This window comes from Staurois parvus, unplaced genomic scaffold (assembly GCF_062004578.1).
Source record: "Staurois parvus isolate SC_StPar_1 unplaced genomic scaffold, SC_StPar_1.0 ptg000737l, whole genome shotgun sequence".
Taxonomy (NCBI): Eukaryota; Metazoa; Chordata; class Amphibia; order Anura; family Ranidae; genus Staurois; species Staurois parvus.
The window spans coordinates 1-495,000 of NW_028318533.1; the positions used below are offsets into that span (position 1 = coordinate 1).

A 495,000-nucleotide genomic window follows, 5' to 3' on the forward strand; every position below is an offset into this window, starting at 1 on the left:
CTCTCCCTCCCTCTTTCTCTCTCCCTTTCTCTCTTTCTCACCCTTTCTCCCTCCCTCTCTCACCCTCCCTCTCTTTCTCTCTCACACCCTCTCTCTCCCCTCTCCCTCCCTCACCCTCTTTCTCACCCTCCCCTCCTATCTCTCACCCCCCCTCTTTCTCTCACCATCCCTCTCTTTTACCCTCTCGATTTCACCCTCCCTCTCACCCTCTCTCTTCCCCCCCCCCTCTCTCTCACCCTCCCTCTCTCCCTTCTTCTCTCCCCCTCTCTCCCCCCCCTCTCCCCCTCTCTCACCCTCTTTCTCACCCTCTCCCCCCTGCCCCTCTCTCTCCCTTTCTCTCTCTCACACACTCACCCTCTCTCTCTTTCTCCCCCTCTCCCCGTCTCACCATGTCTTTCTCACCCCTCTCTCTCTCTCACCCTCTCTCACGCACCCTCTCTCTGCCCCCTCTCTGTCACCCCCCCTCTCTCCTTCTCTCTCTCTCTCTCTCTCAACATCTCTCTCACCCTCTCTCACTCACCCCCTCTACCCGCTCTCTCGCCCCCACCCCCTCTCTCTCCCCCTCTCTCCCCCCTCTCCCTCTCATCCTCTCTCTCCCCCTTTCTCTCTCCAACCCTCTCTTTTTCTCCCTCTCTGTTTCCCTCTCTCTCTTATCCTCTCTCTTTCACCTGCTCTCTCACCCTCTCTCCCACCCTCTCTCTCCCTCTCACCCACCCTCTCTTTTCTCTCAACCACTCTCTTTCTCTCTCTCACCCAGCCTTTCTCTCTCTTACCCTCTCTCAATTTATCTCTCGGTCATCGGTCATCTTTACTGTTCAACATTGCTTGCAGGGGTAGCCTACTGTCCCCCCGAAAACCACATCCATTTTTGTGCATGCAGCACTTCTTTCTGTGCTATCAGGGCCCAAATTATGTTCTTGCACATAGGCCCACTGCTTTCATAAATTGCCCCTGGTTGCGTCATAAAGATGACTGCCATGAAACAGCCATCTTTAAAACTGGAAGTGCCCAGCAGCTTCTACAGAAAGAAGCCGGGAACTTTCTTGCAAGCTATGCTGGGGTAGATATTTAAATACCCCCTGCAATATGTAGGTGGGGCATTGTGAGGGTGTGGCTTAAGTATGGGCGGGGACACAGGGGGCGCCATGAGTTGTCAGACCTCCCTTGGTTGCAAGGTATATGGAAACTGACTTTCAGGTGTCTCTCAGATACATCTTTCTGCTTCCAACTCTCCCTGTTCGCTCTGTTACAGATGCCTTACTGACTAATAGGTCAAAATGTAGCAGTGATGGCCCTAAGCTTGACCTGTAGGAGGGCTATTTATATATACACTATTTGGCAAAGTCTATGTTACATGACTCTCGTAATATGACATTTTTGGATGTACTATTTCAAACCATGGTCATTAATATGGAGCCACCATCACGCTTTGTGGCAATTGGCTCTGGCAGGAATTCCACAAATCTGAGTATCTGTGGTAATTACAGGATTGGCTTTCCACAAGATGGTGTCTGTGGAAACGTGTGCCATTTGTGAAGTTGGGTACTGAGGCTGGATGAGAAGACTTGTCACCTGGCTTGCAATTAATGTTACAATTCATCCCAAAGGTGTTCAGCAGGATAGGGCTCTGGATGGGCCACTCGATTCACAATATTAAACTGGTCAAACTCTGTCAACAGAACTTGCTTGTGAGGCATTTATCACATAGGACACAGGGGCATAATCATGCTCGCAAAAATAGCCAATTCTCTCAACTGTTGCTACAGGCTAGAAATGCACAATTGCCTAAATTGTTTCTGCTGTCAACTGACCAAAATTGGGCAGGACCACCATAGGGGGGGTGGCAGCCCCTATACATGTAGGTGGCCCGGGCGTTCTGAAGGGCCCAGCAGGGACTGACTGGGCAAGTCACTACAGACATGCTGAAAGCAGGGTCGGCGCCAGCATACTAGGGGGTGCAGACAGAAAGCGTGAGAGACAGTTCCAGTGACACAGAGGAAGTGCTGCTTGCAGGGGGCACACACCTCTCTGCTGGAGACAGAGCTGTACTTAAAGGATAACAGCAAGCTCTCTCCTTCATAACACCGGCTGGCACACCGTAACAGCTGCACAGGGGTAGAGGGAGCCGTCACCCACTGGGAGGAAGGTGAACACACTGAACCCTACACTGATCCAGTGTCACAGCCAAACAGTGCGACTTTGTACCGGTGGTGCACGGTGAGGGTGAAGGGGTGCACATTATGCAGCAGATCAGAGGAGCAGGTCTGTTTAGCCGTGCAGTAGGAGGTGGCCTGGGATGACCTGTTGCTCTCTTTCAGAGAGTATCTAAACCGCTGGCAACAAAAGTGAGTACACCCCTAAGTGAAAATGTCCAAATTGGGCCCAATTAGCCAAAATCCCTCCCCGGTGTCATGTGACTCATTAGTATTACAAGGTGTCAGGTGTGAATGGGGAGCAGGTGTGTTAAATTTGGTGTTATTGCTCTCACGCGCTCATACTGGTCACTGGAAGTTTAACATGGCACCTCATGGCAAATAACTCTCTGAGGATCTGAAAAAAGAATTGTTGCTCTACATGAAGATGGCCTAGGCTATAGGAAGATTGCCAAAACTGAAACTGAGCTGCAGCACAGTGGCCAAGACCATACAGTGGTTTAACAGGATAGGTTCCACTCAGAACAGGCCTCGCCATTGGGCAATCAAAGAAATTGAGTGCACATGCTCAGCGTCCTATCCAGAGGTTGTCTTTTGGAAATAGACGCATGAGTGCTGCCAACATTGCTACAGGGATTGAAGGGGTGTGGGGTCAGCCTGTCAGTGCTCAGACCATACACCGCACACCGCACACTGCATCAAATTGGTCTGCATTGCTGTCATCCCAGAAGGAAGCCTCTTCTAAAGATGATGCTCAAGAAAGACCGCAAAAAGTTTGCTGAAGACAAGCAGACTAAGGACATGGATTACTGGAACCATGTCCTGTGGTCTGATGACACCAAGATAAACTGATTTGGTTCAGATGGTGACAAGCGTGTGTGGCAGCAACCAGGTGAGGAGTACAAAGGCAAGTGTGTGTTGCCTACAGTAAAGCATGGTGGTGGGAGTGTCATGGTCTGGGGCTGCATGAGTGCTGCCGGCACTGGGGAGCTACAGTTCATTGAGGGAACCATGAATGCCAACATGTACTGTGACATACTGAAGCAGAGCATGATCCCCTCCCTTTGGAGCCTCAGGGCAGTATTCCAACATGATAACGACCCCAAACACACCTCCAAGATGACCACTACCTTGCTAAAGAAGCTGACGGTAAAGGTGATGGACTGGCCAAGCATGTCTCCAGACCTAAACCCTATTGAGCATCTGTGGGACATCCTCAAATGGAAGGTGGAGAAGCGCAAGGTTTCTAACATCCACAGCTCCGTGATGTCGTCATTGAGTGGAAGAGGACTCCAGTGGCAACCTTTGAAGCTCTGGTGAACTCCATGCCCAAGAGGGTTAAGGCAGTGCTGGAAAATAATGGTGGCCACACAAAACATTGACACTTTGGGCCCAATTTAGACATTTTCACTTAAGGGTGGACTCACTTTTGTTGCCAGTGGTTTAGACATTAATGGCTGTGTGTTGAGTTATTTTGAGGGGACAGCAAATTTGCACTGTTATACAAGCTGTACACTCACTACGTAACATTGTAGCAAAGTGTCATTTCTTCAGTGTTGTTACATGAAAAGATATAATCAAATATTTACAAAAATATCAGTAGAGGGGTGTGCTCACTTCTGTGAGATACTGTAGATGAAGGGAATCCCTGGGAATCCAATTTTATGAACAGAATTAAGAAGAAATGGGAGGCGTTGCTTAACGGCAATTTAACTGCTTTTGCTCTTTGAATACTGTATGTAGTATGTCCAAAGAGTGAAGGGTCAATCACAAGCTGATGGCTGTAAAGAGAAAGAAATGTAGAAGCTGTAGCCGCCCAATCACTTTCACAGTGCAGGCAGTGTGGTCAAGCCACCCCCCTGGAGCGAGTGTGGTTCCTAGGCTCTCCTGATCTTACTGTGAGCCTAGGACCACATCATATGGCTTCACTAAATTAAACTGAAGAGACTGAACCATCTGCCGGTCTAGTTGGGGGTACTGCCATTGCTCACATGGTAAAGTGGTCCACCACAACAACATGATGGTATCTCTCTTCTAACTTACTGAGTGTAAAAAATAAATTAATTATGGTCAGTACTTCCAAGGGGCGGACACATGCCAAATCCCAAGGAGAAGCCAACAGATCTATATAGTGTTGAAAGATTTGTTTTTAACCAGCTGGAACAGATCCACATATACGGCTTGAACCTGGTGAACAATTTGTGGATATCATAGTGTCTCACTTCCATGTGGATTTTCTCTTCCACAGAGAGAACCCATGTCTTTGGCAGTATGACCTGCCAGGTCACTGTAGAGTCAACCCACATGGAAAAAAAAATATTTGAAATATATTATAAAAATATTCTTCCCAAATATATTGCCATATATTTGAAATGCTACCATTTTGGCCATATTCGTGACTAGAGATGAGCGAAGAAATGAAAAATTCGATTCGGCTGATTCGGCGAATTCCAGTGTGAAATTCTATTCGATGCGAATTTCTCCGCTACGAAGATGACTTATTTAAAGGGTTTCTAGGCTTCAGAGAGCCTTTAAATTAGTGCAGAACACTGTACCTTTAATTTAAATGCCCTTGGAGATGAGGAAGGAGAAGGAGAAGGATGAGAAGAAGGAGAAGGATGAGAAGAAGGAGAAGGATGAGAAGAAGGAGAAGGAGAAGGATGAGAAGAAGGAGAAGGATGAGAAGAAGGAGAAGGAGAAGGATGAGAAGAAGGAGAAGGATGAGAAGAAGGAGAAGGATGAGAAGAAGGAGAAGGAGAAGGATGAGAAGAAGGAGAAGGATGAGAAGAAGAAGGATGAGAAGAAGGAGAAGGATGAGAAGAAGGAGAAGGATGAGAAGAAGGAGAAGGAGAAGGATGAGAAGAAGGAGAAGGATGAGAAGAAGGAGAAGGATGAGAAGAAGGAGAAGGATGAGAAGAAGGAGAAGGAGAAGGAGAAGGATGAGAAGAAGGAGAAGGATGAGAAGAAGGAGAAGGATAAGAAGAAGGAGAAGGAGAAGGATGAGAAGAAGGAGAAGGATGAGAAGAAGGAGAAGGATGAGAAGAAGGAGAAGGATGAGAAGAAGGAGAAGGATGAGAAGAAGGAGAAGGATGAGAAGATGGAGAAGGAGAAGGATGAGAAGAAGGAGAAGGAGAAGGAAGAGAAGAAGGAGAAGGATGAGAAGAAGGAGAAGGATGAGAAGAAGGAGAAGGATGAGAAGAAGGAGAAGGAGAAGGATGAGAAGAAGGAGAAGGATGAGAAGAAGAAGGATGAGAAGAAGGAGAAGGAGAAGGATGAGAAGAAGAAGGATGAGAAGAAGGAGAAGGAGAAGGATGAGAAGAAGGAGAAGGATGAGAAGAAGGAGAAGGAGAAGGATGAGAAGAAGGAGAAGGAGAAGGATGAGAAGAAGGAGAAGGATGAGAAGAAGGAGAAGGATGAGGAGAAGGATGAGAAGAAGGAGAAGGATGAGAAGAAGGAGAAGGAGAAGGATGAGAAGAAGGAGAAGGATGAGAAGAAGGAGAAGGAGAAGGATGAGAAGAAGGAGAAGGATGAGAAGAAGGAGAAGGATGAGAAGAAGGAGAAGGAGAAGGATGAGAAGAAGGAGAAGGAGAAGGATGAGAAGAAGGAGAAGGATGAGAAGAAGGAGAAGGATGAGAAGAAGGAGAAGGAGAAGGATGAGAAGAAGGAGAAGGAGAAGGATGAGAAGAAGGAGAAGGAGAAGGATGAGAAGAAGGAGAAGGATGAGAAGAAGGAGAAGGAGAAGGATGAGAAGAAGAAGGATGAGAAGAAAGAGAAGGAGAAGGATGAGAAGAAGAAGGATGAGAAGAAGGAGAAGGAGAAGGATGAGAAGAAGGAGAAGGATGAGAAGAAGGAGAAGGATGAGAAGAAGGAGAAGGAGAAGGATGAGAAGAAGGAGAAGGATGAGAAGAAGGAGAAGGAGAAGCAGAAGAAGAAGGATGAGAAGAAGGAGAAGGAGAAGGATGAGAAGAAGGAGAAGGAGAAGGATGAGAAGAAGGAGAAGGATGAGAAGAAGGAGAAGGATGAGAAGAAGGATGAGAAGAAGGAGAAGGATGAGAAGAAGGAGAAGGATGAGAAGAAGGAGAAGGATGAGAAGAAGGATGAGAAGAAGGATGAGAAGAAGGAGAAGGATGAGAAGAAGGACAGTTCTGTGACAGTTTCTGTCTATTTCTGACAGTTCTGGGACATTCACTCCATACAGCGGTTTCAACCGCTGTATGGAGGGAATGTCATAGAACTGTCAGAAATAGACTATTTCTGACAGTTCTGGGACTGTCCTTCCATACAGCGGTTGAAACATTGTATGTATTTGTTTCCATAAATGGATCCATTTATGGAAACAAATACATACAATGTTTCAACCGCTGCATGGAAGGACAGTCCCAGAACTGTCATTAATAGTCTATTTCTGACAGTTCCATGACATTCCCTCCATACAGCGGTTAAAACAGCTGTATGGAGTGAATGTCCCAGATCTGTCATAAATAGTCTATTTCTGACAGATCTGGGACATTCACTCCATACAGCTGTTTTAACCGCTGTATGGAGGGAATGTCATGGAACTGTCAGAAATAGACTATTAATGACAGTTCTGGGACATTCACTCCATACAGCTGTTTTAACCGCTGTATGGAGGGAATGTCATGGAACTGTCAGAAATAGACTATTAATGACAGTTCTGGGACTGTCCTTCCATGCAGCGGTTGAAACATTGTATGTATTTGTTTCCATAAATGGATCCATTTATGGAAACAAATACATACAATGTTTCAACCGCTGTATGGAAGGACAGTCCCAGAACTGTCATTAATAGTCTATTTCTGACAGTTCCATGACATTCCCTCCATACAGCGGTTAAAACAGCTGTATGGAGTGAATGTCCCAGAACTGTCATTAATAGTCTATTTCTGACAGTTCCATGACATTCCCTCCATACAGCGGTTGAAACACCTGTATGGAGTGAATGTCCCAGAACTGTCAGAAATAGTCTACAGTTGCAAGAAAAAGTATGTGAACCCCTTGGGATTACGTGGAGTTTTGCATGAATTGGGCATAAAATGTGCTCTGAACGTCATCTAAGTCACAACAATAGAAGAACACAGTCTGCTGAACATAATACTACACAAACATTAGATGTTCCCATGGTTTAATTGCACATAACATGTAAACATTCACAGTGCAGGGAGGAAAAAGTATGTGAGTCCCTAGCTTAATGACTTCTCCCAGAGCTAATTGGAGCCAGGAGTGAGCCAACCTTGACTCCAATCAGTGTGATGATATTGGATGTGTTGCTGACAGCTGTCCTGCCCTTAAAAAACACACACCTGTTTTGGGTTTACTGGTTTCAAGAAGCACTCTCTGATGTGAACCATGCCTCGCAGAAAAGAGCTCTCAGAAGACCTATGATCAAGAATTGTTGACTTGCATGAAGCTGGAAAGGGTTACAAAAGTATCTCCAAAAGCCTTGATGTTCATGTGTCCACGGTAAGACAGACTGTCTACAAATGGAGAAAGTTTAGCACTGTTGCTACTCTCCCTAGGCATGGTCGTCCTGTAAAAATGACTGCAAGAGCACAGCGCAGAATGCTGCATGAGGTAAAGAAGAATACCAGAGTGTCAGCTAAAGACCTATAGAAATCTCTGGCACATGCTAACATTTTTGTTGACACATCTACAATAAGGAAAACATTAAACAAGAATGGAGTACATGGGAGGACACCACGGAGGAAGCCATTGCTGTCCAAAAAGAATATTGTAGCACGTTTGAAGTTTGCAAAAGAGCACCTGGATGTTCCACAGCACTACTGGCAAAATATACTGTGGACAGATGAAACCAAGATTGAGTTGTTTGGGAAGAACACACAACACTATGTGAGGAGAAAAAAAGGCACAGCACACCAACATCAAAACCTCATCCCCACTGTAAAACATGGCGGAGGGAGCATCATGGTTTGGGGCTGCTTTGCTGCCTCAGGGCCTGGACGGATTGTTGTCATTGATGGGAAAATGAATTCCAGAGTTTATCAAGACATTTTGCAGGAAAACGTACGACCATCTGTCCGCCAACTGAAGCTCCGCAGAGGATGGGTGATGCAACAGGACAATGACCCAAAGCATACAAGTAATTCTTCAAAACAATGGCTGCCACAGCACAGAATACGCCTTCTGGAGTGGCCCAGTCAGAGTCCTGACCTCAACCCGATTGAAATGCTGTGGCATGACCTTAAGAGAGCGATTCACACCAGACATCCCAGGAATATTTCTACACTGAAACAATTTTGTGCAGAGGAGTGGTCCAAAATTACTCCAGATCGTTGTGCAGGTCTGATCTGCAACTACAGGAAACGTTTGGTTGAGGTTATTCCTGCCAAAGGAGGGTCAATCAGTTATTAAATCAAAGGTTCACATACTTTTTCCTCCCTGCACTGTGAATGTTTACATGTTATGTGCAATTAAACCATGGCAACATCTAATGTTTGTGTAGTATTATGTTCAGCAGACTGTGTTCTTCTATTGTTGTGACTTAGATGACGTTCAGAGCACATTTTATGCCCAATTCATGCAAAACTCCACGTAATCCCAAGGGGTTCACATACTTTTTCTTGCAACTGTATTTTTGACAGTTCTGGGACATTCCCTCCATACAGCGGTTTCCGGCAAAAAGTGTATGTGCAGAGTTCCTCTATTCTGCAGATACACTTAGAGGAGCTCTGCAGATACACTTAGAGGAGCTCTGCACATACACTTTTTTCCGGCTTGGAATTATTCTTATTTTCATCCTACTTCTTCTTCTTCTTCATCCTCATCCTCTTCTTCTTCTGAGGATGAGGATGAGGATGAAGAAGAAGAAGAAGAAGAAGTAGGATGAAAATAAGATTAATTCCAAGCCGGCAAAAAGTGTATGTGCAGAGCTCCTCTAAGTGTATCTGCAGAGCTCCTCTAAGTGTATCTGCAGAATAGAGGAACTCTGCACATACACTTTTTGCCGGCTTGCAATTATTCTTATTTTCATCCTACTTCTTCTTCTTCATCCTCTTCTTCTTCTTCTGAGGATGAGGATAAAGAAGAAGAAGAAGAAGAAGTAGGATGAAAATAAGATTAATTCCAAACAGGCAAAAAGTGTATGTGCAGAGCTCCTCTAAGTGTATCTGCAGAGCTCCTCTAAGTGTATCTGCAGAATAGAGGAACTCTGCACATGCACTTTTTGCCGGCTTGGAATTATTCTTATTTTCATCCTACTTCTTCTTCTTCTTCTTCATCCTCATCCTCATCCTCAGAAGAAGAGGATGAGGATGAAGAAGAAGAAGAAGTAGGATGAAAAGAAGAATAATTCCATGCCGGCAAAAAGTGTATGTGCAGAGTTCCTCTATTTCTGACAGTTCTCTCACAGCTTCTTCACATGTACAGCGGTTGAAACATCTGTATCCTAAATGGAAACTAATAGATACAAATTGTATCTATTAGTTTCCATTTAGGATACAGATGTTTCAACCGCTGTACATGTGAAGAAGCTGTGAGAGAACTGTCAGAAATAGAGGAACTCTGCACATACACTTTTTGCCGGCTTGGAATTATTCTTCTTTTCATCCTACTTCTTCTTCTTCTTCTTCTTCTTCTTCTTCATCCTCATCCTCATCCTCTTCTTCTGAGGATGAGGATGAAGAAGAAGAAGAAGTAGGATGAAAAGAAGAATAATTCCAAGCCGGCAAAAAGTGTATGTGCAGAGTTCCTCTATTTCTGACAGTTCTCTCACAGCTTCTTCACATGTACAGTGGTTGAAACATCTGTATCCTAAATGTAAACTAATAGATACAATGTTTCAACCGCTAAACATGTGTTCCTTCTGTCAGAGAACTGTCAGAAATAGCGGAGCTCACTGCAGGGACACTTTTGCCGGCTGATCGGGAAATGTTCGATTCGCGCACCCGAAGTAGGCAAAATTTCGGTTTCGACGCGAATCGAATATTTCCTGAAATTCGACTCGAATTCCGGTTCGCCTAGTTCGATTCGCTCATCTCTATTCGTGACTTTAGACTTTAGTCATGTTTGTTGGGGTTTCTATTCCTATATGCCTTTTACTTTGTTGCCTGGAACTGACATGACCCAGAAACTCAATCTCACGCTTAATAATATGGCACTTGTGGTTTGATTGCTAGTCCACACTGCTACCGTTGGGCCAACACAACATTTAAGTGTGAAAGATGGTCCTTAAAATGATACTAAACACACACTGTTTAACCACTTCCCCCCCTACCACTTGCCCTCTAGAGGATTTACCCCCCTTAATGACCAGGCCTCTTTTTGCTACTCAGCACTGCCCTAATTCAACTGATAATTGCGCGGTCATGCAATGCTGTACTCAAATGAAATGTACGTCCTTTTTTTCACACAAATAGAGCTTTCTTACGGTGGTAATTGATCACCTGTGCACTTTTTATTTTTTGCGCTATAAACAAAAAAAGACCGAAAATTTTGAAGAAAAATTATATTTTTGACTTCCGGCTTGATAAAGCGCATGCGCGCAAAACATGTTGTCCCGGCAACCGGCCTCCTCCTTCTAAAGCTGCGGCTCCAGAGAGAGTTCCCCCCCTCCGTCTCTCCACATCGTGCTGATGTCACCCAGGACGCTGGGACGTCGGATACACGTCGTCCCTGCACTGACAGGCATTCTACCCTCCACTGCTTCCCTCTAAGTGGACGGGCCGTCCATCTTGGAACCTGGCTTCTTAAAGCCACAGGCTGGTTATCTTTAATTTTACCATATGAATTATTAAAGGCACATATGTTTTTGTTTTTTTTCTTCATTTTCAAAAACTTGTGGCAACAAACGAGATCTGCAAAATACTCACCATGCTTCTTATCAAATTCCTTGGGGTGTCTACTTTCCAAAAAGTGGTCATTTGGGGGGGGGGGGGGGTTGGTGCTATCCTGGCATTTCAGGGCCTCTGAAAATGTGATAGGTAGTCAGGAAGTGTAATGAGGAAATAAAGCCCTTTAAAAGCCTGAAGGTGCTTAATGGATTTTGGGGACCTGTACTTGGCTAGACTGCCAAAATGTCTCTCACATGTGGTACCCTCATATTCAGGAGAATTAGCAGAATATATTTTGGGGAGTAATTCCACATATACCCATGGCATGTGTGAGCAGTAAATCATTTAAATGACAATTTTGTGTAAAAAAAAAAACGAAAAAACTTTTTGTTGTCATTTTCCAAAAACTTGTGGTAAAAAAATAAATTCTTCAATTGATTCAACATGCCTCTCAGCAAATAGTTTGGGGTGTCTACTTTCCAAAAAGGGGTCATGTTGGGGGGGGTGGGGGCATTTTATGCCCAGCATTAGAAGTTTATGCCACTTTTTGGTCACATGAAAAAATCTGTATTTTTTGCTAGGAAATTAATTTAAACCCCAAACATTATATATATTTTTTTAAAGCAGACACCCTAGTTAATAAAGTGGTGGGTGCTACAATTTTTTATGTCACATAATACTTGAGCAGCGATTTTTCAAAGCAAATAAAAAAAAATACACTTTTTTTACTTTTAATTCACAAAAACACAATATATTGGCCAATTATTTGGTACAATATAAAAGGTGATGCTATGCTGAGTAAATAGATACCAAGCATGACATGATTAAAAACTGCGCATGCCCCGTGCAATGGCGACAACCTGCATACGTCTTGAATATCCATAGGCAACATTTTAAAAGCCTTTACAAGCTACCATTTTAAAGGTCTAGTGTTAGAATTACCGCCCTTGACCTGACGTTCACGGTGATACCTCACATGCATGGTGCAACCGCTGTTTACATACCGGCACAGGGTCCACACTCGCGCACACAGATGTGCGCGTGTGTGTGTGGGGGGTGAGGTTCTTTTTTTATTTTTATTTTTTAAATTATTTTTATACTGTCCCTTTCATTTTTTTTATCACTTTTAATGCTATCACAGGGAATGCAAATATCCCCTATAACTTCAATGGACATTGTCATATGTTCTTTTTTGAGAAATCTGGGGTCTATCAGACTCTAGATATCTCCTCTGCCCTTATATTATCTAATCTCACCAAGATCGGTGTGATCAGATGCTTTCCCAATATACAAATGGCGCTGTTTATACGGAAGTATGGTTTCTATGGTCAGCTGGCAGAAACACCGGCTGCATTCTCAGGTTCCCCCGATGGCACGGGACTGCCCGAGAAGGCCCGTGGAAGGCAGCAGGGGAGGGGGCCATCATCTACTGCTGCTTCTAAAAGCAATCCTGCAGCTAATTAGACACTAGGATTGCTTTTACATGAAAGCCGATCGCTGGCTGAAATAAATGATACCAGTATGATGCCTGCAGCTGTAGGCATCATTCTGGTATAACCATTCGAAGTCCAGGGATGTACCAATACATCACTGATCCTTGTTGGGTATATATGCTTCTTTTTTTTTGTATGCAGCCTGTGTACTGAATAAAAAAAAAGAGAAGAAAGCTCTGCCAGAAAAAGTGTGTGGTATGCCCACCATTAGAATATACCGCCCTGCATTCACCCACTTCTAATGGTGGGCACAAATTAGGTCACATGGTGCCACATGCGCCAGTTCCAAGATTGTACAATTGTCTAAATAGTGGCACGCTTGAATAAAAATTGTCCACGTATAAGTGGTACCCCATATGGAAAAAGGATGACACCAAGTCCCAAACTATCTTTCCACTACCCCCCATGTAGTCTGGGCATCCGGGGGGCTCCACATGACTATCTTTTCCCTTGTAAATCCGAAACCTATAAGTATAGCCTGTTGCCCTCTCACAGGTCTTCTACATCTTGATTCAATATCTGGCTCGTTTGCAGGGGAAAAATTTTTGAATGCAAGGCGGCCAGAAAAATCATTAAGGGACTCATCAACGCAGATTTTTTGCTGGGGAGTATAGACATCTGCAAATTTTTGGTTAAGGTAATTTTCAAGGGGCTAAATTTTGTGGAGGCGGTCAAATTCAGGGTCACCCCGAGGATGACAGAGTGTATTGTCGTTGAAATGCATAAAACACATTATACTCTCATATCTATGCCTGGCCATGGCAGCAGAGAACACGGGCATTTGATGAATCGAGTCTGTGGACCAATACAACCACTCGCCACATCACCAAGTCATACTGCAGTGCTGGTATTATTATTATTGTACAGGATTTATATAGCGTCAACAGTTTGCTCATCGTTTTACAATAAAACGGTAGACAATACAGCAACAATACAGTTCAATACCAGAGGGTTAGGAGGGCCTGATACTGGGAGCTTACAATCTAAGAGGTATGTGAAAGACCAGGATGTACTAGGCCACTAGTGCTCGCCAGTTCACCAAAAGGTAGCTCGGCACTAGTACTGGCGCACTGCTGCATATGAGAGTCATCAAAATTTACCTGCTAGTGCTAACAGAGATCAGTTCTGATTCTGCGAACTTTGTGGTTTTGTGTGCAATGTATCAAGTGACAGTGATCTCCTGACACTGCAATTGCTGGGGGAGAAGGGGAGGGGGGGTAAGTGTAGGGGCTAAATGCAGGTGCCAGGGCTGATCCAACTCACGCTGCGTTTTTGGGGACGCTATACTAATGTGAATGCTGGTATAGTGCTGATCTGATCAAAGATATTGATCCGTTCTGACACTGTACTAGCAATGGAGGTTTATTGTGTATGAGCGTCTTCCTGGTAATCAAGAGGTTAAATGTGATTACTGGTGTACTGATGGGTAATCTGACGCCATCTGGGAGGGGCATGAAAACCACGGGAGCATGAATCACGTATATATATATGTGATTTTGCGCACATGTGCCGCCCTGTAGCATCATTTCTGCTATAGGGCGGTCAGGAAGAGGCTACAGAAGCGGTTTGTGTTACGGCACTGCGTTACTTTAACTGACACCAAAATTAAATTTACGTTATTTTTTTCCCCACGACTAGAGCTTTCTTTCGGTGGTATTTGATCACCTGCGCGGTTTTTATTTTTTGCGCTATAAAAAAAAAAGACTGACAATTTTGAGCTAAAAAACAATATTTTGGACTTTTTGTTATAAAACATGTCAAGCAAAAAAATTTAAAAATCAAATTTCATCATAAATTTCGGCCAAAATTTACACCTCCTTCATATGACCCAATGGGCCAATGCGCCTTTTGGATCCCACTTGGATCCTACACGGTTAAGACCTCCTTGCTAGCCGACGTCCAAACAGGTTCCACAAACAGCATAAGGATGTCCCCTTTCCCTGGATAGGTAGGTAGGTGACCTTACATCCGCCAACTTACTCACATGCAGTCATATGTAGCTCATGAAAGAAGAAGAGAAATCCTCCATAGTGCAACAATGCTTTATTCTAGTATGAAAAAAGGCAAAAATGCCAACTTTTCACTCACATTTCAGTTGTTTCATTTAAGCATTCACACCACATGTTCTGGGTGTATTAACATGAAGCAGGGTGTATCAAGATGGCTGCTGCCGTAATGACGTCACCGTGTATCGACCCGTTGCATCACGTCACAGGCTATCCCCCAACAGTCGATCCTGAATACGGCAGCCAGACTCATCCACCTTACCAACCGCTCCGTTTCTGCCACCACCCTCTGCCAATCCCTCCACTGGCTTCTGATTGCGCAACGGATCAAATTCAAAATCCTAACGCTGACGTACAAAGCTGTCCACCATACTGCCCCAAACTACATCACCGACCTAATATCCAAATACCACCCAACACGCACTCTCCGCTCCTCACAAGACCTCCTTCTCTCTAGTTCCCTGGTCTCCTCCTCCCATGCCCGCCTCCAGGTCTTCTCCAGGGCGTCACCCATCCTCTGGAACTCCCTACCCCAATCCATCAGACTATCACCTACTCTCCTCTCCTTTAGGCGCACCCTGAAATCCCACCTCTTCAGGGAAGCCTACTCTACCCCCTGCTAACTGCCGATCACTCTTCCTACCACTCCCCCACAGCCATTTCCTCCTGTACCACTATCCCCTCCCTCCTAGATTGTAAGCTCCAAGGAGCAGGGCCCTCGAACCCCTTGTGTATCGCATTGTATTGTACTGTCTCATGTATTGTCTCCCATTATAATGTACATCGCTGAGCGAACTATTGGCGCTTTATAAATACTGTATAATAATAATCACGTATCCCATGTGACTTCTTCAGGAATCCTGTTGTTCAGTTTATAAACCAATAGGTGAAGGATTTAGGTGCTAGCAGCTTCTATATTGTTTACAGGTCCATAGATCAAGCACAGGAGGAACATTGATTTATTTTATAACTTAAGGCCGTTTGTCTATGCAGAATGCACTTGACAAAGGGGGTGGAGCTCTTGAAACACATATCGGCCCCTGCCCGTCCCCCACATCACAGGTTGGAGTTGCCAGCTGCGCACTTTCTCTCATTGTGGCTGGAAGCCTCGTGGCTTGCCCGTCAATCCCTGGCTGTGCTAGATGATCACACTGTTCACACTGCAGGTCCTGCTCAGCTGAAGTTAGTATATAAAGAACAGATAGAGTAATGAAGGACAAAGCCCCTGTACACGGGGACCGCAGAACAAAGGTGAAAATGCAGGAAAGTCACACCCAATCCAGGACTGTTGGGAGGTAGGAACATGGGTGTAACATGTTACGAAAGGTGAACTTATCGTTTATGTATTAACGCATTGCATGGAGAGTGAAGGAAACCTAAGTCTGGAAGATCCAAAACCAGCATTCATATAATCTGTATATTCATTCTTACTCACTGACTCAAAATTATTGAGGCCAGAAAATGCCATAGCAGCCAGAAAAGTAGCATTTTCACAAGAAGGTCAACAATGGTGACCCTATGTTTCCACCGTGACAGGTACACTTTAGGCAGACCTTTTTTCCAGGGTTCAGTGATGGAGAGTGGAATGCCCTCTGCTTGCAGCCATGGGTGTTTCGTTAAGATTTGATTTTTAGCCGAAAATTCTATATTTGGAGATTCGGATGTAATATGAATCTCCGAATGGACATAGTAACGAATGTCAATGAATTGAAAAAAGCTATCATGAAATTTACTAATGCATTTGTTTCAATCAGATGACATCACATGATGCAACAGTAGTTCGAGCCCATGGGGAAATTAATTAAAATTTCAAATTTGTTTGATAATTCGGAGAACAAATGGATCCGAATTTCATTCCATTCGTTAATTCGGATGCACATGACGCCAGTTGATATTGTCCAATCAGCTCATGCCATTTCTCTTGGTGGGTTAGATTAGTGTCCGAAAATATCGAATCCTTCCTATTTGATAATATATCGAATACATAGCAATTTCAGGAACAACTGCAAAATTTCTCAAATCTACCCAGACCAACAAATATATGAAACAAATTCCAAAAATGAATCAATTCAACATTATGAATACGACAATATGAAATTCTTCATAGAAAGAATGCATCAAAAATGAAACAAAAATTTCTAGCGTGAACATGTCTGTTTGGTGCTTTTGGAGGATCTGCACTAGGGCAGGAAATGAATCAAAATCTCAGTGGGGACACAGACAGTGACAGAAACATATAGCTGTCTATAAATTTTAGATCTAACTTCCTCTCCTGGTGACCACAATTTACCCCAAAAAAAAAAAAAAACTATACGCTATAAAGACAGTTTTGGCTGAAGTCCCACTTTAAAGTGAGCAAAATGGTTAATGATGAAACATCAACACTGGATGAAGATTATCTCAGCTGGTCACCATTATCCTACCAGGGCTAATCAGGCCCAGCTCCACCCACTGTAGGTGCTTTAAATACAAACCCCCCCAGGTTGTGTAATGGTCTTCATGTGCACCTTGGAGAAGGTGTAAGGTGAGTGATCTTTTGCTGGTAACTGAAAGTGTAACTAATGGCTGTACTTTTTTTTTTTCTTTGCCCAAATTTTGGATAGTGTAAAGGAGGGTTTTAGCCTAAACCCACCCCCTATATTATTTATTTTTTAATCTATCTTCCATAGGGAGGCTATCCCTTCATTTCCTATCCCATAACTGGGACATCCCTCCAAAGTGGGGGGCCCTGGGATGTCAGTGGGGTCACAGAGCTAATGTACCCATTGGAGGATTTCTCTTCTTTTCACGTTCTGGAGATAACCCACAAATGGGGACAAAGAAAAAAAAAAAAAACTTGACCGCTTTTATAATCCTTCCACTCTAGCTAAAAAAGCCTTTAGTTACAATTTTTTTTAAATGGATTTTTTTTTTTTTTTTTTTTTTTCTGTTTCTACTTGCAAAACCTTGCCCTGCATGGAGTGTGGCTTTGTAGGAATCCCAGGTTAATGGGAGTTGCTGTGTTGGATATGAGCATACCTGGGTCAAGTTGATGGGTCTTTAAGCAATCTTATCTGAATCTGTGATCCCTCAGAATATATGGGCTCCTCACTAACACCCTGGTCATGCTGGGTGTGACTTGGCATGTGATTTGTGAATCGTATGCCAGGTGGCACCCTAGTTGTCTGCAGTTAGTGGTCAGATCAGTGTGGTTCTGCCTTGGTAGGAGCTGCACCAATTTCTAAAGTAGTGCATGCACTACTTGCCATGTGATTTGCAAAGACATCTGTCAGATGTCTTGCAAATCTTACCTGAAATTGGCATGTCCCCTGACTTTGAATTTGTGTGACTTCAATGTAAGTTGCATGGTTTCAAAGTCTGGGCTTGATTTGACCGGAGTGTTAATGAGCTGTGTAAATGTTGTATTGTACTGAATTCTTCAAACTATGACTCTTGGTTTCTAGGACAGATCTAAACCTGAGGAATGTTCTGTTTGGGTTAGGAGTCCCTTAAGATTCTGATATGTCATTCTTGTTGTGGTTGACCATGAATATGTAAATGGCTGATACTCATAGCCGTAAGCCTCTTTCCCTAAGACCAAGTTCTTATGGAATCTTGATAGGACACATGTCGTTATCTTGTCTAGTAGAAAAATGTGCCTATCTCCAAGGCTGTTCTGGGTTCTAGTATAGAACATCTATTGGTGGTAAATGGTATACCTGGGGATGTTGACACAATCCTCCTTGGGGTGAGGTGTGTGGTGTGGTTTTTTTTTTTTTTTTTTTTTTTTTTTTATTAAAATGTTAGAAGCTGGTTGGCTACCATGCAGAGCTGCACCAAATATTGCACTTTCCAGTCTTAGTAAATCAATCCCATTGCCAATGAAAGATGCAAGATGGTTTACATATACAGATATGGGGCTCCTGTAAAACTGGGCCTGCTCTCTGCGGGTGTTTGTTCCCCCTTCGATTTAAAGATGTAACTTCTGGAAGGTCTGGATAGTCAATTCTTCAGGAGAATAAGGTCTCACTTGTAAATGGATGAAGATTAAAAAAAAGCTGCCTGGCAGGATCTGCTGCCCTGCATCAGTGGGGACCTACCAGCACTGATGTATATTTTGGTGAACAAAAACTGAACTCTGATGAAAGATGTAGGCTATTATTGCTGACCTCTTGCCTGAAATGCTAACTGCTTGGCTGACATGCTATTCCAATTTACTTATATTTTTGCTCCTCCACATGTATGCAGGTGAGTTACTAGCTGGTGTTTCAGGTCAGAAACTGGATGACATTGGCGTAACAGCATGGAAACCAGGGAACTAGCTTCTTCAGGCCATTTATATTAGCCTTTGTTATTAGCACAGATCACTTTTAATTTGAGTAACTGTATGACTGTCATCTCTAACTTTCAGATGATTTTCAAATTGGTCCTGGTGTTGTCCATAGCACTTGCTATTAGAGGTATGTGGTTTTCCTGAGATTCGTCTTTCCTTTTTAAAGGGGCTATGGTCTGACTTAAGGCACATGTTGCAAATTGTATACCTAGAACTGTCTTAAAGCTCAACTCCAGCCATTCAATTTTTTTACTTTCTTGCAACAGTACATTTATTTGTCTTCCTGTCCTGGTGACAACCACTTCCTCTTCCCATATGGGTTTCACAAAAACAAGGAGGGACATCTTCTCAATGGGAGTCACAGGAAAATGGATTTTTTTTTCTCTCCACACTACAGTAGTAAATGACCTGATTTTATTTGGGTATGGATATAATGACCCTCTTTGATATCTACAAATCACATTTCAATGTGTATGTGAGATGTCTGTAACAAGTATTTAGTGTTACATTTATTAGGCACGCCAGCTTGCACTGCATAGTTAACATGCTCAAAGGACCACAACCAACATCCACCAGGTATTGGATTGTTTTGGCCATGTAAACTCCATCTGTGAAGATGCACTCAAGTCAGCGGTGGCGGCTCCCGTTCTACAAGTTCCCTTAAATTACAAGCTGGCTCTGGGGGCCATCACCCTGTTAAGTCCTATTAGAGCAGTGGGGCCAAAGCCCTACTCCTATATCACAGGAGTGCAGTTTGTTCTGCACTCCTGTGACCGGTTTTCAGCTTATAGCTGGCTAATGTCCACTGACATCACTCAGCCGGTTCAGGTACTGGGCTAATCCTGACTTCTCAGTTGGGATCCAATGAGAAGCCTGGACAGGCAGCTGGCTTAGCCTATCAGCAATCTGTTGGGAGATTGTAAAGCCCCCCCATTTTCATCTGGTGATCCAGACAGTCTGGTTTTTCAACAGAGCAATCTCTTAAGCAGAATATCAGTTATGAAACCATTTTAAAAAAGATCATTGTAAGCACCCTGTTAATGTAAGACTTTTATGCCAAAATGATAAAACAAATGCATTATAACGTGAGCTGGAGTTTCAATTTGTTAGTGCATTTAAATCTGCTAGCTCATCCAACACGTCCATTCCCCCCCCCCCCCCCCCCCCCCCCAGACTGAATGCTGCTGTCCATAGGTGCCCATTCTCTGAATGCTGTTACTGGTCAGATCACCAGCTGAAAAATGGGTAGAAAACTAAAGCTGTCACCATATCTAATGATTGGTAAGCTGCAATATTAACAATTTTGGTTTTGAGTTTAAACACCCTGGTTACATTGGGTGCAATTTGCATATCATGCAACCTGCAAATCGTATGCCAAGTCTCACCCTATTGTCTGCTATTAGAGCGGTCACATTGGTGCGGTTCCGACTTGGTCGGAGCCGCACCAATTTCTAAAGTAGTGCATGCAGGTCTGACTGAAGTAGTAAAAGGCAATTAAATTTGCTGACTGGATCTGCAGTGGCAGTTATTCTCCCTCTGGACAGGCACTGTAGGTATGCAGAACAGGCAGTAAGAGTTGGACTTTACTAGTTGTGTGCATTCTGGGAATGCAATTGGCATTTGTCAATATTGGGATGAAGAAGAGAACTTGATGCTACCTTGGCATGTCATATTGCTCAACCATATTTTGTGTGGGTTCAGTTCAAGTTTTTCTATTTAAAAAAAAATGCTTATGATGGCACAATGACAATGACAATCTATAACCCCTCCCTCTTGGTTTGTCCAGCTGACGAGGTATGCTACAACAGGCTGGGATGTTTCTCAAGCTTCCCACCCTATTCTGGCACACTGGCCAGACCGGTCAGTCGCTTACCATGGGCACCAGCGGTGATTGATACTCGATTCCTGCTTTTCACTAAAGAGAATCCACAACAATTCCAAGTAAGTATTTTCCCCTCTTGTGTACAGCCAACTTTCCAAAGAATGTTCTATTATGTAGAATACTTGAAACCTCTCAGGTCTTTGCTTTTGTATGTCTCCATTGGGTAGGTTAGCCCTAACTGGGTCAAAATACAAAATGGTAGTTGTGGGGGGGGGGGTGCAAAAGCATTACAATTCAGTTGGCACCCTTGCTGAACAGCTGGCTTTTTGAAAGCTGGCTGCTGTTGGCTGGAATGTATTACAATGTGTATGGTGGGGGGGGGGGGGGGGGGGGGGGGTGTACCAGTCAATGTCATGACAGCACATGAATTGACTTGCTGCATCTGGTGTCTTCCAGTTTGCACGAACAAGGAGAGATTTTGGGAGGGTAAGCAAACATGTGGACATAATCTTGTGTGTATGTAGATGTATGTCTTGGGGAAATGGCAGTCCATCAAAGTCAGATGAACTGACATTTTATGAAACTGTTTCTACCAATAACTTGCTCTCTAGCTGTCATGATCCCTTTTTTATCAGTGACCTGACCTGTTCCTGTATTCTGCAAATAAAGTAAACTTACACTTGCCTGTCTGGCAGGTCCAGTTAACTTGTCTGCAACTACATGTCTCTCCTAATTATAGCATGATGACAGTTGTAATTAAGTGGTTCCCATTTTGGAAGCTTTTTTGTGATGCTATGCTGTAGTTGGTGACAACATGAATGCCAATGTGGGTCAACCAGGCAGAAGGGGCATGGGAGCTGTTTACGATTTGGTCTCCTGCTTCTGGATGGCCATGAGGGTGATGTAGAAAATCTACAGGCAGAATTAGTCTCTTAATCACCTGGAAGAGGCTGAGAATGGAGCTCAGCATAGCAATCGTATCAGGGCCCTGCCTGAGGCTATTACAGATCTCCATGGCTCTGTGTTATTGCAAGAACTAATCCCTTATGTTCTGGTTGATAGTTTGGAGATGGATAGGATACATAGGGCTTTAAGCTGCAGACCACCTGAAGGCCCACCTTGGGACATCTTGAAATTTTCATTAAACTAAGGAACAGGTGATGCAAATGGCTAGAGAAATGAAGGCTCTTTCGTTTCAGTCACCCCTATCGGATTTACTCTGATCTCTCCCAAACTACCATCTTTAAGAGATCTATCAAGCCATATCTCCAGATCCTTCAGGACAATCCTTTCTAATCACCAGGAGTTCCCTTTCAGACTGTCCTTGTGTATAAGGGATCTCAATATGCCTTTTAATCCACTTTATCTTAAATGCAGTCTGTCAGAGCTTAATCTCCTAGATTCCAACTCTACATCACAGACCTCAACTAATTCATCAGCGCAACTACCTAGATTACCTCATAGCCTGAGAGTCTTCCAGTCGAGAAGCTGACAGAAAATCCCAAGCAATGGCCTGGCATCATTCTCAGAATTTCCAATTGGCTGACCTGCATGACCTATTTGTTTTCTTTTTGCCTTCTCAGTGGCCTTTTTTGAAGTTTAGCAGCTGGGTGGGCCTTCCCCTCTGATTTTGTGCAGGTGCTAGGAGAGTGACGGAGGGAGTTATTTGTTGGTCGTTTTGCTTTTTTTTTTTTTTTTTTTTTTTTTGAGTTTGGGCAAGGACACGGGGGCCCCATGAGTTGTCAGTCCACCCCTGGTCTGACCATGATCCTATTATCGCATAGTGTTCAGTTCCCTCTGTCCACAAGCTCCCTCCTGGTATCTTAATGATTTCCTTTTTCCTCTGTAGTTGATGTTAGGATCCATTCCTTGGATTATTTTTGTAATAATTTGGGTATGGTCTCCATCTGTTACTCTTTGGTAAGTGTAAAAAAACAATTAGAGGCCATATCATACAATTTGCTTCCAGACAGCATAAGGAACAGGACAATCGACAGGCTTTGGAACATGAGCTTGAAAGGGCTACAGTGCTGTTTAAGTCGTCTCAATGGCTGAGCTCCAACAGAAGGGGATCGTCTTCTTACAGATCTCAATCTGTCTGAGGCTGAGCATCATTTGATCTCATCAGAAGTTTTATGGGAATGCCAACAAAATGGGGACCATGTTGGCTAATTTATGATAGTTTGGCCCTCAAATGCAATTCTACTTAAATTAGGGAATGTCATCTGAGAACCTCTAATCCCAGGCATATAGTGGATGAGTTCTCATCTTTCAAAACATTATGCTTGCTTGGGGGGGGGGGGGGGGGGGGGATACATTCCTCCAGAGACTCCTTTACCTCATATAACAGACAATCAAAGGGACATGTTGGGTGCTGATATTACACAGGACAAGCTTCAGCAGACTTCAATCTTTGAAGGTGCATAAGTGTGCTGGCCCAGATGGTTTTACAGCTTTTATAAATTCAGCAATGTTGCAATTCCCTTTTTTTTTTTTTTTTTTTTTTTTTTTTTTGCCCAGGTATTCAATCTGTTTAAGCAGGATGGTCAGCTGACTTCAGAAGTGCCGAATGCTCAGATTGCTGATCTTTTCCCAGTTTAGGAATCCTCACAATTGTGGTCAAATGACTACCCTATTTCTCAAATGTGGACATGAGAATTCTGACAAACTCTGGCCAATTGACTGTTAATCCCTACCTTTATTGATAAGGATCAAGTGGGTTTTGTGCCTCGGCACCAAGCAGCCAATATTCAATCTATTTTTAATTAGTAATTTTTGCTCACATGTAGTCCTGTGATCTTATGTTCCTGTCTTTGTAAATAAGCCAGGAAAGCACATCAAAGGCTTTAGTCATATCCAAAGGGCCTTGCAGAGGTGGGGTGTGGGAGATGATTTTCTTTAGTGGATTCATAGACTTTATAGTAGTCCCATTATCACGGGGTTGAATCCTGTCTCCAATTAAGGGTGGTATGTGTCAGGGTGGTCTCTGGGTCTCATTTTCCTCATGGCCCTAGAATCCCTTACTGTTCGCATTTGACTTCATCTGGACATTTCGAGTCTTGAGTTGGCAGGATTGCATCAAGATTGCCTTTTTTGCAGACTATATTCTGATGTTTCTCTCCCCAATCTTGTCACTTCTGACTGATTTCACTCATCTCTCAGGATTGCATGTACATCCTACTAAATCAGTAGCTATGAACATTTCCCTTCCCCCAACTGCTTGTGACACCTTCAATCCCAATTTCCATTTCAATGGACTTCTCCCTTATTTGGGAGTTACTTGCACCTTATTTGTATGAGGATATTTCTCCTCTGCTTTCCCAGCTAACCAGTCAATTGTACTGTATCTTTTATGGACTTTTTTATCATGATTGCCACCACTTCAAAGGAACCCTTGCATTTGTGAATGTACCAGGCATTTACCAAATGCCAGGGATGTGGTACACAACTTTCAGGGAAAGGAAAGTCTCTGGTGTGGCTGAAATACAGTGCTTGTACACAGCTCAGGCTACTACAGTATTCCAGCCAGTCTGTTCTGGTCAAAATTTGTTTAGACCATGCTGGCCCAAATTGGTGTCAAAACCTTGAATCTCTAAAGGCTAGTTTCAGATAGCTGCAACTCTCATACCAAATTTGTGTGGTCATGGCAGCCTGTTTGAAGGGGCTGCTGTGCCTGTTTACTGAAGGCTTTTGCGCTACAACTTTTGTGTAGGAAACCACACTGCATTTTTCAGTGCATGGGTGTTTTGTTCATCTCACCCCTGTTTTCTGTGCAGCTGTGGGAATGCATGAGTCACATGAAGGTACTGAAGCGTCGAAGATTGACTTCACCTATCTTTACAAATAAACATTTTAAAGCCCCTTTAAATGCCTCAAAGAATAAATACATTTGACTGCATTAAAGCTGATAAGCATATTTCTTCCAGGTGATCAGCGCTCTCAATGTCTCCTCAGTCTCTCACACCAACTTTAAACCCAGCCAGAAATCCATATTCATCATCCATGGCTTTGTGGAGATGGGAGACAAGCTGTGGCTGGTAGAGATGTGCAAGGTCAGTGTCTACAGGAAAGGTCCTGGTCAACTGTTCTATGAAGTGTTGTGTGCTTTTTTTTTTTTTTTTTTTTTTTACCTGTTTGTTCATTCTTCTAGGCTCTCCTAGAATTGTCAGATGTGAACTGTTTCTGTGTAGACTGGAAAGGAGGATCATTTGCTCTCTACACACAAGCATCCAACAATGTCCGTGTAGTTGGGGCAGAAATTGCCTATTTCTTGAACACTTTGCAGGTAGGTACCATGCTGGGAAATCAAACTTGGGCTGAAGCTTGTGACTTCATTCTGGGTATCTTAAGCTCTTGACACTTGATATCTATATCTGTCATATTGCTGCATTATAAGAACCTGGTTGCATTATTTTCAAATGTTAAAGCTTGGAAAAGTTTTCTCTCTCAGACAGCATACAACTATGACTTGAATGATGTGCACCTGATCGGGCACAGTCTGGGGGCACACGTTGCTGGCGAAGCTGGAAAGAGGCAGAGGGGAATCGGAAGAATTTCTGGTAGGTGTGGTGGTCCTGGTGCTTTGTTCAGTTGACGCTAGCATTAAACCTAGAGGACCAGCAGGTGTACACTTGGGTCAGCCATTCTATTGAAGGAAGCTCAGTTTGAGGTGATGGATGTGTTGCCCTGAACCACTTTCAGGGCCCCATATTGGGTACATAAATGTTGCCTAGTAGAACCACCAAGCCTAAAAGTGTAGGGCGAAGCCAAGCAATGGCCAACATCAACAAAATCCATAAATGGAGGAATGACAATATCTACTCTCCCATCTAGTCATAAGATTTACATGGCTCTTCCACACGGGACACCCATCTCGGGGCACCTTTGCAGCAGTTAACAATGCAGATCTTCTACCATGCCCAGCATGTCAGACAATTTAAATGGGGAAGTGGCAGACCAATGAGCCAGCTTGCTACTATCGGCATGTTTCTTGTTGGCACATGGCAATTGCAACTGGCTTATATGCTTTCTATATTAGCTCTGCTGTACAGGAACCAAGACTTCAGGCATTTGCACTGCTTAGTCATTTTGTGTGAGGTTTTTATGAATTGTGGACAGAGCTGCATCTCTCAAATCTATCTGCTGCTACAAGTAGCCATAGATTTCATTTATACAGCTGTGGGCAGGACCACTCACCATGCTTGTGGGGGTACCTTCCCTGCATGTGAGGGTACCTTCCCTGCATGCATGAGCTTACAGTACTTGGGATCAGGGGCAGGCTGCATTCAGGTGGAATCTACCTTAAGGCAACTCTGACTTGGAGACTGTAGTACTTAAATCTACAAAGTTCCTCTGACACACTTGGTCAAATTTTACTACAGTTTGTCTGATTTGTAGCAGAGTTTTCAGGGACACCACTGAGCCCATGTCCCTCAACCTGTCAGCATACTTCTGCCACCTTACTTCCAGTGATAGACTGAGCTAACATTGAGCACTAGCACACAGACCTCATGCTTTCCTCTTCAACTTGCCAATTTGACACTTTAATAGTAGCCTTGCTTCATACCAAATGTGATCTTACAGGCCCAAGTTCTTTCATATGCCAGAAACCTGCAAGTACTCCCTAAGTAACTTCAGACTGGGTTTTATGGAAAGCAGTTCAATTAACTTTTTAGGAAGTTCCAAACAGTACAAGCCTAGGTTCAGTGCATGCATTCATCACGAACTATTGTGGCTGCCTGCCCAGGTGTTTTTTTTTTTTTTTTTTTTTTTTTTTTTGCTCCTGGGAAGGTAGGGTCCGACAGCCGGGGGGGGGGGGGGCACAAACTGGTTAATCCCTTCCCTTGTCTGGGCCAGCTACTCAATAATTAGTGTAGGAAACCTGCCTACAAACTGCATAAAATGTAGTATTTGTCATTCTGTCCTTGCATGAAGGAAGACTGGTTATTTTTTTTAAATGGTACAATGCAGCATACCAAACATCTACACTTGTGGTGTGCTGTTGACAATCTATAATCAGCAATAACCAAATATGCTCATTCAAAGGAGTTTACATACCAGTGTCCCTTTTTAATCTTTTTTAACACAAACTTGTTCTCACAGGACTGGATCCAGCCGGTCCCTACTTTGAATACACCCCACCCTTGGTAAGACTGGACCCTACAGATGCTGTGTTTGTTGATGCCATTCACACAGATGGGTCACTCACTATGAATAAACTTGGTAGGTATGGCTTCTACAGTGTTCTTAAACCATTGATTCCAGAGTCTGCTTTTAGCAGCTAAGAGGAAAGGATGATCTGAGGACTCTATGCTTTAGTACGGACTGTCCTGTAAACACAAGCAAAGTTTTAGTTTACATGAATAGAACTCAACTGGCTTGGCATGGATTGCTAGAATTGACACCAACCTGAAAAAGTTCTTACTTCAAAGTTTGACATGATCCTCATGCTGCTAGAATTCCTTTCAATAAGCCAAGGGTTGAGTGGATCACTTGTGCTTTTTACAACTCTAGTGCAATGCTATAATTGGGCAACTGGCTATGGATCATGATCCCTTGTTTTTACCTTTTTTAGACAGCTGCTCCTTATACTAACTGGCAGGAGTTGCCAAAATACCCTTTGACTCTGCACAATGCTCAGGATTAAATGTAGAATGAAGCTAATAAACAGGACTATGAAAATTAAAAATGGTGAATCTGTTTTGTGTGGTACATTATCCCTCATCCATGGCTTATCAACAGTATGATCTAGTTGCTGAGTGACAGCTCTTGTAAAATTTAATAGATCTCTCCCAGGGAAGAATGCTAGTCACTGGCTTACCTTGGCATGCATTTGCTATAGTCTTTTGGCAAAATTGGATGTTAAAACTGGCCCATCATTAATTGGGAAGATATTGAATACTGTAACTCCTTTTCTGTCAAGATGCCAATTTGTTGCCTGTGTACTACAAAGTTTGGGTTTTGGAAGATTGTGATTATAACTTGCACACTTCACCACCACTGTCCCAACAAGGTGTTGGGATGTCACAGGACTTGAATAACATTAAAACCTTTTTTATAGGTAGGCTTTTCCCACTAAATTTTACAAATCTGTTAAGGGCTTGTTTATACACTAAATGCAGTCTTATCTGTAGTGCAAACCCATATGCAAGAAAATAACTTTTTAATGAAACTAGTTTTTATGCCTCTACAACTTCACGTTTACACATAAATGCATGCAGGACTATACACTGAATGCAGAATTGTGCTGCAAGGAGCTTTTACTTGTGCAACTGCATTGGGTGTTTGGTCTTCTCTGATTTTGGTATCTTTTTTTTCAGGTTTTGGTGGATATGGCATGATGCACACACTTGGTAATGTTGACTTTTACCCTAATGGTGGTGAAGTGATGCCTGGCTGTGATAAAATCTCTCTTGGAATTGGAGATATTGATGAGCTTATTGAAGGTAACATGGATTCTATATTACTCTGCTTTGCTCTAGTAGTTAAGTGATTATAATGGCATAACTTGCTTTTCAGGAATGATTGAGCATGTCCCCTGTAACCACCAAATGAGTGTTAAGTTCTATACAGAGAGCATTCTGAGGCCTGGTGGTTTCGTTGGTTACCCTGCTTCATCATATAAAGATTTTCAAAAGGTAGGTCTTGATGCAGGTTCTTCACTGTGGGAAAATTAGTGTTGGGCAGCTAGACAGACCATAGCGTGTTCATGTTACTATAACCAGTCTAGGAACACTAGACACAACATGAAGATGAACTTGTTCATTCCCTTTTTTTTATTCCACCTTTTGTAGGAATATCTAAATTAAAGTCTCAACTCTAGGAATTACAAAATCTTACCTTGTGTTCTGGAGGTAATGTAAGGGGATTCTTTAGTGGATTGAACACCTCCTGTCCAAGTATTTATTTCCACTTCTGCAGACAAATTGGGACAACCCTTGTTAATACGGCAGATTACTTTCTTCTGGAAACCCAACTCTATAATGCCACTTGTTTGAAGGGGCTAAGGAGTTGGGGTTTGCCATATTACCATGCCTGTACTGTGCTGGCATCTAATCAAATGTAAACTCTTGTCAAATGCTATGTGCCCCTACAAAAACTTCATTATGTAGAAGTTGGACTTGCTTATATCTTAATGGCAGAACTTGGTCAGTTCTTAGGCTTACAGTTTCAGTAAGTTTGTTCCAATAAGGTCAAGACTGAAATCCTAAGACCTTTTTAAAATGTATATTAAACTCTTGTATGCTGTATTATGGGAACACTGAACTAGGGTGGGGGTTTTGACTACAAAAATAGATACTTTTAAAGTTCTGCTTGGTTTTTGTTCTCTATGAACAGGCATTTGTGGGGGAAATTTCCATCAATCTTGATTCAGAAGGCATGCAAGTAGGGCAGTAGTGGGAACTTTCCAAATCTGACATGTTGGTGTCTTCACGCAATATAAATTAGAGTTCCATAATTCATTTTTTTTGTTCCCCCTCCTAGGGATCTGGGTTTCCATGCAGCAATGTGAGTTGTGCTTTCATGGGGTACAAGGCAGAGGAATATGTGTTTGGTCATGATCAAGACTCTACAGACAACCAGAAGTTTTTCCTGAACACTGGAGGCCCATCAAACTTGCTGCGTATGTTCTATCTAAAACTGGCTGTCTCAGCACTACCACTAAAATCTCAACCACCTGGGATCACATGCATGTGTCTTAGTTTACATGGTTAACCTTAATGGTGTGACTGTGGGTCCTTGTATAGGGATTATTGCAGGAATTTAAGGCCTATGGGTGCTGCTGTTGTACAGACCACCTGCTTTTGGATACTGTATTCTGGGTCAGTAATTCAAATACAATGAAACCAGAAATGGGCAAGAAACATGCAATAGAATCCCTGTTCATGCCTTGTACTGGAATGAATAAGGGTATAGTATTGTCTGGGGAAGTTCTAGGCAGGTGCAAAGATGCTGTAAGAATGCTTTCAAAAAATTTGTTTGCAGACTGAGCAAATACTATATATTTGGCATGGCTACCCTTTTGGCTTCAAACGAGCATAAATTCTTACACCTGCCTCTCATCCTACAAAATCCCTGACTTTGCAAGTGTGAGCAACAAATCATACCAGCAGGTGCTCAACTGTGGGTTGAAATGGGTTAACAGCTGTGTAGGAGGCTTAAAACTGGGTGAAACAGTCACTCTGTTAACACAAGGAGACTATTTCATATTACAGGTCATACATATGGCAAGACTGAGCGCGCGCACACACAAAATGCAAGGTAATTATACTGAATCAGCAAGGTCTCCAAGCAAAGATTACAAAGCAGACTGGGTTTTCAAGATGTGTTCAAGCTCTTTAAGTGCAAAGAAACAAGCAACCTTAAGTATTGTAGATGCAGTGGTCAGCCACAACTTGCTTCAGCAGATGCCAAAATCAGGATTACATTTTACTTCCCTTTTGACATCGCAAGCTGTTTAGCGCCATAAGCACAGAACTGGCAGAAACCAGTGAGACCAAAGTACATCCAACTGTCCTGAGAAGTCTAGCCAGTAGTGGTCTTCATGGAAGCACTGCAGCCAAAAAGCCATACCACTGAATTGAAAACAAGGCCAAGCAACTCAACTATGCAAGAAAACCTAGAACTGGGGTGCAGAAAAATAAAAGCAGGTGTTCTGGTCTGAGTCAAAACTTTAAATGTTTGGCTGTAGCAGGAGGCAGTTCAAAGGATTGGAAAGCAGTACAATTGTTTGCATGCAGCAGTGAAACATGGTGGAGGTTCCTTGCAAGATTAGGGCTGTGTTCTGCAAATGGAGTTTGAGATTTGGTCAGGATAGTGACCTCAATGCTGATAAATACAGGCAGAAATGTATGCATCAGGCCATTACCATCAAGGAGGCCCCAACTTCTGCAGCAGAACAACCCCAAACAAATGTACATATTCACCAGCACACCACAGATCTCAATATGGTCCATAAAAGATCACCTCAAAAGTGCAACATTTCAGAGCTGCATGTGATCGCATTGCACTTTTCTCTGATCTTTTTGAATACAGTTTTGGACCATAGAGATCAGCGGTGTGCTAGCAAATATGTACATGAGGTTTCCAGTCCCAGCTGGTCACTACAGCACCTGCTGTTGAGCCATATTTCCAGGAATGTGTGCAAAGAATATAGTTGGTCAACCCCAAACACATGGCCAGTGTCATTATGAATTACCTTCAGCATAAAGAACACGTTCTGGAAGTGACTTGGTCCCCACAGGGCACTGATATCAACATTGCACCTGGGATTGCATAAGACAGGATGAGGCAGTCTACATCCTGAAGATCTGTGGTTCTCAAATATCTGAAACTACCTACCTGCTGAGTTTGATGCATATACAGGTGCATCTCAATAAATGGGAATATCAATTTTTTTTTTTTTTAATTTCAGTGTGAAACTTGTGTATATTCATTAGTTATGTATCTCAAACAATTTTTTATATTTGATTATGGCTTACAGCTAGTGAATAAACCCAACATTCAGTATCTCAGAAAATTAGAATATTGTGGCTTCATGTCACTGTAATCAGCTAACTCCAACACTTGTAATGGTTTCCTGAGCCTTTAAATGGTCTCAGCCAGGTTCAGTGGATTACACAATCATGGGGAAGACTGACTTGAGTTGTCCAGATGTGTCATTGACACCCTCCACAAGGAGGGTAAGTTGCTAAAGAAGCTGGCTGTTCAGAGTGCTGTATCCAGGAATGTTAATGAGAAACTGAGTGGAAGGAGGAAGGAAAGTGGTAGAGAAAAGGTGTCCAACAGGGATATGCACAGGATTGTGAGGCAAAGGCCATTCAAGAATTTGGGGGAGATCCACAAGAAGTGGATTACAGTTGGTGCCAGTGCTTTAAGAGCCACAACAGATCTAAGCAAGGCATGGGCTACAACTGTTGTGTTCCTTGTCTCTCCTGGGATAAGAGAGGATTGGATTGTTGCTCAGAGGTCCAGTTCTTCCAGATGAAAGTAAATTTTGCATTTTCATTTGGAAATTGAGGTCCCAGTCTAGAGGAAGAATGGGGAGGCACAGAATTGAGTTGCATGAGGTGCAGTTTCCAGTCAGTGGTGGTTTGTTGAGCTGTCATCTGCTGGTGTTGGTCCAGCAAATACCAGACCCAACAGTGCAGATGAGCTGAAGGCTGCCATCAAAGCAACCTGGGCTTCCATAACATCAGCAGCACCACAGGCTGATAGTTCATGTAAAAGGAGCTCTGACCTGATTGTATACATACTGTACTTGGACTTTTCAGTAAGCCAACATTTCTGTATGAACCCTTTTTATGGGTCTTATGTAAGCTAATTTTTGGAGATACTGAAGTTTTTGGGTTGTCACTGGCTGTAAAGCCTCAAAATTTAAAGATGCTTAATCGCTAATCTGTAAAACTTCACTTTTTTTGTAATTTACTGAAATGTTACTTTGATTTTCTAATTTCTAGATGCACCTGTACCTAGAATAGTTTGAAGGCAAAGGGTGGTCACATTTTTTTTTTTTTTAAATTTCTCCTAGTTTGTGTTAAACTTACAATTCACTCAAGCTTTCTTTACAGCATTTTTTCACTGTCCTAGAACTTTTGTTTTCTCAAACTTCAGCAGGAGGTCTGGACTAGCTAGCACAAACTGGCTGAGGACCTGTTTACAAGGCAGGCAAACCATTTTAAAAAATGTAGCTATGCCTAGCTTTCCTGCCCATGGCAACTCCTTTAAAATGAACCATAAAGGCACTTTATTTATAGGCCACCTGTAGCATCCCTTCCCTGACCCACCCCTGAATGTTGAAGCTGACCATTTTAAACTTGGTTTAGAACTAGAACAATCAGCATAGGGAAAATAGCAGCAACCCTAGTTAAGTTAAACTATAGACTTTCTTTAGGCAGCTACCTGGACAAATGGTCAGTTCAGACTTGGGTTAAGGGCACATCAGTCTGGGGCTAGTGGAAGTAAATGTCCTGGGAGTAAAAAATGGATCTAGTGTCTGGTCAGTAGGGGAAATGCTTTTGATTTGTTCTATTACAGGCTGGAGATACCATGTGAAAGTCACTGTAGCTATGCAGGCAGTAGCTATAAGTGGAACACTTGGCGTATCACTCTGTGGGAAGAAGGAATGTACTCACCCTTTTACAATATACAGGTAAATGTTGTTCTATTCTTTTGGTCACCTAATGTTTACAGATTGTATTCAAGTGTGGCATTTTTTTTTTTCCATCCTGCAGTGGCTTAATCTTCATCCTGTCTTCAAAGACATACGCAGCTTTTGTTGATGCTGAAGTGGATATCCTCCCTGTGCAGAGCGTGATCTTCACATGGACAAAAATATTCCCTCCTTTGATAGAACAATTACTGGGTGCTTCATCTGTGACTGTGCAATATGGACATGGAAAAATGTATGTAGGCATTCACTGCATGTCTGACTATTGTAGATTAATGAGGATTACCTGTGCCAGTGTGACCTCCATGTTGGACAGAAAGTGACCTCTTGCAACTCAATGAGGGAGCTGCAGAGTGGTATAGTCCATATGAGTGCAACACAACTCAGATCTACTTGTAAAACACAAACATGCACAAAATATAAAGCCTCCAATGAACTTCAAGTGATTAAACACAAAGATGGCAAATGGTCACTTGATCAGACAAGTCTATGAGTAAGTCCCTGATCACATGACAAGACATGTCAGAGGCAGGGCCATGCATCATGCCTGTAAGTGAGTTTGGCCAACTTAGACATGTATTCATCAAAGGGGCAATATGACTAAAGGGTGGGTTTTCAAAATTATCTTTCTGGTGCACTTGATGTTACAAGTGCACTGGTGCGTGGGGTTTTTACCATTGATTTGGCTAGTTATTACAAGCTGGTTGGAGTATTGCCACATTCTGTACCCAGTCTTGCAAACGCATGTTTGACCTTGCATGGTGTGTGGTTTTTTTTTTTTTTTTTTTTGTGGGTCAATTCCTGGGCAAAGCAGCAACATTGAGGCAGAGCACATCTGCAAGTGTTTATGGAGCATGCATGTTAAAAAGCACTTTTTGAAAGGAATCTTGCACAAATTTCAGGACTTTGAATTTGCTACAAATTATCTGTGCATTTAAATGTATATAAAGTTCACATTGGAGGCTTTATAGGAGTATGTGGGGGTTTTGTCCACCCCAAGGGGCCTAGTGTAGAATTTCCACCAGAACTCCATTTTACAACTAGGCCTATTAAAAAAAAAAAAAAAAAAAAAAAAACTAAGCTGTCTCAAATGCCAGACATTCAGGTTTTTGGACAGACTTGTTGTTCCTTAATGCCCTATGCATAGGAAAAGGAAACCTCTTAAAACTGAAGGTTTGTTCTGTATTGTAAATAACCCACTACAGCTGAGAACCTAACTGGCCAGCTTTTGTGTATTAAATATGGGGGCATGTTTCTTATTGAAGACAAGTGAACATGGTGGTTATGGGGGGGGGGGGGGATACAAAATGCTAAAGTTGCCCTTTTAACCCTTAATTTTTCCTATTAACATATCCCACAGGGGCAGCTATGCTTCCTGCAGACCTTAGAGTGCAGTAAATGGGTGCTTGATCCATATTGCCATGAACACTATCTATGGAAGGATGGCAGAGCACAATCTTGTAGCTGGAAACACAATGGTGACTTGTAATAGTCAGACTTCTATGCTTGAATAGATTTCAACAAGTTACCAAGTATGCCTTAAACTGTTCAATGCATTTTTTTTTACACTTTTTTTTTTTTTTTTAATCAAAAGGCTGCTCTTGCTGGAACTGTTTAAAATGTTAGTTGTCTAGCTGCAAAGCTTCATTGCATGACATATAGATCTGAAGGTCAGACTTCTGCTGTGACTTGCAGGAAGTTTCAAGGTCAATGGAGCATTTCATGAGTTTTTGGAAACTAGCTTCTAGACATTGGTCTGTATGATCTACTTCTATCAAGGACATGTGGTATTGAAGAGCTGCAGCTCAGAACGGAATTATGAGACTTTAGGCTTAGTGTTACTAAACCCTGAACCCTGCATTTACGATCTGGTCTCCCACAGTACACACAATTATGGTATAAACTGCTAATTTTTCTCTGCAGTTAGAGCAGTCTTGTGACTTCAGCAAAGCACATGTTAAAGCTTGTAGGACACCGATAGGAGTTATCTGCTCTAGGAAGATGCAGAATCCCTGACCTGTCTGGACAGTGCTGATTTGGCCCTGTGATCACATGCACTCTTGCAAACTGCTCATGTTTAGAGTGACTCTACATGTCTTATCAGTAGAAGACTGACCTTAAGAAGGGAAGGATCAGAAGACAGGATCAAACAGCCTTTTTACACAATGCATAGTAACACCTTTGGTTCCAGTGAGTATAACTAGCATGATTTACTGCATATACAGACTAATTTTACTGTTGTGGGTTTACTAAAACTTTAAAGCAGTAACCTGTTTTCTTGGATTTGGCTATGGTCTTATTTCTCAACACTGAAATGTGACAAATCTGTGCACTGACTTTTAATTTTTCCTTCCAGATTCCACTTCTGTGGACATGGTGCAGTAAAGCAAGGAACCAATCAAACACTGGAACTCTGCCCTACACCTGCCTCTATGTACCTGCTATGAGCCTAATAAAGCTGATAAACCGCTTTCTTGTCCAGCCTGTGTTCTGTAAATGGTGGGTTCACAGAAATAATGCCTTGAGTAAAACCTGCTCTTGTATTGATGGGAATAGAGGGTCAGGCCCTTGTGAGTCTGCACATAGCTGGCTCCCTGTAATGCATTTGGCTGAAGCCTAGAGCGCAATGGTATTGCATATGCAGCAAAATTCTCCAAACAAGTCTGATTTTTAACAGGGCCCCACTATAAGGCCACTCCATTGGAAGGGCAGGCTTTTCTCCATTTGTGTGTGGTGTGGGTTTTTTTTTTTCTCTGCAGGCAGCCTGTAGTGGGAGAAGCTGATGCATGTGCACAATGCACCTGTAACATGTGGAAGAGTGGTGCTGCTCTTCTATATAGGTGTGCAAAGGCATTGATGCATTTATGGCTATTGACCCCTCAGTCCTTTTGGTTTAACTCCTATAGCAGGTGAATACATCTTGTCTGCTCTTGTAAAATCTTTTAAACATGCTCTTACACTAGAAAAATGCTATACTTGCTACAAAAACATCTTAAAGCCTATGCTCTGTTTGGGTTTTTGTGAATAACATACAATTAGGACAGCCTTGCATTTTGCTTTCCACATCTAAAGCGCTGAAAGTGGGATCTCTAACTAGTCCAGTAAATGAGATGTCTTACTCACAACCTCAGGAGGATTAGCAGACACTGACCTGATCTAAATGACAGACTGTAGAAAGTATCTGTCACAAAGGGAAGGACTACATAAAACATGCCCTAGCTACAGAGATGGAAACAAAATTATTTAAAGACAAACCATGCATGTGTAGCATGATCTAAAGACAAAGTCCAAAAATTTATGACTGTTCTGGGAACACAACAGGGAAAATAATAAATGAAATGCCAATGTGAGTCACTACTCATGACTGTAAGGCTTCATGCACACTACACATTTTAATAATGCTGGTAGCATTGGCTGTGAAGTCACACTTTTAAATGCAAGTTTAGTGCTTGGCTTTTTTTTTTTTTTTTTTTTTTCTCTCCACACTGTTTTTGTTGGCTTTTTTTTTTTTTTACAATTTGGTTTTTTTGCAAAACACTGGTTTGCCATTGTTAGAGGTGGTGTGAGGTTTTTTACACTAAACTGCTAGAAATCCACTAGTTCTAGGTTTTTCAAGCCAAAAAAATTAGCCTATGGTCACTTAGGATAACATGCTGCAGTTGACTGGCTGTCATCCAGTGTGCATGAGAACTAAGACAGTTTGGGGGTCATTTACTTGTTATACCTAGCAAACACCTGGTGTGTATTCACTGAAATCCATTTCTAGGTTCAATTCAATGTTAATTGAACATGTATTAATAGAGACCCATAGTAGGGTCCCCCACTGAGATTTATTGGTGCCACTGAAAAATACATGGCACTAAAGGCACCATACCACAAATTAAAGACTCAAAATTGAACACTTTTTTTTAATTCAAACCATGGTTGGGTTAATGAGAACAGAGTAATCAAATGCTCATCTTAAAGCATGATGCTTGTAACAATTACCATGTGAAATTACAAAATCTGGGCTTAAACGGCATACAAATTATGACGGACATTTTAGTTCCAAGCTGATACTTTTGCTTGTTGCTCCAACACGTTTCACAGGACACAGCCTGCTTCAGGGAGACAAGGTATATAATTCTAAAAATTGTACAAAAATAGGCCATAAAGATAAGCATAACATATTGAAAAAATTGCAAACATAACAAATTCTATTACCCATTAATGGTATCAGTGAATTTGTGGGAGGCTAGTGGGGAAACATGAGCATTGGATCCAAAGAGGAGGGGAAAGAAGGTCCCTCAATCAGAAATGTGGATGTACACCAATTGGACAGTGACATATATCCAGTTTGTATGCTCTGGGACATTTTTAAACAGATGCTTTTTCAGCTTCAAACTACACTGCTACTCACAAATAGTTATATATCAAAGCCCTAACTTCAGGACAACATAGGGTGGAATAACTAAATTCTCAATTTAGTTGTTCCAAAGCACTGTGAATTTAGTGCCACCTTTCCCCCCCCAAGGGAAAGGGGATGCACTATATCTAGACCTCAATTCACTCCATACTTCATCCAAAGGGTATTATACAGTATCTATATAGCCCCAACAGTTTGCTCAGTGCTGTACATTACAATGGGAGACAATACATGAGACAGTACAATGCAATACACAAGGGGTTCAAGGGCCCTGCTCCTTGGAGCTTACAACCTACGAGGGAGGATATAGTAGTATGGGAGGAAATGGCTGTGGGGGATGGAGTGGTAGGAAGAGTGGAAGAGGTTGGTAATTGGCAGAGGGTGGGGTAGGCTTCCCTGAAGAGGTGGGTTTTCAGGGTGCACCAAGAGGAGAGTAGGTGATAGTCTGATGGATTGGGGTAAGGAGTTCCAGAGCATGGGTGACGTCCTGGAGGCAGGCATGGGATGAGACCAGGGACCTAGAGAGGTCTTGTGAGAAGTGGAGTGTTTTGGGTGGTATTTGGATATTAGGTCGGTGATGTAGTTTGGGGCCGAGTTATGGACAGCTTTGTACATCACTGTTAGCATTTTGAATTTGATCCGTTGGGCAATCAGAAGCCAGTGGAGGGATTGGCAGTGGGGGTGGCAGAAAATGAGCAGTTGGTAAGGTGGATGAGTCTGGCCACCATATTCAGGATCGACTGTAGCAGGGATAGTCTGAGGCAGACCAGTGAGGAGGGAGTTGCAGTAATCGAGTTGTGATATGAGGGACTGGATGAGCTGCTTAGTGGTTTCTGGGGTTAGGAACGGGCATATTTTGGAGATGAGGTGGTCTGCGTGAGTTTAGCAATTGAACTTGGGGCTGCAAGGATAGATTGGAGTCTAGAATGACACTAAGGGGTTTATTTACTAAAGCTGGAGAGTCTAAAATCAGACTCCCTTCTGCATAGAAACCAATCGGCTTCTAACCTCAGCTTGTTCAATGAAGCTTTGGCAATAAAACCTGGAAGCTGATTGGTTTCTATGCAGAAGGGAGTCTGATTTTGGACTCTCCAGCTTTAGTAAATAAACCCCTAAGTACTCTGGCTTGTGGGGTGGGCCTGATGGCATTGTTGGATGTGATGGGTACTTGTACCATCAAAGATTTAACTAGGTCAGGAAGGACAGGTCCATGTCACTATAAGGGAACATTTGTGGTGGTTGTGCATATTGTCAATTTCCCAAGGCAGAAAAGCTATCCTGCCAAATGGGGAGCTGCATGACACTATGCTCACAAATGGCAGGTGTTGCAGACATCATGTGTAGCTGTGCCAGTTTTTATATTTGTAAAATCAAACACATTTTTGAAAATTTTATGTTTCAGCCATTCAAATGAGACCTATCCCCTATAGGCAGGCATGGTACTTGGTATTCCAAAAATCTACAATGTCAGGTTTTGTTGAGTTTTAGACCTTAGTCTACACTGGCATGTGCAAGAATACCTTTCTTTGCTTCCTCTAAAATGTTAAAAGCCAGTTCTTCCTGCAAAGTGGACAGGATCCCATATGCTTGAATCAGACCCTATAAATCTCTTGTCATGATCTGGCCCTGTACTTGGATAACCGAGGGAGGAATCCTGCCCAGGAATAAGGGTCTTTACTGAAGTAGTAAGTTGTTGGCTTCTCCCTGTACTAGTTCTCCTTCCATCAACTCTTTCTGACCTGGCTGTTTCTGATATAAAGTGTAACAAGATGGGGTGATTGTGGCTGAAAGATCAGAGTGTAACTAGAACAACCAGTTTAATAAGAAGGCGAAAAGTAAAATTGATAATGCAAAACCACATTTAGAATGGCAGAGTATTCATACACTGTATATTCAATACTCAGTTTGTAGGCAGGTTGCCTACAGTATGTCAGGTAGTGACTGATGTAAGCTGGCAAAGGAGTTGATGTTCATTTCTGTTGACTAGCTTTTTAGACCCAGCCTACCCACTGTGATAGAAATAAGGAGGGAAGGCTGGGTTTCAGAGAGAAAGCTGTGCCTTGCACCAGGCGCATGAGATCTGCCAATTCTTGGAGAGTGTCTAACATAGGACTGCTACCTTGTTGAGGTATGCCTGGGCAGCCTAATAGAGATGCAGTGCCTTGAAAGTATTCATACCCCTTGAAATTTTCCACATTTTGTCATGTTGCAACTAAAAATGTAAAAAAATTTTATTGGGATTTTATGTGATAGACCAACACTTCGTGGCACATTTGTGAAGTGGAAGGAAAATGATAAATGGCATTCAAAATATTTTACAAATATCTGAAAAGTGTGGTGGTGATTTGTATTCAGCCCCTCTGGAGTCAATACTTTGTAGATCCATCTTTTGCTGCCAATACAGCTGCAAGTGTTTTTGAGGATGTTTCTACTAGCTTTGAATATCTAGAGTTACATTTTTGCCCATTCTCCTTTATGAAATGGCTCAAGCTCCATCAGACTGGATGGAGAGCGTCCATGAACAGCGATCTTTCTAGCCACAGATTCTCAGTTGGATTTAGTCAGGAGTTTGACAGGGCCTTTATAACACATGAATTTGATTTGATCTAAACCATTCCATTGTAGCTCTGGCTGTATGTTTACGGTCGTTTGCCTGGAAGATGAACCACCACCCCAGTCTAAAGTCTTTTGCAGACTCTAACAGGTTTTCTTCTAAGATTGCCCTGTATTTGACTCCATCCATCTTCCCATCATCTCTCACCAGCTTCTCTGTCCCTGCTGAAGAAAAGCATCCCCACAACATGCCACCACCATGTTTCACAGTGGGGATGGTATGTTCGGGGTGATTGTGCAGTGTTTAGTTTTCTTCCACACACAGTATTTTGCTTTTAGGCCAAAAAGTTAAGTTTTGGTCTCATCTGACCAGAGCACCTTCTACATTTTTGCTGTGTTCCCCACATGGCTTCTCGCAAACTACAAATGGGAGGTCATATGGCTTTCTTTCAACAATGGCTTTCTTCTTGCCACTCTTGCATAAAGGCCAGATTTGTGGAGTGCACAACTTATAGTTGTCCTGTGGACAGATTCTCCTTCCTAAGCTGTGGATCTCTGCAGCTCCTCCAGAGTTACCATGGGCCTCTTGGCTGCTTCTCTGATTAATGCTCTCCTTGCCCGGCCTGTCCAATTAGGTGAAAGGTCATATCTTGAAAAGCATATTGGCACAAATGCAAACCTACCATTTTTGGATGATGGATTGAACAGTGCTCCATGAGATGTTCAAAGTTTGGGATTTTTTTTATTTTTATTTATTTATAACTTATCCCTGCTTTAAACGTCTCCACAACTTTGTCCCTGACCTGTCTGGTGTGTTCCTTGGCCTTCATGATGCTGTTTGTTCACTAATGTTCTCTAACAGAACAGCTTTATACTGAGATTAAATTATACACTGGTGGATTCTATTTACTAATTAGGTGACTTCTGAAGGCAATTGGTTCCACTAGATTTTAGTTAGGGGTATCGGAGTAAAGGGGGGTGAATACAAATATATTCCACCGTTTTCAGATATTGATTTGTAAAAATTGTTAAACCATTTATCATTTTCCTTCCACAATTATGTGCCACTTTGTGTTGGTCCATCACATAAAATCCCAATAAAATACATTTACGTTTTTGGTTGTAACATGACAAAATGTGGAAAATTTCTAGGGGTATGAATACTTTTTCAAGGCACTGTAGTAAGGGGATACTCCATTGTATTGGTTCACCTTAGCCTGTATTGCTAAAGCAGTTAAGTAAAAGGTGCATTACCATCCTAAGCCCCATCTGAAGATATTTAAAGGAGCGCATGATGGTTCCTGGCGTATCTAAGAACATGGGTGAGTAAAGCATAGATTGAGTATACAGCAAAGCCACTACTACAAAGGTTTACTTGGCAAGACTAGGTGGAGGAATGCAGTTGCCTTGGGTAACCAAAAACTAGTGTAAGGTACATTGTAGCCTGTCAAAAGCGCAGTACGTGGTGTAGGTGACGGGTTCCCCAGTAGCGAGAGGGTCTGTGATCTGTCTCCCTCCACAGAGATTGGTTTCCCAAAGCAACTAGGACCAAATCTGAGTTAGAGACCCATATCCTGGTCACATGGTATGATAATTAAGTTAACAAGTGCATACATTAGGTCTGTGTTAGGTGCACGCTGGGACCCCATTCTGTCACTGGGAGTGAGAGAGCATGGGCACACTGGTGTCCCTCCTAAATACATCAGGCAACAGTCTGTAGTGACTACACTTTTCAGAAGAACTGTTCTTTTATTACTACATACAGTAACACGACTCATCTCTAAGTCGAAGAACCGCTTTAATGTTTAAATTCCATGTTTGCTGTCCCTGCTTGGTGCTGGGCATTGATGAGAGTGCATACTACGAAAGGTACCATATGCAGGGCAAGTGGCCCCACCCACCACTTCATAAAATATAGTGGTGTAGTGCTGATAAGTAAATGTGCAAACTCCACAATAGTAAGATAAAAACATAAATCACATAAATGAATGAATATAAATATGTAAGTGATAGATCTTTCAAGATCTAAAAAAAACAGTGTCTCAAACTGTGATATTATCAGTACACAAAGTGCATATGATGAAGCTGGTCCTAAGCCCGGACCCTCATACAGTAACAATACCCAGTCCCACTTGGGACCAAACCCCAAAAGACTAGGTGCTATATACAGTGGATCCCAAAATAAGGGATATGATCACATGTGATTTTCTGATTAACAATTTGTGTTACCAAGCAATTGAATTGAATAGGTGTACCTAATAAAGTGGCCGGTGAGTGTATCTTCCTCTTCCTACACACTTAATTCATGGCATCTCAAGATTCCACGATCCTCTTGGATTCTCAGTTGATTCACAATGAGGTCTTAAAGGCTTAAAACCTCCTCCTAGCAAATGTCTTCATTCAGCAACAGCTAATACAATATCTTTCTGAGTGTCACGTACCTGGTTGGGGAGCCTGATGTGGAGAGAGGGCGTCCTCTTACAACCCCCGCTCGGAGCCCCTGGAAGTGGGAACAGGGGCGCAGAGCCAGGAGCGCCGTGTAGATCTTGAAGCTGTCGGCAGGTAGCTGGGGACCCAGGAGATCCAGACAGTGGAATCCTCCAGCCTTCGCATGTTGAGGGCATGTTGCCAGGTATGGTTCAGGGAGGGGCGTTCACTCGCCCCCCTCTTATTTGACCTCCAGGCTGCATGCTTGTATGAGGGTCTAGTTTGGATTTGGGGGGGGGGGGCCATGCCATTTTTTTTTAATTTTGACATGAGATCCCCTTTAAAATCCATACCAGACTCCAAGGGCCTGGTAATGATTGGGAGGTGGATCCTGTGTTGCTTTTAAGAAAAAATCTGCTGCCGGCTGGAAAGGACTCATCAGCTGCCGATGCCTTAACAGCCAGGTATTCACTGGTTGGTAAGGACGCTGGCAGCTTCTTAACAACCAGCGATTGGTTGTTATGGACACCGCCAGGTGACGGCTCCTTGACAACCAGCTGAAATTAAATACATTCTTTAACTATCGCATGTCTGGACCACTACTTATTTGAATGCATGTATTTGTTTATTTCCTTTAATGAATTGACTTACTGTTTTATGCAGTATTTACGGAGCGTTTTTGCTATTTGAAGAATATACTACATAAAGGGATAGTGAAGTGACATTTTCAGTATCGCATGTAATATTTGGGAACAATGGTTGGTTGGTCTATTGGTATCCATTGTACTTGTGTATTGGGGTGCCATTCCAAATGAATAAATAATGAATAATTAATTCTAAATAAAAGATCCAACAACACCAAGTGCTGTGGTATAATGCACAAAAATGCACATTTTTGCACATACTGTAGATTTGAAGGGGCCTGAAATGATAAACAAAATTAAGGTACAGCAAAATAATGTATCACCCTTGGTTTCTTTGGTACACTACCCACAGCTACTGTGGGTGAATGAATGAAAGTGAACAAGTCTGGGCATGGGTAGGAAAGGTGAATTGGTAGGTGTATTGAAGCCTGGCAATGGAATAGTTAGTAATCTAGTATTTAGGCTGTATGGATGCAAACCTTCACAGCTGTAGCCAATTCTAGTTCTCATTGCGTTCCACCCAATGGAGAGCATATACAGCTGTTTGGAGGGTGAGGTAGTAATTCTTAGGTTTGAGAGTCACCAAGGTGAGGGTTGCGCTGTTGGCTCTGATTGGTGATTTTGAGGTGTATAGCAGCCCAGTTTGGTGATGTCTATGCGGTTGTACATGGTGGTCCTTGGCTTGTGTGTGGGGGTCCAACATTCAATGTAAAGCTACATGTAATGGACATGATGCAGATCCAACAACACCAAGTGCTGTGGTATAATGCACAAAAATGCACATAGATTTGAAGGGGCCTGAAATGATAAACAAAATTAAGGTACAGCAAAATAATGTATTACTTTTGGTTTCTTTGGTACACTACCCACACCTGCTGTGGGTGAATGAAAGTGAACAAGTCTGGGCATAGGCAGGAAAGGTGAATTGTATTGAAGCCTGGCAATAAAATGGTTAATAATCTGGTATTTGGGGTAGTAATTCTTAGGTTTGAGAGTCATCAAGGTGAAGGTTGCACTGTTGGGTCTAATTGGTGATTTTGAGGCTTCTAGCAGCCCAGTTTGGTGATGTCTATGTGGTTGTACATGGTGGTCCTTGGCGTGTGTGTGTGTGTGGTCTAACATACAATGTAAAGCTACATGTAATGGACATGATGCAGATCTATGATGTGCAATGCCAAACTCCATTTGGCACAGTCCTCCTTTTGGGTAATTAATAACTCATGCTGCTTACATTTTCTTGTCCTAAAAACCTTTACCTGTATAGCTGGAATTGTATTGCTGCAGATGGCAAATTGTGTTCTTCCTATGGGAATACGGGTTGCCCTGACCAACAGGCAGCATCATTTATTGCAACAAAATAGTGCATTACTGTATAGGGGAAAAGCTACATGTGTACTTTTCGGCCTGTTCAAAGTGAAAGGGCTGCTTTAACAGCATGCATTTAATGCAACGCACAGGAATGGGGAAGTATGTAGGTGCCCTCAGACATTGTGTAAGATATTAGAGCGGCATTACCTTAATGTGTTGGGGTGCCTATCAAAATGAATGGTTCCACAATACATGAAGGCATGTCACAAGTGCATTTCCCCAAAATGCACTGCAGAGCGCAAAGTGCGTTTCAGGTCTTAGTGGTTAGCCTTCTCACCATGGTCCAGCGGTATATGTGGGGTACTTTGTTTACTACCCAATGACTGGATTTCATAAGTAAACACTGCTGCTCTTGTGAAAGGAGCCTTCGTGAAAGCTCCTCTAATACAGACACATGTGACTGGTTCAGTGTTCTCTGTACAGCCCTATGGAAAATGTTGGTGCTATATTCTAATAAAGATAATGTTTGAATGGGGGGGGGGGGGGATTTGGGTGTAAGCTCCTCCTGGTGCAGAGACTGATGCAAGTGGCTCAGAAACCTCTATAAAGCACTGCAGCATATATGAGCGCTATATAAATGTATAGTGTGATTGTGGTGGGGACACTAGAGTGTAAGCTCCTCTGGTGCAGAGACTGATGTGAATGGCTCGGCGTTCTATATAAAGCACTGCAGTATATATTTGAGCTATATAACCATCTTGACTTCAACTTTGTTAACATATCCAGTTCATTTTAGTGCCAAAAAATTTATTAATTATACCTTTTTATTACTGATTTTCAAGGACCTTACAGTACGTGTTAATTTGCAGTCTTAATAAACAATGTTTTCCTATATTTTGCAGATGATTAACAAGCTATTACTGGTGCTCTCCATTGCAGCCACTGCAAGAGGTATGTTACTGATGAAAATTACTTTACAGTAGCTTGCAGGGTCGGGACAAGGTTGGGCAGGAGGGGCGGCATGGTTTATTGCAGGGATGGGGGCACCCTAAGTTCCCTTTGTTATAAAGCTGACCGGAGTAGTGACAGAGGTATCACTACTCCTGTCAGCCCAGCACTGGGAGTAGCAAGGACAGAGCCAGGAGGAGGTGTGGGTTGTGCATCATGACCGGAGGGAGCACAGTTTGGTGTCTTTGGCCTGGGCACTGGATGACCTTGTCCCGGCACTGCTAGTTTGCCTTTGCCCCTCCACAATGCTGACATTTTCTTGCAGTAGTTTGTCTCTGCCCCTCCCACAATGGGGAGATTTCTTGCAGTAGTTTGTCTCTGCCCCTCCCACAATGGGGATATTTTCCTGCAGTAGTTTGTGTCTCTGCCTCTCCCACAATGGGGAGATTTTCCTGCAGTAGTGTCTGTGCCCCTCCCACAATGGGGAATTAGCTGCATTAGTATGTGTCTGCTTTGTTGTACAGGACATGGAATCTGTGCCATCAGAATCTTAGGCTGACATTTCTAATGGTCCATTCAGACAGGTTGTCACATCCAGCAATTTCCAGCTGCAAGAATCTTGATTCCTACATCTGGAATAATAGAAGTACGTGACTAGCTGCGGCTGATCAGCTCATCCAATGCAATGGCAGGCTGAGAGCAGCCATAGCTATTCATGCTTGCACAGCCAGTCATTGCCTGTGGTGATTGCAGTTGGATGCAGCTATTCATGTACACCCTTCGGTCCAAATGCAGGAATTCGCAGACTGTCTCAATGGCAGGGATTCCCTCCATCAATGCTGTCTGTGTTGATGTGGGAATGGAGCAAACTTTCCTGAAACCCATGGTTGCAGGAAAGAAATGTTGCTCCATCTATGACCTGCCTTATTGTAGTAGGTTGTACACACTGCACAGATTGGTCACTTCACAGGACCTCCATGTTTGACATTTGTCTTGTAGCCTAGAAATGGCCAGAACCTTTTAGCATTCATCTCCTGTTGATTCCAGTAGGGTTTAGTTTTGGAACCTTAACTTAAAACAGTTCCACTCAAAAGGGCAATTCCATGTTAATGCTTTGTCCCCCGCTCCCCATTAAGGATTTGCACTTTTGGGGAGTGGGGGGGCTTCCGCTGCGATTGCCTAGGTGATTGGAAGTGGAAGTTGTCCTCCCTCTCTAGAGTCTTCTGGGACACGTGACAGGTCCCAGAAGACTACGGGGCCATTCACAAAGCCAGCACTACTCCGGGTGCCCACACTAAAGATGCCAGCACCAAGGAGAGAAGACAACAGGTGAAACCAGCAATGGTGAGAACACAGCTGGACCGAGGGACAGGTAAGTCAGCAGCTACAGCTTTTGTAGCTGCTGACTTTTTTTTTTTTTTTTTCCCCAGCTGGAACTCCGCTTTAAGCATGTTTGCTGAACCCTGCTCGACACTAACCCATGTGATTTTGGCTGAGTACTACTTCATCAGCACCACCCCCATACCCCACTGCTCTACTGTACAGATGATTGTAATAGGCGGATATAAACTCAGATACAGTACTTGTGTTGAATGAAAGAGTAAGGAATGGTGTTGTGCTGTCCTACTAATGGTTAGCCGACAGATGACTGACAAAAGCAACATTTACACTCTAAAACTGAATTTACTTCTGTGAATAGTTCTGTAAAAATGCAATCGCATTAACTGAGGTTACAATATGCTTTTACTTATCTTCCAAATTAATACAATGAACACATTTCTTTTGCATACAGCTAACCTACAAATCCACATATACATAAAATTGCAGTCGAGATAAATTATAACTTTGACAAACCATGAATAGACTTACAAGCATATGTGTATCAAAGGGAAAGAGGAGCCCTTCAGTGGTGGTCTTCAGGAAGCTGAAATGGCATTGCAGTGATTTCTGAGTATTCTGTATTAACAAAATAAAAGGCACTTCATGTTAGGAATAATAAAGGTGCAATTGTAGTGAACACCCAAGAGATGGCTCCAACGTCTCTCAATCATCTGATACAGTACAGGCATTGATGTCTTTTCTATCTGCCAGATTTTTGACCAGGGTTTAAAGGTCAGTATGGAACTTTTCTGTAATGAAATAAGCTTGCAAAACTTTTGTTCCTTTTTTAACCTCTTGCTAACTGTGAAACTCATACAGTATGTGGAAGCAGGAATAGCGGGCTTTAATGTTCATCCACCACACGTGTCCATGCCAGCCTGAGGTTGTATTTGCTGAGAATGCACACTGACCGAGCGGTCGGACAGCTCTAGGTCACAGCTTCTGAGTGGGGCTTGGAGCGTTGGGCTCCCTATCATGTGACTGCTGTGGAAGGCTATCACAGTGGTCCAATGATAGAATACTGCATCCACTTGAAGGGCCCCTGAGAAATGGTGGTAGAGAGTTAAAAATATTTACATCATTCTAGACAAGAACAAACCTTTTTGTGTTATTCCTCCAAAAACAGCTCTTAAAGCATGTTTAAAAGAGAAGGCTGGAAACCTTCCTGTAGATGAGACTGATGGTTCTCAGTGGATTTCTCAATACAAGTTGTGTTCAGATACCATGTATGGTGGCATGGACTGTGCAAACACTTCATTTGTATATGTTGTTCCCAGCGAAGGAGATCTGCTATGGGAAGTTGGGATGTTTCACAGATGGCCCCCCATACTCTGGCACATTGGAAAGGCCTTTTAGTTGCTTGCCGTGGCCCCCAGAGGTGATTGGTACTCAGTTTCTGCTCTTCTCTAGAGTTCAAGATTGGTTTGAGGTACGTTTGCCCCTACTTTGTTTCTACAGCTTACTGTCTTAAGTTTAACCTGCCTTTCCTTGTCCAGTCTACCCTCAACAGTCTAATTACATTTTAAATTGACTGGGTCTCTGCTTCTCTAGGCAATGCAGGCAGATCATGGTTGGTGGGAGGGGCTGGCGAAGTACTGTAAAAGGCTTCCTGAAAACATCACATTGCCCTGCCATCTAACGCAAACAGTGGGCTGGCTTATATGTCGAGTTATGTGATTATCAAAATGTCTTTATTAGTGGATGCCGTTCTGTAGGAGAGGCCTTAACGTGGTTGTAAACCTTCACATATACCCAGTGAGGTGACTGGCCTCAGAGATTAAACAAATCCTCCTACGTAAGTTGTATCTGTCTATAGCCATCTTTCCCCTACATTCATTCAAGTGCAGAATTTGCACAAGATCTCTGCTTTGAAAAGCAGAAGGTGGGGCAGAGAGCTGAAGTTGAGTTCAGTGAGGAAAGCTCTGAGAGTTGATTGGAGGGAATAGACACCCCCTCCACAAAGCAATTCATGCTGATGGCAGAACAATGAAGCAGCCGACAGAAATTACTTAATGCTCTCAATTGAGACAAGTACACACTATAGAGGAATAGACTTTGCTTATATTTCATGTCTGAGGTTTACAACCACTTTAAGAAAGGGGTGCCTTCCATAGTAGTAAGGTCTAGGACCTCGCGCCAAGCTAAGATCTGAGAGAAACTTTGATGGACATGGCCCATTTTTATCTGGTCATGCAGTGTTGATGTATGTGACTGTATCCATGAGTTTAAGTAATAGACTACTTCTCATTCAGGTTGTGAGTCTCAGGAATCTGTCATCTTCAACCTTCAGTCCCAGTAAGAAGTCTTGCTTTATCATGCATGGATATTTAGATAATGGCTATGAGCCCTGGATTGTGAACATGTGTAAGGTAGGTCTCAGAAATTGTCCCAGTATTTCGGGTCCCTCGAGATATGGCACAGTTGGAATAATGTTGATATCTTAGTCATTGCTCCAGGTGTCAGACGTGAATTGTTTCAGCGTGGACTGGAGTTATGGCGCTCATGCTCTGTATTCCCAGGCTGCCAATAATGTCCGTGTGGTGGGGGCTGAACTGGCTCTCTTCATCGACTCTCTTTTGGTGGGTACTTAACCAAGTGTTTGTTTTTTGTTTTGTTTTTTTGTCAATCCTCCCTGAAATTTCATCTAGTATTGTAACATGATGGGTTGACCCTCAAACATCAAACACATATTTCAAGGGAAACTAATCTCAGGGTAATGTGTAGGACTAAAGGGAAGCTATCCAGTTAGAAATGAAGTGGGGCATACAGTGCTTGTTTCTTTCAATGGTGCATGAACCTGGTCTGTCTTGTGATGCCGATGTCACTATTTGGCCAGTCAGTTGACATGGAATAAGCAGTAGCTCAAGACCTGACTGCTGTATATAGATCACGACTGACTATACTACTCGTACAAGTAAGGAAGTAAAACATAATTCATATGTTCTGCATGGTCATCCTCATTTCACTGTTAACTCATTGGAACATGTACGCAGTTACAAGAGTTGATAGTCATGCATGACTTTTGATTTAGTGAACTTTGGCCCTCAAGGATCTTGTGGGTTTTAAAGCGAAATTGGCAATTGTGACTTATTTGCCATGACAATTTCCTTTTAAAACCTCTTAAACACTCATTTAGCAGTGTAGAAGATTTGAGTCTGAGAAGCCAGAGTGATGGTCAATGTCTTTGCCTTTCAGGATGCAGACTACTCCCTTTCTAACATTTACCTCATTGGTCACAGTCTGGGGGCCCAGGTTGCTGGGGAAGCTGGAAAAAGGCGGCCTGGAATAGAGAGAATATCTGGTAAGTTTTACCGAGGTCTGGTCAGAAAATGCCACAATCACACTGCAGTGTCTGAAAATGTGTGCAGAACAGTGGTTCTGACCGTATATAGCTTCTTTGCACTAAAGGCCAACTTAACTGTTGAAGTTCAGGGGGGTGGCGTTGCAAATCTGATGCTTGTAAAGCAAACCTTTTATATGGTATCTTCCCATCACAGCACTTGTATTTTGGATGGAGATGAAAAATAAGCACCATTTCAGTCGCGTTTCTATTGCTTGTTGAAGTGATTTCCTATCAACAAGCCTTAAATACAAAGTTTGAGGGTCAGGGCTTGCATCAATGCTACTGCAAGCTAAAGATGACTGATAGAATACAGTCTGGTGTGAAAACACATCATCATTTTTTGACTACCCACTTGGGGAAATTATTTTACAGATAAAACAGAGGGCACAATCTAAGTGCAGCATGCAAACACAGAATCAGACAAGTGGCAACTCACAAGGAATCGAGCAGAAGCACACTTGGAATAGACAGCAGTGCCAGCTTGGAGATCTTTCATTACATGTGCTTCTGCCTGTTTCCTTGTGAGATGTAATTTCTTTGATTTTATTGTGTTTATGCTGCACTTAGATTGTGCCCTCTGGTGTCTGTTACTAGGTGGAGATATCCCACGATCTGAGCGGAGTTGCAGCAGAATTAACTCTTGATGATTTATGAACTTTGAAACCTTTTATTCTATCATAGGCCTGGTCTAACTTTATATCAAATCTATTGCACACATAGGGTCATTTTTATGCCTCTCTTGTATTAAAGCAAATTTATTATCCCCCAAACATATGGCCAAAAAATACAAAGATATTTTAGAGAATTGTGCACTTGCAACCCTGTAGTAACCGTTTGGGGAGGCCCCATTTTGTTTCAGCATGACTGTGCCACGTGCACAAAGCCAGTTTAATAAGTTTGGTGTGGACGATCTAGTGTGGCCTGCACAGAGCCCTAACTTCAACTCCCACAAGCACCTTTTTGAGATGAATTGAAATGCCAGTTTTGAGTAGGTCTTCACATCGAACATCAGAACCTGATCTCATAAATTCCCACATACTCCAAAATGTTGTAGAAAGTGTTTCTTGATGGATGAAGGCTGTTAGCTGCAAAGTGATGAAACCACAAATTGGTGCTTGGTTTTTAAAATGGGATGTCCACTTAGCTGTGATGGTCATATAATTTCCACGAGCATTTGTTCATATAGAGCACGGGGTCTCCAAAATTTCTAAACCAGGGGCCAAATTACTGTCCTTCAGACTTTAGGGGGCCTGCCCTGGGCAAATCAGAAGAGAAAATGTATTAACTTCAAAGGGCCAGTTAAAGGCAAGCAAAGGGCTGCTTTCATCCCCTGGGCCATAGTTAGGGGACCACTGATATAGAGTGTAATTTAGGGGTCATGTGTTGTGTAAACTGTCTAGATACATGCAGAAGGTTAGCAATGGAATTGAGGACTGCTGTTGATCAACTGGTAGCTATAGATATTACGAAAACAAATCCTTCAGTTTTAATCCTGTGTCCTTATTACTGAAAGTGTGCGAGATGAGGTGGAGACTGGAAGACCATTGGGGTCCATTCACAATAACAAAATATTAATAGTGCCGCGCTCCTATTGCTATTTATTGTGATATATATACAATCTACTCTCTTCCAATACTTATATATATTGAAACCTCATCAGAAATCACTATGCTTAGTGGGTAAAAAATTATATGATCACTGTGACAGGTGAATCAAAAAATGGTTATATAAAAACCTAAATAAATTAAGCTGATATCAATCAAATAAATTAACATTAAAAAGTGCCACTCATCAATCAATATTTGTGCAAAAACATATATACTAATATTAATGTGCAAGTGCAGACTTAATAATACATGAATAAATAAAATGAAAAGTCTTTTAAAGTAAGTGCAATGTGCAGGTGAATCCTTATTCCCTTTTTCCTCAGGTGCCTTGTGATCTCCCTATGCGCTCACCTTAATATTTGCCCAAATAAATTCAGGCAAATAGGCTTTAAATCCTTCCAGGATTGATGGAATAATACTGCTGTATAGGATGTTTCCATGGGGTAAGTGTAGATATATTATGGATACTCCTGTACTCTCCTCTCTCTCCTTAGGCTGCTGTTCTTAGGTGAGTATTTAAACCAGCTCTATAGGGATCTCCTTGTTCCCCTCCTGGGGTCACCTCCTTCTCATATCCTCCTTTCTCCAGTGTGGGGAATATAAGTCAAAGAAAAAAGACCATGGTGCCTTATCCTTTTTTGTAGCAGAATTTTATTGCTACTGATAGTGTTATTTCACAGCATTATAAGGTTCCCTGGTGATCCAGGACAGCGTACACAAATGCAGTTAGCAGTGAGTGAGCAAACCTCTTCCTCTGTGTCTCTCTCTCTCTGCCTGCCTCCGTCCGTACTGAAATCTCCAAGCCTCTCCGATGCAACGTCGTGACATCAGAGCCCCTCCCCTACGCGTTGCGTCACAGGGTCACGTGACTTCATCAGGGGGAAATGATTGGAAATGATAGCAGTTGTATATTTTGTACCATCCCTTTATGTGATCAGCAAAGCATCCTTGGACTTGTAGTTCACCCCACTAGATGGGGCTGTAATTTGCACTAGTGTTTGTCATGGATTGCACCAAGTCTGCGCTTATATATTGTAGGTCTGGATCCAGCTGGACCATATTTCCAAAATACACCACCTGAAGTCCGACTCAACCCCACAGATGCTGTCTTCGTCGATGCTATCCACACTAATGGCTGGTCTTTGCTGCATTTTGGTACTGTAAATTGCTGTTCATAATCTCCCATCACCTGTCTAGGTCTTCCCTCCAAATTGATACAAAGAATACAACCTTTGTCCTGCTTTTATAACCTGGACAGATTTCTGTTTTATAGTACTAAGAGCTGTTTCAATCATTCAATCTATTTGGGCAATGTGCACATTCTGTCTTGTTCTATGCCTTTTACATGCTCTAGAAAGTTACAACTTGGAGATTCTTCAGTTTTGCAGGATTGAGGCATTGGCTTAGATCTCCTGGGTCTAGTGGTGAGACTTCAGCTCTATTCAACTACTGTAGCTTTTAAAAATCCAAAGGGTGTTTCTGCTCCTCCCACAATTTAGATTTCTAAATGTAGCTAGTCTGTCCATGCAAGTAGGTCCTGATGGAAGATGTCATTCCTAGCTAAACATTTTGTGCAAATACTGAAATATTCACTTCAAGTTCTACACTAAAATATTTAAACTTTTCAGGGTTTGGCATGAGTGAGTCTGTTGGTCATCTGGACTTTTACCCCAACGGAGGGCAGCACATGCCAGGCTGTGATGAACTTCCTTTCTCATTCGGCGACATTGATTATATGTTTGATGGTAATTCAGAACAAATTTGGCTGTACTTCAACAGATTGCTAGCATTCTGATTGCTAGATTTGTTTTGTTACCAGAAGTGGATGACAAGGTTACTTGTAACAATCGGAGAAGCCACCAGTTCTTTCAGGAAAGCATTCTGCGACCTTATGGCTTCATCGGCTACCCAGCACCATCATACAGTGCCTTCCAACAGGTAAGAGCACAGCTATAAACACATTCATTGACTCCTAGATTGATGGACATGAGCAATCTGCTGCCAGTCATAATGTTCTAAAAGTTGAACCATCTGATGTAATACAATGTGGCATCTTTAATGTCTAGAGGCCAACTGCATGGAGCCTTCTGTGTTTAAATGCTACACCACTTAAGCGTGTGCTGTTTTAATATCTACATAACAGAAGCTGGTCTGAAATGGTATGCTAAGATTCTTGTAACGTATAGAGATTACCTGGAGGACTATTTAGACTTTGGTTCTAGTCTCCAAGGTTGAACTCCAAGCAAGGCAAAGCTTTGTCCAATGCTAAGGCAAACTTCAATGCTACTTGCATAGCCCCTCAAGTCTGAAGGAATTGAGTCTTCCTCGCTTCATCAAACTGTACTTGAGTATTTTACTATGTAGACGTGTGATTCATTTTGTCACAAATTGAAATATGGCTGAAGTTTTCATTATTCAGAGATTCAGATGTATCAATTTTCAAATCACAATAGTAATGAATTTTAATTAATCTGAAATTATAACTATAACTAAATGAATTTTGAAATGGAAATGCATTGCAAATACAGTAGGTATAAAAGTGAGAGATTTCCTACTTGGGTTGCTTCATAGAACATAAAGTAGAACTGAATAAAACTGAAAAGGAATAGAACAAAGGAATCAAATAGAAAAGAATAAAACAGAATGGGAATGGAGAAGAAAAGGGAATGACTATAACAATCTTCTGAAATTCAAATTTTGAATCCATTTGAAGAAAACTAATATCCGAAATGAATCGGAATATGTGAAACCATTTCCGAAAACAATTAATTCGAACAACCAATCTGTTGAAAGAAACCAAACCAATTCATCATGCGCATCTTGCTATGCTTGGTTTTGGTTCCTCAGTGTCAGATGGTCAAACGCTAAATCAAGGTCATAACTGAGTGTTGGGCTTTACAGCAACACTCAAGGGGCTCCTAGTCTATTTTTGATTTCTACTTTTTTTTTTTTTTTAAGGCAATTCCTCAAGTAATGCAAATACTGCTTTTATAGTAATTGTCTAGACGTGTCCAGGTTCTACTGTATATGAACTTCATCCGTATGTATCTGCTTTGGGCCCCTTATCAGTTCATGGTCTGCTACAGTTACACCCTTGCTTTCAATATTATCACAATTGACTGTTTGTCCTTGTTTTAGAAATTCATGAGTAATGTTTTAATAGTCAGCGGCAAGGACTTGATGTGCTGTTACTTGGAAGAAATTTAACCAGACCAGTGTCTCTAATTAGTTGCTTATTGTGTAAAGTACAATTTATTTGAATATTTATAGATGTCAAAATGAAGCACTTGGTTGTAAGATGGATGTTTAAGGGCTTGAGATGCTATTCTTCTGTTTGCTTTTCATGTTTATGGAAACTGACAATGTACAACATTCATAGTGTTTATTTTAACCCCTTCCTTATGACCCTTTAAGACATGATGATTAATATTACAGGTACTTGTAAAGTGCTGCATAAATTGACAGTGCTATACATGTATACATTGTACATTCACATCAGTCCCTAACCCTCAAGGGACATACAATCTCTAAGGTCCCTAACTCACATTTATATATACATACTCTATACTAGGACCAATTTTAATAGGAACCAATGAACCTACAGCATTACTCTGGAGTACCTGGAGGAAGTCCATGTAGGCACAGGAAGAACATACAAACTCCAGGCAGGTAGTGCTGTGGTTGGGATTTGAACAAACGACCCTAGTACTGCCAGGCGGAAGTGCTAACCATTTAGCCACTATGCTGCCCACCAACGCCATTAAACAGGCTTCCTAATCATTGGCTGGCTGTGGTCACGTGATCAAGACCACATCCTACCGACTCTCAAACCTCACACTGACCAGGAGCGGTCAGTGATGGCATGGCCAAGGGGGTGCGCTCATTTCCAGCATGAAACGGCAATGCATATGTGACACCATAGAATAAAGCCCACCTCTGTGCTGCCACAAATGTGTACAACTGGTGGTAAGGGGTTAAAGCATATCTAAACCAAAAGCCAAATGTAATATTGCAGCTTAACAGTCCTTGGATGTGTTGATTAATATTACTTTTTTCACCTAGTGATTCTACCAGTAATTTACTTTTTCTAGGGTAACCATGCTCACACGCTATACTCAGGAAATCCGTAACAGGACCACAGAACCCCTTATGAAATGGGGGGGGGGGTGGCTTGTAGCTCAAAGATAGATGGGAAGATATGTAATAAGAGTGCAGTACAGGCATGAGCACGGGAAGTTATCAGCTGACAAGATTTCTGGCAGGATCAACGTGTGGGGTTTTTTTTTTTTTTGCACTTAGATGACAATGCTTTCAACAGTATATTGAAAAGACCTACAGGGACTGAATCAGAAGGTCGAAGTTCACCATTTTAGTTTAGCATCCACTTTATTGATAACCTAGTCTTGCAGGCAAAGCTCTACTCCACAATTCCACACTGCTATAGCCTGATCAGAAACCACTGTAAGGCAGGCCATACATTATAAAATTCTTCCTTTTCGATTTACCAAAGCCATATGAGGTTAAACCTAAACACTTTCAATTTGTATGCAATCAGGCAGGCCCTTGCTCTACATAAATGAAGGTAACTCTAAAGTAAATTGTATAATGTATGACCAGCTTAGGTGGTACAATATTTCAGATACTTTGTCATGTAATCATGAATGCCCAGTAGCTGGCTTCCAAGTTGTAGTATAACCGGATCTATGCAGGATTAACAATTGCATTTATAAGGTGTTCAACTGTGAGAGGATGAACACTACCATGTGTAGTATCACAATTGTGTGTCTTGGACAATCTATCACTTGACTGAATGAAAATGGCTTGTTTTTTGTCTGGAAGATGGGTGCATAATAAACTTATCATATTTGTAACATCTTCCCCTTTACAGGGCTCTGGATTCCCCTGCAGTAATATAAGTTGTGCCATCATGGGTTATTATGCTGATGGTTATACCAGAGATCCAACTACCAGCCGGACCTTCTACCTTGACACTGGAGATGGTAATAACTTTCTAAGTATGCAATTCCTTGACTGGTTTGACCCAAGTCTCCCATCACCAATGAGTGTGCTATTTATGTGGTGCAAATCTGGACATGAATTGTTTTCTTTTTTGCCAAAACTAGTGATGGTGCTTGGTTTCTTTCTTGTCCTCCCACCTTTAAGACTAATCTGAAGTAATTATATTTTTTTTCCAAGTGCTTGGCCATCAACTCAGGCTTCCCAGAAGCGCATTATTCCAGGGTGCCCTGGTTTAAGCTGACAATCTCTGGTAATCAAGGTCCATATCTGTCTAATCCAGCAGCTTGTAAATACTGTGTGGGGTTTTTTTTATTTATTTTTTTTAATGGGGGGGGGGGGTTAAGATGCAGGATAATGTGTCCAACCCAACTGTAAACATAGTGGTCTTGCATGATTCTCCTCCTTTCTGCTAGATGCTCAGCTAGCCATTGGTTTATTTACTAAAGCTGGTTCACTCAATCTCCATCTGTGTATGGTAGCCAATCGGCTTCTAACTTCAGCTTGTTCAATTAAGCTTTAGCAATAAAACCTGGAAGCTGATTGGTTTCTATGCAGAAGTGCACAAGATTCTGAGTGAACCAGCTTTAGTAAGTAAACCCCACTGTCTTTCAAGAAGTAAGGCCTTCAGGGAAGGGTAATAAGGTGTTGCTTTGCATATCTGAGTATCAAGAATGCCATTTCACTAACTGGAGAATTTCTTATTTCTAGGCTGGAGGTACCTCATATCGATCACTATCGCTGGGTCAGACCTTGTTTTGGGGTCGCTTTCAGTGTCTCTCTGTGGAAAGGATGTATGTTCCAATCGGTATGAAATTTATAGGTAGGGACGTGTCCTGTTCATGTATCTATTGCTGGTGTGAGTCATATTAAAGGTAATTTGTCAGAATCCTTGGCCTGGCCTGGCTTAAAGCAAAGATCTCCAAACTGTCTAAGTTAAGGGCAACTTTACTGTCCTTCAGACTTTAGGAGGCTGGGATTTCGGCCAGAGAAGGGAGAATATATCTTAAGTGGAAACAAACCATGCCACAGGCTTTGTGGTCAGTGGGAGTATAGAAATTAAATGGCACCTTTTTGGTCAGTAGAAGGAATAGTGCCCCATCATTGGTGTTGGAGGAATAGTGCCCCGTCAGTGGCAGAAATTGTGTACCAGTCTTGGTATCAGTGGGGAATAATAGAGCCCCAAGGTCTGGATAAAGGCAAGCAAAAGGCCACATTTATCCTATGGGTTGCAGTTTTGAGACCGGTATGGGTAACTCCATGATTATGCAATTTTAGGTCACTTTTTATTTGTACTTCAAATAAAAATAAATTCTTGTCATGCGATCATGGGAGTTCTTGTTTAAACCATTCCTGTTATAGGGTGACCCTGTCTCCAAATGGTGGTTTCACACAGGCTTCTGATGGAGACAAGTGGCCTTTTCAACATGCATTACACAGCTATGGTCGCCTGTTGTCACCATCAGGTAACTTCCCTGAAAAATTCCATGTAGCCATCAGGAAGGGACTGTAAAGAAGCTGCAGGAAATCGGTGGGTCTGGGGTGTAGGAGGGTAATAAGTGGTGGTGTACCCAGGGGTGGACTGACAACTCATGGGGCCCCTGGGCAATAGGGGATCATGGGGCTCCTGTGTCCTCGCCCACACTCAAGCCACACCCAAAAAAACCTATGAAAGGTACCACGGGCATCTCATGGGGGGCCCCCTACGGACCCTGAGCCCTTGGGCAGTGCCCAAATGGTCAATCCGTCCCTGGTTGTACCTATACAGCATATGCCAATGATCTACTCTGCTTACTAAGCATCGCCACTTCTGGGGTTTGAGCAATGGCCCTTCCAGTGCTGCAAGAAGAGTCTGTGTAATGGAGTGATTTAACTCCTAGCTTTGTAAAAAGGGAAGATAATGCAATATTTGTAGCTGCCAATATTTGTAGCTGCCAAGCTGCGTGTCTCTCTCGCTTGAATTGATGACACAATGCAGCAGCACAATGGCTGTGCAGTACTACAAAGTAGGAAGCCAGTCCTGTCTTTTGTAATAGTCAAATCTGACAGGCTCCAAGTAAATGGATTAATCCTGTAAATGTCACAAAGGATTTTCAAATTTGAACACAATAAAGTTATTCATATTGGATGTGTTCTCAAGAAATGCATTGCAAAAACTTCAAATTGACTGACTAGTTTTCCTTCACAGGATTGGCAATTAACGCTTTGCTTTATTTGTAGTGGACTCCTTCGTTCTGGTTTGACCTACTCGTCTTTCATTGATGTGGGGTTAGACGTCAACCCCGTCCAGAAGGTGGAATTCATTTGGCATAAAGCTGCACTCTACTTGCATCCCAAACTAGGTGCCACGGCTGTCATTGTGCAATATGGACCCAGTGGGGAGATGTATGTATCCCATATAGACTGTCTGCTACATCTCTTAAACTGAAGTCAACTTGAAACCTTGGGTACAATCTGTTGAGATGCATTGTGAGACTTGGCACAAGTGATATCTAAAAGAAATTTGCATGTAGTCAACTGCTTACCCCTCGCCTTTTAGAAGTACTGCTGTAGGGCTGCACAAAGTCACGTGTGTGTGTGTGTGTGTGTGTGTGTGTGTGTGTGTGTGTGTGTGTGTGTGTGTGTGTGTGTGTGTGTGTTGTATAAGCATTCTGTAAGTAAGTTGAATGCTGATGGGTCTATAAAGAAGCTGAAAGCTAATGGGATCTATAAATAAAAAAATATATTTTTTTTCTTTTTTATAGATATAGAATTATATATGATTTCCGGTTACAAGGTGTGCCTGCCACCCTACATGTGCTCCCATTAATGGCTAGAGATGTTTAATCACCAGGTCCCGGATGGCGATTTTCCTGCCAGCACTCAGTGATCATCAGGGAAAGCCGATAGGGGAGAGACTTGTGTGCACAGCAGAGAAATACAAAGCAGCATGTCTCCATTGTAAAACCCACGGTTTACCCTATGATCACCCCAGATGTTAACCCCTTCCTGCCCAGTATCATTAGTACAATGCTGGTGCTATCTTATCAGAACTGATCATTGTCTTAATGTCACTGTGGCAGTTAGTCAGTTCCCACCCAGTGTCAGAATGCCCACCACAGTCCTCGCTGATCGCTGACATTACTAGTATTAAAAAGTGTCCATTATGTAGACACGAAAACGTTCATGTTAACCAATGAATTTACATGTATGGGGCATTTTTTTTTTTTTTTTTTTTTTTTTTTTTTGTTATTGGATGTTCTATAGCAAAATAGATATTATTTTTCAAAGTTCGTGGGGTTTTTTTTCATAGCGCAAAAAAGCAGAGGTGATCAAATGCCACCGAAAGAAAGCTCTATTTGTGTGGGGGGGGAAATGACGTAATTTAATTCATGTACAGCGTTGCATGACCACACAATTGTCAGTTAAAGTAAAGCAGTGATGTATAGGAAAAGATGGCCTGGTCAGGAAGGGGGTAAATCCTCTGGAGGGCAAGTGGTTAAAGTGACATGTTGGGTATCTATTTGCTGGGCCTGTCATCTTTTTATAGAACCCATTGTAATGTACAGCGCTGAGCGATCTGTTGGCGCTATATAAATATTGTATAATAAGAGTACCAAAAATCTATATTATATATAGATTTATTTTTTTGCAGTAAGACTCAATGTATATAAGTACCAACAGCATTCTGTAAGTAAGCTGAATGCTGATGGGTCTATAACGAAGCTGAAAGCTAATGGGATCTGTGGAAAAAAAAAATCAGCAGAGGCTCAATCTGAACACCTAATTGTTTACTTTAAGCTTGACTAACTAGAATCTTTTGGCTTTCTTTTGTGGCATTCTTCATTTTTACCTTTTTTTTAACCAGAGGGTTTGCAGGACATTTTTTTTTCTTTTGCCTGCTTATGATCAGTATCATTTTGACTTTGATGCTGATTTGTCATGTGCAAAAAAGGACAATTCAATTTTGGGGTTCACTGCTATCTTTCAAATGCTAAAGTATCAGGTGCATTTTCTATACAAAACTAAAAGTGCATGTGCATATATATCACAATCCTAAAGTGACAACTGCATATGTAACCACAATTGACAAAATACCGTGTGTTTGTTTATTTTTATATATCTATATATCTCCATCAAGTTGTGACAAACTTAATGTGCAAAGTCCAAGATCTTATAAGTCTTATTAAATATTCCACCCCCATTTATATTTGATTTGTTCCACAGAGATTAAATGTCAGGCTTGTGAATTTCCTTCCTCTGGGACAAGATCTAATCAGAAGCACCTTAAACCTACAAACCCTTGAGGATGTCGATTGACAAAATGCGTAAGTTGCAGGGTCTGGACGTAACATCACCACTCACATTGTATTTGCGCTCACGGTTTGGTGTGACAGCCGTAGCGAGCACATACATGTCTAAGCCGTTCATACCAGTGTCTGTGGCAACGCTGTGAAATGTGTTAATGTTTTTAAAAATAGTGTTGTCGCTGATATGAACAGCTTAGACATGAATCATGTGCTCGCTACGGCTGTCATGCCAAACCGTGAGCACAAACCCAATGTGCGTGGTGATGTTGCGCCGAGACCCTGCCCTACACACTTTGTCAATTGACATCCTCAAGGGTCTGTCAGTTTAAGGTGCTTCAGATTGGATCTTGTCCCAGAGGAAGGAGGTTCACAGCCTGACATTTAATCTCTGTGGAACAAATCCAATAAATATGGGGGTGGAATATTAGGAGTAGATTTATAAGATCTTGGACTTTGCACATTTATTTTGTCACAACTTAATGGTTGTATACAATTGAAATGTAGAACATGCACACCTGGTATTTTTTGGTCATATAATTTGTTACATTATGCAATTGTCCCTTTGATTGTGCTTTACATATGCACATGCACCTTCATTTACGTTGTACATGCAATTGTCACTTTGTGTTTTTATATATGCGCATGCACTTAGTTTTTGTACTTCTTCATGCACTTTAGCATTTAATAGATGGTGAGGAACACCAAATTGTGCTGTTCGTTCTTTGCACATACTTATTATCAGTTGGATAGCTGCTGCATCTTTAGTTATAGGTTTTTCATATTTTTCTTTTTTTTCCATGGCACAGTTCCATACAGAGTTTTTTAATGCTGATCTGGCCTGCAAAAACCATTTAGAAAAAGGGGTGAAGTGACAAAATGTGCTGAAGCAGAGAAGCTTCTCCACTTTATTACATAGGACCTAAGTGCCACTGATGTTGGCCTAGATTCTGGAATCCTTCTGCAGGACCTGGCCCTCACTCCTGAGCTTGGATTTTGGAATGTGCTGTAAGGACTCCTTTCTGATTAGAAAACACAAATATATCTTGTATTGCCTATTGTATGTATTTTCTCAAACTACATTGCTGGTTCATTTTTTTTTTTTTTTTTTTTTTTTTTTTTTTTTTTCCTCCCCCAGGTACAAGTTTTGTGGAGTTGACCTGATTCCAGATGAAAACCAGAATCTGGAAGAATGTTCCTCATCCCATGCTCTGTGACTTATAGATAGCTAATAAATGGAGGAAGGAAAAACAATGATTGTAAAGTCTTGTATCAAAGCTTTCTACACTTTCCTCTTCTATAGTTACTGCCCATGACACAACTATATAACAGAATGACCACAATGTACCTGGGGCAAGGTATATACACCTTGACTCGCCAGGGTTTGCATGGATCCATCCCTTCTGCCTTTTCAATACTTTGTTGTATTCAGTAAAAGATGCCTCATTATCCAATAGGAGGCCCACAATGTGGGAGTGATGGGGCCAAACGTGACTTGCAGGACCTCAATTTTGTATCTACGTTCTATGGCCAAATGTCTGTGGCACCTAACTCACACCTCAGTTTGTTGGACATCCCATTCCAACCCGTGGTTAATATGAAGTTGCCCCTTCTCTTTTGTGACCATAATAGCCTCCACTCTTCTGGGAAGGCTATAGTCCAAACTTTTGAGGATGTCTGTGGAAACTAGTGCCAAATTGAGAGGTCAGGTACTAGTGTTTGGAATGGGGATTGAGCAACAGGTAGTCTTGGCCAATTCATCCCAACAGTAGTGTGGAGGAACCTACATGGTTCTCTACTGAACAAACTGCTCAAACCATAGCTTTATGGAGCTGGTCTTGTGCTGCAACAAAAACCACCTTCCCCAAGCTGTTACTATAAGGTTGTAAGTGTACAATTGTCTAAAATCTTTTTTTTTTTATGCGGTCAGCTGACCATTATTATGCACAACAGTGAGGTTAACGCCCCTGTGTTAGAGCAATGTTCCAAAGAAAACAGGGAGGGAGCCAAAAAATTTAGTTAAAATTAGTGAAAGGTTAGAAACTCTGTTTAGGTTTTAAATGTCTGTCACCCAGTGGGAGCTAATGTTAAAGAAGGAAATGAGTGAAAATCTCAAAGTGAGGGAATTGCTAGTTATCAGAACTAGTGTCCCCCATTGAAAGATTTACCATCTAGTGACAAACCAAAATTTTGGGAGTTTTTCACTTTCAATAACCATAAACAGGACAAATAGAGTAAATCTCCCTAATGAGGACAGATGGTAATAAAAACCTGACGGGTGTTCTAAACCCTCAACACTCTATCCAAAACTGGAAGAAAACTTTAGAACTGCTTGGGACTACCATAGATCTATACCCAAAATTTAAGAGCAAATCGATCCCTTACCACAAGGCAGACTCTATGCGCTACTTGATCTTTTCCTGCCGTCAGGTTTCTAGACCGCAGTGTTGGGTAAACATGCATGGGTTTGAATAGTGGGCAACTGGTGCATGTTAGTGCGAACCAAATTTGAAATCCATACAAACAACTGAGCCCCACTCAAAGTTTGCAGGCTGCCATTGTCTTAGCAGCCAATGATGCATCCCAACCCTATTAAGCTGCTGCATGTTGTAGCAACCAATGAGCCATGCGGTGGAACTTGTCACATTTAGAGATCTTTCAGACATGGCTCATTGTAATGTTTACTGCACTCTGAAAAGCAAGCCACCATGAATCACTTTTCAGAGGGTGATGTAGTAACGGCTGGCAGGCGAGCAAGAGGTGCTACTGACGTGGTGTGTGGTTTTTGGGGTTTTGCTGCAATTTTAAAGTGTGGGACTACATTGTAACTGCAAGATAAGTGCTATGGTTGCAGTGTGGCCTTATTGATCTAAATAGACGAGATTGGCAAGTGGTGCCACCTGTCAAATTTTTGCAGCTGGATTTAAAATTGCTGCAGCAAGTGTACAGGCTTCTCGGGCTGTAATGTTAGAATTATGGTGGGTGACTAGCAGGTGCTAAAACACTGGCTCAGCTGCCTAGTTTTTATTGCATCCACACACACCAATTCATAGCTGCCAGTGTGCAAGAGCCTGTAGTGGTGGTAATAATACAGCAACTAAATGACACACATTTTTTGAATAAAGAAACAACCAGAGCCTGCCAAGAACCCATACCCTATCAGACACTAATCCTGAAAGACTGTTCTTTACTATGGCCGTGACATTTTTCCTACTAAGTGCCTCAAACCTGTTTGGACTGGCAATTCAGTAGAAATACACTGCTGCCAAATTAAACTAACATTTGTACAAACGTATATTTACATTGGCAGAGATAAAGGAAATCCGCTTCCAGTGAGCTGTGGAAAATGGATTTAAAGATGTAGCTCATTCTGCTTAATTAGTAAACTGGACAGACTGACAAATATCTGTCACTGGGTAGAATTAAAATTCTTTCAGCGAATGGTAAACCATTTCTAGAAATGGCTCCTAGAAGAGTTATAGAATGAATCCTGGACTGGGCTATTAGGGGTTCAGGTTGGGTCAGCCACTTGCTGATTAAAGGGGGTGTGAGGTAGTTCACCATCTAAAACCTGGTGTATGAAGCAGTCTGTAGTGCTTATTTCCCCCCCCCCCCCCCCCCCAAGGAGCTGCTGGATGGATTTGGTCCCCCTGTTCCTGTGTCCATGACTCTGCAAATGGCACCAAACCCTCAAGGTTCCTAAACACCATAAATAGCCAGGTAGTTGGTTAAGTACTAGCAAGAAGTATATTACAAAAGAAGAAATATACTGGAATGAATGCACTGTAGGAGAGCGGTACTGCAATGGTTACATAGTACTATGCTGCAGAAATAATTGGCATAAAGCACAATCCCTCCTGAATATTATAGTGGGTGACCCTACCTAGAGGGAAGTGTGTGTAATATATAAATATATCAACACATGAACAGTTCAACAGTCAGAAAATACTATTTCCTCTGCTGGCCAGATCATTGGGGCCAACTGTTACAGTAGAGCACTCAGGGTAGTGTTCCTCTAAATAATGATGCAGGCACTGCCACTGTTTCTTGCAGACAACTCTGTTCCTCATTTATCAAGTTTTAATGCAAGGTTGGCCAGTGGCTTCTCACTAACTCAGTGTCAGCAAGGGATCTCCTGCTTACTGGGCAAAGTACCCCCTGGTCAGGGACCTCCACATTTTGGCGCTCTAATTTAAAGAGCAGGCTCAACCAGCATACAGGACATCCTGGGATGTTCTGGAATGGCTTCCACAGTGTCTGTCTCCCAGGTGCAGGGGTCCACTTGCATCTTCAGTTCCTCTGCAAGTCCATTCCCTCTTCCTCTCCTCAAACTGGAAAGCTACAACTCTTTGTATTGCCACTGTGTTCTGTGTGCTTCCAGTCTTGTGCACCCTTTCCTATGTCCCTTCCCATATTTCCTACGTTAGTAATTCCATGCATTCCTGCCAGTGTCTTATCTCTCTTCCCCCTCTGTACTTCAGTTAGGCCTCATACACATGTAATGCCCTCCCGGTTAGTTACTGGTTTTTTTTTTTCTTTAAGAGTCTGAGTCTGCCTGTGCGAGAGGCAGGAGTTCACCTCAGGACAGGCTGGGAGAGTCTTAGTCTAAATGGTCAGGAGCCTTCCCACCCTTCCAGAAAGTTAGATAACTTTCTGGAGGAGGGGAAAAGGTCTGAGGGACCTAGGCTTATCTCCTGGCAAGAAGCTGGGCATGGTGACCAAACCAACGCTTAAAAGTGGCAGAGCCTGTGCAGTAAGTGAGAGTTGGGTGGAAAATTGACTGAGAGCAGGCTGGTGTATGGAGCCTTGGCAGGGGCTTAACTACAGGCAGGTTGCTGGAAAAGAGTATCTCTATTGCCTCAAAGTCTCTCAGGGAGGAAAGCCTGTCTAACAGGGAAGGAGCCAGCCCAAGGTAAGGCCTGAAGGCAGCCACCAGCCCACAAAGCTAACAGGAGAGGACAGTGGGAGTACTTACACACCCTGGGCTGGATAAAGGGAGATGGCATTTAGGTATAAGACCCAACTAGCTTCCCCTCTGGGACTCTTTCTTAACAGTTCTTGGGCCTCCTTGCCCAGGAAATACCCTCCATGCAGCTGGCTAAAGAGGAGTAATCATCTGGGGTCTGAGGTGGTACCCTAGGAAGAGTCTTTGGAGCTCTACAAGGAGAGAGAATTATGCTACCCACATTTTTGCATAGTTGCAAAACAGTTTGTCCTCAAGTTCTGAAGATCTTTGGGCATCCTATACAGTGTACCACTAGACCCCATCTAAGTTCTTAACCCCTTAATAAAATCACAAAAACAAGATCAAGGACTGGTTTTTGAGTCCAGTGTGGAAAATTAGTGTTCCCTGGTTGTGCATAGTATAGGGGGACCCAAATCAAATCCAGTGGCCCTTATGAGATTAGTGCTACACACTTATGCACTCTGAGTACGCACTTATAAACAATAGGAAAATATACAAAACATGTTTGGTGTGTTCACAGTTTCATTAAAGTGTTACTAAACCCCAGACCCTGCATTCACTATGCCTGGTCTCCCACTGTACCCAGAACATGCAAATGCAATTATTTCAGTAAATATAAACTGCTAAATACCTTTTCTCATCAGCAGTTAGAGCAGTCTTGTGACTTCTATCAGAGTCTGACAGAGCAGTGGTTAAAGCTTGTACGAGGAGTTTTCATTCTCTCACTGTCCTATGAGACTGAAGGACCCATTACACTCTGTTTTGATTGGTTCTGTGCTGATCACATGTACATAAAGGGATGGATGAACAAAAACACAAATACTTTGGTGGGAGGGGCCAGCAGGGTGCTGTACATATTTTCCTGAAAATATTCCAGCACCCTGCCTCACTACTCCATTCAAGAGCCCTCAGCCCTGATGCAATCAGTGGACTGGCTCTTGGCTGGCGTTGTAGAAACATAAAAATGCTTTGATGTCAGTTTGGAGGAGTGGGAGTTCCTAGGCAGGCTGTATTTACATTCAGACCACAGGTGATACCAACATGTAATAATGAGCTTCCATGTTTGAAATCTGTATTTAGAGTTGTATGTCCCTATACATATACAGTATTTGTTTACACAGGTACTTGCTTACACACAGGTATAGCCGCTGACTTCTAAAGGCAGCTGAACCCAACACTGTAAGCAATTACCCTCGCCAATAGAGAATATGTCAATATATATTATTACACGCGATTAATATAATCTGTGCAGATAATCATAACTAGTCAAAAGTGTATGTATGCAACTCAAGGTGATACAAGCTGTTTGTTTACAAGACTATCTCCTGTCTTTGGCTGTTGTGGCGTCATTAGTAAGCCAAATGTTAAGGGTGGAGGGGGCATGGTTGGGATGAGAGCAGGACTGGATGCGTGGCACTGGAGCTCCTATCCTGTATTGTCTCCTACATCTTCCATCGATCTCGAATTCCTCTTCTTTTGGATCAGGAACCCACTTGCAATACATGGACACCCATCGAGTACCGTATAAGGTTCTTCAATGTTATCCCGCAAGATCTCATTTGCTCACTCCCTGCCCTTCTTCTTCTGCGGCCATCTTGACCACCGGTCAGTCACAGCAGTCACGTCTGTGGGCACACAGACCTTCCCGGATGCCAGTGCTGAGGGGACCCCATCCACCGCAGACCACCTAGTGACAATCATGTCCTGTAGACACTCTAACAGCCAAGATAGATTTCCTGGCAAAAGACATCAGTCTGCTTCGGCATGACCTGGACAAATTCTGCTCCAGGGTCTCAGAGGTGGAAGGCGCATCTCTGAGGTGGAAGACACGGCCCAGGCGGACTCCAGAGACCTCCGGGTCATCCAGCTGCAAGTCAAAGCTCTATAAGAGAAGGTGGTTGACACTAAAAACTGACTGCGGAGAAGCAACATCCACATCCTTGGCCTTCCTGAATGGGCCTAGGGAAGCAAGATGGCAGAGTTTGCTGAACAACTGCTAACTTCCCTCTTTGACCTTGCTAATATTCCAGCCACGTTTGTGGTGGAACGGGCTCACAGGGTTCCTCCTACACCTCCCTGCTCCGGAGGCTCCTCCGAGGCTCTTCCTTCTTCATCTGCTAAACTACAGGGACCGGGACCAGATCCTAGTGCCAGCCCGCGCTAAGCAGTCCATCGCCTATGAGAACACCAAGCTCCTACTGTTCCCTGACTACTCGCCGGAGATCCTTCATTGAGACCCGCAAATGCCTCCAGGAAAAAGGCATCAAATTCAGCAGGTTGCAGGACCGGGTCCGATTCTTCGACACTCCAGAGGCTGCCTCTGACTGGCTGAACACTCGCTAATGGCCACCTGGTCCCTTGGCCTCTGCTCTCGTTTGCCTCATGCTTCCCACAAGTATACCAGCACAATGCTTTTTTTCCCCCTTCTTGAACTGCCTTTTTTCTTACAACCTCCTCCTCTCTGATGGCCGAGCTCATGGACGTCTTCTGTTCATGCCTTCAGTCTTCTGAGCTCCACCACAGGGGATCCAGCCTGTCTTCCCCTACCTTTGCCCAGTGGATTATATTGCTAGTATTTCAACATCGTGCTGTATTGTTTCCATCATAGCAATCGTGTTACACTGCTCCCAGATCCCTTGGTGCCCCCCCCCTTCTCCCGTGAGATCTCCTGACCTCCAAACCCTACCCACGTTACTGATCTTGGCTCCTGCACTTCCTCAGGAACTACCAATGGACATAGTACTTTAGCTATTGCCAGTTCTTGTTTTTTTTTTTTTTTTGTTCTTGGGTATAGGCCAGGGGTGGACTGACAACTCATGGGGCCCCCGGGCAATAGGGGATCATGGGGCCCCTGTGTCCTTGCCCAAACTCAAAAAAGCCTATGAAAAAGGTACCAGGGACATCTCATGGGGCCCCCTACTGACCCTGGGCCCTCGAGCAGTGCCCGAGTTTACAAATGGTCAGTCCGCCCCTGGTATAGGCCCTTCCCCGTCTCTCTTCTTAGTTTTGTTGAAGATGAGGCTTGGACTGGTCAGAGAATGCACTCTGTTGTTGTATGTTCTGTTTTTGGTGTTGGCCTAGCTCAGTTTTGCTGCTCCTTGGACATCCATACCACCTACGGGCAATGCTCCTGCTTAAGTCATATCTACTTTCTCCTCATGGCTTCACAGACTTGTGACTTATTTACAGTCATATCCTGGAATGTCCGTGGCCTCAAATCCAAATTCAAAAGGGCTCTTCCAGTATATTAAATCATATACTCTCCACATACTTTTACTCCAAGAAACGCATCTCATGGGCAGTAAAATTCTAGCCTTGAAAAAACCTTGGGTCCAAAAGACCTTCCATGCCACATATTCTACATTTGCTAAAGGGGTCTTTTTTTTGATAAACAAATCTTTTCCATGTGTGGTTGAGGCCATCCATACGGACTCTCCGTGTAAATATGTCCTAGTGGTTATCACTTTGTAAGGCACTCGATGTGTTGTTGCATCTACATATGTTCCCCCCCCCCCCCCATTTTCACCTGCAATTTTGTATGCTGTGCTAGAGAGGATTACCCTTTACTGCCCCTCCAAGTTGTTATTAATGGAAGACTTTAACCACTTCCCTACAGGGCACTTCTACCCCCTTCCTGCCCAGGCCAATTTTCAGCTTTCAGCGCTGTAGCACTTTGAATGACAATTGTGCGGTCATGCAACACTGTACCCATATGAAATTTATATAATTTTTTTTCACACAAATAGAGATTTCTTTTGGTAATATTTAATCGCCTCTGAGGGTTTTATTTTTTGCACTATAAATGAAAAAAAGAGAAAAAATTAAAAAAAAAATTAATTTTTTTCTGTTTCTATTATAAAAGTTTGCAAACAGGTAATTTTTCTCCTTCACTGATGTGCATTGATGTGCATTGATGTGGCCGCACTGATAAGCAGCATGGATGGGCACTGATGAGGCGGCGCTGATAGGTATCACTGATGAGGCAGTGCTGATGAGGCAGCACTGGTGGGCATTGATGAGGAGGCACTAATGATGCACTGATATGCAGCACTGATATGCAGCAATGATGGGCGGCACTGACTGATAGCACCGACTAGAGGCACTGACAGATGGCACTGACCAGCAGCACTGCTGGGCACTGACGAGCAGCACTGATGGGGGGGCACTGCTGGGCAACACTGATGGGCGACACTGGTGGGCACCGATGGGCGACACTCCTGGGCACTGATGGGTGGCACTACTGGGTGACACTGTTGTGAACTGATGAGCGGCATTGCTGGACACTGCTGGGCGGCACTGATAATCAGGGCACTGATAATCAATGCCATGATTATCAGTGCAGATCTCCCCTATCACATCTGGTGTTATCGGCAGTACTTTCTTCACGCTTTCTTCACTGCTGGGCACTGACGGGCAGCACTGATGGGGGGCACTGCTGAGCAGCACTGATGGGCGACACTCCTGGGCACTGATGGGCGACACTCCTGGGCACTGATGGGCAACACTCCTGGGCACTGATGTGTGGCACTACTGGGTGACACTGTTGTGAACTGATGAGCGGCATTGCTGGGCACTGCTGGGTGGCACTGATAATCAGGGCACTGATATTCAATGCCATGATTATCAGTGCAGATCTCCCCTGTCACATCTGCCGGTTATCGACAGTACTTTCTTCGCGCTGTGACAGCGTGAAGAAAGTGCAGCCGATAACCGGCAGATGTATTTACATTGTGATCTGCTGTGTCATTGGACACAGCTGATGACATGGTAAAAGGCCGCTGTGATTGATATTTTACTTTATCATGTGATCAGCTGTGATCACTGACGGTGCTGGGTGCGCGCTGCTGTGTCCGCCCAGGAGCCGGGTTCTGGGAGGACGTCCATGGACACCCTCCCAGAACTAGACAACCAAGCTTCAACCGTCTTTCAGCTATAATGCGGTTGGGAAGCGGTTAATGCCATTCTTTCACCGAAATTAGACAGGCCGATCCCGCCTAAAGACATCTCTAGTGACCCCTCCACCAGGACATGTACCTGTTTCTCTTCTTCATATAAGACATCCTCTCGTATTGATTTGTTATTTGCAAATCCCGCCCTCCTAACTGATGTTATAGGCGCCAAATATTTGCCCAGTGGCCTCTCTCTTACCATTCTCCTTTAGTACTAAGTCTCCTTGCTTACACCAATCGGAATGCTGTTCCTGATCTTGTGTTGCAGAGGCAGGAGTGACAAGAATGCTACCTGCACCTCCAGTATATTGAAGACTACCCATTTGGCTGGGAATCTGCACTTGCCTTGGACTGACAGACCCTTGAAGTGCACCCCCCCAGCCTGTCTTGCTGGCATCTGTCATAACATTGGTCCAGTCTAAGGGTCCTGAGAGGCTTAACTTTCGCAGAGACTTCTTCAATCATCACTCCAGACTGCTCCTCATACTGAGTGACACTACTATCATTTTGAGCTAGACTCTGTTTCTTCCATTGCCTTAGGAATCCCAGCTGGAACTGGCACAGGTGCCAATGCTTCAAGGGACCATCGGTACCCATGATGACATAATGCCCAACACACTGAGGCACTAAGAAGCCATCAAGTGGAGAGAAGTTGCTGCCTTCAGAACTCTTTTCCTGACTATTACTGCCTTCTCTAGTGGAAGTGAAACACAGGCATTGGTGGAGTCATAGAGCACCCCCAGTTTCACTAGCTGTTGCGCTGGCCTGAGATGGCTCTTTTTGAAATTGATAATCCATCTGTATCTTTGCAGAGTGAGAATAAGGATTTCTCAGTGCTCTAACAGTTGATTTTGATCCTTGGCCAGCAGAAGAATATCTGTGGTGAATTTGGAGGCCCTACAGTCTGAGCGGGGCTAATACGGCAATTAGGACTTTTGTCAGCGTCCTTGGAGAAGAGCATAGGCCAAAAGGAAGGCTGCTGAACTGTAAATGCATGTGTCTGACCACAAACCTCAGGTATTTTTGGAAGGCAGGGAGGATTGGGATATGAAGGTAAGCATCCTGGAGATCCAATTAAAACATCCAGTCTCCTGGCTGTACTGTTTGAATGACCATGTGCACGGACTCCATCTTGAACTTCTCCAAGAGGATAACGCAGTTCAGCCTTTTTAGGTCTATAACCAGATGCCAACCCTTGTCCTTCCTGCGGACGATAAACAGGGTAGCATAGAAACATGAAATTTCTAAAAGTGACCATTAGAGATGGTTGCCTTCAGCCAAGAGTCTACACAATTTGCTGTCCAGTCATCCGAGCAGTGGGCCAACCTGGCACCCACCACGAAGGTCTGGGCATGTGCACTGTCAAAAAGACTCACTGGGTTTCTGAGGCACACTCAAGGCTTTCTGCTTGTGGGCGTTGAGAAAGATAGCCTGTGTTCCCTTCCATCCCCCACCTGAGCCCCTGGTCTGACAGCTGGATATAGGCTCCCTGAAGCTGGAGGAGTGAAATGTGACCAGACTTGCCTCCTGTAACAATTTCACTGTCTCCAATTTACCAAACAAGGACTTTCCATCAAAAGGTATCTTGCACCAATTTTGCTTCAAAGAATCATTTGCTGCTGAGGGTTTTAACCAAAGAGCTCTCTTAGCCGTGACCGAGTCCAGTTGTTTGAGTCTATTGCCACCTTTCCAATAAAGACACTTTCAATTCTTCTAGAGCCTGAATAATGTCAGCCCTAGGGACCCCTTCCTTAAACGATGTCTCGATATTCTGGGTCTATACCTTCAGAGCACTAGTCACCAGTTGCCTGATATGCTCTTTTAAGATCACGGTCTATCTTCCTGTCCATCACATCTTTAAATGAAGCCGAGTCTTCCATGGGTACAGTAACATTTTTTGCTAGATGGACTACCGCCACATCTACTGTCAGATGCTACATCTGCTTCCTGCTTCCTATCTTTTGTAGACGGTTGAAGAAGAACCTTTTCTCCATCTGCTGCCATTCCTGTTTTATGACATCTCTAATGTCCTTCATGAATGGAAAAAAGATTGCTGTTTCTGAAGAAAGAGAGGAAATATGATTTTTCTTTTTTTGGTGGTTCCTGCTCCTCCCATGCAATGGCTTGTTTGAGCGCCTGGATATATGGTTCCACCAAGGAAAAGCTGAACCCGAGCTTCTCTGGATCTGCTTCTGATGAGGAAGAGCTGCTGTCCTCTGCTGCCTGCCCACTTGCCAAGGAAGTACTTAGTGGTTGAGCATGCGCATGATGTCACTGGCTCCACCGATGTGCACTGACTTGAAGTGTACATTTATCATGAGTGGTTTTCTTCTTGTTTTAAATGGGAAAAAAAAAAGATATGTGCACAATGATGGCTTTTTTTTTTAATGAGACACACATTATATACAGTGCATTCATAAAATATTCAGACAACCTTCACTTTTTTCAATTTTGTTATGTTGCAGCCTGATTCTACAGTTGTTCAAATACATTTTTTCTCATTAATATTTACTCAGTACCCCATAATAACAAAGGGAAAACAGAATTTTGGAATTTTTTTCAAATGTACAAAAAAGGAAAAAGTGATATTACATTGGCATAAGTATTTAGACTCTTTGCAACACTTGAAATTTAGCTCAGGTGCCTCCAATTTTTCTTGATTGTTGCTGAGATGTTTATACACCTTGATTGGCGTCCACCTGTGGTAAATTAAATTGATTGGACATGATCTGGAAAGGTATAAAAAACCTCTATAAAAGGCCTCACAGCTGACAATACACACTGTATCAGAACAAAAGCCATGAGGTCAAAGGAACTGTTTGCAGAGCTCAGAGACAGGTATATTGGAAGACACAGATCTGGGGAAGACTATCAAAAAAATTCTGCTGCACTGAAGGTTATCAAGAGCACAAAGGACTCCATAATTCTAAAATGGAAGAAGTTTGGCACAACCTCTTCCAAGAGCTGGTTACCTGGCCAAACTGAGCAATTGTGGAAGAAGGGCTTTAGTAAGAGAGGTGACCAAGAACTCGATGTTCATTCTGACTGAGCTCTAGAGATCCTATGTGGAGTATGGACAAAGTTCCAGAAGGACAATCATCACTGCAGCCTTCCACCAATCTGGGCTTTATGGCTGAGTGGCTAGACGGAAGCCTCTCCTCAGTGCAAAACACATAAAAGCTAGCTTTGAGTTTGCAAAAAAAGCAGCTGAAGGACTCTCAGACTGTGAGGAACAAGATTCTCTGGTCTGATGAAACCAAGATTGAACTGTTTGGCCTCAATTCTAAATGTCATGTCTGAAGGAAACCAGGCACCGCTCATCAAATACCATCCCCACAGTGAAGCATGGTGGTGGCAGGAGACTGGTCTGGATGGAAAGAAAGTTCAATGAAGAAAAGTACAGAGATATCCTCAATATTCCACAGCACTCAGACTGGGCCGAAGATTCACCTTCCAACATAACAACGATCCTAAGCACAGAGCCAACTCAGGACTGGCTTGGGGACAACTCTGTGAATGCCCTAGAGTGCTCCACGCAGAGGCATAACTTGAACTCTATTGAACATCTCAGGAGAGACCTGAAAATGGTTGTCCACTAACTATCCCCATCCAACCTGACTGACTGAGCTTGAGAGGATTTGCAAAGAATGGCAGAAAATCCACCAATCCAGGTATGCAAGGCTTGTCATGTCATACCCAAAAAGGCTGTAATTGTTGACAAAGTTGCTTAAGCAAAGTACTGAGTGAAGGGTCTGAATACTTATATGTGATATTTCTTTTAAAAAAAATTCACAGACATTTCTAAAATTCTGTTTTCACTTTATCATTATAGGGTACTGATTGTAGAATGAGAACGAAAAAAATGTAATCAAGTGTATTATCAGGTTGCAACATAACAAAATAGAAAAAAGTGAAGGGGGTCTGAATACTTTATGTATGCACTGTATGCAACGCATCATTTTTTTCCCGGAGCCCAGTATCCCCCAATAGAGGGAAGATGGCCTGTTAATGAATTTGAAGAGATTTGTGACAACGGTTAGATATAGGGGAAAGCGCAAAGTGATCCATTTTTATTATAGATCTATTATCAAGGTGAGCATATGTTGTGACAGGTGGTGGAGCAAAATGTGACGATCATAAGAAAAAGAATAAAAACTTGTAGCATGGAGCACAGATAAATTGTAATTCTGGACCTTATTTAAAGGAAAATTTATATGGGCACATTTTATGCATAATGCTGACATAATGTTTTGGTATTTGCGGTAATTACAATAATTAACAGAATTAGAAGTTATTTCATTATTATATTTTGATGTGCACTTGACGAGGAAAGTTGTGCACATCAAATCTATTATATTGTGCATGTATCGTGTGGGTATGCTGCACTTTTGTTACAATTTTATGGTAATGTGATGTGGGAATACATCGTTTCCTTTGGTGTATCTGAAGTTTGGGTAATGCAGAGGATTTTTTTAAACTAATGTCATGCCTCTATCAAAATGACAACCTCCACACAGAGACACAGTGCAAAAAAGACATGGTAAGTCAGTACTACGGAAATATCAGTTGCAGGAAGGCCACTGGCAATACCGGTGACTTGATAAATTGGTAAACGAGCGCTAGAGATGGCAGCTGGCATAAAAGGTCAAACCTCCGACCCTCTAAAATTAAATTTTAAAAAATGCAGCGCACAAATGAATAAAATTCTAATACATCAAACATATATAAATAAATATAAAACAGATAATGTGGCATTTATAAAAGCATGTGTGTTGAGCTGATGCTCAGTCCAGTATGAAAATAAATGAAACTAATTAAAATATTAAGAAGTGTCACATAAGGGTGCAAAGTTGCGCTGGAAGGGGCAACACAGTGTATCAGTGACAGTATAAAACTCCAAAAAGGTGCAGATCTGTGCGTCAGGTGCATGTGGAAAAAAGGGGGGTAAGTTGCACTAACCAGCTAGCGTAAATTATAGCGCCTTTGAGTAATCAAGACCACTCCTGGTCATCATCCTTCTGGGGTCAAACGGGGTACATCTGGTAAAAGCGTCCAAAAGAGAATAGAAGACAACAAATATATAATAGAAAATAAAAAATGGGCTCCCTCATGCGTGTCACCCCTCTATTGAAATCTTTATTGCAAATCCTACGGAATTGTAGGAACTGTCCCACAGGAATTCCTCTGTGTGTTTGGGATGTCCTGAGTCAGCTCTTAGAATGCTATTGCCTGATAAGGGTTTCCTATATAAACTTGTGACAACTGCACCCTCACAATCCCCCAGTGTGACATCCAAGAAATTAATGCTGTGATCGCTCATCTGCCCAGTGAAGCTGAGGTTAAGTTCATTGTTATTGAGATATGACAAAAAACCTTCCAAATCCCCAAAACTCACTTCTACAAATTAAGATCAAATCATCTATGTAGCACCTGGGAAATTGGATGTAGGGACGGAACGGGTTGTCAGGTCCAAATATCTTCACCCTCTCCCACCAACCCATGTAGCCATCAGAAGAACCATCTTAAAGTAGTTATAAAAGCTCAAGGTTTTTTACCATCAAGCATTCTATGCATGAAGGTAAAAAACTTCTCTGTGCAGCATCCCCCTCAGCCCCCTCTAATACTCACTTAAGCCGCCTCTCAATCCAGCGATGTGCAATGGAGTCTGTTATCCCAGGACTCACTCTCCTCATTGGCTGAGAAAGCAGCGGGAGCCAATGGCAATCACAGCCAGTGAGCCAATGAGAAGAGAGAGGGGACGAGTCTGAGCTGCGGCTCTGTGTGTGAATGAACACACAGAGCAGCATCTGGAGAGTGTTCATTCTCGGGTGACCCCGTAGCAAGCTGCTTGCTGTGGGGGCCCCCGACAGGAGGGAGGGGCCAGAAGCATCAACGAAGGGACCTGAGCAGAGGAGGATCCAGGCTGCTCTGGGCAAAACCACTGCACAGAGCAGGTAAGTATAGACATATTTGTTATTTCTTTTTTAATATAAAGTGGAGCTCCACCCAAAAGGAGAAGTTCCACTTTAAAAACTGGTCCCCCGCTCCCTATTAGGATTGGCACCCTTGGGGAGTGGGGGGGCAGGTACCTGAAATTGACAGGTACCCCCGTTCCCACTTCCTCTGCATTTGCCTAGATGATCAGAAGCGGAAGTTGTCCTCCCCCCTCCCTCCCCATAGTCTTCTGGGATATGTGACAGATCCCAGAAGACTACTAGACCATTCAGAAAGTGCAGCACTACTCTCACATGTGCAGTGGGCACCCGGATGTGAAGCCACATGCTGTCATAGCCGGGTGTCTACTCTGAAGATGCCGGCACCGGGAAGTCCGGACGCACAGTGAAACGGGCTACGGGGAGGACACCGTGGGATCGAATGACAGGTGAGTGGCTGTATTTTAAAGTTCAGCAGCTACAGTTTTTGTAGCTGCTGAATTTAATTTTTTTTTCAATGTAACTGGAACTCTGCTTTAAGAATTGCCCCTCTTGTTAACCATCTTGCATCTCCCATTCATTCCTTTTTTTTTATATTATTTACTTACAGTGCCCATCCAGTCAGTTTAGGCCTTCCATAGCAACCATCAGTGCACGTTAGCAGTATAGCTCTATCAGGTCGTAGATCTGATCTCTTTACTGCTCACTGTTGCACTCTGGGTGGTGTTTTTACTGTTTGTGATGATCTGGGGGCTAAATCCCAAACTTTGCCCCATATTTTGCCATTAATAATCTTGCATACCAGTTAATGTGAATATTATGTTCAAACCTTTTTATGCTTTCCTTATTACCATCCAAATTGAGCTATAATATATTGAGTTACTTTATCTGGTTTGGTGCTTGTTTTCTCTGATATAGCACTATTACTAGGTACTAAGTATTGTTCAGTGGGGTTTGTGTGGCATTGTGTGTATATACAGTCAACCAGGTATGTCAGAAGGGTTGAGATTCTTGAGAAGGTTGAGGCAAAGAACAAAAGGACCTGTCTTATCCAGCGGCTCTTAAAGGAGTAGTGCTAGAGTTGTTAGGGGTGTGGATCTCTGTTGTTCTAGCTTTGGAATGCATAAATACTGGAGATTGTCAGTTGGGGGGGGGGATGTTGGGCTGTGTATGAGCAGAGAACAAGTTGTCCTGAGATGTCAGAGCTGTGAACATTATCAAGTAACCTCTAGCAGGAACCCAGTCCGAGGGTAAACTTGCTATGGACTTGTTACTAATGTGGGATCTGGCGCACCAGGGGGTAGCATTAATATTTATGTAATGCAGTACTATGAGGTGATACAGTGAGAAACAGAAGTATTTGAACACCCTGCGATTTTGCAAGTTCTCCCACTTAGAAATCATGGAGGGGTCTGAAATTCACATTGCAGGTGCATTCCCACTCTGAGAGACAGAATTTAAGAAAAAATTCAGGAAATCACATTGTATGATTTTTAAACAATTTATTTGTCTTGCACTGCTGAACATAAGTATTTGAACACCTAAGAAACAGCAAGAATTCTGGCTCTCAAAGACCTGTTACTGTGCCTTTAAAAATTCCACCTCTACTCCACTCATTACTCTAACTTAGTAGCACCTGTCTGAGCTCTTTAAAGACACGTCACCCCACAGTCAGTCAGACGCCAACTACTACCATGGGCAAGACCAAAGAGCTGTCAAAAGACCCCAGAGACAAAATTGTGGACCTCCACAAGGCTGGAAAGGGCTATGGGGCAATTGCCAAGCAGCTTGGTGAAAATAGATCAACTGTTGGAGCAATTGTTAGAAAAATGGAAGAGGCTAAAGACGACTGTCAGTCTCCCTCGGACTGGGGCTTCATGCAAGATCTCACCTCGTGGGGTATCAATGATAAGAAAGGTGATGAATCAGCCCAGAACTACAAGGGAGGAGCTGGTCAATGACATGAAGAGAGCTGGGACCACAGTTTCAAAGGTCACTGTAGGTAGAACACTACGCCGTCATGGTTTCAAATCATGCATTGCACGGAAGGTTCCCCTGCTCAAGTCATCACATGTCCAGGCCCGTCTGAAGTTTGCCAATGACCATCTGGATGATCCAGAGGAGGCATGGGAGAAAGTCATGTGGTCAGATGAGACCAAAGTAGACCTTTTTGGTCTAAACTTCACTCGTCATGTTTGGAGGAAAAAGAAGGATGAGTTTCATCCCAAGAACACCATCCCTACTGTGAAGCATGTGGGTGGTAACATCATGCTTCGGGGGTGCTTTTCTGAGAAGGGGACAGGACGACTGCACTGTATTAAGGAGAGGATGAATGGGGCCATTTATTGTGAGATTTTGAGCAACAACCTCCTTCCCTCAGTCAGAGCATTGAAGATGGGTCGTGGCTGGTTCTTCCAACATGACAACGACCCGAAGCACACAGCCAGGATAACCAAGGAGTGGCTCCGTAAGAAGCATATCAAGGTTCTGGAGTGGCCTAGCCAGTCTCCAGACCTAAATCAAATAGAACATCTTTGGAGGGAACTGAAACTCCGTGTTGCTCAGCGACAGCCCCGAAACCTGACAGATCTAAAGGAGATCTGTGTGGAGGAGTGGGCCAAAATGCCTGTTGCAGTGTGTGCAAACCTGGTCAAGAACTACAGGAAATGTTTGACCTCTGTAATTGCAAACAAAGGGTTCTGTACCAAATATTAACACTGATTTTCTCAGGTGTTCAAATACTTATGTTCAGCAGTGCAAGTCAAATACATTCTTTACAAATCCTACAATGTGATTTCCTGAATTTTTTTTTAATTCTGTCTCTCAGAGTGGGAATGCACCTACAATGTGAATTTCAGACCCCTCCATGATTTCTAAGTGGGAGAACTTGCAAAATCGCAGGGTGTTCAAATACTTCTGTTCCTCACTGTATATTGTATTGGAGAGACTGTATTTTATTGTAATGGATGTAAAGAAAATTTCTGAATTAAACTGGCCATTCACTGGAGAATTATTGCCTGGTCTCATGACAGGTAGTAGGTAATGGCTGGTGGAGTCTGGTGCAAGCCATGTGACACCAGCTTAAATATGCTGCAGAGTGTGAAATGGGTAGAATTAAGAAAATACTATTAAAGTGCAAAACAGGTTGAGCCCAAAGAAAGTGTTAAACCAAAATGTCTGAACAGAAGGAAGTGTCATCTCTTAAGGAAGAGTTCCACCTTAATGCCACTCAATGTGTTTAGGCATATACTGTACCTCTGTCAGCCGCTAGGGCATATTTCTCCTTATTCCTACTTGAACCTTCTTACACACTGATGACGTTAAACCATTTAGTTGAATTAGAACTTGCCAAACTCTAACTAAAAGTACTGATCAACATATTTATTGTTCCGCAAATTTCATTGCATGTCATCAAGGTATATGAAGAATTCCATTAAATCCCTAGCCTCAGCCTGCAGGAACTCAGCCAACTATTTAATTAAACATAGTGACAAAACAAGGAACTTGGCCAATTATTTAAGCAACTAAAAGAGGACATATCAATGTTAGCACAAAAATGACACTTGACAAACCATAAAACACAAATCAGGAACAAGAAAAGCACAGAGAAGCTTCTGGACGACACAGGAGAAGGTGAGGAAAGTACTCTTGTGTCATTGTGATGGGTCATTACATGATAATCTAGAGTTAGGCATTAAGAGGCCTTTTTATGAAAAGTTGTGAGCCACATTTCATTTGAGGAAATATTATTTTTTTACAGTTTTACCTATTTATACAAACTGTCTGAGCAACTCACCCAAACATTTTAGCCAGAATAAGATATTTTGAGTACCCCCTCTACAAGTTTACATCAGATTTTGCCAAAAATAAGTGAAGACAAATCAGTCATGTGCATATATTAATAGATTACACAAAATTTTATGTCCATATTTTACTAAAATATTGTCGAAACAATTTACATTGCTCAAAAACAAAACAAAAGTGTTTTTTTCTATTTAGGGATAATACAGAATAGACTTTTCCTCAGAGTATTACTCTTTTTTTTTACCCATTTTGGGGAAAAAATTTTTGCCTATTTTTACCATTTTAAAACAATGGAACAATAAATTATTCAGAACAATTAGGCAAAAAAAAATCAGGAAAAACTTAGCAGCATAATAGAAAAAAAAGATATTGTTGAGAAGGGTTAGAACCAGTCAGCTTTTAAATGCTATTTGGGGCTCCATTGTAGACAGCTACAACCAACTGTTATTCTCAATACATTGAGAATTTGTTCTTCTCCTCACTTCCAAAGTCCAACCACCATCCATTCAACATTCCAAGCCCTGGCTACACATATGGAATTTATTGTACTGTTTTATTGGAATAAATATTGGATTGTTACCTTTGAAAGTAGTGCCTATTCTTGTCTATAATTAGATGAGGCAACAGTCTAGGTCTCTATGCTGTTCCTGACTCCAACCAATGTCCACCAGCCAAGAAGGTTTGGTGGATTAAGCCATTGTCTGGTTTGAATTTTTGCAGCTAAATGCTTCTATTTTCCACACCAAGATTGGACGAAACACAAATGCTCTCCACTTCAGATATGAAGTGCATATTTGTAAAATGATTTTGTGTGTAGATGCCATCTGAAATGTGTCAGATGGCATGAGTCAAATGTAATGAAAGCTATTGCTCCATCCATCGAAAAAAACTAGCTGTTATGCTGAGCTTCTGAGCCACTGACCCAGATCATGTATAGAGAAAATCTTTTTTCATTCTTGTTCTGGACCTGTGTCCCCATAATTACTTGAGGTCCACTTCTTTGCAATTTTTAATTAACATATAGTTTATTTTAGCAGTTTTCTTGTTTATCTTTTTTTATAATATACATAGTTGCAGCATTGATTTGCAGTTGTTTAAGAGTAATCATGTACCTATGACACCCAATAATCTGATTCAGTTACACAAATATCCCTGTTATTAATCCTGTAAGCTTTTTAGGGGATTTATTTTAAATTTTAAAATAGAAAACAGTAGAACACATATTGATCTTTGAAGGAGGAACCACAAGAACAGACGGGGGCCCCCCTCTACAGAGAAACTATCTGCTACCTGACCGAGGCCACAGATCGGGTGAGAGAGTTCCATTCTCAATCCATTTAAGTTGCAAATTACATTTTTAAGTTCAGCTACTTTTTACTCAGTTTGGCTGACACTGTTTCTCAAGTTACATGTGTTAAGGCCCAGTTCATCCAGTCTACTAGTTATTACACTTTCAGAGCCTACGGCAGGTCAAGCTGTATTATTGCTTCCATCACAGTCAGCCGAATTCACCAAGGAGTTCCTTCATTTCCACAGTTTGCCACTGTGGTCCAAAGAGGAACTAATCCCTACAAAAGCATGTCTTGCCTATTCTTTAATCTCTGCCTAATTCTACATCCCTCCTTGTGGGTGTTAAAGGGGTACCGTCCAAATCAAATACCACTTGGAGGGCAGCTTTTCTTTGTGTTCACCCCCTATTAAGGAACTTCTACTTTTGCCTCAAGGAAGATTTGAATCCTTATGTGCACAAACTAGGGCCCTATCGAGCACGCAGAAGATCAGATACTGCTGTTTAAAGGGACATTGACCTATTTCATTGAAGAGCTCTTCTTTCCTCAGAATTAAACCCAATCATCAGCCCCTAAGAGCCCAGAGTGAGTTAGCTTCTCTGCTTTGTAGGGTTTTTTTTTGGCTCACTGGGTCAGGAACATTTCAGGACTGGGGTTACCATTTAAATTCTGAATTGCAGGAATCTAAAACTGATTGAGATTGTGCTGTGTTATGACCCTTACCTGAAGTTGTTAAGAGTGATAGCTGTTATTTCATGCACATGTTTCTTTGTTGCTCCACTGTGCTTACATTTGAACTTAATACAGCCAAAATATCAGTTCACTTTAAACTGTGTGTGAGTCTATTGTCTGAGGTTTTGTTTAACATTTTAAAATAGAAAACAGTAGAACAAATACCAACTGTTCATTTCCATTCATAACATACCCAGGATACAGCATAGTTATACATCATATTGGGAGAAAAGGTACATCTATACATATCAGATATCATCCAATGTTTTGTTCTGAGAGGCGGGCTCATGTACTATAACTAAAATAATACAATTATTGTAAACTAAATACATTCCCAACTGCCTCGTCTTGTTTTTCCTTGCATATAGTAGTATAAACAGTACATATCATAGAAGACCTTCTACACCATGGTGATACAGTATTTTGTATTCCCAACCATGAAGAACTTAGTTTACCAAATGTTTCCAGGCAGCCACTGGACTTATAAGTCAATTTATATAGAAGCAAGCTTTTTTTGGAGAGCCTCTGTTAGTAAAAAAAATTAATTAGGTAAGTAGAATTGGTTTGTAGAATCAGGTGATTAACACAAACAAGCTAGAAGGCAAAGTACAGAAGGTGAAGAGAAAGTTTAGTACAATTAGACATATCAGAGTCATCTAGATAGCCTAGTAGACATCTAGCTGGCTTGCAGATGTTAGGTATGGTCAGAGGTTTAGCAGAAAAGGCTGTTATTTCAGACCAAAAGGCCCTTAATTTGGGACATTCCCAGACCATATGGAAATAGGTTCCCACATAAAACATCTGTAACAGTTGGAGGTAGGTAGCGTGTCTATTTTAAATAGTTTATATGGTGTATGGATATAGTGCAAGTATTTTAATAAAATGTATCAATCCCTGGAAGATATGACTATTTGCTTGCCATTGACTTTTAGTCCTAGACTGTATAGGGGCTGAGTAATAGGTGGAGATTAGTTTATGGTACCCTGGTGAAATAAACTATTGTTCCAGTTAAGAAAGGGACACACTGGCCAATCCCAGGTGTGCTACCATATAATTTCTACTCAAATAGCTGAAATATGAGAGATTAGGTACTTTTATACTTACTCTGAAAGCTTGCAAAGATCACAAGGTGCTATTATAGAATACGTAACACCATACTGTGTCCTCAAAGGCACATTGTGGGATTTGAAAAAAAAAGAAACTCCTTCAGCAATGGATTGTACTACTGAAGGGCATTGGGCGAGTACACAGCTTCTTCCTCAAACAGAGCCATCCTAGCCAAAAAAGAACTTTGAGTGTCCTGGATAATTTCTGTGTATAAAGTTATGTAATGGTTAAAAGAGATTAGGAACAGCTGCTTTCACTGCTGTAGCAGCATTATTAGCGTTAAGGAAGAAGCACCAGTGTTGATGGACAAGCTGGGTAGATATGCAGTACACCTGGAGGCATGGGGGTCCATACCCCTTCCAACAACTGAATCTGCAGGGTAGCCCTACACAGAATGGCATTAATCTAAATAAACAAAAACCAAGGTAGAAAAATCATCTTAAAAAATAATTATATGTCCAAAAGGTTTAAAAGCAAGGTTTGCAGTCAGGTCTTGAGTCTAAGTATGAGGAGATCAAGAATGTTAACAGTATATTTTTATACTTGGATATCTAAACTTGTCTACAACCTTCAATGGACAAGAGCCGAGAATGTAAAGATTTGCATTCTGGTCTAACAGAAAAATAGCTAATTTTTCACAGTTCACACAAAAGCTGGAAAAGAGGCCAAAATCACTTATCAAGCTCAGCAATTTGTCCAAGGATGTCTGGAGATCTGAAAGATAATTAGCATGTCATCAGCATTATGTAAGACTTTCTCCTCTAGATCATTAACAGTGAGGCCTTTTACCATGGCATCAAGGTGGTTCAACTGCCCACCCAAACAGAAGGAACGATAATGGACATTCCTTCCTTGTGCACCTAAATACATAGAAAGAGTCCATGTTGTTAATATGAATACAAGCCTTGGGTGTATGATACGACACTTTGACCCATCTTAAAAGAGAGTCACCAGAACCAGATTTGGCTGAGACCTCTAGCATATAAGGGTTTGCAATGACATTGAAGGTCTTTGTTAGGGATCCGGGTATGACCATAAATGTGTGGACTGACACAGGGAAACACAGGCTCCAGGTATAGTATAAACAATACAATTTATTAAAGACTAAACAATACATAAACACAGTGCAAGACTAAACATAAACACAGTGCAACCAAACCTCCAACAGATAACAATAAGAACAATACTAAACGTAGTCGGGCAGGCCGGGTCGGTAGCAAACGGGCAGGCAAGGTACAAAGAGCAGGCGGAAGCGTAGTCAGGAATAGCCGAGGTCAGGACAGGCAGAGTTCATGCACAGTCAGGATTAAAGCAGAATCAGGATCAGGCAGGAAGCAGACAGGATGCAGGTACAGGGGCTCATGGGAAACATACACCAAGGCCCTGATCACAGGCCTGGCCATTCCTTAAATACACCTGCTGTAATCAGCCTCAGGTGATGGCTCATTGCAGGAGTGAGCCTCTGGTTGCTGAGAGCACTCGCTGGCCAGCCCTGGTACTGCACGGTAATTACAGGGATGGAACAGCCATTAATAAAACCAGTTTGCTTTGATGTAACAATTGAAGGGACTACCATATTCAGCCTATGGGTTTCAACTTTGGCTAAAATGTTTTAATCCAAATTAATTCACCAAACAAGCAGGAATTATTATTATTAATATTATTATACAGTATATAGCGCTAAAAGGTTTGCTCAGCGCTGTACATTATAGTGGGGGACAGAACATGAGACAATACAGTAACAAAACAAAACATGAAGGGGTCAAGGGCCCTGCTCTTTCGAGCTTACAATCTAGGAATGATACTCAACGTAATTGCTCTTTATAGGTTTTATGAATAGGAATTATTAAAGCCTCTGTCAGTGACAGAGGTAGACTGCACATCTTAAAATCATCCATAAACATGGTATTTATATGGGGAAAAAGCATTTCCTTATAGCGAGCACTTTACTAATTAGGAAATCTGTTAAACCCTGGGGTTTTATTGTGATATCACTTCAGTCTCATCAATGGTAATAATAACCACTGACAACTGGTACTGACAACGCCCTCTGTTTGTTTGGCAATTTGTCCTGACACATTTGTAATTACAGGTAATTTAACGTATTTCTTTATTATAGGTATTTGACGATTTATAGGTATTGGTAATTATAGGTATATAATCATATCGGGTCTGGAGACATAGTCCAGAACTTTGCTGTTTTTGTCCACAAACTCAAAAAGCCTCTAGCTTTGGTATAACAATGTCTTCTGGGTATGTTCAAACAGCAACAATTCAAAATCTCTTGATCTACCCTCTACTATTCTGTAGTGTTAGTTATGTTCCATTTCAATACTGTCTATTATTTTATTAATTAGCAGACCATAGAGTTTAGTGCAGTGTGGTATTGTTTAGTTGACAATTAGGCTCCAATGGTTGTACTGTGTAATTCAAATAGTGATTCATTTTGTGGTGTCCTTTTATTTGCAATTGATTTTTTATTAATTCGCAGTGCATTTTGTCATTGATGTTATGATTATTTCGATTTATTTTTTGATTTTCATTGTTTTGAAAAATCTCTAATAATATCAGTTACAACCAGGGCTTTTTTCAGCAGGAATGTGGGGGAATGTAGTTCCGGCACCTCCAGCACTTAATGTATGTAATGGCAAGGGGGGCTGGGGTGTGCTGGAGAGTCTATTGATGCTGGCTGCCGGAGGATCTATTGTTGCAGGGAGGGATATACGGTTGAGGAAGGGGTCTGTTATTGCTGGCTGCTGTAAGAACTATTGTTACTGGTGGGGGTCCTTGTGGCTGGAGTGAGCCTAATGTTGTCAGGAGTTCTTTTGTTGCTGGCAGTGAGGGGATCTTTTTTTTACTGCTTTTTATGTTTTCTTTAGTACATTCTATACAAGTTACTTAATAACACAAATTGATATTTGATATATTCGCTAAAAGGGGTGGTACTGGTAGGTGGGTAGGCAATAGAACCAAAGAATGGTGCTCATAGGTAGGGGGCAGAGACAAGAGGTAACTCGAAAATGGGGAGTTCCTGCACCTATTCTCTGAGAAAAAAAGCCCTGGTTACAACCAATACTACTATTATTATTATCATTTGAATGGTTTCTTCTGTTGTAAGCAATTTGTTTCACAATTTTCATATTTATAAATGAGTTGATAAACCCTAATATGAACTGAACCAATATAGGATTTCATATGTGTGCAGCCAGTGTATATCTATTTAGTATCCCAGAAGAAAGAAGAGATCTTTTAGGCCCCAAAATATGTTGGTTGTTCTTGTCTTGTTATGAACTAACATTATTATTAAAGGTTTTTGACTCTCAGACTTTCTGCTTGGCACTCTTATTAGGCTTTGTAAATGTCAATCTTCAAATCTGGGCACTAATTTACTAGCACCCTGTTTTTGTTTAGATCAGCCTTACCTTAGCCACTGTGCCGTACTGCAATCTAATTGATCTACCGATGGTCTGAATCCAGCATCTTGTTTCAACTCTTTTAGGGTTATTTTCATTATTATGTAACACCCTGCTGTAATACTGGTTGCAGGGTGTTAAATGGACACAAGATGGCAGTGTCCTGCAGCATAGCTACACAGACTCTGTTGAAAAACTATATGGGATTCATAGGCTGATTGCAGGACTTCACTGTAGCAAACTACACATCCCAGAAAAGCTAACTAATGGGCAAAGGCAGATAAATACAGAAGCCCAGGAACATGAGGACAGGAAGTGAACGGAGGAGAGCTGGAGAGCAGGTGTGAGGAAGCTGTGTGGTATGCCAGACATCCAGGCTGGGCTACGCTGGAGAGAGAGTGGAAGAGAAAGGAGTAATTGCTGACTGCTGACACCGCTGATGAGTCAAGCAGAACAGAGTGCTATTGTCCGGGTGATCTCTGAAGGAGGAACCACAAGAAGAGACGGGGCCCCTGTCTACAGAGAGACTATCCGCTACCTGACCGAGGCCACAGATCATGTGATAGAGTTCCATTCTCAATCCATTTAAGTTGCAAATGACATTATTAAATTCAGCTACTTTCTACTCTGTTTGACTGACACTGTTTCTCAAGTTACATGTGTTAAGGCCCAGTTTGTCCAGCCTACTAGTTATTACACTTCAGAGCCTACGGCAGTGTCTATCCTCCGCATGTCAAGCTGTTTATTGCTTCCATCATAATCAGCCCCATTTGCCAAGGAGTTCTTTCATTGCCACAGTTTGCCACTGTGGTCCACAGAGGAACTAATCCCTACAAAAGCGTGTCTTGCCTATTCTTTAATCTCTGACTAATTTTACATCCCTCCTTGCGTGTGTTAAAGGGGTCCAAATCAAATACCACTTAAAGGGGCAGTTCCTTTTCTTTGTGTTCACCCCTTATTAAGGAACTTCTACCTTTGCCTCAAGGAAGATTTGAATCCTTATGTGCACAAACTAGGGCCCTATCGAGCACGCAGAAGATCAGATACTGCTGTTTAAAGGGACCTTGACCTATTTAATTGAAGAACCCTTTTTTTTCTCAGAATTAAACCCAGTCATCAGCCAGTGAGAGTCTCTCTGCTTTGTAGTTATTTTGGCTCACTGGGGAAGGAACATCTCAGAACTGGGGCTATTGTTTAAATTCTGAATTGCAGGACATCTAAAACTGATTGAGATTGTGCTGTGTTATGACCCTTACCTGAAGTTACTAAGAGTGATAGCTGTTATTTCATGCACATGTTTCTCTGTTGCTTCACTGTGCTTACATTTGACCTTAATACAACCAAAATATCAGTTCACTCTAAACTGTGTGTGAGTCTATTTTATGGTTGCAGCCAAAGGTTTCTTCTGGCCAGAGATTTAGGGTGGTGACAGTAGGAGTTGGGCTTTCAGAGTGGGGTCAAGAAAGACAAGGAACCTGAAAATTACTCCGCTTCCCCTAAGGGGGTAGCAATACATGTGGGGGCTTATCCTGAGATATCCCTGTTCAGAGAGTCTCTGAACCCCAAGAAGGGAGTATACACCTGACTGACAGTGATGGCACAGCTGTTGCGACCTGGCTTCTCTGGTGCCAGCATGGAGAGTCCAAAAAAGGAACACCTGAACTTGAGCCCTCTACCTCGGCTGATGTCGTTGGGGGCATGCTGAAAAACTCTATTCTATCACCAGTCATAACTATCGGAAGCTGAGGTTTATCAGGCGCTCCAGGCCAAATAAGAGTGGGAAGTAGCAGATGCCATGAAGAGAAAGAGAATAGTGGAAACCTTACGTACTCCTGCCTCCGACATTGTGCGGAACCTAAAACTAGATAAGCCAGGTTGTGAGTATCTTGAGGCCCTATGAGAAGCATTAGGGTGAGTTGAGAACTGTACTAAACTGACATACTTGTTTAAACACACGCATCAGCAAGATAGGGAAAAGCTCTCTAACTGTGCAAAGGCTGAACAAGATCTTGCACAAGGTGGTTGTCCAGGAAGAAGTGAAAACAGAAAGTTCCAGCAAGGCGCTCTGGGCCTAAGTGCAGAAGGGGGCTCAACCTTTAGACCCAATTTTACAGAAGCTTAGGTTCAGTTACCCTTATGGCTCAGTGACGTACTCAAAACTGTTAAAAGACTATATAAGAAGAAGGGGCCTTAATGGCAGACAAAGCCAGGAAGGCAGAAGCCCAGAGTGGAAACAGGGCCAAGGGCCTCCTCCTGTGTCACTCAAGTTATCCCGGCCATGGAAGGAGTGCCTGATACACAGACCATAGCTCCAATTGTCAGTATAGTACAGACCCTGTCACAGCTAGCTCAAGCCCAAGCCATGATCCAACAGTCCTTTTGTGAGGTTCAGAAGACATTAGGACAAATCATGGAGGCCCATGTTGCTATGCAGAAGGCCATGTTGAAAATGTGACAGACTGTGACAGCAATAGCTGCAGATAAGGGAAACTATGGCACCGGGTCTATATGGCTCTGCTAACAGTGTAGAGAACTGGGACACTTTCAGATGCAATATCCACAAAATGAGTCAACTGCATATCTCACAGCTGAAGTAGTTCAAGTCTTGAAGAAGTTGTTCTTCCCAAATGCAGGTGCAGAACTTCAGGGGGCCCCAGTGAAGGGCCCTAAGGAAACCTGAGAGACTAAAACTGCTCAAGCACCTACTGTTCATTGTCTCTTAGAACCAGTTTAGATCCCAACTCTGTTGAATCAGTCTCGGATGCAGGGAATCAATACACACCACCCCAGGAACCCGGGAAAGAAACCTTCCAAGAAACAAGCAACTGAACCTGTAAAAGCCCAGATCAGAAGTGCAAAGCTTCAGCCAGGAAGATTTGCTTGGTTTTTTTGCCTTCCCCTGGATCAACTTTGGGTATAGGATTATAACTTTTTTTTTTTTAATGGTTGAACTGGATGGACTTTTGTCTTTTTTCAGCCAGACTAACTATGTAACTATTAGGCCCATCACCTGTGGTTTCCATTCAAGTGGAGGTAGTCTACACCGAGGTTTTTCTGGACACTGGAGCCCAGGTGACCCTACTATATAAGGATTTTTATGACAAACACTTGAAACATATACCTTTACGAAAGCTGAAAGAGCTTGAGATTTGAGGGATCAGGATCCAGAAGTTTCCATATGACGGCTATATACCCGTTTACCTGTTTTTCAGCTAAACTCTGACAGGAGGAACCAAAACTTTCAACACTTTGGCAGTATTTTGTCCTAGGCCATCAGGGAGAAAACAGTGCTCCCTGCTAATCAGGACCAACACCAACCTGGTTCACAGGCTCCTCACTCCGCTGGCCGAGAAGAATATGGTACCCATTGAGAGTATCCACCCACAGCTACGTCAAGTCATTCAAAGGGTTGTTCAAGAGCTGTGGGCCCCAGAAGAGAAAGTGGGAAAGGTTTGGAAGAATGAACCTGAAGAGAAAGTACTCCAGCCAGGGGCGGTTACTTTTCTGAGAGCCCGAGTCAAATTAACCTGGGATCAACCACCACTCTTTGTGGTTCTGGAAACGGATGGTACAAGAGGGACAGATGGAGTGGAAATAATTCAAGAGGTGATCACCACAAAGGCTCTGTAGCGCAACGGGGTAATGTCCTTGTCAGAGTCTGCAACAACACTGCAGACACCATCACCCTCAAGCCCACTGCCCTGCTGGGGAAAATGAATGTAGCCACACCAGTCAGTATGTCTGAGTCACCTGACTACCCAACCAGGGTAGGATTTGGGCCTTCAGGATGCTCCTCTGTCAGATGAGTGGAAAAGAAGGGCAAAAGATAGACTGACAAGTTGGCAAAAGGTATTCTCTAGAAATGATTATTATGTTGGGTGCGCCAAAAGTTACCAGCAACGAATTCGACTTATTGAAGACAAACCATTCCAGGAACGAGCAAGACGGGTCCCTCTGGGTGACCTGGAAGACCTTAGAGAGCAGTTGGCAGAGTTGAAAAGGGCTGTTATTCAGGAATCCAGAAGTCCCTATTATTCCTCTATTGTAGTAGTGCGCAAGAAGAATTACACCCTGCAAATGTGTATTGATTGCAGAACTCTAAACAAATGGACCATCCCAGATCAGTACACCACCCCTCGGATTGAGGATGCACTGCAGTGCCTGTCAGGAGCCAAATGGTTTAGTGTTTTGGATTTAAAGAGTGGATATTACTAAATCCTTATGCACCCTGAAGACAGAGAGAAATTTGCTTTCATCAGCCCACCGAATTTGACCACATGCCTCAGGGCCTGTCTGGGGCGTCCGGCACTTTCCAGAGGTTGATGGAATGCATGGTGGGGGATATGAATCTAACTGAAGTTCTGGTCTACCTAGATGACATAATTGTGTTTGGAAGAAATTTGGAAGAGAATGAAAAGCGGCTGGAGAAAGTGTTCCAACTGCTTCATGAGGAAGGAATGAAACTGTCCCTAGAGAAGTGCCAATTCAGCTGGAATTCCATCACCTGTCTGGGGCATGTAGTCTCAGTGGAGGGGGTAGCTAGTAACCCCAGCAAAATCAAGGTTGCGACTACTTGGCCCTGACCTAACAATGTCACTGAACTGAGATCATTCCTGGGATTCTGTTCATATTACTGCCGATTTGTTAAGGAGTTTGCCCAAACTGCTGCGCTTCTCACAGACCTTCTGAAGAATATGGAAGGAGAGATCAGTGTAAGGCCCCTCCACCAAAAGGGGCATGGAGGCCTCATGAACCCATCAGTGGCCAGTGGACTCATCAGTGTGAGCAGGTGTTCATCAAGCTAACGCAATGCTTGACGTAGGCTCCAGTGCTAGCTTACGCAGATCCTTCCAAGCCCTAATAATTCCATGTGGATGCATACATTTACTTCCAGGGTTTCTATTTTTTGTATGAAACAAGTGGAAAAAAATTGAGAATGTAAACTTATTTTTTTTAATATACAGTAGTGTATTTTAATTGTCATAAATGTCATATAGTCATATAAAATGGCCAAAAACATAGGGGAAAGAAAGGAAATTAGTAGTAATACTATGAATTCATTCAATGTAGACATTTGGTCCTCCACAGCTTTAGGCTTATGTTGTAATATTTTTTCCTATGACCTTCAAATACTATTGTATTTTCATGTTAACCAGTGGACTCAAATTATGATATCATCATTACAATTGAATAGACAAACATACTAAGATAAAATAAAAAGAAACAGCAGTGAGCGCTAATCCTGAAAGCGGCTAGGCACTCTAAGCAACCAATACACTTAAAAGCAATAACATAAAAATAGTGCAGCGCTGAAAATAATGACAAAATGACAAAAAGGTAGTCCACTAAAAGTCTATGACATATAAACGTATCCAGTGTCTGATGTGGATTCAGAATAGGTAATCCGTGTGGAAATGGCTGGAAAACGCACTCACCAGAAGTAAGACACATAAACGCAGTGTGTATATAAGACTCAAGGATCTTCAATCCAGAGGGAAGTAAAGCTGATCCGGTTACAGGAATGGTGAATCCCTCCTCCGCAGATGCAGCAACCGATCTTCCTTAACACGATTAGATGTAGAATTCCAAGACCAAGGTTCTGCAAGCAAAAGCTCCTCCCATAGTGAAGTAGGTAATAAAAGGCAGCTTTATTCACAATAATGATATCCAATTCAAAGCAGGCAGGTATCATACAGATGTGTCAGCACAACAACTAACCCCTAATGGTTCCATACCTCTGAAGATGTGCGTGCGCACGTAACGCGTAAGGAGGAGCCTGGACGTCGAGACGCTACGCCGCCGGTGCCACGTGGAGGCCCGGCGGCCACTATTCAAAGTATCAGGGTTAGTTGTTGTGCTGACACATCTGTATGATACCTGCCTGCTTTGAATTGGATATCATTATTGTGAATAAAGCTGCCTTTTATTACCTACTTCACTATGGGTGTCCTTCCCTAAAACTCCCTTGAGGAGCTTTTGCTTGCAGAACCTTGGTCTTGGAATTCTACATCTAATCGTGTTAAGGAAGATCGGTTGCTGCATCTGCGGAGGAGGGATTCACCATTCCTGTAACCGGATCAGCTTTACTTCCCTCTGGATTGAAGATCCTTGAGTCTTATATACACACTGCGTTTATGTGTCTTACTTCTGGTGAGTGCGTTTTCCAGCCATTTCCACACGGATTACCTATTCTGAATCCACATCAGACACTGGATACGTTTATATGTCATAGACTTTTAGTGGACTACCTTTTTGTCATTTTGTCATTATTTTCAGCGCTGCACTATTTTTATACTAAGATAAAAGCTCTTCCAGTGTATTGAAATTTGGTATGAGTTTTTATAGACAGTAAATTAATTCTTGGTTACATAACTATGCCAGAGTGTTAGGTGTAACCCTGGACTTTGAACTTAACTTTCACCCTTACATCCAATCACTGTCCAAGTCATGCTGCCTCAACCCCTGTAACACCTCCAAAATATGCCCCTTCTTAACGTCAGCACAACGCTTCTAATTCACTCCCTATTCATCTCTTGCCTTGACTACTGCAGGCCCCCCCCCCCTTTATAAGCTTACGGTTACATAGGCTATCCTCCCTTCAGTCCATCACTAATCTAGTCAAAAAAATACTAACCATACCATTATCTTCAGTCCTCACAACACCTCCTGCCTTCTGGTCCAATTTTCGCCTTCGGGACTTCTTCAGAGCCTTTGGCGCCTCCTACTCTGTCCACCTTTAGGCGATCCCTGAGAACCCATCTCTTTATTGAAGCCTATTTTGCTTCTAACTATTAAACTGTCTTTTTACTTTGTCCATCAGCTCATCCTTCACAGATATTACCTTTAATACAACTTGATCCTTTCTCTTAGATTGTAAGCTCTAACAAGCAGGGCCCTCAGATTCCCATTGTATTGTAACTGTACTGTCTGTTTTCATTTTGTAAAGTGTTGCGCAAACTGTTGGTGCAATATAAGTCTTCTATATTAACAATAATACAAGGGAGCCTGGCAGGACATACACAGTAGATGACAACAGAAGGAAAGTCAATAAAGCTTTGGGTTGAGGTTCCATCACAATTTGTACACATTGCAGCTTGGCATCCTGTACCAACTCTTCTTGAAATACCTGTTAACTTAGCTACACACCTCCAAAAAAACAACTCACATAATTATTATAAAATGATGGTTAGCTAGAAAATGGCTGCATTTCAGCAAAGGTCATTTCACTTTCACTTTTAAATATTTGTTTTTTTTATTTTTTTTAATATGCTCTTCTAAACTATACATTATCACTTCACTTTTACCTAGATGAAGATATTTTGTGCTGCCACGCAGCTTTACTGTTTAGCTGTTGTTATTTACATGTTATGTTATAATGTTATTTGGTATCATCCACACACCCCTGCTGTTTCTGACTAGTTGGTTGCTTCCACCTTCATTTCCTGGTGTAACTCCATTTTAGTTCTTGGCTACAGACACTAAATTACAAGATACCAAGGCAAGTAATCTTGATCAACAGTGTCCCATTCATAATGCACCACATTCTCTCTCCAAATGTCGTGCATTTAAGGACAAGCCTATTGAAGAACGCAAGATATTTCTCAAAGAACATAATATCTGTTTCAAGTGTTGTGCATCTTCTGATCATTTCGCTAGAGACTGTAAGATCGCCATCAGATGTTCCCTGTGCAACAGTGCGAGGCATGTGGACGCTCTTCATTCAGACCTGTTCAAAGGGAAACCTACACCCGGCAGCAATCCCAAGACCACCTCAGATGATGGCGGGGAGAGAACCGAGCAACATGCCAACCCCGTAACCACAAGATGTACAGAGGTGTGTGGAGAAGGGCTTCATAGCAAGTCTTGCAGCAAGATATGTCTTGTAAGGGTTTTTCCTGAAGGATGTCCACAAAATGCTATAAAAATGTATGCCATACTCGACGATCAGAGCAATCGTTCGTTGGCAAGTACAGAATTCTTTGACTTCTTCAACATTCATGGAGAGGCCTGGTCCTATACCTTGCAGACATGCGCAGGAAGAGTCAATACTTCTGGAAGAAGAGCCCATGGCTTCATAGTGGCATCAGAATATGAGAACATAGAGTTTCCTCTTCCTACTCTAATCGAATGTGATCAACTACCGAACAACAGAGAAGAGATCCCCACACCTGAGGTTGCACGTCATCAACCTCATTTGAGCCACATTGCTAAATGCATTCCTACACTTAAAAAGGATGCGAAGATCTTGATTCTTCTAGGGACAGACATTCCTAGAGTTCATAAAATAAGAGAGTTATGTAACGGTCCGGATGATGCTCCTTATGCCCAGAAACTTGATCTTGGATGGGTGATAGTAGGAGAAGTTTGTTTAGATCAATGTCACAAGCTCTCGGATGTAGCTTCCTACAAAACTAATGTGGAGGGATCATACACCTATCGATCGATGAAATGTCCATTGCACTATTACGTGAAGGAAAGACTTGATTTCAATCCTGAAGTTCCATATCAAGCTCTCCAAGGCATTACTTGCAAGCTCACTTCTCACAAGGATCTTGGTGATGCAGTGTACCAGACTACTTGTGATGACAACAAGATTGCTCCTTCGGTCGAAGACAAGGAGTTCATCAAGATTATGAATGAAGAGTTCTTCAAGGACAACTCCAACAGTTGGGTAGCCCCATTACCCTTTCGTGTACCAAGGCTTACTCTCCCTAACAATCGAGAACAAGCTTTAGTCAGATTTGCTGCACTTAAGAGAGACTCCTTAAAAGTACTGGAAGAACTTAATATCCCACGCTGCTATTCACCTACTTCAACTTCAAGAAGTCAGAGGAAAGAGATTCATATCTTTTGTGATGCGTCCACCGAGGCTATAGCGGCCGTGGCTTATCTCAAGATCATAGATTCCTCCGGGAGATCCCATGTCGGGTTTCTTCTAGGAAGAGCCAAGTTAGCTCCAAAACCGGCTCACACTATTCCAAGATTAGAATTGTGTGGAGCAACCCTAGCTGTTGAAGTTGCAGAATTCCTGCAAAATGAAATGGACACTGAAATTGATCAGGTTAAGAACTACACTGACAGCAAGGTCGTACTTGGCTACATATGCAAGTACGTAAGAAAGTTCTATGTGTACGTGGCTAACAGGGTAGAACGAATAAGAAAAATCAGTAGACCTGAACAATGGAACTATGTCCCGACTGGTTTGAATCCCGCGGACATTGCCACGAGGTCAGTGCCAGCAGTTGTCCTCACGCAAACCATTTGGTTTACAGGACCCAAGTTTTTAACAGATCAGTCTTCTACAAACTCAGAAGAAGATATCGATTTCTACCTGGTGGATCCAGACACTGATCAAGAAATCCGCCCTGAAGTTATAACATTGAGTTCTAACATCTGCTCAAGAAGAAACTTGGAAGTAAGACGTTTTGAACGTTTCTCTTCTTGGAAAAGATTGGTGAAGACTATAGCAAGATTGAGTCATATTGCACAGATTTTCCACAAGTCCAACCAGACATCGTCTTGTCATGGATGGCACACTTGCAAGGAGTCACCCAATGCGTTAGAGTATGAGAAGGCAGAGTTATTTATCATACGTCGTGTGCAAGAAGAAGTCTTTGCAGAAGAGATTAAGTGTTTGAGAGGCAATAGACCAGTCTCAAAGGGTAGTCCACTATTCAAACTGAACCCAATAATTGACAATGAAGACATGCTTAGAGTTGGGGGACGACTGAATAAGTCAAACCTGCTAAGAAGGGAACAGAACCCTTTGATAGTACCAAGAAACCACCATTTGGCAACCTTGATTATCCGGCATTACCATGAGAGAGTCAGACATCAAGGAAGACACTATACTGAAGGTACCATCAGAGTTGCAGGGTTCTGGATAATTGGAGTGAAAAGACAAATAGCCACGATTATTCATAACTGTGTCAAATGTCAGAAGTTGAGAGGTAGACAGCAGTATCAACAGATGGCTGACCTACCCGCAGACAGACTGAGTGAAGATGCACCCTTTACATATGTTGGAATCGATGTGTTTGGACCATGGATAGTAATGGCCATAAGAACTCGTGGTGGTGAAGTCAACAGCAAAAGATGGGCTGTAATGTTCACTTGTTTAAGTGTAAGAGCTGTACATATCGAAGTGATTGAGTCAATGGACACTTCAAGTTTTATCAACGCTCTAAGGAGATTTCTTGTTCTAAGAGGTCCTGTGAAGTTGTTGAGATCAGATTGTGGAATTTATTTCATTGGTGCTTGCAGAGAGTTACAGATAGACCAACAACAAGTTGGAAATTATTTGAGTGATCAAGGCTGCGTATGGAAATTCAACCCACCACACTCTTCGCACATGGGCGGAGCATGGGAACGCATGATTGGGATGGCAAGGCGCATACTGGACTCAATGTTGCTTGACGTGAGTTCTTCACGCCTTACCCATGAGGTGCTCACCACATTCCTTGCTGAGGTCGCAGCAATAATCAACTCTAGACCATTGACTGCCGTATCTACAGACCCAGAATTTCTGACTATCTTAACTCCAGCTACATTATTGAGCAGGAAGATTGGACAGATTCAAGTGCCAAAAGGTATTTTCGATGAAAAGGACGTATATAAACGTCAGTGGAGATACGCTCAATACCTTGCAGATCGTTTCTGGGACAGATGGAGGAAGGAATACCTCACACTTCTTCAAGGACGTAAAAAGTGGCAAACCCAGAAGCCCAATTTAAAGGAAGGGGACCTAGTCCTGCTAAAAGACCAGCAAACTCACCGGATCCAGTGGCCAGTTGGACTTATTACAAAAGCCATTGCCAGTGATGATGGAAGAGTCCGAAGTGTGGAAGTCAGGATCGTTAAGGACGGAGACTCAAAAACCTTTCTCAGACCAGTCACTGAGATTGTCCTAATTATGCCTGCTTCTAGTAATTCTGATTCAGTGTTATGTGAGGGAGTCACTTAAGACCTCTAATATAGCTAACTTGCAGAATTGAGAAGGTTAGATAGTATTTTACTGTATGCAATGTTCATAGTATTTTAAAAGGAAGAAAATAATTGTGTAGTGGTATCTCTCGATACCAGACGGGGAGTGTGCTGCCACGCAGCTTTACTGTTTAGCTGTTGTTATTTACATGTTATGTTATAATTAGAGATGAGCGAAGTATTCAAAAATTCGATTCGACTGATTCGGCGAATTCGTGGAAAAATTTCGATTCGAGTCGAATATATTCGCTGTGAATTTAACTTAAAAAAGGGTGTTTCTAGGCTTCAGAGAGACTTAATATTAGTGCTGAACACTGTACCTTTAATTTAAATGCCCTTGGAGTCTGCTGGGGAAGAGAAATAATACTGTCAGGCAGTATGACATGCAGATGAGTGCCGTCGATCTTAGAATCACCGCACACTTCACTCATTTGGGCAGTCACGGGGCCAAAACCAGAGTGTGGAGCCACAGTGTGGCGGTGGAGGCAGCAGCAATGGGAGGCCATACAGCACCCTATGACAAAAATGGAAACCACCAGCAGTGTGAGGAGACCTGAAAGTGGCACATGGCAGAGTGTGGCGATAGAGACAGCAGCAATGGGAGGCCGTACAGGGACCCATGACACACTCTGGACCTGGCAGCAGCATGAGGAGGCGGTACAGGGGCCCATGGCAGATTACGGGCCTGGCAGCAGCATGAGGAGTCGGTACGGGGGCCCATGGCAGATTACGGGCCTGGCAGCAGCAATGGGAGGCCGTACAGGGACCCATGACACAATCTGGACCTGGCAGCAGCATGGGGAGGCGGTACAGGGGCCCATGACAGATTACGGGCCTGGCAGCAGCATTTGGAGTCGGTACGGGGGCCCATGACACACTCTGGACCTGGCAGCAGCATGAGGAGGCGGTACAGGGGCGCATGACAGATTACGAGCCTGGCAGCAGCAACTTGGACAGGAGGACGTTCAGTTTCTGCACCGTCTGGTGCGTGCTCGCAAACTGTTGTCTCTTGGAAACGGATTCAAAGAAAGACTGCTGACGGAATCCGTGAAGAGGAGTAGCAGGAGAAGGAGCATCTGAACGAGCGGAATATGCCAACAAGCGACAACAGGGGCCCATGACAGATTACGGGCCTGGCAGCAGCATGAGGAGTCGGTACGGGGGCCCATGGCAGATTAAGGGCCTGGCAGCAGCTATGGGAGGCCCGTAATCTGCCAGCACCCTATGACAAAAAATGGAACCCACCAGCAGTGTGAGGAGACCTGAAAGTGGCACATGGCAGAGTGTGGCGATGGAGACAGCAGCAATGGGAGGCCGTACAGGGACCCATGAGAGACTCTGGACCTGGCAGCAGCATGAGGAGGCGGTATAGGGGCACATGGCAGATTAGGGGCCTGGCAGCAGCTATGGGAGGCCCGTAATCTGCCAGCACCCTATGTCAAAAAATTGAACACACCAGCAGTGTGAGGAGACCTGAAAGTGGCACATGGCAGAGTGTGGCGATGGAGACAGCAGCAATGGGAGGCCGTACAGGGACCCATGAGAGACTCTGGACCTGGCAGCAGCATGAGGAGGCGGTATAGGGGCCCATGGCAGATTAGGGGCCTGGCAGCAGCTATGGGAGGCCCGTAATCTGCCAGCACCCTATGTCAAAAAATTGAACACACCAGCAGTGTGAGGAGACCTGAAAGTGGCACATGGCAGAGTGTGGCGATGGAGACAGCAGCAATGGGAGGCCGTACAGGGACCCATGAGAGACTCTGGACCTGGCAGCAGCATGAGGAGGCGGTATATAGGGGCCTATGGCAGATTAGGGGCCTGGCAGCAGCTATGGGAGGCCCGTAATCTGCCAGCACCCTATGTCAAAAAATTCAACACACCAGCAGTGTGTGAGGAGACCTGAAAGTGGCACATGGCAGAGTGTGGCGATGGAGACAGCAGCAATGGGAGGCCGTACAGGGACCCATGAGAGACTCTGGACCTGGCAGCAGCATGAGGAGGCGGTATATAGGGGCCTATGGCAGATTAGGGGCCTGGCAGCAGCTATGGGAGGCCCGTAATCTGCCAACACCCTATGTCAAAAAATTCTACACACCAGCAGTGTGAGGAGACCTGAAAGTGGCACATGGCAGAGTGTGGCGATGGAGACAGCAGCAATGGGAGGCCGCACAGGGACCCATGAGAGACTCTGGACCTGGCAGCAGCATGAGGAGGCGGTATATAGGGGCCTATGGCAGATTAGGGGCCTGGCAGCAGCTATGGGAGGCCCGTAATCTGCCAACACCCTATGTCAAAAAATTCTACACACCAGCAGTGTGAGGAGACCTGAAAGTGGCACATGGCAGAGTGTGGCGATGGAGACAGCAGCAATGGGAGGCCGTACAGGGACCCATGACAGACTCTGGACCTGGCAGCAGCATGAGGAGGCGGTATATAGGGGCCTATGGCAGATTAGGGGCCTGGCAGCAGCAATGGGAGGCCCGTAATCTGCCAGCACCCTATGTCAAAAAATTCAACACACCAGCAGTGTGAGGAGACCTGAAAGTGGCACATGGCATGAGAGACTGTGGACCTGGCAGCAGCATGAAGAGGCGGTATAGGGGCCCATGGCAGATTAGTGGCCTGGCAGCAGCTATGGGAGGCCCGTAATCTGCCAGCACCCTATGTCAAAAAATTGAACACACCAGCAGTGTGAGGAGACCTGAAAGTGGCACATGGCAGAGTGTGGCGATGGAGACAGCAGCAATGGGAGGCCGTACAGGGACCCATGAGAGACTCTGGACCTGGCAGCAGCATGAGGAGGCGGTATATAGGGGCCTATGGCAGATTAGGGGCCTGGCAGCAGCTATAGGAGGCCCGTAATCTGCCAGCACCCTATGTCAAAAAATTCTACACACCAGCAGTGTGAGGAGACCTGAAAGTGGCACATGGCAGAGTGTGGCGATGGAGACAGCAGCAATGGGAGGCCGTACAGGGACCCATGAGAGACTCTGGACCTGGCAGCAGCATGAGGAGGCGGTATATAGGGGCCTATGGCAGATTAGGGGCCTGGCAGCAGCTATGGGAGGCCCGTAATCTGCCAGTACCCTATGTCAAAAAATTCAACACACCAGCAGTGTGTGAGGAGACCTGAAAGTGGCACATGGCAGAGTGTGGCAATGGAGACAGCAGCAATGGGAGGCCGTACAGGGACCCATGAGAGACTCTGGACCTGGCAGCAGCATGAGGAGGCGGTATATAGGGGCCTATGGCAGATTAGGGGCCTGGCAGCAGCTATGGGAGGCCCGTAATCTGCCAGCACCCTATGTCAAAAAATTCTACACACCAGCAGTGTGAGGAGACCTGAAAGTGGCACATGGCAGAGTGTGGCGATGGAGACAGCAGCAATGGGAGGCCGTACAGGGACCCATGACAGACTCTGGACCTGGCAGCAGCATGAGGAGGCGGTATATAGGGGCCTATGGCAGATTAGGGGCCTGGCAGCAGCAATGGGAGGCCCGTAATCTGCCAGCACCCTATGTCAAAAAATTCAACACACCAGCAGTGTGAGGAGACCTGAAAGTGGCACATGACATGAGAGACTGTGGACCTGGCAGCAGCATGAAGAGGCGGTATAGGGGCCCATGGCAGATTAGGGGCCTGGCAGCAGCTATGGGAGGCCCGTAATCTGCCAGCACCCTATGTCAAAAAATTGAACACACCAGCAGTGTGAGGAGACCTGAAAGTGGCACATGGCAGAGTGTGGCGATGGAGACAGCAGCAATGGGAGGCCGTACAGGGACCCATGAGAGACTCTGGACCTGGCAGCAGCATGAGGAGGCAGTATATAGGGGCCTATGGCAGATTAGGGGCCTGGCAGCAGCTATAGGAGGCCCGTAATCTGCCAGCACCCTATGTCAAAAAATTCTACACACCAGCAGTGTGAGGAGACCTGAAAGTGGCACATGGCAGAGTGTGGCGATGGAGACAGCAGCAATGGGAGGCCGTACAGGGACCCATGAGAGACTCTGGACCTGGCAGCAGCATGAGGAGGCGGTATATAGGGGCCTATGGCAGATTAGGGGCCTGGCAGCAGCTATAGGAGGCCCGTAATCTGCCAGCACCCTATGTCAAAAAATTCTACACACCAGCAGTGTGAGGAGACCTGAAAGTGGCACATGGCAGAGTGTGGCGATGGAGACAGCAGCAATGGGAGGCCGTACAGGGACCCATGAGAGACTCTGGACCTGGCAGCAGCATGAGGAGGCGGTATATAGGGGCCTATGGCAGATTAGGGGCCTGGCAGCAGCTATGGGAGGCCCGTAATCTGCCAGCACCCTATGTCAAAAAATTCAACACACCAGCAGTGTGTGAGGAGACCTGAAAGTGGCACATGGCAGAGTGTGGCGATGGAGACATCAACAATGGGAGGCCGTACAGGGACCCATGAGAGACTCTGGACCTGGCAGCAGCATGAGGAGGCGGTATATAGGGGCCTATGGCAGATTAGGGGCCTGGCAGCAGCTATGGGAGGCCCGTAATCTGCCAGCACCCTATGTCAAAAAATTCTACACACCAGCAGTGTGAGGAGACCTGAAAGTGGCACATGGCAGAGTGTGGCGATGGAGACAGCAGCAATGGGAGGCCGTACAGGGACCCATGAGAGACTCTGGACCTGGCAGCAGCATGAGGAGGCGGTATATAGGGGCCTATGGCAGATTAGGGGCCTGGCAGCAGCTATGGGAGGCCCGTAATCTGCCAGCACCCTATGTCAAAAAAATCTACACACCAGCAGTGTGAGGAGACCTGAAAGTGGCACATGGCAGAGTGTGGCGATGGAGACAGCAGCAATGGGAGGCCGTACAGGGACCCATGACAGACTCTGGACCTGGCAGCAGCATGAGGAGGCGGTATATAGGGGCCTATGGCAGATTAGGGGCCTGGCAGCAGCAATGGGAGGCCCGTAATCTGCCAGCACCCTATGTCAAAAAATTCAACACACCAGCAGTGTGAGGAGACCTGAAAGTGGCACATGGCATGAGAGACTGTGGACCTGGCAGCAGCATGAAGAGGCGGTATAGGGGCCCATGGCAGATTAGGGGCCTGGCAGCAGCTATGGGAGGCCCGTAATCTGCCAGCACACTATGTCAAAAAATTGAACACACCAGCAGTGTGAGGAGACCTGAAAGTGGCACATGGCAGAGTGTGGCGATGGAGACAGCAGCAATGGGAGGCCGTACAGGGACCCATGAGAGACTCTGGACCTGGCAGCAGCATGAGGAGGCGGTATATAGGGGCCTATGGCAGATTAGGGGCCTGGCAGCAGCTATGGGAGGCCCGTAATCTGCCAGCACCCTATGTCAAAAAATTCTACACACCAGCAGTGTGAGGAGACCTGAAAGTGGCACATGGCAGAGTGTGGCGATGGAGACAGCAGCAATGGGAGGCCGTACAGGGACCCATGACAGACTCTGGACCTGGCAGCAGCATGAGGAGGTGGTATATAGGGGCCTATGGCAGATTAGGGGCCTGGCAGCAGCAATGGGAGGCCCGTAATCTGCCAGCACCCTTTGTCAAAAAATTCAACACACCAGCAGTGTGAGGAGACCTGAAAGTGGCACATGGCATGAGAGACTGTGGACCTGGCAGCAGCATGAAGAGGCGGTATAGGGGCCCATGGCAGATTAGGGGCCTGGCAGCAGCTATGGGAGGCCCGTAATCTGCCAGCACCCTATGTCAAAAAATTCAACACACCAGCAGTGTGAGGAGACCTGAAAGTGGCACATGGCAGAGTGTGGCGATGGAGACAGCAGCAATGGGAGGCCGTACAGGGACCCATGAGAGACTCTGGACCTGGCAGCAGCATGAGGAGGCGGTATATAGGGGCCTATGGCAGATTAGGGGCCTGGCAGCAGCTATAGGAGGCCCGTAATCTGCCAGCACCCTATGTCAAAAAATTCTACACACCAGCAGTGTGAGGAGACCTGAAAGTGGCACATGGCAGAGTGTGGCGATGGAGACAGCAGCAATGGGAGGCCGTACAGGGACCCATGAGAGACTCTGGACCTGGCAGCAGCATGAGGAGGCGGTATATAGGGGCCTATGGCAGATTAGGGGCCTGGCAGCAGCTATAGGAGGCCCGTAATCTGCCAGCACCCTATGTCAAAAAATTCTACACACCAGCAGTGTGAGGAGACCTGAAAGTGGCACATGGCATGAGACACTGTGGACCTGGCAGCAGCATGAGGAGGCGGTATATAGGGGCCCATGGCAGATTAGGGGCCTGGCAGCAGCTATGGGAGGCCCGTAATCTGCCAGCACCCTATGTCAAAAAATTCAACACACCAGCAGTGTGTGAGGAGACCTGAAAGTGGCACATGGCAGAGTGTGGCGATGGAGACAGCAGCAATGGGAGACCGTACAGGGACCCATGAGAGACTCTGGACCTGGCAGCAGCATGAGGAGGCGGTATATAGGGGCCTATGGCAGATTAGGGGCCTGGCAGCAGCTATGGGAGGCCCGTAATCTGCCAGCACTCTATGTCAAAAAATTCTACACACCAGCAGTGTGTGAGGAGACCTGAAAGTGGCACATGGCAGAGTGTGGCGATGGAGACAGCAGCAATGGGAGGCCGTACAGGGACCCATGAGAGACTCTGGACTTGGCAGCAGCATGAGGAGGCGGTATAGGGGCCCATGGCAGATTAGGGGCCTGGCAGCAGCTATAGGAGGCCCATAATCTGCCAGCACCCTATGTCAAAAAATTCTACACACCAGCAGTGTGTGAGGAGACCTGAAAGTGGCACATGGCAGAGTGTGGCGATGGAGACAGCAGCAATGGGAGGCCGTACAGGGACCCATGAGAGACTCTGGACTTGGCAGCAGCATGAGGAGGCGGTATAGGGGCCCATGGCAGATTAGGGGCCTGGCAGCAGCTATAGGAGGCCCATAATCTGCCAGCACCCTATGTCTAAAAATTCTACACACCAGCAGTGTGTGAGGAGACCTGAAAGTGGCACATGGCAGAGTGTGGCGATGGAGACAGCAGCAATGGGAGGCCGTACAGGGACCCATGAGAGACTCTGGACCTGGCAGCAGCATGAGGAGGCGGTATATAGGGGCCTATGGCAGATTAGGGGCCTGGCAGCAGCTATGGGAGGCCCGTAATCTGCCAGCACCCTATGTCAAAAAATTCTACACACCAGCAGTGTGTGAGGAGACCTGAAAGTGGCACATGGCAGAGTGTGGCGATGGAGACAGCAGCAATGGGAGGCCGTACAGGGACCCATGAGAGACTCTGGACTTGGCAGCAGCATGAGGAGGCGGTATAGGGGCCCATGGCAGATTAGGGGCCTGGCAGCAGCTATAGGAGGCCCATAATCTGCCAGCACCCTATGTCAAAAAATTCTACACACCAGCAGTGTGTGAGGAGACCTGAAAGTGGCACATGGCAGAGTGTGGCGATGGAGACAGCAGCAATGGGAGGCCGTACAGGGACCCATGAGAGACTCTGGACTTGGCAGCAGCATGAGGAGGCGGTATAGGGGCCCATGGCAGATTAGGGGCCTGGCAGCAGCTATAGGAGGCCCATAATCTGCCAGCACCCTATGTCTAAAAATTCTACACACCAGCAGTGTGTGAGGAGACCTGAAAGTGGCACATGGCAGAGTGTGGCGATGGAGACAGCAGCAAGGGGAGGCCGTACAGGGACCCATGAGAGACTCTGGACCTGGCAGCAGCATGAGGAGGCGGTATATAGGGGCCTATGGCAGATTAGGGTCCTGGCAGCAGCTATGGGAGGCCCGTAATCTGCCAGCACCCTATGTCAAAAAATTCTACACACCAGCAGTGTGTGAGGAGACCTGAAAGTGGCACATGTTTGAGGCATGATTCATGGCGGATTTAGTCAGTTGTGTCAGGAACTGGTGGTTTGAAATCCAGACTAATCCACGCCTGATTCATTTTCACAAACGTGAGTCTCTCCACACTTTGGGTGGACAGTCGTGTCCTCCGCGGAGTTACAATACCTCCTGCCGCACTAAACACGCGCTCCGATGCCACGCTACTGGCCGGGCATGACAGCCTTTCAAGGGCAAATTCAGCTAGTTGGGGCCAAAGGTCAAGTTTCGTTGACCAGTAGTCAAGGGGATTGTCTACCTCGGTTGGCAGGGTGCTGTCCAAGTAGGCCCAAGCCTGTTGTTTGAGCTCCTGCTCCAGGTCCACCTGATGCTGCTGCTGCTGCGGCTGGTTAGTAGTTTCCTCACTGCGCTGGTGAAGAAAGCTACTCATCATCGACTGCAGACTGAGGCAGCCGCTGCTGGTGGAGCTGCCACTGCTCCTACCACCCCACCCCTCCCCTGCTGCCATGGCAGCGGAACGCGAGCGCACAGGGCCCACAGTGTCTGAGGATGGACGTTGGCGCACAAAGGCAGAGACCAACTGACTACATAGGTGGTTTTTATAGTACGTTATTTTGGCCTCCCTCTCAGCAGGTGTGAAAAAGGCCACCATTTTGGAACGGTAGCGAGGGTCCAACAAGGTGGACAGCCAAAAGTCATCCCTCTGTCTGATGGTTATTATTCGGCTGTCGCTACGCAAGCAACCGAGCATGCTATGGGCCATTTGTGCCAAGGAATGCGAGGGACTCCCTGCCTCCATCTCCACAGCATACTGCCACGGTGCGTCTGGGTCCTCTGTCTCCTCCTCCTCCTCCTCTACCAGATGCTCCTGCTCCTCCACTCCTGTCCGCTGAGTGGAAAAACCACCCATTTCACTCAATAATTCCTGAGCACAAATGTCCTCCTCTACCTCCTCCTCTTCTTCCTGTCCTGCCCCCACAGGGGTCATGTGGCGTTGAGATCTGTGCGCCACGTCTACCGCACCCTGACCAGCCATTGTTAACAGCATTTGTTCAAGGACGTGCAACAGAGGAATGACGTCGTTCATCCCATAGTCCTGCCGACTCACGAATAGCGTGGCCTCCTCAAAGGGCCTGAGCAAGCGGCAGGTGTCACGCATGAGCTGCCAATGGCTGACATCTAAGTTACACAGGGGAGTACCTTTATCCGCTTGTAACATCAGGAAATCGGTGATGGCCTTTCGCTGCTCGTAAAGGCGGTCTAACATGTGTAGGGTTGAATTCCACCTTGTTGCAACGTCGCAGATCAGGCGATGATGTGGAATTCCGTTCTGCCGCTGCAGCTCAAGGAGGGTGTGCTTTGCGGTGTAGGAATGGCTGAAATGCATGCAAAGTTTACGTGACATTTTAAGGATGTCTTGCAGTGGGATGGTGAATTTTAGGAACCGCTTGACAACCAGATTGAACACGTGAGCCATGCATGGCGCATGGCACAACCTTCCTTGACGCAGAGCAGACACCATGTTCTTTCCGTTGTCGGTCAACATGGTTCCGATTTTCAGTTTGCGCGGAGACAGCCATCTGTCGATTTCTCTGTTCATTACACTCAGAAGTTCCTCCCCTGTGTGACTACGTTCCCCAAGGCATACCAGGTGCAGAACAGCGTGACACCGTTGCGCCCTGCACATGTGATATGCCGGTCGGGTAATGGGACTTGGCACGGGGGTGGCGGCTGAGGACACGGCGGAAGAAGAGGTGGTAGAGGCGGACATCTTTGCCGGACCAAGGACGTGCAAACGTGGAGGCAAAAGCGGCGTGACCTGTCCAAGTTGCTGGTGCGGCTGTGACGGCACCACGTTCACCCAGTGGGCCGTAAATGACATGTACTGTCCCTGACCGTAGTTACAGCTCCACACGTCGGCGCTGCCGTGCACTTTGGCAGAGACCGACATGCTCAAAGACTGGCCCACCATGTCTTCTACATGTGAATGCAGGGCTGGCACTGCCTTTTTGGCGAAGAAATGACGGCTTGGCACTCTCCACCGCGGCGCGGCACAAGCCATCATTTCTCGGAAAGGTGCTGAGTCCACCACTTGGAAAGGGAGGGACTGCAGCACCAGCAACTTGGACAGGAGGACGTTCAGCTTTTGCACCGTCGGGTGCGTGCTCGCAAACTGTTGTCTCTTGGAAACGGATTCCAAGAAAGACTGCTGACGGAATCCGTGAAGAGGAGTAGCAGGAGAAGGAGCATCTGAACGAGCGGAAGATGCCAACGAGTGACAACTCCCCTCAGCAGAGGTGTTGGAGCCTTGACTGGCTGATGGAGGGCGATTGACGTCGGGTGACGGAGCAAGTAACAGAGCGGGTGATGGAGCGGGGGCTGGGGCGGGCAGAACCGCCGTATCTTTATCACGGTTTTCCCAGGCCACCAAATGGCGACGCTGCATATGCTGCCGCAACGCTGTAGTCCCAACATGGGCCCCCTGGCCACGCTTGACTTTCTGGCCACATAGTCGACATACGGCTACGTTTACTTCCTCGGGCGGCTTGACGAAAAATTGCCACACCGCCGAGTAGGAAACTTTGCCCCCGATACTCCTCACTGGCTGACTGCTGCTTCCTCCGTGCACACCGGCACCACTACTGGCCGTGGTGGTAGGCTGCAGTGGAGCTGGTGCTCTACTCCGTGGCCGTTTGGCTCCACTGACACTGCTTCCACTGACACTGCTGCGACCCTGCTGCTGTCTCCTGGGCAACCCACCGACTGTTTCGCTCACTGCCAAGCTGCCACCCTCTTCTCCTGATGATGCGGAAGAAATTGCCTGATGACGACGAGGCTGCCAAGTGCGATCAACCTCCTCATCATCAAGTAGGGTCTCCGCCTCACTACTAGCCCCCTCGGCTGCGTCTGGGTCAGGAGACAGACCTGTCTCTAGACCGGCTACCGGGCCACTCTCCTCGCCACTACTTCTTCGCCTAGCTGCTGAAAAGGCGGATGTCTCCCCCCGTTCCTGACCGCCCTCTGTTAGCTCTTCCTCACTGTACAGTGGGGCTGAGCCCACAGCATGCGATACTTCGCTTGGTGAGGGAACACCAAAGGACAGGGGCAGGTAGAGGACACGTGATTTCAGTGGGCTTGGTCCCGGGCCATGCCAACTAACGGTTGTGTCTGACGTACCCACCGACCGTTGGCTGTAGGTGTCAGAGGTGACCTGGAAAGAGGAAGACGACCGAGCCAACCAATCGATGACGGCAGGGTTGTCGGTGGAGACACGACCGCTGGATGACACCGGGAGCACTGGCCTCTGGCTGCGAATAGTGCTGCCTCGACCCCTTCCTCTGCTGCCACGTCTGCTCGCTCCTAAAACATTGCCTCCTCTGCCACTCCTCTGCATGTTGTCTGACATACTCTTTAATTAAACGATTATGTGTCCCTGAGTAACAATTCTGTGTCCCTGAGTAACAATTCTGTGTCTGTGCGAGTAACAATTCTGTGGCCCTAAGTAACAGTTCTGTGGCCCTCAGTAACAGTTCAGTGTCCCTGAGTAACAATTCTGTGTCTGTGCGAGTAAGAATTCTGTGTCTGTGCGAGTAACAATTCTGTGGCCCTAAGTAACAGTTCTGTGGCCCTCAGTAACAGTTCTGTGTCCCTGAGTAACAATTCTGTGTCTGTGCGAGTAACAATTCTGTGTCTGTGCGAGTAACAATTCTGTGGCCCTAAGTAACGGTTCTGTGGCCCTCAGTAACAGTTCTGTGTCCCTGTGTAACAATTCTGTGTCTGTGCGAGTAACAATTCTGTGGCCCTAAGTAACAGTTCTGTGGCCCTCAGTAACAATTCTGTGTCCCTGATTAACGTTTCTGTGGCCCCAAGTAACAGTTCTGTGGCCCTCAGTAACAATTCTGTGTCTGTGCGAGTAACAATTCTGTGTCTGTGCGAGTAACAATTCTGTGGCCCTAAGTAACAGTTCTGTGGCCCTCAGTAACAATTCTGTGTCCCTGATTAACGTTTCTGTGGCCCCAAGTAACAGTTCTGTGGCCCTCAGTAACAATTCTGTGTCTGTGCGAGTAACAATTCTGTGTCTGTGCGAGTAACAATTCTGTGGCCCTAAGTAACAGTTCTGTGGCCCTCAGTAACAATTCTGTGTCCCTGATTAACGTTTCTGTGGCCCCAAGTAACAGTTCTGTGGCCCTCAGTAACAATTCTGTGTCTGTGCGAGTAACAATTCTGTGTCTGTGCGAGTAACAATTCTGTGGCCCTAAGTAACAGTTCTGTGGCCCTCAGTAACAATTCTGTGTCCCTGATTAACGTTTCTGTGGCCCCAAGTAACAGTTCTGTGGCCCTCAGTAACAATTCTGTGTCTGTGCGAGTAACAATTCTGTGTCTGTGCGAGAAACAATTCTGTGGCCCTAAGTAACAGTTCTGTGGCCCTCAGTAACAGTTCTGTTTCCCTGAGTAACAATTCTGTGTCTGTGCGAGTAAGAATTCTGTGTCTGTGCGAGTAACAATTCTGTGGCCCTAAGTAACAGTTCTGTGGCCCTCAGTAACAGTTCTGTGTCCCTGAGTAACAATTCTGTGTCTGTGCGAGTAACAATTCTGTGTCTGTGCGAGTAACAATTCTGTGTCTGTGCGAGTAACAATTCTGTGGCCCTAAGTAACGGTTCTGTGGCCCTCAGTAACAGTTCTGTGTCCCTGTGTAACAATTCTGTGTCTGTGCGAGTAACAATTCTGTGGCCCTAAGTAACAGTTCTGTGGCCCTCAGTAACAATTCTGTGTCCCTGATTAACGTTTCTGTGGCCCCAAGTAACAGTTCTGTGGCCCTCAGTAACAATTCTGTGTCTGTGCGAGTAACAATTCTGTGTCTGTGCGAGTAACAATTCTGTGGCCCTAAGTAACGGTTCTGTGGCCCTCAGTAACAGTTCTGTGTCCCTGTGTAACAATTCTGTGTCTGTGCGAGTAACAATTCTGTGGCCCTAAGTAACAGTTCTGTGGTCCTCAGTAACAATTCTGTGTCTGTGCGAGTAACAATTCTGTGTCTGTGCGAGTAACAATTCTGTGGCCCTAAGTAACAGTTCTGTGGCCCTCAGTAACAATTCTGTGTCTGTCCCTGAGTAACAATTCTGTGGCCCTAACTAAAGTTTCTGTGGCCCTAAGTAACAATTCTCTGGCACTCAGTAACAATTCTGTCTGTCCCTGAGTAACAATTCTGTGGCCCTAATAACGTTTCTGTGGCCCTAAGTAACAATTATCTGGCACTCAGTAACAATTCTGTCTGTCCCTGAGTAACAATTCTCTGGCACTCAGTAACAATTCTGTCTGTCCCTGAGTAAAAATTCTGTGGCCCTAAGTAAAGTTTCTGTGGCCGTGAGTAACAATTCTCTGGCACTCCGTAACAATTCTGTCTGTCCCTGAGTAACAATTCTCTGGCACTCAGTAACAATTCTGTCTGTCCCTGAGTAAAAATTCTGTGGCCCTAAGTAAAGTTTCTGTGGCCCTGAGTAACAATTCTCTGGCACTCCGTAACAATTCTGTCTGTCCCTGAGTATGAATTCTGTGGCCCTAACTAGCGTTTCTTTGTCCCTAAGTAACAGTTCTGTGGCCCTGAGTAACAATTCTGTGTCTGTGCGAGTAACAATTCTGTGGCCCTAAGTAACAGTTCTGTGGCCCTCAGTAACAGTTCTGTGTCTGTGCGAGTAACAATTCTGTGTCTGTGCGAGTAACAATTCTGTGGCCCTAAGTAAAGTTTCTGTGGCCCTAAGTAACAATTCTCTGGCACTCAGTAACAATTCTGTCTGTCCCTGAGTAACAATTCTCTGGCACTCAGTAACAATTCTGTCTGTCCCTGAGTAAAAATTCTGTGGCCCTAAGTAAAGTTTCTGTGGCCCTGAGTAACAATTCTCTGGCACTCCGTAACAATTCTGTCTGTCCCTGAGTAACAATTCTCTGGCACTCCGTAACAATTCTGTCTGTCCCTGAGTAAAAATTCTGTGGCCCTAACTAGCGTTTCTTTGTCCCTAAGTAACAGTTCTGTGGCCCTGAGTAACAATTCTGTGTCTGTGCGAGTAACAATTCTGTGGCCCTAAGTAACAGTTCTGTGGCCCTCAGTAACAGTTCTGTGTTTGTGCGAGTAACAATTCTGTGGCCCTAAGTAACAGTTCTGTGGCCTTCAGTAACAATTCTGTGTCTGTGCGAGTAACAATTCTGTGTCTGTGCGAGCAACAATTCTGTGGCCCTAAGTAAAGTTTCTGTGGCCCTAAGTAACAATTCTCTGGCACTCAGTAACAATTCTGTCTGTCCCTGAGTAACAATTCTCTGGCACTCAGTAACAATTCTGTCTGTCCCTGAGTAAAAATTCTGTGGCCCTAATTAAAGTTTCTGTGGCCCTAAGTAACAATTCTCTGGCACTCAGTAACAATTCTGTCTGTCCCTGAGTAACAATTCTCTGGCACTCAGTAACAATTCTGTCTGTCCCTGAGTAAAAATTCTGTGGCCCTAATAACGTTTCTGTGGCCCTAAGTAACAATTCTCTGGCACTGAGTAACAATTCTGTCTGTCCCTGAGTATGAATTCTGTGGCCCTAACTAGCGTTTCTTTGTCCCTAAATAACGATTCTGTGGCCCTCATTAACAAGTCTGTGTCCCTGAGTAATGGTTCTCTGTCCCTAAGTAACTTTTCTCTGTCCCCAATTATCGTTTCTGTGGCCCTAACTCTGTCCCTGTCCCTAGTACAGAGCGGTCTGCCTCTGTTCAATAACTGCAGGCAAATGAAGAATTCCAAAATGGCCGCTATTTATAGCTCGACCATTACACAGTGCTGGCTGGCTGGCTGCTGATTGGCTGATGCGATCACATGTAGTTGAGGAATGCATTATGGGTCAGCGCGCCTTGTCTGCGCGCCTTCCCAGACATCCCCGCTCCGTCGCCGCACATGTCAGCCGCCATTTTCTGAAAAATTTCGATTCGCGCTTCCGAATTAGGCTATTTTTCGGATTCGGCACGAATCGAAATTTTTCCGATATTCGACTCGAATTCCACTTCGGATACTTCGATTCGCTCATCTCTAGTTATAATGTTATTTGGTATCATCCACACACCCCTGCGGTTTCTGACTAGTTGGTTGCTTCCACCTTCATTTCCTGGTGTAACACCATTTTAGTTTAGTGGTTATCAAGATGCTGTAGAGTGAGCAGGCTATGTACATCACTGGAAATTTACCTATGAAAACACCTTTATGTTCACACCTTTGTTACCTTGAAGCATAAAGAAGCATTGGAAAATACCTCTGAAGTTGTTATTCATTGAGTAAACTATCTGTTAAGGCGATCATTCAACTTGCTGCACACACATTCTGACAGACCGGGTCTAAACGAATCTTGCCACAAGTACAACCGATGCCAAGACAGAACATATTTAGTTGGTTTAAAAAAAAGTTATACTTTTGCAACTTTCCTTTATAGTGTAGCATATGCATTTTTTATAACTACAGTATATATTGCAAATATTTTTATGAAATTGTCACATTTTCAGTCTGATTTAGTTTTGCAAATGCCACCCGCACCCTTTTTGAATAGGTGATAAAAGTTTGAAAATTGCTGCATTTCAGATATAAATATAAAAACCTGACACACCTAGTATTTGATGGAAACTATTTTCAAAAATAACTTTTTTTTGCCAAGTTTTTAACTGCTTCCATTGCGGACTGAGATTTAGGCTATTATAAGATTGATATCTGTTTGCAAGTACTATATCGATCTGTCATGCTATGTGAAGATTAGCATTTGCCTGAGGAATTGTTTTGACATTTTTTATGTCAAATATATTGAAGTAGAACTATAGGCAAACGTTTTTTTCTTTTTTGGATAGAGTACGGGGGGTTATAACCCCTGTCAGTTTTTGTTTTTCGCCATCTGTGTCCCATTACAGGGATTTATGTGAAGGTTAGCATCTACCTGATGAATTTTTTATGTCAAATATATAAAAGTAGAACTATAGGCAACTTTTTTTTTTCATTTTGGATAGAGTAAGGGAGGGTTATAACCCCTGTCCAATTTTTTTTTCGCCATCTGTGTCCCATTACAGAGATTTCCCCTCACTATCAGATAGCCAAACAGGAGGTGAGAGGAAATTACTGAAAATTAAGGGATTTCCTTGAGGACTTTAGGTCACCAGAATTAGTGTCCTCATTGGAAGATTTATCCTGTATTACTTTTCTGGGGACAACTCAAAATTTGGGATTTTCTTTTACTTTCACTTTCAATGATAACAGTAAACAGGAAAAACAAAGAAGGTGAATATCCCTAATAGGGGTACAAACCGCTATAAAACCTTATAGGTGTTCTAATCTCTCTCCACTCTATCCAAAACGAAAAAAAGGAACTACAGAATACTGGGGTGCCGTGACGAGGCTCTGTAGCTTATTCATGTATTTGCAAATGAGTGCTAACTAAACCCTTGTTTTTAATGAATACTGTTACACAGGTTTATTCAGTTTGTTTGCAGACTGGCTGGCAAGTTAGAGCTCGGAATTTTTCTGTTTTGTTGTTTGAAAACCCTCCCAGAGCCAGTGAGCTTGTTGAATAATTATGTTTTATCTGTTTTATTGAGCAAATCCTTTTAAATTCCAGATTCCTCTTGGATATGTCTTTTTGGGGGGGGTTTATTGCTGTCTGTGTCCCCACTGGGTAGATTCACTTTCTCAATATGTCCTGGTTACCATGGTCAACAGAACAGAAAATGACAACGAATATTATAGTATAGGTTAACAAAAAAATTCACCTAGGTTGATGCAGCATTGTTGCATCTGTTCCCCACCAGAGTACTGAGAGATCAAGACTGAGTACTGAGTGATCAAACACTGCTGATTGCTCAGTTCTCCCCTCCACTCTGAGCAGAGAATGGTGAATGTCAGTCTCCAGCTCTCTGTTCTGCCTCTCCAGCACTTACTGGAGCGCTGGGCTGAAGAGGGGATGGGAGTGGCTGGCTTAGGCCCTGGTTGAGTTAGCTGTCTATCCGGGCATCTGGGTGGATCCTGACTTTAAAGTCGGTATCAGGGGCGGACTGACAACTCATGGGGCCCCCGGGCAATAGGGGATCATGGGGCCCCTGTGTCCTTGCCCAAACTCAAAAATGCCTATGAAAAAGGTACCAGGGGCATCTCATGGGGCCCCCTACCAACCCTGGGCCCTCGGGCAGTGCCCGAGTTTCCAAATGGTCAGTCCGCCCCTGGTCGGTATCTATCCAGAGCCTGGATTGGCTCAGTCAGGTTACTGCTTTGCTCTCATGCACATCGCTGGATTGAGATCGGACTCGGGTAAGTATTGGATGTGGAGGGGGGGCTGAGGGGGTTGCTGCACACTGAAAGTTTTTTGCCTTCATGCATAGAATGTATGAAGATATAAATAACCGTCAGCATTTAGTACCAATTTAAAACGTGTGTACCCGGAAGATTCACCTGCAGTCTATGTTTGTTAAATTTTAGATTTGCTTCTATATTTAAATATTTTATAACTGTCTACTGTAAGTTAATTTTGAAAATTTATATTAATTCTTCCCCATATCTTTCTGTATTTCTATCAGGACTGGGCACAATGATTTGGGCACTGTACCTTCTTCTCTCCCTGAAGGGGACACTGGCTCAGAGTGACAAGAAGCCGTGAGTATTTGTAAACCAATTCCAATAAATTAGAGTGTATCTTAAGCTTAAAATGTTTTTTTTTTCTTTTTTTTTTGTTTTAATTTAGATAGCAAAGGGATTGGTGAGAACCCCCACCAGTTTTTGTCCCATTTGGGAGACTTACCTTCACATCCTGACATGGAGACACAATAAGAAGTGACACAATCTCTCCTAAGTAAGGAGTGATCCCCTCTTAGTAGTCATTAGAACAGATGTTCCCATTAGAAAGATCCCCTTCACTTCCAGTGACAACTGTGAATGTTTAGATTTTTCATCACTTTGTCAGGGTGACAATGGCCACTAAAAGAAACAGGGTGGATCTTCCTGGGGGATGAGCAGCGGTAAAAATGTATGTGACAAGGATTTGTTAATAAACAAACCATGTGCTCATCGTATCAGTGATCACATGGCTTTATTTTATTTAAAAAAGGTTATTGTTAGCATTAGGGCTCATGTACACGGGACGTTTGGAAAACACTTCTTAACTATGGAAACTGACTGCTGGATAACATCTGTTTAGCCACGTTTATGCACGTTTGCATTTAGGACCGTTTTTTTTAAAGATAACCTCAGGAGACCCTCCCAAATGCCCAGAATGCACTGAAAAACAGTAAAAAATTTACTATTTCAGACATTTTGAGAGAAATAGAGAGAGCAGAAGCAGAGTGAGCAGTATGTGTTGAGATTACCTGTCTTTTCTGGTTGTATTCACTATGGACCCCATCGTGAGCATAATGCGGCACGTTCTACCATTTTTTCCTTCACACAAAACCTGGAACTGACTGCGCTGGTGTACCGGGTCCATTTGAATACATGGAAAACGCTTTGCATGCATTTCTGATGATGAAAAAAGGCTCTGGACAGCATTTGCATATGGAACAGTTAAAAAACGCTTCTAAACGCAAACGTTTGGTGTTTGAAACGCTGATAAAATCTACTCCTGAATGCAGGTTTGGTGCGTTCAAAAAAACGACTGTAAACTCAACTGCCTGTAAACGACTGTAAAAGACATAGTGTACATGGACACATAGGAAAACATTAGGGAGAGTTCAGGGGCTGCTGAAAAAAAAAACGCAGAAAAGCTCCTGAACGTGAGTTTATCAGCTGCAGTGTACATGACTAGTGCACCAGAGATCGGTTCATCCAGATCCTTACCTATAACTCTTACTTAAAAACATGACACCGATTTGGAGTAAATGGCCAACATGGCCTTTTATTAACCACACGATTTAAACACCAAACCATTCCTTATAACAGAAAACATACCAATTTGTTGTTGGTCTTCGAAGGCCCCATCCACCAATCATCTGAAATGCACCTGCGGACCCCATATACCACCAGGCCTCCAGCCGCAACCACCCAGCTCGAAGACAACCTTACCGTCCGCAGTGCAGCACCACCACATTCCAGTTAAACCTTGGTTAACTGGAATGTTCCCCGGGCACACCATACCACCGATGGGTCCCACACCATTCTCTGTACCTTCAAGATAATACCCGCCTCCAAAGACCAACAAACCGCCACAACACGCTGGGTAAGCCCTTACCCATGCGTGCCCCACCACAAACGGACTGCTCTCTGCACACCATCCTGTAAACCCAGAGACCACAAATCCGTCCCTACTGCATTAAGATGTACCCCATCATTCCGCAGATACCGCCAGGTATCTACCTCCAACTCCAAATGCCGGACCACCAACCCTCCATTCCGAATGAAAAAGCGCCCCACCTCCTTGTTGACCTTTATCCGCGCTTTATTGAGCCGCTCCACCGACCGCGCCAAACGCCAAGAGGCTCGGACTACCATATCTGACCATACCAACACCATGTCCGGATAATCCCTCCGCAATAGCAGAAAGTCCATCTTTACGTCCCTCACCAACTCCCGCATGGACCGAACTCCCAAATCATTACCCCCCGCATGCAATACCAGAACATCCGGTGGCCTATCCAGACTGGCAAAACGCCGAACTTCAGGCACCACACAACCCCACAACATCCCCGGCACACCTATCCAGCGCACGCAAGCCTCCTGTCTAGACAATCCCAACTGCCGCCCATTAGGCCTCACATCCGCCCGCCTGGCCCCCCAAAAAACGTAGGAGTGCCCCAGGATCCACACCAGGCGCACCGCTCCATCTGAAATAAAAGAACAAGAACTACCACCAGAACAAAAAAACGGCACAGAGACAGGACAAACTCCCCCCCAACCCAGGGACCACAACCCGGGATCCAACCTTAATCAACCAAACAGATGCGGACGAATGTACAAGCGAAACCTCTGGGAATCCCATCTACCAATCCGTTTTACCGCCGCATCCGACAGACCCCACCGGGCGGCCTCAGTAGCCGCCCCAATCTGAAACGAGTGAGAAGCATACAAAGATGCATCCAAACCCACAACCTTCAAACAGCGTCGAAAAACCAACACAAATTGAAAACGAGTTAACGGGGACCCATCTTCATGCATCAAAAAAGAGCCACGCCCCACCGGACGACGGGACAAAAAGTCACAAACCGCCCGCACCGGGCACACCAATGATGTTGGAAGGGCAAAAAACCGCACCCGCGCACCACGACCCAATTGGTCCGTCTTGGACCGACGGACGAACACCTCCACCCAGTCACTGGAGACCCTGACATCATCCCCCAATAATCCCCCAAGAACGGATTTGGATGGACTGACGAGCTCCCCAATACGCAATGCCCCAAAGAAAGCCACCGCAAAGGCCGCCCGAAATAAGCACACCTCAAAGTCTGAAAAGCAAACAAAGTGCAGATGCTCAAACAACGATCCTAACAATTCAAAGGACACCGGACGACGAGAATCCTTACTGCGACAAGCCCTACAGTAACCTCGAAGAGCCTGTCGTACCCAAAATTCTTTTGTGAAGTCCCGACACCCTTGAAGCTTAAAGAGGAAGGCCAAGCCAGCCAACCACCGATCCACTGCAGCAGCCGACACCCCCCGTTCCAAGTTCCTTGCCAAATAATACAAAACAGCCACCCCTACCTCCGGCCCCCACGGATCTATCTCGACCTGATGTAACAAGGCCAGCCACTCCCGCCAGACCTTCGAGTATGCAGACCATGTCGCCTCACTCACCGACCTCCGGATCCAACCTGCAACGACCCCAAGGCAATCTCCCACAGCCAGTCGGGACAGGGAACCCCGTGTCGCTCCGCCGCCGGCGCCAACTCTCGGAATTTGTCCCACTGAAAACGAGACAAAGCGTCAGCCAAGATATTATCAACCCCAGGGAGATGCACAGCATAGAGAAAAACGTTCAGCTGCAGGCAACGCAACACTAAATGGCGAAGCAAGCCAACCACAGGTTGCGAGGAAGCCGAGACCCGGTTGATGACCTGAACCACCCCCAAGTTGTCGCAATGAAAACGAACCTTCTGATTCCGAAAATATTCACCCCAAACCTCAACCGCCAATACCACCGGAAAAAGTTCCAACAGCACCAGGTTACTAAGGAAACCTGCCGCAGCCCAAGAAGAAGGCCAAGGAGCCGCACTCCACCGCCCCCTAAAAAAGGCCCCATATCCCCCGGAAGCCGCCGCATCCGTGAACAATTCTAAGTCAAAATTACTGACTGGTCCAGACATCCACAGCGCCCGTCCATTAAAGTCATCCAAAAAGGTATGCCAAATCCGCAAGTCTTCCGATGTTCCCTAGTTAAACGAATAAAATGCAAAGGGGAAGTAATTCCCGCCGTCGCCGCCGCCAGCCGGCGGCAAAATACTCGCCCCATCGGCAGGATGCGACAAGCGAAGTTCAACTTACCCAGCAACGACTGCAAGGCCCGTAGCTGAATTTTCCGCTTGCCCAGCACCCCACGAATTTCCCCTTGTAGGGCCAACAATTTGTCCCCTGGCAGCCGGCACTCCATGGCATCCGAGTCCAAAACGATGCCCAGAAAAGTCATCACCGAAGCCGGGCCCTCAGTCTTGTCCAAAGCCAATGCAATCCCGAAACGTTCAGCAACGTGTTGCAACGTAGCCAACAAAACCGCGCATACCCTGGAAGCGGGCGGACCCACGCAAAGAAAATCATCCAAATAATGGATGACCGAATTTATCCCGGAGACATCCCGCACCACCCACTCCAAGAACGAACTGAACCGCTCAAACAATGCGCAAGAAATCGAACACCCCATTGGAAGGCACTTATCAACGTAAAACGAGCCCTGCCAATGGCATCCCAGAAAACGAAAACTATCCGGATGTACCGGCAACAAGCGAAATGCGGACTCAATATCCGATTTTGCCATAAGCGAACCGCGCCCATAACGACGAACCCAGAAAACTGCCGCATCAAACGATGTGTAAGACACCGAACAGGACTGCGGATCGATGGCGTCATTAACCGACCCCCCTTTGGGGAAAGACAGGTGGTGAATCAACCTGAACAAATTCGGCTCCTTCTTGGGCACCACCCCCAAGGGGGAAACCACCAGATCTGCAAACGGAGCGCAAGAAAACGGCCCGCCCATACGTCCCAACCCCACTTCCTTACTCAACTTCGCCGAAACCACCTCAGCATGCTGCACCGCCGACCGTAAGTTACGAGCTAAAGGGGGGATCGAAGTCAAACTACACGGAATACGAAAACCCTCCGAAAAACCGGCCAACAGCAGCCCGGCGGCTGCTCGATCCGGATATCTATTTAGGAAAGGCCGCATCCTTTCCACTTTCACCGGAGTTGTCCCTCTTACTCGCAAGCTCTCCGGGCAGGCCTCTGCCCCGCTTGAAACAGCGCGACAAAGGATGGGATCCGCCGCAACCGGAACACTCATGTTTAAAACAGCAGGACCCCCCGAAACGACACGCGCCCTCTTGGAACTGCCAACATACACCCCTACGCTTTGAGGCCGATTGTCCTGGGGAGAATGAACCACCGACCCCACCCTGAAAAAACGGACCGGGAGCCCGCACGGGAGTCATGAGGCGCATCCAAAGGCCAATGTCCTTATGGTCCCAACGCAACAAAGGGCGAACAGCCCGCCTCTGCCGAAACTGCTCGTCGTATCAAAGCCATGCGGTCCCACCGTAAACCCTGTGAGCCTCGCTAATGGCATCCAGATAACAAAAGAGAGCTGAGCAATGCTCAGGAGTCTTCTCCCCAATGACACTGGCCATGATCGCAAATGCCTGCATCCAATTCGCAAATGTCCGCGGGATAAAACGAAAACGCCGCTTCTCAGCGTCCTCTCGCCTACCCTCGTCAACCCGCGACCCATCTAACGGAAAACGCTCCAAAGGCAAGAGCGTGAAAATGTCCACATACTCCCCTCTCCAAATCCGCTCTCGAACCTCCGACGGTAAGTGCGCACCCAAAGGACCCTCAAAACATACGTATACCTCGCCCTTGGCCGAGTCCGCTACGCCTACCGACCCGGAGACCCCAGCACCCCCATCTACAACCCCGGAAACCAGAGCACCTGTTTCCGCTGTAACCAACCCTGGCGCAGAACCAGAAACCCCCGAGCTCCTCCCCCCCCCCCCCTGCTCTAGGACCCCGAACCCTTCCCCACCTGGCGGCGGAAGCCACGCCAAAGCAGGCCAAGGGGCCCTACCCTCACCCTGCTCAAAGCGCCGCAACAAATCCCTCAGGCCGGACATCAAATCGCCGAGACCCCCCCTTAAACCTGACGCGGGAACGCCTACATCCCTCACCGCCGAGGCCGCGCCCCCGCCACCCCCCAACAGGTCCCGAAGTGCAGAAGAGAATAAAACAGGGAACTCACCAGGCTGCCCAGGAGATGTCCCATCAGCCGCGCGTCCCGACTCCATTGACGCAGAGCAGCCAGCTGTCACCCCCGCATCGGGTTCAGACAGCTCGCCCTCCGATCTTTCGACCTCTTCCTGACGGCTGCATGGCCTCCCCGTCCCAGGAGCCACGGGTCCCTCCGGGCCATGCCGCAGTTGACTCCGCCTCCTGGCACCAGCCACGCCCCTCGACGTCCCTGGTCTCCGTCTTGTCACACTCTCTTCAGCACTCTGCCCAGAGCTGCCCTTCTGCTTGCTCCTCTTCAGAGCCGCCGCTCCATGCTGTACAGGTGGCCCACCGACTCCTGCAGGGGACAGCCCGGCAGCCGCAGCGCTCCGTCTCCCACGTTGGGCTCCCTCCCTGACATGCACTTTGCCAGTGGAGGAGCCGTTACCGTCCCGTCTCCGTTGCCGTGCGGGCGGGGGGGAGGGGCTTCCTCCGTGCGAAACCCCGCCCACCGAGCTCCGCCGAAGCTGAGGATTCCTCCCGGCTCCCCCGCAAACAGAGGCCAGAGAGTGCCTTGCCTGCGGGGCCGGAGGGTCCCGTGCGGGGCTCCTGATGCGGCGCTGAGCTCTGGGGGATGGGGAGTCCGGGCTGAAGCGCACCGGAGGCCGAGACCTCCGAGCACGTGGGCGCTCCCGCCCCTCTTCCTCTGGTGATAAGCCCGGGCCCTGTGATAAGCCCGGGTCAAGTGACAAGCACGGGTCCTGCAGAAAGGCAGAGACCCGGCTCTGCAGCCAGTCTATTCCTCGTGAGGCTGCCGCCTCACGCAGCTGGGCCACCAGACCATCCATGACAGCCCCACCGTCTCTCAGGGAAAAAGGCCCTAATACTGCTGGCGTAGTTAGGGTGGGAGGGAAGCTCAGAGAAGCTCACTCACCAACGTCCAGCTCCGACTGACCGCCCCCCACCCAGGACACCCCACCCAAAGGTGCCAAGGAGACCACCCACGTTCTCCCTCTACCACCCAGCTCCCACCTATACATTTTTCAAACCCCTGCACTGACTTAACCCTTTCTAGCCTTCCTTACCCACTCTAGGCCTAGTCATGCCTGCCCTGCGCTACTTCTTTCCTGTCATTTACGCTACGGGCATTACTTGAACCCTTAGGGTTGAGACTAGGATTATGGATAAAACTAGGTTGAGCTTTTTGGGTACCAGGATAAATAAAAGAAGATTTTGCAACCTTTAGAATCCATTTACATTTCAGGGTAATCCTAATGATCACCAAACTATCACATTCCCCACTGAGTACAATAAATTTCACCAAATGGTGAAATTTCACCAAAATGTCCCAATTTCTGCTGAGATTGAAATAAAGCCAAAACTACCAGTTCTGCTTATTCTTACCTGTAAAGTCAATCAAAGGAATTCATAGTGTTCATTGGAACTTGCCATGATGGGGACTATGTATTACTTATATGTTATTGGAAGCAAGCTGGCAGAAGCTTGGAGTCATGCTTCAGGGCCCTGCAGTTTGTCTGATTGGGATATAGGGATTGAGCACTTCTCTTAGATTTTCCATGCTTTAGAATGCCGACATACCTCCACAAGACAAATGTTGGTTTTGGCAACAAATTCATTTACCTGTTGTAGATGTGGAGGGGCAGTGAGGTCGGAGTGTCCATGCACTTTCTCCCTGCCACTGCGCTGACTGTGTGTTTTGGATCTGAGCGATGGTGTGTGATAGGGATTCACATACACTAGTTCCCCATCAGGTCCACTCCCTTTGTGATTGACAGCAGGCAGTGGGTGGATCTTTACCCATTTGATAGCCTGCTATTGGCTATAAAATCCACCTGCTGTCAATTACAAGGGGAGAGCTGACCTCACAAGGGGAGTGGACCTGATTGCAAACTAGTGTCTCTGGTTTCCCATCAGGCTCCAGGCATCACTGGCTGCTAGAAGGCTGTTGGCTGTGAAACCGACAGTGTCCTTAACAACCAGTGACGCTTTGATGGGTGGCACCTGAAAGGGAAGATGAGACCCTAGTTTCCTATCAGGTCCTTAATAACCAGTGATAGGGAGGGGGTTGCAGAAGCAAATATGCCACTCTGCTACACTGTGTACAGGGGCAGGCACTCTGCCTGTCTCTGTACACCAATTTAGAGTAGGTCTTAATTACCTCCAGCTACATTATCTACAAACTTTATTTTTTAATTTGGTACATTAATAGCACCACATTGTAGATGTTATGCTATCCAGAAGTACCTTAATCTGCTACATATATCGGTGAAGCTACTGGCAGGGATTTTTTAATCTGGCACAGGCCAGTTAAGGGGCCATAGCACCAGAAAAGTGTCAGTAGGGATTTATGAAATCCCCCCAAATGTGCAGAAACCGGGCCTGCATATGTAATGAGCAAATATATCGCTGTCCCCATATGGATGAGAAGAATATCAACATTTTACTGGTCACAATCACATCTGTGTCTTACAATAAAGGCAATCATTTGTTCTCAATCGCTTACTTAGAAAATATGGCATACGGAAAAAACAGGTGATTTTAGTGCTTTTTTTTTTTTTCTTTCTTTCCTATAAAAGTCAGGTATGTATATGTTCAAGTGTTTACTATTGTTCTGTCAAGCCTTCTATCCCCGATCCCCCTCTTCTGGGGTCCCCTTCCGGTGCTTCATGCTCCTCTACTTCTGTGAGTGCACCCATAGGACGCAGCTTGCTCTAGGGGCACTCATGGGGGTTCAACCCTAGCCTGGATGCCTGCATCTATAGACACAGACATCAGGACTCAGCCAAGCCACCCCTTCCCCCCCCCTGCTCCCTCTTCAACGGCTTTGATTTACAGCAGCAGGAGTCAATGGCTCCTACTGGCTGAGCAAAGCCTGTGAGACCAGGAAGTGAGGGAAGGGAGAAGCTGCAGATGGACACAGCGCTGGATTGAATGAGGGCTCAGGTAAATAAAAAGGGGGGGGGGGTACTACTACTTAAACATTATTTACCTCAATACAAATAATGCATTAACCCCTCGACACCGACGTCACACAAATATACGGCCTCACGGAACTGGGCTTTTTTCCAAGGCGCCGCATATTTGTGTACCTGTCTTTGTGCTGGGAACGCGCCGTAGTGCGCGCACCCAGCACAAACACCGCAGTGTCACTGAGAGCCCCAGGTCCCGTTCTAACGATTGGGACTTGGGACTCCCGATTTCGGGTCACATGATCGCTGTGATAGCTTCTGATTGGCTATCACAGTGATCAGTCACTGTGCAGCCCGGCCCCCTTGTTTTTTTTCTCTCTCTATGAATGGAGAAGAGAGATAAATTGTGTCTCTCTAACTCCTGGCATAGAGAGAAAAAAAATGTTTGTGAAAAAAAAAAGATAAATAAAAAAATAAATATTAATAAATCAAAGAAAAAATAAAGAAAAAATACCTAGATCAAGGTTTGATCTAGTTCAGTGCCAGGGTTAGTGTTTGGGTCAAGGTCAGGGTCAAAGGTCAAGGTCAAAAGGTCAGGATTTAAAAAAAATTGGTATCAGTGTCAGTTAGTGTCAATGTCAGTGTGTTTTAGGTAAAAAAAAAAAAAAGACAAAAACAAAATGCGCACTATTGTTTCTGGGCTGTACTACGGGTACAAACAACAAATAACATACACATAGATGGTATCGCTGGGATCGCCAAGAGCTGGAGAATTTATTTTGGATTGTTTGTTGGAGGTAAGTTATAGTAGTAACAAGAAACACACAGCTAAATAAAAAAAATGATTTATTTTTTACTATTTTGGGCCAGTTTTCCTTTGATAGTAAAAAAAAAAATCAGGAGAAATCCATTACCATTTACCACCAAATGAAAGCCCAATTTGTCCTGAAAAAAACGAGGTATAATTCACCTGGATGTACAAAGTAGTTGTGGTGATATGTACGGTTTTACTAACACATGTCAAAGTTGCAAAATTGTGCTTAGGCATTTAGATTTGTTTTACCCTTAGGCGTGAAGGGGTTAAGATAAACAATGTTTAGGCTTTATAATCACTTTAAAAAACTGCAATGTAATAATAGAAACTGGGTGCGTTTTGTGGTTCTAGATGTTTCTTTTCTTTTTTCCGCTTTTAGAATCTTTGGCGTTTTTGTTTCACCTGACCTCTACTATCCATCCGAGGAGAAGTTTTGTATCCACACTTCTGGTGACCTCAGAGGCTACTCCCGCCTGTCAGTGAATCTAGAAACCTCGGCTGGAACCAAAACTCTGCACACAGTGCAGCCAAACATGCAGGCCTGGCACTGCCAGTCCTTCCAGGTATGAGTCAGTGGTGCTCCAAATGAGTAGAGATGAGAAGAAATGAGAGATAGTAAAGCTATGAGAGAGATCCTCTTAGTACGGTACTGTTCAATATTATGCAGTGGCATCCCGAGGCAGGTGTGGGGGGTGCAGCCCGCACCAGGTGACACCGACTGCACGGGGTGACACCGGACCCGCTCCACGAAAAGGTACGTTGTAAAGCAAGCCGACGATCCCCGCATTATGGATCCGATCGTCGGCTTTCTTTACAACTTACCTTTTCTTGGAGCGGGTCTGGTGCAGGGGCGGACTGACCATTTGGAAACTCGGGCACTGCCCCATGAGATGCCCCTGGTACCTTTTTCATAGGCTTTTTTGAGTTTGGGCAAGGACACAGGGGCCCCATGATCCCCTATTGCCCGGGGGCCCCATGAGTTGTCAGTCTGCCCCTGGTCTGGTGTCACCCCGTATAGGTTGCATGCCAACGATCCATGTGGATTGAGCATAATGGATCAGAGTCCAATCCATTATGCTCCCCAATCCGCAGATCCGATCCATCCTGCGGGGATCTTCGGCATGCAACCTATACGGGGTGACACCGGACCCGCTCCAACAAAAGGTAAGTTGTAAAGAAAGCCGACGATCCACGCAGAATGGATCGGATCTGCGGATTGAGCATAATGAATCAGAGTCCAATCCATTATGTTCAATCCGCAGATCCGATCCATTCTGCGTGGATCGTCAGAGGGGGTGTCACCAAGTGTTACCGCACCGGGTGACACCAACCCTAGGGATGCCTCTGATATTACGTATGTGGAAAGCACAGCAAAAGGTGTAGTGAGCGTATACTACACATTCACAAGGTTGCTGGATACCCGTTATAGGGACAAGCAACTCATTTTAGCACATGTGGGGAAGAGGACTGTCCCCACGCAGAATGTGGGTGGTCGCACTCGATGCAGCCAGCACATTTATGGCTCGGTAAGCTGCATGACATTACATTTTTGTCTTTTTGTTTATTAGTGCTTTGGTCTGTTCACACCTTTGCGTGTTGCGCGGACTGCGTTTCATTTGAATAGGCTGCTGTGCCTCGCAAAACGCAGGGAAAAGGTCCCTTCACCTTTCAAGAAAGGGAAGGTGCGGTTCCCAGTGCTGGCCTGATTTCCAGTACAGGCGCCGTGGCATTAGGATTAATGGCACCCGCCCGCTAGTCCCGCGTTTTGTGTGCGGGTGTTTACAGCCACGGGATGAAGTGTGAGTCCCACAGCGGCTTCCACCCCCACAGGTGTGAACCAAGCCTGAAAATTTCACTAGTGGTTAATAAAGGGCTAAAATGATGTTAAAAAAACAAACTTTTGTTGCCTATATTTTTAAATACACTTAACAGCAATAAATATAATAAATAGTCTAAAAATAATAAATAATATTTCTGTCATTTTCCAGGTTCCTGAGCCCTCTAAGGACACGGAGAAGGTTCATATTGAGGTCCAGGGAATGGAGGCTGGAGGGGACAAGGTTCAGTTTGTCAGCAAACCTCTGACTTTGCGCATGAAAAACGTTAAAACGTTCATCCAAACAGATAAAACTATCTATAAACCGGGACAGACAAGTGAGTTTTAACAACACAGAGAAAGCTTGCCTGGTCCACACCTACTTATGCTTTGAGGAATATAAATGTAACTACTTGATGGGTATGTCTCTGGACTACTGGGATGATGGCCACAGCTGCAGGCATCACCCTGGCATAATTTTTTCAGTCGATAGTGCTGTTTTTTGTAAAAGCAATCCTAGCCACTAAATAGCTGCTGGATTGCTTTGACAAGTGGCTGGAGGACCCCCCCCCCCCAGCAGCCTTCCTCCACCTTCCCGGGCTCTCCTGTCTCACTGGGGAGCCTGGGACTGCAGTTGACGGCTCCGCCAGCTTACCATACAGATGATCGAGGACTGGAACATTTCCAATCATCTCTATGGTCTAAGAAAGCAGAAACAATGATTATTTAGTCACTTCCGGTTTTGTTGGTTGTAAACAAACTAGTGGTGCACTGAAATGAAAATTCTGGACAGAAACTGAAAATTCAGGAAGCACTTGGTCGAAAACCCAAACCTAAATGGACAGTTTTTAAAAAGTATATTTTTTTTTACATATAATTGCATTGTATTTGACTTTTTATTTAATATCATGAATTTAAATAAATGTGAATTAAAAAATTACAATCCAGTAACGTAAAATAACTTTTGTTGAAAGTAACACATAAAAATTGGACAGGAAATAAAATTAAATCTATATAAAATTAAAAAGAACTTAAATAGAGGCGTTTTTGCATTGAAGTCAATGGGATGCGATTTTGCATTGAAGTAAATGGGACTCGATTTTGCCTTGAAGTCAATAGGGGTCATTTTTGCATTGACGTCAGTGGGACACAATTTTCCAATGGAGTCAATGGAATGCGATTTTGCATTGAAGTCAAACATCACCTTTTTTTATCAGCAAAACTGATCATTTTCAGAGGTAATATATCAGTGCATCACTAAAACAAACCATTACTAGTTTGGGAAAAACATTGGATCAAACCGTTCTTGGTATGATCCAATGCGTTTGGGAAAAACATTGGATCAAACTGTTCTTGGTATGATCCAATGCTTTTAAGGACAGAGTTGAGATCTAAGGTCTAATAGATCCAAGATCTCTCAGTAAAGAGCACCTGTCACTGCCCATACTATCACAAGGAATGTATCTCATCCCATGTGATAGCAATAAAGTTGATAAAAAAAAAAGCTACAGTGCAAAAATAAAAAATAAATAACAAAATAGAATTTTTTTTTAAAGCACCCCTGTTCCCCGTGCTCGCACAAAAAGGAGAACGCATGTGTCGGTACTGCACGCATATGTAAACAGCGATCACACAACACATGTGAGGTATCACCATGAACTTCAGATCAAGAGCAATCATTCTAGCACCAGACCTCCTGTCTAAATCTGAAGTGGCAACCTGTAAAAGCTTTTCAAGTGTTGCCTGTGGATAATATAATGTACGTAGTTTGTTGCTGTTCCATAGGCATGCGTAATTTTAGAGCCTGACATGTTTGGTATCAATTTACTCTGTGTAACATCATCTTTTATATTTTACTAAACAATTGGGTATTATATTGTGTTTTTGTGCATTAAAATTCATTAAAGTGTATTTTTTGCCATAAAAGAGTTTGAAAAACTGCTGTGCAAATACCGTGTGACAAAAAAAAAATACTGCCTCTGCTTTAACAAAAAATATATATAATGTTTGGGGTTCTAAGTAATTTTCTAGCAAAAAATAACGGTCTTTGCATGTAAACAAAAATTGTAAGGAAAGGCCTTGTCTTCAAGTGGTTAAACGTTTTTAGCTTGACGCATACAGTAGTTTAAAGGATAAGTTCACCTTTCAGCAAAAAAATAATAAATGCACATTTTTTTGCAGGTAAAAAAATGTGCATTGATTAGTTTTTGTTTTGGGAGCCAGTGATCAGCAAATCGTTGATGCCATGCAGGTCTCCTGCGGACCTGTCAATGTGTCTGCTTCTTCGTACGGGGAAACCGATACTTACTGACAGGAAGACTCAATGAACTACTACGGCGCTCACAACGCAAATACCATTAGAACTACAAGCCGACAGCCGCAAAGTCTGCTGGGGTTTGTAGTTTTCTCATGACTAGTGCACCCGAGATAGTTTCATCCAGACCCCACTACACCACCATTACCCTTCCATACCAATCCCCTTTACTTACTATACTTACAGAAAACACAACACCAATTTTGGAGTAAAATGACCAACACGGCCTTTTATTAACCAATCAAGTTTAAACACATCAACCATTCCTTATAACAGAAAACATAAAGAGTTGTTGTTGGTCTTTGAAGGCACCCCCAAAACGATCCGAAATGCACCTGCGGACAACCATATTCCACTAGGCCTCCAGCCGCAACCAACCAGCTCGGAGACAACCATACCGTCCGCAGTGCAGCACCACCACCTTCCAGTTAAACCTCGGTTAACTGGAATGTTCCCGGGCACACCATACCAACGATGGGTCCCAAACCATTTTGTACCTCCAAGATAAGAACCGCCTCCAAAGACCAACCACGCCACAGCACGCTGGGTGAGCCCTTACCCATGCGTGCCACACCACAAACAAACCCCTCCGAACTCCGTCCTGTAGACCCAGAGACCATAAATCCGATCCAACCGCCTCCAGATGTACCCCAGCACTCCATACCTCCAACTATCCACCTCCAGCTCCAAATGCCAAACCACCAGCCCCCCATTACGGATAAAGAAGCGCCCCACCTCCTTGTCGACCTTCAGATCGTTGCCACCCGCAGGAAGCATTAGGACATCCAGTGGGCCATCCCATCGAGTCAAACGCTGCCCCTCATGCAGCACACGACCCCACAACATAACCGGCACACCCATCCAGCTGACAGAAGCTTCCTGCCTAGCCAACCCCAGCTGCCTACCAGTAGGCCGAACATCATCCCACCGGGCCCCCCAAGAACACATAGGAGTGACCCAGGATCCCCACCAGGCCACACCGCTCCTCTGAAAGAAAAGGACAAGCAATACCCCCAGGACAATAAATCACCCAGACAGGACAGACACTCCCCCCAGGCCAGGACAACAGAACACGAGACCCCATTAGTCCCCCAACAGATGCAGACGAACGCACAGTCGAAATCTCCGTGAATCCCACCTACCAATAGTGTGACCCATATCCAACAAACCCCACCCAGCAGCTTCTGTAGCAGCCCCCATCCAAAGCGAATGCGAAGCACACAAGGACGCATCCAACCAGCCGCCTTTAAACACCGTCAGAAAACTGACACAAAGTGAAAGTAAAATGAGAGGACCCCTCAGCGCGCTGGAAAAAAAGGACCCCTGCCCCACCGGACGATGGGATAGAAAATCTGGCACCGCACCCACCGGGCACACATGAGATGCTGGAAGAGCAAAGAACCGCACCCATGCACCACGCCCCAATTGGTCCGTCCTAGACCGATGGATGAGCACCTCCACCCCAGTAAACCCGGCACACGACCTCATCCCCCAATAACCCCCCAATAACTGATTTAGACGGACTACCAATCTCACCAAAACGCAATGCCCCAAAAAGACCACCGCAAAGGCCGCCCAAAACAAACACCTCGAAGCCGAAAGACACACAGACTGCAGGTGCACAAACCAAGACCCTAACAACTCAACGGACACCGGACGCCGTGAATCCCTTCAGCGATGAGCCCTACGGGAACCCCGAAGGGCCTGTCGAACCCAAAAAGGCTTTTGTGAAAACCCCGACACCCCCGCAACTTAAGAAGGCCAAACCAGCCAACCGGCAATCCAACGCAGCAGCCGACACCCCCCGCTCTAATTTCCGTGCCAAAATTACAACACCGCGAAACCCACCTCAGGCCCCCACGGAACAATATTGACCCGCTGCAGCAGGTCCACCACTCCCGCCAGTTAAAATGCACCTGCGGACAACCATATTCCACTAGGCCTCCAGCCGCAACCAACCAGCTCGGAGACAACCATACCATCCGCAGTGCAGCACCACCACCTTCCAGTTAAACCTTGGTTAACTGGAATGTTTCCGGGCGCACCATACCAATGATGGGTCCCACACCATTTAAGTCGAGTATGCAGACCATGTCGCCTCACTCACCGACTACCGGATGCCTGCAACGACCCCAAGGCAAAATCCCACAGCCAGTCGGGACAAGGAACCCCGTGGCGCTCCTCCCCCAGCGCCAACCCTCGGAATGTGTCCCACTGAAATGAGACAAAGCAACAGCCAGAATGTGCTCAACCCCAGGGAGACGCACAGCATGAAGAAAAATGGTCAGCTGCAGGCAACGCCACACGAAATGGCAAAGCAGGCCAACCACCGGAAGCTGAGACCACCCCCAAAATGTTACACCGAAAATGAACCCTTACTTCCGAAAATGCTCCCCCCACACTGCAACCGCCAGCACCACCGGAAAGAATACCAACAGCACCAAGATACGAAGAAAAACCCCCCCGCCTCCCACCAGGAAGCAGGCCACGGAGCCGCACTCCACCGACCCCGGCAAAGGCCCCATATCCCACAGAAGCCGCCGCATCTGGGAACAAATCCAGGTGAAAATGGCTCCCAGGGCCAGACATCCACAGAGCTCGCCTGTTGAAGGAATCCAAAAAGGTGAGCCAAATCTGCAAGTCCGCCCGCTGCTCCCAAGTCAAGCGAATAAAATGTAAAAGGGGAGGTACCCCCGCCGTCGCCAATCGGCGGCAGAACACCCAACCCATCGGCAGTATACGGTAAGCGAAGGTAAGCTTTGCCCAACAACGACTGCCAGGCCCGCAGCTGAAACTTACGCTTGCCCAGCACCCCACGAATCTCAACTTGTAAGGCCAACAGCTTGTGTTCAGGCAGCCGGCACTCCACAGCTCCCGAATCCAAACAATGCCCAGGAAAGTAATCACCGAAGCCGGGCCCTCCGTCTTGTCCAACGCTAGCGGAATAACGAAACGTTGTGCAATGCGTTGCAAAGTGGCCAGCAAAAACTGCACATACCCCGGAAGCTGGCGGACCCACACAAAGAAAATCATCTAAATAACGGATGACCGCATTCACCCCCGAGACATCCCGCACCACCCTCTCCATGCACGAACTGAACTTCTCGAACAAAGCGCAGGATATAAAACACCCCATGGGAAGGCACTTCACAACGGAAAACGAGCCCTCCCAACGACAACCCAAGACACGAAGACCGTCCGGATGTACCCACAACAGCCGAAACGCTGACTCAATATCCCATTACGCCAGGAGCGCACCGCGCCCATACCGACGAACCCAGAAAACTGAGGAATTAACTGAAACGCATGAGGCTCCTTTTTGGGCACAACCCCCCAAGGGAGAAAAAGAAAACGGGCCGCCCATGCGGTCTAACCCCACTTCCTTACGCAACTTAGCCGAAACCACCTCTGCATACTGCAAGGCCGAACGTGAGTTCCGCGCTAAGGGAGGAATCGAAGTCAAAGTACACAGGATGCGGAAACCCTCCGAACAAACCTTGCCGCCAGCAGCACGGCGGGTGCCTGATCAGGGTATCTATTTAGGAAAGGTCGCATCCTTTTCACCTTCCCTGGCGTCGTCCCTTATACCCGCACGCTCCCCGGAAAGGCCTCTACCCCGCTTGAAACAGCGCAACAAAGAATGGGTGCCACCGCACCCGGAACATTCATGCTTAAAACGGCCGGACCCTCCGAAACGACAAGCACCCCAATGGAACCGCCAGCAGAACCCTTACGCTTTGAGGCCGATTGTCCCGGGGAGAACAAACCACCGGCCCACCCCAAAAACAGACCAGAGGGCCTCGCCGGAGTCATAAGCCGCATCCAAAGGCCACGGACCTTGCGGTCCCAGCGCCACGACGGGTGAACCGCCCTACGCTGCCGAAACTGTGCATCGCACCGTAGCCCTGCGATCCCCCCTTAAACCCAGTGAGCCTTGCTAATAGCGTCAAGGGAACAGAAAAGCGCCGAGCAATACTCAGGGGCCATTTCCCCAATGACACTGGCCACAATCGCGAAAGCCTGCAACCAATTAACAAAAGCACGCGGGATAAACCGAAAAAGAACGCCGCTTCTCCGCGTCCTCCCGCCTGCCCTCGTCAACCCTCGACCCATCGACAGGCTGCCGCTCCAAGATCAAGAGCGTGAAGATCTCGACAAACGCACCTCACCCAATCTACTCTCGTACATCCGAATGTCAATGCGCACCAACGGGCCCTCGAACCACACGCACACTGCGAAGCCGCCCGGCCCTGGCACCCACTGCACCCTCACCCAAAACCGTGGATGGGGCCGCCTAGCCCAGAGCACCGGACACCGCCATAACCACCCCTGACCCTAAACCGGAGAAGAAGAAAACACCAGGCCCTGTGCGTCCCCATTATCCTGCCCTAGGCCCCCGCAAACATCCCCACCTGCAGGCGGGAATCACACAGAAGCAGGCCCAGCGCCCCCACTACCGCCCAGTGCAAAGCGCCGCAACAAGTCCCCAGCCGCACTGCAAATCGCAGACCCCCGCACCAATACCCAACAAGATGACACCGCCCTCCGACACCGCAGAAGCCCGCCCCCCAACAGGTCCCGGAGAGCAGCTAAAAAGAAGAGAGCAGACCCAAAAAAAAACGGTAACTCACCAGGCTGCCCAGGAGACGTCCCAGCAGCCGCGCGTCCAAAATCCACCGGCGCCGAGCAGCCAGCTGTCGCCCCCGGATCGGGTTCCGACAGCTCGCCCTCCGATCGGTCCTCCTCCGCTCGATGACTGGATGGCCTCCCAGTCCCAGGAGCCACGGCCGCCCAGCACCAGCCACGCTCCATGACGACCCTGGGCACTTGCCAGCCCTCCGCCTAGCGCTGCACCTGAGAAAATTTTTTTTTTTTTTTGTTAATGGAGCCGCTGCTCCATGCTGCCAGGGGGCCGGCCGGCCGCAGCACCAGACAGCCCGGCAGCTGCAGCAGGACATCTCCCCCCGCCGGGCACCCTCCCTGACAGGTGCCTTGTCAGCGGAGGAGCCGCTGTCATCCCGTCCTCACTGCCGTACGGGCGGGGGGCGGGGCTTCGTCCATGAGTGACCCCCCCCCCCCCGAACTCCGCCGAAGACAAGGATTCCTCCCGGCCTCCCTGGGAGCAGAGGCAGGAGAGCGCCCTGCCAGCGGGGGCCGGAGGGTCCCGAGTGGGGCTCCCATTGTGGAGCCGAGCCCTGGGGCTGGTGGGGAGACCGGGGGAAAGCTCTCCGGAGGCGCAGACCTCCCAGCACATGGGCGCTCCCGCCCAACTAACTCTGATGAGCCCGGGTCCTGCAGAAAAGCAGAGACCTGGCTCTGCAGCCAGGCCCTCCCCCTGGAGGCAGCAGACCCACCCAGCTGGGCCCACCTGTCCCTCGCATGGCCCTGCCATGCATAGCAGGAGGCAGGGGCGCATCGACAACCCATGGGGCCCCCGGGCAATAAGGGATCATGGGTCCCCTGTGTCCCTGCCCAAAATCAAAAAGCCTACAAAAAAGGGTACCCGGGGGATCTCATGGGGCCCCCTACTGACCTCGGGCAGTGCCTGACTCTCCTAAGCTCTCTCTCCCACGTCTAGCTCCCAACTGATGCCCCTCCCCAGAACACCCCACCCTAAAGTGCAGGAGACCCCACCTACACTCTCCTCTACCAACCAGATCCCCCCAGCTAACTCTAATACAATCATTAACCCTTACACGTCTTCCTTCCCACTCTGGGCCTAGTCATGCCTGCCCTGCGCTAATTCTTTTCTTCTTTTATCACTGCGGGCATTTCTTTCACAGAACAATGTGAAAGAGTGACGCAGCCGGGCAGTCGGAGCCCCGCACAGCCATGTTATTTTTAAATTGGTACAGCTAGCGGAGGAGAAGATCCCCTACTATCTGTCACAATGGGGAATAATGGGGGGACAGTCCGTTCGTAACATATTACACCCTGAATATGAATGTAACATGTTACGAAAAGGTGAACCTATCCTTTAACCACTTCCCGTCCGGCCCATGTACATAAGTGGCCAGAAGGGAGCAGTGCCGGAGCAGGTGGCTGTTTATAAATGGCCCTCGTATTCACTTCCTGTGCGCACTCCCTGGAAGCGCACGGCACTGCACTCCGGTGTCCGCTGTGTCCTCACCAAGGTATGGTGAAACAAGCTCCCCCTGCTGGTGAGAGGATTACTTTCCCCTGGTACCTGGAGACCCTGAGGGTGTGATACTTGCTTAGCTGACGCAGGCCACACGATCCTCGCTGTGATCCAGTTCCCATAGGCGGATGACCAGGAGTTGGTTAACACTCAAACGCGCATTACTATTGCGCTTTCTGGTTAGTGCAATCTACATTCTACACATCTGGTTAGTGCAATCTACACATGTGGGATGAACATGGTCACAGAAGTCACTGATTTTCTCACCATCCTGTTTTGAGAGTTTGTACTGTGCACTGCAGAACACTTGTGTTGGATATACTCATTCATCAATATAGAGCAAATCTATGGACGCTAATCATATTTCATTATCCTTCTTTAATTATAATCAAGCAGTGATTGATTATTGCATTGTATGATCGCTTGTTTCAATTTTAGAATTTTATTAGCGCTGCATGTTCTATCTATACATACCCTATATGAATGTGATTGACCTTCTTCAAACATAATTCATTGATGGGTCAAAGCCAGCACCTCAGTCACACACATACAAATCTAACAGGATTTTTAGCCTTCCCCTAATCTACTATTATTTTTCATTTCTGTGTTGCTGGAGAATTTCCTCCACTTCCTGTCTGCTGAAACTGTTGTCACCAGAACAGGAAGTGAGGGGAAATCTCTCCAGTAGAGCCCAGGATAGCAATAAAACCTGAATAATACCTTTGGTAGGCAACTGAAGTGGTTAGCACAGAATGCTTTTAAGGTTCCCTCTCTTCAAACAAAAGCAAAAAGTGTGTTTTTTTTTTTTATTCTAGCAGCTTTAGTGCAATTCTCTGACCTTACAATATGGGGTACTAGGACTTCAGCTGAAAAACCAAGAATGTGACTGTAATGAGTTGTTATTGTAAAACTCAGAGATGAAAAGGAGTTTTCAGAGATGCACAAAGAAGGTGGCAGGGAGCTGCAGTTACAAAATGTACAAGAGCTCTGAGAGCTGATTGGAGGGAAGGGACACACCCCCCTGCACACAGGAACAGAGCTGAGGCTGTCAATTTGCTGGAGGTCCCTCCCCTGTCACCTTTTTATTTCTTGGTGTCAGGAAAACCTGTCAGAAGTCACTCATGCTGATAGCAGAGGAACGAAGCAGCAGACAGCAATTGCGCTTAGTGCTCTGCATTGAGACAAGTGCACACTATAGAGGGAAATGCTTTGTTCATGTTTCATGTCTGAGGTTTACAACCACTTTAATGATCGATTTCTGTCGAATAGGATTGTTTGAACCAAGGGACTGGGGCTGGAACCAAGGGACGGTGCTCAGAGGTGGGTAGAGGGTAGAACCAAGGGACGGTGCTCAGAGGTGGGTAGGGGGTAGAACCAAGGGACGGTGCTCAGAGGTGGGTAGAGGGTGGAACCAAGGGTTGGTACTGGGAGGTGGGTAGGGGGTGGAACCAAGGAAAAGTGCTCAGAGGTGGGTAGGGGGCAGAGACAAAGAGTGACTTAGAACGGGGGGGGGGGGGGTTTCTGCTCCTATTCTCTGAGGAAAAAAGCCCAGGGGAAATCCATTGTTTTTTCAATCAGCCTGCTGGCATCTAGTGGAGATTATGGTGGCACAAAACCTACACTAGATATCAGTATACTAATGGATAATATTAACCTGATGTAACACAATCTATTCATTCTTCATCCCATGTTTAGTCCTCTTTTCATCCACTTTTACTAGCAGATCTCACTGGTCACTCCAAATAAAAAACAAACTAAAAACAATGCAAAAACATAACAGCAGAATAAAATAGACTTCTCTGTCTGCTTCCCTCTGACTGTGAATCAAGTAGCTAAAAAATGCAACTCGTCTACCAGTTTTTGATAGGTACAAGAAAACAAATTAAATATCTGTATTGTGCATCAGAATTCTATCTGTATTTTATAGGAAATAACAATTAAAAGGATTTTAGACGAAAGGTAAAGACACCTATGGGCTCACACTGTCGGATTCAGGAACACTGTGTATGTGAATGTGACATGACTTTTTCTTCTCTTCTTGCAGTAAAGGCCAGACTCGTATCAATAAATCAGGACATGGAAGTTCAGGATAAAACTGTAAGTATATATGATATTTCAAAATGCTATACATGTTTACAGTCACGGAGCACGTTATTAGGACTACTTCTAAACCTACCTATTGTATTTATTTAATCAGCCAATAGGCAGGTGCTGGTTGTGCAACTACTGCAAAACTGAAAAGCAGAGCTGCTACACTGTCAGGTTCCCAACATAGAGGAGAAGTTAACAAAGCAGTCAGGTCATAAAACAGAGTGCAGCGCTAAAACAAAAATAAACCTTTGACATAAATATGTGTGACTAATATAAGTCCACTAGTATCCTCAACGGGAATTATATAGTCCACCATATAGTATCAACCGCTGTGAATATGATCCAATCTTCAATTGTAGAGGTGCTGACAGATTGCCTACTCACCGGAAGCACAATATAATTGCGCATATCTGGATCATATACATCCTGGGGTCCTGGGAGAAGACAACCTGGTGCCAAGTTCCTCTGGTAATCCCTCAGTGATACATGGGAAGGTTACAGGTCTGATCATAGATGTTCAATCCCCGGATTTACCGCAGTGCCTGAAATACTGGTGCTGAGATGTAAGGCTCAGTGCCAGATATAAGGAATAAAGGTGCTCATAGTGTGATATTGTAGATAATGAGTTTATTATATGAGTTAAAACCAATAACGTACATATATACCGGAGAAGTTACAGCAGACTGCTGAGGGCAGTCATAAAAAGCACAAGCACTGACCAGTATGAATCATGTGTAGGCCGCCGGACCTCCTGATCCGGCGGCGTGACGTCAAGGCGTGCGAAGGCTCCTCCTAGACGCGTTTCGTGTAAACACACGTCTGCAGTAGGGGTGATGGCATCACATGATTCATACTGGTCAGTGCTTGTGCTTTTGGGTGGACCAAAGGTTGACTGTGGGTGGGAATAACTATGTCCCAGGCACCAAGTCTGAAATGTTGGTGAATGTTTATTCCTTGATATAAATTGTACATACTGGGGGAAGGGGGATCTGAGAGGTAGTGAGCACCCCATTCAGGTAAACTCTAGATGTAAGCTCTAATATTTTGTTTGCTCTCTGCATTGTGCATCATAAGTAATGCCCGTAGCGTAAATGACAGGTCAGTGCAGGGGGTTTGAAAATGTATAGGTGGGAGCTGGTTGGTAGAGGGAGAACGTGGGTGGTCTCCTTGGCACCTTTGGGTGGGGTGGCCTGGGTGGGGGGGCAGTCATTCGGAGCTGGACGTTGGTGAGTGAGCTTCAGTGAGCTTCCCTCCCACCCTACCCACGCCAGCATTATTAGGGCCTTTTCCCTGAGAGACAGTGGGGCTGTCATGGATGGTCTGGTGGCCCAGCTGCGTGAGGCGGCAGCCTCACGCGGAATAGACTGGCTGCAGAGCCGGGTCTCTGCCTTTTTGCAGGACCCGGGCTTGTCACTTGACCCAGGCTTATCACAGGGCCCGGGCTTATCACCGGAGGAAGAGGGGCGGGAGCGCCCACGTGCTCGGAGGTCTCGGCCTCCGGAGCGCTTCAGCCCGGACTCCCCATCCCCCAGAGCTCAGCGCCGCATCAGGAGCCCCGTACGGGACCCTCCGGCACCGCAGGCAAGGCACTCTCTGGCCTCTGCTCGCGGGGGAGCCGGGAGGAATCCTCAGCTTCGGCGGAGCTCGGTGGGCGGGGTCTTGCACGGAGGAAGCCCCTCCCCCCCGCCCGCACGGCAACAGAGACGGGAAGGTAACGGCTCCTCCACTGGCAAAGTGCATGTCAGGGAGGGAGCCCAACGTGGGAGAAGGAGCGCTGCATTGCTCAGCTGTCCCCTGCTGCAGTCGGCGGGCCACCTGTACAGCATGGAGTGGCGGCTCTGAAGAGGATCAAGCAGAAGGGCAGCTCTGGGCAGAGTGCTGAGGAGAGTGTGACGGGACAGAGACCAGGGACGTCGAGGGGCGTGGCTAGTGCCAGGAGGCGGAGTCAACTGCGGCACGGCCCGGAGGGACCCGTGGCTCCTGGGTCGGGGAGGCCATGCAACCGTCAAGAAGAGGTCGACAGATCGGAGGGCGAGCTGTCTGAACCCGATGCGGGGGTGACAGCTGGCCGCTCTGCGGCGATGGAGTCGGGATGCGCGGCTGATGGGACATCTCCTGGGCAGCCTGGTGAGTTCCCTATTTTATTCTCTTCTGCGCTTCGGGACCTGTTCGGGGGAGGCGGGGGCGCGGCCTCGGCGGAGAGGGATGTGGGCGTTTCCGCGTCAGGTTTAGGGGGGGGTCTCGGCGATTTGATGTCCGGCCTGAGAGATTTGTTGCGGCGTTTTGAGCAGGGTGAGGGTAGGGCCCCTGGGCCTGCTTCGGCGTGGCTTCCGCCACCGGGTGTTGGGGTCCTAGAGCAGGAGGGAGGGGACGGGCGGAGCTCGGGGGTTTCTCCCCCTCCTGGTTCTGCGCCAGGGGTGGTTACAGCGGAAACAGGTGCTCTGGTTTCCGGGGTTGTAGATGGGGGTGCTGGGGTCTCCGGGACGGTAGGCGTGGCGGACTCGGCCAAGGGTGAGGTATACGTATGTTTTGAGGGCCCTTTGGGTGCGCACTTACCGTCGGAGGTTCGAGAGCGGATTTGGAGAGGGGAGTATGTGGACATTTTCACTCTCTTGCCTCTGGAGCGTTTTCCGTTAGATGGGTCGCGGGTTGACGAGGGTAGGCGAGAGGACGCTGAGAAGCGGCGTTTTCGTTTTATCCCGCGGACCTTTGCGAATTGGATGCAGGCATTTGCGATCATGGCCAGTGTCATTGGGGAGAAGACTCCTGAGCATTGCTCAGCTCTCTTTTGTTATCTGGATGCCATTAGCGAGGCTAACAGGGTTTACGGTGGGACCGCATGGCTTCGATACGACGAGCAGTTTCGGCAGAGGCGGGCTGTTCGCCCTTCATTGCGTTGGGACCATAAGGACATTGGCCTTTGGATGCGCCTCATGACTCCCGTGCGGGCTCCCGGTCCGTTTTTTCAGGGTGGGGTCGGTGGTTCATTCTCTCCAGGACAATCGGCCTCAAAGCGTAGGGGTGTATGTTGGCAGTTCCAAGAGGGCGCGTGTCGTTTCGGGGGGTCCTGTCGTTTTAAACATGAGTGTTCAGGTTGCGGCGGATCCCATCCTTTGTCGCGCTGTTTCAAGCGGGGTAGAGGCCTGCCCGGAGAGCATGCGAGCAAGAGGAACAACTCCGGTGAAAGTAGAAAGGATGAGGCCTTTCCTAAATAGATATCCGGATCGAGCAGCCACCGGGCTGCTGTTGGCTGGTTTTTCGGAGGGTTTTTCGTATTCCGTGTAGTTTGACTTCGATCCCCCCTTTAGCTCGTAACTTACGGTCGGCGGTGCAGCATGCTGAGGTGGTTTCGGCGAAGTTGAGTAAGGAAGTGGGGTTGGGACGTATGGGCGGGCCGTTTTCTTGCGCTCCGTTTGCAGATCTGGTGGTTTCACCCTTGGGGGTGGTGCCCAAGAAGGAGCTGAATTCGTTCAGGTTGATTCACCACCTGTCTTTCCCCAAAGGGGGGTCGGTTAATGACGCCATCGATCCGCAGTCCTGTTCGGTGTCTTACACATCGTTTGATGCGGCAGTTTTCTGGGTTCGTCGTTATGGGCGCGGTTCACTTATGGCGAAGTCAGATATTGAGTCCGCATTTTCGCTTGTTGCCGGTACATCCGGATAGTTTTCGTTTTCTGGGGTGCCATTGGCAGGGCTCGTTTTACGTTGATAAGTGCCTTCCCATGGGGTGTTCGATTTCTTGCGCATTGTTTGAGCGGTTCAGTTCGTTCTTGGAGTGGGTGGTGCGGGATGTCTCCGGGATAAATTCGGTCATCCATTATTTGGATGATTTTCTTTGCGTGGGTCCGCCCGCTTCCAGGGTTTGCGCGGTTTTGTTGGCTACGTTGCAACACGTTGCTGACCGTTTCGGGATTCCATTGGCTTTGGATGCCATGGAGTGCCGGCTGCCAGGGGACAAATTGTTGGCCCTACAAGGGGAAATTCGTGGGGTGCTGGGCAAGCGGAAAATTCAGCTACGGGCCTTGCAGTCGTTGCTGGGTAAGCTGAACTTCGCTTGTCGTATCCTGCCGATGGGGCGAGTTTTTTGCCGACGGCTGGCGGCGGCGACGGCGGGAATTACTTGCCCTTTGCATTTTATTCGTTTAACTAGGGAACATCGGGAGGACTTGCGGATTTGGCATACCTTTTTGGATGACTTTAATGGATGGGCGCTGTGGATGTCGGGACCAGTCAGTAATTTTGACTTAGAATTGTTCACGGATGCGGCGGCTTCCGGGGGATATGGGGCCTTTTTTAGGGGGCGGTGGAGTGCGGCTCCGTGGCCTTCTTCTTGGGCTGCGGCGGGTTTCCTTAGTAACCTGGTGCTGTTGGAACTTTTTCCGGTGGTATTGGCGGTTGAGGTTTGGGGTGAAAATTTTAGGAAACAGAAGGTTCGTTTTCATTGCGACAACTTGGGGGTTGTTCAGGTCATCAACCGGGTCTCGGCTTCCTCGCAACAAGTGGTTGGCTTGCTTCGCCATTTAGTGTTGCGTTGCTTGCAGCTGAACGTTTTTCTCCATGCTGTGCATCTCCCTGGGGTTGATAATATCTTGGCTGACGCTTTGTCTCGTTTTCAGTGGGACAAATTCCGAGAGTTGGCGCCGGCGGCAGAGCAACACGGGGTTCCTTGTCCCGACTGGCTGTGGGAGATTGCCTTGGGGTCGTTGCAGGTTGGATCCGGAGGTCGGTGAGTGAGGTGACATGGTCGGCATACTCGAAGGTCTGGCGAGAGTGGCGGGATTTGTTACAACAGGTCGAGATAGATCCGTGGGGCCCGGAGGTAGGGGTGGCTGTTTTGTATTATTTGGCAAGGAACTTGGAACGGGGGGTGTCGGCTGCTGCGGTGGATAGGCGGTTGGCTGGCTTGGCCTTCCTCTTTAAGCTTCAAGGGTGTCGGGACTTCACGAAAGAATTTTGGGTACGACAGGCTCTTCGAGGTTACCGTAGGGCTTGTCGCAGTAAGGATTCTCGTCGTCCGGTGTCCTTCGAGTTGTTAGGATCATTGTTTGAGCATCTGCGCTGTGTTTGCTTTTCAGAGTTTGAGGTGTGCTTATTTCGGGCGGCCTTTGCGGTGGCTTTCTTTGGGGCATTGCGTATTGGGGAGCTTGTCAGTCCATCCAAATCCGTTCTTGGGGCGTTGTTCGGGGATGATGTCAGGGTCTCTAGTGATTGGGTGGAGGTGTTCGTCCGTCGGTCCAAGACAGACCAATTGGGTCGTGGTGCGCGGGTGAGGTTTTTTGCCCTTCCTACATCATTAGTGTGCCTGGTGCGGGCGGTTCGTGACTTTTTGTCCCGTCGTCCGGTGGGGAGTGGCTCTTTTTTCATGCATGAGGATGGGTCCCCGTTAACTCGTTTTCAATTTGTGTCGGTTTTTCGACGCTGTTTGAAGGTTGTGGGTTTGGATGCATCTTTGTATGCTTCTCACTCGTTTCGGATTGGGGCGGCTACTGAGGCCGCCCGGTGGGGTTTGTCAGATGCGGCGGTGAAACGTATTGGTAGATGGGATTCCCAGAGGTTTCGCTTGTACATTCGTCCGCATCTGTTGGGTTGATTAAGGTTGGATCCCGGGTTGTTGTCCCTGGGTTGGGTGGAGTTTGTCCTGTCTCTGTGCCGTTTTTTGTTCTGGTGGTAGTTCTTGCTCTTTTATTTCAGATGGAGCGGTGCGCCTGGTGTGGATCCTGGGGCACTCCTACGTTTTTTGGGGGGCCAGGCGGGTGGATGTGAGGCCTAATGGGCGACAGTTGGGATTGACTAGACAGGAGGCTTGCGTGCGATGGATAGGTGTGCCGGGGATGTTGTGGGGTCGTGTGGTGCCTGAAGTTCGGCGTTTTGCTAGTCTGGATAGGCCACCGGATGTTCTGTTATTGCATGCGGGGGGTAATGATCTGGGAGTTCGGTCCATGCGGGAGTTAGTGAGGGACGTAAAGATGGATTTTCTGCTATTGCGGAGGGATTATCCGGACATGGTGTTGGTATGGTCGGATATGGTAGCCCGCGCCTCTTGGCGTTTGGCGCGGTCGGTGGAGCGGCTCAATAAAGCGCGGATAAAGGTCAACAAGGAGGTGGGGCGCTTTTTTATTCGGAATGGGGGGTTGGTGGTCCGGCATTTGGAGTTGGAGGTGGATACCTGGCGGTATCTGCGGAATGATGGGGTACATCTTAACGCAGTTGGGACGGATTTGTGGTCTCTGGGTTTACAGGATGGTGTGCAGAGAGCAGTCCGTTTGTGGTGGGGCACGCATGGGTAAGGGCTTACCCAGCGTGTTGTGGCGGTTTGTTGGTCTTTGGAGGCGGGTATTATCTTGAAGGTACAGAGAATGGTGTGGGACCCATCGGTGGTATGGTGTGCCCGGGGAACATTCCAGTTAACCAAGGTTTAACTGGAATGTGGTGGTGCTGCACTGCGGACGGTAAGGTTGTCTCCGAGCTGGGTGGTTGCGGCTGGAGGCCTGGTGGTATATGGGGTTCGCAGGTGCATTTCAGATAATTTCTGGATGGGGCCTTCGAAGACCAACAACAAATTGGTATGTTTTCTGTATAAGGAATTGGTTTGGTGTTTAAAATTGTGTGGTTAATAATAAAAGGCCACGTTGGCCATTTACTCCAAATCGGTGTCATGTTTTTATTTAAGTAAGAGTTATAGGTAAGGGGATCTGGATGAACCAATCTCTGGTGCACTAGTCAAGCAATTGTAATTATTTTATAAAATCCTGTTTTGATCTCAGGTGCTGCTGATCTCCTGCAGCACCTTCCTTCCTACATGGACTGCAGTGTGGGCTCCATGGCATGTCTAAGGGCGGGTTTCCTGATGGTGACAACAGTGGAGCATGCCTGTGCAATGTTAGTTGACAAGACCATTTTTAGTCTCCATCAGAAGCCCATGTGTGACAAGCTGGCAACACAGGATCACAAATGGGAGAGAGAGACAGAGCGTTGTCACCCTATAACAGGAAGTGCCTGAACAAGGACCTTCATAGCAGGATTACCAAGGATTATTTTAATAAGATTTGCAGATGTTAAAAAATGTTTAAATTACTTTTGGAATGACATTAACATGTTAAAAATTATATAAGATTTTGACGATTGGATTTCCGTCTACTTTAAGTCATAAAAGCTTGAAAGGTTACAGGGAGTGTTCTCTGTCAGTGAAGCGAGCTGTGCGTTCGATAATTGTATTTGCATATTTCAGCACGGATTGATATAAATATTTGACATGAAATTTATGTAATTCCTCCATACACATAAAATAAGACAGGTCAGTGAATGAACCTTCATTCTGCAAATTCCTGGGTATGTTATAATCCTTCTGTACATAGAAAGACTGACAATGTCCTATCATTATTAATAACACCATACAGAATAAGGACAGATACCGAGAATTACACCCGGCATACGGGACAGGTGAAGTGGGACTGTGCAGAGTCCATACATACAGAATAAGGGCAGATACCGAGAATTACACCCGGCATACGGGACAGGTGAAGTGGGACTGTGCAGAGTCCATACATACAGAATAAGGGCAGATACCGAGAATTACACCCAGCATACAGGACAGGAGAAGGGGGACTGTGCAGAGTCCATACATACAGAATGACAGATACCGAGAATTACACCCGGCATACAGGACAGGAGGAGAAGTGGGACTGTGAAGAGTCCATACACACAGAATAAGGACAGATACAGAGAATTACACCCGGCATACAGGACAGGAGAAGTGGGACTGTACAGAATCCATACATACAGAATAAGGACAGATACCGAGAATTACACCTGACATACAGGACAGGAGAAGTGGGACTGTGCAGAGTCCATACATACAGAATAAAGACAGATACCGAGAATTACACCCGGCATACAGGACAGGTGAAGTGGGACTGTGCAGAGTCCATACATACAGAATAAGGACAGATACCGAGAATTACACCCGGCATCCAGGACAGGAGAAGTGGGACTGTGCAGAGTCCATACATACAGAATAAGGACAGATACTGAGAATTACACCCTGCACACAAACTAAAAACTGATATAACTTCTGTTATCATTTCAATAAGATGTTAACATATCAAAACACTGCTACTTACTGCCTTTTTTTTCTTTTTTGTATACTTATGCAGGCCATAGATGGGGTTGAAATCTGGCAATTTTTTGGCCGATATTAAAATTGTCAGATATCCGTGCCGTGTATGGGTCATTTTGTCATCCATTTTTCGTGTTTTTTGCTCGTTTGGATTATTGGTGTGAAAACATGGCCCCCTGAAGAAGCCAGTCTTTAGCCCATACTCTGCTCTTCCTTGGTTTCTTACATTTTTTTTCCTCGTCAAATGATAAAAGGCCAAGCATTACAATGGCCAGTTTTTGTCTTTGTTTTCGGGGAAGTGGCATTTTCAACAAAGAAAACATAGAAAAAGCGAAAATTCGTACGAATGACACGTTGCTAAAGTCTACTTCCATCAGGTAACGTAGAGAGGGAGGGCCGCGAAGGTCACAAACTTACGTCATTTCCAGTTTGAGGTTACGATTTTCAAGACTTTATCCACCGATTTTTGTAATAATTGGTGGTCATGTTGGCTTTCTTTATCGGACGAAAAATCGGGAGAATTTAAAACACATCTATGGCCTGCATTACTTTGCTACTTACTGCCTGTCCAGAGCAGGGAAACTTCCAACAGCTAAATACCCATTTTATAAGGGGAAATCATTCTGTATCAGTGCAAAATATTTTGTAAATTGATCACTGTGATGAGAAGAACCCCGTCAGATAAAGTAATACATGTGTGCAAAATATTTCTTGCTGCTAAATGTACTAACACTGAAAAGTGTAAGGCCTCTTGTAAAAGAACCTACTGTGGCAGGCGCAGCACCCTTTGGTGCCTTGTGCGCTGTGGCATTAGAAAAATTATGCAATTGCTGTTTCTTTGTTTAATTAGACTGACTTTACTCTGTAATTCCTCCAATGCCGCTCTATGGATGCAGTAGGTTTAAAGAGCACACCGAATACTTTAGTTAACTTCTTTAATAACTTCAATCTTCTTCATATAACTGCTTACAATGGCTTGTTTCATTTATCATACAGTAGCTTATTTCTTTATATTACAGTGGTTTGATTTGATAGCTTGATAAATTTGTTAGATTCAGTAAATTCGATTTGCTATATTCGATTCGATAAGTTCGTTATATTCGTTCGGTGGAACTACAAGTAAAACACACACAACAGTTTCAACACACAGATTCACCTGCACTGCCAAACAATAGAGGAACACACAAGTGCATTAAATACCTATTTGGCCTGCTCTGCCTCCATAAAGCTCTTCTGATTGGAACTGTCTGTTTCCTCTTCTGTCTGGTGAGCATGTCTCTCTAGAAAATCCTAGCAGGGAGTTTTACACAGGCATAGATGTGAAACTGGCTGGGATTGGTTAAGGCTCTGTACAGTATGAGGCTGTCTGTGATTGGCTCATCTTTAACTAACTCTTAAAGGCATATTTTCCTTTTCTGCTTCTGCTAACACAATGAATATATAAATGTCATATAACAAAGACATAAATTACAGCAATGATTTTGCTTTTGGCTTTAACATATGCACATATATACTGTACTGAGGTTATTGGCAGATTTGGTATACACATATATGTGAACCATATTAACAACCTAGGACTGGTCTTAGCTGGCCAGCTACACTCCCACCAAAATTACCTATAATTCTATGTTCTCAGTAATAGGATTCAAACATGAATTCGAGGAATTTTCCATCAGTTTCTCAACTCTCAAGTGTCTTTGTTACTCTCAAGCAGAACAACTAACTTTTGTATTGGACGTTCCAACTTGAGTGGAGTTGTGAGACGTTTTCCCTTTTTGTCGAGTTTTGAGTCTCCCATTTGTAAGAAAACTCTTCTTACTAGTCCTTCTTCATCCTTTCGAGCTTCTAGGACTTTGGCCAATTTCCATTGACTTCTTGGCAAGTCGTCTTCCTTTCACTATCCAGTAACCACCTTCTCTCAAACAGCTTTGAGTAAAGCTTCTTCCTTGATGCAAGGATTTGTTGTGGTAGTGATTGATAATCAATCTTGTGAAGGTAGAATTTTTGGGTAGAATTGCTGGATGCTTAACTCTGTTAGGTAGCGATGCATTTTCCAGCCTCCCTCCCACTTTCAGTATACCATCCTGCAGAATAAGATTAAGCTTGTACAATGGGTGGTTGTTTGGAAGTCTCTTAGGTTCTTGACTAAGTCTCTTCAATTCTTCACTGTAGAATCTTTGATGAATGAGTCTTATAACCGTTTCTTCAGCTTTCACTCTTTCCTCTACATTCAACGATTCTTTCTTTCTGATTCCTTTTGCTAAGCGTTTAATTCGAGCTACAATGTTTATGACTGTATTCCACTTTGAACATCTGGCTAGTCGTTCAAGTATGTCATCTTGACACTTGGCAGCAGTGCTCAATGTTTGAACTACCTTTACTTCTGGATCACCCATAGACAGTTCTGTATAACCTTCACTGGGTATGATTTCCTTTTCCCAAAGGAACTCTGGACCGGTGAACCAGTTTGAATTCTTCAATTCTGTTACATTTAGGCCTCTTGAAGCATGATCTGCCGGGTTTTGCTTCGTGTCAACATAGTGCCAATGTTCTGGATTCGTTGTTTTCTGAATTTTTTTAACTCTGTTAGCGACAAAAGTGTGGAATCTTCGAGCTTCATTGTTTATGTAACCTAGGACAACTTGTGAGTCTGTCCAAAAATTCTCTTCATCTATTTTCAATTCCAATTCTTCTCTCAGAAACTGACTTACTGAGGCTGAAACAACGGCTGCCGTTAGTTCGAGTCTTGGTATTGTCTGAATATTGTTGGGTGCGACTCTGGCCTTTCCCATAACTAGGGCACAGTGTATCTTTTCTTCTCCTATTACTCTGATGTAGGAGCACTGACCATAACCATGACTACTGGCATCTGAAAAGTGATGAAGTTCTATTTTCTTGTACTTTCCAAAATCAGGAGGTACAAAACATCTGGGTATTCGAATTTCTTTCAAATTTTGCAAGTCTCTTATCCAACTCTCCCACCTTGGCCTCAAGCCTGCAGGTATGGGTTCGTCCCATCCCAACTTCTGTCTGCATAATTCTTGCAGTATTTCTTTTGCTCTGAGGATTACTGGTGATAGGAATCCCAACGGATCATATATTGAGGCTACTGTGGAAAGAATGGTACGTCTAGTTGGAACTTTCTCTTCCATGGATATTTCAAAGAAAAAATTGTCGTTTTCTACATTCCATCCCAATCCGAGTACATTCTGAACTGGAAGAGGATCATAGTTAAGATCCACATTCTTTATTGTTGATGCACGTTCGGAGTCACTGATGGATTCTAGTACCTCTCTGTCGTTTGAGATGAATTTGTGAAGACGCAGGTTTGCCTTTGCGCATAACTCTTAACTCTGTCTCACCAACTGAATTGCCGATTCTGAGGATTCTAGGCTTATAAGACCATCATCTACATAAAAGTTTTTCTTCAAAAAATTTGCTGCTGATGGACAATCCTTTTCATTCTGATTGGCCAGATACTTCATACCATAATTAGCACAACCTGGGGATGATGCTGCTCCAAACAAGTGTACTTTCATCCTGTATTCTGCTGGCTCTGTATCTGTATCTCCTTCTTCCCACCATAGGAACCTCAGGAAGTCTCTATCTTCTTCCTTCACATGAAATTGGTGGAACATCTTTTCAATGTCGCACATGACTGCTATGGGATACTTTCTGAATCTACAGAGTACTCCAGGTACAGTGTTTGTAAGATCTGGTCCCTTTAGTAGATGATTGTTCAATGCAACATCATTGTACCTTGCTGAGCAATCAAAAACTACTCTGATCTTATCTGGTTTCTTTGGGTGATAGACACCTTGATGTGGGATGTACCACACTTCTCCATTTTTAGGCTGACCATCAACTTTCTCTGCATGCCCTTCTTTGAGGATTTCTTTCATGAAATTCAAATAATCGTCTTTGAGTTTGGGATCTCTTCCCATCCTTTTCTTTAAGCTTTTCAATCTTGCCAGGGCAAGATCTCTGTTATTTGGCAGATGAGGTCGTTCTCTAAAAGGTAGGGGCATTTCAAGATAACCTTGTTGATTTTGCTGAATATTATCTTCTAGAACTTGTACAAACTTTATGTCCTCTTGGGAGACACTCTTTTCATTACAACTTACGTCTGCAAAGTTGGATTCTAGAATTTTGAGTACTTTCGCTGGACTTACAGTTGGTAACTCTTGGACAGATATTCTATGACACAATCCTGTCACCTGTCCTGAATCTGCAATCTGTCGTTTTTCTCCAACAACACCCCATCCTAGATCAGTTTGGACTGCATAGGGTTCACCCTTTCCTCCTGCGATTATCTTTCGTGGCACCAACGCCTCGGGACAGTCATAGCCTATCAACAGTCCAACACCAAATTCCTTCAGCGGGGACATTTCATGAGATATGACAGATAGGTGTTCCCATTTGTTGGCTGTTTCACAGGTAGGTATGCGATCTCGATCCAGAGGTATGTCGTCTTTTGTATAAGCTGGAGGTAGATCTAATATGCAGTTTGAGTGGAGTCCTCTAACTCTCAGTCCTTTGACTCTTTGACTGTTCACCAATGTGTCTCTTCCTGTCATTGTGGTGAGTTTGAGTTTCACTGGTTCTGTGGCCACTTGTAATTTCTTGCAGATTTCTTGATCAATGAAGGTGACGTTACTCTGGGCATCCAGTAGCGCATAGGCGTATACCTTCTTGTTCTTCCTTTTAGGATTTGAAATACACACTGGTACAACCATTGACGTGCCATTGATTTCTCTTTCTCTCACTCTGCAAGAGAATACTGTTGCTTTATTTTCTTCCTCAGTGTCCTTAGGCATTAAGGATTTCTCTTTCTTTGGACGTTCTTCATGTAGTGGTGTAGGATGACGTCCTTTACAAACACTGCAAGTGGCCTTTTTCTTGCATTCTTTAGTAATATGGCCTTTTCTTAAACATCCAAAACACAGCTGATTATCAAACACAAACTACTTCTTTTCGTCTGGAGACCTTTCCTTCAATCTTTGGCACTTATGTATGGAGTGATTCTCTTCACAGAACATACACTTGAAGGTAGTCTGAAGACTTGTCAGTTCTGACTCTTTACTGATCCCAGTAATGACGTTGAACTTGCTCTCATGGGCATCTGGACCTTTAGTAGCTGTGTTGGTTGCAAAGCTAGTTGCTCTTGAGCATCTTATCTCTCTTGTAGGCCTTTCTTCTAAGGGTTTTAAGACATAAGATGCTGTTACTGGATTACACGCTATTCGTGCTTCCTTATTGAAAAATTCAGAGAACTCTTTGAAACTTGGGAAGTTTTTGCCGTGATCTAACTGTTCAGTCACATAGCGATTCCATCCAGAAGCCACTTGTTCTGGTATCTTGGCTAGCATCCTGTGGTTTTCTAGATAGTCGTTCAATACTTCTAGTCCTTGAACATGTGGGATAGCATTGCTGCATGCTTGCAGGAAGTCGCCATACTCTTGGAGCTTGAAGTGTTCTTTAGGACCTATTTTAGGCCAGTTTATCAACTTCTCTCTGAAAGCTCTTTGTACTAAGAAGGGATGACCATATCTTGCATTTAATTTTTCCCAAGCTTGCTTGTAGGCTTCTTCATCTTTCCTATAGAAGTTACCTTCAAGAACCTTTTTTGCTTCTCCGCCAGTATACCGCTGGAGGTAGAATAACTTGTCCACTGGACGGGAGCAATTATGTTCAATGATCATTTCAAAACTTGCCTTCCATTCTATAAACTTCAGTACGTCTCCGGAGAATATAGTAGGTTCCGGAACAGGAAGTCTAGTGGGAAAGCCTCTCTGAGGTTTCGCCAGGTCAACAGTTGCAACATTCTCGTGACCACTGCCATGACATATGGGAGTTGAATTATCTGCTTCTTTTTTTCCACTTTGTTCTGAATCAGGTGAGTCTCTCTTCTTTCCTCTCTGAGCAGGGATGAAAGGACTATGACTTATTTCTTCACTACATGCTGGAGATTTCCTTCCATTTTCCTGGGCGTAAGGAAGATCGTAGCAGTCAGCTTCTCCACTTAGTACTGATTTGGATCTATGACTACCCTGATTTGTATCCTCTTCGTGCACTCTGAGTCTGGCTTCTATAATCTTAACTTCCTTCTGCCTTTCCAGACTTTCCATTTCATGGCGCTGAGCTTCCAGTTCGGCTTCTATTTTATGGCTCTGAGCTTCCAGTTCGGCTTCCATTTTATGGCGCTGAGCTTCCAGTTCGGCTTCCATTTTAGGGCTCTGAGCTTCCATTTCGGCTTCCATTTTATGGCGCTGAGCCTCTATTTCGGCTATCTGTAGACGCTGAGCCTCAATGGCAGATTCCATCTCAACTTCTGCTCTTTTGGCAGCGAGTTGTTCAGCTAATTCCTTTCTTTTGGCTGATGTACTTGAGGACTCTGTTATGTGGCTGGCACTCCTGCTAGTGATGGAAGTCATACTTGAGATTGTGGTTCCTCCTAAGGACCTAGCATAGTCTTTCATGAAGAGCTCATTCATTCCCTTTCGGGCCTTGACTTCATCATAATTTGCTGCAGATGATAGTTCTCTCATAAGCTTCACTAAATCCCTAGTGACTGCGGTACATGTATCCATGTTTCTTACAATATCCTGGGAGGGTGTCAAGGACGACCGCAAGTTGACATATGCTGTCATAAGCTCTGACTCAGAATCTTCTACCGTCTCTATTATTTCACTCAAATTCTCCTTTATGCTTTCTTGTTTTAGCTTTCTGCGAATGTCTTTGATGTATGCTTTCCACCTCTCATATATTCGGACAAACTTTTTTCCTTTCAGTGCTGCCTCTTGCTCCAAATTTTCTAGCACCTTTTGGGTCGGTTTTCTGTCCCGTGATGAACGTCTTAGTTCACCTGTTTCAGCTATATTTGTTTGGGGTGAGACTACCGTTACATTGCACCTTTCAGATTCAGACAGGTTCTCTTGCTCTTCACCTTCTACCATATCTATCATTGCATCTGCTAACAGTGGGGTGGCAATGCTAGGCTCAGCCATTTCTGAATGCTATAACAATTAATATGAATAATAAGGACCTGTCACTTTAAATGCAATACTAACAAATGCAAGAATAAATGACTTTCACTTTACATGTAATAGCACCAAAACACAGGCAATAAATGACTTTCACTTTAAATACTTCAGAATCATATACTATAAATGTCTCTCTTTTATTAAAAGTCTGTATTCTCTTGAGCACAAAAATGTCTCTTGCAGAAACCTATGTGCATAAGTGAGTAATAAAGGAAAGCTCTGACCTTAATTGAAGAGCAGGATACCGTGATCTGAAAGTTGCAGAAACAAATGTCAGTCTTAAAGGAGACTTTTCTTTTCTTGATGCGGTGACTTGTGATGCTCTTCGGTGACTTTGCAATGCTCTGCGGTGACTTGCAATGCTCTGCGGTGACTATACGATGCTCTGCGGTGACTTGCGATGCTCTGCGTGAACTCTCTGGATACAACACGTGGTCTCTTGATGGATAGCGGTGCGGGCACTCTAGCTCTGGACTCTGGCCCTCCCCCCATGCATCTCTTTCTTTCTCTAGGGGTGCAGGAGGTTTGGCGCTCTTTCTCTGACTGTCTTGCTTTTGCCGTTATGCCACTTTAAGAGTCGGTTGCAGTCTGACTAATGCGCACGTGCTATGGCCTGTACTGTTCCGCTGAGGTGTCTCCGCGTGGCGGTATATGATGGCGCTCTGTTTCTCTAGTGTACTCTTTACTGTGCAAGTTGAGGAGCGCTGTTGCTTGACCTCTGAGGGTAATAGTTCCACTGTGGCAGGCGCAGCACCCTTTGGTGCCTTGTGCGCTGTGGCATTAGAAAAATTATGCAATTGCTGTTTCTTTGTTTAATTAGACTGACTTTACTCTGTCTTTCCTCTAATGCCGCTCTATGGATGCAGTAGGTTTAAAGAGCACACCGAATACTTTAGTTAACTTCTTTAATAACTTCAATCTTCTTCATATAACTGCTTACAATGGCTTGTTTCATTTATCATACAGTAGCTTATTTCTTTATATTACAGTGGTTTGATTTGATAGCTTGATAAATTTGTTAGATTCAGTAAATTCGATTTGCTATATTCGATTCGATAAGTTCGTTATATTCGTTCGGTGGAACTACAAGTAAAACACACACAACAGTTTCAACACACAGATCCACCTGCACTGCCAAACAATAGAGGAACACACAAGTGCATTAAATACCTATTTGGCCTGCTCTGCCTCCATAAAGCTCTTCTGATTGGAACTGTCTGTTTCCTCTTCTGTCTGGTGAGCATGTATCTCTAGAAAATCCTAGCAGGGAGTTTTACACAGGCATAGATGTGAAACTGACTGGGATTGGTTAAGGCTCTGTACAGTATGAGGCTGTCTGTGATTGGCTCATCTTTAACTAACTCTTAAAGGCATATTTTCCTTTTCTGCTTCTGCTAACACAATGAATATATAAATGTCATATAACAATCAAAGACATAAATTACAGCAATGATTTTGCTTTTGGCTTTAACATATGCACATATATACTGTACTGAGGTTATTGGCAGATTTGGTATACACATATATGTGAACCATATTAACAACCTAGGACTGGTCTTAGCTGGCCAGCTACACCTACCCCAGACTGCACTTGGGTATTTCCGTTAGACTACCGCTTACCCATCCGAACACCAACCACAGACACCACAGCTGACCATACAAGACTAGACGACACCAGTCTTGAAGTAAACCAGAAGGTAGACTAGTTTATTTGAACAAGATATATACACTCAAGGGGCAGTCCCCCCTCCCTGCATAATGACACAGGGCAGGGCAATCTACATTTAGTAACAAGAGACACACAGGTATTCAAACTTCACACCAGCAGACAGTCCCATCAGGAGGGAGGGCTACTGGAGACACCCCCCCTTACTAAGCTAATACATATAAACACATGCTTCCAAGCAAGACAAACAATAGAACAATGGGTTGTAGCCACACAACACCAAACAATCCACAACCCCCCACCTATCTCCTAGACATGTCTACACAATATTAGAACAGATCACCCTGTACCCCTAACAGGCACAGGGTGACTTACACATAATAGGGATATGGGGAGCTGAGACAGGGGTCTCCCCACCTCCCCAAAGTGAGCTGTGTTCCATGAGCCCCCACCCAAAGTGACTCCTGTCCCACCTCTTGCATTCTGCTGTCTACAAATGCACTGCATACAGGCATTTTTTTCTGATGTAAATGCAGATCATTGTTTTCAATATGCCTTGTGGGGTCTCGCTTCCAGTGGTAGAGCTTTTCCTTTCAAAAGCACACAGCAACTCGCTTCTTTTTAAGGGCCTTTTTGCCCAATTTTATTTAAAGAACATCCCGTAACATAAAGCTTCCCACGCAGGGGTATCCACCATCAAGCAAAAACAACAAAGATTCAGCCTCCTGGCTTGTACTCAGTTTGCTGTCTGTCTTCTGCAGACTCTTCCCAAATTATGGCTCTCGCACACAGCTAGTCTGGCTTCCACCTCTCCTTGGTGAAGCCCACCTGACTCCAAGGCAGAGACCTCCTGTCTGCCAGGCTGGAGCCCTCCTGACTCCTGTCTGCCGGGGTGGAGCCCAGAACCCTGGTTCTGACCCGTGAAGAGAGCCATGCACACCTGAGCAATCAGTTCCTGGCCATTCCCAAAACCTGGTCGCAGAATTGGAGATTTCAACCCTCCCAAATGGCTTTGAAATCTCCAGGCTCCAGGACCCAAAATGGACCTTACAAACAAATGAGGAAAGTGAAAAGCCACTTTCCTCTGTATCAAACACTTACCCTGGAGCCCCTCAACCTGCTTTGTTGAGAATCCTGGGTGACAGATCGCCACACTGTCACAGCCTATACACACAGGCATGTAAACAGGTGCTCAGTATTTTTATGTGCATATATGAGTATATGGGTACAGGTATAGGGGTACAGGGCGATCTGTATGCGCATACACCACGCTGCTTTAAATAAAAAATTGCGAGGATATTATTTTACGCTTGTATACGCACAAGTGCTATACAGCCCATCTTACTTTTTGTTTCTGCCAGGAATACCTGGTGTTCATACATCAGTACAGTGTGCAAGTACTCCTAAAGCCAGAGGTAAAAAAAACAGCAAATAGAGAAATACATAAATACATACATGAATAATAAAATTATATTCTCCTTGCAGAGACCTCATCACTCCTCCGAACCTCTTGTAATTACAAAAATGTATCTATGGTGACTGTAACAATCTCTAACATGTTTCCTTTTCTTTTTTCCTCCCTCTGGCAGTATCCACTCATTGAGCTCCAGGTAGGTGGATTTATATCTTATGTTTGTTGTCACTGGCAGGATGTCGTCCTTCAGGCCCCGTTCGCATCTGGCGATTTGGGAGCACAAGCGGAATTGCCATGATTCTGCCCATGATTCCAAATAGCACTGCAATCATGGCAAAACATGACATGCGTATTTGTGTGCATTCACTTTTAATAGCACCTCAAATGTGGTGCAGAATTGCCACGATTTATCACGCCACAATTGAGGCAAACCACATCACAAGAAGCTTGTCGCCCAAAAAAAACTCCTGCTCCTTTTTGGCCAATAAGCTTTGCGTTTGTGATAAGATTCTGTTGCCTGACAATCACGTCAAAACTGCAGTGTTTTGAGGTGCCGATAGAAATAAATGGCACACAAATAGTGCCAGAACATGATCATCCAGCACCCAGGGCAAAGATGCCAGAATGTCCCACATGGAAGAAAAATATATTTGAAATATATTCTTCCCAAATATATTGACATACATTTGAAATACTACAATTTTGTCAGCATTATTTATTTATTTTAGGTACTTATATAGTGCTGTCAATTTACGCAGCACTTTACATATATATATTGTACATTCACATTAGTCCCTAACCCTCAAGGAGCATACAATTTAAGGTCCCTAACTTATATTCATACATATTAGGGCCAATTTAGACAGGATCCAATTAACCTACTAGCATGTCTTTGGAGTGTGGGAGGAAACCGGAGAACCCCCACGCAAGCACAGGGAGAACATGCAAACTCCATGCAGGAGGCGCCATGGTCGGGAACTGAACCCATGACCCATTTACTGCAAGGCAGACTTGCTAACCACTAAGCCATTGTGCATTCAATATATTTCAATATACATACATACATACATACATACATACATACATACATACATACATACATATATATATATTGCATGTTGAAATGTGTTTTTTATATATTAAAAAAAATCTGAAGAATATATTTAAAAAAATAATTTTAACATATATTTTTACATATATTTGTAAATCCATTCCAAAAATGTAGATTAAATGTATTTTTTAAAGACGTACAGTATATTTGAAAATGTATTTTTAAAAATATTTTTCATATATTGTGTAATAAAAATGCATTTACAGTGTGTGTGTATATATATATACCGTATTTTCTGGGGTATAAGGCGATTGGGTGTATAAGACGACCCCCTAATTTTCCAGTTAAAACATAGGTTTTGGGCTATACTCGCCGTATAAGACTACCCCCCCCCCCTTCCAAGGCAACACCATTTAAAAACATCAGATTTTTTTAATTGAAATGGTTATGACTTACCGGTACTTAAAATCCTTCAAAATCCTCATGTTCATCCTCTGACATCATAAGTTCATGAATGACATCTTGTGATACATTTGTAAGACAGTCATCATATGGATCAAATTCCAAATCAGATGGTTACCGCTGGATGTGCGGTAATAAGAGCAGGGCCCTTGAACCCCTCGTGTTTTGTTTTTTTACTGTATTGTCTCATGTACTGTCCCCCCAGTATAATGTACAGCGCTGAGCAAACCTTTTAGTGGTATATAAATACTGTATAATAATAATACGGCAGCTTCGGCTACATACAGTATACAGTGTATATATACAGCCCACTGGATGTGCAGTAATGTACATACAGTATACCGCGCTGAGCCAAGCTGGCTCAAAACAAATGTCCCTATGAGAGATTAATCTGTCAGCCCGCTGGATGTGCGGTATATACAGTATACTGAGCCAAGCGGTTTCAAAACGTACCGGTACGTCCCTACTGTAATCAGCCTGCTGGATGTGTGTATGTACGGTAGCTGAGGCTACATACAGTATACGCTGGGCCAATCAGGCAAGCGATGTATTCTACTAATGAATACAAAGCCCGCTCGGATTGGCTGAGGTTGTGACATCATCAGCCCACCTCTCTGACTCAGCCAATCCAAGCAGGCTTTGTATTTATTAGTAGAATACATCACTCATCGTGATTGGCCCAATGTATACTGTATGTAGCCGCAGCTACCGTACATACACACATCCAGCAGGCTGATTACAGTAGGGACGTACCGGTACGTTTTGAAACCGCTTGGCTCAGCGCAGTATACTGTATATACGTCACATCCAGCGGGCTGACAGATTCATCTGTCATAGGAACATTTGTTTTGAGCCAGCTTGGCTCAGCACGGTATACTGTATGTACAGTCTTACCACACATCCAGCCAGCCTGACCCAAACAAACTCAAGGTTCACATTGTATACCCCGCGTATAAGACGACCCCCATCACTCCTCCCAAAAGTTTTTTTATGAATGGAGGATGGCCACCTCCATTTTGCACAGGGAAAGCTAAAGAGGTAGAGCCCTGGTAGGATATATCTACACATTTGTGTTTTTGATTTTAGAACTATGTTTTTTTTTTTCTAATAAAATAGATATGCAGATTTGTTAAAGTAAATTCTGTAACATGTATACAATGAATGTACGAGAGGAGTTCAAGTCATACGGGGACTTTTCATTTTACAGATATAAAAAGGGACGCTAGCGTGGCAGTACTACACACAAGAGGCATCCCTAGGGTTGGTGTCACCCTGTGCGGTAACACTTTGTGACACCCCCTCCGACGATCCCCACAGAATGGATTGGATCTGCGGATTGAGCATAGTGGATCAGACTCCGATCCATTATGCTCAATCTGCAGATCCGATCCATCCTGCGGGGACCGTCGGCTTTCTTTACAACTTACCTTTTCTTGGAGTGGGTCCGGTGTCACCCTGTATAGGTTGCATGCAACGATCCCCGCAGGATCGTCGGTATGCAACCTATACGGGGTGACACCGGACCCGCTCCAAGAAAAGGTAAGTTGTAAAAAAAGCCAATGATCCCTGCAGGATGGATTGGATCCATCCTACAGGGATCATCGGCTTGCTTTGCAACTTACCTTTTTGTGGAGCAGGTCTGGTGTCACCCCGTGTGGTCGGTGTCACCCGGTGCGGAGTGCACCCCCCGCACCTGCCTCGGGACACCACTGCTACACACAATAGTAAGAGGAGAGTCCTATTACTGATAGGCGGCGCACATGTCGTGGGCCAGTCCAGAGACTGTTAACCAAGATGGCAGACAACAGTGTTAGTGGGTGCATAGAATAGCATGTGGTGATGAAGTTTCTTGTGAATGAAGGCATAAAACCCACGAATATCTACAGAAGACTTCAAGCACAGTACGGTGATGTGACGCTCAGCCGCAGTAAGACATTTGCATGGTGTAAACGGTTCAAAGATGGCCGTACATCCATCAGTGATGATCCCGGCTATGCTGGTTCCCAGCCCACAGGTACATGGAACACCTGATCCTGGATAATCGACACAAAACCTGTCATGAAACTGCAGAAGAGACTTCAGATTTCTGTGGGAATGGTGGACACAATCATTCATGAATGTTTGCATCTTTGAAACATCAGCGCATGCTGGGTACCAAGGCAGCTTTCCACTTTTGACCGGCACAGAAAAGATGAAGTCTGGACTTGAGTTGAAGTAGCATTTTGAAAGGGAAAGCCAGGATTTTCTGGATCGCATTTTCTGGATTACATGTACCAAAACCTGGGCACAATATTCACTCCGGAATCAAAATGACCATCAAAGCTGTGGAAGCATGCGGACTCACCACCAGCAAAAAATGTGTGAATGATTGTATCTGCAAGTAAAGTGATAGCAAGTGTTTTCTGGGACAAACCTGGAGTTGTGGATCATGTGGATTTTCTACGAAGTGACGCAAACGGTCTTGAGATGGTTCAGGCATACTGACAAATCTTTCTATACTGAAGCTTTCCAGTTAAAGATGGGATAAGTGTATAAATGTAGCAGGGGAGTATGTTGAAAAATAAATGCAGTTTCCACTGCTCAAAATTTGTTCTTTTAGTATATAAACCTAAAAGCCCCAGTTTGACTTGAACGCCCCTTTTATATACTTTATTTTAGTTTATATAACCAGGTTCCTCATAGAAAGACTGTTGACTATAAGATTTATTTCATCTCTGTATAGGATCCACAGGGGACCCGTGTCGGCCAATGGAAAAACGTTTCTTCTAAGAACGGTATAGCAGAGATGTCCTTCCAGTTGGCTGAGGAACCCAGTATGGGAAAATACAAACTAAAGGCTGATGATGTTACAAGGGAGCTTGACGTGGCAGAATATGGTAAGAGGCAGAGACTTTATGCTGATATTTACCTAAGGGTGAGATGCTGAAGAGCAGTGGATTCCAAATTGTGGCCTGTGGGAGGGTTTTTAGCCCTTGGGGCACTATTACTCCCACTAATACGAGGCAATATTCCTCTCACTAACACCAACAATGAGACACCATTCCTTTTGCTAACAAGAAAAATTGGTTATTATTCCTCTCACCAAAATCAATGGTGAGGCATCATTGCTCCCGCTGTTACTAACAATGGGGCAGCATTACTTGCACAGATAACAACAATATTGCACTATTCCTCCCAATAATACTAACAATGGGGCACCATTCCTCCCTCTGATACCAACAATGGGGCACTGTCAGGATCCGGGTGTTCTGCGGCATCGCGTCGGGCGGCGCATGCGCAGAACACCCACTCTCTCTACCCGGCGGGCAGTAGGACCTGGCCGCGCATGGCAGCGGCGGGGTTCACGCATGCGCACTCGGGATCACGGACGCGCGCCTGGCACCAATGACAGCGGGAGGCGGGCTATTTAAACGCAGGAACAGGTATGTTAGTTGCCGTTTGGTCGTTTATCCTGTGTCCTGTATCCTGTTCCTGTGTTGCTGTATACTCCGTTGCCGACCTCTGCTTGTTCCTGATCCTGCTCTCTCCTGTTTGACCCCTGGCTTGCCTGACTACTCTTCTGTCTGATCCCTGGTACTGTATTTGCCCGCATCCTGCTGAACCTGGCTTGTGACCTGACCATTCTTAGCTCGCTCCTCTGTACCTCGCTGCCCGCATAATACCGACCGGCCTGTCTGACCACGCATACCGTATCCATCCATCCATCCATCCATCCATCCGGTTTGGGTCAGACCTGTGTATCTGTCTGCCTCTTCCAAATAGATTCCGTTCCTGCACTCCCCTGTCAGTATTCTCTACCACCGCAGGACGCACTCGGGGGTCGCGACCTGGTTTCAGTCTGCACCAAGTCCATCCCCACCATCAGGGGCCCTGGTGAATAGCAGGCTGGGACTTAGACCCCGCGCCCTGGGAGCGTCCGTGCGGTGGGCTGCTAGAGACTCTGCCAGGCGGCTTAACAGGCACCATTCCTCCCACTGATACCAACAATGGAGCACCATTACTCTTGCTGATACTAACAATGGGGCACCATTCCTCCTACTGATACCCACAATGGGGCACCATTCTGCACCACTCATACAAACAAGGGGGCACCATTACTCCCACTGATATTAACACTGGGGCACCAATATTCCCACTGATACCAAGAACGGGGCACCATTACTCCTACTGATATCAACAATGTGGCACCATTCCTCCCACTGACACTAACAGTGGAGCACCATTCCTGCCACAGATAATAACAACAGGGCACCAATCCTCCCACTGATACTAACAATGGAACACCGTTATTCCCACTGATACCAACATTGGGGCACCATTCTTCCCACTGATAATAACATTGGGGCACCATTATTCCCACTGATACCAACAATGGGGCACCATTCCTACCACTGATACCAACAATGGGGCACCAGTCCTCCCACTGACAATGCCAATAGAGCACCATTATTCCCACTGATACCAACAATGTGGCACCATTACTACCACTGATACTAATAATGGGGCTCCATTCCTCCCACTGATAATAACAATGTGGCACCATTACTACCACTGATACTAATAAAGGGGCTCCATTCCTCCCACTGATAATAACAATGTGGTACCATTACTCCCACTGATACTAAAAATGGAGCACCATTCCTCCCAATGATAATAACAATGGGGAGCCATTACTCTGACTGATACTAACAATGGAGCACCATTCATCCCACTGATACTAACAATGGGGCATCATGCCTCCAATTGATACTAATAATGGAGCATCTTATCATACTGATACCAACAATATGGCACCATTACTCCCACTGATACCAACAATGGGACACCATTACTCCCACTGATACCAACAATGGGGCACCATTACTCCCACAGATACCAACAATGGACCACCATACCTCCCTCTAATACTAACAATGGGGCACCATTACCCCCACTGATACTAATGATGGGGCACAATTCCTCCCACTGATACCAACAACAGGGCATCAATACTTGCACTAATACCAACAATGAAGCACCATTCCTCCCACTGATACTAACAATGGAGCACCATTCCTCCCACTGATACTAATGATGGGGCACAATTCCTCCCACTGATACTAAAAATGGGGTACCAGTTCTTCCACTGATAATAACAATGGGGATCCATTACGCTGACTGATACTAATAATGGAGCACCATCCCTTCCACTGATATTAACAATGGGGCATCAAGCTTCCAATTGATACTGATATTTATTTATTTCAGGTACTTGTATAGCACTGTCAATTTAGGCAGCGCTTTACACATATATTGAACATTCACATCAATCCCTAACCCTCAAGGGGCGTACAATCTAAGGTCCCTAACTCACATTCATACATACACATTAGGGACAATTTAGACAGGATCCAATTAACCTACCAGCATGTCTTTGGAGTGTAGGAGGAAACCAGAGTACCCGGAGGAAACCCACGCAAGCACAGGGAGAACATGCAAACTCCATGCAGGAGGTGCCATGGTTGGGAATTGAACCTATGACTCATTTACTGCAAGGCAGATGTGCTAACCACTAAGCCACTGTGCCGCCCCAATAATAATGGGGTGCCATTCCTCACAGTGATATGAAAAATGGGGTACCATACCTCCCACTGACAATAACAATGGGGCACCATTTTTCCCACTGATACCAACAATGGGGCACCATTACTCTCAGTGATACTAGCAATGAGGCACCATTCCTCCCACTGATACCAACAATGGTGCACCATTCCTCCCACTGAAACTAACAATGGGACATCATGTCTCCAATTGATACTAATAATGGGGCACCATTCCTCCCACTGACACTAACAATGTGGTACCATTACTCCCACTGATACTAACAATGGGGCATCATGCCTCCAATTGATACTAATAATGAGGCATCTTATCACACTGATACTAACAATGTGGCACCAATCCTCCTACTGATACTAACAATGGAATACCATTACTCCTACTGATACCAACAATGGAGCACTATTACTCCCACTGATACCAACAATGAAGCACCATACCTCCCACTAATACTAACAATGGGGCACCATTACTCCCTCTGATACTAACATTGGGGCACCATTATACCCAGTGATACCAAAAACTTGGCACCATTCCTCCCACTGATAATAACAATGTAATACCATTACTCCTACTGATACTAAGAATGGAGCACCATTCCTCCCACTGATAATAACAATGGGGAACCATTACTCTGACTGATGCTAACAATGGAGCACCTACTGATAATAACAATGGGGCATCATTCTTACCTTCCAATTGATACTAATAATGAGGCACCATTCCTCCCACTGATACTAATATTGGGGCACCATTCCTTCCACTGATAATAACAATGGGGCATCATGCTTCCCTTCCAATTGATACCAATAATGGGGCACCATTCCTCCCACTGATACTAATATTGGTGCACCATTCCTCCCACTGATACTAATATTGGTGCACCATTCCTCCCACTGATACTAATATTGGTGCACCATTCCTCCCACTGATACTAATATTGGTGCACCATTACTCCCACTGATACTAATAATAGGGCACCATTACTCCCACTGATATCAACACTGTGACACCATTACTCCCAACTAATACTAACAATGGTACACTCCACAGATACCAACAAAAGGGCACTTTTCCTCCCACTAAAACCAATGATGGGTCACTATTCCTCATTCTACTTACCATAGGCATTATGTAATTTGACCACCAACCCTGAGGCACTGTTTACTCCCACTGACACTGGGGCACTTTCTTCTCCCACTGGCTACAGTTCACCCCCCAAGGTTTGATACTCGGCTCTTTCTACTCCCACTGGCTACTGTCCGTCCCATCCCCTTCCTATTCTAGACCTAATGGCACACAAGGGCGATTTAGGCCTAAAAGTATAAGTCAATTTTTTCCTTTTTTTTTACATTTTGGATAGAGTGTGCAGTGGTTAAAACCACTGTCAGTTTTATTTGTTTTGATTTTTTTTATCAACAAAAAACAAATCTTATTAGACTATTTTCTCTCCATGTCATTTGTTTTTTGGAAAATATCATGTTATTAGATGGAGATGAGGATCATATGAAAATAAATACTTTTTTACTATGGTCGTTCTGCACCATTTAGTGGACATAATGTGGTATTTTTATGATTTACTCTATTTTGTATGAATGAAAGATATTCAATCTGCAGAGAAAAAAACCCCAAAACATTCATTTTGCCCTAATTAGCACAGGCCATGGAGTTTCTCAGGATTAGTTTTTTAATAATCTATACCTTGACAAACTCACCAGACTCATGCTCTGTCTGGCCAGGATTTGGGAAGGTGAGATCCCATGGTGTTAACCACTTCCCGTCCGGCCCATGTATATAAAGTGCAGTGCAGGAGTGGGTTGCCATTCATGAACTGCGCCTGCTATTTTAGCCCATGTGCGCTCCCTGGGAGTGTGCAGCACCGCGATTCGGTGCTCGCTGTGTCCGGTGGATACAGCGGAACAATAATCGCTGTACGGGACCTCTGTGTGAGGTCCCAATCATGAGATCACTGATGAATAGTAGTAAGCAAGATGTCACTTCTGACATCATTGCTTACTACTAGTGAAATCTGTGAATAATCACAGTGGTCACATGGTACAAGGCTATTCACAACAGCTTTGTATCATGTGACAAGCTGTGACCAATCACAGCTCTCACAGTATTTCTCAATGGCTGCAAGAATGCAGCCAGAGAGAAAGAGAAACGATTGCTTTTACAGCAATCCCCCCACCTATGGTGACACTTTTTAGTGCTAGGGTGACTGTATGTTAAAAAAAAAAATAATAATATTAAAGAAATAAAATAAAAATGTAAATATCATTTTTGAAAAATTATAATTTTTGGTTATAAACTAATTTGGGTTATTTTTTTTTTACTAAAAGATAACTGAATACATTTTGGCCAAGATTTATGAAGAAAGATTATTTATTTGCAAAATTTTATAAGAAAAACACTTTTGTTCAAAATTTTTGGACTTTTTCATTTATATAGCAAAAAAAAATCCCAGTGGTGAATAAATACCACCAAAATAAAGTTTTATCTGTCTCAAAAAATGCTAAAAAATTCATACGGGTACAGTGTTGCATGACCGCGCAATTGTCAATTAAAGTGTGATAGCGCTGAAAGCTGAAAATTGGCCTGGACAGGAAGGGGGTAAAAGTGTCCGGACTTGAAGTGGTTAAGCACCCCCATGGGATTGGTGACCCAGAGGTGGTCCTATCATCACAGCAGGTTTGGGACCCCACTGAGAGAACAGGCTGTAGGTCACAACACCACTTTTTTTTAGCACCTCACCTCATGGGCTAGGCCACAGGGTATGGATCCTTTTGGTCTACCCTGAAGTCTAGGGGGAGGATGTGTGGCCCTTAGGATCCATCCGACCCTGCCTTGGGTATCTCTCTTCAGGTGAACCCCTAACCTAGTACTCGGTGGTTGGCTTTGGCTGATCAAGAGAAGTTGAGTCTGCCAGGTCTTTTGGCTAGGTGGACCAGAATACATTGCCCCTGTCAGGAAAAAAAAAATATGTTGTAACTTACCAGTTCTTAAATGTGGTAGCAACATTCATTTTCTTTTTTCAGGTTAAGAACATTTTCAGCAAGTACCTGTTGATCCTGCCAGATTTGCATTGTCATTAGAGATGAGCGAATCGAAGTAGGCGAAGTGGAATTCGTTTCGAATATTAGGAAAATTTTTCCTAAAATGGCGGCGACATGTGCGGCGATGGAGCGGGGATGTCTGGAAAGGCGCGCAGAGAAGGCGCGCTGACCCATAATGCATTCATTCATGACATGTGATCGCATTAGCCAATCAGCAGCCAGCCAGCCAGCACAGTGTAATGGTCGAGCTATAAACAGCGGCCATTTTAGAATTCTCCATTTGCCTCCAGTCATTCAACAGAGGCAGACCTGGCTGTATGCAGGGAGAGAGTTAGGGACAGAGAAACGTTAGTTAGGGACAAAGAAACGTTAGTTAGGGCCACAGAATCGTTACTTAGGGCCACAGAATCGTTACTTAGGGCCACAGAAACGTTACTTAGGGACACAGAATTGTTACTCAGGGACAGACAGAATTGTTACTGAGGGATACAGAATTGTTACTGAGGGCCACAGAAACGTTACTTAGGGCCACAGAAACGTTACTTAGGGCCACAGAATTGTTACTTAGGGACAGACACAGAATTGTTACTGAGGGACACAGATTTGTTACTGAGGGCCACAGAATCGTTACTTAGGGCCACAGAATTGTTACTTAGGGACAGACACAGAATTGTTACTGAGGGACACAGATTTGTTACTGAGGGCCAAAGAATCGTTACTTAGGGCCACAGAAACGTTACTTAGGGCCACAGAATTGTTACTTAGGGACAGGCACAGAATTGTTAGTGAGGGACACAGAATTGTTACTGAGGGCCACAGAAACGTTACTGAGGGCCACAGAAACGTTACTGAGGGCCACAGAAACGTTACTGAGGGCCACAGAAACGTTACTTAGGGCCACAGAAACGTTACTTAGGGCCACAGAATTGTTACTTAGGGACAGACACAGAATTGTTATTGAGGGACACAGAATTGTTACTAAGGGCCACAGAATCGTTACTTAGGGCCACAGAATCGTTACTTAGGGCCACAGAAACGTTACTTAGGGACACAGAATTGTTACTCAGGGACAGACAGAATTGTTACTGAGGGATACAGAATTGTTACTGAGGGCCACAGAATCGTTACTTAGGGCCACAGAAACGTTACTTAGGGACACAGAATTGTTACTTAGGGACAGACACAGAATTGTTATTGAGGGACACAGAATTGTTACTGAGGGCCACAGAACCGTTACTTAGGGCCACAGAATCGTTACTTAGGGCCACAGAATCGTTACTTAGGGCCACAGAAACGTTACTTAGGGCCACAGAATTGTTACTCAGGGACAGACAGAATTGTTACTGAGGGATACAGAATCGTTACTGAGGGCCACAGAATCGTTACTTAGGGCCACAGAAACGTTACTTAGGGCCACAGAATTGTTACTTAGGGACAGACAGAATTGTTACTGAGGGACACAGATTTGTTACTGAGGGCCACAGAATCGTTACTTAGGGCCACAGAATTGTTACTTAGGGACAGACACAGAATTGTTACTGAGGGACACAGATTTGTTACTGAGGGCCACAGAATCGTTACTTAGGGCCACAGAATTGTTACTTAAGAACAGACACAGAATTGTTATTGAGGGACACAGAATCGTTACTGAGGGCCACAGAATCGTTACTTAGGGCCACAGAAACGTTACTTAGGGCCACAGAATTGTTACTTAGGGACAGACACAGAATTGTTATTGAGGGACACAGAATTGTTACTGAGGGCCACAGAACCGTTACTTAGGGCCACAGAAACGTTACTTAGGGCCACAGAAACGTTACTTAGGGCCACAGAATTGTTACTGAGGGACACAGATTTGTTACTGAGGGCCACAGAATCGTTACTTAGGGCCACAGAATTGTTACTTAGGGACAGACACAGAATTGTTACTGAGGGACACAGATTTGTTACTGAGGGCCACAGAAACGTTACTTAGGTCCACAGAAACGTTACTTAGGGCCACAGAATCGTTACTTAGGGACAGACACAGAATTGTTATTGAGGGACACAGAATCGTTACTGATGGCCACAGAATCGTTACTTAGGGCCACAGAAACGTTACTTAGGGCCACAGAATTGTTACTTAGGGACAGACACAGAATTGTTATTGAGGGACACAGAATTGTTACTGAGGGCCACAGAAACGTTACTTAGGGCCACAGAAACGTTACTTAGGGCCACAGAAACGTTACTTAGGGCCACAGAATTGTTACTGAGGGACACAGATTTGTTACTGAGGGCCACAGAATCGTTACTTAGGGCCACAGAATTGTTACTTAGGGACAGACACAGAATTGTTACTGAGGGACACAGATTTGTTACTGAGGGCCACAGAAACGTTACTTAGGGCCACAGAATCGTTACTTAGGGCCACAGAAACGTTACTTAGGGCCACAGAAACGTTACTTAGGGCCACAGAAACGTTACTTAGGGCCACAGAAACTTTACTTAGGGCCACAGAATTGTTAGTTAGGGACAGACACAGAATTGTTATTTAGGGACACAGAATTGTTACTCAGGGACAGACACAGAATTGTTACTGAGGGATACAGAATTGTTACTGAGGGCCACAGAAACGTTACTTAGGGCCACAGAAACGTTACTTAGGGCCACAGAAACGTTACTTAGGGCCACAGAATTGTTAGTTAGTGACAGACACAGAATTGTTACTGAGGGACACAGAATTGTTACTGAGGGCCACAGAACCGTTACTTAGGGCCACAGAAACGTTACTTAGGGACACAGAATTGTTACTCAGGGACAGACACAGAATTGTTACTGAGGGACACAGAATTGTTACTGAGGGCCACAGAACTGTTACTGAGGGCCACAGAAACTTTACTTAGGGCCACAGAAACTTTACTTAGGGCCACAGAAACGTTACTTAGGGACACAGAAACGTTACTTAGGGACACAGAATTGTTACTCAGGGACACACACAGAATTGTTACTGAGGGACACAGATTTGATACTGAGGGCCACAGAACCGTTACTTAGGGCCACAGAAACGTTACTTAGGGCCACAGAATTGTTACTCAGGGACAGACACAGAATTGTTACTCAGGGACACAGAATTGTTACTGAGGGACACAGAATTGTTACTGAGGGACACAGAATTGTTACTGAGGGACACAGAATTGTTACTCAGGGACAGACACAGAATTGTTACTCAGGGACAGACACAGAATTGTTACTCAGGGACAGACACAGAATTGTTACTGAGGGACACAGAATTGTTACTGAGGGACACAGAATTGTTACTGAGGGACACAGATTTGTTACTGAGGGACACAGAACCGTTACTTAGGGCCACAGAACCGTTACTTAGGGCCACAGAACCGTTACTTAGGGCCACAGAACCGTTACTTAGGGCCACAGAAACGTTACTTAGGGACACAGAATTGTTACTGAGGGACACAGAATTGTTACTCAGGGACACAGAATTGTTACTCAGGGACACAGAATTGTTACTGAGGGACACAGAATTGTTACTCAGGGACAGACACAGAATTGTTACTCAGGGACAGACACAGAATTGTTACTGAGGGACACAGAATTGTTACTGAGGGACACAGAATTGTTACTGAGGGACACAGAATTGTTACTGAGGGACACAGATTTGTTACTTAGGGCCACAGAACCGTTACTTAGGGCCACAGAACCGTTACTTAGGGCCACAGAAACGTTACTTAGGGCCACAGAAACGTTACTCAGGGACACAGAATTGTTACTGAGGGACACAGAATTGTTACTGAGGGACACAGAATTGTTACTCAGGGACACAGAATTGTTACTGAGGGACACAGAATTGTTACTCAGGGACACAGAATTGTTACTGAGGGACACAGAATTGTTACTGAGGGACACAGAATTGTTACTGAGGGACACAGATTTGTTACTGAGGGACACAGAACCGTTACTTAGGGCCACAGAACCGTTACTTAGGGCCACAGAACCGTTACTTAGGGCCACAGAAACGTTACTTAGGGACACAGAATTGTTACTGAGGGACACAGAATTGTTACTCAGGGACACAGAATTGTTACTGAGGGACACAGAATTGTTACTCAGGGACAGACACAGAATTGTTACTCAGGGACAGACACAGAATTGTTACTGAGGGACACAGAATTGTTACTGAGGGACACAGAATTGTTACTGAGGGACACAGAATTGTTACTGAGGGACACATAATTGTTACTGAGGGACACAGAATTGTTACTGAGGGACACAGAATTGTTACTCAGGGACACAGAATTGTTACTCAGGGACAGACACAGAATTGTTACTCAGGGACAGACACAGAATTGTTACTCAGGGACAGACACAGAATTGTTACTGAGGGACACAGAATTGTTACTGAGGGACACAGAATTGTTACTCAGGGACACAGAATTGTTACTCAGGGACAGACACAGAATTGTTACTCAGGGACAGACACAGAATTGCTACTCAGGGACAGACACAGAATTGTTACTGAGGGACACAGAATTGTTACTGAGGGACACAGAATTGTTACTGAGGGACACAGAATTGTTACTGAGGGACACAGATTTGTTACTGAGGGACACAGATTTGTTACTGAGGGCCACAGAAACGTTACTTAGGGCCACAGAAACGTTACTTAGGGCCACAGAAACGTTACTGAGGGACACAGAATTGTTACTGAGGGACACAGAATTGTTACTGAGGGACACAGAATTGTTACTCAGGGACAGACACAGAATTGTTACTGAGGGACACAGAATTGTTACTGAGGGCCACAGAACTGTTACTTAGGGCCACAGAAACGTTACTCAGGGACACAGAATTGTTACTCAGGGACACGGAATCGTTTAATTAAAGAGTATGTCAGACAACATGCAGAGGAGTGGCAGAGGAGGCAATGTTTTAGGAGCGAGCAGACGTGGCAGCAGAGGAAGGGGTCGAGGCAGCACTATTCGCAGCCAGAGGCCAGTGCTCCCGGTGTCATCCAGCGGTCGTGTCTCCACCGACAACCCTGCCGTCATTGATTGGTTGGCTCGGTCGTCTTCCTCTTCCCAGGTCACCTCTGACACCTACAGCCAACGGTCGGTGGATACGTCAGACACAACCGTTAGTTGGCATGGCCCGGGACCAAGCCCACTGAAATCACGTGTCCTCTACCTGCCCCTGTCCTTTGGTGTTCCCTCACCAAGCGAAGTATCGCATGCTGTGGGCTCAGCCCCACTGTACAGTGAGGAAGAGCAAACAGAGGGCGGTCAGGAACGGGGGGAGACATCCGCCTCTTCAGCAGCCAGGCGAAGAAGTAGTGGCGAGGAGAGTGGCTCGGTAGCCGGTCTAGAGACAGGTCTGTCTCCTGACCCACACGCAGCCGAGGGGGCTAGTAGTGAGGCGGAGACCCTAATTGATGATGATGAGGCTGATCGCACTTGGCAGCCTCGTCGTCATCAGGCTATTGCTTCCGCATCATCAGGAGAAGAGGGTGGCAGCTTGGCAGCGAGCAAAACAGTCGGTGGGTTGCCCAGGAGGCAGCAGGGTCGCAGCAGTGTCAGTGGAGGCAAACGGCCACGGAGTACAGCACCAGCTCCACTGCAGCCTACCACCACGGCCAGTAGTGGTGCCGGTGTGCACGGAGGAAGCAGCAGTCAGCCAGTGAGGAGTATCAGGGGCAAAGTTTCCTACTCGGCGGTGTGGCAATTTTTTGTCAAGCCGCCCGAGGAAGTAAACGTAGCCGTATGTCGACTATGTGGCCAGAAAGTCAAGCGTGGCCAGGGGGCCCATGTTGGGACTACAGCGCTGCGGCAGCATATGCAGCGTCGCCATTTGGTGGCCTGGGAAAACCGTGATAAAGATACGGCGGTTCTGCCCGCCCCAGCCCCCGCTCCATCACCCGCTCCGTTACTTGCTCCGTCACCCGACGTCAATCGCCCTCTATCAGCCAGTCAAGGCTCCAACACCTCTGCTGAGGGGAGTTGTCGCTCGTTGCCATCTTCCGCTCGTTCAGATGCTCCTTCTCCTGCTACTCCTGTTCACGGATTCCGTCAGCAGTCTTTCTTGGAATCCGTTTCCAAGAGACAACAGTTTGCGAGCACGCACCCGACGGTGGAAAAGCTGAACGTCCTCCTGTCCAAGTTGCTGGTGCTGCAGTCCCTCCCTTTCCAAGTGGTGGACTCAGCACCTTTCCGAGAAATGATGGCTTGTGCCGCGCCGTGGTGGAGAGTGCCAAGCCGTCATTTCTTCGCCAAAAAGGCAGTGCCAGCCCTGCATTCACATGTAGAAGAGATGGTGGGCCAGTCTTTAAGCATGTCGGTCTCTGCCAAAGTGCACGGCAGCGCCGACGTGTGGAGCTGTAACTACGGTCAGGGACAGTACATGTCATTTACGGCCCACTGGGTGAACGTGGTGCCGTCACAGCCGCACCAGCAACTTGGACAGGTCACGCCGCTTTTGCCTCCACGTTTGCACGTCCTTGGTCCACAAAACATGTCCGCCTCTACCACCTCTTCTTCCTTCATGTCCTCAGCCGCCACCCCCGTGCCAAGTCCCATTACCCGACCGGCATATCACATGTGCAGGGCGCAACGGTGTCACGCTGTGCTGCACCTGGTATGCCTTGGCGAACGTAGTCACACAGGGGAGGAACTTCTGAGTGTAATGAACAGAGAAATCGACAGATGGCTGTCTCCGCGCAAACTGAAAATCGGAACCATTTTGACCGACAACGGAAAGAACATGGTGTCTGCTCTGCGTCAAGGAAGGTTGTGCCATGCGCCATGCATGGCTCACGTGTTCAATCTGGTTGTCAAGCGGTTCCTAAAATCCACCATCCCACTGCAAGACATCCTTAAAATGTCACGTAAACTTTGCATGCATTTCAGCCATTCCTACACCGCAAAGCACACCCTCCTTGAGCTGCAGCGGCAGAACGGAATTCCACAGCATCGCCTGATCTGCGACGTTGCAACAAGGTGGAATTCAACCCTACACATGTTAGACCGCCTTTACGAACAGCGAAAGGCCATCACCGATTTCCTGATGTTACAAGCGGATAAAGGTACTCCCCTGTGTAACTTCGATGTCAGCCATTGGCAGCTCATGCGTGACACCTGCCGCTTGCTCAGGCCCTTTGAGGAGGCCACGCTATTCGTGAGTCGGCAGGACTATGGGATGAACGACGTCATTCCTCTGTTGCATGTCCTGGAACAAATGCTGTTAACAATGGCTGGTCAGGGTGCGGTAGACGTGGCGCACAGATCTCAACGCCACATGACCCCTGTGGGGGCAGGACAGGAAGAAGAGGAGGAGGTAGAGGAGGACATTTGTGCTCAGGAATTATTGAGTGAAATGGGTGGTTTTTCCACTCAGCGGACAGGAGTGGAGGAGCAGGAGCATGTGGTAGAGGAGGAGGAGGAGACAGAGGACCCAGACGCACCGTGGCAGTATGCTGTGGAGATGGAGGCAGGGAGTCCCTCGCATTCCTTGGCACAAATGGCCCATAGCATGCTCGGTTGCTTGCGTAGCGACAGCCGAATAATAACCATCAGACAGAGGGATGACTTTTGGCTGTCCACCTTGTTGGACCCTCGCTACCGTTCAAAAATGGTGGCCTTTTTCACACCTGCTGAGAGGGAGGCCAAAATAACGTACTATAAAAACCACCTATGTAGTCAGTTGGTCTCTGCCTTTGTGCGCCAACGTCCATCCTCAGACACTGTGGGCCCTGTGCGCTCGCGTTCCGCTGCCATGGCAGCAGGGGAGGGGTGGGGTGGTAGGAGCAGTGGTAGCTCCACCAGCAGCGGCTGCCTCAGTCTGCAGTCGATGATGAGTAGCTTTCTTCACCAGCGCAGTGAGGAAACTACTAACCAGCCGCAGCAGCAGCAGCAGCATCAGGTGGACCTGGAGCAGGACCTCAAACAACAGGCTTGGGCCTACTTGGACAGCACCCTGCCAACCGAGGTAGACAATCCCCTTGACTACTGGGCAACGAAACTTGACCTTTGGCCCCAACTAGCTGAATTTTCCCTTGAAAGGCTGTCATGCCCGGCCAGTAGCGTGGCATCGGAGCGCGTGTTTAGTGCGGCAGGAGGTATTGTAACTCCGCGGAGGACACGACTGTCCACCCAAAGTGTGGAGAGACTCACGTTTGTGAAAATGAATCAGGCGTGGATTAGTCTGGATTTCAAACCACCAGTTCCTGACACAACTGACTAAATCCGCCATGAATCATGCCCCTGCCATGTGCCACTTTCAGGTCTACTCACACTGCTGGTGTGTTCCATTTTTTGTCATAGGGTGCTGGCAGATTACGGGCCTCCCATAGCTGCTGCCAGGCCCCTAATCTGCCATGGGCCCCTATACCGCCTCCTCATGCTGTTGCCAAGTCCAGAGTCTCTAATGGGTCCCTGTACGGCCTCCCATTGCTGCTGTCTCCATCGCCACACTCTGCCATGTGCCACTTTCAGGTCTCCTCACACTATGGTGTGTTCAATTTTTTGACATAGGGTGCTGGCAGATTACGGGCCTCCCATAGCAGCTGCCAGGCCCCTAATCTGCCATGGGCCCCTGTACCGCCTCCTCATGCTGCTGCCAGGTCCAGAGTCTCTCATGGGTCCCTGTACGGCCTCCCATTGCTGCTGTCTCCATCACCACACTGTGCCATGTGCCACTTTCAGGTCTCCTCACACTATGGTGTGTTCAATTTTTTGACATAGGGTGCTGGCAGATTACGGGCCTCCCATAGCTGCTGCCAGGCCCCTAATCTGCCATGGGCCCCTGTACCGCCTCCTCATGCTGCTGCCAGGTCCAGAGTCTGTCATGGGTCCCTGTACGGCCTCCCATTGCTGCTGTCTCCATCGCCACACTGTGCCATGTGCCACTTTCAGGTCTCCTCACACTATGGTGTGTTCAATTTTTTGACATAGGGTGCTGGCAGATTACGGGCCTCCCATAGCTGCTGCCAGGCCCCTAATCTGCCATGGGCCCCTGTACCGCCTCCTCATGCTGCTGCCAGGTCCAGAGTCTCTCATGGGTCCCTGTACGGCCTCCCATTGCTGCTGTCTCCATCACCACACTCTGCCATGTGCCACTTTCAGGTCTCCTCACACACTGCTGGTGTGTTCAATTTTTTGACATAGGGCGCTGGCAGATTACGGGCCTCCCATAGCTGCTGCCAGGCCCCTAATCTGCCATGGGCCCCTATACCGCCTCCTCATGCTGCTGCCAGGTCCAGAGTCTGTCATGGGTCCCTGTACGGCCTCTCATTGCTGCTGTCTCCATCGCCACACTGTGCCATGTGCCACTTTCAGGTCTCCTCACACTATGGTGTGTTCAATTTTTTGACATAGGGTGCTGGCAGATTACGGGCCTCCCATAGCTGCTGCCAGGCCCCTAATCTGCCATGGGCCCCTGTACCGCCTCCTCATGCTGCTGCCAGGTCCAGAGTCTCTCATGGGTCCCTGTACGGCCTCCCATTGCTGCTGTCTCCATCGCCACACTCTGCCATGTGCCACTTTCAGGTCTCCTCACACACTGCTGGTGTATTCAATTTTTTGACATAGGGTGCTGGCAGATTACGGGCCTCCCATAGCTGCTGCCAGGCCCCTAATCTGCCATGGGCCCCTATACCGCCTCCTCATGCTGCTGCCAAGTCCAGAGTCTGTCATGGGTCCCTGTACAGCCTCCCATTGCTGCTGTCTCCATCGCCACACTCTGCCATGTGCCACTTTCAGGTCTCCTCACACTGCTGGTGTGTTCAATTTTTTGACATAGGGTGCTGGCAGATTACGGGCCTCCCATAGCTGCTGCCAGGCCCCTAATCTGCCATGGGCCCCTATACCGCCTCCTCATGCTGCTGCCAAGTCCAGAGTCTGTCATGGGTCCCTGTACGGCCTCCCATTGCTGCTGTCTCCATCGCCACACTCTGCCATGTGCCACTTTCAGGTCTCCTCACACTGCTGGTGTGTTGAATTTTTTGACATTGGGTGCTGGCAGATTACGGGCCTCCCATAGCTGCTGCCAGGCCCCTAATCTGCCATGGGCCCCTGTACCGCCTCCTCATGCTGCTGCCAGGTCCACAGTGTCTCATGCCATGTGCCACTTTCAGGTCTCCTCACACTGCTGGTGTGTTCAATTTTTTGACATAGGGTGCTGGCAGATTACGGGCCTCCTATAGCTGCTGCCAGGCCCCTAATCTGCCATGGGCCCCTATACCGCCTCCTCATGCTGCTGCCAGGTCCAGAGTCTCTCATGGGTCCCTGTACGGCCTCCCATTGCTGCTGTCTCCATCGCCACACTCTGCCATGTGCCACTTTCAGGTCTCCTCACACACTGCTGGTGTGTTGAATTTTTTGACATAGGGTGCTGGCAGATTACGGGCCTCCCATTGCTGCTGCCAGGCCCGTAATCTGCCATGGGCCCCCGTACCGACTCCTCATGCTGTGACGTTGCAACAAGGTGGAATTCAACCCTACATATGTTAGACCGCCTTTACGAACAGCAAAAGGCCATCACAGATTTCCTGATGTTAAAAGCGGATAAAGGTACTCCCCTGTGTAACTTAGATGTCAGCCATTGGCAGCTCATGCGTGACACCTGCGCTTGCTCAGGCCCTTTGAGGAGGCCACGCTATTCGTGAGTTGGCAGGACTATGGGATGAACGACGTCATTCCTCTGTTGCACGTCCTGGAACAAATGCTGTTAACAATGGCTGGTCAGGGTGCGGTAGACGTGGCGCACAGATCTCAACGCCACATGACCCCTGTGGGGGCAGGACAGGAAGAAGAGGAGGAGGTAGAGGAGGACATTGGTGCTCAGGAATTATTGAGTGAAATGGGTGGTTTTTCCACTCAGCGGACAGGAGTGGAGGAGCAGGAGCATCTGGTAGAGGAGGAGGAAGAGGAGACAGAGGACCCAGATGCACCGTGGCAGTATGCTGTGGAGATGGAGGCAGGGAGTCCCTCGCATTCCTTGGCAAAAATGGCCCATAGCATGCTCGCTTGCTTGCGTACCGACAGCTGAATAATAACCATCAGACAGAGGGATGACTTTTGGCTGTCCACCTTGTTGGACCCTCGCTACCGTTCAAAAATGGTGGCCTTTTTCACACCTGCTGAGAGGGAGGCCAAAATAACGTACTATAAAAACCACCTATGTAGTCAGCTGGTCTCTGCCTGTCTGCGCCAACGTCCATCCTCAGACACTGTGGGCCCTGTGCGCTCGCGTTCCACTGCCATGGCAGCAGGGGAGGGGTGGGGTGGTAGGAGCAGTGGCAGCTCCACCAGCAGCAGCTGCCTCAGTCTGCAGTCGATGATGAGTAGCTTTCTTCACCAGCGCAGTGAGGAAACTACTAACCAGCCGCAGCAGCAGCAGCATCAGGTGGACCTGGAGCAGGACCTCAAACAGGCTTAGGCCTACTTGGACAGCACCCTGCCAACCGAGGTAGACAATCCCCTTGACTACTGGGCAACGAAACTTGACCTTTGGCCCCAACTAGCTGAATTTGCCCTTGAAGGGCTGTCATGCCCGGCCAGTAGCGTGGCATCGGAGCGCGTGTTTAGTGCGGCAGGAGGTACTGCAACTCCGCGGAGGACACGACTGTCCACCCAAAGTGTGGAGAGACTCATGTTTGTGAAAATGAATCAGGCGTGGATTAGTCTGGATTTCAAACCACCAGTTCCTGACACAACTGACTAAATCCGCCATGAATCATGCCCCAAACATGTGCCACTTTCAGGTCTCCTCACACTGCTGGTGTGTTCCATTTTTTGTCATAGGGTGCTGGCAGATTACGGGCCTCCCATAGCTGCTGCCAGGCCCCTAATCTGCCATGGGCCCCTATACCGCCTCCTCATGCTGCTGCCAGGTCCAGAGTCTCTCATGGGTCCCTGTACGGCCTCCCATTGCTGCTGTCTCCATCGCCACACTCTGCCATGTGCCACTTTCAGGTCTCCTCACACTGCTGGTGGGTTCCATTTTTTGTCATAGGGTGCTGGCAGATTACGGGCCTCCCATAGCTGCTGCCAGGCCCCTAATCTGCCATGGGCCCCCGTACCGACTCCTCATGCTGCTGCCAGGCCCGTAATCTGTCATGGGCCCCTGTTGTCGCTTGTTGGCATATTCCGCTCGTTCAGATGCTCCTTCTCCTGCTACTCCTCTTCACGGATTCCGTCAGCAGTCTTTCTTGGAATCCGTTTCCAAGAGACAACAGTTTGCGAGCACGCACCCGACGGTGCAGAAGCTGAACGTCCTCCTGTCCAAGTTGCTGCTGCCAGGCTCGTAATCTGTCATGCGCCCCTGTACCGCCTCCTCATGCTGCTGCCAGGTCCAGAGTGTGTCATGGGTCCCTGTACGGCCTCCCATTGCTGCTGCCAGGCCCGTAATCTGCCATGGTCCCCCGTACCAACTCCTCATGCTGCTGCCAGGCCCGTAATCTGTCATGGGCCCCTGTACCGCCTCCTCATGCTTCTGCCAGGTCCAGAGTGTGTCATGGGTCCCTGTACGGCCTCCCATTGCTGCTGTCTCCATCGCCACACTCTGCCATGTGCCACTTTCAGGTCTCCTCACACTGCTGGTGGTTTCCATTTTTGTCATAGGGTGCTGTATGGCCTCCCATTGCTGCTGCCTCCACCGCCACACTGTGGCTCCACACTCTGGTTTTGGCCCCGTGACTGCCCAAATGAGTGAAGTGTGTGGTGATTCTAAGATCGACGGCACTCATCTGCATGTCATACTGACTGTCAGTATTATTTCTCTTCCCCAGCAGACTCCAAGGGCATTTAATTTAAAGGTACAGTGTTCTGCACTAATATAAAGTCTCTCTGAAGCCTAGAAACACCCTTTTATAAGTTAAATTCGCAGCGAATATATTCGACTCGAATCGAAATTTTTCCACGAATTCGCCGAATCAGTCGAATCGAATTTTTGAATACTTCGCTCATCTCTAATTGTCATTGTCACTTGAGCTTAGCAAATCTTTCTTTTTGTGTAAACCACTATTCTTATCAGCCCTAATGTAATAGAAATGAACAAAAGCAGACATGTTTTAACGTGATATTAACAAACATAAAATAAGTTTTCCCAAGTTTGACTACAAACGTGGATGTACATTTTAAGCTGGTGCCATGACTGCTGCTCTAGTTTTCCTCTTTCAGGGTTGCCTCTTTCTCCTGCCGCATCCTATGAAGCCACACTTGCATGCAGGGACTAGAGCTGTGTCTCTTTACACTATGTGTATCAATAGAAACATACAGCCCTGTAACCTAGGAATGCAAGGGGCTTCCCAGCTCCTCTTTTCTTCCCTCCCCCTTCTCCATGCTAACAGACTGGCTTGAGGCTGCACTGTCTACTGTTAAATCTTTCCTGTGAAGACTGGAAGTTCAGGGCAGCAGCACTAAGAGAGCAGAACCCAGCAGCATTGGAAATTGTAAACTTGGGTAAGAACCTTAACCACTTGCCGACCAGCCATTGTAAAAAAAATGGGGACAGGGCGGCACCGCTGCGCAAAATCACGTTTTAAAACGTCATTTTGAACAACAGGTAGGGGGTGCGCGCGAGGCGTGCAACCACCCTACCTGTGCCGCCAATCGCGGCTGCGGATGTCAATCACTGGGTCCTGGCCGGTCATTACCCGCCCAGTGATTGCTGGCAAACAGTGACACGGAGCACAGCTGCATTGGTTTCATGGGGTTTTCATGAGCTGTAAGCCATAATCATCACAATTATGACAAATCACGGCTTGAACTATCTTGCTTTGCATGTAATGAGTCTATCTCGTATATTAGTTTCACCTTTTAAGTTGCATTACTGAAATAAATGAACTTTTGCACCATATTCTAATTTTTCGAGTTTCACCTGTATTTCCATGTGGGCCCTGGGATCTATACCTCTATAATAGGGGGATCAAGTGAAATCCCTTAGAGTGGATTCTTGATGACATCAACATTCATCTACAGCAGGGGTCTCCAAACTTTCTAAACAAAGGGCCAGTATACTGTCCTTCAAACTTTAGGAGGGCCAGACTGTGGCCAGCTGGAGTATAAAAGTTCTTGGTGTCAGTAGGGGGTAAACAGTGTGCCCCATGTTGGTGTCAGTGAGAGGAATAATGCCCCATTGTTGGTGTCAGTGGGAGGAATAGTGTCCCATTGTTGGTGTCAGTGGGAATAGTGCCCCATCGTTGGTGTCAGTGGGAGGAATAGTGCCCCATCCGTGGTGTCAGTGGGAGGAATAGTGCCCCATCGTTGGTGTCAGTGGGAGGAATAGTGTCCCATTGTTGGTGTCAGTGGGAAAAATAGTGCCCCATGTTGGTGTCAGTGAGAGGAATAATGCCCCATTGTTGGTGTCAGTGGGAGGAATAGTGTCCCATCATTGGTGTCAGTGGGAGGAATAGTGCCCCATCATTGGTGTCAGTGGGAGGAATAGTGTCCCATTGTTGGTGTCAGTGGGAAAAATAGTGCCCCATTGTTGGTTTCAGTGGGAGGAGTAGTGCCTCATCGTTGGTGTCAGTGGGAGGAAAAGTGCCCCATCATTGGTGTCAATGGGAGGAATAGTGCCCCATCGTTGGTATCAGTGGGAGGAATAGTGCCCCACTGTTGGTGTCAGTGGAAGGAATAGTGCCCCCATTGTTGGTGTCAGTGGAAGAAATAGTGCCCCCATCGTTGGTGTCAGTGGAAGAAATAGTGCCCCCATCGTTGGTGTCAGTGGAAGAAATAGTGCCCCCATCGTTGGTGTCAGTGGAAGGAATAGTTCCCCATTGTTGGTGTCAGTGGAAGGGATAGTGCCCCATTGTGGGTGTCAGTGGAAGGAATAGTGCCCCAACCTTTTTTGTCAGTGGAAGAAATAGTGCCCCCATCTTTGGTGTCAGTGGAAGGAATAGTTCCCCATTGTTGGTGTCAGTGGACCAAATAGTGCCCCATCATTGGTGTCAGTGGAAGGAATAGTGCCCAATCGTTGGTGTCAGTGGAAGGAATTCTGCCCGATTGTAGGTGTAAGGCGCAGGAACTGTGCTCCACTGTTACTGACAGTGGGGGGAATAATGGTCCAAGGGCCAGATAAAAGCAAGCAAAGGGCTGCATCTTGCTGCCGGGCTGTGGTTTGGAGACCTCTTATCTATAGCCTCCCCCAGCCTTCTCTCAGTGTTACATGCTTGTTCTGCTCTCTTTAGACATAAAACCCTGCCAGAGGCTCTACAACCTCCTTACTCTTCAAAGAAAAAAAGAGAAAAATGTGATTCCCGTCTGTGTCTTCTGTAGGGGGGGGGGGGTTATCCACATTTCCTGATATCTGTCAAATAGACAGAAAGTGGGAGCATTTCCCTCATTTCCCCTACATCTTGTCTTACATCTGTCTGACCGACATTTGATAGACAGTAAATGAGGAGAATGGATAGCAGTTAAATGCTGAGGTTCAAATCTTTCTCCACTTTATTTAAATTATAAAAACTGGCAATAAAGATTTGGCTGGAGTAGGGTGCCCACAATGTTCTTCTAATTATAGATGGTCAAATTCTGACTTGTTAAACTTTCACTTTCTCCTCAGTGCTTCCGAAGTTTGAGGTTGAGATCGATGCACCAAAGGCCATTTCAGTCCTGGATAAAAGGATCTCCTTCGATTTATTTGGGCGGTGAGTGACCTCGCACTCTCCCATTCCTCCCTTCTCTCTCTCCCGTCCCTCCCCTCTCTCTCCCGTCCCTCCCCTCTCTCTCCCATTCCTACCTTCTCTCTCTCCCGTCCCTCCCCTCTCTCTCCCGTCCCTCCCCTCTCTCTCCCATTCCTCCCTTCTCTCTCTCCCGTCCCTCCCCTCTCTCTCCCGTCCCTCCCCTCTCTCTCCCATTCCTCCCTTCTCTCTCTCCCGTCCCTCCCCTCTTTCTCCCGTCCCTCCCCTCTCTCTCCCATTCCTCCCTTCTCTCTCTCCCGTCCCTCCCCTCTCTCTCCCATTCCTCCCTTCTCTCTCTCCCGTCCCTCCCCTCTCTCTTCCGTCCCTCCCCTCTCTCTCCCGTCCCTCCCCTCTCTCTCCCATTCCTCCCTTCTCTCTCTCCCGTCCCTCCCCTCTCTCTCCCATCCCTCCCCTCTCTCTCCCGTCCCTCCCCTCTCTCTTCCGTCCCTTCCTTCTCTCTTCCGTCCCTCCCCTCTCTCTTCCATCCCTCCCCTCTCTCTCCCGTCCCTCCCCTCTCTCTTCCGTACCTCCCCTCTCTCTCCCGTCCCTCCCTTCTCTCTTCCGTCCCTTCCCTCTCTCTCCCGTCCCTCCCCTCTCTCTCCCGTCCCTCCCCTCTCTCTTCCGTCCCTCCCCTCTCTCTCCCGTCCCTCCCCTCTCTCTTCCGTGCCTTCCCTCTCTCTCCCGTCCCTCCCCTCTCTCTCCTGTCCCTTCCCCTCTCTCTTCTGTCCCTTCCCCTCTCTCTTCTGTCCCTTCCCCTCTCTCTTCTGTCCCTTCCCCTCTCTCTTCTGTCCCTTCCCTCTCTCTTCCGTCCCTTCCCTCTCTCTCCCGTCCCTCCCCTCTCTCTTCCGTCCCTTCCCTCTCTCTCCCGTCCCTCCCCTCTCTCTTCCGTCCCTTCCCTCTCTCTTCCGTCCCTTCCCTCTCTCTTCCGTCCCTTCCCTCTCTCTTCCGTCCCTTCCCTCTCTCTTCCGTCCCTTCCCTCTCTCTCCCGTCCCTTCCCTCTCTCCCGTCCCTCCCCTCTCTCTCCCGTCCCTCCCCTCTCTCTCCCGTCCCTCCCCTCTCTCTTCCGTCCCTTCCCTCTCTCTTCCGTCCCTCCCCTCTCTCTTCCGTCCCTCCCCTCTCTCTTCCGTCCCTCCCCTCTCTCTCCCGTCCCTCCCCTCTCCCTGCCATCCCTCCCCTTTCTCTCTCTTTCCTCTCTCTCTCTCTCTCTCTCTCTCTCTTTCCCTTTCCTCCCTTTCTCCCTCCTCTCCCTCTCCCTCCCTCCCTTTATCCCCCTCCCCCATCCCTTTCTCCCCCTCCCCCCTCTCTTTCTCCCCCTCCCCCCTCTCTCCCTTTCCCTCCTTCTATCACTCTCTCACTCCCTCCTTCACTTTTTATTTCTGTCCCTCCCTCTTCTCTCTCTCCCTCTCCCCCCCTCCCTATCTTTCTCTCTCTACCCCCCCCAACCCACTCTTTCTCCCCCCTCCCAACCCTCTCTTTATCCCCCCTCCCCACACCTCTCCCTGTCCATCTCCCCCTTCCCGCCATCCCTCTCTCTCCCCAGTTTCTCTCCCCCTCCCGACTAACCCCATATTGTTTTGGAGAAGAAAAAGTTATTTGTTGCGAAATTCAGTTATTTTCTGTTAATATAAATCTACATTGTGTGCACCAAATGATTTTACAAAACCCAAATATTACCTTGTAAAAGTTGCAGAACTTGCAGTGAAGTACTGCTGGGCTGTACAAAGCCTGTGCAGAGAAAAGAGCTGTGGGAGGGGCCCAGCGGGCTCCACCCACAACAGGCTACCTGAACAAAACTACAGGAGGGGGCGGAGACAGGACTAATCACCCTGCACAAGGAGAGAAGGCAGCAGTTCCCAGTCTTTATTACTGGAAGCACCTACAGATACTGTAGATACAGTTTCAGACTGGATTACTGAACAGATCTGGAAGAAATACACAAAGCATGTCGAGATTCAAGGAAGAACACAATATTTGCTTATCCCAGAGTTCAGCTTTAAATATATTAAATTATGTCTCATCAGATAATCTGGTTTTTGCAGTATACAACACTGCTATTTACTTAAAGTCATTCTATATACATAAGTGTTTATAATATCTAGGTAAAATCCAAAACACTTTCTCTAACAAGGTATTCATGAACTGAAACACATCTGGCACTGCCAACATTCCAATTATTCAAATGTCAAGTATTGCACAAGGTGAAGGCTGACCCACATATTACTCCAGAAGCAGTGGAGAATTGGAAAGCAACACTGAGCCTTCAATTCTTTTTCCATTTCCCAAATGAGTGTAATAGTGAACAAAGTATACTTTATTCTCAAACCAAATTTGAAAACATTTGGGACCTTTGACTGCAATATAATAATACTGACATCAACTTTAATAGAATTGCCTATCAATAATCTATTACAAGTTTAAAACCTAAACACACAGCAAATGATCCTTTTACTTTACCCCTCCATAGCGCTACTCCCTAAGGAGCCGCTGGAATTTGGATCCCCATTTGCCCACACAGCCAGGCAACATCCATTTTTCGAGCTTGCATTCTCAGTCATTAACCAGTCCTTGGGCTTGTTTTTGCTTTTTATTGAGGGAATATAAACTTGGATGGGGATAAGGGGTTTTGGGATGCCCAAATTGAGTTCAGCAGTGACGAGGACAACTTCTCTATGTACAATTTGCAGCAAGGTGAATCCTAGACTGCGCTCCCTCCGGAATAATGTCAATCCTTAATGGATGGTAGCGACTATCCTTTCTGATTTTAGGAGCTCTATGTCCCCTTAGTAGGAATATCAAAGACCCAACTGCATGCAGGAGCTCTTTGTCCCCTTAGTAGGAATTTCAAAGACCCAACTGTATGCAGGAGCTCTATGTCACCTTAGTAGGAATATCAAAGACCCAACTGCATGCAGGAGCTCTATGTCCCCTTAGTAGAAATAGCAAAGTCCCAACTTATGCAGGAGCTCTATGTCACCTTAGTAGAAATAGCAAAGTCCCAACTTATGCAGGAGCTCTATGTCACCTTAGTAGAAATAGCAAAGTCCCAACTTATGCAGGAGCTCTATGTCACCTTAGTAGGAATATCAAAGACCCAACTGTATGCAGGAACTCTATGTCACCTTAGTAGAAATAGCAAAATCTCAACTGTATACAGGAGCTCTATGTCACCTTAGTAGAAATAGCAAAGTCCCAACTGTATGCAGGAGCTCTATGTCCCCTTCATAGGAAATAGTAAAGTCCCAGATATAGGCAGGAGTTCTATGCCCCCTTTGTAGGAAATTGCAAAGTCCAAACTGTATGCAGGAGCTCTATGTCCCCTTCATAGTAAATAGCAAAGTCCCAACTGTATGCAGGAGCTCTATGTCCCTTTCGTAGTAAATAGCAAAGTCCCAATTGTATGCAGGAGCTCTATGTTCCCTTCGTACGAAATGCCCGCACACCTGGCTTCTATGAGTGTATCCCAGAGAAAGGGAGGGGTTAAGGTAAGTTCTGCCACTGTCCCTTTTTTTTATGGACTAGCTAAATATTGCATCCGGCTGTCTTCTACCTTTGTTTGGCTCGGGGGGTGATAAGTAGAGGTACTCACACTGTCCCTTGAAATCCTGCTTCTCAGTAAAGATTGCTGCTCAGTTCTCTTGCTTTACAGGTCCTCCCTTGCAATACAGGGTGCCTCCTGGATGAGATTGAAGGGTGGTGAAGATCCCTCTGGTCAAACTACTCTTTTCCTTCCTTCCACAGCTTCTGCCTGGAGGCAGAGCCCCCAGCTCTGGGCCCCCCCTCCCAGGCTTCACGATCCATGACTCAGTACTCCACACTCCAACCAGCAACAACTAACTGGCTAGGCTCTTTAATATTTATAGGCACACCTTACCCCCTGCCAGGCCTCCTGCCTGGGGATTGGTCAAACTCAGGGGCGGACTGACCATTTAGGCACTCGGGCACTTCCCGAGGGCCCGGGGTCAATAGGGGGCCCCATGAGATGCCCCTGGTACCTTTCATAGGCTTTTTTGGGTGTGGTTTGGGTGTGGGCAAGGACACAGGGGCCCCATGATTTCCTATTGCCCCGTGGCCCCATGAGTTGTCAGTCCACCCCTGGTCAAACTCACATAAATATTCAGATCCCTGCCTCTGTACCCCCACCCACTAGGTTCTAGAAGTTTCAGGAAACTTCCAGAACCAGGGAAGAGTGACAGAGACCTGACCTGCAAAGCCATTCTGCCTAACCTGAGCAGCCTTGCTCACTTTAGCTACGTGTGAGCCAAACTAAATTTACCCAACTTCTGTATGTACACTAGAGGGTGAAATGCATGCTCTTTTATTTCCTCCTTACAGTTGTGATGGAAAAAAATTATGTAAATGCTAAAATAACTCAAAATATGTGTCAGACAAGAATACACTTTTCATTTCCTTAAAAGAGAAGAATGGAAAAAACTATACATTGGGCTAATGCTGCAACCACCTAGGTAAGTATGATTTTTTTTAAGGATGAAAACTGAGCAATCACCACCACTGTGAGCAGAGAGTCTCGACTGTCAGTCACTGCTGTCTGTTCTGCCCCCCGCGCTCACTGGATCGCTGGGCTGTGGAGGGGGCATAAGCACCTGGCTTAGGCTCTCAGCAGATCGCTAAGAGTCTGAGCCAGATGCTGATCCGGGCTGTTGGGTGGATCCCGACTTTCCTCAGCCAGAACCGGCTGAGTGACATTAGCTTCAGCACACTGCCAACTGAAAACAGGTCACAGGAGTGCAGAACGAACTACACTCCTGTGATCCACAGGAGAAGTACAGCCCAAAGAGCTCTGGCTGTACTTCCTCTTTTAAGGAAATGATAGTAAACAATATCCTTCTCCAAAAAATAATCCACATCCACTATTTAATAACCTTGTAAGTTATTTTTTATGCAATTGCTTCTTACTGTGTTTTTCTGCCCCCCTGTAATATCCTCTGTGAGCTCAATAGCCTCTCCTTTTCTCTCTCACTTCCGTATGTTTGGAGTGAGCACTGCACGTTAGTTGTTGTCTAGTATGTCACTTTATGCACACTACACATCCTATTGTTCAGGGTTCTCCAAACTGTGGCCCGAGGGCCAGATGCAGCTATTTGCTTGGCTTTATCCGACCCTTAGGGGCACTACTCCTCCAAATGACACCAGTGATGGGGCATTGACTTCTTCCACTGATGCCAAGTCATTTTCTGCTCCCACTGGCTACACCCTGGTGCCCCTAAAGCCTGAAAGACCGTAAACTTGTCTTTGCTCTAAAAGTTTAGAGACCCTACATAGTTCATAGTCCATCTCAGGACTGAGCAATACTGTAGAGAGTGGCAACATTCCTACATACAGTGGGACCATAGAGAATGAACATAGCCACACTCTAGCGCAGGGGTCTGCAACCTTTAAGACATAAAGAGCCACTTGGACCCGTTTCCGAGAGGGAAAAAAAGACTGGGAGCTGCAAAACCATTGCAACATTTAAAACAAATCCGACACTGCATATATTGCAAAAAGCACTCTGGTCATGAAGGGGGTTTAAGGGCCCAGTAAGCAAAGGGTTAATCAGGGCCACAGTGTATCGTCATACTCACAATCAAGTGGTGGGCAACCTTTTTTTTCAACTGAGCCAAATCTCGCCAAAACCACGATTGAAATTTATTTTGAGAGCCACATTTTTAAAACTGAAAATACATCCCCCATATAGTAATTCATCCCCCATATAGTAATTCATCCCCCATAGTAATTCATCCCCCATAGTAATTCATCCCCCATATAGTAATTCATCCCCTATAGTAATTAATCCCCCATATAGTAATTAATCCCCCATATAGTAATTCATCCCCCATAGTAATTCATCCCCCATAGTAATTCATCCCCCATATAGTAATTCATCCCCCCTATAGTAATTCATCCCCCCTATAGTAATTCATCCCCCGTATTAAGTCCCCAAGTCCCCCCCTGTGTCAATTCACTTACCTTTGCTCCGCGCGTTCCTCTCGCCGTGTTCCCGCGCCGTTCCGGTGTAGCATGAAAATCTGTCTCCTATGAGGATCTGTCCCCCTCGACGTATCTGCGCATGTGCCAGTTTCAGGCATTAGCAGCCGATCGGCGATCTCCGGCACATGCGCAGATACGTCAAGGGGGACAGATCCTCATAGGAGACAGAATTTCATGCTACACCGGTCTTCAGGGCGGACTGTGAGAGGAGCCTAGCGGGAGCCTAGCTCCGCGGGCCGGATTAAAAGGTCCGCCGGGCCGTAGTTTGCCCATTGCTGCCCTATTGCCTGTCACCTGGTGGGCAGTGTGCTCCGAAGCCGCAGCCAAGGTGAAAAAGAGCCGCGGGTTGCCGACACCCGCTCTAGCGGATCACAGCAGCTATAGATGGAGTTTGGAGATTTGGAGGAGGTTGAGAACAATAGTACTGACTTTTTTTAAACTAACAATAAATACTTGAGTAGAAAATAATTTAAACCGGGGTTTAGTGTCGTCACTGTGAGTTGTCTAATGGTCACTACATTAGACAACTTTTTAAAAGCGGTTTTCTTTTATGTGCATGGGTTATGATTGTATAGTTGCATATCACCCACAACAGTGGACGCTAGTGTGTTGTCCCATACCCTGCCACCCACCAGTCAGCCATTGAAAGTGCAACAGAAATTTCTCAAAACCAAGCTGGCCAATGGAAGTCAGAAAGGCTGAGCAGTTTAAGAATATCTTGCCAATCCTTCAACAGGAGGAGACCCTTGGAGATAAAAAAATAATAAATAAAAAAACATGGTAACATCAAGTACCTCCGAAGGAAATATATTGCAATTATAGTATACTAGTATTGATTTTATCTTGGTCAGAAATGACAATTAATATTCTGTCCACTAAATTGGACATCATGCATTGTTGGTTTTATTTCAGCTACAATTTTTATTGAAAATAATATAACTACAGTAAATTTTTTGGCTGCACAATCCATTCATTTATACAATTAAAAATTAATTTGCGGTTTTTGTAACAAAAACATCAATTCATGCAAACGAAGGTTGCCAACCTCCAGCAACATTTTTTACTGACAAAACAGTAAGAAATTTACTGACGGAGCACATTTTTCCTGGAAAATGACATTAAAAACTAGGCAATCAATGACATTATAAAAGACAATCAATATTTAAACATTATAAACACAATATGGAAGCACTGACTATACCCAAGTAATTTGACTGGTTTACACTTACAAAAGTCAACATAGCATGACAAATGATCAACTTCTGATATTTACAGACGGTTGTGAAAAACACAGATTTTTTACAAACTGTGTTAAATTTATTGGCAACCCTGGTGCAGATACAGTAAGTTCCATTATGTGAGTAAAAGATAATGTCTTTATATTTTGTAGAGAAAGGCTTATAGCATAGTGGAGCAACTACTATCTGAGTCAAGTCTTTAGTTAAAAACTTAAATGCATGCAGTCCACTCAAGTGGACGTGTGAAGAACTTGGAAAATGAATATTGAAAATGATTGTGGCCCTAATACTTCATGCATGAAAGGCTTAAAAAGGTCTTCAGTCGGTATGCATAAGATGAAGACAAACGAAAAACAAAACGGTGCTGGGAGAGGACCACACATGATGAGTCTTGATAGGTTAGTGACAAATGACGGATACAGCGGGAGAAGTACAAATACAAATGGGGGAATAGGCGTACAATAGTAATGAGTTCAAAATGGGGTGGCGATGAAGCGATGAATGGAGAAGGGGAAATCCATAGTCCAAGGGTCCTAGGTGGCGGGTGGATGGTGAAGGCAGCTCCCCATAGAACGAAGCAGAACTCTGTAGAAGACAAATCGGTCACAAGGGGGCACCAATCTCGGTATATAGGGTTAAAGATTTATTGGTAACAAGAGGTTAAAAACTACTCACAAACGTAAGAAGTATAATAGCATGGTAAAAGAATGCCTTTGGTAAGCCCTCAGTTTGCCAGTGATGTGAAGATGGATCCTGGTCATGCAGGATGAGCAGAGATGCAGCCGTCAGTATTCAGCAATGCAGAGAGTTTTTGAAAATGGCGCCAAAACCAATGGCAGGGCAGGAACAGGGTCAGGTGACGCGTTTCAAAGCACTTGCTCCTTCTTCAGATCTTCTTACGTTTGTGAGTAGTTTTTAACCTCTTGTTACCAATAAATCTTTAACCCTCTACACTGAGATTGATGCCCTTTGTGTCTGATAAGAAAGCAGCTACAAATACCTCAACCGGGACAGGTCCTCGACTCTTCAGGTCCCAGGAGCTAGCATGTTTACTGTGGGAAGCCAGCTGTGATTCCTTGCAGCTTCACAGCCAGCTTCCCAATGTGCATTCTCAAAGCGAACTGTGCTTTGTGAATGGTCTTGCAGCGTCCTGGGACATTTGCCATTTCCCAAGAGGTTGCAGGCAGGGAAAGAGGGAGGAGGAAAATGTCCAGTGGAATCGCTAAGAAGTGGGGAGCAGGTATTTGCTTCGGTGAACCCGTGAATCGATCCAGTGGTTGCACTGGCTGGTCATAGAGATTAGAGGGAACTGAGGAAAGATGGCCTCAGGTAATCTCTGTGTTCTAGGAGGACCAGACCAACATCATGATGTCACTACTGGGTCCGGCTGAATGTAAACAAGGCCATTTTTTTTTTTTTTTTTTTAGGAAAGCATCAGATGAATATTGTGTAATGTTAGCTGTGCAATGTTGTGTAATGTTGGGGGCAGAGATTGCGGCCATACCTAATGCGTAGCAGTATGCTTTCATTCGTTGTTAGGATTTTAAGGCCTGAAAAAACTTGAAAAAGCCGCTCAGAGAAATTCCTCTATGGCGAGCGGCAAGCGGCTGCAAGCGGTGAGCACAGATGAAGCATGGAGCGACTGCACCTGCGCTCCAAGCCTCATTGTGAAGCCGAGTTCCAGTTTACAACTTCAGGTTTCCGGCTTCTTCGGCACCGTCACCGAGGGGACAGGTGCCGGAGAGGTCCGTTCTCTTCCGCTGAGAGGAGACACCCTCTCCACTGCTGCGGGGGACTCGGGGGGGACAGTAAGTACTGTATACAACATGTCTTATCACTATAATGGAGTACAGGGGAGGGGGGATATACATTACTGTATACATGTCATATCACTATAATGGAGTACAGGGGAGGGGGGATATACATTACTGTATACATGTCATATCACTATAATGGAGTACAGGGGAGGGGGGATATACATTACTGTATACATGTAATATCACTATAATGGAGTACAGGGGAGCTGGGATATACATTACTGTATACACGTCATATCAGTATAATGGAGTACAGGGGAGGGGGGATATACATTACTGTATACATGTTATATCCGTATAATGGAGTACAGGGGAGCTGGGATATACATTACTGTATACATGTCATATCACTATAATGGAGTACAGGGGAGGGGGGATATACATTACTGTATACATGTTATATCACTATAATGGAGTACAGGGGAGGGGGGATATACATTACTGTATACATGTTATATCCGTATAATGGAGTACAGGGGAGCTGGGATATACATTACTGTATACATGTCATATAACTATAATGGAGTACAGGGGAGGGGGGATATACATTACTGTATACACATCATATCACTATAATAGAGTACAGGGGAGGGGGATATACATTGCTGTATACATGTCATATCACTATAATGGAGTACAGGGGAGATGGGATATACATTACTGTATACATGTCATATCACTATAATGGAGTACAGGGGAGCTGGGATATACATTATTGTATACATGTCATATCACTATAATGGAGTACAGCGGAGGGGGGATATACATTACTGTATACACGTCATATCACTATAATGGAGTACAGGGGAGGGGGGATATACATTACTGTATACATGTCATATCACTATAATGGAGTACAGGGGAGGGGGGATATACATTACTGTGTACAGTTTTATATTTTGGATATAATAGCTGTGCCAGCTAATTCAGGAGTCAGCCATGTAATGGATAGGAGTCAGGAGAGGAGATTTCCAATTGGGGCATTGTCCTTTCATTAGTGCCCTATTGGCACTCGGTCCGCAAGAAATTGATCTAGAAACTTCGAAACGCATTGGTATTCCCATTCCATTTAAGCAAGCTACAATAAGAACTCAAATCTGTGGAAATGTAAAATGTTTTTTGGGAATACCACTCAGCTTATGTATAGACAATTCATTGTTTGTGAGATTGTGAGACTTGATGGATGACTACATACACCAATTTTAAATCATGCAAAAACGTTTTAGATTATCTATTTATTAAAGATGAAAATAAATTTTAGCTTCGGATCAATGTTTTTTTTATCTTATGCTTTTCATTTTACATTGTGTCGTAAAGACCCCAGATCTCTCCGTGAAAAGAATCTGTCATCATTTATTTGGTGTCGCAAGGGATCTTTACATTTAATGCGATAGCAATAAAAATGATTACAAAAATTAAATAGACAATGTAAAAATAAAAAAAGGCATAAAATAAATAGTTTAAAAAAAAATTCTTTAAAATGCAGTGGCGAATGCATACGTAATTCTCACCCACATATGTTAACACACCACTTGTGTGAGGTAGCGCTGCAAATGTTATAGCAAGAGCTCTAAACTGGTAACCTGTAAAGGTTTTTAAAGCGTCACCTATGGAGCTTTTTAAGTGCCATAGTTTGGCACCATTCCATGAGCGTGTGCAATTTTAAAGCATGACATGTTATGTATCAATTTACTCAGTATAGCATCACCTTTCAAAGTTTACAAAAAAACTGGGTTATATATTATAGTTTTTTTTGAATTAATGAAAGTGTACTTTTTCCCAAAAAATTGGGTTTGAAAAACCTCTGCACAAATACCGTGTGACATAAAAATGTCAGTGATCGCCATTTTATACTCTAGGGTCTCTGTTAACTAGTTGCCGACCGCAGATAGCCGAATGACGGCTGCACTGCGGCCGGCCAATTCTGGGCGGACGTCATATGACGTCCTCCCAGAACGCGCTCTCCTGCGCGCCCCAGGGGGCGCGCACCCGGCGATCTCCGTGATCGCTGTGTCCTACGGACACAGCTGATCACGTGATGTGGTAAAAGGCCAATCACAGCGGCCTTTTACCACGTGATCAGCGGAGTCCAATGACACGCTGATCACAGGGAAATGCAAGTGCCGGTTCTCGGCTGCACTTTCCTCACTCTGTCAGATCGTGAGGAAAGTACTGCCGAGAACCGGCAGTTGTCAGAGCGAGGATCGGCACCGATCATCAGGGCACTGATGATCAGTGCCCAGCAGTGCCACCCACAAGTTCCGCCCACCTGTGCCCAGCAGTGCGCCCACTAGCTCCGCCCACCTGTGCCCAGCAGTGCACCCACCTGTGCCACTCTGCAGTGTCACACACCTGTGCCCAGAAGTGCCACCTACCTGTGCCCAGCCACCTCTGCCCACCAGTGCCACCCACCTGTGCCCACCCACCAGTGCTGCCCACCAGTGCCACCCACCAGTGCAGCCCAGCAGTGCTGCCAGTCAGTGCCACCAGTCAGTGCCCAGCGGTTGTGCCAGTCAGTGCCGCCAGTCAGTGCCCAGCAGTGATGCCAGTCAGTGCCGTCTATCAGTACCCATCATCAGTGTCACCTATCAGTGCTGCATATTAGTGCCGCCTATCCGTGACACCTCATTAGTGCTGCCTATCAGTGCCGCCTATCCGTGCCACCTCATTAGTACTGCCTATCAGTGCCCTTTAGTCCTGCCTATCAGTGCCCATCAGTGCCACCTATCAGTGCCCATCAGTGCTGCCTCATCAACGCACATCAGTGAAGGAGAAAAATTACCTGTTTGAAAAATTTTATAATAGAAACAAAGAAACTTTTTTTTTTTTTTTTCAAATTTTTTGCACTTTTTTTATTTATAGCGCAAAAAGTAAAGTGCCCAGTGGCGATTAAATACCACCAAAAGAAAGCTCTATTTGTGAGAAAAAAATGATCAAAATTTCATATGGGTACAATGTTGCATGACCGCGCAATTGTCAATCAAAGTGCGGCAGCGCTGAAAGCTGAAAATTGGCCTGGTAAATAAGGGGATATAAGTGCCTGGTAGGCAAGTGGTTAAACAAATATATATAATGGTTGGGGGTTCTAAGTAATTTTCTAGCAAAAAAATACTGAATTTTTTCTTGTAAACAAAAAGTGCTAGAAAATGCTTGGTCTTTAACTGCCTCCCGCCCGTCATTACCTTATATGGCGGGTGGGAAGCGGTTAAGGCCCAAGCATTTTCTGGCACTTTTTGTTTACAAGAAAGAATTCTGTATTTTTTTGCTAGAAAAGCAAGGTGGTTCTCTCGTCCCACTCTAATTGCGCGTGCGCGGCTCTGGGAGCACGCAGCCTGGCGATCAGTGGTGCGCTGCGTCCCTCAGACACAACGAATCACTGATCAATGGAAAGAGCCGAAGATGTCGGCTCAGTCATGTGATCAGCTGTGTCCAATCACAGCTGATCGCATGTAAATAGGGAAATGCTGGTGATCGGCATTTCTCTCCTCACGAGCTGTCACGTTGACAGCTCGTGAGGAGAGGAGAGCCGGTAATCAGCATTCCTCAGAGGGGACATGTACACTGATCATTCATTTCTATGAATGAATGCAATTTTTCAATAACATAATCTGCCCACCTCTACAACAATCAGAAGAAGCCTTTTATGCATTCAAGTAAAAACAAAATCATTGCACATGCATATGTCTTCCTATCTCTCCTGCCTTTGCAAAGGGAACCAGTTGGATGGCAGTAAAAACACTCAGCAGAGCCATGCATTTTTTTCTGCAGCATTTCCATTGAAGTCTATAGAACCAAAAACACAACTTTTTGCATTAAAAAAAGACCCTGACCCTTTCCAAAAAATGCCCCCAGTTAAAACGTGGAGATGTGAACGTGTCCCATAGGAAATCATGGTAAATGGATTGTACTGCATTTATGCAAAACGCTGCGGAAAACTCTTAGGTGTGAACCTGGGGTAAAGTGAGTGAGCAGCTACAGTATCCTCAAGGGAGAATGTCACCAGCACACTGAGGATCACCAATATGGGTCCAAAAGTTTTAATGAACGATCACATAGTTACAGCAAGGCATCGTTTCGGAGTCTCGCAGGTCCCCTTCATCAGGAATGTGGCAAAAAGCCTACAGTATCACTCCTCCAGGGCTTCCAGGAATCTGTGGGCTGCCGGAACGTTAATCCTAGTATTGGCAAATGCGGCGCTGGCTGCTTTCTCCTGCACACCAAAAAGAAATATAGATAGCACAGCAAAGTGATATCAGAGAGAGGTGAAAGGGTTAAAGTACTTGCCAAAGTCCTGGGTTAGCAGATCCAAGTTTCAGAGCAGAAGGTGTTTTGATCTTCCTAGGTTACGATGGTCAATGTGAGAATTCTTCAACAACCACTCTTAGGCCTGACAGCCTGTTTTGTAGTCCCCAGCAGGGGGTGGCTGTGCAGTCAAGGACCAATCTCCGCTTAGGGCTTGGAGATATGGGTGGATGCCTCAACTAGAGCAAAAATCTCCCATAACTCATATTTTGGCCTATAACTTTCCATCTGCACCAGTGACATCCCACCCGCGGGTAGATTATTATGCAGACAAGTCTGAGGATTGATTAGATATGAATTATGAAAGTGTACACTGAACGGTTCGCAAGATCTATTTTTCTGCTTTCCTGTGTGTCCGAGACAGGGCGAGTGACCCATCAAACTGTTCGCCTGCTCATCATCCATCTGACAATATGTCCGGTTTTTATGTAAGTCTCTCATATTCCAAGATATGAGACATAGGGGAAACATGGAATTTGAGACGTGTTCTGTCGATTCTGTCACCTATGCTGAGTAGGTTTTATTAGGTTGGAATATCTCTCAACTCCTGAGAAAGCTTGCCTTATCTTATACGAGGTGTGATATGGTACAGCTCGCCCAGACAGCTAGGCACCTAGCTCAGAGATGTTTTATGGCTCTGGGGTTCCCTGCTGCCTTGGCCTGCCAGTGACCCACAAACAGCACACACACACACTGGCCAAATGTCTCCTCTCAGAGAGGGAGGGGGAGGAAGTGAGGGGAGAAAAATGGATACTCTTAACAAAATGGCGGACTGTGTCAGTCTCTGTTGCGCACGTTTGCAACACCGCTGGGTAGTGAGCTGGTTGGCATACAGGGAAAGAAGAATGCAGACAGATTCTCTGTCGCTGAGGCTCGAAGGAATGTGATATGTATAGACTGCCCCACTTGTTCTTCCACCCCCTCCCTCTGGGCAGCAGTGAAAAGACAATCAGAGGGCAGGGAAGTCAGAGCCAATGAAAACATCAGAGAAGGAGACGTGTGCAGCAGATCATAGGAAATGTAATCCTAAAGGGGCACTGTATAATTGAAGTGAATGACTGAAAAAATTACAGGAATCAAAATCCCTGCACACAGAGAAGGAGAGACTGGGAAGTTTTTTTGCTGAGAGGAAGCTGAGCTGCACAGACAAGTGGTCTTATTTAAGTTTTGCTATGTGTCCACAAGCGCCTGAGGACTGAGCTGCAGAGAGATCACTTACTGTGCCTTGGGACCAGAGCTGAGAGACCTGCTGCTGTGAGTGAGTACACCAGAGCTGCTGAGATTGGTGAGCCTTGAAAGGATACAAACAGAGGAGACTGAGACTTCTGGGACCTGACTTCAGAGGACTGCAGACTACTAAGTAATCTGGACCGGATGCCTGTGTACCAGGAGGGGTGAGCTGAACATCTATGCTTATCTCAACACTAATACTGTTAATGCAGGAGAGACCTACCCTTATTTAGCAGCCCACTATCCACCTGGTGCTCACTTTTAAAGGGACAGCTACATGTGCACCACCCACAGCAGGGCCCCAACATAAGCCAGCTAATGCAGACAATTAGGCGGCAGGTACTGTCAAACACCTTACCCTACTCCAGGAATGCATACACCCAGCTGCTATGAGGGCTGTATGCATAGTGTGCACACAAGGACTATTATTTTTCAGATTTAGTTCATGCTGTTTCTTAAACTCTAGTTGCACTAGTTATAGTTTAATTCATCATTGCTACAGTTAAATTGATTGCCAGTTTATGGGTCAGTGATATCTTTAAATCTGTTTATATGCCTGTTTAATGATTTGTGCATTGTTTAGCTGCATTTCTACAATCCGTTTATATAATATACCACCAGTTGCTAGGCCTAAGTTCTGTGCATTACTATAGAGCGGTAGCTTAATAATGTTAAATCACATAGGTGTAAATAGCCTATAACCTGAAACCAGATATGTCAGTGGAGACCAAACAAGTTTAAGAGTTGTGGCAGAACAGAGAGCCCATCACCAGTGGCTCCTGCAGGGGTAAGTGCTATACATTCCCCGCCCCCTGTGCCTCATCAGGTGTAGTCTCCCCCAGACCTGAAGAAGGCACAAACAAGACAACTTATATTCCCTGGACATGTTCAGGAGCCCAGGGACTTGTGGGAACCTAAGGGATTGTAGAAAAAGAAGTTAAAGGAGCCTGCATCTGCATCTGAGCATGGTAAGAAAAAATTTACCAGGCTGATTGTGCTGAAGTCAATCAACAGATTGATTCAGTTTAACCAGCCTGCTCATAGATGGATCAAAATTCAAACAGTTCAGCAGGAACTAGATGCATTTCAATCATCTATGGCTAAGATTAGAAGCGCCCTCTTCCTTTTATCTTTCATTCTTGTTGCCTATATAATTCAAGAGAGGCTCTTGAGACCCTGATGTGAAGAGGAGGGGGGACCCTGATGTAAAGGTGGGACTCTGGAGACCTGATGTAAGGGAAACTCTGAAGACTATCCTTTAAGGGAGTGATTCTAGGCACCTTGATTTAGGAGGGGTGGGGGCTCTGGGGACCCTAATGTAAGAGGGTGACTCTGAGGACACTGACATAGTGGGGCGACTCTGGGGACCCTATTGTATGGTGAGTGGTTTTGGGGACCCTGATGTAAGGCTGAGGAACCCCTGGGACCCTGATGTAAGGAGGGGACACTAAGGACCCTGATGTTGGGGCGGTGACTCTGGGAACCTTGATGTTAGAACCCTGATGCAAGGTGAAGCACGCTGAGCAGGAATAGTTCAATAGACTAAGAGCAATGCACCGTGGGAACTGTAGTCCTGAGGACAGATTCTACTGTTAGTTTTGGAGCATGTGAACTGTAATTTACAGAGGGAGATTGTCAAGAAAAGGAGACAGAGCTGCATTCTCCCAGACTGTACAGGACACAGCTTCATCTTGCTGTGAGAGAGAGACCAGGGATTGCACATCACTGTCCTGTTTGCACCATCACTGCTACATATCACATACCTCCCAACCATTCCGGACCCTGTAGGAATTTCAAGCAAGTCCCAGAGTCCTGCATGTCTTGGCTATATCTTTGAGCCCAATGCCATAACAATTTCTTCCACTTGGCTCCACTAACTTAATTTGCAGGGACCCGGAACTGAGAAATACCAGCTGGGGGAATCACTACATCTCCAACCAGCAGGAGATGCAGGGGATGTGCAGGGCCATGACAAGGGGGGTGGGTACCCTGCAAGTGCCATATATCCTACTGAGTGTCCTGGGTTTGGGCTGCCTTACGTCTCCTGCCAAATTTTAATAAATAATCCAAGGTTCCTGTGACTCGCCAACATTGGCCAGTATGACCCACAGCCTTGTGGATAGTACACACACAAAACGGTCCCGCCCTGTAGGAACAGTGAGCAAAGAGGGTAAAAGAGGTAAGGAGAGGAGGTGTGGTGGAGAGGTTAGCTGAGAGGAAGAGTTGGGGTGCAGACTTTTGAAGAAAGGAGAGCTGGGATGTACAGGCTAGCAGGGGGCCAGCAAGATGTAAAGGCAAGCAGATGGAGGTGCAAAGGTAAGCAGAGAGGACATTTGGAGTACAGAGGTGAGTAGGGGGGCTTAGGGAACAGAGGTTAGCAGAAGGTAGGTTGTGGTGCATAGGTTAGCAGGGGGATGGGAATGGAAGTGAAGCTATGAGCAGAAAGGGGGGTTGGGATGCAACTTCTCCCCCAGAAGTCCTCACCATCAAAGGGAGTACAGGGAGGAGGGCAGTGTATACAGAGAGGAGGTACTGTGTACCGGGAGTAGTTTAAAAATAAATTGGGAGCAGTTATTTGACCACACCAAATATTTCACGATTTAACCACACCCAGTTTTGCTTCATGCACGCCAAAGTTTGCCATCTCCCTAACATGCATCTCATTCTCAAGTCCAAAAGTTGGATGGTATGATATCGGCTGCCAGAGCAGGATCAAGGATACTGAGTTTGGCGGTGCTGACAGCCAAAGTCACCAGGGAGCAGAGCAAAGAGTGGACTGGTTGCTGTGTGTGATCAGATGGTGAGCTGTAATATCGATGGGACTGGTGAGCTGCTGCTGTTTGTATTTACTATCTGCTGCTAGAGAGACTGCACCCTTTAGGAACTGACCCTACAGCGATCTAGTAGCCTTATTGCTGCCTGCAGGCATGACTGGGATTATATTCATGTGCACCAATGGTACCACTGGGCCCCAATGCTAGCTGCCTGAAGAACTAGGACTAAAGACTGTCCCTTTACAGCTGCTACACAGAAACCTTCACCTATTGGTTATGCTAATAGGTACTTCTCAGGGGACATTGCACCATATCTTAGCCATTCTCCTAGAGCGCACTCTAGACTAGTTATAGTATTAATATTCACTTTGCAGTTAGTACTTATATGCACTATTTATTGCAGACTTTGCTGATTCATGAGTTAATCTCATTCTAGTGGTACACAACTCTATTCAAATTTACCTTGGCATAATGATTATACTGTCTAGCAGACTGTGTCTGAACCTACCTTCTGGGTGTTCATTTATGCTCATACCATCATTTATTCTAACTTGTACCAATACATTGAGTTCATGTACCACTAAACAGTCTTGTGTATATTTCCTAGTGTTAACTCACAGCCAAGTTAAAGTTATCTATACTCATGTTCTTATAAGTGCTTGCAATAACATTCATTAAACCAGGTATGTTAGAGGGGCTGAGGTCAACTTGACTTGGAGTCAAGGTGCAGAACAGAGACCACAAATTACAAAGCAGCTCTCATGGGGCTAGTGCTACACGTACTTCCTGCTGCCTTCCTTACTTATGTCTTTGAGGTCTGTGATGCTTACTGCAAATTAAACTCTGTAGTCATGACCGAAAGTCAACGCATAGCTAAGAAAACCCCATAAAGGGGTTCCTTGTGAATATCACCTGGCTGTTCCACTCTTGCCCATTTTGCCCTGGCAGATCCCACATCACCTGCTCTAGCAAGGTACCAGCCTCGTACTTTGGTGATTCCTGATCTAACTTGCAGGTCCTACCTCTCTCAACATTATTCAATGTGTCAATTTTCCACATTTGAGTAAACTATGTCCGCCCCCCAGACTGGTTATCACTGACGAACGCTTCCTAATGTAAGCCCAACAATGTTTGCATATTAAACGTGTATCCTATGTTTTTCTGCTTTATGTAATTGATTGTGTGTATATTTGCGTTTTTGTATTTTATATTTAGTAGTACTGCGTCTCTTTACGTAGAAGTCACAGTCCTGAAGATGCCACATGCACAGGCAAAATGTGTTGACCGTTTGTTACTGTAGAGTTATACTCTTTTAGAAAGATAAGTTGTCTACTAGGTCATATGTACCACATAAGATGTAAAGAGTTATGTTAGGCACTATTCCCCCCTTTTGGTTAGGGGTTTCTGTATTTCTTATTTTATCTTGTTTGTGTTATTTTAATGTTTAATAAAATTGTTGTTTTAACATGATAGTTTGGTCTCTCACTGTGCCTACAAATTTGCCAGTTTGGCTGTACAATTCTTGCCAGGCATTTTTTTCTATGTTATTCAACATGGGTTCTGCTTTGCTGATCCAGATCTCAGGTCCAACTTGTTCTGTGGTGTTTTGTCCTACCGAAAGCCGACTGTCAGCCAATGTTTTACAGATACTCCTTCTGCCTTTCTTTGGCTATCCCATAAAATGAAGCTGGGAGGTCCACATCAGCATAATCAAAACCTTGACAATTGTGGGCTCCCTAAAGCTGATCTTTCTCATTGCTGACTTACCTTGTTTTGCACCATGTCTCTGTGTTGAGGTGGCCATCTTGGTAGAAGCAGGGCTTTGCTTCCTCATGTCAGAACTTCTAGCATGGAGAACAATGGATAGCACAGTAGAGACATAACCAAATCTCACTCCAAGAACCAGCAGTGCCTTAGATGGCCTCACAAAGCAGATATACAGCAATGAAGCTGTAGAACAGGAGTGCCAAGGCACTTCAAAGGCCCTGGTGGTTTTCATTTTCAGGAGAAACTTTAAGCATAAGCTACATCTTTCACTGCTTAGGCACAATTAACATTTCTAAATATTCCCTATAATTTATCAAATCTTCACTTTTTGAAATAATTTCCACTTTAAACATGTTGAGTCCCATGTCTACAAGGCCTAAGAGTAATGAAGGGGGTTATCAACTATGCCATGTGATACAACAAGGTTTTCTAATTTTGGGCTAAAATGTCCCTGTCTTGTCTTTACAGGTACACTTATGGAAAGAAGGTCCCAGGGACTGCAACTATCAAAGTCTGCCAGAAGAAACAACCACGATACTGGAGGTGGTGGGGGCCCATGGAAGAGGAGGAAACAGAAACAAAAGATTTGTGCCATAATGAGACAGCCACGGTGAGGAATAGGACTAAGGAGTGACAAGAACAGATATTTTATCTAGCTTGGTAGTGCCATAAAATCTGCTTAGAATTATAAAACTGTCTGACTAGTCTTAGTCCATAGGGTTCAATATTGAGTTGGCCCTCCCTTCACTGGAACTAAGGGGCCAAGCCCAACCTCTGAAAAACAACCCCACACCATAAACCCCCCTCCACCAAACTTTACACTTGGCACAATGCAGTCAGGCAAGTGCCATTCTCCTGGCAACCACCAAACCCAGACAAGTCCATTGGATTGCCAGACAGAGAAGCATGATTCCTCACTCCAGAGAGTCCAGTGGCGACGTGCTTTACACCACTGCATTCAACATTTTGTATTGCACTTGGTGACATAAGGCTTGGATGCAGCTGCTCGGCCATGAAAAACCATTCCATGAAGCTCTCTACGCACTGTTGTTGTGATAATCTGAAGGCCGCACAAAGTTTGAAGGTCTTTAGCTGTTGACTCTGCAGACAGTTGGTGAGTTCTGCGCACTGTGTGCTTCAGCATGCACTGACCCCGCTCTGTCATTTTATGTGGCCTAGCACTTGATGGCTGAGTTGCTGCTGTTCCCCGTTGCTTCCATTTTGTTATAATCCCACTAACAGATGACTGTGGAATATTTAGTAGCCAGGAAATGTCACGGATGGACTTATTGCACAGGTGGCAACTTAACATGGTACCTCGCTTGGAGTCACTGAGCTCCTGAGAGCGACCCATTCTTTCACAAATGTTTGTAGAAGCAGTCTGCATGCCTAGGTGCTTGATTTTATACACCTGTGGCCATGGAGATGATTGGAACACCTGAATCCAATGATTTGGAGGGGTGTCCTAATACATTTGGCAATATAGTGTGTGTGTGTGTATGTGTATGTATGTGTGTGTATATATATATATATATATATATATATATATATTTTACACACACACTGTACAGTTTATTTATTTTTATTTACTTTACCTCTGTCTTCCTCATCACTGGATGTGACATCCCCGTTCTTCTCGGAAGACTCAAGGAATGCAGAGCAGATGAACTCTCATGAGAAGACACTCAAGTCCACTGCAATAGCATCTTATTGTGAGATTTCGGCTGCTCTGTATTCTCCAGAATCTAGTGGGCAGGGGTGTGACATCATTCCTGCCCAGGCGCCATGGGCGGAAGGCAGTGGGACAGTGGTGAGTTAAGTATAAACTGTAGCAAAACACACATCCTCCACATCATCTGCAGTGAAGGCAGAAATACAGCAGGATTGGTACTGTCTAGAACCCTTAAAATATGCAATGGACAGAAGCAATAATATTAATGGATTTTCTCAGTACCCCAGAAGGACAACACTAAAACTTATTTTTAGTTACAAAATATCAAAAATTCATTACATCAAACTTTAAAAAGTAGTATTTAAGACACATATATATTAAAAATAAGACATGAATCAATATACAAAGCTCAACATAAGCCACTGCATAGCTCCCAATGACATGTGTTACATTATAGTAAGAAGGCCTTCTTTCACTAGATGTAGGGAAACATGATTGGCCAGCCCTCAATATGTTTTGCGGCTGTAACCTCTTCTTCAGGGTTAGGAGCTTTTTAGACCTCAAAACTGAGCAGAACATTGTACAATGTAAATACATGAATCATTATACAGTATATACAAGTATAAAATTGTGGTAAATATAATCTCAAGAATGGCCTGTAGAGGCCTACCAGGGTCTGGAAAGCAGCCACCAAACTAGGGGGCACAATCAGAGAGAACACATTCTCCACTGGGGCAGATGTTGGAGCCAATAGATACCAGAGGGCACTTTGGAGATCATGCAATAGCTGAGTATGGCACTGATCAATAAAAAGAAAAGTATGAAAAGAGGTTTCTTAGGAATTTTGCACCCTCTAGTGTGCTACTAGAATAGTGTATGGTATTGTAGGTAAAATCATTGTGTTTGAGTCTTTGATAGAGGTTGGGTTATTGCAAGTCAGCTGGATGACTCAACAGGTTGTGGCTCTATCACCTCCTCCTGACTGTGGAGGATCATAGAACCTTCCAAAAGTCGGTAAGCAGGAAGGAGTGGAGATCTGATCTGCACCTTCATGGGAGTTTGGCTAATCCCAGGTTTTGAGGCCCTGGTAGAATGGTGGACTGGTCCATAAATATGGGAGAGTCAGGCTGACAGGGGAATCGGGTGGAAGATGGAGGGCTGAGGAGACTGTCGGTGCCTGGGAGGGGTCCTCTATGTCTAGGGGGGCCGGCCTCCAGGCTGGGCTCGGTCTGGCTCGGGAAGATATGTTCAGCAGTGAGGTGTGAATGGGATCAAGACCTGGAGCAGCAGGGAGCAAAGAGGACAGTGTGAGAACAGCAGCCCCCTCTGGGATCTACAAGGGGAAAGACTGCCACACTTAGCATGTTTTCTAAGGACAGTGCTGAGCTCAGTCCTTTATCCTTGTCCCGGGAGATCTTCCAAGAAGCCAAGAGAGCTGGTAATGTTTGCAGGCTGTGGAGCTGGAAGCAGCTCTACAGGGGGCGAGAGGACATCTTTGCATGTAGCTACAAGAAGTAAAGCAGATTTTTGAGGGGCTGCTAGTTCCTCTCCTATAAAGGGGAGCTGCTGCTGATCCACAATGACTGACGGCTTTCAGGAAAAGAACAGTCCAGGATCTACGCTTGTACATAGGATGGAAGTGTCCCCTTCCATTGATTCAAGCCAAATTGGGTATACCATAATCCTTATTTCCCTATCCAAGTTGATTTCCCCTAATAAAACAACAAAACCAATCCCATGGACTGGTCATTGTCTTTGGATGCAAGTCTGTGTGAGAAATAAATGTTGCCTGGCTGTGCGGAAAGAGGCTTATGGATACCCACTACCCAGCGGTCCTCATGAGGGTAGCGCTACAAGAATATGTTAAGTGTTTTAATGTAGAGCACTCTGACCAAAGAAGAGGTACCTCCCCTGAACATATATAAAGTTGTGATTCCCAACACTTTAGGTAGAGATGATCATCTCATAAGACCAACCAGATAAAGTAGTATTTATCAACATGGCAACGAGCCTCAAAATGATAGTAGGCAGACGGGAATCTATTATCCTGCCCTGGTATAGTCTGAGAAGCAATGAAACAGGCTACACAATAGTGTTGTCAAAACTAAATTAAATATAGGAGCCATTCCTCAACAATGGGGTGGATGCTACAAAAGTGCATACACAAAGTGCAAAAACCTTTCCATGCTTTAAAGCAACTGCTAGTTGGAAGTGAATATTTTTGCTCAATGAACATGGATTTTCCTCTGACCAAGTTTTGTCTCACTTTCTATGAGGCAGACAGAGGACCTGGTAAACCTGCTCCATAACTTCAATAACCTGAGCTTCTTCCTCTTCTTCACAGACTGACCAGACTGGAAAAATGCAAACTTTACTAGATCTGGGGAAGTTCAACATGCAGAGTACAGACTACAAAAGAGAACTGTTAATAGAAATCATTGTGAAGGAAGAGGGGACAGGTGAGTCGTATCAGAATAGAGGTGCTGTTAGCAACAATATTGGAGAAGTAGAAGCACTCAAAGACATTATGTATAACTGTTATATAAAGAGAATTCTTAATTTCTACCGGTATTCTACTAAATTAGAAACTTGCCAAAACCCCTTTGCAATGTATGGTTGGCAAATGATGCTGTTAGGAACTAGAACAATAACTATATCCCAGGAATCTATTTTGTATTTACTTCTGCAGCACTGAAATTGATCATCCTGAGATGTTCTACAGTTATAAAAGTTGCTTTCAATCAGCAATAGTGATTTAATGCTGGTGTGTGAAGGAGAACAGTAAGTCAACAGTAAAGCCATACTGTTGTTCTCGAGCTGTGCATCCATAAATATGTAGGAAAGATATGAACACTGGGAGAGATTGTTGGTTATGTGTTAGAGAAGACACTGGTAGTGATGAGGCAGAACACTGTTTTATTTGTGTGGCTTAAGTTGCAAACATACAAAGCACATTTCAGCAGACATCTTGCTTCATGAAGAGAGGAAGAGAAAAGAATAGGAAGAGAGAGAACCAACAAATTTTACACATATGCACAACTAGTAACCTTAGTGTACAGTGCCATCTACTGGTCAAGTGATATAACACACAATACTATATAGTACATGCTGTTGTATCTCCAACAGAGATTACAGCGTGTGAAGGTGTATTGACCACAAAGACACTTGGGGTACTGTGCAAGAATGATATATGCTAACATGGAACAATAGCGACAAACAAAATGCAAAATAACTATTTACAATTTTAGCCACCTCAGTTTTTATTTAAAGAAATAATTGCTCTAATGTAGCTGGATATTTGGTTGACAGTAAAGCAATGGAGCAAGGATTAGCAGAGTAATTTGGAAAAAATTGATTTTGCAGTGAAATTACTGTTGTTGTCTTGGCAAAACTTTCTAACCCTAAAGCCCCGTATACACTGGAGAATATCGGATGAATGATCATCCATTTCTTTTTTGCATGCTAGTCGCATATCGAAAGTGAAGAGGTTACTAAAGTTACAAAAATTCTTGTACGACAGAATAAAAATCTGGAAGCGATGTAATGTATTTGTATTGTATGTTCGGATGAAAACTGTACTGGTTAAACGAAAACTGTACGATCTGGTATCACACGACAAACATGTTCGTGCTTGTCCCTTCAAGTAATTTCAGATGATTGCTGTACTAACATTCAGATTATTGTACGATCGCTTTGAAAGTGTCATTTTTCGTGCGATTTTCTGATCATGTGTACGGGGTTTAAACCAACTTTCAGCCCCAGTCTAAGCCTAATCTATCTAACCCTATAAGGAAGAGATTGCTATACTTTCCTATTCTAAAGCCACTCCGGTCTGGTCCCAGGTCTGGTCCCAGGCTGAGCTATCAGTGTCAGTTTCTGTGCAGAGCCGAGGCAGCTGACAATGGATGCCTCTTAGTAACTCTATGGGTGATGTCATCTCCTAAACATTTCCCAGCCGTTGTCGGCTTTCTCACTCTACACAGCAGAGGTCTACTGGGGAATAGGAAAGTAAAGCAATCTTTTCTTAACAGGGTTGGATAGATTAGGGTTAGAATGGGGCCGGGAGTAGGTTTAGCATTAGAACTATTGTGACCTTTTTGTGCTGTGGCATGGCAATCATTTATTGATAAGGGTTAGGGCTGGCATTAGAGTTAGCTTCAGGGTCAGAGAAAGCATTACTATTAGGGTCAAAGATAGGTTTAGTGCTAGGGTTACCTCAGAGGCCAGAGTTAGGGTTAACATTAGGGTTATTATGAGGGTTAGTGCTAGCAGCAGAGTTAGGAGAGTTTAAATCAGAGTTAGGATTAGAGGTAGGATTAGTGTTTTGGGTCAGAGTTTGCATTGGTGTTATGGATAGATTTTGAGTTACCCTTAGGGAAGGATAAGGATTAGTGTTACGACTAAGGTCCATCTTTGTTCCTAAATGTTCTTAAATGATGTGAACATCATTGCCCCAAACTCTTGTTAGAGACTCCATCAGCCTTGATCACATGACCCCATCAGCTGGGAGAACCTGGTCAGAAGTAAAGTTTAATCTTACAGTATATTTATTCTTTTGTATAGTTATATTTAAAGTTTGAAATGGTTTAACCCACCAGTATTTGCAAAAAAAAAATTAAAATATCTCATTTGGAATGACTTTCCACATCATTCGATGAGTAGTACAGCAGAGGAAAGGGCAAGTCCCCATGTAAAGCATAAACTCTTTAGTAGAACAAATGACAGAAGCAATCCTCATTGCAATGAATTCCAAAAACTCAACATTTCAGTTCAGTAAAATAAAAATAAAATCTCTTTGCTGTGATATTTTCTTACCATTTGATCTTTCTCGGCTTACTGAAGGAGTGAAAATTGGTGCATCAAAAAGTGTCAAGCTCGAGTCCCAGCTCACCAAATTGTCATTCAAGGACACAAAGTCGTATTTCCAACCAGGAATACCATACAGAGGAAAGGTGAGTGGAAAGAAAAACAGAAACTCTGCAGTAGTTAGGTGTTTTGAGGGAGTTTTATAGTAGGTGTTGGAAAAACTAGTAGAAGATCAGTCAGCTGATTCGGTCATTGTCTCATGTTGTACTGGTCTGTGGAAGAGATGTGGCAGCTGAATTTTTGGGCAAAACGTATAGCTCAACATGTCAGCCTGTATACAGTACTTGTTATTATTATGTTGACTTGCTGCCCCCAATAGTTGTTTGTCTAATGTCCCTATCACAGTCATAATCACAGTCATACACGGGTGTTTTCACATTACAGCCTTTTTGTTTGGAAAGTACCCAATGAAGAGCTGGTACCACACAATTCACAAAAGTCTTCCTTTTATATAAAATTATATTTGCATTTATGCATGTTATTGTAAAACTTTACAAAGGTAAAACTGCTCAGAGTATTAGTATTCCACTAATTATTGTCAAGGAAATTGGGAGAAGGAGGTATACGTAGAGCCCATAACATTTTAAAGTATATATGAATCCTCCCCTTGTAAAATAACCCATTCATTTTAAAATAGAAATAAAAAGTGAAACATTTGTGTATACATATAAAAAAGGGGGAAAAGGGTGCTTATTTTTTTTTTTTATAAGTGATCACATACCCTCTGTTCTCAGCTGTATAAGGAGCTTTGAGAGCTGGGGTAGGAAAAACAGCATCACACTGGTCTTCCCACTGAATGACCCTGGGAGGGGGGAAGCATATTATTATTATTATTATTATTATTATTATTATACAGTATTTATAAAGCGCCAATGGTTCGCTCAGCGCTGTACATTACAAAGGGGGACAGAACATGTGACAGAACAATACCAATACAATACAAAACATGAGGGGATCGAGGGCCCTGCTCTTTCGAGCTTACAATCTAGGAGGGAATATCAGGACAAGTCTGATTCTTCATTGGAAGAGTGCAGGCTGAGTTCTCAGCACAGCTAGAAAACTGGCCATGCTGTGCTCCCATGCCTAGTGTGGGGCCCATGAATAGGAAAGGCACTCTATAGGCAAGTGCACTCCATGCAGATTAACTGGGGATATAACCCAGGCCAACATTGGGAGGTAAGAGTGCTATACACATTATGGGTTTTAGCTGATGCCTATCAAAATGATTCAGGCAGAAAAAAACAAGAGGTGGAAAAGTGGAAGGAATGTATAAAAGTTTTTTTTTTATAAAAAATATAAATTGCAGTTTTTTTTTCCTTCTTAGATGTGTATTTAGTGGACATGACTGGTTTTGTTAGTTATTTTTAAACCATTTCAGCACTTTTTGCTTGCTTTTTGCATTCATAAAATAGGAGTAAATTCCCCTCTTGGGAATACCATTCACCATCATTCAATTATCAAAACGTCTGCACTACCTATACTATTTATATATGCACATTTAGACATAACTTCATCTTTTTGACTATGTTTCATATTTGTCTTGTAGCCCTGATGGAGATAGGGTGGCATTGCCCCATAAAAATGCATTGGTGTTTCTATATCACCTTTTTTTTTTTTTTTTACCAACAATTAAAATTATCTTGGACTTGTTCATCCAACTTTGGTCTGGTACTCCTTTCTGTATTTCTATGATTTAGGACAGAAAGCTAATTTATTTTTATCTAAAAATCACTATAATATTCTTTCATATTTTCTGTGTAATATAGGTGTCATTGACGTCCTTTGATGGCCAACTCCTTGGCTCGCAGAAAGTTCACATCACAGCTAGGAGTAATGGAAAAGAGCATAAAGAGACCTTTGTCACGGACCCCAATGGAGAAGTTACATTCGAACTGCTTACAGAAAAATGGGGCAACAACTCAGTGACACTAGATGTGAGTAAGAAAAAGAAACTGTTTTAGTTTTATTTTTAGAAAAAGGTTTTTAATATTGTTATCTATTTTATAAGCATTTATTATTTTTTACGCTTTAATTTAACTTTAGTGCTCTCTCAAGATGGCTAATGAGCACCCTGTGTGACAGCATGGGGAGGTGACAGGTTCTCTTTATTAAGACACCAGGGGTCTCTCAGACCCTCAATGTCTTCCTTGCCCTCCACTGCAGCTAATCAAGCACATATCATGCTTGATTAGCTGCTTCCCTGGCTACAGTAGCTGAGGAATGAAAGCTCTGAAACTTGAAGAGGCAAAATCATTGTCACTTACAGCATTACTACTCACATCACAGGGGCAATCAGGAACCGGATGTTCCTCAATCTCCTTCTGTTAAATGGATGGGGCATTTTCAGTGGTTAGGGCTCCCCTGAACGGATGAGCCCAAGACCCACGGAAGGTGGCAGGCGGTGGTAGCCGTTAATAAACATCCAATAGTCGCTGCAGCTGCAAATATAAAAACAATGGAATTCAATCGCAGAATGTTTCAGCATCATTAGATTATTATACAATATATTTATTCTCTGGTTGGAGACAAGTGGTTATATTCTCATTTAGTGATGGGCTTCATGTTCAGGTCAAACTTAAGTTCGACTCCAACATTGGCTGTTCTTGTGTTTGCCGAACACACGAACAGTAAGGGCGTTCCCACAATGCACCAGGCCAATCACAGCACAATGCACTGTGAGAGCCACGATTGGCCAACGTCACAGTGACTTCAGCTTTGTTAGTGTGTTGCTAGAGTTTAGTGGAGTTAGTGGTGTGTTAGGAGTGAAGTATAGTGTAGTGAAGAGCAGTGTAGTGGTGTCAGTGAAGTGTCAGGGTGTTTTACAGCATCTCTGCATCACCACTGTTCCCATTTTTTTTCCTTTGCTAACTTTTTTTTTTATATATATTTTTTTTTGTTTTTGCAGCATCAGGTTCTGTTGCTGCATTATTAGTGTCCGCCCTTCTGCGTTGAAGACATTCTTCTTTCTGTGTCAGCAGTGGTTTCCTTTTTTTTTTTGCTTTCTTAATTTAAAAAAAAAAAATTTAATGTATTTATTTTTGCTGCAGCAGTAAACATATTTAGGGAATAATTGCTGTTCCTCCTTCTGCGTTGCAGGTGGTCCTCCTTCTGCATCAGCAGTCATACCCTTTTTCTTTTTTTGTCTTATTGATTTTTTTTTTCCAGCAACAGAAAAATACATTTCTCTGTAATTGCTGTTCCTCCTGAGTCGCAGGTGTTCTTCCTTCTGCGCCATCTGTGGTTTTATTTTTTTGGCTTTCTTCATTTTTTTACATTTATTTTATTTACATTTTTTTTTGCAGCAGTAAAAAATAATCTCCATAATTGCTGTATCCCCTATTTTCTTTATTAAAAAAAACATTAATAAAACGGTTTATAGTAGACCAAGCACAAACATATTGCACTCAAGCACCAAATTCTCAAAAGAAAACCGAAAAGTCTGTTGCCATTTCCGGCGGTCATACATGGCCAGTTCGTGTGGCTGACATTCAACAGGAATTCAACCTGCCCACCGACCGCCTCATTTGTGACATGCCCACCAGGTGGAACTCAACATTGGCGATGCTGCAGCAGCTGCACGCGCAGCAGAGGGCCATCAATGAGTACTTGTGTGAATATGGCACAAGGACAAGATCAGGGCAGCTTGGCTTCTTTTCGCCACACCAGTGGCTGCTGATAAAGGATGCATTCACTTTCCTGCCACCATTTGAGGAGGCCATAAGGATGGTGAGCCGTAACAATGTATGCACCAGTGACACTATCCCTTTAGTCTTCCAGCTGGAGCACACGCTGTGTGGAGTCATGGACAGGGCACTTGAGGCAGAACAGGACTTCCCTTCCTCTCAATGGTCCCTTTATGCAGATACCATTCCTGTAGGGCCACAGAACACATGAGGAGGAGGAAGAGGAGCAGGAGGATTGCTGCAGCATGGAAGTAGAGGATAAAATACAGCAGTCTTCAATGGATGGTTTTTAGTCCCCAGAAACCCAGCCAGGAGTAGTTTGTGGCTGGGAGGAGGTAGTTCCTGACAGTGTCATCCTTAGTGACCCAGATGACTCGGAATATCATGCCTCCTCAAGCTTATGCTGCATGGGCTCCCTGATTCTGCAAAGCCTGCAAAAGGACCCGAGAATTTGTGGTGTCAAGGAAAGGAATCATTACTGGTTGGCAACCCTTCTTGATTCACGTTAATGCCTTGAAGAAAAATTTATGTAACACCTTTCCAGACAGTGGGAGGTTACCATTACCTGGACAACATGTTTCTAAGGCTTTGTTCAGTCAAAGGAAGAGCGGTGGAGAAGGCAGCCGGCTGACCAATGCCATTAATTAATCCTTTAGTTCTCACTGCCCAAGGCTGTCAGGTTTAAGCACCCATCAGCAGTGTCTGCATCATATGGTGCAGGATTATCTAGGGGCAAGAGCAGACTCGGAGACGTTTCCATCTGAATATCCAGTGGGTTACTGTCTCAATATGCAACCGAGCTAATGAACTGTCCTGCATCGCAGCTTGCTTTCTGAACGAGCATTCAGTGCTACTGGAGGATTTGTGAGAGATAAAAGCATGTGTTTGTCAACAGACTCCATTGACCGGCTTATATTTATCACAGTGAATCAGTCCAGGATCAGCAGCAGCTATCAAGCCCCCGATGCTGATGTAATTGATTACATTTGTTAGGGTCTGGGATCCCTTGAAGACTGCCTAGGCTGCTTATCCTATTCCTGATTATGCTAGCTTCCAACAATGTTTTTGGTTTAGGGCACCACCATCACCCAAGGCCCAATTGTTCTGCACCTGTTTTGACAGGTGCATCTAATTTAAATTTTTTTACAATTTTTTTTTTCTAATTTTTAACAATTTTTACCAGCAGGGCCCATTCCTGCACTCACCAAGAGTAACTGAGGGGTTACAGTGTTCAGGCCCTACTAAACGTTTTTAGTTTTTAGAGCAGGGTCTAATCCTGCACTTGTCAAGAATAACCCTGAAGGGTTATGGTGTGAAGGTACCACCCACCAAACACCCCACAATGCACTGCGTTCTAACAGTGCACAGTCCCCACCCCACACTGTATAAGGCTGCATACACTGCAGCCTTATGCAGTGTGTTGCTGGACACTGCTGAACACAGAGGGGAGAATACTCCCCCCCCCCCCCCCCCAAAAAAAAGTAATAATAATAATTAGAAATATATAAAAATAAAACAAAAAAGACATAAAAAAAGAAAATCCATACCCAGGTCCTTTAGGTTAGGAGGACCCCACAGACAAAAGTGCGTGGGGTTCCCCTTGAAAACCATACCAGGCCCTTTAGGCCTGGTAGCACTTTTAAGGGGAATCCCACCTCCCCAAATGGGAAGGGGTGCATGGGGTTCCCCCTAAAAGCCATACCACACACGTAAAAAATGTTTTACTGTGGGGTCCTTTGAACCTCTCTCATGGTTTACATTGAATATCATGTAAATATTGCTTCTGTAATGTTTTCCCCCATCTGTGATATAAATCCATGGAATACATTCTCCATATCTGTCTACAGTGATGACTCCACCCATCCTAATACCGATTTTTGTCCTTTGCGATGTGATTCCAGGCAACTACTGATCAAACAAACGAGCCCTATTCAAGGGGCAAAGTGTCCATCACCTATGGCCAGGCCAGCCTCTATCTGAAGGACATCCATGTGGAGACCAAGAGCTACCTGTATATACGGCCAGTAAGAAGTTCGGCACCATGTCACCAGAATGTGCCTGTCACGGTCGACTATTCTCTGGCAGAGGAGGAGGACAATGGCTGTTTTGAACTTTTATATCTTGTAAGTAAGACTTTTCTTTGGGTTTTCGAGTGTATAGATACACATCTAAAAAGGTGATTAGATTTGAGTAAGACGTTGTGGATATACAGTTAGTGGGGTATAATTCCAACACTCATGTGAAGTACAAAAGTCACTTGAGGACTGAAACATCTTCAGCCCCAAACAAATCCAGATGAATTTTAATAAATACTGCCAGAAGTTATATAAATTGTAGAAAATTCCAAGCTGTCTTTGCCTAGAAGGATTTGACAGTTCAAGCCTCTTTAATGATCAAGATCAATACATCGACATTACAGTGACAGTAGATTTTGCAGAATGCCTTGTAACGAGAGCATAGCTGTGTGTACATGGGTCTACAATGGACACACAGCTGGCAGGAGAACATACAGTATGTGACAAGTTATAAACCTTGTAGACCTTGCTGCTCCAGCACTTATTTCAACACTACTATCCACCTGAAGGCCATATACATTGCCTTTCTTAGATTTAAGGTTAAAGAAGACCTGTTTAGACCTGGTCTGTAGAGTTAACCCTCCTGTCAGGCTCCGCCCAACGGGATCTCTAGTGGTCCACGGCACGGGGTTTCCCAGGACGCGGAGTCTAAGTCCCAGTCTGCCTTTTCACCAGGGCCCCTGATGGTGGGGATGGACTTGGTGCAAGACTGAAACCAGGTCGCGTTCCTGGGCACCCCCGGCGGTGGCAGAGGGGTCCTGCTGAGGGTATGTGCCCGGGTTGAGTCTGCTGTGAAGGGGATGACAGATCCCGATCCGAGCGGGATGGATGGGATGACAGATCCCGATCCGAGCGGGATGGATGGGATGACAGATCCCGATCCAAGCGGGATGGATGGGCGACTGTCAGGGATAAGCGAGGTCAGACTAGCCGGGTCGGTATCGTGCGGGCAGCGTGGTACAGGGGGAGTAAGCGGAGAATGGTCGGGGTCACAAGCCAGGTTCAGCAGGTAGCGGGCAGCGTGGTACCGAGGGTCAGGCAGAAGGATGGTCAGGAACGAGCCGGGGTCAGAGCAGGAGAGGGTCAGCGTAATCAGAACAGGCAGAGTTTGGCAACAAGGAAACGTACTTACAGGACAGGAACAAGACCTTGCGGCAACTTGGATATGCACAGGGCCGTTTAAATAGGGCGCCCTGTTCTTCCATTGGTGTGGCCGCGATCGCCAAGGACCCAGCGCTCTGCGCATGCGCGCACCGCCGCGAGCCCGGAATCCCTGACACCTCCTATGTTGGGCCATCTGTTTGTTGAAAGAATGTTTTATCTCTACAATGCATAGAGCTTTGTATTTCTTACTACACTGCAATTCATATACAAAGTTGTTTTGCTTGTGTTTAGGTGTTAGCTCTTCTGAATGTACAAGCTTTGTGCCATTGTTTGCTAGGCTTGAGTCTGTGTGGCCATGGTAGTCAACTCTGACAAGGAGTTCAATATTGGAGTACAGAGTTAGCCAAATCTACAGAAGAAGAAAAAAACTTAGGGTACTCATTTCAGCAATGCAAAAATGATAAAAACAGAGTGGCTAAGCAACAGGGGAGAATATTGTATGGGGCATCATAAATGGATCACCAGCAGGAGGAGGGAAGTTAAATCTTTACTTAGGCTTTATTTAAATTAAGGTTTCCAGTCTGAAGACCTCAATTCCAAAAAGATATTCATGTGATAGAACCAAAAATGGAGAAAGGTCTGAGGGATAAAACATATCAGAAAAGACTGATGGGGTAAAGGAGGACATAGAAATGCAGGGTCTTTGCCCCAAAATCCTCCAATTGGGTAAACTTACTGGAGTCTGCTTAGACACCAGGTGGGAACAGGGGACAGCCAGTCAGACCCACTACAGGCAAATATAGTGAAAATCATCCAAAACTTTTAATTCGTGTTTTAGCATCAGAGAAGGATTCTGTTGATAAAATAGAAGAGATGGAGGTTGGATGGCAGTCTGGTGTACCCAAATGTCCATAAAGCCATTTCAATAGGGGCATGTAACACTGCTAGAAGAGGGAATTTGTGCTGCCTGATATAGTAATGTGTGCTACTACTGTCCCTCAGAATTTTATTGTCTAAACATTGTTTTTTGAGATCCATGGTCTCGATGAGCCCCAAATATATTTAAACATTTTTTTTTTAACAGCATGTAGTTTATATCAAGAAACAATGACCAGCAAGACTCTAAAATAATAGGAGGAGTTTGGGTAAAAAGGTTGTCTTGATTACATTCATTCCGCCAATCTTCGATATATTCATAAGTTGTCATTTCTGTAGAAGAGAGTCTGGTTTCTTGAAAATGGCAGGTTAGTTGGCCATGTAAGATGTACTCTCAAGTAGAGTGGTTTCAAGTCCCGAATAAAGGTAAAGTTGAATTGGGAGAGGATCTGTGTTTATTGGGGCATGGAAATATTGAGTGTTTGAGATTTTGTTTCATTGATGTGTAGTGCTTAAAACTGGGTAAAATTTTGAAGTGAGGAGAAAAAGCAGTGACTAGAAGCGTAAAAGTGTGAGATGACAATAGAACCAAAAGTACAGTATACAGTATCACTGGCATTAATTTGTGATTAATATTTTAATGGCCTTAGCATCTGTCTAGGCTAAGGGTTCCAAAGCAAAGATAAAGAAGACTGGAAGATACGGGGTGGCCTAGTCTTGCAGCTCTCAGCATAGGAAATCTCTGATACTCAAACCCCAAACTAGCCAAAGGGAAATTATATAATGCCCAAATAAAGTGGAAAGAAGGATCTTTGAGGAGCCAGTCTTGTGGTAAAAAGTAAAGCCAGCCATAGATGGATCGAATCTCAGGTGGTTCAGCAGGGACCGGCTGAGATTTGGTCCATCTATGGGCAGGCTGGTTGTAATGAAGTTGATCCATCGATCAATATCAGTAGAACTAACCTAACAGATTTTTTTGCAGGTGATTACTGATGGTGCTTATAGCCACTAGAAGTGATCATAGCTCCATAGGAAGCATTCTCCCATCAACACTGACTGTTGATGGGGCATTTGAGCATGGTCGAAGGAAAGCAACTCATATCATATCATCTATGGCCTGCTTTAGACAAGGATATGGTGTCTAAAGCTTTTTGGCATCAAGAGATAAGAACATAGGTAAAAGAGATTGTTAGTTGGCTATTGTAGATTATTGGGTAATTCTACAGATATTCTCTCTAATTGTCTTCACAGAACAAAGCCAGTCTGATATTGATCTAAAATGGCCTAAGCTACTATGCTTTCTTGTTGTTAAAGTCTTAGGATTTTAAGGTCATTGTTGAAAAGTGTCATATGTCTATAGTTGGCCCAGTTTTGGAGATCTCTGTCCAGTTTAATGATCATTATGAAGTAGACTTTCAACTTGTCTAGGTCAAAGAAGTTATCATTTTATATTAGGTTACCAAGGTGGGGGTGGCAATTTAGGAACATTTTTTGTAATAGAGAACAGAATAACCATTTGGGCCTGTTTGTATTGTTTTTAAATTTCTGTATAGCAATGTGGACTTCAAGGGTAGTGACATCCCAGTCTAAAATGTCTAAGCAAGTGGTGTTGGGGGGGACTTCTTCAGGTATTTAGACCAATGAAGACCTCAGCTTCCATCAGCAAGCTCTCTTCCATCCATCTCCTCCTCCACCAGATAGATGTATGTTTATAAGGTGTGCAGTGATGCTAGACAAGGGGAGGCGAGATGCTGTTTGAGCTAAAAATCTTTGAAAAAACGCTTGAAAAAATGCTCAAAAATGCTAATTTCTCGATTTTCAATTGCTTTCTTTTGAAGTCTATGAGGACAAAACCCCTCAATTCTGCCTGAAAAGTAGCTCATGTACTTTTTTGGGCGACAGGCATTTTTCTACAGTAGACAAAACGTTCAAATGTGAACAGGGGCTATAAAAAAATAGAATTTTCCTTGTTGAGCATTTCTGAGCTTCGAGTTTCAAGCTACAAAACACTCAAGTGTGAACGGAGCCTTAGACGAATGAGGTCTGAATTCCTCCAAAACTTTTATCAGGTTTTTAGTTAAAATATTGTATTTATTTTTAAAAATGGTAGTTTTTTGTGTGGGATCTATAAAGCACAATTTATTAGCCAAGGATGCATCTACTTTAGTTTGAAATCTAGTTGAGGATTGCTTTGACAGGTATTGTGGAGGATGACTTAAATGATTAAGAAGCTGAAATATGTTGTAGCAGAGGGTCCCAGAGGGAACCTGGGAAAGTCCTGTTTTGGGTTTATAGATCACCCACGTTCCTCTCCTATACATTTAGGGATTTCTGATCTATGGTCCAGTGCAGGGTTTACTCCTCTCTCCACTGGCAATTTCAATGCACCTGGAACCTCTCTGGAAAAAAAAATAACACAAGTCCATTTAGTTCAGCCATTGAATATGATAACTATACATCTAGTCTCAGACAAAAAGGTTAACTGAAATGTGACAGTCTGCCAATTGTGTTTTTCTGAATTAGCAGATTTTTTTTGTTTTCTTTTACAAGATATCAAAACTGACAGCTGGAGAACGTCTGTGTTTTGTGTATTTTTAATGGGATCTCCCAATCCTTCCCTTTCCAGTTAGCAATGCACTGAGCACTCACTATTCAGACTTTGTGGTAGACTATGTTCAGATACAGACTTCTCTCTTCTCTATTTCAGGTTACATTGGAGGGTAAAATAGTACAACAAGGCCAGAAGAAAGTTGAAAGGACAAAGGGTGATCGTAAGTTCCCTTTACTGGACCCAGAATTTTTTAACATGTTTTCATTTTTTTTTTATATACTCACAACCCTTTCTGTTCTCCCATTGTGCAGCTCGCTCTGGCTCAGTGGAATTCTCCCTTCCCATCCGAGACATATCTTCATCTGGAAAAATACTGGTTTTCATGGTTTCTGACTCTGGCACAGTTGCTGCTGACACTACAACCGCCCAAGTGACGCCATGTCTGAAACATGCTGTGAGTGTACCCCAAACTAGTTTTGATCTTAGTCTACCATTTAAGCATACTATGCCACAGGTCCCTTTGAAGAAACCCTCCTTCACCTGCTGATATTTTTGTCACATTCCCCCTCTGCTCCCCTGGTCAGTCAGAGTCCTCAGTAAATAACTGGGGCTTCCCGGTATGAAGGAGAAGGTGACCCCTTGCTAGGATACAGTGCTTAGCCATGATTGAAAGCAATAGACACTACAGTATCTAAATATATATACAACATTCCCGATGCCTCTGGAATCCAGAGAAGATGTATATTTCATCTATGCTTTGGGTGTCATGAAGAAGTGACAGTTTCCTTTCTTTCATAGCAAGACCTTGGGACTTTTTTCTCCAGATAATTCATATTGTCCTATTAAGTCATGTGAAGTGTCACTTACCTGAGAGTAGCAGAACCGATGAGAGGGTTCTCCCTTACACCTCCTGTCCAGTTTGTCATGGCAGAAAGCATACCTTTGTCAAACAAGACCTATTCAAGTGAATAGCACTGCTCTTCAAGTGCCCTGCAACCTTGTGCAAATGCAGTTAATACAGGCAGTAAGGGGGCAATATGCCACCTCACTACTTGTCTAATGCTCTCTGAAGAGTGATCCAAATGCTGACTGCTCTTAAGACAGCAAAGCATAAGTCAACGAGTCCTTAATTTTTAAAAACATGTTCTACAATTTATTTGATAATTTTTAATTTTATTTTTTTTTACATCTAAAGAGACCCCTGACGTCCCACATTTGAGATAGAGAAAGGGACTGAGGACATACAGTAGGTTCCTTCGTTTCTTTCTCTACAGCTTCAGCTGCAAAGATGAATGGATAGGAAGTGTTCTGCGGCTTCCTGCTCATTCACAAACTGAAGCATAGTAAACAAGGTTTACTTTGCTTCGGTGATGAATGGACACAGAGGTATTGGTACGGATTTCTCACTGTGTTCATTCAGGAAAGGAATGCACAAAAAATAGGACATATTTACTACCCACCTCCCACTCACCATCCTGAAATGGCCCCCCTGTGTGCCCTCAGCAGCTGCCGGGGGGGGGGTCACAAGAATCACTAGGCAGTACATCTGACCTTCTTGCTCAGCAGGTGCCCAAGCCCATCTTTTGAAATAAATTATGCCCAAGTCCAATACAGGAGGGTTGGCTGTACTTCCTTATCAGAAGCCCTGGGTTAAACAGGACATAAATTGGCATGGACACCAGTAATAAGCCTTGGCCAGCAGAATAACTGGATCTTGTAATGAAGCAGAAGCTGTGGCAAAGGGACTTATGCTGGATGTCATCACAGGGCTTGCAAAAGCAGAAGGCAGGAATGTGCCAGACCGCGGTCAGTATCACATGGACAAAAGATGAGCCGAAGGGATTAGCAAAGTGCAGAGTTAAGAAGCAAGCTGGAGGTCAGGTACCAAGAGGGATCACGATCAGGTGTAGTCAGAAGGCAAAACCAGGTAAAAGCACAGAAACAAGCAGGAACTAGTCATGGGTCACAGGATCTGATGACCTCTCAGCAAAGTTCTTGAGTCGTGCAGTGCTTTGTATAGGTCACTAGGTGCCAAGATCAAGTCAAAAGTGCATGGTAGTGTAGATGCAAACATAAACCTAATTCTGTGCTCAGTTCTGTGGACCGTTCTTTAGCTATGCGCAGTTATTTGAGCACGGGTTTTCCTGACATGAAGTGTGAATTTTAAGGTTGGCTTTAATCCCTATGTTTTCAGAGGTGATAATTGCTATGTTACACCTCTCACTGCATTTTGTGTTTCAGGTCAGCTTGAAGTTCTCTGAGACGAATGTGTTACCCAAATCAAATCTTAACATGCAACTCCAAGCCAAAGGTGGCTCTACTTGTGCTCTGCGAGCTGTTGACAAGAGTGTGGTCCTGATGAAACCAGAGGATGAGCTCACTGAGAGCAAGGTACCCCAAGTCATGTTCTAAAGTTAGATCAGATTGAGGAGTTCATCAAGCTGGTCACCTCTAGGGAAACTTAACACATAGCTGAGCACACATAAAGGAACTGCATTACTGGAAAAAAGTAAAGCACATCCTCATCTTGATTACTCAACCCCGCTGTGCTATATAGCTGCATAATGTAAGGAAAAGGGTTACAACACTTTTCACAGGCTTCAGATCTCCCCACTTTCTGTCTTGGTGACACACAAGGTTTCCGTTTGGCCAGGAACTAAAGGGCAATTTTACATCAAGGACACAAACAGCAAATCCATGAACTTGGTACCTACTATCCCATATCTTCCTTTCTTACAGTTTCAGAATCTTGTCACTCCCAAGCGCACTTACATACGGTCAGACTCATTGGATTACAAATTGTGTAACAAACCGCAGCCTCGGGAAGATAATGCGGGAGAAGAGTTTGATAATTACGATTATCCCTGGTGGTGGAATTCTTACCCTGAGAAGAAGAAGGACATTCAGAACATCATTCAGGTGAATAAAGACATTGTTTAAGGTCTTTGGTTCTAGTTCTATGGTGAAGCCACATTCATCATCAACGAATTTACTAAGTCAGCCATGAAGATTAGTCTTGTTGTGACAAGCATATTCACTCACCAGAAGATTGAAAATTGAAAAAAAAGAGAAAATAGTCTGTCTTATTTCTTTGTTTTGACTGGTGTTGTCCTTAATCCCTCCAGGATATAGGACTCTATCTGTTGAGTACCTGGAAGGTTGTCGCTCCAGTCACCTGCAAAACACAACGTAAGTGATGCTGATTCTGACTCCATAATTGGCCTCTACATTCAGGTTAGTGTGTCTTAGTTAAGCGGCTGCTGTTGTCTTTTGCCATGTTTGGTACACATCTCAGATGCTTCAGATGCTTCAGATGCTTCAGGTGAGTCTGGTATTTTATTTGCTGCCAAGTCTATAAGATGAATTGGGTAACATCCAGGTAGGTGACTTGACCCCATATCTATTTTTTAATGTATGTTATGTAACAGCAGATTTGTACTTAATTTTATAGATACACTTCAATATGACATGAACAAATGTATGCAATGGAGGATGTTGTACTTATTTCAAGTGGACATAGCTGGATGAAATTTAGTTTGCTCTATGTACTGTGTATCATGAACCATTGTCATGCTTTTTTCTTCCTTAAAATGCTGTATTTTTTAGTTTAATGAAAGGTGCAAATATGAAGATAATTTTCTGCAATTACATTAACAGAATACAGCTGAACTCCAGGCAGTTTACATATATTCCTCAATAGTCACAAAATATATAAATTATCTTTTATGCACCAAATGTCTTTGCAAAGCCTGTTAAAACCTTTAAAATTAGGGGTGACGTCATCAATATGCTATTCATACATTGTGCAGAGAGCAGAGCTGTAGGAGGGACCTATCAGGCTACACCCACTACAGGCTGCCTGTAGAAAACTACAAGAGGGGGCGGAGACAAGACCATTTACCCAGCACATGGAGAGAGGGCAGCAGTGACCCGTCTTTATAAAGCTTTATGTACACTGGCAGCTTCTAAACTCACGTTTTGTCGTTTTTTTTTTGCCAAAGCTTCTAAACTCAACTCCATAAAATCCTATATGTCCATGTACACATGAACCTTGTCAAATAAAATATTGCGCTCTGTATACCAATTTTTTCCACACTCTACTTGTCAATACATATGCACTATGAAGTCACATATACGTATAAAAAGCGATCAGATCAGTAAAAGAGAAAATAAAAAGTGACATATACTCCATTACAAAAACACAATAATCCCGTGTGAATATAGGCTCCTCAGCCAATAATGGAGCCGTGTTCCAATACTGTAAATATAATATTGATGTCGTGAATTCTATTTTGGAGAATATTCACCAATGTTTGCACCACCACCTAGTGAATGAATGGAGGCTTACCAGAAGCCGAGACCCCTTAAATATAGGGGGGTCTCAACCAGCACTGCAACACAGGGTATCATCCGATTCTCCATGCCATGCCCAAATGAGGACTCTCCCAAGCTTCATAAACCAAAGTGTGAACTCCAATACGATGCCAAATAGTATCATGAAAGAAAAAAACATGCCTCTCATAGTTCAATAAGTTTGACAATCCTTTATTTGCGCAAATAAAAATCCTGCTTGCAAGCTGTAGGGAACTGAAAAGCATTAAAAAAAATGTTTTTCCCAAGCTTCATAAAGCAAAGTGTGAACTCCAATATGATGCCAAATAGTATCATGAAAGGAAAAAACATGACACTCATAGTGCAATAAGTTTGACAATCCTTTATTTCCGCAAATAAAAATCCTACTTACAAGCTGTAGGGAACTGAAAAGCATAACAAAAAAAATTCTTCGAAGATGGCCGACGTCAGAGAGAGGCTCCGCCCGACGCGCTTAATCATCAAAAGACTTCTTCCAAGGGCTCCTAAACTCACGTTTTGTCTGGGTTTTTTTTGCCAAAGCTCCTAGTGTACATTTAGCCTTAAAGAAAAAGTCTCACACTGGATTAATGCACAGATCTGGAAGAAGCATACAAAGATTAACTGTAAAAATAATCATATATGTTGCGCTCTATAATATAATTCTAAATTCCTAAACCTTATCACCATGTATTATTCAACATGTGAAATACAAAATTAATTCAAACACAATAAATAAAACGTGCTGAAAAAGTGCTTCAAACAGTGCAGAGCTGTGTGACAGTGCATATCAAAACATAATAGTCCACTCTGTGCTTTCAATATTAGCAATATGCAACTGTGCCGTGATCCACTCTCTGTGTCAAATAATGGGTGTCCGCTCACCTCCTGTGTTAGCCAAACTATTAGTATGGCTAATAACGCTTTTTGTCCTTATAGGACTAGGTGGTATTTTCCATAAAGAACAGATATAATCCTCCTGTAGATGGATGTATTGTGGTGCCAGCTTCCTCCCAATAGGGATCTCCCTCTCTCCTCTCCAAAACCACTCTGCCTTAATGGGTGGATAGGGGAACAGATATCCCTCTTACTGTGCGGATTTAGTAGCTGACTCCACCTCTCGGTATAATGCCGTATCATGCAAGAGAAAACAATAATAGTGCCTTATCCTTTATAAACAATGTATCTTTATTTTATACAATGCGCACTCACATGTAACAATCCATAAAATAGCAGTGTGTGATACCAGGTCCACTGTCTATACTCGCCGTATCTCGTAATGGCGTCGTGACGTCAGCCCCTCCCCTGCGCATTACGCCACAGGGTCATGTGGCTTCCTCAGGGGGAATCCCTGCGCAGGGCATGTGCAGTTTTAAAGCATATCATGTTTGGTATCTATTTACTCGGCATATCATCATCTTTTATAGCTTACCAAATAATTGGCCAATATATTGTGTTTTTGTGCATTAAAAGTAAAAAAAGTGTATTTTTTTTTTAAAATTGCATTTGAAAAGTCGCTGCGTGAGTACTATGTGCCATAAAAAATTGTAGTACCCACCATTTTATTCAGTAGGGTGTCTGCTTTAAAAAAATATATAATGTTTAGGGTTTAAATTAATATCCTAGCAAAAAATACTGATTTTTTTCATGTGAACAAATTGCATGACCGCGCAATTGTCCGATAAACTAGTGCAGCGCTGTATAGCAAAAAAATGGCGGAAATTGCACTATGTCTACCATAGTTTGTAGACGCTATAACTTTCACACAAAGCAATCAATATATACTTATAGCGGGACTGCGGCGGGCATTCTGACACGGGGGGGGGGGAAACTGACTTGGTGTCACTGACATCCCCAGTGACACCAATACAGTGATCAGTGTTAATTTATTTTTTAAGGTACTTATATAGCACCATAAATTTACGCAGTGCTTTGCATACATTGTACATTCACATCAGTCCCTAACCCTCAAGGGGTGTACAATCTAAGGTCCCTCACTTACATTCTTATATACACATACTAGGGACAACTTAGACAGGAGCCAATTAACCTTCCAGTATGTCTTTGGAGTGTGGGAAGAAAGCCAACGATCCCCGCAGGATGGATCCGATCTATCCTGCAGGGATCGTTGGCTTTCTTTACAACTTACATTTTCGTAGAGCAGGTGTGGTGTCACCCCTTATAGGTTGCATGCCGACGATCCCCGCAGGATGGATCTGATCTGCGGATTGGGAAGCATAATGGATCGGAGTCCGATCCATTATGCTCAATCCACAGATCCGATCCATTCTGTGGGGATCGTCGGAGGGGGTGTCACCAAGTGTTATCACACCGGGTGACACCAACCCTAGGACTGCCCCTGGGCATACACTACTAGAAAGTCATTTGAGAATGTATGTATAAGAGTGTTTGTTAGATTTTCCAATCATTCGTGCGGTCAAAATCAGCATACGTTTTTTAAACGCAGGGATAAGAAAATTAACATAAATGGGATTAAGTTTTTCCTGAATGAACAAATTTCTAACACTGAATGTAGTTTTAATTCGGGAAAGTCCATTCAATCCAATTAAAAGCATTTTAAATTTTAAAGTAATTTCACCGACATTGAATGTTCTTATGAATTTTTGTACAGATGTTTGTAAATCTACTAGTGTTTGGTCAATTTAACAAGCACAGATTGGCTGATTTAGTAATTGCATGAAAATTCACTTTAATTCTCTCATCGCGTTCACTTTGAATACTCAGTCATATGTAGATGAAATAAGTAAACAGGAAGTTGCTTTTCACATAATTGGATAGTAAAAGTGAATATGCACATAATCTGTTGTGTGAAGATTGTAAATTAACGTACTAAACCGAGATCAATATGTGTGTCTTATTCATATAGGATATATATATATATATATACATACACACACTGCTCAAAAAAAGGAACACTTTTTAATCAGAGTATAGCATCAAGTCAGTGAAACTCCTGGGATATTGATCTGGTCAGTTAAATAGCAGAGGGGGTTGCTAATCAGTTTCAGCACAGTCTCAAGAGCATGAAGGAGATTCCAGGAGACAGGCAGTTCCTCTAGGAGAGCTGGATAGGGCCGTAGAAGGTCCTAAACCCATCAGCAGGACTGGTATCTGCTCCTTTGTGTAAAGAGAAACAGGTTGAGCACTGCCAGAGCCCTACAAAATGACCTCCAGCAGGCCACTGCTGTGAATGTCTCTGACCAAACAATCAGAAACAGACCTCTACAGGCTAGGCAATGGCACCCTGACTGCCAATAGATATCGGAATGAAATCCTTGGACCCATTGTCAGACCCTACGCTGGTGCAGTGGGTCCTGGGTTTCTCCTGGTACACGATAATGCCCGGCCTCATGGAGCAATGGTCAAAAATGTCAGACTGATAGGTAGTAACACAAAACACATACAACATACAATATAATTCCTGCTGAAGGGAGTAATTCCAATTTCTGAGGCCAAGGGATTATTTCTCATTGACACACCACACCATGACATCTATTGTTCTTTTTGTTTAATAAAAACACAAAAATTGTCCTTTTCAGTAATTTATTAAAGTATATGAGATTTATATTTTTTGTATTTTTACTTACTCATACTTTTTGAATGAAGAACTATTTTTTTTAAATAGTCAATAATGTCCATAGGGTATACCCATTTTTTTCACATGATTCTACATCAGTGGCTGTAAGGAAAAGGTCAAGCTCCATAAAATATGTTGGTGTCTAACGAGGAAGAGTCTGCTGTTGGGGGATTTTTATGGACTGTCATGGAGGACATGCCTATTTACTAGCGACCTCTGAGGAAACTTAGGATTCTATGGAACATTGATTGAAAAAAGCTGCTCTACACAAAATAATTCAAGTGGATATGAAAACAATTCTAACCGATTTGATAATACTTCTAATGTTAAAATCCATATTCCACAATCCATATATGTTTTTGATGGTATATTTCAGCAAAATGTTCACAGTGCCTTTGTTGATCACTACTCACGCCATCATAGCACAGCTCACACTTTTTTGTAAAGTACTATTTTAGTCTTTTCTAATCTCTTCTATCCTTTTCTATTATTTTATATTCTATTCTAATGTATTCTGTTCATTTTCAAATTCATTCTATTAAAAATTAGAATTTTAGAAGGCAGCTATATTCTTTCTTTTTTATTCTATTCTATTGTTTTTCTAAACTATCCTATTCTATTATTTGATTCTCTATTCTATTCCTTTATTTTCTGTTCTATTTTGCTCTGTTTTACTCTATTATTTTCTATTCTATTGTTTGATTTTCTTTTCTAATCTTTTCTATTCTAATTGTTTCTGTTATTTTCTGTTCTATTATTTGATTTTCTATTCTAATTGATTTTATTATTTTCTATTCCTTTACTTTCTATTCTATTTTGTTCTGTTTTACTTTATTATTTTCTACTGAATTCTGTTCTATTCTTTTATTTTCTATTCTGCTCTTTTTTTCCTCTATTCTTTTTGATTCTTTTATTTAAATTTCTATTCTTTTCTATTTCTTTATTTTCTGTTCTATTTCATTCTATTCTTTTTTTCTTGGTTGTCGAATTCGAATTGGTTTTTCGAATTTGTTTTGTTTCGCTTTTTCAGATTTGTTTACCGGTAAATACATTACTATTGTAATTCGGATTCGGGATGAAACGAACTGCAATTTGTCTAATCAACACCACTTTCACTAATCTGTAAACAAAAATCAAGTTTTTCTTATTTCTTTGCACATAATTGGGTATTTAATGGCAGGATGTATTTTCTTTTTGTTTTACCTCATTCACTAAGAGAAATGGTTATTCATTATGCAAAATGAAAATCCTTTAGTAAATCAGGGTCATTTTATTTATTAAAGAATTAAAGTTCTGTTTGTAAGGGAAATATCAATTCATGAGAAACAGAAGCCATTAAGGAAATATTATTCATTGCATGCAGAAAATTCAAAATTCCACATCAGTAAGGTATGTATATTTTTGAGTTTTTATAAGATAAAATGACAAATGTATATGCAATGTGGGCCATGTTTATAAATTGAAGCAAAAAGGAATACAGTCCTATAAAGACTATAATTTCTTTAATTGTCAAATTATATTCAAACATCACATCATTTTTTTTTTTTCCTGCTTAATAATTTGCTGTAGTAAATCATAGTCACATCTTTACACAACTTCTACTATCAACGAAATAAAACCTCATCTTTTGGTAATATGGGAGATATATTCTGTTGATGTACATTTTATATACCATGAATACAGTAACTGAGGTGACAATATGGATGTATAATGTTTTCATAATATGAATGTAGTAGTATGTTTGTTTAGCAGAAAGACCGCCAATGATGAGAAGAGGAGGTAGACCCTTAGCCAAACCAGCTGGAAAATCAGGTGTTTTACTATGTATATCACAACTGCACATATATATCCTTCTCAATCTACATTCTATATACTGACTGCACCGATATATCCTCCTCCTCCGCACTCTACATTCTATATACTGACTGTACTGATATATCCTCCTCCTCCGCACTCTACATTCTATATACTGACTGTATTGATATATTGTCCTCCTCCTCCGCACTCTTCATTCTATATACTGACTGCACTGATATATCCTCCTCCACACTCTATATTATATATACTGACTGTACTGATATATCCTCCTCCTCCTCCGCATTCTACATTCTATATACTGACTGTACTGATATATCCTCCTCCTCCTCCGCACTCTTCATTCTATATACTGACTGCACTGATATATCCTCCTCCTCCTCCACACTCTATATTATATATACTGACTGTACTGATATATCCTCCTCCACACTCTACATTCTATATACTGACTGTACTGATATATCCTCCTCCTCCGCAATCTACATTTTATATACTGACTGTACTGATATATCCTCCTCCTCCACACTCTACATTCTATATACTGACTGTACTGATATATCCTCCTCCTCCTCCGCACTCTACATTTTATATACTGACTGTACTGATATATCCTCCTATTCCTCCGCACTCTACATTCTATATACTGACTGTACTGATTATCCTCCTCCGCTCTCTACATTCTATATACTGACTGTACTGATATATCCTCCTCCGCACTCTACATTCTATATACTGACTGTACTGATATATCCTCCTCCTCCTCCATACTCTACATTCTATATACTGACTGTACTGATATCTCCTCCTCCTTCTCCGCACTCTACATTCTATATACTGACTGTACTGATATATCCTCCTCCTCCACACTCTACATTCTATATACTGACTGTACTGATATATCCTCCTCCTTCTCCGCACTCTACATTCTATATACTGACTGTACTGATATATCCTCCTCCTCCACACTCTACATTCTATATACTGACTGTACTGATATATCCTCCTCCTCCTCTGCACTCTACATTCTATATACTGACTGTACCGATATATCCTCCTCCTCCTCCGCACTCTAAATTCTATATACTGACTGTACTGATATATCCTCCTCCTCCTCCACACTGTACATTCTATATACTGCCTGTACTGATATATCCTCCTCCTCCTCCGCACTCTGCATTCTATATACTGACTGTACTGATATATCCTCCTCCTCCGCACTCTACATTCTATATACTGACTGTACTGATATATCCTCCTCCTCCTCCGCACTCTACATTCTATATACTGACTGTACTGATATATCCTCCTCCTCCTCCACACTCTACATTCTATATACTGACTGTACTGATATATCCTCCTCCTCCTCCTCCACACTCTACATTCTATATACTGACTGTACTGATATATCCTCCTCCTCCGCACTCTACATTCTATATACTGACTGTACTGATATATCCTCCTCCTCCACACTCTACATTCTATATACTGACTGTACCGATATATCCTCCTCCTCCTCCGCACTCTACATTCTATATACTGACTGTACTGATATATCCTCCTCCTCCTCCTCCTCCGCACTCTAAATTCTATATACTGGCTGTACTAATATATCCTCCTCCTTCGCACTCTAAATTCTATATACTGACTGTACTGATATATCCTCCTCTACACTCTACGTTGTATATACTGACTGTACTAATATATCCTCCTCTACACTCTACATACTGACTGTACTGATATATCCTTTTCTACACTCTACATTCTATATACTGACTGTACTGATATATCCTTCTCCTCCTCCGCACTCTACATTCTATATGCTGACTGTACTGATATCTCCTCCTCCTCCACACTCTACATTCTATATACTGACTGCACTGATATATCGTCTTCCTCCTCCGCACTCTACATTCTGGCCCTACCCAAACAGTATATTGTGCTAAAGAAGTGAACCAGAACCTTTGATAAGTGGAAGATTGGGTTTGATAATAAAATATGGAACTTAATCAGTATTCTAAACAAAGTAATTGGGAGCAGAAGAACTACTGCAGTAAGTGTTATGTAAGAAAATATTAATATTAGTACCTACATCCAATATTTTCAACCAAGGCCCTTATAGGATTCCTGATGAAACTGTGCACATATACCCAGGTATATAAAGTGATTAATAGAAATACCTCCACATGAATGTTGCAGAAAAGTTCAGTTGCCCTTGAGGATGATATAGCATCTGTTTTTGTGACAGAGACCTGAACACAGGATCTAAGGGCAATTGGAGAGCCTCCAACTGTTGTCTAACCAGCCTGAAACAGAGCTTCTCACTGGCAGAGACTGTGTTGCGGCACTGAAACTCAGAGTCCGCCTATCTACTCTGTGGTTTAGTCCCTCCCTAATAGTTTTTAACCTGACAAGCAGCCAGACCTCTAAACTAATGATCCTGATGTGGCCACCGGAGGTCTAACCTGGCTGTAGCCTAGGCTGGTTATTGAGTCCTAAGCTAAAACTAGCTGTAAAATCCCAGACCAGAAGGGACAGTGTTAACTAAAATAGCAGAAGATGCATATAAACTATATTGCAATAAACACATCGAACAGCACAGACCTAGCTTTCTGGCACTGTGCATGTGAAATAAAAACAAGGACAGGGCAGAGAAACTCTGTCCATCACAAGGATTTAGATATACACTCAGCAGCTACAGCTAAAGTTAAATCATATGAATACTTGCATAATAGTCACTTCTGGTTGGGGTTTAGTAGAATGGACAGGAAATGTGGCTGAGACCTTCTCTCTCCCTCTCTCCACTTCCTCCTTCCAGGGTTTCAAAGCGAACATCCCAGGGACAGGAAGTACATACATAATATATTTAAAGGCAGCAGATCCCACAATTCTATACTGACCAAACAGATCTAGCCCCTTCACTCTACAATATAAACTGTACTGATATATCCGCCTCAGCACTCTACAACCTATATACTAATTGTACAGATAAGCCCTCATCTTCTGCACTCTATACATTCTGTAGGCTGACTTTGCTGCTTTTTTTACATACTCCTTGCAGAATTAGTAAAATGTTTATGCTGTACCAATGCCACAAAACAGTCAATTTACAATACCCTAAAACAGAGAAACCTCAGAACTTCTAGAAAAATCAACCATATTTGCCATTTTTGCAGAGAAGTCAACAAGGCCATTGAAGAGAAGCACAACATCTCTCCATAATGCAGGTTGATCTCTGCTGTTTTGGGGGTGTATGAGCTAGAGGGGCACAGAGAATTTATCAAAACTGGTGTCAAGACGATTGCACTTGGACTTATCCATCATGACAATGATACTAAACATAAGACCATGTTGACCCTTCAGTGTCTGCAGCATAAAAAAATGAAGGATCTGGAGTGGCAATCCCAATCTCCTTTCCACAACGCCATGAAGCCATTTTGGGGAGATTTCAAACATGCAGTTCATGCTACATAACCAAAGAATTTATAGGAGATAGAAGCTATGTGCCAAGAAAATTGGGCAGGCGTCAAGTCAAATATGAATTCTGCATCCTATTAGAGTTTGCATGATGAGAATGTAAGGCCATCTTTCTAACAGTTAAAGTGTTACTAAACCCAGGACCCTGCATTCACTCTGTCTGATCTTCCACAGTACACGGAACATGGAAATGCAATTATTTTAGTAAATATAAACTCCTAAATACCTTTTCTCATCAACAGTATATAGCAGTCTTGTGGCTTCTATAAGTGCCCGGCCGAGCACTGGTCAACGCTTGTTGGAGGAGTTTTCTTTCAGCTCTAGAAGGGCGCAGAGCCCCTGACCTCTGTCTGGACAGTACTGATTAGTCCTGTGCTGATCACATGCACTCTCTCAAGAAAAACAAAACCTCTCTAGCAATACACACCAAACTGAGCATGTGCAGAGTGACTCCACACGCTATGTCTTATCAGGACATAAGAGGGGGTCACTGGAAGAAGGGGAGGATCAGAGAAGTCATGATCACACAGCATTTTTACACATTGCAAAGGATTAACCCCTTAGGTACCACAGTGAGTATAACAAGCATGCTTTACTGCATACAGTATACAGACTGATTTTAATGTTGTGGGTTTGGTAACATTTTAAAGTTGAACCAGAAATGGATTTTTCATCCCAGTAATAATCCCACAAACAGTAGCAAATTCAGAATAGAGTGTCTCAAATAGAAGAAATTGGGGCTTATGGACTTGTCTAGTCAAAGCGCTTATTTGAATCCCATTGAAAAGTTGTGGTGGATTTTGAAATGAGCAGTTCATACTAGGAGACCCAGAGACATTTTGTATGGAGCAGTGGTCAAAAATTATACACTTCCAATGTCAGACTAGTGGAGATTAACACAAAACACCTTCAAGATATAAATTCTGCTAAAGGGAGCAATTCCAACTTCTGAAGCCAAGGATGTATTTATTATTGCCACCCTACACCATGACATCTATTGACATTTTTGTTTCATTGAGTCATGAAAAGGCAATTTTTGGGGGTTTTTATTCAAGTGGGCAACACAGTGGCTAAATGGTTAGCACTTCCATCTGGCAGTACTCGGGTCATTGGTTCAAATCCCAACCACCACACCACCTGCCTGGAGTTTGCATGTTCTCCCTGTGCCTGCGTGGGTTTCCTCTGGGTACTCCTGTTTCCTCCTACACTCCAAAAGACATGCTGGTAGGTTAATTGGCTCCTGTCTAAATTGGCCCTAGTATGTGTATGTATGAATGTGAGTTAGGGACTTTAGATTGTACGCCCCTTGAGGTTTGTACAGAGACACAGTACAGGAGATGACCAGAGACTGCGGACACAGTACAGGAGATGACCAGAGACTGCAGACACAGTACAGGAGATGACCAGAGACTGCAGACACAGTACAGGAGATGACCAGAGACTGCGGACACAGTACAGGAGACCTGACCTGTCATGTGTCCCAGAAGACACCGGATCATTCACAAAGCGCAGCACATGCGCAGTGGGCACCCGGCTGTCACAGAAGCCAGCGTGGGAAGACTGTGCAGCGCTGGAGCGAGGAACAGGTAAGGCCCTGCAGGAGAGAACAGCTGAGCGGCCGGCCCGGTATTCTGACATGGCAGAAATACCGGACCGGCCGCTTTATATTCGCTCCATAAGACGCACTGACATTTTCCCCCCTTTTTTGGGGGAAAAAAAGTGCGTCTTATGGAGCGAAAAATACGGTATATCATATTTATCCTTAAGCACATTTTGAATGAAGATCTAATGTTTGCCTGTTCAAATATAATGAAAAAGTCAGTAATTTCCACGGAGTGTACTTTTTTTTAGATGACTGTACATCAGTGGATATAAAGAAAAGGACAAGCTCCTTGCAATGTGTTGGCATCTAATGTGGAAGACTCTAGTATTGGGTTTTTTTGTAGACTGTCGTGGAGGACAGTGACTATTTATGCAGATTGAAACAACAGATGCTGGCAGTTATAGTCCTACATTTGGATCAGAGTAACAAAGACTTTATGAAGTCTTAATATTAGGAGAGAGCAGGGTGGATTTGATTTAAATCAAACTGATTTAAATCACGATTTAAATCACAATTTAAATCACTAGTCAGTAAGGCTTGATTTAAATCCTAGTTTTCTACATAAAGACTAATTCTTGCTGGTATAACTTTAATATGAAGTAGATGAAGATTTTTAGAATAACAACTTTTCATATTAGTTTTTTTATCCCCAGTTTAATAGGTTAATCATTCATATTTGGGCAACTTTTCTGTTGTACTTAGGAAGGAGAAAAATAATCATTACCTTAATAATAACAATTTAAATAGATTTATTCATCTGAAACAATAACATTCCAGCATATGTGATTTGCGTAAACAAACATCGATGTTTGTTAACTAATTTGGCTAAACAAAATATATATATTTTAGGAAACTTAGACTGTCAGCCCCTCCTCCTCACACTTAGTTTCACTTTCTTCTTGTACAGATCTATTCCACTCCAAACAATCAGAAAAATATTGTTTCTATTCTATTCACTGAACTTCTTGAAACTTAGCACTGAAGGGGCTGATTCTGTATTCATAGGTTTGTAGAAGTTAGGATGAAGGTCTTTTTCTTAACTCTGTTCATGTTATAACATTTTTGCTGTGAAGAAGAGGCATGTGATCTCCGCTGAGTCAAATTCAGTTTTGAGAACTGCAAAGTAAACCAATCATCTGTGATAATATCTTGTAGGCAGAGAAACTGCCCAATAATCTTACAAAAACCTCTGGAAGAGCATGACATTGTGAATGGATTCATGGAATTTATTTACCAAAAAAATTAAACATATACAGCCTTATTCTACATAATTAAAAAACTAATCTTTATTTCATGATGGATTAACCTTTGGGTGGTAATATATTTTCCTCAAAAAACATTTTATTAAAAAAAATCCGATTTAAATAAAAAAAAAATTGATTTTTTTGATTTTTTTTAAAGAAATCATTGATTTTTATCCACCCTGGGAGAGAGTGATTGTATACTTGTGTGGGTTGTTTTCACTTCATTATAAAATAAAAAATAAAACATTATTAATGATCCCTATACCAACCCTTTTAACATGGAGGAACCCTTGAAGTATTATGGTGGGTTCAGGGAACCCCTGGTAATAGCTCTATTTCTACAGCCCAAAGTACATTAGTGTGAAGGCCACTTGGAAGTATGCTTCTTACATTTGTGGTCAGTTGGAAGAATTCTACCATACAGATAACTAAAAAGATTAATGGTGTTACTGGTTACTCAGCTGAGAGAGAGAAGTTGATAATTGCTCAAGGAACCCCTCGCAACCTTTAGAGGAACCCTAGAGGTCTATGGAAAGAAAAAGCTGCTCTACACTCTGCCATTGTGTTCTGTGTTTTGTCTTGTAGTAATAATTCCCTTATCATGGCAATGAGATGTAGAGGGATAATCGTTTGAATTGCAAAAGTGGCCAGACAGAATTAAATCCTTTGGCAGATTGGACAAGTCACATATCTGTAATTCAAATGTGTATTTAGCTGTCTGGCTCGAGTTTAGATTTCAATAGAAATGACCCATTAAATGGAATCAAGACATTGTGGCTGATTTACTAAAGAAGTAGAGCATTTTAACTTTCAAAGTGAGTTTTCACTTTGTAAAGTGAGGTAAAACTGAGTGAAAATTAATTTTGCAATGAATATCCAATACAAGGACAAAAAAAGTATTGTTAGTTCTGCATAATATGATTGAAATCAGCACCACCTTCACTAATGTGCAAAGAAAAATCTATTTTGTTTTAAATTACCTTGCAAAGTGAAAATCCCTTAGTAAATCAGGGTCAGTTGATTTACTAAAGAATTACAGCATGTGGAATATCAATTCATGAGAAACAAAAGTCATCAAAAGAAATATAATCATTGCAGGCTGACAATTCATAATTCCACAGCAATCAGGTATGTAGAGTATATTTTTTAGGTTTTTTTATACGTTAAAATGACAAATGAAAATATAATATTTGCTGTTTTTTATCAATTGAAGCAAAAAGGATTACAGTTCTAGACTGGAACAGTTCTGTTAAATTATAATCAAACCTCAAATCATTTTTTTATTTCTACCTTATAATTTGCTTTAGTAAATCACAGCGACACCTTTACACAACTTGTAGCTTCAAAGAAAGAAAAACTCATCTTTTGGTAATATGGGAGATATACAGTATTCTGTTGAGGTATTCAAGATATAGAAAATGTTTATTGAGGAAATACAATAATTGAGGCTACAGTTTGAAGATTTGGGTGTACAATGTTTTCATATTATGAATGTACTGGCGTCTTTGTTCAGCAGGAAGGCGGCCAATGATGTCAAAGCAAGCTGCTAGAAAAGATGCTCGACCAGTTGCAAAATCAGGTGTCTTACAGTGTATATCACAATTGTACATATATATCCTTCACACTCTACATTCTATATACTGACTGTACTGATATATCCTCCTCCTCCTCCGCACTCTACATTCTATATACTGACTGTACTGATATATCCTCCTCCTCCTCCACACTCTACATTCTATATACTGACTGTACTGATATATCCTCCTCCTCCGCACTCTACATTCTATATACTGACTGTACTGATATATCCTCCTCCTCCTCCGCACTCTACATTCTATATACTGACTGTACTGATATATCCTCCTCCGCACTCTACATTCTATATACTGACTGTACTGATATATCCTCCTCCTCCTCCACACTCTACATTCTATATACTGACTGTACTGATATATCCTCCTCCACACTCTACCTTCTATATACTGACTGCACTAATATATCCTCCTCCGCACTCTACATGCTATATACTGACTGTACTGATATATCCTTCTCCTCCGCACTCTACATTCTATATACTGACTGTACTGATATATCCTCCTCCTCCGCACTCTACATTCTATATACTGACTGTACTGATATATCCTCCTCCTCCGCACTCTACATTCTATATACTGACTGTACTGATATATCCTGCTCCGCATTCTACATTCTATATACTGACTGTACTAATATATCCTCCTCCTCCTCCGCACTCTACATTCTATATACTGACTGTACTGATATATCCTCCTCCGCACTCTACATTCTATATACTGACTGTACTGATATATCCTCCTCCTCCTCCACACTCTACATTCTATATACTGACTGTACTGATATATCCTCCTCCTCCTCCACACTCTACATTCTATATACTGACTGTACTGATATATCCTCCTCCTCCTCCGCACTCTACATTCTATATACTGACTGTACTGATATATCATCCTCCTCCTCCTCCGCATTCTACATTCTATATACTGACTGTACTGATATATCCTCTTCCTCCGCACTCTACATTCTATATACTGACTGTACTGATATATCCTCCTCCTCCTCAGCACTCTACATTCTATATACTGACTGTACTGATATATCCTCCTCCTCCTCAGCACTCTACATTCTATATACTGACTGTACTGATATATCCCCCTCCTCCTCCGCACTCTACATTCTATATACTGACTGTACTGATATATCCCCCTCCTCCTCCGCACTCTACATTCTATATACTGACTGTATTGATATCTCCTCCTCATCCACATTCTACATTCTATATACTGACTGTACTGATGTATCCTCCTCCGCATTCTACATTCTATATACTGACAGTACTGATATATCCTCCTCCTCCTCCTCCGCACTCTACATTCTATATACTGACTGTACTGATATATCCTCCTCCTCCTCCTCCGCACTCTACATTCTATATACTGACTGAACTGGTATATCCTCCTCCTCCTCCACACTCTACATTCTATATACTGACTGTACTGATATATCCTCCTCCTCCTCCACACTCTACATTCTATATACTGACTGTACTGATATATCCTCCTCCGCACTCTACATTCTATATACTGACTGTACTGATATATCCTCCTCCTCCTCCGCACTCTACATTCTATATACTGACTGTACTGATATATCCTCCTCCTCCGCACTCTACATTCTATATACTGACTGTACTGATATATCCTCCTCCTCCGCACTCTACATTCTATATACTGACTGTACTGATATATCCTCCTCCACACTCTACATTCTATATACTGACTGTACTGATATATCCTCCTCCGCACTCTACATTCTATATACTGACTGTACTGATATATCCTCCTCCTCCTCCGCACTCTACATTCTATATACTGACTGTACTGATATATCCTCCTCCTCCTCCGCACTCTACATTCTATATACTGACTGTACTGATATATCCTCCTCCTCCTCCGCACTCTACATTCTATATACTGACTGTACTGATATATCCTCCTCCTCCTCCGCACTCTACATTCTATATACTGACTGTACTGATATATCCTCCTCCTCCTCCGCACTCTACATTCTATATACTGACTGTACTGATATATCCTCCTCCTCCTCCGCACTCTACATTCTATATACTGACTGTACTGATATATCCTCCTCCTCCTCCGCACTCTACATTCTATATACTGACTGTACTGATATATCCTCCTCCTCCTCCGCACTCTACATTCTATATACTGACTGTACTGATATATCCTCCTCCTCCTCTGCACTCTACATTCTATATACTGACTGTACTGATATCTTCTCCTCCTCCTCCGCACTCTACATTCTATATACTGACTGTACTGATATATCCCCCTCCTCCTCCGCACTCTACATTCTATATACTGACTGTACTGATATATCCTCCTCCTCCGCACTCTACATTCTATATACTAACTGTACTGATATATCCTCCTTCTCCTCCACACTCTACATTCTATATAATGAATGTACTGATATATCTTCAACCTCCAAAGCTGCTTTGTTAAAAATATAGACCCCCATAACTCTGATACATCTGTCTATGGCTTCGGACCTTCATAGCAAGCAGACTCATCCACACAACTAAAGTGCAGCATTTTTAAGTTTGCATAAACCATGTAAAAAGCACACACATGCAGATTAAAAAAAAAAATAATACAATCTTAGATTTTTTAAAGGGTAAATATATTCATTTATAAAATCAGATACATTTTCAATCAATGATATATAAATCAGAGAAGGTAATGGAGGAATTGAAAATGATTAATTTATCATCAGAGGAGCTTAGATATGATCAAATGAGCTTGTTCAAAAGGGATTGCATTTTTATTGACCTACCCAAAAGAGTAATTGCTTTAAAGCAGTAAAAGATGTCCAATTATTTGCCTGCAAATTTGTTGTTGAGCTGATGAATGTGGAGAACTTTCTTTTTGCTCAGAATACCCAATCACATGCAAGGAAAATTTAAAAAAAACAGCATTTTTGCTTGCACGTGATTGGATGATGGAAATGAGCAGAGATGCACCTCATTTCTAAGCTCTGGGAGGAATTCCAATGCAAAGCTAAACTTCCTTTGCAAAGTGAACAGTCTGTTTACCTTTAGTAAATCAACCCCATTACATTAAATGTACTCTCATATGTGAGGGATACTAACCATTCGCTAACATTTCAGTGCCTCCATCTGCAGACTGTCTACACTGTTTGGCATTCTCAATTGGCAATCATCTGTATCCACCTATATACACATGGGTTGATTTACTAAAGGCAGATTATTATTAAGGATTTATATAGTGCCAACACTTTGCTCAGCGCTTACAATATAAAGGGAGACAATACAGCAACAAGGGCCCTGCTGCTTGGAGCTTACAATCTAAGAGGGGGGGGGGCTAGTGGTACAAAAGGTAATAAACTGTGGGGGATGAACTGATGGGAGAAATAGAAGATTTGGTTATTAGTTGAAGGCAGGATAGGCTTCCCTGAAGAGATAGGTTTTCAGAGATCGTCTAAAAGTGGGCAGAGTAGGCGATAATCGGATAGATTGGGGTAGAGAGTTCCAGAGGATGGGGGAGGCTCTGGAGAAGTCCTGGAGTCAAGCATGGGAGGAGGAAACAAGGGAGCTAGAGAGCAGGAGGTCATGCGAGGAGTGGAGAGTACGGTTTGGGTGATATTTGGAGACAAGATTGGTGATTTAATTTGGGGCAGAGTTATAAATGGCTTTATATGTTATTGTTAATGTTTTGAATTTTATCCATTGGGCAATGGGAAGCCAGTGGAGGGATTGGCAGAGAGGGGTGACAGACATGGAATTGTTAGTAAGGTGGATGAGTCTGGCAGCAGCACTCATGATAGACTGAAGAGGGGATAGCCTGTTCACTTTGCAAGGGAATTTTCCTTTTGCTTTTTGAATGAGATGAAGCTCTACTGACTGCCATCATCCAATCATGTGAAAAAAAATATCTTTTTCTCCATTTTCTTTGTTCATGATCGTGTATTCTTTGAAAAATTAATTTTCTCCACATTCACTAAGCTAAGAAAAAAATTCCCCTTCAAGGTGAAAATTCCCATTGCAAGGTGAACACTTTAGTTGCCTTTAGTAAGTCTACCCCATAGTATGCAAGCCTGGATTGGCTACAGAACTCTGTAAAGTTTAGGAGACTTGGCCATCTGTATCACATTTTTCGGTTCATCCTTCTGCAGACTAGAGATGTGCACAATGGAAAAATTTGTGTTGCTTTAAGTTAATAATTTCTTTCCATCATATTTGTTTTCTTAGAATGATTTGTTTTCAGAATTCATTTCATATATTCCAAATTAATTTTGTATTCGATTTGTTTCGTATATTCGCTGTGTCGTGTTTTAATGTGTTAATTAGTGATTTTGGAAGATTACTTATAGACTCTGTTTGGATTGGATAGAGGGGTGGATCTGTCAGAATCTCTGAATCATAACATAACAAATTGAACAAAATTAATTTCAGATACATTCATTGTTATAATTCGGAGATTCTGTTGGGGTCACCTCTATCCGACCCAAATTAAGAATCATCATTTTATTTGACTTTTTTACCTTTCTGTATTTGCTGCAGTATGTTTCCATTTTAAATATAATGAATTTTTATTTTTTAAATGGATTTGAATCAATTCGTCTTTCGTTATGACTGCGTTTTTCAGATACTACAAACAATAACATAAGGTCTGAATGAAACGGATGAATACAAATAAATTTTGCTGTTTCATTATAATTTATTTCAGATTTGTTGAAATTCGTTACTATTGTGCTTCGGAGATTCGAATACATGCAAATCTCTGAAGAACAATAACTTTGTCCAAATTTTGATTAGTAAACAAACAAATCGCACATATTTATTGCAGACTGATCGCATGGTTGAAGGAATCACTTGCATACAAATTTTGTGTATTAATGTTGCACATACTCTCTATGTGAAGTGTATACAGTACAATGGACATCTTTTTGTATATGAATGGTACATTAACAGTTTGTGGAAATTCGAAGAGTTTTTCTATTTAAGATTGGATTATACATTTTCTCTTTGGTGGATGACTAAGATTATTTCATTGCTATACCATATATTCTATCTTTTTTTTGCTCATGTTTATAGGAGTTGTGCAACTGTAAAATATCTTGCGATATGTAGGTGTTACTTATCATATTGATATGATCTTTTTTTGTGATTTCTGAAGATTTGCATTTATGGTGCATGATTTTGCAATGTTAAATGATTTTAAGATTGATTTTTTGGGATTGAATAATAATTTTCTTTACAAACTGAATGGCAGTCACATAAGGAGGGTGAAACATTTTCCATTTTTGTTTTAACTTCTTATACAGTGTGAAATTTTACATTCTGCCCATAAAACAAAAACGTGAATATACTGTACACTGTGCACTATATTGATAACTATATTTTGACTATTTTGAGTATTTATATATACATTCTTTAAATATCATAAATGTATTGACTTCTTTTCCCGGCAGGTATATTGCCAATGGCAAAGTCAGCTCACCTTTTAGGATCGGTTGTTAGTTCAGTTGTTGGAGCACCTGGAGCCCCCCAAGCACCAGGTGTCATACCTTTTATTTTATATATATATATATATATATATATATATATATATATTTTTTTTTTTTTTTTAATATTTATATACTTCCATATCCTCTGCACTCTACATTCTGTATACTAACTTTAACAACATATCCTCCTTCTCCATACTCTGCATTCTATATTTTCTTTGTATATATTCTTTTTTTATACATTCTTTGTTTACTTGTTTCTAAGACAGATTTTCTTCTCAACTTTAACATACACATTTTTTTAAAATTTTTTCAATATAAACATTTTCATTTGTCAAACATCACTCATTTGTTTTTATTTTTATTTTTTTGAGTTGCTTTTTACCAGAGAATAGAGTTTTGTCCAGTGGCAAGCTGACCGTGCTGGCTTCATTCTCATACCAAATAATATAGGTACAAAATTATTTTGTGAACAATTACTAAGGAATATTTTTGCATGTACAAGTAATGCAGGGCTAGGCAGGGGGTTGCCAGCTGGACTTACCATGGGCACAGCGTCCTATAATTCTGATTAGAAGTTCAGGGATTCCAACTGACCATGCTAGATCTGCATCCATGCTTAGGGTGATCAAGAAGACAAGGGGCCTGGCAGGAGTATAGATGTGATTCTACCTCCATCTCTGGGTATTTCTGTGTGCAATCAGGTGAAGGAGACTCTGGGATTTTACTGACTATCTTTTGGTCCATAATTGCATAAAAACTGCTGCTGTTTGCATATCTGAACCTGCAAAAATAGGTAGCACAATTGAAACTACTTATGAAAAATAACAGATCTTCTGGTAGAAATAGCAGTTAATAAAACTAAGTTACAGGGGGCACTAAGAGAAAAAATAATGGCTGGGTTAATACTGGTGATAAACTACAGCATGTTTTTTCTCTTTGCCCTTGGTTAATGCTTTGAATGCTTCAGGATCTGCATTGTGGGAGATCTGTCTAAAAAAAAAAAAAAAAGACAATTTCTAGGATGCATCTCCTACATTCAGCTTGCTAGAATAGAGGAACTGCATGCTAAAAGATTTGTACTGTTACTCACATGGGTTCAGTGCCCCTTCATGGCCAGAGGCTAGATTACTTCACCAGGCCCCACATACAGAAGGATATTGTCCTTTCACCTGCCAGTGACACCTGTCCTGGTTACCGACTGAAGAGTGCTGAGACTCTACACCAGCTCTTCTTACACAATACACTTGAACCCAAAGGCAAAGAGGGGAACAACCACACTTACTTTCCGAAGCCCTGCACACCATGGATCCAGGCCCAGTCCCTAGGAGGATTCTATTCTGCTGTGGACCCCAAGATAGGGACCCAACCACTTGACCGGGTGCACCAAGTGCTAGGCCACCCTACCTATTGAACCTCCATCAACAACCAGCACTGTTCCCTCTTCCAAACTGGCTGCTCCTCCTTCTTATTACTTCTCACCAGGGGCGGACTGACAACTCTTGGGGCCCCCAGGCAATAGGGGATCATGAGGCCCCTGTGTCCTTGCCCAAACTCAAAAAAGCCTATGAAAAAGGTACCAGGGGCATCTCATGGGGACCCCTACTGACCCCGGGCCCTCGGGCAGTGCCCGTGTTTCCAAATGGTCAGTCCGCCCCTGCTTCTCACTTCATAATCCAAAGGATTACCTTATAATTGTTGTGACAGTGTGGCGACCTGTCACAGTGTAGAAGGGATATTTCACCCGGGATTCTCAAAAAAGCAGGTTGAGTGGCTCCAGGGTACTTGTTTAATACAGAGGAAACTGGCTTTTCACTTTCCTCATTTGTTTGTAAAGTCCATTTGGGACCTGGAGCCTGGAGATTTCAAAGTGATTTGGGAGAGATGAAATCTCCAATCCTCAGACCAGGTTTTGGGAAAGGCCAGGAGACTGATTAGTCAGGTGTGTGTGGCCTTCTTCTAGAGTCAGGACCAAGGTTCTGGGCTCCCCCCTCCCACAAGTGTGCATGGTGGCACAGAGAAGCCTGACAGAGCAGACAGGGCCCAATCCTGTGGGCTGGAGAAGCAGGAGTGCTGGGAAAGGGTGCTAACCCAGGTGCAGTGTGTTGCACGTGAATGGTCAAGAGGACCGAGGCATGAAGTCTGAGCAGCGGTGCTTCTAAAGAGAGCCAGGAGGCTGAATCTATGTTTTTGTTTGCATTGATGGTGGATACCCCTGCGTGGGAAACCTGTATTATATCGAAATTTCTTTTAAATAAAATTGGACAAAAACGGCCTTTAAAAAGAAGGAAGTGAGTGGCTGTGTGCTTCAAAAGCTCTACCCATGGTGCTAGTTCCCACATTGTATACTTCGTTCCCCAGTTAACCAATACATTGTAGAAGCACACTTTCTGTTCTCTTCATCCCATAAATCAGACTTAACATGGTCACTTAACCAGATCTGTCTTTACTGAGTTGTTCTCACAGCTTTCAGCCTTTGTGGTACAATTTCCAGGCAAACATGGAATTTACAATTTTCCTTTTCTTAAGTGCTGTGCTTAGGTGTTGCTCAGACCTTACATTGTACTTTCTCCCAATAAATGGCTCATAAAGTTCAGTGCATAGTCCCCATATCAGGGTCTCATTGAGGGGGCAACCCCGCTCCTCAAGCAATGAATGCATCTTGTTGCATGTATGGCCTCACTCACAACTTCCCATAGAGAAAATTGCCATGAGGTCTCACCTCATCCTGTATATATCTCTTCAAAAGAGAAGTGAGACATGCAGGGGAAAGGCACACCACAGCATACCATTAACCTTGAATTACCAAACATTCACTTTTTGGGCACACAATACAAAGTACTTTTAGGCACCTGCATACAAGCTGCTCTTCTGCTAATGCTATTACTTGAAATGACCAGCTGTCAAAATGACAGCCGGGAACTGATACTATAACCTAACACCGAGTTTCATTTCCCTTTAAAGTTTTTTTAAGCCAAGCTGGCCCAAACAAACTCTTCCCATTACTAATACATGGCTGCTATCAGAGCTGTATACGCTGTATGTAGTAATAGCCCCATATAGTATACAGCGCTGTGTTCTGGCAGTGGTACGGGAACTTCCTATCCCCTTCTCATTAGAAAATGAAGTCGGGCTGCTCCGTGGCCTACCTCGCAAACCCCTCTCATTGGTCAATTTCTTTTTTTTATGGCTACTAAGCAGACTATTGCCGGTTCTTGGAAATCCCCTACTCTACAATTTGAGGAGGTCAGGTCCAGAATCCAAGGTTTCTTTACTAACAAAATATTGACGGCGGTGTTGGTGGATAAACATAAGTTTATCTCTGTTTGACAACTGTGGGTGGATTATCATCCGGTTTCTCATTTTACCATGAAACTCACTAACCTATGATGTGTTGGGTTTTGCCTCTCCATTCCCCTCATCTGGGGATCATGTCTCTCGGCTCTCCCCCCCCAGGTGAACTCTTTTTCTTTGCTGGCCTATCTCTTTCTTCTCTCCTCTTTTTCTTCCTTTTGCTTTTCTGTTATCTATGGATTGGGGGGGGGGGTCTGGGTTTTTTTTTCTCTCGACCTCTTGGCCCTCTCTGGATCTGCTTGATCCCTTTTTCTTCTTTCTCTCTTCTTTCATATGGTTTGTTTATATTAGACCAATTGTCTACCATTTGTTATTGTCATCTAACAAGTCTATGATTCTCAGGGACAATATTGCCTCTTGAGGGTTTGGCTCTCCTTGTGGTTTTTTTGTTTTTGCTGTTTTCTTGCATGTGTCCTTTATATTTTTGAATGTGGTTGTGGACCTCATGGCCCTCTGCCTTACACAGTGTTATCTGGACCCCAATGTGGGTCTTTGTTAGGAATGGACTTGCCAGTGGTGGTGGGACTCACCTGCCTTGTGGGCTGCAGTACCAGGGCTGGCCAACGGGTGCTCTCAGCAACCAGAGGCTCACTCCTGCAATGAGCCATCACCTGGGGCTGATTGCAGCAGGTGTATTTAAGGAATGGCCAGGCCTGTGATCAGGGCCTTGGTGTAATGTTTCCCATGAGCCCCTGTACCTGCATCCTGTCTGCTTCCTGCTTGATTCCTGATTCTGCTTGATCCTGACTCTGAGTGAACTCCACCTGTCCTGACCTCGGCTATTCCTGACCACTCTTCCGCTTTCTCCTGGTACCCTGTTTGCCTGTTTGCTACCGACCCGGCCTGCCCGACTACGTTGATTTGTATATATGGTTATCTGTTGGAGTTTGGGTTGTTTGCACTGTGTTATGTTTACCTTGCACTGCGTTTGTGTTGTTTAGTCTTAATAAATTGTCTTATTTACACTACACCTGAAGCCTGCGTTTCCCTGTGTCAGTCCACACATTTCTGGTCATACCCGGATCCCTAACAGTCTTATATGTGTATTTTTGTATTTGTTGTATGATGTATCTCTATCTTCTATTGTTTGTTGTCGCCTTGTATCATACGATTTGTTATGGTCTGTATGTTTTCATTAACATGCTTAATAAAATCTTTGGTAAAAAAAATTAAGCCGGCTGAACACTGCTTAGCGATTTACAGGAAGCTTTGTATTTGATGAATGAATACAAGGCTTCCTCTGATTGGCTGAGGTGGAAAAGCAGGCAGATGACATCACAATCTCCACCTCAACCAATCAGAGGAACCCTTGTATTCATTCATCAAATACAAAGCTTTCCGTGATTGGCTGCCAATTTGATTTTGCTCTGGGAGTGGGGTGGGAAGTCTCTGTACCACTGCTGGTATACAGCGCTGTATACATATGTAGATGTTGCTGCATACAGTTTATACAGTGCTCCCAGCAGGCACATTCTAGAGGTTGCTGAAGTCAGATCATTTAGACCAGCTTAGCCCAAAATATATATTTACAACGAAAAGAAGCCTGGAGTATTCTTTAAAATATATATCACTACTTGCTGTCGAACTGCAGTCACTCCTTTGTAAAATGACACTTGCAGATAATGTACTTTTACAATGAATCTACTAGTTTCACTTATAACTAGGCCTTTGATCTGCATATGACATCAATTAAAAAAAAAACTACAAGCATAACAAAAATAACTAAATAAATAATAATAAAAAAATATATATATATATTTCTTTTTTTTGTTTTTTTTTTGTCATGCTTGTAGTTTTTTATATATATGTAATCCAGTGTAATCCCTTTTAACCCATAGCTCTAATAAGCACTAATAAACTTTTTCTTTTTAATTTTTTTTGTTCCACTAAAATTTTATTTCCATTTATATGTAATTTTTTGCAAATGCGTAAAATTTAACAAGAAAGTTTTTTTTTTTCACTTGCAAATAATTTTGCCGTACTTTGTGTCAATTACAGTGTTTAAGTGTCATTTTAAAGTAATTTTAAATGCTTATTTTTTATTTTTTTAAATAACAAACATGTTATACTTACCTGCTCTGTGCAGTGGTTTTGCACAGAGCAGCCGCATTCCTCCTCTTCTCAGGTCTTCTGGCTCCTCCCTCCTGCTGAGTGGCCCCAGAGCAAGCTGCTTGCTCTGGGGGCACTTGTAAATGCTCGCTCCAGAGCTGACTTTATTTTTTTTTTCTTTATCACTATTAAATTAAAATGATTAACACAAGTAAAAGAAAAAAACTACCTGCTGTTGTGAGCATATTTTCTGCTTTTATCTCTATGTGCTATTTTGCAGTTTGCCACAAACAGTAGACTATGGGGTTGATTTATTAAAGGCAAATAGACTGTGCACATTGAAAAATGCAGTTGGTCCAGAGCTTAGTAAATGAGCAAAAATTCTGCTGGCTTCCATCATCCAATCATGTGCAAGTAAAAATGCTGTTTTTTTTATTTCTTTCGACGTGATTGGGCATTCTTTGCAAAGTGAAACCTTACCTAATTGACTAAGCTTTGGAGCAACTGCACTTGCAAAGTGCAACTGTACCTAGCAAAGTGCATAGTCTATTTGTGTTTAGTAATTCAACCCCTATGTCTGATCATTATTTGTATGTTTAGAGTATGGGTTACTACTTCACCTATTAGATTGTGGAATGACAGTATAGTGCTTATGATCAGTTATATACTTCCTACATTGGTGTATGTGGATCTATGCTTCTTTGTAAATATAATACTCACATTTGCGAATATAATTTTAGTAAGTTGACTCATTCTTATTATCGTTATGCTGACATTTGGGATAGTTGTTCTGCACCAATTTCATGTGACTTTTATGTCCTGTATTGAACTACAGGGTTATTATTGTTTTGTAGTATGCTGACATCTAGTGGGGCACTACAATTTGTTTACTGTGTGATTTTGGTATCTTCCTCTGTCTTCCCCTCCTGTTTACCGCTAGTTTGTTTAGTTTTAGCTCAATCCTCGTCACTTCTTCCATGTTCACTAAGTCAGTGTTGGTGATTCACAGAGACAGGATAGTCTTTGTCTTCTTACACTTCAAAAGAGTAGAAGAGTGGAAATATACCCTATTTTTTGCAATTAGCTGAAGTAAAACCGTGTTAGCTTCAACCTCTGTGTCTTATTGAAGCATTAAGCTGCATGTGGATGCTGCCAAGTCAGCAGATGGCCATACTGTCTGCATAGACTGAGTCTACCCATATGGAAGAAAAATATATTTGAAATATAATTTAAAATTATTCTTCCCAAATATATTGTCATATATTTGAAATGCTACAATTTTGGCCATATTCAATGTATTTCAGAATATACTTCAATAAATATATATATATATAAAATGCGTTTTTATTACAAAATAAATGAAAAATATTTTTAAAAATATATTTCAAATATACTGTATGTCTTTAAAAATACAAATCTACATTTTTGGAATGCATTTACAAATATATGTAAAACTAGATGTTAAAATGACTTTTTAATATGTTAAAAAAAATCTGAAGAATATATTTTAAAAATATATATTTTTAAAAATATATATATATTAAATATATTCTGCAGATTCTTAAAATATATTTCAAATATATGTTTCTTCCATGTGGGTAAGGAGGTATGTCAATCCATAAAGAGGCATTTGATATAGAACAGTAGTGTTGTTTGTTTGGTGTTTCAAGCAACCATTAGGTTTTTTTTCATAAGTTCAATTCTTCACTTTCCCTTTATGTGGGAAGGGGAGTGCACTATATATATATATATATATATATATATATATATATATATATATATTCCTAAATACAGGTTTTCAATACAGAGAATTATAAATTTCACACCCATGAGACCTATAAATTGTGGTGGAATTTCATACAAAATGTTCTTCAAAATACTGCCAGCTTTTGGCTGCTGTATGAACCATGTAATGAGTAGAGCAACTAAGGGAGCAATGAGAATAAAGATAGAATATCAGTTTGAGGAAATATTGCCAAAGTAGAACTAAAGGAAAAACCTTTTTCATTTTGGATAGAAGAGACGGGATTATAACCCCTGCCAGTTTTTTCTTTTCATCTGTGTACCATTGGGGAGATATCCCTTCATGTCCTGTCAAATAGCCAAACCTGGAAGTGAGCGTAAATCCTACAAAAGTGATGGAATCCCTTTTTGTCAGCAGGTTTACCAGAACAAATACTCCATTTGGAAGATTTTCACTGTATAGCTGTTCTGATTAAATGGCAGTCAAATATCACCTTCTGATTTGAACAGATTTGATAATATGATATTTTAAAATCGCAAAGAGAACTTTGCATTACTCATGGTCTTCGAAATGAAACAATATTTTTCATACAATAAGGAAATTTAAATTCTGCATGTAAAACACAGCGTGCATATAATGTACACCATGCCGGTGCTATATAGATACGTAGATTCTATTTTGAGTGTTTAAAATACTGTATATTATTTAAAGATTATGAATTTATTGGCTTCTTTCCCCGGCAGGTATGGAGTCACTGAAGATGGGAGAGTCATTTCAACTTTTAAGTGCACCTGTGAGACCTGGAGCAGCAGGTGTCATACCTTATATCACAACCACACTAATATACACTATATTGCCAAAAGTATTGGGCCAGCCCTCCAAATCATTGGATTCAGGTGTTCCAATCACCTCCATGGACACAGGTGTATACAATCAAGCACCTAGGCATGCAGACTGCTTCTACAAACATTTGTGAAAGAATGGGTCGCTCTCAGGAGCTCAGTGACTCCAAGCGTGGTCCCGTGATAGGTTGTCACCTGTGCAATATGTCCATCCGTGACATTTCCTTACTACTAAATATTCCACGGTAAACTGTTAGTGGCTTTATAACAAAGTGGAAGCAACTGGGAAGAACAGCAACTCAGCCATGAAGTAGTAGGCCACGTAAAATAACAGAGCGGGGTCAGCGCATGCTGAAGTGCACAGTGTGCAGAAGTCACCAAATGTCTGCAGAGTCAATAGCTAAAGACCTCCAAACTTGGCGTGGCCTTCAGATTAGCACAACAGTGAATAGAGAGCTTCATGGAATGGGTTTCCATGGCCGAGCAGCTGCATCCAAGCCTTACATCACCAAGTGCAATGGAAAGCGTCGAATGCAGTGGTGTAAAGCATGCCGCCACTGGACTCTAGAGCAGTGGAGACATGTTCTCTGGAGTGATGAATTACGCTTCTCTGTCTGGCAATCTGATGGACGTGTCTAGGTTTGGTGGTTGCCAGGAGAACAGTACTTGCCTGACTGCATTGTACCAAATGTAAAGTTTGGTGGAGAGGGGATTATGGTGTGGGGTTGTTTTTCAGGGGTTGGGCTTGGCCCCTTAGTTCCGGTGAAGAGAACTCTTAAGGCGTCAGCATACCAAGACATTTTGGACAATTTTATGCTCCCAACTTTGTGGGAACAGTTTGGGGATGGCCCCTTCCTGCTCCAACATGACTGCACACCAGTGCACAAAGCAAGGTCCATAAAGACATTGATGAGCGAGTTTGGGATGGAGGAACCTGACTGGACTGTACAAAGTCCTGACCTCAACCTGCTAGAACACCTTGAGGATGAATTAGAATGGAGACTGCCAGCCAGGCCTTCTCGTCTGACATCAGTGCCTGACCTCACAAATGCTCTTCGGAAGAATGGTCAAACCTTCCCATAGACACCCTCCTAAACCTTGTGGACGGCCTTCCCAGAAGAGTTGAAGCTGTTATAACTGCAAAGGGCGGGGCCAACTCAATACTGACCCCTACGGACTAAGACTGGGATGCCATTAAAGTTCATGTGCGTTTAAAGGCAGGCATCTTAATACTTTTGGCAATATAGTGTATGTGTAATATATATATATTTGAATATCCCATCCTTATTTTATAATTTCATATACTTACAGTACCGATATGTTCGCCTCTACACTCTACATTCTATATACTGACTGTACTGATATATCCTCCTCCTCTACACTCTACATTCTATATACTGACTGTACTGATATATCCTCCTCCTCCTCCGCACTCTACATTCTATATACTGACTGTACTGATATATCCTCCTCCTCCTCCGCACTCTACATTCTATATACTGACTGTACTGATATATCCTCCTCCTCCTCCGCACTCCACATTCTATATACTGACTGTACTGATATATCCTCCTCCTCCTCCGCACTCTACATTCTATATACTGACTGTACTGATATATCCTCCTCCGCACTCTACATTCTATATACTGACTGTACTGATATATCCTCCTCCTCCGCACTCTACATTCTATATACTGACTGTACCGATATATCCTCCTCCTCCTCCACACTCTACATTCTATATATTGACTGTACTGATATATCCTCCTCCGCACTCTACATTCTATATACTGACTGTACTGATATATCCTCCTCCTCTACACTCTACATTCTATATACTGACTGTACTGATATATCCTCCTCCTCCTCCGCACTCTACATTCTATATACTGACTGTACTGATATCTCCTCCTCCGCACTCTACATTCTATATACTGACTGTACCGATATATCCTCCTCCTCCTCCGCACTCTACATTCTATATACTGACTGTACAGATATATCCTCCTCCTCTGCACTCTACATTCTATATACTGACTGTACAGATATATCTTCCTCCTCCTCCGCACTCTACATTCTATATACTGACTGTACTGATATATCTTCCTCCTCCTCCGCACTCTACATTCTATATACTGACTGTACTGATATATCCTCCTCCTCCTCCACACTCTACATTCTATATACTGACTGTACTGATATATCCTCCTCCGCACTCTACATTTTATATACTGACTGTACTGATATATCCTCCTCCTCCTTCGCACTCTACATTCTATATACTGACTGTACTGATATATCCTCCTCCTCCACCACACTCTACATTCTGTATACTGACTGTACTGATATATCATCCTCCGCACTCTACATTCTATATACTGACTGTACCTATAACTATATATATCCTTCTTCTGCTATGCTCACTACTTTATATATATCGACTGTACTGATCTATATACTCCCTTTCCCCGGCACTCTACGTTATTACATACATGTGTTGCACCCCAGGCAGGAGCGTAGTGGCAGCATCATCAGGGTAAACAGTGCACCCATGTCATATGACCCACACACATGAGCATAGTCAGGAGCGGACTGACAACTCATGGGGCCCCCGGGCAATGGGGGATCATGAGGCCCCTGTGTCCTTGCCCAAACTCAAAAAAGCCTATGAAAAAGGAACCAGGGGCATCTCATGGGGCCCCCTACTGACCCCAGGCCCTCAGGCAGTGCCAAAGTTTCCAAATGGTCAGTCCGCCCCTGAGCATAGTATATCCATACAGGCCCATCTGTGGGTATGGTACACCAAAAACAGTATGGGGGAGATTTACTAAAGCATGAGTAATTTGGTGCTGCTGTGCATGATGGCCAATCAGCTTTTAACTTCAACATGTATGGTGCATTCTGTCACTGCTAACACAACAGTTTTTCTTTTTTTTCCCATAATAAAGAGGCTCATGGTGGAATGTAGAAATTGCTCTGGTCCAGAAGGTTAATATAGATACAAAATCTGAAGTGGTTATTGGAGTTTTTTCCATCACCCCCCTTTTTTTTGTTTGTTTGTTTGTTTTTGTTTTTTTTTTCCTAATGAGGCTAAGGCTGTAGGAGATCTGAACCCTATTAGAAAACTTCTACTCTGTGATAGAATACTTTAGGAAGTAGGTTCATGACCACAGACCCTCATTATACTGAGCATCTGTCAATACCTTCGGATCTCCAAAGCAAGAAGCCTGTAAAGCAACCAGTTACTGAAAATCCCAAAGCCTTTGCCTCTTAAAGTAACTAAAGTATTTTTAAGTTTTCAGATTCTATGAAAATCGCTGCGTAATAGATCATTAGAAATAAATGTTCAAAAAAAGTTTTTGAAGTTGTAGTAGCTTTTTACCTGTGGAACTGTAGGTGTGTGTTACTGTACTCCATACCTCTATACATTGGTTTATCTGCTGCTGTTCTGATGTTTTCTGTGTGTGTGTGTTTATGTGTGTCAATATATTTATATTGAATTTAGGCAAAAAACTAATATAATAAATTTCTAAAAGTATAAAGAAATCCAGTAATATTATGATTAAATTGAAATTAAATATCACACAATCCCATTTAAAATTGATTTGATAAAAAAAAAAAAGATGAAATTTTGCACTTTGCCACAAACTGTAAACTATAGACCTGAACCTGTATTCTAAGAGTATGGATAGTAAGCAACGTGCTCATGCGCTATTGGATATGTGATTGCTACAAAATAAGTGAATGCTCAAATAAACCTATTGCTGCTGTCCTCTACTTGTGTAACATTATCTCAATGAAATAATATAGAAAACAATAAGACCGTGCATAATTAAAAACAAAACTTATACATATCTACAATAACAGCCAGTCCCAAATAAGTAGACCCAGTGCTGGTACTCAATATATAATCTTCAAAAAAGTGTTCCACTGTGCTTGACAAAAGTGCCCCACATGGACGGACACTCACCACTATTCAATGACCATCTATTTCTAGAATGGTCATTCGAGCTTTCCAAGGGTAAATCCCAAAATTTCCAGTGGTCTCTGATATATGAGCCTATACTCATATCCCAAGATGATCCATGAGGCTCAACAAAGTAGTTGCCAAAAGGTTGGTGGTCTCCAGACCCCCGCAGGTGCAAGGAATTACGGTAGATAAATATATATCACCATGTAAAGAAAAAATAGAGAAGAAAGGTACATCCCCTGGTGCAAACCTGTATGGTATATTTCTTGGGGGTAAAATCAAAACACACTCACAAGCATCTGGTGTATTCAGCTTTGTTACTCAAAGATGGAGTACACTGCACTGGATGCTCACCATGGGGCAGATGTGACGTCAGCGGACGTTGCGTCATCAAACCTTGACGCGTTTTGATACAAGATCGTCATCAGGAAGTGCAAAATCTGCCATTTTGGTAAAGGCATTTATACCCTTCAGCCAAATAACTAATTAAATACACCTATCCGCAACATCGCTGCATACATTTGGTGTTACAAATTATGGGCCATAAACTAATCCCTGATACTATTACTTGGTTGTACTTATTTGAAAATTACATATTAAATGAACCTTACAATTTCAAGAGCGATCCCCTTAAAGAGGACACATCTCAATGGCAACTTAATCAGGTTCACAAACTTAGCTTCATATAAACATATAAATATATAACACATGTAAATGTTAGCCCTACCCACTAGCTTTAAAAAATAAAAAAGAGACATAAAAAGAAATAACTACCATTTAAGATATATCTTTTTTTTTTCTTTTTATGTCTCTTTTTATGCCTTTTTTATTTTTTAAAGCTAAAGGGTAGGGCTAGCATTTATATGTGTTTATTGATTTTACCCCCAATAACTATACAATACAGGTTTACACTATGGGATGTCTCTTTCTTTTAATTATGCGTGGTCTTATTGTTTTCTGAATTCTAAGAGTATGGGTTGTTACTTTACCTATAAGGCTGTATTCACATCTGAGTGTTGTGTTTTTGAGCATTTTCTAAGGCGTTTTGTCACACTTTTGTATGCACATTTTTAACAGCAATTAGAGAAAAATATCATATGTTTGTTACTAGGTTTTTCACCGTTTTTAGCTTTTGCATCCACTTTTATTCAATTTTGTATTATTATTATTAATAATTTATTTGTTGTTGTCATTGTTGTTATGGTGAGAGTTTAAAGTTAAGGTTAGGTGGTAGGGTTAGGATTAGGGGTTGGGGTTAGAATTAGGGTTAGGTGTTAGGATTAGGATTGTTGGTTAAGTTTAGGGTTAGGTGTTGAGGTAAGGGTTTGGGAAGGGGTTAATATTTTATTTGTCCTCTTCTTATTTATTTATTGTTAATTAATTTATTTTTGTTAGGGTTATGTTGGTAATTAATTAATTTATTATTATTGTTGTTTTATTTATTTTTTGTTAGTGTTAGGGTGTTAATGTATTTATTATTAGTAGTAGTAGTAGTATTAATTAATTTATTTTATTTTTTTAGGGTTGGGGGTTAAGGTTAGGAGTTAATTATTGTATATTATTACATATTATTTATTTTCTATATTTTGTTATTTAATGATTATTTTTACTTATTTGTGTATTTATTTTATTGTACATTTATTTAATTTTTTTTTTTTTTCATTTGAGCAGAAAAACGCTCAAAAACACTTGTTTCCATTCATTCGAGCGACAAAAAAGCTCCAGGACTTTTTTGAGCTTTAGGCATTTGGCTTCAGCCAACTACAAATGGAGATGTGAACAATCGCCAGTGAGAAAAAATGTGTTTTTTCTACTCAAGCTCTTTGGAGCTTTGAGCAACAAATAGCTCAGGTGTGAATGGGGCCTTAGTGTGAGATCTGCAGTATAGTGCTTATGGTCAGTTATATTCTTGTATTGGTTTTTATGGATGTATGCTATTTTGTAAGTGAAATTTAATCATTTGCAAACGTGTGTTGACTTATTGCGGTTATGCTGATATTTTGGATATTGCTGTTCAAAGTTTCCAGCATAGACCAGCTTTTTAAAAAAGTTTTTTTTAAGTTTAGTTCCTCTATTTTTGTATGCAGTGCTGTGAAAAAGTTTTTGCCAGCTTCCTGATTTTTTTTTTGCATATTTGTTTTTGCATATTTGTGATCTGTGGTTCAGCTCATCAAACAAATTTATATAGTAAAAGAGGTGCAGGCACCTTAAAACAAAAACAAAGCTGCTGCGCTCAAAAGGTAACCAATAGCACCCTAAAACATAGATAATAAACAAAGTGCAGCGCTAGAATGAATACAATGTCCAAATGACTCTGCATGTAAAATCACTGAAACCAAAGGATAAAAATTCAATTGAAAGTCAAAAATGGTAAAATCAAAAAAAGTTCCAATATGAACAATATATAAAGTGACTCTCGTGCTTAATGACTCTGGATCCGGTATCAGTGCAGTAGTGGTAAAGGTAATGCGCACTCACCGGACGCGCATAGTTATTGCGCCTTATATTAAAATCCAGATGTCATCAAACAGGTATTGGGTTGATGGACTTCCCTCTCAAAGATGGTGGGTCCTCAGAATAGATGTTATGGGGTTGGTGAAGATGGTCCTCGTCCTTTAAAGCTCCTTTGTATTCAAACAGAAGTAACTCTCTGGATATGCAGATTAACCCTCAGGGTCTGGCAATCCATCCTAGATTAGTGGGTCTGTTGATCAAAGAGCTCCCCCAGGGGGTAAGGACAAGGAAACTCCCATAGTGTAGTAATTAAGACAACTTTATTGTGATGCATCAATAGGTAAAAACAGACAGGACTAACCATCTGGTATTAAAGATGGCTGCCGGAGCTGCACGTTGGTCCGGCGGCGTGACGTCACAGCGTGATGTGGCTCCTCCTAATAAATTTTTATAATACACAAGATAACCCGAGCAAATACAAAATGCGATTTTTAAATGATGATTTCATTTATTAAGGGAAAAAATTTGTCCTGGCCTTTTTAAAAAAGTAAATGAACTGTGATGAAGCACATTTTTTGGAAAGCTGGGTTAAAGTGGTAGTAAAGTCTGTTTTTGTACATACAAGTAAGCCTATAATAAGGCTTACTTATAGTAAATGGAAATATCTCCTAAACATGCACCGTTTAGGAGATATTTACCTGTGTAGAGCTCCTGCGCATGCTCTGAAGGAAAAGAATGCCCATTCCTTCAGAGCTGTGTGGGTGTATGTGCAGAAGTGACATCCTCATGACTCAGCCATTCTAGCCGCTCGTGCCCATGAACCCAGAAGAAGGACCGAGTGAAGATGGAAACCCTACCAGCAGTGACAGCGCACTGCTAGAGGGCTTCATTTTAAGGTAGGTTTCACATAATGTGCTAGAATGATTTATTTATTATATATATATATATATATATATATATATTGTACATTCACATCAGTCCCTAACCCTCAAGGGGCGAAAAATCTAAGCGTTCTAACTTACATTCACACATACACATACTAGGGCCAATTTTGACAGGATCCAATTAATCTACCAGCATGTCTTTGGAGTGTGGGAGGAAACTGGAGTACCCAGAGGAAACCCACACAGGCAAAGGAAAAACATGCAAACAAAGGTGGTGTCGTGGGATTCGAACCAATGACCCTGGTACTGCCAGGCAGAAGTGCTAACCATTTAGCCACTGTGCTGCTCATATTTTCTTGTCTTGCCGGGGAAAACCTTTTTTTTTTACTAGAGTTTTTTTTTACTGCTTTAAATGTCACTTGTCACACCCAGGCCTAATTACTGCCAGATCTGCTGAATCAAGAAATCACTTAACTAGAAGCTGTTTGACAAAGTGAAGCACACTAAAAGATCTCAAAAAGTAATGAGAAACAAAGTCATTGACTTTTATCAGTCTGGATAGGGTTACAAGGCCATTTCCAAGGGTTTGGGACTCCAGAGAACCATTGTGGGAGCCATTATCCATCAATGGAGAAAACTTGGAACAGTAGTGAGCCTTCCCAGGAGCAGCCAGCCTACCAAAACTACTACAAGAGCACAACGATGACTTTTTTAGGAGGCCATAAAAGAACCCAGAACAACATCTAAAGAAATGCTGGCCTTACTTGCCTCACTTAAGGTCAGTGTTCCTGATTGAACAGTAAGAAAGAAACCAAAATTAACACAAAGCTTCATCTCACATTTGTCATAAAACATCTTGATTATCCCTAAGACTTTTAGGCAAATATTCTCTGGACTGATTAGGCAATAGTTGAACATTCTGGAAGGTGTGCGTCCCGTTATATCTGGTGTAAAACTAGCAAAGCATTCCATAAAAAGAACATCACACCAACAGTCAAATGTGGTGGTAGTGTGATGGTCTGGGGTTGCTTTGCAGCTTCAGGACCTGGACCACTTGCCATAAATTATGGAATCATGAATTCTGCGCTCTACCAGCAAATCCTAAAAGAGAATGTCAGGCCGCCAGTTCATGGCTTCAAGCTCAAGCGTATTTAGGTTATTCAGCAGAACAATGACCCAAACACACCAGCAAATCCACCTCTGAATGACTCAAAAAAACAAAATTAAGGTTTTGGAGTGGCCTAGTAAACGTCAGGGCTTAAATTCGATTGAGATGGTGTGGCATGATCTTAAACAGGCTGTTTATGCTCGAAAACCATCCAATGTGGCTGAATTAAAACAATTCTGCAAAGAGTGGGCCAGAATTCTTCCACAGCGATGTGAAAGACTCATTGCTAGCTATCGCAAACGCTTGATTGCAGTTGTTGCCACCAAAGGTCACACAACCAGTTATTAGGTTTAGGGGGCAATTACATTTTCACAAAGAGCAAGGCAGGATTGGACAGCTTTGTCCCTTAATAAATGAAATCAGCATTTAAAAGCTGCATTTTGTATTTACTTGGGTTATCTTTGTGTAATATAATTTTTTTTGGATGAACTGAATCATCTAAATGATTGTGACAAATATGCAAAAGAATAAAAAATCAGGAAAGGGGGCAAATATTTTTTCACAGCACTTTACGTGAAAGGGTGTGCAAATATATCTGTAAATAGAGGTTTTCAATACAAGGAATTACAGAAAGATCTTTACATTATTCACGGTAATTAAAATAAACTAGAATTTTGCATACAGTGTGAACATTTTAATTCTGCATATAAAGCACAAAGTGCGTATGGCGTATGCTGCGCTGGGCATTATATTGATAAATGTATAATTTGACAATTTTCAGTATGTGTTTATATTATTTAAATATTATGAATTTATTGACTTTTTTTCCTGGCAGGAGCTATGCTAAAGAATTTTGCAGCTGTCCCTGGTGAACCAATGGGGTTCCTTGCAGCAGCAGGTGTCATGCCTTATATCACAACTACACTGTCTTCTGCATTCTACATTTTATATACTGTCTGTACCCCTAAATCCTCATCTATATTCTGACTGTACTGATATATCCTCCCTCCTCCTCCGCACTCTACATTCTACAGGTGAAACATGAAAAATTAGAATATCGTGCAAAAGTTAATTTGTTTCAGTAATGCAACTTAAAAGGTGACACTAATATATGAGATAGACTCATTACATGCAAAGCAAGATAGTTCAAGCCGTGATTTGTTATAATTGAGATGATTATGGTTTACAGCTCATAAAAACCCCAAATCCACAATCTCAGAAAATGATAATATTGTGAAAAGGTGCAATATTCTCGGCTCAAAGTGTCCCACTCTAATCAGCTAATTAAGCCATAACACCTGCAAAGGGTTCCTGAGCCTTTAAATGGTCTCTCAGTCTGGTTCAGTAGGAATCACAATCATGGGAAAAACTGCTGACCTGACAGTTGTGCAGAAAACCGTCATTGACACCCTCCATAAGGAGGGAAAGCCTCAAAAGGTAATTGCAAAAGAAGTTGGATGTTCACAAAGTGCTGTATCAAAGCACATTAATAGAAAGTTATGTGGAAGGGAAAAGTGTGGAAGAAAAAGGTGCACAAGCAGCAGGGATGACCGCAGCCTGGAGAGGATTGTCAGGAAAAGGCCATTCAAAAGTGCTGGGGTCTTTCACAAGGAGTGGACTGAGGCTGGAGTCAGTGCATCAAGAGCCACCACACACAGATGGATCCTGGACATGGGCTTCAAATGTTGTATTCCTTTTGTCTAGCCGCTCCTGAACAACAAACAACATCAGAAGCGTGTTACCTGGGCTAAAGAAAAACAGATCTGGTCTGTTGCTCAGTGGTCCAAAGTCCTCTTTTCTGATGAGAGCACCTTTTGAATCTCATTTGGAAACCAAGGACCCAGAGTATGGAGGAAGAATGGAGAGGCACACACTGCAAGATGCTTGAAGTCCAGTGTGAAGTTTCCACAGTCTGTGTTGATTTGGGGAGCCATGTCATCTGCTGGTGTTGGTCCACTGTGTTTCATTAAGTCCAGGGTCAACGCAGCCGTCTACCAGGAGATTTTGGAGCACTTCATGCTTCCTTCCGCAGACTAGCTTTATGGGGATGCTGACTTCATTTTCTAGCAGGACTTGGCACCGCCCACACTGCCAAAAGCACCAAAACCTGGTTCAATGACCGTGGGATTACTGTGCTTGATTGGCCAGCAAACTCGCCTGACCTGAACCCCATAGAGAATCTATGGGGCATTGCCAAGAGAAAGATGAGAGACATGAGACCGAACAATGCAGAAGAGCTGAAGGCCCCTATTGAAGCATTCTGGTCTTCCATAACACCTCAGCAGTGCCACAGACTGATAGCTTCCAAGCCACGCCGCATTGAGGCAGTAATTGCTGCAAAAGAGGCCCAAACCAAGTATTGAGTACATATGCATGCTTATACTTTTCAGAGGTCCGATATTGTTCTATATACAATCCCCATTTTATTGATTGCATGTAATATTCTAATTTTCTGAGATTGTGGATTTGGGGTTTTCATGAGCTGTAAGCCATAATCATCACAATTATGACAAATCACGGCTTGAACTATCTTGCTTTGCATGTAATGAGTCTATCTCATATATTAGTTTCACCTTTTAAGTTGCATTACTGAAATAAATTAACTTTTGCACGATATTCTAATTTTTTCGAGTTTCACCTGTATATACTGACTGTACTGATATATCCTCCTCCTCCACCTCACTCTACATTCTATATACTGACTATACTGATATATCCTCCTCCTCCTCCTCCTCCGCGCTCTACATTCTATATACTGACTGTACTGATATATCCTCCTCCTCCTCCACACTCTACATTCTATATACTGACTGTACTGATATATCCTCCTCCTCCACACTCTACATTCTATATACTGACTGTACTGATATATCCTCCTCCTCCACACTCTACATTCTATATACTGACTGTACTGATATATCCTCCTCCTCCACACTCTACATTCTATATACTGACTGTACTGATATATCCTCCTCCTCCACACTCTACATTCTATATACTGACTGTACTGATATATCCTCCTCCTCCACCTCACTCTACATTCTATATACTGACTATACTGATATATCCTCCTCCTCCTCCTCCGCGCTCTACATTCTATATACTGACTGTACTGATATATCCTCCTCCTCCTCCACACTCTACATTCTATATACTGACTGTACTGATATATCCTCCTCCTCCTCCGCGCTCTACATTCTATATACTGACTGTACTGATATATCCTCCTCCTCCTCCACACTCTACATTCTATATACTGACTGTACTGATATATCCTCCTCCTCCGCACTCTACATTCTATATACTGACTGTACTGATATATCCTCCTCCTCCTCCGCACTCTACATTCTATATACTGACTGTACTGATATATCCTCCTCCTCCTCCGCACTCTACATTCTATATACTGACTGTACTGATATATCCTCCTCCTCCGCACTCTACATTCTATATACTGACTGTACTGATATATCCTCCTCCTCCTCTGCACTCTACATTCTATATACTGACTGTACTGATATATCCTCCTCCTCCTCCACACTCTACATTCTATATACTGACTGTACTGATATCTCCTCCTCCTCCTCCGCACTCTACATTCTATATACTGACTATACTGATATATCCTCCTCCTCCACACTCTACATTCTATATACTGACTGTACTGATATATCCTCCTCCGCACTCTACATTCTATATACTGACTGTACTGATATATCCTCCTCCTCCGCACTCTACATTCTATATACTGACTGTACTGATATTTCCCCCTCCTCCTCCGCACTCTACATTCTATATACTGACTGTACTGATATATCCTCCTCCTCCTCCACACTCTACATTCTATATACTGACTGTACTGATATATCCTCCTCCTCCTCCACACTCTACATTCTATATACTGACTGTACTGATATTTCCCCCTCCTCCTCCGCACTCTACATTCTATATACTGACTGTACTGATATTTCCCCCTCCTCCTCCACACTCTACATTCTATATACTGACTGTACTGATATATCCTCCTCCACACTCTACATTCTATATACTGACTGTACTGATATATCCTCCTCCTCCTCCACACTCTACATTCTATATACCAACTGCAAAAACTGAAATACCATATTACTAAAAGGGTAAAACACTCCAGTAATGTTCTGATTAAATTGCAGTCAACTATCACATTCTCATTTAAAGTAATTTGATAAAATGGTGTTTTTAAACCCATAAAGAATTTTGCATTACTCACAGGATGATATTTTGTTATTTTGTCATGGCTTGCTGTATCCCTAGTGACATTTTTTTCCATTTAAAACAAGATAAAATACTGAACAAGAAAAACAAATGAAGGGTAACATATTTATTCATTCATTTGCAAATAATCTCACCATAGCACCATAGCCAGCAACATAATTGCAGTGCGGTAATACATGGGACAAGTAGCAGAATATCATTTGTACTTTGTGCCTGCAGTAGAATCTCTACCACTGGAGAAATGTATTCTATTTTTTTTGCCTTTAGATACATGGAAAAGGAAATAGTGCTGGGAAGGTAATACAACTAAAGAAAAGTATTATTGATTGTCCCCCCAAAACACAATACATGTATCACTTTGGTATCATAGGGAATGGCGCAGCTTTTGGAAAATCAATAGTCCTCTATCAAAATTGTGAAATCTGCTCTACTGCATAGGGGAAAACAATGGCAGGCACATAAAGGGTTGATAATATCCCTTTATAAGATACATTGCAGTTACACTGCTACATTAGGTACATTAGATGATTTCAGACCGCGAGAATAATTATACTATGCAAGTCATAGATTGTACAATTATCTTTCCCTCCACGGCAGATGGAAGGAAAGAAAATTGCTCAATTTCCCCATCAACACAGTCAGTGTTGATGAGGGTATCCCATCCACAGAGGTATTGTGTTCTGCCTCCGGGGAGCCTTCCCTACCGGCAGAACACAATGATTACTGCTAGCAGCTATAGTCGCTGGCAGTGATGGAAAGCAAAAAAATCCGACAGGCTGGTTGTACTGAAGTCAATCAATGGACTTGTACAGAACCCTGATGGCGTGATGATATGCGTGGGGAGGAGCCAGGTGGCATCAGAGCCGGAATACCAGAAGTGCGGTGGGACGCTGTGTGGTTGCAAGTAGGAGGTTTGGATTCTTACCATGCGCAATACTTCTAATGCTATGTGAGTGTAATTTTAATAAACAGAATTAGTGGTTTTTAAAAATTCTACACTATGTTGGCTTTATGTGGCTGTGACTTTGATCTACAGAGCTAAGACAGTGCTTCAGTGGAGGGATTAAGGATACCGATATCCCGTAAAAGTGGTTGACACAAGAGGACGACCAGGGGAAAGGGAAATGCGCAGTGTGATCTATTATTCTTTATAGGTCAATATATGAAGGTGAGGTTCCATTTTGTGAGGGTCCACATTTCTTTAAGATTTACCGCACCAAGATTGTGGGCTCACTTACCTCCCATTAATACTACTGGAGTGGAAAAGAATCTATGGAACTTAATATAGACAATACTGGTCACCGTGAAATATAAATTCAAATACACCCCAATGTCCAACTATGAGTCCCCCCCAAACAAATTATTTTTTCCTTCAAAATTTCTCCATACACCCTGATGGTGTCTTCTTTTGAGAATGGAGAAATTTTGAAGGAAAAAATAATTTTTTGGGGGGGGAACTCATAGTTGGACATTGGGGTATATTTGAATTTATATTTCATGGTGACCGGTATTGTCTATATTAATATCTGAAACTTCCGGGGTGGAAGTGTTGCTGTAGTGCTCCAGGGGTTATTGTAGTATTTGAATTTCACTTGAGGAGGGTGTGGTTTTGTTATACACAGTCTATGGAACTGTTTGTTTTGCACTTTTCAGAGACTATACACTTCTATATGTTGATTGATTTATGATTTACTGGCAACATTTTATTTGTTATACTATAGATATTAGTGTTGATAAAGTAAAGATTCAATAATTGAGTAACGCAACACTTGATACATTTTTTGTACAGCCAGCCTGCCCATAGATGGATCGATTTTTGGCTGGTCCCTGCTGAACCGGACAAGATTTGATTCATCTATGGCTGTTCTTAAGGGAGATTTTTTCTCTACACCAATTGTTCTCTATTGTATCTGTGAGTCTGGAATGTATTGGAAACTGGCCACTCTGTTATAGGCTAGATGCTAGCAATGTCCCTCATAAAAGTGAACAAATGTAAATGGCATTTTACCTTCCAAGTAACCAGTCCGATGAATCAGACAATTATTGAGATTCTCTATGCCATTATGCCTCTCTGTGCAACTAAAATAATGTTTCAATTGCACACAGCACCTCTTTGCTCTACTATAGTTATGCATTTATGAAAATAAAACTGGTTTTCATACCTGTTGATAAGAAAAGTGGCAACCTCTGCTCATGATGTAGGTTTTAAAAATGTAATTGGAAGAGAAGAATTACAAAGTATAAGTAAAGATTAGAAAGTAGAGAAATGGCATCAGTTTCCAAGGATCTGATCTCTTGAGCAAAACCAGAAGCAAGTGGATGGTTTCTATGTTGGACCATAACAAATATAGACATTTTACATAATAAATAAGAATTTACAAGCCATGAGCATAGCTATAGGGGTTGCAGGGCCACCACAATGGTGACCCCAGCTATGTTTCAGGGGACCCATGCGGCTCCCTGTCTCACCTGGACAGGAAATGTGGTAGGGGGCAGCATTTACTATAACCGATCAGCTGTATTTTCCTGCAGCAGTTGAAAGCCCCTTCTCCTCTTCCCCCTCACACCGGCATTCAGCTGATGCAGGAAAATACAGCTGATTGGGTCTAGAAAATGCTGCCCCTGCCATCCCTCCTGTTCCTGTTACTCTTGCTGCCTGGACCCCCCACCCAGCCCCGTGAGCTCCACTGGTCACGTCCTCCCCTCCTGCTAACCTATTCTCCAGCCTGCTGCTGCGGGGGATGCTTCAGGAATGAACACAGTGAAATGATCACTCACTGTGTTCATTCATAACTGTATTTAATATGCTTTAGTTTGTGAATGAATAGAAAGACGCTCAGTATAGAGCACGTCTCATTTATTCACTGTCCAGTGCAGCTGATGCTGCAGATAAAGGGACTAATAAATCTCCTTCCTCAGTCCCCTTCTCTGTCTCAAAAGTGAGACATTAGGGGTCTGTTTAGGCCCCTGGGTTTTCACTAAAGCCCCCCAACGAGGCTCCTAAAACTGGTAGACTTTGAGTCAAACTTTCAGCTTTTTCCTATTTTTTTTTTATATCTCTTACAGAATAAAAACAGTGGTCCATTCAATGGAACATAATCATTTACAAATGTTAAGCATAGCTTTCAAATATACCGAAACTCGCAGTCATATAACATGGTTGAGATGATCAGGTTTCCCCCAATCCCTTCCCACTCTCTTGGTTCGAGGTAGGGCGGATTTGGGATAAGGGGCACCTCCCATCCAATTTTACATCATTCTGCAAATTTATGTACAAAAACTGATATTTGGGATTATGATTAAAAATGGTAATCTGCCTAATATATGCAAACAATAAATGTGCTGTACGCTGTGCAGATGTTATAGTGACTATAATATAAAAACTAGGAGTATTTGAATGTGAACTACGTTCATATCATATATTTATAATTTTTGTTTGGCAGATATGTTCATGGGGACTTTACCAACATTTCCAACCTTTGCAACAACAACCTCTGCTACACAAATGCCAATATCTGCATTGTCAGGTGTCTAATAACTTATATCACTATTGCTCTCTGCTTTTCTATACACTGATGTATCTTCCTCCTTCCCCACATTTACATTTTATATACTGATTGTACCAATGCATCCTCCTCTTCCTCTTTTGCTTTCTACTTTTCATTCATTGATTGTACTGATACAGTCATGGCCAAAAGACCTTGGCACCCCTGCATTTCTGTCAGATAATGCACCACTTCGCTCATAATATTGTTGTAATTACAACTGTTTCAGCATTCTCATGTTTATTTCTTTTGTTTGTATTGGTATGACACAAAAAAGTGCAGAAACAAAAAGCCTAATGTGACACATTCCATACAAAACCCCAAAAATGGACTGGACAAAATTATTGGCATCCTCAATTTAATATTTGGCAGCACACCCCTTGGAAAAATTAACTGAAATCAATGGCTTCTTGTAGCCATCAGTGAGTTTCTTACACCTCTCCTCTCTACTGGAATTTTGGACCACTCTTCTTTCACCAACTGCTCCAGGCCTCTCCAGGCCTCTTTTCCCAACTGCTGTTCTGAGATCTCTCCACAGGAGCTCTATGGGATTGAGATCTGGACTCATTGCTGGGCAGTTCAGTCCTCTCCAGCGCTTTGTCTGAGACCATTTCTGGGTGCTTTTTGACACGTGCTTTGGGTCATTGTCCTGCTGTAAGACCATTTGGCGGAGACCCAACTTTGTGACACTGGGACCTACATTGCACCCCAGAATTCTTTGGTAGTCTTCAGATTTCAAGAAATCCAGTGCCTGAAGCAGCAAAGAAACCCCAAAACATCAGTGAACCTCCACCATGTTTGACTGTAGGGACTGTATTCTTGTCTTTAAATGCTTCATTGCTTTTTCTGAAAACAGTAGAATGATGGGCTTTACCAAAAAGCTGTCATTTTGTTTCACCTGTTTCGTCTGCATCCAGGGAGATTAGCTACAGTGCCATGAGCTGTAAACTGCTTGACAAATGTTGCGCACAGTGGACACAGGAACATTAGGATCTGTTAATTGATACAGGTGAGTAAATTACAAATTACAGGAGCATCATAAACATGGAATGCAATTATTTCTTACAATTTTGAGAAGGTGCCAGTAATTTTGCCCAGTTCATTTTGGGGGTTTTTTTGCGTGGAATGTGTCAGATTTGGCTTTTTGTTTCTCTACTTTTTGTGCCATACCGATACAAACAAAAGAAATAAACATGAGAATGCTTAAACCTTTGTAATTGCAATTTTATGGGCGAAGTGGTGAGTTATCTGACAGAAATGAAGGGGTTCCATTATTTTTGGCCACGGCTGTATATCCTCCTCCCCCTCCACACTCTACTTTCTATATTTACTGATTGTACTGATACTCTTCCTTTTTGCTTCTTCCCCGTCTTTCTTTTTTCTTCCCCGCTGCACTCTACAGTACATTCTATATAATGACTATACTCCTATATCCTTCTCCTCAACACTCTACATTGCAGGCCCCAATGCAACAGTTGGAAGCCACAGTAGGATACCTGCACTCAAAGTGGTTGCAAACCTCTGACATGAAATGCGAACAAAGCATATCCCTCTATAGTGTGTACTTGTTTCATTCCAATGTACTAAGTGTCATTTCTCTCTGCTGACTCATTCCTCTGCTATCTGCTTGAGTCAATTCTGGCAAGTTTTCCTGACACCAAGAGAAAAATGGTGATGGGGAGGGCACAGCTTGTGATTGAAAGCCTCAGCTCTGTTCCTGTGTGCTGTTTAAAGAGGGTGTGTCCTTATCCTCCAATCGACTCTCAGAGCTTTCCTCATTGAGTGTAACTTCAGCTCTCCGGTTTATTTTACTAAAAGGCAAATACTGTAGACTGTTCACTTAGGAAAAGGGAATTTTCATTTTGCAAGAACATTTTCCCTTCGTTTAGTGAATGAGGTGAAGCTCTGCTGATTTCCATCATCCAAGCATTTGCATGCTAACATACGGTTTTTTTTTAATTGGGGTATTCTCTGCAAAGTGATTTTTTTGCCACATTCATTAACATTTTCCCATACAGCCCATGCACATAAACAGCCGGACAGGAGCAGCACCAATGCAGGTGGATGTTTGTAAATGTCCTCCCACTTCCGCCTCCTGTGCACGCTCCCTGGGAGTGCGCAGCGGTGCGATCTGTGCCCGATGTGTCCACAAGACAAAGAGAACACAGATCGGTGTACCGGGCTGCTGTGGGCGGCCCCAGTACTATATGATCATTGATTGGCCAATAAACGATCAAATGCACAGTACTAAAGAGGATGTCATCATTCCTGGCATCATTGTTTACTGAAGTGAACTCAGTGATCGATCACAGAGATCACAGCAGCCTTGTACCATGTGATAAGCAGTGACCAATCACAAGAATGCAACCAGAGAGAGTTGCATTCTTGTGATTAGTAGTACAAGTAGTACAGTGTCACTATGGTGACGCTGTACTACTAGGGTAAATGGTATGTAAAAAAATGAAAATAAAATAAAAAATGTGGAAAAAAGTAAAAAAAGTTTTTACAAAAATTATATGTCTTTCTATATACTGATTTGGAGTATTTATTACTAAAAATAGTAGCAGAATAGAAGAATGAAGAAAGATTATTTATCTGCAAAATTTTATAAGAAAAACTTGCTTTTTTTTCAAAATTTTCATTTATATAGAAAAAATTAAAAACCCTGTGGTGATCAAATACCACCAAAAGAAAGTTCTATCTGTCTCAAAAAAATGATAAACATTTCATTTTGGTACAGTGCTGCATGCTTGAGTAGTTGGCATTCAAAGTGTGAGAGCTCTGAAAACTGAAAATTGGCCTGGACTGGAAAGGAGCAAAAGTGTCCGAACTTGAAGTGGTTAAGCTAAAAAAAAATTCTCTTTCTACTTAAAAATTCATTTTGCAAAGTAAGCATGCTCTACTCCTTGAATCAATCTTGAAGTCTCAAAAGCCATTAGATTGATAGCACAGTCAATCAACTAGCTCTTAAAGCAATGGTAGCCTCCATGTTTCTGTTAGCGCAGATTTCCTTTGAGAACTTTCCAAACCAAAATGGCAGCATACACCTAAATATTTATGGAAACATCATTGACTCATATTCACTAAATCTGCTGATTGTAAAGATTTAATACTCAGGCGGGAGTAGCATATTTGGACTTCTATAGCCAAATTCCCAGAGGGCACATTGTTACCATTACATCTTATTTAGATGATATTTTCTTGTGTTGTTTTATTGTCTTGCTAAAATGGTATATCTCTACACATGCCTCTTTTATCTCTATCTCCGATATTTAGGTTGCAGCCTATTGGATACTTTTCCCTAAAATTTAGAACTACAAGTTTTACTGCTGACAGGGTGTCAATTTATAATTATCTCTCTCTGCTGACCTAGAGCCCTCTAAATTTTGATACAGGTCCTTGTGGATCCCACATTCTATGCATTAAGGTAGAGAAGAATTACAAACTTGATTCCTAAATGAAGTAACACTAAATTACTGGTTAACTTTTTTTTTTAATTTTTACTTCAGGTTTCAACAAATTAAACCTCATGTTTTAGTCATTCTATGGAAAATGTTATTTTAAACTATTTTCTTTGGAATCATGCTCGTAAACGGTGCAAACTCTTTTTGCTGCTATATGTGCAAGCCATCAGAGTAAGGCAATGCGCCTTTTTTTAGGACATAAAAAATATTTTTTGTTTTGCAAGATGTTATCTATACCCCTTCCAGATATTTTAGAAATGTCTGGAAGGGGTATTAGGTGAAGTAGGATTCAAAGGTCCATTGAGGGAGCAACAGCCATGAAGCCAACAGCTCCTCATCTTCTCCAAAACCTTCAAGCTCTCATGAATCACTGAGCAGAGCCTGACCTCCTAATGGAATCCACTCCGTTCCACCACCCATTACCCTTGGTTGGTTTGTCCATGTGCTAGAGCTCCCACAACCACTTATTCCACTACTGGAAATGAACTTTTTGAAATCATGCAGGACGTTCTCTAAGCCTGAACCATCACAGTTCACCTAATACTGTACATTACTGGATATTACTATAAAGACAACTGAAGGTCACCATCGCAAAGCCTGAGACTTCTTCATTAGCAGTAGTTTTTTAAACTTTCTCTTACATCTTATCATTATATAACCTCAGACCAACCATTCATCTTGGGTGACTTAGTATGGTTATTAAAAGGACAGGCAGACCTTGCTTCTCCTATGTTAAGAGAGATGAAAAGTGAGACCACTTTTATAAAGAAAAATATATAAGCACTTTATTTAATCAATTAAATACATAAATTTAGGTAGTCAAAGAGATACAAAAAGCATACGTATCTGACAAATTAGCAAGAATATTGGCCAAAAGTTATATATTTTTTCTGAAATTTCCTTTGACATGCTAGTTATTTACTCTGCCAGTTATGGAAATTCTAAGGTGTGTTTGTACAGACTTTGGAGAGGATGATTGTTGTTGTGTTAAATTGTTTCATTGTGATACTTACTTAAAGAGTTCAGACTTGGATAATTTCATTTTTTCAGGGTCCTAGTTTCAATATTATATCTGTTCATCAGGGATGTATTTACCACAAGGCATTTGCCTAGGGCGTCATTTTTCAGGGGGGCAGCACTGACCCCCGGATGAAGGGGCATAAGAAGGGATACATGTGGCATGGAAACCAGGTGGGATCCTAGAGAGGCTGCGGGCTGCTTGACGATGTATGTAGAGCCCAACTCTCATTACTGGGGATGTCTGGAGCTGTGAAGGTCTCTCTCTATCTGATGGGGGGGATGATATTGGAAGGCTTTCTCGGGTGGGGGGGGCAGGGGTGTTGTCAGGGGGGTGTTATTGGTTGGTTTCAGGCTCTCTCTGGAGGGGAAGGGGCGTCCAATTTCTGTGTTGCCTAGGGCAGCACAAACCTTAAATACACCACTGCTGTTCATATCTGCCCAACCTTTCCCAGATGAAGTTTGTAGAGATATTCAATAATAGTGGGAGTTGAGAGGTTACAACCAGACCAGGTCTTCCTGCACTGGGCCAAATTGTATCTTAAAATGGTGCTAGTCTCCTACATCTGGGATATTTGGTTGACTATGATAAGCCATCCAGGAATGGTTGGAGAGAAGAAGACTTCCAATGTCACATAATGCATTTTTTTGCTGCAGTGAATAAGTGTATGTGGAAGAATTCTTGCAATAACTCATTTGGTCAGGAGTGGAACGTGGCATCCTGGGATCTATATCTTTATTTTGTTCCTTTAGTCTGTATAATGATGGATAGCCCCTGGCAGACACATGGGGGTTTATTTACTAAAGCTGGAGAGTCCAAAATCAGACTCCCTTCTGCATAGAAACCAATCAGCTTCTAACCTCAGCTTGTTCAATGAAGCTTTGGCAATGAAACCTGGAAGCTGATTGGTTTCTATGCAGAAGGGAGTCTGATTTTGGACTCTCCAGCTTTAGTAAATAAACCCTATAGTCTATTATACTATATGGTCATTGGACCTATTGGCCAGCCTAGCCAACCGTGTGCCACTTCCAACATGGTTTCTGTACAGTTAGTGATGCCATCTTTTTTGTCATTATAGTGGAAATATAGTGGCACAGTCCCAAAACCTTGACATAGGACAGATTAGCTCTGGGTCTTACAGCATGCAGACCACATGTTTAAGGTTGAAAAACTGTAAACCTGCCTGCCAGATGACATCATATCCCCTCCCTGAATTTTATAGAGGAAGATTTGCTATACTTTATTTCTTGTCATACATTTGGTGGAAGAATACTAACATTTTTCCATTCACTTTAATAGTCTACATTCTTGAATTCAGTACATGGGCTTTCACATTTATATTGATCATATTTAATCTATTCAAATCAGTTCCTGTCTATGAAAAAAGCTCAGCATTGGATATCCCTAGTGTGGTCATATACACATACAGGCAATTTCTTGGGATGCTTTTTACCCTGAATGTTTTGATTTATGGGAGGAAATTGGAGCACCAATAGCCAAACAAAGGTGTAGAGTATGGAATATTATGTCACATAAAACTACAAATTGGAGACAATAAACAGATGAAAAGTTTACGTTTTAAGGTAATTTTTTGTGACTTTAAGGCTACGTTCACACTAGCCTTGTTAGCAAGCGGTAGACAGGCGTTTGCGAAGCATTTTTACCATTTTCCAAACGCCTGGGATTTCTGCACATTGCAGCACATGGTACTGTTGAAACGGGAGCGTTAGCGTTGCGGCAAAATGGACGCCTCTGGTCAAGTCAGGAGGAGTTGAAGCCTCCTATTAAAGTCTATGGTGCCGCTCCAGCATTTGCGGTGCGGTTGCGACGTGGCTGCGGGGCGTTTGCAGAGTGTTAACACCATTCAAACTTCATTATAGGCGTTTGTGGGGCATTTTTAACGCTTGGCAAATGCCTAGCAACCTCCGCTAAACCACGCATGCGGCGTTTGCGGAGCGTTAAAAACGCTTGTCAAACACTATAGGGGAGTTTGGCAAGAGTTGGAAAAATAGTCAAGTGTGAACGAGCCCTAATAGTCTTTATGATATCTGAGTTTTTTCCCCCTGGTGTTAAGGGTGTTCCCACTTTAATTTTGTTGGTGTATTTATGTTGTTATTTAAGTTTTTTTAGACAATATGAAAAAGTAAAAATGGAAACATTTAGCAAATAGCTAAAGAAAGTACACACTATTTGTATTTTTTTCTTATTTTTTGTGTATTTGATTTAACATTGGATTTGATTTAGCATACAAAAAGGAAAAAAAATAGTGATTTTTAAATGACTATTTTTGCGCTATATTTTCTGGTCTCTAAAAAACATACAGGAAAGAGGAAATTTACTTTGAAAAGATAAGAAAAGATCAATTATTTTTCTTAACTATTTATGTTTATGTCATTATATTTTTTATTCACATCATGTGTAATTATGAATCAGGCATGATGACTTAATAATAAAAAATATTATTAAATAACCAAAATAATAAAACAAAAAAAATTCTAGCTCTTTTCCCTTGTATTTATTACACTTATTTTTTTAGTATATTTTGTTATTTGACCATTTTTAAAATAGCAATGTGAGAAATTTGAAACACTGGGTACATGCTTGTGTTTACTGTCTTTTTTTAATTTGTCAAGTTTTTCTGTCAGTTATTGTTAACACACATACGCCAGTTATGGTCATCGCATCCTGCTTTATACTCATAGCTTTAAAACATTAACATTTTAGCTAATTAGAGGTTAATTTTGGTTAATTTACATTTTGCAACAAAATAAAGTTTACCGTAATTTTGAAGATCATCCCTACATATTGATAATACTCCAATCCACAATCCACCCTTCCTCATTACCCACAGAGCCTGACTGAGTGATAGCAATGGCAATTATAATATTGTTGTAGACATAGCAAAGATCTATCCTTCAGTTACGTAGATTGTGCCTTAAATATGCCAATAGCCTACAGTGATGAATCTAAAAAATGCTTATTTGTTTCCACCAAAATGGCATAAGTGTTTCCTAGTTAAGGTTGTATAAAATAATGGTGATGGATTTTGGGTGTGTGGCTCCATAAAAGCAGAGTACAACACAGAAATCCAGCCTTGGTGAGAGCGTAGGTCAGGGATGTCAAACTGGTGGCCCACTAACTGTTGCAATACTACAAGTCCCATCGTGCCTCTACCTTTGGGAGTCATGCTTGTAACTGTCAATCCTGCAATGCCTCATGGGACTTGTAGTTTGGCAAGAGCTGGAGGACCACCAGCTTGACACCCATGGCGTAGGTTGTAAAAGAAGTAGTAGGAATGTAACATCACTTTCAAGAAAGCAACGACAAACTGTTATACTTTCTTCTGTTTTTGAGCTACATTTCATTAGAAGAACATGGCCTTGCACATTCTTGTGCATGTGATAGAATAAATGTTTGAGGTGCAACTAAAGAATCTTAGAAAATGAACCAAATGTCAAACACAAGGTTAAGTCAAAACCTTGTCAAAAACAAAAATCAGATAACTAAACATAAATATTACAGCCCACACTTGTGCTCAATTTTTCTTCTCTTACTTTGGTCTTAAAATCAAATTTACATGTAGAGCAAACTAAAAGTAGCAAATAAAAATATTGTATCGACTTGAAAATGAATACGTGTAGTGAATATATTTCAGAACTCTCATGCACACTTTCATGTCAATGTACATTTATCAGAATTTTGGTTTGGCAGGTATAATGCCAATGGGAATGGGTAGACCAATGATGGATATGCTGGTGATGGATTCCCCTGTGCCAAAGATGGCAGGTATATAAAAAGTGATATTCCAAAAACTGTATAAATCAATACATCCCCTTTCACCTCTCTATCATTCTGTATAGGGTCTGAACTGATATACTTCTCTTTGCATTCTGCATTCTTTAATAATGCTGACTGTACCGATATATCCTCCTCTTTTTTCACACTCTATGTTATACATACTGACTGTACCAATATATCCTTCTCTGTACTCTACATTCTATATACTGACTGTACTGATATATCCTCCTCCTCCTCCACACTCTACATTCTATATACTGACTATACTGATATATCCTCCTCCTCCCCACTCTACATTCTATATACTGACTGTACTGATATATCCTCCTCCTCCGCACTCTACATTCTATATACTGACTGTACTGATATATCCTCCTCCTCCTCCACACTCTACATTCTATATACTGACTGTACTGATATATCCTCCTCCTCCTCCACACTCTACATTCTATATACTGACTGTACTGATATATCCTCCTCCACACTCTACATTCTATATACTGACTGTACTGATATATCCTCCTCCTCCTCCGCACTCTACATTCTATATACTGACTGTACTGATATCTCCTCCTCCGCACTCTACATTCTATATACTGACTGTACTGATATATCCTCCTCCACACTCTACATTCTATATACTGACTGTACTGATATATCCTCCTCCTCCTCCGCACTCTACATTCTATATACTGACTGTACTGATATATCCTCCTCCTCCTCCACACTCTACATTCTATATACTGACTGTACTGATATATCCTCCTCCTCCTCCACACTCTACATTCTATATACTGACTGTACAGATATATCCTCCTCCTCCTCCGCACTCTACATTCTATATACTGACTGTACTGATATATCCTCCTCCTCCTCCACACTCTACATTCTATATACTGACTGTACTGATATATCCTCCTCCTCCTCCGCACTCTACATTCTATATACTGACTGTACTGATATATCCTCCTCCTCCTCCGCACTCTACATTCTATATACTGACTGTACTGATATATCCTTCTCCTCCTCCGCACTCTACATTCTATATACTGACTGTACAGATATATCCTCCTCCTCCTCCGCACTCTACATTCTATATACTGACTGTACTGATATATCCTTCTCCTCCTCCGCACTCTACATTCTATATACTGACTGTACTGATATATCCTCCTCCTCCTCCGCACTCTACATTCTATATACTGACTGTACTGATATATCCTCCTCCTCCTCCACACTCTACATTCTATATACTGACTGTACAGATATATCCTCCTCCACACTCTACATTCTATATACTGACTGTACTGATATATCCTCCTCCTCCTCCACACTCTACATTCTATATACTGACTGTACTGATATATCCTCCTCCTCCTCCACACTCTACATTCTATATACTGACTGTACTGATATATCCTCTTTGTCCGCACTCTATATTGACTGTACTGATATATCCTTCTCCTTTTTTCTATACTCTACATTCTATATACTGATTGTACTGGTATATTGTCCTCGTTCCCCTTTGCACTATACATTCTCTATACTAACAGTGCTCTCTACATTCTATAATATTATTTATTATTATACAGGATTTATATAGCGCCAACAGTTTGCTCAGCTCTTTACAATATAACAGGAGACAATACAGCAACAATACAGTTCAATACAAGAGGGATATGAGGGCCCTGCTCCTTGGAGCTTACAATCTAGGAGGGAGGGGCTAGTGGTACAAAAGATAGTAACTGTGGGGGATGGACTGGTAGGAAGAGTAGAAGATTCCATTATTAGCTGAGGGCAGGATAGGCTTCCCTGCAGATATAGGTTTTCAGCGATCGCCTAAAGGTGAGCAGAGTAGGTGATAGTCTGATAAATTGAGGTAGAGAGTTCCAGAGGATGGGGGAAGCTCTGGAGAAGACTTGGAGACGAGCATGGGAGGAGGAGACAAGGGAGCTAGAGAGCAGGAGGTCGTGCGAGGAGTGGAGAGTACGGTTTGAGTGAAATTTGGAGACAAGATTGGTGATGTAATTTGGGGCATAGTTATGCTGTAATCGCTTTATATGTTATTGTTAATGTTTTAAATTTTATTTGTTGGGCAATGGGAAGCCAGTGAAGGGATTGGCAGAGAGGGGTGGCAGATACGGAACGGTTAGTAAGGTGGATGAGTCTGGCAGCAGCATTCATGATAGACTCAAGTCTAGTCATCTCTTAGACACCAGCAGAAAGTTATCATTTCTTTCACAGTCCCTGTAGACTGACCTCCACTGCTTTTTTAATGGACATCCTTTCTCTTGATTGGGGAAAGATTTCATTTGGTCATAGAACATGATTACTGTTGCTATCTGACATTTTTTGCTGGCTGATAGTTAAAAATAGTGGGACATTTGAGTGGAGAGTGAAAAAGTTTTACTTTTGACTGCTGGTGATTGCAGTTGTTTTATTTTCTTCTTTGAGTCTTGCTAAAAGCTTTTATTTTTTTTAATCACTTTTTCTGTCACTTTTTAAATAACATTTTTTTTCTTCCTTTCCTTGTCTTCCTGAAGTCTGCTAATTAAGGGGAGGGGTTCATTGGTCACAGGTCCTATATAACTTGCTGTAGAGCTCACTCTGAACTTGCTCATTTTTGAGTTTGCCTGTATTTTGCTAGCTGGACCTTTGACAAAGTGGACATTTCATAAGTGGAGTTAAAAAACCTGAGTGGAAAACAAGAGATTATAAGAGGAGTCTACTAACCTGTAAGTGAAAACTGATATTTACTTATCGAGTTTATATAGCGCCAAAGGGTTTGCTAAGCGCTGTACAATAGAGGGGTGGACAATGCATGAAACAGTACAGTAACATCAAACAGCACACAAGGGGTAAGAGGGCCCTACTCTTTCGAGCTTACAATCTAGGAGGGAGGGGGTAGAGGTACAGGAGGAAATGGCTGTGGGGGATGGAGTGGTAGGAGGAGGGAAGGGCAGCGGCTGTTAGGTGAGGGTGGGGTAGGCTTCCCTGAAGAGGTGGGTTTTCAGGGAGCGCCTGAAGGTGAGGAGGGAAGGTGACAGTCTGATGGATTGGGGTAGTGAGTTTCAGAGGATGGGGGAGGACCTAGAGAAGTCTTGCAGTCGTGCGTGGGAGGAGGAGACCAGGGAGCAGGATAGAAGGAGGTCCTTCCTATTAATATTGTAGGTCCTTCCTATTAATATTGTAACTTGGATATGAGTGCTAGCAGGGTAGAAGGTTTTCTGCAGTATACAGTGTGCCGCATGTATGCAGCAATGGAGCAACAGCTCCAGGATAGATACCGCTGTGACAGATGTGAGTGGGTTGCCCTTCTGGAAACTTGCATTAGAGATCTGGAGGGGCAAGTTGCAACACTGGGCAGAACCGACAACCTTGAAAGGGGTCTTCAGCTCTCTTATCAGGTAGCTAATGGGATTGATGTGTAGTGCGGAGCGGCTAATCAGGATTATCAGGAAGGAAGATGGGTTACTGCAACGAGAGGGAGTGGTAGGGGGCTCACAGAAAGGGAAGGCTGGCCCTGGGTTTGTGCACCCAAACAGATTTGCCAAGTTGGGTTAAGATGTGGGGGTGGCAAGCTCAGGGGTGGCATCCCTGGATGTCATTGCTATCCCTAACAGCCGGGAGGGCAGACCATCTGGGAGGGATGGTGAGGGTAGTGCAGGAAGGCCTAAACAGCTGGTGATAGTAGGGGATTCTATAATCAGTCGGATTAATAGAATAATTTGTCACCAGGATTGCCTCAACCAAATGGTTTGCTGTCTCCCTAGTGCCAGGGTTCAGCATGCGGTGGACCGGGTTGATAAATTACTGGGAGGGGCTGGGCATGACCGAGCTGTCTTGGTCCATGTTGAAACCAATGACAGAATACATGGAAGGTGGTGGCTCCTTAAGATTAAATTTAAAGAACTAGGCTGCAAGTTGAAGGGAAGGACCTCCAAGGTGATATTCTCTGAAATATTACCTGTGCCATGCGCAATTCAGGAAAGACAGGGGTAGATCACAGAACTCAATTCATGGCTGAAGACTTGGTGTAAGAGGGAAGGATTTGGGTTTCTAGAGCACCGGGCTGACTTTTCATTGGGGTGCAACCTATATGCTAGAGATGGTTTGCACCTAAATGGAAGGGGGTCTGCTGTGCTGGGGGAGAGGTTTATGAGAAGGCTGGAGGAGTATTTAAACTCGGATTAAGGACGGAGGGAGAATTAGATTATAACGGGGTAGACAGATCAGACAGAGGTCAGTACTTATTGGTGGGTGGAATGGGGAAATACATGGGGAGGGCTATGGCAGATGATAAGAAGGTTCCCATGTTACAAACAACCAGTGGAATTGGTACCATTTGTATGAAAAAAAAAAAATATGCAAAGTACATGTGCAAAAGGTGTCAATGAATTACAGTGTTTGCTCACCAATGCCAGAAGTCTGCAAAGCAAAATAGGTGAGTTGGAAGCTTTGGTGCATGAAGAGAACTATGATTTAATTGGTATTGCTGAATCTTGACCTCATTTTTCACATGACTGGGCCATTAATACTCCTGGCTATTTTCTCTTTCGGAGAGACAGGGTAAATAGGAAAGGTGCTGGTGTCTATCTCTATGTGAGAAGTGATCTCAGAGCAAATGTGAAAGAGGACCTACTGTAGTTGATTGAGAGTGTGATGAGGCTGAAGCATTATGACTGGAACTGCACATGGGGGTGCATACTACAAAGGTAATCATTGGAGTTTGTTATAGGCCTCCCAGTGTTAATGAGGAGGTGGAGACTCGCCTCCTTGCACAGATCGAAAGGGCTGCAAGGGCTGAGACAGTGATAAAAATGGGGGATTTTAACTACCTGGAAATTGACTGGAATAATGGTACTGCAGGAACAGTTAAAGGGCAAAAATGTTTAAACCTGCTACAGGACAATTTTAAGGTAAAGTTCATAGAGGTCCCAACTATGAATGATGCTCTGCTGGACCTGGTAATCTCAAACCAAGCAGAGCTTATTACGAATGTCCATATAAAAGAACATCTGTGTAGCAGTGACCATAACATGATTTCATGTATTGTTAGCTGTAAACAGCGAGCACATATGGGAAAAATAAAACCGCTCAATTTTAAGAAAGTTAAATTTCCAAGGCTGAGACCTGTTCTCCAAGACTTAGACTGGGAAGGAATATTGGCATCAATGAACACAACTCAGAAAAGGGAATTCTTCAAAGACTGTATGTGAACACACTGCAAAATATATTCCCATGGGCAACAAGTTTAAAAGGGTAAAAAGCAAACCTATGTGGCTTACGGACAAAGTTAAAAAAGCTATAGATAAGAAAAGAGCTTTTATTAATATAAAAATGAAGGAATGCTATCCTCATTTAAACATTACAAATAATGTAACAGAATGTGCAAAAAGGAAATAAAGCCCGCAGACATTGAAAATGAGCGACAGATGGCAAAATATTGCAGGACAAACCCCCCCAAAAATTCTTCAAATATATTAATAGTAAAACGGTTCGGTCCGAGCATGTAGGCCCTTTACAAAATAATCTAGACTGGGTGACTGGAGACAAAGAGAAGGCAAATTTATTAAATACCTTCTTCAGCTCTGTGTATACAGAGGAGCATAGGGGAGCTCTTGTCCATAAGGGGCATGGTATTGACACAGCTCCAGATGATCCACATTGGCTCAAAATTGATATGATCCAAAAATATTTAGACAGAATAAAGGTGAATAAAGCACCTGGACCGGATGGCATACATCCACGGGTCCTTAAAAAATTGAGCTCTGTCATTTCAAAGCCATTGTTTAGGGATTCTTTAATGACTAGCATAGTACCACTGGATTGGCGTAAGGCCAATGTGGTGCCAATATTTAAAAAGGTGTCAAAATCTTTACCAAGTAATTATAGACCTGTTCGTTTAACTTCTATAGTTGGAAAGATACTGGAGAGTTTAATAAAAGACCACATAGCTGAGTTCTTGCTGGAAAAAATATTTTAAGCAACAGACAGCATGGATTCATGAAAGACAGAAGTTGTCAAACAAATCTGATTTCTTTTTATGAGGAGGTGAGCAAAACCTTGGACAGAGGGGTGGCAGTGGACGTGGTATACTTGGACAGAGGGGTGGCAGTGGACGTGGTATACTTGGACAGAGGGGTGGCAGTGGACGTGGTATACTTGGACAGAGGGGTGGCGGTGAACGTGGTATACTTGGACAGAGGGGTGGCGGTGGACATGGTATACTTGGACAGAGGGGTGGCAGTGGACGTGGTATACTTGGACAGAGGGGTGGCAGTGGACGTGTTATACTTGGACAGAGGGGTGGCAGTGGACGTGGTATACTTGGACAGAGGGGTGGCAGTGGACGTGGTATACTTGGACAGAGGGGTGGCGGTGAACGTGGTATACTTGGACAGAGGGGTGGCGGTGGACGTGGTATACTTGGATTTTGAAAAAGCATTTGACAGTTCCCCACACATGACTAAGGTAAAGTCTAGACTTGGAAAAATCTGTAAGTAAATGGATAGAAAAGTGGCTAAAAGATCGTATTCAGAGAGTAGTGGCTAATGATTCATACTCTGAATGGTCTGGGGTGTCAGTGGTGTACCCCAGGGTTCAGTGTTGGGATCCTTACATTTTAATATATTTATAAACAATATAGGTTATGGGATTAAAAATACCTTTTAAGTCTTTGCAGATGACACCAAGCTGTGCAGTGGAATAACGTCCTCACAGGATGTCTTCAATTTACAAGCCGACTTCAATGTAATGTTTAATTGGGCAACTATGTGGCAAATGAGGTTTAATGTTGATAAATGTAAGGTTCTGCACTTGGGGGGCTAAGAATATGCATGCATCACACATACTAGGGGGGTACAACTGGGGGAATCAATGGTGGAGAAGGATCTGGGGTTTCTGGTAGATCACAAGCTTAATAATGGCATGCAATGCCAAGCAAAATCCTCTCTTGTATTAAAAGAGGTAAAGACTCCAGAGAGAAAGATATAATTTCCCCCGGTACAAATCATTAGTAACACCTCATCTGGAATATGCAGTTCAGTTTTGGGCATCAATTCACAAAAAGAATGTTGGGGAACTGGAGAAAGTACAGAGAAGGGCAACCAAACTGATAAGAGGCATGGAGGAGCTCAGCTATGAGGCAAGATTAGAGGAACTGAATTTATTCTCTCTTGAGAAGAGGAGATTAAGGGGGGATATGATCTCCATGTATAATACATAAAGGGGGATATGATCTCCATGTATAAATACATCAGTGGTTCATATAGTGAACTCGGTGTAGAGCTATTCACCCTGAGGTCATCACAGAGGACAAGGGGGCACTCTTTATGTCTGGAGGAAAAGAAATTTAATCTCCAAGCAAGGAAAGGTTTCTTCACAGTGAGAGCTGTGAGAATGTGGAATAGACTCCCTCAAGTGTTGGTTCTGGCCAGCTCAGTGAATTGCTTTAAAAAAGTCTTGGATTCTTTCCTAGATACACAGAATATAACTGGATACTAACATTTGTATGTAAAGTTGATCCAGGGAATATCCGATTGCCTCTCGGGGGATCAGGAAGGATTTTTTTCCCTGCAGGAGCAAATTGGATCATGCTTTGATGGGGTTTTTTTGCCTTCCTCTGGATCAACTGTGGGTATAAGTTTATAATTTTTTTTTTTTTTTAACAGTTGAACTGGATGGACTTTTGTCTTTTTTCAGCCAGAATAAATATGTTTTGTAACTATATACTATAGTGGGAGTCTGGCTACCAAAATTATCTAAGCACCCCTTACATACATGTGGCCCCCACTATAGGTTACAAAGAACTGAAAAAAGGGCAAAATGTCAACAGTTCTCAAATAATATCCACATAAGATTATATGATCTTTATTGAATACCAATTTGGTAATCTCCTCCTTCTAAATGTTGATCAATTAAGTTGGTTATTAAGATTAAAAAACTTTGGAGTGTATGGGACCTTCATGGCTGTGATATGAAGTGCACAAAATGCCAATTCATTAACACTTATAGTATCAGGTCTTTTGCGGAATGGGGAGAAAAGGGTATATGGGACTGGTATGTCAAGAGGCCCTCCCTTTTCTTCCAGATATTTACAGACTCTATAAGGATGAACAGGGTTAAAGTAGGTCTGATAACACTGTCCCTTATCGAGGTCATGTTATTGCCACTTATCCAAGTATCTTCCTCATATCCAATGGAATTACAGTATATGTGGGTTGGTCCTGGGATAACTCTTTTAGATGAAAAATCCATTCACCCCATAGAGATTTCCTTCCATTTCCTTTTGTGTCTCCAGGAGAGGATGTGAAAGGAAATTTCATAAGCAAAAAACAGGTAGCAAAAAATTACCTAATGGTGGTTTTGACCCTTCCTTACTCTATCCAAAACCAAAAACTCCAAGCTTACATTATAACGTCAGCTAACAATAAAATGAATTTCCCATAAAATGTATGCTATATGCCAATGTTAGGGTCACTAGTAGTGTTGTGCTAAAATGTAATGCTAACAAACAATGCACTGATCCATGAAAAATGTCTGCAACAATGCAACTGATCCAGCAGATTTTGCCTAAAGAATTCCACCCAGTACAAATTTCATGACTGCAGATGGAGTGGTGTAGGTTTAGTTACCTTGCTGGATTTTTACTTCTGTTCAGGACCCAAGTGGTGACATCTACTTCTACCCCTGTAATATGTGTTACAGCTGATTGCTGTAACCAGATTATACAGTACATTACTCATATATTTAAGTTTCTTTGGCAGGCAAAGGAAAGATCCCCCCACCAGGAACCTGGGTGGTGGAGAAAACCAAGCATTGGTAGTGGGTGAAACCAATCCTGTACCACTCTACCCAAAACTGAGAACCCTAGGCACGCTTGCTTTTTAACTATGACCAAACAAATACTACTAGATAAAGTGTTTCACTAAAGTTATTGGATAGGTGACACTGTTGCTTTTTCATTTGGCAATATTTTTAAAATTTTTGACCAGTTGCAGGGGATGGAATGTTGCTTTGTTGCCTATTAAAGGCTGATCCGATTTTGCCTTAACATTATTTTAAATCTGTAACCCTGAAATGGGGTTCAGGGAGAGGATTAGGACATTGCTACAGGATCCTGGGGCACCACGTGGCTTCCTAATGGAGACAGAGGCTGATCAGGCCACACTGTAGCAAGTTGCAGAGATGAAAAAGGCAGAATGTGGTCTTCGGCAAGGTAGCAGCTTTGACCTAGGCACTAAGCATAGGGCAATGTTGTACAGATAGGATGAACATGAATAGAGGAGAGATCTCAGCGCACTAATAGCTAATGTCCAGTGTTATATGTCCATAAGTCCCAATAAAGTCTATGGCTAGTAACCGATTCAGATGGCAGCCATCCCAGAGTAAGCCAACTCTGTATGCAAAATGAGAAAGAAAAAGAGAGGCGCCCTCTGAGTGCAGTATGCAGGAAATATTTAATGAACCACAATCATAAAACTCACAATGTGAAGATATATAAAAAGCCCATCAGTAAAATCATTTTGTGACCTGCAGGGGTCCAGCCCGTAGGGTGCTGGCCGCTTTAGATGGTGAAAGGGTCCCAGGCTGCTGGAGATGGTAGAGGATACCATGGTCACGTAGTGAATGGTGACAGGGTCCCGGGCTGCTGGGGGTGATAGAGAATCCCAGGTTCCATCATCCGACGGAACCAGAGGTGCCTGTGACCAGTGTGAACCACAAGATGGGCGGATGTGATGTCACATAGAAAGAGATGCGGTGAACTGGAGGGAGGATACAAGGCTACGAGCTGACTGCTCCTTCTACTGGCCTGGGAATGTAGTACCTGACAGATTCTATTTATAGGCCTGAAGGCATCTGGGGGACTACAGAGCCAAGCGGACCAAGTGTTTAACAAAAAGAGTAAATAAATAAAAAATATATAAAAGGATAAAAGCACCTATATGTTTGCACAAATATATCAACAATCAAATGAATAAGAAAAGAAGAATCACAGTGAATAAAGGAAAAAAAAAAGGGGGGGGGGAGGGAAAGAAAGTTCTAGAGAACTACAAAGCCCAATAGACCATGTATGGACAATAAAATTGGTGTAAATTAATATAAAGGATGGGAAACGTATGTATACATAATATCATCAGATGAAAAAATGGGGGGAGGGGGAGGGAAGGGGAGGAAGAAGGGGTATTTTGGAGAGAAAAAAATAGTAATAATTATATAGACTAAAAAACTTTGGGTATGTGTAGGGCTTCCAGAATGTAGAGGGATATGGAAACAAGTACACAATTATAATAAAGTATGGATCCCTATCTCTTCATTAAGGCCCCCTGGGGTGAGGGTACCCAATGTGTAAATCCAAAAGGTCTCATGCCGGCATAAGCGTTTAAAATGTTCTGACATAGGGATTAAAATGATCCAAACTGATAGGGCTTCAGTGGATCCCTGATGTACCTCGAGAAAATGTCTGGGAATGTTGTGTTGGTCATTACCATTCTCTATGAGGCGCCTGTGTTCACCAATTTGTTTTCTAAGGGTTCTAGTGGTTCTACCTACATAGAATTGGCCAGAGGGGCACGTGAGGCAGTATACTATGTAGTCAGATGAGCAGTTATGACATTCTTTAATAGTGTATGTTTTACCCTTGACTGCAAAGTCTTTTAACCCATGTGGGACAAAGAAGCACATGAGGCACAGTTTTTTCGTGCACCTATACATACCTTTAAGACTAAGAAATGTGGTAAGCGGACCTGAAGTGGTTTGTTGAGTTTACTTGGGGCGATTTGGCTCTTGATGCTGCGAGGCGTCCGATAAGAGTTTGGGGTACAGAGTGAGTGAAGTTTTTAGGAACGGTCCTCAAGCAGGTTAGACCAACGTTGCTTAGAAACTCTTTCCATGTGATATAGACATGGAATATACTTTCCTGTATTAATCAAAGCCCCTCATCTGCATTTTCGATAATTGCATGGCTCCTTCAGAAACCTACTGCCTATAAAACTACAAACAGGTGCTCAGCATTGACCAATTGTGCAATTCCTCTGGTTTACTATTAGAGAATGAAGGATATAGCTGGGGCCCCTGGACATCCACCAGGACCTACACTGCTGCCTAAGTTGCTTGTGGATATTCCAACTCTGACTAGAAGGTATATGGACATTATGTGAAGAAACAAAAACAACTGACAAAGAGAGATGCAAGCTTTTAGTTTGCATACAACCTTCATCTCTGTACTTTACTGATAGTGACAACAAAGATGAGGACCATTTAACAAACATAGTTATCAGTAAAGAAAAAAAATCATGATCCAGAATTATTTTAATTGTCCTCAGGGGATATTATACCTTTCTAATTTTCAGTTAAAATTTCCAGTCCCCATATAAATCTCTATGAATATGTGGCTTTCTTGTAGGTTACATAGAATATTTCGACAGCATTGAGCCTGAATATATGCTAGATGATTACATGACACTTGAAAGTGGTGAGTATTTAATTTCCTTTGAAATTAGCTCCATGTGATGTGAATTGGCTCGATAGACAGGACTGATAATCTATACATAATTTTTTCAGCAAATTTTGATTTTCTTGATTTTTGCTACAATTTACAATTTATTTTCTTCCCTCTGCCGAGTATATTTTTCCCTACAGAGTATTCTGACCTCTGAATAAACACTGTTCATACCCAACATAAGTACAATAAAATACTTTGTAGTTAGTTATCACATTTCCCAAATACTTTGTTCCTGCTGGAAAACAAATTTTGTATCACATAAAAACAGCTTATTTTCATATAAAGCTTCATTATAAATTGCTACAGTAAAAGATGTGCAAAACATAAAAAAATAAACGTCATGTGGCTGAACCTGTAAATTTTCCCCATTTTTATAAATATGAAAACATTTTTTAACAAGCTCTACATTCTATATATTAAAAAACACAAATATATCCTTCACCACACAAATTTTATATATTGACTGTACAGACATATCCTTCTTCTCCTCCACACTCTACATTCTATATACTGACTGTACTGATATATCCTCCTCCTCCTCCGCACTCTACATTTTATATACTGACTGTACTGATATATCCTCCTCCTCCTCCGCACTCTGCATTCTATATACTGACTGTACTGATATATCCTCCTCCTCCTCCGCACTCTACATTCTATATACTGACTGTACTGATATATCCTCCTCCACACTCTACATTCTATATACTGACTGTACTGATATATCCTCCTCCGCACTCTACATTCTATATACTGACTGTACTGATATATCCTCCTCCTCCTCCTCCACACTCTACATTCTATATACTGACTGTACTGATATATCCTCCTCCTCCTCCGCACTCTACATTCTATATACTGACTGTACTGATATATCCTCCTCCTCCTCCGCACTCTACATTCTATATACTGACTGTATTGATATATCCTCCTCCTCCTCCGCACTCTACATTCTATATACTGACTGTACTGATATCTCCTCCTCCTCCTCCGCACTCTACATTCTATATACTGACTGTACTGATATCTCCTCCTCCTCCTCCTCCTCCTCCGCACTCTACATTCTATATACTGACTGTACTGATATCTCCTCCTCCGCACTCTACATTCTATATACTGACTGTACTGATATCTCCTCCTCCTCCTCCTCCTCTGCACTCTACATTCTATATACTGACTGTATTGATATATCCTCCTCCGCACTCTACATTCTATATACTGACTGTACTGATATATCCTCCTCCTCCACACTCAACATTCTATATACTGACTGTACTGATATATCCTCCTCCTCCTCCACACTCTACATTCTATATACTGACTGTACTGATATATCCTCCTCCTCCTCCACACTCTACATTCTATATACTGACTATACTGATATATCCTCCTCCTCCTCCGCACTCTACATTCTATACATTTCCTGTAACTGTTTATCCCATCCTGTCCATTCTGAATCCTTTTTTCATTCACACTATCCTTTACATTATGTAGCTGTAAGCTGTGATCTCACTTTTTTCCTCTATATTTATACCAGCACCTGGTGTCATGAACATTGTTAACTATGATGCCCCAGAAGAAAGCTTTGAGAACGAGATGGATTCAGCTGACAAGCCTCGGACTTTCTTTCCTGAAACCTGGATTTGGGAGATTCAGCTAATTCCGTGAGCACCTCTTCTATTAATTTTACATGGATTACAGTGTGTGTTGCCTGCGGTTTTCATTCTCATAGCTCTGATTTTATATTGAGCTAAACATTCTATGAGTAATATAATGTTGGTGTAGGGCAATTAACATGGTGGTAAAAGTCCCATCTGAGGAGTTCTCTCAGTTCTTGCCCTCATCTCCACCATCTTAATAGTAAATTGAACAGAATACTGAGATATAAATCCTTCATACATTTGGGGTATTTAATAAAGAACTACACACAGTTTTCTGGTGCTATGATCCCTTGCGACAGTTTCAACAATCCCTTCCACCTGTTTTGATAACTTTACCAACACGTGTGGCAGATTCCAGTAGTACTTAACCACTTAAGGACCGCCCACAGTACATTTTCTGCTGCAAGGTGGCCCCTGTGCGCAGGATCATGTATATGTACGTGATTTGCGCTCCCGCGGGGGGGGGCGCACACCCCCAGCTGACCCACGTGTACCGTGATTTGATCCCCGAGGGATCAATCATCTGATTTACAGCCAGTGATATCTGGCTCAAGTTGGATGATCGATCCCTGTCTTATCCTGTCATGTGTAGACAGTTACACAGGTACAGCAAGTATGAAATCTTCTCTCTCTGGGCACATTCCATCCTAGAGAGAGAGAAGAATCATCACAAAAGTGAGTAAAAGCACTACACTTACACAGTTAGAACACTCTAGGACACATTTAACCCCTTGATTGCCCCCCTCAGTTAACCGCATCACTGCCCTGTCACCAGTGTCATTAGTACAGTGTACAGATTGTTTGCTGATCACTGTATTAGTGTTGCCGGCGACTTCAGATAGCTCCCCTCAGAGATAGCGTCCAATTGCCCGTCAGTACACCAGTAATCACATTTACCCTTTGATTTCCAGAAACATGTTCACATATGCAATAAAATTCCATTGATAGTATAGTGTCTAAACTGATCAATATCTTTGATCAGATCAGCACTATACCAGCGTTCACATTAGTATATTGTCCCCAAAAATGCAGCGTTAGCGGGATCAGCCCCGGCACCTGCTAGCATCTGCGTTTAACCCATACGCTTACGCCCCCATTCTCCCCCAGCAAGTGCAGTGTTAGTAGGTCACTGTCACTTGATACATTGCAAACAAAACTGCAGCGTTCGCAGAATCAGACCTGATCTCTGTTAGCACTTGCCGGTAAATTTTATGTAGCGGTTCAAGCAGTCCCTGACAGCCAGGTGCTCTTTTTTTTTTTTTTTTTTTTTTTAATTTTTATTTGATGATTGTACAAAATAAGGAAATCATCAATTATATAAATATTTCATACATATTCCAATAAACCCATATTTTCCCCCTATCGCTCCCCCCCCTATTCCCCCCGTCCACATCCTTCCCCCCATTCTAGTTTTCCTGTCATACCTATATCTCTGTACTAATTTTATTTTTATCATAGATTTACCATAATAATTATTTTCAAATTTCTAAACTTACCCCTTTACTGTTGTCAATTCTATATATATTTCCGTGGTTTTAAATTTAATCCAACTATTCCATATTTTTCCAAAATTTTTGATTTTATCCTCTTCCAAATTATATAATTCCTCCATTCTAAAGATGTCCTCCACTCTTTCTATCCAATCTCCAATTTTTGGTGCTTCGGTCTCCTGCCAATACTTAGGAATTAAACCCTTTGCCACACTTAATATATGATACAATACTTTCTTTTTATGTAATTCCAATGAGGGTTCAAAATAATAAAATAAACACTTCCATGGGTCTCTCTGCAAGGTTATCTCGCATATTTCCTGGGTCAGTTGGATTATTTCCTTCCAATAGTTCTGTATTTTTGGGCAACTCCACCATATATGTGCCATTGTACCTCCTTCTCCACATCCTCTCCAACACAATGGGGATATTTCTACTTGCTGCTTATGGCTACCCTTGGTGTTATATACCATCTAGCCATACATTTATAGTTCATTTATACTGTATGCATGTTTATCGCCTTATCAGTCAATTTGAAAACCATATTCCTTTGCTGTTGATTAATTTCTACTCCCAGTTCCCTTTCCCACTTCCCCATATACCCAGAGGGTTCACCTCCTTCCATGTCCATGAGGATCTTATATAGTTTTGATGTAACATGTTTTGGGATCTTGTCGCCATTTAATAATTTTTCAAATGGGTACATTTCTTCCAATGTCCTGAGCGGTTGTCGGTGGCTCACTACAAAATGGTTTAGCTGGTAATACCTCCAGTTGTCCAACATGCCAAATAAATCTTTATTCTTTTTTAAATCTTGAAACGCGTGCAATTTCCTATCTTTTATAATGTCTTTCAAACGTGAATTCTTATCCTTTATCCAGCTCCCACTAATATTATCCTTCCCTGGGGGGAAAAACTCCATTCCCACTAGTGGAATCTTCAGTGAATCACAGTTAGAGAAGAGTATATGGATCCCGCACAGGTTTCACACATTTGATGTAGATATTAGCTCACTGACGAAGATAGTTTTGGGCACGTGGGATAGAATACACAGTCAAAAAAAATGGGAATTTAATTTAAGCCAGGTGCTCTTTTTCCCGTGAGTCGCACTAGCTACCTATAAATTTAGTGGCCAAAATGTCCAACAAAAGGTACTCTGGCCTACGAATGCAAACTAGTAGACAGCAGCGGCACCCTGACATGTAGCTCGGACGATGGAGAAGAGGTCCCTGCTAAGATCAGGCATACCCGACCCCATTCCCAGGTTGCCGAGATGTTACAAACGCATGATGACGCTCGTATGCAGCAGAGTGTCAGTACTAGTGCCACTCTATCCTTTGGTGAACTGGTGAGCACCAACGGCCTAGTATATCCTGGTCTTTTTTATAGCAGCACTGCAGTATCACTTGGTGACGTGGCGAGTCCCATAAGTGCAGTACAAGCTGGTGCGGTGGCGAGCACAAGTAGTGTCCTGCAGCCACCAAGAATTCGCACACAGGCCCGTAGAGCCCCTGGTATCCTTCCAGATGTGCTTGCAAATCCCGATTGGCAGCCCACAAATTCTGCAGCACCCATACTTCCTTTATTCACTGCCCAACGCGGAATTCAGGTGGAAACAGCAAATTTAAATACTCCTTTTGATTTTTTTGGAGCTGTTTTTCATGGAAGATCTGTAAGCATTGTTTGTGGACCAAAGCAATTTATATGCACAACAGTTTATCGCCACCAACCCAGATTCAAACCTTGCCAGACCATTCACATGGAGACACATTACGGTTTCCGAATTTAAAGTTTTTTTTGGGCCTAATCCTCAACATGGGCATTACTAAAAAAAAGTCAATTGCAGTTGTATTGGTCCACAAACTCAATTCATCATATGCCCTCTGCTGTCATGGCCAGGCATAGATATGAGTGTATAATGCGTTTTATGCATTTCAACGACAACACACACTCTGTCATCCTTGGGGTGACCCTAAATTTGACCGGCTCCAGAAAATTCGGCCCCTCGTAAATCACCTTAACCAAAAACTTACAGATGTCTATACTCCCCAGCAAAACATCTGCGTTGATGAGTCCCTCTTTAGTTTTTCTGGCCGCCTTGCATTCAAACAATTTATCCCCGGCGTGTGTGCCAGATATGGGGTCAAGATGTAGAAGACCTGTGAGAAGGAAACAGGCTTTACATATAAGTTTCGGATTTAGGAGGGAAAAGATAGTCAAAGGGAGCTCCCCAGATGCCAAGACTACATGGGGAGCAGTGGCAAGATAGTTTGGGACTTGGTGTCATCCTTTTTCAACATGGGGTACCATTTATAGGTGGACAAATTTTATTCAAGCGTGCCACTATATAAACATTTGTACAATCTTGGACATTTGCACAATTGGACCTATTCGCCGGGGCTTCCCCCAATGGCTTGTAAATACCCATCTTAAAAAGGGGGAAAAAGCCTGCTTGAGAAATGAGGAATTGCGAGCAGTGAAGTGGAAGGACAATGGGATGTTTTCGTCCTGTCTTCCATTCACGACCATCCAAATTACTACGGCAGCTGGTGTTGTTGAGAAGCCCCTCCATGTCCACGATTATAACCTTAACATGGGAGGGGTGGACTTCCAAGGACCAGATGATGAAGCCATACTTAGTTTCCCAAAAAGCCAGATGCTGGTACAAAAACGTGTCTGTTTATTTATTTCAATTTGCTCTATATAATGTTTTTGTGCTTTACAAAGCAACTGGATGAAGTGGATCCTTCCTAAAATTTCAGGAAGAGATCATCACGGCCCTTTTGTATCCAGAAGGTGCTATGCCCCAAACCCCCAATGCAGATTCAGTTAGCCGGCTGCATGAGAGGCATTTTCCCAAAGTCATTCCTGGTAACCCAACCCAAAAGGCACCCCAAAAAAGATGTCACGTCTGTAGCAGACATGGAATTAGGCATGACACCCGCTTTTTTTGTTCCTCCTGTCCTGACCAACCTGGCCTCTGTGTCAAGGACTGCTTCCATCGCTACCACACACTAGTGAAGTATTAGTATAGGGTACAGCATGGCACAGTTCAGGGCACATTTACACAGGGTCTCGAAAAACGTTAGGTAGTCAGAAAACTGGCTATTGCATTTACAGAGCCCCTACAATCTGTTTTAAAAAGTTAAAGTTTAAAAAAAAAGTAAAAAACAAATAAAATAAAAAGTACAAATCCCCCCAAAAAATTTAAAAATGTAAAAACCAAAAATAGTTATAGTTTTTGTTGTTGTTGTTGTTACTGTTCTGCTGTTACACTTTTACTGTTTTATTGTTACTGTTTTATTGTTAACCATTGTTGTTTTCTTTGCAGGAATGCTTTCAGCTGCAGCACCGACCTGTTTATTCTGACAGCAACAGGGTCTTGCTCTCAGAATATACATAAGTAGGTGCGTGCAGTACTGTTGGATGAGATTTTTCATCCGCAGTTAAAAAAAAGAGCATATATGCCAAAGCATGGGGGCTGGGATGACCAGTGGGTGTATGGCCCTATGCTTTGGCATATGTATTTTATAATATTTTTTGACACATTTCATGTGTGCACACCATTAGAAGTGAGTGGATGCAGGAAAGCATATTCTAATGGTGGGCATACCACACACTTTTTATGGCAGAGATTTCTTCCCTTTTTTTCATTCAGCCCACAGGCTGCAAAAAAAAAAAAGAACATAGCATATACACCCAACAAGGACCAGTGACGTACTGGTACATCACTGAGTGGTTATACCAGGATGATGCCTACAACTGCAGGAATCATCCTGGTATAGTTTTTTTCAGGCGGCGATAGGCTTACATGTAAAAGAAATCCTAGTGGCTAATTAGCTGGGGGATTTCTTTTACAAGCATCAGGAGAAGATGCCCCCCTTCCCCGCTGCCTTCCACAGCCTTTTCAGCAGTCTCGTGCCATAGGGGGAGCCTGAGAATGCAGCCGGTGTTTCTGCCAGCTGACCATAGAGTTGGTTGGAGACTGGAATGGTGCCAATCATCTCCATGGTCTAAGAAATCGGGAGCTACAAGCATTTCATCACTTCAGTGTCGCAGGATATAAACAGCACCATTTGTAAATTGGGAAAGCATCTGATCACACCGATCATGGTGAGATTAGATAATGTAAGGGCAGAGTAGATTAAAGGGAGAGTCTTATAGACCCCAGATGATGTAAGGGAGAGTCTGATAGACCCCAGATTTCTCAAAACAGAATATGGCAATGCAAATATTAGCTATAACAAAATTATAGGGATTATTTGCATTCCCTGTTATAGCATTAATAGTGATAAAAAAAAATGAAAGGGACAGTGTAAAAATAATTTAAAAAATCAAAATAACTTAAAAGAAAAAAGTACCCTCGCCCCCCCACGCGTGAGAGAGCGTTGATCCCGTGCCAGTATATAAACAGCGGTTGCACCATGCATGTGTGGTATCACCACAAACATCAGATCAAGGGAAGTAATTCTAGCACTAGACCTCCTCTGTAAATCTAATATGGTAGCATGTAAAGGCTTTTAAAGCGTTGCCTACGGATATTAAAAATGTATGCAGTTTGTCGCCATTGCACGGGGCATGTGCAGTTTTAAAGCATGTCACGTTTGGTATCTATTTACTCAGCATAGCACCATATTTTATAAGTTACTAAATAATTGACCAATATATTGTGCATTAAAATGTTAAAAAGTGAATTTTTTTCAAAAACTTTGCGTTTGAAAAATCACTGTGTGAGTATTATGTGGCATAAAATATTGCAGCACGCACCATTTTATTCACTAGGTGTTTGTTTTAAAAAATATACAATGTTTGGGGTTTCAAAGTAATTTCCTAGCGAAAATACAGATTTTTTTCATGTGAACAAAAAGTGTCAAAAAAGGCTTGGTCTTCAGGTGGTTAGAAGAGTGAGTGATGTGTGGCATAAACTTCTAATGCTGGGCATAAAATGCCCCCACCCCCCAAAATTACCCCTTTTTGGAAAGTAGACACCCCAAACTATTTGCTGGGGGCATGCTGAGTCAATAGAAGAAGTTTTTGGAAAATGGCAAAAAAAAATACATTTTTCTTGCACAAAATCGTAACTTACATAATTTATTGCTCACAAATGCCATGGGAGTATGTGGAATTACTCCCCAAAATACATTCTACATTCTGTTACTTCTCCCGAGTATGGGGATACCACATGTGAGAGACATTTTGGCAGTCTAACCAAGTACAGGACCCCAAAATCCATTAAGCACCTTCAGGCTTTTAAATAGCTGTAATACAAATGCTGGGTGCAATAACTAAAAGCACACACACGCAATCAACTTGTAGTCATGCAGGTACCTTTTTAATCAGCATTTGAACCATTACATATTCTACGCATGTGAAAGACCATCTACCAAATGAACACCTTCCCTGGCACATCATAGCATTCACCCGGCACTCCAAGAAATAACAGAATCCAACTGCAACATTCTTGCACTGTCAAAACCTCCACTTTTATTATCACACGACACACAGGAGGATATATCTTATAGTCATTACAATCTGCATAATAACACACACCAATAATAATGTGAGCATTACAGCATGAAATAGACACATCATTTGACAGCGTCACAGCATAGAATTAATACATTACCAAAGCTATGTTAGAAGCTGGAAGGAACAAATCCCATCGGAACCATACTACCCAGGGGGTCATGGGAAAGCCGTGTGACCAATCGATGAGCCCATATCGCCTTGGCAAAAATCCCAGTGTCCCCTCACGCATGGAATGGCTTCCATGAATTGATCTCGCTTGGACCTCCGGCTTTTAAACCAATTTTCTGGAAGCTGTCCAATAGTGGGCGGGCACCACACCCACCATAGGAGGAGCTAGCAGAAGGGTTCCATGAGGATAACAGAATCACGTTCAACCACCATATATGTTATCTGAAAAGTCACACTTTTGTTTCTTATCTACCCTAAGCTTCTACTCATCTACCCCAAACCTAAAGATTTCTAACGTTTCAAACAGGTAGACATCTTTTGTGTGAACGGAAGGTGCAGCGCTTAAAATGTCACAAATAATGTATATAGCATAAATATATGATCAAAATATGATAAAGTGCTTCAGAAAATGTATATAAACGTGACTTGATATATACAATTATCACGCAAAACACATATATAAGTGCATATAAAGTGCCAAAAAAATGACCATATAATCCACATATGTAAATATCATTAGTGTCACTTTAATGTGACCGACCAAGTGATAAGTGAGAAATAGTCCACAATATCCCAGTCAGTTAGGTGACTGGAAAATCAGCAGTATATTCTGAGAGTGATAGTATCCAAAATTGATAAAAGATTGCGCACTCACCGAATGCACAATCAGTACGCGCATGTAAGAGATACCCCTCTTAAGGTTAGCTCAGGAACTCACTCCAGGATAGGGTCAGGTTTTCTGTTGTCCTCTGCCTGCTCAGCTATGGCTCTGGTCTCCTGGTGTGTGGCTCTGCTGAACTGAGTTCCTTGGTGATGTTTGACATTGAGTTCTTGCTGAGACTGTGATCCATGGTTGAGTCTGAGCACCATTTCAGAGTTCTCAGCTATATGGTGCGTATTCACGAAGGCTTAGTTCATTGTTGGAATTGTGATAACTTGTAATAGTAGCCAAGTAAAATCCATCTTCTATTGCTTTGAGTATGCAAATCTGCTGCAAGCTGATACCCAACTGGATTTCATTACCGTGTCAAAGTTATGGATTCCCCATCTTATGGGTAATGGCGTGAAAAAAGTTTCTCTTGCTTTTTACCATCCTCACCCCTACTGGTCTACTGGTTGAGCAATGAAGAAGCATCTGTGCACTTGGGGGGGATTTTGTCTGCACTCTCCACTCCCCAAGGTTTGCACAGTCCATTTCTGGTTGTCTGGTTGTTTGGCAGCTTCTAGCACATGTACAGCACCCAGACAGATCTCTTTCTCAAACTCCTACTCACCACCTAAGACATCTTTACACAGTTTTTTATCTTCTAATCAGGGGCGGACTGACCATTCGAGCACTCGGCACTGCCCGAGGGCCTAGGGTCAGTAGGGGGCCACATGAGATGCCCCTGGTACCTTTCATTGGCTTTTTCATAGGCTTTTTTGGGTGTGGGTGAGGACACAGGGGCCCCATGATCCCTTATTGCCCAGGGACTTCATGAGTTGTCAGTCCGCCCCTGCTTCTAATGTGACATACTAGATGTCAGAAACACTTTCAATTTCCATAAACAAGTTTTTCTCTTGCTCTCAGCAGAATATCTTATGACTGTTCCTTTGGCCTAGAGAAATGACACATCAGTCACCTCTCGTGACCCTGGTATTTGGGCAACAATGCTATATTGTAAAAATTACACAAGAAACAAAGGGTCCAAGGCCAACACATTTCATAGTCATTACAAGGGCTTTATTTCCTCATTACACTTCCTGACTACCTTTCACAGTTTCGGAGGCCCTGAAATGCCAGGATACCACCAAACTCCCCAAAAGACCCATTTTGGAAAGTAGACACCCCAAGGAATTTGATAAGAATCATGGTGAGTATTTCTCAGATTTCGTTTGTTGCCACAAGTTTTTGGAAAATGAAGAAAGTAAACAAAAACATATTTTTTCTTTTCTTTTTTTCATATTTTAAAACCTTGTGAGAAAAGGTCTGCAAAATACTCACCATGCCTCTTTTTAAATTCCTTGGGGTGTCTACTTTCCAAAAAGGGGTCATTTGCAGGGGTTTGGTGCTATCCTGGCATTTTCGGGCCTCCGAAACTGTGATAGGTAGTGAGGAAGTGAAATGAGGAAGTTATGCACCTTCAGGCTTTCAAAGTGGTCATCGGATTTCAGGCTCCTGTATGTTGCTAAGCTCCCAAAAAGTCTCACACATGCGGTATCCCCATACTCGGTAGAAGTAGAAGAATGTATTATGGGGTGTAATTCCACATATACCCATGGCTTGTGTGAGCAGTATATAATTTAAGTGACAACTTTGTGTAAAAAAAAAAAAAAAAAAGAAAAAGCTTTTGTAATTTTCCAAAAACGAAATCTTTCATGGACTCAGTATGCCTCTCAGCAGATAGTTTAGGGTGTCTACTTTATGAAAAGGGGCCATTTGGGGGTGTTTGTAGTGTCATGGTATTTTAGCACCTAAAGAAATGTGGTGGGCAGTCAGAAAGTAAAAGCTGTGTAAATTCCATTATCTATACCATAGTTTGTAGACCCTATACCGGGTGTCGGCAACCCGCGGCTCCAGAGCCGCATGCGGCTCTTTTTCATCTTTGCTGCGGCTCCGGAGCACACTGCCCACCAGGTGACAGGCAATAGGGTTTCAGTGGTCGGCAAGCCGCGGATCGCAAGCCACATGCGGCTCTTCTGTGTGCCGGGCGCCCGCTCCCCTCCCTCCTCTCGGGCGGCCGCCTCAAAAGTCAGGACTCTTTTAATCCGGCCCGCAGAGCGTGGAACATTGGCTGTCAGGATGTAGGCGGGGCAGCCAGGATGTAGGCGGGGCAGCGTGACGAACTCCTCTCCTCTCACAGTCCGCCCTGAAGACCGGAACACAGTGCGGGAACACAGCGAGAGGAACGCGCGGAGCAAAGGTAAGTGAATTGAGACAATATGGGGAATGAATTACTATAGGGGGGATGAATTACTATATGGGGAATGAATTACTATAGTGGGGATGAATTACTATATGGGGGATGAATTACTATAGGGGGGATGAATTACTATATGGGGGATGAATTACTATGGGGGATGAATTACTATGGGGGATGAATTACTATGGGGGATGAATTACTATATGGGGGATGAATTACTATATGGGGGATGAATTACTATATGGGGGATGAATTACTATATGGGGGATGAATTACTATATGGGGGATGTATTACTATATGGGGGATGAATTACTATATGGGGGATGAATTACTATATGGGGGATGAATTACTATATGGGGGATGAATTACTATGGGGGATGAATTACTATATGGGGGATGAATTACTATATGGGAGATGAATTACTATAGGGGGGATGAATTACTATAGGGGGGATGAATTACTATATGGGGGATGAATTACTATATGGGGGATGAATTACTATATGGGGGATGAATTACTATGTGGGGGATGAATTACTATGGGGGATGAATTACTATATGGGGGATGAATTACTATGGGGGATGAATTACTATGGGGGATGAATTACTATATGGGGGATGAATTACTATATGGGGGATGAATTACTATGGGGGATGAATTACTATATGGGGGATGAAGCTAACTGCACGATCCTGTATATAGCATTAAGGTAAGAAACAATATATGCAGTGTCGGATTTGTTTTAAATGTTGCAATGGTTTTGCGGCTCCCAGTCTTTTTTTTCCCTTCGGAAACGGGTCCAAGTGGCTCTTTATGTCTTAAAAGTTGCAGACCCCTGCCCTATACCTTTCACACAAACTAATCAATATAATTGTTTTTTTTTACAGAGATGAGAAAATATCTTTTTTTTTTTTTTCAATTTTCGGGCTTTTTTGTTTATAGTGCGAAAAATAAAAAGCGCACAGGTGATCAAATACCACCGAAAGAAAGCTCTATTTGTGTGAAAAAATAGGATGTAAATTTCGTTTGGGTACAGCATTGCATGACCACACAATTACCAGTTGAAATGTGCAGTGCCGAGTAGCAAAAAAAGGCCTGGTCATTAAGGAGAGTAAATCCTCAGGAGGGCAAGTGGTCACTAATTTAACCACTTTGTGAAAAATAAAGCACCAAATTAAGAAATAATTACCTCCTGTTCACAGATAATGAAACTGTAGGCAATTAAGATCTACTCTAACTTGTACAGAGACAGGTAGAGTGCCTGTCCCTGTCCGCAGTGGAGCAGAGCGGCATATTTGAAGCCACTACCCTCTGTCATTGGTTGTGAAGAATACTGTCAGCTTCTCAGCTGTCAACCTCCTAGCAACCAGTGATGCTGCAGTGGTCAGAGCCTGATAGGGAAACTGAGACATTAGATCCCCATTAGGTCTGCTCTTGCCTTGTAATTGTAATTGACAGCAGAGTTGGTGGTTTCTAGAACCCATAGCAAGCAAGGGCAGTCGGGAGTAAACGGACAACTGGTCTGTTTACATCCAACTGCCCATAGAGCAGAGCGGGTTGTAATTGTGTCTGTTATATATAAGCTGAGCAGACACGGATCTGTCATCCACCTGCTTCACTCAGTGGGGGGATCAATGGGCAGATCCCTCACTGAGCAAGCGGATTCCGCCCTGTGTGAAAAGAGCTAATTATTCAGATCTGCAGGTGCTGTACATGTAAAGCAAGGCTCACCTTCCATGGATACCTAGAATGTGACTTAAATCATAAAACCACAACAGGAGCACCTTCCCTAATAGTAAAATAGCAAAAAGTTGCTTTAATGATTCATCATATGATTGCATAAAACACCAACATGTTTTGGGGGCTCAAAACACTGCCCCTTCATCAGAACTTAGAAGCATTATCAAGGCTAAAAATGTAAGTAAGCTCTAACAAATCTCTTTTGGATCTCATTTTCTTACTTGTGGAGTATCAGTTAAAATGTGTGAACCAAACATTGGTAAAGGCAGAACTGAATTTAGGGCCACACTGGTAAAATCTAAAAGATGAGGTTGTGCTGAGTGAATGGATGCCCAATATTTCAAGCTTTAAAATTGAATGCACCCGCAAAGTGATGACTAACTTTGATACCCTATATTTTCCATAGGCAATGGTTTAGAAGCCCCTATAGGTCATCACTTCCTCGATCTCAATCTTTCTAAAACTGAGTTTGTAATATTTTCTCCTCCCCGATTCCTGCCCCCCCCCATGACCTTAACATTGAGATCAATAGCACTATTATTGGTCCCTCCACACAGGCTAGGGTGCTAGGTTTAGTTCTAGACTTTGACCTCTCCTTCGGGCCCCACATCCAATCACTAGCTAAATCTTGCTGCCTCAGCCCCCTTAACATTTCCAGAATTTGCCCCATCTTAACTCATAACACCACAAAACAATTTATTCACTCCCTGGTTATCTCCCGCCTTGACTACTGAAACTCACTTCCTACTGAACTACCTTTACACAGACTATCAACCCTTCAGTCTATCATGAATGTTGCTGCTAGACCTTCAATTAAAAATGCTGACCACAATGTACAAAGCCTTCCACAACATTGCCCCAGCTACATCACCAACCTGTCATGTACCTGATGGGAGACTGAAATGACGAGGTCGGCCTCACTTGTGTCACTAGCCCTGACCCCACTGGAGTTGGAACAGAGGGAGTCTAGGACCAGGGGGACAAGAGTGCCAGTAGTTGTTGTTTGCAGCTCTTGCAGATGATGACCCTGGAAAACTGATGATTTTCTGATTCAGGCACAGTAGTAACAAGCAGAGCAGGTCTTGTAGATTGCCAGGCGTGCACCAGAGCAAGGCAAGTAGTGAGGGTAAGAGACAGGAGCAGTGTCATAGGAATAGCCAGGGTCATCAACAGTCAGGCAGCGTGGTACAGAGTCAGAAGGAAAGCCAAAGTCAGGAGCCAGTATCAATCAGGAGAGCAATCAGAGTCAGGTGAGGAACAAGCCGGGTCAGCAACAAAGGAATCACACAGGAACAAGCAGGACACAGGGGAGCTGAAAACCAGTCAGCATCTAACATGGGCAGAGACACTCTTTAAATAGGCCGTCTGGCACCAATCTTCGCCGTGCGTGTGCGCGATCGCGCATTTCTGCACGCATGCGCACAACCGCCGACTCTTCTCCAGGAGTTCCTATGCGCATGTACATTTCTAATCATGATTCGTCTTGCCGGAAATCCCTTACACAACCTCATCTGCAGATATTGCCTAAATTGTCTTCTTCTCTCCTGTTAAGACATCTTTCTCTCTAGCTGCCTTGTTACCTCCTCCCAAGCTCACCTCCAGGACTTCTCTGAAACCTCTCCCATCCTCTCTTCTCTGAAACAACTCCCCTCCCCAGAATGTCTGATTAGCTCCTACTCTGTCCACCTTTATGCAATCCTTGAAAACTTATTTACTCAGGGAAGCCTATTCCACCTCCAACTAAAAATCTGTACTTTACTGTAGTCACCTCCATCAGATCATCTCCTGCAGCTATTAGCTTTTGTACCACCTCCCCTTTCCTTTAGATTGTAAGCTCCATGAACAGGACCCTCCTATTCCTTCTATGTTTAACTCTATTGTAATTGTACTGTATATTGTAAAACGCTACACAAACTGTTGGTGCTAAATACTGTATTATAATAACAATAATTAGAGTTACATTGGTCTTAGAAATATTGCTCCCACTCCGAAGTGCTTGCTAATATGTAACACAAGGAGCACAAGCAACATTTTTGTATGTAGGTGCCCCTGATGGGTGTGTTTACATTCCTGTGTGCGTGTACATAAGGGTGGAAAAGCCTCAGATTTTTTTTTTTTTTGGGGGGGGGGGGGCTTAGTGCTTGGGTGTAACTGTGCCCTTGTAGCAATGAAGTTCTGTTTCTAGTTAATGTCATATTTACTTTGTAGGTATTTCCATGTTTTATGTGTTTCTATGTGCTACGATTTCTACCCAATAACCAACCTTTAATCTGCTGTATTACATTGGCTTTGGCCAATTAGGTAAGGAATGATGGGACTGCTCTGTACATGGTATGCTAGCATTATGAAAACATGGAATATAAATTAGAAGTTGCCGGGATGGCGAATGTGACTATTAAAGGACCCTGTCCACGTACGATCGGCAGAATAACTCTGATTCTCTGGATGTTGCGAAATAAAAGAGGGTTTCATATTTATTGTATTTTGTAGTTCTTCTGGTTCCTCTGAAATTCCACTCACCGTACCGGACACCATCACTGAGTGGAGCGCCCAGATGTTCTGTGTCGGGGCTGGTGGTTTGGGTCTGTCTCCCGCAGTCCCTGTCGCTGTCTTCCAACCATTCTTTATTGACGTAGAGATGCCCTACTCTGTAATGCGGGGTGAGAGTTTGCAGCTCAAGGCTTCGGTGTTCAACTACATGAGCCAGGAAATGATGGTAAATTGGCATTCTAGATTTCAGAAAAAACTGTGCAATGTTTACCTGATTAATTGTCTTTTTGTTTATTTATTCATCATTTGGCAGGAAAAAAAATGCTCCATAACCTGCCTAGTCTTTAGGAGGAGGTAAAGCTCAGTTCCAGTTCATGCATCACATCACACAAAAGGCAGTTAAGTGGTCATGAAACATTTGACGTATAATAAAACGAGACTCTAGTCACACCGCTAAATCCATAGTTGAAATGCATTTATAGGGACTATCCATCTGGTCCTGAGATTTACACAGCTCTGACATTTGGCATGGCAGGGGCCAGTACCATTTATGGGTCTTGTCTCTCCCTGGGGAGTCTGTGACTGCACATTGAGATGACAAGCAGAAGACTGACAAGCTCATTTCTTTGTAACGTTGCTCTCTCTCCTCCAAACAGCATGTCCCTTGTTAGCACATGAGCACAACAGACTAGCTCTGAGTGCTGCTTTTCCCTGTTCCAGTCGGAGCTCTACTGTACAAGGACTGCAATAGAGCTGATGCCAAGTCAAATTCAGGGTCTTATAAAGTACTTTTTATTTTTCAAACAACACATATAATGCACTGATTTTTAATGAACATACAGAATACCTGCATAGATTGATGCGTATTTTACCTGCCTGTCATACAACTTAACCCCTTGCCTACCGGGCACTTTCACCCCCTTCCTGCCCAGACCAATTTCCAGCTTTCAGCGTTATAGCACTTTGAAAGACAATTGCGCGGTCATGCAACACTTTACCCAAAAGAAAATGTTTATAATTTTTTTAGACAGATGGAGCTTTCTTTTGGTGGTATTTGATCACCACTGGGGTTTTTTTTTTTTGCTAAACAAATGAAAAAAGGTGAAAAAGTTTAAAGAAAAAAAAGGTTTTTCTTAGTTTCTGTCATAACATTTTGCATTTTTTCTTCTTCACTGATGGGCACTGATAGGCTAGACTGATGAGCACTGATAGACTGCACTGATGAGGCAGCACTGATGGGCACTGATGTGGTGGCAGCGATGGGCACAAATGAGGCGGCATTGATGAGGCTGCACTGATATGCAGCACTGATATGGGGCACTGATATGGGGCACTGATGGACACTGATAGGTGGCACTGAGGAAGAGGCACCGACAGGCATCACTGATGGGCACTGAAAGACAGCACTGATAGGCACTGAAAGGCAGCATTGATGGACAATGAGAGGCATCGCAGATGAGCACTGAGAGGCATCAATAATGGACACTGAAAGGCAGCATTGATGAGCACTGAGAGGCAGCATTGATGGGCACTGAAAGTCAGTGTAGATGTCCCCTGCGTGGATTGCCGCTTACCTGCTCTCCTCTCATCTCATCAGAGAGGACTGACAATAACCAGCAAATCCTGTTTATAATGTGATCAGCTGTGATTGGACGCAGTTGATCACATGGTAAAGGCCTGCTGTCATTGGTAAAGGCCTGCTGTCATTGACCCTTTACCTCGCTCTGTGATCAGCTGTGCCGAAAGGACACAGATCACAGAGCGCGCCCGATGCACACCACAGTGGTGCGTGGCGGGGACAGTGTTCAATAGACGCCCTCCCAGAACTGGCCTACCGCGATGTAGCCGTCATTCAGCTGTAGCACAGCCGCCAAGAGGTTAAACAATTTGAAATAAGCTATTAGATGAAGGAAATGATTGTATACACTGGAATTAGCTGGAAAGGCCTTGATGTTTCAAGGGTTAGTTCACCTTTACTGACTTTTGCCACAAAATCCCAGCATCGCAGCATCCTCAGTACATTGACATGCTGCACTCTGTTTAATAAATGAATGCTTGCTTTTCAAGCTGCCTGTTCCATTGCCCTCTCCATCCTGCAGATAGCAAGACATATCATACCTTTGAATGCCGGGTCCTGGCAGCTCATGAATAAGTACTCGGCTTCATTCCCTACCCACGTATGTGCAGTCTGCTCTCTTTCACTCTAGTACAATGCTGAAGTAACCCTTTAGCAGCTTCCCGACAGCCCTATAGCAGGAGTACTGCTACAGGGTGGCAGGGCTGCGCAAATTCATATATATATGTGTGTGTGGGGCGGCACAGTGGCTTAGTGGTTAGCACTTCCGCCTGGCAGTTGGTTCGAATCCCAGCCACGGCACCACCTGCCTGGAATTTGCATGTACTCCCTGTGCCTGCGTGGGTTTCCTCTGGGTACTCCGGCTTCCTCCCACACTCCAAAGACATGCAGGTAGGTTAATTGAATCCTGTATAAATTGTCCATAGTATGTGTATGTATGAATGTGAGTTAGGGACCTTAGATTGTACACCCCTTGAGGGTTAGGGACTGATGTGAATATACAATAAATATATATATGTAAAGCACTGCGTAAATTGATGGCGCTATATAAGTACCTTAAATAAATAAATAAAAATGTGTGTGCTTTCTGGGTAGGGGGTGTCACCATTGGCGACTACAGCTGTTGATCACTGGGTCCTGGCCGGTGATTCCCTGCTGGCACCCGGTAATCATCGAGTATCACTGACAGGGGAGAGGTCTGTATGTAAACAATACAGATCTCTCCCTTGTCAGCTCAAGCATGGTCCTTTGACTTGCTCTGCATAGCAGAGCAAGACAAAGCAGAGTGCTTACACAGTAAAGCACAGCACACAGTAAAATGCACACAGTTAACCTTTTGATCATCCCAGATGTTAACCCCTTCCTGCCCAGTGCCATTAGTACAGTGTCAGTGCTTTTTATTAGCACTGATCACTGTATTAATATCACTGGGGATGTCAGTGGCAGTTAGTCAGTCCCCCCCCCAGTGCCAGAATGCCCACCACAGTCCCACTATAAGTTGCTGATCTCCGCCTTTACTAGTATAAAAACATAAATAAAAATCCCAGTATATATACCGCCATTTGTAGATGCTATAATTTTCACATAAACCAATGAATGTACATGTATTGAGATTTTTTTATAGCAAAGGAATGTAGCAGAATGTATTTTGGCCTAAATTTATAAGGAAATTATATATATTTTTTTTTTTTTTTGGATATGTTGAATAGCAAAAAGGCAAAAATAGTCAGTCTTCTTTTGTTTATAGCGCAAAAAATAAAAACCGCAGAGGTGATAATATACCACTGAAAGAAAGCTCAATTTGGGGGGAAAAAAGGACATAAACTTCATTTGGGTGCAAAGTTGCATGACCGCGCAATTGTCAGTTAAAGTAACGCAGCGGCATATCGCAAAAAGTATCCCGGTCAGGAAGGGGGGTAAATCCTCTGGAGGGCAAGTGGTTAAACTGCTGGTTTGTGCAGCTGCAGCTGTTAACAGATAAGTTGACTCTTGGAGTATATGAAAGTTGCCTCTTAATGTTGGTGAAGTTGTCCTTTGCCTTTTTTCTCCTGTAGGTAGAGCAGGGGAGTTTTACCAAGAATCAACAAGAGGTTCATTGTCTGATGCAGAAAGCTTATTTACAATCATTTATTTGTTCACAGATTCTGACAAAATTAGGTGATTCAGAACAATACCAACTGAGCAGTCCCAAGGACAACACAGTCTGTGTGGGTGGAGGACAGAAGAAAACAATCTCATGGCAAATTACACCTAACACATTAGGTAACTAAAAAAGAATTATAAAGGCACAAATACAATAAGAGTGGCAAAAACAGTGAAGCAACAATGGAAACATTGCAGTCCAGTCATCTATATTATAATATATCTGTAGACTTACTTAAAGTATATCTGTCGAATAAAAAAGTTTGTGTCTCTGCCCCTCCCACAATGGTGACATTTCCTGCAGTAGTTTGTGTCTCTGCCCCTCCCACAATGGTGACATTTCCTGCAGTAGTTTGTGTTCTGCCCCTCCCAAAATGGGGAGATTTCCTGCAGTAGTGTGTTTCTCTGCCCCTCCCACAATGGGGAGATTTCTGCAGTAGTTTGTGTCTCTGCCCCTCCCACAATGGTGACATTTCCTGCAGTAGTATGTGTCTCTGCCCATCCCAGAATTGTGGGCTTTCCTGCAGTAGTTTGTGTCTCTGCCCCTTCCATAATGGGGAGATATCCTGCAGTAGTTTGTGTCTCTGCCCCTCCCACAATGGTGACATTTCCTGCAGTAGTTTGTGTCTCTGCCCCTCCCACAATGGAGAGATTTCCTTCAGTAGTTTGTGTCTCTGCCCCTCCCACAATGGAGAGATTTCCTGCAGTAGTTTGTGTCTCTGCCCCTCCCACAATGGGGAGATTTCCTGCAGCAGTTTGTGTCTCTGCCCCTCCCACAATGGGGAGATTTCCTGCAGCAGTTTGTGTCTCTGCCCCTCCCACAATGGGGAGATCTCCTGCAGTAGTTTGTGTCTCTGCCCCTCCCACAATGGGGAGATTTCCTGTAGCAGTTTGTGTCTCTGCCCCTCCCACAATGGTGAGATTTCCCTGCAGTAGTTTGTGTCTCTGCCCCTCCCACAATGGGGAGATTTCCTTCAGTAGTTTGTGTTTCTGCCCCTCCCACTATGGGGAGATTTCCTGCAGTAGTTTGTATCTCTGCCCCTCCCACAATGGGGAGATTTCCTGCAGTAGTTTGTGTCTCTGCCCCTCCCACAATGGGGAGATTTCCCTGCAGTAGTCTGTCTCTGTCCCTCCCACAATGGGGAGATTTCCTGCTGAAGTTTGTATTTCTGTCCCTTCCCAGTCCCTCTACCTGTTCGGTTCCAGGACTTTATCAAATGTCTGCTACATAATTAATTAGATTTCAATTGTTTGACTTTTTCATGTCACCTTTCTGCAGGTCAGGTGAATATCTCCATGACGTCACAGGCTGTGAAGGGTCAGTGTGGTGGACAGAGCACCGTGATACCAGAAAAGGGCAGCAGAGATGCCATTATAAAAACTTTACTGGTGAAGGTGAGTATTAGAGCGCCACATTTCAGAAAGTCCAGGAATGTGACCTATGTAACCAAACAATCTCCTCTGGTGCAGAGACTGATGTGAGTGGCTCAGGGATCTCTGTACAGCACTGCAGTATATGTCAGAGCTATATAAATGTATAATAACAATAGTGTGTGACTGTGGGGGGCATTTTGAGTGTAAGCTCCTCTGGTACAGAGACTGTAGTATACCCAGTGAGGTCACTCCCTGCTTGGTATCTATACAGATGTCTATTCTAGACATGTGCTGTCCGTTTAGTTCCAAATCAAAATTCAGCAAATGTTTTGTTATTCGTAAATTTGTATGTATGCAAATTTTCAAATTACAATAATAACAAATTTAAACTAATCCAAAAAAAATTGAAATATAACTATATTGCTGAATATTGCTGATTTCCTTCAAAGACTGTAGTAGCGTTAGAATATAGCCGTCTTCTGAAATTCACATTTTGAAAACAACTGAATAGAAAAGAATAGAATAGAAAATAAAAGAATAGAATGGAAAATAAAGGAATCCAATGTTAAAGAATAGAATAGATTAGAAAAAATATAATAGATTTTAATAGAACACAATAGAATAAATATAGCCACCTTACAAAATTCTAATTTTGAAAAGAATAGAAGAAAATAGAATAGAACAGTATAGAATAGAAAATTAAGAAACAGAATAGAAAATAATAGCGTAAAACAAAACAGAATAGAAAATAAAAAAAGAATAGCATAAAATAGAATAGAAAATAAAGGAATATAATAGAAACAAATAGAACAGATTAGAACAGAAAAGAATAGAATAGAAAATAAAATAATAGAATAGAAAATAATAGAATAAAACAAAACAGAATAGAAAATAAAGGAATAGAACACAATAAAATAGAAAATAAGGGAATAAAAATGAAAAGACTAGAATAGTGTAAACAGAATAGAACAAAAAAAAGAATAGAATTTAATAAAAAGAAATATAATAGAAAAGAATATAATAGAAAATAAAAGAATAGAATAGAAAAACAATAGACTAGAATATAGAAAGAATATACAAAAGAGAGAATATAGAGATAACTGTTTTTTTGATATTTGAATCTCTAATAGAATAAATTCGAGTGCCGATTCGATGCTTTTTGATTCAGTAGAATTTGAAAACAAATTTGAATTCAACACAAATAAACGAAACAAAACTAAATGAATTCTGAAATGAATTAAATGAATTTAACTAAACTGAATTACTTAACTGCTTGGCACCGACCATATGCAAATATGCGGCCTCTCGGTGGGTGGGCCTTGGTGCCCAGGGGCTGTATATTTGCATACCCAATGTAAACACGTGTTAAAAATGGCTGTATGTATAAGTGGGTGCTGCAGGGACCATCGGCTGGAACCAAACAGAATCAGCAAGGGAGAATGTCACCAGCGCACATGAACGATCACATAGTTACAGCAAGGCAACGTTTCGGACTCTCGCAGGACCCCTTCATCAGGCATGTGATCACAAGCTTGATGAAGGGGTCCTGCGAGACTCCAAAACGTTGCCTTGCTATAACTGTGATCGTTCATTAAAACTTTTGGACCCGTATTGGTGATCCTTGGTGTGCTGGTGACATTTTCCCTTCCCAATGTAAACAAGACATGTCAAGAGCACGCACCCTGCCTGCTTCCGGGACATTTACAGGCATCTCATGGAAAGGTCTCGATTGCTACGTGCAGTAGGGGGCTTTCCGATCATATGACAGCCAATCACGGCGGTCATGTGACCCTAAACCCCCTGGAGGTATTCTCGAGTGTAGCTCGGGGTAAAGTTTCAGTACCACAAGTGGTAACCCTGAGCTACACTCGGGAATACCTTGCAGCGTTTCTCCGGGATCTCTTCTACATTTACCTTGTCCTTCACTCCCGTGATGTCCCCCCTGCAGTGTCCCCGGAAATGTCCTCCGGCCAATGCCGGCATCCGTCTTCCGGGTTCCGTTCCCTGCGACGTCGGGACGTATGGGGGACGGAAACGGCGGGAAATTAAAAAATGTCAAAAAGTGATCACATAGTAAAACATTACTGTATCAAACCATTTCACATACATTTTGTCCGGCGCCCTGCCTGCATTTTTACTGTTCTTTCTGCCTGGAAACTGAGAAACGTCCATGGCGTCCAAAAAGCGTCCCTTTAGGTCAAAAGCGGTTTTAGACCGGCTAGAGAACAGTGATAGTAAATCAGAACCACTTGCAGAATTGAGTGATAATGATTCGTGGGGGAAATTCGTCATCAGACACTGAAAATGATTCTGTGACTTTGCTCAGTGATGTGCGAACTTGGCGCTATATTTCAGATTTCAGTGTTTTTGGTTTGATTATATTATTGAATTAAATTTATTATTATATTATTATTATTTTTTATGATTATTTCTTAAATTATAATTTATGATTTCGTGTTTCAAATTTTATCATACCCAGGATGTTTACTAGACTCTTGTTCGGACAGATTTCAGTGAGTTATTCCTAAAAATTTCAGGCCTACAATAAAAAAATGACATATTTTCATGCAAAAAAATGTACCGCTTTGAGCACAGAAATACTGACATAATCAGACCGCTAGGGAGGTTAAAAGGCCGAGAGGCGCCAGTGCCAAGAAGTTAAATAACGGATCAAAAGGAAACAAATGTTTTCTTCCTGCACACGTCTAGTCAATTCATCCGTTCAGAATACATCTACACCACAGAACCAGTCTGTGCTCCGCCTACGCAACTATTTAATTCCATAGGCCCTTGATTGGCGCTGATATTATTTTTCGGTTTGTTGCTGTTTATAATTATGAGCTTGTTTTAAAGTGTGTTTGTGTTTTAGCCTGAAGGGACCTTGGTGGAGCAGGCTCACAACTCCATGCTGATCACTGAAGGTATGCAGATCACCACGCCGGCACAATGCAGAGACAAGATCGTTAGAGGGAGTCCAGTCTATGAATGAATGTCGATGAAAAATCAATTGAGTCCAGGATAGAATTGTGTGCTGTGTGTGTACGAGGTGTGACCATTTCATTCCCGGAATGGACTGTTTAAAATGATAAAAAAAAAAATTCTTACCTATACACTAGCAGCTGTTGTCACTTTCAAAGTAGTCCCCTTGTGAAGCGACACACTTTTCTAGGCGGCTCTGCCACTGCCAGTAACATTCCTGGAATTTGTTTTCCCCAACGCTGTGCAGTACCTTTGTCACGGTGCGCTGGATGTCTGAACTGTCATCAGATCCTATTATTTATTTCAGGTACTTATATAGCGCCGTCCATTTACGCAGCACTTTACATATATATTGTACATTCACATCAATCCCTAACCCTCAAGGGGCGTACAATCTAAGATCCCTAACTTACATTCATACATACACATACTAGGGACAATTTAGACAGGATCCAATTAACCTACCAGCATGTCTTTGAAGTGTGGGAGGAAACTGGAGTACACGGAGGAAACCCACGCAGGCACAGGGAGTACATGCAAACTCCAGGCAGGTGGTGCTGTGGTTGGGAATCGAACCAGCGACCCTAGTACTGCCAGGCGGATGTGCTAACTATTTAGCCACTGTGCTGCCTATAGATCTGTGTCCTTTTAACCACGTCCCAACCGCCCTATAGCAGATATACTGCTACAGGGCGGCAGGAGTGCGCAAAATCAAGTATATATACATGATTTTGAATCTCCAGGTAGGGGATGTGCGCGAGCTGCGCACTCGCCCTACCCATGCTGCCATTGGTGGCTACTGCTGTCAGTCACTGGGTCCTGGCCGGTGATTACCCGCTGGTGCCCAGTGATTACTGAGTGTCTCCGACGGGGAAGAGGACTGCTTTATTTATTTCAGGTACTTATATAGCGCCATCAATTTACATATAGCAGCACTTTACATATATATTGTACATTCACATCAGTCCCTAACCCTCAAGGGGCGTACAATCTAAGGTCCCTAACTCACATTCATACATACACATACTAGGGACAATTTAGACAGGAGCCAATTAACCTTCCAGCATGTCTTTGGAGTGAGGAAACCAGAGTTCCCAGAGGAAACCCACGCAGGCACAGGGAGAACATGCAAACTCCAGGCAGGTGGCGCCATGGTTGGGATTTGAACTGGCGACCCTAGTACTGCCAGGCGGAAGTGCTAACCACTTAGTCACTGTGACTGCTTTGTTTACTAACAGTCCTCCTCCCTGTTTGCCCGTGCACACGGTTCTGGATGGCTGTGCATAGCACAGCCATCCAGAGCAGTGTGCTTACAGTGAAGCACCAACACATCACTCCCTAGTAAAACACTCCCAGCACACAGTTAACCCTTTGATCGCCTTTTTTACTTTTTGCTATTAAACATATCCAGTAAAAAAATTTCTTCATCAATTTAGGCCTAAATGTATTCTGCTCCATGCTTTTGCTAAAATCCCAATACGTGTAAATTAATTGGTTTAGGTGAAAGTTATAGCGTTTACAAATGGTGGTATATACACTGGAATTTAAAAAAAAGGTTTTTACACTAGTAATGGCACCGATCAGTAACTTATAGCAGGACTGCGGTGGGCATTCTGACACTGGGAGAGGGGGGGGGGGGGCTGACTAACTGCCACTGACACTAATACAGTGATCAGTGCTTATAAAAAAAAAAAAACACTGACACTGTACTAATGACACTGGGCAGGAAGGGGTTAACTTCTGGGGTGATCAAAGGGTTAACTGTGTGCCGTGTGCTATTTTACTATATGTGCTGTGTGCTGTGTTTTACTGTGTAAGCATGCTGCTTTGTATTGCTCTGCTATGCAGAACAATACAAAGCAGCATGGTGGTGCTGACAGGGTAGAGATCTGTATTGTTTACATACAGACCTCTCCCCAATCAGTGTTCCTCGGGTGATAGCGGAGAATCTCTGATGATTGACAGTTGTAGCCGCCATTAGCAGTGTGGGCAGTGCAGCACATGCGCATTCTACCCGGAAATGCATAATCACGTATATATATATATATATATATATATATATACACATGATTTTGTGCAGTCCTGCTGCCCTGTAGCAGTAGTTCTGCTATAGGGCAGTCGGGAAGCAGCTAAAATTGCACACTCGCGTGGAATGGGCAAACTGCGATACTTAAAAATCTCCATAGGTAATGCTTTAAAAATGTTTACAGGCTACCAGGTTAGTGTTAGAGGAGGTCTAGCACTAGAATTGCTGTTGCTATTATATTTGCGGTGATACCTCACGTGTGTGGTGCGATTACCGCTTACATATACATGCATGACCTACTATGCGTATTTCTGCATGTAAGTATGATGGTGGGATGGGGACGATTTTTTTTTTTTTTACACTGTCGTAATTTTTTTTTTGTATCACTTTTATTCCTATCAAATGTAAACATCTCTTGTGATAGAGATAAAATATGGCAGGTCCTCTTTTTGGAATCATCTGGGGTCTATAAAACCCCAAATGTCTGCTCTAGCATAAGATCAAAAGAAAAAAATATTGATCTTATGCTTTTAAAAAAAAAAAAGATTGTTTGCACCCGCCCCACACCAGAAGTGATGTCGTACTGGTCCTCCTAGATAGATCAGGGGTCTCCAAACTTTTTAAACAAAGGGCCAGTATACTGTCCTTCAGACTTGAGGAGGGCCGGATAAGGGCCAGTGAGGATAAACATGGCCTCAGGATTGTTAGTCAGTAGGAGGGAGAGAAGTGCCCCACAATTGGTATTAGTGGGAAGAATTGTACACTATCATTGGTTTCATGGGAAGAAGTACTGCCCCATTGTTGGGGAGGCATAGTGCCCCAGGATCCGGATAAAGGGTAGCAAAGGGCCACATCCAGCCCTCAGGCTGCAGTTTGGAGACCCCTGTCCTAGATCATAGAGGTGAGGAGAGATGATTTGTTCTTTGTGGCCAAATGCTGCAACCAGATTGGATCCCGGGCTCACTGGTGAGAATGGTAAGCCTGGGAAACACCGGCAAGCAGCGGGAGGGGGGAGAATGACCCCATTTACTGCTTCTAAAAGCAATCCAGTGGCTAATATGTCTCTTGGATTGCTTTTATCAGAAAAAAATAAATAAATACCAAAGTTAAGGCTGACAGCTTCAACTGATGATACCGCAGTGTATATATACATATTGTGGTCTTGAGTTGGCTATTTATGTGTAATATTTTTATTCATTGTGTAATAAACGTATTTTTTATGTAAATGCTATGCCTTATTTAAAGTCCCATTATAAAAAATGTTTTGGGGGGATGGAGGCAGGGCATCACTAGGCACCAGATCACAAATCTATTGTTTTTACTACTCTATAAAGACTGTGACCCAGGCGAGTACAAGTTAGCACATGTCAGAACACGCTGAAGTGTGAATGACTGTGTGATTCACCACCATAGTGCTAGGCTGCGGGCATTCCGGGAGTTAAATTGTCACACCTCGAATCAAAACTTTGATCACACATATTTATCAAGCCCTCAGTCTGAGATGGTTCTGTCTGAAAGACTTCTGTTCCTTTATTTCCACTCCCAGGTATTATACTATACACAGTATATACCTTTTTCATTCTGTATATACAAGGAGATTTTTTTTCTTGTATTTTGTTTAGAAGGAAAAAACGTGTCAGAGAACGTCCGCCTTGAGTTGCCCATGTCTTACGTTGTGGGTTCTGAAAAAGGATTTATGAGCTTTACCGGTAAGTAATATAAATAAAAAAAAACAGTTGGCAAATACTCTGCACTGATGGAGGACTCTACTCCTTCCTTTGTCCAACCCTCTTCTCCTGAAATACTTTGCACTGCTGGAGGACTCTACTCCTTCCTCTGTCCAACTCTCTTCTCCTGAAATACTCTGCACTGCTGGAGGACTCTACTCCTTCCTCTGTCCAACTCTCTTCTCCTGAAATACTCTGCACTGCTGGAGGACTCTACTCCTTCCTCTGTCCAACTCTCTTCTCCTGAAATACTCTGGACTGCTGGAGGACTCTACTCCTTCCTCTGTCCAACTCTCTTCTCCTGAAATGCTCTGCACTGCTGGAGGACTCTACTCCTTCCTCTGTGCAACTCTCTTCTCCTGAAATACTCTGCACTGCTGGAGGACTCTTCTCCTTCCTCTCTCCAACTCTCCTCTCCTGAAATATTCTGCACTGCTGGGGGACTCTGCTCCTTCCTCTATTTAAGTCTCCTCTCCTGAAATACTCTGCACCGCTTGAGGACTCTGCTCCTTCCTTTATATAACTCTCCTCTCCCGAAATATTTTGCACTGCTGGAGGACTCTGCTCCTTCCTCTAACTCTCCTCTCCTAAAATACTCTGCACTACTTGAGGACTCTGATCCTTCCTATACAACTCTCCTCTCCTGAAATACTCTGCACTGCTGGAGGACTCTTCTCCTTCCTCTATCTAACTCTCCTCTCCTGAAATACTCTGCACCGCTTGAGGACTCTGCTCCTTCATTTATATAACTCTCCTCTCCTGAAATATTCTGCACTGCTGGAGGACTCTTCTCCTTCCTCTATCTAACTCTCCTCTCCTGAAATACTCTGCACCGCTTGAGGACTCTGCTCCTTCCTTTATATAACTCTCCTCTCCTGAAATATTCTGCACTGCTGGAGGACTCTACTCCTTCCTCTATCTAACTCTCCTCTCTTGAAATACTGTGCACTGCTGGAGGACTCTGCTCCTTTCTCTATCTAACTCTCCTCTCCTGAAATTCTGTGCACCTCTTGAGGACTCTGCTCCTTCCTTTATATAACTCTCCTCTCCTGAAATATTCTGCCCTGCTGAAGGACTCTGCTCCATCCTCTATCTAACTCTCAGGCTTATGTTAAATGTATTCTAGACATGAGACACTCCTTCTATCTTATAGGGGTCTTGCTCTTTCTCTTTAGTTCTCTTTCTCTGACATTTCTCCTCTTCAATACTCTCTTCAGCTCTAACTTTTCTTTTCTGGGTCAGGTGACATCATGGGTTCAGCAATGAACAACTTGGACAGCCTCCTGACCATGTCGTCTGGTTGTGGAGAGCAGAACATGCTCAAGTATTCTCCCAATGTCTGTGCTCTCCGGTATTTGAAGTCTTCAAATCAGCTGACTGATACCATCCTGGAGAAGGGGAGGAAGTTCTTGGACGCAGGTGAGTGTAGCATCTAAAGGCAGAAGAGGCCCTGGGCAAATAAAACACAAAGCGTGTTCACCGGTTCAAAGCCAATAGAAGAGTGAAATAAAATGGGCAATTGGCTGCTTTTGTAGCTGCATTTTCCATAACTTTCAATGGAGTCTTGAAGGACACTCTTCCAATTACTGCTAGAGCTTACCATGCCCCAGTATTGAAAATTCTACTTACACCTGGGCAGTGTACATTGTAATGCAGAATAACACAGCTGTCCTGGAACTAACATCAATCCATGGTGTCAAGGAATGTCAGTCTTCTGTATGGAAGGTGTTCTGCCTTGCCACACATTTCCCTGTGTTTAAGTCAACATGCAGCTAAACCCTTCTATTCTGAAATAAGCCAGACTGAATGTAATCTTGAAGCTTTATTGACAAAACAGGGTGGGTGAAACTAGGAAAAATTAGGAAAAAAACAGATGAGAAAAACATGCAATTAATGTAAGAAACAAGTCCAAGCCTATCAGCAATGCTGCCTTCAGCATTTTCAGTCTTTTTTCATTAATTTAGCAAAAAAATAAAAACCCCAGTGGTGATTAAATACCACCAAAAGAAAGCTCTAGTTGTGTGAACAAAATGATACAATTTTAGTTTGTCGCACTTTGAATGACAATTGTGTGGTCATGCAACATTGTACCCAGAGCTGAAAGCTGATAATTGGCCTGGTAAGGAAGGGGGTGCCTGGTAAAAAAGGGGGTATAAGTGCCCGGTAGGCAAGTGGTTAATAGCCACAAAGGATATAAATCCACATTGTGCACACCAAATTCCTTTGCAAACCCAAATATTATCTTGCAAAAGCAGCAGTGACGTCATCACTGTACTGATCATAGCCTGTGCAGGAGCAGAGCTGTGGGAGAGACCCAACAGGCTCCACCCACTACAGGATGCCTACAGAAAACTAGGGGGCGGAGACAAGACCAGTCATCCTGCACAAGGAGAGAGAGCAGCACGGAGCGGTCTTTATTATAGGAAAAGTCTCACACTGGATTACTGCACAGATCTGGAAGAAATACACAATCACACCAAGATTCAAGGAAGAACACACATGATGAATGCATTTAGACAATATTTTCCTATCCCCATGTTCAGCTTTAATTTAGATCACCTTTCATGCAATACATTTTGTCCTCATTTATCAGAGTGTCTGTCATTGTCTTCCAGCTAGAAGCAACTAGATTCAAATTAGAAGATAATTGGAAAATAAAAATGTTCTATGTGGTGGACAGAATAGCGGTCTAATTCTTAGCATATATTATTTTGGGGGGTTCCCTAGAGCACTTCTGCAAGAAAAAAAATGTTTTTCATTGAAACTGTCCTTTTTTTATTAACTAAATTATATTCCTCCAGGACAGCAACGTCAGCTGACATACAAGCACCCAGATGGCTCTTACAGTGCCTTCGGCACAAGTGATAAGGAGGGCAGCACATGGTGAGTATGGCCCCCATCAGGTGGCTGCCAGGCAAGACATAAAGACTAGAGCTAGCCATACATGTATCGATTTACTCATAGAAATGAATGTATTCTGACAGCCACGACACGCACCGCTGTCGGGACACCCAATCTGCATCAGACTGGTTGCAGTCACTGTTCAGCCAACATTGAAACATCAACTTTCATCGAACCGCGTGATGCCAACAAGGTCACCCACTGCTGAAATTGCCTCAGATTCAGCTAGAATCAGATTAAATTCAATACATCTATGGCAGCCATTAAGCTAGGTTCACACCAGTGCCGTGCAATGTAGCATGCACGCACTTCTGTGTGTTGTGTGTAGGGCATCCTATTCCCGCCAATGGGCTGCCCTACCCCCAAGAAACGCAGGGGAAGAAGTCCCCAACCCTTTTGTAAGATCGCACCACACTGAACTGCATAGTGCTAAAACACCATGCTGTTTGGTGTGTGCAGTTGCCTATGCATGGGGGTGCCATTAGGAATTAACCGCTTCCAGTCCAGTTCTGACATTTCTCTCCTACATGTATAAAACTTACTTTTTTTGCTAGAAAACTACTTAGAACCCCCATACATTATGTATTTTTTAAACAGAGGTGTAAGAGAATATAATGGTGGGGTTTGCAGTTTTTTATGCCACATGGTATTTGCGCATCGGTTTTTCAAATGCAATTTTTGGAGAAAAAGGTACACTTTGAGGAGATTTAATGCACAAAAACACAAGATAATACCCAATATTTTGATAAAATATAAAAGATGATGTAAGGCCGAGTAAATAGATACCTAACATGTCACACTTTAAAATTGTGCACACTCATGGAACGGCGCTAAATTACGGTATTTAAAAATCCCCACAGGCAATGCTTTAACCAGTTGCGGACCATCCCATGCAGATATACTGCTGCAGGGTGGCCTTTCTGTGCTGGATCATGTATCTGATACGTGATCTGGCTCTTCTGGGTAGGTAGCGCGCACAAGCACCCCGCTGCCCCAGCTGTGCTGTCATTCAATACAAGCAGAGTGGATGACAGAAGAGAGCTCTGTGATTGTAAATGACACAGAGCTCTGTCCTAACAGCGGCAATGAGCCAGTTTTTGTTTCCCTGCAAAGCAAGGAATTAAAAACTGGCACATCCCCTAGTACCATCAGCACACTGTAAACACATTACATGCTGTTAGGCACACAGTTAACCATTTGATTGCTGCTAGATGTTAACTCCTTCGCAGTCAGTGCCATTAGTATACTATCAGTGTCAATTATTAGCACTGATCACTGTGTTACTGGTGAAGTTCATGTTCGTTAATCAGTTCCCACAAAGTGTCAGTTAGTGTCAGATTGCCTGTTGTACTATCTCAGTTCAGCTATTCGCTGATCTCCGTCATTACTAGTATAAAAAAATCAATAAATTAAATTTTCAGTATACAGTATATCCCATAGTTTGTAGGTGCTATAACTTTAACTAAGGAAAGAGAAGAGATGGGTGCCAGACTAAGTGCAGCATTAAAGAGTAAATTTTATTGCAAGGTAAAACAATGGCAACTCACTAGAAGTAAAATAGGATCAGGAACGGCACCACACTCCTACGTCTGACGTCATGTCCGCCCCGGCGCCATTTGTGTTCCAGGCTGGTTTTCCTTCCAGCGGCTGGCCGCAACAAGCACTTAGCATCCAGGAGACCCGGTTTTCTGCTGCAGCTCCTGCATTACACACTCCTGCTCCCTCTCCATCGGTTCCCGGGACCCATACAGGATGACGTCCATGGTGACATGCCTGATCCTATTTCACTTCTAGTGAGTTACCATTGTTTTACCTTGCAATAAAACTTACTGTTTAATGCTGCACTTAGTCTGGCACCCCTCTCCCGCCACATGGCTTCTTGCAAGTGTGTTAGAACGCCTAGAGCGCAAGCCGTGTATTGGCCGTCGCTCCAGATGACGTGACGTTGACATCTGGTACCACTCATGTGCACCTTTCAATGAAACCAGATGTGCACGCGGGGAGCGCACTGGAACTGTATCACATTGAGGGCGGAGGTGCGCTAATGATCGGGACCAAACTGGTAAGACTAGCAATTCCCTGGACAATGGGTGGCTGAGCAACAAGTACATAGGGCAGAAAAAACATTTCCTTAAAACGTAAAGAAGTATATGGATGATGGAGGGGGTGAGGAGAGGTCTCCCAAAAGATATACGGCATGGGCATCTCTACACGGAGCCCAATGGTGTCATGTATATTTACAAATGTACATGGTGAGAATCTGGCACCTGGGAGGTGTATGAATGTGCCGAGGGCCTACACCAAATACCAAGTGTGGAACTGTCAAAGTCAGGTCTTAATACTCAATGCTTCTGGTTTCTTGCATCACACAGTGGGAGGAACGACATCTGGAACAGGGTCTCAAGAACAAGATGCCACTGGTCACATCCTTACCGAGCTCCCCGATTGCATGGGAGAGCCTTTATAAAGACAGCGGCAGGAGGGGGGAGGACCTCTACTGCCACCTGTAAAAGTAATCCAGCGGCTCTTTAGCCACTTGGATTACTTTTACATCACACAGAATCGCCAGCTGTAAAAAATGAGATCTCGGTCATCGCTGCATCTGAGTATGATGTCCTCTCCACCTCATCCAATCACAAAATGCTGTTCATTCACTAAGAAAATGCACACACTTTCTTGATGGACCTTTGAGTTCACAATTCAGCAGGGTAGTCACTCAGCACAGGACCTGAAAGCTAGTAAAGATCACTGGAGTAGGCACCTAAGCTATTTCCAGCTTCCATGGGGATCCCACAGGTATGGTACTTACATACATACATGGCCCAAACTGGACCAATGTAACTATTTTTAAATTGCCAAACCTAAATTTCATTGTTAAGGTTACAATGAGCTTTAAATTTCTCCTTGGGGTTGAGGAAGCTCTTTTCACCCATCTAACGCACCCCATTGCTAACTGCAACCATTTGCTAATAAACAAAGTCATGTGATTGCCAAAGCAGGCACTGCTGCACGGTGAAATTAGAAGCCAATTTTGAAGCCAGTGTTTTTATGGCAAAATCAAATTTGTCAAAATTTTCCGCTCATCTCAATTCATGATAAAATTTAGAAATTTGCATTAGCACACTGCTTAGTCAATAAATCAAAGGAGAGAATGCTTAGCCATTGACAATTAATGGCCATCATTTATACCATCATTTATATTTATATAATTTATTTATTTACATTTATAGCCATCCTAGTCTACAGTAAACAACTAGGCTATGGGGCCCAAGGATTGGAGGGGGCCCCACTAGGGAGGTTCTTTGATGCTTCCATTCCAGAAGAGCAAGGTCAAATGCACAGGGTCATGGTTTGTTATCTTGCTGTTGAATCCCCCCTCCTTATTTGAGTAGATTTATTGCCTTGCTGACTTGGGTGGTAAAAGGGGTGGGGGGCTGCCTATCCTAGATTTAGACATACTTAATTTTAGGATCAATGCATAGGACCATGCTTTGGGATCATGCTGTTGCATCCCCCCCTTCCTACTGTTACAATTAAACTTGTCCCATATGGCATTGCCAGGTGTCACAAAGAGAGGCCTGCTGAACAGTGCCATCAAAATTTTGCTATGGGGCCCCATGAGTTGTAGTTATGCTCTGTTGACAACTAAACAAATTTAATCTTTGCCATCCAACGTCAGCAAACTGAAATCTGCTTTTTAGAGGTTACTAGAGATTATTCTTTTAAATTTTTGACTTTTAGAAAAATGTTCGCTCTTGGTGTTCATGTATGTCATGACTGACAGGTATGTGCCATGTTTGCCCTCTTCCATATTTCCAGGCTCACAGCCTTCGTCATAAAGAGTTTTTGTCAAGCTCAGGATTTTAGCTTCATTGATGACAAACACATAAAACAAGGTCTGAGTTTCCTGGAGAAACAACAAAAAGACAACGGTTGTTTCCAGTCCACGGGACGAGTGCTGCATAACGGCATGAAGGTGAGAAGAATGCCAAACTGTAATGCAAATGTTATGCTTACCCCTAGTGTTGGTGGTCAGGCACTATAGATGGCTTTGTGTTCTTTGCCTGTAGCAGCCCCCTTTCCCATAAAGCTGGCAGGCCTACTGGTACTCAGTTTCCCCCAGGACATGTATACAATGCTTTAGTGCCTGGCTACCACTCTGGGGCAGGCATGACCAAAGCATAGCAAACAGGTACTTGCAGTTGGCAGACAGGCAGAGTGGTTCAATGACAGTCTGGGTTCAGGGCCGGCAAGGTTTAGAAAATAGTCAGGGTCAGATCTGTGTAATATAATTTATTTTCCTAATGGGGTAAATATAAAATATTGTACATGAATATTCTGTATTTGTATATAAATCCAATAGGTGGAGCTCTCAGCTTTTCTTAACAGTTTACCCAGCTAACCTTAGCTGCTGTGCTAAAATAATAATAATAATAATAATAATAAAGCGATAAATCAACGGTGTATTTCCAGTTTTGGCGTGAATGGGAGGACCAGCTGGTAGATTACACCATAGGGATTGTAGGATTTTTTATTTCTTTTAACTAAATCAAATGTCTTTTTTGTTCATGCGGCAGGGTGGTGTGGATGATGAGGTCTCGCTCACAGCTTACGTTGTGGTGGCCTTCTTGGAGTGTGGAAGAGAGCTCAATGTAAGTCTGCTGTCCTTCACATTATACTCCTCCATGGAGTATGAACGCTCACACATACATCAACATGGCAATTGCATTTGACCTTTGGCCTTCCCTTCAGTCTTGCAAAGTTGTACCGGCTCCTCTCTTGTACTGAAATGACTTACTCTGATTTCACTGCACACTTTGAGCTTCTCACAGTGTACATTAGAAGCTGCAGCAAGTCAGACAGAGCCCGCCTCATTTCCTGGGTGGAGGACTTCCAGCATCCTCTAGCACTTTCCTCTACAGCCTGTCTGTCCCTGGCCTGCTCCTTTCATTCATTGAATTTGAGATCTTTTAATCATGGAGGCTCAGCATCACATGTGGGTGCTACCTAGGAACGCCAACTCCTCCAGACTGCTATCCACCCATCAAGGCATTGATATTTCCATAACTCTTCCCAAGACCCAGCCTGCTGCTTGCATCAAGGCTGAGGTCTCCTGATAGGAGGAGTACTGAGGCAGGGTGTTGTGATGTTTTCAGGAAGCTATGTACAGCCCCCTGGCAGCCCCTCCCACCAGCCATAGTCTGCCTGCATTGCACAGAGAAGCACAGAGACCCAGCAGTGACATTGTTGGATCTAAAAGAAGGTATGCAGTGAAAACAGAATCATTTTATATAAATGTTTTATTCGCATATTGATAAGGTAAGACGGAGGAAACTACAGCTTTGAAGTGCTTTGCCTTCCTCTGGACCCAAATTACTGGATTTCAACATTTGCATATTGAGCTTAAATATATTTTACATATATATATATATATATATATATATATATACATATACACTATATTGCCAAAGGTATTGGGACACCCCCGCCCCAAAATAAATGGATTCAGGTGTTCCAATCACCTCCATGGTCACAGGTGTATATAATCCAGCCCCTAGGCATGCAGACGGCTTCTACAAACATTTGTGAAAGAATGGGTCGCTCTCAGGAGCTCAGTGACTCCAAGCGTGGTCCAGTGATAGGTTGTCACCTGTGTAATAAGTCCATCCGTGACATTTACTGGCTACTAAATATTCCACGGCCAACTGTTAGTGGTATTATAACAAAGTGGAAGCAACTGGGAACAACAGCAACTCAGCCATGAAATGATAGGCCACGTAAAATGACAGAGCGGGGTCAGCGCATGCTGAAGCGCAGAAGTCACCAACTGTCTGCAGAGTCAATAGCTAAAGACCTCCAAACTTTGTGCGGCCTTCAGATTAGCATAACAACAGTATGTAGAGAGCTTCATGGAATGGGTTTCCATGGGCGAGCAGCTGCATCCAAGCCTTACATCACCAAGTGCAATGCAAAGCGTCGGATACTTTGGTGTAAAGCACACCGCCACTGGACTCTAGAGCAGTGGAAATGTGTTCTCTGGTGTGACCAATCACGCTTCTCTGTCTGACAATCCAATAGACATGTCTGGGTTTGGCAGTTCCCAGGAGAACGTTACTTGCCTGACTGCATTGTGCCAAGTGTAAAGTTTGGTGGAGGGGGGATTATGGTGTGGGGTTGTTTTTCAGAGGTTGGAATTGGCCCCCTAGTTCCAATGAAGGGAAGTCCTAAGGCGTCAGCATACCAAGACATTTTGGACAATTTCATACTCCCAAATTTGGGAACAGTTTGGGGATGGCCCATTTCTGTTCCAACACGACTGCGCATCAGTGCACAAAGCAAGGTCCATATATATATATAGTGTATGTATATATATATTTATATATATATATATATTTAAGCTCAATATGCAAATGCTGAAATCCAGTAATATATCCAGTAATTAAATAATATCCAGTATGTAGATATATATGTATATACCCACCCACATTATTTGATATACAGTCATGGCCGAAATTGTTGGCACCCTTGATATTTCTCCAGGAAATCATGTATTTCTCACGAAACGTATTGCATTAACACATGTTTTGCTATACACATGTTTATTCCCTTTGTGTGTATTGGGACAAAACAAAAAAAGGGAGGAAAGAAAGCAAATTCGACATAATGTCACACAAACCTCCAAAAATGGGCTGGACAAAAGTATTGGCACCCTTTCACAACTGCGGATAAATAAGAATGTTACAAGCATGTGATGCTCCTGTAAACTCACCTGGGGCAAGTAACAGGTGTGGGCAATATAGAAATCACACCTGAAAGCAGATAAAAAGGAGAGACGTTCACTTAACCTTTGCATTGTGTGTCTGTCTGTGCCACACTAAGCATGGACAACAGAAAGAGGAGACGAGAACTGTCTGAGGACCTGAGAACCAAAATTGTGGCAAAATATCAACAATCTCAAGGTTACAAGTCCATCTCCAGAGAACTAGATTTGCCTTTGTCCACAGTGCGCAACATTATCAAGAAGTTTGCAACCCATGGCACTGTAGCTAATCTCCCTGGTCGTGGACGGATGAGGAAAATTGATGAAAGATTGCAACGCAGAATAGTCCGGATGGTGGATAAGCAGCCCCAAACATGTTCCAAAGACATTCAAGCTGTCCTGCAGGCTCAGGGAGCATCAGTGTCAGCGCGAACTATCCGTCGACATTTAAATGAAATGAAACGCTATGGCAGGAGACCCAGGAGGACCCCACTGCTGACACAGAGACATAAAAAAGCAAGACTACAGTTTGCCAAAATGTACTTGAGTAAGCCAAAAGCCTTCTGGGAAAACGTCTTGTGGACAGATGAGACCAAGATAGAGCTTTTCGGTAAAGCACATCATTCTACTGTTTACCGAAAACGGAATGAGGCCTACAAAGAACAAAACACAGTACCTACGGTAAAATATGGTGGAGGTTCAATGATGTTTTGGGGTTGTTTTGCTGCCTCTGGCACTGGGTGCCTTGACTGTGTGCAAGGCATCATGAAATCTGAGGATTACCAAAGGATTTTGGGTCGCACTGTAGGGCCCAGTGTCAGAAAGCTGGGTTTGCGTCCAAGATCCTGGGTCTTCCAGCAGGACAATGACCCCAAACATACGTCAAAAAGCACTCAGAAATGGATGGCAAAGAAGCGCTGGAGAGTTCTGAAGTGGCCAGCAATGAGCCCAGATCTAAATCCCATTGAACACCTGTGGAGAGATCTTAAAATTGCTGTTGGGAAAAGGTGTCCTTCCAATAAGAGAGACCTGGAGCTGTTTGCAAAGGAAGAGTGGTCCAAAATTCCGGGTGAGAGGTGTCAGAAGCTTATTGATGGTTATAGGAAGCGACTGATTTCAGTTATGTTTTCCAAAGGGTGTGCAACCAAATATTAAGTTAAGGGTGCCAATACTTTTGTCCAGCCCATTTTTGGGGTTTTGTGTGACATTATGTCATATTTGCTTTTCTGCCTCTGTTTTATATTTGTTCCAATACATACAAAGGGAATAAACATGTGTATAGCAAAACATGTGTTAATGCAATACCTTTTTTGTGTGAAATACTTGATTTTCAGGAAAAATATCAAGGGTGCCAACAATTTCGGCCATGACTGTATATATATATATATATTTATTGTATATATACATACATTATCAATATTACTATATTTGGGTTTTTAATACTTTTAACAAGATAAATAACGCAACTGCCGCTTGTAGGAATTATTTTCTCTCTAGAGGCAACATTTCACAGTTATTTGGTGGGGGGGGTTTGTACCTTTGTTTACTTGTATGAAATTATATCTAAAGGCAATGTTTTTTTGTTTTTTGGATTGAGTGGAGAGGGATTAGAACCCCTGCCAGGTTTTTATTTCTGTCTGTGTCCCCATTAGGTAGATTCACCTTCTTTATTTGTCCTGTTTACGATTATAACTGAAAGCGAAAGTAAAAGACAATTTCAAATTTTGGGTTGTCCTCACAATAATAATAGGGGGGAAATTTTCCTATGAGGACAGTAGTTCTGGTGGAGGTCCCCAAGGAATTCCCTTAATTTGCAGAGAATTCCTCTCACTTCCTGTTTGGCTATGGGACAGGAAGTGAAGGGAAATCTCGTCAATGGGACAAAGATGGGAAAAAAAAATATTCTGACAGAGGTTATAATCCTCACTTACTCTAGAACTATAGAGTTCTGCCTGTAGTTCTACTCTAAGATGAGAAGATGAGAAAATACTGAAAAATCTGTTCTGTTGTTAACTCAGAGGAAAAAAAACTATTATTCAATAATAATAATAGTAAGAAAAAAAAAACAGACAGCATAACAGTTTATTATTTCCCATCCACAAATCGGAAGCTCATGTTCCAAGAAAGTGCAAGCTCTTGGGGTGGCATGCAGTCAGACAAGAGTCTCACTTTTGAGCCTGCTGCATGCTTGCAGAGCCCCTTCCCCCTGTAATGGAATCCAATACAGAAGTGCTTCCTTATTAATTCACTTCACTTGGAATGCTGATTTGATTTGGGGCCCACTATAACTTAGACTGGTTGGATGTGAAATGGGATGTAATCTTTTAGACCTGTTTACCAGTCTATTGAGTAAATTGGGCTACTGGTGATATTAGTTGGTAATTCCCTGTTAACCCCAGCTTGGAGCAAACAAGTAGGATCTGCTCATCCCTACTCTTCATTAAAACCACGGGAGATGGTAAACTTGATGGACATTTGACGTTTTCCATCTTAGATAACCTTTTTATTTTATGTGTATCTGGGACAGATAATTCTCTAGATAAGCTGCTTATTATTGTTACCTTGTGTGGTGCAGGATCGTGTGGTGGAGAAAGCTTTGCAGTGCTTGAAGGATGAACCTGCAGAAAAAGCCACTCCATACAAAATGGCCCTTAAAGCGTACGCCTACACACTGGCCAACTGCACGGAGGAACGTTCCAACATCATGCAGCTCCTGGATGAAAAAGCAAACAAAGGAGGTAGAGTAGTAAACTACATTCTTACCCACTGCTGTCACACCAAATTATTACACCAGAAGACCTATACCAAGACCAAAGTATAATAAAAATATGTCTGTCATTTCTAGTGCCTATCCATCATAGTACAAGCGTTGCAGAATGGGACAACTGGAAGAATTACATAAAAAATACATTCTATAAAAAATGGTGGTTATAGGTCATAAAACCCCCATACTCTGATCGTTTGAGTATATATAAATATATATCATTTGAGATCTACTGAACCTGCAGCTGGAGCTTTTCCATTTTTGTGTGATAGCAGGGAACAGCCAGAATGCTATATCCCACACTCCTACCTCCTGCCCTAACTTGTTAGCTGCTTAAGCCACTAAAAACATACTCAAATGCCCAGTGATCCAATGTTTTCTCACTGTGCCACTGGCACACACTGGGTTCTGCACCACCACCATCATCATCTGTAATATCATCAGGATGCTGGGTATCTCTTCTGGGTTCGTGTGGCTAAGCCCTATGATGATGCAAATGCACCACATCATCAGGGACTGGCTGCAAATACCAGGAACAGACAGCTTGCCCCTTGATGATGTTCCATGGCCCATGTGCAATAGCATAATTGGCAGCCTCCTGGTATGCATAATGTGGATATCCAAAGAGGCTGTCATTCACACCTAGGTGAGAACCTAGGATGTGTGGGGAGAATTCCCCCATTTAGAAATAAAAGAATTAAAAAGCAATTTTGAGGGAGGAGGGGACTAGTGATAAGATGGCAGAAAGTGGCTGAGGAAGGTGGTCTTCTTCAAGTGTTTCGTCATTGGTGACTATTTAAGCATAGGTTTTTACTGCTTCTGCCAGATGCCATTGTGCACACTACAGCAGGATGTGCTTGAAAAGTAATAGTTTGTGTTGTTAATATTTAATGATCTGGCCAATCACCAGGAGTCTGGTGGTGTTAAATATCTGGCACAGTTCCTGTCACATAGGCTTTTCTCCTGGGCTTAGGCCCTAAGAAGATGTGTGTGTATGCTCTCTTGAGCTCTCCTGGACTTAGGCTCTTGGAAATTGTGTGCTGCAGAAGCCTCCACTCCAGGGAGGTCTCCAAAGATGCTGGTTTTCTAAAGATGAGTAACTGGCTCTGAAGGAGCACCTGTGACTGTCCCTCATTGGATGGATATAGTGACCAACTGGCTGAGGGAGAAGTTCATACAATAACGTTTAACAGCTCTCCTGCCCTAAAAGTCTATGATAAAGGTCTAAGATACCACTAGAACCTTTATCTCTAAGGAGCCAAAGATAACTAGTCAGCGTAGTTTATGGGAGAAGACTTAGAGACCTTTGAAGGAGGTTAGAACCCAGCATGGTGATTGAAACTATCGGTGTTTAGGGTATCCCAAACAAACCAGTTTATTGTACCAGAGTGCCAGGTGTCAATCTTTGTTGGAGAACCTAGAAAAGGACCCTGCGATTGAATTTGGCATGGGTCTTATCACTATCTAAGTGTACTTGGGACATTTAGAATGTAAGCTTTTATCTTGCTGAAGGTCAACCCTTTTGAAGGTCAGCATCAACAGTTTTTTTCCCCATTCCCATGTTCAAATTCCTACACCTCCAGTGGAACCACATGTTAAAATAGTTTTGAACAATATAAAGAGGCTGTTGTGATCATATAAATGGAAGTCGTGTGATAATACATGTGGAACCACCAAAGAGGGAACACAATGCATTCTCATTGGGAGCACTGCTAAGCAGTTTTCAACATTGCCATTCTTAAACTGTATACTGCACAATTTCCGATGCATTGCAGTGCTGCTGCTTCCATACTGTCCCATACAAAAACATTATTGTGGTTGTGTGAGATGGTTGTTGGTTGTTGAGAGTTTCAACAGCGGAAAATGTGGAAAACTTGCCCTTTTGGCTGCCAGTAGAGACACATTGATCACATCCACGGGAATTGTCATAACTTAATTAATAATAATAATAATATAGGTCCTCTTTACCCTCCTTTTCTTTGTAGATGGCATGATGTATTGGAGTCAGGAAGCTAAAGTTGAAAAAGAATCATACTGGTCCAAACCCAAATCTGTAGACGTGGAGATAACGGCTTATGTCCTCATGGCCTATTCCTACCTTCCAAAGCCCTCCAGCAAGAACATTGGGGACATGATGACCATCACTCGCTGGATGTGCAAACAGCAAAACGGAAACGGTGGTTTCAGTTCCACACAGGTAAAGTTTTATTTTTTTCTCTTTGTGGGCCCTAGGGAGATTTTCTATTACTTCCTGTTTTAGATATGCAGAAGGAAATGAGAGAACTGCACTCAGCTCTTAATATGTCACTAAACCCAATCAAAATAATATTCTATAACTTTGTTTTCATCTGGATACCTTGAAATAGAGTGTACAGTGCATGCCGAAATACAAATGTAATTATTTTTTTGGATCCCATGTTCTTTATGATGGCAGCTCTTATGGTCCCACTGTATGTGAGATATAGCCACCCTTCTTGCAAGTTCCCGCAATGGACTACATTAGTACGATAGAGCGGTGAAGGAAAGAATCTGTCAAAAATAGTCAGTAAACATTGTTTGTGAATTATAGAATTGAGAGGTGTTGATTTATTTCTACTGCTAGATAGGAAACAAATTTTTGGCTTGAGAATTTAGTGACACAGCTATGGGCTGAAAACACGCAGCATTTTTCTTGGACTGAGTGGTGTCATCCGTCTCAGTTGTCTTTTGCAAAACTATTTAAACCCTCCCCCTACTCTATTCTACACAACATAAAAGGCTAATTGATCTGTAGTCCCAAAATAAGACCTGGGAAGACTAACCGGACTCCTTGAGATATCAGAACGTTTTTTTAGGACAGATTGTTTCCATTTTCAGATAAAACAGTTTTAATGGGACCAAAAGGGAGCAAATAAAAGAGCATTGTTACAGTTTACCAGTTTATCTTATCTCTGTTTTAATATGAATTGATGGATTCAGCAGACTTTTCACAGTGCAGCTTGGTAGCACTGCACTCTCTTATCAGATGATTCTGTGCTATGAATGCTTGCTCACTAAGAACTATAGAGACGAGTATTCAAAACTAGAGATTGTTGGGTCCACATTCCTTTAGGACAAGAAAAAAAAAGATGCGATAAAGGCAGAGAATTAATGATAGGATCACAATTAGAGTGACTCTGCAGTTAGCTTCCATGCAGGACATTTGGTTCGAGCGCACCTTTAATTCCAGTTTCTTCATGGACATCAGTCTAATACCATTTACCCGATCCCATAACTTTATGACCACTAATCTAATATTGAGTAGGTTCCCCTTTTGCTGCCAAAATAGTCCTGACCTGTCGAGACATGGACACCTCTAGGTATGCTCTGGTATCTAGCACAAAGTCATTGGTAGCAGATGCTTTAAGTCCTGTAAGTTGTGAGGTGAGACCTCCGTGGATCGGACTTGTTTTTCCAACATGTCCAACAGATGCTAGATTGGATTGATATCTGAAGAATTTGGAAGCCAAATCAACCCTTCAATCTCGATGTGTTCTACAAACCATTCTTGAACCATTTTTATAGTGTGGCAGGGTGCAGTATCCTACTGCAAGAGGTCACTGCCATGAGGGAATACCATTTCCATTGCTCATCAACAATGTTTAGGTAGGTGGTAAATGTTAAAGTAACATCCACATGAATGGCAGGACTCAAGGTTTCCCAGAAGAACATTGCCCAAAGAATCACACTGCCTTTGTTGGCTTGTCTTCTTCCCGTACTGCATCCTAGTACCATCTCTTCCTCATCTAAGCAACACACATGCCCCCAGTCATCTACTGTACATGATGTAAAAGAAAATGATATTCATCAGACCAGGCCTTCTTTTTCCATTGCTCCATGGTCCAGGTCTGATGCACATGTGGCCATTGTAGGTGGATATGGGTCAGTATGGGCACACTGACCGTTCTGCAGGTTTGCATCCCCATACACAACAAACTGTGATGCTCATTTTTTCTGCTTTCAACACCTCAACTTCAGGGACAACATGTTTACTTTTAGATGCCATTGTAACAAAATAAACAATCTTATTCACTTAACCAGCCAGTGGTCATAAAGCTATGGCTGATTGGTTTATATAAAATTGCACTAATTCACCCTTATCTCTGCAAAAGATTCACCTTGTGGTGGATGTTCCAGCTGTGGAGATAGCCTTCAGCAAAAATGGGGTTTACAGTGGGGATCTAAAGTTTGGGCACCCCAGCTACAAATTTGTATTAATGTGCATAAAGAAGCCAAGGAAAGATTGAAAAATCTCCAAAAGGCATCAAATTACAGATTAGACATTCTTATAATATGTCAACAAAAGTTAGATTTTATTTCCATCATTTACACTTTCAAAATAACAGAAAACAAAAAAATGGCGTCTGCAAAAGTTTGGGCACCCTGCAGAATTTATAGCATGCACTGCCCCCTTTGCCAAGCTGAGACCTGCCAGTGTCATGGATTGTTCTCAATCATTGTCTGGGAAGACCAGGTGATGTCAATCTCAAAGGTTTTAAATGCCCAGACTCATCTGACCTTGCCCCAACAATCAGCACCATGGGTTCTTCTAAGCAGTTGTCTAGAAAACTGAAACTGAAAATAGTTGACGCTCACAAAGCTGGAGAAGGCTATAAGAAGATAGCAAAGCGTTTTCAGATGTCAATATCCTCTGTTCGGAATGTAATTAAGAAATGGCAGTCATCAGGAACAGTGGAAGTTAAAGCAAGATCTGGAAGACCAAGAAAAATATCACTGGAGTTGTGGTACACTATTCTACTATAAAGAGATACTTGTACAAATATGGTCTTCATGGAAGAGTCATCAGAAGAAAACGTCTTCTACGTCCTCACCACAAAAATCATCGTTTGAACTTTGCAAATGAACATATAGACAAGCCTGATGCATTTTGGAAACAAGTTCTGTGGACCGATGAGGTTAAAATTGAACTTTTTGGCCGGAATGAGCAAAGGTACGTTTGGAGAAGAAGGGGCACAGAATTTAATGAAAAGAACCTCTGTCCAACTGTTAAGCATGGGGTTGGATCAATCATGCTTTGGGGTTGTGTTGCAGCCAGTGGCACAGGGAACATCTCACGAGTAGAAGGAAAAATGGATTCAATAAAATTTCAGCAAATTTTGGATGGTAACTTGATGCCATCTGTGAAAAAACTGAAGTTAAAGAGAGGATGGCTTCTACAAATGGATAATGATCCTAAACACACCTCAAAATCCACGGGGGATTACATCAAGAGGCGTAAACTGAAGGTTTTGCCATGGCCTTCACAATCTTCTGACCTCAACATAATTGAAAATCTATGGATAGGCCTTAAAAGAGCAGTACGTGACAGACAGCCCAGAAATCTCAAAGAACTGGAACACTTTTGTAAGGCAGAATGGGCAAAGATACCTCAAACAAGAATTGAAAGACTCTTGGCTGGGTACAAAAAGCGTTTACAAGCTGTGATACTTGCCAAAGGGGGCAGTACAAGATATTAACTTTGCAGGGTGCCCAAACTTTTGCAGACGCCATTTTTTTGTTTTCTGTTATTTTGAAAGTGTAAATGATGGAAATAAAATCTAACTTTTGTTGACATATTATAAGAATGTCTAATCTGTAATTTGATGCCTTTTGGAGATTTTTCCATCTTTCCTTGGCTTCTTTATGCACATTAATACAAATTTTTAGCTGGGGTGCCCAAACTTTCGATCCCCACTGTAGATGATGAAATAAAGTAAATCTGTAAGCAAGCAGATAAACAGTTCATATACATACTTTAACTATTTTCCCTGCCTACGGATTTGTTCTTATTTACACACATCTGTGGCACTCCACAGACGGAAAGATCGCTCTACACAGAGATCGCTTCTGCGTTATTGATTTCCTACCCCTGGTTAATCAATCCAATGATCTGTGATTCACCGATAGCTCAATATAAGCTGTGTTTTGCAGGATACTGTTGTTGGTCTGCAAAGTTTGTCAAGATTTGCTACTCTAACCTCTGGGAAGGCGGGAGAAGTGGTCATTGATGTGACCTCAGAGAGAGGATTTCACCACAAGGTCCTTATCAATAGTGATAACAAACTCCTGCTGCAGAAGTTAACACTGCCAGAGGTGCCCGGAGAATACTTGGTGACGGCATCAGGAGCTGGAACCGCCTTCATGCAGGTAAGGATGGTTGGTGTCAGACTTCTGGCTGTGTGTGAGTAAGATTTGAGGTAGGTAAGGGAAAGTGCAGTCAAGCTGGGCCAAGTTCTCTGCTGGTTACTACAGGGTATTTCAATGAAAGATCTAAAGAGGATTAGTACTGTGGTATCTGCAGGCAAAAGAACTAGTAACCAGGATTTCCTGTGGTCTTGCTGTAGCTGATCTTGCCCCTTCACTGACTTATCATGCCTTGTTCAGCACTGTATTTCTGTGTGGAGGTGGCCAACTTGGTAATCTGAAGACTGGTGGGGTAAAGATAGAAGTGGAGGAAGCACAGATTGACAAAATAAACGAAACAAAAGCAGGGAGATTGTTGCACTGTAGGTCATAAGGTACAGCTTCCTCCCCAGAAAGGAGAACAGTGAGCAGCACAATGGTGGCATCACCAAATCTCACTCCAAACCTGGGGAGATTAGCAGTCAAAGGCAGCAATGCCTTAGATGATCTCACACTGCAGATATACAGCTATGAGGCTACATAACAGGAGTGCCATATTATAAGGGAATTTCAGAAAAAGGTAGATTTTTCAGGGCACTGCTTAGGCACAATTTAAAGCTCAACTCCACGAATTACAAAAAAAACAACCCCTGCAATGGATTCCACCCACATTTCAAGGAATAAATGCTCATTGACTCAAGGAGATGAGGAATAAGTTGTAGTATTTGCCTTATAGTTACATGGTTAGTCTGGCTGAAAAAAGACAAACGTCCAGGTGATACACAGAGATGAAATAAATCCTCCTACATAAGTTTTACCTGTTTATCTGCATCCATCTTTCCCCTACATCCATTCAAAGTGCAGAATTTACACAGGATCTCTCAGCTTTGAAAAGCGGTTGGCCAGACCTGATTGGAGGGAAGGGATCCCCCCTTCACATAGCACAAAGGAACAGAGCTAAGGCTGTCATTTTTCTCTTGGTGTCAGGAAAACTCATCAAAAGCGACTCATACTGATAGCAGAAGAACAAGACAGTAGACAGAAATGACACTAAGTGCTCTGAACTGACACGTACACACTATAGAGGGATATGCTTTGTTCATATTTAAGGTTTACAACCACTTTAACCCTACTCTAACCCTAAGCATTTCCCAAAAATGATTAACTGTTAATCCCAACCTGTGATGGCAATACTATCACAATGAAAGTGTTGTGTGCAGGGGCGGACTGACCATTCAAGCACTCGGCACTGCCCGAGGGCCCGGGGTCAGTAGGGGGCCCCATGAAATGCCCCTGGTACCTTTTTATAGGCTTTTTTTGGTGTGCTTTGAGTGTGGTCAAGGACACAGGGGCCCCATGATCCCCTATCGCCTGGGGGACCCATGAGTTGTTAGTCCGTCCCTGGTTGTGTGGTAAAATTTTGGGGTCAGAATCAAGAAGTATAAAAGTTTATATTCCGCTATAGCTTGTTACTTGGCTACCTCTGAGCCCCAGAACAAAATGTAGTGTATGGCAGCTTACCAGTCCTTAAATATGATGGTTGCCTGTTTTCTTTTATAATTTTTTTTTTCTTTCACCCAGTGATCCAGTAATACATTTCCTATCCTATAGAGACAACATTCACTCACCATACCATATCAAGACAACAGAAACAAGGGTACACAAGGGAGTGTTCTGTAGTTCACTGAAATAGCAGGGAACAATGTAACTGATAAGAATGCAATACTGGCAGAAAACACAGGAAGTTATCAGCTAACAAGATTTCTGGCAGGATCAACAGATATTCTTTGCACTTTTAGATCATATATAACAAAACACGTTTAATGGTATATTGAACAGACAGACAGGGTGCAAGTTCAATATTAGGGTTTATATACACTTCCAATAGAAGGTACGTATAGCTATATGTGTAATAGAGAGTCCATTCCAGCAACTCTGAGCCTCGAGACTAGTGGAAACAAGTAGCCATTTGGTGATTCATAAACCCAGAGTTTTACATGGAATGGTCCTTTTATCCATTGTTGTGTAGGACAGTATGTTTATGTTGTATTGATATCACACAGGTCATCCAGCGTTACCATTCCCCCCCAGAAGTAAAGGACGCTGCATTTTCCTTATCGGTACAACCCCAATGTTTGGAAGATGGAAAACTGGCGATCTTATTGGAATTCTGGTGAGAACATTCGTATCAGTCTTTGCATCAGAGGAGCTTACACTCTAATGTCCCACCACAGCCACACTATATTATTATACATTTATTATATATGTACAGTATACTATATAGCTCTGACATATTCCACAGTGCTGTACAGAGAACACTCAGCCAGTTACAGTTTCTGCACCAGAGGAGCTTACACTCTAATGTCCCACCACAGTCACACCCTATTTTTTTACATGTATATATCTCTGACATATTTTGCAGTGCTGTACAGAGAACACTGAGCCATCTGCACCAGTCTCTGCACCAGAGGAGCTTACACTCTAATGTATCACTGCATTCACACACTATTATTATACATGTATATAGCTCTGACCTATTCCATAGTGCTGTACAGAGAACACTGAGCCAGTCACATCAGTCTCTGCACCAGAGGAGCTTACACTCTAATGTATCACCGGATTCACACACTATTATTATAATACATTTATATAGCTCTGACATATACCACAGTGCTGTACAGAGAATACTGAGCCATCCGAATCAGTCTCTGCACCAGAGGAGCTTACACTCTAATGTATCACTGCATTCACACACTATTATTATACATGTATATAGCTCTGACATATACCACAGTGCTGTACAGAGAACACTGAGCCAGACACATCAGTCTCTGCACCAGAGGAGCTTACACTCATGTCCTACCACACTCACACACTATTATTTTCACGAACATGTATGGCAGCTACAGGCATCATCCCTTTTTTCTCAGTTGGAAACCGGCTTTTATGTAAAAGCCATCCTGGCAGCTAATTAACTGAGGCGGATGGGTTTGCCCCCCCCCCCCCCCACTGGTGCCTCTCCAGGCTCTACTGTCCCACCAGCAAGCCTGGAATGAAAGCTGGCTGTTCCTGCTGGTTTACCATAGAACTTGTTAAGGACTGGAAGGTCACCAATAAGCTCTATGGTATAGGAAGCCAGAAGCAACAAGCAATTTCGTCACTTCCAGTTTCCCAGGATGTAGACAGCACCAATTTTTACATTTGGAAAGTATCTGATCATCAATCTTGGTGTGATCAGTTGCTTTAAATGGCAGAGGAGACATCTGGGGTCTAATACACCCCAGATCCCTCCATAAAGTGTACCTGTCACTCCCTATTGCTGTAACAAGAGATGTTTACATTCCTTGCAACAGCAATAAAAGTAGTTTAAAAAATTAAAGAAGCAGTGTGAAAAAAAAATACAATTTAAACTTTTTTATAGTGCTCCTGTCTCTCCGCATAACACATAGGTGATCACACATACATATGTAAAAGTGATCGCACCACACACATGAGGTAATGCTGAGAATGTCAGAGCGAGAGAAATAATTCTAGTACCAGACCTCCTCTGTAATTTTAAATTTGTGACATATAAAGTTTGTCGCCATTCCATGAGCGTGCGCAATTTTAAAGCGTGACATGTTGGGTATCTGTTTACTCAGCGTAATACCCTCTTTTATTATTTTTACCAAACAACTGGGTATTATATTGTGTCTGCGTGCATTCAAATTAATGAAAGCTTATTTTTTCAAAAAAAAATTTGCATTTGAAAAACCGCTGCGCAAATACTGCGTGACATAAAACAATGCAAAGCCCACCATTTTATTCTCTAGGGCCTCTGCTACAAAATTGTGTGTGTGTCTATGTATTTATTTATATATATATATATATATATATATATATATATAATGTTTTGGGATTCTAAGTAATTTTCTAACAAAAAAAGACTGATTTTTACTTGTAAACAAAAAGTGTCAGAGAAAGGTTAGGTCTTCAAGTGGTTATGATAATCAGTAAATTAAAGTGTTGATGAATGAGTTCATGTTATGAAGTAGAATTTATCTTTTAGGTGGAGGTGGCCAAACAAATAACATGCTCTGTTGGCTATCATCTCAGGTATACAGGAAGTCGTAGGAATACCAACATGGTGCTTCTGGAGGTCCAGTCGTTGTCTGGCTTTGTTTCCCTGCCAGAGTCCATAGAAGAGGTGAGTATAATTAGAGATGAGCGAAGTATTGAAAAATTCGATTCGGCTGATTCGGCGAATTCCAGTATGAAATTCGATTCGATGCGAATTTCTTCGCTATGAAGATGGCTTATAAAAAGGGTTTCTAGGCTTCAGAGAGCCTTTAAATTAGTGCAGAACACTGTACCTTTAATTTAAATGCCCTTGGAGATCAGGAAGGAGAAGGAGAAGGAGAAGGAGAAGGATGAGAAGAAGGAGAAGGATGAGAAGAAGGAGAAGGAGAAGGAGAAGGATGAGAAGAAGGAGAAGGAGAAGGATGAGAAGATGGAGAAGGAGAAGGATGAGAAGAAGGAGAAGGAGAAGGATGAGAAGAAGGAGAAGGAGAAGGATGAGAAGAAGGAGAAGGAGAAGGATGAGAAGAAGGAGAAGGAGAAGGATGAGGAGAAGGAGAAGGATGAGGAGAAGGAGAAGGATGAGAAGAAGGAGAAGGATGAGAAGAAGGAGAAGGAGAAGGATGAGAAGATGGAGAAGGAGAAGGATGAGAAGATGGAGAAGGAGAAGGATGAGAAGAAGGAGAAGGAGAAGGATGAGGAGAAGGAGAAGGATGAGAAGAAGGAGAAGGATGAGAAGAAGGAGAAGGATGAGAAGATGGAGAAGGAGAAGGATGAGAAGAAGGAGAAGGATGAGAAGAAGGAGAAGGATGAGGAGAAGGAGAAGGATGAGAAGAAGGAGAAGGATGAGAAGAAGGAGAAGGATGAGAAGAAGGAGAAGGAGAAGGATGAGAAGAAGGAGAAGGATGAGAAGAAGGAGAAGGATGAGAAGAAGGAGAAGGAGAAGGATGAGAAGAAGGAGAAGGATGAGAAGAAGGAGAAGGATGAGAAGAAGGAGAAGGATGAGAAGTAGGAGAAGGAGAAGCAGAAGGAGAAGGATGAGAAGAAGGAGAAGGAGAAGGATGAGAAGATGGAGAAGGAGAAGGATGAGAAGAAGGAGAAGGAGAAGGATGAGAAGAAGGAGAAGGATGAGAAGAAGAAGGATGAGGAGAAGGAGAAGGATGAGAAGAAGGAGAAGGATGAGAAGAAGGAGAAGGATGAGAAGAAGGAGAAGGATGAGAAGAAGGAGAAGGATGAGAAGAAGGAGAAGGATGAGAAGAAGGAGAAGGATGAGAAGAAAGAGAAGGATGAGAAGAAGGAGAAGGATGAGAAGAAGGAGAAGGATGAGAATAAGGAGAAGGAGAAGCAGAAGGAGAAGGATGAGAAGAAGGAAAAGGAGAAGGATGAGAAGATGGAGAAGGATGAGAAGAAGGAGAAGGAGAAGGATGAGAAGAAGGAGAAGGATGAGAAGAAGGAGAAGGATGAGAAGAAGGAGAAGGATGAGAAGAAGGAGAAGGATGAGAAGAAGGAGAAGGATGAGAAGAAGGAGAAGGATGAGAAGAAGGAGAAGGATGAGAAGAAGGAGAAGGAGAAGGATGAGAAGAAGGAGAAGGATGAGAAGAAGGAGAAGGATGAGAAGAAGGAAAAGGAGAAGGATGAGAAGATGGAGAAGGATGAGAAGAAGGAGAAGGAGAAGGATGAGAAGAAGGAGAAGGATGAGAAGAAGGAGAAGGATGAGAAGAAAGAGAAGGATGAGAAGAAGGAGAAGGATGAGAAGAAGGAGAAGGATGAGAAGAAGGAGAAGGAGAAGGATGAGAAGAAGGAGAAGGATGAGAAGAAGGAGAAGGATGAGAAGAAGGAGAAGGATGAGAAGAAGGAGAAGGATGAGAATAAGGAGAAGGAGAAGCAGAAGGAGAAGGATGAGAAGAAGGAAAAGGAGAAGGATGAGAAGATGGAGAAGGAGAAGGATGAGAAGAAGGAGAAGGAGAAGGATGAGAAGAAGGAGAAGGAGAAGGATGAGAAGAAGGAGAAGGAGAAGGATGAGAAGAAGGAGAAGGATGAGAAGAGGGATGAGGAGAAGGATGAGAAGAAGGAGAAGGATGAGAAGAAGGAGAAGGATGAGAAGAAGGAGAAGGATGAGAAGAAGGAGAAGGATGAGAAGAAGGACAGTTCTGTGACAGTTTCTGTCTATTTCTGACAGTTCTGGGACATTCACTCCATACAGCGGTTTCAACCGCTGTATGGAGGGAATGTCCCAGAACTGTCAGAAATAGACTATTTCTGACAGTTCTGGGACATTCACTCCATACAGCGGTTTCAACCGCTGTATGGAGGGAATGTCATAGAACTGTCAGAAATAGACTATTTCTAACAGTTCTGGGACATTCCTTCCATACAGCGGTTGAAACATTGTATCTATTTGTTTCCATAAATGGATTCATTTATGGAAACAAATAGATACAATGTTTCAACCGCTGTATGGAAGGAATGTCCCAGAACTGTCATAAATAGTCTATTTCTGACAGTTCTATGACATTCCCTCCATACAGCGGTTTCAACCGCTGTATGGAGTGAATGTCCCATAACTGTTAGAAATAGACTATTTCTGACAGTTCTGGGACATTCACTCCATACAGCGGTTGAAACCGCTGTATGGAGGGAATGTCATAGAACTGTCAGAAATAGACTATTTCTAACAGTTCTGGGACATTCCTTCCATACAGCGGTTGAAACATTGTATCTATTTGTTTCCATAATTGGATCCATTTATGGAAACAAATAGATACAATGTTTCAACCGCTGTATGAAAGGAATGTCCCAGAACTGTCATTAATAGTCTATTTCTGACAGTTCTATGACATTCCCTCCATACAGCGGTTTCAACCGCTGTATGGAGTGAATGTCCCAGAACTGTCATAAATAGTCTATTTCTGACAGTTCTGAGACATTCACTCCATACAGCGGTTGAAACATTGTATCTATTTTTTTCCATAAATGACATTCTGCATATACACTTAGAGGAGCGCTGCAGATACACTTTTTGCCGGCTTGGAATTATTCTTATTTTCATCCTACTTCTTCTTCTTCTTCTTATGAGGATGAAGAAGAAGAAGTAGGATGAAAATAAGATTAATTCCAAGCCGGCAAAAAGTGTATCTGCAGCGCTCCTCTAAGTGTATTTGCAGAATGTCATTTATGGAAAAAAATAGATACAATGTTTCAACCGCTGTATGGAGTGAATGTCCCAGAACTGTCATAAATAGTCTATTTCTGACAGTTCTATGACATTCCCTCCATACAGCGGTTGAAACCGCTGTATGGAGTGAATGTCCCAAAACTGTCAGAAATAGTCTATTTCTGACAGTTATGGGACATTCCTTCCATACAGCGGTTGAAACATTGTATCTATTTGTTTCCATAAATGACATTCTGCAAATACACTTAGAGGAGCGCTGCAGATACACTTTTTGCCGGCTTGGAATTAATCTTATTTTCATCCTACTTCTTCTTCTTCTTCTTCTTCTTCATCCTCATCCTTATAAGAAGAAGAAGAGGATGAGGATGAAGAAGAAGAAGTAGGCAAAAAGTGTATCTGCAGCGCTCCTCTAAGTGTATCTGCAGAATGTCATTTATGGAAAAAAATAGATACAATGTTTCAACCGCTGTATGGAGTGAATGTCCCATAACTGTCAGAAATAGACTATTTCTGACAGTTCTGGGACATTCACTCCATACAGCGGTTTCAACCGCTGTATGGAGGGAATGTCATAGAACTGTCAGAAATAGACTATTTCTAACAGTTCTGGGACATTCCTTCCATACAGCGGTTGAAACATTGTATCTATTTGTTTCCATAAATGGATCCATTTATGGAAACAAATAGATACAATGTTTCAACCGCTGTATGGAAGGACAGTCCCAGAACTGTCATTAATAGTCTATTTCTGACAGTTCTATGACATTCCCTCCATACAGCGGTTGAAACCGCTGTATGGAGTGAATGTCCCAGAACTGTCAGAAATAGTCTATTTATGACAGTTATGGGACATTCACTCCATACAGCGGTTGAAACATTGTATCTATTTTTTTCCATAAATGACATTCTGCATATACACTTAGAGGAGCGCTGCAGATACACTTTTTGCCGGCTTGGAATTATTCTTATTTTCATCCTACTTCTTCTTCTTCTTCATCCTCATCCTCTTCTTCTTCTGAGGATGAGGATGAAGAAGAAGAAGAAGAAGTAGGATGAAAATAAGATTAATTCCAAGCCGGCAAAAAGTGTATGTGCAGAGCTCCTCTAAGTGTATGTGCAGAGCTCCTCTAAGTGTATCTGCAGAATAGAGGAACTCTGCACATACACTTTTTGCCGGCTTGGAATTATTCTTATTTTCATCCTACTTCTTCTTCTTCTTCTTATGAGGATGAGGATGAAGAAGAAGAAGTAGGATGAAAATAAGATTAATTCCAAGCTGGCAAAAAGTGTATCTGCAGCGCTCCTCTAAGTGTATTTGCAGAATGTCATTTATGGAAAAAAATAGATACAATGTTTCAACCGCTGTATGGAGTGAATGTCCCAGAACTGTCATAAATAGTCTATTTCTGACAGTTATGGGACATTCCCTCCATACAGCGGTTTCCGGCAAAAAGTGTATGTGCAGAGTTCCTCTATTCTGCAGATACACTTAGAGGAGCTCTGCAGATACACTTAGAGGAGCTCTGCACATACACTTAGAGGAGCTCTGCACATACACTTTTTGCCGGCTTGTAATTATTCTTATTTTCATCCTACTTCTTCTTCTTCTTCATCCTCATCCTCTTCTTCTTCTGAGGATGAGGATGAAGAAGAAGTAGGATGAAAATAAGATTAATTCCAAGCCGGCAAAAAGTGTATGTGCAGAGCTCCTCTAAGTGTATCTGCAGAGCTCCTCTAAGTGTATCTGCAGAATAGAGGAACTCTGCACATACACTTTTTGCCGGCTTGGAATTATTCTTCTTTTCATCCTACTTCCTTCTTCTTCTTCTTCTTCTTCTTCATCCTCATCCTCATCCTCAGAAGAAGAGGATGAGGATGAGGATGAAGAAGAAGAAGAAGAAGAAGTAGGATGAAAAGAGGAATAATTCCAAGCCGGCAAAAAGTGTATGTGCAGAGTTCCTCTATTTCTGACAGTTCTCTGACAGCTTCTTCACATGTACAGCGGTTGAAACATCTGTATCCTAAATGGAAACTAATAGATACAATGTTTCAACCGCTAAACATGTGTTCCTTCTGTCAGAGAACTGTCAGAAATAGCAGAGCTCACTGCAGGGACACTTTTGCCGGCTGATCGGGAAATGTTCGATTCGCGCACCCGAAGTAGGCAAAATTTCGGATTCGACGCGAATCGAATATTTCCTGAAATTCGACTCGAATTCCGGTTCGCCTGGTTCGATTCGCTCATCTCTAAGTATAATGGCCATAACAGGGAATATATTCCCACCTTTCCTAAGGAGTCATGTCCAGCCACAGTGAAAATGTATTTAAATTGGGTAACTTTATAGGTTTTGGTTAATACTGAAAAAGTTAAATATTGAAAACCGTATTCTCTGTAAATATTCCGTTCTTTCCCTTTTCACTGGCTGAGGCCAGGAGATGTCCTTCTGAAATGGGACATTTGTATTAAAGTGTTACTAAACCCAGGACCCTGCATTCACTCTATCTGGTCTCCCACAGTACACAGAACATGGAAATGGAATTATTTTAGTAAATATAAACTGCTAAATACCTTTTATCATCAGCAGTTAGAGCAGTCTTGTGACTTCTATCAGTGTCCAGCCAAGCACTGGTTAAAGTTTGTAGGAGGAGTTTTCTTTCTCCTCTAGGAGGATGTAAAACCCCTGACCTCTGTCTGGACAGTGCTGATTGGCCCTGTGCTGATCACATGCACTCAAAAAAACCTCTCTAGCAATACACAGTAAACTGCGCATGTGCATAAGGCCACGGGTTTGGTCTTTCTTATCAGGTGGACATTTGAACAAGAGGAGGGGCAGGGAAGTTAAAATCAAACCTTTTTACAAAATGCAGAAGATTAACCCCTTAGGTTCCACAGTGAGTATAACAAGCATGCTTTACTGCATATAGAGACTGATTTTACTGTTGTGGGTTTAGTAACACTTTAATTTCTTTGAGTATGGTGTGTTTCAGTGATCACACCAGGTGACCCCAACCTACAAATAACATTTAGATGTTGTACAGTGAAACAGACCAATTAAACCTTTCTGTGGATTCTTTTTAGAACAAGCTTTAAACCAGAACTCCCCAATATTAAACAGGATTTTAGCCTAACCTGTGAGATGTACATTACAGGACACAGGCTCTTTAAGTCTTAGGCAATTGGGTTATGCAGCTGCCTTCAGGGGATTGGATGACAAAGCTACAAGGACAGCCCTGTATAACCCCTTTCATTCCCAGCAAGCCAACGTGTTTTATCAAGCAGTAATAGCAGTGTCCTGATGTACACCAAGAAAAGGATTTTACAGGTAAAGTGAAAATCCTTGTTTCCTATTTGTACATTACAGGACATGGGCTCTTTAAGTCTTAGACTATTGGGACATCCCAAAGCAGTGCAACTGAAGGGTGGACAACACAGCAAACAAATGTCAACAGGCCCACATTGTAAATGGTTCAAGGAAGGACTTAAAGAAACTCTGACTGTGGTTTGAAGCACCTTACGAGAAAAACTGGCATTGGAGGAAATCTGAACATCTACTTAGTAAAACGTAATGTATACACAGAACACCAGGTGGCCACCTTGCAAATCTGAGAAACAAATGCTTAATGATGAAAAGCCCATGAGGTACTAACAGATCTGGTGGAATGTGATTTGACAGGAAAGGGTGGAGCTTTAACCTTTAAACCATACACTTGATTGATGAGATGCCTGAAATCAATGAAGTAAGAGGCAGGGTGTCCCCTACAGGGACTTTCAGGAATGATGAAGAGTGAATCTGACAGACAGACAGACAGACAGACAATCTAAAAGCATGTGTAGCCCAAAGACAGGCTTCAACATAAAGTACAATATCAGGACAGTGAAGAGAAATCTCCTTTAGGAGCAGGACATAGAGAGACAGAGCCAGGATGAGATCCCATGCAGCCACTGGAGAACACACGGGGCAACGATGGGAGCAATACCCTGTATAAATGTGTTCACCAAGGAATAGGAAGCAAGCGGTTTTTGGAAAAGAATGTCCAGAGCTGGAACCTGACCTGAGGGTACTTGAGGCCAAATGCTGGTCTGGACTGAAGAAATAGCAGAATTTCTCTCCTGCTGAAGTTCCTGGCATTGAAATTGCTGGCTTTGCCATTCAGAGCAGTGACCAGGAAACAGAATGGTAAGCCAGTCATTGCGACAGAAAATCTGGATGATCTGAGAAGGCTCACAGATAGACATGGTCAAGCTTCTGGCAGACTGAGTACCACATCTTCCTAAGTCAGTTTGGTGCAATGAGGACCAATGGCATAGCCTTAGTATTAATCCTGCAGTGCAGGTGAAGAAAGAGCTTCAGCTGGGGAAAGGCATAAAACTCATTCCACAGAGTCACCAGGGCATCCATCAAAAATAGCCCTAGAATCCCTAGTCCTGGAGACAAATCTGTCGAGTTTGTTTTAAACCTGGAAGCTAAGAGGTTTACGCCTGGCATCCCAAACTTGTGACAGAGCTTGAAACATTTCCAGGTGAAGGGACCATTCTCCAGAGTCTAGATGTTGACAACTGAGGAAGTCTGCCTGCCCATTTTCCATTCCTGGGATGTGCACAGCAGTTAGAGCTGGAACATGACAGTCTGCCCAAGTGGGGATGAGGTCTGCTTGTCTTTGAGCTATGTGATTCCTGGTGCCCCCCTGATGTGGCATTGCTGACTGAATTGTTGTCAGGTGACCTTGCAGCTCAGAGATCCAGAGGTCTTACTGAATCCAAGTCGAGTGACCCTGCACCTGTGTGGTCCAGCATAGAAAGGACAATTGAATTGCTCTGAGCTACAGATTATTGATCTCTACACCCCTACACCAATAGGTCACCCAGACCCCCTCCCCCTCATACAGGGAATGTGAGCAGAGAAGCAGCGAAGGAAAGTAGCTTCTGGGGACTGCTCACAGTCTGGTGTGGTGGAAGCTGATCATAGCGAGGAATAAAAACCATGTTGACAGATGTTGGACCCAAAAGGTAGAATAATAATGTTTAAAACCAAATTTTAGAGGCAGCTCTCTGTCATCCGGGGTATCTCTTGGGATCCTTGGAGTAGCCTGAAGAGTGTAGAAGGGATAAGCATGCCACAGATCTAATGTAAGTCCAGTAAATCTTATATTGTGTATGACAAGAAGTCAGAAGAGAAACCCATGTGTTTGGGGAGCTCAAAACCTTCATCAGGGCTTATATGCTGGCAGTAATGGAAGAGAATACTGATCAACAAACTGCAAAATAAATGAATAAGATGATACTAATTTTGGCTACCAGTAAGGGTAGTATTACAGCTTAAGTCCTCTACCGCTAGACTTAAAGTGGAAGTGTAGTCAGAAAATGAAGCCCTGCTAGATCAGTTCAGGCTAGACCCTTTTGCAGGTATAGCTACTGCATGTAAAACATTAAAAATAAGTGCTTATACTGTTTAAAATCCAATAATTCACTGTCCCACATTGTTCGGCACATGCTCAGTTTCTGTCTTTTGTTAGGCACTGTGCCGAAAATCAGAACCACTAGAGGCCAATTTGCAGACAGCATAAAGATTTACTGCTGCGCAAGGGTTCTGGGCTTCAGCAAAATGGCAGAAACAGGAACAATGCTGGAGGCAATTTACAACACACACTAATTTTGGTAGCATAATTAGTCATGTGGAATGCTAAGGAACATTATTTTTTTATCAAGTTGTTATGGGTAAGGTTCAACTTTAACCCTAGCAAGGTGGGGTGGAGGCGGGAACTTCAAGGGTAAATTTTGCTGCTGCCTAGAATGAGGATTTTAATTTTCCTCTATAGCAGGGGTAAAGACAAAGATGTAGAAATGCCATGATTTGTCACCATGGTGTTTATGCTCAATCTATGTAATATATGTTTTATTTTAAGATGACCAATTTCACAAATATATGCAATAAAAAAGGAAAAACTTTAAAAAGTCCATTAGTTTCCCAATAAATATGGAATACTTGTACCTTTACAGATAAAGAAAGACTCGGATGTGAAGCGGGTGGAAGTCAAGGATGATTTGATTGTTATCTATTGGGAAAAGGTAGGACACAGAACAGTGACCAAGTAACTTTACCTACTGATCATAGAAGTTGAATGTCTCTCTTTTTAATGTGGCCCTAATGGATCCACACGTAGATATACCACTTTTGTCCTTGTGCAGTGCTATGTAAGACTTTGGTGTTAATTCTCTTATCTCTGAGTAGATCACATCAGACCACGAGACTCTGGAAATTTTCTTTAAGCGCTCAGTCCAGGTGACCGGGCTGAAACCCGCCTATGTTAAGATCTTCGACTACTACATGCCTGGTAATGTGACTTCTAAATGTCTGTCTGCTACACCCTCCCCCCATAACACATCGTGTTACTTTATGTTGAAGCAACATTGCCCCATATGGAGTGTTATAGATCAGAATAGAATATTGTGAAAATAATTTTTATTGATAATTGTTATTACTGGCTTCCACTTTCTGTCTACATGCACAACAGCAATTATTATACAGGAGTTATATAGCGCCAACAGTTTGCTCAGCGCTTTACAATATAACAGGAGACAATACAGCAACAATACAGTTCAATACAAGAGGGATAGGAGGGCCCTGCTCCTTGGAGCTTACAATCTAGGAGGAATAGCCACATGCCATTTCCCATGGCGGTTTCGAGTTGCTGATGGTGCCAACAGTGAACCATGATACATGGTGTGTCACATTGTAACATGAAGTGCCTGAACAAGGACTCCCATGGCAGTACCAGCAGGGATTTTTTAAACTTAACTCCATGAGTGATACTATTGCATACTTAAACTGGTCCACACTGGTCCAGCTTGCAAATTTCAAGACTGATGGGCTGCTGGGGAAGCTGACAATCTCTGTACAGCGATACGACAGTGATAGTTGTGATCTTCTGGATCACGATTGGATGAAGTGAAGAGTGGATATGGCATCACAATGCCCACCTTGACCAAAGAATGTCTTGTATTCACTGAAAAAAATATGAGTACTATTGTAGGCAGGTACAATCTACTTTCTCCACTGCGGGTGGCACGCAACTGCATTGCAGTTTGAAGGGAAGTCAGGAGGAACATGGTTCCTCTATGGTTTTCTGGATCACTGGGGGAGCTATTTGATTGAATGCTGCTGCCCCACGTGACTCTGGTGGCCATCTTGGGTCAGGCCGAGTTTATTTGAGACCCTGGCTCCAGGGCTTGGTGTGCGATTAGTGTAGGGACAGGTCACCCATCTGTCAGGGACAATATTAGCGGCAGGGAGAGGTTTCAGATGAGTAGCGAAAGAGTAGGGACAAATTGTCTTTCTTGAATGCCTCTACATGTGGGCCTGGTCCTGGCCATTCCATTCCTTGAGACAGACACTGTCGATGCACCCAAGACCTACTGTTTCACTCTTCACCGCAACATTCCATGAGTGTGCCCAGTCAGGTTGTCCTCCCACAGTTTGCTAAACTTTAAAGTCAATACAGTTCTGTTTCTGTAACTGGACTCTGCGTGTTCACTGCTGTCGCACCATGCTGCACCTCCCCACATTGGGAATGGTGGCAGTGTTGACTGAGCAACCTACTGTGGTAAGTGGGCAGAGAACAATATGCTCATATAGAAACCAACAAGCAGGGCTGCTGTTAGAAACCACAGGGCTCCATACAGCCAACCTGACAGGGTCCCCTTAAAAAAAAAAAACAACAACAACACAGTTTACTATGCTTCAGTTATGAATGAACAGAGTTGGTGATCAGTACCAATATGTTCATTCAGGAAAGGAAGGGGCTGGTTAATGTGACATATTTATCAGGCTCTTCCCCCACTCTCCATCCTGAAGGATTCTATTGTGTTCTTGCAGCTGCCAGTGGGAAGGAGAGAAGGGAAGCCGGAACTGTGGGGGCCCTGGCAGCTGGGTGAAATACAGGTGAAACTCGAAAAATTAGAATATCGTGCAAAAGTTCATTTATTTCAGTAATGCAACTTAAAAGGTGAAACTAATATATGAGATAAACTCATTACATGCAAAGCAAGATAGTTCAAGCCGTGATTTGTCATAATTGTGATGATTATGGCTTACAGCTCATGAAAACCCCAAATCCACAATCTCAGAAAATTAGAATATTACATGCAATCAATAAAACAAGGATTGTACATAGAATAATATAGGACCTCTGAAAAGTATAAGCATGCATATGTACTCAGTACTTGGTTTGGGCCCCTTTTGCGGCAATTACTGCCTCAATGCGGCATGGCATGGAAGCTATCAGCCTGTGGCACTGCTGAGGTGTTATGGAAGACCAGGATGCTTCAATAGCGGCCTTCAGCTCTTCTGCATTGTTCGGTCTCATGTCTCTCATCTTTCTCTTGGCAATGCCCCATAGATTCTCTGTGGGGTTCAGGTCAGGCAAGTTTGCTGGCCAATCAAGCACAGTAATCCCACGGTCGTTGAACCAGGTTTTGGTGCTTTTGGCAGTGTGGGCAGGTGCCAGGTCCTGCTGGAAAATGAAGTCAGCATCCCCATAAAGCTTGTCTGCAGAAGGAAGCATGAAGTGCTCCAAAATCTCCTGGTAGACGGCTGCGTTGACCCTGGACTTAATGAAGCACAGTGGACCAACACCAGCAGATGACATGGCTCCCCAAATCAACACAGACTGTGGAAACTTCACACTGGACTTCAAGCATCTTGCAGTGTGTGCCTCTCCATTCTTCCTCCATACTCTGGGTCCTTGGTTTCCAAATGAGATGCAAAAGTTGCTCTCTTAAGAAAAGAGGACTTTGGACCACTGAGCAACAGACCGGGTCTGTTTTTCTTTAGCCCAGGTAAGAGGCTTCTGATGTTGTTTGTTGTTCAGGAGCGGCTTGACAAGAGCAATACAACATTTGAATCCCATGTCCAGGATCCGTCTGTGTGTGGTGGCTCTTGATGCACTGACTCCAGCCTCAGTCCACTCCTTGTGAAAGTCCCCAACACTTTTGAATGGCCTTTTCCTGACAATCCTCTTCAGGCTGTGGTCATCCCTGCTGCTTGTGAACTTTGTGAACATCCAACTTCTTTTGCAATTACCTTTTTGAGGCTTTCCCTCCTTATGGAGGGTGTAAGTGATGGTTTTCTGCACAACTGTCAAGTCAGCAGTCTTTCCCATGATTGTGATTCCTACTGAACCAGACTGAGAGACCATTTAAAGCCTCAGGAACTCTTTGCAGGTATTATGGCTTAGTTAGCTGATTAAAGTGGGACACTTTGAGCCTAGAATATTGCACCTTTTCACAATATTCTAATTTTCTGAGATTGTGGATTTGGGGTTTTCATGAGCTGTAAGCCATAATCATCACAATTATGACAAATCACGGCTTGAACTATCTTGCTTTGCATGTAATGAGTCTATCTCATATATTAGTTTCACCTTTTAAGTTGCATTACTGAAATAAATAAACTTTTGCACAATATTCTAAGTTTTCGAGTTTCACCTGTAGATGTGCACAGGGAGGGTGATCGGCAACCAATCCCCTATATGGCTCTTGAGAGGGAGAGAAGAAGAATCCAGCTTTCAGATGTTGCTGAGAGAGCCATACAGGGCATCGGTTCCAGTAATTCAACCCCCCCCCCCCACCACCACTGTGCTGATCACCCTCCCTGCCCACATCCAATTCACCCAGCTGCCTGGGCCGTCCTGCTGGCCTGGGCCCCGTACAGGAGGATTGGTGGTACCCCCTTATCCACAGCCCTGCCAACAGGAGCCGGATGATCAGGGCGATCACTGTAGTATTAATGACTACTACAGTGATTGTCAGCTTCCCCAGAAGCCCATCAACTATGAGATATGCAGACTTACATTGCGCGAAAACTGGATCATCAATAAGTATGCAATAAAAGCTGCCGATTTAACCACTTGTCCTCCAGAGTATTTACCCCCCTTCCTGACCAGGCCATTTTTTGCGATACGGCACTGCGTTACTTTAACTGACAATTCGCGGTCATGCAACGCTGCACCAAATGACATTTTTGTCCCTTTTTCCCACAAATGGAGCTTTCGTTTGGTGGCATTTGAAAGCCTCTGCACTTTCTATTTTCTGCACTATAAACAAAAAAAGACCGACAATTTTGGAAAAAAAACAATATTTTTGACTTTTTGCTAAAAAACATATCCAGTAAAAACATTTAAAAAATGAAATTTCGTCATAAATTTAGGCCATAATGTATTCTGCTCCATGTCTTTGATAAAAAAAAAATCCCAATACCTGTATATGAATTGGTTTACGTGAAAGTTATAGCATTTACAAATGGTGGTATATATACTGTAATTTTATTTTATTTTTTTTTTATACTAGTATTGGCGGTGATCAGCGACTTATAGAGGGACTGCAGCAGGCATTCTAACACTGGGGGGGACTGACTAACTGCCACTAACATCCTCAGTGACATTAATACAGTGATCAGTGCTAATAAAAAGCACTGACACTGTACTAATGACACTGGGCAGGAAGGGGTTAACATCTGGGGCCATCAAAGGGTTAACTGTGTGCTGTTTTACTGTGTAACCATGTTGCTGTGTATTGCTCTACTATGCAGAGCAATACAAAGCAGCATGCTGGTGCTGACAGGGGAGAGATTGGTATTGTTTACATACAGACCTCTCCCCTCTCAGTGTTCCTTGGCGATTGCCGGGTGCCGGTGGGGAATCTCTGGCCGGGAGCTAGTGATGGTGATGCAGGTAGGACATGAGCGTGCCCCTTACCCAGAAATACAAAATCATGTATGTATGTGTGTATATGCATATATACAGTCAGGTCCATAAATATTGGGACATCAACACAATTCTAACATTTTTGGCTCTATACACCACCACAATGGATTTGACATGAAACTAACAAGATGTGCTTTAACTACAGACTGTCAGCTTTAATTTGAGGGTATTTACATCCAAATCAGGTGAACGGTGTAGGAATTACAACAGTTTGCATATGTGCCACCCACTTGTTAAGGGACCAAAAGTAATGGGACAGAATAATAATCATAAATCAAACTTTCACGTTTTAATACTTGGTTGCAAATCTTTTGCAGTCAATTACAGCCTGAAGTCTGGAACGCATAGACATCACCAGACGCTGGGTTTCATCCCTGGTGATGCTCTGCCAGGCCTCTACGGCAACTGTCTTCAGTTCCTGCTTGTTCTTGGGGCATTTTCCCTTCAGCTTTGTCTTCAGCAAGTGAAATGCATGCTCAATCGGATTCAGGTCAGGTGATGGACTTGGCCATTGCATAACATTCCACTTCTTTCCCTTAAAAAACTCTTTGTTTACTTTTGCAGTATGCTTTGGGTCATTGTCCATCTGCACTGTGAAGTGGCGTCCAATGAGTTGTGAAGCATTTGGCTGAATATGAGCAGATAATATTCCCGAAACACTTCAGAATTCATCCTGCTGCTTTTGTCAGCAGTCACATCATCAATAAATACAAGAGAACCAGTTACACTGGCAGCCATACATGCCCACACCATGACACTACCACCACCATGCTTCACTGATGAGGTGGTATGCTTAGGATCATGAGCAGTTCCTTTCCTTCTCCATACTCTTCTCTTCCCATCACTCTGATACAAGTTGATCTTGGTCTCATCTGTCCATAGGATGTTGTTCCAGAACTGTGAAGGCTTTTTTAGATGTCTTTTGGCAAACTCTAATCTGGCCTTCCTGTTTTTGAGGCTCACCAATGGTTTACATCTTGTGGTGAACCCTCTGTATTCACTCTGGTGAAGTCTTCTCTTGATTGTTGACTTTGACACACATACACCTACCTCCTGGAGAGTGTTCTTGATCTGGCCAACTGTTGTGAAGGGTGTTTTCTTCACCAGGGAAAGAACTCTTCGGTCATCCACCACAGTTGTTTTCCATGGTCTTCCGGGTCTTTTGGTTTCACTGAGCTCACCGGTGCGTTCCTTCTTTTTAAGAATGTTCCAAACAGTTGTTTTTGCCACGCCTAATGTTTTTGCTATCTCTCTGATGGGTTTGTTGTGTTTTTTCAGCCTAATGATGGCTTGCTTCACTGATAGTGACAGCTCTTTGGATCTCATCTTGAGAGTTGACAGCAACAGATTCCAAATGCAAATAGCACACTTGAAATGAACTCTGGACCTTTTATCTGCTCATTGTAGTTGGGATAATGAGGGAATAACACACACCTGGCCATAGAACAGCTGAGAAACCAATTGTCCCATTACTTTTGGTCCCTTAACAAGTGGGTGGCACATATGCAAACTGTTGTAATTCCTACACCGTTCACCTGATTTGGATGTAAATACCCTCACATTAAAGCTGACAGTATGCAGTTAAAGCACATCTTGTTTGTTTTATTTCAAATCCATTGTGGTGGTGTATAGAGCCAAAAATGTTAGAATTGTGTCGATGTCCCAATATTTATGGACCTGACTGTATATATATATATATATATATATATATATATATATATATATATATATATGTGTGATTTTGCGTAGCCCTGCTGCCCTGTAGCGGTAGTTCTGCTATGGGACGGTCGGGAAGCGGTTTTAAAATATTGAAAATTACTTTTGAAGTGACATTAGTATGTTAAAGCTCATATGAGATTTTGGTGATTGGGTTCATATCTACTTTGACAAAATAACCATGATGAAGTCATTTCCTTACATATCTGGGTCTAGACAGAAATGGTTGACCATGTTAGGCCATGAGGAAACCATGTATAAACTAACATAAAGATGGAATAGAAGGCATGATTTTTTTTTTTTTTTACAAAATAGGAAAAAAAAGATAATATTCAAGAATTTTTTTGCACTTTATTACATTGGTATGACGTGTTTCTTATTGTGCCATTGCAGAGGAATCGAACACGGTGTGTTATCTGATTGAGTGCCAGTGAGGTGAGTGTACACCCCGGATTCTGCATCTCCTACGCATTATGTCTCTATATGTATGTATGTGCCTGCAGAATATAAGGCCTCATGCACATTGGGCTTTAAAAAACACCACTTTTACAGACGGTTGGCATTTTTTTAAGTCTCTGAGCCCGGGTTCACACCAAAGTGGTGCAGGAAACGCTGCAAATCCTGTGCATTTGCTGAACCACATTGCAATCGCATCACGTTCATGCAATCTGGTGCTGGTGTCAATGATAAATTAATGACTCCCAAAAACAAAAAATCGCAAAACGCGCTCGCCAGATATCGCATCACATGGGTGAGAACACCCATGCGATGTGATTCAGGGTGGGATTTAACCACTTCAAGTCTGGACACTTTCACCCCCTTCCTGTCCAGGCCAATTTTCAGCTTTCAGTGCTGTCACACTTTGAATGACAATTGCGCGGTCATGCAACACTGTACCCATATGAATTTTTTAGCATTTTTTGAGACCGATAAAGCTTTATTTTGGTGGTATTTATTCACCACTGGGATTTTTAATTTGTTTGCTATATAAATGAAAAAGTCCCAAAATTTTGAAAAAAAGTGTTTTTCTTATAAGATTTTGCACATAAATAATCGTTCTTCATAAATCTTGGTCAAAATTTATTCAGTTATCTTCTTCATAAATCTTGGCCAAAATTTATTCAGTTATCTTTTTAGTAAAAAAAATAACCCAAATTAGTTTATAATCAAAAATTATAATTTTTTTAAAACATTTTTTTTCATTTTTATATTATTATTTATGTTTTTTTAAACATACTGTCACCCTAGCAGTACAGTGTCACCATAGTGACACTGTACTACTTGTGGGGGGTGATGAAGATTTTTTTTTTTTTTACACTGATTGCTTTCACACCCATAAAGGCTGTAAAAGCAATCATTTCTCCTTCTCTTTGGCTGCATTCTTGCAGCCATTCAGAAATATTGTGAGAGCTGTGATTGGTCACAGCTTGTCACATGGTACAAGGCTGTTGTGAATAGTCTTGTACCATGTGACCTCTGTGATCATTCACAGATTTCACACGTAGTAAGCAATGATGTCAGGAAGTGTCATCTTGCTTACTACTATTCATGTGATCACTGATTGGCCAATCAGAGATCACATGAATGGGGACCTCACACAGAGGTCTTGTAGAGCGATCTGTGTTCTGCTGTGTCCGCACAGGCTGTGAATGTTTATAAACGGCAACCCGCTCCTGCACTGCTCCCATCCGGCTGTTTAAGTACATGGGCAAGACTGGAAATGGTTAAAGAAGGGTCCTGCACCTTTTTGGCTCAAATTGAACCGCACACACATTTGCATATAATTCACACAAGAATGCAGTGCGATTCCTGTGCGAATTGCATGCAGTGTCCCACACCACATAGTGTGAACCTGGGCTGAATGTGCTTGCATCAGTCTGAACTGTGGTTTAAGGGCATGCCAGCCTACTTTTATTGAAAAACAAAACTAAAAGTTCATAAAAATCAACTTGCAGTGCAGTGTGCATGGGATGTGTTGGACCGTAGGCCTGGTTCACACCTATGCAGTTTGCGTTTTGTCGGTTTTTGCAAAGCTTTTTACATTTTTACACACGTTTTTGATGTGTTTTGCATTTGTTATGCTTTTTTTGGCCAATTTCTTGCTGGGCAGATTAAAAATGCAAAACGCAACGGTGTCAAAAACGCATCAAAAATGCACTACATGCGTATTCTGTGGCATCTCCATTAAAGTCTATTGAACCAAAATCGCAGTGCCTCTAAAAAAAATTCTCGACCTTTTCCAAAATCCCAGCAGCTGAAAAAAGCATAGATGTGAACTTGTCGCATAGGAAACCGTGTTAAATGGACTGTAGTGTGTTTCTGTGAAAAGCATTAAAAAAGGTGTGAACCAGGTCATAGAAGACCTAAACAGTTACTTGTGTGTTCAAATTCTGAACCTACCATCTGAATGTTGCAGCAACCAGTCTGCCCATTCTCCTCTGATCTCTGACATCAACAATGCATTTCTGTCCACACGATTGCCGCTCACTGGACATTTTCTAATTTTTGGACCATTCTCTGTAAACCCTAGAGATGGTGGTGCGTGAAAATCCCAGTAGATCAGCAGTTTTTGAAATACTCAGACCAGCCCGTCTGACACCAACAACCATGCCACGTTCAAAGTCACTTCAATCCCCTTTCTTCCCCATTCTGACATTTGGTTTGAACTTCAGCAAATCATCTTCACCACATCTAGATGCCTAAATGCATTGAGTTGCTGCCATGTGATTGGCTGATTAGCAATTTGTGTTAACAAGCAATTGAACAAGTGTACCTAATAAAGTGGCCGGTGAGTGTATAGGCAGGTAAAAAGGTAAGCAGCATTTTTTTTAAGTTATACTACAGAAATTATAACAAATATAGAGTATGTGTTATCCCAATTTGGTTGCAAAAGCAGAATACAAAACATTTCTAATATTTTTCTTAAATCTTTTCCAGAGATAATGACAAAATGCACCTTCCTTCCAACTTGTGATTCCTGCAGATCATCACAGCCTCCTGCAGAGCATTCATTGTCCTGTGTTCTGCTGCTGGATTGTGCACGTGTACATTGCATGGTGCTATGACTTTGTCTCCTGACTGTGTGTTTCTAATTGAATAAAATTGATATAGCTATAATCCTGGGACTCCAGTCTGGTGTATATGGGGAAGGGGGTGGGATGGCTGCTGGCATTATACACATTTCTTTTAGCACAGATAACATGACTGGTAAAATACATTGTGATACTTTTATAATGTGATGCATAGGGTTTCTAACCTCTTCTGCAAGCAACACCGATCCACTGTTACCTTGCTGAAAGTCCAAAGTACAACATGCCATATTGTTCTGTCTCTCCAATCTAAGCATTGAAAGTGTGATCTCTGTAACTTACAGTTGTGATGAGATAGCGATAACTCCAATCTTAGTTGAATAACACAGGCAGTGACTCGATCAGATGACACCTTGTAGATCTTGTGAAGTTTATTCCATAAACTGAGAGAATCTTACAATGAACATCTGATAGGTCAAAAGATCATATTGTCATCTGCTTCATGACATGAGGCTTGAAGCTGAAATGCCTTACTGGGAAAAACGGTTGGGCTATCTTTACAGCAAGAACTAAACCAAAGGAAAGGGAGGTGCAGAGACAAAATACAAAGAACACTTAAAGGTATATGACAGTCATGTGAAACATGACACATATAGAATGCAAAATAAAGAGTATGTAACATGCAACACAGCATATAGTGCGTGTGTCAAAAGTATGCATCATATAACATAGCGCATAAAGTGCAGGGGTCAGGATTGTGTAGTTTACAACACATCATATACAGTTCAGCAATCAAGCCTATGTAGTGCTTGCCCCCACAGGAGCCACTGGATATGATGGGTTCTCTTTTTTGCCATGACTCTTTAAAGCGGAGCTCCCCCCAAAAGGGGACATTCCGCTTTAAGCCTTTGTCCCCCGCTCCCCATTAAGGATTGGCACCTTTGGGGAGAGGGTACCTGAATTTAACAGGTACCCGTTCCCACTTCCACTGCGATCACCTAAGGAAATCTGAAGCGGATGTTGTCTACCCCCCCCCCCCCCCCGTAGTCTTCTGGGACACGTGACAGGTCCCAGAAGACTACGGGACCATTCACAAAGAGCAGTGCTTCTTACGCGTGCGCAGTGGGCACCTGGCTGTGAAGCCGCAAGCTGTCACAGCTGGGTGACCACACTGAAGATGCTGGCTCTGGGGAGAGAAGACAGCCGGTGAAAGGTGGTGAGTACACCGCTGGATCGAGGGACAGGTAAGTGGCTGTATTTTAAAAGTCAGCAGCTACAGTTTTTGTAGCTGCTGACTTTTATTTTTTTTTTTCAACTGGAACTCCGCTTGAAGCTGCGCGGTCCCCACTGACACACCTGTGTGATTTAGAAGGTAATATGCTACCTCTCTATTATATTGCACAGAAAATAGGCCGAAAGTAACTCCATGGTAGACTGAAAGCATGGATTATGACAATGCAGGTAAACAATACATGAATCAATAGATAGGCAGTTGAACAGGTTTAATGATGCTGTTCTAGATAATGTGAACACTAACCCATGAGATGGCAATCAAGTGAACTGTAGTGATGTTAAACCAAATTATAACTGGTGCAAATGGTTAAAAGAATTGGCAGCGACAAACCCAAAAATGAAGCTTCCCATGCCCTTTGTAGCACACCCGCAAGCAGCTGCTGAGCAGCACAGATTCCTTCCTCACATTTAATGCAAACACAGCATTCCCCTCTATCTGGTTTGACAAGAATCCAGGGAATGTTTTTTTTGTGCTTTTTTTTTTTTGCAGATTGAGGGGGAGCATGGGATACCAAAAAAACAGCTCTGAGTTTCTAAAGGACTCCGCTCTCCCACTGATACTGATAAGCTAGAGTTCCTAGATGATTCCCCACTGACTGAACAATGACTGGTGCCTTCATGGGGGACAGCGATTGACACATAGTCACTAAGGGGATGAACTTGGGTCAGTACTCACAATGCCACAGGATCATCAGTTTCCTCCTTCTGATATCCACCAGGTACTCTTCAGTGAGGGAGGAAAAAAACTCACAATACCACATATTCTGATTCCAACTGTTGATTTAGTAACGTATCCCTGGTTGAAACCCTTATGCCTGGCCTGTATACAGTGCCTTGAAAAAGTATTCATACCCCTTAAAATTTTCCACATTTTGTCATGTTAAAACCAAAAACGTAAATGTATTTTATTGGGATTTTATGTGATAGACCAACACAAAGTGGCACATAATTGTGAAGTGGAAGGAAAATGATAAATGGTTTTCAACATTTTTTACAAATAAATCTGTGAAAAGTGTGGTGTACATTTGTATTCAGCCCCCCGGAGTCAATACTTTGTAGAACCACCTTTCACTGCAATTCCAGCTGCAAGTCTTTTTGGGGATGTCTCTACCAGCTTTGCACATCTAGAGAGGGACATTTCTGCCCATTCTTCTTTGCACAATAGCTCAAGTTCTGTCAGATTGGATGGAGAGCGTCTGTGAACAGCAATTTTCAAGTCTTGCCACAGATTTTTAATTAGATTCAGGTCTGGACTGTGACTGGGCCATTCTAACACATGAATATGCTTTGATCTAAACCATTCCATTGTAGTTCTGGCTGGATGTTGTCCTGCTGGAAGGTGAACCTCCTCCCCAGACTCAAGTCTTTTGCAGACTCTAACAGGTTTTCTTCTAAGATTGCCCTGTATTTGGCTCCATCCATCTTCCCATCAACTCTGACCAGCTTCTCTGTCCCTGCTGAAGAAAAGCATCCTCACAACATGATGCTGCCACCACCATGTTTCACGGTGGGGATGGTGTGTTTAGGGTGATACGCAGTGTAAGTTTTCTGCCACACATAGCGTCTTACTATTAGGGCAAAAAGTTCCATTTTGGTCTCATCTGACCACAGCACCTTCTTCCACATGTTTCTGATTCCCCCACATGGCTTCTCACAAACTGCAAATGGGACTTCTTATGGCTTTCTTCCTGCCACTCTTCCATAAAGGCCAGATTTGTGGAGGTCACTACTATTAGTTGCCCTGTGGACAGATTCTCCCACCTGAGCTGTGGATCTCTGCAGCTCCTCCAGAGTTACCATGGGCCTCTTGGCTGCTTCTCTGATTAATGCTCTCATTACCCGGCCTATCAGTTTAGGTGGAAGGCCATGTCCTTGGTAGGTTTGCAGTTGTGCCATACTCTTTTTATTTTCAGATGATGGATTGAACAGTGCTCCGTGAGATGTTAAGAGTTTGGGATATTTTTTATAACCTAACCGTGCTTTAAACCTCTCCACAACTTTATCCCTGATCTGTCTGTTGTGATCGTTGGCCTTCATGATGCTGTTTGTTCACTAATGTTCTCTAACAAAGCTCTGAGGGCTTCACAGAACAGCTGTATTTATACTGAGATTACATGACACACAGGTGGACTCTATTTACTAATTAGGTGACTTCTGAAGGCAATTGTTCCACTAGATTTTAGTTAGGGGTATCAGAGTAAAGGGGGCTGAATACAAATGCGTGCCACAGATATTTATTTGTAAAATATTTTGAATATTATTTGCCTTCCACTTCACAATTATGTGCCACTTTGTGTTGGTCCATCACATAAAATCCCCAAAAAAATAAATTTACGTTTTTGGTTGGAACATGACAAAATGTGGACAAGGGGTATGAATACTTTTTCATAGCTCTGTAAGTGGATACAGTCACTGCGGACAGTCTTGATCAGATAGCTGAACTCAGCAAACACCTTTTGATCTTTATTGAATGCAACTTGATTACAGCAGACAAAAGGATGTAACAGATTAATGAAAGAATGGTATTTGCAGGTCAAAACATGGTAATGCATTCCCCCATGAGAACAGATTAACATATGGGTGTGAGACAAGCAGCCATCCTATCCTATAATGCATTTACAAGAAGAAGGAAGTGCATCATAAATGGGGGGGAACACAGAAAAAAGATGGTGCAATAACCAACATAACCACAATATGGCAGTAAAATTGACTATAAATTCTCAGTTTAGACCACATTCACACTTGAGCATTTTTCAGCTGAAAGTTCCACGCTCAAAAACGCTCAACAAGTAAAATCCCATTATTCCCAATGGCCCCTGTTCACATTTCAGCATTCTGTTGCCTGTAGCAAAACACCTGGTTCCAAAAAGTACTTGCACTACTTTTCGGGCAGATCTGAGCGGTTTCTCCTCATAAATTTGAATGGAAAATACTTGAACACTGGGGATGAGCGTTTTTTTCAAGTTTAATTTCAGGCATTTCCAGTCTCATTTTCAGGCTCAAACAGCAGCTATTTCTATTTCTATTGGCCACAGCAAAAATGCCTAAATGAAAAACGACTGAAAAAAACACCTTTAATATTTGCAAATCTGCTAAAAAAAAACGCTCAAAGATGCCTGAAAAAAAACCACTTGAAAAAACACCTGAAAAACGCTCAGCTTACTGTGAATGGAGCCTTACAGTACTATGAGCATTAACCATAACTATGCATTGTATTATATTTTCACATAATGAATGTAACAGTATGCCACAGGACAGCTGGACACTCTCCTCCAATTTCCACTGGGTACACGTCAGCAAACTCTCCAGACTAGGACCCCAGACCAGGCTGGAAATAGGCCCCCAGCTAAGCTGCAGCTGGGACCTTGATGACCGTCAAACAGCATTCCAGCGAATTGCCCCAGGAGCAAAGGCCCCTAGGCAGGGGGCTCCTCCTGCAAGACTGGACCCAGGACCAACTCAACTACTGTTCTAGGCCTCAGGCTATTTATGGGCTCTGAGAAACTTACAGAAAAAGAACTTGTTATGGACTCAACCGGAATGGGGAATTTGTGAATACTCAAGAATAATAAATCAAACTAGAAAAGCTACAATTTCTGAGGATATTGTGTGAAGTGTTCTTGCCTCCACCAGTAGTCTACAACTGGAGTGGGTGGAGTAACTGGGCAGAGTGGCTTGTCACTCTGCTGCCTGCTCACACACCTGGGTTCCTATGGCATCTCACTCTACAGCAAGGGCAGAGAAGAGCGGTTAAAAACAAACTGCTCCAACTTGCTCACTTCACTGGCAGTTGCCATCTTCAAATGGTTGTAGTTTAAAAATTATAAATCCTATACAGAAGAGCTTTATATTGTGAGAATCACAAGACCCAGACCTACATTTTGATGCATAGAATGTCTCTGAAATATTAAAAATGAAGGCACAGTCGCGGTTTAGAAATTGCCCTTCACATTTGAGGTGGCTTGAGTGGAGTTTCAATGAATGTCAATGGGCGGCGTGAGTTGCAAACAAATGGTCATATTGTGAAAACTATCAGGACTATGGCTTAGCTGTGGACATTTTTAGAGGCAGCAGGGATAGCTGAACGTTTTGATATAAGATTTGTGTAGGTGGGCTTGAAAATGAGGGAGTGATGGCAGTTTAGAAATCATGTCCTGATTTGTCAGCTCACACTCCAGCCCACACGCCATTCATTCCTATGGGACCAATTTCACCACAAAAATGCCGATATTTTGTGAACCGTTCTGCAAAACGTTCCACAAAGTAATAGCACACCAATCGGGAACAATCCGCACATTTCCGTATATTACTGTCTATGTAGTGTAAAAACTGTGGGAGGAGTTAGGGTGTTAAATTTGGCTATAATAATAAGAATATATATGTGAGAGAACAGTAAGTGGTCTTGCTATGCAAGAACACTTAACAAAGGAGAAGGTGATCAGTGGCGCTCCAAAAATTCTTTATTACAGACAAAATTAAAAGTATAAAACAAACACAAAAAATCGTACCACAATCCACAGGTCTCAAGTAGGTAAATGAGGAAAGAACAAAGAGAGGGCACACAGGCCTAGTGCATTACCATAAAAAATGTTTAATAAGAAATAAAGTAGGTGTTGTACTCACAAACGACAATAAAGTCAAGGCACATCATAAAAGAACACCTGGGTCAACACCGCGCTGAGTAACAATCTGTAATGGGGAATGTAGACATCCAATAGGCTGACGCGTTTCGAGGACTTGCCTCTTCCTCAGAGCCACAAGTAGGTAAATCCCTGTCAGGGGAAAACACATTAGTAGAAAGATAATTGTATGGATGACTCCTATGTTCGACTCATTTATAAGCCATAACATCTTCCATGCAGGAAAGAGTGCAAAGGCATAATAATAAAAGGCTCCTATACTCAGAATTGACCAGCCATAAGGGCCAGGATAAACCCAGCACCAGACCAATCATACAATGAGACTGGTGTAAATGTTAGTGTAATACAGGGAGGGATGCAGGAAAGGTATCAGAACCCCCCTCATACACTAGACACCAAGGCATACAGATCACAACAGCAACTGATCCTAAACATATGACCACATGTAGTCCAGAGGAAGGTGTAAATAATGGTATATAAAAGGCCCGTGACCCTCTCAGGTGCCAAGCTGCAGGGCACCATCCCGGGGAGATCCTAACAGGTCACTGTAACCTCCCTCATACATGATCAGGTCAAGGATTAAGCTGGTGTATTGTGGATGTTCCTAAGAGTAGGTATGCTCTAGAGGTGGTTTTAGATGGAAAGTGCACTCCCTTGAGGGGATGTAATATGCAGCAGCCATAGCACTGGGATTTGCCTCCAATTGAAGGTAATTTGTGTAGCCAGAAGACACTCATATCCTCTGGTGGAGTCCACCAGTCTGAAAGAGCCCTTACAAATGTATCTTTTTTTGTTTAGACACATTTTATAGCTTCCATGAAGATCTACTGTATCTATTTACGTTCAGCACTGTCAATCAAGATTATGCCTCTAACAAGGTAAATAAGAGGTGATTGGTAGAGCATACTGAATGCTGAATTCAGATTATTAAAGAACTCTAGCATACTTTATTACCTTTGTCATTGCCTATATAAATCACAAGACCTAGGTACATTGGAAATGTGTTCTCCAGACAAAGAAAATTAGGTCAGGAAACAAATATGATGTCTTTTAAGAGTGCTTTATAGTTCTCCTTAGCAAATCTAGCAAACCAGAATGACCAGTCCTGAAAGTTTAAAATTGACGGTAAACTCTTGATTAAAAGAAAAAAAACGACTCTTCTGGTGGCACAATGCCCCTTCCCCTGTACTAATGTTGCATAAATCCTAGCAATAAACTACATAATTAGGAAGCTATACCAGACTAAGCTAATGAAAGGCCATCATATTATTATTATTATTATTCAGGATTTATATAGCGCCAACAGTTCATGCAGCTCTTTACAAAATGAAGGTAGACATTACAGTTGTAATACAACGTGGTACAATAGGAAACCGTGGGCCCGGCTCGTTAGAGCATTCAATCATATGCAGGACCAGGGGCGGACTGACCATTTGGAAACTCGGGCACTGCCCGAGGGCCCGGGGTCAGTAGGGGGCCCCATGAGATGCCCTTGGTACCTTTTTCATAGGCTTTTTTGAGTTTGGGCAAGGACACAGAGGCCCCATGATCCCCTATTGCCCGGGGGCCCCATGCGTTGTCAGTCCGTCCCTGTGCAGGACTATAGAGGATGTACTTTACAAATGGTGGAATCCCTGCTACAGGAGATGAAATGTTATCTTATAGCAGTACAGTTTCTCAGTCATCTCCCGGACAGTTATGAGAAACTTGTTACACCACTGGATGTTTCCCTAGTTGATGACAATGAATACGTCCTCCTGCACTTCTATGGATGTCCCTAAAAATAATAATAAGCTGCTATCAGCTGACCTGGCCTAATAGGTGAAATGACAGTAAATAAATGGTGAAGCGCTAAACAAATAAATATAAATGTGATCATTAATAATAAAACATAAATAATGCTATACATTGAATATACAAAGTGTTATTAATACACACAGTTCTGTGATCCTGTCGGATCCAATCAGGTGCAACACTAGTGAAACACACAGGATTGCCTGTTTCAACACTCACTGAATCCCATTTTCCTAATAGAAAAAATCCAACCTCCCCCTGTCCCTATTTGGGACTAAGGTGATAAATATGTGATCCCTTATAGTAAAGGGAAAAAATAATCCATCAGTGAACAGTGCCAACTTATATACTGTATATAAATATATAAATGACAAATGGCAAACTAAACAATTGCAGATGAAAAACAACCACACATATGTGAACCAAAATTGAATGACAAAAATGCCCAAATAATCTCCAATAACATAAAGCTGTGGTCTTTAAACACAAAACGTGCAAGTGATCAGGTGGTCTTCACTCTTGTGAAAAAAATCCTCAAAATGGCACCTCCAAACCGTGATCACAAGGGCCAACTCAGCTTTTAGGATCACACCACAATCCTTATGAGTACTATCTCATCCCAGGTGGAGATGCCGCATAAGCTCCTTTCATCAATACCACTCTCAGGGTCCTTTCTGATAAACAGCTCACTTTCCCCTCAGGACCATGTTAATAAGACACAAGAAGAAACATCCTCCATAGTGCAATAACTTTTATTTTGCAAGCATAAAAAGATATGAAGTCAATTAGCCCACTCATATTTCCTCCTTCACAAAACGCTTTTAAACCTCATGCTATGGGTGTACTGCATGGGTTTGTATGGTGTACCAATATGGCATCCACGCCCGGAAGTACGCCATCACGTCACCGGAAGTTGCGTACCAATCACGCTACCATGTGACTTCATCAGGGTATACGCCCTCTGGTGATCACGATTGGGTTTTATTGACGGCCGGGCGTCAATCAAATTACAGGGGGGAGGACTTGCGGCGGCATTTTGCTGAAGTCCAAACTAGCCTCCTACTATACAAAACACTTCCGTGGATATGGTAAACTACAACTAATCGCCAATTAAATATATACTATTAGGATACATATATTAAGCTCTTATTAAGAAGGGGATAAATAAGATGACCAAAAGGGGGGCAAATTAACCAAAAACACGAGGGAATAAAAAAACATAATGAGACCTTAAAAACGCTTATGTGGACATTTTACTGTGGTCAAAGATCTCCATTAATATAAAAAAGACTAATAATTTTTATTAAAACCGCTACAAAAATATGAATAATTATATATATACTGTATATAAAAAAAGGGGAAGAGAGTACAAAATTAATACATAATGGACATAAGCGGACCTAAAAGGTATATAATCTAAATAGATGCCCTAGAATCAGTATGCATGTACATATGCATGCATATATCTATAAATTGCGAGTAAACAACCACAAATATATAACTAAAAATAAAAATTAAGAATTAATATATATATATATAAATAATATATAAAAAAAAGGATGCCTCCATACTAAATATAAAAATATTAAACTATACCATGCAGATGCACCTATACCATGAGTTCACATATTAAATGAAATTCATAATACAATAAACCAGCTAAAAAATCAGCTAAACAATCTTAAAATAGCCAGGTGATAAATTAATCTAATGCACAAATAATTAACTGACCCCCTACATCATGAATCACTAATGAAGCAATTTAAGTCAAATTCTACATTTAGGCCTGCGTATGCATATTGTAAATCCATTTTGACTCAGCTTTACTATGGGAACTTATTTTGTGGCTTCCCCTCCAATGTTTGACGTATTTTTCAATCCCCCAAAATTTTAAACCGGAGGGGTCTTTGTTATGATGTATTGAAAAATGTCTCGAGCCACTATATAAGGGAACCCCTTTTTTATATTTTGCAAGTGTTCTCGTAACTGTTTCCAGAATGGTCTCTTGGTACTCCCTATATATTAAAGACTGCATCTACATTCCAATCCGTAGACTACCCCTTTGGTCCTGCACAAGATGAAGTCCCTAATAGTAAACTCAGCTCCATCCCAGTTACCTTTGAAAGTTTTCCGTTTAAAATTACGTCCTTTTGTTTCACTACATGCGTAGCATGTTTTGCATGGAAAGAAACCTTTTAGGTCAAGAAAAGTAACCATTTGTTTTTTATTAGACGGATCAAGTACATTTTTTACTAATTTAGTCCTAAGGGAAGGCACTCTCCTATAAATACATTTTGGGTACTGGGTTAATAAATTATTTAAAATGGGGTCTGATTTTAAAATGGGCCAGTGCTTTTTAAAAATCTTTTCTACTTTTTTATAATGAATATTAAAATCTAAAATGATGGCCATTTGGTTTTCAAAACCATCCTCTCTAACCTTATCATTTAAAAGTAACTTTCTCTCTACGTTATCAACTTCTACTAATTTCTTGGTGATTTCTTCTTCTGGATAACCTTTCTTAATGAATCTATCACCAATAATTTTAACTTGCTCTATGTATTCTTCTTTTAATGTACAATTTCTCTTAAGCCTTACAAATTGTCCTTTAGGGATGTTACACAACCAAAGTGGGTAATGACAACTATCAAGTGATATGTATCCGTTACGGTCTACCTCCTTGAAGTATGTTTTCGTAATACTGTTACCCTTCTCGGGCCTAATATTCAAATCTAGGAAGTTGATACACTCCTTACTGTAAACCCATGTAAAACTAATATTCCGAGTATTATTATTCAGTCTGTTGAGGAAACCAAGTAAAGAGTCCACATCACCTCTTCATATAATGATTACATCATCGATGTATCTTTTATATAACAACAATTCCCCAGGGGGATGTAGATAAACCATCTCCTCTTCCCAATATGCCATATATAGATTTGCAACACTAGGAGCAAATCTGGCCCCCATTGCCATGCCTTTAACTTGCTAGTAAAATAACTTATTGTGCCAGAAATAGTTGTGTGTAAGGCAAAAGTCTAAACAATCAAGTATAAATTTCCTTTGGGACCAAGTCAAAGCACTGTACTCTCTGAGGCCCCAACCTGTTGATTCCATAGCCCCATCATGGTCAATAATTGTATAGAGAGACGCCACATCTGCACTGGCTAAAACAATGTCAAACTCCCCTTTATATTATCTAATATTTAATAATAAGAAGAAGAAGTCTGTAAGTACTCAGTACAAGGTGTGCTAGGTGCAATTGGTTTACTGTTTTAACTTTTAATGTGTAATATTTGGAAACAACCTTCAATTTCCCTTTAGTAATTGATGTATCTAAAGTATGCAGGTTCCAGGGTTAATTAGAACTCCTGAACCTGTGTCAGTAAGGGATAAGCTGGCAGTCCATCTAAGGTCACACAAAGTTGTAAATCTCTGATTGTATATGTAAATGCTGCCATATATTCAGATGGTAATATTCTAATATTTTTTATTTTTGAAAATGTATTTTAATAAATTACAAATAAAAAGTACTTTGTTGCCCCATCTAAGTGTCACCATTGTGGGCTCCATCCTATGCCGCCCTTCCAGTAGTATGAGTGAGACCAGCCCAGATGAAAACAGACTATAGTATGGGGCAGGAGGGGATGCCATGGGCTCATTCAGAGCTTACAACCCAGCAGGGGTATGATTGAAAGTTAAATCACAAGGGCCCATTCACACTTGTGCGACATGCGACTTTGGACATGACAAGTCGCAGCCCAGTTTACAATGGCACCCATTCACATCAGTTTTGGTGATTTTGGATAGGTGTCTGGACTACTTTGGTGCAACTTTTGATGCGACTTTGGTCCAAAGAGTGTAAAGTCGGATCAAAGTCGCACCAAAAGTCACATCAATGTCGTGTTCCAAAGTTGCACTGGAAATTGTGCGACTTTTGAGAAGCGCTAATGTGAATGGAGCCTAAAGGGACAAAGGACAAGCTTCCTTTTGGTATTTAAGGGCTGAACCAAAATGTTAAAAATGATTACATTAATTTATTAACATATATCTGTTCTAAAAGTTTTCAACTCCTCTTCTGTTGAAAAAAAAAATGGAAACTAACTTCTCCATACACCTGCACTGTCACCCCAACTTCCTCCTGGGTTCAGCACCTGAGGACCTCTTCAGGGCAGAATTACATTTTGTTATTCTGCATGTTTTCTTTGAGTCCATCCTGTCATTTATGTGCCCCCCCCCCCAGGGGTGCATTATCATGAAGGTTGGGTGCATACTTCAAGACTGAACACCCCTTACATGTCATTACATGAATGCCCTCCAGCCACCAGAAGAAGCAGAGCTCCCGTAACATCATCGGACTAGCTCAAAAACTTCAGGGAAAGGGTATGTATTGGGTGCATTAAAAAAAAGGTGCTTTTGGGGGTTAGGGGAGGTAAACACATATTAATATATATATTATGTATGTATATGTATTTTTTTGGTAGAAATTACTGTCAACAAACCAAAAAGTATATTTTTTTCTGAAAGCAGAGACCCTTGGGAATAAAATGGTGGTATTTTAAATTTTTTATGTCGCACAATATTTGCACAGTTGTTTATCAAATGCATATTTTGAGGAAAAATGCACTAAAATTAATTTTAGCACAAATGAACACAATATCACACACAATCTTACAGGAGAATATAAAAGTTGTAGTTCTGTCAAGTAAATAGATACCAAACATGTCAAGTCATAAAATTGTGCATACATGTGGAATCGCAAAACATGATGGAATCCAAACTTCTGCATATGCGGCTATTCAAAAGCTTTTACAGGTTATCAGTGTAGAATTAACCATTAATTGTGGCCCTAGAATTATTGCTCTCACTCCAACATTCATGATAGTATTTCACATGTGCTGTGCGATTGATGTTTACATGCACATGCTCGCCCTACTCTGCACTTTTTATTTGGGGAGTGTGCATGGGTGACAGGGGTGCTTTAAAAAATGTTATTGCCCAGGATCCATTGTGGATGCCACTAGCGAGGGGCATGGAACACCCTTTGAGTGCCCTACAAAACTGATCAGGTGGCTGTAGAGCTACCTGATCACTTTTGTCACCAAGCCCTTTGCGTGCTCTTCAGCAGTAGCTGTGAGCTTGATTTAACCACTTGTCTATTATTCCATATATAAACATACCTAAGTAGACATGTGGTTAATAATTCTCCCTCCTGCTTATTAAAACAGTGCCTCTATCTTGTGATATTTGAACTATTTTGTGTCTGGGACAATTTTTTCTATCATTTTACACGTTAAAATTTGCATTTTCACCAGAAAATTACTTAAAACCTCTAAACTGTTATATGCATATTATATATATTTTGAAAGCAGTAGCCCTGTAGAATAAAATGGTGGCAGTTACAATTTTTATTGTTGCGTGATATTTGTGCAAAAGTGTATCAAATGCATGTTTTCAGTAAAAAAAATGAACTAAAATGAGTTTTAGTGTACAAAATCAAAAGAGCACAGACATTTTTGGTGAAAGGTAAAATAGATACCAATCATATCAAGCTTTAAAACTGGATGGTTCACAAAATTGACAAAAAGCGACCTTTTAAAAGCCCTCACAGATCATCAGTTTAGTGTCAACCATGATTTGTGGCCCTAGAATATTTGCTCTCACTTCAACGTGCACAGTTTTTTCTCACATTTGTAGGGAAATTGGTACTTACACGCGCGTGAGCATGTTTGCAGTGTGCTTTTGCATTAATTAATATGTGCAGAGTGACAAGGTAGCTTTTAATTTTATGGTTTTAATTAGAGATGAGCGAATTATTCAAAAATTCGATTCGACTGATTCGGCGAATTTGTGGAAAAAATTTGATTCGAGTCGAATATATTCGCTGCGAATTTAACTTATAAAAGGGTGTTTCTAGGCTTCAGAGAGCCTTTATATTAGTGCAGAACACTGTACCTTTAATTTAAATGCCCTTGGAGTCTGCTGGGGAAGAGAAATAATACTGTCAGTCAGTATGACATGCAGATGAGTGCCGTCGATCTTAGAATCACCGCACACTTCACTCATTTGGGCAGTCACGGGGCCAAAACCAGAGTGTGGAGCCACAGTGTGGCGGTGAAGGCAGCAGCAATGGGAGGCCATACAGCACCCTATGACAAAATGGAACCCAGCAGCAGTGTGAGGAGACCTGAAAGTGGCACATGGCAGAGTGTGGCGATGGAGACAGCAGCAATGGGAGGCCGTACAGGGACCCATGACACACTGTGGACCTGGCAGCAGCATGAGGAGGCGGTACAGGGGCCCATGGCAGATTAGGGGCCTGGCAGCAGCAATGGGAGGCCCGTAATCTGCCAGCACCCTATGACAAAATGGAACCCACCAGCAGTGTGAGGAGACCTGAAAGTGGCACATGGCAGAGTGTGGCGATGGAGACAGCAGCAATGGGAGGCCGTACAGGGACCCATGACACACTGTGGACCTGGCAGCAGCATGAGGAGGCGGTACAGGGGCCCATGGCAGATTAGGGGCCTGGCAGCAGCAATGGGAGACGCCCGTAATCTGCCAGCACCCTATGACAAAATGGAACCCAGCAGCAGTGTGAGGAGACCTGAAAGTGGCACATGGCAGAGTGTGGCGATGGAGACAGCAGCAATGGGAGGCCGTACAGGGACCCATGAGACACTCTGGACCTGGCAGCAGCATGAGGAGTCGGTACGGGGGCCCATGGCAGATTACGGGCCTGGCAGCAGCAATGGGAGGCCCGTAATCTGCCAGCACCCTATGACAAAATGGAACCCAGCAGCAGTGTGAGGAGACCTGAAAGTGGCACATGGCAGAGTGTGGCGATGGAGACAGCAGCAATGGGAGGCCGTACAGGGACCCATGACACACTCTGGACCTGGCAGCAGCATGAGGAGTCGGTACGGGGGCCCATGGCAGATTACGGGCCTGGCAGCAGCAATGGGAGGCCCGTAATCTGCCAGCACCCTATGACAAAATGGAACCCACCAGCAGTGTGAGGAGACCTGAAAGTGGCACATGGCAGAGTGTGGCGATGGAGACAGCAGCAATGGGAGGCCGTACAGGGACCCATGACACACTCTGGACCTGGCAGCAGCATGAGGAGTCGGTACGGGGGCCCATGGCAGATTACGGGCCTGGCAGCAGCAATGGGAGGCCCGTAATCTGCCAGCACCCTATGACAAAATGGAACCCACCAGCAGTGTGAGGAGACCTGAAAGTGGCACATGGCAGAGTGTGGCGATGGAGACAGCAGCAATGGGAGGCCGTACAGGGACCCATGAGACACTCTGGACCTGGCAGCAGCATGAGGAGGCGGTACGGGGGCCCATGGCAGATTACGGGCCTGGCAGCAGCAATGGGAGGCCCGTAATCTGCCAGCACCCTATGACAAAATGGAACCCACCAGCAGTGTGAGGAGACCTGAAAGTGGCACATGGCAGAGTGTGGCGATGGAGACAGCAGCAATGGGAGGCCGTACAGGGACCCATGACACACTCTGGACCTGGCAGCAGCATGAGGAGGCGGTACGGGGGCCCATGGCAGATTACGGGCCTGGCAGCAGCAATGGGAGGCCCGTAATCTGCCAGCACCCTATGACAAAATGGAACCCACCAGCAGTGTGAGGAGACCTGAAAGTGGCACATGGCAGAGTGTGGCGACGGAGACAGCAGCAATGGGAGGCCGTACAGGGACCCATGACACACTCTGGACCTGGCAGCAGCATGAGGAGTCGGTACGGGGGCCCATGGCAGATTACGGGCCTGGCAGCAGCAATGGGAGGCCCGTAATCTGCCAGCACCCTATGACAAAATGGAACCCACCAGCAGTGTTGCTGGTGCTCTACTCCGTGGCCGTTTGCCTCCACTGACACTGCTGCGACCCTGCTGCCTCCTGGGCAACCCACCGACTGTTTTGCTCGCTGCCAAGCTGGCACCCTCTTCTCCTGATGATGCGGAAGCAATAGCCTGATGACGACGAGGCTGCCAAGTGCGATCAGCCTCCTCATCATCAATTAGGGTCTCCGCCTCACTACTAGCCCCCTCGGCTGCGTGTGGGTCAGGAGACAGACCTGTCTCTAGACCGGCTACCGAGCCACTCTCCTCGCCAGTACTTCTTCGCCTGGCTGCTGAAGAGGCAGATGTCTCCCCCCGTTCCTGACTGCCCTCTGTTAGCTCTTCCTCACTGTACAGTGGGGCTGAGCCCACAGCATGCGATACTTCGCTTGGTGAGGGAACACCAAAGGACAGGGGCAGGTAGAGGACACGTGATTTCAGTGGGCTTGCTCCCGGGCCATGCCAACTAACGGTTGTGTCTGACGTACCCACTGACCGTTGGCTGTAGGTGTCAGAGGTGACCTGGGAAGAGGAAGACGACCGAGCCAACCAATCGATGACGGCAGGGTTGTTGGTGGAGACAGGACTGCTGGATGACACCGGGAGCACTGGCCTCTGGCTGCGACTAGTGCTGCCTCGACCACTTCCTCTGCTGCCACGTCTGCTCGCTCCTGAAACATTGCCTCCTCTGCCACTCCTCTGCGTGTTGTCTGACATACTCTTTAATTCAACGATTCTGTGTCCCTGAGTAACGATTCTGTGTCCCTGAGTAACAGTTCTGTGTCCCTGAGTAACAGTTCTGTGTCCCTCAGTAACAATTCTGTGTCCCTGAGTAACAATTCTGTGTCCCTCAGTAACAATTCTGTGTCTGTCCCTGAGTAACAGTTCTGTGTCCCTGAGTAACAGTTCTGTGTCCCTGAGTAACAATTCTGTGTCCCTCAGTAACAATTCTGTGTCCCTCAGTAACAATTCTGTGTCTGTCCCTGAGTAACAATTCTGTGTCCCTGAGTAACAGTTCTGTGTCCCTGAGTAACAGTTCTGTGTCCCTCAGTAACAATTCTGTGTCCCTCAGTAACAATTCTGTGTCTGTCCCTGAGTAACAATTCTGTGTCCCTGAGTAACAGTTCTGTGTCCCTGAGTAACAGTTCTGTGTCCCTGAGTAACAATTCTGTGTCCCTCAGTAACAATTCTGTGTCCCTCAGTAACAATTCTGTGTCCCTCAGTAACAATTCTGTGTCTGTCCCTGAGTAACAGTTCTGTGTCCCTGAGTAACAGTTCTGTGTCCATGAGTAACAGTTCTGTGTCCCTCAGTAACAGTTCTGTGTCCCTCAGTAACAATTCTGTGTCCCTCAGTAACAATTCTGCGTCCCTCAGTAACAATTCTGTGTCTGTCCCTGAGTAACAATTCTGTGTCCCTGAGTAACAGTTCTGTGTCCCTGAGTAACAATTCTGTGTCCCTGAGTAACAGTTCTGTGTCCCTGAGTAACAATTCTGTGTCTGTCTTTGAGTAACAGTTCTGTGTCCCTGAGTAACAATTCTGTGTCTGTCTTTGAGTAACAATTCTGTGTCCCTGAGTAACAATTCTGTGTCCCTGAGTAACAATTCTGTGTCTGTCCCTGAGTAACAATTCTGTGTCCCTCAGTAACGATTCTGTGTCCCTCAGTAACAATTCTGTGTCCCTGAGTAACAATTCTGTGTCCCTGAGTAACAATTCTGTGTCTGTCCCTGAGTAACAATTCTGTGTCCCTGAGTAATGATTCTGTGTCCCTGAGTAACAGCTCTGTGTCCCTGAGTAACAATTCTGTGTTTCTCAGTAACAATTCTGTGTCCCTCAGTAACAATTCTGTGTCTGTCCCTGAGTAACAGTTCTGTGTCCCTGAGTAACAGTTCTGTGTCCGTGAGTAACAGTTCTGTGTCCCTGAGTAACAATTCTGTGTCTGTCCCTGAGTAACAGTTCTGTGTCCCTGAGTAACAGTTCTGTGTCCCCGAGTAACAGTTCTGTGTCCCTCAGTAACAATTCTGTGTCCCTGAGTAACAGTTCTGTGTCCCTGAGTAACAATTCTGTGTCCCTGAGTAACAGTTCTGTGTCCCTGAGTAACAGTTCTGTGTCCCTGAGTAACAATTCTGTGTCTGTCCCTGAGTAACAATTCTGTGTCCCTGAGTAACAATTCTGTGTCCCTGAGTAACAATTCTGTGTCTGTCCCTGAGTAACAATTCTGTGTCCCTCAGTAACAATTCTGTGTCCCTCAGTAACAATTCTGTGTCCCTGAGTAACAATTCTGTGTCTTTCCCTGAGTAACAATTCTGTGTCTGTCCCTGAGTAACAATTCTGTGTCCCTGAGTAACAGCTCTGTGTCCCTGAGTAACAATTCTGTGTCCCTCAGTAACAATTCTGTGTCCCTCAGTAACAATTCTGTGTCTGTCCCTGAGTAACAGTTCTGTGTCCCTGAGTAACAGTTCTGTGTCCCTGAGTAACAATTCTGTGTCTGTCCCTGAGTAACAGTTCTGTGTCCCTCAGTAACAAGTCTGTGTCTGTCCCTGAGTAACAATTCTGTGTCCCTCAGTAACAATTCTGTGTCCCTCAGTAACAATTCTGTGTCTGTCCCTGAGTAACAGTTCTGTGTCCCTGAGTAACAGTTCTGTGTCCCTGAGTAACAATTCTGTGTCTGTCCCTGAGTAACAGTTCTGTGTCCCTGAGTAACAGTTCTGTGTCCCCGAGTAACAGTTCTGTGTCCCTCAGTAACAATTCTGTGTCCCTGAGTAACAGTTCTGTGTCCCTGAGTAACAGTTCTGTGTCCCTGAGTAACAGTTCTGTGTCCCTGAGTAACAATTCTGTGTCTGTCCCTGAGTAACAGTTCTGTGTCCCTGAGTAACAGTTCTGTGTCCCCGAGTAACAGTTCTGTGTCCCTCAGTAACAATTCTGTGTCCCTGAGTAACAGTTCTGTGTCCCTGAGTAACAATTCTGTGTCCCTAAGTAACGATTCTGTGTCCCTAAAGTCTCTGTGCCCCTAACTCTGTCCCTAATACAGAGAGGTCTGTCTCTCTTGAATGACCGGAGGCAAATGGAGAATTGTAAGATGGCCGCAATTTATAGCTCCACCATTACACAGTGCTGGCTGGCTGGCTGCTGATTGGCTAATGCGATCACATGTCATGAATGAATGCATTTTGGGTCAGTGCGCCTTGTCTGCGCGCCTTCCCAGAGATCCCCGCTCCGTCGCCACACATGTCGCCGCCATTTTAGGAAAAATTTTGATTCGCGCATCCGAAGTCTTCTAATTTTCGGATTCGGCGCGAATCGAATTTTTCCTAATATTCGAAACGAATTCCACTTCGCCAAGTTCGATTCGCTCATCTCTAGTTTTAATACATTATATTTTATTTTTTAACACTTTTTTGCCTTTGTTTGACAATCCCTTGCCTATTAGTCTAACAACTGGCCATTACCGATTTCTAAGTTTCAAAGCCTATTGCCTTCAGTGGGGTTTGGATTTGGTACCCAAATTTTAATGAAGTTTGGCAAACTCGCCCCAAACCAAACCCAGTGTGCCTCATCACTGGCTAGCAACAGGAAAAATCGCAGACTCTGTATCAATATAGTGTAGTGAAGTGGTTAACACTGTCCAAGAGGAAAAATATTTGAATTGTATCCACTCCTGGCACAGTGGACATAGGAATCCTAAAACAATGAAGCAGCAAGGTCAAGATGTCATTGGCATGAAAATTGACCAATAGTCAAACCATTGAGTGTGTCTGCTGCATAAAGGGGAACATGAAGCAAGGAGCAAGAAAAGTACCCAACAGCCCCTGGACTTAATTCACTCAGAACTAGACAAGCATAGTCTCAAGGAAATATTTACAATGCACAACAGCTTATAGTGCACCCAAGCACCCCCCCACACCCCTTCCCCATCACCAAGCTACTCTGTTGACTGCAAATAACATTCTTGTATAGGCATCATTTTTAGTCACCTCTTGAGTTGCTGCTATAATTTTTACCAAGTAGTTTAAAACATATGTGTCAGACCCTAATGTATTCAAAAGATTGAATATTCTAAATATATAATTTTATTCTGATATATATATATATATTTGCTTGAGGGGTTGTTGCCATTTACATTTCTCTGGATGCTATGTGTGTGTCAAAAAAAATAATTATATATATATATATATAAAATTCAAGTGTGGTACCGCGACAGGATGTAACCTGTGGAATAAGTCCATCTATGACATTTCCTGCTACTAAATATTCCACAGTGGTATTATAACAAAGTTGAAGCAACTGGGAACAACAGCAACTCAGCCATGAAGTGGTAAGCCACGTAAAATTACAGAGCGGGATCAACGCATGCTGAAGTGTACAGTGCACAGAAGTCGCCAACTGTCTGTAAAGTCAATAGCTAAAGACCTCCAAACTTTGTGTGGCCTTCAGATTAGCACAACAACAGTGTGTAGAGAGCTTCATGGAATGGGTTTCCATGGCCGAGCAGCTGCATCCAAGCCTTATATCACCATGTGCAATGCAAAGCGTGGGATGCCGTGGTGTAAAGCACGCCGCCACTGGACTCTAGAGCAGAGGAGACAAGTTCTCTGGAGTGAGCAATCATGCGTCTCTGTCTGGCAATCCGATGGATGTGTCTGGGTTTGGCAGTTGCCAGGAAAACGGTACTTTCCTGACTGCATTATGCCAAGTGTAAAGTTTGTTGGAGCGGGGAATTTGGTGTGGGGTTGTTTTTCAGGGGCTGGCTTGGCCCCTTAGTTCCAATAAAGGGAACTCTTGAGGTGTCAGCATACCAAGACATTTTGGACAAATTCACGCTCCCAACTTTGTGGGAACAGTTTGGGGATGGCCCCTTCCTGTTCCAACATGACTGCGTACCAGTGCACAAAGCAAGGTCCATAAAGACATGGATGAGTGAGTTTGGGGTGGAGGAACTTGACTGGCCTGCACAGAGTCCTGACCTCAACCTGATAGAACACCTTTGGGATGAATTAGAGTGGAGACTGCGAGCCAGGCCTTCTCGTCCGACATCGGTGCCTGACCTCAAAAATACATGTCTGAGGAATGGTCAAACATTCCCATAGACACACTTCTAAACCTTGTGGACGGCCTTCCCAGAAGTGTTGAAGCTGTTATAGCTGTAAAGGGTGGACCTACTGGGATGCCATGAAAGTTAATGTGAGTGTAAAGGCAAACGTCCCAATACCTTGGCAATAAATACTATGTATATATATATATATATATATATATATATATATATATATATAGTTACAATGAATATTCCCTCTTCAGCCCCACTGTGCCATAGTGAATGGTGCTGCTTTCATAGTCATGGGATCTGGGAAGAGGGGACCCAAGAAAACAGTGGCTCCTTTGAAGGTGTGCACTATACAGTATATGATTTTACATAATGACCAGGTATGTGCTTTAATTTCATATACTAATATTTCTTCCCTGGCAAGGTAGACATAATGTGACCAGTGACCTCTGATCTCACCCCCAGGCAGGCCAGTGACTCTCTGAGTGTAATTTATGACATGTAAAAAATGAAGAAAAACAAGTGGCACTGCTCCATGGCCAAAAGTATGTGATGACCCATTACTGGTCATTGTACGTACACAGTACAGAGTTTGTTTGTTCAGCTCTCTTGTAATCATGATTGATAAAACATAAAAGTTTATTTACTGGAATACAATGTTGGGTGTTCTCACTGGTTTACTTACAAGGAGTTGTCTGTTGATGGAAAGAAATTCTAATAAAGTTTAAATAGTTTCACAAGTTCACACTCATGTGATGCCCTGTGATGCCAAGTTAACAACATTGACAAGGATGACAATCACTGTGACATTGAGGTAAGAGATGGTCTTCAGCCCAATGGCAGTCTCTAAACGGACATTGATACTTCATGGCTTGAACTATCTTGCTTTGCATGTAATGAGTCTATCTCATATATTAGTTTCACCTTTTAAGTTGCATTACTGAAATAAATGAACTTTTGCACAATATTCTAATTTTCCGAGTTTCAACTGTAAAGATTATTTTTTAATGTTTTTATTAGCATAATTCACTTTGACTGGTTTTTGAGGGTTAAAGAGGATCAGTTCTTGTGCCAAAAAAAACCTTTTTAGCGTGGAACACAATGTTTAATATTGAGGAACAGAGGAACCCTAACATTAACCCAAATACTAATACTAATACTATCTCTACTCTGAGTCTACTACAAATGCTAACAAACCATACTAACCCTAAGGGCCCTCTCATATGGGCACCTTCTGTTCCGATCAACAGGGGATCTATGAGCTATTTCCTTGCTGATCGGAGCAGAGCGAGGTGGATCATGGGTCCGTGTTCATTCAATTTATGCAGAGCAAACACGAATAGACCCCACTCTGCTGTATGGGTGGCCAGGAATAAGCAGACTCCAGTCAGCCCAAATCGAAAAGCATGCAACCCTCCTCCATTTTATTAAGCAGACCTAATCAAATCCAGAAATAGGTGTGTATAAATGGACAGAAGTCCATTTACACCCTCTGGTCCATAGGGATGCATGGACCTTCCAATCAGTCCTGTGTGAAAATTTGACATGGGGACCTGGTCAGATTGCCCGTGTGAAAGGGCCCTAAACCCCACACCTCGGGCGAACCTGTGTCATGTGCTAGGAGGATCTCCTAGTATATTTCCTGCTGACTACTTGTGAACCTTTCTACTGCTCCAGCCACTGGCCTCTGAGCCTGTTCCTATAAACTGTGACACTGATCTTAGTTTTTACAACTCTGTCCTTCTCTTGCTCTCTTGTAGTTTGATGTTGGTGTCAAGAGTTTGCTGTGCTAGCCATGTGTCTTTTATGAACTCCTGATTGCTTAATTGACAAATGCTACTCAAACTTCAAATACAATTGAGAACAAGCAAAGTAACAATTCAGTTCCTCTGCCAGTGACACATTGAGATTTCACACCTGTTGGCGGGCCTTGTCTAAGGTGGTCATCCATCCTCCTATGCATTAGTATCTGACTCTCCTCAGGTTGACGCTAGCTATATTATACAGAGCCTATCATAGGTACTGTTGTTGTATTGGGGCCTCCTTTGTCATTCATGGTTTTTGATTAACAACTTTCCTGCCGCCCTATAGAAAATATACTGCTACAGGGTGGCAGGGGTGTGAAAAATCTCATATTTATATGTGATTTTGCATTTCCGGGTAGGGGGCACGAGCAAGCCGAGCGTGCACCCTACCAGCGCCGCTATTCGCGGCCTTGGCTGTCAATCACTGGGTCCCAGCCGGTGATTACTCGTCGACACCCGGTGATCGAGGAGCATTACCAACAGAGGTAGAGAACTGTATGTAAACAATTCAGTTCTCTCCCCTGTCAGCTCCTGCACACTGCTTTGCATGGCTATGCATAGCAGAGCCATGAAAAGCAGTGTTCTAACAGTGGAAAGCACTAACACAGCCCCTAGTAAAACAGCACACATTTAACCCTTTGATTGCCTCAAATGTTAACCCCTTCCTACCCAGTGTCATTAGTACAGGGTCAGTGCTTTTTATTAGCATTTTATTAGCACTGATCATTGTATTGATGTCACTGGGGTTGTTAGTGAAACCAACTCGGTTCCCCCCCAATGTCAGAATGCCCACTGCAGCCCCGCAGTCCTGCTATAAGTCACTGATCTCCGCTATTACTAGTAAAAATAAAAATAAAAAATTTATGAGGAAATTCGATTTTTAAAATTTTTTTACTTGACATGTTTAATAGCAAAAGTCACAAATAGTTTTTTTCTCAAAATCATTTCTGAAAGAATATAAAAGTTGGAGTTGTGTCAAGTAAATAGATACCAAACATGTCAAGTAATAAAATTGTGCATACATGTGGAATCGCAAAAAATGATGCAATCCAAAACTCTGCATATGCGGCTATTCAAAAGTTTTTACAGGTTATCAGTTTAGAATTAACCATTAATTGTGGCCCTAGAATTATTGCTCTCACTCCAACATTCATGATGTTATTTCACTTGTGCTGTACAATTGATGTTACATGCACATGCTCGCCCTACTCTGCACTTTTTATTGGGGGTTTGTGCATGGGTGACAAGAGTGCTTTAAAAAATGTTATTAGCTCAGGATCCATTGCGGATGCCACTAGCAAGGGGCATGGAACGTCCTTTGAGTGCTCTACAAAACTGATTGGGTGGCTGTAGAGCCACCTGATCACTTTTATCACCAAGCCCTTTGCGTGCTCTTCAGCAGTAGCTGTGAGCTTGATTTAACCACTTGTCTATTATTCCATTTATAAACATACCTAAGTAGACATGTGGTTAATAATTCTCCCTCCTGCTTATTAAAACAGTGCCTCTATCTTCAGGGAAGCCTACCCCACCCTCACCTAACAGCCGCTGCCCTTCCCTCCTCCTACCACTCCATCCCCCACAGCCATTTCCTCCTGTACCACTACCCCCTCCCTCCTAGATTGTAAGCTTGAAAGAGTAGGGCCCTCTTACCCCTTGTGTGCTGTTTGTTGTTACTGTACTGTTTCATGTATTGTCCCCCCCTCTATTGTACAGCGCTGAGCAAACCCTTTGGCGCTATATAAACTCGATATAATAATAATAATAATAATAATAATCTTGTGATATTTGAACTATTTTTTGTCTGGGACAATTTTTTAATTATTCTACACTTTAAAGTTTGCATTTTTCACCAGAAAATTATTTAAAACCTCTAAACCGTTATATGTTTTTGAAAGCAGTAGCCCTGTAGAATAAAATGGTGGCAGTTACAATTTTTATTGTTGCGCGATATTTGTGCAAAAGTGTATCAAATGCATGTTTTCAGTAAACTAAATGAACTAAAATTAATTTTAGTGCACAAAATCAAAAGAGCACAGACATTGTTGGTGAAAGGTAAAAGATGTTGTTGTGTCAAGTAAATAGATACCAATCATGTCAAGTTTTAAAACTGGATGGTTCACAAAATTGACAAATGGCGACCTTGTAAAAGCCCTCACAGATCATCAGTTTAGTGTCAACCATGATTTGTGGCCCTAGAATATTTGCTCTCACTTCAACTTCAGTTAGGTAATATGTGCAGGGTGACAAGGTAGCTTTTAATTTTATGGGCTTAATACATTATATTTTATTTTTTAAAACTTTTTTTTGCCTTTGTTTGACAATCCCTTGCCTATTAGTCTAACAAATGGCCATTACTGATTTCTAAGTTTCGAAGCCTATTGCCTTCAGTGGGGTTTGGATTTGGTACCCACATTTTAATGAAGTTTGGCAAACTCGCCCCAAACCAAACCCAGAGTGACTCATCACTGGCTAGCAATTGGAAAAAGACTATCTGTATCAATATAGTGTAGTGAAGTGGTTAACACTGTCCAATAGGAAAAATATTTGAATTGTATCCACTCCTGGCACAGTGGACACAGGAATCCTAAAACAATGAAGCAGCAAGGTCAAGATGCCATTGGCATGAAATTGACCAATAGTCAAACCATTGAGTGTGTCATCTGCATAAAGGGGAAAATGAAGCAAGGAGCAAGAAAAGTACCCAACAGCCCCTGGACTTAATTCACTCAGAACTAGGCAAGCATAGTCTCCAGGAAATATTTACAATGCACAACAGCTTATAGTGCACCCAAGCACCCCCCACACCCGTTCCCCTTCACCAAGCCACTCTATTGACTGCAAATAACATTCTTGTATAGGCATCATTCTTAGTCACTTCTTGAGTTGTTGCTATAATTTTTACCAAGTAATTTAAAACATGTGTCAGAGCCTAATGTATTCAAAAGATTTAATATTCTAACTATATAATTTTATTCTGATATATACATTATATATATGTGCCTGAGGGGTTGTTGCCATTTACATTTCTCTGGATGCTATGTGTGTGTGAATATATATATATATACACTATATTGCAAAAAGTATTGGGACATCCCTCCAAATCATTGGGTTCAGGTGTTCCAATCACCTCCATGGCCACAGATGTATAAAATCAAGCACCTAGGCATGCAGACTGTTTCTGCAAACATTTGTGAAAGAATGGATCACTTTCGAGAGCTCAGTGACTTCAAGTGTGGTACCGTGACATGATGCCACCTGTGCAATAAGTCCATCCATGACATTTCCTGCTACTAAATATTCCACAGTGGTATTATAACAAAGTGGAAGCAACTGAGAACAACAGCAACTCAGCCATGAAGTGGTAAGCAACGTAAAATGACAGAGCGGGATCAACGCATGCTGAAGTGCACAATGTGCAGAAATCGGCAACTGTCTGTAGAGTCATTAACTAAAGACCTCCAAACTTCATGTGGCCTTCAGATTAGCACAATAACAATGCATAGAGAGCTTCTTGGAATGGGTTTCCATGGGCAAGCAGCTGCATCCAAGCCTTACATCACCAAGTACAATGCAAAGCGTGGGATGCAGTGGTGTAAAGCACGCTGCCACTGGACTCTAGAGCAGTGGAGACATGTTCTCTGGAGTGAACAATCACGCTTCTCTATCTGGCAATCCAATGGATGTGTCTGGATTTGGCAGTTGCCAGGAGAACGGTACTTGCCTGACTGCATTGTGCCAAATGTAATGTTTGGTGGAGGAGAGAATATGGTGTGGGGTTGTTTTTCAGGGGCTGGCTTGGCCCTTTAGTTCCAGTGAAGGGAACTCTTGAGACGTCAGCATAACAAGACATTTTGGACAATTTCATGCTCCCAAGTTTGTGGGAACAGTTTGGGGATGGCCCCTTCCTGTTCCAACATGACTGCACACCAGTGCACAAAGCAAAGTCCATAAAGACATGGATGAGTGCGTTTGGGGTGGAGGAACTTGACTGGCCTGCACAGAGTCCTGACCTCAACCTGATAGAACACCTTTAGGATGAATTAGAGTGGAGACTGGGAGACTGCGAGCCAGGCCTTCTCATCCGACATCAGTGCCTGACCTCACAAATGCATTTCTGAGGAATGGTCAAACATTCCCATAGACACCCTCCCAGGGGTGGACTGACAACTCATGGGGCCCCCGGGCAATAGGGCATCATGGGGCCCCTGTGTCCTTGCCCAAACTCAAAAAAGCCTATGAAAAAGGTACCAGGGGCATCTCATGGGGCCCCCCACTGACCTCGGGCAGTGCCCGAGTTTCCAAATGGTCAGTTCGCCCCTGCACCCTCCTAAACCTTGTGGACAGCCTTCCCAGAAGTGTTGAAGCTGTTATAGCTGTACAGGGTGGGCCAACTGGGATGTCATGAAAGTTAATGTGCGTGTAAAGTCAGGCGTCCCAATACTTTGGCACTATATACTATGCATATACAGTGGGGATCGAAAGTTTGGGCACCCCAGCTAAACATTTGTATTAATGTGCATAAAGAAGCCAAGGAAAGATGGAAAAATCTCCAAAAGGCATCAAATTACAGATTAGACATTCTTATATTATGTCAACAAAAGTTAGATTTTATTTCCATCATTTACACTTTCAAAATAACAGAAAACAAAAAAATGGCGTCTGCAAAAGTTTGGGCACCCTGCAGAATTTATAGCATGCACTGCCCCCTTTGCCAAGCTGAGACCTGCCAGTGTCATGGATTGTTCTCAATCATCATCTGGGAAGACCAGGTGATGTCAATCTCAAAGGTTTTAAATGCCCAGACTCATCTGACCTTACCCCAACAATCAGCACCATGGGTTCTTCTAAGCAGTTGTCTAGAAAACTGAAACTGAAAATAGTTGACGCTCACAAAGCTGGAGAAGTCTATAAGAAGATAGCAAAGCGTTTTCAGATGTCAATATCCTCTGTTCGGAATGTAATTAAGAAATGGCAGTCATCAGGAACAGTGGAAGTTAAAGCAACATCTGGAAGACCAAGAAAAATATCAGACAGAACAGCTCGCAGGATTGTGAGAAAAACAATTCAAAACCCACGTTTGACTGCACGATCCCTCCAGAAAGATCTGGCAGACACTGGAGTTGTGGTACACTATTCCACTATAAAGAGATACTTGTACAAATATGGTCTTCATGGAAGAGTCATCAGAAGAAAACCTCTTCTACATCCTCACCACAAAAATCATCATTTGAACTTTGCAAATGTACATATAGACAAGCCTGATGCATTTTGGAAACAAGTTCTGTGGACCGATGAGGTTAAAATTGAACTTTTTGGCCGGAATGAGCAAAGGTACGTTTGGAGAAGAAGGGGCACAGAATTTAATGAAAAGAACCTCTGTCCAACTGTTAAGCATGGGGTTGGATCAATCATGCTTTGGGGTTGTGTTGCAGCCAGTGGCACAGGGAACATCTCACGAGTAGAAGGAAAAATGGATTCAATAAAATTTCAGCAAATTTTGGATGGTAACTTGCTGCCATCTGTGAAAAAGCTGAAGTTAAAGAGAGGATGGCTTCTACAAATGGATAATGATCCTAAACACACCTCAAAATCCACAGGGGATTACATCAAGAGGCGTAAACTGAAGGTTTTGCCATGGCCTTCACAATCTCCTGACCTCAACATAATTGAAAATCTATGGATAGACCTTAAAAGAGCAGTGCGTGACAGACAGCCCAGAAATCTCAAAGAACTGGAAGACTTTTGTAAGGAAGAATGGGCAAAGATACCTAAAACAAGAATTGAAAGACTCTTGGCTGGCTACAAAAAGCATTTACAAGCTGTGATTCTTGCCAAAGGGGGCAGTACAAGATATTAACTCTGCAGGGTGCCCAAACTTTTGCAGACGCCATTTTTTTGTTTTCTGTTATTTTGAAAGTGTAAATGATGGAAATAAAATCTAACTTTTGTTGACATATTATAAGAATGTCTAATCTGTAATTTGATGCCTTTTGGAGATTTTTCCATCTTTCCTTGGTTTCTTTATGCACATTAATACAAATTTTTAGCTGGGGTGCCCAAACTTTCGATCCCAACTGTATATAGTTCCAATGAATAGTCCCTCTTCAGCCCCACTGTGTCAGAGTATATGCTTTAATTTCATATACTAATATCTCTTCCCTGGTAAGGTAGAGATAATGTGACCAGTGACCTCTGATCTCACCCCCAGGCAGGCCAGTGACTCTCTGAATGTAATTTATGACATGTTAAAAATGAAGAAAAACAAGTGGCACTGCTCCATGGCCAAAAGTATGTGATGACCCATTACTGGTCACTGTATGTACACAGTTCAGAGTTTGTTCAGCTCTCTTGTAATCATGATTGATAAAACATAAAAGTTTATTTAATGGAATACAATGCTGGGTGTTCTCACTGGTTTACTTACAAGGAGTTGTCTGTTGATGGAAAGAAATTCTAATAAAGTTTAAATAGTTTCACAAGTTCACACTCATGTGATGCCCTGTGATGACAAGTTAACAACATTGACAAGGATGACAATCACTGTGTCATTGAGGTAAGAGATGGTCTTCAGCCCAATGGCAGTCTCTAAACGGACATTGATACTGGCAGATACTGCTCTCACAATTGTCTTCAGAAAACTGTTCTGTATGTGGGTGGAGAATGGGAAGTCTGACACATATAAAGAGAAATCAGCAAAACTGGGTCTTTTGACTTACTCAAACTTTTTGGTAAAATGCATTGGAGTCAAAAAGGTAGATGAAATAAAGATTATTTTAATGTTTTTATTAGCACAATTCACTTTAAATGGTTTCTGAGGGTTAAAGAGGATCAGTTCTTGTACCAAAAAAAACCTTGTTAGCGTGGAACACAATGTATGATATTGAGGAACAGAGGAACCCTAATGTTAACCCAAATACTAACACTAATACTATCTCTACTCTGAGCCTACTACAAATGCTAACCCCTCATACTAACCCTAAGGGCCCTCTGACATGGGCACCTTCTGTTCCGATCAACAGGGGATCTATGAGCTATTTCCCTGTTTATCGGAGCAGAGTGAGGCGGATCATGGGTCCGTGTTCATTCAGTTTATACAGAACGAACACAGATAGACCCCACTCTGCTTTATGAGTGGCCGGAAATAAGCAGACTCTGCTATTTACACCCAACTGCCTTCGATCCAGTCAGCCCAAATTGAAAAGCATGCAACCCTCCTCCATTTTATTACGCAGACCTGATCAAATCCAGAAATAGGCGGGTGTAAATGGACAGAAGTCCATTTACACCCTCCAGTCCATAGGAATGCATGAACCTTCCAATGAGTCCTGTGTGAAAATTTGGCAGGGTTACCTGGTCAGATCGCCCGTGTGAAAGAGCCCTAACCCTCATAGATAGTTCAAGCTGGGGTAGCACAGGCTTGGGTTGGCACTGGCAGATACCATTATATCTAAGTATCATCTTGGCCAAGAATCAGTGCACTTTAGCACAGCATCATCTCACTGTCTCTTCTTTGTACCCCCAGAGATAATCTATGCTACTGCTCTCAAAATCCACCTGTAACTGAAACTGACTCTTTTCTATTTTGCTTTATGATAATCCATGCTGCTGTTCTCAGATATCTGTAGCTCTGTCCATATTATTGTGGTGTTTATTTTTGCTCTCTTTCTAGTCTTACCTAATAGATAAGCTGATTGTCAACATTCGTGTCTGAACCTGCGGCTTCTGTGGTATCTGTCTGGGGCTCTTTTTGTTTCGCCATCAGGGATGCTGGACAGCTCCCTGCGTGATTCCTTGGACAGCCTTGCTTTGTGTCTTTGTGTGAATCTTGAACCCTTTGCTCTTCCCATGAACTTTCTGATTTAAGCCATATCTCTGTTTGCCAGATTACAGTGTATTGTGCTCTCTCCAGCCAAAATATTTCTCCTTGCATACTTGCTGCTGTCCTTATCTTCACTACCACTTGTTATTGATCTTTGGCTTGGTTATCAACTACGATTCTGTCTGATCCCATCAAGCTACTACTTGTTACCAATCTTTGGCCTGTTTACTGGCTATGCTTCAGCTTGATCCCTACCTGCCACATCTGCTACTGGACCCCTGCTTGCTAACCTCCTGGTGGGGCATTCCTGAGGACCATGACCTGGTAATAGATACCTCCACCATCAGGCGCTAGGTGCATCTCCTAGTATATTTCCTGCTGACTACTTGTGAACCTCTCTACTGCTCCAGCCACTGGCCTCTGAGCCTGTTCCTATAGACTGACACTGATCTTAGTTTTTACAACTCTGTCCTTCTCTTGCTCTCTTGTAGTTTGATGTTGGTGTCAAGAGTTTGCTGTGCTAACCATGTTTCTTTTATGAACTCCCGATTGCTTAATTGACAAATGCTACTCAAACTTCACCTCAATACAATTGATGCACTGTTTAACTTCAGAACAAGCAAAGCAGTTCCTCTGCCAGTGACACACTGAGATTTCACATCTGTTGGGGGGGCTTTGTCTGCAAGGTGGTCATCCATCCTCCTCTGCCTTAGTATCTGACTCTCCTCAGGTTGATGCTAGCTATATTATACAGAGCCTATCTTCTGCCTCATAGGTACTGTTGGAGTATTTGGGCCTCCTTTGTCATTCACGTTTTTTGATTAACAATTTTCCCACCGCCCTATAGCAGATATTCACGTAAACCAATCAATTTACACGTACTGGGATTTTTTTTAGCAAAGACGTGTAGCAGAATACATTTTGGTCTAAATTTATGAGGACATTTGATTTTTTAAATTTTATTTCTGGACATGTTTAACCTCCCTGGCGGTATTCCCGAGTGTAGCTCGGGGTAAAATTTCAGTACCAAGAGCGGTAACCCCGAGCTACACTCGGGCTTACCATGCGGCGTTCTCCGGGGGTCCCTGCAGCACTTACCTTGTCCTTTGCTCCCACGATTTGTCCCTTGCAGCGTCCCCGGCCATCTCCTCCGGCCGATGCTGGCATCCGGCTTCTGTGTTCCGGTCCCTGTGACGTCGGGACCTACGGGAAATTTGAAATTTTTAAAAAATGTAATTTTTGCTGTTGTTGCTGTTTCAATGCATTTCACATATATTTTGTCCCTACTGCTTTGTCCTGTGCCCTGCCTGCATTTTGACTGTTCTTTCTGCCTGGAAACTTAGAAAAGTCCATGGCGTCCAAAAAGCGTCCCTTTACGTCAAAAGCGGTTTTAGAACAGCGATAGTAAATCAGAACCATTTGCAGAATTGAGTGATAATGATTTGTGGGGAAATTCGTCATCAGACACTGAAAACGATTTTGTGACTTTGCTCAGCGATGTGCGAATTTGCCTCTGTATTTCAAATTTCAGTGTTTTTGGTTTGATTATATTATTGAATTAAATGTATTATTATTATATTATTATTTTTTATAATTATTTATTCAATTATAATTTATGATTTCGTGTTTAAAATTTTATCCTACCCGGGATGTTTATTAGACTCTTGTTCGGACAGATTTCAGTGAGTTATTCCTAAAAATTACAGCCTACAATAAAAAACTACATATTTCTATGCAAAAAAATGGTACCGCTTTCAGCACAAAAAATCGGAAAGAATCATACCGCCGAGGAGGTTAATAGCAAAATGTAAAAAATATTGTTTTTTTTTTCAAAATTGTCAGACTTTTTTTTTATAGCGCAAAAAATAAAAAACACAGAAGCGATGAAATACCACTGAAAGAAAGCTCTATTTGTGGGAAAAAAAGAATGTAAATTTAATTTGGGTACAGTGTTGCATGACTTTGCAATTGTCAGTTAAAGTACCGCAGCCCCGTACCGCAAAAAATGGCCTGGTCAGCAAGGGTGGTAAATCCTCTGGAGGACAAGTGGTTAATAAAGACCCAGATATGTTTGTTAACAGTATAATTGTCAAGACAGTTATTTATATAACAGAATATGATTTATGTATAAGTATCTAAAGCCTGTTGTTCAAATATTTCCCAATTAGCCTGTGCAAAGTGGTTCTGCAACTGGGAGAATGCGCCCTCAGGCCAAGTTTTTATGTCTTTTCCTCCTAAGGCAAATTATTGCTAAAATGAGGAACAAAGAAAGGTGATCTGACTGGCCTATGTGAGTAAAAGATGTAGCTCTATATGCATGTTTTGCATGGGAGTAAACAAGGTCATAGTCAAGTATACGTTTTCACTTTGTAGAGCAATTTACAAATTGAGCAAAAGTATTAAGCACAATCTTTAGGTTTACTAGATTTAAATATTTGGCAACAATAAAAACTACTTTAAGATAAACACATTGTTGTTTATTTATAATGTTATGTAGATAATTAAGAGCAATACTAATGTTACAATTCAGTGGAAGAATATAGACAGTAGCAACAATTACAGTTATTATCCTAATCATACTGTTGTTGGTGCAACCAAACACTAAACACATAAATAAAAAGCCCACCACCTCTATTCTTAACTTATAGATTATTTTTTATAATGGTAGAAGAGTATATGACCTGCCATCTGTACTGCTGCATCTAGGATTAGTGGGTGAAGCCAAATTTCAGTTATAATCCTCACACCAACATCCAGTAGTTATGTATATAGCTACTTGCAGCTAGCTACAGCCTCAACTTTTCCATTTTGTGAACAATGGATCTAGCATTGGTAAGAAAGATACTCTCAGCAGAGGTCTATTTGGCTGTTCTTCTAGCCTTTCAATTAGACCGAATTGGTGTCCTTCCTTCTGCTTCCTCTTCCCCCACTGCTTACGCTGCCTACCAGGCATAACAATCTATGAGGACCCCCCTATTGGTCTCACTATTTCCAACAGAATGTCATAAGTCATAATAAATCACCTGGGATATGTGTGTGTATTAGTGGATATGTGCAGATAGAAGAGTAGATAGAAGAGTAGATGGAACCATGTGAGGATAGAAGAGCAGATAGGACCGTGTGGGGATAGAAAAGTAGATAGGACCATGTGCAGATAGAAGAGTATATAGAAACATGTGGGGAAAGAAGAGTAGATAGGACCATGTGGGGAAAGAAGAGTAGATAGGACCATGTGGGGAAAGAAGAGTAGATAGACCCAAATGGGGATAGAAAAGTAAATAGGACCATGTGGAAATAGAAGAGTAGATAGAACCATGTGCAGATAGAAAAATAGATAGTACCATGTGGGGATAGAAGAGTAGATAGGACCATGTGCAGATACAGTGAGGAACAGAAGTATTTGAACACCCTGTAATTTTGCAAGTTCTCCCACTTAGAAATCATGGAGGGGTCTGAAATTCACATCGTAGGTGCATTCCCACTCTGAGAGACAGAATTTAAACAAAAAATTCTCCAACAGTTGATCTATTTTCACCAAGCTGGGTGTTCAAATACTTCTGTTCCTCACTGTATAATAGTGGATAGGATCATGTGGGATAGAAGAGTAGATAGGACCATGTGGGGAAAGAAAAGCAGATAGAACCATGTGCAGATAGAAAAGTAGAACCATGTGGGGATAGAGAGTAGATAGGACCATGTGCAGATAGAGGAGTAGATAGGACTGTGTGGGAAAAGAAGAATAGATAGGACCATGTGGGGAAAGAAGAGTAGATAGGACCATGTGCAGATAGAAAAGTAAATAGAACCATGTGGGGATAGAAGAGTATATATAACCATGTGCAGATAGAAAAGCAGATTGAACCATGTGGGAATAGAAGAGTAGATATGACCATGTAGGGATAGAACAATAGATAGAAACATGTGGGGATAGAAGAGTAGATAGGACCATGTAGGGAAAGAAGAGTAGATAGGACCATGTGGGGATAGAACAGTAGATAGAAACGTGGAGATAGAAGAGTAGATAGGACCATGTGCAGATAGAGGAGTAGATAGGACCATGTGGGGAAAGAAGAGTAGATAGAACCATGTGCAAATAGAAAAGTAGATAGAACCATGTGGGGATAGATGAGTAGATAGGACCATGTGGCGATAGAAGAATAGATAGGACCATGTAGGGATAGAACAGTAGACAGAAACATGAGGAGATAGAACAGTAGATAGGACTATGAGGGGAAAGAAGAGTAGATAGGACCATGTGAAGATGTGAACTAACAATATTGTCATCAACAAACATCTGACTTAAAGCGGAGATCCACCCAAATAGGGAAGTTACGCTTTAAGTCTTTGTCCCCCGCTCCCCATTAAGGATTGGTACACGTGACAGGTTCCAGAAGACTACGGGGCCATTCATAAAGCCCAGTGCTTCTCGCGCATGCGCAGTGGGCTTCCAGCTGTGCAGCCACAAGCTGGCACAGCCAGGTGCCCACACTGAAGGTGCCGGCACCAGGGAGAGAAGATGGCCGGAAGACATTGCTGGACTGAAGGACAGGTAAGTGGCTGTATTTTAAAAGTCAGCAGCTACAGTTTTTGTAGCTGCTGATTTTAATTTTTTTTTTTTTAGGTGGAACTTTGCTTTAAGGATCCCTCACCACTGTAATAATTATGATATGTGCAGAGACTAATTCTTTCTTACTAATTATACTTTTTTGTATTTTTATTGCACAATTATTCATTTATATAGTATTAGTTATTTATACAGAATATGCATATTACAGAACCTCTCTATAACATAATATATAACAGTTATTATCTCACGTTATTCAATATACTGTATAATCCATGATCCCATATATTAGATGTGCTTTTCATGACATAAACCCTCCATAATCCAACAGATATGCTCTGATGCATTCGGAGGAATCCTCAAGCTAATTTCCATCTCTATGGGAACCTGTCAAGGTCCTACCTTTCCTCAGAGCTTGTGCTGCTTCATGTGCTGGCATCCATCCTAGGTTTCTGCAAAGCATGGTGGGAGCCTTTATGCTTTCAGGCCTCTGCGGCTCCTCCTCCAGGAGGGTGTGGCCGATCACATTTAAGCCTGCTGTCTGCAGCTGCTCTTTGCATTTGTGTCCTGTATGTTTCATTGTCGCAAGCTCTTGTTCAGCTCTCGTTGCTCTACTGGAAACCGACCCGGCTTTGTCAAGACATTTCTCTGCCTTATCCCATTACCTGACTTCCCGTTGCTGAACCCGGCCCATGACCTGCGTATTCTTGCCTACCATGTTGTACTGTCTGCTCCGCTGTTATCGACCCGGTCTGTACGACCACGCTATACGTCTCCCCATCTGGCTCCCACCAGCTATACGCCATTGGCGGCAGCCGTTACCGCAGCTGGGGTTACTCGGGGGGTCGCGACCTGGTCTCAGGCTGCGTCAAGTCCATCCCCACCATCAGGGGCCCTGGTGAAAGGAAGCCTGGGGCTTAGACTCCGCGCCCTGAGGAATTCCGGTCTGTGGGTGGTGGCTGTTGCCAGTCGGTGCGTGACCTTACCATTAGGCCTGCCTGTCCATTCCCCGCTCCGGCCCTGACAGAACCCCCTACTATATGATTACAGCTCATGGTACATTAGCACAATCAGTAAGTTGAAAATGAGAAGTGCATTTTGCGATTTGAGAGGTGTAGAGGATGTAGATTCCAAGTTGCCGAAGAGAAAGTGTAGCGGGTTTTTTGAGAGTTGTACTCCGGTCACAAATTCTGTGAAACATAACACTTGATCCCAGAATCTAGATACGTGTGGACAAAGCCAGAACCTGTGTTTGAGGGAGGGCATAGGACAGTTGCAAAGTGGACATTGTGAGGCTATGGGGGTTGTTTTTGAGAAGGCACAAGGCATGTAGGCACAGTGCAAGATCTTCAGCTGTTCGTGCCAAAATTCATTTGTTGTGAAGGCGCAAGTGGTATTAAACCCAGTAAGTATTTGATCTACCGTGATTGAGTTCTGGAAGTCTTTGACCCAAGATGCTGTTGCAGAAAGTTCTATGGGTTTGGTAAAATGTAAGTTCAGTGGGGTGTAGATGTCTGATATCTTGAATTTTCGTCTACATAGAAGGGTGTCAATCAAAGAGGAGTGAAATCTGACAGATTTGTCAGGGACAAGATGTTTCACATAGTTCAGTACTTGCATGACATATGAAATTATGGGAGGGTAGGTTCAAATGCAAGGTATGCTGTGGTGGTTTAGGAGAGCCGATTGAAGTATCATATAATTGTATTACCTGTGTAAGATCACGTGTATTCCAAATGCCATATGCTGCATATTGTTGGGAGAGAGAAAAGGAGGGATTGTTGTGAATTGGGAGATAGCGGGAAACCCACGGGGATACCCCTAGCTTACGTCTGACCTGTTTCCACGCTATAAGAGTGTCTCGTATGAGTGAATTGTTTTTCAGGTGTGTTGGAAGTAGGTTGACATTACACTGCAAAATTGCGGCTAGACTATATGGATGGACCATGTCAGTTTGGATCTGGTAGTTGGAGTATCTGGAAGACTGGGACAGCCAGTCTAGGCATACTCGTAATAAACATGGTATCTCCCTCCTTACACTGCTTGGTCCATCTCCCTATTGTTCCTCGTTTGAGCAGTGGAAAGAAAAGAAATATATATGGTGCCTTATCGTTTTTATAAAAGAAGATTTATTGTGTGCCCATAGTATGCACTCACGTGATTAAAAAACAAATTGAGCCTTTGTATATAAAACCGCTGTGTGCGGGTGTGACCAGCCTCCTCAATGTGTCTGCACACACTGACAATACTCGCCGTTCTGGAAGTCAGGTATGTCATGACGTCGATGCCCCTCCCCAACGCGTTGCGCCACAGGGTCAAGTGGCTTAGTCCGGGGGATGTAATCGGAAAATATCACCCTGCCTTGACTTCTTATATAGTAATTCGGCGCCATTTTCTTGGAGCCCGTATGGCCACGGCCATCTTTTTGGGGCCGTTCTATTCCCATTAGGCTATCATTGTAGACAGCTGTGTGTAAATGTTCGTAACAATGTTTGCTGTTTACCCAAGTTCTACAAAGTATCTCATGTATTTAAACCTAGTACCCTGCGGCCGAGAGAGCAGTGTATGCAATACACGGTAATGAGGAGGTTTGTCACATATAGTTACATAAACAACAATTAATATTATTTTTATACAGTATTTATAAAGCACCAATAGTTCGCTCAGCGCTGTACATTACAAAGGGGGACAGAACATGTGACAGAACAATACCAATACAATGCAAAACATGAGGGGATCGAGGGCCCTGCTCTTTCGAGCTTACAATCTATGAGGGAGGGGATGGTGGCACAGGAGGAGATAGCTGTGGGGGATGGAGTGGTAGGAAGAGTGGAGGAGGTCGGCAAGTTAGCAGGGGTTGGGGTAGGCTTCCCTGAAGAGATGGGTTTTCAGGGAGTGCCTAAAGGAGAGGAGAGTAAGTGATGATCTGATGGGTTGGGGCAGGGAGTTCCAGAGGATGGGTGACACCCTGGAGAAGTCCTGGAGGCGGGCATGGGAGGAGCAGACCAGGGAACATCAAATACAAAAAATTTTTAAAAAACAAACAATGTAAACTAAGTATTAAATTCCTCCAGTCTTGTAGCTAATCAATATAATATTAATCTAGGGAACCTGAATACTTTCATGTATGAAATGGGGAAAATTAAATAAAAAGTATAAGAAATAAATTCAAATATTATTTTATCTTTATTATACATATTATTATGTGTATATATTTTCTCAGTTTTTGAACAATAGGTGAATTATTTAAATTCTTACTCCTAAGAATACATTTCTTGTATCTATAAATATATGTATATAACATATATATCTATGTTGATAGAATAAACATGCAATGTGTGTACCTTTCCCTCACATCACCGATTTTAAAATAATATATTTTATCCACCTCTAAATGTTGATAACTCTCATGAATGTTAAAGTGATCGAAAGGGGCTATTATATTTTACTTTAATAATCACTGATGAAACACGAAAGATTTAATTCTTTGTTTACGCCCTTTGGGGCCAAACAGTTCATTTCGTATATCCATGGGGACTCTTTTTTGCTGATTTCTCTAACTAAGTTATCTCCTCTCCAATGCCTACTATGCTTCTCTATACCCCAAAATTCTAATTTATCTGCTTGTTGGTTATGGAATTGGCGAAAGTGTAAAGGTACATTGTGGTATTTATAGCCTTTATTGATGTTATAGACGTGTTCTTTCAATGTTCTTTTTGTTCTACCGATATATATCAAATTGCAGGGACATTTTAAAGCATACATCACTCCTTTTGTGTCGCAAGATATGAATTGTTTAATTATATATGATTTACCATTCTTAGGGTTTTGAAACTCTGACCTTCGTTTAGGGTTATTTTTCATTCTTTTACAACTATAGCATCTGCCACATGTGAAAAAAACAGTTCCCTGGAAAGAAGGTGTATTGAATACCTGTATTGGGTGGATTTAAGATGTTCTTTATTACTTTGTCACGGATGTTAGGAGTCTTTTTATAGATAAATCTGGGTTTGTCTTGAACAATATTTTTTAAATCCTTGTCTAATTTTAATACATTCCAGTGTTTATTTATTATTTTCTGTATATCTCTGTATTGTCTGTTAAATGGCATTACCATAGATACATTAATATTTTCTGTGTTAGTTTTAGAAAAAATCTCTTAGAAAATAATAATACTATCTAATACTTCAATTTGCTTTCTCTCTTGCTCTATTACCTCTCTTTTGTACCCTTTGTCTATAAATCTTTTGACCAAGATATTACTTTGTTCTTCATAATCTGCTAGGTTGGTACAGTTTCTTCTTAAGCGCATAAACTGTCCTCTTGGGATGTTTTTTATCCATGGTTTATTGCGACAGCTGTTAGTTGGTATGTATGCGTTTCTGTCCATTTTTTTTTAAACGTTTTTTGTATATATATGTGATCCATTTTTTATTAACCATATATCCAAAAAATGTACCTCCTTATTACTTATATTCCAACTTAAAGTTATGTTTTTATTATTTTCATTTAGGCCTTCATAGAATTTTGATAGTGAAACTTCATCCCCATTCCATATCACTATCAAATCATCTATGAATCTATGGTATAATACCATTTTTTTCCTGATTTTAGAATATTGTTTCCTCTTCCCATTGTGCCAGGTATAGGTTCGCTATGCTAGGGGTGAAATGCGCGCCCATAGCAACCCCTTTCACTTGCAGGTAATATTTATTCTGATACCAAAAATAGTTGTGATTTAAACAAAATACAAGGCATTTCAATAAAATTTTCTGCTGTTTTATATGTAGGGTAGAGTATTTTGTTACAGTCCATTTTGCTGCCTTAATGGCTCCCTCATGATCTATAATGGTATAGAGCGAGGATATGTCTGCTGTACTTTGCCATTAAGGCAGCAAAATGGACTGTAACAAAATACTCTACCCTACATATAAAACAGCAGAAAATTTTATTGAAATGCCTTGTAGTTTGTTTAAATCACAACTATTTTTGGTATCAGAACAAATATTACCTGCAAGTGAAAGGGGTTGCTATGGGCGCATTTCACCCCTAGCATAGCGAACTTATACCTGGCACAATGAGAAGAGGAAACAATATTCCAAAATCAGAAAAAAAAATGGTATTATACCATAGATTCATAGAACATTTGATAGTGATATGGAATGGGGATGAAGTTTCACTATCAAAATTCTATGAAGGCCTAAATGAAAATAATAAAAACATAACTTTAAGTTGGAATATAAGTAATAAGGAGGTACATTTTTGGGATATATGGTTAATAAAAAATGGATCACATATATATACAAAAAACATTTTAAAAAAAATGGACAGAAACGCATACATACCAACTAACAGCTGTCGCAATAAACCATGGATAAAAAACATCCCAAGAGGACAGTTTATGCGCTTAAGAAGAAACTGTACCAACCTAGCAGATTATGAAGAACAAAGTAATATCTTGGTCAAAAGATTTATAGACAAAGGGTACAACAGAGAGGTAATAGAGCAAGAGAGAAAGCAAATTGAAGTACTTGATAGAAAAAATCTCTTAGAAAATAATAATACTAAAACTAACACAGAAAATATTAATGTATCTATGGTAATGCCATTTAACAGACAATACAGAGATATACAGAAAATAATAAACACTGGGATGTATTAAAATTAAACAAGGATTTAAACAATATTGTTCAAGACAAACCCAGATTTATCTATAAAAAGGCTCCTAACATCCGTGACAAAGTAATAAAGAACATCTTAAATCCACCCAATACAGGTATTCAATACACCTTCTTTCCAGGGAACTGTTTTTTCACATGTGGCAGATGCTATAGTTGTAAAAGAATGAAAACTAACCCTAAACGAAGGTCAGAGTTTCAAAACCCTAAGAATGGAATTTTCATATAAAATTAAACAATTCATATCTTGCGACACAAAAGGAGTGGTGTATGCTTTAAAATGTCCCTGCAATTTGATATATATCAGTAGAACAAAAAGAACATTGAAAGAACGTATTAAAGAACATGTCTATAATATCAATAAAGGCTATAAATACCACAATGTACCTTTACACTTTCGCCAATTCCATAACCAACAAGCAGATAAATTAGAATTTTGGGGTATAGTGAAGCATAGTATGCATTGGAGAGGAGATAACCTAGTTAGAGAAATCAGCAAAAAAGAGTCCCCCTGGATATACGAAATTAACTGTTTGGCCCCAAAGGGCCTAAACAAAGAATTCAATCTTTTGTGTTTCACCAGTGATTATTAAAGAAAAATATAATAGCCCCTTTCGATCACTTTAACATTCATGAGAGTTATCAACATTTAGAGGTGGATAAAATATATTATTTTAAAATCGGTCATGTGAGGGAAAGGTACACATATTGCATGTTTATTCTATCAACATAGATATATATGTTATATACATATATTTATAGGTACAAGAAATGTATTCTTAGGAGTAAGAATTTAAATAATTCACCTATTGTTCACAAACTGAGAAAATATATACACAGAATAATATGTATAATAAAGATAGAATAATATTTTAATTTATTTCTTATACTTTTTATTTAATTTTCCTCATTTCATTCATGAAAGTATCAATATTATATTGATTAGCTACAAGACTGAAGGAATTTAATACTTAGTTTACATTGTTTGTTTTTAAAAATGTTTTGTATTTGATGTATAAATTGTTTTTATTTATGTAACTACAGTTGTGTTCAAAATAATAGCAGTCAGACATCACTAACCTGATCAATCACTGTTTTTGGTAGAAATGATATTTCTACATGGCAAATCATTTACTAGCAGGTGTAGTAGAGTAATAGAAATCCAACAGACCCAACAGTCATGACATGCATGCTGCTGATTCTGTGTAATTGAATCACTAATTGAAAGGGGCATGTTCAAAATAATAGCAGTGTGGAGTTCTATTAGTGAGGTCATTCATTCTTTGAAAAACAGGTGGCAATTATTGCACTTATTTAAGGAAGGAAGGCAGCAAATGTTGTACACGCTGGTTACAGTGCATTTCTCTCTGAAATTCTGAGGAAAATGGGTCATTCCAGACATTGTTCGGAACAGCGTACCTTGATTAAAAATTTGATTGGAGAGGGGAAAACATTTAAAGAAGTGCAGAAAATGATGGGCTGCTCAGCTAAAATGATAGCAAATGCTTTAAAATGGCAATCAAAACCTGAAAGATGTGGAAGAAAGCGAAAAACTACCATTCGAATGGATAGTAGAATAGCCATAATGGCAAGGACTCAGCCAACAATCAGCTCCAGGAAGATGAAAGAAGGTGTAAAGTTACCTGTGAGTACTGTTACAATTAGAAGATTCCTATGTGAAGCCAAGCTATCTGCAAGAAGTCCCCGCAAAGTCCCACTGTTGAAAAAAATACATGTTCTGAAGAGGTTACAATTTGCCAAAGAGCACATTGACTGGCCTAAAGAGAAATGGCGCAACATTTTGTGGACTGATGAAAGTAAGATTGTTCTTTTTGGGTCTAGTGGCCGGAGACAGTTTGTCAGACGACCCCCAAACAATGAATTCAAGCCACAGTACACTGTGAAGACAGTGAAGCATGGTGGTGCAAGCATCATGATATGGGGATGTTTCTCATACTACGGTGTTGGGCCTATTTATTGCATACCAGGGATCATGGATCAGTTTGAATACATCAGAATACTTGAAGAGGTCATGCTGCCTTATGCTGAAGAGGAAATGCCCTTGAAATGGGTGTTCCAACAAGACAACGACCCCAAACACACCAGTAAACGTGCAACATCTTGGTTCCAGACCAGCAAGATTGACGTTATGGAGTGGCCAGCCCAATCCCCGGATCTTAATCCAATAGAAAACTTGTGGGGTGACATCAAAAATGCCGTTTCTGAGGCAAAACCAAGAAATAGAGAAGAACTGTGGAATGTAGTCCAATCATCCTGGGCTGGAATACCTGTTCACAGGTGCCAGAAGTTGGGTGACTCCATGCAACACAGATGTACAGCAGTTCTCAGAAACAGTGCTTATACAACTAAATATTCATTAAGTCATTCAAAGGAAAGCAAAATCTTCAAACATTTTTCAGTTTATATAGTGAATGTTTGAGTTTGTAAAGAAGAATACAAACACTGCTATTCTTTTGAACAGTCTAATATTCATTTTTCTTCAATTTTTTTAGAGGAACACAAATTTGATCTATTTTTCTTCATGTTTTGATTTGGAATAGAATGTGTAGTGTTCCCAATGCATTTGTGTGTATGGAAATAAAAGCTATTAGAACGATTTTGAGCTTTATTCACTTTTTTTATAGTTAGAGGATTTTAGGAAGCTTTTCTATATCTTATCAAAGCCCTGATGAACAGGGATTGTTTGGCCACTGAAACACATTGGCTTTTATCTTCTGTTGTCTCAATTATATCTGCAATAAATGCTTCCAAAAGCATAAGGCAGCCAACTTGTGCTCTTTTTGTTGACCTCACCTGTACATCAGTAGAAAAATGTCCCTTTACAGTAGTGATCAATGGGGAAATATCCCTGTTGTCACAAGTTATCCTGCAGCCTCCTGTTGCTTTGTCTTACCTCCTTGCTGTTTGTGTTTCCTTCACATGTGTGTCTCTCTCTGCTCTCCGATGGGCGTCATCTGCTATTCCCTGGGTTTTATGTTCTTCCCTTTCATCACTTCCTGGCCCGCCTCCTTGTCTGCCTGTCTATTTAAGACATGCTCAGTCTGTCCCACATTGCCTGAGCAACGGTTGTTGTCTGTGCTCCCCTGTGTTCTTCCGAATATCCATGCTAGTGTATCTGTGTATCGACCCCGGCTTTGTCCCTGACTTCTCTCCTACATTGTCTTCCTGTGTACCGACCCCGGCTTCATTCCTGACCTTGCTTGTCTTCCGCCTGTCCTGACTTCGGCTTGTCTTCTGGATATCTTGTCCCTACTCCCATTGCACCCTGCTCGTGCTAGCGGTCTCTTCTACCTCAGCTGGGTGTACCTGGGGGCCGCGACCTGGTTCCAGCCTGCTCCAAGTCCATCCCCACCATCAGGGGCCCTGGTGAACAAGCAGGCTGGGGCTTAGACTCCGCGCCCTGGGGATCCCCAAGCTGTGGTTTATAGAGCTCACTACCATAGGTGATGACACCTGTGCATTGGTGATTGGTATGAACATGTTCCTGTTCCTTGATGGTCAATGAAAAAATGTTCCTGCTCCTTGGTGGTCAGTGGAGGAATGTCCCTGTGTCTTGGTGGTCAATGGAGGAATGTCCCTGTATCATGGTGGTCAATGGAGGAATGTCCCTGTATCTTGTTGGTCAGTGGGGGAATGTCCCTGTATCTTGGTGGTCAGTGGAGAAATGTCCCTGTATCTTGGTGGTCAGTAAAAGAATGTCTCTGTACTTTGGTGGTCAATGGAGGAATTTCCCTGTACCTTGTTGGCCAGTGGAGGAATGTCCCTGTTTCTTGGTGGTCAGTGGAGGAATGTCCTTGTATCTTGGTGGCCAGTGCAGGAATGCTTTTGTATCTTGGTGGTCAGTGGAGGAATATCCTTGTATCTTGGTGGCCAGTGGAAGAATGGCCCTTTATCTTGGTGGACAGTGGAGGAATGCGTTTGTATCTTGGTGGTCAGTGGAGGAATATCCTTGTATCTTGGTGGCCAGTGGAAGAATTGCCCTTTATTTTGGTGGACAGTGGAGGAATGCCCCTGTACTTTGTTGGCCAGTGGAGGAATTTCATGTACCTTGTTGGCCAGTGGAGGAATGCCCTTGTATCTTGGTGGTCAGTTGAGGTTTGCCTTGTATCTTGGTGGTCAGTGGAGGAATGTCCTTGTATCTTGGTGGTCAGTGGAGGAATGCCCTTGTATCTTGGTGGTCAGTGGAGGAATGCCCTTGTATCTTGGTGGTCAGTGGAGGAATGCCCTTGTATCTTGGTGGTCAGTGGAGGAATGCCCTTGTATCTTGGTGGTCAGTGGAGGAATGCCCTTGTATCTTGGTGGTCAGTGGAGGAATGTCCTTGTATCTTGGTGGTCAAAGGAGGAATGTCCTTGTATCTTGGTGGTCAAAGGAGGAATTGAGGCTTGCAGCTAATAAGAGACAGAGGTTGCTCACTGCTCAAGGAACTCCTAGCAATCTCTGGAGGAATCCAAGAATTTCAAGAATTAGGAACGGCTGATTCACATGCTGTGGAGTGAATTTCCTGTAGAAAGTATACTCTTGCTTACAACTAAATGCACATTGGTGTCCATGACTTTAAAAACTATAGCATATTTACAAATAGTGTTGTGCTAACTCATATATAAATAATAGTCCATGAAAAGTTCAAATGTGATAGTTCAATCAAAATATGAACTATAAAATTAAAAAATATATAAAGTACTTGAATGGTGAAAAATCAATAAAGTGCTTGAATGGTGAAAAATCAATATGATGTGCTCCGGACAAATAAAGCCACTTGATTAATGGCGTAACGCATGGGGCGGAGCCTAGTGACTTCATTGCTGGCTTTTTATGGAGTGGGAGTTTTAAACTTTAAATCGATCTGTTACTGCTTCTATCATGTGAGTGATACTCTGGAACATTTTTATGTGAAATTAAACAGTATTACACTATGGGCAATGTGTTCTGTTCTTTCTGTATGTGGAGTTAAGCTGAGAAGAGTCCCCTATATACTGCCATTGAAGAGGTGCCTCTCATCAGCTCTCTGCTGTCATCTAGAGCATGTTTTTGGAATTACCATGCTTGGTTGACCTGTATTAATTTATTATTTATTTATTTCAGGTACTTATATAGCGCCGTCAATTTACACAGTGCTTTACATATATATTGTACATTTACATCAGTCCCTAACCCTCAAGGGGCGTACAATCTAAGGTCCCTAACTTACATTTACATACTAGGGACAATTTAGACAGGAGCCAATTAACCTACCAGCATGTCTTTGGAGTGTGGGAGGAAACCCACACAATCACAGGGAGATGCAAACTCCAGGCAGGTGGTGCCGGGGTTGGGAGTCGAACCAGCAACCCTAGTCGTGCCAGGCGGAAGTGCTAACCATTTAGCCACTATGCTGCCCTAATTTAATAGGTCCACGGTATGAGGTGACCGGCCATCTATATATCTTTAGGTGGAGGAACACTACAGTAAGTCAAGGTGGAGCACTGTGTTTTTTGAAAAGGCTTCATTTGTCCGGAGCACATCGTATTGATTTTTCACCATTCAAGCACTTTATATATTTTCTAATTTATAGTTCATATTTTGATTGAACTATCACATTTGAACTTTTTATGGACTATTATTTATATATGAGTTAGCGCAACACTATTTGTATGTGTTTTATGTTTTAAGTGTGGGATCACCTGTTAAGTGTTATTGCAGCGGCTCTATTTTATTAGCTCATTCACAAGTTTGATAACGCACATTTATTGTATTTCAAAACCATAAAATGCCATGCTGATCAAGTGTCAACCTGTATGGTATAATTGTTTAATCATCAATTTAATTCATCCAAAATTAGCTAGAGGTTGGATTTACATGTAAAATCTAACTAGATGATATTTAATGTGTATTATAAACTTTTGACAACATTTTTTATTAATGAAATCCTTGTTTTTACCATTTGTCACATTTCACTGCTATTAATCCCCTTCAGCCTTTTTTGCAGCCACTTCCTGGCGACATTTACTCCAGCAATGGCTACTGTATATGGTTTTTCTCAGGGTGGGTTTCCTGATGGTGACAGTTGGCGATGCCTGTGTTGAAACGGGCATTTGTAGCCCCCATCAGAAGCCTGTGTAACAGAGTGACAACACAGGAGCACAATTGGGAAACATGGACAGGAAGTGCCTGAGCAAGGTTCTTCATGGCAGGATCACCAGGGATAAATTTAATGAAAACATGTTACAGGTTATATGCGATTTTATTGATTGGATTTACCTAGACTTTAAGAGGAAAATATTAAGAAAAATCTTTTGAAGCTGCATACATGTCTGTTCATGATAAAGGTGACCATTCTGTCCATTTTGGATGTATTTAAATTTCATTTTCTGCTCTATTACTTCTATAAGAAGATAGACTCAGCAGAATTGTGAATTTCCCTATATGGATCCATGATGTCCCTGGGCCATCAGCCTGGAGGGGGGGTCACGAGAGTTAAAGATTATGAAAACCAAACAATCTTGTTTCAGTTAAATGACAATTTGCCTCCGAGTGGAGAAATCTGAGACAGAAGTCATCTCCTCCCTTTAACCGCACTATATATGAGGGCTCTCACCACTGTCTCATAGACTCCCAGCTGTGCCATCAGTGACAAAGGTGAGTGACGACATTACAGAAACTGTCAAATTTATAACTGACAAGTGACAATGCTGCTGAGCAAAGCAGGATTTTTATTATTCTAGTTTTATCTGTTAGTAAATACGTTCTTAATGCATGCTAAAAATCTGCTGGCATTGCTGAGTCTATCATCTACAGGGACCCCCAGGTCCTTTCCCATCCTCGATCCCCCCAGGGGTTCTCCACTTAACCTATAAGTTGCTTTCCTATATTTAGCTCCCAAGTGCAATACTTGACATTTTTCAATATTAAACCTCATCTGCCATATACTATAGCTGCCCACCCCTCTATTTTACTGAGGTCTACTTGTAACGTTGTGAGGTTGTGAGGTTATCTCCTTGCTTAGCTTTGTATCCTCAACAAACAGTGAGATTGAACTATTTATTCCAAACTCTATATATCATTTATGAACAAGTCAAGCAGGATTGGTTCCAGGTCAAAGCCCTGGCAAGGGCAGACTGACAACTCATGAGGCCCCCGGGCAATAGGGGATCATGGGGCCCCTGTGTCCTTGCCCAAACTCAAAAAAGCCTATGAAAAAGGTACCAGGGGCATCTCATGGGGCCCCCTACTGACCCCGGGCCCTCAGGCAGTGCCCGAGTTTCCAAATAGTCAGTCCACCCCTGAGTCCTGGGATACCCGGCTCACAACTGTAGACCAGCCTTTCTCAACCAGGGTGCCCAGGTACCTTGGGGTGCCTTGAGGTTTCTTCAGGGGTGCCTTGGCAAAATGTCTAAAAATTGTCCAAATCCAGCAGGTGCAACAAGCTTCTCTTTTAGTTCCACAAAGCCACAGGTTTTTATTGTGTACCAGTATGACCTTCTAGCCACCAGCATTCTGACAACCAATGACATCATCAGTTGATAAGGAGGATGTCGGTTGCCTGCAAAGCATGCTAGTTTGACCCTCCCCTGTCCTTTTCCATAAGTGCTGGTGTCACATTAATGATGAATGATGGATAAAAACTGAGGGAGAAGAGAAACATTGGAATACTAGTCAGTACCAGTGTGCAAAAGTGTATTGCTTTGGAAGAATAAATCCCCTCTAATGTTGGGTGTCCTCCATGTGTGGATGTTGCTGCGTTATATAAAAGTATTAGAATAGTATTTTCAGATTTTAGAATGGGGTGCCCTTTTAAAACTATGGACAGTCTAGAGGCACCCCATTTTAGAATAGGGTGCCTCTAGACTGTCCATAATGTTAAAGGGTGCCTTGGGGCTGTCCATAATTTTAAAGGGTGCCTTGACTGAAAAAAGGTTGAGAAACACTGTTCTAGACCATTCAGCTACTGCAACCAGTTTTCTATCCAGGTACATAGAATCTCATCAATGCCAAAAGACCTTCATTTGCAAATGAATTGTTTGTTGTACTGTATCAAATGATTAGACATGTGCTGAACGAAAAAGTTTGTTTTGTTTCATTTTTATACATTATTTAAATAATTTTGTTTAGTTACATTTGTTAAATTTGTTTAATTCGTTTTTGGAATTGTTTAGTTTCATTTCATTTCTTCGTTTTGAATTGAGTTCAATTCTGAAAATTTTAATCCAATTTGAAAAGTATTGAATCCGCAATCGTATTTATTCTATTCGAAATTGTCAGTCCGCCGCTGCTACATCCACAGGCTAGAAAGTAAAAAGGTTGGTCTGGGAAGAACGATCTTTCATGAATTCATATTGATTATTACTAATGATACTATTTTCATCAGCAAATTCTTGGATATGGTGCCTTATCATACCTTCCAATATTTTACTGTAGTTATTACCCCAGGAGGTGGCTGATGAAGGTGCAGGATATTCCAAAAAGACACAGGATAGGTGTTCAAGAAAAAATCCTTTACCAGCAGCCCCAAATATTGCTGGAGGTAGAGGGTAGAGCCAGTCCATCTGAAACTCTATAACAGCAGTCACACTCCTCGAAGCTACCCAGGGGCAAATTGACAACTCATGGGGCCCCCAGGCAATATGGGATCATGGGGCCCCTGTGTCCTTGCCCAAACTCAAAAAGCCTATGAAAAAGGTACCAGGGGCATCTCATGGGGCCCCCTACTGACCCCGAGCCCTCGGGCAGTGCCCGAGTTTCCAAACGGTCAGTCCGCCCCTGGACACTAACACTGACACTTACATTGAGACTAAACTAGACCAAGTCCTGATCGAATTTATCTTTAATTTTTTTTTTCTCAACAAACCTTTCTTAGTACAGATTTTTCTTCTAGTGGGGAGGAAAAGATACATGGTATCCTTTACTCCTTGCTAGAAGAGAAATCTGTACGAAAAAAGATTTGTACCTGTACTTGTGTTGTTTCTCCTCTGTGAAGAGGACAAACAACAGACTTCTCCTCTATCATGGAGGAAACAATGCACTGTATCCAGGGGTGTATTTAACACAAGGCATTTGCCTGGGGTGGCATTTTTCAGGGGGGCAGCACCGCCCCCTGGAAGAAGGGACACTTGCGGCAGGGGGACCAGGTGGGTACCAAGAGAGGCTGCATGATGGTGTATGCAGAGGCCAACTCTCGTTCCCAGGGATGTCCGAAGCTATGAAGGTAAGTGTCTTTCTCTCTGTCGCAGGGGGGGAGGATAATGTGTGTTAGTGGAAAGCTCTCTTGGGTGGGGGGGGGGGGAGAGGTGGTGTTGGTCAATGTCAGGCTCTCAAGAGGAGAAACGTCACAGGTACAAGCTACAGAGGAAATGATCACTGTGATAGTGTCAGGGCTCCGGGTGTGACCAGAGGTATGTGAACTGACGCAGGGAAACGCAGGCTTCAGATATGTTATAAACAATAAGACATTTTTTTAAAGACTAACAATACAAACATAAACGTAGTGCACCAAACCCCAAGCTAACACAAATACATACAACAAGGTGAAACAAACCCAAACCTAAACTGATACAGATACACAGGTACATACACATATAGAGCACAACGTAATCAGGCAGGCCGGGTCGATAACTGTCGGGCAGGTAGGTACAGGAGGAGCAGGCGGAGAGAATGGTCAGGGTCACAAGCCAGGTATCAAACAGGAGAAGTCAGCAGAGGTCAGGATCAGACCGGGTCGGCAACAAGTCAGGCAGAGGCAGAGGCAGAAACAGGAACAGGAACGCAGGTTACAAGATACAGGGGCCCATGGAAAAACACACACCAAGGCACAGACTGCAGGTCTGGCCATCCCTTAAATACACCTGCATAATCAGCTTCAGGTGTTTGGCTGGCTGCAGGGTTGAGTCTCTGATTGCTGAGAGCACCCACTGGCCAGCCCTGGTACTGCAGCCTACAAGGCAGGTGAGTCCCACCATTACTGGCAAGTCCATTCCTGACAGCCAACCACAGGCTATCACAATGATCATTTGATCTAGATCCAGTTACCCTGGTTCTCAATTATTTATATAAGACCTGGGGTTGACACCCACAGCTTGGTCTCATTGCTAAGAATGCACAATCTTGCGTGCCTCCAGTATAAACAGAGGGAACATGTACGTGGCACCCAGAATCCCTATCTCTGGTATGTACACCCTGCTATTGCATGACAGCATTTTGCTAGCTTTGTTAGCTGCAGCTTGGCATTGCATGCTATTGCTAAGTCTGTGATCTTCAAGCACTCCCAGATCCTTTTCCGTCACCCATATTCCCATGTGTAATTTGCATGTGTATTTTTGGCACCTAAGTGCATAACTCTACTTTTCTAAATGTTGAACCTCATCTGCCCTGTAGCTGCCCAACCCCTTATTTTATCAAGGTCTTCCTTTGATGAGCTGTGCCAGATTTATTTCCCAGGATACGTTGGTATCATCAGCAAACACTGAAATCCAGTTCTTGCTTTCGAACCCTATATAATTTTCCACTTTGCGTCCAGAGCAATTTTTTAAATTTTGGCACACGTAAAAATCTGCATTTTTGGCTGTAAAATTACTTAAAATACCCAGAACATTATATATTTTCTGAAAGTAGAGGCAAGAAGAATGTAGAAGAAGAAGGATGAAGAATGTAGAATGAAAAGATAGTATTTGCAATTTTTTATGTTTCGTTATATTTGTGCAACTGTTAGTTGAAAATAACTGTTCAGTAGAAAATATAATAAAATTAATTTTAGTGCAAACACACACACAATATAATAGCCATTTTTTGGTAAAGTATAAAAGATGGGGTTGCGTCGAGAAAATAGATACCAAACATGTAAAGTCTTAAAATTGCGCCTGTTACAAAAAACGATGGTATCCAAAAGTCTCCATGGGCCTTTACAGCTCAGTTTAGAGTTAACTATGAATTATGGCCCTGGAATTATTGCTCTCGCTCAAATTCTTGTGGTAATATCTTACATGTGTGGTGCAATCACCATTTACATACATAGACACAACCTTTATTCATGTTTGCATTTGCGGGTGTGTGCAAGGCAACAGGGGAAATTTTTTAGAATTATTTTATTTATTTTTTTTATTTAACTTTAATTCTATCACATGGGGATTAACAAGCCCCCATGTGATAGCATTTGCCAGTTGACAGGTGCTCTTTATGGAGACATCGGACCCCCACTGTGTCCCTTGCCCTTCACAGATTATGTTTAATTAGCTGCATCCCTGACTGTAAAAGCTGGGAAATGACAGCGCTGAAACTGGTAATGCTCAGAGTTGGGTGCATTCAGCTTCATTTACTGCAGAGCAGATCAAGGTGTTCCTAAGTTTCCTTCTGCTCACCATCCTGAAACCCTTTGATTTGGATCTGGGCTCCTGGGATGATGAGGTGCAGTAACAAATGCCTTAAAAATATCCAGATAAACTACATCCACTAGACTTCCACTTCCAATTTCTCACTTACTTCCTCATAGAATGATAACAGGTTGGTCTGACAAGAACGGTGTTCAGTAAATCCATGCCGGTTGTCAGTTATGATACTGTTGTTGCAGATACATTTATGTATAAAGTCCCTTATCATTCCCTCAAATATTTTACATACTATTGATGTTAGGCTGATTGGTTTGTAGTTTCTTGGAAAATATCTTGATCCTTTTATTTTGGTAACATTTACAAAAATCATTTGGTACCATTTCAGTTAGTAAGTCTAAGTTCCCTAAGGACTCATGGGTGTAAGACATTTGAACATTGTGATCTGTTCACATTAAGTTTCTCTAGTCTCTTTTATACCTGGTTTTCAATCAACCACAGAGGTGCCTTAAGTGAAACATCATTACTATTACTGTTATGACTATCAAACCTGTAATTTTCATCTCTAAAAACTGAAGAAAAAAATTTGCTGATTTTTTGTTATCTCTGAATAATGGCAAAATGTATTTTCCTATCTTCATTGTACATGTAATATGTGGCGTTTCTTCCTACTCTCCAGATGTTGAGCCAGATTTTCCTGGTGATGTCCATCGTGGCGTCTGTAGCACCTAGTAAGTTGTCTGTTGTACTGCCTGGAGCAACATGAAATGTACTTATCCCCCGTCCTATGAGAATATTCAGTTCCTGTCCATGGGCTCATTGTGACAATCCCCTCCTAGTATCTGAAAAAAGCAGATGCACAGCGCATTTTCTCAATTTAATTTAAACATCATATGTTGTGCTAAAAGTGACTGTGCGCCAAGTCTTGTACTAGATTTTAATTTTTCTTTGGGATCACCAAACTTTAGTTTCTGTCTCTGCCCCTCCCCTCCAGCACCTCCTTCCTTGGGGTGTTCCATGGTGTTCTGCTTGTTCAAACATTTTATTGAGTTTTCCAAAGTCATATACAAGCGTAAGACATTCCAAATACATGTACAAGATAAAAAGAATAAAGGTGAGCATGCAGCCCTACTGCAAAGGGTAAAATGTTATACAAAAACAAATAGCAAGGAACCATGGAGAAACAGTAGGGAATAATGTAACACAAAGGGAGATATGACATGGTTAAGCTCTACATAGGGAGCATTACTCCCAAAAACCAATGAAGGTTCCATGTAAGGCGAAAAGAGGAAAGCAGAAGTGAGTGAGCAGAAAAGAGGAGGGGAAGATTAAGAGAGACCAAGGGAGGGAGTGGGGGGGGGGGGGATGGGGGGATGTGTGACTTCCGGAAGATTCCCATGGTGTTTTGTGAATAAGTAAATCTTTTAAAACTTGATCAGCAAATAATAAATACATCAAATATGATTTTGTTTTGTAATTTGTTGTATATGTTTATATAGACTATGCAGTACAAGGCATGTATGTTTCATATTCCTATCAGGTGAGGTATGCTACGATCGTCTCGGCTGCTTTTCGGATGACAAGCCCTTTGCTTTGACTCTGCAGAGACCCATCCCCCATTTACCCTGGTCTCCGGAGAAGATTAATACTCGATTCCTGCTGTACACCAGAAATAACCTCAACACCTATCAGGTACGTTCCCTTTAAGTATAATATACCTGCCGGACGACCCCTCACACCTTCCATATAAGCTATCTCTCTCTACGTATGACCTTATAAAAGTTTACATTACCTCTTACTTGACTTTATTTAATTTGCATGAGCTGTACTCTTTAACTTGAGTGTCAGGTGTCAGAGTTCCCCTGAGTTCTATGAAGGCCCGGAGGTCTTCAGGTGACCACTGACCCTCCAACTTCCCCAATAATGGCACTTCCCCTATATCTAACCCAAGGATTGGCTCTCCGATTCCTCCCACATCTGTGCAGTTGAAATCAAAAAGCATGTGTGGAGGATGGGTATAGGGTTAATATTCCCTCTGGAGTTACCGTCCCTCGATATTTATGTAAGACAACAGCACTTAGAGTTGGGACTGTAAATGTACCTCCCGAGGTATAAAACAAGAGCAGATATCAGTACATAAAAGTATACATATATTAGTATCACAAATACACATCATAAAAAATGAATAAAACAAATAATGTCGCTTGGAATATAACCATATAACTGTTCAAAAGACCCTGTTGCAATTTTGACCATGTGCACTATGGGTGTTGGTGGTGTAATAATTGGACTGAGATCCTAGATTCACCTTTTTTTTGAATACCAAGCAATCTTTATAGACAATATATGGCTGGTGTCTCAAATCCAATAGCAAAATGGAGATGTGTTGCTAGTGACGCTATATCTATATTTTAAATCCATTGGGTTGTAGGATGTTGTATTTGAGTACCGTATATACTCGAGTATAAGCCGAGTTTTTCAGCACATTTTTTGTGCTGAAAAACGGCCCCCTCGGCTTATACTCGAGTCAACATCTGCAGATGACAGGCCGTCCCTGTCATCTGGACACACCCCCGGGATCAATCCTCGCCGGTGATTGGCCGCCGGAACTGTAGCTCAGGAGAGGCACACAGGCGCCCAATCACCGGCTAGGAGGTGGAGTTTGGAGAGGAGGAGCCGAGCGGCACCGCGAAGATCGAGCGAGTGAAGAGGAGGAGAGCGGCCGGAGAAGGAAGACATCTGACCGGTAAGTGTGTACCATGGGAGAGGGAGGGAGCGAGCGAGCCCAGGCTGGAGCAGGGGTCACCAACAATGGGGCACTATTCCTCCCCCCACTGACACCAACGATGGGGCACTATTCCTCCCCCCACTGACACCAACGATGGGGCACTATTCCACTGACACCAATGATGGGGCACTATTCCTCCCCCCACTGACACCAACGATGGGGCACTATTCCACTGACACCAATGATGGGGCACTATTCCTCCCCCCACTGACACCAACGATGGGGCACTATTCCTCCCCCCACTGACACCAACGATGGGGCACTATTCCTCCCCCCCTCGGTTTATACTCAAGTCAATAGTTTTTCCCAGTTTTTTGTGGTAAAATTAGGTACCTCGGCTTATATTCGGGTCGGCTTATACTCGAGTATATACGGTAGTCCTTTTCAAGTGTTGCTGATTTTAAGCCCTCCCCCCACTCCCCATGGCCCGACAGGTCGTTGGACACGCATTTTCGCATATGTGAACACAAGTTTTTGTACAAATGAGATCCAAGGCCCTGACGAAACGCGTCGGCCATTTAAGACTAGGAACTTTTGAACAGTTATATGGTTATAGTTCAAGCGACATTATTCATTTTATTAGTTTTTTATGATCTGAATATGTGATACTGCTTTTATGTACTGATATCTGTTCTTGTTTTATATCTCAGGAGGTACATTTACAGTCCCAGCTCTAAGCGCTGTTGTCTCACATATCTGTGCAGTTGAGTTGAGGTCATGTCTCTGTCCCATACTATAGACTATGTTTTTTAAGAGTGCAGAGAAGTAGATGTCTCGTAAATATGTGCGTTTCGTTTCATTACAATTCATTTTTCAGACACAAATTTCATTTTTGGAGATTCGGATGTATACAAATCTACAAATGGACATAGTAATGAATGTAAACGAATCAGAATAAAAGTTTTAGCAAAATGAATGAATGCATTTGTTTCATTCGGATGACGTCACATGTAGCACATGATAGCAGTTCAAGCCCATGGGGAATTAATTAAATTTTTGAATGCATTTGATGACTCAGAATCAGAGATCCTGAATTTGTTAATTCAGATGCACACGACGCCAGTCAATATTGTCCAATCAGCTCATGCCTTTTCTCTTGGTGAGTAGGACTAGCATCTGAAAATATCAAATCCTTCTGATTTGAATCCGTTCAATTCTATAATATATCGAATACATGGCAATCTTCCAGAAAAACTGAACAATTTTTTTTATCTACCTGAACCAACAAATATGCGCAACGAATGGAAAAGATACAAAACAAATTCCGATAACGAATCGATTCTACACAACAAATATGGCGAACTGAAATTCTTCAATGAATGAATACAGCTAAAACAAAATGAAAATTTCTGGTGTAAACGTCTACTGTATTTTTTCAGATTGCTTTTCTTTAATAAAAGGTCAATGTAAAGACATAGAAAGCAGACCTGTAGAAGGGAGGCAGGAGGGGAGTCTCTGAATAATTCAGTTTAGTCTGTATTTTAGCTTCACCTATTGAGCTCTCTAAACATTTTTTTTTTCCAGCAAAGCAATTAGTAATAGCCTTGTAAATGTATCAAAGGAACCTAGAGCTCCCCCTGATGGCTTTAAATAGGTAAATTTGAAATAAAAATAAATCATAGTTTCATGTTTCATATATACCTGGTAACAAAAATTTATTTTAGAAACCATATTTTTTTGTCCTTTTCTTAATAATGCGTAAGGCCTTAATACATTTCCAGTGACATACAAAACCAGATTGAAAAGTCAGAAACTAAATTTTTTTAATTCTTATTTCCATTTTTCTGCTCAGGAGATCAGTGCTATTAAACCTGACACCATCAAAGCATCCTATTTCCAGAAGGATAAAAAAACGCATTTTGTCATTCATGGATTTACTGACAGTGGCGAGAATGAATGGCTGGCTAACATCTGCAAGGTACACTCCTGCCAGAGATAGAATTATATGTGAGAAACAGTGGACAATGCAGATTTATTTCAGTGATTGTGTGCTAAAGATGTTCCAATGGCCGGTTCTAATAATCGCTTGTATTCTGAGATATTGCTTAAAATGTGATACAGTAACAGTATTACACAATGTTACAAACAGGTACTTAATTTGTTTATTATTATTATTTTATCTTAATCTATTTTTACTCTGTCTCTTTCTTTTTTGTGTTAGCTTTATTGCTATCACAACATTCCTTGTAAACCCCGCCCCCTTGTGACATCATGACAGTATTTAAAAACTGTCATTGGGGCATAGCTTTCAGATGGTGGGAGCCAGCGTCGCAAGCGGAGCAGGTTTTTTGTTTTCATTTTTCAGGTAGCTACTTCGTTGGATTGTTGGATCTACTATAGGGGACATTTTTTTTATTTTTATTTTGAATAAAGGACTTGTCAAAGCAGTATCATGTACCGCATCCTCATTAACGTGGGGGGGGGGGCAGATCTGGGATAAGATCCTCACCTGTGAAGTAAAACAAGAAGAAGCGCACCAACCTTGCGCATTACCTCAGTAACCAAATTTATTTAGTAAAAGAATGGTACTCACAAACAGCGAATAAAAACAGGCATGTAAGTCCTCCCAGGGACTTCAAAGACAAGAGGCCAGCGCGAATCCCATCATGGGGGTGGACACTCAGTACGTCTGACGCGTTTCGAAGGTCATGCCTTCTTCCTCAGAGCTGACTCAGGCCTCTTGCCTTTGAAGTCCCTGGGAGGACTTACATGCCTGTTTTTATTCGCTGTTTGTGAGTACCATTCTTTTACTAAATAAATTTGGTTACTGAGGTAATGCGCAAGGTTGGTGCGCTTCTTCTTGTTTTACTTCACAGTTCTGTTCGGGCTTCCCCAGCCTTGGTTTGGAGCTGCACGACCTTGTATGCCCCGGTGGTTGTTTTGTTGGGATTTGATCTACTCACCACCGGCCTGGGTCCCGGAGCGCAAGAGAAATTGCATTTAGTCCATTATAAGATCCTCACCCACAGACCCACACACCATAGGCCACGGTTGTGGGGAAGAGGCCTTGTCCCCGTCAACATGCCTTGGGGGGCCATCTAGCCTCCAAGAACACCCCCATGTTGAGGGCATGTGGCCTGGTATGGTTCAGGAGTGGGGGCGCTCACTTGCCCCCCCCCTTCCCTGAGCTGCTGATAAGGGTCTTGTATGGATTTTGAGGAGGGACCCCCACAACATTTTTTTTTTAAATTTTAGTGTGGGGGCTCCCCCTCAAAATCCATGCCAGACCCGAAGGGCTTGGTGTGGATGGGAGGAGGGACCCAACACTGTTTTAAAAAAAAAATAATGTAATTGCGGGGCAATGCCGACAATTCTTTTTACATTCAGCTGTCAGCAGGGAACCCCACTGACAGCTGAAATATGAATGAATGTTTCACTACTAAAATACCGCGTGACCTAATAATATAACTCATGCCATATTTTAGTAACTGAGTGGTATCTTACCACATACTCAGATGTGGTAGGATGCCACTCAGTATATTGTTCATGTTTTGAAGTTTGCGGTCAATCATTCTGTAGGTTCGGAACTGGGGGGTGTTTGGCCCATAACTATTCTTCAGTATTAAAATATTTTGAACACTAAAAGGTTTAAAGGGATTTAAACATTTGCTGGACGGAAGTCAACCATTTGCACAGGCACCATGAATGTTTGCCATACTATATTTAATATGATTATCACCTATCACCTATGATCACCATCTCCATCTAGTGGCCATAATACGGTATTTTTTTAATCGAGGTATTTCAGGAAAATACTGCATATTGGCCACTGGATGGAGCTGAAGATCATAGCAGATAATCATATTACAAAATATACAACAAAACTTTTGTGGAGCATGTGCAAATGGTTAAGATATCTGTCCAGCAAATGTTTTATACATAGGCCACTCAGTTCTATGGTTTGGTGCTATGGTTTGGTGTTCAAGTAATAATGGAGTCTTGTATGTCAGCTAGTGTTTACATTTCTGCATATAAAGATTCACAAATATGTAGTACCCCCACATTGAGTGTATTTGATCATATAACCTATCAGTAATATACTGTATATAATTGATCCACTATTATAATCCATAACCTCTCTGATTCCAGGCCATCCTACAAGTGGAGGCCGCGAACTGTTTCTGTGTGGATTGGCGTGGTGGCTCCCTGGCCCTCTACACTCAGGCCTCAAATAATATCCGTGTTGTAGGGGCTGAAGTGGCCTATTTCGTTAAAACTCTTGAGGTAGAAGACTTGTTCTATTTTTATTTGATACCAAAGTTTATACTTAAAGTGTATGTAACCCCCTACATAAAAAAAAAACTTCCCTACTTGCTATCTTTTGAATTTTTAAATATACCATAGAAAGTGTTCTGTTATATCTGTTCAATAAGTGTAAAAAACATACCTGTTGATCCTGCCAGAAATACAGCACCCAAGGCACACTTCCTGTGTTATCTCAAGGGGGGATGTTGGAATTTAACCCTCTTAGTTAGTATGGGACTACAGACTAAATATTCTCTAGGATAGAGAAAGTTTTCAGTAGTTTAGCAAAAGGACATGGACAGGGCTGACACCATTCACTCTTATATTTCTGACAGATCAGCATGTAGTTTTCTGTACTTGCAGGGTCTTTGAGGAGATAAAATATGGGGAAATGTGCATGTATTGCATTGATGTACTCTATATTTATTGCCCTAACATACACATTAAATAATTTTATTTTTTTTAATATTAATACTGTTTTTTGCCTGTAAATTTAGGCTCGGTTCACACGCCTGTGACTTTGGATCTGACTTGCGACACCCAAAGTCAATGACATGTGAAATGTTATGCTTTTCTATGACAGCTGTTCCAATTACTACTTCTGAAGTCACCGTGACTTTAGCAAAGGTTCCTGCGCTACTTTGATGTGACTTTCTTTTGACTTGAGTGCCACAGAGTGTAAAAGTCGCATGAAAGTTGCACTTCAAAGTTGCACTGAAAATTGCACAACTTTGGAGTCGAAAAATGTGAACCCAGCCTTAGGTCTATTATAATGATATTTTGGATAAAATAACAGTAAAAACAACAATGTTGTACAATTTTCATAAATATCTCAGAAGTAGCAATCCACACACAGGAACAGTCTGGACCATTGGGGAATGTGGTTTTCTGTAGGATCAGCGGGTCAGGTGATTATGAGCTTAGTCCTCACCCCTAGAAAAAACAAGCAGCCGAACAATGCAGTGGGGGCACAGCCAAACTGCATGGTGAAAAAAAAATAACTGGAGTTCTACATTAAACAGATGCCAATCCTACAGATGCCAAGCAGATGCCAAGCTTAGCTGAGCTGTGACCACCAATTTGTAAGCATAAAGACCTCTCCTAACCATACTCTGAGGATGACCATTGGATTAACCATGTCCAATTTGGTAACAGCCCACCAATAAAGATGTGACAGAAAAGAGAGAAAGAAATGGAGAGTGGGAGTTTGTCCTGTGGGCACTGGATCCTTAATAGGAAGCACCTGCCTTTAGAATTAGATTATAAAGTACTATTCATATCCTATCATCCATTCTGAAGACCAATCAGGGGTTACAACGTTGGGTGAATCTAAACTTAAGGTCTACAAAGATTCCAGCAGTCAAGAGCTCCTTCTTTCTATAGCTCAAGGGGCTATACACTCTCAAAAATGCTGACATTTCTACATTCAAATCCTTTTCTCTTCGGCAAGTGTGCGATATTATATACCACAGTACTAGACTGGACAAATGAACCATGATCATGAATCTGCTCTATTTCCATTGTTCGAAAGGCCAGAACACAAAATATGAACAGGGACAAATAAAACAGTGTCATACACACATACAATGTATACTGTTTTTGATTAGGCTTTTGTTTTTGTATAGACTCTTATATCTAAGTTTTTTCTTTTCTTTTCAAGAACATTTTTACCTATTCGCCATCGAATGTTCATCTTATTGGGCACAGTCTGGGGTCACATACTGCGGGAGAGGCCGGGAAGAGGCACCCTGGGATTGGTAGAATAACTGGTGAGACTGCTGTTGAGTTGTTAATTGTAGTTCTCTTCCTTTAAAAAAATACTAATAATAATATAAAGCCCATCTACATCACGTGTTGGGCAACCTATTCATTTTAAATGGCTATGAACACTCCTCAATGCACAAAAAATGGGTCCTTCTCTATTTTTCAAAAGGCAGCATTCCACAACACATTGACCATTTACATCAGTGCATTGTGGTGTCCTGCAGTATATTACGAGGGTTCTTCAAAAGGTTTCCGCACTATTTTATACATATATATATGTATGTGTGTGTGTATAAAAATGCAAAAACCTTTTTGAGACCCCTTGTACATTATATCACACTGCAACTCACCTTTCTCATTAAAGTTGTCAGCACTATTATGTATTTTCCAGGCCCCTCTACTGTTAGAAACTAAAGAAACATTTTGTGTAGAGTCAACTTCCTTGAAAAGGATATCTATTGATTTCTTATACAGGATTGGACCCGGCTCAGCCATATTTCCAGGACACTCCATTTGAGGTCAGACTTGATCCGTCAGATGCTCTGTTCGTTGACGTCATCCATACTGATTCAAGTCCAGTGGTGCTCAATCTTGGTGACTATTTTTCATTGTTACAGAGCCAACATAATGCACAGCCTTACTCATCTGCTATCAAGGGGTTTGCATCTGTTTTCATTGGGTTTGTAGGTCCTCCTCTAGTTTCTCTGGGACCTTCCAAGTGATCTGGTTTATCTACACAACCCAAGAACATACAATGGAGCTTATCAAGTCTTCTGTCTTGTCATGGAGAGCTTTTATGGTCCTCTTCAAACTGAATTAAATGCCCTTTTCTAATAATGAATAGAATAATAGAAGCTTGATCTGGTTCTCATTTTGGTTGCCTTTATCCTAAGCTGCAGATAGAGGTTTGCACAATTATTTTTCTGTCTTTCCTGACTATCATAACTATAAAAAACCATTAGCAGACTTGGACCCTGAGGATAGACTAGGTTTATTTTCTAAGCTGTAGCTTTAGCAAGGATCAGTTCATTCGAATCAGAATGCAGGTCTTTGAAAAACATTTAGCAGACATGAACAGAAGGGCACGCATCTTCTGTTGTGCCACTGTCCCTAAAAAAAAAATCAATTCCAGCTGTTCTAACTGTGAGTACAAATTCAATTCTGCTCTCTGCTTGTAGGCATCCAGCTCAAAATATATACATTTAATACACAAAGTATAGCCATTAGATTAGTTATAATCTGATTAGTTTCTTTGGCAACTATCCTGTACCATACAGCTAACCAATGAATAGCATCTAAACTGTAAGGAACTGATGATAAAAAATGGTTGGTTAGAAATATGATCCTAATATGATTTTTTTTTCAGCTACGGGAGGATATGGAATAAGCCATACTGTTGGCCACCTGGACTTCTACCCGAACGGAGGAGAACAAATGCCGGGATGTACAAAAACTGCGATCTTTAAAACCCCAAACCTTGATGATATTAAGGATGGTAATTATTTGTACGTTAGGTAAAGTAGTAGTGCCTACATCATATACTGTATACAGTACATAGGCCAGCTCAAAAAGGTCAAGGTCATACAGGTGGGATGGTTAGGTGTTCACAGACATTTGGCCTGATGGTGTATACAGTCTGCACACTCAACAGCAGCTGTACATATAGAGGGATATTTACTAAAACAGGAGAGTGCAAAATCTGGTGCAACTCTGCATAGAAACCAATTAGCTTCCAGTTTTTATTGCCAAAGTTAGAAGCTGTATATCTACAATGCCCCAGATTCTGAGTACTCCAGTTTTAGTAAATCTATCCCATGGTGTCCTTTCCATACACACACATCACAGCAGTTATGTACTCTATACAGCTCTCCCTTCCTCTGGACATTCATGTTACAACAAGCTGACCACAAATCATATGACATAGCATGGGAATACCTAGTCCCAGAGTTAGCAACAGCACAGCATGACCCTTACTTGTGTTGCATAACACTCTTAAGCACTGTACACACGATGAGAATATTGGACAAATGATCAGGTTTTTTTTGCATGTTAGTCTCATATCGATAATGAAAAGGTTACTAAAGTTACAAAAATTCTCGTAGGACAGAATAAAAACTTGGAAGTGATATCATGTATTGTAATGTATTTGTATTGTATTTTTGGACAAAAACTGTACTGATTAAATGAAAATTTTACTTGTGTTGTATGAGAAAAATTTTCGTGCTTGTCGTGTTTAATTAATTTTGGATGAAAGCTGTGTACTAACGATCAGAGAAAGTGCTGGTCCTGGGGAGTGGTGGTCAATAGTTCCTTTGCCTTCACTAGTGACCCTTTTGCTGGCAAGTAATTACTGGATAATATTATACTAGAAAGTTATATAGAGAACTTCTTTGTATGTGTTATAGGCACAGATAATGCAGTATTACATGTTGTGCCATTGTTCATCCTCAGTAACCAGCGATCTGGTGGCCTGCAATCACTTGCGTAGCTACAAATATTACACCGAGAGTATTCTCACTCCTGATGGATTCCTCGGATACTCTGCGCCCTCCTATGATGCCTTCCAGAAGGTGAGTCTTTAACACTGTGCAGAAGATGGTATGCTTTTTGGTCTTGTTGTTTGCCTTGTTATGATGATGATAGAATTGGCATTAGGGTGCAGTTACTGTCAAAATACAAGTCAGTTTCAATGCTAAGGTTGGAGCAAAAAGTGGAAAGTAGGTTCAGCTTATTGGGAATGTACAGTGTTATATACAGATATATTGTGAAGCAATGGCTAGCAGGGTTGTAGACAATGTGTATGCATCCCCTAGGTTGCTCACCTACACATGGTGAACGTTCCAGAATGTGTGTCTGTTATATAATTTTTTTAAATTTAGAAATGTGACCTTTCTCAATAGTAATCTGTCAGCATGAATCGAAAGAGCAGGGCCCTCGAACCCCTCGTGTATTGTATTGTTACTGTCTTGTCTCATGTTCTGTCCCCCTTGCTACTGTACAGCGCTGAGCATACCCTTTGGCGCTATATAAATACTGTATAATAATGATGAATAGCATTTGACGTCAAAGTAGTTGACTCCGCCTAAAGCATTTTAGCCATTAGGCCATTATCAGAGGCTGGTAATGTGTCTCATTCATTTACATTTACCACACTCATTGTAAAACATAATGCTTCCTATTCAGCATGATGATAGGCTACTGATTTATGAATCTCCCATTTTAAAATTACTGCTAAAAGTGGAATCACCACAACATATCAATTATAAAAAAAAAACCAAAAAAACCCCACATATTAAAAAGCATACACATGAACTACAACTTCCCAACCCTCAATAAAAGCTCAGAAATGAACAAACATACAATACATATAGCAGTCTTTTTGTTCACTACTGCCAGTTAAACAATTAATGTACACATCGCTATTAAATCCCCCTGGCATCAAGCTACCACACTGATAAATCCACCTTGTTCCCAGTGTAGAGACCGTTCTGGTTTTGTTGCAGCCACATCTGCTGATCCCCATTCTAACTATCCCATTACATTTTAAACCTGTGTGGTCCTTGTAATGCACATTAAAAAAAATGAAAGAAATACTGTATGTTTCAAGATATGTTCTATATTAATTTGCTCCCCAATACAAACCTGCAGTGCCTACATGGTCTGCCCCACACCAACACTGCAGGAGATACACATGTAGTATGTCAAGAAACAAATACATTCATATTAAAATCTATCCATAGACTTTGTAAAGCAAACATGTTTTTTTTACGCTTAATGTTCTTTTTCAGTGAGCACATTTTACATAATTTACAAGTGTAAAACCCTTTACTCTGAAACAAAGTAACCTGGGAACCCTCTGAATTTCTTTAGGCGCTAGTAAATTCCATGGAAAGGGTGCATTACTGTTATCACTGACAATGAATTACCCAAGACATCTTTTTTCAGAATGGGTAAATGCCCATTTATGATCTTTTTTAATATGCTATATTGTGAAGAAAACCCTGTAAAAAAGGCACACTCACCCATTGATTGGAATGTGGAATCCTCAACCATTTGTTTTAGTAGATCAGTTCTGTTCCTTTCAGCTACAAATTCAATTTCACCTACTAGGCCAGCCTTTTTCAATCAGTCTGCCATGGAACCCTAGGGTTCCTCTAGGGGTTGCTAGGAGTTAATTGAGTAACAAACAACTTACAAAGCTTCTAACACCAACAATTTCTTTAGCTAACTGTAAGAGAGAATTCTTCTCAATCACCATAAATATAAGGATAATTATTCACAGTCCCCATCACACTGATATACCGTGAGCTGTAGATATACTAAGTATTAGCCTGGAAGGTTATTTCAAGGGTTTCCCCGTGCCAAAAGTTTGAGAAAGGTTGATCTAGAAGAATCTGCCATTCAGTATTTTAGATGGTGCTCTGGTGATTGTAGCCGTATTAGTGCACTTGCGACAGAAATAATTGAGTACTGTCCGTGATACTTTTTTTATTTGCACTAACATACCATTTTCAGGACAAGCTTTCAGGGTATGTCCACTTCTTCAGGGTCCAAGCAGTACTACTTCACAAAGTTTTATATCACGTACCTGGTGATGGAGGCCAATGGAGAGAGGGCTTCCCTTGCGGCTAAGTTCCGGACTCCCCTGAGAGTGGGACAGCGGGAGTCTGGCCCAAAGTTGCACAGGTCACCTGTAGGAGTGCTGGTTGGTGGTCCACTCAGACGCACAGCTGGTGCACGGAGATAGGTCTGCAGACAGGAGGTGCCTGTGCGTGGTATCCAGGATTTGGATGTTTACTGGCTAGTCGGTGCAAGCCGAGGTCAGGCACCAGGTGGGAATCAGAGCGGAAGTAGTCAGATGGGAAATCCGAGGTCATTCACAGAGGAGAGAGAGAGAGAGTATCCGTAAGCCAAGCCGAGGTCAGAGCAGGGGTAAATCAGAGTAGACATGTCCAGGAGCAAGCCGAGTGGGTAACAGGAAATCACAAGTCAGAATCACAGGAAACAGGAACAGGGCACGGGGATCTAGAGATCATCCAGCAACCAGAAGAAGTGATGAGCCTCCTTATAAAGGCCGTCTGGCACCAGACTGAGGCTGATGTGTCCTTCAGCGGCCATGTAGAGTATTGGCAGAAATGCCAGATCTTCCAGAATTCCTGCCGTGGACAAGACCCTGACATTTTAGCAGAATGTTAAAAGAAACAATCTCTGAGGGGGAAAAAAACCAGAAGAAAACATACACAAACAAATGTACACAGCAATGGTTATAAAACTAGGATTAGACTAGAGATAAGACAGAGCAAAAGCAAAGACTGGTGGGGGGGGGGGGTTGAGTTTGGATGGTTTGGACAACACTCACAGAGGGGGTCGTAAAACTGTTGGATAATGAGCGAGGAATCCCATGTCCAAATTAAGGCCGTCATCTTTTGTATCAAATAGAAATATCATTCTTAGTTCAAAAGTTTTCCTTTCCTGGATAGTTTTGAAATTTCCTTTGAGAACTAAGATATTGAGGTCTTCCATAGTGTGGTCCGGTTGTGCGAAATGGTGTCCCACAGGTGTGAAGAAGTCATCTTCTTTATGTTCTTTGATGGTATGTCTGTGCAAATTCATCCTTGTTAACAACTTCTGTCCTGTTTTGCCTTCGTAAGATCCCTTGCTGCATTTTCTGTACTGGATAAGGTACACAACATTACTGGAGGTGCAGCTGTATGATCGGGTGATATTGAAGATCCCTTTTGAGTGTGTGACACTTTTTGATGGATCAATTTGGTTGCACAGTTTGCAGTGTTTTATTGCAGGGTTTGTTTCCATTACTTGTGACATCATAATCAGAAGAAGTTTCCTACTTATTAGTTTATTTCTGAGGGTCGGGGGTTGTCTAAAAGCCAGTATTGGGGGTTGCAGAAATATTTCTTTTAGAGTTCCATCCTCTGTTATGATGGGTTGTAAATTTTTGATTATTTTTCCTATTCCTTCTAGTGCTGGGTTGTATGTAGTTACTAGAGGTACACGGTTGGTTGGTTGTTTTTTTCTCTTTGTATTGGAGTAGAGTTTCTTCTGTGTGTCGTGGTGCCATTCAAAATAAATGGTACTGCAAATTGCTAGCACACATAATGTGAATGGACCTGTGGGGATGGTGGTGTAGAATGTCCTCCGCCTGTCACTGGGTATAATTTTTAAAGGTGTAAGTCCAATAGCAGTGTGAATGATTTAGAAGTTGACTACATTGAGGTGTTCCCTGGTGTTACTGGTTAATGATGTTCATATTTAGTTTTCTTTTGTTCATAGTCAAATTAGTGTTCCTTTATGTTAGTATAGACCAGGGGCCCACCAAAGACATTTATCCGGCCTGCCGGGCCAACCGAAAAAAAAAAAAAACCTGGCGCCGGCCAGCAAATAGCTAGGATGCTTGCTGGGTCCTCGGCCATGCGCAAGCTGTAGCCTGAAAGCCCTGATTTCACCTGCTGCAGCCAGAGGAGCAACAGGAGAGGAGGAGAGCACACCAGGTACAGTGTATTGTGATGTCCAGTGTATTAGTGTCCAGTGTATTGTGGTGTCCAGTGTGTTAGTGTACAGTGCATTACAGTGTACAGTGCATTGCGGAGTCCAGTGTGTTACAGTGTCCAGTGCATTACAGTGTACAGTGCATTGCGGAGTCCAGTGTGTTACAGTGTCCAGTGCATTACAGTGTACAGTGCATTGTGGTGTCCAGTGCGTTACAGTGTACAATGCATTGCGGTGTCCAGTGTGTTACAGAGTACAGAGCATTGCAGTGTCCAGTGTGTTAGTGTACAATGCATTGCGGTGTCCAGTGCGTTACTGTGTACAGTGCATTGCAGTGTCCAGTGCGTTACGGTGTACAGTGCATTGTGGTGTCCAGTGCGTTACGGTGTACAGTACATTGCGGTGTCCAGTGCGTTACTGTGTACAGTGCGTTGCGGTGTACAATGTGTTAGTGTAAAATGCATTGCGGTGTCCAGTGTGTTACGGTGTACAGTGCATTGTGATGTCCAGTGTGTTACGGTGTACAGTGCATTGCGATGTCCAGTGTGTTACGGTGTACAGTGCATTGTGGTGTCCAGTGTATTAGTGTCCAGTGTATTGTGGTGTCCAGAGTGTTAGTGTACAGTGCATTACAGTGTACAGTGTATTGCGGAGTCCAGTGTGTTACAGTGTCCAGTGCATTACAGTGTACAGTGCATTGTGGTGTCCAGTGCGTTACAGTGTACAATGCATTGCGGTGTCCAGTGTGTTACAGAGTACAGAGCATTGCAGTGTCCAGTGTGTTAGTGTACAATGCATTGCGGTGTCCATTGTGTTACAGTGTACAGTGCATTGCGGTGCCCAGTGCGTTACAGTGTCCAGTGCATTGCGGTGCCCAGTGTGTTAGTTTACAGTGCATTGTGGTGTCCAGTGTGTTAGTGTACAATGCACTGTGGTGTCCAGTGCATTACAGAGTACACTGCATTGCGGTGTCCACTGCATTACAATGTACAGTGCATTGCGGTGTCCAGTGTGTTAGTGTACAATGCATTGCAGTGTTCAGTGCATTACTGTGTACAGTACATTGCGGTGTCCAGTGCGTTACTGTGTACAGTGCATTGTGGTGTCCAGTGCGTTACGGTGTACAGTACATTGCGGTGTCCAGTGCGTTACTGTGTACAGTGCATTGCGGTGTCCAGTGCGTTACGGTGTACAGTACATTGCGGTGTCCAGTGCGTTACTGTGTACAGTGCATTGCGGTGTCCAGTGCGTTATGGTGTACAGTACATTGCGGTGTCCAGTGCGTTACGGTGTACAGTACATTGCGGTGTCCAGTGCGTTATGGTGTACAGTACATTGCGGTGTCCAGTGCGTTACGGTGTACAGTACATTGTGGTGTCCAGTGCGTTATGGTGTACAGTACATTGCGGTGTCCAGTGCGTTACTGTGTACAGTGCATTGCGGTGTCCAGTGCGTTGCGGTGTACAATGTGTTAGTGTAAAATGTATTGTGGTGTCCAGTGCGTTACGGTGTACAGTACATTGCGGTGTCCAGTGTGTTACGGTGTACAGTGCATTGTGATGTCCAGTGTGTTACTGTGTACAGTGCATTGCGGTTACCAGTGCGTTGCGGTGTACAATGTGTTAGTGTAAAATGCATTGCGGTGTCCAGTGTGTTACGGTGTACAGTGCATTGTGATGTCCAGTGTGTTACGGTGTACAGTGCATTGTGATGTCCAGTGTGTTACGGTGTACAGTGCATTCCGGTCTCCAGTGTGTTACGGTGTGCATTTGCATTTTAAATATTGTATTGTTTTTTTTGCACTACAAATAAGATATGTGCGGTGTGCATAGGAATTTGTTCATATTCTTTTCAAACTATAGTCCGGCCCCCCAACTGTGTGAAGGTCAGTGAACTGGCCCATTTTAAAAAGTTTGAGGTCCCCTGGTATAGACACTAGGAAAACAGGCTAAAGGGATTAGGGTATCCTGAGAGATTGTCCAAGAGTCCCTCAAACTCCCATAAGTTAAACTATTATATTTTTCTGTAATGTTTTAAAGATTTAAGTGAAGGGAACACGGAAAGTCCTAGCCATATAATACAGTAATATTATATAACAATAGTGTACGGGGAGGATGCATACATATATGACACATCCAACCTGTAAGATATGAAGAGTGGCAGAGGGATAATGTCTTTTTTTTGTCTCTATCATCCTCTGATTTTGTCTTATCAGTCTCTCGTCTCTCCCCACAGGGTACCGGCTTCCCGTGTTCCAGCAAGGGTTGCCCGATGATGGGACATTATGCAGACAAGTATTCTGGAATCACAGCATCCAGTCAGACATTTTACCTAAACACTGGAGATCTTAAAGCCTTTGCCCGTAAGTTTCAGAAGGAATATTTTCTTCACCAACCTTCTATGGTTCCAATCCCTACTCATTCCATTCATGGTAGAAATCATAACGTAACGCAAATAATGTGGAGATCTAATAATAAAGAAAAAAATGTACATTATATTGTTGTCGGCATGAGGTGGGATTGATTTTAAGTTCTCTATAAATCAGAAAGGGAAAAAACGAACTTAAGGCAAAGGTGGAGCAGCTTTGTTTTATTTATTATTTTTTCTAATGTAGATTGGGTTTTAAGAAAGCAACATTCATAAAAAAGTTTCAGGACCAAGTTGTAGATTGAAATGAAAGGGCATTTTTAATAAAATCACATTTCAAAATTATTTATGTACCGCCTACACATGTTTTCCAACTTTGTGAAAAAAAAGGTTTTCCTTAATTGGAAAAGTCTCATCATCTTCTATCCTCCAGGCTGGAGATACAAGATCACCGTGTACATTACTGGAAGTCTGGCTGTTCTTGGATCCTTTTCCACGTCTTTATCAGGATCTAATGGAAAGACTCAGGACTACACATTATACAAGTATGTAAGACGTTTGTATTTGTTAGAAGATTAAATTATTGGTTATCGCAAATTTTTTGCAGCAAATAAGGTGTATCTAAACCCAAGAATAAAAATGTAAAGTATGGCAGCTTACAAGTCCTTAGATGTGCTGTGGCTGATGCACTAGATTTCTTTTTTCAGGGTTTTATTTTTTTTAATCATTTTTTTCCTGGTGATTCTATCAGTAACACAGTCCCTGTCCTATGGTGACAACTCTCAGTTACCATACTATATCTATGGAGAAGCAGTGTTGTCACCCTAAGACAGTAGTACAGAACATCTCCCACTCTTCTCTTATCCATTGCACAACAGATGTCATTAGTCCAATGTGATAATGACCACTATGTTCCCCCATCCCTACTACCCCAACTTAACTAAAATCACCAACTCAGCACCACTTTGGAGTGAAAATTGGCCACAGTGGTTTTTATTACCAAATAACCAAATATAACAAACTTTCCTTAAAACAGAAACAATATTAATAATACAGTAACAATGACCATAAGGTTTCTGATCTTTGGAGGCACAAAGTATCAAACATCCATGTTGTATCTGCGTAGCTACTTACACGGTCCTCAGCCCCACCAGACTGGCTCAGGGACAATCCCAACTCTCCGCAGATGCCTCTCTGTTCAACTTCCCAGTTAATCCATCATTAACTGGTATTCCACAGGGGCCTCCATACCTTAGATGGGTCTCCAATATGATAATCACAGAAAATGTTTCAAACACCTCCAAAGACCCCAACCGCCATGCCACTGTAACCACCAAAGGAGAATTGATCCAGCACAGAGACATGAGGGTGGGAAATTCCTCAACAGTTGTCCTTTGATTGCCTAGAACTTTTACGATCCCGCCTTGAAGACCCCCTGCATCCCTTCCCTTCGCTGTGAACTAACCAATCTCTGTAAGTGCCTCTCCTCTATTCTATTTTGAAATCAACTCTCTCTCTACCTGGTTCTTTGTTTTCCCAGCTATGCTTTTTTTTTTGCTTTGGGTTTCTTTTAACCAAGAGTGTTCTGTAGTCCTCAAAAGACAGCTGGAAACAATGCAACTGGTCATAACCAGCACAATCAGAGAGTACAAGTTATCAGCTCACAAGTTTTCTTGCAGGATCAACAGGCATTTTTTTTGAATAGATATAATACATCAATTTCAATGGTATATTTAACTGACTGAAAGGAAGCAATAAGTTCTGTGTTACAGTTTACATATTATACGTTCTATTGTCTGAAAGGGTTATTGCCTCTATCAATGTCATGTCTTTGCACTTGTTAGAAATAAATTGACAATTTATGCTAACTGCTCTGGTTTTATATTCTACAGAGGGCTCATTAACCCAGGCACATCATACACAGCGTTTATTGATGCTGAAATTAATGTTGGACAAATAAGTAAGGTGACGTTTGTCTGGAATGGTTCCCTGCTTGTGCGCCTAGGTGCCTCCTCTGTGATCGTACAATCTGGGAAGGATGGAGCAACGTGAGTATTTCCCCTTGCAGTCACTTTTTACAAATGTCCCCAAACTATTAACTCATATATTAGATGCTGTTTTACCAGGAGGTCAGAAAGAGCCAGAGGCCCTAAAATATATATATATATATATATATACACACTGTATATATATCGTCGGGGGGACAAGCTCAACTGGTATTGGCAGGGATAACCATGTACAAGGCAGGAACAGTCCAGGCAGGTTTGTCCTGTATGTCCTGCACCGATATTCAGCAATTTAGTACACACACAGTCAGGGGCGGACTGACCATTTGGAAACTCGGGCACTGCCCGAGGGCCCGGGGTCAGTAGGGGGCCCCATGAGATGCCCCTGGTACTTTTTTCTTTTTTTTGAGTTTGGGCAAGGACACAGAGGCCCCACTATGAGTTGTCAGTCCGCCCTGCACACAGTTTAAATGAGAAGGACTTTATACAGCAAGTCCATAGCATAAAACTAACAAAATATCTGCTAATCTGAACTGTCAACTAAACTCAAATCAGTTCCTAACAACAGGTTGCTCCTTAATGGGTCCTCCAACACAAATAAGCAGCTCTGGTACCTTTTTAGTGTTTTGTCAGTAGTCAGCCCCTCACCCAGCAGCAGAGAGAGCCAAAGAGAGCCCTGAGCATGGGTCATCGGTCATGTGAGATGCGGACATAAGGATGGAGGCTTTTCTAACCCAAACCTCTACAAAGCCTCTGGAGCAAAAACTGCCTGGGTGCACTCAGGTCAAGTACTGTGTATAAAAATTGTCCAGGGGAAGAGGCATTTGTGGGTCTTTTATTATAGCAACACAAACAGGTTTATTGAATGACTATGCACAAGGCACTGTTTGTTGTATTGGCAAATAAACTTTTGTCTTGTCTTGAGAAACATAAGCAGTGCCAACTGATAAATCTATTTATGATGCTTCAGTACAAGACCCCTGAGGAGTGCCCCTGCCACTGGACCATATACCATATCCAGATATACAGTTTATATATATATATATATATATATATATATATATATATATATATATTAATTAATTTATTTTTTTAATACACTCTGCTGTGTAAGCATTATTAGTTACTTTTTACTAACATCTCTCTCTTTCTCCCGTTTTTAAATATATATATATATATATATATATATACACACATATATAATATTATAATTGTATATTATATTATATAAATATATTTAACCAAAACGTTTTTGGATTGGAGTTTTGGATAGAGTAAGGCCTCATGTACACTGCTGCTCCTAAACGTGAGTTTAGCAGCTTTTGGCGTTGTTTTGCCAAAGCCCCTGAACTCAACTCAATAAAAGCCTATGTGCTCATGTACACACAGGCTTTTACCAGAGTTTAGGAGTAGCAGAGATTAGGGACACTTAAAGGTTCCTCTCCTTAACGCAGAAGAAGAATTTTGGCAAAAAAATTTCTAAATGCGGCAAAAAGGCATGTAGACCCTGCTAACTGTGTCTAAACACTAGCCGTGTTTAGTGCTTCGGCGTTTATGTCAATGGAAGATACTCTGGCCAATCAAATGAATAAACGTCCAAGAGCTAAACGCAGTAGCATTTTTACATGCGTTTTTGCTGTTTTTTTTCAGTTTCCTGCTGTTAGGAGAGCTTAACATCTAGGGGAGTTCATGTGTACATGAGGCCTAAAGAAAGTTTAAAATCTTTCCTTACTATATTTTTTTAATCTTCCCATCCTGGAGTACCAGCAGGTAATGAGTGAAAATCTCTCCAAAGTGAATTTCCATCTATTTCTCTGTTCACGCCTGTTCATTTTGTAAAATGACAATGCATGACAGGAGGAATCCCATTATCATCTATGGGGTCCATTCACACCTATGCAATGCATTTCTGTGCAACTTGGGAAAAGGTGCAAGTGATTCTTTAGGTGGGACAAAGTCCATTTTTGGCCCCATAGTAGGAGTGCATGAAAAAAGGTATGAAAAAACATTTCAATAATTAAAAACCCATGAAAATGTAGACGCACAGGTGTGAACCTATCCTTTGATAGTTGTCAGCAGAATAGGTGTCCCCAATGGAAGATTTACCTTCATCTTTTGTTCTGGTGACAACTCTGAATTCTTGAATTTCCCATCACTTTCTGTCCCAGTGACAATGGTCATCAGCATAAACACAGGCTGAATCTACCGAGTGGAGACTCACACATTGATAAAACCCTTCCCTACTCTATCCAAAAGTTTTAAAAAAAAGTTGTCTTTACATACATTTAGAGCAGTGTTTCTCAACTCCAGTCCTCATGGACCCCCAACAGGTCATGTTTTCAGGATTTCCCTCAGATGAAACAGCTGTGGTAATTACTAAGACAGTGAAACTGATCAAATCACCTGTGCAAAATAATGGAAATCCTGAAAACATGACCTGTTGGGGGTCCATGAGGACTGGAGTTGAGAAACACTGATTTAGAGGGATATCTATGAAGCATTGAATATGACCTTCAGCAAATATTCTCTGCAAGTGACTCTTCCAGGTTCATGAGTTTTAAATAACAGTGACTGACGTTTGGTGAAAGTCGCATTCACTCTTTTATAAATATGCCCCTATGAATTTTTAGCATAAGCCAAACTTTTATTAAAAGTTTTTTAAAACTACCAAACAGAACTAATGTATCCATAACGGGATGTTCTTTATGTTCTTTATGTTCAGATACTCATTCTGTGACAGTGCCACTGTGTCGGCAGGATCCCTCCAGATTCTCAGTCTGTGCTAATCGCTGCAATCTTCACCTGACCAGCAGATGACACTTTTCTACCTATTTGCCTCAGAAAAGAATGAACACAAGAAATGATTTTCTTCTATGTGTTGAAAAGCATGGGATCCGCTAAAAGGATGAATTTTGGAAATAAAGCCCCGCCCTAGATGTCAACTTTACTTCTCTCTCTCTATATAGGATGGCTGACTCCAAATACTGGCGGCAGTCATATTTCTTCTTTACACAAGCAGGTCCTGCGCTCTGTTTTGTAGTGCAGTATAGTGATTCTACTTTGCTGTTCCTCTTTTTAATAAAAGTCTACATTTAAGCTCCGTTAACACCAATGCGTTTTTTAGTGCTTTTTGCAGAAACGCACCACAGTCCATTTAACATGGTTTCCTATGGAACATGTTCACATCTATGCTTTTTTGAGCTGCTGCATTTTTGGAAAGGGTCAGGGCCTTTTTTAAAAGCAAAAAGCAGCATTTTTGCTACAATAGATTTAAATGGAGAATCTGCTGAAATGCATGGTAGTGCGTTTATGCCGCATTTTTGCCAAGTTTTGCATTTTTATTCTGCCCAGCAAAAAAAAAATTCCACCTAAAAAAAAAAAAGCTGAACAAATCGCAGTAAAAACACATTTAAAATGCATGTAGAAAAATGCAAAATGACCTGCAAAAAGCACTGCAAAATGGACAAAAAGCAAACTGCATAGATGTGAACGGAGCCTTACTCAGTACAAGGTGTACAAGGTGCAATTGGTTTACTGTTTACAACTGCATGATAATAACTCTTAGTGGTCTAATTAGAAAAAAAAACAAAACAGCATAGCCATTCATCCAGCTTTCTGCATGTAGGCTCGTTCTGTGTGAATTGGGTAAAACTGAACATTCTTCAGGTTATATTCTCTTCTGATTGAATGTTCTTTTATTAAGGGCAGTAGGAAATACCCACATTATGGCCACTAGATGGAGCTGAGGAGCATAGGAAATAGGTATGTCTTTGTAACAGGAGATACAACATTATAATTCTAGAGAACGCTAGAGGGAATTAGCAAATGAATGTTACGAGTTTTGATAAAGTAAGCCTATGTTACATTCAGTGGCAACCCGAGGCAGGTGCGGGGGATGCGGTCCGCACCGGGTGACACCAACAGCACGGGGTGACACCGGACCCCTTCCACAAAAAGGTAAGTTGTAAAGAAAGTTGACGATCCCCGCAGGATTGATCGGATCCGTCCTGCGGGGATCTTCGGCTTTCTTTACAGCCTACCTTTTCTTGGAGCGGGTCTGGTGTCACCCCGTATAGGTTGCATGCCGACGCTCCTGCGAGGATTGTCGGCATGCAACCTATACGGTGTGACACCGGACCCGCTCCAAGAGAAGGTAAGTTGTAAAGAAAGCCAACGATCCCCGCAGGATGGATCGGATCTGCGGATTGAGCATAATGGATTGGAGTCCGATCCATTATGCTCAATCCGCAGATCCAATCCATTCTGCGGGGGTCGTCGGAGGGGGTGTCACCAAGTGTTACCGCACCGGGTGACACCAACCCTAGGGACACCTCTGGTTACATCTCTTTTTACAAAACCGTATGTATTACCTGTGCTTCTCAACTCCATCTACTGGCCAAAATTTTGTATTTTAATACTAAACATTTGTTTTTTGCCCAATATACACAGAATGAGTGTACATGCAGATGTGCTGGACAAATGGCTGTGCAGATTTTTCTTTTATAAACAGACCTAATTGAAACACCTTTACATTTCCCTTTAATTACTGATATATCTGATTTATGCAAGTTCCAGGGTTAGATTTAGTCAGCCCCAGAACCTGTGTCAGGGGTCCCCTGGTAAGAGTAAGCTGACAGTCTGTCTGACTGCAAATGTTCACAGGCCACTCAAAGCTGTAAATCTCAGATTGTAAATGTAGACCTGGTCATGTTTTCAGATGTTAATCTTCTAACATTTTTTTTCTCCTTGAAGATGTGTACGAAAAATGTAAAATAAAGACTGCTTTGTGCCTCCCTCTGAGTGTCACCACTGTGGATTTTGTCCTATGCCACCATTCTTTTGAGTAAAACAAGTCTTACACTAGTGTAGTACACCCCTGTAGGAGCCGCAGTAGAGGAACAACCTCTGGGTCTGACCGGGGGGGTAAAGACACCTTATTAACTTTGTTTACCACTCTGACACACCCCTGATAATAAGTCACAGGACACCAAATCAAACTCCAAAGACATGCTGGTAGGTGAATTGGCTCCTGTCTAAATTGGCCCCAGTATGTGTATGTATGAATGTGAGTTAGGGACCTTAGATTGTACGCCCCTTGAGGGTTAGGGACTGATGTGAATGTACAATATATATGTAAAGTGCTGCATAAATTGATGGTGCTATATAAGTACCTGTAATAAATAAATAAAAAATGGTGACTGTATTGATAAATAGTCTATACCAGTGTTTCTCAACCATTTCAACACAGAGGAACCCTTGAAATAACTTTCTGGTCTCAGGGAACCCCTGCTAAAAATGACTATATCTGCATCTCATGATACATTAGTGTGATGGTCAGTGGGAAGAATGCTCCTTACACTTGTGGTTACTGGGAAGAATTACCCCCTTACAGGTAGCTAAAAGGATCAATGGTGTCAGTGGGAACTTACCTGAGAGGCAGACATTTCTCTTTGCTCAAGGAACCCCTATCAACCTCTGGAGGAACCCAAGGGTCCCACAGAACCCTGGTTGAGAAACCCTGGACTATACTAAGAACAGTCTGGTGGTAACAAAACAAGGAAACCGCAATACTCCTAACTCTTTACAGAGAACTACTATGCTAATACAAACAGAAAAAGGCACAGGAAATAATGACCAGGCCCTGCTCTAGACTATCAATTTGAGCTTCAGCTCAAGAAACCCCCGGTTAAGTTCAAGTCTGCCTGCAGGTCTTTGCAATACACTTATAGAATGAGGTTTCAGTGGAAAGGTAGAGTTTTGAGTAATTAGGCCTGTAGACTTAGACAGAAAATACCAAAATGGTCTCAGCAATATGGGCAAAAGGGATTGCTTTAATAGAGGACAATCCTTGCGCTGGCCAGTTGAGTTGGGGCCCTTTTGGTGGTGGAGTCCACTGGTTCTCTCCTAGTCAGTCAGTAGGTAACTAAACAGAATAAACTGATTGTGAAAGTTTTTAGGTTTAGCGTGAATAGTTTGTTCCTTTGTTATTTATATAAAACTCATAACTTGCTGACCTTAAAGAAAAAAAGTGCTAAACCCAGGCAATGAAATTTCTCCCAGAACCTCCCCTGTAGACTTGAATCATCATCCTTCTAATCAGGTGATAATTGCATTATCACCAGTGCGTTCTTTGAGCTTCCATGACTGATACCTCTCAGAGCCATACCTGGTGCACTAAACCCATCCAGAAACATGTTGGGCGGAGTTTACGGCCTGTGACATCATCACACATGCCGGCAGAAGTTCCAGCAGTGCCATCTTTGATTCTGTACATTGCGATTTACGCATCTTTTTTAGAACCTTATTCTCAAAATCCAAATGGAATATTATATATCAGGACATCCAATTATTTTTTTGTACAAAAACTGGGGCAAAGGAGGCAACCCAAAGAGAGCAGTAATGGGGTGAACTATGGGTGTGGCAAATCTGCACTAATACTGGGAGGGTCTTTAAACTGCATGGTTACATGAGCCTACATGCAGTTTTCATGGAACACATATGCCACAGTCCTTGTGCCCATAAATACACTTTCATTACTGTTACACAAGTGTCTGACAGCCATGGATAAACCTCTACTTAATCATTTTCTAAAATCAAAAACTCTTCCATTACATATAGTTGTCTGCATACTGAAAATAGAGTGCTAATGCTTTGCCTGAGCCTACCCTCGACAACCAGTTAAGAAAATGAGCATTTTGGTCAGGAGTATTTTATGTACAATATAATGTATTTAGTGCAGGAGTGTGTAAAAACACAGTGCATGGGCCAGGAGTGTGCAACAGAGTGCAGGGGTCAAGAGTACAGAAAGAACAGTGTGTGAGGGTCAGGAAGGGGGTCATAAAGCCAAAAAATAAATAGTTATTAATTTGGTTTTGGTCATGCGTTTTTAATAATTTTTTATTTGACTTGTAGTTTTTAGCTTTATTTTATATTGGTTTTGTTTTAATATAAAGAGTAAAAAAGTAGCGCAAGCTGTTCTTTTTTCACATTCAATAGGTTTTATTTAAAGAGGTATGAGTATGGTCACCATTAAAGAGTTTACATAAGATGAAGATATTCATAAAGTGCTATATAGTCATCATCACTTATAGAAGATTTAGGTTCATTATTATTATTATTATTATAATAATATAGGATTTATATAGCACCAACAGTTTGCTCAGCACTTTACAATATAACAGGAGACAATACAGCAACAATACAGTTCAATACAAGAGGGTTAGGAGGGCCCTGTCCTTGGAGCTTACAATCTAGGAGGGAGGGGCTAGTGATACAAAAGTTAGTAACTGTGGGGGATGGACTGGTAGGAGGAATAGAAGATTCCATTATTAGCTGAGGGCAGGATAGGCTTCCCTGAAGAGATAGATTTTCAGAGATAGCCTAAAAGTGAGCAGAGTAGGCGATAGTCTGATAAATTGAGGTAGAGAGTTCCAGAGGATGGGGGAAGCTCTGGAGAAGTCCTGGAGACGAGCATGGGAGGAGGAGACAAGGGAGCTAGAGAGTAGGAGGTCTTGCGAGGAGCGAAGAGGACGGTTTGGGTGATATTTGGAGACAAGTTTGGTGATGTAATTTGGGGCAGAGTTATAAATGGCTTTATATGTTATTGTTAATGTTTTGAATTTTATCTGTTGGGCAATGGGAAGCCAGTGGAGGGATTGGCAGAGAGGGGTGGAGGACATGAGTGGAGCCCAGTGGAGGGATTGGCAGAGAGGGGTGGAGGACACTGAGTGAAGGCCAGTGGAGGGATTGGCAGAGAGGGGTGGAGGACATGAGTGGAGGCCAGTGGAGGGATTGGCAGAGAGGGGTGGCAGATACAGAATGGTTAGTAAGGTGGATGAGTCTGGCAGCAGCATTCATGATAGACTGAAGAGGGGATAGCCTGCGATTCGGTAGGCAAATGAGGAGGGAGTTGCAATAGTCAAGGCGAGATATAACAAGGGAGTGAATAAGTTGCTTAGTGGTTTCCGAGGTTAGGAACGGGCGTATCTTGGAGATGTTGCGGAGGTGAAGTCTACAAGATTTGGACAGTGATTGGATTTGGGGCTGAAAGGACAGATGGGAGTTCAGGATTACACCTAATACCCTGGCATGGGGGGAGGGAATGATAATTGTGTTACTGATCTTGATGGAGAAGTCGGGGGGGGGGGGGGGGGGCACAGGCTGGAGGGAATACTAAGAGCTCAGTTTTGGAAAGACTGAGTTTGAGGAAGTGGAGTGACATCTCTTTATAAGTTCTTTATAACAATTAACACCCTGGAATGAGGGGAGGGAATCAGAGTTTAATTATTAAGTGTATTGGCTAAGTGAAGGGAAAAAGGCCACTGGGGGTGGGTAAGATTATGAGCTAATTTTGTTTATAAATATTGAATTTGAGTAAGTGGTGTGACATCTATGCTGAGCTATCAGATGCAGGAGGTGATTGAAGGGGTGAGGAGTATAGAGATAAAATTGAGTCTCATCAGCATAGAGATGGTGCTTGAAACCTTGGGAGTTCATTTACCACTTCAAGTCCGAACACTTTTACCCCCTTCCTGTCCAGGTCAATTTTCAGCTTTCAGCGCTATCACACTTTGAATGACAATTGCGCTCTCATGCAACACTGTACCCATATGACTTTTTTAGCATTTTTTTGAGACAGATAAAACTTTATTTTGCTGGTATTTATTCACCACTGGGATTTTTATTTTTTTGCTATATAAATGAAAAAGTCCAAAAATGTTGAAAAAAAAGTGTTTTTCTTATAACTTTTTGCAAATAAATAAACTTTCTTCATAAATCTTGGCCAAAATGTATTCATCTATCTTTTTAGTAAATACAAAATAACCCAAATCAGTTTATAACCAAAAATTATAATTTTTCAAAACATTTTTTTACATTTTTATTTTTTTTTATATTATATTTATGTTTTTTTAACATACTGTCACATTAGCAGTACAGTATCACCATAGTGACACTGTACTACTTGTAGGGGGTGAGGAAGATTTGTTTTTTTTCTTTTTTTTACACTGATTGCTTTTACACCCATAGAGGCTGTAAAATCAATAATTTCTCTTTCTCTTTGGCTGTGTTCTTGCAGCCATTGAGAAATACTGTGAGAGCTGTGATTGGTCACAGCTTGTCACATGGTACAAGGCTGTTGTAAATAGTTGATTTAAGCAGTTATTAAAATAGAGGATCCAAGGAAATTGAAATTTTCCTATCCTGGTGTATCCTTTTTGTAAAACATCAAAGCCAACACCTCTGCTGATGGTCAGTGTAATTCCCCCTTACATTGGTGGCCAGTGTAGAAATGTATTGGTTGTTGATGTTAAATCCCCCATTACATTACATTACATTTTGGTGTAAATTCTTCATTATATTGGTGATCAGTGCAAATTCCCCATTAGACTGGTGGCCAGTGTAAATTTCCAGTTACATTGGTGGTAAGTGAGGCAGTGGCACTGCAGGCAGTGAGATGTTGTGCTGTAACCTTCAGCAACCAATCAGTGAGACGAAATTAAGTGCTGTAACCTCTATCAACCAATCAGTGAGTGATAAGAATGTGCAGTAACCTCTAGCAACCAATGGGTGAGCAGTAATGATGTACAGTAACCTCTAACAACCAATCAGTGAGCGGTAATAATGTGCAGTAACCTCTAGAAACCAACCAGTGACCAGTAATGATGTGCAATAACCTCTAGCAGCCAATCAGTAAGCGGTAAGGATTTGCAGAAACCTCTAGCAACCAATCAGTGAGCAGTAATGATGTGCAGTAACCTCTAGCAACCAATTATCAAGCAGAAATCATGTGTTGTAACCTCTAGCAACTAATCAATGAGCCGTAATACATGTTTTAACCTCTACCAACCAGTCATTGGTGGTATTGATATGCTGTAACCTCCAATCAATATTATAGATGGCCCTGATCCTTTGGGCTTACCATATTCAATCTTCTTACTGGAACTGTGAGGGTTGAATTATGACCCATGTGTGTATGCTGCTTTGGAAATACATATGGAAAATAAAAAGTTATGGAAAGTATAAAACAATTTTTTAAGTTTTTCTTAGGTTTAATATTACAGAATCAACCTAACTTTCTGGGTCTGCTACTAAAACAAAGGCGTAAAAGGGATTTTCCACTGCTGATGTTCCAGCTATGGCAGCAAGATTTCTATGCTACCTCACAGAGCTCTGCTAAACTAAACTCACCTCACATGGGACAGAATCCCGTTACCTTTACCATTTAGACAATCTATGCAAACATTGATTTCTCCGGAATGAGACATTATTTTAGGAAATCCCTGCAGTCCTGGAAGAAGCTCAGCAGCTGTTCTAGTAAATGTGTAATTAATAGCACATCGATGATGAGGAAATTATAATGATAAGAATGTCAGAGAGGAATGACACTCAGAGGGACAAAGTTCACAACAACAGCCTCTTTCAATCTTCCTGGGATTTCTGCAGGAGAAGAGGAGTGAGAATTGCATACTCTGGCTGTCACTCAGAACTGAAGTAGGTTTACGTTGGGATTTGTGAATTCAGGCAACCTTGTCAAGCAGAAAAATATTTCAGAAGAAAGGGTTCTGGTTCCAGTGTTCTGTTTCTCCTACTTCCTCTTCATTGCCTTTAATAGGAGAGGTATTATACTCCCCTCTATACTGTCCCATGTCTCTTACCTACCCTCCATTCCCTGCATTAGAAGAGATATTATACTTCCCTATCCAGTGTCCTGTGTCTCCTATCTCCCCTCTGTTTTCTGTAATAGAAGAGAGATTTTACTTCCCCTCCTGTTGTCTCATGTCTCCTACCACCTCTCCATTCCCTGTTAGACATGTGCACGCCACAAATTTTTGTTTCATTTTGCATGCATTCATTCATTCATTGAAGAATTTCAATTTGTCACATTCGTTATGTTGAACCAAATCGTTTTCGGAATTCATTTTGCATCTTTGGCATTAATTTTGTATAATCGGTGGTCAGAGTGGATTAAAACAATTTTGCAGATTTTATGAACGATTGCTATATATTTCAGATGAATTTGATATTCATATTATATATTGAATCTACTTGGAAAGATTCAATATTTTCAGATGCAACAGAATAAATAATGCAAAGTTCAGCGGCCTTTCTCAAACCTAAGAATTGCATTAGTCTGCTGAACGGAACTGACCGACTGTGACAATGACTTATTCAAATTAAATTACAAATTTGTTTGAATCTAAATTATTGAACAAATTCAAAAGTCAATTTATTTTCTCATGGGCCCGAACTACTATCACATCATCCAAATGAAAGTAATGCAGTAGTTAATTTCTTTATAACTTTTTTTGGATTCATTGACATTCATTGTTACTGTATGTCTGTTTGGAGATTCGTATACATTCAAATTTCTAAAAATCAAATTTTCGTCTGAAAATCAATTCATAACGGAACGCGCATGTCTATTCCCTGTGATAGAAGAGGTATTATACTTTCCCCTCCATTGTCCCGTGTTTCTATCACTCCTCCGTTCCCTGTAATAGAAGAGGTATTATACTCTTCTCACTAGTGTTCTGTGTCTCACATCTCATTCCCCCCACTACAGTTTCCTTTAATAGTTGTATTTACTCCCCTCTGCATTGTCCCGTGTCTCCTACCTACCTTCCATATCCTGTAATAGAAGAGGTTTTTTACTTCCCCATCCAGTGTCCTGTGTCTTCTACCTCCCCTCTGTTTTCTGTTATAGAAGAAATATTACACTTACCTCTTCAGCATCCTGTGTCTCCTACGACTCCTCCATTCCCTGTAATAGAAGAGGTGTTATACCCCCCTCTTTATTGTCAAATGTCTCCTACCACCTCTCCATTCCCTGTAATAGAAGAGGTATTATATTCCATTCTCCGTTGTCCTGTGTCTCCTACCACCCCTCCATTACCTATATTAGAAGAGTTATTATACTCACCTCTCCATTGTCTTGTGTTTCCTACCACTCCTCCAGTCTCTTTAATAGAAGGAATGTTATACTCCCCTCCCCTATGTCCCATGCCTCCTACCACTTCTCCATTCCCTGTAATAGAAGAGGTATTATATTCAACTATCCGTTGTCCTGTGTCTCCTACCACCACTCCATTACCTGTATTAGAAGAGATATTATACTCACCTCTCCATTGTCCTGTGTCTCCTACCACTCCTCCATTCCCTATAATAGAAGGGATGTTATACTCCCCTCCCCATTGTCCCATGCCTCCTACCACCTCTCCATTCCCTGTAATAGAAGGGTATTATACTCCACTCTCCGTTGTCCTGCGGCTCCTACCACCTCTCCATTCCCTGTGATATAAGAGGTATTATACTCACCTCTCCAACATCCCATGTCTCCTATCATCCCCCCTTTCCCTGCTAAAGAAGGGGTATTATACTCTCCTCTTCAGCATCCCATGACTCCAACCACCCCTCCATTCCCTGTAATAGAAGAGGTGTTATACTCCCCTCTCTGATGTCCTGTGACTTTTGCTTTCCCTCCATTCCCTGTAATAAAAGAAGCATTATACTCCCCTGTCCAGTATCCAGTGTCTCCTACCACCCCTCTGTTCCCTGTAATAGAAGAGGTACTCTAATCCTGTTTGTGGTGTCCTATGTTTCCTACCATTCTCATTATGTGTAATAGAAGAGATACTATACTTACCTTTCCAATGTCCTATGTCTCCTTCCTCCCCTTTGCTCCCTGTAATAGAAGAGGTTTAACACTTCCCTCTCCGGTTTTCCATGCCTCCTACATCACCTCAGTTCCAGTGCTGCAGCCTCTGTCAGACTCTTCTGTATTCAACACCTATAGGATTGTCAGATACCTGTGTTCCCCACCGTAGTTCCATCCTCTGACCCCTACATCTCTGCTGAGCCCTGTTGTGAAATAATGGTCAGAAGATGTAATCACCATGAGGCCACCAATATCTGACTATGCTGCAGTGCTGGAACACAGGAAAGGCAGGAGACATGGAAAGTGAGATTAAAATATTTTAAATTGCAGAGACATCTATTCTGGATTTTCTGCAAACCTAACAGGGTCCCTTTAATCCTCATTGCATTTTTATTCTGTTTTCTACAGTATGTTTCATTAAGAATGCTCATTTGCCGCATGTATGAGCAGGCGTGCATGCGCATAAGCACATGTGTTCCAACTTTTGAAAGGTGGCCTATTTAAACCAGAATCCTGCTCTGGTAACGTACTGTATGGTCGTCAGCCTTTTCCAGTGTCAATGTGCATGCGTGATCCTGTTGCTGACCCGGTTTCTGTTCTGACCTTGCTCTTGGATTATCCTTACCTGGTTACTCTGCTACTGACCCCGGCCTAAACTACTGACCACACTACTGCCTAGTGTCTCTTTACCTCACTGCACAATTGTTGCTGACCTCTGCCTATTCCTGACTCTGATTCTGTGCACGTCCTGGTGTACACCATCCACTGAACTTGGAGCCTTTTCAGCACATCCCCAGATGAACCTCTGCTCATCAGATACCAGCACTCTGAAGTTCCTGCCTGCAGTGGCTACACCTTGGCACCTGTGCCTTTCTTTCGCCCCTGCAGTCCCTGTCTCACTATCCAGGGTTGCTTGGACGGGAACTGTGCAAGAGGCCACCCTCGTCATTTCAGGCTCCACATACAGGTACGTGACACCCACCTCACAAGTATACATGCACATAGTTACACAGTTACATGGTTGGTAATGTTGAATAAAGACACCAGTCCATCCAGGTAAACCTGTGTGCAGGGGTGGAATGACAGCTCATGGGGCCCCCGGGCAATAGGGGATCATGGGGCCCCCGTGTCCTTGCCCAAACTCAAAAAAGCCTATGAAAAAGGTACCAGGGGCATCTCATGGGGCCCCCTACTGACCCTGGGCCCTCGGGCAGTACCCGAGTTTCCAAATGGTCAGTCCGCCCCTGCCTGTGTGTGTATGTGTGTTTTCGCTAAGATGCCCATCTAAAGGTTTCTTGAAATTATCTACACTTCCCGCTGACACCACTAATTGTGGAAGGGAGTTCCACATCCTTACAACGCTAACCAAAAGAAAGCCCCGCACAGTCTAAAGTTAAACCACTCATTGAGTGGCCATGTGTCTTCTTAAACAACCTAAGACTGAATAGTTTTCTCCTTATGCTATAATCACCATTTAGATATTTGTACATTGTGATCATGTCTCCTCCTGTCTAGGTTAAATTTAGACAGGAGCTAATTAACCTACCTGCATGCCTTTCAAGTACATTGAAGGAATCCAGAGTACCCAGGAGAAACCCACCCAAGCATGGGGAGAACATGCAAACTCCAGTGTCATGGTTGGAATTTAATCTAAGGACCTTGGTGCTGCAAGGCAGGAGTGCTAACCACTAAGCCACTATTATTATTATTTTTTTATTATTATTATAATTTTATAGAGGTTCTAAGACATTGGCCAAATGTTTTTATTCATATCTGTGCCTAATGTTATTATTAAAAAGATGACAAATGTGAAATCACAGACTAAAACTGATGGTATAATTTCTCATTTCAGATGTGGGGAAATTTTCTGCCTGTTATGTCCCTAATGTCATTTCTAAAAGGTAGGTGACCTCGTTTATTTATGGATTGCTCTCCAGGTTAGTTGGATAATTTTTGGACAGGGGCTGGACATGACGACCAGAGCAAACCTCAAATGTGGCAGAAAAGTATAAGGTGAAAAGCCGGCTACTCGTTCTAATAAAAGTACTTTATTCATAAAGGGTACAGTGTGCAAGTTACAGCAGGTTAGGCGTTTTGGTAAGTACTTTGGTAAGCAAGCCTGCAGTCAGCAATCCCATAAGTTTCACATCCCTAATTCTAGCATATAATGCTACCTGAGAGGGTGCTGTTCTCTCTTTCCATTTGAGTGTTTTAGTTTTGTTGTTGTTATAATTTTAAAATCAACATGAAAAGATTTTGTGCTCTTAGTTCTTTGGTCTGGCCCTCTCATTAAACGTTATACTAGCAATAAAAACCTGACGGGTTCCAATTCTTCCATCCAAAACTAAACGTTTTGGTTTTAAATTCACTTTAATGATCCTGGGTTGTTTCTGTCTCCTCTTCTTAGGGGAGGTGTGCTACCAGCATCTTGGCTGTTTTTCGGATGACTCTCCCTGGTCAGGGACTCCACAGAGACTGATTCACCGCTTACCCTGGTCTCCGGAGGAGATTAATACTCGATTCCTGCTCTACACCAGAGACAACCCCAACACCTATCAGGTAAATTCACTCTGTGTAGATATTACCACTCAGTGTTCATATCATCTATCATGATCTTCACACATCCATAGTACTGCACCTTCATCCTTCTGGTACCTCATGCCACAGTAACATTTACAATATCCCGTCTATATTTAATTAGGAGATCAGTGCTGTGGAACCCCAGACCATCTCCATGTCCCATTTCCAGACCAGTCGGAAATCACGATTCATAATCCATGGATTTTTGGATAATGGGGAGAAGATTTGGCTCTCAGGCATGTGTAAGGTAGGTGCATCCTATATAGAACATAAAGGACGGAGAAATGAACATTAGATCTATTAGTTTACATCTGGAGAGAGAGGGACATGTGGAAGGGGCAATGGGTAGGAGAAATATCCAAGTATTTAGCCCTTCTACCCAGCATGGGGAATGAATTATAGCTTGTTTCTAAGGTTACAAAAGCAAATTCTCCAACTTGTCCTTTCGAAGAGAGGTACACGTTTTGGACAGGACAACTGGTTCACAAACTCTACAGTATGTCAAAACAATACAACCAACTCTGAGTAGGGGTTGGGGGTCTTCAACATCATCTGTTTACCATGCATAGTTCCCAGGAGCACTTGTGTGTCGATTTGCAATCATATTATATTACACAGCACTACATATGAGGAGGACTTACATTGTACTTGATCTTAAAGACATATTGTAAATAGCTAAAGTTAGTCCAATTAGTCCTTATTCCGGGTAGAGCTCAACAATTGATGGTAAAGCATTGTGTCCTCCAGTCGGTAGCAAAGGTCTTTTTTTTGTTGTTCTTTTTTTTTTCTTTTATTGATCAAAGGCAATAAAAGAAATAAAGTTAGATATCAAAGTTCAAACTTCAAACCATTAAACGTAGGGAATGTTAGCTTGTTAATCACTTGCCGCCCACTAGCTAGCTAACATTTACTGCTAGTGGACGTCACAGTCAGGCACCTGTGAATCTTGGTGAACTAAAGGGCTTTCCCGTGTGCATGCGTGTGCCTCCTGCTGATCTGTGCTGTTTACAAACACATAGAACTCTGTACACAGACAGTGATCTGGCTGTTTCTTCTCCCTGAAAATCAACTCTGAGTTCAGGGAGAAAAAGCAGCCTGATCTGTGAGTAAAAAAACAGCACACATTACATTTTGTTAGGCACACAGTTAACCCCTCCATTGTCCCTTGATGTTAACCCCTTCGCAGCCAGTGCCATTAGTACAGTTTACAGTATTATCATTGAAGCTTCCTCCGAAACTGATCATGTGACCAAAAATATAAAGGATTGATCACGCCATAGGGGGTGCATGGAGCAACATTACCGCCCGGAAAGGTTTATAAGCCATGCTATTACCTTTTATTTATTCATACCAACAAAATTGTTATTGTTGAGGTGTATTTATGACTGTTTTCACCCACGATTTGCTCAAAATTGGCTAGTGTACATTCACCTTATGTATCAAGAAATATTAGTTAACATTTTCCCAAGAATTCTCCCAAGATTCACTCAAGGTGAATCTTGGGATAAATTTGCCTCTCTCCTACATCTCCCTAGCACTCCTCTTTAAGTGAACATTTCAGTAAAAAACCTGAAGCCGTGGTCATATGACACTACCACCCCAAGTCTTTTCCTCTTCTGTTTACATCAAAGATTGGTCCTTCTTTGGTAGGCAGTCAGTGGCATGGACACTTCCTGTTGGATGTCCAGTGGTGCGGTCCCCTTAGGATCCTGATGGTAATGGAGGGGACTGACAGATCTAAGTGCAGGATCAGTGGTTCGAGACTTGGGCTATAGAGTTATAGATGAATATGTATGACTTCACCAGGAAAGGAAATAGCGAACTTGAGGATTGAGCAAAAGGAAGGGGTCATACTGAGCCTGGAATGGGGCTATAAGGCCTTTACTGTAACATTCACTGTAAGAAAAGGGTGAATATTGCATTCTCTGCACACTTATCTAACATTTCCACCTGTTGATACCTAAATTCACCTGGTTTATTGTTATCTGTAGTGTTTGGACCCCGTAAGTTCCAGCTGCACTACAAAGCCCACTAACCACAAGAATTGTGCAATGTTTGAACTCTCACCTTCCTTTGGAATAAGGAAGGAGTATTTATATTTGTTATCTCCTCCAGACGATGCTACAAGTGGAAGACGTGAATTGTATCTGTGTGGATTGGGGTGGCGGATCCCGGGCCTTATTCACTCAGGCCGCTAATAATATCCGAGTTGTTGGGGCAGAGGTGGCCTATTTCATCAATGTTCTCCAGGTATAAGAAAAAAAATCTAAATTTCTTCCATTTTAACATGAAGAAATATTGTCTTTAAAAATATTTTTGGACTAATGTTCCAAGGCCAGAGTACAAAGTATTCAGCTTTATAAATAGTAATTTCCTATTTTATTTTCAATTTTCCTCATGAAGTTTCCACAATGGTTAGGACTTACTGGTTGTGGATGAGAACTGAACACACAAAGTAGTGCTCTGTCTGTGGGAACATCTCCGCTAAATGGGGTAATATGGAGACTGACTGCTATAGCATTAAGCATTGCCAGCCAGTCAGAAGGGATTCTTTAAATCTCAGTTTCTGACATTCTGGTGATGTGCTGAGTGACCAACACTCCTACAATGGGCTCTAACATCCGCTGATAAGGCATCATTGATGCAAGAAAATGTCAATCTATTTTTTTTTAAGTTTTAGAAAATCACATTATCTGCAGATTGAAATTTAATGGTCATGTAAAATAACACTACGTTAAAAGATGGTTTGTTTAATTGTTTTATATGTTACATTTTTCCATAAGGCCTCATTCACAAAAAGGGATGTTTAAAAGAGTCTGTTGCACAAATATCACAAGCACCTCACAAATTCTGGCTGTAATTTGCTTAAAGCGGAGCTCCACCCAAAAGGGGAAGTTCCACTTTAAGGACTGCTCCCCATTAATGATTGGTAATTTTGGGGGGCGGGGGGGAGAGCACGTACCCGAATTTAACAGGTACCGGCTCCCAATTGCAGTCGGACTGCCTAGGTGATCAGAAACGGAAGGTGTCCTCCCTCCTTCCCTCCCCGTAGTCTTCTGGGACACGTTACAGGTCCCAGAGGACTACAGGACCATTCATGAAGCTCAGCGCTACTCGCACATGCACAGTGGGTACCCGGCTGTGAAGCCGCAAGCAGTCACAGCCGGGTGCCCACACTGAAGATGCTGGCCTCCTGGAATCCAGGACGGCAGGTGAAACGGGCTGCAGGGGACACACCACGGGACAGAGGGACAGGTGAGTGGCTGTTTTTTAAAAGTCAGCAGCTACAGTTTTTGTAGATGCTGACTTTTATTTTTTGACAGGATGAGTGGAACTCCGCTTTAATATAGCGATGACTTTTTATGGCCAGCACCATCTACTGGTTATAATGCAGTATTTCCCAAATTGAGGTATTTCAAGAAAACACTACATTATGGCCACTAGATGGAGCTGATAATCATAGTACATCAGCATATTGAGTAAAATATGGTCAGAATTCATGCAGGCTGGGCGAATGCCTGTGACATTCATTCAACATATTTTTTATAAATAGATATCTATGTGTTCTAACAAGGCTTTACCATAAATTAGGGTACACACAAAAACCTACCTACACACTTTTTTAATGCAGTGCACCCCACAATGCACTGATAGTTCACATTTTTGCATTGCAGAGTGTTAAATGTGAGTTGTGAAAGTCCTTAATAACTCTGGATTGCCAGCTGTTGGTACATCATGGTGGTGTGTCTCCCTCTGCTGGGCATCAGTCAGGTTGTAGCTACAGTGCCTTGAAAAAGTATTCATACTCCTTGAAATGTTCCACATTTTGTAATGTTACAACCAAAAACGTAAATGTATTTTATTGGGATTTTACATGATAGATTAACACAAAGTGGCACATAATTGTGAAATGGAAGGAAAATGATAAATGGTATTTTTTTCATAAATATCTATAAAATGTGGCGTGGATTTGTATTGAGCCCCCTTTACTCTGATAACCCTAACTAAAATCTAGTGGAACCAATTACCTTCAGAGGTAGCCTAATTAGTAAATAGAGTCCACCTGTGTGTAATTTAATCTCAGTATATATACAGCTGTTCTGTGAAGCCCTCAGAGGTTTGTTAGAGAACATTAGTGACCAAACAGCATCATGAAGGCCAAGGAACACACCAGACAGGTCAGCGATAAAGTTGTGGATAAATTTAAAGCAGGATTAGGTTATAAAAAATATCCCAAGCTTTGAACATCTCACGGAGCACCGTTCAATACATCATCCGAAAATCGAAAGAGTATGGCACAACTGCAAACCAAGACATGGCCTAAATTGACAGGACGGACAAGGAGAGCATTAATCAGAGAAGCAACCTAGAGGCCCATGGTAACTCTGGAGGAGCTGCAGAGATCCACAGCTCAGGTGGGAGAATCTGTCCACAGGACAACTATTAGTTGTGCACTCCACAAATCTGGCCTTTATGGAAGAGTGGCAAGAATAAAGCCATTGTTGAAAGAAAGCCATAAAAAGTCCCTCCCGTTTTCAGCTTGCTAGAAGCCATGTGGGGGACACAGCGAACATGTGGAAGAAGGTGCTGTGGTCAGATGAGACCAAAAGTGAACTTTTTGGCCTAAAAGCAAAACGCTATGTGTGGCGGAAAACTAACACTGCACATCACCCTGAACACATCATCCCCACCGTGAAACATGGTGGTGACAGCATCATGTTGTGGGGATGCTTTTCTTCAGCAGGGACAGGGAAGCTGGTCAGAGTTGATGGGAAGATGGATGGAGCCAAATACAGGGCAATCTTAGAAGAAAACCTGTTAGAGTCTGCTGAAGCCTTGAGACCGGGGCGGATATTCATCTTCTAGCAGGACAACGACCCTAAACATACAGCCAGAGCTACAATGGAATGGTATAGATCAAAGCATATTCATGTGTTAGAATGACCCAGTCAAAGTCCAGACCTAAATCCAATTGAGAATCTTTGGCAAGACTTGAAAATTGTTCTTCATAGATGCTCTCTATCTAAGCTGACAGAGCTTGAGCCATTTTGCAAATAAGAATGGGCAAAAATTTCACTCTCAAGATGTTCAAAGCTGGTAGAGACATCCCCAAAAAAGACTTGCAGCTGTAATTGCAGCGAAAGGTGATTCTACAAAGTATTGACTCCGGGGGGCTGAATACAAATGCACGCCACACTTTTCAGATATTTATTTGGAAAAATCTTGAAAACCATTTATCATTTTCCTTCCACTTCACAATTATGTGACACTTTGTGTTGGTCTATCACATAAAATGTCAATAAAATACATTTATGTTTTTGATTGTAACATGACAAAATGTGGAAAATTTTAAGAGGTATGAATACTTTTTCAAGGCTGTGTAAATCTGTTCTGCAGCTAATCTTCTAAACGGGGACAGATGTGAGTGTAACTAGATGTTCAAGAAGAGGGAGAGCGAAAAAGAAAGAGGAAGAAAGAGCAAAATAGAGAGGGATAGAAAGAGGAGGGTAGAGTAATAGATATAAAGGGAATAAAAGGGGGGTAGGAGAGAAAATAAAGTTGGAAAAAGAGAGGGGTGAGAAAAATGGAAGGTATGACAAAGAGAGAGCTTTATAACCTCTAACCAACCTTACTTTTAGTTTTGTTGCTCATATAGGACAAGTTTGACTATTTCCCATCTAATATCCATCTCATTGGACATAGCCTGGGGGCTCATGCTGCAGGGGAAGCCGGGAAGAGGAAGCCAGGAGTTTCCAGAATCACTGGTGGGTTCTCCAGGATTGACCACACATAGTACTTTTGCCTTCTAAACACAACACAGATCACATACAGCCAGGCGGATGTCATTTTAAGAAACAGAAGTCAGCCTATGGTAGAGTGGTGAGGAGCACCTTGTACAGTCATACTACTAGATAATTTTATTTGACACTCTTTGTTGGTCAGGGAAGCAAAATATAGCCAATACTCACACAGACACTGCTCACCGGCACAGGACACTGCTCACCGGCACAGGACACTGCTCACCGGCACAGGACACTGCTCACCAGCACAGGACACGGCTCACCGGCACAGGACACAGCTCACCGGCACAGGACACTGCTCATCGGCACAGGACACGGCTCACCGGCACAGGACACTGCTCATCGGCACAGGACACGGCTCACCGGCACAGGACACTGCTCATCGGCACAGGACACGGCTCACCGGCACAGGACACTTCTCACTGGCACAGGACACTGCTCACCCAGCTCCTCATAACTTCATTCCAGACTTTAATTTGTGTCTAAATCCAGTCACAAGATTTTGACCAAACCCTGAAGACGGAGGAGTCCACATTCCTCGAAATGTGTTGGCTATACGTTGATTTCCAAACCAATAAAGACTGTGAAATAAATGACCTGGTCATATAACTGTTTGTAAAAGGTGCTCCTCACCACACTATTATAGATTGATTGATTGATTTATTGATTGATGTGAGGAATGACATCCCTACCATTACTGGGTATTGAGCATTCTAGGATCAAAAAATGGTTCCCATACACCACCTTCTCTGTCCAAGTCTATCCTACACAAGGAAAATTACCTAGAAGCAACAAATCTTGACTAGCGATAAGCCAAATACCCCTGGGTTCAGCTTGAGGCGGGTTTGCTCAACATGACTAGAGTTCAGATGCCATATCACTAATCACCATGTTCAATACTAACAAGCAAGGGATTGTGAAACAAATGGGATAAGGGGCTGGGCACTGCCCTGGTGGAAATCTACCAAAGCCGAAAAAAATGTAAATTCTGTATTCGGGATCAGCAATTTTAGTAATATTTAAAGATATGGTTTTTAAAAATGTATTTAAATAACATGCGTAGGGGATGCCCTGATCCTGTCTGTGAAGCGGATGTATACCATGTACTATGGTAACATTGATGTTTACAAAGAAAAAAGTGTTTAAATTGCTGCCAAAATGACAGCTCCCAGCCGGCCGTTATGTTTGTAAACAAAGTGGTTGTGGATTCAATTCAGCTATACCAGACCTTTACCCTAGATGAGGGGCTCATGCTAGATCATATCAGATCTGGTATAGATTTTAAGGGGAAAAACCATGAAAAAAGTGTGAGGTCCACCATAAAAATCCATACCAGACCATTATCTGAGCAAACAGCCAGGCAGGCCAAGAAAGGTGGGAGGATCATGTACTTTCCTCCTTTTGAACCATGCTAGGAAACATGCATTCAACATGGGAGAGGGTACCTTGCTAGGGAGGCCCCTTGGCAAAGCACTTTATCCTCTTGTTGTTGAGGGAAAAGGCCTCTTCACCACAACCCTGCACAGTGGTTGTGATGATCCATAGGTGAGGAGCGTATTGAAATCTGGAAGCCCCCTTTAATAATAAGGGAGCCTCCAGTTACTGTGCCCCCATGTGAATGAGTAAGGTGTACATAGTACCCCTACTCATTCACAAAAAAATGTAAAGTGTAAATAAAAAAACACACAATTTTTGAGTCCTTTCATCCAAAAAAAATGTACCCTGATGTATATCCACCATCAGTTACAATGACTGACGCCAACTAATTGAAGCAAAAACAAAAATGCTATTCTTCAACACACATCTGGTCCTGTTGCTTCACACCCACTGAATGACAGATCTGGCAGCTGATATATACAAAAGGGTGTGGTCTCCCAGTTGATGTTTATGGTCTTATGTACATGGCTATATACAATATGGTCAAATACATGTACTATGTACCCCTTACTCATTCATGGCAGGATGGTATTTAGGAATCCGTTATTATTAAAGGGGGTTTCTAGATTTTGATAAGCACCTCACCCACAGACCCACACAAGCACTGGGCCAGGGTTGTGAGGAAGAGGCCCTTGTCCTCATTAACACGGGGACAAATAGCTCTGTCTGGGGGTCTCCCACTGACAAGATCCCCCCCCCCCCCTCCCATGTTGCAGGCATATGGCCTGTTCATCCCAGGCTGCTATTCAGCCTCTGCTTTAAAAAAAAAGCTAGCTCCCACTGGTTAACTAAAGGGGCACTACACTTGGTTGCTAAGGACTCAGTGATAGCTGCACCCACCGGTGTTCTTAACAACCACTGACAGCAGGAAGATGTCAAGTATAATAGCAATAGCAATACTGCTATTATACATTGCATTCGACTTCCACTGAACAGGTAAATGTTTGGGCATTCGTGCAAATGTCCATACAGCCAAAGTTTACTCCGAACTTGTGTTCAGACTAAACTATGAGCTCATCCCTAATCTTGACCACTACCCGTTCAGCACTACCACACATCTACTTGAAGGTGGAGTCTGGAATTGCAATATCCATAACTCTCAAGCCAGATTTTATTTTTAAAGAAAGGTTCATGATTTACAGACATAAAATGTCAACCTTAAAAGAACTTTGGTACTGACCTATTCTGTTGATTTGCAATTCAGGATTGGACCCAGCTCAGCCCTATTTCCAGGACACCCCAGCTGAGGTCAGACTAGATCCATCAGACGCACTCTTTGTCGATGTCATCCACACTGATAGCTCTTCCACTGCTGCCAATCTAGGTGAGTCCTTGGTATTATTTTCCCTATAGCTGGTGCCAGTGTGTGAAAGTCACAGTGATGATGGAATGCCATTAAGCTGTGTAGTGATTTTTTTTCTTTGAATGTGCACACAATATTATTATTAATTATTATACAGTATTTATAAAGCGCCAATAGTTCGCTCAGCGCTGTACATTACAGAGGGGGACAGAACATGTGACAGAACAATACCAATACAATGCAAAACATGAGGGATTGAGGGCCCTGCTCTTTCGAGCTTTACAATATGGGGACAGTTTCCACTGTGAACACTGAAAATTCTAAATTAACCCTCTGCACTCTGCAATACACCCTTAGATATTTCTAGCACACTTTTGCAGGGATTTTTGGTTTGCATATATTGCAGTACATATTCAAACTCTACAATTAAGCCCCTCCATCAGAGAAACGCATTAGAGGGGTATTCTCAATGGTGAATGATCGAGCTGAAGCCGTTCGCTGTTGTTTTTTTTTTTGTTTTTATGTTACTCTGGTGTTCATTAACAGCGTGCACACCAGAATCAGTTGTATGGGTCGTGGTTGAGCTGGAGGTGTTCTCTAACAGACCAGCACCTGGCAGCAGTTAATTAAACTGTCGGAGAACTATACATTGGGGCATTCAAATGATACTTCTTTCATACTATTAATGTGTTCAAGCTGGCCAACTGTATCAAATAATCCCTCTCTAGCCAGTCCCCTACTCTACAGACCAGCATCTGGCAGCAGTTAATTAAACTGGTCGGAGAACTATTTATTGGGGCATTCGAACGATACTTCTTTCATACTATTAACGTGTTCAAGCTGGCCAACTGTATCAATAATCCCCTCTCTAGCCAGTCCCTGTGCAAAATGCCAAATGCTTGCCCACAGCATACTTTAATGGACATACTATATAGTACCACATTTTTAAAAAGTCCTGGATTATTTCCTAGATACACATAATGTAACTGGATACTAACATTTATAGGTAAAGTTGATCCAGGGAATATCCGATTGCCTCTCGGAGGATCAGGAAGGAATTTTCTCCCCTGCAGAAGCAAATTGGATCGTGCTTTGCTGGTTTTTTTTTTTGCCTTCCTCTGGATCAATTGTGGGTATAGGATTATACATTTTTTTTTGTTTCATTGAACTGGCTGGACTTTTGTCTTTTTTTCAGCCAGACTATGTAACTATATGGGGCAAACAGACACAGGGGAAATCTACAGACTCGGGGTTGGTCCCGAATTGCACTATTCAATACAAATGGAGGAGATATCTCTGCTCAAAAGACCACATTGACATGTCCATCTCCATTTCCATTTCTACATCATTGAGCATAGACACATCTCCTCCTTTATACAGTGTTGAGTACAGACACAACTCTTCCTTTCTACATGTTGACTTGTTTCAGTACAGCTAGGGGATGTACTGTATAAATATAATGTATACAATCTATCTTGATGCAGCGCAACCAAAATCAGCATTAAATGATCATCTGTATATATTATAGCATCAATGTGTAATAAATAAGTAAAATGTGTCCATAAATTATAATGACTTGAAACGTTTTCCACCACTGTGTTGTGCACATAACCTCTTCTTCAATTTCCTACAGGAACATCACTTGTGATGCATGCGTTCACTCAGTGCTTAAATTATGTGTTCACCTTTTCCTGTTGACCCTAATATTAAACCAAGGTTAGATATGCACTTATTGCACCACCCTGGCTCTCTGGCATAAGCTTTTCCACTGACCTTTTCTCCTCTGAAACAGAATGGGACCAGAAAAGGGCTCTCTGTATAATATTACTTTATTTTAAAACTCCTGCAATAAACTTTTACATTACCTGCCATGATAAAATTATATTTTTATTATTCTCATCCATTTTATTCATAAAGGATGTTCTGTTTGTTTTTTTATAATGAAATAATGGTATGATTGGTTCCAGGAAAACTTAAAGGGAATGTTTTATCCATTTTTATGTATTTTTAAGTATATATTTTTAAGGTTGAACATGCTATATGTCACATATTGGGCTGTTTATGGAGAGTATAAGAATAACAGATTTATGTTTATTTATGTAATTTTGGTGTTATGTATTGTAGTATTTATACTATATATATTTAGCAATCACTAAGGCCCCTTAGGTGCTACAGGTAGTAGTTGGCGTTTGACTGACTGTGGGGTGGACAGGTGTCTTTACAGAGCTCAGACAGGTGCTGCTAAGTTAGATTAATGAGTGGGGTAGAGGTGGACTTTGTAAAGGCACAGTAACAGGTCTTTGAGAGCCAGAATTCTTGTTGTTTCTCAGGTGTTCAAATACTTATGTTCAGCAGTGCAAGACAAATAAATTCTTTAAAAATCATACAATGTGATTTCCTGAATTTTTTTTTTTAATTCTGTCTCTCAGAGTGGGAATGCACCTACAATGTGAATTTCAGACCCCTCCATGATTTCTAAGTGGGAGAACTTACCTATAACGCTACCACCTCCCTCTCTCGCCCCCTCTCTGTTGGGGTCTCCCAAGGTTCTGTCCTCGGGCCCCTTCTCTTCTCCATCTACACCTCCTCCCTCGGCAAACTGATACACTCCCACAGCTTCAACTATCACCTCTATGCTGATGACACGCAAATTTACCTCTCCACCCCTCGTCTCACCCCTACAGTCTCCACCCGTATCACCCATCTACTGAATGACACATCAGACTGGATGTCGCTCCATTTCCTCAAATTGAACCTTTCCAAAACCGAGCTCCTAATTTTTGCCCCAGCCTGCACCCCCACCCTTTCCATCACCACCAACAACGCCACCATCAGTCCCACCCCACAAGCCAAAGTCCTAGGTGTCACTCTAGACTGAAACCTGTCATTCCAACCCCATATCCAATCGTTGGCAAACTCATGCAGGCTCCACCTCCGCAACTTCTCCAAAATACGTACGTTCCTAACCCCAGACACTACTAAACAACTCGTTCACTCCCCTATTATCTCACGTCTGGACTACTTTAACTCCCTTCTCACCGGCCTACCTCATCACAGACTATCCCCGCTTCAGTCTATCCTGAACTCAGCGGCCAGACTCATCCACCTTACCAACCGCTCCGCTTCTGCCACCCCCCTCTGTCATTCCCTCCACTGGCTCCTGATTGCCCAACACATTAAATTCAAACTACTAACACAGACATACAAAGCCATTCATAACGCTGCCCCAAACTACTTCACCGACCTGATACCCAAATAACACCCAACCCGTAATCTTCGCTCCTCACAAGACCTCCTACTTTCTAGCTCCCTGGTCTCTACCTCCCACGCCCGACTGCAGGACTTCTCCAGGACTTCCCCCATCCTCTGGAACTCACTACCCCAATCCATCAGACTTCACCTTTAGGTGCACTCTGAAAATCCATCTCTTCAGGGAAGCCTACCCCACCCTCACCTAACAGCCGATCTCCTCCACTCCTCCTACCACTCCATCTCCCACAGCCACTTCCTCCTGTGCCACTATCCCCTCCCTCCTAGATTGTAAGCTTGAAAGAGCAGGGCCCTTGAACCCTTCGTGTATTGTTTTGTTTTGTTACTGTACTGTCTCATGATCTGTCCCCCACTATAATGTACAGCGCTGAGCAAACCTTTTAGCGCTATATAAATACTGTATAATAATAATAATAATAATAATAATAAATAAATCACAGGGTGTTCAATTACTTCTGTTCCTCACTGTAACTGTAAATAAGAATGAATTGGGGTTAGGTTTTATACTTGACATAATGTTCAGGTCTGAGGATGAATCTTTAATTTAGATATAAGCATTTTTTAAATTCAGTGAAGTCTTGGTGGTTAGCACCAGTTGGTTCCTGTCTAAGTTGGCGCAAGTACCTGTATGTATGAATGTAAGATAGGCACCTTAGATTGTAAGCTCCTTGAGAACTGTTGTACCTATACACTATATGTAAAGCACTGCATAAATTGTTTACAGTTGGCATGAGTACAATTGCCCTGGTTGTCAAATAGCTTGGAAATTCAGAAATATACCTTTCAATGCTATATCCCATCTATATTTTCTTAGAAATATTCATGAACAGCAGAGATGGGATATTTACAGTATATAGTCACTTGCCCCAATATAGATAAGATAATGTTTTATATTAAACAGAGATTTGCCCTGGGCCCAGTTGTGTCCTAAAGAATATATAATTGAATTGCATGTGATGTACATGATAATAAATCCTGTATAATAATAATAATAACATTATATAAATCTCCTCATTTTAGGATTTGGTGGGTATGGTATAAGCCATGTGGTCGGTCACCTGGATTTCTATCCAAACGGAGGAAAATACATGCCAGGGTGTGGAAAAGAAGATGTTATCCTCAAGGGGGACCTTAACGATGTGATGGAAGGTACTGAGCAATCTGTACACATTGGGCACAAATTAGTAACAAAATTAGAGGAAAAACGATTGCAGATTAAGCTGCTTCTATTGTCGTAATGTAACCCCTCTAGTTAGATAGAGGGAGCTAGCTAGTTTTTTTCAGCTAGAAAGGCTGAGTAGCAGAGTTTGAGAGAGTAAGAGGGTCAATTTTAGGTCAGGGCTGAAAGGTCCTGCAGATCAGTTCCTTGATACCTCCCCCTGCTCTAGAAACTTGGACAAGATTCTAGAAGCAGTGGGCGGGGGTGAAGAGGGGCTGATTTGCATACTTGAGGGATCCTGACTTATCCCCAGGCAAGCGGCTTGCCATGAGGTCAGGAAACGCCTAAAGTGTTACTAAACCCATGACCCTGTATTCAATATATCTGGTCTCCCACAGTGCACACAACATGGAAATGCAATTTGTTTATTTATATAAACTGCTAAATACCTTTTCTCATCAGCAGTAAATAGCAGTCTCATGACTCAGTGTCCAGCTGAGCACTGGTTAAAGCTCATAGGAGGAGTTTTCATTCTTTTCTCACTGTCCTATGAGGCTCCGTAACCCTTGACCCTCTGTCCAGACAGCGCTGATTGGCCCTGTGCTGATCACATGCACCCTCCCAAAGAAAAAAAAAACTCTCTAGCCATACACACTAAACTGAGCATGTGCAGAGTGCCTCCTGTGTACTAACAGCAGATTGATTTGAGACAGTGGAAGAAGGGAGGATCGGAAAAGAGAGGATCAAACAGCGTTTTTACACAATGCGGAGGATTAACCCCTATGTTGTACTGCATATACAGACTGATTTTACTGTTGTGGGTTTAGTAACACTTTACGTATGACTGAGCCTGCTCAGCAGCAGGAGAGTTTGGGTGGAAAATGTGAGGAAGACTGGAATGCAGGAGCCTGGGAAGGGGCCCAGTGGGAAGGTGCCTACCTACAGGCCAGGATCTGGAAAGGAGGATCACTCAGTCCCATCAGTCCCCAAAGGGAGGACCACCTGTAGAGCCAGGGAAAGAGCCAGCCCAGCAGAAGGCCTGAAGGCAGCCACCAACCCAACCAGCTCACAGGTAAGGACGGAGTGAGCAATCCTACACCCCCTGGGCCAGACAAGGGGAGAGGGCATTCTGGCGGGAAACCTGACTAGCTCTACACCCAGGACTGTTACTTTTAAAGTAGCAGCTTTGGGATCTCCTTGCCCATTGATTTCCTCCAGATAGCTGGATGAGAAGAGTATTCATCTGGGGTCTGCGGTGGTACACCAGAAGAGGCTGGAGAGCTCTCCTAGAAGACTTTGCTGTAAGGAGACTTGTATATAGTTACTATAAAGTTGTCCTCAGTTTGACTTCCCTTGGGCATCCCATACACCCCTCAACCCCATCCAAGTTCATTACCCCTAATAAAACTTAAAAACCAAGCTCAAGAACTGTTTACTGTCTCCAAAATGCAAGTCTGTGAATAATGTGTGTTGTCTGGCTGTGCAGGACTATAGGGGGACCCAAATCTTCAGCAACTCCTAAGGGGGTAGTGCTACAGTAGAATAAAGGAAACAGTTTTTCTGTGTGTTTGTGACTTTGCTGCCTGTAATCCTGGGCAGCCAATTGTTTTGTAAACAGTCTGCAACTGTAATGTTAGGACACTACCAGTACTACAAATAACATGTCATTGGGGTTTATAAATATTAGTGCTACCTACCTACCTTCACCCTCGTTAAACCCTTTACATATTCATATTTCTCATATGAGGACCCTGACATCACCAAGGTGTCACAAATAACATTTAATGAACATAATGCAGGCACACAACAGGACAGAGTCAGAAATTACAGGAATACTACAAGAGATGGCCACACTGGACACCAGTGATGGGTTGTATGCCTTCCAAAGCACCTTGTCCCCATGTTGATGGGAACAAGGGCCTCTTCCCCACAACCGTAGCCAGTGGTTGTGGGGGTCTGCAGGCAGAGGGCTTATTGGAATCTGGAAGCCCCGTTTAACAAGGGGGCCCCCAGATCTTGCCCCCCCACGTGGATGAGTGTGGGGTACATGGTATTGCTACCCATTCACAAAAAAAAAGATGTAGTGTAAAAAATTACAGGAGACAGTCTTTGACAAGTCCTTTATTAAAAATAAAAAAAATGTCCCTCAAAGTAGATCCAGGGTCAATCACGATGCATGCCACCACCACCGACCCGAAAAAAGATTTTTAAAAAAAATTGTCCCCTCTGTTCGAAGTTCGCTGTTGAACTTTTGTTATGTACGACCGCAAACAGAACAGGGGGGGTGTTCAGCCCATCACTACTGGACACATTACATGAGATTGCAACAGATAACTGGTGTAACATCCCTTTAGTATGAAATGTAAGACTTTTTAAACTGGCGTGGGGTGGATATTTTTGAACAGTACCAAAATTGTTTTTCTAACCACCAAGCTGTTTTTTTGCCAAAGTTTTTATCCATGTATCAATTAGCAGCAATTATTTCACACATTTTGTTTTTTTTTTACTTGTGTATGACTTCTGGATGTGAAGCAACCCTGATTGCTTTCCTGTTGTTTTCATTGGTCACAGATATTGCCAGTTGCAGCCATATGCGAAGCTTGAAGTATTATACAGAAAGTATCCTTCAACCAGACGGGTTTATCGGTTACCAGAGTCTGTCATATGAGGAATTTTTAGCAGTAAGCGTTATTCTATCCTAACATTACTTACCTATAATGAAGTGTAACCTACATTCTGCTGTTTGCTCATTAGTTTGGAAGTCATTTCTCCAGTGGTGACAGGTCCTCTAACAATACGGTGAAACAGTCCTGACAGTCACCCGCTCCTGCTTGTCTTCTCTTCCATTCATAAAATGTTTTTCTTTGCTTTCACAGAATGCTGGGGGGGTGAATGAATGACAGGATCCTCTCCCCCATTCAGAGAATGTGTTGCACTCGCCTCTCCCCTGCTCCTGTAACTGCTTCTCTGCCCTTTTAGGAACTATGCATAGAGCCTGAGTTTGAGTTACAGACACCCCTTGCAGTATCTTACTATAGTATACTATGCAATATGCTATACTGTCTATCACTATATTTATCTTAGTTCAATATAATCAGATCCATATTTATGGGGCTGCATGTCTAGAGAGTTTTTAATGATAACACTGAGGCTGAACAAGTATGAAGGTGAAACCACACATTTAAAGAGATTTGAGCAACAAATCTGGAGAATGTCAGCAGATTATCAACAGTACACAAGCAGATAAGGAACTGCAAAAGAGATTACCACTCAAAGTCCCAATTAGAGTTGAGCGCAAGGCTGATATAAAAAATGTATTCATTAAAATGTTATGAAATATGTAGTACCCTCCTAAATTAGGTTGCTAGAGAAGTTAGGGTAAATTCAGTCTTTTTAGCTCCTCTGTAATCAGTGGAGCAGAGTGGGAGAGAGAATGCCCAGTAGGGGGCTGAGGCATGTATAAATAGTCTGGGCCCTTGTCCAGGAGGAGAAGACCCTTCAGGTCAGAGTAGCTGAAGTCTGAAGGACTTTATTGAGGTAACAGCTCGGGGAGAGCTGCAGGGATGGACTGTTAGAGAAGACCTCGAGCCAATTCAAAAAAGGTTCCCTGAGGATCTGGCCTGGAAGCTCGATAGAGAAGTGTCGGGCTAGTATTGGAAGGAGGTATCCAAGTACACAGGGACATTGTTAGTATAGGCCTGAGAGAGAGAGATCCTGGCAACTGTTGCTGCTTAACCCTTTGAGCACTTGCTCTACAGTTGCTGACTTAGGACTTCCCGTGTTTGGAGTTCCTTGAGTTGTGTGTCTACTACTACTAGCAATAGCTATTGGAAAAAGGAGGGGGGTAGCCACCTAACATGACACGTAGATATGTGTCATATAGATATCTCCGTCTCACTGATAATTAGTGTGGATTTATAAATCCAAAAGCTTTACATAAAACATAGCAGCATGACAAGTGCAACACTGCTCACAAAGAGTGGTTATTAGAAAATCCAAAATCCATTGCTGCTTAACCCTTTGAGCACTTGCTCCACAGTTGCTGACTTAGGACTTCTCCTGTGTTTGGAGTTCCTTGAGTTGTGTGTCTACTACTACTAGCAATAGCTAGTCTGGGGGGGACTCACCCTGTAGAGTCTAGTTAGGCCAGAGAGTGTTCTCTGCTACATTGTGCGTGACATTTGGAGCATCCCAAAGCTCACCCTGCACTCCAACCAAGTTCAACGAGCATTAAAAGTTAAAAAGACACTCACTGCCTGATCATTGTGTTGTAAGACTGTGGGAGCTGCTGTGTGCCTGGCTGCTCTGCCTCCACTTGGGAAGAGAACCTGGGACAAAACCGCAGGGCTTCTCAGTGGCCTGCGCTACAAATATATTTTCACGTACAGCCCTTATAAGTACCAAGATCTATTTTTCTATTGTCCATCAGTCATAAATAGTTTTCATTTATATCTTTCAAATTGAATTTTTATAGAATATAAAGCTGAAAAAATGTGGGATTTTAAAGGTGCAAAAATATAACAAAAAAACATATATTAAAAAAGAGTTTAAGAACTCTTTTTAATAATTTTAACAATTGCTGCTGACAATACCATTCTGCATGCTTCAAGTTCTACAGTCAATACCTTCAGCTCAAACAGAATTGTACTAAAGATCGAGATTTTGAAAAGGAAGCTAACCTCATTTATGCCCGATTACGGCAGAGAGGATATAGTCATTGTTGTTTGAAAAAAGCTTATAACAAAGTTCAAAAACAGGAACGTCGATCATTACTCTTCGGTAAACGTAAATTGAAAGATGACCATACTGTACGGCTAATACCCACCTATTCTAAACAACATCAACAGATAAATAAGATACTAAAGAAGTATTGGCCTCCATTATTAGCTGACTCTATGGCCAGTAAATATATTTCTCCAAATCCAACTATTACCTATAAATGAACATGTTCCATCAAAGACACACTAGTTCATAGCCATCACAACAAAGCCAAATCCAATCTTGCCGACCATACTGGTACTTTTTCCTGTCAGAAATGCAGTTTTTGCTGCTATATGCCTAGTTGTAAAGAAGCTGATCTTCCCAATGGTGCCGTTCACTATATTAAGCATAGAGTTACTTGTCAAACACCGGCCATAGTCTATTTGATGAAATGCCAATGTGGCTGCTTTTATGTGCGTAAAACTAAACGTCAATTTATTGAACGGATTAGAGACCACTTCTCACTTATTAAAAATCATAAAATGGAAACCCCCATTAGCAGACATGTAGGTCTATATCATAATTTCAACCTGGAAATGATCAGATTTATGGCCTTGGAACATATCCCCTCACATGTACGAGGAGGGAATTATGATCAACAACTTTTGCAATTTGAGACGCAATGGATTTATAAGCTCAATGCTACTCATTACCCAGGCCTGAACGAGTCGTTAAGCTTTAAACCATTCTTATGAGTTTTACAATCTCATATACTTTGCCCTAGGTAAGCCCACAATGGGGATTTATCACCAAAAAAAAAAAGTTTTTTATATATTTTACTAAGATTTTATACATTGACTAAAGTAATTTATCACAACTTCTTGCATTATATAATATTATTGTATTATTCATTGATGATTAATATATGTGATTTGGGAATTAAGGCAAATATTGCTCAGAATTGGGATTCGCCCCGCTCAGCTGAGTGTTGCTTAGGAACAATGTTCACCCTATAGTTTTTAATTTGTGCCATACTACGTCCTTAGGTGCAATTGTACGGACGCCCAGGGCGCAGCTTTTTCGGATCCCAATCCGATATGCTCGCCCAAATACGACTTGCCTGCGAATTTAAACCCCCGGCTCCATAATATTATTCCTTCTGATGAGTATCGATAGGGTACAGAACCAGACCTTACCGGCGTGTATATAGTGAATGGAAGTAATTTTTTTGCCTTTTTTGAAGATACTAATATAATTGCTTTTACCCCACTTATTTCTTGATGTAAATAAGAAAATCCACCACTAGATGACAGGGTACTTATTAGAGTTATTTGCCAAGTGATTTCATCATGGTGACCACTGCCAGAACCAGGGGTGGACTGACAACTCATGGGGCCCCCGGGCAATAGGGGATCATGGGGCCCATGTGCTCTTTGCCAAACTCAAAAAAGCGTATGAAAAAGGTACCAGGGGCATCTCATGGGGCCTCCTACTGACCCCGGGCCCTCGGGCAGTGCCCGAGTTTCTAAATGGTCAGTCCGCCCCTGGCCAGAACTGTTGCAGGTGTCTGTACTGTCTCCCCATTGGGACTGTGTAATGATACTGGGTGGCCTCAGTTCGTGCATGTGCACCGGAGATCTCACGCATGCGCAATTGTACATCGGACGTCCGCACCCGACCTTTGATGTCACAAGTCGGCTGGCGTGGAGGATATAAAAGAGGGTGGGAAACATGACATGGCCCTTTGGCTGCAAAGGTGTTCATATGCATGGTTTTGCAAGTTGTTTTGGTATCATATTGAGGTAAATTGGAGGGTCAATGCTAATTGGTTGGCTTCAACAACATGGTGATTGCTTACTTATCTAGGTGATCTCTCATGTATAATTTCCTAAGTCTTTCCTTCTTCAGCTGATATCCCTTTACCTGTGGCCACTCCTGACATCTAGTGGCTGAATTTGAAATTGACAATCAGAGATAAAAACTTTCTCTTCTCTTTGTCTTTGCCTGAGTCACTATAAGTAACAGGTAAAGTTGTTCACAAGCAGGGGCGGACTGACCATTTGGAAACTCGGGCACCATGAGATGCCCCTGGTACCTTTTTCATAGGCTTTTTTGAGTTTGGGCAAGGACACAGGGGCCCCATGATCCCCAATTGCCCGGGGGCCCCATGAGTTGTCAGTCCGCCCCTGTTTGCAAGCATATATCTTTCCCCTTTCATGGTGATAATCTTTTTAATGCGTATTTATACTATATATAGATGAATATTCCCCCTCTATTATGTCCTCTACAATTGCACCGACGTATGGGCCAAGCTGATTCGTAATTGCTTACATTGATACGCCTCAATAGCTCTGTGAGCTTGCCGCTTAGGATGAGCTGGGGAATTCTTTGCAGTTTTGAACAGTATACTAATTGTACTAAAAATAATTGACATGTTGTAATCCGATTTTGACATATATTTGTTTCATATATTGTAGACTGTACTGCAGTTGAAAGACTCCTTCCCCTCAGGAAGCCCTTGTTGGGCAATACATGAAGGGAAATTTTACTTCTCCAAACCGCAGTGATACAGCCAAGCTTTCATCAATGTTCTCAATAGTATTGTATTTATTCACATTTTTTATATAGTGGCTAATAAAAATTGTTAAACTCTTTTTAATATATGTTTTTTTGTTATATTTTTGCCCCTTTAAAATCCCAAATTTTTCAGCTCTATATTCTCAAATTATAGGGATGTGGTGCTATTTGTATACTGTGTCACCCACTCGTCACTTTCCTTTATTTGTATTTTTATAGAGTTCCAGTATAGTGTATGGAAAAATACTACATTCCAAAATAACCCAAATTGATTGTTGGATGTAACCAAATCTCTTCTCTCCTTCCTTCTTTTTTTTTCTTTCTTTCTTTCTTTCTTTCTTTCTTTCTTTCTTTCTTTCTTTCTCTCTCTCTCTCTCTCTCTCTTTCCTTCCTTCCTTCCTTCCTTCCTTCCTTCCTTCCTTCCTTCCTTCCTTCCTTCCTCCCTTCTTTCCTCCCTTCCTTCTTTCCTTCCTCCCCTCCCTCCCTCCCCTCCCTCCCTCCCTCCTTTCCTTCCTTCCTTCTTTCCTTCCTTCTTCCCTCCCTCCCTCCTTTCCTTCCTTCCTTCCTTCCTCCCTCCCTCCTTTCCTTCCTTTCTTCCTTCCTTCCTTCCTTCCTTCCTTCCTTCCTTTCTTCCTTCCTTCCTTCCTTCCTTCCTTCCCTCCTTCCTTCCTTCCTTCCTTCCTTCCTTCCTTTCTTCCTTCCTCCCTTCTTTCCTCCTTTCCTTCTTTCCTTCCTTCTTTCCTTCCTTCCTTCCTTCTCCCTCAGGGTTCTGGGTTTCCATGCCCCAACACTGGGTGTCCAATGATGGGACATTATGCTGATAAATATTCTGGAGTCTCTTCAGTCAACCAAACATTTTACCTAAACACTGGAGCTATGCAGATCTACTCCCGTAAGTATCTCTGGTAACCCTTCATTACATTATACTGGTAAAGCACTCAGTTGTCTCCCCGTTTCATGTATCTGTTAAATTAGAAGTTATTTGTTCTCCAAAAAGGTTGCAGCTTTTTTTCAGTTAGTTATAGTTGGCCTTCAGGAGAACTAAGTCCATGTCTGAGCTACCTCGCATCCATGTCTGAGCTACCCTACTAGCTGATAGAACTCCTTAGGAGCCCCTTATAACCACCGCTGTCTGAAGGGAAGGTAAAGAATGCACTAATCCTGAGAAGGAGCAATTTAGAATGAGAAGCAGGATCTGGTGCCAGATGAGGTATCCCTATATATAAAGGAGGAGAAGATCTTCTGCTCCCAGTCATTGTTCATTGTAGTATTTGGTGTTCTCCTGCATGCGGACAGTTCTTACTAGGTGTTTTGGATGAGCGTCTCTGCCCTTGGATCGATCTTTATTCTCTGGTATAAAGGGGTTTGAGGCAGGAAAACACAACATCAATGAAAAAAGCAACATTAAGAATTCTGGGCCCCCTGGGACACATCATCACATTGTATAAAAAAGGTTATATAAGTGTGATCAGTCTAGAAAAATATAAAGGTATAAAAAAAAAACACTCAGCATAATTATTACTGTATATAAATACAAGAACCATGTAGAGTATTCTAGGTTTTTGTACCTAGGAAAGGAGTTTTGAGTTATCTCTCATCTGTTTCTTATTCACCTCCTCTAATCAAAACTACTCTTTAGCATGAAAACCTAGTTGTCTCACATGTTTTTCTGTCTGTAATCCTATAAATATGCATGGTTTGATTTGTAAATGATCGTTGCTTGGAAATGCCTTAAATTCTTTTTTGTCTCCTTTTGAAAATGCTGCTCCATGTCCTTTTCCCCCTCCACCTCCAGTGCTCTATGCTGGCAGAGCTCAGTAACAATCACACCCTTCAGTACAGCCACACCCCTCAGTATTTGTGTCTCACAAAGACTCACAATGTAGAGGAAGAGATGGGTGTGTCTGACCACAGAGGGGAGTGTCTGACCAGAGATAAGGTGTGTCTGAGTAAAGGGGGCATGTTTGCCCAGTGCTGATTGCTGAGTGCACTGGGTGTAACTCCGCTTCCTAGTGGACTGTACAGGTATATTTAAACACTGAGCACAACTATTGTACCATGATAGTGAAGGTAAGACTATAACATTGGAGGTCATTATTTAAAGTGTATTTGTCTGCGTATCTATTTTTGTGACTGTAGTTGAAGTTAAATAAATGTTTACTTTCTTCAGCCATTCCAGCATTATCTGCTCCAGCTTCACATGATTTCTGTCCCTTACAGAATTTACCGGGTGATTAGATCATGTAGCCTTAGTCATCAAAAATAATTTCATTATAAATGGAATACAAACATAAAATGCCTGTGCTTGATGCAAAATGAAAATAAAATAAATGTTATTGGACTGCAGCACCTACACAGTCTCCATACCAGACATTTTCCACATTACATAAGCCAAAATAAAGTTCACTGCCCCTTTTAGCATAAAATCAATAAATGTGCCAAAAAATGAAGATAATATGAGCATTAGTGCACAGCTTTCAAGAGTTAATCACAACAGTTAATCCAAAATTATCCGAAGGGACAAACATGAACATTTTTCTTGTATGATATCAGATCGTATGATTTTTGTTTAACCCTTTGACACCAACATTACATAAATATGCAGCCTCACAGAACTGGGCTTTTTTCCATGGGTCCACATATTTGCGTACCTGTCTTCTTGCTGGGAGCATGCCAAACAACCCGCTCCCAGCACAAAGACCTCGTTGTCACTGAGAGCCCTGGGTTCCGTACTAACGATCATGACCAGGGACTCCCGATCCGGGTTACATGATCGCTGTGATAGCCTCTGATTGGCTATCACAGTGATCAGTCTCTGTGAAGCCCACCCCTCTTAGTTTTTTTTCTCTCTGAATGGAGGAGAGAGATACATGGTATCTCTCTCTCTCTCCTTGAAGAAAAAAACAAACAAAAAACAACTATTTGTAAAAAAAAAAAAAAAAAAAAGATAAATACATATTAAAAATAAAATAAAAAAATAAAGAAAAAATATGTAGATCAAGGTTTGATCTAGTTCAGTGCCAGGGTTAGTTTTTGGGTCAAGGTCAGGGTCAAAGGTCAGGTTTTTGTTTGAAATTGTTATCAGTGTCAGTTAGTTTTAGGTAAAAAAACAAAAACCAAAATGTGCACTATTGTTTCTGGGCTGTAGTGCAGGTACAAGCAACAAATAATATACACATATATGGTATCAAAATATATATGGTATCCCTATGATCGTCAAGAGCTGTAAAATGTATTATGGGTTGTTCTTTGGTGGTAGGTTATGGCAGTAACAAGAAACACACAGCTAAATTTTTAAAAAATTATTTTTGGACAGTTTTTCTTTGATAATAAAAAAAATCAGGAGATATCCATTACCATTTACCCGCAATTGAAAGCCCAATTTGTCCTGAAAAAAAACGAGGTATAATTCACCTGGTTGTACAAAGTAGTTGTGATGATATGTACGGTTTTACTAACACATGTCAAAGTTGTAACATTTTACTTAGGCTTTGTTTGTTTTACCCTTAGGCGTGAAGAGGTTAATCAGGACAGTTTTTGTACGAAAATATAATACAATGCATTACATTATTTTTGAAATTCTATTCTGTCGTACAAAAGTTTCCGTTTTTGATAGCGAGACTAGCATGCAAAAAAAAAACGGACGATCATTCGTCTGATATTCTCGTTGTGTGTCAATTGTTGTTGGAAGAGATTTACTGTTGAGGGAAGATCTGTTGTTGCTACTGGGGTGATATTTTGCTGCGGGGGTCCATTTTTGTGGGGGAATCTACCATTGCTGGAGTGGGGCTATTGTTGCTGGCTGCAGGGGATCTATTTTACTGCTTTTCTTGTAATCAATAAATTCCATACAAAATGTTAATTGGCTCTGTATCCTCTAAAAGGAGCAGTACAATGAGGTGGGTAGGGGTAGGAATCAAGTAGTGACGGGGGCCCGGAGGTGGGTAGGGGGGAGGAAACAAGGGGTGACTCAGAAGGGGGTAGTTCCTACACCTATTTTCAGAGAAAAAAAAGCCCTGGATAAAACTATACCTCTAGGTTTACAAGAACTTCAGAAATCCCAAACATGGGATTGTGGACAGGAAAAACTTTATTTGCCCAGGTGAAAAAAAGTCAATATTCTTGGACGTTTTAAACCATGGCAGTATATCTCTATTGTCCACCAAATGAAGGACATTGTGTATGAGAACTTTTTAATACAAAGTCAACCTGTGAGAAACTGTCTAAAAATAAATTAAACATTTCAAGTGTCATATAAAACTCAATATAATTAAGGCATTTGTAGTGCCCCTCTAGTAAGCCAGGAGGCGCTAGCTAGGTTTTTTTAGTTAGAAGCTGGATAGCAGCCTGGGATGATTCAGCCAGGTTAACTTTTGGTCAGGGCTGAGGGCTCTGCAGGTCTGTTCCCAAAAACCTCTCCCTGCTCTAGAAGCTTGAGAAGCTTCTAGAAGGCAGTGGGTGAGGGTGAGGATGGGCTGATTTGCATTCTCAAGGGACTCTGACCAATCCCCAAACAGGAGGCTTGGCATGGGGTCAGGACAGTCCTTAAGTATGAGAGAGCTTGATCAGGAAGTGGTCAGTGTGGGGTGGAAGATTGAGTGAAGACTGGAGTGTGGAGCCTGGGAGGGGGCCCTGGGAGGGGCCCACCTGCAGGCAGGAGCTGGAAAGAAGGATCTCCCAGCCTCATCATCCCCTGAGAGAGGACCACATGTGGAGCAGGGAAGGAGCCAGACCAGTGTAAGGCCTGAAGGCAGTCACCAACCCATTAAGCTTACAGGAGAGAACTAAGAAAGTAATCCTACACCCCCTGGGCCAGATAAGGGGAGAGCAGTCAGGTGGCCAACCCAACTAGCTCCGCATCTGGGACTGCTTTACTAAAGTGGCAGCTTCTGGATCCCCTTGCCCAGGGATTCCCTCGGGCAGCTAGGTGAGGTCTGAGGTGGTATACCAGAAGGGATGGAGAGTTCTTCAAAAGAGAGACTTTTGTCTATGGACTTGTACATAGTTGCTAAGGAGTTTGTCCTTGTGTTTGCAGTTTCCTTGGGCATCCCATACCCCCTTAACCCCAATCAAGTTCAATACCCCTAATAAAACATAAAACCAAGCTCAAGGACTATTTACTGACTCCAGTGTGAAGAAAATGCGTGTTGCATGGCCGTGCAGAACTATAGCGGGAACCCAAAACTCAGCAACTCCTAAGTGGGTAGTGCTACACATTTTAAAACTAAAAGAAATTTATGTTTTATATTTCAACGGTTTTTAATCATTTTTAAAATTATTAATGTTTACTTAAGTATATCAAGCCAATTGCCATATTCATTTTTGTAACCTAATAAACTCTCCCCACCATAACATAACTATTCAAGTTAGGTAATTTTTTTTATTGTTCTTAAGCCACATTGGTGGCATACAGTTTTGCGTAGTTTGACACTTATTCCTTCTGGAGGGGAATAACAGTTGAATTCCGTAAAAAAAAAAAAGCAGATTATAGTTGTCATTGTTTATGTTGTTTATTGGGGAAATTAATTACTGAATTGTATTCACTCTATTTTAGAATTTTTGCGCAAATATCTTAGTGTCTATGTATATCACAATCTGACTATTATAGTTATTGTGGTGTTTGTACATGACTGATGTAAATACATATTAATATTAAGTGTGTGTTCTTAAAGAATGTTGCTTGGCTAAAACTGACTCAAAATAATTAATTAGTTCAGTAAAATTATTTTTAGAAATAATTTTTGTATTGGAGGCAATGTGATTTGATCAATTTAGCTGACTAAATTAATCATTCAGACATTCCCTGACATAATATTACCATAGGGGGATCAAACTGCACCTTGATGCCTTGCAGCTTCAAACACTCAAACCGTGGCAATTCAGCAGCGGTTCCTAAGTAAATGCAGTCAGCAGGAGAAGTAAACACAGAGAGAAACTGCAGATAAAGCAGATAAAAATCACTTCTATTTTATTTAGCAAATACACTACTAATGCTGTATATAACATCTGCATCTCTGTACCAGTAAACCCCGCAAGATCTCCCACCATCATGCATGATGACGTCATGTGTCTGGCCTTGGCCAATGTGTTTTTCTCTAACAAGCAGATTATTTATTTGTTAAAAGGGGCAGTGCACCTTATTTTGGCTTATGTAATAAGAATGGGATCACTGACCGCTTCCTTTATCTTTTGGGAATGCCAGTGATCTCCCCATTATAATTCTTGAGTATGAAATAATGACTGATTAGTAGTTCTAGTGCTTTGTACATACTGAGTGCAAAATGTTGGAGAAAGTACTTATGATTGTTTGCACTGACTCATCATTTCATGATGGATAATTGAAGTTATGTTTTGGCAGGTTGGCGGTGCCGGGTGACAGTCCACATTGTGGGCACACGGGAGATTCAGGGCTCCTTATACATTACTCTACAAGATTTCAGTGAAAAGGCAGCGGATCACACAATCTATAGGCATGTTAATACTTACATGTGGTCTGTAACCAAAGGGACTGGGGACTGTGGGAATTGTACACACTGTTCTCTTCTTCTGTCTTCTTGAGAGACACGTAGGAAATGGCATAGTGATGGCAGACCCTACTGACAGGTTCTCTATAAACACTGACAGTCTTTTTCCATTTGCAGAGGAATCATCACTCCGGACACATCATATTCTGCATTTATAGATGCCAAGATCAGTGCTGGGAACATCAACAAAGTGATATTTCAATGGCACAGTGACTGGCCAAATATTTTTCACCTGGAGCTCGGTGCCTCCACTGTTACCATTCAATATGGAAGGGATGGAACATTGTATGTAGCTTTTTTTTCTGTTGTTTTAGTTATTATTAATGTTTTATTATTCTTTTAATTTATCTTTAGACATTAGGTTAAATCTGCAATTACAGTATTAAAAAAAGTCTACCTGTAGATTGCAGCAATACCTGCAGACTGAGGGCTTATTTTGTTAATAAAACCTCCAGCCTTCATATGATCACTATCTTATATCTGACAAAGAGATAAGAACCATTCTGACTGGTTTCCAGTCATCGGTGGGGGGGATCAGGACTATCAATGACAGTTGGGTTTGAGAGCCAGCAGATGAGCAGAGTTTCGAATGATGGTTCTCACAAGGGGGATCCTTATTAAGATATGGGGCATCCTGAGAGCGAATGTATTCAGATCGTGGGCAGGAAGTGGTTAAAGTCAGTTATTTTACAACAGAGCCTTTAAAATAGCACCACAAGGAACCTCATTTTCTTTTCAGCTCTACTGGTAACAGATGCTGATATGCCAAAGCACAAACACTAGTCCAGGATGGTCCACCTAACCTGTGCCCCTAATCCACCATGAGTGTAGTCTCAGCTCTTAGCCATGACATGTAGAGAAAGTTAGAATGGATAACCGCACACTGAAACTCTATAGAAATCTTCAGCTTCTTTATTAGAATGATTAAAACATCACAGACATCATCACCGTTCCACAGAGAAAACTGTTAGCGCGTTTCAGCCCAGTGGGCTCTTACTTCTAACTGATACCGATCTGCTGCTTTCTGAAAATTGCTATTGATAAAGACTTTTCTAGAGATTGTATATAGAGATTGTTTAGTGTAACTTTAAAGACTCCTTCACACCACTTCACATCAAATGGTACTTCTTTTCAGCACACACCACTGCAGAGCAATGCATTGAACTGACACCATTGGAAACAATGCCTTGTATGTGGTGGGATTGATGTGAACAATCCTAAAAAAAGAGTAAAACTGTCTGATATCCTTTTTCCTTTAAAAAATATAGATGTAAAAGTTGAGCCGTTACAATGACCACTTCACCCCAAAGAGGTTTCTCAGTTATTGATGTAGAGCAAGTAGAGATGAGGTGCTGGAATTCAGATTATAGATGGATCGAGACTGACAAGGCACAGTGGCTCTAATGAGGCTGTTCTCATTAAAAATGGGGCACCCATCAAACAGAGGACTCAGAATCACATGAAGTCTAGTGAGAGCAGCAAATAAAAGGTCTGAGATTAGAGGAACAATATTACTATTAAACATGCTTGGACCTTTTATATTGTTTCCTCTCTAGACTCCATGCATGTGAATCTTTATTACTGATACAGTTGGTGGGGAAGGAAGGGCTCGATGACTTTACAGACCTCTAATTATGGGATCTGCCTACTAAGTGTTCCTGCCTTCCATGGGGTATCCTTGTTCAGGTTGGGGTGCCCAAGCTTCTCCTGTTATATTCTTATAAAGGGCAAACTACGGGGTAGATTTGCTAAAACTGGAGCACTCTGAATTTGGTGCATCTGTGCGTGGTAGCCAATTCGCTTCTAACTTCAGCTTATTCAAGTAAGCTTTGAATATAAAACCTGGAAGCTGATTGGTTCCTGTGCAGAGCTGCACCAGATTTTGTACCATGAAGTTTTAGTAAATTACCCCCTAGGTGTGCAAATCCATCAACTTAATGGGGTTGATTTACTAAAACTGGAGCAATCAAAATCTGGTGCAGCTCTGCATAGAAACCAATCAGCTTCCAGGTTTTATTGTCAAAGCTTAATTGAATAAGCTGAAGTTAGAAGCTGATTGGCTCCCATGCCCAGCTACACCAGATTCTGAGTGCACCAATTTTAGTAAATCTCCCCCAGTGCATAGATTTCACTAATAGAGTATATAGTGGAATGGTCCTGTAAATTTCTGTAACTTATACAAAATATAATAACAGGTCTATACTGTATATAAAACATATGATGATTTTTTTTTTGGTATTGTATAATTTAGTAAGGCAGAATGTGCAGTGTGGTAAGCCATGTCAACCAATCATCTTAAATGTGCACAACATGAGTACAAATAAATAAATGACAAGCCTGTTCTCATTGGTTTTAGGTATTCATTCTGCGACAGCACAACCACAAGAGAAAACCGTCATCAAACTCTGCGCTTGTGTCCCTTGCCAAACTGATCCTGCCTTCAGGAGATAACACCATAATATGTTAGTAGAAAGGAAATAATAGAATAAACTGAATCTTTCTCTGAAATTTTGTTCAGATTTCTGACATATGCTATGCAAATAAGGTTTTCAGTTTGGTTGTAGAGACAGAAAAGTCTCCCAGATATAAAGTATAACAGACCGATCTGATGTTATCATGTTAATGTCTAAGGTTACAAGTCTGCAACAATATCACTCATTATAGGGGTCACAATATCAATTATCTCCGGGGTCTCCAAACTTTCTAAACAAAGGGCCAAGTTTACTATCCTTCAGACTTTAGGTGGGGTTGTGGGTGGCCAGTGGGAGTAGAAATTGTCCCAGCATCGTTGGTGTCAGTGGGAGGAATAGTACCCCACTGTTGGTGTCAGTGAGAGGAATAGTACCCCACTGTTGGTGTCAGTGAGAGGAATAGTACCCCACTGTTGGTGTCAGTGAGAGGAATAATGTCCAGATAAAGGCAAGCAAAGGGCTGCATCATGTCCATGGGCTTCAGTTTGGGGGGCCACTTATTAATCACAACAGCTCCACCTTTCATCATTTAAACATTTTCCTTGAGCTCTATACAGTGCCTTTGTCTATGATGAGATTATAACATCAATAGGGATGATCAGTGAATTTCAGCAAAATTTCACAATTGGGGAATATTTTTTTAAATTGTCTTAAATTTTAGCTTGCAAAGATTAAATTAGTATTAAAAAAAAGGTTACTTTGGAATGTAAAAAAAACCCAGCCACTAATCGAAGCTAAATATCAAGAATATGAAGTAACTGTATCCTGTGCTGTTTAATAAACTCAGAAAGATATTTTCAACAGTCTGGTTCTGCAATAAATCCTTAATACGCTTGATCCCTATGTGCTGGTACGTTAAACTGGAAAAGCACCTGGCCATAGTGAATTTGTGTGTAGCCCTCTTTTTTTTTGGGGGGGGGGTTATGATCCAAGTACTGTTTCTCTGAGCAGGATTCCATTACAGTGGTCATTGCAGGTGTAGCCCTTGTTTTGGGGACCCATAGGTAAATTAAAGAACCAGAACCTTAGCTAAGTGGAAGAATAATAAAGTTGGCAGTGCTTCCATCCAGGACAGGACCTCTGTGAACAGAGGGGATTCACTTCCTGGGAAATTAACCATTACTCTACACAAAGTAATTGGGAGCAAACAAACTACTTCAGTAAAAATGAATAATAAATAAAATAATTATAAAATTACCATAAGTATATAGATGCACACAGGTATGGAAATAACACAAGCTTTATATAAGAAAAGATTAATACCAGTACATACTGTATATCCAATGGACAAACAGGTACTATCAGCAACCTAACTCAAGTCCTGGTGAAATTGTGCACATATACCTGGGTATAAATAGTTATTAATAAAGGCACCTCTAAATGAATGTTGCAAAGTTCAATTGCAGGTGCCCCTGAGGATGATCATGATGTGTCATCTGTCTGTGACAGAGACTTGATGACAAGATCAGCAGTGATGGGGATATCCTCCAACTGCTGTACAACCAGCCAGGAATGCAGCTTCTCACCAGCAGAAATTGTGGTGTGCTACCGGAACTCAAAGTCAGTCTTTCTACTCTGCGTCTCTAGTAGTCTCTGATCTGTCATGCAATCGGACCTCTGTCTAGCAGACGTAGCTGTAGGATGTCTAACCTGGCTCTAGCCAATGCTGGTTATTGAGCCCTAAACTAAAACTAGCTATGGAATTCCAGACCAGAAGGGACATCAATGGGCAGCAATAGCAAACTATTAAACACAAGAACACTTGCCTAATAATCCCTGGTTCTGGCCTGGGTTAGTGGCAGCTCTTCTATAGCAGGACATGTGATATTAGACTCTCTATTTACTTCTTCCCTCTGGGGTTTTCTATCCAGATACACAGAGACTGGAAGTGATTTACAGGAACACCTCTATGAACATCAAGTAGTTCAGCCACTTACAGACAGTATAGGGCAGCATATCCCTAAAGGTGTGAGAGCTGAGATCTACCTGAAGGGGTTTGTCTGATATTTATCTGAGCACTAAAAGAAAGTACTCATGATAGCAAGGTGCTTTAACAAAAAACTGTGCCCTCATATAGATGAAAGCAGGCAGACACTCCTCTCACTACATCACAAATGGCTGTAAGGTGTTTACATGGCCATTGTCCACCTCAATCCCTCCAGGCAAAGTATTTGCCAAGACAAAGCTCCCATCAATGTTCTGGCTTCCTTGCATAGCTGGGTTACGTAAACACACCCATCATCATAATGTTCTGCAGTCAGGAGAGTACATTGGTGAGTCACCATTGTCCTTACCTTGGCCTACTCAGAATCTAATGAATGGGGCTTTGTACATTCAAACCTATTTATTCAAGTGTAGGGAAAGTCTAATGTCTTTGTTTGTGGAAGGAACAGAATCACCTATCTGGTTTTAAAGCTGTATGTTGTTCCATTGGAGATATTTCCCTTTTTCACCTTTTTAGGTGAAACCAATTTTACCACACAGGAAATGAGCGAGAATTTGTAACTTGGACACAGACAAGAATTAAAGTCTGACAATAGGGCTAGTCTTCTTAGGTTCTATGTGTAGTGCTACCTCTGTAGGGGCCACTGGTATAATCTGGTTCTTCCCTAAAAGTACAAAGGCTGCCCATCACCACAAGTACCAATCCATACACTCCAGCTCCAATGAATCAGTTTAGGGAATGGCTTTTCAATGCAGAGAAACCCTTGAAAAAAATTTCCGGTTTCGGGGAACCCCTTCTAAAAATTACTGTATCTACAACTCATACGGTGAGATACATTAGTGAGATGGCCAGTGGAAAGAATGCACCTTGCACTTGTGGTCATTGAGAACAATTACCTCCTTACAGATAGCTAAAATTATCAATCGTGACAGTGAGAAGTTAACTGATTGGCAGAAATTGCTCATTGCTCAAGGTACCCCTAGCAATCTCTGAAGGAACTCTAGAGTTCTATGGAACCCTGGTTGAGAAATCCTAGTCTGAGGCCTCACAGCTAGGGACCATGAAGAGTTATCTAGACAGTCTAAGGCCTCACAAATGAAAACCATGAAGCAAGTCTCCTTGGCATCTGGTTACCTTGTGCCAGTGTACAACTTTTAGTACCCAGTGCAATCTTCAAAACACTACACAGTCACAGGGACCAATTTAGGGTCTTTACGCACAAGCCCCGGAACAGCTGCCACCTTCCAGCTTCCTCCGAACATTGTACAGATCCCTTGTGGTGAGTTTCCGCAATCATCTCCTAAGCAGATCCATCCAGGATCTCAGCCCTGACACCAATGAGGCCTCAAGGACAGATAGACACTCCATGTGCTGATGGAAGGCAGCAGCCCATCGGGGTCTGGAACCCTTCTGTCTAGAGAGACTCAGTTCTCCAGTGCTTCAGACTATTTACTACTTTTCTGTCCCCCTACTGGATGCTTCTCTTCAGGGATTGGCTGAAGTATGATAACTATGCAGGCTGGTTATCTGAATCTACCTTCCTAAGCTCTAGAAGCTTTCTCTAGAGTCAGGGGGAATCAATCAAACTCCCAGCCTGTGAAACCCTAAACAGGCCAAAACAAATAATTAATGCTCCCTTGATTCCAGAAGGGGCCAAACACTCAATTTCCTAGCACCCTATGCTAGAAGGGCACTACATATGCTGCTAGGAGGGGGAATTATTAATTCTGTCTTTGTTTTTGTTGGAGAATTCAACTCACTTCCTGGGGAGGAACTTTATGTCACCTACAGTAGTGTCATCTTTTTTGTTCCTGAGCATCCCAAAAAAAGATACCAAACCCGAGAAGTTAAAGTGTCATTAAACCTACGCCATTAAAAAATGTCAGGGCATGCTGCATTACATGCTTTTCATACTCACTATGGGATTTGTTTTCTGTGTTCTGCAAATACCTTGGTTGATCACGCTAGTCAGTGTCCCTCCCTCCACGTCTTGGTCCCCGATGCAGCCTGAGACACTGTAGACCAGCCGTTGATGCATCTACTGAGCTTGCTCCAGTTTCAGTTCCTTTCTATTCTATCCTTTCCGCTCTATGTTTATTTCCTACTTTTTCCTATCTGTGCAGCCCACATGACTATAGAGTCACAAATGGGGGCATATACACTCAGACAGCCTACTCCCTCCTTCTTCCTCTATGCCCACTAAACAGCTAATCACTATGGGGTGGGATATTACATGTTTATTTATGGAGGCTTCACCTCCCTGTAATTCTAAGCACATACAAACAACAGGCACAGGCTGGAGTGAAGTGAAACAGACTGTGATTGACAGAGCCTCCCCCTAGATAGCCCATTCCATGTTTTTGCGCAAAAATATTAAAGATTTGAGTTCAAATACATATTTTTATGATGATGTAAAACATTTATTTTATATTAATTATGTAGTTTTCCTTTGTATTTCAAAGGCTTTTTTTAAACATGTGATTGGCACTAGAACCTCCTCCCACTGATATTTCCATGCAGAGGGGCTGGGAAAGAGCTGGGTCACATGACAGCTGTTTATCGATTATGAAAAAAGGTACTTCGCTTTAAATAAAAATAACTACGGTGCCATCATCCACATACAGAAAGAGAAGAGATCATGTAAACTGAACAGTGTGTGTTTAGCATCATTTAATTTATACAAATACTAACCGTTTCAGAAAAAAATGAAAAGGTGGACTAACACCCAACATCCCCTCCCCTCCTCCAGTCCCCACTGTACTTACCTCTGTGGGTGACAAGCTGTCAGTGTTCTTGTAGCCAGTGTAGCATCCCAGGTATTTGAAATCCCCACTCTTCTTCCTCTTCTTTCTGTAGGGTTCCTGGGACATATAAGAGTTATTCTGTTTGGTCACACGTTGACGATGACCAATTAAAGTGGCTCTGATCCATCCCAGAAGCTCTGCAGAAAGAAGGGGGGCAAAAAGCTGGTATTTCATATCCCCCTCACTACTACGCCGGCTGCATGAGCACTGACAGCTCATCATTCACAACAATAAGTAGAGTGGGGACCTGGGGGGGGTGGGATTTTTTATTTTTAAGTGAACTAACTCTTTAAGTTGTACTTTGTGAAATATTGGAATGAACAGGAAGGTAATGTGTCCACTGCTGTCATTTGATATTATTAATATTCCCATCGCACACATTCCTGGGTCAGGCTCAGGAGTAGTGGGTACTGTAACAGGGGCGGACTGACAACTCATGGGGCCCCCGGGAAATAGGGGATCATGGGGCCCCTGTGTCCTTGCCCAAACTCAAAAAAGCCTATGAAAAGGGTACCAGGGGCATCTCATGGGGCCCCCTACTGACTCCTGGCCTTCAGGCAGTGCCCGAGTTTCCAAATGGTCAGTCCGCCCCTCTACTGTAACAACATCCAGTGGGCAACTGGAAACATCACACATCAATGTACATTTTACGGTTAAGGAGTGTCCTTTTGGAAAAATCAGCAAATATTTTGATATTTGCGTGTGTTGCCGGAATAGCGTTGGGATTTCTGGCGGCTGACATTACTCTCTCCTTCACGTGATAGAAATGTATGTGTGCCAGAGTATCTCTGGGGATTGCTGCCGGTAGGAATGCTGGTTTAGGGATTCGATGTGCCCAATCTATAGCTAATTCCACATCCGTGAGTGTAGGGATGATGTGCTTCATAAGCTGTTGGATGAATGGGACTATGGCGTCCACTGTCATAGATTCGGGTATACCGCGGAATTTAATATTGTTTCGCCTACAGCGATCCTCTAATTTAAGGTTAATTTGATCAATTTCAGCTTCATGGCCTGCGTGTGCATCAATGAGGACATTATGCGCAGTACACATTTCACTTATTTTGTTTTCAATATGATGAATGTGTTGTTTTTGTTCTTGGACTGTATTGGAAATTTGGGATATAGTCGCTGTCAGGTCGCTGTGGAGCGTTTGTCGCAGAGACAGAAGCATATTTTTCAAAGAGATTTCTGTGATAGGCTGGTCAGAGGCAGGATAAGTATCAATCAGAGATGGAGAAATGGTGTCAGTAATTGAGAGTAGAGAAGCAGGCTGTCTGTCAGTGGGGACATTTGCATCCAATCTAGGTCCAGACTTGGCTGGACTACTAGTGGTCGGAGACAGGGGAGGAAAGGACTCACCCAGATCGATCTCCTGGATATAGTGTGGTCTTAAGCCTGGGGTCCAGATGGTATTCTGTGCCGTCCTGTGTGTCTCCCTCAAGTGAGGAGATGCTGCCTGTCACGCAGCCGGCGCCATCTTGTCCAGAGGGACCAAGGGCTGGGAAGAAATCTGTGAGCTCCCTTGGTTGCCCTGATGATTTCCTGCGCTTGGTCATGATCCTGGAGGGCGGGCGGAAGGAGCTCTGCTCACTGAGCTATCATCCGCTGGCCGGCCGCGCATGCGCCCCCTCAATGTACATTTTAAAGCGATTCTAAATGTTCATTTTTTTTTTTTATTTTGGAAACAGACTCTTCTGGCCCCTTGCTCCTGTAGGGTGACCCCACAGCAAGCAGCTTGCTTTGGGGGCACCCGCTGCTCCATGTGTCCATTCACCCCCACCCCCTCTCTCTCCTCATTTGCTGGCTGGCTGTGATTGACACCAGCGGGAGCCAATGGCTCCCGCTTGCTGTCTCAGCCAATGAGGAGGCAAAGACCTGGGATAGCCGAGGCTGGTGTTCACATCGCTGCATTACGATAAGGCTCAGGTAAGCATTGAAGGGGCTGGGGGCACTGCTGCATGCAGAAGGGTTTTTACCTTCATGCATAGAATGCATGAAGGTAAAACGCCTTGAGCCTTTACAACCACTTTTACCACCACACCACAGATCACCAAAGTTGTCCGAAGAAACTTTTTTTTATTAAAGAATGATCAAATCACAAAGAGAAAGGTGCAACATTTCAGAGTCGCACAGGACTCCATAAAGCATGGCTTGATCATCACATACCTGATGAAGGGGTCCCATGCAGCTCGAAAAATTTTGCACCTTTCTTTTTGTGATTTGATCATTCTCCAATAAAGAAAAGTTTCTTCGGGCAACTTTGATGACCAGTGGTGTGCTGGCAAATATGTACTTTGATCCCTGCTGTCACTTGGTTTCCTAAATTATAAAACCTTAAAGTGAGTTTTAAGTTTAACTGCTTACATTTTGCCTTCCTAGTTTCCTCCTTTCCCTTATCATGAACATACTAATGACATTTTTCAAAAAAAACCTTTCATATTTAACTACATACCTTATTTAAGTGTTCTTGCATGGCAAGACCACTTACTGTTATCTCACATATATATTCTTATTATTATAGCCAAATTTACCACCCTAACTCCTCCCACAGTTTTTACACTACATAGACAGTAATATACCGAAACGTGCGGATTGTTCCCGATTGGTGTGCTATTACTGTGTGGAATGTTTCGCCAAATGGTTCACGAAATATCAGCGTTTTTGTGGTGAAATTGGTCCCATAGGAATGAATGGAGAAATGTTCAAAACTAGAGTGTGAGCTGAAAAATCAGGACATGATTTCTAAACTGCCATCACTCCCTCATTTTCAAGCCCACCTACACAAATCTTATATCAAAACGTTCAGCTATCCCTGCTGCCACTAAAACTGTCCACGGCTAAGCCATTGTCCTGATAGTTTTCACAATATGACCATTTGTTTGCAACTCACGCCGCCCATTGACATTCATTGAAACTCCAATCTAGCCACCTCAAATTTGAAGGCAATTTCTAAACTGCGATTGTGCCTTCATTTTTAATATTTCAGAGACATACTATGCATCAACATGTAGGTCTGGGTTTTGGGATTCTCACAATATAAAGCTCTTCGGTGTAGGATTTATAATTTTTAAACTACAACCGTTTGAAGATGGCAATTGCCAGTGAAGTGAGCAAGTTGGAGCAGTTTGTTTTTAACCGTTCTTCTCTGCCCGTGCTGTAGAGTGAGTTGCCATAGGAACCCAGATGTGTGAGCAGTCAGCAGAGTGACAAAAGCTAGAGTGTGAGCTGAAAAATCAGTACATGATTTCTAAACTGCCACCACTCCCTCATTTTCAAGCCCTAGACTACTGGTGGAGGCAAGAACACTTCACACAATTTCCCCAGAAATTGTAGCTTTTCTAGTTTAGACTAGTTATTGCTGGGTCTCTGTGCTTCTCTATGCAATGGAGACAGCTCATGGCTGGTTTGAGAGGCTGGCAGGTACATAGCTTACTGAAAACATCACAGTACCCTGCCTCAAACCTGGTTCAATCAGTGGGCTGGATCTTTGGTGGAGTTATGTAAATATCAAAAAGCCTTAATGGGTGGATGTCAGGGTGGAGGAGTGGGCTACTAGACATGCTGGATTTACATGCAGACCACCCTAGGTAACAACGAAATGTGATGCTGAGCCTCCATGATTGAAAGAACTGAAATCCAATAAATAAAAGGAGCGGGCCAGGGAAAGGAGAGGAGTTTTTAAGGCTGAATAGAAGGCCTGAAATTCATATTTACACAATTATCCTGGAGCCTACCCTGGAGTCTTTTCTATTTATGTCTCTGGAAATGCACATTTGCTGGCTGCTGGCTCCTATACCTCCTGAATGCTACATGAACTTGTCCAGCAAAGATAGGATTGATATCTGAGCAAACGCATTTCCTTCTCAGAGCCACTGGATGGACCCAGCTCTGTCACTGAGAACACAGATCTGTATAGAGAAGAGGTCTCCAAACTTTCTAAACAATGGGCCAGTTTATTGTCCTTCAGACTATGGGAGGGCCAGACTGTGCCCAGTGGGAGTAGAAAATGCCTGAGGCTTGGTGGTCAGTGAAAATGAAAAAAATTACATTGTGCCTGTGGTCAATTGGGGGAAGAATAATGCCCCATCGTTGGTGTCAGTGGGAGGAATAGTGTCCCATTCTTGGTGTGAGTGGGAGGAATAGTGCCCCATCATTAGTGTCAGTGGGAGGAATAGTGCCCCATCATTAGTGTCAGTGGAAGGGATAGTGCGCCATCTCTGGTGTCAGTGGGAGGAATAGTGTCCCATCATTAGTGTCAGTGGAAGGGATAGTGCGCCATCTCTGGTGTCAGTGGGAGGAATAGTGTCCCATCATTAGTGTCAGTGGAAGGGATAGTGCGCCATCTTTGGTGTCAGTGGGAGGAATAGTGTCCCATCATTAGTGTCAGTGGAAGGGATAGTGCACCATCATTGGTGTCAGTGGGAGGAATAGTGTCGCATTCTCGGTGTCAGTGGGAGGAATAGTGTCCCATCATTAGTGTCAGTGGAAGGGATAGTGCGCCATCTTTGGTGTCAGTGGGAGGAATAGTGCCCCATCATTAGCTTCAGTGGGAAGGATCATACCCCATCTTTGGTGTCAGTGAGAGGAGTAGTGCCTTATTGTTGATGCCTGTGAAATAAATAGTGCCCCATTGCTGGTGTCAGTGAAAAAAATATTGCCCCATCTTTCCAGTCAGTGAAAGGAAAAGGGACCCCTAATTGTTGTCAGTATAAGAAATTATGCCCCACCGTTGGTGTCAATGGAAAGAATGGTACCTCATGGTTGATATCAATAAAAGGAACAATGCCTCATATCAATGACAGGAATAGCGTCCCAAGGGCCGGATAAAGGCAAGCAAAGGGCTGCAGTTTGGAGACCAATGGTATAGAGCAAACAATGAGATTCTACAGCTCAGTGATCACTCATTATAGAGCAGCACAGTGGTTAGCTCAAATCCCAACCATGGCACCACCTGCCTGGAGTTTGCATGTTCTCCCTGTGCCTGTGCTTGGGTTTCCTCCAGGTACTCCAGTTTCCTTCCACACTCTGGTAGGTTAATTGGCTCCTGTCTAAATTGGCCCTAGTATGTGTATGTATGAATGTGAGTTAGGGACCTTAGATTGTACACCCCTTGAGGGCAGGGACTGATGTGAATGTACAATATATATGTAAATTGGAGGTGCTACATACAGTGTTCAGCATGAATGAGTACACCCCAACAGATTTGTCAGAAAACCTTTACTTTACTTTCAGAATCAACATTTTCAATGGGACACTATACTATAAAATGCTACCACAAATACGGGCCATTGATTGCAAACAAGATTTGTCAATTTGCACACACAAAAAGTATTTTTCCTAACAAATTCATTCAAGACCATGTTGCAAAAATGAATACACCCCAATGAAAGTCTTGGGAGCAAAGCTAAATTTTAGACAACAAAATCCTAATGAACAAGATTTCAACTACAGGTGAGTCTAATTATTCATTAAACAGGTGTCCAGCAGACAGTTAATTATAAAAGGGCGTTACTTAACAAAGAAAACCCCTTCCCATGTCATGCTGTCACCACATGGAAAAGAAATGCCACAAGACTTGAGAAAGAAAATAATTTCTTTATACAAGAAAGATGAAGGCTACAAGAACATCAGCACAGCTTTACATATCAGTCAGAATACTGTAGCAAAAGTGGTAAAACAAAATTAAGAAAGATGGAACTGCAACCATCTCACAGAGACATCCAGGCCATCCATGGAAGTTAACACCTCGACAGGAGCGTCTTCTGAAGGGTTGAAGAAAATCGCCATGCAAGTTCACTGCAGTTAGCTAAAGAAGCAGAAAGCCAAACTGGGATGATTGTTTCCTGTGACACAATACAGCACACACTGCAGAAAAATGGCATACATGGGTGTCGTCCACAAAGGAAGCCTCTCCTAAAGCCCATGAACAAAAAAGCCCGCCTAGAATTTGCCAGGGCCCATGCTGAAAAAGAAGACTACTGGGACTCTGTACTCTGGATTGACGAGACCAAGATAAATGTTTTGGAACTGATGGCTTCAAAACTGTATGTTGTCACAAAGGTGAGGTGTACAAAGAAAAATGCATATTGCCTACAGTGAAACATGGTGGTGGCAGTGTGCTTCTGTGCTGCATGAGTGCTGCTGGTGTCAGGGAGTTGCATTTCATTGATAGTTTAGTGAATCCACAGATGTACTGCTCCATATTGCAAGAGAAAATGCTACCATCACTCTGTGTTCTTGGTCATCGTGCACTTTTCCAACGTGACAATGCTCCAAAACACACATCTAAGGCCACTCTTGCATTTCTGAAGAACAGGGTGAAAGTGATTCAGTGGCCAAGTATGTCTCCTGATCTGACCCCAATCGAACCCCTATGGGGAATTCTGAAGAGACAAATTGAGCATCACTCTCCATCCAGCATCCAGGCTCTAAAAGAGGTTGTTCTTGAAGAATGGAAAAAAATAGATGTTGCAATATGTCGCCAACCTGTTCATTCCATGCCTAGAAGACTTGGTGCTGTCCTTACCAATCATGGAGGTCATACAAAATACTAGATGTAGTAGTTTTTGTTGTGGGGTGTATTCATTTTTTCATCTACTAGTTTGAGTAAAACTGAAGATTTTGTAATCTGTCATGTTATTAACCTTACTTTCATGTAGTGAGCTCAAGAAATGTTCTATAAAACTCAGTTTTGTCAATTTTTTTTAAATTGTTCTTGTGTTCATTGAGATATTGATTAACCAGGGGCAGACTGACCATTTGGAAACTCAGGCACTGCCCAAGGGTCCGGGGTCAGTAGGGGGCCCCATGAGATGCCCCTGGTACCTTTTTCATAGGATTTTTTGAGTTTGGGCAAGGACACAGGGGCCCCATGATCCCCTATTGCCCAGGGGCCCCATGAGTTGTCAGTCCGCCCCTGTGATTAACATCTTACTTTTTAAAAGGGGTGTACTCATTTATGCTGAGCACTGTGTCTACCTGTATAAATAAACAAAATATCTTCTGGGTCCTGTTGAGATTTTCTGCAAGAGGCTACTCCACTGAACATAAAGGGTTACTTGCTAGGCAGTGCTGCTATTTTCAGAACACCTTGATTTGTTTCAGTGAATAGAAAGCATTCTCTGATTGGACAATGTGGAGAGGCAGTGACATCACAATCTCCAGCTTAACGAATCAGAGAACACCATGGGGTTGATTTATCAAAACTGGAGAGTGCAAAATCTGATGCAGCTGTGCATAGTAGCCAATCAGCTTCTAACTTCAACTTGTTCAATTAAGCTTTGATAATAAAACCTGGAAGCTGATTGGTCTCTGCAGAGCTGCACTAGATTTTGCACTCTCCAGTTTTATAAATCAATCCCTATGTGTTCATTGAATAAAATATGTTCTATGAATGGCAGCAATGGCAAGTCAGCAAAATGTGCTGATGTTTCTGGTACACGATTACGAAAGAATATTATGGAAATAAGTAAATCCAGAAAATGAACACAAATTCGACCACAGTTATGTCTGCCGACAATATTTCAACCTTGGATTATTTGCATATGTGCTAATTTTAGACTTTGTAAAACCCGTAAATTCAATGTCTATTTTTAGACGGTAGAAGGGGATGAAAGAAAGAGCGCACAAACCTTGCGCATTACCGCAATAAATAGTGACTAATTTTATTTTATTAGGAAATATACTGACAAAAGTGACGGTAAAACAGGCTTAAGTAAACCATAATCCACACAGGGTTACAGCTAAATCCAAAGGGGGGATAAAAGCTAACGCGTTTACTTAAGCCTGTTTTACCGTCACTTTTGTGAGTATATTTCCTAAATAAAATAAAATTAGTCACTATTTATTGAGGTAATGCGCAAGGTTTGTGCGCTCTTTTTTTCATCCCCTTCTACAGTTTTATCAAGCTTCCCCAGCTTCATGATGGAGCTGCACAACCTCTGATCACCAGCGGATGAACACGCTGTTTGTTACTAACGTCCATTTGATCTGAGTCTTTGAGCGCAGGAGATAATGGATCTTTGGTGGCTATTTTTACATGGAATTCATGATAAAGTTCTGGAAATGGAGGTTAAAGCAGGAGAGTGAAAAATCTGGTACAGCGCTGCATAGAAACCAATCAGTTTCCTGGTTTTATTTCCAAGCTTAAAGTGGTTTTAAAGGCTCAAGGTTTTTTACCTTCTGGCATTCTATGCATGAAAGCAAAAAACCTTCTCTGTGCAGCATCCCCCCCAGCCCCCCCTAATACTCACCTAAGCGATGTGCACTGGAGTCTCGGCTATCCTGGCACTCCCTCTCCTCATTTGCTCCCACTGCTGCCAATCACAGCCAGTGAGCCAATGAGAAGAGAGTGGGGACGGGGCTGAGCCACAGCTTCGTGTGTGAATGGACGCTCGGAGCAGCAGGTGCCCCCATAGTAAGCTGCTTGCTGTGGGGGCACCCCACAGTAGAGAGGGGCCAGGAGTGCTGGCGGGGGACCCAAGAAGAAGAGGATTCGGGCTGCTCTGTGCAAAACTACTGCACACACAGCAGGTAAGTATAGACATGTTTATTATTTTTAAAAAACTGTTTTATTAACCCCCCCATGTGACTTTTTAGGTTATGAAATCTTTGGATAACATTTGTTTTTTTTTGAGGGGGGGTGGTTTGGTTATAATTATTATTGTTTTGCCAGTTTGCAGAGGTTTACCTTGTGTGGGGGCAAAACTTTACACTCTCAATCAGCATGAAATGTTTTTAAATCATATGCTGCTAGCATACGTAAATTGATAGGACGGTACATTAAAGGGGAGGCAGATCTTTCTCAGCTAAGTACACTTGCCCGATGGCAAGGTACTATAGTAAATGCTATATGAATCATCTGCCCTTACTTAAGGTGTTCCACGCGCTAAATGTTCACAGGAATGACTGCTGTGGGCTGGGAACCACCATGGCCAGGATCATCACTGATGGATGTACAGCCACCTTTGAAACATTTACACCGTTGAAATGTCTTACTGTGTTTGAGCATCTCTTCACTGTACTGTGCTTGAAGTCTTCTGTAGACATCTGCAGGTTTTATGCCTTCGTTCACAAGAAACTTCACCACCACATGCTGTTCCATGCACGCACCAAAACTGTTGTCTGCCATCTTGGTTAACGGTCTCTGGACTGACTCGCAACATGTGTGCCGCCTATCATTAATAGGTCACACTTGCCACTTACTACTGCATGTAGTACTGCCACGCTAGCATCCCTTATTATACCTGTATAATTAAAAGTCACGTTTGGCTTGAACTCCCCTCCTATATTGCCACATAATCACATTACTAAAAAGGAAGCCATCATAAAACTTAACGTGTGAATCTTCACTTCTTCACTAGTAGATGCCACCCATATAAAATCTATAAGAAACCAGCTTCATAACAAGATCATTGTTGTAACACCTCCAAATGGTGACCACCACATAATTTCTGGCCTGGGAGTTGTGGAAGGGATACGTTACACCCCACCAGGATAACCAAAGAGCAGCACAGGGAGGTATAAAGATGGAATATAAAAATCCAAAGTCCCACCTGTTGTTGATCATATTGGAGATCCATCTGGACGGTCGCTGCACAAACATCCAAGATTGAGTGAGCAGGCATTTTTTTAAGCTAGTGCAGGCATTCATTACATCACATCACCTCTCCCCCACTCCCATCCCCCCAACTGATAAAGGATTTGTTTCTTTTAGGGGATTGTATAAAACAGATTGTTACTTATCCAAAATCATGATCCTTGAATCTTCCTCCCTTTCTGTTCTGGCTGTGATGACCTTTAATGTGGAACAACGGATTAGTGACACTGAAGATACTTTGCACCCTCTGTCTGCTGACTCAAGGGCCCAGCAAGCTACCCTAAAAGATCATTCTGAGAAACTAGGAGACCTTCAGGACCGTCTTAGACACAATAATTTGAGATTTATAGGTTTCCCAGAGGGAGTGGAAGGTAAAGAACCTGAAGAATTCTTGGAAGATTGGCTGAAATCTCTAGTGGGCAAAAACACTCTGTCTGCCCTGTTCGCTGTTGAGCACGCGTTTCTATGCGTCCACCACCTTCCGGGGCTCCGCTGATACCTCTATTGGCAAAGTTTCTCCATTTTAAGGATAAAGAGTATATTCTGTGTGCTGCATGCACTCTTCCTGAGATTTATTATTTTATTTATTTATTACAAGTACTTATATAGCACCATCCATTTACACAGTGCTTTACATATATGTTGTACATTTACATCAGTCCCTAACCCTCAAGGGGCGTACAATCTAAGGTCCCTAACTTACATTCATACATACAAAGGACAATTAGACAAGAGCCTATTCACCTACCAGCATGTCTTTGGAGTGTGGGAGGAAACTGGAGTAGCCCAAGAAAACCCATGCAGGCACAGGGAGAACATGCAAACTCCAGGCAGGTGGTCCCATGGTTGGGATTTGAACCGATGTCCCTAGTACTGCCAGATAGAAGTGCTAACCACTTAGCCACTGTGCCGCCCAATAAGATCAAGTTCAACGGAAATCGAGTCTCCATCTTTCCTGACTTCTCAGCTACCACTCAAAAACAAAGAGCAGCTATTACAGCAGTCAAACAGCGTCTCAGAGATAATCAAACCAGTTACAGCATGTTGTACCCAGCTAAATTGAGGGTCATTAATGAAGGAAAGGTACAGTTCTTTATGTCACCATCCGAAGCATCCGAATGCTTGGACAGTTTGGGCTGAACAAGATTTTTTTTTTTTTTCACGCACTTGGTGTCTGATCAACACTTTTTTACCTCCTGATGTCTTTGCTGATTGCTAACTGTTATGGGTTTACTTTGCCCAAATTCATGGCCCTGTATTATTGGGAATATTCTCTCTACTGTGCCAGAAGGATGTCTTCGCCCCGGAAGCTGAATCCTGGTTCTGCTGAGGCATGGTTACATCAAGCGTACTTTATTGTTATCCTTACATTATTGAATTACAAGTAAAGGAGTTTTATAGTTAAGATTTGAGTGCTGAATCCGCTAAAGGTGCTTCCTTTTTGCTCTTCCCTGACGAGCCTTAATTTGCTTAATCGTGTATTTTTTTATCTTTGTTTCTATTTTTTGGCTCTTGTCTTTAGCTACTACCAGTTTAAGAAGAGCACTACTTTCTTTGTTCATGGGACCTGTCTAGTCTTGTCCCCTAATGGCTTTGTGGTTACAGGGATAAAGCTTGTTGTAGTTTGGGGCAATGAGCCAGGAGGGGGGGTTGGAGATATTTGATTACTGTTTGTTTTATGTTTTGTTTCCTTTATCTTTCTGGTCCAACTGGTTCATACTTGCATTTAGGGTCTCCCCCCTTACCTTCAAGATACCACTGTTATTATTATTATTATACAGGATTTATATAGCGCCAACAGTTTGCGCAGTGCTTTACAAAATGAAGGTAGACATTACAGTTACAATACAATTTGGTACAACAGGAAACAGAGGGCCCGGCTCGTTAGAGCTTTCAATCTAGGAGGAAGGGTTGAGTGATACAAAAGGTAATAGTTGTGGGGGGGATGAGCTGATGGAGGAAATAAATGGCGATTTACTAGGTAGAAGCAGGATAGACTTCTTTAAAGAGAAAGGTTTTCAGGGATCATCTAAAGGTGGATTGATTAGGAGACAGCCAGAGAGGTTGGGGTAGAGAGTTCCATAGGATGGGAGAAGCTCGGGAGAAGTCCTGGAGACGGGCATGGGAGGAGGTGACATGGGAAATAGAGAGCAGAAGATCTTGGGAGGATTGAAGAGAATGGTTTGGTTGACCACTACCATTCAGGTCCTCTTTTATGCAGATACACTCTAATTTCACAATATCCTTTTGGTGCCATTGTTCTCTGCCTCACCATGACTCTTAAATTGCTTACATGGAATGTGCGTGGACTGAACTCCAAAATTAAGAGGTTCCTGGTGATGGACTATTTTAAACATACTAAAGCTCATGTCCTCTGTAGCTTTTGCATGTATTTGCAAATGTGTGCTAACTAAACCCCTGTTTTTAAAGCATACTGTTCGACAGGTAAATTCGGTTTGTTTGCAGGCTGGTTGGCAAGCTGAGCTGGGAATTTTTCTCTTTTGTTGTTTGACATGCGTCGCCCTTCCATGAGCTCCTTGCTGTGAAGGCCAGCTATAGACTGAGGCAGCGGTCATTTTTTATACTGTTGGATTGTTGGAAAGGGGGTGCACCGGATACTTTAGCTGCCATTGTGCTACATGCTGGGTGTTCAGTGCACTCCTGTACCTTTTAGGAGGGATGGGCTCAGGTCCACCTGCCCTTGGTCTATCCATTAAATACATGTGCCTCTAAAATTTTTAGCATTAGGAGTTACAGAATATCTGGGTGCCGTGACAAGGCTTTGTAGCTTACACGTGTATTTGCAAATGCATTCTAACTAAACCCCTGGTTTTAACGCTTACTGTTAGACAGCTTAATTCGGTTTGTTTGCAGGCTGGTTGGCAAGCTGAGCTGGGAATTTTTCTCTTTTGTTGTTTGACCTTAACCCTCTACTCCTAGACATCAGAGCCAACTAAATGTGCAAAAAGAAGACCAAAAGAGTGAATTATTTGGTCATTGGTGGTGGATCGGTGGGTGTTTGGGTGGAACTGGAGGTCAACTCTGGAATAGAAAGGCAAGGAGGCCCCAAACAATTCAGTGGTTCTTGAGGGCATGAGTGTTACAGAGATAAGAAGACAGTAGGTGTGACTTACTTAGAGTAGACACTTTGAAGAGTGAATGATTACTGAGCTTAGTGAACCTAGGGAAGTTGTGTTCACAATTATCCAAACATGAGCAAAAATTATTTTGTTTCCTTTCCTTCACACATAACGGGGTATTCAGAGTGAGTTATGTACTAAGCTAAGTGAGAAAACTATATTCCTTTAGTAAAATAAACTCTACAAGTGGTGTGTGTTATTTGCTGGACTCCCGTATGGAGTATTTATTGTATGTTGTTTTCCAGTATGAGTATGACTATGTGCTCTGCCAGAAATATTGACGGCCATTGCCAATAGTCAATAAAGTTCCTTCTGGGTGAGGCAAGCAGAAAACTTTGTCAATATCAAACAAAGTGCTAAATTCACCAATTTTTTGTAAATTGCTTAACTTTATGACTCCGTGGTGAAATTCTGGGCTTTTTAGAAAGTGAGAGTAAACCAAGAAGGAAGTAATATGAGATGTATTTATAAAAAATGTGGTTTCGGGAAATTAGACACAAAGACTACAAAGTACTTAAATAGTTACTAAACCCACAACAGTAAAACCAGTCTGTATATGTAGTAAAGCAAGCTTGTTATACTCACTGTGGAACCTAAGGGGCAGGGGCGGACTGACAACTCATGGGGTCCCTGGGCAATAGGGGATCATGGGGCCCCTATGTCCTTGCCCAAACTCAAAAAAGCCTATGAAAAGGTACCAGGGGCATCTCATGGGGCCCCCTACTGACCCTGGGCCCTCGGGCAGTGCCCGAGTTTCCAAATGGTCAGTCCGCCCCTGCTAAGGTGTTAATCCTCTGCATTGTGCCCCTCCTCTTCTTCAAATGTTCACCTGATAAGACAGACTGAACCCGTAGCCACATGTACATGCTCAGTTTAGTGTGTATTGCTAGAGAGCTTTTTTTTTTTCTTGGGAGAGTGCATGTGATCAGCACAGCGCCAATCAGCACTGTCCAGACAGAGGTCAGGGGTTTTGCATCCTCCTAGAGCAGAAAGAAAACTCCTCCTACAAGTTTTAACCAGTGCTCTGCTGAAGTCACAAGACTGATCTAACTGCTGATGAGAAAAGGTATTTAGCAGTTTATATTTACTAAAATAATTGCATTTCCATGTTCTGAGTACTGTGGGAGACCAGATATAGTGAATGCAGGGTCCTGGGTTGGTGTGAAGGCGTTGTATACCAGAGTGACCCAACACAAACACCTTTTACTGATTATATGTTATATATTGGAGGTAAGAGTTACTCAGTGTGTGAAGGTGGCACAACATCAGCATGTCACTGGATAAATGGGCAATGACTTTTCAGAGACCAAACAAATTCTAAATACCAGCATGGTCACTATGGAGTTAAAGTAAAATAAGGGATATGAAGACAGTGGGGTGTGTTACTTAAGGTATATATGTTTTTCTTTTTTCTGAACTTGCTACATCGTGCGCAAAAACAAAACACCATAGGTAAACCAAAAAAGTGCATGTGAGCACAAAACAGTGCACTTAGTATGCATCATATGGTCTCTCCCCCAAAGAGGAAGGACCTTTCCTTGACCCCCAGGAAATAAAGTTCCTTAGGTGGCAAGGCATACTCAGGCTCACCTAGCCAAAAGGCCCAATGGACCTGCTCTACATCACCCGAAGCCAACCAATGCTTGGCGAGGTTTGGGTTAGGGCCACATGGTAAGGGCTACACATCCTCCCCTTGACTTCAGGGTAGACTCAGAGACCCACACCCTGCTATTCTTGAGTGAGAAAAAAAACACAAAAATAAGTGTAAGTCACATATGTGGATAGAAATTTTAACAAATGCCCGTGCATGTGAAAATAACTAGGCCCTTTGATCTGGTAAAAAATATTACCCCGTCTTAGTCAAAAATCCTAGTCTATTAGACAAAGTGCAGAAAAAGGCATGTGGGGGTCATGGATAAAGTGCTGTTTCACACAGTGGGGTCCCAAACCCATAGTGTTACTCCAGCATCCCCAGGGCACCACTCTGCTGTCTACTTTCCAGCTGTCAGACAAGGTAGCATAGTTCAAATCAGGAGGCACTGGGCCCCATAGGATCCTCCACACCAGGGAAATACTCTTAACCCATACCTTGCCCAGTGGGTGCCTAATTCAGTCTCTTTCCCAGAAGGGGGGTCCTCAGGACCCCAATCAAACCAGCAGGGATACTATACAGCCAGCCATCCCTGCAAAAAGTCCAGAATAATGGCAGAGCACCCCTACTGGACACTGATAAAAACAGATACTATACTTCATCTTAAATAGTAAAAGTGCTCATGCACGTATGGATGTGGCACAATTATTAAAACAAAATAAATCTTTTGCAGGAGTCCTATACTTGTGTTAAAATATCACAAAAATTAAATAGAAAAAACAAATGGACCGCGCATAATCAGAAACGTGCATATATTCAACATATCATAAACCCGTCCCATATTAGTGAAATAAGTGCATATGCTTGTGCTCGGATTATATTCGATATCCTGATTAATGGATCATCTCCAAAAAAAGTGCTCCACTGTGCTCGACAAAAGTGCCTCACGTGGACTGACACTCACCCTTATCCAATGACCATCTATCTCTAGAATGGTCCTTAATGCTTGTGGGACATTCCCAGTAAGCCAGTTGTCTCCAGATCCTTAGCCTGTGACCATCTATTCTTGGGGCAGTCCGTGATATTTAAGGGACAATTTTAAAAGAGTCAGCTATCGCCACATCTCTGCACAAAGGGAAAAGTATATCACCATATACAAAGAAAGAGAAGGGGACAACACATAGACTAAAACTGTTTGGTAATTTTATTGGGGGAACCATATAAAAAATACACTCACAAAAGAAGTGCCTACACCCGGCACCTGGTGTACTCAGCCTTGTTACTGCTCAAAATGGAATTGCTCAAAATGTATTGATCGCTCCTCGGAGTGGCGTGCGTTCCACAGGACGGATGTGATGTTGGCGGAAGTTGCGTCATCAAACCTCAACGTGTTTCAATCATAGATTGTCTTCAGAAAATGCAAGGGGGCACTTTTGTTGAGCACAGTGGAGCACTTTTTTTTGGAGATGATCCATTAATCAGGATATTGAATATAAGCCGAGCACAAGCATATGCACTTGTTTCACTAATATGGGACTAATTTATGATATGATGAATATATGCACACGTCTATGATTATGTGTGGTCCATTTGTTTTTTCTATACTTCATCTTAGCAATACCTTTCGAGAGAGCAAATAAATTCTGAGCACCAGCAGGGTCATTAAAGGGTAAATTCACCTTTTGTAACATGTTACATGTTACACTCGTATTTAGGATGTAACATGTTACTTAGGATCAGTCCCCCACTCCCAGCTTCACCTTGTGTACTAGGTTAAGTGAACAACCTGCTCCCCTTTAGCCTTGACAAGGGGTGTGTATATTGTATGCTGGAATCCAGTATGGAATGCCTATTGTATGCCGGGTTCCAATTTGGAGTGCATATTGCATACCAGACTCCTGTAAGGAGTGCATATTGTATGTCTGATTTTAGGATGCAGTAGGGTTGCACCAATACCTTTGTTTTTACAGGTGAGTATGAGTACCAATACTTTTGGTAAAGAACTGGCAATACTGAGTATCAATACCTTTGCTGTGCGATTTTAGCCCATACAAAATTAATGGGCTTAAATCGCACTGCAAAGAATTGCATGCGATTTGAACAGGAATGCAGTGCGATTCCTGTTGGAATCGCATGTGGTTTCCACACAGCCCATGTGTGAACACAGGCTGAAGTCACTATGATAAGCTTCATACAGGAGGAGTGTTGGAAACCGCATGTGATTCGGACTTGAATTTCACCGCATTCCTGTTCAAATTGCATGTGATTCTTTGCAGTGCAATTTAAACCCATTAATTTAGTATGGGCTCAAATCGCACCGCAAAGGTATTAGTTTCAGGTATTGGCGCATTTGCCAGAGTACGCGTGCAAATACTGAGTAACGGGACCAATATTGATACTGGTATCAGTGCAACCCTAGTGTGCAGTCCAAATAATTCATATACCCGAATCCAGTATAGAGTGCAAGTTTTATACTGAACTCCAGTGGCATTTGGTATACAACGTAGAGTGGAAATTGTATACTGGTATCCAGTGTAGTATATTGCATCTTAAGGCCCATACACAAGATAAAAAAATCATACGGAAAACTCTTTTCGAGGAACGATTGGTCGATTATCTGTTCTATAGTATAGCGCTTTTGACAGCTGATTCCAACTGTTTGGATGAAAAAGCACGAAGGTGCAAGATAAAAATTTTTTATTGTGCATGACCCCAACGTCCGATTTTCACTCAATGTGTACAGCAATCATACGGAAATAGAAAAAAACGCTCACAAAAAAGTACGTTTGCCTACGTCGACCGAAAATTTTTATACAAGGTAATACCATTCTCAGCTACATCATAATACACACCATCCAGGAAAATCAGAAAATCGTTCCTCTGAGTGTGTACAAGGCTTTAGACTTTGCCCCCAATCTCTCCATACATACAGTGGCCTCCCTTTACCCGGTGGTCTCATAATCATCTTGGGCAGCATCTTTCCTCGCCTTCATAAAGTGTCTCTGTCATTATATTAAACAGAAAATACGGCTCCCTGTAAAGAAAAGAGTAAAAAGTCACTTATTCTAAAATAATGCAAAAATAAGTAAAAATGTATTTATTTAAACTGTAAAGATTGCAAAGCCTTTCCTTGAAGAGGTGCTGCTAGTAGACCGCAATGCAGATAACATTGTTTTGGACTGACAGTTGGGATCCGCCATTCGAAACAGTTCAGCCTATGATATTTTTAACCCCCTATAGCCCCTCCAGACCTCTCAATATTGCCAGCACATGACTGTCCCTCTTCATCTCTCTTCTTTCCTCATCCCTCCCCACTTCTGATTTGATTTGGACGCCTTCCAGGAGGGTTACAAAATCAAAATGAATATTTCTGTCTGATTAAAAAGTATTCCTGTAAGTTTGGACATTTCTTGTCTTAGGCTGACAATATTCGGAGTTATGTCAGCGTGGAGCAGTACCAGCACAATGTCATGTGACAGTGCCACTTCCCCAACGCGTGCCAATATAAATCCTCACCTCTGTCACATTAAGATCAATCAGTTTTCTCTATAATTAGAAATCTGATCCGTGAAACTTCACACAGACTGGATCACCTACCCTCCTGTATTCTCTTCCGTTCTTGGTACATTGCTGTTATGCTACCGATGAAGACACTGTCCACCATCATTGTGTATTACATCTTACTGGGAACAGCCAGAGGTGAGACTACAAATCTATATTAACCAAACTGAATGAAACTGCTACACAACAATTTTCTTTTTCCCATTGCAGGGGGGCTGATTAATGCACATTTTCCAAATTGTCTTCCATGCAACCCCTGTACCAGTATTTGCTTTGTAGTCAGGATTTCTTAGAATGTTAACCCCCTGATCCTGTAATTGACTCATTGCTTCTCCTGCTAATCCTAAACTTGCTTTACTGGAATTTCTGTTCATGAATTTAACACACTAAGATATTATTCAATTTTGAATTTCAATAAGTGGGGCTTGGAATTGAAAAGGACATTTATAATTATGCTACCTTAGCTCTTACCTCTGTATATCCCTCATGGAGCAGAGCAATTTTTACATTTTTGCTATGAGACTGTGTATTTGACAATAACTTTATCATTACTTAAGACTGAGTACCAGGTATGGTTTTTATTGATTACTGTAGTTCCTTTTGGCTTGGCGCGTGGTAAGTATACATATTCAATATCTGAGATGCCGCTAGGGAATATGGCCTTTAGTAGTCATCACTAAACAGTAAATTGCACAATCTTCCAGGTCTTGTGCCAAGTGGCTTTGCCATAATGCACACTGGCCACGGGGGGGGGGGGGGGGGAGTCACTCGTTTGGAACTGCTGCCATCCATAGAACACTCTGTATTATTTTTCATTAAACACAAGGCATTCTGTGTTTGGATGAGGTGGAGAGGAGGGTTAGCACTGTCACAAAAGTGGGGGGGGGGGGAGGGCGCGGGGGTAACCAAATATGGACACTGATTATGATACAGTGATTTCCAGCTTCCCCATCAGGTCTCCCCAGGGGCGGACTGACAACTCATGGGGCCCCCGGGCAATAGGGGATCATGGGGCCCCTGTGTCCTTGCCCAAACTCAAAAAAGCCTATGAAAAAGGTACCAGGGGCATCTCATGGGGCCCCCTACTGACCCCGGGCCCTCGGGCAGTGCCCGAGTTTCCAAATGGTCAGTCCGCCCCTGGGTCTCCCCAGATATGAGATAAGTGTGAAATAAAGATAATACATAGAGCTCAGCCTAAAGATGAACTCAGGTATGGTATATTTTTACATGTATGTATATATATATAAAATACCTGGCCAATACCCTGGAAGCTGGAAATCACTGAAGTGGCAACCACTACTAGTGATCTCCACTTGTTATTCAGGGAGTCTTTTCATTTTCTGCATGAATGCAAAGCATTCTCTGATTGCTCAAGGTGGCGAATGTGACATCACAGCCCTACCTCATCCAATCAGAGAATGCTTTGCATGTGTAGCACTACCCCCTTAGGAGTTGCTGAATTATTTTTGGGTTCCCTGAGGATCTGGACCCCACTGTGAAAGCCCAACCCCTGCTGACACCACAGTACACTCTTAACTGAAATAAATCACCACCGGGAAGTGAATTCACACACACATTAACCACTTGCCTACCGAGCACTTATACCCCCTTCTTTACCAGGCCAATTTTCAGCTTTCAGCGCTGTCGCACTTTGATTGACAATTGCGCGGTCATGCAAGATTGTACCCATATGACATTTTTATCATTTTTTTCTCACAAATAGAGCTTTCTTTTGGTGGTATTTAATCACCGCTGGGCACTGATAGGCGGCACTGATGATGGGTACTGATAGACAGCACTGATAGGTGGCACTGACTGGCATCACTGCTGGGCACTGACTGGTGGCACTGATAGGCATTGACTGGCGCAACTGCTGGGCACTGACTGGTGGCGCTGACTGGCAGCACTGCTGGGCTGCACTGATGGGCACTGGTGGGCACAGGTGGGTGGCACTGCTGGGCACAGGTTGGTGGCACTTCTGGGCACAGGTGTGTGGCACTGCTGGGTGGCACAGGTGGGTGCACTGCTGGGCACAGGTGGACGAAATGGTGGGTGGCACTGCTGGGCACCGATCATCAGGGCACTGATGATCAGTGCCCTGATGATCGGTGCCGATCCCTGCTCTGACAACTGCCGGTTCTCGGCAGTACTTTCCTCACGTGCAGCCGAGAACCGGCAATTGCATTTCCCGGTGATCAGCGTGTCATTGGACACGGCTGATCACGTTGTAAAAGGCCGCTTTGATTGGCCTTTTACCACATCACATGATCAGCTGTGTCCGTAGGACACAGCGATCACGAAGATAGCCGTGCGCATGCCCCCAGGGGCGCGCAGGACAGCGTGTTCTGGGATAACGTCATATGACGCCCTCCCAGAACTGGCCGGCCGCAGTGTAGCCGTCATTCGGCTATCTGAAGTTGGCAAGTAGTTAAAGTAAATGCAGTAAGAGGTTTATAGCAATCTTGAATATGGTTTGGTTACACAGCATAAACAGAATTGGAATGTGTAAAGTCAGGTGTTACTTGTGTCAATGTAAGCTTAAGGAAAAGACAACACTTATCATAGAATCACAATTAACATTAGCAGTACAGCTTTTCAGAAACTAACCCAATAACCTCAACCTGAGGTGGTCTTACAGTCCCCAGTAAGCAGTTAAGACAATCAAATAGGTAGACTAGCTCACTTTTAGCTCTGAGGACCAAGTGGCAAAGAGATAAAGGATGAAAGATGAAATAAGGAAAAAAGCTCTTTACCCCAAAACAAACAATGTACTTTAAAGGCAAAGAAAAGTCTACTGTGCGCGTGATGGGTCCCAGTTGGTGCACAGTGAAAAGAAGGGTGGAATGTAATTCTCTGAGGTGCAGTGTAATAAAGGGAGAGAAGAATAACACTCCCCGTCAGCAGCAATTTTATA

General features: G+C 42.9%; 6 protein-coding genes across 6 annotated transcripts in view; all 6 read left to right on the forward strand.

The window, feature by feature from the left end:
* The first annotated feature begins 18,849 nt into the window (after positions 1 to 18,849).
* Positions 18,850 to 35,223, forward strand: LOC149445222 (pancreatic triacylglycerol lipase-like). The gene is made up of 13 exons (XM_089654061.1): positions 18,850 to 18,898; positions 19,591 to 19,593; positions 20,558 to 20,712; positions 24,520 to 24,645; positions 24,744 to 24,878; positions 25,044 to 25,152; positions 26,696 to 26,815; positions 27,913 to 28,038; positions 28,112 to 28,230; positions 29,078 to 29,216; positions 32,630 to 32,744; positions 32,827 to 32,997; positions 35,119 to 35,223. The coding sequence occupies exons 1-13, from the start codon at positions 18,850 to 18,852 to the stop codon at positions 35,207 to 35,209; spliced, it is 1,458 nt and encodes a 485-aa protein (XP_089510187.1). The 3' UTR covers positions 35,210 to 35,223.
* Positions 35,224 to 45,001: 9,778 nt separating this feature from the next.
* Positions 45,002 to 91,087, forward strand: LOC149445223 (pancreatic lipase-related protein 2-like). Its single transcript, XM_089654062.1, has 12 exons — positions 45,002 to 45,050; positions 47,705 to 47,856; positions 48,680 to 48,796; positions 48,872 to 49,006; positions 49,623 to 49,728; positions 52,416 to 52,532; positions 53,006 to 53,122; positions 53,197 to 53,315; positions 56,266 to 56,392; positions 57,105 to 57,216; positions 58,614 to 58,778; positions 90,763 to 91,087. Exons 1-12 carry the CDS (start codon positions 45,002 to 45,004, stop codon positions 91,085 to 91,087), a joined length of 1,641 nt encoding a protein of 546 aa, XP_089510188.1.
* Positions 91,088 to 115,275: 24,188 nt separating this feature from the next.
* LOC149445224 (alpha-2-macroglobulin-like protein 1) lies at positions 115,276 to 353,570 on the forward strand. Its single transcript, XM_089654069.1, has 38 exons — positions 115,276 to 115,340; positions 125,209 to 125,392; positions 126,818 to 126,983; positions 137,143 to 137,195; positions 155,604 to 155,624; positions 159,664 to 159,817; positions 181,148 to 181,232; positions 200,850 to 200,991; positions 204,398 to 204,512; positions 206,896 to 207,005; positions 208,686 to 208,853; positions 212,504 to 212,725; positions 217,365 to 217,428; positions 217,520 to 217,662; positions 219,450 to 219,599; positions 219,948 to 220,127; positions 220,334 to 220,397; positions 220,504 to 220,530; positions 240,346 to 240,432; positions 285,909 to 286,035; positions 300,356 to 300,581; positions 304,073 to 304,193; positions 305,353 to 305,468; positions 308,317 to 308,368; positions 312,075 to 312,161; positions 313,422 to 313,598; positions 314,981 to 315,062; positions 318,900 to 319,056; positions 319,658 to 319,732; positions 324,416 to 324,578; positions 326,590 to 326,801; positions 330,554 to 330,769; positions 332,809 to 332,918; positions 334,841 to 334,931; positions 343,975 to 344,043; positions 344,207 to 344,309; positions 350,847 to 350,888; positions 353,391 to 353,570. The coding sequence occupies exons 1-37, from the start codon at positions 115,276 to 115,278 to the stop codon at positions 350,885 to 350,887; spliced, it is 4,425 nt and encodes a 1,474-aa protein (XP_089510195.1). The 3' UTR covers position 350,888; positions 353,391 to 353,570.
* Positions 353,571 to 405,968: 52,398 nt separating this feature from the next.
* On the forward strand, positions 405,969 to 429,761 carry LOC149445225 (pancreatic lipase-related protein 2-like). The gene is made up of 12 exons (XM_089654063.1): positions 405,969 to 406,020; positions 406,830 to 406,981; positions 409,870 to 409,995; positions 412,167 to 412,301; positions 413,983 to 414,091; positions 414,561 to 414,680; positions 415,453 to 415,581; positions 416,538 to 416,656; positions 422,829 to 422,955; positions 423,394 to 423,505; positions 424,853 to 425,008; positions 427,689 to 429,761. Exons 1-12 carry the CDS (start codon positions 405,969 to 405,971, stop codon positions 427,750 to 427,752), a joined length of 1,401 nt encoding a protein of 466 aa, XP_089510189.1. The 3' UTR covers positions 427,753 to 429,761.
* Positions 429,762 to 435,376: 5,615 nt separating this feature from the next.
* On the forward strand, positions 435,377 to 469,481 carry LOC149445226 (pancreatic lipase-related protein 2-like). Its single transcript, XM_089654064.1, has 13 exons — positions 435,377 to 435,457; positions 439,474 to 439,522; positions 440,029 to 440,180; positions 440,323 to 440,448; positions 442,317 to 442,451; positions 445,858 to 445,966; positions 448,644 to 448,763; positions 453,033 to 453,161; positions 455,743 to 455,852; positions 461,215 to 461,341; positions 466,808 to 466,919; positions 467,091 to 467,258; positions 469,330 to 469,481. The coding sequence occupies exons 2-13, from the start codon at positions 439,474 to 439,476 to the stop codon at positions 469,403 to 469,405; spliced, it is 1,413 nt and encodes a 470-aa protein (XP_089510190.1). The 5' UTR covers positions 435,377 to 435,457; the 3' UTR covers positions 469,406 to 469,481.
* A 22,557-nt stretch (positions 469,482 to 492,038) lies between these two features.
* LOC149445227 (pancreatic lipase-related protein 2-like) overlaps positions 492,039 to 495,000 on the forward strand; it is a 43,768-nt gene continuing 40,806 nt past the window's right edge. The window contains exon 1 of the mRNA XM_089654066.1: positions 492,039 to 492,224. Within this exon, the coding sequence (XP_089510192.1) occupies positions 492,161 to 492,224 (64 nt within the window). The 5' untranslated portion in view covers positions 492,039 to 492,160. The remainder of the gene's footprint in view (positions 492,225 to 495,000) is intronic.

What these genes read in the sequence shown, in the direction of transcription:
- LOC149445226 (XM_089654064.1), top strand. Translation starts at nt 439,474, where the DNA reads ATGTGGGGAAATTTTCTGCCTGTTATGTCCCTAATGTCATTTCTAAAA. An exon ending in CCTAATGTCATTTCTAAAAG is followed by an intron (nt 439,523 to 440,028) that starts GTAGGTGACCTC and finishes TCCTCTTCTTAG; the next exon opens with GGGAGGTGTGCTACCAGCAT. An exon ending in ATTTCATCAATGTTCTCCAG is followed by an intron (nt 442,452 to 445,857) that starts GTATAAGAAAAA and finishes TTGCTCATATAG; the next exon opens with GACAAGTTTGACTATTTCCC.
- LOC149445224 (XM_089654069.1), top strand. Translation starts at nt 115,276, where the DNA reads ATGATTTGGGCACTGTACCTTCTTCTCTCCCTGAAGGGGACACTGGCT. An exon ending in GCCATAATGAGACAGCCACG is followed by an intron (nt 200,992 to 204,397) that starts GTGAGGAATAGG and finishes TCTTCTTCACAG; the next exon opens with ACTGACCAGACTGGAAAAAT. An exon ending in GCGATCTTATTGGAATTCTG is followed by an intron (nt 332,919 to 334,840) that starts GTGAGAACATTC and finishes CTATCATCTCAG; the next exon opens with GTATACAGGAAGTCGTAGGA.
- LOC149445222 (XM_089654061.1), top strand. Translation starts at nt 18,850, where the DNA reads ATGATTTTCAAATTGGTCCTGGTGTTGTCCATAGCACTTGCTATTAGA. An exon ending in ACTCACTATGAATAAACTTG is followed by an intron (nt 26,816 to 27,912) that starts GTAGGTATGGCT and finishes CTTTTTTTTCAG; the next exon opens with GTTTTGGTGGATATGGCATG. An exon ending in CATATAAAGATTTTCAAAAG is followed by an intron (nt 28,231 to 29,077) that starts GTAGGTCTTGAT and finishes TCCCCCTCCTAG; the next exon opens with GGATCTGGGTTTCCATGCAG.
- LOC149445225 (XM_089654063.1), top strand. Translation starts at nt 405,969, where the DNA reads ATGTTGAGCCAGATTTTCCTGGTGATGTCCATCGTGGCGTCTGTAGCA. An exon ending in CGTGGCGTCTGTAGCACCTA is followed by an intron (nt 406,021 to 406,829) that starts GTAAGTTGTCTG and finishes TATTCCTATCAG; the next exon opens with GTGAGGTATGCTACGATCGT. An exon ending in ATTTCGTTAAAACTCTTGAG is followed by an intron (nt 412,302 to 413,982) that starts GTAGAAGACTTG and finishes TTTCTTTTCAAG; the next exon opens with AACATTTTTACCTATTCGCC.
- LOC149445223 (XM_089654062.1), top strand. Translation starts at nt 45,002, where the DNA reads ATGATTAACAAGCTATTACTGGTGCTCTCCATTGCAGCCACTGCAAGA. An exon ending in TGGAATAGAGAGAATATCTG is followed by an intron (nt 49,729 to 52,415) that starts GTAAGTTTTACC and finishes TATATATTGTAG; the next exon opens with GTCTGGATCCAGCTGGACCA. An exon ending in CTGGTCTTTGCTGCATTTTG is followed by an intron (nt 52,533 to 53,005) that starts GTACTGTAAATT and finishes TAAACTTTTCAG; the next exon opens with GGTTTGGCATGAGTGAGTCT.